The sequence below is a fragment of the Bos javanicus genome, chromosome 5, assembly GCF_032452875.1.
Source record: "Bos javanicus breed banteng chromosome 5, ARS-OSU_banteng_1.0, whole genome shotgun sequence".
Classification (NCBI taxonomy): Eukaryota; Metazoa; Chordata; class Mammalia; order Artiodactyla; family Bovidae; genus Bos; species Bos javanicus.
Genome location: NC_083872.1, coordinates 89,616,781 through 90,193,496, shown reverse-complemented (window position 1 = coordinate 90,193,496; position 576,716 = coordinate 89,616,781). Strand labels below are relative to the sequence as shown.

The 576,716-nt window shown below is 38.1% G+C and overlaps 1 protein-coding gene across 1 annotated transcript; it reads left to right on the top strand.

Moving 5' to 3' along the window:
• Nucleotides 1-176,952: 176,952 nt before the first annotated feature.
• PDE3A (phosphodiesterase 3A) lies at nucleotides 176,953-547,482 on the top strand. The gene is made up of 16 exons (XM_061417690.1): nucleotides 176,953-178,611; nucleotides 398,545-398,595; nucleotides 477,710-477,967; nucleotides 482,378-482,532; nucleotides 489,701-489,825; nucleotides 505,198-505,417; nucleotides 509,340-509,425; nucleotides 512,692-512,846; nucleotides 514,821-514,958; nucleotides 521,731-521,842; nucleotides 528,870-528,983; nucleotides 529,120-529,319; nucleotides 531,016-531,219; nucleotides 532,206-532,361; nucleotides 534,317-534,569; nucleotides 543,501-547,482. The coding sequence occupies exons 1-16, from the start codon at nucleotides 177,679-177,681 to the stop codon at nucleotides 543,728-543,730; spliced, it is 3,390 nt and encodes a 1,129-aa protein (XP_061273674.1). The 5' UTR covers nucleotides 176,953-177,678; the 3' UTR covers nucleotides 543,731-547,482.
• The last annotated feature ends 29,234 nt before the right edge of the window (nucleotides 547,483-576,716 follow it).

The window sequence follows — 576,716 nt, the reverse complement described above, 5'->3', positions numbered from 1 at the left end:
CTCAGCAAGAATACTGGAGTGGGCTGTCACTTCCTTCTCTGGGGAATCTTCCCAACCCAGGGATCAAACCTGGGTGTCCTACATTGCAGGTAGACCTTTACTGTCTGAGCCACCAGGGAAGCCTATATATCTCTTCTTCAAAGTCTTCCCTGGAAATATATCATCTGAGAAATATTTTTTAATTTGACTATATACATCATACTAAGTTCATCTATACACTGAAAATTCCACCAGACTTATCAGTGGTGTGTCTCTCTTTGGCTATCCTCAAAATGGCCTTATATCCCTAAGAATTTGTTCATTCTTTTGATCGATAATTGAGTAATTTTTCTTGAGTGCCTACAAGGTGTTAATCATGGATCTGACTACTGGAGGTATAGCAATAAAGAAAATAAGAGAAAATTCTTCCCTTGTATACTCTATATTCTAGTGTAGAAAGAAAGAATTATCAAAAAGTTAAATACATGTTGTATCAAATGGGGGTGACAACAATGGAAAAAGATAAAGGCAGCTTATGGAGTTCATGAGTGTGTGTGTTTGTGTGTGTGCGTGTGTGCACATGTTCAGTTTCAAGTACAGCGCTATGGGAAGTCTCATATGTAAGATGGTGTCTGACCAAAGATGTGAGGAGGTGAGACAGATGTAGATCCTTAGTGGGGTGGGAAAAGCATTTTTGAATGGAATATTATTTTTTTTATTTTTTAATAGGCGTATAATTGCTATACAATATTGTGTTCATTTCTACTGTACGACAATGTTGTGGATCAGCTATAAGTATGCATATATCCCCTCCCACTTGAGAGGATAGACTATTATTCAGCAATGAGAAAGGAAGAAATCTTGCCACTTGCAACAACATGAATGAATCTGCAGAGCAGTGTGCTGAGTAAAATAAGCCAAAAAAACACAAACACTGCATGGTATCACTTGTATGTGACATTATTTTTTTTTAAAGTCAGACTCATAGAAAGTAGAAAAAGGACTGCCAAGGGCTGAGGAAAACGGGGACAGGCAAAAAAAAAAAAAAAAGGAAAGGAAAAGCAAAACCAAAGACTGCGAAAGAGCACTCAGTTAGGTAGGAGGAGAAACAGGAGAATTTTCTCTTTGAAAGCCAAGGGATAACCATGTTTAAAGAAGATTGAGCAAGGGCGCCAAGTGTTTCTTTTCAACCATGAAACAACTGATACCAAATGTTGCTTAACAATCATGGCAAGAGAACTGATTAAAAGTTTTAACAATGGGAGATTATTCCTGCTTTGATAAAAGCTGATTCCGTGGAGAGATGAGGCTAAAAAGAAGAGAAGAAATAAAGGCAAAAATAAATGTACCATGTTATATTTCAGAAAAGCAGAACAATGGGTCAGTAACTGGAGAGGACTGAGGTGGCTTGGAATAAGGAGGCGGTTGTGTTGAACACAATGATGGTGTGACATTCTAATCTGGGTGGATTTAGGGATGACAGAGGGATAAGAGACAGGAAGTGCTAATATGAGGAACACCCACTAGCATTCACACCTAGGGATGGTAGGATGAGGAGAGATAAACTAGCCAGCATGTCATGGATCTGAGTGGAAATGGACCTTCTCTGTTGGAGTAAAAAAAAAGATGAAGGGAACTCTCACTGCCATATTTTAAAAAAATTTTTAAGAGTAATAGTTATTTTAGGACACTGTCAGTTTCTGCTGTACAGCAGGAAAAAAATAGTGAATCTGTTGTACATGTTGTAGATTTACATCTAACCAGATATACATTTTTAGATTCTTTTCTTATATAGGCCATTACAGAGAACTGAGTAGAGTTCCCTGTGCTATAGAGTAGGTTCTTATTTGTTATCTATTTTATATATAGTAGTGTATATGGGAGAAGGCAATGGCACCCCACTCCAGTACTCTTGTCTGGAAAATCCCATGGGTGGAGGAGCCTGGTAGGCTGCAGTCCATGGGGTCGCTAAGAGTCGGACATGACTGAGTGACTTCACTTCCACTTTTCACTTTCATGCATTGGAGAAGGAAATAGCAACCCACTCCAGTGTTCTTGCCTGGAGAATCCCAGGAACGGGGGAGCCTGGTGGGCTGCCGTCTATGGGGTCGCACAGAGTTGGACATGACTGAAGCGACTTAGCAGCAGCAGCAGTGTGTATATGTCAATCCCAATCTCCCAATTTATCCTCCGTTGCCTTTTCCCCCTTGGTGACCATGTTTGTTTTCTATATCTGTGACTCTATTTCTGTTCTGAAATAAGTACATTTGTACCATTTTTTAAAGAATGGACTTTATTTTAAATTGAAGTGTAGTTGATTTACAATATTGTGTTGACTTCTGCAGTTATTCTCTTCCATTATGGTTTATCACAGGATATTGAATATAGTTCCCTGGGCAATGCAGTAGGATCTTGCTGCTTATCCTTCCTATATATAATTTTTAGATTCCTCACTGCCTTATTTGAAAACATAGGTTAAAGACATACTTTAGCCCAGAGGGTCTAGTGGAATGGTTCCAGGAATTGGAGAATGAATGACAAGAGCTAAGGATGGGGTAGGAGATCTACAGAGCGATGTTGGTTTGGGGTCCTGGAGATGGATAGTGACCTAGGACTTGTTGTGACTGAGATGAATAACAATAATAGAAGCAAGAGGATTAAACCTGATGATCTTAAAGCAAATTATAGAGACAAATTTGTGAGTTCTGGAGATGAGGGAGGAGGAGATGGCAGTATTGTTTGGAGTGTGAAGAGCATGGGGGCGGGGGTGTTACATGATATTTGTAAATGCTATAAGATTTCTTTTTTTTTCTAGGTGGTACACTTTTAGGCTTTTTCCTGACTCTATTCTTATACTGTTCTATAATTACTATTAAATAACTAGGTGTCAATAAAAATAATAGAAAAATTACATTATTCCAGAAGATGCTAAAATGCTAAATGAGACTTCATCCTAAAAGAGATGGTGTAACTTGGAGAGACCAGGACTCCTATTAAGAGAAGCTAGAAAAGCTAAATAAAATGATGACCAGTTCAAATATGTCAGAGGATACTAAAGAAAGAACACTGAAGAGAACAAGGTAGCGCACTTAGATATAAAGTGTACTCATCATGTAATGGATATGTCTTCTTAGGACAACAGCTGGATTTTGGGGATGTGTAGGGCTGAGACAGTAAACTGACTGGTGTTCAGAGTCCTGTAGTTCCTGAAATGTCTGGTGATTCTCCCTTTTTCGGCAGGATGTAGAGTCACCAAGGTGAATAACCATAAGTCCCCTTGTTGTTGTTCTGACTTTTTGAGACACAACTGAGCAAGTCCCTTTAGGAAAAGTCTAAGGGAACTGCCACTGTATATAGCTTCACGGCCCCAGGGATCACAGGGTCCCTGGGACTCAGTCAGTGGGTTCCAAATCTGAATATTGTCTCAGATCTGATAACCAAGCAAGGGATGGTGGTATTTTATTGGGGCAGCTTCCCTCATCTCCCTACCCTTCCATTCTTGCCCTTTTGTTGTTGTTGCTGTTGTCATTGATTTTGAGCAGAACTTCTGTGGACTGCCTATTTCTCTTGCTCTCAAGGACAACACTCTGCTCATCATCTATGCCTTTCCCTGTGGGTCAAGTCTCCTTGGCTCCTCCTCAGCTCATGCTCTGACCTTTCTGGTCTTTATGGTGATGACAGCCTTGCAGCTGATCGTAGATAACCCTTGCCACCTGGTCTTTATTAATCAAGATGTGGGCCCAAACGTTATCCCTATGGCTGCTTATGCATCCTTCTCTGTGACTGCCTCTCCTCCTGTCATTCCTAACTTGCAGAAGAGACCCACCCCTGAACTTCACAGGACTGCTTGGGCCCTCTTACCAGTGCATGGCTGATGACCTTGGCTAATGTGTGATTCTCCTGGTCTTCTCATGGGACCTGATCTTCTCTGGTCTTACCTACTATTAATATATCCATTCCAGCACATTTATTTCTGTCAGCTTCTTTTTTCCTTCCTATACCAAGTAAAAAAAAGTGTTAGTTGTTCAGTCATGTCTGATTCTTTTGTGACCACATGAACTGTAGCCCACCCAGCTTCTCTGTCCATGGAATTCTCTAGGCAAGAATACTGGAGTGGGTAGCCATTCCCTTCTCCAGGGGATCTTTCCAACCTAGGGATTGAACCTAGGTCTTCTGCATTACAGGTAGATTCTTTATCATCTCAACCACCAGGGAAGTCAAATGTCAGGGCAATTCAGGCATTTCTACTTTGCTGAGAGTATGCCATTTTGTTTTTCTAACTCTAAAGAGCCCAACAATGAGGTGGCCCCACCCTTGGGGTTCCTAGCTTTAGGCATTAAGTCTTGTGTCTCAAGAAAGTATAGCTGAGTAAATCAATCCTTTCTCATCTAGCCCTACATTCTACCTCCCTTGATCAAGCAACATCAGAATCCAATCCCAAGATAATTGCTTATCCTCCAATTAAAAATAAAAATTAAATTTTAAAAAGAAAGAAACATAACCTTAAAAGAAAAAAAAGAATCCAATCCTAGTAGTACTCACATTACTCACTGTTTTATTCTGGCTAATTCTTGCTATTTTTTTTTTTTTTTTTTTTACGTTTATGAGATTTTCCTCCCTTCTGAGGCTTAGCACATCCCCTGCCAGGTGATACTGGGATTTAACCCTAGTGATCAGCTTAACAGCCTTGAGAAATGAGGACCAGTCCTGAGGGACACACCTTATATCACAGGAGAGAGGCTTCATTAGCATCTTCTCACATAGCAGAAGTTCTACCACTTGTAAGGAAAGAACAGGCTACTTCTGCAAGCCCAAAGTGTTTAAGGGGGGTTACAGAGTCCACCCTCTAGGGGGAGGGGGTGGGCAGGAAGCCATGCAGATATCTCCATCTCATGGTTCATGATCTCACATTTTATCCACCAGGCCATGGACTTCACATAACAGGACTGCTTTGCCTGAGTCTTCCTACTTGTTTGAAATGCTGCAGCTCCAACAGATAAGTCTCAACATGTCAGTCAACTGTGTGGCTCTCCCAACACAGGTGATGGGGGCTCAGTGCAAGCTACCCAGCCTGACTGAGGAGGGCTTCTCTGACTCATAAATAGCTACTAACGGCTCGTTGGGAGTTTCCTTGGTGGTATAGTCCAAAGAACCCGCTTGCTATTGCAGGAGATGCAGGTTCGATTCCTGGGTTGGGAAGATGCCTTGGAGGAGGAAATGGTAACCCACTCCAGTATTCTTGCCTGAGAAATCCCATGGACAGAGGAGTCTAGTGGGCTAAAGTCCATGAGGTCGCAAAAGGTCAGACACAACTTAGCAACTAAACAACAGCAACAACTCCTTGTTAAGAGTCTTCAATCTTTCCACCGGGTGTCAATACAACTCAGGAAAACCAGCTGACTCTGCTGCGGTTTTAGGCATTTTCCTCCCTGCCCCCTTGTTGTTTTTCAAATACCCTGCCTCATTGCACCTGCTACAACATTCTTTTTCAACAGAACATTTTCCCAGGTCACTACCAGTGAAACCAGGCAACTGAGCTGCAGTGTGTTGCCAGGAATTATCTAGGCTTACCATCAGCTAGGAAAGTGTTCTCTCTACTTCTGGGTGTGTAGCTGGTGAACCGTTCTCCACGTCGCCATCTTGGTGCCCTTTTTCTCAGGCTAATCCTGGTACCATTTGTGAAAGTGAAGATACTCCAAGTAGCAGACAGCAAAGCAGGAATAAATATGCAAGAATTTCATCAGGAGAATGCCTGTGAGACAAAGGGCCTGGGGACACTAAGAGAGCTGGCAGACTACAATGCAAGTTGAACCCAAGGAAAGGATAGAAGGAAGAAAGGTGAGGTAGAAGATCCTAGACCATCCTACAGTCTAAAGAAGGTTCAGCAAAGCTGTTGGTGAGTACAGTAGCCCCCCTTATCCATGAGGGATATGTTCCAAGACCCCCAGTGGATGCCTAAAACCATAGACATTATTGAGCCCTACACATACTGTTTTTCCCATACATACATATCTATGGTAAAGTTTAATCCATAAATTAGGCACAGTAAGAGGTTAACAACAAAACTAATAATCAAACAGAATGATCATAACAATATTGGGCTTCCCAGTTGGCTTAGTAGTAAAGAATCCATCTGCCAATGCAGGAGATGCAGGTTCAATCCCTGGGTTGGGAAGATCCCCTGGAGGAGGAAATGGCAACCCATTCCAGTATTCTTGCCTGAAAAACCATGAACAGAGGAACCATGCAGGCTATAGTCCATGGGGTCACATAAAGAGTCATATACGACTGAGCAACCATGCACACATAACGATATACTATAATAAAAGTTGTGTGAATGTGGTCTCTCTCTTTCAAATTGTACAAATTTAATGCCTTTTCCACCTTAACTAAATTTGAACCACACATTGTGGCCATGACTTTCCCAGTTTGAGGTGCAACAGCCAAAAAGGAATTTTTTTCCCCTTCTTTATAGTTTTAGGGATTGATTTTCTTTTTTAAAAAAATTTATTTTAATTGGAGGCTAATTACTTTACAATATTGCAGTGGTTTTTGCCATACATTGACATGAATCAGCCATGGGTGTACATGTTTTCCCCATCCTGAAACCCCCTCCCAACTCCCTCCCCATCCCATCCCTCAGGGTCATCCCAGTGCACCAACCCTATCTTACCAGAGACTTAGCAATCTCTGCTTACATTTTTTTTTCTTTCCTTAATTCTGGAACTTTCACCTTTTCACTTAAAGGAAGCACCATTAGAGCTTCTCTTTGGCCCCTCCAAATTGCCAGCATCCCTGCTCTTGTGTTTGGGGGCTATTACTAAGTAAAATTCGGGTTACTTGGAGCACAGGCACTGTGACACTGGGACAGTAACCCAATAACCAAGATGGCTCGTAAGTGATTAACAGGAAGGACAAGCTGAACAAAGTGATGATTCACATCCCGGGTGGGTCAGAGTAAGACTGTGCGAGATTTCATCCTGCTAACTCAAAAAGACATGCAATTTTAAACTTATGAATTATTTATTTCTGGAAATTTTCATGCAATATTTTAGGACTGAAGTTGACCACAGGTACTGAATCTGTGAAAAGTGGAACCGCAGATGATGGGGGACGACTGTATTTGAGCCAAGGTCAGCTGTTAGAGGAGTTCCGTATCTGCCAGGCATGAGCCCTCCTCAGAATCCTCACAGTGCTCAGTTACCAGCTGGGATGAGACTAGTAGGGCTTGCCCTGCTGGCTCAGATAGTGAAGAATCTGCCTACAATGCAGGAGATCTGGGTTCAGTCCCGGGGCCACGAAGATCCCCTGGAGAAGGGAAGGCTACACACTCCAGTATTCTCACCTGGGAAATCCCATGCACAGAGGAGCCTTGTGGGCCACAGTCCACACACACATAAGGGTAGAAAGTATGGCCATTCTGTTCTGTAGCATCTGGTCCCTTGGTCAACGAAACTCCCTTTAGATGGAGGTCTATGACATGCGTGAGCACGACATCTTGGTTTCAGCAGTTTTAACTGTTGGTTTATTTCTTAAATACTCTAAACTCACAAGGCAAAACTTTCCAGGAGTCTTTAAAAGAAACCTTAGCTTTAGGGTTTGTGTGTTTAACCATTCCCTTTCTCTTTGATAGTCTCCAAACTCTAAGGTTCATCTCTCCAGGACTTTGAGACTTCTGATTTCTGCTTAACATTTTAGCCTCTTACCAGCTGCTTTTTACTTGGTGTGTTGGCCCTTTGACTAAAGCATGGGGAATTTAGAAGTCAATGAATACACTTGAGGGGAAATTGCACTCAGAATATTGGGTTCATTTCTCTGTAATTCACTTTCCTTCAAGATATTGGTCTCTCTGGTCCTTGCTGCTTTGGTATCCCTGAGTACCAACTTTTATCTTCTCAGGTCAGTGACACTACTGCTCCACAACACATTTTCTGTTTGACTTCTCTTCCAATGTTAGTTTACCAGCAGACACCCTGATAGGCTTCCCTGGTAGCTTGGATGGTAAAGAATCCGCCTTCAATGTAGGAGACCTGGCTTTGATTCCTGGGTGGAGAAGATCCCCTGGAGGAGGGCATGCCAACCCACTCCAGTATTCTTGCCTGGAGAATCCCCTGGACAGAGGAGCCTGGCAGACTACAGTCCATGGGGTTGCAAACAGTTGGGCACAACTGAGCAACTAAGCATAGTACCCTGATGGAAGAAGGTGGTAGTAAAGGCAGGCTCATCTTAATACCTTCCCTTAATATTTAGGAGTCTGGCCCTTTAAATTTTGGCTGCATTGGTTGTTCTCCAATGCCACCATTTATTTTGAATTCTATCAAGCTTTTTTGTTTGTATTTTATTAAGCTTCTTGAGTTGTTTTAGATGGGAAATTGAATCTGATATCATTCAGTCATAGATGAGTCATACAATATTTAGTTTAAAAAATCTGCGTTATTACCCTTAGAGACCCACTTCCCCCTTACTTCTTAACATTCAAATCCACCCAGACAAAAACAATTAACATTTTCTTCCTCAAGAGAAAATATATTCTCTATATTTTTCTCATCATGTCCCTGTTATACTATGCTTCTTTTATCTCAGGATAGACTTAGGCAGTTTTAAAATATGGTTGTTAAAACTTTTACGTAGAAGGCAAGGCATTAAGTATGATATTTTAAATCATATTAAAACTGTATGTTGTGTGCTGGAAGGAAACTGAGGGGTAGTTTTGTGGGGTGGCTTGTTCCTTAGCTACTGTCTTCCTGGGAAAACCTGGTCGTAAACTAACATTTTCATTGAAACTGTAATTTTCATTACATCAAATCTACTATTTCTCTGATTTCTTCTTTAAATCAAAAAATGACAGTTTATATTAGTAGTGAATGTATTAGAAAAAAGTGTCAGAGATAGGATATACTTAAAATCTTTCTGAATGTGTGATTTATAAAGGAAATTATTACAAGTATACAGGTTAACAATACACTTCTGAAAATCTGAGCTCTGTAACAATTTTCAGAGTTAACAATTATTTGCTGTGAATCTGTGTTTTATGTACTTAATAAATAGTTGCTCAAGTTCTATAAGTATGCTTTTTTTATTTTATTTTATTTTTTAACTTTACAATATTGTATTGGTTTTGCCATATTATCAACATGAATCCGCCACAGGTATACACGTGTTCCCCGTCCTGAACCCTCCTCCCTCCCCGGTTTTTTAAAGCTTTTCCTTTATGGCAGTTATTTTGGTTTTTATTTATATGTATTCATTGACTAATGCTTTATTGCTGTACAATTTCTATTTTCTCCTGTCTTCAATAGGAAAAAGTATCTAAACATTTTTCAGGATGACAATGAGAATTAAATTAGTTAACATATGTCAAAATTTCTTAAAACTATGGATAACAGTGATCTCAATTGTAAGAGGTTTTTAATCCTCATAACAATTCTCTAACACACATCTTTTTCCCATTTCACAGATGGGGAAATTGAAAGAGGTTTTATAACCAGCTTAAGTTTACATGTATATAGATGGAAGAGTCAAGAGTTAAAGCCATATTATAGCATACACAGAGCTCTTCCCAGTTAATTCAGTCAAACACTAAATCTAGATTCTTCTGTGAAGGCATTTTGCAGATACGTTTAAAACACTAATCAGCTAAATTAACTGAACAAGAGATTATTCTGTGCAGGCTTGAATTAATCAATTGGAAGTTCTTGTAGATTTGTTCAGGCCCTCTCTGAGTGGGCTTCCCTGGTGGCTCAGAGGGTAAAGCGTCTGCCTGCAATGTGGGAAACCAGGGTTCGATCCCTGGGTCAGGAAGAGCCCCTAGAGAAGGAAATGGTCAACCCACTTTGGTACTCTTGCCTGGAAAATCCCATGGATGGAGAAGCCTGGTAGGCTTCATGGGATCGCAAAGAGTCAGACACAACTGAGCAACTTCACTTTCATTTTCTTTTCTCTGAGTGGAGGCTTTCCTCCTATGGACCAGCTTTGGCTCCTTCCTCTGGGTTCTGACTGGCTGCTGACCCTTTCTGCGTGCTCAACAGGCTTCCATAGTTACACAAGCAAATAGACTTACATTGGCTTGTAGATAAAATCTCCTTCTGCTTCTCTGGTTGAACTTTAATACTTGAGTCTCAACGTTGGTCAAATTCAGACTGAAAATATAGGGAGGGAACGGTGAGTTTAAAACTAGGATGGAGGGAGAGATGAACCCAGGGGAGAGTCTTTTTTTATTGCATCTTTATGCCTAGCTATGGAACACATTTTTTTTTTTTTTTAGGAATGATCTTCCTGTCATTTGAATTTCTCATGTTCAATGACTTTTGATGTCTTTTCTAAAATTATATGGTATATATATATAATTCTAAAATTATATATATTAGAAATATAACTAGGACTATATCAGTATTTGTATGGTTAGGCTTTTCTCTTGCTCTCCGTGCCTCCCCTACTTGACCAGGCCCTGCTCTGCACCCATGACTATCCAATCCTCTTAATTGTAAGGCTTCATTAGCCCCTGGTAACTGGGGCTAAATTTTTTTTTTTTTTTTGCATTTCTGAGTTTGTAAGCTGTATTTTTGCTGTGTGTCTCTTAACAGCAGGTATACATGATATCAGAGAAGGCAATGGCACCCCACTCCAGTACTCTTGCCTGAAGAATCCCAGGGACAGAGGAGCCTGGTGAGCTGCAGTCCATGGGGTCGCAAAGAATCGGACATGACTGAGCGATTTCACTTTCTCTTTTCACTTTCATGCATTGGAGAACGAAATGGCAACCCACTCCAGTGTTCTTGCCTGGAGAATCCCAAGGACGGGGGAGCCTGGTGGGCTGCTGTCTATGGGGTCACACAGAGTTGGACACGACTAAAGCAACTTAGCAGCAGCAGCAGCATACATGATATAATCTCACCAACAGAATGTAAAAATTGAAGAAAAACAGCCCAAACTATCCCTTTCTTTGTAAGGATCTTAGAAAGTCTAATCAAATTCCTGTAGGATGGAGAATCTCAAAATTTTAACTCACTTTTTTTATATTTAAAGAGGAAAGAAAAAAGAGGTGACTTATAGGGCTGCATATCAAAACCCAAATCCAGGCTAATAATAACTTTGCAAAATAGCCTTCCTACTCCAACTTTTATCCTTTTTTTATTTAAAAAATGTCTCCAACATCCCAAAGTGGTTACGATAGGTTTCATGTCACACAATTATTTAAAATATTTTTAAGGTTTAATGCATGAACATGTATATTAGAGTATGAATGGAAAATTGTAGTTGATTAAACAGAATAAACCTGTGAGAATGATTTAAAACTTTTCAAAGCACTTGCTTATTTTTTTTAATTGATATATAGTTGATATACTATCTTAGTTTCAGGTGTACAATACAGTGACTCAAATTTTTTTTATAGATTGTATTCAATTTAAAATTATTAGTAAATGTTGGTTATATTCCCTGTGCTGTATACTATATCCTTGTAGTTTATTTATTTTGTACATTGTAGTTTGTACCCCTTAATCCCCTATCTCTTCTTACTCCTCCTCACTTCCCTCTCCCCACTGGTTAGAAACTAGTTTGTTCTCTGTATCTGTGAGTCTGTTTTTTTTATGTTCATTTGTTTTATTTTTTAGATTTCATGTATAAGCAATTACATGTAGTATTTGTCTTTCTCTGTTTGACTTATTTCACTAAGCATAATGAAAGGCTTAGTGAATCCATGTTGTGAATGGATTAGTGAATCTAGATCCATCCATGTTGTTACAAATGGCAAAATTTCATTCTTTTTTATGGCTGCTGCTGCTGCTGCTGCTGCGTCACTTCAGTCGTGTCCGACTCTGTGCGACCCCATAGACGGCAGCCCACCAGGCTCCCCCGTCCCTGGGATTCTCCAGGCAAGAACACTAGAGTGGGTTGCCATTTCCTTCTCCAATGCATGAAAGTGAGAAGTGAAAGTGAAGTCACTCAGTCGTGTCCAACTCTTCACAACCCCATGGACTGCAGCCTACCAGGCTCCTCCATCCATGGGATTTTCCAGGCAAGAGTACTGGAGTGGGGTGCCATTGCCTTATCCGTTTTATGGCTGAGTATTACTCAATTCTGTGCATATATAATGTATACCACATCTTCTTTATCTGTTCATTTGTTGATAGACCCTAGGTTGCTTCCATATCTTGGCTGTTGTAACTAATGTTGTTATGAACATTGGGGTGCCTGCATCTTTTCAAATTAGTGGTTTTTGTTTTCTTAGCAGTAAGAAATTCATCCAGCAGTAGAATTGCAAGAGCATAGATAGTTCTATTTTTAGCTTTTTGAGGAACCTTCATACTCTTTTCCTTTATGGTTGCACCAGTTTATATTCCCACCAACAGGGAAAAAGTGTTTCCTTTTCTCCATATGCTAACCTTTGTTATTTGTGGTCTTTTAGATGATAGATATTCTAACAGGTGTGAGGTGATAGCTCATTGTGGTTTTGATCAACATTTCTCTGATTACTGTTGTTGCGCTTTTCATGTGCCTGTTGGCCATCTATAGGTCTTCCTTGAAAAAACGTTCAGATTTTCTGCCTATTTTTGCCTTTTTATATTGAGTTGTAGGAGCTGTTGATATATTTTGAATACTAAGCCCTCATTGGTTATATCATTTGCAAATATTTCCCCCATTCATTTGGCTGTCTTCATTTTGTGGATGGTTTCCTTTACTGTGCAAAATCTTTTAAGTTTAATTAAGTACCATTTGTTTATATTTGCTTGTTTCCTTTGACTTTGGGGATAGATCAATTAAATAATGCTGTGATTTATATCAGAGTGTTCTGCCTATGTTTTCTACTAGGAATTCTGGTCTTGAATTTAGGTCTTTAATCCATGTTGAGTTTATTTTTGTTTGTGGTTTGAGAAAATGGTCTATTTTGTCTATAGCTGTCTAGTATTTATAGTAACCAAACAAAAGAATGGTAAGAGAATACCATGAAATCATATACAAAACCAAAGAATGTCTTATGTGGCCTTAGAAAGTAGTAAAATACTCTTTCTAATAGTTAAGGAAAAAATCCAAACAAAGGTCCAAAATAAGATAACCCTTGGGAGAGCCTATTAGACAATGCTTCATTATGACAGTCACTACCTGTTATCCTAAAATATGCTCCAAAGATGTTTCTTGATTACACACTCAACTTTGGGTTTGGTTGAATTTTAATAACTCCTATTTACTCTTCCATTCTGAGGGTAGGAAAAGAAAAAGGAGAATTTTATCTCCTTAGAGATACACTTGCAGTATTTATCTATGTGTGTGGATTCTACTTTTTCAAGGTTCAGGAATCTGTTAAAGGGATCTGATCAGCAAAGAATTAATTGATCTATTATATTGTCCATGAGTCTGTGTCCTTGGTACCACAGAAGGTGTAAGACTAGTTTCCTGGAGCACTCTGTGGACATAGATTCCAGACTTGAATTACACCCTTGTTCTTTGGTGAGCTTATTGTTGTTGCTCAGTCATGTCTGACTCCTTGCAACCCCATGGACTGCAGAGTGCCAGGCTTCCCTGTCCTTCAACATCTCTTGGAGTTTGCTCAAACTCACGTCCATTGAGTAGGTGATGTCATCCAATCATCTCATCCTCTGTCGTTCCCTCCCTTTTCCTCCTGCCTTTAATCTTTCCCAGCATCAGGATCTTTTCCAATGAGTTGGCTTCACTTCAGGTGGCCAAGGTATTGGAACTTCACCTTCAGGATCTCTTTTTCCAATGAATATTCAGGGTTGATTTCCTTTAACATTGACTGGCTTGATCTCCTTGCAGTCCAAGGGACTCTCAAGAGTCTTCTCCAATACGACATTTCAAAAGCACCAATTCTTTGGTGCTCAGCCTTCTTTATGGTCCAACTTTCACATCCACCCATGACTACTGGAAAAACCATAGCTTTGACTAGACAGACCTGTATTGGCAAAGTGATGTCTCTGCTTTTTAATATGCTATCTAGGTTGGTCATGGCTTTTCTTCCAAGGAGCAGGTGTATTTTAATTTCATGGCAGTAGTCACTGTCGGCAATGATTTTGGAGCCCAAGAAAATAAAGTCTGCCACTGTTTCCATTGTTTCCCTATCTAATTGCCTGAAGATGGTGAGCTTATTGCTCTGACTAAATTGAATGCTCAAATAGGAACCCCCCATCCCCCAAATATGATTTTGGGTTCACAATTGATGTGTGTATTGATATCTCAATTTTTGAAAGAGACGGATTCCTATTAACCTGTGAAGATAACTTTGTTACCATTGAAATGAAAGGTTTAGTATAAAAAAAGAAATGTGAGAGTCAGCTTTAAAGATTTCTTACAGAAAAAAAGATAGCATTTAAAGAGTGCTTTTTTTTTTATTCTGCAAAACCAGTCTTAAGTTATTGAGGGTTAGAGAAAGAACAATGTTTCATATGTCCATCAAAAATATCAACAATATTCTAAGTGAAATGCACATAACCACTCAGATTCCCTCGTTAGTTAAATCAGTACTATGTAATTATTGTTCCTCTTGGTCTAACACCCATTTGCTTTCAAGAGGTTGTCTGCTTCTGGAATAAAAACTCTTGAGTCAGTCCTCTGATGCAATCTTTACAGTCATCCAAGAGATATCCCCTTAAACTCCAAAGCTGCTATTAATGAATCTATTTCTTCAAGTATAAGTAGTTTAAACACCTTCTAAGCTTCTTTCCAGGATGTATTGACAGTTTTTTATTTGAAAACCAAATTTCTGACCTGTAGCAGAGCCTTCAGATAAGCAGAAAAGGAGGCCTATTGATGTGGTGTGAAAGGCTGTGGTTAGTTTACTACTGTAACCAGCAGCATCAGAGTGGAGCAGGGTGATATTCTCTATTGAGATAAATGCATTACCTTGGCATGAGGATTTGACCAGTGGTTCTTCTGAGGGGTGAGTAAGGCTGAGATGATCAAGCTTTCCTTTTTTTAAATTTTTTATTGAAGTATATAAACGTACAATATCATGTTAGTTACAATATGTGTGTGTACAGCACATCAATTCAGTTTATATATGTATGGAGAATGCACATATATATTCTTTTTCATATTCTTTTCCCTTATTGATTATTACATAATATTGAGTATAGTTCCCAGTGCTATATAGTATGTCCTTTTGGTTATCTATTCTATATATATAGTGTGTATGTTTAATCCCAGCCTCTTGCTTTATCCCTCCTTCCACCTCCCTTTGGTAATCATAGGTTTGTTTTCTGTGTCTGAGTCTCCCCTTCTGTTTGGAAAATAAGTTCATTTGTTTCCTTTTTTTCTTTTTTCTAGATTCCACAAATAAGCACTAGAATATATTTGTCTCTCTCTGACTTATTTCACTTAGTGTGATAATCTTTAGATCCACACATGTTGCTGCAAATGGCATTATTTCTTTTTATGGCTGAGTAATATGCCAAGGTTTCTATTTTTTTTAATAAAGATGAGAGAGGTATCTGCCTCCCCACCTCACGTCCTGAAGATGTCTCCTCAAAACATTATTGGCTTGATAAAAGGCCCAACCTTTTGATTTAACCATGCAAGTCTTAGGGCTTCTTTTTTTTTTTTTTTAATTTTATTTTATTTTTAAACTTTACATAATTGTATTAGTTTTGCCAAATATCAAAATGAATCCGCCACAGGTATACATGTGTTCCCCATCCTGAACCCTCATCCCTCCTCCTTCCCCATACCATCCCTCTGGGTCGTCCCAGTGCACTAGCCCCAAGCACCCAGTATCGTGCATCGAACCTGGACTGGCAACTCGTTTCTTACATGATATTTTACATGTTTCAGTGTCATTCTCCCAAATCTTCCCACCCTCTCCCTCTCCCACAGAGTCCATAAGACTGTTCTATACATCAGTGTCTCTTTTGCTGTCTCGTACACCGGGTTATTGTTACCATCTTTCTAAATTCCATATATATGCGTTAGTAAACTGTATTTATGTTTTTCCTTCTGGCTTACTTCACTCTGTATAATAGGCTCCAGTTTCATCCACCTCATTAGAACTGATTCAAATGTATTCTTTTGAATGGCTGAGTTTCTGACCTTTGGAACTGAGAACACTTTTTTCCCAGAATTAGGAGGGGATCTCTCTAATCGCATGTGCATTGTTTCCTCTCCTAAGAATATATGAGAAGTTTTCATTGTTCTCTCCTTACCTAACTATAACATATGAAAATGTATCCAGTTCTGTCCAGACTTTGCATACACTTTAAGGCTACATTTACGTGCGTACAAATCTGAAATGCTCATTTGCTAACACACTTTGTTTTCTTACTGTCTACAGTATCAGTATGGAGAGTGTTTTTGTTGTTTCCCTGATAGTTTTCACTATTTGTGATGTTACCCTATGAGATATGAGATATTCATCTACTTGCTGGCTAAATAAGATAGCCTGCCACAGTTTCAAGAACTCAGGCAGAACAGACAACACTCCTGAGTCAAAGAGCAGGGACTGTTCATTACTTGAATTATAACAAAGCAAGCATGATCGTCATGTTCCCTTCAGTTGTCTTTACCAACTGCTTTGTGAAAGGACTGAGATAAAGGAGCCCAGATGGATGCTGGGCTTGCAGTGGGTTTGCATCATAGTTGAGAAGCATGGAGTTTAGGGAACACAAATTTTTCTAATAGGCTACAAAGAAATAAAAAAGAAATTTACTAAATCTGGTAAACAAACCTGCACTCTGCTCTGGATAGAAACTCTATCTTCCAATCCTGCTTGCTATACAGATATCCTTGTACACATAACCCAGAACAAGGCAGCCAAAGCTTGTCCTTTGCATTTCATGCAGACATGCAAGAGATCCACGGAGCATTGTCTTTCAATGAAGGTGAGAAAATATTCTTCAGTGGAGGCCTTGTAAATTTCCAGGCCCTTCCTCCAGAGTATACACTTTCTAAAATAAGTTTATATTAATAATAATTTATCCACACAAAATTAACTATATGGTCACCAATGTTTCAGTGTTCTAACTCAGAAATGACCCAAGGCTGTAGATTATTCAAATAGACCTCTGAGTAGATACATTTTAACGCAGTGGTCCCGAACTTCCATAATCTTATGCCTGATGACCTGAGGTGGAGCTGATGTAACAATAATAGAAATAAACTGTACAATAAATGTAATGCACTTGAATCATCTTGAAACCATCCCCCATTCCCTCCCCGTTCTGTCGAGAATGTCTCAGAGTGTCTCAGGTGTCGAAGAGGTTGGGGACTGCTGCTTTAAAAAGATTTTGTGGGAATACTATTAGTTTTTCTTATTAATTAACCACTATAAGATAATGAAGAAGCTCAGATTAACTAGTCTCTGAGAAAACAAATCCAAATATTATGAAAATACATTTTTACTTTTAAAAGTTTTACTGTATGCTGATATTCAGGGAAGTTATGTATTGCTGGGGATTTCTTAATCCAAAATTATCAAGCTGGTCTGATTTGTTCAAGAATCACTTGTTCACACCAACTTAATTTCTAATAAAAAATGCCTCTGAGATAGCAGTTTTGGTGAGAAAGATTTTTCATTTTCCTCTTAAAGAGATAGCCCATTAAAATATTAGAAATTTTATGTCTTTATTTTCTAGGAATACTCAAATTATGTCTGTGACTTTTAGTTTCTATATCAGAACATACCTCACTTATTTCTAGAGACTTGTATCTAATGTATTCATGCAGTACCCTCTGGGGTAGGAAAACATTTCATATGCACAATGAGAATTAAAGGCTTTTTTCAATTAAAGACACAGACACATGTACAGACTGCAACTTCAATTCAATGACTTTGGCTGCAGGTCAAATTCAATGTGAAAACACACAAATCACTAGTCCAGGTTCCAGACCACTGTTCTCCTTTCCAGTGAGCATAACATGTCTTCTTAATTGGTTTGAACTCATAAATAGACTCACAAAAAGACCAATAACTCAGGCAATGTATTAGAGAACAAATCTGTCTGTGCCCACTAGAGATCATTAAATGTTCAGACCATACACACATATATGCATTCTTTGCTGTGTTGTGCAAACCAGAAACAGAATCAAACTTAATCCAGAAATAGAAAATAAAACCATAGAATGATAAATTAAAACAGAAATGAATAATTTCTATTGCCACTTGGCATTCTCTCAAAGAGGCAAGAAGAGTGTGCTGTGCTTGAAATATGAGGTGCATTTTCTTGGGCCACTTAGTCCATTTTCTTGGGCCACTTAGTCTAATTGGTTTAGCAAGATGGTTTCCACATGAACATCTCAGGGAAACTTCCCCAAACTCTCAAGGTGTAATTTTTTGAAGTTCAAGATATGACTTACATAGAGTGACCACATCAAAGGTTTGTTAATGAAATAGTGATAAAACTTGAACTTGGGTTCAGAAATATGCAGAAAAGACAAAAGTATTTTGGTGACCCAATGAAAGAATGATGGAATAAGATTGTGAAATTACATGCTAGACTGGTGTGATGGTTAATTTTATTTGTTACCTTGATTAGGCTAAAGCTCACCCAGGTATTTGGTCAAACATTATTTCTGCATTCATCTGTAAGGAGGTATTTGTGTCTGTTTGCTGTCACTTCTGCAGAGAAAGATTTTGGTAATAAAATAGATAGGATGATTCATTCTGTGGATATCAAGTCATCTTTTCTCAGTTATCCTGTCATCCACAGTGGGCTCAAGAATACTATACCTCCTCTTCTGGAGAAAGGGTTAATGCATCATTGGTGTGTGTGTGCATGCTAAGTCACTTTGCAACCCTATGACTGTAGCCTGCTAGGTTCCTCTGTCCATGGGATTCTCCAGGCAAGAATTCTGGAGTGGGTTGCCATGCCCTCCTCCAGGGGATCTTCCCAACCCAGGAATCGAACCCCCCATCCATTATGTCTACCTGCCTTGGGAGATGGGTTCTTTACCACTAGTGCCATCTGGGGAGCCCTCACAGGTTATGCGTGTCCATATTACTCCATCCAGTGGTTCTCCTTCTGTGAAGAACACAGACAAATTCAACAGATAATGGCATACAAGTTAAAATAAATAAAAAGCTAAAACTTTGGGGTTGTAATTTTGTCTATGAACAGAAATAATGCTTCTTGATAGGAGAAGAGCGTTTCCATTGTTATTAACCAGGAGTAATTTGTTTTGCTATTTGATTTTTACAAGTTAGTTAACAGCCTTTATAGAGCTGTAAAATAGCTCAATCAACAGTAAATAGAAAAATAAAATAGGTTAGATACTCCTAGGTAATCAGATAAACCTTTAATATAAAAGTGAATTTCATACATGGTTCAGTCCAAGCTGTACATGAAAGGAAAAATCTGCCTAAATTAATTCCTTCCTTAAAATTCAATTATATTACAAATGTACACTTTATCTAAGATGAGTATTTCTGGAAGCTTCATGAGCTATGTTACTATGCCTCTCAAAAGAATACAAGCTCTGTATGTGATAGCTTAGACTCTGAAAAATGATCTTAAGTATCTCAAAAGTATACAATAAATTACCATTTTCCTCTGTCATCTATCTCCAACACCCTCCTTTACCAAAGGCTGGGTAACACCAAATTTTACTAATAAAATTAATTTGTGGAAATGTTGGGTGTTCCTTATTTATAATTGAAAAATACAGCATTTCAATCTACACTGAATAATCTCCAGTTCAACAAATACCCACTGATTATATTCATAAAAATTCAAACAAAATTTTTGTCATTCAATTCTTTTGGTCAGCATGTTCAGATCAGGAGTGGAACATAATTTGGTTTTATTTTTAAATCAGTCTTTTACAATGCAAAGTTTTAGTTTTCTTTCTCTGAAAATAAAGGAGAACAATTTTAGATATAGATTTCTAAAAATCATAGGAAAAGTTCTTCAGTTTAGTTCAGTCGCTCAGTCGTGTCTGACTCTTTGTGACCCCATGCATTACAGCACGCCAGGCCTCCCTGTCCATCACCAAACTCCTGGAGTTCACCCAAACTCATGTCCATCGAGTTGGTGATGTCATCCAGCTATCTTATCCTCTGTCGTCCCCTTCTCCTCCTGCCCCCAATCCCTCCCAGCATCAGAGTCTTTTCCAATGAATCAACTCTTTGCAGTTTCTAGGAAAAGCAACACAAGTAAATGCTCAAATGCTCGGCGCTAAAAAGTATGTATTCCTGATTAATACAGATAATACTTTTTTTGCTTTTAGTTTTTGACATCATTCTGTGGTCCTGTCGGCTAACAGTCTATAATCCCTTCCTCTCTTTCATTAGATTCATGTAGGGCAGAAATTCTCAATCTTGGCTACACATAGAACCACCTAGAGAGGGTTTTTTTTTGTTGTTTTTTTACATTAATATTGATGCTTGGAAAACATCCCACACAAATAAAAGTTGCTGGCGGCCGGGGCGGGGGGTGGGGGACGGTAAAGCCAAGAATCAGTATTTTTCAAAACTTTACTCCACATGATTCAAATGTACAGCTACTATTTGGAGACACTGCATGCGTGCATGCTTAGTTTCTCAGTTGTGTCTGACTCTTTGTGGCCACATAGACTGTAGACTGCCAGGCTCCTATGTCCTTGGGATTCTTCAGGCAAGAATACTGGAGTGGTTTGCCATGCCCACCTCTAGGGGATCTTCCCAACCCAGGAATGGAACCCATGTCTCCTGCATTTCCTGAAATCCCCAACTTTATAAAATAACTATTCATTCTAGTGGTCAACAAGCATTCATTAATTATATTAATACCATATGTTTATATTATATAATCATTAATTATATATATAAACTGGGTCAGCTATCAAAATTATTTTCTTTCAAGAAGCATGGTATTAAAAATTACAATGCAGATTCTTTGCCAGGCACTATGCATGCAAAGCTGTAGTAATCGTTATCTACAATGATAATTCTTGAATGGGATAAATCTTTAAAAAATACTTTGCCATATCCATTTCTATGTTTTTATTTGCTAAAATTTGTGCTTAATTACTGCTTTTGTATATATTATTTCAATTTTATTTCTGGATGCAATTATGTAAAATAGATTTGTTTAGGATTTGATCTGTGGTGAATCCCTTTTAGCAAGATGACAGCATAATGAGAGAAGGTTAAGTACTCAAGGCAGTGTGCAGCTGTGGATCACTAAAGATTAGTACAGGAAGGAAACCCAGGATATAGAAGCCATCTGGCCAGAGGGAATTGAGCAAATCCTCCCTAGGAAATAGAGCTTTTGTTAACTTTAGTTACAACTCAGAACAGAAATGTTTGAAACTCTCTTAATAAAATGAGTGATTCAAGATTCCAGAGAAGAATATCCTGCAGTGATGTCTTCAGATGTAATGGGCATGGCCCTCTTCCCAGATATCTCTAGCTAAAATAAAAAGGAGCTCTAGTTACATAGCTCACTGCTCTGACACATTTCATCATCATGCAGATGATGAGCACATTTTTATCTAGATGAAGACATTCCGAAAAAGGAAATTATAACCCAAGCATTTATGGCACAGTTGGCTTTTTTGTTGTTCATTGTAAACTTACAAGGCTTTAGTGACTGCTTAGACATTCATTTATATTTCTTTTGCTCTTCACTCTGACTTTTCATCCGAGGTCCCTCTTTGCTTGTACTTTCCCCAGGCTGGTCCAAGTTTGGAACTGACTTTCTCATTAATACTTGCTGTAAAAAATAGATGGCTATCAGAGAAATGATAAAATTCATACTTTCCATTGTATAGATTTTAGCTCAATCTTTTAATTACAGCTAAAAATGTAATCTGACTTGGTTTCTAATTTGAAGTCTTAAGGCTTCTTGATTCCAAGAATACTATACTTTTTTCATTCAACAGATAATTCACTGAGTGCCTCCATGAATGAGACTTTGTCCTAGATACTGGGAGATATAGCGGTGGACAAAAAAAAAAAAAAAAGAATAAAAAACACTGCTGCCATGGATCTTCCACAGTAAATATGTATATCTGTACCTTTACGTGAAAATATTTTTAATAAAAATCTGTTTTTCAATGGAACACACCAGAATGAAAACACACAAACACACCTTATATGTTAAGGGGAAACCAGTGGTCCCTTAATTGGAAGTTTAGAAAGGTACCAGTTTTTAAAAAAGGATGACCAGGGTATGCATCCCTGGGAAATTGATATTTGAACAAAAACCTGAAGGAGGTGCCCCATGTCACAGAATGCTATCATGTGACAGGACCAGATTGGACCAATAGCTCATTTTAACAGATGCATAGATAGAATCTTGCCAGCAGCACACAGCTTTCTGATGTACTTGCATATGGTCCTTGGAGAAGTGGAAGCCTTACCAGGAGTGGGAGGGTCAAAAATCAGTTGTTTGATCTAAACCATCTATGCTCTCACTTTAAACTGCAAGTCGCTCAGTCGTGTCCAACTCTTTGCAACTCCATGGACTATACGGTCCATGGAATTCTCCAGGTCAGAATACTGGAGTGGGTAGCCATTCCCTTCTCCAGGGGATCTTCCCAACCCAGGGATCAAATCTAGGTCTCCCGCATTGCAGGCAGATTCTTTACCAGCTGAGCTACCAGGGAGGCCAAGAATACTGGAGTGGGTAGCCTATCCCTTCTCCCCATCCAGGATTCGAACCTGGGTCTTCTGCATTGCAGGCGGAAGTATATAGACACAATTGTGGTTAGTCATTGAGAATCCTGGGGAAAGTGGCAAGTTTTTAAAAGTAGATGTTTAACCATTTTACTTTGGTTCACAATATAATCATAAATCAATGTTAGAAATTTTAGAAAAGAAGTTAGGCTAAATCTCTCAGTGAATATTAAGTGAAGATGTAGTAAGAAACAATGGAGAGACTTCCCTGGTGGTCCAGTGGTTAAGACTATGCCTTCCAGTACAGGGGCTGTGGGTTGGATCCCTGGTCAGGGAGCTGAAATCCCACATACCTTGCAGCTAAAAACTGAAACATAAAACAGAAGCAATATTGGAACAAATTCAGGGCAAGACTTTAAAAATGGTCCACGTTAGGCAAAAAAAAAAAAAAAGAAAAGAAAAGAAAGAAACGATGGAAAGGAGATGGACCAAGCATGAGAGGGGAGGTACAGGAAAGAGATGATTTGGAAACAAGGAAAGGGAATTTATCGAACGTGGAAGTCTTCTATGGTGGCTCAGCGGTAAAGAATCTGCCGGCAATGCAGGAGACTTGGATTTGATTCCTGGGTGGGGAAGACCCCTGGAGTAGCAAATGACACTCCATTCCAGTATTCTTGCCTGGAAGATTCCATTGACAGAGGTGACTGGTAGGGTACAGTCCATGCGGTCACCAAGAGTCAGACACAGCTTGGTGACTAATCAACGGCAACAACGGATTGAACATGCAAGAGGAAAATGGTGGATCCAAGTCAAAGCCCTCGTTTAACTACATATAGTATTTAATAATAAATTAAATCAACATATGAAAATATTCTAAGAGGTAGGTTATTTCACTGATGACAGAAGAGTTTTATTTAAAAAAAAAATTCCTGGTAGACAAAGAGTAGTTTAGAATATGCTTCACATAACACTACAGCAGAAAAATCACCAAGAATGTCATGTAGAAAAGGAAATAAATTCTTAAATGAAGTTTAGGGAGTGGAAAATAGTAGTATTCTTTCAACATAATCCACACCTTCATTAGACATCACCAATTAAATGTACTCTGTTAATGGAATGAGTGTAATATAGTTGACTTCTCTAATACAGAATCTGAGCAAATCTATTCCAACATACTCAGACACATACAATTGTGAGTTGGTAACATATTCACATAGTTAGAACATCATAAAAATATAAAAATGTACCTGGAATGAAGTTTCTATCCCACTCTTGTAGCATATATTATATGCTCTTTTGCACCTTATAGCTCTTGTCATATTAACCCATTTATAAAGTACTTCATCAATTCTTTTTCACTTTTTAGCAATTGAAAAGTATGCCATATGTGGATATACCATGATTTTTGTAAACATCCCTCTACTAATGGAAATTTACGGTTTTTTCCTATATTTTTACTATTATAAATAATGCCATAATGAGTAATCATGTACATATGCACTTTCACATGTGTGAAGCTAAACACATGATATCCTTTGTCTAGAATAAAGTCCTAGGAATAGAATTATCTTGCCAGAGTATATCAGTTCAGTTCAGTCACTCAGTCATGTCCGACTTTTGAGACACTATGGACTGTAGCATGCCAGGCTTCCTGTCTATCACCAACTCCTGGAGCTTGCTATATACATTTTAATTATGATAAATGCCGCCAAATAGCATCTCTAGAGGTTAAAACTTTTCAATATTTATGAGAATTTCTATTTCCCTAAAGCCCTGCCAGCACGATGTACTCTGTTTTAGCCTATCACATAGAAGCAAATTTTGTTTCACTGTTATTTGAATGAGTTTCTCTTAATGCAACCCTATTTGGGTATCTTTTCATATTATTGAGAGATATTTGTATTTAATTTGGGGAGAGCCCTGTTTTCATGTCATTTGCCATTTTGCCATAGGGAGAATTGCCTATGGTCTGTGATATGTTATTAATACATTTTTCCCATGTGTGTAATTTGACTACTTTTGCTTTGCTTTTGCCACTCGTGAAAGCTTTTTAATTCAATTTTATTTTATGGCTTCTGAACTTTATGTCATAGAGAGAAAGGTGTTCCACTCTGAGGCAAGTCAATTCTCCATGTTTTCTTTTCTACTAGCCTTTTTAAAAATTACACACACATACACAGAATGTCTGTCTCTTTATATCCTGTATTTATTGATTTGCAATCTACCTAGGAATGAACCTTATTTTTTCTTATTCCATGTGTTTCCCAGCTGTTAAAACAGAATTCAGAGAAAAGTTAATCTTTTCTGAGAAAACATGCCCCCATATTCTTAGGTTAAGCTTTTGGACATTTAGGGGTCTATTTGTGCCCTTTTGATTCTGAACTTTTGTTTTTTATGTTACTCATAGGTTAATACTGCTTTCTTTTAACTACTGAGACACTGGAGCATATTTTACCACCTAATTGCCCTCTCAGATGTTATAAAGTCTGCTGTCTATAAATTGCTTCAGCCACTTTGAAAACAACTTTTAAAACACAAAATTAATGATGTGCCTATTCCATAAGACAGTAATACATTTCCTAAGTTTATATCTTAGAGCCATGGTTTGTAAACTGTTATACAACAGAATCTGATAGAGTGCCTGAAGAACTATGGACAGAGGTTTGTAACATTGTACAGGAGGTGGTGATTAAAACCATCCCCAAGAAAAAGAAATGCAAAAAAGGCAAAATGGTTGTCTAAGGAAGCCTTACAAATAGCTGAGAAAATAAGACATGCAAAAGGCAAAGGAGAAAAGAAAAGATATACCCATCTGAATGCAGAGTTTCAAAGAATACCAAGGAGAGATAAGAAAGCCTTCCTCAGTGAGCAATGCAAAGAAACAGAGGAAAACAATAGAATGAGAAAGACCAGAGATCTCTTCAAAGAAAATTAGAGATACCAAAGGGACATTGCATTTGAAGACGGGCACAATAAAGGACAGAAATGGTAAGAACCTAACAGAAGCAGAAGATATTAAGAAGAGGTGGCAAGAATACACAGAAGAACTATTTATTTAATGATCCAAGTAACCATGTAGGTGTGATCTCTCACCTAGAGCCAGACATCCCAGAATGTGAGGTCAAGTGGGCCTTAGGAAGCATATCTACAAGCAAAGCTAGTGGAGGTGATGGAATTCCAGCTGAGGTATTTCAAATCCTAAAAGATGATGCTGTGAAAGTGCTGTACTCAATATGCCAGTAAATTTGGAAAACACAGCAGTGGCCACAGGACTGGAAAAGGTCAGTTTTCATTTCAATCCCAAAGAAAGGCAATGCCAAAGAATGCTCAAACTATGGCACAGTTGCACTCATCTCACATGGTAGCAAAGTAATGCTCAAAATTCCCCAAGCTAGGCTTCAACAGTATATGAACTGAGAACTTCCAGATGTTCAAGCTGGAGTTAGAAAAGGCAGGGGAACTAGAGATCAAATTGGAAATATGTGTTGGATAGTCAAAAAAGCAAGAGAGTTCCAGAAAAACATCTACTTTTGATTTATTGATTACCCCAAATCCATTGACTGTGTGGGTCACAACAAACTGTGGGAAATTCTTAAAGAGATGGGAATATCAGGCCACCTGATGTGCCTCCAGAGAAATCTGTATGCAGGTCAAGAAGCAATAGTTAGAACCGGACATGGAACAATGGACTAATTCCAAATAGGGAAACAAGTACATCAAGGCTGTATATTGTCAACCTGTTTATTTAACTTATATACAGACTACATCATGAGTAATGCTGGGCTGGATGAAGCATAAGCTGAAATCAAGATTGCCAGGAGAAATATCAATAAACTCATTTATGCAGATGACACCATCCTTCTGGCAAAAAGCAAAGAGGAACTAAAGAACCTCTTGATGAAAGTGAAAGAGGAGAGTAAAAAAACTGGCTTAAAACTCAACATTCAAAAAATGAAGATCATGACATCTGGTCTAATCAGTTTAGTTCAGTCACTCAGTCCAACTCTTTGCAACACCATGGACTGCAGCACACCATGCTTCCCTGCCCTTCACCAGCTCCCAGAGCTTACTCAAACTCATGTCCATTGAGTCAGTGATGCCATCCAATCATCTCATCCTCTGTTGTCCCCTCCTTCATTCCCTTTGATCTTTCCCAGCACCAGGGTCTTTTCAAATGAGTCAGCTCTTCACATTAGGTGGCCAAAGTATGGGAGTTTCCGCTTCAGCATCAGTCCTTCCAATGAATATTCAGGACTGATTTCCTTTAGAATGGACTGGTTGGATCTCCTTGCTGTCCAAGGGACTCTCAAGAGTCTTCTCCGACACCACAGTTCAAAAGCATCAATTTTTTGGCACTCAGCTTTCATTATAGTCCAACTCTCATATCCATCCATGACTACTGGAAAAACCATAGCTTTGACTAGATGGACTTTTGTTAGCACAAAGTAATGTCTCTGCTTTTTAATATGCTGTTTAGGTTGGTCATAGCTTTTCTTCCTAGGAGCAAGCATCTTTTAATTTCATGGCTGCAGTCACCGTCTACAGTGATTTTGGAGCCCAAGAAAATAAAATCTCTCACTGTTTCCATTATTTCCCCATCTGTTTGCCATGAAGTGATGGGACTGGATGCTATGATCTTAGTTTTCTGAATGTGGAGTTTTAAGCCAACTTTTTCACTCTCCTCTTTCACTGTCATCAAGAGGCTCTTTAGTTTTTCTTCACGTTCTACCATAAGGGTGGTGTCATCTGCATATCTGAGGTTATTGATATTTCTCCCAGAAATCTTGATTCCAGCTTGTGCTTCATCCAGCCCAGCATCTCGTATGATGTATTCTGCATAGAAGGTAAATAAGGAAGGTGACAATATACAGCCTTTCTCCTTTTCCATACAATATACAGTACTCCTTTCCCGATTTGGAACCATTCTGTAGTTCCATGTCCAATTGTAACTGTTGCTTCTTTACTTGCTTACAGATATCTCAGGAGGCAGATCAGGTGATCTGGTATTCCCATCTCTCTAAGAATTTTCAGTAGTTTGTTGTGATCCACACAGTCAAAAGCTTTGGTGTAATCAATAAAGTTGAGGACAAATAGATGGGGAAGCAATGAAAACAGTGACAGACTTTATTTTCTTGGATTTCATAATCACTGCAGATGGTAACTGCAGCCATGAAATTAAAAGACACTTTCTCCTTGGAAGAAAAACTGTGACAAAACTAGGCAGCATATTAAAAATCAAAGACATTACTTTACCAACACAGGTCCAATGTAGCCAAAGCTATGGTTTTTCCAGTAGTCATGTATGGATGTGAGAGTTGCACCATAAAGAAAGCTAAGCAGTGAAGAATGAATGCTTTTGAACTGTGGTGTTGGAGAAGACTCTTGAGAGTCCCTTGGACTGCAAGGAAATCAAACCAGTTAATTCTAAAGGAAATCAATCCTGAATATTCATTGGAAGGATGGATTCTGAAGCTAAAGCTCCAATACTTTGGCCACCTAATATGAAGATCTGACTCATTAGAATTTTATTTCATTAGAAAAGACCTTGATGCTGGAAAAAGATTGAAAGCAGGAGCAGTAGAGGATGAGAGAGAAAGAGAGGTTGGATGGTATCACCGACTCAATGGACATGGGTTTGAGCAAGCTCTGAGTTGGTGATAGATAGGGAAGCCTGGCATGTTGCAGTCCATGGGGTCACAAAGAGTCGGACATGACTGAGCCATTGAACTGAACTGATACAACAGAATCACCTGCAGAGCTTCTTAAAATAGATGGCTACACTCTATCCTCTAGAACATCTGATTCCCTGAAGGTAGGACCTGGGAATTTGCTTTCCTGACAAGTTCGTATGTAATGCCAGTCTGCTGGTCTAGGAGAATACTTTGAGTATCACTACTCTAAAAGCCCTGCCAATGTGCAGAAAAAAGCTTGTAAAAGAATGTTTCAGCACTGTTTGTAGTTAAGAATTGGTAAGACCCTAAAGGTACTTCACAGAAGAATGATTAAATACACTGTTTTCTTCCTACAATGGGATTCTCTATAGCTGTTAAAATGGCGCAGACAGATGAGAAAAGACATAAGGTCCTCAGGAAAAACAGTGTGTCTCAGAAGGAATTTTACTATATGACATATTAAATGTTAAAATATGGATAAATAATACTGTATTATTTATGCGTGTGTGCATACTCAGTCTCTAAGTCATGTCTGACTCCTTGTGGCCCCATAGGCTGTAGCCCACCAGGTTCCTCTGTCCATGGAATTTCCCAGGCAGGAATCCTGAAGTTGATTGCCATTTCCTTCTCCAGGGGCTCTTCATGACCCAGTAATCAGACCCACGTCTCCTGCATTGGCAGGCAAATTCTTTACCACTGAGCCACCAGGGAAGCCGATGTTATTTATTCATGAATACATATCAAAAGTATAAAAGCATCATCTGAGAATCATAAGCACTAAATTCAGGATGGTAATTACTGAGGGCAGAGGTAGTGCTTTGGGTAACTAAATGTTACTGAGAAGAGGAGCACAGAGAAATTGTAACAAAGCATAGAAATGTTAATTTTCAGAATAGGGATTATACCAATTCACTGGTCAAGTTTAATGTTTTAGACGGGGTAATGGGTATGAGCACTCATTACATTGTTTTCTCTGATTTAGTTGAATGTCTGAACTATTTCATAAATAGAAATTAATAAATTAAAAAATACATGACTGTAACAAACTGCCTCTTTTGAGGTATAACTGTCCTTAAAATGTCCAACTTTGAAAGCAGATAAAAAAGATGAAGGAAGATCATATGATCTGAACCCATATGTTGACAGTTGATTCCTTGGTGGTGAAACTTAGCTGCAGCCTGAGAAATTATGAAGCTCTTTAGAAATTTGTTCTTTCTACCTAAATCTAGATGCATTATAATAGATTTATAACCTAAAGTATACATGACCCCAATATGGGTTGTATACTCTGTGTGTGCCTGCAAAGTCTTCAGGTATGTCTGAGTCTTCACGACCCTATGGGCTGTAGCCTACCAGGCTCCTCTGTCCATGGGGATTCTCCAGGCAAGAGTACTGGAGTGAGTTGCTATTCCCTTGTCCAGGGGATCTTCCCAATGCAGGGGTCAAACCTGAGTCTACTGTGTCTCCTGCACTGCAGGCAGATCCTTTACCACTGAGCCACTGGGGAAGCCCATGTTATTTATTTATGAATACTACACCCAGTATTATTATAAACATTAAGTAAGGTAAGGTCACACGAAAATCAGGATTCCCAGTTCCTCTGAAAATACCAGAAGGTCTGGCATCATAGGGCTAGCATTCCCTCATAGGAACAATTGTCTGGAGCCCAGCACCAGCTACCCCTTTTCAATATAAAATGTGTTCTCCGGGTTTCCACAGATCTCACCTGATTCACTGACCCATGACTATTTAAGTGACTCATCTAGCTCCTATTAGCATTGGAATGTGCAGTCTATGATTACAACATAGTCTATAGAAAGTAAAATTCACTTTCTGGAGCTGTGTTAAGAATTTATTTATGTGTGTGGTTGGGCTTCCCCAGTTCAGTTCAGGCACTCAGTCATGTCCGACTCTTTGTGACCCTATGAACCGCAGCATGCCAGGCCTCTCTGTCCATCACCAACTCCCGGAGTCCACCCAAACCCATGTCCATTGAGTTCATGATGGCATCCAACCATCTCATCCTCTGTCATCCCCTTTTCCTCCTGCCCTAAATATTTCCCAGCATCAGGGTCTTTTCCAATACATCAGCTCTTTTCATCAGGTGGGCAAAGTATTAGAGTTTCAGCTTCAACATCAGTCCTTCCAATGAACACTCAGGACTTATCTGCTTTAGGATGGACTGATTGGATCTCCTTGAAGTCCAAGGGACTCTCAAGAGTCTTCTCCAGCACCACAGTTCAAAAGCATCAATTCTTCAGCACTCAGCTTTCTTTATAGTCTAACTCTCACATCAATACATGACCACTGGAAAAACCATAGCCTTGACTAGATGAACCTAGGTTGGCAAAGTAATATCTCTGCTTTCCAATATGCAGCCTAGGTTGGTATAACTTTCCTTCCAAGGAGTAAGTGTCTTTTAATTTCATGGTTGCAATCACCATCTGCAGTGATTTTGGAGCCCAGAAAAATAAGGTCAGCCACTGTTTCCACTGGTTCCCCATCTATTTCCCATGAAGTGATGGGACTGGATGCCATGATCTTAGTTTGAATGTTGAGCTTTAAGCCAACTTTTTCACTCTCCTCTTTCACCTTCATCAAGATGCTCTTTAGTTCCTCTTCACTTTCTGCCATAAGGGTGGTGTCATCTGCATTTCTGAGGTTATTGATATTTCTCCCTGCAATCTTCATTCCAGCTTGTGCTTCTTCCAGTCCAGCGTTTTTCATGATGTACTCTGCATATAAGTTAAATAAGCAGAGTGACAATATACATTCTTGATGTACTACTTTTCCTGTTTGGAACCACTCTGTTGTTCCATGTCTAGTTCTAACTGTTGCTTCCTGACCTGCATACAAATTTCTCAAGAGGCAGATCAGGTGGTCTGGTATTCTCATCTCTTTCAGAATTGTCCACAGTTTATTGTGATCCACACAGTCAAAGGCTTTGGCATAGTCAATAAAGCAGAAATAGATGTTTTTCTGGAACTCTCTTGCTTTTTCCATGATCCAGTGGATGTTGGCAATTTGATCTCTGGTTCCTCTGTCTTTTCTAAAACCAGCTTGAACATCAGGAAGTTCACGGTTCACATATTGCTGAAGCCTGGCTTGGAGAATTTTGAGCATTTCTTTTCTAGTGTGTGAGATGAGTGCAATGGTGCGGTAGTTTGAGCATTGTTTGGCATTGCCTTTCTTTAGAATTGGAATGAAAACTGACCTTTTCCAGTCCTGTGGCCACTGCTGAGTTTTCCAAATTTGCTGGCATATTGAGTGCAGCACTTTCACAGCATCATCTTTCAGGATTTGAAATAGCTCAACTGGAATTCCATCACCTCCACTAGCTTTGTTCATAGGGATGCTTTCTAAGGCCCTTGACTTCACATTCCAGGATGTCTGGCTCTAGGTGAATAATCACACTGCCATGATTATCTGGGTCATAAAGATCTTTTTTGTACAGTTCTGTGTATTCTTGCCACCTCTTCTTAATATCTTCTGTTTCTGTTAAGTCCCTACCATTTCTGTCCTTTATAGAGCCCATCTTTGCGTGAAATGTTCCCTTTGTATCTCTAATTTTCTTGAAAAGGTCTCTAGTCTTTCCCATTCTATTGTTTTCCTCTATTTCTTTGCATTGATCACTGAGGAAGGCTTTCTTATCTCTCCTTGCTATTCTTTGGAACTCTGCATTCAAATGGGTATATCTTTCATTTCCTCCTTTGCTTTTCACTTCCCTTCTTTTTACAGCTATTTGTAAGGACTTCTCAGACAGCCATTTTGCTTTTTTGCATTTCTTTTTCTTGGGGAATGGTCTTGATCCCTGTCATCTGTACAATGTCATGAACCTCTGTCCATAGTTCATCAGGCACTCTGTCTATCAGATCTAGTTTCTTAAATCTATTTCTCACTTCCACTGTATAGTCATAAGGGATTTGATTTAGGTCATACCTGAATGATCTAGTGGTTTTCTCCAGTTTCTTCCATTTAAATCTGAATTTGGCAATAAGGAGTTCATGATCTGAGCCACAGTCAGCTCCCAGTCTTGTTTTTGCTGACTGTATAGAGCTTCTCCATCTTTGGCTGTGAAGAATATAATCAACCTGATTTCAATGTCATCCTTCTGGTGATGTCCATGTATAGAGTCTTCTCTTGTGTTGTTGGAAGAGGGTATTTGCTATGACCAGTGTGTTCTCTTGGGAAAACTCTATTAGCCTTTGCCTTACTTCATTCTGTACTCCAAGGCCAAATTAGCCTGTTACCCCAGGTGTTTCTTGACTTCCTACTTTTGCATTCCAGTCCCCTATAATGATAAGGACATCTTTTTTGTGTGTTAGTTCTAAAAGATCTTGTAGGTCTTTGTAGAACTGTTCAACTTCAGCTTCTTCAGCTTTGCTGGTCTGGGCATAGACTTGGATTACCGTGATATTGAATGGTTGGCCTTGGAAACGAACAGAGATCATTCTGTCGTTTTTGAGATTGCATCCAAGTACTGCATTTTGGACTCTTTTGTTGACTATGATGGCTACTCCATTTCTTCTAAGGGATTCCTGCCAACAGTAGTAGATATAATTGTCTTCTGAGTTAAATTCACCCATTCCAGTCCATCTTAGTTCACTGATTCCTAGAATGTTGATGTTCACTCTTGTCATCTCCTGTTTGACCACTTCCAGTTTACTTTGATTCATGGACCTAACATTCCAGGTTCCTATGCAATAATGCTCTTTCCAACATCTAACCTTGTTTCTGTCACCAGTCCCATCCACAACTGGGTGTTGTTTTTGTTTTGGCTCCATCCCTTCATTCTTTCTGGAGTTATTTCTCCACTGATCTCCAGTAGCATATTGAGCACCTACCGACCTGAGGAGTTCATCTTTCAGTGTCCTATGTTTTTGCCTTTTCATTCTGTTCATGGGGTTCTCAAGGCAAGTGTGTGTGTGTGTGTGTGTGTGTGTGTGTGTGTGTGTGTGTATAATTTCTCAGTACTTGAATAGACACAAAGGCTCAGGACTTTCCTGAAGCAGAAAGGCATGCAGGGCAAAATGATAAGGTGGAAGGAAGAAAACAATCCATACTAGAGCATACCTGGGATTCCCTGGTAGCTCAAACAGTAAAGAATCTGCCTGCAATGGGGGAGACCCAAGTTCAACCCCTAGGTCAGCAAGATCCCCTGGAGGAGGAAATGGCATCCCACTCCAGTATTCTTGCTTGGAAATTCCCATGGACAGAGGAGCCTGGCAGGCTACAGTCCAAGGGGTGGCAAAGAGTCAGACTCGACTAAGTGACTTCACTCACTCAGCTAGAGCATACCACAGTGATGAAGAAGGCAATACAATAAAAGACTTACTCAGGAAGGTCAATAAGACACATGGGGAAGGCCTTTGTCTGCCAGTAGTCTGGCCCTTAGGATTTTGCAAAACGTCTAACTGAGGGGGTAGGGAGTCCTCTACCAAAGTAACTGAGTTTTATTTGGAATAATTCTAAATTTTGCCTCACTTCTGTTTGTTCTGTTGACAGTGTCCTATACTTCTTACCGTGTTCATTCTGCCTGTTTCTTTGCCACCTTTGATTTTGATTCTTTTCAAAAGTGTTGCATATGTTAAGCCCAAGCTCCTAATTTATCCCTCTCCCCCTTCCCCTTTGGTAACCATAAGTTTGTTTTCTGTATATAGAAACATACCCACACTCAGGTTCTTTGTTGTGTCATATGGGATTTGTTGACATTCACTGTGTCATATGCCATTTGTTGTAGTGAACACACTCAGTAGTTGTGGTGTCTGTGGGCTTAGTTGCACCCTGGCATGTGGGACCTTAGTTCCCAGACCCGGGACCAACCCCATGTCCCCTGCCTTGGAAGGCAGATTCTTAACCACTAGACAACCAGGGAAGTCATATACATACTACTATATGAAAATACGACTTCTCTGGTGGCTCAGATGGTAAAGCGTCTGCCTACAATATGGGAGAACCTGGTTCGATTCCTGGGTTGGGAAGATCCTCTGGAGAAGGAAATGACAACGCACTCCAGTACTCTTACCTGGAAAATCCCATTGATGGAGGGGTGTGGTAGTCTACAGTCCATGGGGTCGCAGAGTCGGACACGACTGAGCGACTTCACTTCACTTTATATATAAAATAGATAACCAACAAGGACCTACTGTATATATAGCACAGGGAACTATACTAAATATTTTATAATGATTAAATGGAAAAAGAATCTGAACAACAATTATATATATATATATATATACACATATATATTCGTGTGTATGTATAACTGAATCATTGTGCTATACACTTGAAACTAATACAACATTGTAAATCAACTATACTTCAATTAAAAAAAAAAATCTCAGCAAAAAAAAAAAAAAAGTTTTGCAGCTTGGTTCTCTCTCTCTCTCTCTCTCTCTCTCTGCAGCCTTCTGATAAATATCAGGAGGAAGAGGGTCATGTGGGACCAGTTTGGTGGCTGGCCACGACTGCCATCAATGACAAGCACACTTTCCAGCACACCGTAGCATCATACAGGCCAATGACAGTATTGTTTTCTTTCTAGCTTTGGCCAGTTTTGAGCTTCATGTCTTTGATAGATGTTTGCCGGCTATGTAAAATGCCCTCCTTTCTCTTCTGCTGCTGCTGCTGCTAAGTCGCTTCAGCCATGTCTGACTCTGTGAAACCCCACAGACGACAGCCCACCAGGCTCCCCTGTCCCTGGGATTGTCCAGGCAAGAACACTGGAGTGGGTTGCCATTTCCTTCTTCAATGTATGAAAGTGAAAAGTGAATGTGAAGTTGCTCAGTTGTGTCCGACCCTTCGTGACCCCATGGACTGCAGCCTACGAGGCTCCTCTGTCCATGGGATTTTCCAGGCGAGAGTACTAGGGTGGGTTGCCATTGCCTTCTAACACAATCCAAATTCTACTCAACTTTCAAGGCCTAATTCAAATCTGAATTCACTTGTAATAGTGCATATGCATTGACTATAAACACATTAATTACTACTCATTTCTCCCATAGTTATTTAAATGCCCTGTAAATTTGGAAGGAACCTGTGCTCTCTTATACTGTAAGTTGTTTGCCTTCTTTCTCCTTTGGTAACCATAGGTTTGTTGTCTATGTCTGTGAGTCTATTTCTATTTTGTATGTAAGTTTTTATGTGCATGTGTTTATATATATATATATATATATATAAAGATGCCACATATAATCAATATCATATGATATTTGTCTTTGTCTGGCTTACTTTACTTAGTATAATAATTTCTAAGTCTATCTGTGTTGCTACAGTACAACCCAGTCTGTCTACCTTTTAGCTCTACTAATCTTCAACTTAACATCTACCTTTAAACTCTAGCCTTGTTGAACTTCTCAGTCCGTATCTAATATACCATGGGTTATTACTACCATGCCTGTGCATTTGCTGTGTACCTGATCCCACACTACCTACCCCCTCTTTCTACAGCAAATAGACCAGCTAGCTTCCTCTAGATGGTGAGATTCCAAGGAATCTTATTCATATTTGTATACTCACAGAGCAGCAGTCTGGGAATGAGAGGAAGATTGGAGTTTCAGCTTCAGCATCAGTCCTTCCAATAAATATTCAGGACTGATTTTCTTTAGGATTGACTGGTTGGATCTCCTTGCAGTCCAAGGGATGCTCAAGAGTCTTCTCCAACATCACAGTTCAAAATCTGTTTAGGAATTATCACCAGAATAGTTAAGAGCAGTAGAATGAGAAACTGGTGATATCTCATATATTTGAAATCTGGAGATAGAGAAGCTTTCAGGAAAAATGGAGTGGTCAATAGAGGTAAGAGCTCAACAACTGTCAAAAAATGAGAAGAGAGAAAAGACCTTTGAGTTTGACATGAAAGAGACCACTGAAATCTTTCTTGAGATTGGTTCTTAAAGAAATAGAAACAGGTACATGGGGAATAATAAAGTATTGATGCTGAAGACTATAGTTCACTTATTAGAAAAATGTGACAGAAGAAAGAGAAAAATATAATGGAAAGTAAAGATAGCCTTGGCAAAGGGAGAAATATTTCCAAGATGGAGATCAATTTGTTGATTTTAGCACCTCCACCAACTTTCATGAATATTCCTAGCATGATTATTTTTCCATATTTTTTAAAGAAGTAAGGAAAAAATTTGATTACATTGGAATACATTATATAAGAAAGAGAATTATTAGAACAGACATTCCCTGCTCTGACCTCCTTTTCTCTCAATAGAGCACAACACAATACAATCTGAATGACTGTCATTGAACACAGGGTTCTGCTTACAAATTGTTACCTGATAAAATATATCTTGTTTGCTTTAGATGTTTTTATTGAATTTAGCTCATTGTTCAATACTTAAACCTCACTAAAAAGTCTTAATAAGCACCTCTAGTTTGAAGCCTTCTGGAATTCACCAAGACTCTCATACCATTTATTCATATTTCTTAGAGCACAAATAATAGATTTACCTGTATTATTGTTTTGTTTGTTTAGGTCTTCTTTTTCAGTCATGTTTTATAGTTTTCAACATAGGTATTTTATATGCCTTTTTATTACATTTATCTCTGGGTATTTTATTTATTTTTGACACTATTATAAATGCATTAAATTTTTTGTCAATAATTTGCTGCTGGTAAATAGAAATGCAATTGATTTTATGTGGTGACTTTGTTATCTTCAGAACTTGCTCAACTGTTTTAGGTCTAGCAGTTTTTAAATTTTGAATCCTTAGGAGTTTCTACATAAACAGCCTTGGTATCTGCAAATAGAGAATGTTTTACCTCTTTTCCAATGTACCTGTGCCATTTTTATTTCTGTTTTATTTTCTGTCTTTTTCAGTTCAGTCGCTCAGTCATATCCAACTCTTTGCAACCCCATGGACAGCAGCATGCCAGGCTTCCTTGTCTACCACCAGCTCCTGGAGCTTGTTCAAACTCTTATTCATCAAGCCTTCTCCTCCTGCTTTCAATCTTTCCCAGCATCAGGGTCTTTTCCAATGAGTCAGTTGTTCGCATCAGGTGGCCAAAGGATTGGAGTTTCAGCTTCAGCATCAGTCCTTCCAATAAATATTCAGGACTGATTTTCTTTAGGATTGACTGGTTGGATCTCCTTGCAGTCCAAGGGACGCTCAAGAGTCTTCTCCAACATCACAGTTCAAAAGCATCAATTCTTCAGCGCTCAGCTTTCTTTATAGTCCAACTCTCACATCCACCCATGACTACTGGAAAAACCATAGCTTTGACTAGACAGACCTTTGTGGGCAAAGTAATGCCTCTGCTTTTTAATATGCTGTCTAGGTTGGTCATAGCAAGGAGCAAGCATCTTTTAATTTCATGGATGTAGTCATTATCTGCAGTGATTTTAGTAATTCACTGTATTTAGTAATTCACAGTGTGTATATTTTAATCCCAAACTCCTAAATTATCCTTCCCCCCTCTTCCCTTTTGATACACTTGTTTTCTAAATAGACTCTGAGTCTATTTCTGTTCTGTAAATAAGTTCATTTCTGGCTATCTTTTTAGATTCTACATATAAGCGTTATCATATGATATTTGTCTTTTCTGGTTTTTGTTGCCTAGTATGATAATCTCTAAGTTCATTCATCTTTCTGCAAATGATATTATTTCATTCTTTTCTATGACTGAGTAATATTCCATAGTGTAGACAGATAGATATAGAGTTGTGGAGTAGGTAAGGTCATAATGACTTCTAATGATTTATTTCACCTGGTAATACCTTCACCTGAAGGTTCTGTGAATATGCAATTCAACATGATCATTTTTCCCTGTCCCCCAAATCCATCATAACTCTTGACCTGATTAGTGACTTTAAAATGTATCCTGGTTCCCAGAGTAGAATGTAACCATCTTCTGGTCTCTTTTTCCTACTCCCTTCCTCCTGCCAATTCCCCCTTTATCCTCTACATTACCTTCTAGACTGTAAATCTGATCCTAATCCCCAACCCCCAAATTTTGGCTAATGTACAATGACCTACCTATGAGGAAATATAAGCTTTTAAAATAATTTTATTTATTTATATTTTTATTTTTGGCTGTGGTGTGTCTTCATTGCTGCTCAGGCTTTTCTCTAGTTTCAGCAAGTGGGGGCCGCTCTCTAGTTGCAGTGTGCGAGCTTCTCTTGCTGTAGAGCACAAGCTTTCAGGCAAACGGACTGCAGTGGTTGCAGAACGTGGGCTCAGCAGTTGCAGTTCCAGACTGTATAGCACAGGCTCAGTGGTTGTGTTGTATGGACTTAGTTACTCCATGGTATGTGGGATCTTCCTGGATCAGGTATCAAACCTGTGTCTCCTGCATTGGCAGGTGGATTTTTTGCCACTGAGTCACCAAGGAAGCCCTACAATTCTTTTAATACGAAATAAAGCCTTTTATTAGTTGACTTTGACACATTTTTCCAACTTCATTTTCATCTATACCCCAAACTACACTCAACACTGATGACACTGAACTCTAATAATTCCCTAACACTACCTTTTTGCTTTTATGCTTGCTGTTCTCCTGGTCCTTTCTTTCCAACTAAAATATTTCTTTTCCTATGAAGAGTTTTAAGAATCTTTGTGACACAATTCAGCTTTTCCTCCTCTGTACCCCACATCATCTTATCTCATTGTTCTAGAATTCCCTGTGTGTCTTTCCCCTAAACCATGAGTTCCTTGAGAATGAGAACCAGCCCTTCCAATTTTGTGTGTTCAATCACCTTACAGAATACCTGGTACACAGTTTGCAGTTGACAAAGGTTGAATAAGTGAAGGACTGATTTGCTAAAACTTTGTTTCTAATCCCTAGAGAGGGGAATGGCTACCCACTCCACTATTCTTCCCTGCAGAATTTCATGGACAGAGGAGCCTGGCAGGCTATCGTTCATGGGATCACAAAGAATTGGACACAACCAATGTCAAAAAAATTTTCTGCCTAAATAGAGAAGACATAGGATGAGTTACATTTTCCCTGCATACTCCATATTTATTTTTTTAATTAAAAAACACTCATGTAATTGAATATAAGTTACTTTATTGTTTCAAAATTGTCAAAGATGTTTGAGAGATAAACCACCCTCAGTGGGCGCATAGGGAGTCTGGTAGACAGATCTGGAAATAATGACTCAGGCAGGAAGTAGTAGGGACTGTGGGAGAAGTTTACAGTTCTGGAAGTTGAAAGGAGGGCTAAATTACTTTCTGCTTCATAAAAACACATAACATTTGCTTTAATTATTAAACTGTCAATGCAGTTTAGACAAGCAGCTATGCAAAGAAAAGACATTTTTAAAAAAAGAGAAAAAGAAAGCAGCAGGAATAAAGGCCTATGGAAGTTCTGATTGGCTGGAGATAGAAATGGTAAGGTACATTAGGACATGATCAGATTGTGAATGACTTCAAATGGCAAGATAAGGGGTATGAAATTTGTTTCATAAATCACAGGGAGCTTTTGAGGTTTCTGGATAGAAGTGTGACATGAACAAGACTGTCCTGTAGAACAATTGATCTGTGAGCAACAGTAGGTAGAATGGATGGGAGAAGGAAAAGACTAGCTGTGGCAGGAATACAGTAATAGCAAGGTTTGAAACATTTTTTTTTGCAACAGTTTGCTACTTTGAAGTAATAGATATATGTTGCTTTTGCCAGTTAGGTTTCTGTTGCTCCAAGAATGGAGGCTAATGTTACATCTTCCCTTTTAGCTCCAGGGATGGTGCATTGACCTAGGTTTAGCCAATAATTAGGACATTCTGTCCCTTCCCCTGGCTGTAGTTATTGGTTTTGGGAGGCACAGTGACCCAAGGCAAGGGAAATAGCCAATTAAACTCAATTCTGGACTCAGTTTTAAATCAGCCAGAAAGCAGATTATCTTCTGATGTACTGGGTATTGCAATGATGGGAGCCTGAAAAAGCTCACCCTCTCTTTGCAGCCTGAAAATAGAGGCTGTCCAAACACATAAAACAAAGTGATGGATCTCAGAGATACCTTGTATGTTCTGAATCGAGCTTTGCCTCTCCTACCTTGGATGTGTGTTGGTTGAAGTCACTTTGGGATGATTATTCTGCAAGTGGAAGAAGTTTTGCATGGCCATTTGTTTTACTACCCCTCCAAATTATTGGATGGTATCAGATTTTTATCGACAAAGCATTTTCAGAGGTTTCTTTCCGTTCTTCCATTCCAAGAAAGAACTCAAAATAACCACAGTTCAAGGTTCAGCCACAGGCGAAAGAGATTGAGTCTATTTCATGAGAAATAATGACTAGTAGATAATTAATGATCAATGAAAGCAAAGAGTTCATTTATAAATTATGAAGCATACTACAAAAGTTAACTGTTAATATTCTGTACCATTTTTATATTGGCCTAATGTTACTCATTGGAAAAGATCCTCATGCTGGGAGGGATTGGGGGCAGGAGGAGAAGGGGACGACAGAGGATGAGATGGCTGGATGGCATCACCGATTCAATGAACATAAGTTTGGGTGAACTCTGGGAGTTGGTGATGGACAGGGAGGCCTGGCGTGCTGCGATTCGTGGGGTCGTGGAGTTGGACACAACTGAGTGACTGAACTGAACTGAACTGAATGTTTACTGCCTCATTCATTGCCTCCTGGATTTCAAAAAGTTTTTCTGTACTCTGCCTGAGCACGTTTGCCATTCTCCAGGGTCACTACACTTTCCTTGTTTGTCTATCTGTTGCTTAGAAAAAATGAAAAGGATCAGGTAAGACTCATTTCTTGAAAGAATCAGGGTGAATTCATCTTGTCTTAGAGACCTTAAGAAAACATCAACCTAATGATGGAGTCCTTTATGATTGGGGTGTTTGACTGATGATTTATCCTCTTTAGACTTTGGTTTTCTACTTGAGTGGCACTTTTAACACAATCTCCACCTTTACTTTGTAGTGCCCTGTATTTTAGAAGTCATTTCACTGACAAATGAAACAACTTCTATGCCGAAATGAAGAAAATAAAGAAAATGAAATTTGAATTTGTACCTCACAAAAACACGGTTGCTGCATGATACCAACAGTGAAAGTAGAAGGTACGTAACAGAAAGGAAATAGTCTCAAAACAAGAATACTGGCCATTTATAAAGCCTTATATAAATATTCCTTTTGGATTAGTCAAAGTTCAGAGTGTTCACCTTTTGAAGTTTGAAATCAGATTTTAAAATATATTTTTCAACTTGGGAAAAGTATTTTTATTACACATTTGAAATATTTTCTTTAAGCACAACTTGTCACATCTATTATTTAAGCTCTTTAAAATTAGCACTTCCTTTCTCTAATGGAATATTCCATTTCCTCATTTCTTGTCGTCTCATTTATTTAAATAAAAAATTCCTTCCCTTGAGTCCCCTGAAACTCTTTATATTATTTTTCTAAAACCACTTGAAATAATCTGACTTTTGTAATGTTTATGTATGTTCCTGTTGTATCTCATTATTTCAGTTTCTAAGGTATTTGAGAGTAACTCTTATATTCTTCACAGTGCCGTGTACTTTATTTCCTTCACTGCTTGGACATACCTATTCTAGTCATGTGGAATAGAAAGGGAGTGAATTGCCAATTTAGTTTAATGGAATCCTCTAACAAAATAGTCTACAGCTTTTTTATTTAAATATGATTTGCTTTCCATTTTTTTTATTTGAGTTATAGGTGATTTACAGTGCTGGTCAGTTTCAGATGTACAGCAAAGTGATTCAAATACACATACATATTTAAATATATATGTGTATATATATATATATATATATGTGTGTATATATATATATATATATATGTTGTTTTATAGATTCTAATCCATTATAGGCTATTACAAGATATTGAAAATAGTTCCCTGTGCTATACAGTAGGTCTTTGTTGTTTATCTGCTTTATGTATAAATTTGTATCTGTTAGTCCCAAGCCCCTAATATATCCCTCCCCTTGTCCATTCCCCTTTGGTAACCGTAGTTCATTTTCTTTGTCTGTGAGTCTGTTTCTGTTTTATAAATAAGCTCATTTGTATAATATTTTTAGAGTTCACCTATAAGTTGTATCATGTGATGTTTTCTTTCTTTGTCCAACTGACTTGACTTAGTATGATAGTCTAGCAATCACAACAAATTATTTATTTATTTTGTTTATAGGTTATTTTTGTCTCCCTCTCCCCTCCCATTAGAACCCAAGCTCAAGGGCCGAGTTGGGGGTGTGGGGCAGGGAATCATCTTTGCTTGAATCACTGATGTCTTCTGAGCACCTGGAATAGTCCCTGGAGCATAGTTTACTCAACAGAGATTTACTGAATAAATGATTGTATGACCAAATGAATAAGCAGTGAATAATAATGTTTGGCATTTTAAAAGCTAAAAGTCACCATATTCTTTTAATAAACAAAAGCAATAATGCAATCTCTATTTCTTAGATTTGTAACCACAAAGCTACCATCCAGAATAAAAGTTCTTTCATAAAACTTATGAGATGGTATAGCAACATAAAAAACGAGAAAGAGGTATTTCTAAGCAACTTTGTGCATCTGAGTTTGCTCACAATATGTAACTATTTTTACATTTCCCATGTAACACTTCTTGCCCCATTCTTGCTCTTTTTTAAAAATCTTCATTACCATGTCTCTCCTCTGCAATTATTCTTAATGTTTTTCTTAAGCTTTTGAAATAGTAAAGTGCAAATGGGCAAACCCTTTCTCACAGGATTTCCTACTCTCAGGGCTATTACCTGAAGAAGAGGGTACTGTCAACTGTTGCAAAAGAAAGAAGAGGAAGAGTAATCAAAACAAGTTAATGATTCAGGTTCTAACTCAGCCCAAAAAAAAAAAAAATGCAGTTGACAAAAAGAAAATCCTGTTTCATTCTGGCATACCAGGGCCATATCTGAGCAATGAAAATGGAGCTTTCCATTTTTGAGGGTGCTTTCTAAACATGGAGTTTACTTCTAGAAACTCTTTTCATCAAATCAGAGGATTAGGTTCTTTTTATTTGACAGAACAAAACTAGTTTCCATATCAGTTCAGTTCAATCACTCAGCCGTGTTCGACTCTTTGTGACCACATGGACTGCATAACACCAGGAACCCTGCCCACTACCAATTCCTGAAGCTTGCTCAAACTCATGTCCATCAAGTCGGTGATGCCGTCCAACCATCTCATCCTCTGTCATCCCTTTCCCCTCCTGCCCTCAGACTTTCCCAGCATCAGGGTCTTTTCAAATGAGTCAGTTCGTGTCAGGTAGCCAAGGTATTGGAGTTTCAGCTTCAGCATCAGTCCTTCCAATGAATATTCAGAACTACTTTCCTTTAGGATAAACTGGTTTGATCTCCTTGCAGCCTAAGGGACTCTTAAGAGTCTTCTCTAACACCACAGTTCAAAAGCATCGATTCTTCTGTGCTCAGCTTTCTTTATACTCCAACTCTTACATCCACCCATGACTACTGAAAAAAAATATAGCTTTGACTAGACAGACCTTTGTCAGCAAAGTAGTCTGTGGTTTTTAATATGCTGTCTAGGTTGGTTATAGCTTTTCTTCCAAGGAGAAAGCATCTTTTAATTTCATGGCTGCAGTCAGCATCTGCAGTGATTTTGGAGCCAAAGAAAACAAAGTCTGTCACTGTTTGCCTTGTTTCCCCATCTATTTGCCATGAAGTGATGGGACTGGATGCTATGATTTTAATTTTTTTAATGTTGTGTTAAGCCAACTTTTTCACTCTCCTCTTTCACTTTAATCAAGAGGCTCTTTAGTTCTTCTGTGCTTTCTGCCATAAGGGTGGTATTATCTGTGTATCTGAGATTATTGATATTTCTTTCAGCAACCTTGATTCCAGGTTGTGCTTCATCTAGCCTGGCATTTCACATGATGTACTCTGCATGGAAATTAAATAAGCAGGGTAACAATATACAGCCTTGCTGTACTCCTTTCCCAATTTGGAAGCAGTCTGTTGTTCCATGTCCAGTTCTCACTGTTGCTTCTTGATCTGCATGCACATTTCTTAGGAGACACATTTGGTGTCCTGATATTCCCATCTCTTTAAGAATTTTCCATAGTTTGTGTGATCCACACAGTCAAAGGTTTTGGAGTCAATAAAGCATTAAGTAGATATTTTTTTCTGAAACTCTCTTGCTTTTTCTATGATTCAGTAGATGTTGGTAATTTGATCTCTGGTTCCTCAGCCTTTTCTAAATCCAGCTTGAACATATGGAAGTTCACAGTTCATGTACTGTTGAAGCCTGGGTTAGATAATTTTGAGCATTACTTTGCTAGTGTGTGAGATGAGTACAATTGTGTGGTAGTTTGAACATTCTTTGGCATTGCCCTTCTTTGGGATTGGAATGAAACCTGACCATTTCCAGTCCTGTGGCCACTACTGAGTTTTCAAAATTTGTTGACCTATTGAGTGCAACACTTTCACAGCATCATCTTTTAGGATTTGAAATAGCTCAACTGGAATTCTATCACGTCCACTAGCTTTGTTCATAGTGATGCTTCCTAAGGCCCACTTTTGTAGATATAATGGTTATCTTGAGATAAACTTGCCCATTCCAGTCCATTTTAGTTCACTGATTCCTGCTGCTGCTGCTGCTGCATCGCTTTAGTCGTGTCTGACTCTGTGCGACCCCATAGACGGCAGCCCACCAGGCTCCCCTGTCCCTGGGATTCTCCAGGCAAGAACACTGGAGTGGGTTGCCATTTCCTTCTCCAACGCGTGAAAGTGAAAAGTGAAAGTGAAGTCGCTCAGTCGTGTCCAACTCTAGCGACCCCATGGTCTGCAGCCTACCGGTTCCTCCGTCCATGGGATTTTCTAGGCAAAAGTACTGGAGTGGGGTGCCATTGCCTTCTCCTGTCAATATTCACTCTTGCCATCTCCTGTTTGACCACTTCTAATTTGCCTTGATTCATGGACCTAACATTCCAGGTTCCTATGCAATATTGTTCTTTACAGCATCAGACTTTATTTCCAGCACCAGTCACATCCATAACTGGGTGTTGTTTTCACTTGGCTCTGTCTCTTCATTCTTTCTGGGGTTATTTCTCCACTCTTCTGCAGTAGCTTATTGGGCACCTACTGACCTGGGAAGTTCATCTTTCAGTGTCCTTTTTGCCTTTCCATACTGTTCATGTATGTTCAGTTTCCATATATAAAGATATTAATATGTTGGAAATTTGAAAAAAAATATATATATACATACAAATGAGCTTACATTTGCTTTAAGTATTGGAGAAGGGGAGTATTCTTTCTTTGATAATGGTCTTGGGTTAAATTAATTTCCTATATTATGGTGTAGAAGCCATTCATTGGAATTCTAGGCATTCAACAGAGCTTTCTATAACTTCTCAAACTTCAACAGGCATAGGAATTGTTAACAAGGGTCTATTGTAGAGCACAGGGAACTATATTCAATATTCTTTGATAAACTGTAATGGAAAACAATGTGAAAAAGGATATAAATGTATGTGTGTATATGTATATGTATATACATATACACACATATACATATGTATATGTATATACACATATATATATGTGTGTATATATGTGAACTTCCTGATGTTCAAGCTGGTTTTAGAAAAGGAAGAGGAACCAGAGATCAAATTGCCAACATCCGCTGGATCATGGAAAAAGCAAGAGAGTTCCAGAAAAACATCTATTTCTGCTTTATTGACTATGCCAAAGCCTTTGGCTGTGTGGATCACAATAAACTGTGGAAAATTCTGAAAGAGATGGGAATACCAGACCACCTGATCTGCCTCTTGAGAAATTTGTATACAGGTCAGGAAGCAACAGTTAGAACTGGACATGGAACAACTGACTGGTTCCAAATAGGAAAAGGAGTTCGTCAAGGCTGTATATTGTCACTCTGCTTATTTAACTTATATGCAGAGTACATCATGAGAAACGCTGGACTGGAAGAAACACAAGTTGGAATCAAGATTGCTGGGAGAAATATCAATAACCTCAGATATGCAGATGACACCACCCTTATGGCAGAAAGTGAAGAGGAACTCAAAAGCCTCTTGATGAAAGTGAAAGTGGAGAGTGAAAAAGTTGGCTTCAAGCTCAACATTCAGAAAATGAAGATCATGGCATCCAGTCCCACCACTTCATGGGAAATAGATGGGGAAACTGTCAGACTTTATTTTTCTGGGCTCCAAAATCACTACAGATGGTGACTGCAGCCAGGAAATTAAAAGATGCTTACTCCTTGGAAGGAAGGTTGTGACCAACCTAGATGGCATATTCAAGAACAGAGACATTACTTTGCCAACAAAGGTTCGTCTAGTCAAGGCTATGGTTTTTCCTGTGGTCATGTATGGATGTGAGAGTTGAACTGTGAAGAAGGCTGAGCGCCGAAGAATTGATGCTTTTTAATTGTGGTGTTGGAGAAGACTCTTGAGAGTCGCTTGGACTGCAAGGAGATCCAACCAGTCCATTCTGAAGGAGATCAGCCCTGGGATTTCTTTGGAAGGAATGATGCTAGAGCTGAAACTCCAGTACTTTGGCCACCTCATGCGAAGAGTTGACTCATTGGAAAAGACTCTGATGCTGGGAGGGATTGGGGGCAGGAGGAGAAGGGGACAACAGAGGATATGATGGCTGGATGGCATCACTGACTCGATGGACGTGAGTCTGGGTGAACTCTGGGAGTTGGTGATGGACAGGGAGGCCTGGCGTACTGCGGTTCATGGGGTCGCAAAGAGTCGGACACGACTGAGCGACTGATCTGATCTGACCTGATATATGTGTATGTATGTGTATATATATAAAACTGAATCACTTTGCTCCACAGAAGAAATTAACACAACATTGTAAATCATCTGTACTTCAATAAAATTTTTTAAAAAGAGAATTCTTTAGCAATCTTGTTAAAATGTAAATTTGAATTCAATATCTCAATTGAGGCCTGAGGTCCTTCATTTCTAATAAGCTTCCAAGTGATTCCAATGACACTGTTCAAAGACCATACTTTGAGTTTATAAGGTTGTAGACATTTCAGGTTTTTTTAATTAAGTGATTCAATTTCCATCCCCTAAATGCTTTTTGTTTTTCCTACTGTTTTTTGACTTTTTAAAAAGAAATACCTTCATTTATTTATTATGCTCCTTATATCAAATATGTTTCATCTAATTAAATGTTAGATGTTTATTCTTTTGGATTTTGTTGTTGTTGTTGTTTTTGCCTGCTAAACTGAAATGAAACAATAAAGGGTATAATATTCTAGAGTTAGATGAAAAGAAAGAAAAGCTTAACACCTTGTATTGTAGGCACCCTAGGTAAAGGCAGGAAATTGAAGTGAAAATATCATAGATTTTTCCTTGCCTGACTCCTAACTTAGAGCATTTTTAGTGATATATGTGACATATATCAGGGGCTTCCCAGGTGGCTCAGTGGTAAAGAATCTGCCTGCCAATAGAAGAGATGGAGGAGAAACAGGTTTGATCCCTGGGTCAACATCTCCTGGAAGAGAAAATGGCAACCCACTCCAGTATTCTTGACTGGGAAATCCCATGGACAGAGGAGCCCGGTGGGCTACAGCCCATATGGTCGCAAAGAGTTGGACAGGACTGAAGAAACCTAGCAGCAGGTGGCCGGAGCTGTCACGGCACCGGTAGGTGTGTCATTTAGAAGCGAATGTATTGCAGTGAGGGTCAAGGTCTACTGGAAGTTGACTCTTGTGCCATCTTGGTTCTAAACAGGTTTTGTTGTAGTCCTGCTGTTCTTTTAAAGGTTGTACTCTGCCCCCTTCCCTCCTGTTTCAAAACTTCCCCACCCACTCGACAGTACATTTCAAAATACAGATTCACCGATTTCTTTAAGGCTGTTAATTCTGTGAAATCTCTTCATCTTAGAAATCAGAGCTCATATATTTTATCTCTCTCTTACTTCCCTCTTCCAGGGCCCATAACTTTTATGGTTCAGGGATCTTCCTCATCTTAGAGCAGAAAGTGGAAGCAGCACATGTGGCTCTGGGACACTTCTTTTGTGCCCTGGTCCCTGGCTCCAGCTCTTCCCCCAGCCTGCTGGGGAGGGAGGAGGGGAATAAAGTAGGGTCTCTTCCTTATCAGACACTTTGGTAGCTTGCTGTGGGTGGGGGCTGCCTCCCTGATTATCAGTGACAGGCTATCAGGGCCCCTCTGTTGTTGAAATCCAAATGCTTGAGCCCTTCAGCAGTTCTCCTGGGACTCTTCTAACTTGACAATTCCCAGCTGTGAGCCAGCTAGCTCCACCTGGGCCTCGGCTACCCTTGTCTTTCAGGACACCACTAGCCCCTTACTGCTTCAGCCCACCCCTCCCAATCATTTTACTCTGTTGGTCTGGCACTGGACAGATGGCCCAAACTGTCTTTTCATGTTTCATTTGTCTAAAAGCATTTCACACATAGTTATGAGGCCCAGAGATTGGCTCAGAAGCTGCTCCAGGCTGTCCACCTCCTCTCCCCCACGCCCTGGCATCTTCCCCCAAAATCTCTCATTCTCGTGTTCAATGAGGCACAAGTGGGAACATCAACAAGTCCATGGCTGACACTCAGGTCCAAGCAGGCAGTGAGACATTGGACTCTTTTTTTCCAGACTCCTGGGAGGCCCTTTTCAATGAAATTTTCTTCTGTTGGAGGATGAGAGCTAGCATCCTTTCCTTCTTCAAAAGGGAAGGAAAGGAAAATCTGTATCTAGGAACACCGCCTTCCCAACCTCTGTCTCACCTTCTGTTTTCCTTCTTCTTTCTAATGCAATGCCTCATTGTCCTCATGGGTCTTAGTGGCTGAGTCCAGAGTCTAGGAAAATCCCCACCCAACATCAGATCACATGGTTAAGTGAGTCTGCGTGTCCTGGAAAGAGTTATCCTGATTTAGGTTTCACTTCTAATCACTCTGGGCTTCCCTGGTGGCTCAGAGGGTTAAGCGTCTGCCTACAATGTGGTAGACCTGGGTTTGATCCCTGGGTCGGGAATATCCCCTGGAGAAAGCAATGGCAACCCACTCCAGTACTCTTGCCTGGAAAATCCTATGGACTGAGAAGCCTGGTAGGCTGCAGTCCATGGGGTCGCAAAGAGTTGGACATGACTGAGCAACTTCACTTTCACTTTCTAATCACTCCGCCTCCATCTTCCCTTACAGTTACATCTTAAAAAATTTACCCTATGTATCACCTTCTCAATGAATATCTCTTGATTCTGGTACAATATATGGCATCTTTTTTATGGACCAATGACACAGTGAATATTTCTATGAGGAGTCATCTAAGTATGGCAATCTTTGATTTACTTGGCTTTCTCCCAGACAACTATAAGCTCCTTGAGAAAAGGGCTTATTTATTTTTCCCCGAATATATTATGGAATTTAATTTTTTAAAATTTATGTTGGTGTATCGTTCATTTACAATGTTGTATTAGTTTCAGGCGTACAGCAAAGTGAATCAGTTATACATATATACATATATGCACCCTCTTTTAGATTCTTTTCCCATATAGGGAGAAGGGTTTATTTCTTAATGGACTTTATATCCCCAGCATTTAATACAGAAATAATTGCACAGATTGTGAGAAACGTGTGAGTGTTACATGAATAAATGGGTGAAATTGTAATATTACATTTAAGTGTATTGTTTTGCTACATACTCAATAACTTGGACTGCAATTAGATAATGAGATACAAATAAAATAATTTTCATGATTTTTAAAAACATCACAGAAAAATGAATTAATAATGTGTTGATTATACACTGCTGAGCAATAAGAATACAGAAAACTACCAAGTATAAATTATCACATTTTGTGGCTATCTTTTTTAAAACTACTATTAATGGATAATGAGAAAGTGTGTTCATAAAATTAGGAGTGCAAAGTGATAAATCAGAACTAGCATGGTTTTGAAATCCAAAGCCCTAGAATCAAAATAAATTTTGTTGTTATTATCTGTATAAACAGTCCCAGTGCCTCTTTGAGCAGAGATTAATAAGAATTTTACCTGAATGAGATCATTTCAAGAGTAAAGTGAGATGATGTATGTGAAGTCTTTTAAAAGCTCTAATAGACCATAGAAATAAGACATTATTTGCTATTTTCAGCATTTCTGATATTTTACCATTTCTGATATTTCACCATCTCAAAACTTGGGAGTATTTTATCTTTATTTTCTGATATTGGATTTTTATTTAGCATAATTCTGAATGTATATAATGGGAAATAACCTGGAGAAAAATTACTTAATGTTCTTGATTAATGTCAGTGGGAAGAAATATCTAAAACTTATTCCTGAAATTATCCTCTTCTTTCTCTTGTCAAAATAATTAATGGTCTTTCTTATTTCCATTAGTCATATTCACAAGGTTTATTATAGTTGGAGCTCTGCCCTTATAGTTTACCTAATTTGAAGATGAATTAATGGATTACATTTTCTCTTTTCACATCGGGAGTAACAGACACTATCTCTCTGAATAATTTTTGAATACTCACTCACTACTGCTAAATCTTTGCTACTGATAACTTTAGGTAATCCTTAAAGGTGCTTTATTTGCTATAATATATACTAAATTAATCTTAAAGGTAACTTCTAATTCAGTAAGAAACTGCAACTGCAAGCATTCTAGATGAAAATTCAGAAAAAGTCTCTTTATAGGTATTCTCTATAAGGAAAAATGCAAAATTGGGTTGGAAATAATTAAATCTGAGAAATATTTATGACTTTCCTTCCCTTCATATAGCCTTCTCTGATATTCCTTTCATCTAAAGAAGTGGAATGGGATATAAGTCCTTTGAAAGTTTTTTTTTCTTTTATAATGATGAATCTTAAATTTGTCTTTCAATCAAAACTGTTTTAAGTGGAAATAAGATGAGTAGAATTATTAAGATTTACATGTGTTACTGCCCTGGAGAGAGCCATTTGGTTTTCTCCACACTATATTCTGTGCACTTAAAAATGTTCGGGGAAAAAAAAAATGTTCCTACAGTGATTTCTAAACCAGAAAGGAAGTAATATGAGCAAGATAGTCATATCTCTTCATGTATATAAGAAAGAAAAGCAAAAGATTATTTTCCATTTTAAATGGGTAGTCTTTTTTTTAAAGATAACCTATACTATTAAGCTTTTGGGCTTCCCGGGTAGCTCAGTCAGTAAAGAATCTGCCTGCAATGCAGGAGACCTGGGTTTGATCCCTGGCTGGGGAAGGTCCTCTGGAGAAGAGAATGGCAACCCACTCCAGTATTCTTGCCTTGAGAATTCCGTACATAGAGGAGCCTGGCAGGCTACAGCCCATAGAGTCACACAGAGTTGGACACAACTAAAGCTATTTAGTATGCAGTATGCAGACTATTGTAAGTTTTCTTGACTAAGTGTGAAACTGAGATGAAAGAATACAAAGAAGAGAATTAGAGAAAACTGTAGTGAATTTTTAAAGCTAAAAGAAATATCTTAAGGCAGGCCTTCACAGTGCAGTAGAAGATTGACAACTGAGATAAAATAAACCCAGTTGTAATGCCAAGAGTGATTCAAAACATTAGCAGAGACTACTTTGCCAACAAAGGTTTGTCTAGTCAAGGCTACGGTTTTTCCAGTGGTCATGTATGGATGCGAAAGTTGGACTGTGAAGAAAGCTGAGTGCCAAAGAATTGATGCTTTTGAACTGTGGTATTAGAGAAGACTCTTGAGAGTCCCTTGGACTGCAAGGAGATCCAACCACTCCATTCTAAAGGAGATCAGCCCTGGGTGTTCTTTGGAAGGAATGATGCTAAAGCTGAAACTCCAGTACTTTGGCCATCTCATGCAAAGAGTTGACTCATTGGAAAAGACTCTGATGCTGGGAGGGATTAGGGGCAGGAGGAAAAAGGGACGACAGAGGATGAGATGGCTGGATGGCATCACTGACTCGATGGACGTCAGTTTGAGTGAGCTCCGGGAATTGGTGATGGACAGGGAGGCCTGGCGTGCTACAATTCATGGGGTCACAAAGAGTCGGACACGACTGAGTGACTGAACTGAACTGAACTGAATGTTTTCCTGGGAGAGAACAGCTATCTAATATCCAATCTATTTATTTACCTTTATAAAAATTGAAATTGCCAACTAAAGGCAGGATATGTGTGTGTGTATCTGTGTGTCTGTATTATGTACCTGGAATTTACTAAAACAAGGTAATTCAAAGTAGACATTTTTTGAAACATTATTTGCAGAGTATTGATTATATAGGGCTTCTTTGGTGGCTCAGCAGTAAGACTCCACCTGCAATGCAGGAGACCGCCTGCAATCCAGGAGATGTGGGTTCTTTCCCTGGGTCAAGAAAATCCCCTGGAGAAGGAAATGGCAACCCAATCCAGCATTCTTGCCAGGGAAATCCCACGGACAGAGGAGCCTGGCGGGTGACAATCCATGAAGCCACATAGAGTCAGACCCACTTAGCGACTAAGCCATCACTTTGATTATATAAAATAACCCAGGATGAAACTGACTTTTCCAAACTACTACAAATTGGTCATTAAGAGGAAAGGGATATTTTAAGTGTGATCAGTTCAGTTCAGTCACTCAGTTGTGTCCAACTCTTTACAACCCCATGCATAGCAGCATGCCAGGCTTCCCTGTCTATCTCCAACTCCTGGAGCTTACTCAAACTTAGGTCCATTGATTCGGCAATGCCATTCAACTATCTCATCCTCTGTCATCCCATTCTCCTGCCTTCAATCTGGCCCAGCATCAGGGACTTTTCCAATGTGTCAGTTCTTCGTATCAGGTGGCCAAAGTATTGGAGTTTCAGCTTCAGCATCAGTCCTTCCAATGAATATTCAGGACTGATTTCCTTCCTTGTAGTCCAAGGGACTCTGAAGAGTCTTCTCCAACACCACAGTTCAAAAGCATCAATTCTTCGGTGCTCAGCTTTCTTTACAGTCCAACTCTCACATCCATACATGACTACTGGAAAAACCATAGCTTTGACTAGACAGATCTTTGTCAGTATGTAGAGTACATAATGTGAAATGTTGGGCTGAATGAAGCACAAGCTGGAATCAAGATTGCTGAGAGAAATATCAATAACATCAGATACACAGATGACACCACACTTATGGCAAAAAGTGAAGAGGAACTAAAGAGACTTGATGAAAATGAAAGAGGAATGGGGAAAAGCTGGCTTAAAACTCAACATTCAAAATTCTAAGATCATGGCATCCAGTCCCATCACTTCATGGCAAATAAATGGGGAAACAATGGAAACAGTGACAGACTTTATTTTCTTGGGCTCCAAAATCACTGCAGATGGTGACTGCAGCCATGAAATTAAAAGACACTTACACCTTGGAAGAAAAGCTATGACCAACCTAGGTAGCATATTAAAAAGCAGAGACATTACTTTGCCAACAAAGGTCCATCTAGTCAAAGCTATGGTTTTTCCAGTAGTCATGTATGGATATGAGTGTTGTACTATAAAGAAAGCTGAGCACTGAAGAACTGATGCTTTTAAGTGAATACTTAGATGTTTTTACCTTTATCATTGACAATTTTGGAAAAAAAGAAAAAAAAAGATTTTCATAGTTACTGTCTTGGTCACAGAAGTGAGAAACCTGTTTTTATAGTCATGGTGGCCATGTAGTTACAAGGCAGCCAGAAGTTAATAGAAGAGAATGTGCTTATTTCCCTTGCTCACTTCTCTATCAGTGTGGATGAAAATTAAACAGATTAAACTGTTCATAAAATCTGGAAATGGGAGTTCAAGACAAGTTTTTTGAAATGTCTAATCATCTAGGTCCATCCACATCTTTGCAAGTGGCACAATTTCATTCCTTTTTCTGGCTGAGTAATATTCCATTGTACATATGAGCCACATCTTCTTTATCCATCCCTCTGTCAATGGACATTTAGGTTATACAGAGTGATATAGCTCAGAAAGAGAAAAATATTATATATTAACATATCTATGGAATATAGAAAAATGGTACAGATGAACCTATTTGCAAACTAGAAATAGACACAGCTGTAAAGAACAAACATATGGACACCAAGGGGGAAAAGGGGAGTGGGATGAACTGGGAGATTGGAATTGACATGTATATAGTAATATGTCTAAAACATGTAACTAATGAGAAACTACTGTATAGCACAGGGAACTCCACTCAGTGCTCTCAGGTGACCTAAATGGGAAAGGAATCCCAAAATGAGGGAATTTATGTCTATGTGTGGAGGAATCACTTTGCCATATAGCAGAAAGTAACACAAATTTGTGAAGCAACCATACTCCAGTAAAATTATTTTTAAAAATCTAATTCTTTTCTTTTGATAATCTGCACATAATATCATTTATCTTCCTATTCTTTCTATTTTTTCTTTTTGAAGTTGGAAGGTTAAAAAAACAAGATTACTTTGAACAATCCAAGCTACCTCCTCATCCCTTGATTAACATATGTTTCTTATCACTCTGCCCTCTTCATTTCTAGCATTGTTTGGGACTCCTGCTTCCAACCACTGGCCTTAATTCACTCTTTTCCTCCCAAACACCCATTTCCCGCCCCCACTATCTTTTATTTTGCTTAATGGCAACTCTCCCATATTAGAAAACTCCTTGTCATCCTTGTGTGTGCTCATGTGCTCAATTTTGTCTGACTCTTTGCCACCCCATGGACCATAGCCTGCCAAGCTCCTCTGCCCATGGGATTTTCCCAGCAAGAATACTGGAGTGGGTTGCTATTTACTATCCCAGGGGATCTTCCAGAGCCAGGAATCCAACCCTCGTCTCTTGCACTTACTCATCTTTTGTGTTTAACTTAACATATTAACGTGTCCTCCCAAGCAGCCTCCGTTGTCTACTAACACCAGGCTTGGAATAGATATTAGCACTTCTATCTGCTCTCTTCAAAATTTGGGAACAAAGCATCAGAACATCACAGAGAAGTAAGATGTAATCCATGAAGCCTTCTTAGTGGGTGAGGGAAACAAGAGGGCAAAGTCATACCTTTCTCTGGAAAACAAAACTAATTAAAAACTTTTGTTATATATCTTTCTCTTTCTCAAAATTAGGCATCACATGCTTTCACTTGTCCCCCTTGAGCCTCTGCCATCCCCGTTGGGAAAAAATGCTCTGCAGCTGTTGCTACTTAGCTTGCGTGTGTGTGCTCAATCGTGTCTGACTCTTTGCAACCCCATGGACTGTAGCCTGCCAGGCTCCTCTCTCCATGGGATTCTCCAGGAAAGAATATTGGAGTGGGTTGCCATTCTCTTCTCCAGTGGATCTTCCTGACCCAGGGATCGAACCCAAGTTTCCTGCATTGGCAGGCACATTCTTTATCTCTGTGCGAGCTGGTCCAGCACCAAGTGAAATGCCAAGACTGCTTGACCCAGCGGTAGCCTGAGATAGTCAAGATCAGCCAATCTGCAGACCCTTGACCCTGAAGTAAATGTTGCAGGTAACAGGACACTGAAATACTGGGTTGTTTTTGGCAACATCTGGCTAAGACAATACTCTGTGGACTTAAAAACTGGGCTGGTTATAAACAAGCATCAGATTAAGCAAAACAAGTAAAATTAGAAAGAAAGGGAAAGGAAATACAAAACTTCCCAGCTGTCTAGGCATTTTACATAGCTGTCTCCTTTTATTCTCAAGCACTATGATATATTATTTTTATCTTCAGTTTATTGATGAAGAAATGAAAGGATATGCCCAGCTAAGCAATAGGCATCTCCTGGAAATATGTCAGGTATGTGTATTTGTGGATGCTGCTGGACTTTATTTCTTATTTGATTCATTTATGTATTTTTTAAATTTATTAATTTAAATTGGAGTCATTTATGTCCTTTAAAAAATATTAGAATGTATTTATTTTAAAATCTTTATTTCCAAATGTAAAAAAATGAAGATGGGGCGCCTCAGGCTGTGTGGTGTTGGGTGACTTTCCTAAGATTTTGTTGTGTGTGTCAGTCACACACTCATGTCCAACTCTGTGACTCCATGGACTGTAGTCTGCCAGGCTTCTCTGTCCATGGAATTCTCCAGACAAGAATATTGGCATGGGTTGCTGTTCCCTTATCCAGGGGGTCTTCCCAACCCAGGGATCGAAGCCCAGTCTCCCACATTGCAGGCAGATTGTTTACCTTCTGAGCCACCAGGGAAACCCTTCCTAAGGTTACACAGACAGTAAATTGCAGAACTGGGACCTAATCCCATAAAGTCAATCTCATTTATTTGTGCATATGAAGTTCCATTCCTCCTTTAAGTCACATCTATTGACTGGACAGTGTGATGGGGAAGCAACTGTTGCTCACTTTCCTGTCCCTGATATTGGCTGACCTCTTTCCACATATGTCTTGTCTCCACCTCCTCTTCCTCATAGAAATTCTTATTTTGCAATCAAAGGTGTAGTCCATCTTCTCCAGCTTGTGAAAGTGGAGAACAGTACTCGTGCTTCACATGTATGAGAGAGTTTGTTAGAATCCCAGGAATAGTTGTTCTCTGAGACGGTAAGGGCTCCAGCATCTGGGGTGCAGATGACCGTGCGAGAAGGTGCTGTCTGTACTGGAAGACTCCAAAGTTGAATAAACATGGCTTAGGGAACTTTGTTCCAATTATTCTCTTGCTATTAAAGACCTTGACCCTGTTTTTGTTAGCAGTTCTGCCATGGCATTTATGTTCCACATCTTGCTTGTTAACAGCTAAGAATAGAATCAGAGTATTAGCAAACTGAGAGTGTTTTCTCATTCCATTTCCCAGGAATATATAGGGTGTGAAGATGGTGAGCAGAATGTTTTTTCCCATAATATTCTCCTCTGGTAAACAAACCTAGAGATTAAAACCATTCTTGCAGGCTTTCATCTCCTAACTTCAGAAAGAATTTCTGACATCCTTGCCATTAGAACAGCAAACATAGGCTTCATCTAATACATGAATTAAATCAGAAGCATCTGTAAAAGGGAAAAGCATCTGTTAGACTATGTCCCACGGTCCAATATGAGATATTTGACTCCTCCTTCCAGTGAAAAAGAACTAGACCCTAAAATGTCACACATCTGGTAACAATCTCTGATCGGCTTTAAGTGACCAAAGGTACAGGGACATTCAGGCACAAAATATCTGCTCTTGCTATACCACAGAAGGCATGAAAACAAACTTACTGAAGTCTGTGATACTCCAAATGGTATAAGTAGGAACTAGGACTTTTGCAATTTAAATAATAAGTGTATCTCAGAGAAAGACTTTAAGCTGTCTATAAGGCTTTTAACAGCCTTACAGGCTTTGGTGATTAATTATTTTAATATGGTGGTGATTGCAATATTAGCTTAAAAGGTGTGATAGGAAAGCATATCCAAATATGTATACACATTAAGCCAAAGTTTTAATTTAGAAAAATGTGGTACTTTCCCCTGGGGCGTATGATCACATAGTCAAATTTATTTGCAGCATCTTTTTGTGCATATACTCATTCAACAACAATCTTGACAAATAATACCAAATAACTACAGAATAGAATTCATATTTTGGAAACTGAGTCCAGAATATTTTGCCTCCTCGCTTTTACAATATATAATCTGTCTTTTAATGAAAAAATATTTTAAGAAGTAAAATAGTACAATTGCAACTTCTTTTATAACATAGTCCTCATTTTCTAATAGATCCATGTATGGAGGGTTTTTCTCCCTAAGTAGTTCTAATGTGTTGCTAAGTTCTACTAAGCTGCAGAAGGAATGAAACTGAAAAAGAATTGGCATAAACCCACTTAGTGTGACTTGTGTTAACAACTGATTGTGCCTGTTGATAATAAAATCCAATGACAATGCATACTTCCCTCCTATGGCAGCATCTTGTTCAGTGAGACCCCCCTTACACTCGCAAAACGTTAAATGCATTAGGCTAACAAAAATAAAAGTATGTAACAATCATAAACATTGTTTTGGTATAGTTATTTGGAATTATAATATGTGATATTTCTCTCAGCAATATCATAAAAAGCACAGATGTAAAGAGTTTTAAAGATAAAAGGGACACAAATTTCCAGTGATGGAATTTGAGAAAGTTTCTTAAAATAGCTAAGAAAAATGAACTTCTATCTCTCTATTCAGTTCAGTTCAGTTCAGTCGCTCAGTTGTGTCCAACTCTTTGTGACCCCATGAATTGCATCACTCCAGGCCTCCCTGTCTCCAGTACTTTGGCCACCTCATGAGAAGAGTTGACTCTTTGGAAAAGACTGATCTCTCTACTAGGGGTGTATGTTAATCACTAATTCCCAGAGAAGTAAAGTTTCCAATACATGCTTTTACCATTGACTGGCTATCTAAGCCATGCATTTTATAGGCAAGTAATATAAGAATCTGTGTTATCATTTTAGTCCTTTGATTATAGTGGCCCAATAAATTACACCAAAATATTCATGCCTGTACATGGAGTTGATGTACAGAACTGATTTGTAGTTTAGATTGTCATAACTTCAGGGCCTTAGATAAGAACTTGTTGATTTTTATTTATTTTTTTTGCCTAACCATTTAAATAATTGAAATGCCTCATCTTAAGGACTTATGTATTTATTTAATTCATAAGATTGAATGGAATATTCTCCCAAGCCAGTATTTTTTAGATTACTTATTATTTTAATATCTAGTGAAAGAAGAGAAGTTTGGAGGAAAGATAGGTCGATGGGTATATTCAAGTTTTTCAATACCAGAAGGCATTTCAAGTTGATTTACAATTAGACTTGTCATGTATGTAGCCCATGGAATAGGTACAGAATCAGTATTGTTGTTTAGTCACTAAGTCTTGTATAGGTAGACACAATTAGTGGACAGATAATGGCACAGTTTGAGGGATAGAAGACCCTAAGGGAGCATTTAGAAGATGGAACTGTCTGCTTCTAAATGCAATATTTTCCATGAATGGAACGGTTACAGCAGCTCGGCAACCAGTCAGCAGAGATGACGCAGGAAGTTCTAATATTTCCCCCTTGTGGGGCTGTTGACGTGGAGAGGGAGGAAGATTTGTCAAGGCATGGGAAGCTAGCAACCTCAAGCAGACTCCAAAATTTAGGGACACGATATCCTTCTGAAGCCGAAGCCCGTATCATACTTAGGCTGTCTGAGAAGTGATCCACAGTATTAAATTATGTTAGAAACGTCTTATTGATTCTGGCCTCTCCTAAAGGGCTCAGTGAAGGGTATAAATCTCTTTAAAGCATCAATGTAGAATGGGACTCAGCTAAAACAAGTTGTCATCTATCTGCAACCTATTAAAATTAATGAGCTTCTGGAATGACTGAAATGTTTTATAATTGATAAGGAGTACTGAATAAAAAGGAGCTGAATTAGAACAGATCTATCAGGGTTTATTCAACACTATATAAATAAGAGAAAGAGTATATCAAGCATTTCTACATTTCATGCTCATTTAAGGGTTAGGCCACATAACTGATTTATATCTAAGCTCAAGCACAGGACTTCAGGACACAGACCTCTGAGCAGGAAGAATTTAAAAGGGCCTCCCCTCAGGGCAGATGAATTGGACAAATTTGTCCCCATCAGGGGTCACAATCCCACAGGCAACAGCTTGGTGAGCAAAGCACAGGCCAGATTTCATGCCCTCATTGTCCCTGTCCCAGTATCTTTGGGAATTATAAAAATGACATATCAATATATGGGGCTTGTATGGAATAAATGAATGAATAGAAGGAAAAAATAGAACATCCAATTATTTTGTAATTTCTAGAAAAAAGCAATGCTCCGATAAGTTTTAATCATGATAAGTGGCCTCAGAAGACTCTAGAAACATCAGAAAACTTTCTCATCAATTGTTTGGTTTTCAGCTGCCCTGATCATGGAAATCTTGTAAGTGAAAGTCATTCAGTCCTGTCCAACTCTTTGCGACCCCATGAACTACTACTACAGTCCATGGAATTCTCCAGGCCAGTACTACTGGAGTAGATAGCCGTTCCCTTCTCCAGGGGATCTTCCCAACCCAGGAATCAAACCAGGATCTCCTGCATTGCAGATGAATTCTTTACCAACTGAGCTATCAGAGAAGCATGAACATACTGATTGCTATAAGAGTTGTATTCCATAAATATATAAATGAATGTCTTTATCCTTTTCTTTACTGTGGATTTCAAGAGGCCATTGCACCCCCTATACCTATCATATTGTCTTGTGTGTTGCAGTATCCTGTAAAGAGTCTTAAATAAATATAAGAAGTAATGAAATTTGTTGGAGAATTCGGTTAATGCCGGTCAATCCCCCATAGACTAAATATTTGCTTTGCTACCTTGTGAGGCTTTAACTGAAAACATCAACCAAGCAATGCTACATAACTATGAGCAAAGCTCATCTTATCTGAAGTCTTGCCTTCAAAAACTGCATAGAGAATTCTGGAAAACATGGCAAAAGACCCTGAGCAGACAACATAAATGATACCAAAAAAACTGTATTAAAATTAAGGCTCATGGGGACTTCCCCGGTGATCCAGTGGCTAAGACACCACACTTCAAAGGCAGGGGCCCCAAGTTCAATTCCTGATCAGGGAACTAGAGCCCACATGCTGCAACTAAGAATTCACATTCTGCAGCTAAAGATTCCATGTACTGCAATTAAGACCTGGTGCAGCCAAATAATTTTTTTTTTTTTTTGAAAATGAAAAAAAAAAGAAATTAAGGCCCATGACTCAAAAATCATAACAGGTTAGGTTTTCCTCTCAGTCCCCAGTTGAGGAAGGACTTAACAAAAAAAAAAAAACAAAAAGTATCATGCCTGAGAAGGCAACAGTCTGCAAATGTGTGAGATATTGAAAAAAAACTTTTTTGAAACCAGGCATAACTCAGAAGGCATCAGGACCATTTACTATATAAGCAAGAAGCCTAGAATCTCTCAATGGCCTCTGAGGGTATCCCTGCTTTATTGGAGAATTCTACCGCATTCTGATCATAATGATGATGGATGAAAATATGATGTTCTGTTTACTTTGTTCACAAAAGCAATCACCAGAGAAGCCCATAAAAAATGTATAATTTTTACAAAGTGGTTAAAACATGACGTAATTTACTATTTCTCATTGCTAGAATAGTGTTTTCTTACCATAAGAAGAATATGTATGTATTTCTGCAGTCAATTGCAGAAATCATCTCACTATGCCTTGGCATCCTTGTCTTGCTTCATTGAGGGAAGTAGTAAGTTTTGAATAATAAAGCTGCCATGTGATAAGTACTTGCTCCAAGGAGAATGTAATGCATAACAAGCCTTTCAGGGATCAGGGTTAATATGATGCTGATGTGGACTTCTTTGCATTTCCAATTGAACTTGACAGTCCATTCTAATATACTAAAGTCTATTTCCTGCCAGTTGCTAACATGTTGAATCTTCATCCCTTCCACAGACTCCAATTCCTCCTGTTCAGTTGCCCTGATGCAGCAACCCTCATGTCTGTACCAAGAATGCTTCCATCCTAGACTTTGCACAAACTTCGCAACAACATTCCACACCTGGCCCAAAGTTAACAAGAGCACAAATAACACCTTGTATGGCAGGTTGTACTAAAGAGAGGCTTTCCATTCTGCTACTTTCCAGCTGTGGAAACTTGGGCAGCTAATTAGCCTCACTCTTCCTGAATTTCCTTATTTTTAAACCAGTTTTATTGAGATAGACTCACATACCATAAGCATTAGGTTTCTCCAGAGAAAAGAAACAACGGGATGGTGAGGAGGTCGGGGAAAGAGAAGGGGAAAGGGAGAGGGAGGGAGAAAGAGAGAAATAGAGATTGGTTTTTAAGGAATTGGCTCATGTGGAGTCATGCGGAGGCTTGGCAAGTCCAAAATATGCAGGGCCCAAGACCCAGGAAAGAGCTGCAGTGCCAGTCCAAAGGTGGCAGACCTCCTTCTTGCTTTCCAAGGTCACTCCTTTTCTATGAAGACCTTCAACTGATTGGATGAGGCCCACTCATGTTATGGGGAGTAGACTGCTTTACTTAAGATCTACTGATTTTGATGTTAATTTCTTTTACAAAATGCCTTTATTACAGAAATATCTAGGATGTCTGGGTACCATGGCCTAGCAAAGTTGACCTGTAAAATGAACCATCACACAATGCAATTCATCCATTAAAAGTACATAATCCAGTGGGTTTTAGTATATTCACAGATCACAACTATCATTATATACAATTTCAGAACATTTCCTCAGTCTCAAAAAAGAAACCTTGTACCTTTTAGATATTATCCACCTATTTCCCCATTCACCTCAGTTCCAAGCAACCTCTGATCTACATTGTGTCTCTATAGATTTGCCTATACATCTATAGACATCTATATTGCCTATAGACATCTGAGTATGTCATATGAATGGAATCGTACAGTATGTGGCTTTTTGTGACTAACTTCTTTCACTTAGCATAATATTTTTAAGATTCATCTGTGCTGTAACATGTCTCAGTATCCCATTCCTCTTTACGACTGAGTAATATTCTCCCACATGGATATAGTACTTTTCATTTATCCATTACCGGGAGAAATATCAATAACCTCAGATATGCAGATGACACACCCTTATGGCAGAAAGTGAAGAAGAACTAAAGAGCATCTTGATGAAAGTGAAAGAGGAGAGTGAAAAAGTTGGCTTAAAGCTCAACATTCATAAAACTAAGATCATGGTATCCAGTCCCATCACTTCATGGCAAATAGATGGGGAAACAGTGGAAACAGTGGCTGACTTTATTTTTCTGGGCTCCAAAATCACTGCAGATGGTGACTGCAGCCATGAAATTAAAAGACACTTACTCCTTGGAAGGAAAGTTATGACCAACCTAGACAGCATATTCAAAAGCAGAGACATTACTTTGTCAACAAAGGTCTGTCTAGTCAAGGCTATGGTTTTTCCATTGGTCATGTATGGATGTGAGAGTTGACTATAAAGAAAGCTTCAGTTCAGTTCAGTTCAGTCGCTCAGTCATGTCCAACTCTTTGCAACCCCATGAATCACAACACGCCAGGCCCCCCTGTCCATCACCAACTCCAGGAGTTCACTCAAATTCATGTCATCAAGTCAGTGATGCCAAGCTTAGCACCAAAGAATTGAAGCTTTTTAACTGCAGTGTTGGAGAAGACTCTTGAGAGTCCCTTGTACTGCAAGGAGATACAACCAGTCCATCCTAAAGGAGATCAGTCCTGGGTGTTCATTGGAAGGACTGATGTTAAAGCTGAAACTGCAGTATTTTGGCCACCTGATGGGAAGAGCTGACTCATCTGAAAAGACCCTGATGCTGGGAAAGATTGAAGGCAGGAGGAGAAGGGGACAACAGAGGATAAGATGGTTAGGTGGCATCACCAACTCAATGGACATGAGTTTGTGTAAACTCCAGGAGATGGTGATGGACAGGGAGGCCTGGTGTGCTGCAGTTCATGGGGTCACAAAGAGTCGGACATGACTGAGCAACTGAACTGAACTGTTGATGAATGTTTGGGTTATTTCTGTTTTATAGCTATCATGAATACTGCTGCTGTAAACATTATTATCAGTAATGCTGCTATAAAAAGTTTTTTGAGGCATATGTTTTATTTCTCTTGCATGTATAGTAGGAGTGGAATGGCTGGATCATAAAATAACTCTATGTTTACTCATTCAAGGGACTGCCAGACTATTTCCCAAAGTGGCTCTACCATTATATATTTCTATGAGAACTGTATAAAGGTTCTGATTCCTCTATGTCCTTACTAACTCTTGTTATTATGTGATTTTTTTTTTATTCTGCACATTCTAGTGGTGTTAAGTTGTATCTTTCATCATGGTTTTGACTTGCATTTCCCTAATGAATAATGAGGTTGAGCATATTTTCATGTGCTTATTTACCATTTGTATATTTTCCTTGGAGATGTGTCTATTTAGATCCTTTGCCCAGTTTTCAGTTGAGTATTTGCCTTTTTATTATTGAGTTACAAGAGTTCTCTATATATTCTGGATACAGGTCTCATATTAAATGCATGACTTGCAAACATTTTTCAATCTGCCATGTTGTGGTTGTCTTTCCACTTTCTTGATGATATCCTCTGAAGCACAAAAGTTTAAAATTTTGGTGAAGTCTAAATTACCTATTTTTTCCCTTGGCCAATCAGACTTTTGGTATTAAAGCTATGAATTCTTTGCCAAATATGAGATAATGAAGATTTACCCTTATGTTGATGGCAAGACTGAATGTCGACATTCTACGAATCAGCGAACTGAAATGGACTGGAATGGGTGAATTTAACTCAGATGACCATTATATCTACTACTGCGGGCAGGAATCCCTCAGAAGAAATGGAGTAGCCATCATGGTCAACAAAAGAGTCTGAAATGCAGTACTTGGATGCAATCTCAAAAATGACAGAATGATCTCTGTTCGTTTCCAAGGCAAACCATTCAATATCACAGTAATCCAAGTCTATGCCCCAACCAGTAACACTGAAGAAGCTGAAGTTGAACGGTTCCATGAAGACCTCCAAGACCTTTTAGAACCAACACCCAAAAAAGATGTCCTTTTCATTATAGGAGACTGGAATGCAAAAGTAGGAAGTCAAGAAACACCTGGAGTAACAGGCAAATTTGGCCTTGGAATACAGAATGAAGCAGGGCAAAGACTAATAGAGTTTTGCCAAGAAAATGCACTGGTCATAACAAACACCCTCTTCCAACAACACAAGAGAAGACTCTATACATGGACATCACCAGATGGTCAAAATAGAAATCAGATTGATTATATTCTTTGCAGCCAAAGATGGAGAAGCTTTATACAGTCAGCAAAAACAAGACCAGGAGCTGACTGTGGCTCAGACCATGAACTCCTTATTACCAAATTCAGACTTAAATTGAAGAAAGTAGGGAAAACCACTAGACCATTCAGGTAAGACCTAAATCAAATCCCTTATGATTATACAGTGGAAGTGAGAAATAGATTTAAGGGCCTAGATCTGATAGATAGAGTGCCTGATGAACTATGGAATGAGGTTCCTGACATTGTACAGAAGACAGGGATCAAGATCATACCCATGGAAAAGAAATGCAAAAAAGCAAAATGGCTGTCTGGGGAGGCCTTACAAATAGCTGTGAAAAGAAGAGAAGCGAAAAGCAAAGGAGAAAAGGAAAGATATAAACATCTGAATGCAGAGTTCCAAAGAATAGCAAGAAGAGATAAGAAAGCCTTCCTCAGCGATCAATGCAAAGAAATAGAGGAAAACAACAGAATGGGAGAGACTAGAGATCTCTTCAAGGAAATCAGAGATACCAAGGGAACATTTCATGCAAAGATGGGCTCGATAAAGGACAGAAATGGTATGGACCTAACAGAAACAGAAGATATTAAGAAGAGATGGCAAGAATACACAGAAGAACTGTACAGAAAAGATCTTCACGACCCAGATAATCACGATGATGTGATCACTGACCTAGAGACAGACATCCTGGAATGTGAAGTCAAGTGGGCCTTAGAAAGCATCACTATGAACAAAGCTAGTGGAGGTGATGGAATTCCAGTTGAGCTCTTCCAAATCCTGAAAGACGATGCTGTGAAAGTGCTGCACTCAATATGCCAGCAAATTTGGAAAACTCAGCAGTGGCCACAGGACTGGAAAAGGTCAGTTTTCATTCCAATCCCAAAGAAAGGCTATGCCAAAGAATGCTCAAACTACTGCACAATTGCACTCATCTCACACGCTAGTAAAGTAACGCTCAAATTTCTCCAAGCCAGGCTTCAGCAATATGCGAACCGTGAAATTCCTGATGTTCAAGCTGGTTTTAGAAAAGGCAGAGGAACCAGGGATCAAATTGCGAACATCCGCTGGATCATGGAAAAAGCAAGAGAGTTGCAGAAAAACATCTATTTCTGCTTTATTGACTATGCCCAAGCCTTTGACTGTGTGGATCACAATAAACTGTGGAAAATTCTTCAAGAGATGGGAATACCAGACCACCTGATCTGCCTCTTGAGAAATTTGTATGCAGGTCAGGAAGCAACAGTTAGAACTGGACATGGAACAACAGACTGATTCCCAATAGGAAAAGGAGTTCCTCAAGGCTGTATACTGTCACTCTGCTTAATTAACTTATATGCAGAGTACATCATGAGAAACGCTGGACTGAAAGAAACACAAGCTGGAATCAAGATTTTCAGGGGAAATATCAATAACCTCAGATATGCAGATGACACCACCCTTATGGCAGAAAGTAAAGAGGAACTAAAAAGCCTCTTGATGAAAGTGAAAGTGGAGAGTGAAAAAGTTGGCTTCAAGCTCAACATTCAGAAAATGAAGATCATGGCATCCGGTCCTATCACTTCATGGCAAATAGATAGGGAAACAGTGGAAACAGTGTCAGACTTTATTTTTCTGGGCTCCAAAATCACTACAGATGGTGACTGCAGCCATGAAATTAAAAGACGCTTACTCCTTGGAAGAAAAGTTATGACCAACCTAGATAGCATATTCAAAAGCAGAGACATTACTTTGCCAACAAAGGTCCGTCTAGTCAAGGCTATGGTTTTTCCAGTGATCATGTATGGATGTGAGAGTTGGACTGTGAAGAAGGCTGAGTGCTGAAGAATTGATGCTTTTGAACTGTGGTGTTGTAGAAGACTCTTGACAGCCTCTTGGACTGCAAGGAGATCCAACCAGTCCATTCTAAAGGAGATCAGCCCTGGGATTTCTTTGGAAGGAATGATGCTAAAGCTGAAACTCCAGTACTTTGGCCACCTCATGGGAATAGTTGACTCACTGGAAAAGACTCTGATGCTGGGAGGGATTGGGGGCAAGAGGAAAAGGGGACGACAGAGGATGAGATGGCTGGATGGCATCACTGACTCGATGGACGTGAGTCTGAGTGAACTCTGGGAGTTCGTGATGGACAGGGAGGCCTGGCGTGCTGCAATTCATGTGGTTGCAAAGAGTCAGACACGACTGAGTGACTGATCTGATCTGATCTGATCTTTGTTCTGAGTTTAATAGCTTTAGGTCTTAGATCTAATACTGTGATACATTTTGTTAGTTCTTGCAGATGGTATAAGATAAGGATCCAACTTCATTTGTTTGCATACAGCTATCCAGTTGTTCCCAGCTCAGTTTGTTGGAAAAGCTATTCTTTTTGTTTTGAATGATCTCAGCACTCTTGTCAAAATGCAATTCACCATCAATACATTTTTTTTTTTTCTGGTCTATCCTGTTCCATTGATATATATGTCTGTCCTATGTCAGTGTTATACTGTCTAGATTACTGTTGCTTTTTAGCAAGTTTTATGATAGGGACGAGTAAGTCCTCCTACTTTCTTCTTCTTTTTCAGAATCGTTTTGCTATTCTGCAGCCCCTACAATTTCAGATAAATTTTACAGTCAGCTTGTCAGTTTCTCCAAAAAAAGTCATGTAGGTTTGTGCCAAAAATGCATTGAGTCTGTCGACTAACTTGGGAAATATTTCCATCTTAGAAATATTGAACCTTCCAATTGATGAACATGAAATGTATTTACCATTTATTTAGATATTATTAATTTTCCAACAATTTTAGTTTTTCATTTTCAGAGTATAAAATTTGCGTTTCTCTTGTTAAGTATTGTATTCTTTATGATGGAAACATAAAATATAAAGGACTTTTGCTCTTAAGTTTTATTTTCAGATTGTTTCAAATAAAGTCAGTTCCTTTGGGAAGAAATTAAGCTATCTGTTTTATGCCCCAGTTCTCTCCCAGACAAAGTACTTGAGCTGGGGCTCTGGGGGTGGGGCCAGTGGCACAGTTCTTTTGACTGACATTCTGGCTTTGGTTTCTCAGTGCTAAGTGGAGAGGAAGCAATGCCCTGGGTGTTCTTAGCTTGTCTCTTCTGACATGGAACCACCACTTCATGAAGCCATGTAAGGTGATCAGGCCTCAGCATTCTCAGTAGCAGACTCTGCGTTTCAGTAGTGGAGGCTGGGCAAAAGCCACCTCAGGACAGCACTCACCTGGAACTTAGCCTCAGGGACAGGTAGCTAGGGGCAGGATGAGAAATGCTGACATCCTGCTCCCTCCTGAAAGAAAGCCCTCCAGCCAGAAACAGTACTGAGCTGGAGCCCTGTGCCGTTGGCTGCCGCAGTCTGAAGTGGTGTCTTTGCCTTGCTGAGATGGGAAGGAGGTGTTGGGGAGTGATCTTGGTTCAAACACCACAGACTCTAACTTTTCTTACATAATTTTATAGATGTAAATGTTTATTCATTTGCTGTATTTTCATAGTCATCTCCAGAAGTTTTAATTGTGTTTAGTTTGAAGTATTTATCAGTTTCAAAAAATGTGTGAGGAAAAAAGGAAGCAATTGAAAGCAGTGGCTATCAATGATTGGGCTTCCCTGGTGCCTCAGAAGGTAAGCAATCTGCCTGCAGTGCAGGAGACCAGAGTTCGATCCCTGGGTTAGGAAAATCCCCTGGAGAAGGAAATGGCAACCTGCTCCAGTATTCTTGCCTGGGAAATCCCATGGACAGAGGAGCCTGGTGGGCTACAGTCCATGGGGTCACAAAGAGTCAGGCATGACTGAGGCACTAATACTTCAATACTTCCATTCTTTAATCAATGGTCATCTCATTTGTGACACTGATTAATTGCTTGCAAATCTCTTAACTTATGCACATTTCCCATACTTTACTTATCTTCAAAGGATGACAAAAATATTTTAAAGATTTAATAATATATTAGTCTAGGAAAATTGTCTTAGACTATTTCAGTGTTTCTAACATTTTAGATACATGCATTTGGTACAGTATTCACTCCAGATAGGTAAATGTTCTTGTTGATTAGAATAGAATGAACTTCCTTTGATGTCTTCCTTTCTAATCCAGTTTTATATTCTCTATGTCTAATTATTATACCAAGGCTCAGTTGAAAACAGTTGTTCTTTTTTTAAAATTTTGATTAGTATTGGAGTATGGTGGTGGCAGTGGTGTAGTTGCTCAGTCGTGTCTGACTCTGCAATTCCATGGACTGTAACTCACCAAGCTTCTCTATCCATGGGATTTTCTAGGCAAGAACACTGGAGTGGGTTTCCATTTCCTTATCCACATTAGAGTATAGTTGCTTTACAATGTTGTGTTAGTTTCTGCTGTACAGCAAAATGAATCAGCCATATGAATAAATACATCCTCTGTCTTTTAAATGTCCTTCCTATTTAGGTCACCACAGAGAACTGAGTAGAGTTTCCTGTGCTATACAGTGGGTGCTCATTAGTTATCTATTTTATACATAGTAGGCTATATATGTTAATCTCAGTCTCCCATTTCATCCCACTCTTCCTAACCCCCTTGGTATTATAAGTTTGTTCTCTACATCTGTATCTCTATTTCTGCTTTGCAAATGGCTACATTTTTATATCATTTTCACTGGGGAGTGGTTCTGTGAAACTCTTCACTCTGTCATGTCAGTTTCCTCATTTCTGAAATGGGGATAATGGTTCCTATTTCATGGGATTATTGTGAGAATTAAATTAGCTAATATATGTAATGTGCTTGGAACAGTGCCTATTGCAGAGTAAGGTATCAAGTAGTATTACCTATTAATGATTGTTACTAGTAATTGTTTTATTATCATTATGATTACCATCAGTAGGTTAGTGGTAGGTTAAAAATGCAGACCCTGAGGTCAGGATGCTCCTAATGTTCTTTCTAAGTTAATGTGTGTAGTTTTTAATGGAATGAGCATCCAAGAATATACCTTGTCTATGTCCCCCTGAAAAACAGCTAGCACCTTGACTGTTACATATCTAGATGATTCTTCCTATCAACCCTTTGACTCAGGTAAATATTGAATCCTACCCATATTTGTTAATAAACCATTTTTAATTGCACTTATACATGTTTTAATGTTTATTTTGAAGATTTGGTTCAGGGGTTGCAAGCTTATGACCATTATATATGTCTGCACATGATAATAGCAAATATTTTGGAGCATTTATTATGTTCCAGATACAATTCATTGCTTTTTAATTCATTTATTTCTTATAATACCCTGTGAAGTGGGAATTCTGCAAAGCCCATACTTTTAACCCCTAGGCTAAATCCCATTTATGTAAAATTACATGTGTATTTCAGTATTTACTTATATACTTGCAGGACATTTGGTCCAATCCAAAGTGTCTTTTAAACATCTAGTCCATGTGTCAAAAGGTTTTTGATAATTGATCTTGTCCACAACCATCTGTGGTGGGCCAAATTTGCTTATGGATCTTCTGAATAGAACCAAATATCTGCTAACCACATATATGCATGGAGAGATTTTTTCTAGTATCTGAATGCAGGTTACCTCTACATAGTGGGATTTTCTTTTTTTTTTTTTTACTTTTTTCTTCCCACTTTTTTTTTTTAATTTAATTTTTTAACTTTACTTAGACAGCAAAAGAGACACTGATGTATAGAACAGTCTTTCTTCCCACTTTTGAACTGTTGGCTTTTTTAAAAAAATAATGAAAATCTATGATAACTAAACAGAGCAAAATAAAAATCCCAGTGCAAATCTGCAGGCAACAACAGTTAAGCTCTTTCTGAGGATACCTAGTAGCAAACTTAATTAACTCAAACCTTTGTATTACACTCTTTGAACCTTGCCCTGACTTCCGTAGCATGTTTCAGTTCAGTTCAGTTCAGTCGCTCAGTCGTGTCCGACTCTTTGCGACCCCATGAATCGCAACACGCCAGGCTTCCCTGTACATCACCAACTCCCAGAGTTAACTCAGACTCACGTCCATCGAGTCAGTGATGCCATCCAGCCATCTTATCCTCTTTTGTCCCCTTCTCTTCCTGCCTCTAATCCCTCCCAGCATCAGGGTCTTTTCCAATGAGTCAACTCTTAGCATGACGTGGCCAAACTCTTGGAGTTTCCGCTTCAGCATCAGTCCTTCCAGTGAACACCCAGGGCTGATCTCTTTCAGGATGGACTGATTGGATCTCCTTGCAGTCCAAGGGACTCTCAAGAATCTTCTCCAACACCACGGTTCAAAGGCATCAATTCTTCTGCACTCAGCTTTCTTCACAGTCCAACTCTCACATACCATGTTTAGTTCTGTAGAAATTAGAAATCAATCAAAATAGATTCTATTAATGTAATAGTTATATTTTAGGCAAAATGTACTGGGGACAATTCTGTGCTGTGCACTTGTTTCTTTCATTTTTTTCAAACCTGATCAAAACTTTGGTTCCAAGTTCATGAGCACCTTCCTTTGTGTCTAGATGGTAAAGAATCTCCCTGCAATGCAGGAGAACTGGGTTAGATCCCTGTGTTGGGAAGATTCCCTGGAGAAGGTAATGGCTACCCACTCCAGTATTCTGGCCTGGAGAATTCCACGTACAGAGCAGCCTGACAGGACTGCAATCCATGGGTTGCAAGAGTCAGACATGAATGAGCGACTAACACTTAACACTTTTCATGAGCACCTACCACATTTACCTTGCAATATCTAATATTCAAACAATTTCTTTTTTTTTTTTTTTTTGAAAGGAAGCATTCAGCCTCCATAGGAATTTCCTTGTTCTCAATGTGACTCAAACACCACGCTCTTCCTAAACAGGTGGAAAAGATGAGCCTTTTATTATTGCTTTTATTTCTTTCAACTGCTACTGCTAAGTCACTTCAGTCGTGTCCAACTCTGTGCGACCCCATAGACGGCAGCCCACCAGGCTCCTTCGTCCCTGGGATTCTCCAGGCAAGAAAACTGGAGTGGGTTGCCATTTCTTTCTCCAGTGCATGAAAGTGAAAAAGGAAAGTGAAGTCGCTCAGTCGTGTCCGACTCTTCGCGACCCCATGGACTGCAGCCTACCAGGCTCCCCCGTCCATGGGATTTTCCTGGCAAGAGTTCAAGTAAGACTGTAAAGGTGAGTTCTACTAATCAAGAAAAATATATATAATGCATTTATATATGCAAATTCCAGTTTAATTTCTTGTTGTATAGACACCAACTCTTCTAAGTAGTGTGCTGGTAGTAGGATAGTAGTATTTGCATTAATTTTATTTGTACTGAGTGAATAGCTTAAGTACATTCAAGTTGCCCCGTTTTACAGTAGTATAGGTTAAATTTTATATTGCTAATTTTAATTAAAAACCCTTATTTTATCATCTAAAAAGAAAATAATATTTTGATATTTGGCAAAACTAATACAATTATGTAAAGTTTAAAAATAAAATAAAATTTAAAAAAATAATAGAAAAAATTCATATCTTTTATATACATAACCAAATATAATACTGATTTTTTTCCTTTTCCTAATTACTACAAGCATAGCTAAAGGCATAATTTTGCTCTAAGAGAATGAATTTTGTTGTTGTTTAGTTGCTAAGTTGTGTCTGACTCTTTGGCAATCCCATTGATTGTAGCCCACCAGACTCCTCTGTCCATGGGATTTCCCAGGAGGCAAGAATACTGGAATAGGTTGCCATTTTTTTCTCCAGGGGAACTTCCCAACTCAGAAATGGAACCCACATCTCCTGCTTTGGCAGGCAAATTCTTTACCACTGAGTCACTGATTTCAGATCAGATCATATCAGATCAGTCGCTCAGTCATATCCGACTATTTGCGACCCCATGAATCGCAGCACGCCAGGCCTCCCTGTCCATCACCAACTCCCAGAGTTCACTCAGACTCACATCCATCGAGTCAGTGATGTCATCCAGCCATCTCATCCTCTGTCGTCCCCTTCTCCTCTTGCCCCCAAATCCCTCCCAGCATCAGAGTCTTTTCCAATGAGTCAACTCTTCACATGAGGTGGCCAAAGTACTGGAGTTTCAGCTTTAAAGCATCATTCCTTCAAAAGAAATCCCAGGGCTGATCTCCTTCAGAATGGACTGGTTGGATCTCCTTGCAGTCCAAGGGACTCTCAAGAGTCTTCTCCAACATCACACTTCAAAAGCATCAATTTTTCTGCGCTCAGCCTTCTTCACAGTCCAACTCTCACATCCATACATGACCACAGGAAAAACCATAGCCTTGACTAGATGAACCTAGGTTGGCAAAGTAATGTCTCTGCTTTTGAATATGCTATCTAGGTTGGTCATAACTTTCCTTCCAAGGAGTAAGTGTCTTTTAATTTCATGGCTGCAGTCACCATCTGTAGTGATTTTGCAGCCCAGAAAAATAAGGTCTGACACTGTTTCCACTGTTTCACCATCTATTTGCCATGAAGTGATGGGACCAGATGCCATGATCTTCGTTTTCTGAATGTTGAGCTTTAAGCCAACTTTTTCACTCTCCACTTTCACTTTCATCAAGAGGCTTTTTAGTTCCTCTTCACTTTCTGCCATAAGGGTGGTGTCATCTGCATATCTGAGGTTATTGATATTTCTCCCGGCAATCTTGATTCCAGCTTCTGTTTCTTCCAGTCCAGCGTTTCTCATGATATACTCTGCATAGAAGTTAAATAAACAGGGTGACAATACAGCCTTGACGAACTCCTTTTCCTATTTGGAACCAGTCTGTTGTTCCATGTCCAGTTCTAACTGTTGCTTCCTGACCTGTATACAAATTTCTCAAGAGGCAGATCAGATGGTCTGGTATTCCCATCTCTTTCAGGATTTTCCACAGTTTATTGTAATCCACACAGTCAAAGGCTTTGGCATAGTCAATAAAGTAGAAATAGATGTTTTTCTGGAACTCTCTTGCTTTTTCCATGATCTACCGGATATTGGCAATTTGATCTCTGGTTCCTCTGCCTTTTCTAAAACCAGCTTGAACATCAGGAAGTTCATGGTTCACATATTGCTGAAGCCTGGCTTGGAGAAATTTGAGCATTACTTTACTAGCGTGTGAGATGAGTGCAATTGTGCAGTAGTTTAAGCATTGTTTGGCATTGCCTTTCTTTGGGATTGGAATGAAAACTGACCTTTTCCAGTCCTGTGGCCACTGCTGAGTTTTCCAAATTTGCTGGCATATTGAATGCAGCACTTTCACAGCATCATCTTTCAGGATTTGGAATAGCTCCCCTGGAATTCCAACACCTGCACTAGCTTTGTTCATAGTGATGCTTTCTAAGGCCCACTTGACTTCACATTCCAGGATGTCTGTCTCTAGGTCAGTGATCACACCGTCGTGATTATCTGGGTCATGAAGATCTTTTTTGTACAGTTCTTCTGTCACAATCGAGATGCTGATTTCAAGTAATCTCCAAATCTGAAATAAGATAAAATGAAAAAAAAAATTCAATTTTATAATAGTAGCTAAAGCTACTTAAGAAAATGAAGACAAGTTTGATATAAGCACATAACTGAGTATTCAAATATTTGTAATTATTCTTCATTTCTCATTCCATCCTTTATTAACCAGTTTCCTTTTTACTACTACGAAAATGAATTTAATCTTTTTTAATTTATGTTAGAGTATTATAGATGCCTATGATCCAAGTATAAATTTCAAGGCTAAGTTGTATAACCATTCATTTATTGTTAGAACACTAGATCTGAGGAAAACATTTAAATTAAGCCTCCACTGAAAAATGGAATTAATAATTTATCCATTGTGTGTTTTAAATTTTTGTGTGATGAATACTCTGAGATACAAAGTAGGATATTAATCCTGAAATAATGTGCAAGCAATCAGGCTTTGGCAAAGAATATCATCTATATGACCCAGATGCATGATATGGTGCTAAAGATTTGAATCAGCCAAGAAGGAAATATTTTGCAGAGGAAAATGCTAAACTCGGTTATGTAATTTGGTTCATATATTTCAGAACTGATGGTTCCACTTTTTAATTAAGTTTCCCCCCCCAATTTATTGCTAATTAAATTATTTAAATGCACATAGACATAAAGTTGTAGCACTGGGTTTTCAACCAAGAACTGTTTATATAAGAGTAAATGTATTAAAAACAACCTAAATGTCTGATACCAAAGGCTTGACTAGATAATAAAAAAATAAAAGCATGCAATGAAATATTATCCAGCTATTGAAGGTATTGTACAGATAGAAATAGTGGGAATACCTGTTATAAATTATATTGAGTAAAATTACATATTTAAAAAAACAGTCATATATATACCAGAGAGTATATAAAAGGATATGTTCAATGCTGTTACCACAGCTTTTGGGGAATTATTATGTATTCTTTATTAACTTCATCAATTTCTTTTTTTAAGTTTCTGATTTTTTCCTTACAATTGAATTTGTTTGCTAGTGCTGCTATAACAAAATATCATGAATAGGGTGGCTTAAACAACAGAAATATATTTGCTCTCAGTTCTGGAAGCCAGCTGTTTGATCAAGTTCTCAGAAGGACTGGTTTTTCTGAGGTCTCACTCCTTGGCTCATTGTTATCCATTGTTTAGTCGCTCAGTTGTCTCTGACTCTTTAAAACCCCATGGACTGCAGCATGCCAGGCTTCCCTGTCCTTCACTATCTCCCACAGTTTGCTCAAACTCATGTCCATTGAATCCATGATGGCATCCAACCATCTCATCTTCTGTCATCCCCTTCTCTTCCTGCTTTCAATCTTGCCCAGCATCAGAGTCTTTTCCAATGACTCAACTCTTCGCATCAGGTGGCCAAAGTATTGGAGCTTCAGCTTCAGTCCTTCCAATGAATACTCAGGGTTGATTTCCTTTAGGATTGGCTAGTGGATTTCCTTGCTGTCTAAGGGACTCTCAGTAGTTTTTTCCAGCACCACAATTTGAAAGTATCAATTTTTCAGTGCTCAACTTTCTTTATGGTCCAACTATTACATCTGTACATGATTACTGGGAAAACTGTAGCTTTGACTATATGGACCTTGACTCATAAATGGGTGTTTTTTCCCTGTGTCTTCATATGGTCTTCCCATGTGTGGGCCTGTGTCCAAATTTTCCCTTCTTATAAGGACACCAGTCATGTTGGATTAGGGTTCACTGGAATGACCTCATTTTAACTTAATTACCTCTTACAGACTCTATCTCTAAATACAGTCACATCCTGAGATTGTGGGGTTGAGACTTGAACGTATGAATTTGGGGAAGGGATACAATTCAGCCCACTAAAACAATGTTCATATATTACTTTTATAAAGAGAGATATAGGAACTTCATTTTGACAAGATAAGTGGGGTGGGGAGATACCACTTTTTCTTGATAGATCTACTCTTAATTAACTAGTTAATTAATTGTTCTTTTTGTTTCTAATTAGCCTCTTTGGGGTTTGGTTATTATGAGTTCATCCATCCAAATATTCATCAACTCTAACTATTAAAGCTTCAGCTTTAATAATCATTGAGAACTGTACAATTTTGAGGCATCTCCTGAGCTAGTTAGTCCATTTTGGGTTTGTTTCTGAGTTGTGATAGCTTCCTGAGCCCCTTTTCAGCCTCTTATTTTCTCACCTTTCTCTTTTCAGTTTTTAGCTTCTTGTTTCCTTAGCCTGACATGTAGAAAGATTTTTAATGTCAGGGACAGCAACAGTTGAAATCTGAAACTTACAGAGAAACAACAGTCCTGTTTTCCAGATCCTAGTCAGTTAAAGGAAAAATAAATTCAATGAAATATTTTCTGAAGCTAGTCAAGAAATATTCTTTCTCTTCCCTGGTTTCTCTTAACACTGTGCTATGTGGACACAACCAACCGTGGAACCCTGAGAGAAAGATGGGAAGATTCCTGTAATCAGAGAAATTTGGAAACTTCCTGATCATAAATCTCTCCTGGAAGATGTTGCTACTATTTGTTTAGTTTAAAAAAACAAAAAAAGTGGGAGAGAGGGAGGGATTTTCAAAGGAGACTGAAAAAACAGCAATAAATACAGAAAAAACAAACAAGGCAACCCCAAAGCGGAGAGTTCAGATGTACTTTCTGTAATCAAAGATTTATTTGGATATTCTCTAAAATATTGAAGGTCTAATAAAGATCGCCAAACCATACATGTTTATATAAATTCATTTTATTATACATCTTTCAAAAGAATACAATAGTTATAGCAAAAGAAATGAAAAAAAATATTTTTATAACATTCCATTGAAATCTATTATCTCTTCTTTTGATGCACATACTAAATTGTATAGAATTCCCAAGGCCATTTTTTTCTTCAGTGCAGTTAACTTGTCTAAATTCTAAAGGAAGAGGTTTTGGGGGTTGGGAAAAGTAAATATATCAAGGTTGACCATAATTTTTCATTAACTTCATCTGTGCTTATAAAATATAAAGTTTTCTTATTCTCATGAAAAAAATAGTTTATAAAAATATATACACATTACCAACTGGTTTTATATCCATCCATAGATGCATGTTTATAATGTGTAATATAAACTGAATTTAAATGGACTTGAGATACCTAAAATGCATTTGACAAAAAAATATTGAGTATGATTTCAAAAAGGTCCTCAATCTAGAAAGTGATTATCTTGAATATAGATCTGCATTAATAGGAAAATAGCCACATACAGCAAAATCACGGGATGTAAGCATGAAGAGAGAACAGTTATGTCTTAAAAAAATAATTCCATATCAACTTCTCTTTTGATATTTCCAGTGCTGCAGATCTTTCCTTTGTAAATAGACTTTTAAAAGCTTAATCTCATCCTCTGTTTTTATTCCTCATGTATTCACTGCAAACATTTTGATCATTGTTCTATAGTGAGTACTCCTTAAAGTGTTTGGATTGACATATACACACTGGAAGAAACACAGCTGGTATCAAGATTGCCGGGAGAAATATCAATAACCTCAGATATGCAGATGACACCACCCTTATGGCTGAAAGTGAAGAGGAACGAAAAAGCCACTTGATGAAAGTGAAAGAGGAGAGTGAAAAAGTTGGCTTAAAGCTCAACATTCAGAAAACTAAGATCATGGCATCCAGTCCCATCACTTCATGGGAAATAGATGGGGAAATGGTGGAAACAGTGTCAGACTTATTTTTCTGGGCTCCAAAATCACTGCAGATGGTGACTGCAGCCATGAAATTAAAAGACGCTTACTCCTTGGAAGGAAAGTTATGCCCAACCTAGATAGCATATTAAAAAGCAGAGACATTACTTTGCCAACCTAGGTTCATCTAGTCAAGGCTATGGTTTTTCCTGTGGTCATGTATGGATGTGAGAGTTGGACTGTGAAGAAGGCTGAGTGCCGAAGAATTGATGCTTTTGAACTGTGGTGTTGGAGAAGACTCTTGAGAGTCCCTTGGACTGCAAGGAGATCCAACCAGTCCATTCTGAAGGAGATCAGCCCTGGGATTTCTTTGGAAGGAATGATGCTAAAGCTGAAACTCTAGTACTTTGGCCACCTCATGTGAAGAGTTGACTCATTGGAAAAGACTCTGATGCTGGGAGGGATTGGGGCAGGAGGAGAAGGGGACAACAGAGGACGAGATGGCTGGATGGCATCACTGACTCGATGGACGTGAGTCTCAGTGAACTCTGGGAGTTGGTGATGGACAGGGAGGCCTGGTGTGCTGCGATTCATGGCGTCGCAGAGTCAGACACGACTGAGAGACGGATCTGATCTGATACACACTGCTATACATAAAAGAGATAACCAACAGGGATCTATTGTATAGCACAGGGAACTCTGCTCAATATTCTGTAATAACCTAAGTGGGAAAAGAATTTGAAAAAGAATAGATACATGTATATGTATAACTGAATCACTTTGCTATACACCTGGAACTAACACAACATTCTAAATCAACTATTTGTTGTTGCTGTTGTTTAGTCATTCAGTCCTGTCCGACTCTGCAACTCCATGGACTGTAGACCACCAGCTCCTCTGTCCATGGGATTTCCCAGGCAAGAAAGCCAAAGAACTAAATAGACATTTCTCCAAAGAAGACATACAGATGGCTAACAAACACATGAAAAGATGCTCAACATCACTCATTATCAGAGAAATGCAAATCAAAACCACCATGAGGTACCATTTCATGCCAGTCAGAATGGCTGTGATCCAAAAGTCTACAAGCAATAAATGCTGGAGAGGGTGTGGAGAAAAGGGAACTCTCTTACACTGTTGGTGGGAATGCAAACTAGTACAGCCACTATGGAGAACAGTGTGGAGATTCCTTAAAAAACTGGAAATAGAACTGCCTTATGATCCAGCAATCCCACTGCTGGGCATACACACCGAGGAAACCAGAAGGGAAAGAGACACGTGTACCCCAGTGCTCGCAGCACTGTTTATAATAGCCAGGACATGGAAGCAACCTAGATGTCCATCAGCAGATGAATGGATAAGAAAGCAGTGGTACATATACACAATGGAGTATTACTCAGCCATTAAAAAGAATACATTTGAATCAGTTCTAATGAGGTGGATGAAACTGGAGCCTATTATACAGAGTGAAGTAAGCCAGAAAGAAAAACACCAATACAGTATACTAACGCATATATATGGAATTTAGAAGGATGCTAACAATAACCCTGTGTACGAGACAGCAGAAGAGACACTGATGTATAGAACAGTCTTATGGACTCTGTTGAAGAGGGAGAGGGTGGGAAGATTTGGGAGAATGGCATTGAAACATATATAATATCATGTATGAAATGATTTGCCAGTCCAGGTTCGATGCAGGATACTGGATGCTTGGGGCTAGTGCGCTGGGACGACCCAGAAGGATGGTATGGGGAGGAAGGAGGGAGGAGGGTTCAGGATGGGGAACACATATATACCTGTGGCGGATTCATTTTGATATTTGGCAAAACTAATACAATTTGTAAAGTTTAAAAATAAAATAAAATTAAAGAAAAAAAAAAGAATACTGGAGTGGGTTGCCATTTCCTTCTCCAGGGGATCTTCTTGACCCAGGGATTGAACCTGCATCTCCTGTAATGGCAGATGGATTCTTTACCACTGGGCCACTCTATTGCTGTTCTGTCGATAAGTCATGTCTGACTCTTTGCGACCCCATGGACTGCAGCACACCAGGCTTCCCTGTCCTCTACTATTTCCCAGACTTTGCTCAAGTTTATTTCCGTTGAGTTGGTGATGCTATATGACCATCTCATCCTCTGTTGCCCTCTTCTCCTTTTGCCTTCCCTATAGTCCAATATAAAAATTTTTTTAAATGTTCTCTTCTCCATATTATTACATTCAATTCTTTGAATGGTTGGAAACAAAGAAACACCAATGGTTGTCTTCACACTGACCTCCCCAGTGCCTAAGGCAGCATTTGTCATCCAAAATAGGACACTATCTTTGAAAAACTTGTAAGCTTCATCAAAGCCTTATTAACAAACCAGTGGGTGGGTGGCAGCTCAAATTCTTTTCTAATAAAAATGGAACTGGATAGCTTTGGTACTTCTGATGTCCCAAAAATATTACTTGGCAAGGATTATTAATAAAGAAGCAAATCACTTAAGGGTAATTACAGCCTCATGAGGGTCTCAGTTAGCTGCGTAGGCTGGACCTTGTAGGATTTAGAAACCACCTTCCAGAAAAGACCTGGGAAATTGGCAAATGAATAAGAAAATAGGCCCCCTGGCAGGATCAAAATGCTTTTCCTCATCTGGTGTGAATTCTTTCTATGGTTGCAGTTAATTATTAAACCACTATAAAATCCTAATTTATGACATATTTCTGGACTATTACAATGAGATAATTTCAGAATGTGCTGAGGTGGTTGAAACTAAGAACAGCTTAGTTAGGCAATGGGGTGGCCATAAGAATTAGTGAACTAAAAAACGGGAGGGGGTCACTGGCTGGGGAAAACATGGATTGCCCAGAAGCTAAGTTATTGCATATGAAAATAGTGCTGGGGGAAGTTAGGAAACCTGAGAAAGTGAGAGGCTGCATAAGAAAACAGGCTCTGAATTCTTCTGGAAAGAAAATTATTACATTAAGTTCTATGTTTTATTTCTTGAAAAGGTAGGCAATAGAAGCACTTTTAGCCAAGGATAAAAATGAGAACCTTCTTCATTTCCTTTTGGTGTGTGTTACTCAGTTCAGTTCAGTTCAGTTGTGCAGTCGTGTCCGACTCTGCGACCTCATAGACTATAGCAGGCTTCCCTGTCCATCACCAACTCCCAAAGTTTGCTCAAATTCATGTCCATCGAGTCGGTGATGCCACCCAACCATCTCATCCTCTGTCGTCCCCTTCTCCTCCTGCCTTCAATCTCTCCCAGCATTAGGGGCTTTTCAAATAAGTCATCTCTTCGCATCAGGTGGCCAAAGTATTGGAGTTTCAGCTTCAACATCACTCCTTCCAATGAACACCAGGACCGATCTCCTTTAGGATGGACCAGTATCTCCTTGCAGTCCAAGGGTCTCTCAAGAGTCTTCTCCAATACCACAGTTAAAAAGCTTCAATTCTTCAGCACTCAGCTTTCTTTATAGTCCAACTCTCACATCTACATGTGACCAATGGAAAAACCATATCCTTGACTAGGCAGACCTTTGTTGGAAAAGTAATGTCTCTGCTTTTTAATATGCTGTCTAGGTTGGTCATAACTTTCCTTCCAAGGAGTAAGTAAGTGTCTTAAAATCATGGCTGCAGTGACCGTCTGCAGTGATTTTGGAACCCCAAAAATAAAGTCAGCCACTGTTTCCACTGTTTCCCCATCTGTTTGCGGTGAAGTGTCTGTTATAGCAAGGCCTAGAACATTTTTGAACATTTAGTAGAAGAACAGAACTTTAGTGAGTAAGAATATCATGGTTTTAAATGTAAAGAAAGACAAATAAACCTGTTCCATTTATTCTGGCAAGCATATCTCTGGTGATTTGTGCATTTATGGCTTCCCAGTGTTTGGCTGTACATTGGCTAATCAGAACCCGATTCCTATATTCATTCCTTTTGTATATGCTGCTAAGTCGCTTCAGTCGTGTCCGACTCTGTGCGACCCACAGATGGAAGCCCACCAGGCTCCCCCGTCCCTGGGATTCTCCAGGCAAGAACACTGGAGTGGGTTGCCATTTCCTTCTCCATGCATGAAAGTGAAAAGTGAAAGGGAAGTCGTTCAGTCTTGTCCGACTCTTAGCGACCCCATGGACTACAGCCTACCAGGCTCCTCCATCCATGGGATTTTCCAGGCAAGAGTACTGGAGTGGGGTGCCATTGCCTTCTCCGTTTGTGTATGAGTAGTGTACAAATTCTATGAAAGTTAAGTTTTGTCTAGATTATTCTCTGCTGTTTACCCAGCACTTAGAACAGTGCCTGACGTGGAGTAACTGCCACATACCCATTTATAAAATGACAATAAAATGATAATACACAGTAGGAGCAAAATACTTATGTTCAATATAAATGGAAAGTTTCTAAAGTTAGCCAACATATCTTTATTATTATGCCCTCACTTTCCCAATTCCACAGATTTTTTTTTTTATTTTTTTAACTGTAGTATAACCAATTAACAACGTTGTGACAATTTTAGGTGGACAGGAGAGGGATTCAGTCATCCATCTACATGTATCCATTCTCCCCCACACTGCCCTCCCATCCAGGCTGCAACATAACATTGAACAGAGTTCCACGGGCTCTCCAGTATGACCTTGTTGCTTATCCATTGTAAATTTAGCAGTGTGAACAACAGAATAGGAAAGACTAGAGATCTCTTCAAGAAAATCAGAGATACCAAGGGAACATTTCATGCAAAGATGGGCTCGATAAAGGACAGAAATGGTATGGACCTAACAGAAGCAGAAGATATTAAGAAGAGATGGCAAAAATACACAGAATAACTGTACAAAAAAGATCTTCACAACCCAGATAATCATGATGGTGTGATCACTCACCTAGGGCCAAACATCCTGGAATGTGAAGTCAAGTGGGCCTTAGGAAGCATCACTATGAACAAAGCTAGTGGAGGTGATGGAATTCCAGTTGAGCTATTTCAAATCCTGAAAGATGATACTGTGAAAGTGATGCACTCAATATGCCAGCAAATTTGGAAACCTCATCAGTGGCCACAGGACTGGAAAAGGTCAGTTTTCATTCCAATCCCAAAGAAAGGCAATGCCAAACAATGCTTAAACTACTGCACAATTGCACTCATCTCACATGCTAGTAAAGTAATGCTCAAAATTCTCCAAGCCAGGCTTCAGCAATACATGAACTGTGAACTTCCAGATGTTCAAGCTGGTTTTAGAAAAGGCAGAGGAACCAGAGACCAAATTGCCAACATCCACTAGATCATCAAAAAAGCAATAGAGTTGCAGAAAAACATCTATTTCTGCTTTATTGACTATGCCCAAGCCTTTGACTGTGTGGATCACAATAAACTGAGGGAAATTCTGAAACAGATGGGAATACCAGACCACCTGACCTTCCCCTTGAGAAATTTGTATGCAGGTCAGGAAGCAACAGTTAGAACTGGACATGGAACAACAGACTGGTTCCAAATAGGAAAAGGAGTACATCAAGGCTGTATATTGTCACCCTGTTTATTTAACTTATATGCAGAGTACATCATGAGAAACGCTGGGCTGGAAGAAGCACAAGCTGGAATCAAGATTGCCGGGAGAAATATCAATAACCTCAGATATGCAGATGACACCACCCTTATGGCAGAAAGTGAAGAGGAACTAAAAAGCCTATTGATGAAAGTGAAAGTGGAGAGTGAAAAAGTTGACTTCAAGCTCAACATTCAGAAAACGAAGATCATGACATCTGGTCCCATCACTTCATGGCAAATAGATGGTGAAACAGTGGAAACAGTGTCAGACTTTATTTTTCTGGTCTCCAAAATCACTGCAGATGATGATTGCAGCCATGAAATTAAAAGACGCTTACTCCTTGGAAGAAAAGTTATGACCAACCTAGATAGCATATTCAAAAGCAGAGACATTACTTTGCCAACTAAGGTCCATCTAGTCAAGGCTATGGTTTTACCAGTGGTCATGTATGGATGTGAGAGTTGGACTGTGAAGAAGGCTGAGCGCCGAAGAATTGATGCTTTTGAACTGTGGTGTTGGAGAAGACTATTGAGAGTCCCTTGGACTGCAAGGAGATCCAACCAGTCCATTCTAAAGGAGATCAGCCCTGGGATTTCTTTGGAAGGAATGATGCTAAAGCTGAAACTCCAGTACTTTGGCCACCTCATGTGAAGAGTTGACTCATTGGAAAAGACTCTGATGCTGGGAGGGATTGGGGGCAGGAGGAGAAGGGGACGACAGAGGATGAGATGGCTGGATGGCGTCACTGACTCGATGGACATGAGTCTGGGTGAACTCTGGGAGTTGGTAATGGACAGGGAGGCCTGGTGTGCTGCGATTCATGAGGTCACAAAGAGTCGGACACGACTGAGTGACTAAACTGAACTGAACTGAACTGAACTGACTTGTTGATCCCAAACTCCCTAACTATTCCTTCCTCCCTGGCAACTATAAGTTCATTGTCTAAGTCTGTGAGTGTGTTTCTGTTTTATAAATAAGTTTATTTGTATCATTTCTTTTTAGATATTGCATATAAGGGATGTCAGATCATTTTGATTGATCTGTACCTATAAATGGGTTACAGTATATTAGAAGAGACAAAGTACATGTGTACAAAGTATATCAGTACAACTGATATGATCTGATATCAGTTGAAGAAATCATCCATCTATAGTTTTGATATCATAGTGTTCTAAAAGACAAGGAAAATGAAAATGTCAAGAAATTTTGGGCTGTCAACAGAACAAATACTGCAGAAAGGTCAAAGAAAATAAGGTAAAGAAGAGGTATTGGGTCTAGCTTTTAGGACATCCAATGGGAGGCTGTCTATTATACATAATGACTAAGACCATTTTCTCTGAAATCAAGTCCCAGATCTGCTACTCTGTAACCCTGTGCCCTCTCTCACCATTAGTTTCTTTGCCTGAAAGATGTGGACTGTAACCTTTCAGGATCCTCTGTCCATGGGATTTCCCAGGCAAGAAGACTGGAGTGTGTTGCCATTTCCTTTTCTGATAATAATACTACATAAGATTAAATGAGCTAAAATACTCATGAGAATTTTTTAACACTGCCTGCCATGTTGTAGATACTAGTACTTGTTAGAAATGATCGCTGTCCAAGCTGTGAGGAAAGGACTCATTTTTCAAGAGTTTTAAAAGGAGAGAATAGTGAAGCTTCTCTATGTCAACCTTCTGCAAGAGAAAGAAACACTTCCATACCACTCCTTAAGTTTAGTTATGCAAGTTTAAAAGAAGGCAATATACATCAGTTGATGAACATTAAGGTTGTTTCTACATTTTGTCTTTTGTGAGTGGAGATGTTACAAATATTAGAATAAATGAATAAATAAAAGAAGTAAAGCATGTATTAGCTTGGTGCAAAAGTAGTTGAGATTTTTTTATTGTTGAACTTTGCTGTTTGATATTGGAAAACCAATACTAGTCCATTTTCATTCCAACCCCAAAGAAAGGCAATGACAAAGAGTGTTCAGACTACCACACAATTACACTCTTCACATGCTAGCAAGTAAATTAGCTAGCAGGCTAATGCTCAAAATCCTTCGATCTAAGCTTCAAGAGTATGCGAACTGAGAATTTCCAGATGTACAACCTGGATTTAGATCAAATTGGCAACATCTGTTGGTTCATTGAAAAAGCAAGATTCCAGAAAAATCTCTACTTCTGTTTCACTGAATGTGCTAAAGCCTTTGACTCTGTGGATCACAACAAACTGTGGAAAATTCTTGAGGAGATGAGAATATCAAATCACCATACCTGCCTCTTGAGAAGTCTTTATGTTGGTCAAGAAGCAACAGTTAGAACCAAACATGGAACAATGGACTAGTTCAAAATTGGGAAAGGAATACATCAAGGCTATAAGTTGTCACCTTGCTTATTTAACTTATACGCAGAGTACATTGTACGTTGTGTGAAATGCTGAGCTGGATGAATCAAGCCTGAATCAAGATTGCTGGGAGAAATATCAATAAACCCAATATGCAATTGACACTACCCTCATGGTAGAAGGTGAAGAGGAACTAAGGCCTCTTCATGAAGGTGAAAGAGAAGAGTGAAAGAGCTGGCTTAAAACTCATCATTCAGAAAACTAAGATCATGGCATCCAGTCCCATCACTTCATGGCAAATAGATGGGGAAGAAAGGAAACAAGGGCAGATTTTATTTTCTTGGGCTCCACAATCACTAGTGACTACAGCCATGAGATTAAGATGCTTACTCCTTGGAAGGAAAGCTATGACAAACCTAGACAGCATATTAAAATGCAAAGATGTCACTTTGCCAACAAAGTTCTGTCTAGTCAAAGCTATGGTTTTTCCAGTAGTCATGTACAAATGTGAGAGTTGGGCCATAAAGAAGATTGCACACAGAATAATTGATGCTTTCAAACTGTGGTGTTGGAGAAGACTCTTGAGAGTCCCTTGGACTGCAAGGAGATCAAACACGTCAATCCTAAAGGAAGTCAACCCTGAATATTCATTGGAAGGACTGATGCTGAAGCTGAAGTTCCAATACTTTGGCCACCAAATGCAAAGAACAGCTGAGTCATTGGAAAAGACCCTGGTGCTGGGAAAGATTGAGGGCAGGAGGAGGAGATAACAGAGGATGAGAGGGTTGGACGGCATCATGGACTCAATGGACATGAGTTTGAGAAAACTCCAGGAGATAGTGAGCGACAGGAATGCCTGGCATGCTGCAGTCCATGGGGTTGCAGAGTGGGACACAATGCATGACTGATGAACAACAATTGGAATACATTCTTGAATAATTGTGGCTATATTATACATAATTTTAATGCAAATTTTCTCACTTTTTTTTGCAGTGACATTACTTGCTGTGTATTTTATATTTATTTTAGACTATAGAAATGATATTAGACAAAAAGCAAATTAGAGTGATTTTTTTATTTGAGTTCAAAATGGGTTGTAAATCAGCAGAGACAACTTGCAACATCAACAATGCCTTTGGCCCAGGAACTGCTAATGAACATACAGTGCAATGGTCCTTCAAGAACTTTTCCAAAGGAGATGAGAGCCTTGAACATAAGGAGTACAGGTGCCAGCCGTTGCAAGGTGACAACAACCAATTGAAAGCATTATCAAAGTTGATCCTCTTACAACTATAAGAAACTTGCTGAAGAGCTCAATGTCAACCATTCTACAGTTGTTCAGTATTTGAAGCAAATTGGAAAGGTGAAAAAGCTTGATAAATGGGTGCCTCGTGAGCTGACTGCAAAGAAAAAAAATTGTCATTTTGAAGTGTTGTCCTCTTATTCTACACAACAACAATCAACCATTTCTCAATCGGATTGTGACTTGCAGTGAAAAGTGGATTTTATAAGACAACCATTATAACCAATTTTATAAGACCACTGATGACTAGCTCAGTGGTTGGACTGAGAAGATGTTCCAAAGCACTTCCCAAAGTCAAACTGGCACCAAAAAAGGTCATAATCACTGTTTGGTGGTCTATTGCCCATCTAATCCATTACAGCTTTATGAACTCAGCAAAACTGTTATATATGAGAAGTGTGCTCAGCAAATCAATAAGATGCACCAAAAACTGCAATGCCTATGGCCCCTATTAGTCAACATAATGGGGCCAATTCTTCTCCAGACAGTTCTCGATCACACGTCACACAACCAACACTTCAAAAGTTGAACAAATTGGGCTACAAAGTTCTGCCTCATTGGCCACATTCATCTGACCTCTCGCCAACTTCTTCAAGTATCTCAACCACTTTTGCAGGGAAAACGTTTCCAAAACCAAGAGGAGGAAGAAAATGGTTTCCAAGAATTCACTGCACAGATTTTTACACTATAGGAATAAACAAACTTATTTCTCATTGGCAAAAAATACATTGATTATAATGGTTCCTATTTTGATTAATAAAGATATGTTTGAGCCTACTTATAATGATTTAAAATTCATGGTCCAAAACTGCCATTACTTCTGTACCAACCTAATAATTCCTACTGGATGAGGACATGGCAACCCACTCAAATATTCTTTCCAGGAAAATCTCATGGATGGTGGAGCCTGGTGGGCTATGGTCCATGGGGTCACAAAGAGTCAGACACGACTGAAGCTACTGAACAATAATTCTTCATACCTACAGTTTGCTCATGTTGGGAAGCTTTTGGAATGACTTCCGTTGATACCCACTTCTAGAATTCATGCCTGTGAGGAATCTCTCCTCAGAGTGTGGGCTGAACCTAGTAACTGGGTTTTAGCACATACACTATGGTATAAGTAGGAGGAGGTCACTTCTATGATTAAGTGGCAGAAGACTATTCCTTCCATCTTGTTAACCTTCTTTTGGTGCAGACACCCCTTGGGCCTCCTGCTCTCTCACTTGCTCTGTGAAACCAGATGCCATGTCATCACATGATTACAGAAAGGTCATATGAGGAAAACCTGAAGGAAGCTGCCAGTCCATAGCATCTGAGGAACTGAGTCTTGGTCCAACAGCCTAGAGGAAATTGAATCCTGCCATCCACCAAGCAGCTAAACTGGGAAGTGAATACCCTTAGTCAAATGTTGAGAAAACCATAGCTCTATGAGAGACCCAGAATCAGGAAACCCAGCCAAGTCATGCCCAGATTCCTGAGTCACAAAAACTAGGGGATAATATGTTGCTCTTTTAACCTACTAAGGTTTAGGGTTATTTGTTATTCAGCAGTTGATAACTAATACACATGTAAGAAATACATTTTATATTGTGGCTTAATACAGACATCTGTATATAAACTTCTATAGCTAGAGTTTATTAAAACAATATTAATTCTTACCCAGATATTTTCTATTCTAATAATTTGCAATGATGATATTAGAGACATTAATTGATTTCATGATTCACCAATTGGTTGTAACAAAGATTTTGGAAAACACTGGTAAAGAATACAGTCCCTATAGTGAAATTTCCTGGGTTTATAATTTAGCTCTGCCATTTAGTTGTTAGGTAATCCTGGAAAAGTTGGTTTCCTTTTCTGTAAAATGAGAAAAACAATACTTACTGTGTGTTGCTTTCCTATTTTGTAAAACAAAAAAAACAATAGACTATAGGGAGGTCTTGAGGATTAGATTAGATGATGGGTACAAAGCATTGAGTATAGATTGTACCATGTAGAAAAATCTATTCTTAGCTAATATATATATTTTTAATTATAATGAAGCTTTCCTAGATGTTCCCTTATTCCTGGGACAGAATTGGTAATTCCAGCCATTCCTAGGGCTTGATGAGTACTGTGTGTGTGTGTTAGTTGCTTAGTCGTGTCCGACTCTTTGCAACCCCGTAGACTGTAGCCCACCAGGCCCCTCTGTCCATGGGATTCTCCAGGCAAGAACACTGGAGTGGGTTGCCATTTCCTTCTCCTGATGAGTACTAGAGCTTGCATATTACTATAACACCTTTCATATTCTGATTACTTATTTTTCTATTTATCACATTTCTCCCACTCCATTCCTTCTAAGTTATGATCTTGTGAGCAGGTCCTATTTCTAATTATACTTTGTCTCTTTAATACATAGCATAATGCTTGACACAGGCTAGGCATTCAGTAGCTATCAAATGAATAAATGAATTAAAAATGGATAAATTCATGCTCTCCATAACAAGATAGCCCACTTAGCTTTCAACATCTATACTTAGGGAAAAGTGGCACCTTCCAGCAAGTTAAGACTATGCTTTATATACATTCATTTTCTTATCCAAATAAGTCTATTTTCTCCCTCATAACAGTTCTTCTATATTCTCTCCTCAATTTTCATGGAGAAGAACTGCCAGATGGGAAAATAGGATTTATAATTCCAAGTAAGTTGAGTCCAAATATTCAACAATTCCTGACCAACCTGTAAGTCATCTTTCTCTAGATGTATCACACTTCGCTAGTATTTCAATTAAAATCTGATATCCACATTAAAACAGGTGAAAATATGCAAATATGACATATAACTCTCATTGTCCTGCTTATATTACAATTCTGCCAATGTTTTTCAAAGTATTTGAGACTTTTGTAATAAAAATGAAATGTCCATTTTATACATACTCAATTACTTTTTTTAAAATACAGGTTACATTTTTACTTATATTTATTCTGATTAATTTATAGATATGAAAATGTTTATGATATAGGATAGTTGTTACATTACAAGGTATAGAGCTATGAAAAGATCTTGATGCTGAGAAGTATTGAAGGCAGGAGGAGAAGGGAATGACGGAGGATGAGATGACTGCGTGGCATTACTGACTCAATGGACATAAGGTTGAGCAAGCTCTGGGAGTTGGTGATGGACAGGGAAGCCTGGCACGCTACAGTCCATGGGGTGGCAGAGTCAGACAAGACAGAGACTGAACTGATTCTTATTAATTACTTGGTCCTTACAGTCTATATTATTTTTTGTTTTGTTTTTTGTATACTATTTATTTAGCTGTACTGGATCTTCACTGCTATGCAGGCTTTTCTCTGGCTGTGGCAGGCGGGGGCTACTCTTCGTCCTGGCGTGCAGGCGTCTCGTTGTGGTGGCTTCTCTAGTTGTGGAGCACAGGCTCTGGGGCATGCAGGCTTCAGTAGTTGTGACTCCTGGTCTCTAGAGGACAGGCTCAATAGTTGTGACACGCAGGCGTAGTTTGCTCCATGGCATGTGGGATCTTCCTGGATCAGGGGTCGAACCTGTGTCTCCTGCACTGGCAAGCAAATTCTTTACCACTGAGCCATCAGGGAAGCTCTACAGTCTATATTACTTAGAAGACTTTTAGAATCCTGCTTTTCTTAAACCAAATTAAGATTTCTCAGCTTTATATGACTAAAAAATGTAATAAGCATAACTTCTAAGCTGTTAAAATAACTGACAAACTTGTTGAACAGGATATATCAGAGTAATATCTCTAAACACTACATTGTGAGTGAATGAAGTGAAGTTGCTCAGTCGTGTCCAACTCTTTGCGACCCCATGGACTGTAGCCTACAAGGCTTCTCTCTCCATGGAATTTTCCAGGCAAGAGTACTGGAGTAGGTTTCCATTTCCTTCCCCAGGGGATCTTCCCCACCCAGGGATTGAACCTGGGTCTCCCTGGTTCGATCTGCACTGCAGGCAGACGCTTTACCATCTGAGCCATCAGGGAAGCCCAATGTAACTGAATATTCAGCTCTATTAATCAATACTCTGGCTAGAATTCAATCAGGACAAATTATTTTATACTTAATTATATCATGCATGTCCAAAAAGTCATTATAAGAGTCTACCCAAATTATTTTGATTGAATATAGATATTCGACACTATAGTATTAGCAGAGAGCTTCTATTTTCTACCTGTGTGATCAGGCTATTAAAAAGCAAATGAATTCTCTGTGGCATGGCCTACTCTAAGTGAATCCATGCTGGATTCGAGGCATTACCTTTATGAGAGCTAGAAAACAATTTATAATCCATATTAATATTTTAAAGAGGGTCAAAATTAAAGCTTAATGGCCTGTATTCAGGGAAATTATTTTTATGTTCTTCTTGAACACTGGGAGAATACTTTCTTTTCTGTACTCTAATAATTGCTACTTCTTATCTGTAATTCTGCAGAGATCTGACAGTATAAGAAAGTAACATGAGTAAATTCTTTCCAGTAATTTCATGTAAGAATGTCACTTGGGCCAAATTATTTTTGTTTCCTCACTTAATATATTGACATCAAATATCATTCTAATAATGAATTTTAGCTATGGTGGAGTTATTTTGTGATAGAACCATGCTCTTGGCAAGGCCAAGAATAACTCAAGACACAGATATATATGTAAACATATATAAATAAATAGAATGATACATATACAATATGACATATATGATTATGTGCATATATAGTGTATGTGTTAGTTGCTCAGTCATGTCCGACTCTTGCAACCCCATGGACTATAGCCTGTGAGGCTCCTTTGTCCATGAAACTCTCCAAAAAATAATACCAGAGTGAGTGACCATTCTCTTCTCCAGGGGATCTTTCCAACCCAGGAATCGAACTCAGGTCTCTTGCATTGCAGGCAGATTCTTTACCATCTGAGCCATCAGGGAAGCCCATGCATATATATATATATGTGTGTGTGCGCGTGTGTGTGTATGCATGCGTGCACATATGTATGTGTCCATGAACACATATATTTCCAGAGAGGGGAGCACTTCCCTGGGGGCTCTGCGGTAAAGAATCTGCCCACTAATGCAGGAGATGTGGGTTCAGTCTCTGGGTGGGGAAGATCTCCTGGAGAAGGAAATGGCAACCCACTCCAGCATTCTTGTCTGGGAAATCCCATGAACAGAGGAGCCTGGCGGGCTACAGTCCATGGGGTTGCAAAAGAGTCAGACACAACTTAACAACTAAACAATAAAAACAACAGAGAGAGGAAACCACTGTTTCCTTATTTACATTCAGTTTTAAAACTTGATGATGACCAAGATGAATTTGCTTTTTTAAAAAATATTGTTGTCCTTCATGGGCAGGGAATACAAGCTGAGTTATTCCGCTTTGATACTCTGTTATTTAGATGCCATCTCTTCCAAGAAGTGTGTCAACTTTCTGTCTGCCCATTCTTCATATTCTTCACAGCTGCTGTTCCAATGCTTACAACTCCTGGGAAGGCCATCTCCATGGCTTTACACATACTTTCTTCATGTCTAGAAATTTCTTATCCCTACTTACTCATTTGAATAATAGCTACTTATCCTCTACGACCTAGTTGAGGATTTATCCCACCTAAAAATGTTTCCAGGCCCTTCTCCACCCCTATCTAAGCTGGGTACACAGTCATATATGTGGTATGATACAATTCTAAACTTTTTTCCTACCAGTGCATGAATCAATTTTTTTATCTTCAATAGGTGAGTCTTTTAGGGGAACACCATGTTTCATTTGTCTCTGAGACTCTGATATCCAGATAATGAACAAACAAATAAATGAATATGAATGGGGTAAGTTAATTGGACTTAAGGTCTGTTTAAGACCTGGTTCTAGTTGCACCTGTGCAAGATTAGACTAAACTGATTAACTTCTCTGAGCCTCAGTTTCCTTCTCATATGAAGATAATAGCTGTTCTTCTTTCCTTATTTGTCATTGTAAGGATCAAATGAAATACCATAGTTAAAACTCCATGTCATCAGTAAGGTCTTACAGAAACTTACTACTGATTTACTGAGCTGGGTATAAACAATACAAAGAATAACATAGTATATTCTTGCCATTAAGAAACTTAGATCTGTCATGAATGTCAAGGAAACAGGAGAAGGAATTGTTTCCTTCTTGTGTGAATAGGGAGAAAGCCAGAGAGATACAAGAGTAGCATTTGAGCTGGGCCATAAGGACAGATTAAGCATTTGCTTGGTTTGGAATTTTGAAATGATGGAATTAATATCAATTAGAAGAAGCAAAAAGTTCTATGAGAGTACAGAGAGATAACTGCTTGATTTCATCCAGGGGAGCGAGATAAAGCTTCGCAGAAGAGATGACATTTAGGATATCTCTAGAAGAACAGAGAGTATCTTCCCACCCTACAAAACCCTAATAGGTGGATGGAAATTCAGGCAGACACCAGACTACATGGCTAGGCTAGTTTGGTATAGCATATAGTATAGGGTAAGGACTGGCTGCAAACTCCCAGAGGAGGGTCTTTCCAAGCCCTATCTGAGGGCAGTGCTCAACTAGGTTGCTTCAATCATGTCCAACTCTTTGTAAGCCTGTGAACTGTAGCCTGCCAAGCTCCTCTGTCCATGGGGTTCTCCAGTCAAGAATACTGGAGTGGACTGCCATGCCCTTCTCCAGGGCATGTTCCCCACCCAAGGATCAAACCCGGTCTCCTGCATCTCCTACATTGCAGGTGGATTCTTTACCACTGAGCCCCACCTGAGGAACCTGGGTTAATAGCTCCTGAAGCCAAGAAGGACGGGAAGGATGACTGAATGACCGACAGGGCCAAGTTGCATGAACAGTTGCCAGGATCAGCTGAAGCTTGAGGAACTACACAATTGCTGAAAGAAATCTGAGAGCAAAGACCAGGAGTCAGAAATGGATAGATGCCATGATGTCAACACAGGGGCAGGGCAAGTTTCCAAAAGCAAGAGTCCAGTAGCCCAGCTCAGTTGAACAGTGCAGGGTGAGCACCATCAGGAACAAGATTTAAAACAAAGACTTTATTGATCAGAAAAGGGACCTAATGAGGGTCAAATTGCTTTGACAGTGTAAGACGGGGAGTACTGTTATTTCTAAGGGTCCAAAAGGGATCTGTAGCCTAAAAATCTTCCTTTTTATTTTCCTGGTAGTTGAAATTGCTCTCTACTCTGTGACAGAAGGCACCACCCATTTTGGTGGCAGTTCTGTGCAATTATGCTAGAAGCAAAAAATAAAGTTGAAAAAATTAGAAGAAGGTACCATGGAGAAGAGCCTAGAATTCCAGAGTAAGGAGTTTGTCCATGGTTTAGAGGGTAATGGGGAGTCATGGAAAGATTATGAGTAGGGAGGGTGCATGATTGAAGTTCAATATTAAGAAAATCAGCAGAAAAGGTAAGAGGCACGGCTATTGATATTTTCAACAAGAGGATTTTAAGTTATAGAAAGTCTAAATTGGAAGCAGTTTCATTATTCATTAATGAAGAATAGGTAATCAGTGGCAAGCATTCATTTATTAAATCTGTATTATCTGACTTGAAATAAGGCTTGATAGTACCATTTTTTGGACCAGTTTTTTTTTAATTAGTGGAAAATTGCCTCACAAATTTGTGTTGATTTCTGGCATATAACAACACAAATCGGTCATAATTTCTCTTTCCACCTGAGCCTCCCCCATCCTACCCCTATAGGTCATCACAGAGCACCAGGCTGGTATGTGTTATTTAGCAGCTTCCCACTAACTATTTTACACATCATAGTGTATATATGTCATTGCCACTTTCTCAACTTGTCCCAACTTCACCTTCCCCTGCTGTGTCCACAAGTCCATTCTCTGTTAGGTTCATCAGTACCATTTTTCTAGATTCCCATCCATTGACAGATGAATATATAAAGAAGTTGTGGTTCATTTATATAATGGCATATTACTCAGCTGTAAAAAGGAGCAAACCTGAGTCAGTTGTAGTGAGGTGGATGAACCTAGAGTCTCTTCTACAGAGTAAAGTAAGTCAGAAAGAGGAAAACAAGCATCATACATGGACCACCTTTTATAATCATCATACACACCATTTTATTGCTTTGTGTGTATGGCAGGTGGTGGAACCATTGATAAAAAGAGGCATCAGAATTAGCATCTGTAAGTTTCTACAAGTATACTCTGAATGTGGGAGAGGGAGGTTTGTAGACAAAATGTAGACATGTATGCTGCTTATACTTGTTATAATGGTTTAGAATCAGTTATAAACCCATTGGAAATTTTTCAAACCTGGGTCAGTTCAGTTCAGTCGCTCAGTTGTGTCCAATTCTTTGTGACCCCATGGACAGCAGCATACCAGGCCTCCCTGTCCATCACCAACTCCCAGAGTTTACCCAAACTCATGTCCATTGAGTTGGTGATGTCATCCAACCATCTCATCCTCTGCTATCCCCTTCTCCTACAGCCTTCGATCTTTCACAGCATCAGGGTTTTTTCATCTTCCTTATATTTTGCCATAGATGCTGCTGCTGCTGCTAAGTCGCTTTAGTCGTGTCTGACTCTGTGTGACACCAGACGGCAACCCACCAGGCTCCCCCGTCCCTGGGATTGTTGGGGCAAGAACACTGGAGTGGGTTGCCATTGCCTTCTCCGTTTGCCATAGATAGACAGTGACAATTAAGAATAGGACTGACATTCTGTTCTCTAGCTTCCCCTTTCCAAGCTCATCCTATACCTTGTCAACCTTCTAAGCTATTTCAGTTGAGTGTATCATGGACTATTGTCCTTCCACCCTGAAATGTTACTTTCTTCACTATCAGCCTCCTAGTCAGTGCCACATATTATAGCTTATTTGGTATTTATCATCCCATTTCTAGGTACTAAGTACAGTAACACTGGGGATAAGCTAGGGGATATGCTTTAGTAACTAATGTTGCAATTGTAGTGACATATGATAACAAAGGCTTATTTTGAAAAATGAGTTAGAAAACTCATCACTATTGAGTACATAATATGTCCGAGGTACGCTGTCATGAACTTTACATGTACTATCTCATTTTAATCTTCACAACATGTTCAGCATTGCCTTCATTTTCTATACAAGAAAAATGAAGTATAGAGAGACTAATCATTATTCAAGAATGCACAGTATACAGTGGTACTTGGATTCAAATCCGGGTCTATCAGACTCCAAAACTTTTGCTCTTTTTTTTGACAACCCGAGGGAAGTTAAAAGTGTCTTCAGCCACAGAATAAAATTAGGCTGGTTTCATTTGTATTGGCCACAGCTACTGCATGTAAGATATTCTAAAAATCTGATAAATGCTGATTAAATTTCTGCTTTCTTTGTTCTTTTACCTTGTGGTAACCAAAGGCATGACTCAACATCCACTTTTGAATATCATATTAAAATACTCTTTAAAGTCCTCTTTTAAAAAATTAAGGGACTCATGAAAGCTACTTTGTATCTTTTTTTTTTTTCCCCCATCTAAGTGTATGCCTACAAAATGGAAGGAAAAGTATTGTCTGGATTTTCATAAAATGAAAAGAATCTGAAAAGTGGTAGTGAAATAATAAAATAACACTGCTGTTTGGGAAGGTATGGTAGTTGCACAGAAAAAATTGATTTAAAAATTAAAATATAAAAATGATATATAAAAGTCTAAATGAGATTGGCAACTGAATTGCAGGAAAAAAATGAAAATGAAATAACCATATCAGTTCTAATTTAGATATTTCAATCAAGAACTTTACAAAACAGAAAACTTAAATAGAACTTTCTGTGTAAGGGAAATGAGCTGATTGGATGACAGGAAACTAAATGACCAATCAGATGCATTCCATGCACTCAAGATTGTGACTCAAAGTGGTTAATATCTGATGGCTGTTCTTGGGCTCAGATCCAATCAGCTGCTGGTCACATTCTCTGTCTGCTGATCACGTGTCAGCACCACACTTCCTGCTGAAATTAGCAAAGATACGTCTGTGGAAGAAAATATATTTTAGGTGAGGCTGAATTTCATACCATGTTTTCCAATCTAGACATGGTTTCAGTTAGCACAAATGTAAAGAAGAGGGAAAAAAATGCTGCATTGTTAACTTGGTCAGAAAGAGACTTTCTTTATTTAAAAGTATAATCAAGCAGTGCTTTTCCATAATTTGCCTAACTTAATTTTAAGTTTAAATGAACCTTTCAATATACTTTATTGAAAACATATCCTGCCACTACCAGCTGTTTGCTTCCTCTCTGAACTGCTGTATCATTTACTGTGTAAACTGTGTTTGTGGTCCTAGCATACACTGTCTTTAAATAAAACTTGCTGTTTGCACACATCTGTGAATTACACAATTTATAAAATGCTGTCACGTCCCAAAACACTTTTTTTTAGTCCATAACCTCATTTTACAGTTGAGAAAGTAGATACTATGACATTGAGTAAGCTATCCAAGTTCTTAAAATCAGAAGAGGTGGGACCCTTTTGAAGCAAAATTTGGTCTTTTATTGAAATGACTGTCTTACTGGTATTGACGGTTAACTGAATATCAACAGGGTTAGTAGCTTCTTGGGCAAATTATGTTTGGTATAATTTTTTGTAAGCAACCCTTTTAAGGATTTTCTATGCAAATTGGTCACTCGAAAAAGTCTTTGGTAAATGATGATGACCAATTCCAAGAGTCTTCTTCCAAAGTAGGCTTAGAAAATCTTAGCTAGCTTTGAGATGCATTTCAGTTGTGTTTTAAAATATGGTGAGCTTATTCTCCTGCATAATTTCTTGATATTAAGAGCCCAAATTGTTTGCTTGCTTAATCAATCTTCAAACTTCATAAGACAAAAGATAAACAACAGCAAAAAACGCCCACTCACCTCAGTAACTCTCAAGCAAAAAAAAAAAAAAAAAAACTATTTAAAAAATATACTCCTTTTTTAAAATCTCACTGAGAAAAGTAACTATTTACTGCATGGAAACAAAGAGAAGCTTTCAAAACCAAATTTAAATACTCCCTTGGACAATTTAATATAAAAAGTGCTTTTTTGTTTCCATGTACCAAAGAATTAAGAGGAACTCAGTAATTAACACTGTTGACAATATGCTTTTATTGGAGGTAATTGGTTTACAATTGAAGGGGATACATCTTTATAACAAAGGGAATACAGTGTGAAATCTTTTAGCATAATTTAAAAAGCCATTTCTGCATTCAGAAGGCCTCAGAACTACTCAGCTCCTGAAAAAACTCCACAGCCTCTGTAGAAATAAGACAAAATGTGTTTTCTCTGGGAATGTTCATTTATGTTCAAAGAATTACCACAACATGAGGCTCAAAGATACAGACTCCATTGTCATCCACAAGTTTACTATCTTTTGAAATAAAATTCACTAAAAGGCAATGAATTGATAGTACACTATCAAAAATTTCCATTTGTAAGCTCGTAAAGGTAAATGATGTTTTTCCTCAGAAAATGTCATTTTAGAGGAATATATTTACTTTTCTTCTTAAGAATTTATTTACACAGGAGACTCAAGTTTGTGCTGCCATTAGCATTGGAACAACTCCAGAGAAGAACCTTCTGGGCATGGGACAAATGTAGACACAGAGAAGAGAGAAGAGTAACTTCCCAGAAGGACCCCCAGATGGCCATGGTGGCAGTGAAATTGATAGGCCTTTTGGTTATGTAGCTGAATATAATCTCCACATGGCTTGGTTTTTATTAATACTTTGTCCTCACAAAAACACTGAGAGGGAACTACAACAAGTATTTCCCTCATTTGATAGACAAGAAAACTAAGGCCTGCCTGGAGAAGTTAATTACGCCACTCAGGTAGTCAGAAGAGTCTAGGCTTGCCTACTAATCCAGTAAACTTCCCATGGTATAAATTTGTGTCTCATTTCAGGTTTAAGCTTGAGAAAAATGGATTCAGGAATTCAGACTTGTGGGAACAGTCTATAGCCCCTATTCCTTTTAGAACACAGATCCCTCTTTGATTGTGCATTTAACACAATTTTAAAGATCACCCAACTTCCCTGGCAGTCCAGTGGTTAAGACTCCATCCTTCCGCTGCTGGAGGCATAGGTTCCATCCCTGGTCAGTGAAATAAGATCTTGTGTGCTTCACAGTGCTGCCAAAATAATAATAAGACATTAAAAAAATACATACAGAGTACCTATTATACATAGGGCACTGCAGTTATGATATTGAAACAAACATGGATTCCAAACTCACGGAGCTGACAATCTAGTAGGAAAGAGAAACAGCAAAGAAATGTTTTCACACACACTTGATGACATTTGTTTTATATGTGTTGGTAAGGCTGGAGAGGAACAAGCCGAGTATTTTCATCACAGAGTGACTCAGTGTTAGCAAGCATGAGTCACAATGCACAGAAGAGTGGATGCAGAAATAAAATTCATTTTCCTCATTTCTGTGTGTCCATTTAGTCACTGAAAGTTGTGTACTTCATTTATAATCTCTCTAGCCTTTGTTGATGCTCTTTTCCAAGACCAGGACTGTAGTGTTGTTACTGAGCAGTGTTCTTGGGCTTCCTTAACCAATAGAAATTGATAAGGAACTAGATAAGAAATGTGGTTCAGAGGGAAAGAATCCGCCTGCAATGCAGGAGACCCAGGTTCAATCCCTGGGTCAGGAAGTTCCCTTTGAAAAGGGAATGGCTACCCATTCCAGTATTCTTGCCTGGAGAATTCCATGGACAAAGGAACCTGGTAGGCTACAGTCCAAAGGGTTGTGGACATGACTGAGCAACTAACACTTTCACTTCACTTTCAGACAAGAAATCCAGGCAAAGTTTTATTGTGGCCCTCCAGCAGCAGTGGGGAGTGAAAACAAGTAACAGGTTTCCTTACTGGCTCCTAGAGGTGAAGCAAACTGGTTTCCTTATATGGGGTGAGGGTAGAATGTGTATCGAGGACCAGATCTGAGAGGTGGCTTAGGTGATTCGCCCAACCTTTTGGCAGTGTTGAGTGCAGGGGGCATGCGCAGTACCCGGCTTTTGCTCCTGCTCTTCAGAAGTGTCAGCTGGGTTTTGGTCTTTTTGTATCTTCTTGTCCATCATTTGCCCCAACTGTGCAGCATATGCACAGCTATTTTTAGTCCCTTATAGTTTCTTTGTATTTTGCTGCTTAAAGAAACTTTTGGTCAGGTGCAAGCACTGTAGTAAAGGATCCCAGGTCTCAGCCTGTCTCAGTGTGTCTTTCCTTTCCAGGATTGTTCCATATGGATGTGCAAATATATGCATGTGTATATATAGGTGTGTGTGTGTGTTCGTTTATGTCACCAAAGAGACAATAATTTCAATTCAATTCTGTAGGAAACACTTCATTTCCCTAGAGAAATAGCAATTGGAAGATTACACAACTGATCATTATTGCCATTGCTCAGGGTGAGAGTTTTATCCTCCTGTTTGTTAGCAATACTAAAGAAATGAGACCAGGAGGAACATCATTGAACTGGGAGGCTGTGAACATGGAAGAAAGTTCTGGTTCTTGTCACCTCATAAACTACAGGGCCAAGGGGAAGTTATTGTTCTTCACTGACCTGAGTTTCCCTCATCTGTGAAATGTGGTAGGACAAGATCTTTAAATGGGGGCTTCCTAGGTGGCTCAGTGGTAAAGAATCCGTCTGCTAATGCAGGAGACTATGGAGATGCCTGTTGGATCCCTGGATGGGGAAGATCCTCTGGAGAAGGAAATAGCAACCCACTCCAGTTTTCTTGCCTGAAAAATCTATGGACAGAGGAGCCTGGAAGGCTGCATGGGGTCGCAAAGTCAGGCAGACACTACTGAGCATGCACACAGTTCAGATCTTTAAATACTCTTATGTCACTTACACTTTGTGAAACAAATTCACTAAATGCTAACAAACCAGAATTTGTTTAAAGCTAAGAATGTGACCCATGTATTTAATGGACAGATTATGGGTTTCTGTAGTTATTTTGAATATGTCTTGTATAAATGGAATAGCCATTAGAGAGGAGAGATTTATTTTACATTTGAGTCACTTCATACACAACTGAAAGCAGCTAAGCATTTTTAGAACACTTACATATTTTAGGAACAAAATCATCTGATACCTTTCATCCCAGTCAACAAAAAGCTATAGAGTAGTTGGCAATTGGATGTTCAAAAGCAATCCTGAGGTTTCTTTTCCAAGCTAAAGAGATCTGAAGGTCATCTAGTGAGTGACCATGATGGGGAGACCATTTTCTGGCTATGTTTCCCAAGGTTTTCATGCAAAACTCTGAAAATTAGCTTGCACAGATATTTTGTGACATTTCTGTAGACTAATAGCAATTTGGGCTAAAGTATGTGGGATAAGCTAGAAGCAGCATATTAGCATGCAGTATTAATGTGAGCTCCCCTTTCCCTTTGGTGACATAAATGAACAATTTGCAAGCAGGTTATTACCTATCCAGGTTAAGAATTTTTCATTCTTCTTTTTCTTTAACTCCTTTTTAAAAAATTGATGTCTAGCTGGGAACAATTAAGTGAAATTAGCACATATGGCATAGTGGCATAAGTCAAGAAGTTTTAACATTTTTATTTAATTTAATAAGCATATTTAATGCCTTATAGTTTTGAAAGTTTAGCCAGAGCTTAAATTAGGTCAGATTTTATTCTTTTCTTTTATGCTTTCCTTCTCTCTTTCTCTCTTAGTGTGTGTGAGATTAAAAAAAAAAAAAAAAGGAACTTTTATTTTTATAAAGCCCCATAAAAGCCTTTATGGAAATCCCTCTCATTAAAAACTAGAAAAACACATCATCATAAAAGCTAAATTCCAGCAAATAAATTACATATGATAGACATATAAGATCAAGAAACAGGAAAAAAAATTGATAGCCACATCATCTTAAATAGTGGTTGTAGCATCCACTGAAAATTTCTGAATCAAATGAACTTTGGTAATGACTTCACAATATACAACAAACTCTGAGAAACTTCTCATAACCAAACGTTCTATTTCATTTCAGCTTAAGATCAATATAGCGTTTGCTTTCCCAATTAAATTTTGTGTATTTGAGCTATTGGATTTCTTATAAAATGTGGAAATAACTCAAATAAGCTAACTAAATTGAAAGATTTTTATTGGTTATAATGTTAGCATCTATTCTGATTAGAAAACTAGGCATTTTTTAACGTGGCTAAATTTTTCATTTATTTATTTTTCAGTATATCACATTGAAATACATATTTCAATGTGATATTTCATTTCATATTATTTATTAAATGTATATATACTGAATGTGTGTATTATATATGTGTATACTGTTTTTAGCGGAGAAGGCAATGGCACCCCACTCCAGTACTCTTGCCTGGAAAATCCCATGGATGGAGGAGCCTGGTGGGCTGCAGTCCATGGGGTCGCGAAGAGTCGGACACGACTGAAGCGACTTAGCAGCATACTGTTTTTAGAGCCAAAAGGATTTTTTAACCCTAATTTTATTTTGCACTTTTCCTCCTAAGTTCCTGCTTTGTATTTTCGTTAGATTTTATTTCAGGACTACAATACGAACTTGTTTAACTACGTGGACACCACGTGAATGTCCCATAGGTACTTAGATTCAGCCCGCCCAAACCAAACTCACTCCCTTTCCCATCAAGTTGCCTTTGAGAGCTTTACTTGCTATTCGTTATTGATGACACCACATCAGAAGCCTCCACTTATCCCTGGTTGCTCCCTGTCTCTCAATCCCAGATCCAATGATAACTGAATCCTGTCCAGTTTTGCAGAAAAATCTCTTTGAAGTTTAAGCCTCTTGCTCTTCATTTCCATGGTCACAGATGCAGTCCAGGTGAATCAGAAGTAGCTTTGATTTCACCGTTTATGAGCCCTGTGACAAGTTAACCCCAGTAAGCTTTAGTTTTCTCAAATATTAAGTAGGGAGTGAACTTACTTCTGAGTGTGGATGAGAGACCAACTGAGGTAATGCATATAAAGCATCGAACAGACTTCTTACATGCAGTCAGTTGAATCTTAAGTGAAGGATGAAGAGAAGGTTTAGTCTCAACAGACAGTTTAAAAAAAGCCTTGGAAACTTGAAGCAGTGGAGCCTATCTAGGAGCCAGTATCAAGGAGTTTTCTATATCCCTTGCTATTAGATAAAGAAGCAGGCTGAGGACTTAATAGCATAATATTCATAGCTAAATAAGATTTACTCAGATTTTCTTTTTAAATGCAAAGTAGAAGAGTTAAGCCCATCAGCACCAAGGGCAACTAACTACCACCCACAGACAGATATACATGTGTTTGTGCACTGAGAGGACACAGGAAAAGCTGCCCAGCACGTGATCGATTGATCTGGCATCTATTGTAGCTACTTCTGCAACATCTTAGTTTTGAAATTGTTTAGCTACAGTATTAAAAATTAAAGTTTCATGGTAGCCCTGTCTTTTCACTTTAAATACAAAATTTATAAACTTCAGTCTGAGACAACCAGGCTTTGCTTCTCTTTCTTCTGATCCATTTCCATAAGTGGTTCCTTTTATCTTCAATGGATTCAGTTTAATTGTATCTGCTCTTGTTCAGAGGGAAGGAACAGTGCTTAGGAACCAGTGCTGTAGGGCAGCAATCAAGACTTATCTGAGATGGACCATGTCCAGTGGTTATAAGAAGATAGGCTATTAGAATTAGAAAGATCTTTCTGATGTTTCTATCTACTGCTAGTAGCGAGACAACAGTATATCAGTAACCCTGTCTCCTTGTCAGGTCAGCTTTCCTGTGATCAACATTAAGAAAGAAAAAAAAAAAAAATTCCATTAACTGAACCTATATGTGTTTTCATGTAACACTGAGATGTCTCTTTCCTTGTCTAACCTAAATGAATTATCCCTAGACTTTCCTTTCACTGTTTAAAATAAGTCAGTTTCTAGCCATAGTTGGGTATGCCTGTTTTCAAAATGCAACGTCAAGGAGACATAGCTGCTATAGTAATTGTGGATTACAATTTATTCAGGGTGTCAGAACAAATCCATTAGGATAGAAATTTATAAGGGCTATTAAAATTGTCAACTGTGTTTAATAGTCTTTCACTTTTGCAGATGGTTATCTAAAATTGTTTATGATTTTTTAATTTCCCTGTTTCTACCAGGGCCTATTTGAAGTTCATACCATTTTTTAAATTTCTTTTAAGTCCTTGGAAGATAGTATATGTATTGTCTTTTCAAAATATGTAATAGTTATTTTTCTTTTGTATCTTTCTAACCTTGGAAAACATCAGCATGTTTAAGTATGAAAAATTGTGTCAGGTTAATTAGAACCCCGAGTGATATGGGAGTTGATATTTAGGAATAGGTTTCAAACAAAGCTTCAGGAAATTTGAGGGATTTGGGTCAGTTAAGTTTAAGATGCAGCAGAATCCAGGGACAGTCTCATAAATGTTCTAGAACTTCAGCCCCTAGCATGCAGTGGTGAAATATTTGCAGTGATTACCTCAAAGAAAAGCAGAATGGCTACTACTACTAAAGTAGTGATGAATTTTTTTAGGATAAACTTGTTTGATTAGTGAAGAATAGCTGGGGAGGGTGACTATTTTTGAGAACATAATATAGATAAAATCAAGCTCAAATTCTTTTATTCTTTACTCAGACATAAAATTAGAGTACTTAAATTATCTTATTGTGAAATATACATTAAAATGAACTATTTGACAGATATGTAAAATTTTACAAAGAACAATAAGACAAATCAGTATGTACAAGCCACCTACCTTAAAAACTGGAAAATTAGACACAGGTCAAGTCCATCTCCATTCCTGCTCATCTTTTTCGGGAGTCAACATTCTAAAATTTTCATTAACATTTCCCTTGATATTCTTTTTGGTTTTACCACATATGTTTGTCCTAAAAATACTGGTTAGCTTTGTCTGCTCTTTACTTTTATATGCTGACAATAACTTACTCTTTCATAGGCCCTTTAGTGACTTTCCCCTAAATGTTGTATTTTGAATTTCATTCATGTTGATAGCCTGCTTCATTTATTTTCAATTATGTATGATTTACAACTATAATTGACCCTTGAACAACTTAGGTGTTAGGGGCTCTGACTCTCCCCTGCAGTTGAAAATTCATGTATAATTTTTGACTCCCCCCAAACTTAATGGCACCCCACTCCAGTACTCTTGCCTGGAAAATCCCATGGATGGAGGAGCCTGGTGGGTTGCAGTCCATGGGGTCACTAAGAGTCGGGCATGACTGAGCGACTTCACTTTCACTTTTCACGTTCATGCACTAGAGAAGGAGATGGCAACCCACTCTCGTGTTCTTGCCTGGAGAATCCCAGGGACGGGGAGCCTGGTGGGCTGCCGTCTATGGGGTAGCACAGAGTCGGACACGACTGAAGTGACTTAGCAGCAGCAGCAGCAGCAGCAAACTTAACTACTAATAGCCTGCTGTTGATCAGAAGCCTTACTAATAACATAAAGCCAATTAAGACATATTTTGTATATACATATATATATTATATTATATTCTTACAATAAAGTAGGCTAGAGAAAATGTTATTAAGAAACTCATAAGAAGGAGAAAATACATTTAAATAAATACAGTATTCTACTGTATTTATTCATACTGACATCATCTGTTTGCAAGATGAATCATCTGTCAGTAGCTACATCAGTACTGACTTATACAGTAAGTACACTGTAGATGTTTTATGTATTATCAACACTAGATATCAAAAATGAAAAAAAAATATGTAAAAAAGAAATCTGTATTTACTTACAGGTATAACAGTTCCTTCACTGATAACAAAGAATCAGTGTGATTGTTTTGTGGTAGCCTAGAGTAATTGAGATGATTGCTTCATGGTACCATAGCCTATACACTAATGCATGAATCCGTGTAAAATTTTTATGGCATATGGTATTACAGTCATATTCATAATACACTATTGGAAATATTGTTACATTAAAAAACACTTACCTGTGCTGATAGGCTGATAATAGCTTCTCCAGTTACAAGAGAGACAAACTATACAGTCATGTAGTTTTTTTTTTTTTAAGTTATAAAACAGTAAGAAAGCTAAAGCATTATTAATTTTATATTTAATATCACTCACCTTATATCTATGTAAGGACAGGGTATCTTCAGTACAAGTCTTGCACACAATGAATACTTAGGCAATAATGACACAAAATCCTCTTACAGTTCTTGCTGCATAGTAGTTAGATTTCCACATAAAGACACAGACATACACACAACAGACAAGCATATTAACTGTACAGCATAGTGATTATTTTCTGTTAATTAAGTGGAAGTGAATCATCATGAAGGTCTTCATCCTCACATCTTCACATTGAGTAGTCTGAGCAGAAGGAAGAGGAGGGGCTGGTCCTGCTGACTCAGAGTTGGCAGAGGTGGAGGAGGGGGAGGGGGCAGGAGAGCTAGGCACACTCAGTGTAAGTTTACAGAAATATATTGTAATTTTTCATTTCTCTAAAAAATCTTTATGGTACCAATCCTTCTTCCACCATTTGCTTTTGTTTCAGTGCCTATATCGTAGAAAAATCCATTTCCTAAGAGAAGTCAAAAGCGGTCTTCAATAAATTCTTCTGCCAAATTATATAATGTCAGTATGTTTTCTAGTACTGATTCTTCTACATCTTCTTCCTCATTGTCTGACACTGGTTGGGAAGAACTTATCTCTATGAAACCGTCTTCTGTTCATTCTTCTAGTATGGTGTCTATAGGCTCTTGAATTTCTTCAAGATCCATATCTTTAAAATTTTCACTTCCTCTCCACCTTTTTTATGGCCACATCCACAGTCTCTTCATAATTTCCTTGATCGACTCTGTAGCAACTCTGTGAAGTCATGCACAACGTCTGGACGTAGTTTTCTCCAGCAGGAATTTATTGTCTCTGGCTGCTGATTTGCTCAGACTTTTCTGTAATGCCACGATGGTATCTTCAATGATATAATCCTTCCAGACTTTCACGTTGTTCTATCAAGGTTTTCTTCCATAGTATTGACAGTCCCTCCCACAGAATACTGTGTGTAATGAGCCTTAAAAGTCCTCATGACCCCCTGATCTAAAAGTTGAATTAGAGATGTTGTGTTGGGAGGCAAGTAGAAAACTTCAGTGTTGAACTCACAGGGTTCAGGGTGGATGAGGGCATTGTCCAGTATGAAAAGAACCTTTGAAGGCAGTCCTTTGCTATCAAGGTACTTCCTGACTTTAGGGACAAAGTATAGATGGAACCAGTGAAAGGATCTCATTGACTAGAACTTCTTCTTGTACCACAAACAAACTTGCAGCTAGTGTTTATCTTCTCCCTTTAAGGCTTGGAGTTTAGCAACTTTACAGATACGGGCAGTGCTGATCATAAACCCAACTGCATTTGCATGAAACAGTAGAGTTAGTCTATCCCTTCCTGATTAAATACTGGTGCTGACTTCTCTGCCTTACTAATAAATACCTTCTGTGGCTTCCCCCGACTCCCCCAGTCGCTAGAATAGGGCATTTTTGTCTGCATGAAAAATCTAGTCAGGCAGATATAATTTCTCCTTAACAAGAATGAGGTTTCTTAATAGCATAGAAACTCCTCTGCTGCCTGTTGGTAGAAGATGCTGCTTCTCCTAATATCTTGACATAATTTGGAAAATTATCTCCAGATTTAGATCCTTCACCTTCCTTTTGCTTTAAGTTGTTATAAGAAACTTTGCTATTTCTCAAATCATATTGAGTCCAGAGGTGTGCCTTTTGTATAGCAATCATGCACCCACATAAATGCTTCATTTTCAATATGAGGTTTTCACTTTCAAAATAAGATAAAAAGGTATTTCACAAAAAATACAAAGTTCTCTTGCCTGTTGGCATATTTGCAGTTATGGCTTCATGAATTTCCATTTTTATTGACAATGGTCTTTATGCTGGATTCATTTATCTTGAAATGGTGGGCAACCACAGCTGCAGACCTCAATCTGGGGTACACAGCAAGCAGTTTAACTTTTTCTTGTAATGTCATGACTTTTCTCTGCTTTTGGGGAGTGCTTCCAGCATCACTAGTGGTACTTTGTATGGGTCCCATGGTGTTATTCAGGGTTTACGCTTTTGAACTAAGTGTGATGAAAAATACTCAGAAACCTCAAGGGATCACTTCTCTACTGCAATTCACAATCTACTGGAGAGACAAACTGCTCACGTGGACGTGATTAGCCTCACACAGCCTTTTAAGCAGATATTCCCAACACTTGAGCTCACTGCAAAAGCAACAGGAAATACTACAAAATTATTATAGTATTAGTGTTCATTACAGTCAATTTTATTCAGTCATGATTTAATATTGCATCTTTATATTTGTTTCTGTTTCTCTCTGTTTGGAATTGCACCATGTAAGGTCTGTAAGTGCATAGGTTATGATAAATATTAACCTTTTACAATATATTTGTATATATTTTATGATAGTAAATAATAGAATAGACTAGTATTTACATATATTTTATTCATTCTTTATATACCTAACTTTTTCTTATTTTTTGATATTTCTAGACTATGTGACTCATCTGTAAGTTTCTTTTAAATTGTCACAAATGTCAAAAAATATTCTAATATCAGTTCAGTTCAATTGCTCAGTCGTGTCCAACTCTTTGCTCATGGACTGCAGCATGCCAGGCGTCCCCATCCATCACCAACTCCCAAAGCTTGCTCAAATTCATGTCTGTCGAGTCGGTGATGCCATCCAACCATCTCATCCTCTGTCATCCCCTTCTCCTCCCACCTTCAATCTTTCCCAACATCAGGGTCTTTTCCAATGAGCCGGTTCTTCGCATCAGGTGCCAAAGTATTGGAGTTTTAGCTTCAGCATCAATCCTTCCAATGAACATTCAGGACTGATTTCCTTTAGGATGGACTGGTTGGATCTTCTTGCAGTCCAAGGGACTCTCAAGAGCCTTCTGCAACACCATAGTTCAAAAGCATCAATTCTTCAGCACTCAGCTTTCCTTATAGTCCAACTCTTACATCCATACATGACTACTGGAAAAACCATAGCCTTGACTAGAAGGACCTTTGTTGGTAAAGTGATGTCTCTGCTTTTTAATATGCTGTCTAGGTAGTCATAGGTTTTCTTCCAAGGAGCAAGCATCTTTTAATTTCATGGCTGCAGCCCCCATCTGCAGTGATTTTGGAGCCCCCAAAAATAAAGTCTCTGTTTCCATTGTTTCCCCATCTATTTAATATGGGTATAAGTGGACCAGGCAGCTCAAACTAGTGTTGTTTGGAGTCAACTGTATATGAATTTAAGATGATTTACTTACCTAATTTCTCATTAATGTACATTTGCATTATTTCCTACCTGTTTCAAACTCTCCCTCTATTGACATTTTTGTATATATCACCTGATAAGCATATAGAAATAGTTCTCTATGTATGTTCCTTGGAATAGAATTACTGGGTTTTGTATAAACATAACCTCAACTTCACTAGGTAATGCCTAACTGCTTTCCCTTGTTGAACTAGTTTATACCCTCATCAGTACTTCATAAAGTTCCTGTTTCACTATATGCTTTCCAGTATTTGGAATTGTCAGTCTTTTAAACTTTTATCTATATCATGGATATGAATTAACTTAATTTGTTTTATTTTGTAATTCTTTACCTATTAATGAGGTAGGGCTTCCCTGGTGGCTCAGACGGTAAACAATCTGCCTGCAATGCAGGAGACCTGGGTTCGATCCCTGGGTTGGGAAGATCCCCTGGAGGAGGGCATGGCAACCCAGTCCGGTATTCTTTCCTAGAGAATCCCCATGGAAAGAGGAGCCTTGGGGGGCTATAGTCCATGGGCTCGCAAAGAGTCAGACATGACTGAGCAACTAAGCACCCCACATACATTAGTAAGGTTGGCTACCTGTATTTCTTTTATCAAATGCCTCTTTTATATTTCCCCACTTTTATATTATTTGCTTTTACATGTTTTGAGCGGTAATTCTTACATATTCTGGATATAAATTTTTCTTGGTCATGTATTTTGACAAATATTTTTTCTCTGACTTAGTTGTTTGTCTTTTCACACTGTCTTTTAATAAATTCTTTAATTTAATGTATTTGAATATCTTAATCCTATCTTTTAGACTTGAACTTGGATCCTTCCCTTCTCTGATGTGTTCTCCTATGCTTTCATGAAAGTTCTGTCTTTAACAAATAAGTTTGTCTGCATAGAAATTATTTCTTTTGTATTCATGAAAAGCAGAATTCAAAATTTATTTTATATACATATAAAGTTGTTCTAGCACTGTTTGTGCTAGTTATTCTTTCCCAGCTGACTGGGTATCTTATCTCCACCATTCATCAGATAGCCATGTACATAATGACTGGGCCTGCCCTCCACTTGGTAAAAATGGTTTGTTTTTCTCTACCCAGATGACACAGTTAAATCCTCTTTCTAAATTTATTATATGCAATAATCTCTTCAAAGAACTATCTTTTGATTCTCTCTTTTCTGTCACCTTGACTTTTGTTTTTATGGTAAAGATTATCATTATAGTTTCTATGGAAGTATTTCTGGTCAGATTTCCTATATTCTAATATACATACTTAATTATAAACATTTTTCTTGCAATATTAAGCTCAGTTCAGTCACTCAGTTGTGTCCGACTCTTTGTGACCCCATGGACTGCAGCACGCCAGGCTTCCCTGTCCATCACCAACTCCCAGAGCTTGCTCAAACTCATGTCCATTGAGTTGATGATGCCATCCAACTATCTCATCCTCTGTCATCCCCTTCTCCTGCCTTCAATCTTACCCAGCATCAGGGTCTTTTCCAATGAGTCAGTTCTTCTCATCAGGTGGCCAAAGTATTGGAGCTTCAGCTTCAGCATCAGTCCTTCCAATGAATATTCAGGACTAGTTTCCTTTACGATGGACTGGTTTGATCTCCTTGAAGATTAGATCTATACCTCAAACTATGATAAGAATATTTTTTATTTAAAACTTTAAAATTATAGAGTGTTGTAAAGTTCACAGCAAAATTTAGGGGAAGATACAGACATTTCCTATATTACCTCTTGCCCCCACACCTACATAACTTCCTCATCATCTGTATCTTCCACCTAAAATGGCACATTTGTTACAACTGATGAACCTACATTGACATATCACATTCACCCAAAGGCCACAGTTTACAGTAAGATTCACTCTTGGTATTGTACATTCTGTGGATTTGGATAAATATAAAATGATATGAATCTATCATACTAGTATTATACAGAGTATTTTCACTGCCCGAAAAGCCCTCTGTGCTCCACTTACTCATTCCCTCATCAAAGCCGTGGCAATCACTGACATTTTTATGCTCTATGTAGTTTTGCCTTTTGCAAAGTAACATACAGTTGGAACCACACATTATGTAGCATTTTCACATCGGCTTCTTTCACTTGGTAATACCCATACCTTTTCATAGTTTGATAGCTTGTTTTTTTTCATTTTTCATTAAATTTTTATTTTATACTGGGATATAGTTGATTTTGGAGAAGGAAATGGCTCCCCACTCCAGTACTCTTGCCTGGAAAATCCCATGGACAGAGGAGCCTGGTAGGCTGCAGTCCATGAGGTTGCCAAGAGTCGGACACGACTGAGTGACTTCACTTTCACTTTTCACTTTCCTGCATTGGAGAAGGAAATGGCAACCCACTCCAATGTTCTTGCCTGGAGAATCCCAGGGACAGGGGAGCCTGGTGGGCTGCCTTCTATGGGGTCGCACAGAGTCGGACACGACTGAAGTGACTTAGCAGCATATTTGATTTACAATATTGTGTTAGTTTCTGCTGTACAGAAAAGTGATTCAGTTATTCATATAGATATATCCATCCCATTTCAGGTTCTTTTCCTATACAGGTCATCGGAGAATACTGAGTAGAGCTCACTATGCTATATAATAGGTTCTTAAAGATTATCTATGTTATATTTAGTAGTGTATATATGTTGACCCCCCAACTCCTAATTTGTCCCTCCCAGCACCTTTCCCCTTTGGTAACCATAAGTTTTTTTCCAAAGTCAGTTAAGTCTGTCTCTGTTTTCTAAACAAGTTCATTTGGATCATTTTTTAGTTTCCACGTATGTGAGTGAGTGAAGTCACTGAGTTGTGTCCGACTCTTTGTGACCCCATGGACTGTAGCCTACCAGGCTCTTCCATCCATGGGATTCCCCAGGCAAGAGTACTGGAGTGGGTTGCCATTTTCTTCTCCAACATATAAGTGATATCATATATTTGTCTTTTCCCAAATTACTTTATTTAGTATAATAATCTCTAGCTCCATTCATGTTGCTGCAAAGGGCATTATTTCCTTTGTTTTTAATGGCAGCATAATGTATCATTGAACAGTATATCATTTGTCTAGTTTTGGTATCAGGGTGATGATGGTCTCATAGAATGAGTTTGTTCCTCTGCACTTTTTGGAATAGTTTCAGAAGGAGGGTTGTTAACTCTTCTCTAAATGTTTGATAGAATTCCCCTATGAAGTCACCTGGGCCTGAAGTTTTGTTGTGGAAAGTTTTTTCAATCACAGTTTCAAATTTCATTACTTGTAGTTGGGCCTTGTGGTTTTATACTTCATCCTAGTTCAGTCTTGGAAGATTATATCTTTTAAGAACTTACTTGTCCATTTCTTCTAGGTTGTTCATTTTATTGGCATACAGTTGCTTGTAATAGTCTCTTATGATCCTATGTATTTCTTAGTGTCAGTTGTAACTTCTCCTTTTTCATTTCTAATTTTATGATTTGAGTCCTCTCCCTTTTTTCCTGATGAATCTGGCTAAAGTTTTATCAATTTCTTTTTGAAGAACCAGCTTTTAGTTTCATTTTTGTTTGTTTGTTTTCTTTATCTCTATTCTATTTATTTCTGCTCTGATCTTTATCGTTTCTTTTCTTCAACTAACTTTGGGTTTTGTTTGTTCTTTGTCTAGTTGCTTTAGGTGTAAGGTCAGGTTGTTTATTTGAGATAGCTTACTTCTTTTTAGCAGTAAATGATATTCTGTTGTCTGGATGGACTACAGTTTATTTATACATTCAGCTACTGAAGGGCATGTAGATAGCTTTCAAGTTTGGGCAATTATGAATAAAGTTGCTATAAACATTTGTGTTCAGGTTTTTGTGTAAATACTAAGGAGCACAAGTGCTGGATCACGTGGTAAGAGTATGTTTAGTTTTGTAAGAAACCACCAAACTGTCTTCCAAAGTAAGTGTACAATTTTATATTACCACCAGCAATGAATGAGATTTCTGTTACTCCACATCCCCGCCAGGATATGATTTTGCCAGTGTTTGAGATTTTGTCCATTCCAGTAGGTTTATAGTGTTATTCCATTGTTGTTGGTTTTTTTCTTAATCTTTTTTTGTTTTTTTGGGTGCACTGGGTCTTAGTTGCGACACATGGGATCTTCGATCTTCTTTGCAGGCATGTGGGGTCTTTTAGTTTCAGCATGTGGGATCTTTATTTTTTTGTTGCACACACAGGATGTTTAGTTGTAACATGCAAAGTCTCAGTTGCAGCATGTGGGATCTAGTTCCCCAGTCAGGGATTGAGTCCAGACCTTCTGTACTGGGAGTGCAAAATCTTAGCCACTGGACCACCAGGGAAGTCCCACCTCATCGTTGTTTTAATTTGCATTTCCAAGACAATGTATGACATGATGCATCTTTTCATACACTTGTTTTTCATCTGCATGTCTTCTTTGCTGAGGTCTATTAAGATCTTTGGTCCATTTTTAATTGGGCTGTTTTATTATTGTTGAGTTTTAATAATTCTTATATAATTTGAATAACAGTCCTTTGTTGGATGTATATTTTGCAAATATTTTCTCACAGTCCATGGCTTGCTTTCTCATTCTCGTCACAGCATCTTTCACAGAGCACAAACTTTTTAACTTTAAAATTACTCATTACTTCTTACATTGATTTTGTCTTTGGCATTATCTCTAAAAAGTCATTGACAAAATCATCTAGTATCTCTTCTATATTATCTTCTCTTTTAGGAGTTTTATCATTGTGTGTTTCCTATTTATATCTATGATCCACTTTGATTTAAAGGAAAGTAAAGGAGTAAGGTTTATGTCTAGATTCAGTTTTTTGTGTGTGAATGTCTGATTTCTCCAGCAGCATTTATTGAATAGACTATCTTTGCTGCATGGTATTGCTTTTGCTTCTTTGTCAAAGATAAGTTGACTATATTTATGATTGTCTATTTTTCAGCTTTCTATTGCATTCTATTGATTTGTTTGTCTCTTCTTTTGACAGTACCACTTTATCCTGATTACTATTGCTTTGTAGTAAGTCTTAAAGTCAGGCAGTAGCAGTCTTTCAACCTAGTTGTTCTTCTTTAATATTGTGTTCGCTATTCTGGGTCTTCTGCCTCTACAATAAACTTTGAATCAGTTTGTTGGACCCATAAATCCCTTGCCAGGATATTGATTGGGATCACACTGAATAGGTAGATCATGATGGGGAGAACTGGCACCTGCACAATATTGAGTCTTCCTATCTGTGAACAAGGGGTGCCTTTGCTTTTATTTAGTTCTTCTTTAATTTTGTTTATCAGATTTTTATAGTTTTCTATATACATATCTTATACATATTCTGTTAGATTTATACCCAAATATTTCATTTGAGGGGGTGAAAATGTGAATGGCATTGTTTTTATTTTCAAATTCATGTTGTTTATTGTTGATATCTAAGAAAGCAACTAATATCTGTATATTAACTTTGTATCCTGCAATCTTGCTATAACTGCTTATTAATTCAAGGATTTTGTCAGTTCTTTCAGATTTTCTCCATAGATGATCATGTTGTCTGTGAACAAAGATAGTTTTATGTTTTCTTCCTGATCTGTATACCTATTATTTCCTTTTCTTGCCCTCATTGCATTAGCAAAGATTTACAGTAGGTTGTTGAAAAGGAGTGCTTAAAAGGGATATTCTTACTTTGTACCTGGTTTTAGTGGGATAGTTTTTCATTTCTCACCATTAACTTTGATGTTATGGTTGTTTCTTAAATACACGCAAAAGGATTGTACATCACATTAATAAATATAACTGGTGGTGGAAACCATCCAAAATCCTTCAGAATAAATTAAAACTATTTCAAAGCAAAGAGACTGGTGTGACTAATTCATGAGTTATAGAAAACTTTCAACACAGAGGATTAACATTAAAACACAGTGTCATGGTTTAAAAGGTAGTGTTTGACTTTTCTTTCTTAGTAGGCTATGAAATAATAATGCCTCTCTAATCCAGTTTATTAGTTCAGTGAAATAAAATATCTGGATATTTAAACTCATCCTGCCCATCTTTTCCTTTTTTCTGGAAATTTTACTGTTTTCATTTGTTTAAAGTAGATTGATTTATAGTTGTTATTTGGTCCATTTATCCCATATTTTCAGCCCTCCAGTATTTTAGTTATATTGTGTTTGTTTAGCTCCCAAATTAGATATTATTATTCTCTCTAGTCAGTATTTGGTTTAACTGCATGTTTCTATTTTCTTTGATCACCGGGCTTGCATCTTATATATTCCTTTTAAAATCATTTTCCATAGCTCTAATGTACATTGTTTAGAAGTTCCCTTAGCAATGTATGTTGGTATACAAATCCTCAGCTTTTGTTTGTATAATATAAAATTTGTCTTCATATCACTCTCAATCTTGAAAAAGTGGGAAAATAATCCTAAGTGATAGTTACTTTCTCTTAACATACGGACATTATCTCACTATCTTTTGGCTTATTTGGAGAGCCTGGAGAAGGCAATGGCACCCCACTCCAGTACTCTTGCCTGGGAAATCCCATGGACAGAGAAGCCTGGTAGGCTGCAGTTCATGGGGTTGCTAGGAGGCAGACACGACTGAGCAACTTCACTTTCACTTTTCCTTTTCATGCACTGGAGAAGGAAATGGCAACCCACTCCAGTGTTCTTGCCTGGAGAATCCCAGGGACAGGGGAGCCTGGTGGGCTGCCGTCTATGGGTTCTCACAGAGTTGGACACGACTGAAGCGACTTAGCAGCGGCAGCAGCAATCATTGACTAATTCTTATTACTTTTTAGGTTATCAGTAGTTTCTTTCCAGATTCCTTTAAGTTCTTTTTTTTCCCCTTGGTATTCTGCAATTTTACAATACAATAGCAAAATTTTTGTTTATACTTCTTGGGTTTCACTGGGTTTCCTAAGACTCAGTTCTGATGTCTCTCATGAATATTGGAAATTCTCAGCCTCTGTGTTCTTGAATATGGCACTTCTACCATTTTCTCCTTGGGAGAATAGCTATGACAAACCTAGACAGCATATTAAGCAGCAGAGATATCGCTTTGCTGACAAAGGTCCATATAGCCAAAGCTATCGTTTTTCTGGTAGTAATGGACGGATGTGAGAGTTGGACTATAAAGAAGGCTGAGTACCAAAGAATTGATGGTTTTTAACTGTGATGATGGAAAAGATTCTTCAGAGTCCCTTGGACAGCAAGGAAATCAAACCAGTCAGTCCTAAAGAAAATCAACCCTGAATATTCATTGGAAGGACTGATTCTAAAGGTGAAGCTCCAATACTTGGGGCACCTGATCAGAAAAGCTGACTCACGAGAAAAGACCCTGATGCTGAGAAAGATTGAGGGCAGGAGGAGAAGGAGGCGACAGAGTATGTGATGATTGGATGACATCACTGACTCAAAGGACATGAGTTTAAGCAAACTCCAGGAGATAGTGAAGAATATGAAAGCCTGGTGTGCTGCAAATGTTAGGGGAAGCACACTGATTGAAACTGCCCACCCTGGCCAGGCAACATAGTAACCATTTGCATGAGTTGTTTTATGACAGGAGATCCTGATAAGGAATACGGAACTAATAAGCCACCACCAACCAGATGAGTTCAGGAAAGGTCTAAAGGAGACACCGTGTGTCCGTCCACTTCCCAGAATCCCTCTCACTAGCATCCATCTTGGCTGAGTGATGCGTGCACCACCGGGAAAGACTCTGAATTAGAATGATTGGCCAAAGACCACCCGGAAACTAATCCCATCACCATAAAACCGGAGACTGCAAGCCACGTGGCAGAGCAGTTCTCTTGAGTTCCCTTACCCTACTGCTCTCCACCCGGGTGCCCTTTCCCAATAAAATTTCTTGCTTTGTCAGCACATGTGTCTCCTCGGACAATTCATTTCCGAGTGTTAGACAAGAGCCCAGTTTCAGGCCCTGGAAGGGGTCCCCCTTCCTACAACACAAAGAGCTGGACACAGCTTAGTGACTTAACAACCATTTTCTCCAGCTTCTCATCCTGAAATTCCAATAAGATATATACAAATTAACTTAATATATCCCCATCAAAATTAACCTCACTTCCATATTTTCTACCTCTTTCGTTCTCTGTAGTATATTCTGTGTAATCTTTGGTTCTATCTCATTGATTATCAATTCCGTTTTTACTTGTGTCTAATCTGCCATTTAACATATGCATTGTATAATTTCATTCATTTAACACAATTTGAATTCCTAATATGTTATAATACATTCTGTTTCTAGAAATACTATGCAGTTTTTAAAAAATGTACCTTGTCATTTTTTATGATCACTTGTTCTTTTGTCAGAGTTTGAGAATGTTTTTGGAACATACTAAACACAGTTATCCTATATTTCCATATGATAATTTTATAAACTTCTTGCATGTTTAATTCTGAAATTTTCCCTTTCGCTGACTTTTTTTCTCAGCAGCTTGCTTTTTGGTTTATTTTGTGATTTTTTTAAATTGTAGGTTTATGTTTCTTGAACATTTATCTATTGGAATTTTTTGAGGTCTGAGGTTGAAATTAATGCACTTTTTTCTTTTAATTTTTAGGCAGTTGAGGGTACCAGCAGGATGGCTTTAAATATTCAGTTTAAGACTTTTTGAATCCATCAGATATTATGTTCCAAATCGTGTAAAGGCTCCCTTACTGTTAGGAACCACCCACTCCTCCCCATCTTCCTCGACCACCACCATCCAGAGTGAAGGCTCAGGGAGGAAAAATACTATTCTTCAGAAAGAAGATTTTTAGTTAACCTGTTGACGGGATTACTTTGGGGGCACTGATTAATACAATGGTATCTCTGTTTTAACCTCAGACACTGGGGGTGCCCTGGTTTTTGTCTCTTGCCTATAACATAGGATGTTAAAATTCAAACTCTATCCTGTCAAGAATTTTCAGATACCCCAAACACCTGTGTAATTTGCATCTAAGAATTCACCTTACTTTCCAACTAGCTTATGCATGCCTATAGAAAGGTGATTGTGTGTGTGTGTGTGTGTGTGTATGTGTTTAGTTGATACAGTCTTTTTTCCTATTCTGTGCTTGGACTGTTACTTTAGTCTGTTAAACCACATGTCACTAGAAATGGAAGATAGATTTCTAGGAGAATTTCTACTATTAGAGTGAAAGAAATTCTTAAGACTTATGGCTAAAGAGCTGTTGGGTAGGCTAATAAACAAAAAAGCTCAAAACCAAGCTCAGAGATTACCTGGAGAGATTTCTTATGTAAAAGGGGATTGATCTGGAACAAAAGAGGCCTTGAGAATTAAAATGAGGATGTAGAAGAAAATCAAAAGACTAGAAAACTTAAGTTCACCACCTTCTGAGTCTTCTCTACCCAAGAAAGCAGCCACTCCTCCTTCCCTCCCACTTCCCCACCCACCCCTCTCCGCCTCCCCCTGCTTTGCCTCACTAGCCAGTGCCTCTTCTAACTTCAGGACACTATCATTTCCTTATCTGAGATAATTACCTTCCAAAAGGAAGCCAGTTCTACCTCTTATTTTATCAAAATCTGATACATTTATATCTCAACATGTCCTCAGGAGTCAAATCCAAACTTGGAGGGAAAATGCCCATACAAAGGAACTACAGAGTACTTCTAATACATATTAGAAACGAGCCCGGGAATATGTATGAAATGAAATTTTAGAGTGTCCAAAGTGTAAAAAAAACATAACTTTAGATCAGTGTACCAATAATGATATACGCACTAGAAAACCCAGATTCTGACAGTTTGCTGGGTAAACTAACACAGACTTCATCTAGTGTCGACCAACAGATAAAAATGATCTCCAAGAAATGAATAAAAACATAAGATGATAAAGATAATTGAAATAGGCCAATGGATGCTGCTGCTGCTAAGTCACTTCAGTCATGTCTAACTCTGTGCGACCCCATAGACGGCAGCCCACCAGGCTCCCCGGTCCCTGGGATCCTCTAGGCAAGAACACTGGAGTGGGTTGCCATTTCCTTCTCCAATGCATGAAAGTGAAAAGTGAAAGTGAAGTCGCTCAGTCATGTCTGACTCTTAGCATAGACTGCAGCCTACCAGGCTCCTCTGTCCATGTGATTTTCCAGGCAAGAGTACTGGAGTGGGGTGCCATACAAATACATAAATTAGCCTTTTAAAGGAAAGCAATTATCAAATGCTTAAAATTACTAGGTGGTTAGCATTCTATCTATATATTGTTTACAGGAGACATGCTTAAAACACAAGGACAGAGGAAAACTGGAAAATGAAAACTTTATCAGCGAGGCCCTTTCGAATCTGGAGGTAATTTCTGCCATGTTTGGTGTCCTGAGTTGACCCTTTTACCAGGTGGCCAGAGAAGCTGCCAGCTTTCAGTGGTGCTCAGAACAAGAGAAGACTCTCCACTAGCCAGCCTGTGATACAAATGTCTCTACAGCAGTTAGGTACCTCAGATCCAGCAGGTACAGAGCCTTCCCTGATCAAGATGCTATGTACATCATACCAAGCCCCATTACAGGTTAATGTCTCTTACAGTTTTCAAGCAAAGCCAGCTTTTTTATGGCAAGTAGCTGTGCCGCTTTTGAGAAATAATTTCTGGCTGGCTACTGGGTTTGGATCTTAACTGAATGATTGAACTCAGTGTATTAGGGATGTGGGACTCAAATTGAGCATCATGAGTTAAACACTAGCTGATGAAAGTGAAAGTGGAGAGTGAAAAAGTTGGCTTAAAGCTCAACACTCAGAAAATGAAGATCATGGCATCCAGTCCCACCACTTCATGGGAAATAGATGGGGAAACAGTGGAAACAATGTCTTTATTTTTCTGGGCTCCAAAATCACTACAGATGGTGACTGCAGCCATGAAATTAAAAGACACTTACTCCTTGGAAGGAAAGTTATGACCAACCTAGATAGCATATTCAAAAGCAGAGACATTACTTTGCCAACAAAGGTTCGTCTAGTCAAGGCTATGGTTTTTCCTGTTGCCATGCATGGATGTGAGAGTTGGACTGTGAAGAAGGCTGAGCGCCGAAGAATTGATGCTTTTGAACTGTGGTGTTGGAGAAGACTCTTGAGAGTCCCTTGGACTGCAAGGAGATCCAACCAGTCCATTCTGAAAGAGATCAGCCCTGGGATTTCTTTGGAAGGAATGATGCTAAAGCTGAAACCAGTACTTTGGCCACCTCATGCGAAGAGTTGACTCATTGGAAAAGACTCTGATGTTGGGAGGGATTGAGGGCAGAAGGAGAAGGGGACAACAGAGGATGAGATGGCTAGATGGAATCGCTGACTCGATGGACGTGAGTCTCAGTGAACTCCGGGAGTTGGTGATGGACAGGGAGGCCTGGTGTGCTGTGATTCATGGGGTCACAAAGAGTCAGACACGATTGAGCGACTGATCTGATCTGATCTTATATTTATTCAGTCACTCACTCAGACATGTTCAATGCCATTTAATTATTAAGAAGAGTACATTTCAAACTGTTTTGACAAAGATCCACAGTAAGAAATATTATTATCATCTGTGGCATTCCTCCGTTAACATTCATACCGTCCTCAATATCCTTGGGGTATTGGTTCCAGGAGCCATGCTGCTCCTGTGGATACCAAAATTCTCAGATACTCAAATCCCTTGTATAAAGTGGCATAGTACAATGAGTATAGTTGCCCGTCTCTGTATCTATGGGTTTTGCACCTGCAGATAAAAAGTCCAACAGTATTTGGAAACAAAAATATGCTCTGCAAAACTAAAGATATATGTACATACCCTTGCAGTATACTGTGATTTTTTTTTAGTTCTCTTCTATTTAATTTCCAAATTCTGGTTTCAACCTACTAAATTTATTTCATGACCCAGTAAATGTGGCAACATGCCATTTGGAATGGTATCTCCAAGCAAGTTGTTTAGGAACCTCAGTGAGCCTACCTGTTTGTCACTGCCAAGGTCTCATTCATTCTGTGTCTGAGGTTCCCAGGGAGTTCCCTGTTACCAGCCGGTGAAGAAGAAAAAAGAAACTGAACTGAGAGTAATAATGCTGTATGTGATGTTAATAAGCAAGAATAGTGGGTGAGACTTTTGTAGTTATCATAATATTTGTCCTATTCACTATTTTAAGTGGTGAAAGATCTATATCTTGATGAAAACTATCAGCATTTGACATCATTTTAAAATCTTTTTATTGAAGAAAAAACACAACATGATAACTACTCTCTTAACAGTTTTTAAGTCTACCATAACAGTATTTACTATAGATACAATGTTGTACATCATATTTTTAAAACTTAATCATCTCCCATGACACTTGTCATTTTTTAGATAGCTTTGTCCTTTTAAGTCAGATTTGCAAACAGGAACATGATCTTTTTTTTTAAGGCTATTATCTCATTTATTAATAAGATAAACATTTCACTTTTGAATAGACGTATATTTCAAATCACATGAAGCACAGGGAAGAAATACAGTCCCTTTGGAAATCATGAACAAGTGTAGGAAAGAGTCATGTTCAAAGCAACAGGGATGGGGTAAGAAGCACAGATCCTAACTGATCCTGACCCAGATATTCCTCCTCTCACCAGGTGGAGTGACATATCAATTGGAGATGAAAAAAAGACACACATACACACACGTCTGTGAAGTCTGAAAGGCACGTGAAGTGGGCCATAGGCTGTATGGCACATTTTTTTTTTCCAAGTAAATATCCTAGTTTTAAGGAGCCCAGCTTACAATCTTTTACAATCATTGTTACATGTTTGCTGCATACTGAAAATAACTGATGAACTATGTTAAAAATAATTGATGCTTGTGTGTGTGTGCTGTGTTCAGTCACTTTAGTCATGTCTGACTCTTCGCAACCCCATGGACTGCAGCCTACCAGGCTCCTCTATCCATGGAATTTTCCAGGCAAGAATACTGGAGTGGATTGTCACGCCCTCCTGCAGGAGATCTTCCCAACCCAGGGATCAAACCCTCATCTCCTGCATCACAGGCAGATTCTTTACTGCTGAGCCACTGGGGAAGCCCCAGTTGATACCTACTTAGAATCAACAATTTTAGCACTGGGAGGGTCTTTATAAATCACTTATTTTTAAATCCTCATTTAATTGATGAGGAAACTAAGATCTGTAGAGATAAAGTGACTTACTAAGATCACACAGTATTGACTACTAAAGCCAAGGCTACAATTCAGAACTTTGATACATCAACTAGTATTCTTGCATGCCATTTTTCTGTTTCATGTGTCTAATAAGGAGATTTCTCATTTACAGTCCACGTTCAGCCCTGGGTAAAAATAAGCACTTAGCTTCATCAAAATTTCTCTAAGGGTAAGTAAATTAATCACAAAATGATTCTAAGGATCTTTATACTCTGCTCAAGTACTATTCAAATCCAGGAAGAGGGAAATATACTTGAAATAATATGTTCTTTCATCATTGCCTACAGCCAGATAATTATATTGCTAAAATATAAAACTTTAATATGTTGTTGACTAAACTTAAAATATATCTTTTTCTAAACACAGCAGTGTGGGGAAATGAGTAAATTCTAAGACATTCATTATTATGACTTTAGTTTTATAAAATTCCATTTGAAAGCCAAATGCAGCATCTCTATCCAAAGACTTCCATTCATGATGTGATTTAAAACACTTTTAAAGGTCTTTAAGAAAGGTTCTCTAATAATATCACTATTTAGCATAATCCCTGCATCTGATAAACTGCTAGTCTCAATAAAAGTATGAGGGAGAAGGCAATGGCAACACACTCCAGTACTCTTGCCTGGAAAATCCCATGGACAGAGGAGCCTGGTAGGCTGCAGTCCATGGGGTCGTACCAGTCTGACATGACTGAGAGACTTCACTTTCACTTTTCACTTTCATGCATTGGAGAAGGAAATGGCAACCCACTTCACTGTTCTTGCCTGGAGAATCCCAGGGATGGGAGAATATGGTGGGCTGCTGTCTATGGGGTCGCACAGAGTTGGACAAGACTGAAGTGACTTACCAGCAGCAACAGCAGCAGAGTAGGGAGAGAAAAATTGGTAGATTGGGATTAACATACAAACTACTATATATAAAATATATATCTAATGAGAACCTACTGTGTAGCACAGGGAAGTCTACTGAACACTCTATAATGACCTATAAGGGGAAATAATTTAGAAAAGACTGAATTACGTATACCTGGTTCACTGTGCTGTACAGAAAAAACTAACAGAACACTGAAAATCAACTATACTTCAATAATTTTTTTAAAAGTAAGACTAAAGCTGAAAAGTCATGTCCCCTGTATCAGAATGGACCTTATATTTATGCTTCATGACTTCAAATAATCAAGGTATTTCTCCATCTTCTCAATGTTCCTACTCACTTCCACTATTTTTTCCCCCATTTCTTATCATATAATGTATCTGTGTCTAGAAAACCATTCAAAAATATGAATATTATTAATAATTCTGATGTTTGTAGGCTGGCTGGCAGTTTTGCTTTCTCCATCACCTTTCTTCTCACAAAAGTAAAATGGAGAGTAATTTGGCTGTCTATATAGTTTGGTCTCAGTTATGCGAAATAGCATAACTTTTAGAACACCCAAAAAAGATGTCCTTTTCATTATAGGGGACTGGAATGCAAAATTAGGAAGTTAAGAAACACCTGGAGTAACAGGCAAATTTGGCCTTGGAATACGGAATGAAGCAGGGCAAAGACTACTAGAGTTTTGTCAAGAAAATGCACTGGTCATAACAAACACCCTCTTCCAACAACACAAGAGAAGACTCTATACATGGACATCATCAGATGGTCAACACTGAAATCAGATTGATTATATTCTTTGCAGCCAAAGATGGAGAAGCTCTATACAGTCAGCAAAAACAAGACCAGGAGCTGACTGTGGCTCAGACCATGAACTCCTTATTGCCAAATTCAGACTGAAATTGAAGAAAGTGGGGAAAACCACTAGACCATTCAGGTATGACCTAAATCAAATCCCTTATGATTATACAGTGGAACTGAGAAATAGATTTAAGGGCCTAGATCTGATAGATAGAGTGCCTGATGAACTATGGAATGAGGTTCGTGACAGTGTACAGGAGACAGGGATCAAGACCATTCCCGTGGAAAAGAAATGCAAAAAAGCAAAATGGCTGTCTGGGGAGGCCTTACAAATGTGGCTGTGAAAAGAAGAGAAGCAAAAAGCAAAGGAGAAAAGGAAAGATATAAACATCTGAATGCAGAGTTCCAAAGAATAGCAAGAAGAGATAAGAAAGCCTTCTTCAGTGATCAATGCAAAGAAATAGAGGAAAACAACAAAACGGGAAAGACTAGGGATCTCTTCAAGAAAATCAGAGATACCAAAGGAACATTTCATGCAAAGATGGGCTCGATAAAGGACAGAAATGGTATGGACCTAACAGAAGCAGAAGATATTAAGAAGAGATGGCAAGAATACACAGAAGAACTGTACAAAAAGATCTTCACGACCCAGATAATCACGATGGTGTGATCACTGACCTAGAGCCAGACATGCTGGAATGTGAAGTCAAGTGGGCCTTAGAAAGCATCACTATGAACAAAGCTAGTGGAAGTGATGGAATTCCAGTTGAGCTATTCCAAATTCTGAAAGATGATGCTGTGAAAGTGCTGCACTCAATATGCCAGCAAATTTGGAAAACTCAGCAGTGGCCACAGGACTGGAAAAGGTCAGTTTTCATTCCAATACCAAAGAAAGGCAATGCCAAAGAATGCTCAAACTACTGCACAATTGCACTCATCTCACACAGTAGTCAAGTAATGCTCAAAGTTCTCCAAGCCAGGCTTCAGCAATATGGGAACTGTGAACTTCCTGATGTTCAAGCTGGTTTTAGAAAAGGCAGAGGAACCAGAGATCAAATAGCCAACATCCACTGGATCATGGAAAAAGCAAGAGAGTTCCAGAAAAACATCTATTTCTGTTTTATTTACTGTGCCAAAGCCTTCGACTGTGTGGATCACAATAAACTGAGGAAAATTCTGAAAGAGATGGGAATACCAGACCACCTGATCTGCCTCTTGAGAAATTTGTATACAGGTCAGGAAGCAACAGTTAGAACTGGACATGGAACAACAGACTGGTTCCAAATAGGAAAAGTAGTACATCAAGGCTGTATATTGTTACCCTGTTAATTTAACTTATATGCAGAGTACATCATGAGAAACGCTGGACTGGAAGAAACACAAGCTGGAATCAAGATTGCTGGGAGAAATATCAATAACCTTAGATATGCAGATGACACCACCCTTATGGCAGAAAGTGAAGAGGAACTAAAAAGCCTCTTGATGAAAGTGAAAGAGGAGAGTGAAAATGTCGGCTTAAAGCTCAACATTCAGAAAACGAAGATCATGGCATCCAGTCCCATCACTGCATGGGAAATAGATGGGGAAACAGTGGCGGCCTTTTTTTTTTTTTAGGCTCCAAAATCAGTGCAGATGGTGACTGCAGCCATGAAATTAAAAGATGCTTACTCCTTGGAAGGAAAGTTATGACCAACCTAGATAGCATATTAAAAAGCAGAGACATTACTTTGCCAACAAAGGTCCATCTAGTCAAAACTGTGTTTTTTTCCAGTAGTCATGTATGGATGTGAGGTTGGACTATAAAGAAAGCTGAGCACTGAAGAATTGATGCTTTTGAGCTGTGGTATTGGAGAATTCGCTTGAGAGTCCCTTGGACTGCAAGGAGATCCAACCAGTCCATCCTAAAGAGATCAGTCCTGAGTGTTCATTGGAAGGACTGATGTTGAAGCTGAAACTCCAATACTTTGGCCACCTGATGCGAAGAGCTGACTCATTTGAAAAGACCCTCATGATGGGAAAGATTGAAGGTGGGAGGAGAAAGGAACAACAGGATGAGATGGTTGGATGGCATCACCCACTCAATGGACATGAGTTTGGGTAAACTCCAGGAGTTGGTGATGGACAGGGAGACCTGGCATGCTGCAGTCCATGGGGTTGCCAGGAGTCGGACATGACTGAGCGACTAAGCACACAGCACACATGCAATACCGGAGTCCCTATTATTGGGATGATTCACTTAAGCATTTAATTTGCTTGTAGCAAACCAAAACCCTAGAAATTACCTTATACATAACTAATTCAAAACTATTTCATAATATTATATCATCAGAAAAATGCACATTTTCTAACATATCCAAAGTCAAAAGAATAGAGTTTAAACAGCATGGCCTTTATCAGAATCCCCAATTTCACAGTTACTATGAGGTACATGGCAACCCACTCCAGTACTCTTGCCTGGAAAATCCTAAGGATGGAAGAGCCTGGTGGGCTGCGGTCCATGGGGTCACTAAGAGTCGGACACGACTAAGCGACTTCACTCTCACTCTCACCCAGCCTTCAGCTAGGAGCTCTATGGACATCAGCTCTATTAACCCTCCTCAAATCATGCCATTAACGTTGCATCCTCTTTCCTATGGGTAAGAAAGCTGAGATGTAGACAAATGGAGTTTGTCATTCAAGGCACAGCTGCTAGTACAAGGAAGATCAGGGACACAAGTCCCAGTGTTTTGGCAACTAGAGCCTGGCACATACCGTTTTACATGAATGGAAGATAAGCCAGGATATATAAAAGAAAATCAATAGAGTATTTGTATTCTTTTAAATAACTTTTTTAAAAATAAAAATTCTTTTAAAAATATAACAACAACAAAGGTTACATTTTTTTTGGCTGTGCTGCGTAACATGTGGGATCTTATTTCTCCAACCAGGGACTGAACTTGGGCCCTTGGCAGTGAAAGTATGGAACCCTAAACACTGGACCACCAGGGGTTTCCCAAGAAAGGTTACTTTATGCCATATGCTCAAATAAGAACAAATATTTAGTGGGTCCCCTCAGTTATGACGGAAGGGCTTTTCTCAAATGAGAAATACTGTCTGTTCATTAGAAAAATAACTGCAAGTAAGATTTGAAGCAGGAAGCACAAACTTAGTGGCCAGCTAGATTACACTAGTAAATGACTTGGAAAGGTTAAGAGTAATGATGACTACGATGAGAATATGGCCTAATCCAGTGGTTCTCAAAGTGTGGTCATCACTTGGGAACTTGTTAGAGATATAAATTTGATCCTCCCACCCCAGTCCTAGAGAATCAGAAACTCTGAAGTTAAGGTCCAGCACATAGAATCTACCTAGAATTGGAATTCTGAGTGATTCTGGTGAATGCATAAGTTAAATATCACCACCCCAACCAAACCAATGGGTTTGATTTTATGGGTTCCGGTCACTTGTTGCCAGTGGGGAGCCTGTAGACAATGTTAACAAAGTTTTCTGAGTTTGTAAGATATGCCAGAAATATGGAATTTTATGTGATTGTTAAAATGTTAGTGACATTTCAGTTAAAAAAATAAGCAAAATCTATCATAAATAAATTAAACATTTTCACAGACCAAACCTTCCATGGGATGCATGATTTGATTTCTGGTTTAGAACATTTGTTGAAAGAAAAAATGCTGACAGCATACTTAGCTTTTAGCAATATTTCTTTTACTAGAAAGTACACAAGAACCAATTGGTTCTTCTTCTTTTTTTTTTATTTAATTATTTATTTATTATTATTATTATTTTTTTTTTTTTACTTTACAATATTGTATTGGTTTTGCCATACATCAACATGAATCCGCCACGGGTGTACACGTGTTCCCCATCCTGAACCCCCTCCCACCTCCCTCCCCATACCATCCCTCTGGGTCATCCCAGTGCACCAGCCCCAAGCATCCTGTATCCTGCATTGAACCTGGACTGGCGATTCGTTTCTTATATGATATTATACATGTTTCAATGCCATTCTCCCAAATCATCCCACTAGCCAATTGGTTCTTCTTGAGAAAATGAACTGCTGGTTTAACAGTCTGTTTTTCCTTGAGAGTTATTACAAAAGTACTAGAGATTGGTAATTCAAATAGCTAAACTTTTAAAATCACTAAATATATTTTAAAGCAGTGAATGCACATAATAACATTACAGACAAATACTACTGAGGATAATACCCTCATGGTACCCTACTTGCAGAATTATTTTACCAGAATTTAGAATTATCTTTATTTTTCTAGTCTAATTTTATAACTTTTCATCCCTTTGAGAAATTTTTTAAATCTTTTTTTTTTGGAAATCAATTTTGATGTTTTTATTTGAAGTCTTCTTACCAGCAAAAGATAAGGAAATTCTTCTGTTTCCCTCATTTGACATGTCTTTTACCTGCTAATTCTTGTTAGGTTACTATTGTATGATAAAAATTTATATGCTTGCATTTAGTTTAGTAAGTATAAATTGTTTTCCTAGATTTTCTAGGAAAAGTTGGTAAGTCAATAAGTACCATTTATAGTATCATGATTACAAGCATACTTTGTTTTATTGCTCTTTGCTTTAATGAGCTTCACAGATACTGTGTTTTCACAAATTGAAGATTTGTGGCAACCCTGCATCTATCAGCACCATTTTTTTTACCAACAGGATTTGGTGATTCTCACAATGTTTCAAAGTTTCTCATTATTATTATATTCATTTTGATGACATGATCAGTGATCTTTTTATATTACTTTTGCAAAAAGACTTCCCTCGTGGCTCAGATGGTAAAGCATCTGCCTACAGTGCGGGAGACCCAGGTTCAATCCCTGTGTTGGGAAGATCCTCTGGAGAAGGAAATGGCAACCCACTCCAGTACTCTTGCCTGGAAAATCCCATGGACGGAGGAGTGTTGTAGGCTACAGTCCATGGGGTCGCAAAGAATCAGACATGACTGAGCGACTTCACTTTCACTTTGCAAAAAGACTACAATTCTGAAGGCTCAGATCATGGATAGCTTTTATTTTTAGCAATAAAGTATTTTTAGATTATGTATTCTTGTTCAGTCACTAAGTTGTATCTGACTCTTTGCAACCCCATGAACTGCAGCATGTCAGGCTTTTCTGTCCTTCACCATCTCTGAGTTTGCTCAAACTCATGTCCATTAAGTCAGTGATGCCATCGAACTATCTCATTCTCTGTCATCCCCTTTCCTCCTGCCCTCAATCTTTCCCAGCATCAGGTTCTTTTCCAGTGAGTCAGCTCTTCCCATCAGGTGTCCAATGTATTGAGGCTTCAGCTTCAGCATCAGTCCTTTCAGTGAATATTCAGGGTTGATTTCCTTTAAGATTGACTGGTTTGATCTCCTTGGTGTCCAAGATTGTGTGTGTGTGTGTGTGTGTGTGTGTGTGTGTGTTAGTCTTGCTGCTTTGCAGATGTTAAGACTACAGCACAGTGTGAACATAATTTTTCATGTGCATTGGTAAAGCAATAAATTCATGTGACTTGCTTTATTGTCATATTTGGTTTGTTTCCATGATCCAGGGCCACAATGTCTCTGAAGTATCCTTGTATGCAGATTCATAGCAAAATTTATTACTTCAATTGGACTCAGAGTAAAGGAAATAGAACCCCATATATTTAAATATGGGCCCCTTGAAAATGAATATTCATCAAGGCCAGGAGGTCTCTTTTTTCTCCTACCATCTTATCTTTTTCTGGACTTGTCACTTGTTAATCATTTTGTTACCCACATCATCTTCTGTCCTAAGGTTCCTTATTATTCTGCTTGAATAGATCTTGCTTTTTTTTTTCCTATAGGGAAATAAGTGAAGAGTTTTTTCAGTCCTTGAATATAAACAAAAGGACTTTATTTTACACTAATCATTAATTGACAGCTCAGTTGGAAATGTAAAAATAGACTTTCAATAATTTTTCCATCACAGTTTTGAAGACACCATTTCATTATATTCTAGCAGAAAGGATTGCTGATGAGAGGTCTGATGTTAATGTAATTAACTTTCCTTATTGACTTCCATTCTCTGAAATATTTTAGCATTTCTGTGTCCTTTAACCTCTGTCCATCATTCCTCAAAGTTATGGATAGGAGACTAACTGAGAGCTTTGTATAAAGAGATGATATGTATCAAAAATCAAGATACCATTAAGGAGGGCAGGGAGGAGGCCAGTTGGCTAGTTATCCCTACAATGTTCTTTATGAGGAGAGCTTTATGTGGGTGGTGGTGGGTTTAATGCCTGGGTTTCTTGGTGTATTTTTCTTCCCTTCTCCCTTGTATCTCTTGCGGCAGCTCTGATGTACCTTAAATTTCCCTTTGCATCTGTCTCAGATCCAAAATCTAGGAGTTGTAATCCCACTTTATTTTGAGAGATGTTCTTAAAGTTTTAGTCTCAGCCAAAAGCAATCAGTGTCAGCTATGCCGAATACACAGGGGGTCAAAGAGGGTAAGCGATGCAATTCCCTCCAGTGATCTGAGAGCAGCTGCTAAATTAATTTCTATGGTCTAGTTCTCTTTCCATTTGTTGATTCTGAGATGGGAGCTCCTTCAGGGCTCCCAAGTGACTATTTGCTCTTGCTCCAAATGTTTGAACTGTTTGTTTTTTTCTTTTCTGATATCTCTGTCCAGGAGGCCTCATCCTCTTTGACTCTTCATGTTTCTGTATCAATCAGCGGCCATTTGTGTTCTGATTCCAGGAATTCATCATCTTTTCTGGGCCACTGATGGGCTCCTTTCTTTTATGTCATACTCGTAAAATCTGAAGCTGGGCTAATCCAGTTCTGTCTGCTGTTGGAGCAAGATGGACCAGCCCTATTTTATAAGAAACTCCTAAAATTCTTACAGTGGCCTCCAAGGCTCTCTCTAGTCTGACTCCTGGACACCTCAATGACTGTCTGCTGTGGTTTTCCTGCTGTCTTGCTTCTGTCACACTGGTCTTCCTGCTTGTTTCTATTTTCAATATACTCCGTGCACTTATCAAGAAGTTCTTATACAGTAAGTCTTCTACATATGAATGAGTTCTGTTCTGAGAGTGTGTTTATAAGTCCAATTTGTTTGTTAGTCCAACAGATTTAGTGTAGGTACCCGACTAACACAATTGTCTATGTAGTACTGTACCATAATATGTTTATAATACTTTTCACATATATAATACATTAAAGAAAACATAAAAAATAAAGAAAATATTTTTAATCTTACAGTACAGTACCTTGAACAGTATAGCAGTATAGCTGGTATTCAGTGGCTGGAATCGAGTGAACAGGCAAGAAGATTTACTTCGTGGAGGAAGGAGAAGAGGTGGGAGATGGTAGAACGGAAGGATCATCAGCAATAGGAGACAGAGTGCAAGTCGCAATTTCACTCATGCCTGACACTGATGGAACACATGTTCGCATCTTTGAAAGTTCACAACTTGAACATTTGCAAGGGGGCTTACTGTAGCTCAGTCCTTTAATCCATCCAGCTCTGTTGCATGTTACCTCACCAAAGGGTCCTGCTCAGACCATCCTATCAAATGTAGTTTCTCTATCCCCAAAATTCTGTTTTATCTTTCCTGATGATTCTTGCTTCCTGAGAGTCAGTGCCATATTATTTGTCTAGGTTGTTCACCACTCTATATCTGGAACAATCCTAGGTACATGGAACAGCCCTTGGCATTGGCAGGAAGGTGATAAATAAACATTGCATGAATGCACGAAGCAGGAATACCCATTACAAAAGCTGGCACGTGGATATTAAATGTTTGTGTTAAGTCTACATTCATCATCTACTTCAAGATAAACAACAACAGGAAAAGTAAATATTACAATTACTACTGCAGGCAAAGTTGATTTCTTCATTCAAATAAATGGTACAGGAGTTCAGTTCAGTCGCTCAGTCGTGTCTGACTCTTTGCGACCCCATGAATCCCAGCACGCGAGGCCTCCTTATCCATCACCAACTCCCGGAGTCCACCCAAACCATGTCCATCAAGTCAGTGATGCCATCCAACCATTTCATCCTCTGTCGTCCCCTTCTCCTCTGCCCTCAATCTTTCCCAGTATCAAGGCCTTTTTGAATGAGTCAGCTCTTCGCATCAGGTGGCCAAAGTATTGGAGTTTCAGTTTCAACATCAGTCCTTCCAATGAGCACCTAGGACTGATTTCCTTTAGCATGGACTGGTTGGATCTCCTTGCAGTCCAAGGGACTCTCAAGAGTCTTCTCCAACACCACAGTTTAAAAGCATCAATTCTTCGCCACTCAACTTTCTTTATAGTCCAACTCTCACATCCATACATGACCACTGGAAAAACCATAGCCTTGACTAGACAGACCTTTGCTGACAAGGTAATGTCTCTGCTTTTGAATATGCTGTCTAGGTTGGTCATAACTTTCCTTCCAAGGAGTAAGCGTCTTTTCATTTCATGGCTACAATCACCATCTGCAGTGATTTTGGAGCCCAGAAAAGTAGTCAGCCACTGTTTCCACTGTTTCCCCATCTATTTCCCATGAAGTGATGGGACCAGATGCCATGATCTTAGTTTTCTGAATGTTGAGCTTTAGGCCAACTTTTTCACTCTCCTCTTTCACTTTCATCAAGAGGCTCTTTAGTTCTTCTTCACTTTTTGCCATAAGGGTGGAGTCATCTGCATATCTGAGGTTATTGATATTTCTCCCAGCAATCTTGATTTCAGCTTGTGCTTCTTCCAGCCCAGCGTTTCTCATGATGTACCCTGCATAGAAGTTAAATAAGCAGGGTGACAAATAAGCAAGGTACAGGAGTAGGTATTACAATAAGCTCAATAATCTTAAGATCTGAAAACATCTATTGACAAATGATAGTACAATGGCTTTTGTCATAGTTTCTGTTTCCATGAAGATGCACAGCTTAGTCATCAAACACTAGGAGGTAAAGAGACCATTGCCTTCCTCCCTCCTGTCTGGTTTATTTTATGTCCCACTTATTATTTATATAGTGTTATCACCATAACAATCCATGTTATGGTGGAAAGGGAGGAGTTGAAAAAGTATGTCCTCTGAACTACTCAATGGAAAAGCATCCTGCTCAAGGGAAGTAACCTCAGATTGGCATAAGAACTAACATTTTAAGTGACCAAAGACTGTCACTTGACCTGTGTGAGCATCAGTTTCTCAGCTGTAAAATGACCAACTGGAAAATGAGTGACATTTAAGGTCTTCTTTCATGATAACTCTCTGCAATTCAGTGACTTTAACCATGGCTAGTTTTAAACACATTTCTGCAATATTTTTCCTTATTCATTTTGTATTATATGATAGCAGTCACTGATAATGAAGAGACATTCTTTAATCAATGATTAACATAAATACAGCATGAATATAACATATATATAAAGAAACAATATTGTTCCCATACAATGCTCTCAGCCTTAGCTATCTAAGATGTAACATTAAAAATGGAAAATTGTATAAAGTAATAGTTAACAGCATGTAAAGTAAAGCCACACTAGCTAGGTTAAAATCTGGTTCAGCCACTCTTAATGAATGACTTTGGGCAAGTGATTTAATTTCTCTGTGTCTCCATTGCTTTATCTGTCAAATGCAGATGCTTTATAGGTTCTATGAGAATGAAATCATTTAATTACAGTCCTAAGAATATTTCTTAGCATCTGTTGTTGTTGTTCTGTCACTAAATAGTCATGTCCAACTCTTTGTGCCCTGATGGATGATAGCACACCAGGCTCCTCCATCTTCCACTATCTCCCAGAGTTTGCTCAAGTTCATATCCACTCAAGCAGTGATTCTATCTAACCATCTCATCCTCTGCCACTCCCTTCTTCTACTGCCTGCAATCTTTCCTAGCATCAGAGTCTTTTCCAGTGAGTCAGATGCTCACATCAGGTGGCCAAAGTGTTGGAGCTTCAACATCAGTCCTTCCAATGAATATTTAGGGTTGATTTTCTTTAGGATATACTGATTTGATCTTTTTGCAGTCCAAGGGACTCTCAAGAGTCTTCTCTAGCATCACAATTCAAAAGCATCAATAAGGCATCTAGGAAGCTTTAATTAAGTATATTGTACTGAAACTATCTATTTTAAAGGATTAATATGTGAATAAAATGAGAAAACATATTAATATAACATAATATCTAGCAGAAAGAAATACATTAATCCAACAGATATTTATCGTGGTCTTCCTTTGTGCTGGTCAAGACACTAGGGACACAGTATTGAATGAAAGTCTGTGCTCTCTTGGTGTTTGTACCCTACTGGAGACAGAAAATACACAAATAATTAAATATAAATTTTAAGGTAGTGAAATTTGCTACAATAAGAATAATTTTGGAGGAGAGAAATTGAGAGTCCTATTTTATCTAAGACTACCAAGAAAGTGTTATCTGACTAGATTCATTTTTTCTCCCAAGATAATTCATATGTTAAATAGAACTTCATAAGTAGAGTGTCAATGCCATTATTATCCTATTTCATTACAATTTATTATGATAAGCAAAAATTTATATTTGGCATGTCATTACTATTATGCTAATAAAAATCAGAGTAGTGACATATGTATTTTTGACAGTTCATTACTACAGTTAGAAAACATGCTCTCACTTAAATTATTTCCACTAAAAAGTATTATTATCCAATGAAGCATAATTAAAAGTATATAATTTGATATGTTGTTGCTTAATTTCTCAGTCATGTCTGACTCTTTGTGACCCCATGGACAGTAGCCTACTAGGCTCCTCTGCACATGGGATTTTCCAGGCAAGAATCCTGGAGTGAGTGGCTGTTTTCTTCTCTAGGGGATCTTCCCCACCCAGTGATTCAACCATGTCTCTTGCTTAGCAGGTAGATTTTTTACCACTGAGCCATCTGTGATATACATCATACTAATTTTCACTGTTCATAATAATAATGATAACTTTATTTATTTATATAGTTATTTTTGACTGCACTCTAAAGCATGTGGGATCTTAGTTCCCTGACTGCAGATTAGACCTTTACCCCCTGTGTTGGAAGCATGGAGTATTAACCACTGAACTACCATGGAAGTTCCCATAATGATCACCTTAGAATGCATATTTAATGTGTGTAAAATGTATAAACACCATAGAACATTGATTGGGAATTGAGGATTACAGAGATGTCCAAAGTCACACAACCAACACAGCAACACTCAAACCTGGTCTTTGATTCTAAACTCAGAATTCTTTCCACTAAACTGCCCAAATAATGATGTATTTCATTGACTCTATACTGTAGTTTCTTAATTCTTAAATACATATTACTAGCCTTCCTTCTTGGTTCATTTTCATTCCTGAGGGCCCGACTACACAAGATGATTCTATTTGCTGCATTTGTGGACTTTGATTACCTTTGTCTTCAGATGAGAAAAATGTAGAACTCATTCTTTTTTTGTATTCAGTGTCTCATTTATAATTCAACAGCATTTTCTACTATAGAGCATCTTACTCCATGGTAAACAGTTTACCTAATATACCAGGTTAACTTCAATGAGTAGTTTATCAGGATAACATGAAATCCAGCAATTCTAGAACAATATTTCCCCACCCACCAGGCCCACAGTCCATGGGATTCTCCAGGCAAGAATACTGAAGTGGGTTGTTATTCTTTTCTCCAGGGGATCTTCCCAACCCAGGGATTGAACCGGTATCTCCTGCTTTGCAGGCAGGTTCTTTACCACTGAGTCACCAGGGAAGTCTGCCTGGTTAACCTTACATATTCCCCCCAGTGATGGCAGCCGAAGACTCAAACTCTTTCAGCCTCAGCATCTTCTTTGTCACTTCTCTCAGGTCAACCATATCCTCTACTATTTGCTCCCTCCACATCAAATCATGTGTGATTCTCAGAATACACTGTTCTCTCAAGCCTTCCCTCCCTTGCACAGCCAACTTCATCTGAAAAGAACACTTTTCCCTCTTTCTTACACTGGGAACCCCCTCCTTATCTTTCAAGACATGGGCCAAGCATCAGTTCTCCGTGATGATTACCCTGTTGAGTGCTAATATGTAGTTGTTCCTTACAGCTTCTGGGCCCATCTTACCTGGCTTATTTCCCCCATGGCCTTTGTCTATTTACACCATGATTCATTTGTTAAGTATTTATTAAATGCTGGATTTCAAAGATAAAAGACACAAGCCATGCTCTTATTTTGCCTACGATTCAATGTCAGGGGAAACTAAACAGCTACCTACTGTTATATCAGATGTGGGGATTCCATGCTGTTCTCTCATCCTGTCCAACTTCCCCACAATGCCTTTTTTACCCCAATGATGTATTTCAAAAATTTATTTTTCTCTTTTCCTTTGAGGCCAAAAAATGCTTCATGAAGTCATCCCCACTCTGAACAGGATAAGCCAAGCTCCATATAGGGAGTTAAATCAATGAATGCTTGCCTTCTCAACCTTGCCTGCTGTGTAGCTGGGTTATGACTCTAAACTTTAGAGATACTCTGACTACTTATGTCTCATTTTTAGTTTTCACATATGCACCAATGTGTCACTATTTCTTATCTGAAATCAACTAGTGACTGAACCTTTTTTTTTTCTTCCTTCTTTCCACTCTTATTTCTTCCTTTCCCTCCATCTGTCAATAAATATTGAGTACATATGCACCATAAATGCTATTAGTTGCTCTGACGCAGAATAAGACAGACATTGTTCTGGTTTTTATGGAGCTTTAAGAATCTAGCAAGGGGAGAGATTGAATTTGTGTTTACCAGAGGCAGGGTGTGGGAGAAGGGGAATCAACAGGTATAAATTTGCAGTTATAAGATGAGTAAGTACTAGTGATATATGGTAAATACAATTAACATTACCATATGTCATATATGAAACTTGTTAAGAGAACAAATTCTTAGAGTTCTCATCACAATGCAAAAATTATTTTCTATGTCTTTAATTTTGTATCTCTGTGAGCTGCTGGATGTTCAGTTAACTTATGATAGTCATTTCATGATGTAAGCCAAATCATTATGCCATATACGTTAAACATATACAGTGTTATTAACATATATATCAATTACATCTCAATAAAACTAGGAGAAAAAATCCACCAATGGAAAAATATGAAATAAAAATTTTTATTTATTTAAATTATTTAAATATAATTATGGAAAAATGAAAAAAGGAAGAAATGATTTTTGCTAATGAGGCTTTTAGGAATTTAAAGCTTTTAAGCAGTTTTGGATGAGAAGTGGCTTGTGGTCTTTTCTCTAAGAGGGCCGCTTCCCTCAGGTGCATCCTGATAAAGCGAAATCTTATCTTTACTACCTCCAAAGTGCTCTACTCAACTTGTAGTGTTGGGGAGAAAGGCAATTTGACTAAACTAACTGATATTCAGGTATGGATATCCTACCAACACAACCATGAATAAATGTAAAAGTGGCTTTGAGAGTCTTTGGTTTTCATAGATTAATGCTCTAAACTGAAGAGAGCTGGTTTAATAACATTAGCATCTGATATGCTGTCTTAGTTGCAAACAGACACCATCAGCCTTCTAAGGAGGTGACTCACCTTAACTCCAGTAACTAGTTTGAATGTGCCCACATCTTAGTTGGCATAGTTAATGCATTACGCAGGAGACCTGGGTTCGATCTCTAGGTTGGAAAGATCCCTTGAAGGAGGGAATAGCAACCCACTTCAGTATTCTTGCCTGAAAAAACCCATGGACAGAGGAGCTTAGTGGATTACAGTCCAAAGTGTTGCAAAGAGTCATATAGGCCTGAGCAACTGAGCACAGACACAATGCCTTGTATGCATACTTTTAATTTGCATATGAGAATCCTCTTTGGTAATTTCTAAAGAGAGCTGGAATAAAGTTGGGGTTAGGAGGAGAAACTCTGGAGTCATACTGGCCCTGACATACCAAGTCATCACTTGCTACCCTTAGAATCTTGAACAAAGAATTGAACACTCTGTCTTACAATCTTGTCATGTGTACAGTGAGCTAAAATTAATAGTACAGGTTTGTTGTAAGGATTAAATATGTAGATACAAGGCACTTGGCCTAGTACCTGGTAGATAGAATGTTTTAAGTAACTGCTAGATGAACATTCTTGCAGACTAATTTAAATGTTTGTGCAGTGAGGAAGAGAAACAGAGTAACAAATTTGATCGGAGACATGGCACCCCACTCCAGTACTCTTGCCTGGAAAATCCCATGGATGGAGGAGCCTGGCAGGCTGCAGTCCATGGGGTCGCTAAGAGTCGGACACAACTGAGCGACTTCGTGTTTTCACTTTCATGCACTGGAGGAGGAAATGGCAACCCACTCCAGAGTTCTTGCCTGGAGAATCCCAGGGATGGGGGAGCCTGGTGGGCTGCCGTTTACTGATATTAATACCCCAAAATGAGATTCTAACACTGAGTTGTAGACAAAATAATAACCCCCCTCGAAAAGATGCCCAGGTATTAATTCTCAGAACTGTTAACATTTAATATATTGCCTTACGTGGCAAAAAGAATTTTGCAGATGTGATAAAGAACCTTGAAAAGGGAAGATTATTCTGGATTATACAGGGGGGCCCATTGTAATCACAAGGGTCATTATAAGAATGGTCAGTGATGAGAAAGAGATGTAGTGATGGAAGAAGTCAAGGTTGGAGAAAAGTGCTTGTTGGGAGGAGGCCATTATCCAAGGGAAGCAGGCTGCCTTTAGCAGCTGGAAAAGAGTAGAAAAATATTCTCTCCTAGAGACTTCAGAGGGAACCAGTCTACTGACATCTTGACTTTAACCCCATGCAAATGGTTTTGGAGTTCTGACCTCCAGAACTGTAAGATGATACCTTTGTGTTGCTTTATGCCACTGAATTGGTGGTAATGTGTTAGAGTAGCAATTGTTGTTGTTATTATTCAGTTGAAATCGTGTCTGACTCTTTGCAACCCCATGGACTGGGGCATACCAGACTTCCCTGTCCTTCACTATCTCCCAGAGTTTGCTCAAACTCTTGTCCATTGAATTGGCGATGCCATCCAACCATCTCATCCTTTTTTCCCCCTTCTCCTGCCCTCAATCTTTCCTAGCATCCGGGTCTTTTCCAATGAATTGGCTCTTCAGATCAGGTGGCCAAAATATCGGAGCTACAACTTGAGCATCAGTCCTTCCAGTAAATATTCAGGATTGACTTCCTTTAGGATTTACTCATTTGATCTTCTTGCTGTCCAAGGGACTCTCAGGAATCTTCTCCAGCATCATAATTCAAAAGCATCAAGTCTTCAGTGCTAAGCCTTCTTCATGGTCCAACTCACATCCATACATGACTACTGGAAAAATCATAACTTTGACTATATAGACCTTTGTCAGCAAAGTGATGTCTCTACTTTTTAATATGTGGTCTAGGTTTGTCATAGCTTTTCTTCCAAGGAGCAAGTGTCTTTTAATTTCATGGCTGCAGTCACTGTCCACAGTGATTTTGGAGCCCAAGAAAATAAAATCTGTCATTTCTTCCACTCTTTCCCTATCTGTTTGCCGTGAAGTGATGAGACCAAATGTCATAATCTTAGCTTTTTGAATGTTGAGTTTAAAGCTAACTTTTTCCCTCTCCTCTTTCACCCATAACAAGAGACTCTTTAGTTCCTCTTCACTTTCTGCCACTAGAATGGTATCATCTGCATTTCTGAGGTAGCAATAGGTAACTAGTGTACACATCTGGGCTGAATATTTTTTTCTTTTTAGGCAAAGCAAATTTCTAAAATGGAAAAATCGTAGTTCAGTATACAAATATGTATTGCATATGCTTTTCAAAAAAAAATAGAGTTAATTTTGGTCTTCATCATAAGAGCAATGTAGAAAATTTTCTGCTTTACCTCTCTGGTTAGACCTAGATAAACACACTATACCCTCTTCCTTACTTACCTTTCAACTTAGCATAATTACAACTGGTGAGAACTTGAGTATTCTGCTAAAAATTCCAAATTTTAAGTTAGACATTGTTGAATGGAAGGATAGATCAGCTGTTGTTGTTCATTGCTGTTCAGTCACTCAGTTGTGTCTGACTCTTTGTGACCTCATAGTCACAGGCTTCCCTGTTCTTCACCATCTCCCAGAACTTGCTCAAACTCATGTCCATTGAGTAGGTGATGCCATCCAACCATCTCATCCTCTGTTGTCAGTTAAAAAAAAAAAAAAATATATATATATATATATATATATATATATATATATATGAGAGAGAGAAACACACATATATATATTTCTTCAGTCAGTTAAGAAAAAAATATCTTTGAGAAAAGAGAAAAAATAATTAGACTGCTAACATTTATTGAGTATATTTTTTTCCTAAACACTACTTTTTAAAAAAAATAGCTAAAACTTCTTTCTGCTTTCAAAGTCCTAGTTCTTAGATTTGATTTTGCCTCTCTCTACTGATATAATACTTATGTCAGACACAGTACTTTCAAAAGGGATAATTTCTGGGCAAGATTATTTTTTGTTTTAAAATGAATCAATAAAAGGGTTCTTAAAGTAGAAACCCCCAGAGTGTTTCTAAATAATTAATTTTAAAAATGTGTGATTTATATACATAGCTTCTCTTGAGCACAGTTGCTGCGCAAAGTGAGAAGCATCTGTGTGTATATAGTGTCTGTAACTGGGCATGTTTCCATACATCAACCATAGTGCACGCATGACATTTAAAAACACGCCATTTAAAAAGTAGAGCAATTTCTAGATTAATTTTATTTCAAAAGCCTAAAACTGCTGTGTTGAAGCGCCAACAAATTACTGATAATTATTTCCATCTCATGCACCTTGCTTTATATTCATGGAGGAAGTTGAATGTGATGTTTCCAGACCTTAATAAATAAGAAAAATAAAAGACCTGAGAGAAACTTTAGTCAGTTATTAAAATGAATTTTTCCTTTATTTAAAATTCTGTTTGAAAGAAAAATAAACACATACTACTCTTTCAAACATGCTGCAAGATGGCCTTGACATATTGCAATATGATAGCAGAGATTTGGTGGTGCTTGTGATAAAGAATCCACCTGTCAATACAGGAGACTTCAGATACATGGGTTCAATCCCTGGATTGGGAAGATCCCTGGAGAAGGAAATGGCAACCCACTTCAGTATTCTTGCCTAGAGAATTCCATCAACAGAGGAGGCTGGCAGACTATAGTCCATGGGGTTGCAAAGAGTCAGGCACAACTGAGCTCTTTCTCTCTCAAACAAACACACACCACAGATCTAAAAATGAACTTAAATATCCACCTAATTTTTAAAAACATATATTATGTGACAGCTTCAGAAGTCAAATCAGAATGAGACACCTTGATTTCTAAGAAGGTGTATATGTGTTTTTGTAAATTTTTCATCTTTTCTTTATTCTTTCATGCACACAGCATGGTTATTTGGCCAATAGTTACAAACTGCACAACTTCTACAGGTTTCCAACAGCAGGGACTTGTCAGTGCTGGATAAAATTGTACAGTACATGCCAGCTCAAACATGGATATTTCCTCTTCTGTTTTCCTGCTCCCAAAGGCCAGCCAATCCAGGGTGAAAGCCCTGAAATCTGGCGCATGTGATTCAGAATCTCAATACAAATGATTATGCTTTCGTTCCAGTGCCTCTGCAGGTGATAGAAAGTAAGCTGTCTTCTCCCCAGGAGAGGATGGCAGTCAATATGTTCACAAGTGCTTTTCTTTTAGAAAGAAAGTATTTATTAATGCAGTACAGTGTTTAGAAAAACAGCTACTCTCAAAGACAGTGCTTATTAAATTTTAAACCATGGCCAGAGAGAGTAAAGAGGAATGTGGAATCTGAGTATGGCTTGCTTTGTGGACTCCATAAACAGTTTTTGTTGTTTGTTGTTTAGTAGCTAAGTTGTGTCTGACTTTTTTGTGACCCCATGGAGAATAGCCTGCCAGGCTCCTTTGTCCATGAAATTTCCCAGGCAAGAATACTGGAGTGGGTTGCCGTTTCCTACTCCAGGGTATCTTCCTGACCCAGGCATCAAAAACCCCTGTCTCCTCCATTGGCAGGTGGATTCTTTACCACTGAGCCATCTGGGAAGCCCTCTGTATACAGTGAAAGTGAAGTGAAGTGAATTGAAGTCGCTCAGTCATGTCTGACTCTTTGTGACTCCTTGGACTGTAGCCCAGCAGGCTCCTCCGTCCATGGGATTCTCCAGGCAAAAATACTGGAGTGGGTTGTACATATGATTAAACAAGAAACTTGTCCATTTTCAACTTATCTTTCAAGTATAACTTTATATCTCCAAATTTTTAAAGCTTTTTATAGAAAAATTTATAAATAATACCAACTTCAAGGGGAAAATTTGCAAGGCATGGATAGTTATTTTCTTTTTATAGACTTAAACAATACTTATTACTGCTATGGTAAGTATCTGTGTAACAGACCAAGACAATTCGTGTATATTAGTTTTCTTTGGCTACATAATAAATTATCACAAACTTAACAGCTTAAGAGAGCATTTATTTATCATCTCAATTCTGTAGATCCGAAGTCCAGCACAATGTGACTAGGTTCTCAGCTTAGGTTATCAAAGGCTAAAATCATGTGTCAAGTAGGATAAGTATTCATCTGAAAGCTCTGGAGAAATATTTTATTCCTAGCTTATTTGGGTTATTGACAGAATATAGTTTCTTACAATTTCATGGTTGAGCTTCCTATTTTATTTCTGACTATTGGCTGGAGATCACTTTCAGCAACTAGAGGTCACACTCAAATCACTTCCACGTGGCCACAACCATCTTCAGGTCAGCAACAGCATGTCAAATCCTTCTTATATGTCAAATCTCTGACTTCCCCTTTTGCTATCGGCTAGAGAAACACTTCTGTTAAAGTGTTCATGTAATTAATTAGGCCCATCTAGATAATCTTCCTATACTAAAGTCAACTTATTAGTATCTTTAATTATATCTGCAAAAACCCTATTGCCAGGTAACAATCATAGGAAAAACTCAGAAGTGGCAATTATGAGGGCCATCTTAGAATTCTGCCTACAATAGTGGGTATCTATTTAGCTTATGTTTCTTGGTTACCTCCATATTTTATTGTCTTTGAACTATTTCATAACTGTGTAAATTTTATAATATTGCTAATAGGGCAAGTGATTCTTATCCATAGAAATGCAAGTGAAATGTGTCCGGTAGAATGCAACTGATTATTGCCCTATGGATAGGTTACTTTTGCACTTATTTGTAATTTCATTTTAGCATTCTCTTTTGCCCATATATAGGATGGTTCTTTAAACTCTACTTTGACTTAGTTACTTCCTAATAGCTCAGTTGGTAAAGAATCCTCCTGCAATGCAGGAGACCCCAGTTTGATTCCTGGGTCGGGAAGATCTGCTGGAGAAGGGATAGGCTACCCACTCCAGCATTCTTGGGCTTTCCTTGTGGCTCAGCTGGTAAAGAATCTGCCTGCAATGCGGGAGACCTGGGTTCAATCCCTCGGTTGGAACGATCCCCTGGAAAAATGAAAGGTTACCCACTCCAGTATTCTGGCCTGGAGAATTACATGGACTGTATAGTCCATGGGTTCACAGAGTCATACACGACTGAGCGACTTTCACTTTGACTTAGTTGTAACATCTTACTGGTTCCCTCACTAAATATTAAGTTAAATAATATATTTGACTTGTATTTATTTAATATTTCTGTGAATTATACTTGCACATTTAAAAAATAGTCCTAAATTGGTCCTTTGTTGTAATAATACTCAAGTGGTTCCTTAGTATAGAGACTCAATCTTAGATAAGGTCATAAGAAGCTTGGTTAAGAAAATTTAAGTGTCCTAAAAATGAAGGGTATAATAGTAGAAAAGGCATTACTATTTCAAGAGGAGTTTTTTGCTCATACCTTAAAGATGTTCTATTTGAACAATTGTCTCCATTTCAAGAACTTCATATTTACTTTTTTCATAAGGGGAGAATTCTGAATTCATATGCTTAGTAACAGAAGTACAACAATGACTTCTTTGAGCTTTCTCTAAATGAAGGAAAGCCTCAAACAAACAAACAAAAACAATCACAATAATTGGCTATACCACAATGAAAATAAAAAGTTTTTAAAAATACAAAAACAAATAATTGAACTCATAAATACAGAGAACAGACTGGTGGTTATCATAGATCGGGTGTGGCAGGGTAGGCAGAATGGGTTAAAGCAGTCATCAGAACATATAAATTTCTAGTTATAAAGTAAATAAGTCTTGGGGATATAATGTAGAACATGGTGACTATAGTTGATAATACTTCATTATATATTTGAAAGTTGCTGAGAGTAAATCTAAAATTTTTTATCACAAGAAAAAGAGACTATGTGTGGTGATGGATATTAACTAGACTTATGGTGATCATTACACCGTATATACAAACCTTAAATCATTATACCTGAAGCTTATACAACATTGTATGTCAGTTACATCTCAATTAAATAAAAGAAATTTTACAAATTATGGGTCATAAATTAACTTGACTGGTTTAGCTTTATGTACCCCTAAGATATCTCTCTGGAGGAGGAAATGGCAACCCACTCTAGTGTTCTTGCCTGGAGAATGCTATGGACAGAGGAGCCTGGCGGGTTACAGTCCAAGGGATTGAAAAGAGTCGGAAATGCCTAAAGTGACTTAGCATGCAAGATATCTTTAAAAGGTCTATTGCACAATTGATTATACTTACCAAAAATGATAGGCCCAGCATTATAAACTTAATGTTTTACACAAATATTTTCTCCAACTGTTTCCGAATGTCATATTTTAGTGACGTATGATGATAAAACATTGAAAAGTTTTTATGTTTGAATGCTAATCAGTACCCCAGAACACTATTTCAGTTTGCTAAAAATAATCTCTAACTGTGCAGATAATATTCTTAGACATTCTCTTTGTACATAAGAGTGATGCTATGAAAGGACAAAACCGAAAGTTAAATTTGCTTTACCTTGTTTCTAACTTTAGATTCCACTAGTAGATACAGGCTGTAATATACCAGATGTTTTCTGAAAAACATGTTTTAAAAAAAAAACAAGTGTCTTAAATTAGAGTCAATGAAAAGGAACTTATTCAGCAAGAAGATCTTAGTTAAAAGCCTTGTGAACTTTAGAAGGAAAGCATAAGGCTTTCCTTGGAATGCCTTCTTACCGAGAAAAAAAATAGTTCTCATAGGAAGCATCCTTTCCTGACTCATTTACATTTCTGCATCCGTGAGAAAGAAGCAGGAGGCTGATGCTGAAATCAGCACTAAATCAGTAAAATAAACTTACACTATAGACTTGTGGGAGATTCCCTTCAGTACTGTGAATTAGTCATTTCTAGAATCAATGAGTAGCAAGTTCACCTTTAACCCTTCTCGCCATGCTGTTTTTTCAAGACATTGGACCAAGTAAAATCCGGCTGTTGTGTTAAAATCTTAAAGTACTGCTTTTAGACTTTATAAATAGAATACTTCTTTTAAAGTAAATTGTTTAAATCATGCCTGTTTAATTGCACTACTCTATAAAACACACCCTTGAGATAGTCTCACTTTTAAAAGCGACCTAGTATGATGCAGAAAATATTTATAAATAGGTTCAAGGAACAAATAAAGTGAATGAACACATTCTGAAAAATCAATGGCAAATGGCTTGGATGTTTTATTTCTAATATGATCTAAAGTAATCAAATGGACTTGGCACAGGAATATTACACCTTTCCAGGATCATTTTCCAATGCCTTTGAACACTGGAGTTTTTCTCATGGACACACTGAGTTCAACTTTGAATTTCTTGCTTTGAAGCATTCCTGATTTTATTGGTGCTTAAAGGCAACATTTGGATTTTATTTATTTAAAATGCATTAGAGAATTATTAGCAGAATGTCTGGGTTTATAATAAAGGCATCTTACCAACAGATGGATAAACCCCGAAAACTGTACCTGTATGGATTCACTTAGAAAACTGATAAAATTGCTTAAATGCTGATTTTGAAACTTTTAAAGGGCTTTAGTGATTTTTTGCACAAGGACAATCAGGTTTAAAATCTGCTCTGTCAGATTTCAGCACACATGACCTTAGAAACTTTTAAAAGTATGCAGAAAGCTGACTCATTTGAAATGACCCTGATGCTGGGAAAGATTGAGGGCAGGAGGAGAAGGGGACGACAGAGAATGAGATGGTTGGATGGCATCACCAACACGATGGACATGGGTTTGGGTGGGCTCCGGGAGTTGGTGCTGGACAGGGAGGCCTGGCGTACTGCGGTTCATTGGGTTGCAGAGTCGGACACGACTGAGCGACTGAAATGAACTGATTGCCAAATGAAAGCCCAAAATATATAGGTTGGATTTTTACAGGGCCAAAATAAGCCATTCCAAGGGGAAGAATTTGGTGTATACACACGTGGCCCACATCATGGCAAGCCATTGTAGAGCTAGGTGTTTTAACTAGATTGTTTGTACTTCTCAACTTGAGTCTAGCCTTTGGCCGGTCCAGGCTTCACATAACGATTTAAGCCCTCCTTGGCACCCAAAGCTCAGTTCAAGTTTGGCTTTATCCATGAAGTCTTTCCAACTGATTAAAATTACCTTGATTTCTTCTCAGCAACTGGCGGTCACCACCGTAACCTTGTATGCTGTGCTGTATGCATTTCAAGATGTGTGCGTGTACATGTGCACTCATACACATTTGTGTTTCTGTTTACATAACAAACCTTGCCTCCCAGGCTGGAGTTTGCACTTCTCCATACAGGGAGTAAGGCCGTCTGCCTTTGTTTTTCCCACAGTTCTGCCTGGTGCAGAACATGCTGTTAAGCATGAAATGGTCCCACTGTGAAACTCCAGGCTGCTGTGGCCAAAGGGGTTTTTAATGGGGTACACAGGAAGTATCCTGGAGCCCGTGTTTTTGCCGAGTGGGGGATTCATTTTCAACTTGGACCTCAGCTGGAATTTATTCTCCCAGCCAAAAGCAGTAGCATATACACCCTGTCCTCGCAACGGCTGCAGCGCTGGCAGAACACAGAGGCAGCAGACAGAGAGCACTCAGAGAAGACAGAAAGCTGCCGGGCTGCTCAAATGAGACAGAAGCCAGTCCCGGTATAATAAATACTTACAGTAGCCAGTTAGCTGACAGGGAGGAGCAAAACTGCTTTCAACATGAACTATATACGGTTTAAGAAGACTCTGTATTAAAATCTGAAAAGCAATCAAAGATAGGAACAAAGAGTTTTCTACTCTAAACAATAAGGGATTTTATACAAAGAAGTGATTATCTCCGTACAGCAGTTGTTGTTTCTAGTCACTGTCTTGTCCGACTCTGCGACCCCATAGACTGTAGCTTGCCAGGCTCTTCTGTCCATGGGATTTTCTGATGAGAATACTGGAGTGGGTTGCCATTTCCTTCTCCCAGAGATCTTCCCCACCCAAGGATCAAACTTGTGTCTCCTGCATTGCAGGCAACTGTTTTTTGTTTGTTTGTTTGTTTTTTATCACTGAACCACCTGGGAAGCCCCTAGTATAACAGAGCCGGGTTGTAAAAAGGATGTGAACGACAAATTGACAACAGATGAAAATCCCTCTGTGCTGGACCTCAATAGAGACACTTTACTAGTTTCAATGAGTTAATAATACGGGATTAGACAAGAATTTTCAGACTCTACTCAATATTATTGCTATTTTGTTACATATACTTATCCTTAAATGTTAGTAAAATCTAAATGTCACCCTTATATTTTTCTTCATAGAACCCTGAGATCAAGAAACCGTCTAGATATTGTTCATGATAGAATCTGAACCCAGTAGCTTGCAAGCATGATTCTGGCCCCAATGTTGGACATACCAGGGTAGCATCCTTTATTGGAGAATTCTATAAGAAAAATTATTCTTATCAGGATACAATGCACTAATACCAGACTGGGCAAATGCGGCTGTTCATTAAGTACCTGTTAGTTTAACCCCAAATATCATGAGTATAAGGATTTCTTCTTTTGAGTTTATCTTTAAAATAAACCAGGATAAATCTCCCCAGTACTCTGTACACAGTGAAAAGACAAAAGCAAGATGAGATTGGATGCCTGATAACCTTGAATTAAAAGAGAAAAACAGTGGGCTGTTAGTAAGCCTCAGAGGTGACATTTACCTTGGTCAGTTTACCTAGGCTCAGAGTTTGACATCCCAGCCAAAATAATCTTGTCAGTCACCCAGAGTCTCTGAATGTCAAGGAGGCTGACTTGCATTTTCCAAGCTCATAAGAGGCTGAAAAATGCCAACTTTGTTAATATAGTGTGTTATAACTTCGAACTCTGGAGCCTGAGTGACAAAAATCCCAATGTCAAGCTGAGCACGAAAGGAATTTATCAGTATAAATAACCACAAAAGTTTGGAGATTTGAGGTTTGGTTGACTTGATGTTGAGGCTCAAACAATCTCACAGTTAACCTGGTTCTCTGTCTTAGATTGATTTCCCTCCATGTGTTGGATTCATTTGCAGACATATCACTATTTTTTTTTTAAATTAGAGGATAATTGCTTTACAATGTTGTATTGGTTTCTGCCATACAATAACAGGAATCAGCCATAACTGTGTGTATGTGTATGTATTAATGTATATGTATCTATATCCATGGGCTTCCCTTGTAGCTCAGATGGTAAGGAATCTGCCTGCAATGGTCTATTTGACCTGGGTTCGATCCCTGGGTCAGGAAGATCCCCTGGAGAAAGGAATGGCAACCCACTTCAGTATTCTTGCCTGGAGAATTTCATGGACAGAGGAGCTTTGCAGGTTATAGTCCATGGGGTCGGAAAGAGTTAGACACGACTGATGACTAACACACACACACACACACACACACACATATATCCCCTCCCTCTTGAGCCTCCTTCCCACCCCAGTCCACCCCATCTAACCCCTCTACATTGTCACAGTGCACCAGGCTGGGCTTCCTGTGTTGCACAGCAGCTTCCCACTACATATCTGTTTTACATGTGATAGTGTATGTAAGTCAGTCCTATTTTCTCAATTTGTCCCTCCCTCTCCTTCTCCTACTGTGTCCACAAGTCCATTCTTTACGTCTTCCAAACATGCTCACTATTCTTGATTAAAAACTGAGCAGTGTAGCTCCAGACTTCACATCCAGTGGGGAAGCGGGGAGAGTCTCTCTTACCCTGCTACCCTGGATCTTGTTATCATGGCTCCCACAGAGCCATGTACCCAGCCATGAACCAATCACCACACCAGGGAATCATCAGCTAACATGTGCTGATTCATGTTAGCTGGTCCTGAGACTGAAGATGAGGTCAACCCCTCCTTGATTGTGTAGCCAAAGGGGAAGGATTCATTATTTTTCAAAGGAAATGCTATGTATTATTATTATTAGAAAGTAAGAAAGATTCTAGGCATAAAAAGGAGATTCCATTATGCAATGAAAAACATAATTGAGCTAAATAATCACTTCAAGGGGTGGGATAGGGTGGGAGGTGGGAAGGAGGTTCAAGAGGAAGAGGACATAAGTGTACCTATGGCTGATTCATGTTGATGTATGGCAGAAACCAACATGACATTGTAAAGCAATGATCCTCCAATTAAAAAATAAATTTAAGAATTTTTAAAATACATAAATATTCACTTCAGCCTGACCAGCATACTTTTTTCCCCTGAGCAAGCTAAAAGTGGAGATAGATAGAAATATCAGACTTTTTTTTTTTTTTTTTGGTGGACAAGGAATTAGATCGAAGAAAGTTTGCTATATGATTCAAATATTTTCTAGCACAACCTGTTGTATTCAGCTTCACATTGATTGTACATCTATGAAGTGGACTGGGCATTGGTTGCTGGGGACCTCACTGGAGACCTGTGTGTTGTCTCCCATACTTGTCATATAGTGAAAATTCTAGCTGGTTAAGCAAACTATATTTTAAATTTGAGGCAGCCAGTTTCTAAGAGAAATTGATTTTAGAACTCTATGTTAGAATATAGAACTCTAATATCTGTCTGTTAGACTTCACTGGACTGTACAGATGAGCCCTTTGCTTCAAACATGGGCCTCACTTTTTGTTATTTCTCTTCCATTTTCTTGAAAGTAATAGTAATTTACTATTCCATTTACTTATGTGTGTACCCTTAGGCAAATCATTTGACCTCTGTATATTTCAGGTTTATCAATTGTAAGTGAGACTGTGTAAATTCCATCCACCCTTTCCATATTTTCCATGACCATTTTCTCAATAAAGAGGTCATTAAAGTTTCCCTCTTGTTTTACATATTATATGTATTCATGTTGTACTTTTGCTAAGTTACATGTTCTGTCAAAATCTCAGTCTTGGAAAAATAGAGGTTTATTTCTCCCTTGTGATATATGTCAGCTGGGACTCTGCTCTACATCATCTTCATTTAAGAACAGGCTGGATGAGCAGCAGATCTTCCCTGGGTTGGGAAGATTCCCCTGGAGGAGGGCAAGGCAACCCACTCCAGTGTTCTTGCCTGGAGAATCCCATGGATAGAGGAGTGTGGTGGGCTACAGTCCATAGGGTCAGAGAGTCAGATACAACTGAAGAAACTTAGTACACACACATGGAAGAGCAACCTCTTCTCAGTAAATGTCAGCTTAAGGATAGAGGGGAGAATACTGATAGAACCCATGGCCTTGTGTAGATCCCTTCAGCTTGTGTTCTGTTGGCCAAAGCAAGTCACATGACCAAAGCAAGCATCAGTCTGGTAGAAAGTGAGCTGGTCACACTGAGAAGAGCAAGCACAAGGCAAAGTGCTGGAGTATGTAATCCCCTCACAAGAAACGGTAGGGAGGACTTGGAAAAAGACAGTCCAACCTACCAGAGTACTCACTCCAAGTATATCAAGAATTTATTTTTTCATGTATTATGTTGCCTTATTTCTTAGGTGAAATAATAAGACATTTAAAAAAATACATTCTAGCATTTCTTAGTCCTACATTTATAGTAAATCCTGTGGAATAGCTAAGAAAATGGGATCACTCTGAGGAAAAAGAATGTCAACTAGAACCAAATCTTATCAATGCAAGCTAGTGAATAGAGTGGTTTTGTCCAATTCAGTAGATTTTGGGGTGGTAATAAAGCCCATGGGGAGAGAAAACAGTAAGTATGAGTTTTGGGTCTGTGATTTACTCTTAATTCTAACTTCTCCCAATTACCTTTTTAATTCTGAACTTGGGAGATACACATGATTACCCATGAACAAACTGAATATCAGCTATTCAGTAAGTAAGGGACTGCTGTAAGACTGGAGTGGATTTAGCACAAGTAACCATGACAGAAAATTGTGGTATTGATAGGGTTAAGGTTCTTTTTCTTTTGAAGGGTTCCTGTGGTGTCCCAGTCAGTCTAATGCAAGATTTCTCAAAGTGTGCTCCAGGAGCTGGCAGAATCAGTAGGACTAGGGAATTTGCTAGAAATAGGAATTTGGGGACACATCTTTTGACCTAATGAATCAGAATCTACGGCTAAGACCCATCCAGGTCTTCCAGTTGATCCTGAAATGCACTAAAGTTTGGAAACCACTGATTAGAGGCTGTTCTTAAACCTTTAGGCCTTCAAGCATGACCAGGTGGGAGCTGGGTTTCTGAGTGGCTCAGGGCACGTCAGCACCTTTTCCTTCCATCCAACAGAATCTAGTGCCATTTATAATCCCCACCTGAAAAAACGTATCTTATACAGCCTAGCATTTGAAACTTTCAAGTGATCGTTGACATGGATTAGTGTGAGAACTATTTCTATATCACCACATATTTGCTTTAAAAATATGTTTTAACTGTTTGCCTCACTATGCCACTTTGACCAATGTTATGTGATCTCGAAATAAAAAACCTTGTCTTATTTTAGGGTCTGCTTTGCCAAAAATATTTATGGCTTTCCTAGCTCTGCCAGGATAGGAGAGCTGCAGGGGTTTGGTTTATAGCAAGCTGACTTGTGTAGGTCAAGAAGGCCTGTGGAAAAATCTGAACTGTGCCTCTTTCCCAAACCAAATTCAGGCCACAGTCCAGGAAGAGAGAAATAAACATTCAGGTGAAGAATTGTTCATTTCTTCTGGAATATTTAAAAGATCTTTCCTAAGAAGGCTTGATTTGGGATCAGAGAAATAGGATGCAAAAGAAAGCTTTAGTGGGAATTGGTGCTTTCACAACTGAGGATTGAATCATCATAGAATGTTCCCTTTCCAGCCTGTTTTCAATCTTCAGGTTATTTTGAGAGTAATCCCTCTTTTATAATCCATAGTTCTTTAGCACAGATATATAGAGTGGCTCAGATGGTAAAGAAATCACCTGCAATGTGGGACATCTGGGCTGGATCCCTGGGTTGGGAAGATCCCCTGGAGGAGGGTGTGGCAACACACTCCAGTATCCTTGGCTAGAGAATCCATGGACAGAGGAGCCTGGCGGGCTACTGGCCATGGGGTTGTAAAGAGTCAGACACGACTGAGCAACTGACTAAGCACGGCACACAACGTACTGACTGAATCCACCATTGTTTTTTTGATGAATGTCTCTTAATATAACTGAGGTATTTTTGTTGATTCTTATGGGAAATATTTATCTATTTTAAACCATGTCATTTTTCCGAGTAAAAGGATGACTCCTAGAACTTTTATTCTAAATTTTAAGCTTTCTTCTTTGAAGTGTTTACAGGGTATGTGTTTAGATGTTTGCCTGTGGTTTTTGTTGAGCTACGGTAACATTTTACACAATTTCTTTCTTTAGAAGAAGGTACTAAGATGGGGGGCAGGATGTAATGACATGATACGTTGATAGTTAACATGACAGTTAAAAATGGGCAAAGGATACCTTCTAAAATTTATATTTATAACCTGATTTTTCCAGGACGTATCAGTCTGGGGGCATAGATAGGATGTTATAATTAAAGAATATGGGACAAAAAAATGATGAAATTTTATTTTATAGGAACTATCATGTTAGAGTCACAACTCTTGGCATTTCTTTCTGTCTTCCTCCTTTATCCCCTGTGCTTGTCATGTATCTCTTGGTTCACGTATCTAATGATGAATTTCCCCTTGTGACATCACTCATGTTACAACGTTGCCTCGATTTTACTTCATTTCCATGGTATTTGTGGTAAAGTAAAGAGAAATACCTTCCCACGATAAGATTAAGCCCTACAGACTTGTTCCTTTTCTTCCCACAGTAGCACATTTTTTTCTTTCCTATTTGATTTATGGATTTAGTCTCTGACAGCTTCCTTTTCCCAAAGAAGCTGGTATATGTTTCCAAAGGACTTTTCCAGAAGACTCTTTGTAGAATGTGTTATTTTGCTGCTTTATTTATTCTCTAATTCCCAATGTGTCCAAACCCAAGTTCAAAACCAAGTTCACTATCAAGTATGAACTTCTTTTAAATCTTCCATAGTGCCTGAGAGGTAAAGAGGTCACCATTTTTGCCTAAATGCTTAAAAATTTTGATAACGTGATGTATTCTGCCATGGCCATTCTCATGAGCATAATTATGAGTTTCAAGAGTATAATCCTAGCCAACTCTCTAAAATGTAGCTGCTGCTGCTGCTAAGTCGCTTCAGTCGTATCCGACTCTGTGCGACCCCATAGACGGCAGCCCACCAGGCTCCCCCGTCCCTGGGATTCTCCAGGCAGGAACACTGGAGTGGGTTGCCATTTCCTTCTCCAATGCATGAAAGTGAAAAGTGAAAGTGAAGTTGCTCAGTCATGTCCAACTCTGGCAACCCCATGGACTGCAGCCTACCAGGCTCTAGAGATGACCAAATCTGTAGTAAATGGAAGCCCTTTTAAAAGATTTTATTTTTATTTAGAAAATACATTTTCAATAGTTATCTGGATCAGTCTTTCTGCGATCGGAAAAGGTGAATTGGCTGAAGAGTCCTCAGGCTGTTCCATGGTGATCTTTTAGTTGATTTTTGGTGTGTATTATGGACTAAATATTTGTGTTCTCCCCAAAATTCATAAAAGACACTCATACTGGGAAAGATTGAGGGCAAGGGAAGAATGCGCAACAGAGGAAGAGATGGTTGGATGGCATCACTGACTCAGTGGACACGATTTGAGCAAACTCAGGGAGATAGTGAGGGCAGGGAAGACTGGTGCGCTGTAGTCCATGGGGTAACAAAGAGTCAGACATGACTTAGCAATTGAACAACAACAAAAATTCATAGATTCAAATCCTAACTCCAAGGTGATAGTATCAAGAGGTGAGACCTAATGATTTATATCATGAGGGTCGAACATTCATGAGTAGGACCACAGAGAGATTCCAGAGATCTTTCTCCAGTCCTTTGTGAGGACACAGCAAGGAGTTGGTCATCTGCAACCAGAGAGTGGCTTCTCACCAGATACTGAATCAACTGGTACCTTGATCTTGGTCTTCTAGCCTCTAGAACTCTAAGAAATAAATGCTGTGTAAGTCATCCAGTCTATGGTATTTTTGTTATAGCAGCTCAAAGTGACTAAGATGGCACCCAAAAATTCTGTGCCAGGGAGGAATAAAGCCACTAAAGTGCAGAAACTTAAATCAGAGGGTTAGTTTAAAAAATTTCTTTTTAATTTAAAAAATTTTAACAAATAAAATATTTTATAAAAGGGACACCCATAGTGATCCAGTGGTTAAGATTCCATGCTTCCACTTTCAGGGTGCCCAGGTTGGATTGGGGAACTAAGATCCTGCATGCTACAGCCAAAAATAAAAAAAATAATAAAGAAGGTTAAGATATTTTATTGAAGGGAGCACTGAAATGGGAAAGGAGACAAAACACATCATTTGGAGAATGGGCTCAGTAGACATTCAAGAGTCCAATGGGTCAGAGAGAGGTTCAGAAACACATGAAGGACCACATACTCATAGCCAGTTTGCAACACTGGTCTTCTTATGAACAAGATGAGAAGTGTACCTTTACAGTAAAAGATATACCAGATCTGCATAAGCAGTATTTTGCTTTCCTTTCCATTATTATGTGGAGATTGGGAAATGGCAACCCACTCCAGTGTTCTTGCCTGGAGAATCCCACGGATGGGAGAGCCTGGTGGGCTGCCATCTATGGGGTCCCACAGAGTCGGACACGACTGAAGCGACTTAGCAGCAGCAGCAGAGAGCATCCTTAGACATTATTTTAGATGTTAGGGCTCTATGTCCATTGAATTCAGCTTTGATCAACATGAATGGTCCCTTCACTTTTTATTTTAACCTTCTTTCTTTCATCTACTGGATGCTTCTCTCTTGGTTGCATTTGACTACAAACTTCATCCCCAGTCTCCACCTTTCCTATGCTTGATGGTTGACTCTGGTAAATATTACTAAATGATTGTCTGTCCTTGGCTAAAACTCCCTTGGTGAAGAAACATCACCAACTCTCAAAGTTGTCGATCTTTTCATTTTCAAATGGCTTTCATTGTTAGCAAGTTCTTTATTCTCTGGCCAAGTCACAGAAGCATGTACAAAGTGATTGAGTAAGCAAGCTGCACCTCCTGTACTGGATCAGTAACTGCACTGATCTTCACACTCATCCATTCCACACACAGGACTGCTGGGAAGTGTGGATGTCAAAAACTTACCAATGGATAATATTTCTCTCTCTTTCAATTCAAAACAGAACATTTATTCTTTCCAAATTTCAAACTCTCTTTGATGGCTGGTCTCAATATGATGTTTTTGATGACTGCTTTCTTCAGGTAATTGGAGTGTGTGTGTGCTTAGTCACTCAGCCATGTCCAACTCTTTATGACCCCATGCAAGGTACATTGTTTGCAAAATGAAGCTGTAGCATTTTCAAGGAACAGGAGTGCTGATGAGTAGGACACTAAAAATATCTGCTACAGTCCATCCCATGTACTACCCAGACCCACTTATGCCCTGCTTGAAATTAATCTGCTCTGTTACGGATTCTACAAAGGGCCAGACTCACTCTCTTTCTCTCTCTTTATTCACATACACACATAATACAAACAATTTCTAAAACAAATCTTCCTCTTCTACCACCCATTTAAAGTCTCCTCACTCTCAGGCAGCACTTCTACCCACCTAAGCTTCTTGCCTGATGTATCACAGACATACCTCCATGAGGATTCTCAGCCTTAAATTGACTTGATCTTGTCAGATTATACCCAGGGACGAAAATTACCAAGAGGTTCCTCAATGAATCCCTTGAGTTCCAGTCGTATTTCTCTCTGTCCCCTATAGCATCAACCTCTCTTCTCCTGATAAGCAGTACAGTAACTCCTTTCATCCCTTGCTGGTCTACTAGCATGAGACATGCAATGTGTCTAGACAACAACCAAAGTTTTAGGTGTAATGAATTCTCAGTTGTGTCCCAGGGTGGAGGGCTGTGCTGCGGCCATCCTCCCCTCCCCATTTGTCTCCACCTTATGAGTTCATTTTACCATTCTATCAGGCTTGCATCTTCTGGCTTGCATGACATCTGTGAGATAGTGCTGTCTGCGACCAGAATAATTCCACAGTTAGAGATCAGAAGTAAGGCGCTGGTATGTACAACCATGGAGTATGTGATGGGAGCCGACAGTGTCTGCTGCATTGATACTAAAGGGGTCTGTGATGTTGTGACTTGTAATAAGAAATATATATTTGGACTTCACCCCAGTTTCTGGCACAGAGCTCCTAAAACTTGGAATTTCTTATGTGATGAGAGCTATAAAGGTGTCTTTTGTTATGTTATTGGGTTGACTCTTGGGCCCCACCTAAGAATGGGGGCAAGTTGCCAAGAGAATCAACCATGACCTCCAGGAAAGGGATTGGGGTTGGAGGTTGAATCATTTAATTGATCATGTGTATGTAATGATGCCTCCAGAAAAACCCAGAAGGAGAGGGTTTGGAAAGCTTCCAGATGGGTAGACACATGGAGATTTGGGGAGAGTGCTGATTCTGTGAGAGTCTGGGAGCTGGAAGACTTTTCTCTACACTTTGCATTTTGCCTCTATCTAGCTGCTCCTTTCATAATGAAGTGGAAATCTAGTAAGTGGCTTGCCTAGTAGCTCAGTGGTAAAGAATTCACCTGCCAATGCAGGAGATACAGGAGACGTGGGTTTGATCCCTGGGTTAGAAAAATACTCTGGAGAAGGAAATGGCAACCCATTCCAGTTGTTTTTTTTTTTTTTTTGCCTGGGAAATCCCATGGACAGAGGGACCTGATGGGCTGCAGTACAGTCCATGGGGTTGCAAAAGAGTCAGACATGACTTAGTGACTAAACAACAAAAAATCTAGTAAGCAAATTGTTTCTCTGAGTTCTAGAGCTACTCAAGCAAATAAACTGAACCTGAGGAGAAGGTCATTGGAACCTCTGATCTATAGCCAGTTGGTCATAAGCACAGTGATACTTTGCCTGGTTCTGAAGAGGTAGCGAAATGGACTGTGGGCTGGGGGCTATGGGAGGGAGGGCAATCGTATAGGACTGAGCCCTTAACTTTGGAATCTGATGTTGTCTCTGTATGGATAGTGTCACAATTGAGTTGAATAGTAGAACACCCAGTTGGGGTCCAAGAATAGCTCATTAGCTAGTGTTGGGGAAAACCTACCCACTGGAGGGACAATAGATACGATGCAAAGAACTGCAGTGCTAAACTATGAACTATCCATTACGTCACATGATTTTATCTTGATAGCCAGACTGTATTGATTTTATCATTCAAAGTATTCCGTCTTTTACTTTGTCCTTTATTTTATACTGTCATTTGGACACACAAAAAAAATTGGGTAAGGTAAATCTGAGGACAGAGAAAAGGAAATAAAGCAAGTCAAATATAACCTGTGTCCTCCTAATTTTTCAGGATCTCTTCAATGAGGAAAGAGAAAGGCAAGTGTGAGCAGGACTTGAAGTCAGTTACTGAGCATAATGTGTGAGTTTTCCGCAATCAAGTGGTAACAGAGAGTCATCTGTTCAGATCCCACTTGGTCCTACTGCCTGGGTGCAAGAGGAAACTTATTTTAGCCTTCAGCCCAGATATATTGGTTAAATTATTACCATTTTAATTTAGAGGCAGCTGAGAAAATATACTCCAATTACTCCTAGTGACCACTGAATTCAAGATGTCTTTTCATTCATTAATTATTGAGGATTGGGCTTGTGTGAGAGGAGGTAATGGTGACCTCTCTCTCTCTTTCTCATTTAACACCTCCTTCATAGAGGTGTTGTGAGGATTTCTGCCTGTGTGGTAATGAAGTTCAGTAGCCTGCTTTGAATGTCTCCATGGAAAAAAGTGTTATAAAATTTTAAAGCAAAAAGTATACTTCTACTAATAAGGATGTTGATCTTGAAATGCAATATGAAAACCAGGGAATGGAAATTTAAAATTTGTAATGAAATGCTCTAAATCTGGGATCTCCCCTGACCTTGGGAGTTCAGCAGGGGTGGGCCCAGGGAAGACTTGGATGGGAGATGTTGCAGGATGTGGTGGCGGTGATTCAGTAGGTGGCCTTCGTCCATCCCAAGGTGGTCCAGAGCCAGCTCTGGGCCTTGAGTTATGGAGCCCTGCACTGCAGGAGAACCATCTATTGGATGCGATGTAAGACTGAGGTTCTGACCACTTCTGCTCATTAAAAATTCCAGGACATTTTTATAAGGTTAAGGATGGATCCTTGTGTCCTGCAATCTGGTTCCAGTTGGGTAGCTATGTTGGCTTCTTCTTTAATTCTAGAAATTAAATATGTGTGGAAATTTCAGGAGGATGATTAACATTTCTATGGGAGAATATTCAGATGGATTGATTTAGAATTGTATCCAGAACTCTTCTTTCAGGAAGTAGCAAAACAAAATACACCTAACTGAGTGACTTTCTTATTGGGGCATAAATGTATTTATAGATGAGAGATAATTCCCTTTTGTTAATAAGCTCATATTATAAGGGTAAATTTAGAGAACTTCTCCAGGATTTATATGTGGTGATGAAATGATTTGTATTTTGAGGATTTTTCCTTGGGTTTTTCTTCAGTCTCCAGAATAACTGATATTTAGAAGAGGAAATGGAATAAGTTGCATAGGGAATGATAATAGTTGTTTTAATTTAGAGTAATCTGAAAGTTTTTCCTGATCTCATTTAGCTATGTGTCACCCATAATTTTACATTGTAATTACAAAAATCATAGCAAGACCATACAATTTATTCCTAATAATAAGTAGACCAAGATCCTTTGAAAAGAAAAAAAGAAAATCAATAAAAAGATTTGGTCAGAGAGAGGAGAGTGATTATCACAGAAAAGTTACACATTCCTAGGTTTATCTAGAATCACCCTTTTCTGGGATGGAAGAAGAACCACATTACTTTCTTCTACAATCACTTACTATTCTTACTAAGCTCAAAATGCCCCATTTCTAGATTTTGGTTAAAGGAAATCATTGAGCCTAAGCTCTGTAGGTAATTTGCCATTTCTGTGGAAAGTTACCATAGCTCTGTGGCTCCAGCAGGATTGGGGAAAAAAAAATAAGGCTCACAGTTTCAGGCAGGGAACTGATTAATTAACATGATACTTCCCTCTTGGTATGTGAATGTGAGATATTGATTACATTGAGAAGCCCAGATGGTGCCTTCTTTTCTGAACTCCATATTAGTGGGAGAAATAATAGAATTTAGCATTTTCCTCTTTGTATCTGAGTTTAAGTTTTAAGAATAAATAGTAATTTGTAGACTGATTACTCTTTTTCTACAGTTTCTACAGGTGATTATTGTTTAAATGCTGAATTTTGACTCTTTGGCTATACTCTTTATATCTATTATACATACTCTTTATACTCTATTATCCAGGCAAATAGACATGCCAGAGTCATAAATGAGATTGCCCTTTGCGGGGTGGGCCGGGGCAGGGCACAAGAATTTAACAGGCAGTATAACAAATAGCCCTAGATTTTATAAGATCCAATACAGCTATGAGTTAGAAGAATACTGTAAATGTAAGTGAAAGTCTCTCAGTTGTGTCCGACTCTTGCAACCCCATGGACTATACAGTCCATGGCATTCTCCAGGCCAGAATACTGGAGTGGGTAGTCTTTCCCTTCTCCAGGGGATCTTCCCAACCCAGAGATCGAACCCAGGTCTCCCACATTGCAGGTGAATTCTTTATCAGCTGCACCACAAGGGAAGCCCAAGAATATTGGAGTAGGTAGCCTATCATTTCTCTAGCGAATTTTTCTGGCCCAATAAGGAGTGTAGAATAACTAGTAAAGTTCCAGTATTATTCAACTACATTGACTTCAAGATGAAAAATACTAATTGCTGGATCATGGCATCACCAGACCTAGAATCCAGACTGAATTGTGGAGTATCTTAAGTGAGGCATCAGTGCTTATTTCTATATTTATCCAATTAGGATGCTATTATCTGCTCCATCCATTTTGTATATTTCATGACAAACAATGCTAATTATCCTTGGAAACAAAGAATAAAAATACTAAATACTTGTAAGCATTTCTTTTTAGAACATACTGTTTTATAATTATCAAAATAGTAAAGTATGATACATTCTATTTTTTTAGTTTATAGTTTTATTTTACTTTATAATATATAACCAGGGCTTCCTGGATGGCTCAGTGGTAAAGAAATCCACCTGTAATGCTGCAGACACAGGAGACATGGCTTCTATCCCTGGGTTGGGAAGATCCCCTGGAGAGGGAAATGGCAACCCATTCCAGTTTTCTTGCCCAGAAAATCCCATAGACAGAGAGGGCTAGTGGGCTACAGTCCATAGGGTCGCAAAGAGTAGGACACAAATGAGAATGCATGCATTGGATATATTACAATTATTTCAAAATTTAACCAAATATCAAAAGAATTTTAATGTGTGAACAGTACAGAGAAAACCAGTAAGATTTTTTATTTTATTTAATTAATTAATTTATTTTAATATAAATTTATTTATTTTAATTGGAGGCTAATTACTTTACAATATTGTATTGGTTTTGCCATACATCAACATGAATCCGCCAAGGGCGTACACATGTTCTCCATCCTGAACCCCCCACCCTCTTCCCTCCCCATACCATCCCTCTGGGTCATCCCAGTGCACCAGCCCGGAGCATCCTGTATCATGCATCAAACCTGGACTGGCAATTCATTAAGCACACAAAAAATAATAGTGATTCTCCTTTAATTAGTATCAGAGAAAATGCAACATATACATTTTTCTTTTATTCATATACAGTTGTGAGATATAGAGAGATTTACATACCCATTACTCAATTCCCCCAATGGTAATATCTTGAAAAAGTATAAGACAAATTCACAAGCAGGATACTGGCCTTGACTCAGCTAAGATATAAAGTGGATGCAGCACAGGAACCTCTCCAGTGCTTTTTTGTAGCCACATACACTTTTCCCACTCAGCCCACTCCCTGACCTCTGCCAACCACTCATCTGTTCTCCATTTTGATAGTTTTTTTTTTTTTTTTTTTTTCATTTCAAAAATGTTACATAAGAGAGATCATATCATGTAACTTTTGGGGACTGACTTCTTTCACTCAGCATAATTCCCTGGGGATTTATCCACATTATTTTATCCAAGCTATTTTACCTAGGTGATCCTTGGTTTCAACTAATATACACAATGAAAGAATCATTATACAGAATGGAAAGGCTGCTTTTTGTTGTCATTTATTTACTTATTTTTAATACTGAAAGTTTAAAGGACTAGTATTCAGAATATTGAAGAACACCAATTTGGTATGTCCATTCAATGGAATATTATTCAGCCATAAAAATAAGTACTGCCACTTTCTACGGAATGGATTAACCTTGAAAACATGCTAAGTGAAAGAAGTCAGACAAAAAAGATGACATATATGATTTCATTTATATGAAACATTCAGAATAGATAGAAATCCATAGAGGTAGAAAGTAAATTAGTAGTTGCTGGGGCTGGGGAAGGAGGGAATAAAGAGTGGCAATAAATGGGAATAGAGTTTCTTTGGGGGATTAGATAGCAGTGATGATTGTACAACTTTTTGAATCCACTAAAAACCACTGAACTATATATTTTAAATAGGTAAATTTTATGGTGTGTGAATTATATCCCAATTAAAAATCAAAAAGTAGTGTGATATTCCCTCTTTGGAAAATTTCAGATTGGCCAATTTTGATTAGGTAAGAGACAGAAAGTGAAGAGGAACTAAAAAGCCTCTTGATGAAAGTGAAAGAGGAGAGTGAAAAAGTTGGCTTAAAGCTCAACACTCAGAAAACTAGATCATGGCATCCGGTCCCATCACTTCATGGCAAAAGATAGGGAAACAGTGGAAACAGTGGCTGACTTTATTTTTTGGGGCTCCAAAATCACTGTAGATGGTGATTGCAGCCATGAAATTAAAAAACACTTACTCCTTGGAAGGAAAGTTATGACCCACCTAGATAGCATATTCAAAAGCAGAGACATGACTTTGCTAACAAAGATCCATCTAGTCAAGGCTATGGTCTTTCCAGTGGTCATGTATGGATGTGAGAGTAGGACTGTGAAGAAGGCTGAGTGCCAAAGAATTGATGCTTTTGAAGTGTGGTGTTGGAGAAGACTCTTGAGAGTCCCTTGGACTGCAAGGAGATCCAACCAGTCCATTCTGAAGGAGATCAGTCCTGGATATTCTTTAGAAGGAACGATGCTAAAGCTGAAACTCCAGTACTTTGGCCACCTCATGCGAAGAGTTGACTCATTGGAAAAGACTCTGATGCTGGGAGGGATTGGGGGCAAGAGGAAAAGGGGACGACAGAGGATGAGATGGCTGGATGGCATCACTGACTCGATGGATGTGAGTTTGAGTGAACTCCGGGAGTTGGTGGTGGACAGGGAGGCCTGGCGCGCTGCAATTCATGGGGTCACAAAGAGTTGGACACGTCTGAGTGACTGAACTGAACTGAACTGAAGAGACAGATGGTGACCTCTAAATTCTTAGATTACATTAGAGGATGAAAAAAGAGTGAAAGTGTTAAGTCTCTCAGTTGTATCTGACACTTTATGACCCCAGGGACTGTAGCCTGCCAGGCTCCTCTGTCTGTGGAATTCTCTAGGCAAGAATACTGGAGGGAGAAGCCATTTCCCTCTTCAGGGGTTCTTCCCATCCCAGGGATAGAACCCAGATCTCTTGCATTGCACACAGATTCTTTACAATCTGAGCCACCAGGGAAGCCCTTATTAGTATTAATTCATAACAAGCCCTGAGATCAACAATCTGGAGATCTGGGTTCTTTGTCTTTGATGTTTTATTAACTGGAGCAAATCTTAGTTTTCTGGGTCTCAGTTCCCTCTTGTATAAAATAGGGATGGAAATATAAGCTTTACTGACAACACATACATTGTGAAGATTAATTAAAATAATAAATATAAAATTACTTTAAAAACTGAAGAGCACAGTATAGATATCATATTAGCATATTTCCAGAATTGCATAATTTTATCTTTTATGATGGAGTTTTAGATTTACTTTATAACTTCATTCTATTTTTAAATATGCTTTCTCCTTAAGTTGGTTGTAAAGGAAAAGAGAAGTGGCTTGATAGATTTTTCAGGCAAGATTTACAATTAGTTAATTATCTCTATTCTTTCTCTTTATCTCTCATTCCATCAATCACCTAATTCTAGACATTTGGCTGATTATAATTTCCCCTAATGGCTCAGTGGTAGAGAATCTGCCAGTGCAGGAGATGCCAGTTCAATCCCTGGGTCAGGAATAAACACTGGAAAAGGAAATAGCAACCAACTCCAGTATTCCTGCCTGAACAATGACATGGACAGAAGAGTCCATGGAGGTGCCAAGAGTCACGCATGACTTAATGAAGGACTGAGCATGTCAATTTCCCCCCTAAGTGATAAGAAAGCTGAAACGCTTTATTAACCTTTAAAAACAATAAATTTAAACTAAAATATATATATATATATATTTTTTTTTTTAAAGAAAAACACTGGTTCAGTTCAGTTCATTTCAGTCACTCAGTCGTGTCTGACTCTTTGCAACCCCATGAATCACAGCACACCAGGCCTCCCTGTCCATCACCAACTCCTGGAGTTCACTCATACTCATGTCCATCGAGTCAGTGATGCCATCCAGCCATCTCATCCTCTGTCATCCCCTTCTTCTCCTGACCCCAATCCCTCCCAGCATCAGAGTCTTTTCCAATGAGTCAACTCTTCGCATGAGGTGGCCAAAGTATTGGAGTTTCCGCTTCAGCATCAGTCCTTCCAATGAACACCCAGGAATGATCTCCTTTAGGATGGACTGGTTGGATCTCCTTGCAGTCCAAGGGACTCTCAAGAGTCTTCTCCAACACCACAGTTCAAAAGCATCAATTCTTCGGCGCTCACCTTTCTTCACAGTCCAACTCTCACATCCATACATGACCACTGGAAAAACCATAGCCTTGACTAGACAGACCTTGGTTGGCAAAGTAATATCTCTGCTTTTGAATATGCTGTCTAGGTTGGTCATAACTTTCCTTCCAAGGAGTAAGCGTCTTTTAATTTCATGGCTGCAGTCACCATCTGCAGTGATTTTGGAGCCCAGAAAAATAAAGTCAGCCACTGTTTCCACTGTTTCCCCATCTATTTGCCATGAAGTGACGGGACCAGATGCCATGATCTTCGTTTTCTGAGTGTTGAGCTTTAAGCCAACTTTTTCACTCTCCTCCTTCACTTTCATCAAGAGGCTTTTTAGTTCCTCTTCACTTTTTGCCATAAGGGTGGAGTCATCTGCATATCTGAGGTTATTGATATTTCTCCCGGCAATCTTGATTCCAGCTTGTGCTTCTTCCAGCTCAGTGTTTCTCATGATGTACTCTGCATAGAAGTTAAATAAGCAGGGTGACAATATACAGCCTTGACGTACTCCTTTTCCTATTTGGAACCAGTCTGTTGTTCCATGTCCAGTTCTAACTGTTGCTTCCTGACCTGCATATAGGTTTCTCAAGAGGCAGGTCAGGTGGTCTGGTATTCCCATCTCTTTCAGAATTTTCCACAGTTTCTTGTGATCCACACAGTCAAAGGCTTTGGCATAGTCAATAAAGCAGAAATAGATGTTTTTCTGGAACTCTCTTGCTTTTTCCATGATCCAGTGGATGTTGGCAATTTTATCTCTGGTTCCTCTGCCTTGTCTAAAACCAGCTTGAATATATGGAAGTTCATGGTTCACGTATTGCTGAAGCCTGGCTTGGAGAATTTTGAGCATTACTTTACTAGCATGTGAGATGAGTGCAATTGTGCGGTAGTTTGAGCATTCTTTGGCATTGCCTTTCTTTGCGATTGGAATGAAAACTGACTGTTTTGAGTCCTGTGGCCACTGCTGAGTTTTCCAAATTTGCTGGCATATTGAGTGCAGCACTTTCACAGCATCATCTCTCAGGATTTGGAATAGCTCCACTGGAATTCCATCACCTCCACTAGCTTTGTTTGTAGTGATGCTTTCTAAGGCCCACTTGACTTCACATTCCAGGATGTCTTGCTCTAGGTGAGTTATCACACCGTTGTGATTATCTGGGTCGTGAAGCTATTTTTTGTACAGTCTGTGTATTCTTGCCACCTCTTCTTAATATCTTCTGCATCTGTCCATTCCATTTCTGTCCTTTATCAAGCCCATCTTTGGATGAAATGTTCCCTTGGTATCTCTTGGTGTGGCTGCAACAGACTGTGCAGAAGCACGCTGGCTGCGACGGACTGCACAGAAGCGTGGCTGAGAGGAGCTACCCCTTGCCCAAGGTCAGGGGCAGCAGCCAAGAGGAGCTACCCCATGTCCGAGGTCAGGGGCGGCAGCCGAGAGGAGCTACCCCACCCCCGAGGTCAGGGGAGGCGGCAGAGAAGAGCAACCCCATGTCCAAGGAGTGGCAACTGTGCAGGCGCAGGAGGGCCAAGAGGAGCTACTCCACATCCAAGGTCAGGAGAGGCGGCCGTGAGGAGATACCCCTTGTCCAAGGTAAGGAGCAGGGGCTGCACTTTGCTGGAACAGCGGTGAAGAGATACCCCACGTCCAAGGTAAGAGAAACCCAAGTAAGACAGTAGGTATTGCAAGAGGGCATCAGAAGGCAGACACACTGAAACCATAATCACAGAAAAATAGCCAATCTGATCACACAGACCACAGCTGTGTCTAACTCAATGAAACTAAGCCATGCTATGTGGGGCCACCCAAGATGGGAGGGTCATGGTGGAGAGGTCTGACAGAATGTGGTCCACTGGAGAAGGGAATGGCAAACCACTTCAGTATTCTTGCCTTGAGAACCCCATAAACAGTATGAAAAGGCAAAATATAGGATACTAAAAGGGGAACTCCCCGGGTCTGTAGGTGCCCAGTATGCTACTGGAGATCAGTGGAGAAATAACTCCAGAAAGAATGAAGGGATGGAGCCAAAGCAAAAACAATATCCAGTTGTGGATGTGACTGGTGATAGAAGCAAGGTCCAATGCTGTAAAGAGCAATATTGCACAGGAATCTGGAATGTCAGGTCCATGAATGAAGGCAAATTGCAAGTGGTCAAACAGGAGATGGCAAGAGTGAACGTCGACATTCTAGGAATCAGCGAAATAAAATGGACTGGAATAGGTGAATTTAACTCAGATAACCATTATATCTACTACTGTGGGCAGGAATCCCTTAGAAGAAATGGAGTAGCCATCATGGTCAACAAAGAGTCTGAAATGCAGTACTTGGATGCAATCTCAAAAACGACAGAATGATCTCTGTTCATTTCCAAGGCAAACCATTCAATATCACAGTAATCCAAGTCTATGCCCCAACCAGTAACACTGAAGAAGCTGAAGTTGAATGGTTCTATGAAGACCTACAAGACCTTTTAGAACTAACACCCAAAAAGATGTCCTTTTCATTATAGGGGACTGGAATGCAAAAGTAGGAAGTCAAGAAACACCTGGAGTAACAGGCAAATTTGGGCTTGGAGTACAGAATGAAGCAGGGCAAAGGCTAATAGAGTTTTCCTAAGAGAACGCACTGGTCATAACAAACACTCTCTTCAAACAACACAAGAGAAGTCTCTACACATGGACATCACCAGATGGTCAACACTGAAATCAGATTGATTATATTCTTTGCAGCCAAAGATGGAGAAGCTCTATACAGTCAGCAAAAACAAGACCGGGAGCTGACTGTGGCTCAGATCATGAACTCCTTATTGCCAAATTCACACTTAAATTGAAGAAAGTGGGGAAAACCTCTAGGCCATTCACGTATGACCTAAATAAATCCCTTATGATTATACAGTGGAAGTGAGAAATAGATTTAAGGGACTAGATCTGATAGACAGAGTGCCTGATGAACTATGGACAGAGGTTCGTGACATTGTACAGGAGACAGGGATCAAGACCATCCCCATGGAAAAGAAATGCAAAAAAACAAAATGGCTCTCTGTGGAAATAGCTGTGAAAGAGACGTGAAAAGCAAAGGAGAAAAGAAAGATATAAGCGTCTGAATGCAGAGTTCCAAAGAATAGCAAGGTGAGTAATGAATTAGCGATATGAGATATGCATTCCTCAGCAATCAATGCAAATGAATAGAGGAAAACAACAGAATGGGAAAGACTAGAGATCTCTTCAAGAAAATTAGAGATACCAAGGGAACATTTCATACAAAACACTGGTAGATTTCATATAAAAGAGGATTATGTTTATAGGCCACAGAGGTTTCTGAGCTATATATAAATTTTGTCCTGGTATTTGACTATCACATGAACAAAAATTTGGTGGTTAGTATGACTTTTGTTGTTGTCATTATTTAGTCACTAAGTCATCCTACTCTTTTGAGACTCCATGGACTGTATTATGCCAGGTTCCTCTGCCCGTGGGATTTCCCATGCAAGAATACTGGAGTGGGTTGCCATTTCCTTCTCCAGGGGATATAACTTCTGAGGGTAAATTAAAAACTAAATTTAAAATTCAGTGATATTGGAACATCAAAAGAAATAGCCTATACTTACATTTTCCTTTCTATCAAGCAACACTCAAATTTTTCTCTAAATATTCTGTACTGGAAAGCACAGATTATCCTTAAGTTTTCCATTTTAGAATGGTCTACGTATCCAGTACCAGCTATAGAACTGAGATTTTTGCTCATGAAGTCAGAGCTTAGTCTTGGGCAATTTATTAGTCATTTACTTGGCAGGCACTGTATTTTCTTCCTTCTACCTCTCCCCACAAAGAAGTTTATTTTTATTTTTTTCATATTGTTACCCATTCCGTTTACATTTTAAGCAAAATTCATTATTCTTCATAAAATAGTATTATTCTTAGACTTTTGCCAACATATTGCTTTATTTTGAAATAAGGGTTATTTTTAAATAATTATTACTGAACAGAAAGCAGTTCACATTCAGTCCTTTCCTTCCACCACCATTTACTTCCACAGATACAGCTGAAAATTACCATTTATGATAATGGGCCTGAGACACCACAGGATTTTGAATCAGCACAGAAAGGGTCAATTAAATTTGTTTTGCCTATGATGCTAGAGCAAAGAAGTAAAATAATCTATTTTAATAAATCTCTTTAATAATATAAGCAGTCTTAAAGCTCTAAAACTCATACTATCCATAATATTTGCTATCTGTAAAAAAACAGATATTCAATAAATGTATTCACACACTTTTGCTTGATTCAGGTACTCTGTACCCTGTGAGTTCTTTCTTCCTTAATAATCTTATAATCTCCTAAGATTGAGACATGGAGGGTACAAAGAATTCTGTAAATGAAAGCTGTTTTCCCCTTTGAATAGAACATCACCTTTTGATATATATGTATTAAAAGATAAGACTCAATGAGTGAAAATATGCTGATATCACACACACACACAACTTATCATTATTTCTAAAACTCTAACAGAATATATATTTTCATTTTTATATACTAATGCACTTTCCAAAGTGTGACAGCCCTTGCACGTCTAGAACAAAGAGTTCCTGATGTGACTGATCAGTTACTGATGTGAGCAACCGGGGTAACAAATGTGGACCTGATGGATAATGGATACGCATCCATGAATGGGAGGAAAGATTTGGATTCTAGGCCTAATCATGATCACATCTATTTTATAAATCAAACATAGTGTGTCTCATTGCCAGATTTTACAACTAGATCAAGATCATGGATTTTTGTTGCAGACCAACTGAGGGAATTTATGGGGAAATGATATGAAAGATATCCTAAAACCTGTGACTCTCATAGTTGACAAGCTACTGAGATCTTGGGATTCACCCCATGCTTATTTTAACAGCCTTCATAAAGAATACAACTGAATTACACATTTTATTAGTGTGTAAAATACTAGATGTCTCGTAAATTCCCAGCTAATGTGCCAAAGTTTAGAGGTATGCCTGAGATTTTGATCTCTCAGGATCCAGGCCTGAAGTCTTTGTCTGCAAAAAGCTTTGTTCCTTTAATCCATCGTGACAACAAAATGTTATCGTTTTCTGTATGTGCTATCATGTGAACAAGGTTGGGAATCCCTGTACTGAAAGCACTCTGATTTCCTTAATGATTTGTTTAGAAAAGGTTAAGCCAGCCTTTAGCACCCAAAATGCGATGTCAGAAAGGCCAGCTCTCCGACACTGGGAAGGCAGAGGACACAGAAGCTGAAGTGAACTGTCCTGATGGTTTGTGCTGTAGACAGTCTGGCTCCCTGAGTAAGTGTTGTGGAGGAAACTTGTTCTTACATCTTGCTTTCACTTTTTAGGGTTTTTACACCAGTTCAGTATTGTATATATCCAAAGATGTTACTTAAAATCTTTGGGAATAAAAAAGAGGGGCAACATTCCACAGAGCGGGAGGAAAATGTTGACTATTACTTATTTATCTTCTAAATAAGTAATTTATTAAGCAGTTTTTTAAAAAGTAACTTTCTGTGAAAAGCATTGCTTGCATGATTTTGTCTATGAGTCTCATTGGGACTTCTAATGGGGCTTACCTGATAGCTCAGTTGGTAAAGAATCCACCTGCAATGCAGGAGACCCTGATTTGATTTCTGGGTAGGGAAGAGCTGCTGAAGAAGAGATAGGCTACCTGCTCTAGTATTCTTGGGTTTCCCTTAGTGGTGCAGCTGATAAAGAATCCACCTGCAATGCAGGAAACCTGGGTTTGATCCCTGGGTTGGGAAGATCCCCTGGAGAAGAGAAAGGCTACCCACTCCAGTATTCTGGCCTGGAGAATTCAATGGACTGTATAGAGTCGGACATGACTGAGCAAATTTAACTTTCTAATCGGGACAACCAAATCTTCAATGTAGATTTTGAAGCATCTGCCCACTTGAGCATTTCTATGTAATTGCATCCCCAAAATGCAATTTTCTACATTTTTCCCTAACTGGATGTGGAATAATGTATTAATAAGGCCTATATTTCCAAATTGTTTTAATTTTTAAACTTAAATTCAGCCACTCAAGAAGTGTTAATTGGAGTAGCTAGGTTATGATATGAGCTATGACTCGTTAGGCAGTAATTTATATTCAGAAAACTCCTGGTTCTGGATTTCTCATCTGACTTGCAACCAAAAGCATGTATTTAAATAACTTCCCCATGCCTGTCAGAAACCTGCTGTAGATGATGGACATGTCATCTGAGAAGCAGTATAAAGTTTTCAGAATGTTGGCTATTACATGTTGCTCTTCTAAATGAGTAATTTATTGAGCAGTTTTGAAAAACGCAACTTTCTGTTGAAAGCACTTGCTTGCATGATTTTGCCTATGGGTCCAATCTGGGCAACCAAATCTTCAATGCAGATCTTGAGGCATCTACCCCCTTGAGCATTTATATGTAAAAGTATATGGAGATTGTCTTTAACAATAACAATGAACAAGAAAAAAATGAATGAACAAGAACCTTTTGGGTAGCGATAAGTCTTACAAATAAAATGAGACAGATCAATGTGAGAGTGACTGAAAATGCACATGTGCAAATGGAGTCCCAAGACTTTTTAAGATTGCTGGGGAAAATCCTTTCTAAGCAGGCAATATTTGAAGTGAGAACTGATGGGGCAGAAGGAACCAGTTCTCTGAACATCTGTAGATACCAAGGTCCTGATTTGACATGACAAAGAACAGCAAGATAGCTTGAGGAGCAAGAGATGTACTCTCCCTCAGAAGCCACTAGCCACATGAGGCTATTAAAATTAAATACAAGAATTCAGTTCCTCAGTGGACAATTAAATATAAAAAGTCATAGCTCAGTCAAGAAAGAATCTGCCTGAAATGCAGGAGACCTGGGTTCCATCCCTGGGTCAGGAAGATCCCCTGGAGAAGGAAATGGCCACCCACTCCAATATTCTTGCCTGGAAAATGAACAGAGGAGTCTGGTGGGGTACAGTCCATGGGGCCGTAAGAGTCAGACATGATTTAGTGACTAAATCACCACCACAGTGGCACTAACCATGTTTCAAGGGCTCAACAGCTACCCATGGTTAGTGGTTACCATATTTGAAGTGCAGAGTATTTTTTATCATAGAAGAAATTACTAATGGACAGTGTTGCACAGTGAAGTAAAGCTGGAATAGGACAAGAGGTCACAGAGAGTGTCTTGGAAAGATCATAAAGGTCCTTGCAAGCCATTGGGGAACTCTGGATTCTGCAAGGTCAATGGAAGCCTTTGGATGGTTTTAAGGAGGGAGTGACATCATTGAGTTTAAAAGTGACATCATTGGATCACTCTGGCTATTGTGCAGAAAATGAATGATAGAAGAGCATCACCAACTTATAGCAGTTGTCCAGACCAGGGATGATGGTGGGTCTTGAATTGGTTATCAAAGAGGGATGGTGAAAAGTTCATGGATTCAGGTTGTATTTTAGAAATAGAACCAAGTGCACTTGCTAATAGATAAGAACAAGAGCAAGATAAACAGAGGAAGGAATAGAGGGTAATACCCTCTTAAGAGGTGTGAGAACTAGGTAGGTGGTAATGATTTTTTCTTGGGGTAGGGGAGGATTGAGGAGAAATAGGCTGGATGTCTGGGGATTGGTGATAGAAGGATAGGGTAGCAAGGGGGCTGAAAGTTAAGAATTGTGTTTTGGATGGTGGTGGTTTAGCTGCTAAGTTGTGTCTGACTCTTGGGACCCCATGGACAGTAGCCCGCCAGGCTCCTCTGGCCATAGGATTTCATATTTTAGTTACCAATTGGATATATGTACACAGAGGTCAAGTGTGTTGTGGAGAATGAGTGAACCCATACTGTGGGGTGTAAACTGTTAAATTTAAAAGAATTCCTTCAATGATAACTATATCTGGCAAAATGCAAGTGATATGCAATGGGGTTAATTTCTAAATCCTCTTAACAAAATCCTCATGGAAACATCCCTGATTTTGGCTAAGTGGAGAGCTTTAGTAAGACTTTTGAATATTCTTTGCATTTTCCATATTCTCTTTCTGTGTGTACCACATTTTCATGATCCTTTGGCTGTATTGTCACCTTCTTGAATGAGAACTCATCACTAAGGGAACATTTCATGCAAAGATGGGCACAATCAAGGACAGAAATAGTATGGACCTAACAGAAGCATAAAATATTAAGAAGAGGTGGCAAGAATACACAGAACTATACAAAAAAAGATCTTCACAACCTAGATAATCACAATGGTATGATCACTCACCTAGAGCCAGACATCCTGGAATGCAAAGTCAAGTGGGCCTTAGGAAGCATCACTACGAACAAAGCTAGGGGAGGTGATGGCATTCCAGTTGAGCTATTTCAAATCCTGAAAGATGATGCTATGAAAGTGCTGCACTCAGTATGCCAGCAAATTTGGAAAACTCAGCAGTGGCCACAGGACTGGAAAAGGTCAGTTTTTATTTCCAATCCCAAATAAAGGAAATGCCAAAGAATGCTAAACTACCACACAATTGTACTCATCTCACATGCTAGTAAAGTAATGCTCAGGCTTCAACAGTACATGAACTTCCAGATGTTCAAGCTGAATTTAGAAAAGGCAGAGGAACCAGAGATCAAATTGCCAATATCCACTGGATCATCGAAAAAGCAAGAGAGTTCCAGAAAAACATCTATTTCTGCTTTATTGACTATGCCAAAGCCTTTGACTGTGTTGCTAAGTCACTTAAGTCGTGTCCGACTCTGTGTGACCCCATAGACAGCAGCCCACCAGGCTTCCCTGTCCCTGGGATTCTCCAGGCAAGAACACTGGAGTGGGTTGCCATTTCCTTCTCCAATGCATGAAAGTAAAAAGTGAAAAGTTAGTCACTCAGTCGTGTCCGACCCTCAGTGACCCCATGGACTGCAGCCTACCAGGCTCTTCCATTCATGGGATTTTCCAGGCAAGAGTACTGGAGTGGGGTGCCATTGCCTTCTCTGTTTGACTGTGTGGATCACAATAAACTGTGGGAAATTATGAAAGAGATGGGAATACCAGACCACCTGACCTGCCTCCTGAGAAATCTGTATGTAGGTCAGGAAGCAACAGTTAAACTGGACAAGGAGCAACAGACTGGTTCCAAATAGGGAAAGGAGTACATCAAGGCTGTATAATGTCACCCTGCTTATTTAACTTCTATACAGAGTACATCATGAGAAATGCTGGACTGGAAGAAGCACAAGCTGAAATCAAGATTGCCAGGAGAAATATCAATAACCTCAGATATGCAGATGACTCCATCCTTATGGCAGAAAGTGAAGAGGAACTAAGGAACCTCTTGATGAAAGTGAAAGAGGAGAGTGAAAACTTTGGCTTAAAACTCAGCATTCAAAAAACTAAGATCATGGCATCTGGTCCCATCGCTTCATGGAAAACAGATGGGGAAACAGTGGGAACAGTGGCTGCCTTCGTTTTGGGGGGCTCCAAAATCCCTGCAGATGGTGACTGCAGCCATGAAATTAAAAGACCCTTGCTCCTTGGAAGAAAAGTTATGACCAACCTAGACAGCATATTAAAAAGCAGAGACATTACTTTGCCAACAAAGGTCCATCTAGTCAAAGCTATATTTTTTTCCAGTCGTCATGGGTGGATGTGAGAGTTGGGACTATAAAGACAGCTGAGAGATTAAAAATTGGTGCTTTTGGACTGTGGTGTTGGAGAAGACTCTTGAGAGTCCCTTGGATTGCAAGGAGATCCAACCAGTCCATCCTAAAGGAAATCAGTCCTGTATATTCATTGGAAGGACTGATGCTGAAGCTGAAACTCCAATACTTTGACTACCTGATGTAAAGAACTGATTCATTGGAAAAGACTCTGATGCTGGGAAAGATTGAAGGTGGGAGGAGAAGGGGACAAAGGATGAAATGGTTGGATTGCATCACCGACTCAATGGACAGGAGTTTGAGTAAATTCTGAGAGTTGGCGATGGACAGGGAGGCCTGGCATGCTGCAGTCTATGGAGTTGACTGCAAAGAGTTGGACGTGACTGAGTAACTGAACTGAACTGTCTGGAGAAAATGGACAATTTTTATTTCTATGTGGTTGCTCAGTGTCCACTTTACATGTTGGGTTTGATTTCATTTAATATGTTACATACACTGCTAGGCACTTCTTTCAGGTAGTACAGCTCTGCAACTTTCGGCATCTACCTAAGATTTTATTGTTTTCATTTCCCTGCCTCCAGATTCTGGATGGTAATGCCAGGAGAGGTGGAATCCACCTTCTTTTCTTTTGGTAGAAAAAATAATTTTCTGGTTGTGAGGCTTACTGAGATTTTGGAGAAACCAGGACACTGCCTCTATAATACAATGGAACATTTCAAGAATGTAATTAAGATACAGACCTAGTGTTTCTGTTTTGCTGCCATTAACAGATGCCATTCTTATGTTCTCCTGGTCACAATGTTTCTTTCATATCTACATTCCATCTCTTACAAGTTCAGTTTTTATGGTGATTTATTGTTTTTTTCCTAAAGAACTGAGATGCTTGTGGCAGTAGGGTACAGGGAAAAATGGAAATACTCTAAAATTCTCACTATTCCTTTCTTGCTAATCTTGATATATGCCCAGATCTTAACAGTTTTTCATTTTAATATGCTCTTCTTGATGGCAGTGAATTTCATCACAATATTCCAATCAAGGCTTTTCACTCAAATGTTTCAGGTAGGCTCTGGCATATGAATCATATGTCTAAAAAAGAAAACTCAGAAAAGCGGCAGGCTAGGGGCTCATTTGTCTTTGGCAAAGAGATTGTTGCTCCTGTTTAATTATTAAACAGATGGTGCCCACTGCCATTGACTAGCTGCCCAACTTGTTTTCCATGTGGTAACACGGTTCTGTACATCTGATGGAGAGAAGCTGTATTATCACAGTTCCTCATATCCACTTACACCCTGATTTAAGTATTAACATCTGCCCCAAACTAAAGCAGGCTGTTTCCAACAAAGTTAAGCTTAAGTTTTAAGCTAACTTCTCCCCTGTCTCATGAATTTTCTTTTTCAGGTATCTCCTTTATCTTTTCTTTAGATTGCTTCATCTCTACACATAAAATACAATAGCATATTGAGCCAATTGGGCTTCCCTGGTGGCTCAGACGTTAAAGAGTCTGCCCACAATGCAGGAGATGTAGGTTCCATTCCTGGAGAAGGGAATGGCTACCTACTCCAGTATTCTTGCCCGGAGAATTCCACAGACAGAGGAGCCTGGTGGGCTACAGACCATGGGGTCACAAAGAGTTGGACATGACTGAGAAACTAACACTTTCACTTTTTTTTTCACTTTCATTGAGCCAATTATCCAAATACTCCAGCTTCCACACGCACTTTACCCTGGAATGTTCAGATAATTAAAACAAAATTGGATTATCTTTATTATTATTAGTGAGGGCAAATTACATTTAAGGTAGCCATATTAAAAATTAACAAGAGTGGACTGGTCTTGTGTTCAGTATTTAAAAAAAAACAACTTTCCACACTGATGGACTTTTTAAAAAGATACTATTTTTTCATAATCTGCCAAGAGTTAGCTTAAAATTTTTTACTTTTAGTTTCTCAAATTCAACATTATTACAGCGTAGGAAACGTGTAGCCTATAAACATGAATAACTAGGGTCCTGGTTTTTTTTTTTTTTTTCCCACAAGCTTTTTTCATGGTAGACAATTTCACCATAGGCAGCTTTTAAGATCTTTCCTAGTGTTAACCTACCTGTTCTTATCCCCCCACCCCCACTTTGAGATTTTTTAAATATTTCTGATTGTTTGAGCTTCCTTACTTTGTACACTTCTCTGAGGCTAGGGCCACTTAATCTCAATGTAATTTACCATCCATCATCAACAACTGTTGACTAATACTCTCATACACTGTATTTTTTAAAGTAACAACAATAACAAGAGAGCTCTCCCCTTCCCCCTTCTCTTTAATAATGCTATTTGAGTCTAGGTAACTTGTTGAAATTTTCCATTGTTTGGACCAACAGGAAAGCCTAGGTTCTCTGTCGAAACAGACCTTCCAGCAGGAGCAGTCAAGGCCTTACAATGCCCCCTGACATTGATTTGCTGTTGGACCTGACTTGAGTCTATAAGTATCTTTGAATCACCCAGACAGTAGATGTGGCTGTCATTTTTCAGGACAGTGGAAAGTCTGCGGACTCCCCTCTAGAAATAAGTATCCAAGCACCATCCTTTTTTTCACTCCAACGTCCTGGGCAGCCCTGTATGAGGGCCAGCCTGAGACCCTGGACCCCGGGGGCTGAGAGTCCGGCGGTGGACGGGTCTGAGCCACTCCTTCCCTAGGATGCTGGCAGAGCAGCCCGGCTCGGCTCCGGGGAAAGAAGCTCGAGCTAAGAAGAGCGCCTCCTCCGGGGAGGGGCGGGAGCAGGGCTGGGAACGCTTTCCTAGGGAGTTGCCTTAAAGAAAGCAAGCGGGATTGCAGATCACTCCAGCTGCCTGCTTTTTTATACAGTTTTAATCAGTCGTCTCCACTCTCCTCCCTTCTGCAAAACTGCAAATCACCATCAACTCCGCACCAAAAAGAAGGGGAAAAAAAAAAAAAACTGTAAATCTCCTTCTCCTTTCTCGCCCTCCGTTCCCTCCCACCCTCCCTTCCTCTCCAGCTCGCTCGCCCTCCCTCCCTTCCCTTGCGGCAGCCGCTCGTCTCTCCAACTGGGTGTCTCTCCGACGGGACTTAGCAGCTTCTTGGTTATTTCTCAGCCCCTTTTCCGTTTTCACCACCTTTTGCCATGAACTGGACCGACAGACGCAGGAAAGGCTGTGCTTTCTGCCCCAAGGAATGGCGGTTCGCTTCCTGGGGCCGGGTCGGGGAGGATCGGCCGAGGAGAAAGAAAGAGTGATAGAGAAAGAGCTGCATTAAGGAGAGGAAGGGGGACCTCCGTCGGCTGCGGGCCCCTAGCGTGCAGCAGCACCCAGGATGGCTGCGAGCTCGCCCCGCGTCCCCGGCTCCAGCTGCGACCCCCGCACGCCGGACGCCTAGGGCGATCTTTAAAATCCTGAAGTCCGGAGAGACCCCGGAGGACCGAAGACGGGGGTGGGGGTGGAGCGGAGAATGCTGCAAAGCTTTTCCAAGAGAGAAAAAGAGGAAGTCTGATCGCTTCTGCCTGTGCTAGCTTTTCACTGGAAGGCGTCTCTTTGGAGCATCTAGCCTTCTCCAGGAGTTATTCGAAAGCTGAAACTTTCAGTGCTCGCGGGCCTGGGAGCAGGAGGGATTCCGAGGGTGGGATTGCGAGAAGAGCGGGCGTGAGCGCGCGCCTGTGTGTGTGTGTGTGTGGCGGGGTGGGGGCGTCGGGGGGGCCCTCGGGGACTCCGCGAAGAGGGCGCACCATGGCTGTGCCGGGCGAGGCCGCCCGAGTCGGAGCCACGCCGGGCCACTGGGAGGCCAGGCCGGCCCCAGCGGCCGGCCCCGCATCGCCCCGGGACGTGGGCTGCCGAGGCTGCTGGGGCGCCCGGGTGCTGCGGCCGCTCCGGCGCTCGCGGAAACTTTCCTCGGCGCTGTGCGCGGGCTCCCTGTCCTTTCTGCTGGCGCTGCTGGTGAGGCTGGTCCGCGGGGAGATCGGCTGTGACCTGGAGCGGAGTAAAGAGGAGGCGACGGAGGAGGAGGAAGCAGCCCCGGCAGCAGAAGGGGGCGTCTTCCCAGGGCCTCGGGGAGGTGCTCCCGGGGGCGGCGCGCCTCTCGGCCCCTGGCTGCAGCCCTCAGCGCTGCTCTTCAGTCTCCTGTGTGCCTTCTTCTGGATGGGCTTGTACCTCCTGCGCGCCGGGGTGCGCCTGCCTCTGGCCGTCGCGCTGCTGGCAGTCTGCTGCGGGGGGGAAGCGCTCGTCCAGACTGGGCTGGGCGTCGGGGAGGATCACTTACTCTCGCTCCCCGCCGCGGGGGTGGTGCTCAGCTGCTTGGCTGCCGCGACATGGCTGGTGCTGAGGCTGAGGCTGGGCGTCCTCATGATCGCCTTGACTAGCGCGGTCAGGACCGTGGCCCTCATTTCCTTAGAGAGGTTCAAGGTTGCCTGGAGACCTTACCTGGCGTACTTGGCCGGCGTGCTGGGGATCCTCCTCGCCAGGTACGTGGAGCAGATCTTGCCGCAGTACTCGGGGGCGGCTCCGAGGGAGCATTTCGGGTCCCAGCTGATCGCTGGGACCAAGGAAGAGATCCCGGTGTTTAAGAGGAGGCGGCGGTCCAGCTCCGTGGTGTCCGCCGAGATGTCCGGCTGCAGCAGCAAGTCCCATCGGAGGACCTCCCTGCCCTGCATCCCCAGGGAACAGGTAAGGACCTGCAGCCCCCCTCTCACGCGCCTCTCGGGAAAACTTGAAAGCTTTTGGGATCCGCCGCAAATTGGAGGGAATTGGAGCGCTGGGAACAGAAGGAGACAGCCCAGCAAAGTGCCCTAACTTCAGACTTGGAAACCAGCGAGTTTTTCTCGCCCTCTCGCACAATATTTTATAACCTGAACAACAGGAACACGAATAAGTAATAAAACTAGATGGTCTTTGCAGGGTCTACCACAGCTGAGCCAACTTTTTAGATGTGCTACACCTGGCGGATGACTTGTCTATACTTTTAAGTGCTCTCATGTTTTCCTCCTTTAGCAGAAATATTCGAATTAAGTTTTTTTTTTTAAGGGTGATTTGAAAACGAGGATTTTGCTAGATTTCTGTTTCTTTTTATAGAATTTCTTTCTGTTTCTTTTCATAAAATTTGTTTCTTCTGAGAAGACAGGTAAACATTTATGGAAGTCAATAAAAATATTCTAGAGTTAAAGCAAGGAATGCTTGAAGGTGAGGTGCTGATATACTCTGGTTTTGCAGTATGTTTTACTTGAAGAGGCTGCGTTTGGTGGTGTCCAGTTTACTTTTTAAAATGTAATTTGGGAACATACATTATTCCATGCTGATGTGTTTTGTATTAAAACCATAAACTTCAATTTGGGGAGCAATACGTTGAACTTCAGAATTTGTCAGAATCGTGGACTGCGCTGTTAGTGTCAACTTGAAAAAATTTCTCTTGAGTATCTACATACTTAGTGAATATTTAGCGATTCAAGTGGATTTATACAGGAAATAATAATTCAGGAAAATATTTCTAAATTGCTGGTAATATAAATCTTTCAGAGAGGAGGAGGAGGAATCTAGAATTATGAGTAAGGTTATCCCAGATAATGTTTAGTGAACTGGGGGGACTTATTTCCTTATTATCACTGTTTTGAGATCATGGAATACAGTTGCTATAAGGGGTGTAAAAGAACACACTCCTATTTTAAAAGCAGATTGTATCTGAGGAAACTTCAGCGTTCACCTCTCTACTTCAAACTGATTTGACACTTGGGGGTGGAAGTGGTAGAGAGCTGGTTAAGTATAGCAAGTGGAAATTTACACTTTTCTCATTTAAGTTTATGCCTACCTGTGGTACTATGAGGACAACTTTAGGGAGTGAGAATACCCTAAGACAGTAAGCTTTTTCTCTTTAGGTTATTCTGTGGATAATCATTTGGGTATTTCTAAGAAATAGCAGTCACCATATGGTGTGATGACTAGTTTGTTTCTCAAATGGAGTTAATTACACAGAATGTGGTTGTTTGACATTATTTAGCAGAATGGATGACAACATTGTAGTCTCTGTGTTTATTTTAAAATAAATGTACTTATTTAGCTTTCCGTTTAGATAAAGCAAATATTTCTTGGGTTTAGCTTACTCTAAGGGTGAAGTTAAAAACAGGCCACTGACTGATCCTTAGTTTTGGTAGAAATCTGGGCATCACCAGAATAAAGTAAGCTCCCTATAAGCCAATTGGAGGAAAACACATTTTAATTTCTTTTTAAAGTCACTGATAGAACATCTTTTAAATGAAAACACTGCTAATTTAAATGTATTTCAAGTACACTTTCCTTTAACTTACAGGGAAATGTGACCTGATCATTGCAAAATTGAAACTTAATTTCTAAGGCAAATCTGTGAGTTAAGCATAAATAACTTGACTCCAAATTCATATCATTTAACCTCTGAAATTCGATTTCTGAAATTTCTTATTAACATTTGAGTTAAGGGTGGATTTAAGATGAGAAGGTGTTTAGGGGAATTAACCAGCAGTGTTAATTAACCCATAGATTTTTACTGGTTTTCTCTGGTTTGAACTGACAAATGGATGATTTGAATAGCCTGCAGACTTCTAAGAAAATTACTGAGCATTGAATTTTCACGTTTTGCAGATGAATACGATCGATCATGTATATTCATAATATATTTTGATCAGTTTCTTTGGTTGCCATCTCTTCTAAAATGAGAGACTATCTCTTATGGTTGATGGAAAAGCAAGGTGACATTTAGCAGAAATTTATTTACTTGAATTTTTAATGAGGGCATGGGTAAGTGTGTGCATGTTACTTAAGGCTAGTTTTTATATATGATCCTTTAAAGTTGTTGCTGAGCATAATTGTGGGGGGTGGGTGGGAACTGACAATGCACTAGGATCTTATAAGACAGGGCAATATCTCATACGTTAGCCTAACTGTGTGAAAAGTTCAGGAGCTATATAGTAAATGGCTTATCTGTTTTATCACAAGGAAACAAACTTCTGATTAAGGGTGCAAAGTGTACCACTGTCATCCGCATGCTTTATGAAATCAAGAATCAAAATAATTATAAAACACATATATAACACTGCCCTGAATGCTACCTGATTAGGAGTTCTTTTCTGAAAGAATGTCTACTCTTTAAGACAATCCTCAGGCAACAAGTGGATTTTAAGTAGAGGTGTAAGAACATAAAACACAGAGAAGCTGGCAGAGTCCTCTGGAGAATTTCATTTGGACTTTGCTCATTGTGAGGTTTAAAGGTGAGAGAATTCCAACCTTTTCTTCTCCGTGTGAATGATAGCAGCCACTAGCTGAAGAGCTATCTCTCGGCAATGACTCAATTCTGAAAGGTCAAGGAGAATAGATGATAAAATTGTCATAAGGTAAACCAAATGACAGAGTTCCCTCCCTCCCTGCTTTCCTTTTCCCCTTCCTGAACCATCATGAAGACAATAGATCAGCTATTACATACAGAACTGAGTTTTGCAGCATTGATCATAAATACAGCTTCAGCCAAAGGAAAAAGATCGATCTAGTCTTCAGTCTCAAAATTAATGGGACACTGGGTGTATCTATGAGATGCGAATGAAGGAGTAGGCTCTCAGGAAAGAACGGAGTTGGTAACATTTGCATGGCTTTTAACTTACTCCTACTGGCCCAGTAGGTTCAAGATTTTGTAGATCAGTGAGTCAGACTACTTTTTTGGTTAATAAAGCAGATGATTCCATTAAGGTGTATGTATCTTTCTTAAGTGGATGTTTATATCCCTTAGCAAGTATCACACTGTCTTCCAAACACTAAGGTCCTTAGAATTTCTGGAATTATTAGAAATTATGCATGATTACTAAATGTTGTTTTTCAACATAAAATTTTAATTCAGCACTTTTAACACTTGAATATTGTATTTGAAAGGGTGTCTCTTTTCTTGATACTCAACACAATCGGCTGGCTCTTTCCCTCTAATTACTGGGACCACCTTACACATTGATTTTTGAAAGAAATCAAACCAATGCAATTTTATTTTAGTTACATGTTAAGAAGGATTTAATATCTTTGCCTACGGTTTCACATAAAATAAACACAAGCTGTATGCCTCTCACCTCATCATTAATACTTTCGTACCACTTCATGACAAAATTCTTTGTGGTGGGTACACTCTCAGTCAGAAATGTACAGCTGTATACTTCATTTTGTGAGATTAAAAATCAAAATATTTTTGCACACATAGGGCCTTAAGGCTGTTAATTAAACATATTAGCAAAAAGATCTTTAACAGACTTTTTAGGAATGCAGTTTTTTTTGTAAGTCTAGTGGTTGGTTATCAAAAGTAGAATCAAGTTTTTCATTACTGATATCAAAGAAAGATATTTTCAAGCAAAAAAAGCCAAAAACAGAAACAGCAAAGCAAAAAGAATAGGATACAGTAGTAGGTGTAGTTTTCAATGGTAGGCCTTCTTACATCTTTGGTAAAAAGTACAACTTTCTTGCATTTACTGTGTATTTTTAAAATACAAAAGTATTTCTTCTGAAAATATAGAATTAATTGTTCTTTAAACTCCTAAATACATTTCAGGATAACAGAACATATTTCTCAAATTTAATAAATTTCAGAAACAATCTTGCCTTTTTAATCCAATTGTAGCTTCAATCACGTTTCAGGAGTATAACTTGGCATATGGCAATACAAAGAACAATATTGATTATTTATGACCTGCTGACAGAATTAAAATTAATTAAGGCCAACTTCTAAAAACCCTAAAAAGGAAAAACAAGATATTCTCATCCCTTGGGAAAGGTGAGGGCAGAAAATTTTTTGGTGTGTAAGGACAAAATTGTGATTTTACTTTGTGAATATAGATATTTAAAGCATACTGAAAAAAGTGTTTTAACTGACAGAAATAGTCAGTGAATCTATATAAATTTACAGAGGTTGGAAGGAGGCAAACAGTAATTTCACTCTTTCTGTATTGAGTCTAAAGTGTAAAAAAGTTAAAACTGTAGAACTGAAAGAAATGCTGTGTATGCTGGGCTGTCATGTTAATTAAATAAACAACCAGAACAGTGACTCTGTGTATGAAATACATTTTGAAAAGTCTAGGGGGGAGGGGGTTCAGGCAGGCAAGGGTGAGTGACACTGGCATGAAAAAACATTCATTATATCTGTAGTGACATTTGTGTGAATTTGCTGTACTCTGTTAGGAAATACAGCTCTGAGAAGAATCTCTTCAGGACTCTAGGTGAATAAAAGTCTTCACCAAATTTAATTTCACATCCTTTTTCAATAAATTCTCATTTATTATGTTGCAGTAGGATGTTTGTGAACCTCAAAATTAGAAATCTGCATGTATATTATATTTTAAGATTTTTGATTAATGTGATTTGTGCCAGTAACAGCCCAGTAGTCTATGTACACTTCATTGAAAACTTGGGTTATTTAATCTTAGTAAAAGAGTGAGTTTATTTAGGGTATAGGGGGCGGAGTTGGATTTTTCAGAAAACCTTTTTTGCATAGGGCAAGTTTCTTGAGCTTTGTGAAATTAGACACAATCCTACACGTTTCTGGTGAATTGTTTTCATTGGCCATGTGTGTGCATGTGTGCTGAGTTGCTTCAGTCGTGTCTGACTCTTTGCGACCCCATGGACTGTAGCCTGCCAGGCTCCTCTGTACAGGGGTTTCTCCAGGCAAGAATATTGAAGTGGGTTGCCATTACCTTCTCTAGGGAGTCTTCCCGTCCCAGGGATTGAACCTGTGTGTTTCTCAAGTCTCCTACGTTGGTAGGCGGGTTCTTTACCACTAGCGCCACCTGGTAAGCCTTTCATTGGCCATGTGTCTTCTATTCCATGGAGTCTCTACCTCCCTTTCCTCTTCTGGGTGTGATATTAAAAGAAGCTTCAAGTGTATTAAATTGGAAACTCAATTTGTGTTTATTTTCTGTTAATACATTCCTATTTTCAAGGAAGCTCTATCAAATAAGTCAGAATAAACCAGGAGATTCAGAGACACCTCCATATTCTTGCACTTAAAGCTGAGCTCTTAATAGTCAAATGAACATTAGTTCCTTTACATAGAAATTTAAATGCTTGTAGGAATTACCTCACAGTATATACTTTTACTGTTGGTAGTATTTTTTTAAAGAAGTTTTTTGTTTATGTTTTCTGTAAGGCTATCCTAGGGAATTATCTCAGTGTTGTACTTGAGAATGTACACTTACACGATTGTCACCATAAAATACACAGGTTTGATTTCTGGGGGAAAAAAGTCTTCAAAAGATGTGCAGAAGTCATAGTTCAGAGAAATATTTGTCAGATACTGATTGCTGAAAGTCTTAGTTGGCCGTATGTGTTCTCCCAAAATGTCTGCTATTTTAGAAGAAGATGCTATCCTTAGCTGATGTTATTCCTTAAAGTGTTTGGTCAGTGAACCTATAAAATGTCAAGTCAACATGTTTTATCTGTGCATTAATAAGCCTTGTGCTAAAAAGCCTACAAATTCTATACAGGTACAATGTAGCACCTTGGCTCTGCAGAGCTTAGAGCCTAGTTAGGATAATGAGATATCAACATAAGAAAGGGAGAAATCTTTAATGGCTGAGTAATACTCCATTGTGTATATGTACCATAGCTTTCTTATCCATTCATCTGCTGATGGACATCTAGGTTGCTTCCATGTCCTGGCTATTGAATCAGTTCTAATGAGGTGGATGAAACTGGAGCCTATTATACAGAGTGAAGTATGCCAGAAGGAAAAACATAAATACAGTATACTAACGCATATATATGGAATTTAGAAAGATGGTAACAATAACCCTGTGTACGAGACAGCAAAAGAGACACTGATGTATAGAACAGTCTTATGGACTCTGTGGGAGAGGGAGAGGGTGGGAAGATTTGGGAGAATGGCATTGAAACATGTAAAATATCATGTAAGAAACGAGTTGCCAGTCCAGGTTCGATGCACGATACTGGATACTTGGGGCTAGTGCACTGGGACGACCCAGAGGGATGGTATGAGGAGGGAGGAGGGAGGAGGGTTCAGGATGGGGAACACATGTATACCTGTGGCGGATTCATTTTGATATTTGGCAAAACTAATACAATTATGTAAAGTTTAAAAATAAAATAAAATTAGAAAAAAAAAAAAAAAGAAAGGGAGAAATCCCAGTAAAGTATGGAAATAACCTCTTAGGTAATTACTGAAGCAGTGCATATAATAGCTTAGAGCAGATTTTAAATCTAGAGCCAGAACCCTTCATCTCATCTCTGAAATTTCATGCAAAAGTTCATCCTTTCATTTTTCTGGGAAAAAATTTTATGTTTTCATAGATTTTCAGAAGGTCCTCAATGCATAAGGGTTAAACATAATTGTTTTAGGTTTTGAGCAGGTTTAGGTTTTGAAGGCAAGGGAGAATTGTTTCTTTGAAGTGGAAAGTAATTTAGTATACATTAATAGGACTTCTGAAATAAAGATAATACAAGATTTGGGACACGTTACACACACCTCAGGCTAACACAGTGGTGGCTTTCCTATCCTGAGGTGTAGTCTGTGGTTTAAGGAACTTGTTGCAGCGAGATCTTAAAATGCTTAATTCCGTGCAGGCTGTAGTTAGGAGACTAGAAAAAGTCTGATTTTAGAGAAAAGGAAACTGAGGGAGAATCAGCTAAAAGTATGTAGCAACCTGAGGTAAAATGTTGACTTTTATCCAGTTCTCTTTGGAGTTGAATCTGCTGCTGGGAAACAGTGGAAAAAGAGTTAGGAAGATCATTTTAAACCTACTAATCACTTGTGATTTTACACTGGAATCCAACTCTAAATTCTCATTCAGGATTAGAAGATTGAATAAAACCCATTGAATGTACAGATAACACAAAACTCTGGAGCCCTTACAAAGGTGAGTTTTCTGGTCATCTACCAGGCAGCCTTTAGACTGTATTATTCAAGACTTTGTCCCAGAAATGAATATCAATTGCATTGCAAAGTCCTACTTTGTGGAATCTTTATCTCATCAAAGAAGAGTGCATGATGGTGGTTTAAATATTGATTTTTGTTTTCATTTTAGTTTTTAGTGAATCGATTTAAAAATGTTCAGGATTTCAACTTCAAGGTGGAAAAGAATCTGCACATCGGTAAAGCATTTCTTTGTTAGCAAAACAGCTGGTGGTTTTTTGTTCATCTAAATTATTTTTCATGGTTTCTGTGGGAATCCATTAAAATGTAAGTAAATAGGATGTAAGTTTTTTAGAGGCAGTCACGAGAAATATTACCATTTAGAAGATGGAAAGCTGTTTGGGAAAAGTCACAAACTAAACAACTTCTGCTTATTTGATTTGATTAGAGCTGTCATTTATTCTTGAGGAATGTGATGATTATTATAGATTTTAAGTATTTCAAGTCCTGCTAAGATGATAATAAAAGTACTTAGGTGTATTCATGTTTTTTCATCCTAAGAATATGGATAATTGTAAGGAGCACATGATGTCTGTTGTGTGTGTTTATGTGTGTGCATACATGTGTGCATGCCTGGGTATGTGCAAGACTTTTTCCTCTGCCAGGAAATTGTTTTACTTGCATCAATTTAATGGAGAAACAGTGTCACCCAGTGGCTTTGATGAAAACAGTCCTGTAAACATTATAGATAAGCGCTGTCCAGTGAAAATATAACAGGAGCAAATTACTGAATTTCATGTTTTCTAGTAGCCTCATAAAAAAGTAAAAAAATAAAATAAAAAGCAACTAGGTGAAATCCATGATAATACTGTTTAATTTAATTCATTATATCATGCTAACATAAAATCAACGTATAAATCAAGGTATTTTGCTTTCTGGTTTTTTTGTGCTGAAGTCTGATTTTTGTGGTGTATGTTTTCCACTTACAGCCCATCTCAGTCTGGTGTAGCTACATTTCAAGTACTTGATAGACACATGTGGCTGATGGTTAATCTTTGGAACATTTTTAAAGAGCTGCAGTACTTGAATACTAATGTTACCTCTTCCATTATAATGGAAAATCCATGTAGATTTTATGATAGCACTTAATATACAACTGTTCACATTTGTATATAATCTTGCTGCTCTAATAGTTGGCAAGTCAGTCTGATTTTCCTCCTTTGACATTATTGCATGTATTTTAAAATATGTTGATTTTAGTTGGAGGGAGAGTTTAACAGAGTCCTTAATGAGGAACCGTTTTGTTAACTTGATGTATAACACAGAATCAGTGTTACCAGCTAATTATGAATTTGCCTTTCAAAGTGTGCTTCGTTAACAGGGATGGCTTATGGATATAGTGTGAACACGTGACCAGCCATGGTGATTAGTCTGTTATTGGGTTATCTAATGTCTCTTTAGAAATGAAAGTGCTTATGTTTATAATGCATGTTGTTATCTTGGTAACTTAGGAAACTTAAGTGACAAACCTGCTAGTAGCTGTAATGGATGAAAATTCTAGCAGTGTCTATAAAAGGCTGATGACTCCTTGCTATTGCTTATGTAAACACCACTCTCATAGATATACAAAAGGAAAATGCTTCTATTTTGTGTCTAGAAAGGACTGGAATTTTGATAATGTGTAATTTCTAAACTAGAAATTGAGATTAGGTGGCTTTTGAAGCTCTGCGTGATTTCAAACTGCATGAACCTATAAAAATGTACAGATGAAAAAGGCAAACTTTAAAAGTCCCACCATCCTAGGACTTCCCTGGCAGTCCGGTGGTTAAGACTCTGAGCCTTCACTGAAGGGGTTAGGTCGCTGGTCTAACTGCTGGTGATCTATGGCACCGCCATAAGATTGAAAAAAAAAATTAAATGAGGCCTTTTGCCCTCCTTACACTCTTTACCTTCTTTCCATCTCCTTTCCTCAAACTCTGTGAATTCATTAACTCTAGGCATAGTTCCAATATTACATTGAGCATTGATAAGAAGACAACTTTTGATATATGGCATGATCCTTTATATACATAGATGTATAGAATTATTTTTTAAATAGGCATTTATTTTGTGCATATTGGTTTATAATCTGTATGTGTTATTGTATGTTTTTCAATTTATGAATTTATCCCTTTTAAAGTAAGACATTATTTGTCTTTGCATTAGAGAATAAAAATGCAGAGGTAGGTAGGTTTTCATCTATAACTTAGGAGATAATCTAAAAAGAACAAAAGGTAATAGAATCATGATATACAAAGAAGCACATTTATCTAAAAAGAAATAATGTGGACTCAATCTCACTCCTGGTGAAGCTGGCTTAATTTAGCTTTCTTTGAAGTAACTAGCTAAATAATAAAAAGCTATAGTAATTGTAACTGTTACTTGAATTTGTATTTAATATAACTAGTCATTCACCCTGGCGAATTCTGAAATTACTTTAAATTAATGTAGAGGTTGGGCTTGTAAATTTTTTTTTTTTTTGGCCAGTCTTCTTTTTTTATAATGTCCTGTGTGTGTGTGTGTGTGTGTATAAATATTTTTCCAAGCAATGCGTTTTATTTCATTTTTTTTTTAAACAAAATAGGTTCTTCTCACTCAGAGTGTGTTTAAAAATTTAAGGAATGCTTTTCTATCCCCCATACCCCGCTGTACCTTGTCAGAATATTAAAATAATTTTAAGCAAGAAGCTTGTGGTTTAAATTTAATAGAATTTTAATAGAATTTTTCCACCTTCTGAAGTAAGTTGAAATAACTGAATATGCTGTGTCTGTGGCAAGTGTTTCCTCCTCCTCAGATATAATCCACTTAAGTAAACCTAATGGAAGTTTGAAGTCATAGAAATTTGGCAGGGGGGATGGTTTATTTGGGGGTGACCCCTGTGGAGTCAGCCTCTTTTGGACATTTTTAAGCTAGGTTGAGCACAGAGAAAGCAAATGGTTCTTATTTTTAAACTAAGTATTTCAGAGGATGAAGTTAACAGGTCTGCTTAGGAAATGCTCTTCAGGAGGAAATGCTAGTCCTTATCATACAAAACAACCCCCTGTTTGGGTGTTAGCAAACACCTAACTCCGCAACAATCTCCCAGAGAGCGGGAGAGACATCCTGAGCTGCCTGGGCTCCCTGAAAATCTGCTTTCTAGGCTCAAGAACTGAAGAAGTCACACTCATTTCACAGCATTTTCATTATAAAAGGAATCAACCCTTCTTCCCTTCCTTGTGTCAGCCATCAATTTTTTTTTTTAGAAAATTCCAGTCCAGTGTCTTGCTCTGCACCAGCTAGTGAAATAAAGGGACGGAGAAGAAAGAAATGATTTTACTCTGAAATATTTATCCCCCAATCTCCTGAGACTGAACTAGTGATTAAACCTACTGAAGTAAACTTCTGTAGAAAAAAGTAGCCTATTCACTAGTCTGTGAATTTACATTTTTAAAATATTTATACTTTTATTACTATAAAAAGTTTATCTGTATGTACAGTTCTCCATAGTGGCTATATCAATTTACATTCCCACCAACAGTGCAAGAGGATTCCCTTTTCTCCACATCCTCTCCAGTATTTACTGTTTTGTATTATTGTTACTATTATTGTAGATTTTTTTTGATGATGTCCATTCTGACTGGTGTGAGGTTTCCTCATTGTAGTTTTGATTTACATTTCTCTAATAATGAGTGATGTTGAGCATCTTTTCATGTGTTTATTGGCCATCTGTATTCCTCTTAGGAAAAATGTCTGTTTAGGTCTTCTGCCCATTTTTTGATTGGGATGTTTGTTTTTCTGATATTGGACTGTATGAGCTGCTTATGTATTTTGGAGATCTAATTCTTTTTCAGTTGTTTTGTTTGCAATTATTTTCTCCCAATCTGAAGGTTGTCTACATAGATACACTGCCATGTGTAAAATAGATAACTGGTGAGAAGCTGTTATGTAACACAGGGAGCCCAGCCTGGTGCTCTGTGATGACCTAGAAGGGTGGGTTGGAGGAAGGGAGGGAGGCTCTAGAAGGAGGTGATATATGTATAGTTATGTCTGGTTTGCATTGTTGTGTGGCAGAAACCAATACAACATTGTAAAGACGTTTCATCCAATTAAACATAAATAAAAATTCAAAACATAACTTACAAAGATTCTCTGGCATGTGTCAGATAAGGAGCTGAACTTGCCTGTGCCTTTCGTGGTAGGAAACCCCACTCAGCATGAGTCCTAGATATTTATTTTTAGCTTGCTTCCAACTGAAAATAACCAAACCACCCCCAAGACCAATGTGGTATGAACTTCAGAACAGTATCTGAAGTTAGGGTATGTTTTTCAGGAAAATAAAAGTTCAAGTCTTTTTCATGTACAACTAATGCTTTAATTGAGAAAGAATCGACTTTGACATTTGTTCCCATGGCTTTCTACAAAGTGTTGGTAGGTGTTCAGCTATACCTTTTTACAGTTAGTCTATGTTCTTGTTAGAGGTTCTTACTGAATTGCTGTGTTTCCTGAAAAGTCTCATGTAAAGTAACTACTATCTCCTTTTTATCTTTTAATTGCACTCAGTTACAAAATATAATTTGAGCACATTGCTTCCAGGGATGACTTTGTGAAATTAGCTTTTTTCAAATGTCATCCAACTGTAGTGTTAGTTCAATTGTGCTGAATAATCTAGAAGTTTGGTAGCATAATTTCAGAGTCCAGAGGAATTTAAAAATCAACAGTTCACAAGGTTTCATCAGAATGACAGGTTTTAATTTATCCAATCAATTTGATGGTCTATCTAGTTTTTAATAGAACTTGTTAGAATAGAAAGGAAGTTTTAAGTTAAATAAGAATATTTTGTTGCTGTATTTTAACTCTTAATAGAGAGATATTGTCATCTCCTCTCACTGAAAGCAGACATTTCTCTTCTGAGTATGTTAAGTAGATTATTGTGCCTTTAAAAGAACTAGGAATACAGTTTAGAAAAAAAAAAAAAGTTATTTCCCACTTTTCCAGAAACAAGTTTCTTTTAGTTTGTGGATGTCAAATGGTCTCATATATCTTTTAGAAAGGCTACCTCTACTGAAAACTTTGAGAGTTTCAGGTATCTTTGAATATATTTAAAATCTGAATGTTGTTTCTCTTTGAAAACATAAATTACAAACTGAGAATTTAGTTACAGATTAATTCATGTTTTGAAATAAACCAGATATATTCTTTGGTAAAGAAGCCATTTCTAAATTTATTTGACATTTTTGTCAAATGTAAAATAGAATAAGAAATTTAGGAGCAAAACCTTTTACTCTCTTTTCATTTTGGTACAGGAAGCTAGCCATTTGAATAGTGTCTGTTTTTACTCTTAATGATTTGTTTGTGCTACAATTGAAATTGTTTTTGCTAGATAAGCAGGGCCTAAATTATAGCAGCTATTAAGGTCTCATTTTGTCCACTTCTCCTTCTTTTTACTTGAATAATAATGGGATGAGCTCTTCTTCACTCCTTCAAAGAATGACAAGAGCTTTTAAATATATTCAGTGGAATTTCTGTAAGCCACTAACTAGTCCTTATTGAAAAGTGTGAGAATTCGATTGGGAATGTTGGATCAGAATATAACTGAACAATGATTAAGTAAATTATCTAGAAACCAAAGTAGCATTCAGAAGTGGAAACTTCCCATAATAAATGAGTGAAAGAAATGGAAGCTAGTATTTTGCTTGTGCAGAAAGAAGACTAGATTGAAATTGAAAGAATTCCTCTATTAAAAAAAAAATATATATATATACATACACACATTGATTGAACGGTCTTCTGGGAATGTGCCCCTAAAATCTAGAACTCCTATGGTTTGGAAAGAGGAGACCCTGGGGGTGTCACTTCCTGCCCAGCCATGCATTGTCAGGATCTGTTCTTAACTTTAGACCTAAAACTCTTTGATCATTTTTCAGAGGTCATAGTGCTATTCATAAATGTTCCAGACACTGATTACTTTCAAAGATGTAGATTCTTACTTTTTAGGTTTTTAGTGCATTTATCACTTTGACTTTTAAATGTAACGTTATGGCAATCTTGTGTGAACTTTTACCTCTTCTGTGACAAGACTGATGAAAAAGGTCAGCAGATAAATATATCTTATTTAAGATTGACTCTCTATTTCCTAGGTGGTGATAGTATAAAGAACCCGCCTGCCAATTCAGGATACTTAAGAGATGTGAGTTCGATCCCTGGACCAGGAAGATCCCCTGGAGGAGGGCATGGCAACCCACTCCAGTAGTCTTACCTAGAGAATCCCATAAACAGAGGTGCCTAGTGGGCTATGGTCCATAAGGTCTCAAAGAATTGGACACAACTGAGTGACTTAGCACGTATGCATGCACTCTATTTCACACTGACTCTTTGTTTCCTTCTAAGTATTTTAGTATACCTAAATTCTTACCATCTTTTTCCCTGGTGCTAATCTTATGTAATTATAATGCTATGTTAATCAAAGCTCCAATACTTTGGCCACCTGATACAAACAACTGACTCATTAGAAAAGACCCTGATGCTGGAAACGATTGAAGGCAGGAGGAGAATGGGATGAGAGAGGACGAGATGATTGGATGGCATCACCAAATTGATGGATATGAGTTTGAGCAAGCTCCGGGAGTTGGTGACGGACAGGGAAGCCTGGTGTACGGCAATCCATGGGGTAACACAGAGTCGGACATGACTGAGCAACTGAACTGAACTGATTAATGAAACTGTTGTTTATGAATTCTGATAGTAAAAAGCTCTAATTAATAGATAAATAGACTTCTTCCTTCAGATGCTTTCAAAAATCTTGTAGGATATAGCCTGACCTCACCTACTTACCATTATACCTTATCTAGCACTTTCTAAGTCAAGCTGCTATATGTGTCTCAAATGATATAGTTCTTGAATTTTAATATGAATAATTATTTGGGAAACTTATTAAAATGATAATTCCTAGGTCCTAAGGCCAGATACTCTGATTTAATTATGTGTAGAATGGGGCCCAGAAATCTAGAGTTTTAGAGCATTTAGGTCACCTTAGTGAAGAAACACAGAACTATAAACTTTTATTTAATAAAACTAGACAAATTTTGGACTTTTGCAATGTGATTAAGCAGTTAAAAAGCGCTTGGTTGAGTATCATGAGGAAAACATTTAAACACATACATCTATATATATATACACATTGACAGGTTATACACATAGACATAACTTCCAGATGTTCAAGTTAGTTTTAGAAAAGGCAGAGGAACCAGAGATCAAATTGCCAACATCTGCTGGATCATTGAAAAAGCAAGACAGTTTCAGAAAAACATCTATTTCTGCTTTATTGACTATGCCAAAGCCTTTGACTGTGTGGATCACAATAAACTGTGGAAAATTCTGAAAGAGATGGGAATACCAGACCACCTGACCTGCCTTTTGAGAAACCTGTATACAAGTCAGGAAGCAACAGTTAGAACTGGACATGTTCTAACTTGGAACAGATTGGAACAGTTGGAACAGACTGGTTCCAAATAAGAAAAGGAGTACGTCAAGGCTATATATTGTCACCCTGCTTATTTAACTTATATGCAGAGTACATCATGAGAAACGCTGGGCTGGAAGAAGCACAAGCTGGAATCAAGATTGCCGGGAGAAATATCAATAACCTCAGATATGCAGATAACACCACCCTTATGGCAGAAAGTGAAGAACTAAAGAGCCTCTTGATGAAAGTGAAAGAGGAGAGTGAAAAAGTTGGCTTAAAGCTCAACATTCAGAAAACTAAGATCATGGCATCTGGTTCCATCCCTTCATGGAAAATATTTGGGGAAACAGTGGAAACAATGGCTGAATTTATTTTTCCGGCCTCCAAAATCACTGCAGATGGTGATTGCAGCCATGACGCTTGCTCCTTTGAAGGAAATTTATGACCAACCTAGATAGCATATTAAAAAGCAGAGACATTACTTTGCCAACAAAGGTCCATCTAGTCAAGGCTATGGTTTTTCCAGTGGTCATGTATGGATGTGAGAGTTGGACTATAAAGAAAGCTGAGAGCAGAAGAATTGATGCTTTTGAACTGTGGTGTTGGAGAAGACTCTTGAGAGTCCCTTGGACTGCAAGGAGATCCAACCAGTCCATCCTAAAGGAGATCAGTCCTGGGTGTTCATTGGAAGGACTGATATTGAAGCTGAAACTTCGATACTTTGGCCACCTGATGTAGAAGGCTGACTCATTTGAAAAGACCCTGATGCTGGGAAAGGTTGAGGGCAGGAGGAAAAGGGGACAACAGAGGATGAGATGGTTGGATGGCATCACTGATATAATGGACATGGATTTTGGGTGGACTCCGGGAGTTGGTGAGGGACAGGGAGGCCTGGCGTGCTGCAGTTCACGGGGTCGCAACGAATCGGACACGACTGAGCAACTGAACTGAACAGAGACAGATTATTACAGTTTATTAACCTATGCGTGTGTGCTCAGTTGTATCTGACTCTTTGCAGCTCCGTGGATTGTAGTCTGCCAGGCTCGTCTGTCCATGGAATTTTCCAGGGAAGTATACTGGAGTGGGTTGCCACTTCCTTCTCCATGGGATCTTCCCCACCCAGGGATTTAACCCAGGTCTCTTGCATCTCCACGCAGGTAGATTCTTTTACCACTGCACCACCTGGGAAGCCCCATTAACCTATGACATTCATAAAATTTTCACTTTGATTTCCCCATTGAAGATATCTCAGAGATGTTATCTGATACTCTGCAGATCAGTTTCTTCTTCTGTGAGGATGAATAAAGAATTTCCTCACCTATCTCCTATATGCTATTACAAAGCTTAAATAAAAATATATCACCCTACAAATGTTAAGTAGAAAGAGTATATGCTCTGGACAGAGACAGGCTGAAGCTTTGTAATGTATACAAGGTCCTTCAAATTTCCGAACATGAATAATCCTATCTAACATAGGAAGACTACAGCCCACTTCTTAGTGTAAAGATTAAGTTAATAGAAATAACAGACATTGGTTCTTGTCAAAATCCTCCCCGCCCTCCCCTCGCTGAACAAGAATGGTGCATGTGTGCTAGGTTAAGAGTTGTATCAGACACTCTGTGACCGTGTGGACTGTAGCCCACCAGACATCTCTGTCCATGGGATTCTCCAGGCAAGAATACCTGAGTGGGTTGTCAGTTCCTTCTCCAGAGGATCTTCCCAACCCAGGGATCGAACTGCCATCTCTTGCATCTCCTGCATTGGCAGGTGGTTTCTTGACCACTAATACCAACTGGAAAGCCTGAACAGAATAGTATCTCCTTGCATCTATTGGGGCCATGTCATTAAAGGTTTGCATCTGATTAAAAAAAATCAAAACCAAAACAAAAAAGCAATCTTGGAAGTCTAACATAAAAATCAGGTTTTCTGAAGTTAATCAGAATATTAGAGAGTTACTTAAATTACAGTCAAAGCTACTGGCCAATGAAGAGCCTGGAGAGTCAGACTAGTTAATAATACTGGAAGAGAAGAATTTCTCAAAGATGGTGACAGGTGCTTCAGAAGTAAACATGTGAGTGAAGAAGGATGAAGGGAGGATATTTAAAATTTGATAGAGTCTTTGAACATGTTTGTAAAAATAACTGATGATTCTTTTGAGTCTGTTGTGCAGTCATGTGTCATATAATACCATCAGCAACTTGATTTGTGCTTTTGACACAATTATAAGCCATATTTTGTTTTTGAAAACAAACTGGTTATTTTTTCTTTTTGTTTTTAAGAGTTTTTAGTTTAATTTTTGTGGTATAATTCTAGTCATGCCCTTCCTTTTTCTTTTCATTTGCCTATGAGACCATTATTCTCAAAAAACAGGGACTTCCTGCTTGTAATCTATGAAAAACAGCTAGTTCAGTACTCATTTAGTAATCACCCTCAGTCATTAAAGCCCTATTGCATTAATTCTGGGAGAATTGGGAATTATATCAGGAGGTAGTGTTAGACGGTGGGCTTTCTGTTAGCTTAGCAGTAAAGAATTCACCTGCCAATGCAGGAGACAAGAGTTCGATCCCTGGGTTGGGAAGATTCCTTGGAGGAGGAAACAGCAACCCACTCCAGTATTCTTGCCTGGGAAATCCCATGGACAGAGGAGCCTGGTGGGCAACAGTCCATGGGGTCTCAAAAGAGTTGGATACAACTTAGTGACTAAAAAGCAAATACTAAGGGAATGAATACACACACACACACACACACACACACACACACAAATCATTTCTTGCTTTTAAAATACCCTGAGTTGACTTTTTTCCTCTTCTTTTCAATTTTATCTTCTATCTTAGCCTTCCAGAGGACATTCAAATTCTAACCCTTTTTAGAAAACCATCAGATCTCCTAATGATGAAACTCTAGTGAAGTATCTTAAACACTTCATAAAGCATTATCAGATAGGCTAAAAACTTTGGGTTTTTCCTGTTAACATCTTACACAAAACTCCAAATGGACTTTTTGGCCAACCCAGTAGTTTTTTGGGTTTTATAATATTTAGCTGGATAAAAGTTTTGAAATTTTATTCTTCCATAAACATTTTTAAAATTTTAAAATAAATGTGAATAAAATAAAATTTTAATACATTTAAGTGTTGTCTCTTTTGAACAGGTATCTTTGTAACACATGCTTTAATATCCTGAGGTTTCATATAACAACAACAAAAAAAAAGAAGCAAGACTTTCTCATTTTATTAGTCTTTCAATAGTCTGACAAATCCCATTTTTATCTGAAGGCATCTTGCCAGTATTTTCTAGACCTTCCTATAGAGGAAATACTTCTATTTTGTTTTCATATTAACTCAGACCATTTGTCAACCTACAGAGCACTTCAGTGATAGGTGCTGTATAAATATTTAAATTACGATAGCTTGATTGCCTTGTAACTTTTCAGAGTTTGCTAACCCTACACTATGGTTAGTATCTGGTTATGAAATAGTTTCCATACTGCTTGGGAGACACAAAAGATAAGGAAATTTCAAGCCTGTGAAGTGAAGAGCTTTTCATCACATTGGAAAACATTCTGATGAATGCAGAGGGAAATCGGGAGATAAAATGGAGGATGCAGCATGCTATCGTCTCCAACTATCAAATGCATAGCTGAAAAGACAGTGGTTGAAATGTTTGTTCTTGTTTGGATGAGGGCATCGTGGATGATTTTGGTATATTTTTCTCTTCAATATTGTCTCAGTTTTTAACCCTGGGTACTTATTTTATAGTCAGGAAAACAAAACTTTATATAAAGAAACATAACCATTTGACCTTTTCCCCCAGATATGTTCACAGAGTGCTTCGAGGGTCACTTACCCAGTACTGGTCCGTGAACTTGCAGTCATGGAAATAGGAACTCCAGGTGCTTTTATGAATGGTAATGTGGTCTCCAGTACTGGGTAAAACATGTTCAGAAGTAAAATCCTATTGCATTCCCAGTTCTTCACCCAAGTGGCTGGAAAGGCATCAGCTTCTTATAAGATTGGAGGTTCAACTGGTATTTTATCTTGCATTATGGATCCCTGAAATTACAGATTGGCAAACACACAATTTTTGTAACTTGATAGTTACAGGTTTTTGAAAAAATATACATATAGGTGTGCTGAAATACGTACACATGTACTGAAACATGCTTCAATTTTTATAATGTATTGGGACCTATTTTCATTTTAAAGGCAACAGCAAAACTAATCATGAATGTGATATGTTGAGATCAGCACGGAAATGAGTTGGGAGGAAAAATTATTTATAAAACATATTTAAGGAGAGTATTGGGCCTACCTTGCTGATTATTAGAACAGCAAATAAAAATCAACTTTAAAATAATTGTTTTTTAAAGTAACAAACATAAATTTTTTTTAACTTGAAAGATTTCAGTTTACCAAAGGATTTATTAATACATAGTATGATTTTTTTAATAGTTTATGCATAGCCCATAAATAAAATATAAGCACTTTAATTTAGGGTAGTTTAAAAATTTTATCCGTAACTCATATGCAGACATAGGTTGTTTCTGTATTTTGCTTTTTCTGCATCTGAGTTACTCTGTGTATAATATTGATTAATATCAGTCTTGCTTGTCAGGATTTGTTGATTATTCTTTGCATTTCCTATCTAAGGCTGAGGAACTTTGTGTATTTCTATTTGCTTTTGCTTGTTTAAATAAGTGAATAGGAAAAGAAAGCAGTGTGTAATATTTCACAAATTACTCCCACTTCTAGGATTATGAACTTGTTTTCTCAGATGAAGAACTATCCATTTCTGTGGAAATAAGTTGGAGACTAGCAAACTAGTTTCTGTAACGACCTAAAAAAATAGACTGTGGTGTCACTTGACTCCCTCCAAAAAATGTTTCCAGAAATAAATGTGACAGAATCAGAGAACCAGAGATAAATATGATAGAATTAGTTGAACAGAGCAAAATAACCTTTACTCAGGCATTGCACCTTCTTTTTATTGTTTTGTTAAAGCAGAAGTAGCAGATTAGCCCTAACTGCTTCTGTCTGAGATGGTTGAGTTAAGGTGACAGAGATGGGTAGGCATTTCTCTGCTGACTGTCTGGGTTGGTGGACTTTGGCAGGGCAGAGGCGGGTGGGAGTGTGGAAGAGTGTTGGCACTGAAGTTTGTGTTTGGCTGGAGTCCATATCTCAGCCTTGCAGGTCAGAGATGCACTTTTTCCATAGAACCCGAGGTTATCCATCGCCGAGACACACTAGTAATAAAACTGTAACTCATCAATCCGAATGTCAGGTGATTAATTTACACTGGGGAATTTACCTGTAAGGAAGAGCAGAGAGCCAGTAGTTACCGGTGAATGCTTCTTGTTCCTAGTGGGAAAGTCACCTTTAGCATGATTATTCCCTAGACTGGGACTGCAGATCTCTGGTTTATGAGAATTCCCCTTGGAAAACTTATACTGTTTGTGCTTTTTATCCTAGAATGTTTGAAGAATGCCTTAACACGCTGATGGGGTGGGGGTGGGGGAGCGGGGGTTGGGGAAGGGTTCACTCTTGCATTCCCTCCTGAGCTTTTAATAAAGATACTACATTAACAAATGGTTCCAGTGGCAAGTGATAGATGCTTTAAAATACAGAAAGTCCTGGGAACTTTGCCCTCCAGAAAGGTCATAGCTAAATTTATTGCTCAAATGCCATCACCCTCTTCACATGGATTTCTGGTAATATTCTATCTTCCTTTCCTTTCTGACTTCTCCTTTTGATTTACGTTTAACCTTTTTTTCACATGTTTATGTTAATAGGAAGCTTACTCTAATGGTGTTTGGTACAATATGAAATATATCTAAATAAGAAGAAAGTAAGAATGGATCTTTAAAAGAATGTTTTGCTATCTTTCTCCTGTGTGCATGATGTCCAGAGGGGAGGAGGGAGGAATAGGATAAAGCTTGTTTCGGAGCTGAATGCCAGGTGTGGAGCAATGTTATGTTCTGGAAACAACACGTAGAACAGATAGCCCAGCCTTTGTGTGGGGGAGGTGAGGTGAGTGTGGTGGGACCTTTTTAAGAGACAAGACAGATAAGGTTGGGAGTAGGGAGGGAAAAACGAATGTCTTCAGAATTAGGCTGGGAAAGATGAACATTATTTTGTCTACAGTCAAAGTTACTGAAAGGGTTTTAGCTGGAGACTAATGTGAACAAATTAAACATAATTTTAAAAACAATGGATCAATTCAGTTCTTCAGTCATGTCAGACTCTTTGCAGCCCCATGGACTGCAGTATGCCAGGCTTCCCTGTCCATCATCAACTCCCGCAGTTTGCTCAAACTCATGTCCATCGAGTCGGTGATGCCATCCAACCGTCTCATCCTCTGTCGTCCCCTTCTCCTTCTGTCTTCAATCTTTCCCAGCATCAGGGTCTTTCCTAATGGGTCAGTTCTTCGCAACAGGTGGCCAAAGTACTGGAGCTTCAGTAGTCGATCAATTGGGTGCACACTGGACACAGGAGATATTTAAGAGGCTGTTGTAAAAGTGCTGATTACAGACATTGTTTTTTATTATTTATTTACTGATATATTTTAATTTTAATTTTTGGAAGATTTCTTAGGACAGTGGTGGTAGAAAGGAAAGGTGGTTGAAGAGAAAATGAAGAGCTGTAATTGGCAGGATTAGACAGTGACTGGTGGTGGCAGGTGCGAACAGTGAGCATGAAGAGTCTTTAATGTTATAAATCTGAGAAACTGGAAAGATTGTGCTGCTGTTCTTCTTTTTTTAATTTTTATTGGAGTATTGTTGATTTATAATGTTGTATTTGTTTCAGATAGATAGCAAAGTGAATCAGTTATACATGCGTATATATACATATATATATCTCCATTCTTTTTCAATTTCTTTTCTCATATAAGTTATTACAGATTACTGACTGGTGTTCCCTGTGTTATACAGTAGGTCCTTATTAGTTTTTTATTGTATGTATATATATAGTAGTGTGTGTATGTCAATCCCAGCCTCCTAATTTATCACTTCCCCCCACTTTGCTGCTTTGGTAACCATAAGTTTGATTTTGAGATCTCTAAGTCTATTTTTGTTTTGTAAATAAGTTCATTTGTATCCTTTTTAAATTACATTCCACATATAAATGATATTATATGATATTTATTTTTCCCTGACTTAGTATGATAATCCCTAGGTCAATCGATGTTTCTGCAAATGGCTTATTTCATTTTTTTCAATGGCTGAGTAGTATTCCATTGTATATATGTTCCACAACTTCCTTATTCATTCTTCTGTTGATGGGCGTTTGGACATTTAAATTGCATCTTGACTATTGTAGGCAGTGCTGCAATAAACATTGGGGTGCATGTATTCTTTCAGATTATGGTTTTCTTGGGATATAAGCCCGGAAATGAGATCATATGTTAGCTGTTTTTCAGTTTTTTAAGGAACCTCCATACTGTTCTCCATAGTGACTGTGCTAGTTTACATTCTTGCCAACAGTGTAGGAGGGTTCCCTTTTCTCCATACAATCCTCAGCATTTATTGTTTGTAGAATTTTTGATGTTGGCCATTCTGACTGGTATTATAGTTTTGGTTTGCATTTCTCTAATAATCAGTGATGCTGAGCATCTTGTGCTTTTTGGCCATCTGTATGTCTTCTCTGAAGAAATGTCTATTTAGATACTCTGCCCATTTTATGATTGTTTGTTTATTTGTTTTTTGATATTGAGCTGCAGGAAATGTTTGTGTAGTTTGGAGATTAATCCCTTGTCAGTTCTTTGAGACAAAAAGCATCAAAAGAGCAGTTTTTGTTTGTTTTAGGTTCTGAGTGAGGAAGGGATGATGAAGTATGGCTATGATTTGGACACAGTTATGTGTGTTATTTTTGCATCCTCATGTGGTTTTGTATGCTTGAAGACTCCCAGTTTCATTCATTCACAAAAATGTTGGTATCAGATTTGCTAGACATGTTCTCCTGCTCAGTATATATGTGTTTCTTAGAAACAGAAGCCTCTTGTGTCCGGGCTACAACTGCAAACACAGAGAGGTTGTAACCTTAGTCATTTCAATCAGCACAAGGCTGCCACCCTATTTCCAATTAGACTATAAATAGGGTCTTCAGTCTCAGAGGGCAGACAACTTTGTACTCTTGGTACTGATCTTACCAAGGAAAGAGATCGACAAAAGTCAGTACAGACAGAAGCTTCAGAGTAACCCTCTGAGACTCTCTGCTGTCATAGTGTGTCATAACCCCGATCAAATTTTAATAAGACAAGATCCTTATCCTCAAAACAAGTGAATGCTGGATCATATAATTAATTAAATATTATTTTATCAATTGAGACAGTCTAGATGGTCTAGGGCAGTTAATCTTGTAAAATTATCTGGTTGAGTATCACTTTGATGTTTTTCTTGGGTTATTCTAGATGCCTATAATGGTTTGTCTTTATATAATACTTTGCTGTCGTTCAGTTTTTAAGTCATGCCTGACTCTTTGCGACCCCATGGACTGAAGCACGCCAGACTAATATTCCTCTACTACCGCATGGAATTTGTCAAATCCATGTCCATTGAGTTAGTGATGCTGTCTAACCATCTCATCCTCTGCCACCCCCTTCTCCATTTGACTTCAGTCTTTCCCAGCATCAGGGTCTTTTCCATTGAGTCAGCTCTTTGCATCAAGTGGCCAAAGTATTGGAGCTTCAGCTTCAACATCAGTCCTTCCAATGAATATTCAGGGTTGATTTCCTTTAGGATTGACTGATTTGATCTCCTTGCTGTCCAAGGGACTCTCAAGAGCTTCTCCAGCACCACAGTTCAAAATCATCAATTCTTCAGTGCTCAGCCTTCTTTGTGGCCCAACTTTCACATCCTTAGATAACTTCTGGAAAAACCATATCTTTGACTATATGGGCCTTTGTTGGCAAAGTGATGCCTTTGCTTTTCAACACACTGTCTGGGTTTATCATAGGTTTCCTTCTAAGGACCAAGTGTCTTTAAATTTCATGGCTACAGTCACTGTCCACAGTGACTTATATATAGTATATATAAATCTATAAATTGTTTCTCTCTATAATATGTAGCATATATAATTTATATATATATATATATATATATATAAGATTATGGGCTTTGCTAGTGGTTCAGTGGTAAAGAATCCGCTTGCAATGTAGGAGCCGCAGGAGTCGCATGTTTGATCCCTGGGTTGGAAAGATCACCTGGAGAAGGAAATGGCCACCCACTCCTGTATCTTTCCTGGAGAATCCCATGGACACTGGAGCCTGGCAGACTGCAATCCATAGGGTCGCAAAGAATCAGACACGGCTGAAGCAACTTAGCACCTGTGCATATATAATTAATGTATATAATTTAATTATCTAACATATATATATATATAAGTATATATTTATATACAATATAATATAATATAATATATATAATTACACATACATACATAAGGCTATACACTCTAGGTCAGGTTTCTATAGTGACAATGTGATTTTTTTTTTTTTTTTGATTGGAGGAGAATTGCTTTGCAATGTTGTAATTTGCAGTGTGATTTGTACTCTTTGCCCATTTGGTGGAAGTTTCTACCTGATAAAATCTGCATCACTCTCAGTATTCTTCTAAACTTGTCCTTATATATCATAGTGGATTTTTGGAGGAATTCTTTTGTTTATGTATGTGTGCTTTTTCTTAAAAAGCATTCCTGCTGTTACAAGTTTGGAGGGACATTGACAGTAGAGCCAAATTTATGGCATCCCTAACAAATGGTCCTCAATATGCTTTTGCTTCGTCACTACCCTGATGGGGAGCTAAGTTCCCTTTCATACATTTCCCCACTCCTTCCCCCTCTGTTTTCCTCTCCTTTAGAGAAGTTCACAGCCTGACACAGTAGTTTGGGGGTTGTGAAAGTGTTAGTGATTCACTTGTGTCCTACTCTTTGTAACCCCATGGACTATAGCCTGTCAGGCTCCTCTGTCCATAGAATCCGCCAGGCAAGAATACTGGAGTGGGTAGCCTTCTCCAGGGGATCTTCCCCACCCAGGGCTCAAACCTGGACCTCCTGCATTGCAGGCAGATTCTTTGCCATTAGATGTGGTCTAACTGGAACAAAGCAGAGTGTGATTGTCACCTTTTTTTGTACCAAAATGATTTATGCACTTTTTTTTTTTTTTTTGCCCCATATACTTGGTAAGCACCAATCCTAAACCTTTACCTTATGAAAATGTGGGTGCAAGAGGAGGCCATGTGATTCTTTAGCCCTACCCTATACACCACTCCCCTCAATAAGAAGACCCCTTAACAAGTACTAAGACCACCCCTGCTTTTTTTGGTCAGTAAAGTAATCTGTATATTTAATTTTTGATCAGCTATAACTTTGGTGGCCATCACATGAGTTAACACAAAACTCTATCTGTATAGTATCATTTTTTTCTTTAAGATTTCTTTCTTTTTTTTTCTTTTTGATGTGGACCATTTTTAAAGTCTTTATTGAATTTGTTACAATACTGTTTATGTTTTGGTTTTTCGGCCATGAAGCATTTGGGATCTTAGGTTCCCAACCATGGATCAGACCTGTACCCCCTGCATTGCAAGGCAAAGTCTTAACCACTGGCCACCAAGGAAGTCCCTGCATTGTATGCTTGATACTTTGGACCCTCTGTTCTTGCTGGATTCAGATGAAAACAAGAAAAAAGCCAAGATTTTTGCTGTATTAGAAATCGTCTGTTGATTTATGCATGACTAGAACAGTGAAAAGTGGGAGAAACAAATGCTGTATATAAAACGTGGTCAGATTTTAGAGAATTAATAGTTTCATTTATTTACTTGCTCTTTATTCAAAATAGATCTTTAATGCAATAGAAATCTACAGCAAATTTAATAATGTCTAAAGTTCTCCTTGATACAAAACCATATCTAGAATCATTTGGCTGTAAACCTGAGACTAACACAGCATTGTAAATCAACTATATTGCAATATAAAATAAAAATAATTAAGTTACATTTTCTAGCTAAAAAAGCTACGAAAAGAACTAGTATGGCAGTATGGTGTACTTAATACAAATATGAAAACAATTTGACAAATTTATAACTATCCCCCTATGTAAGTCTAAAATGTAGCTGGAAAACATTGGCTAAAGATAGGATGCATCAAATTATGGGTACCTTTGGAAATATTATCCACATAAGATGGTACTATCAATGGTGAAATGATTTTTCATCCTAGGCGAGCTCTTTGAGATGGCAGGAACAATGGCCCTTTGTCTTCACAAAGGTATCACATGATAGGCTTTTTCAAACTCTAACCTGCCCTTGATTCTGATATGTTCTCTCTAGGGAGACCTCCCCACATCCTGAATCAATGCTGTAGTGAGCCACAGTTACTGATGTGTGTGTCACATCCATCAGGTATGTTGAAGTGAGAAAAAAAAAAAAGTCTGCAAATCACAGCTCTATAAACTTAATCCAAGAAGGGCATGAACCTCATTTGTGGACCAAGTGAGCATTTACTTTCCTGTGCAAAGTTCCTGTTAGAAGAGATTTAAATAAATATAGCTTGGAGGAAGGGCCTCTTTCAGGAGTTTCATTTGACATCAGTGAAATATTCTTGCGGGAGGCAATGTTTGCCTCGATTTTTACAGGTCAATTGGTTTTACTTTTGACTTTAATTACTGGTGTTCTAACCTTGAATGGCAGACTACTTCATAATTTTTTTCCCCATAGAGTTATGCTTCATTGTTTATTTTCTATAGTTTATGAGTGCATGCTTATAACTTAGAGGGAAATTATAAAAAATTCAGCAGAGAGTAGCTAGAATACTGAATGTTCTAAAAGGATATCTCTACCTTGGAGATGGTCTGAATTACTTTTTCATGAGTTGAGATAAATAATAAACCTCTTTTTGCCACTTTGGCACCTGAAATATTTTTAATCTAATTTAGTTAAATGTTGATTTGTGTAATATATGAGCTATCAGAAAAGCACTGCTATTAAGTAGAACCCTATAATGGTAATCTCCGAGAAAGAAAATATTTTAAAATGTGAATAACATATACCGGGACTTGAGTCATTTATTTTGCTTACTCTGGGTTTCCAAAGTTTTAAATAGAGTATTGCATTGGTTATCACTGGGACTAATTTTGCTCCCCAGGGGACACATGGCCAAGTATGTCTGAAGGTATTTTTAGTTGTTGGGACTTTGCGGGTGGGGGGGGGGTACATGTTGTAGGCAGAAGCCAGGAATATTAAACATCCTACAGTACATAGGCTCAGACAAAGAATTATCTCACCTAAAATGTAAATAGTACCCAGAATGAGGGAAAAAAAAAAAACTTTATAGAGTATTGAGCATTTATTTTTATTAATATTCCATATGAGCAAGTGGATGAAATAAATGGAAATTGAGTTATAATTTTTTTATTCTGTGTGAAAATAGCAAGATCTATTGATCTTGGAGGGATTCAAGTAGAGTACAGTGATTAAGATGCCATCTTTGTTATCATATTTGGATTCTAGTATTCACTTTAGCCAGTTGCTAGCTGTCTGACCTTAAATATGTATGATTAATCCTAAAATGATTAATCCCTCTGAGACTGAATATATTCATTTATAAAATATGGATGATGAAATCTACCTTACAGACTTGCTCTGGTAAGTTTTGTTTGTTACCTGGAAGGCTTTACACATCAGTGAATAGTAGCCACTGTCACGTTTAGAATGTAATTTGGGATTGGTAGGATAGCATTGGGATGGTTTTATGGGGAATGAGATAGAGTATCAATAGTGATGATTTTTTTGGAATGAATCATAAGGATTTCCCAATAATTTAATGAAGCAGTGTAGTCTTTAAACATGTTAATCTCTGTCTATATATCTCTATGTGTGTCTGAAAAGCTAGGAAGGAATACTTGACCACCTGAAAGATCTATAAGAGTGCAATCTTCAAGACCAGAAATGGACATTTAAAAATGCCAAATTCTTAACACACGTCACCAGTGGGATTTGCTGAAAAGAAGAAAGGATCTTTTCTCTCTTTTTTAAAATTATATTCTTCTATGTTGATTAATTTTTTTCTAAAAGCATATGTTTTATAATCAAGAAAATAAGCATTGTAAACATTACAACAAAATTCTCAGACTTTCCCAATATAAATGTTGAAAAATATGATAGTTGATAAAAAATGTTCCTCTTCTAGTTTGTAGAGTTTCCTTTTCTGCTGATTTATCTCCATTAGTTGGTTTTCCTCTGTAGTCACCTTTCTAAAAGTGGTGAAGCTGTAGGACCCATTAAAATTTTACTGGTGTGATAAAGCTGGTCATATTGATGCCTTTATCTTCTGTTTTGGCATGTGGTGCTGTCCGTGAAATTTGGTCTGGGTGGTGAGTAAAAAAGAGGACAGGGGAATTTATAACTTGCATCTCCAAAGCCAGAATATCTTCCTTGCCTGGGTACTCTTTAGCAGTTTATTAAGGACTTGAGTAAAAACACAGGAAGCATATTTATTAAATTTCCAGTTGTCTGAAACTGGAAGGTATGGATCAAAGTTTAGATGATTGAATATAAATTTCACACTGTGCTTGATTTAGACAGTGGGCAAAAAAATAATATTAAATTTAACAGGAGAAAGTATAAGTGCCTATAATTTTGACTTTATAAAAAATTTTAAAATTTTGTAATGAGGGAGTTTAGACCATTATCTAATTCCTGTTTGAAGAAAGAAGAAATACTAAGGGTTGGGTGGGTCTCAGTTCAGAGAGTTGTCTCCCTCTTTTGAGTTCTCTTGTAAGATATGGTTTTTTAAGAAAATATATTTATTTTTACTTGGAGGATAATTACAGTGTTGTGTTGGTCTCTGCCATACATCAACATGAATCAGCCATAGGTGTACATATGTCCCCTCCCTCTTGAACCTTCCTTCTATTCCAGAATTCTACTTCTGTATTTTTAGAATTTTGACCAATTCTGCTTGCTGTAGTTTAAGAGGAATATTGACGAGCTAGTGTTAAAGAACACACCTGCCAATGCAGGAGACATAAAAGATGTGGGTTTAGGGCCCGACCCTTGGGTCGGGAAGATCCCCTGGAGTAGGGCATGGCAACCCACTCTCATATTCTTTCCTGGAGAATCCCATGGACAGAAGAGCCCAGTAGGCTACAGTCCATGGTGTCTCAAAGAGTTGGACACTACTGAAATGACTTAGCGTACACACACATAAAATGTTCAGGAAGCCTAGAATTAGTCAAATCCCTGCTCTGCCACATATTAACTGTCTGGCTTTGGGTAAATTATAATGTTTAATCTCTAAAGTTTAGGTGTTGTTAGATAAAAATAAAAAAATAATAAAGCTACCTCATAAAGGTATTTTAGGAATTGGCTGAGACAATAATTGCATCTTCATTATTTATTTTAAAGATGGTCTATAAGCTATATTGATTAATTCAAAATTATTAAAATAGGCAAGTTCATCAAAAGGAGAACAGTTAATTATCTTACATACCAACAAAACTAATTTTAACAGTTGTGAAAAGATGAGGTTGCAAATGAATGATAGTAAAGGAAGGTTGTTCACAAGAGTATTGATTAAATACAGGGAGGTTTAGAACAGGTAGAGGACTTGGTGAATACTTATTAAACTTAAATCGATTCTTTCATTCATTCTATTGAAGCTTGCTGATACCATTTGTCTGTGAGAAGGTCCATTTTTTCAAGAGTGCCAGCCGTCTCTAAGAACTTTTTTTTTTTTTTTTTTTATTAACCAGAGCAGAAACTCTGACCTTTATTTTTACACGAGTGATTACTAAGGCTAACTCAATTTAGGAGGAAGTAGGAAAATACCTGTAGCCTATGGTAAAGAAAGAGGAGGGGAGGCTGGGAGGAGAAACTTAGTATTATCCTGGAGGAGATGCAAAAAAGGCCCACAGGTTCCTCTGTCCAGGGAACTTTCTAGGCAAGACTGCTGGAGTAGGTTGCCATTTCCTACTCTAGGGGATCCTCCTGACCCAGGGATCGAACCACATCTCCTGCGTCTCTGCATCAGTAGACAAATTCTTTACCACTGTGTCACCTAACCCTGCCAGTGCTGTCTGAAAATCTGTACTGCACGTCAGAGTTCTAAGAAGCCTCACGTTTTTTGTAAAAAGAGAAAGGGGGTCGTTGAAAGAACTGTATTTGCTCTAGGTTTATCTGCATTCCTTAAAATAATGTAGATTCCTAATAAAAGCCTTTTAGTAGTCTTCATTCCAGTCTATGTGAGAACAGTGCTCCTTGAATGCATAAATTAAGGGAATGAATATGGACATGGGGAGAAGTTGGTTCAGCATAAATGATTGGACATATTATTCTGGAGCCCAAACTTTTCCTTATTCATTCCTAGAACTCCAATATCTCTAAGAAGTTTCAGTACTAGAGGAAGATTAAAAAAAAAATGTAGTGGCATAGACATAACACCAATGTAACAATTCAGCATTTATAGTTGTGCAGTTCAGTGTCATTAAGTATATTCACTTTGTTGAGCAAGGATCTCCAGACTTCTTCCATCTTCCCAAACTGAAACTCTGTACCCATTCAATAACTCTTCCCTGTTTCTATCTCACCATAGCCCCTGGCAACTACCATTCTTTCTATGTCTATGAATTGTCTACTCAAGGTATGTCATATATAAGTGGAATCATAGAGTATAGATGAGGCAGGGGGGTTTGGACTGGCTTATCTCACTTATCATGCCATCCTCAGTATTCATCTAACATGGTAGCATGTGTCAGAATTTGGTTCTTTTTTAAGGCTGAATAATATTGTATGTGTAGATCACATTTTGTTTATCCATTTCTGGATAACTACTTCCACTTTGGAGCCGTTATGAATAATACTGCTATGAACATGGATGTACAGATATAAAGATTTTTATATTACTTAAAAATGGCAGTCACATAAACCTTTTATGTAAAACCATCAAGCTGACAAAGGATTCATAGCAAATGTGGGTGACTTAACAGCATTCGTTTAACTGGGACACTTTTCCTAAGCTGATCCTAACCCGTCACCTCCTCATGGGAAGGGAAAGATTATAGGAGGAGAATAAAATGCACACATAGGAATGCTAGCACATTAATTAGAAACTGTAAACTTGGGGTTAAAATTGAAACTCTATTGCTTGGCTGGTTGTTACATATAGGATTCAGACATTTTAATAGTTGATTCAAAAATTGTAAAAATACTATGATTTTAGTTTTCTACTCGAGAAGCAAAGAAACCTATATGTTAACAAATAAAACTATGGGCAGAAATAACACATGCTTCAAGAGCATTCAGTGCTTCTATTTTCTCTGTTTTTTTTTTTTTTTCCAACAAGGAGATAAAATTAAAACATTTTATCTGTAAAACCAGTATGCTAGTATTCTGAGTTCATAAGTGTTGTAAAGATGGCTTCGCCTTATTTGGCAGACCTTTTACAAATATTCTTTGAAGGCTACTTTAAACACTCAACGGTGTATCATCTTAATTTTCAGTCTTGCCATTTCAAATGAGGCAATTTTTTTACGAAATAATTGAATTAGAGGGAATTGCATGTTCATTTTTCTAGTTTAAAAGCTTTGTCAGAATCCTCCACTTGCATTGTCTGCACAGTTCTCCCTGAGTCCCTTCATGTTCATGCCTATTTGAGACATCCATTAGTAGATGCTTTAAAAAAAAATTTTTTTTGTTTTGTTTTTGGCTGTGCTGGGTTGGGTCTTCACTGCTGAACACCTGCTTTATCTAGTGGCAGCAAGAGGGGGTTACTCTCTAGTTGCGGCGCATGGGCTTCTCACTTAGTGATGGCTGGTCTTGTTGCAGAGCACAGGCTCTAGAATGCATCTGCTTCAGTAGTTGCAGCACTACTGAGCAGGCTCAGTAGTGGTGATTTAAGGGTTTAGTTGCTCCATGGCATCTGTGGCATGTGGGATCTTCCCAGACTAAGAATTGAACCGGTGGCCCCTGCATTACGTGGATTCTTAACAACTGGGCCACCAGCAAAGCCCTAGTAGATACTTTGAATTCTGATCCTTTCTCTGTCCCAAACACAAATGAAATCAGGAGCAGGGCTGCAGGTATCATTTTAACTTCTAAAGGGCTGTTTCTGTGTTCTGGCATGTGTCTGCCTGAACTCTGTGATTAAAATAAGAAGTTGGTACCTGGAGCCAGGGCGATACTGGAGAATGTCTCCCACTATCTGGAGAGGGACAGCCAGATAGATACTGATGAACATGGAGGAGGGTAGCTGAGCTCTGGTGTAAAAGTTCATTGACTCTTTAACATTGTTAATATTTTAATCCATATGTTTGTTTCTTTTACTGGTTTGCTCTTTTCCCTATTGTTAATTCCCTTCCCAATATGCTAAACATTTTGCAGATACCACAACTCATTCTTGTTACAGCATTAGAGATAACATATTGTTGTTGCTGTCTGAAGCTTGTGGAGGTTAAGTAACTTACCCCAGATTTTATTGTTTATCAGATGCAGAGCCTGGTCTTGCGTCCAGCTCGGTCTGGCTTAGAAGGCTTCCTGTTTCCATTGCACTAGCCAGCAAAGGCATCACCGGAATTTCCAGGATATAACTTTCTTCAAAGTGATAATCATTATGTCCAGCCCTTCCTTTCCTCTAATACTCTGGCTATCCTAGTTTATAGGCACATCATACTTGAATGGACTATTGTGAGAGCTTCTAAACTGATATTCCCATCCCTTGCTTTCTGAATATTAATTCACCCCTTGCACTATTGCACTGTCTTCCTGATGGTCAAGTCTAATAATGATAGTGGTTTTGTTGAATGCTACTATTAATATAAAATCATGTTAACCCTTTGATAACAAACAGTTTGTAATTCTTAGTTGCCTTTCAAATAAAATGAACACCTCTTATCTTAGGTTTTATGACCTCCTCTCATCTGCCCTTCCTACTTTTCAGCCTTTTCAAACTGCTTGCTTTGTCACATCAATTTTCTAACTAATTTGAATTGTTTATTTTGTTGTTCAGTCGCTAAGTCATGTCTGACTCCTTGTGACCCCATGGAGTGCAGCATGCCAGGCTTCCCTATCTTCCTATCACTATCTCCTAGAGTGTGCTTAAAGTCATGTCCATTGAGTCGGTGATGCCATCCAACCGTCTCATTCTCTGTTAACCCGCTTCTTCTTCTGCCCTCAGTCTTTCTCAACATCAGGGTCTTTTGCAACAAATTGGCTCTTTGCATCAGATGGCCAAACTTTTGGAGCTTCACCATCAGTCCTTCCAATGAATATTTAGGGTTGATTTCCTTTAAAATTGATTGGTTTGATTTCCTTGCTATCCAACGGACTCTCAGGCGTCTTTTCCAACACCACAAATTGCTTGTAGTGTGAGCTTATGTGATCTTACACTCCCCTCCCTCCCTTTCTCTCTCCCTCTCTCTCTTCCCCTAGATAGGCAGGTCTCTATTTTTTCTAAGCAAGCAATGGTTTCATGGATGGAGGATCTCACATTTTTATTTCCATTCCTCTTATCACAAAATGCCCATCTCTCTAACCTGATCTCCAATGAATATAAATAAAAAATTTTCCTATCTTATATCTGCTTCAGTGATGTATTTTCTCATCATCCTGTTTGGAAGTTTTCTTCTCCTTGAATCTCCATAGTACCATACCTATTCCTTTCTGCTGCTACCGCTAAGTCACTTCAGTCGTGTACGACTCTGTGCGACCCCAGAGACGGCAGCCCACCAGGCTCCCCCGTCCCTGGGACTCTCCAGGCAAGAACACTGGAGTGGGTTGCCATTTCCTTCTCCAATGCATGAAAGTGAAAAGTGAAAGTGAAGTCTCTCAGTTGTGTCTGACTCTTAGCAACCCTATGGACTGCAGCCTACCAGGCTCCTCCATCCATGGGATTTTCCAGGCAAGAGTACTGGAGTGGGATGACATTGCCTTCTCCATTCCTTTCTGCTGCTGCTGCTGCTGCTAAGTCACTTCAGTCGTGTCTGACTCTGTGCGACCCCATAGACGGCAGCCCACCAGGCTCCCCGTCCCTGGGATTCTCCAGGCAAGAACACTGGAGTAGGTTGCCATTTCCTTCTCCAATGCATGAAAGTGAAAAGTGAAAGTGAAGTCACTCAGTCGTGTCCAACTCTTCACAACCCCATGGACTGCAGCCCACCAGGCTCCCCCGTCCCTGGGATTCTCCAGGCAAGAACACTGGAGTGGGTTGCCATTTCCTTCTCCAATGCATGAAAGTGAAAAGTGAAAGTGAAGTCACTCAGTCGTGTCCAACTCTTCACAACCCCATGGACTGCAGCCCACCAGGCTCCTCCGTCCATGGGATTTTCCAGGCAAGAGTACTGGAGTGGGGTGCCGTTAATGGCACTTACATTTTCCACCTTGGATTGTAAATCTTTGTATAAGTGAGACTGGGGTCCTTGGCATGGGGGGAGGGTCTGGGTATAATTGAGTCCACTTGTCCTGTGTGTCACATTGTTTATCGTAGGCCCATGGAGCCAGTCAACAAATGAATCAGTATCATAACTTATGTGTATATAGTGCTTGGAAATTTATAGAAGTGTACATTTTTCTTATTTGACAACAATAGGGTGGAATTTGGTGGTTATCTGCATATTATGGATAACATTTGGAAGTCTGTAGAGCTAGGCTCAGGAAATATCTATGCACTTTGTGCCACTTCTAGTCTTGGTAGTAGGGCGAGATGGGACCCCAAGTTAAGCAGGTTGGAGCTAAAATGACCTCCAGGGCAACTGAATTCAGGGATTCTGGACACTGTTTGTGCCTTGAACTCACCTTTTTTCTGAATTTTCTGAATTTCCTGGATTTTCATCAGGAAATTTAAGATAAGTTATTTACTAAGCAAGCTCCACCCCCAAAGATTCTCATCTGATGGTCTGAGATGGTACCCATTTTTATTTTTTAGTGTGGTGATTTTGAAAAAAATTTATCATTCCAAATTTATGGAAGAAATTTATAATAGAGATGTATAAGTTCTATTATAAACACATTAAAATCTTTGGACCCAGTCATTCAAAATTAGGCTTTTTTTTCAACTGTAGCGGGCATTCCATTTTTTCTTTATTTCTGCAGTTATATAAAAATGAAGTCGTTTATTTTTTATTGAAATATAGTTGATTGACAGTATTGTGTTTCAGCAATAAGTATACAGCAAAAAGTGATTCAATTACATACATATATATATTTAAGATTATGTTCTATTATCAGTTATTACAAGATGTTGAATGCAATTCCCCGTGCTATACAATAAATCTGTGTTGCTTATCTATTTTATGTACAGTGTGTGTGTACAGAAGTTTGTATCTGTTAATCCCATACTCCTAATCTGTTCCACCTTTATCTCCCCTTTGGTCACCATAAATTTGCTTTCTGTGTCTGCAAGTCTGATTCTGTTTTGTGTGTAGGCTCATTGGTACTGCTTTTAGATTTCACATATTAGTGATATCTTACGGTATTTGTGTTTCTCTGAGTTCACTAAGTGCAATGTTCTTTAGGTCCATCCATGTTTCTGCAAGTGGCGATTCACTCTTTCTCATGACTGAGTACTGTTCCTGTGTGTATGTATTTGTATATACCACACATTCTTATATCAGTGGTCTGTGATGGACTTTCGGGTTGTTTCCACGTCTTGTCGGTTGTAAATAGTGCTGATATGAACATTGAGGTGTATGAATCCTTTTGAATTAGAGATTATGCTTTTTTTTTCCCGAAATAAAAGGTATTTTCAGATGCTATTTTGGAAAAAATAGATCTATTTCCTAGTCTTAAGAGTATAACTCAGAGGCACAGATTTATGCTGATATAATTCTAACTCTGAGCTATAAGAGTTAAATACTTTATCCTGTGATACTCTGGGTTAGCACACATTTTAGAGAAATGCAAGCTTGGGTGCCCATATATATTATATTTAAAACTCCAAAACAAACAAAAATGTTTTATAAATAAGCATTATGTATTGGAAGGTTATATAGAAATAGTAAAATAACATATAACTCCTACTCATTATACAGTAATGTCTTATTTTTCTCTCTTCTTAAAGAATACCATCTCCCAGATTTTTATTGTTGCTGTAAATTGGGAGCCAAATTTATTTATTTCATTTCTGTAGTGTGTGGGTGTGTACCTTGCGCACATTGAGTTTAATTAAAATTTTTCTTGCAAGCTCAAGGTCTTCATTATCCACTTGAATTATTTTAAAATGCAGCAGTACAATAACATCCTCAGAGACTATTAAAATGCTTATAAAGATATTTTCTCAATACTGAATGGCTTAACCTTCCATGATTCCATATTGTTATATGCGCCTCTTTAAACTTTTATTCCCTCCCTCTGAGGTATTTCTCCTAAGTGCTTAGCAGATATCTGATTCTGCTGCAAGGAAGATTGTAAGTTTGCAGACAGAGCACTTATCCACTCTTGTTAACTTGATGGCCTTATTTATCCACTGTTGTATTCATTGAGCTCTAGATGGTGGCCTGAGGGTGACCATATATTTTTCCCTTGTAGAACAGAGTTTAATATTTGTGCCCACAATTGTATTTACCATTCAGGAGCCTTGTCTCCATTATAGCTGGATTTACAACTGTGTTTTGAGTGAAAGAGTTTGTTGGTGTTGCTTCCGGAAGGAAATGAAGACACTTAACATCAGAATGCTCAAAATGATAATTCTGTGATAAAGAAGGAAATTAGAAGCTTGACAATCTAAATTTTGTCTGTTTTTTTAAATAACATCAAAAAATAATATTACTTGTTTTTATCTCAAGTCTATTTCAAATCTGAGCTTTACATAACAAAAAACGGTAAGGATGATCAAATGTAATAAATTTTTATTTACATTTTTTGGAGAATCAGGAATTTAATTTCAGTTATCTATACATGTACATGTGGGCTGGTGGCTCAGATAGTAAAGAATCTGCCTGAAATGCAGAAGACCTAGGTTCAATCCCTGGGTTGGGAAGATGCCCGAGAGAAGGTATGGCAGTCCACTCCAGTATTCTTGCCTGGAGAATTCCATGGACAGAAGAGCCCGGTGGGCTACAGTTCATGGGGACACAAAGAGTCACACGTGACTAAGCAACAAACATATATGTAACTATTTACGGGTATCTATTAATATTTCAAGAGAGACACTGCATACGTGGTAGGCACTCTAATTTCTTAATTTTCTAACTCTGAAACTTAATAATTTAGTCAAAGTTCAATATTTAGCTTTCTCCTTGAACTCCCTAATGAATCATTTCCTTTGAAAGACTTTTCCTGGAATTTCTCTTTTTGGCAGGTAGGTTTGCGTATCTAACATGACATCATTTGACTGGATTCTTGAAAAAAATAATTTAAGAGACAAAAAAACTGTAGGGTAGCTTTTGAGCATTTTAGTGGTAGAATTTGGGGAGAAAGCAAAATAGAGAAATCATATGTCCTGTTAGTAGGAATATGTGTTATTTTCTTAACACCATTGATAATTGAGTAACATTTTTTGTTTCTTTAATAAGTTCATTTGGTTTATTAGTTTGTTTCAGAAGGGAAATATTTCCTGCTGTCTTTTGCTGCTGCTGCTGCTGCTAAGTCGCTTCAGTTGTGTCTGACTCTGTGCAACCCCATAGATGGCAGCCCACCAGGCTCCACCGTCCCTGGGATTCTCCAGGCAAGAGCACTGGAGTGGGTTGCCATTTCCTTCTGCAATGCATGAAAGTGAAAAGTGAAAGTGAAGTCGCTCAGTCGTGTCTGACTTTTCGCAAACCCATGGACTGCAGCCCACCAGGCTCTGCTGTCCATGGGATTTTCCAGGCAAGAGTACTGGAGTGGGTTGACATTGCCTTCTCTGCCTGCTCTCTTTTACGGAGTTACATTTTGGCAAAAGTGACTTAATTATAATTCTGGAGTTTCATCCTGCTTAAAACTAGTTGAATTCTGGACTTAATAAAATCACGTTTATGTAGGAAGCCATATAATTGTAGGTATAGAAAAGGAAGGAAACAACTTGGGTAACTTCCAAGTTAAAAATATAATACTGTAGGTTCCTTGAGGTAGGAACAACTCTCTTAATTTTTTTTCTTTATCCTAAATTGAACCTTGTAAGTTACTATATACAAGATAGACACTCATTACATAATGTTATTGATTTATTGGTTATAAAATAAATGTATTGAAATGTACTCTTTCTCTTATAGAGAAATGGTAATTTGTCTTCACTAGTATATCTTGGGTGGAAATTGTCAGGCATGAACCAGTAGACCAATGCATATTCTTTGACCTGTCAGCTTCAGATCACCATGCTTGTATGTATCTAAAATATTTTCCTTAAGAGGCATGATTCATGTGCCTTGAACTGTTGGCTACTTGCCAAACATCATTGCTCATCCACCGTCTGTGTAGGTTATACATTTTTGGGGCTTCGTGGTGGGTGTTCCAAACTAGCACAAAATCCTTTCTGAAGAATATGTGGTTGTCTTCTGATTAGTGCCTGACCACGAATTGCTAAGGTTTTCTGGTACTTCATCTCTTTCCCTAACTTTTGTTATTCTGACAAGCTTTTATTCAGAGAATGAATGCGCTATCAGGTTTTCTGTGTAAAGCTTTGAATTTGGGATGAGGGGAGAGAAGTGCTAGAGAACATGGAAGAGAAGAAATAGGAAGTGTGACCCAGGCTACTTAAACCGTGGCTTCTTGTTACTCCTTCCCTGCTCATGCAGGAATTTTCTCTCCATCTTTGTTACAGCATTTTGGATGATTCCATTACATGAGGGTCTACTTCTGGGGACTATTTGTGTGTACTGTTATCAATATCCACCTCATTTCCTGGGAGCCTACCAGTGTGTGTACTGTTATCAATATCCACCTCATTTCCTGGGAGCCTACCAGCTTCTTTCCCACCTTTATGCTCGGCCAGTCCTCCAGATGACCTAATTTCTCACTTGCACTTGCTGAAAGCCCATTCATCCTTCATGCCCTATTTCCAGACCCACCTCTTTCACAAAACCTTCTGAACCTATGCAGCTCCTTCTCATTGACTTAAACTCCTCTTCCTAGTCTCTTACAGTCGAACATTTCCTGACTCTATTGTGTGGTCTTATTTCTCTGTCCTCATCATAGACATCCTATCTTAAGCATCTTCTCTGCCTTACTGGCATTAGGAGTTATGATGGTATAACTTTGGGGTCAAGGCAGTTGTTGATTAGCTTTATGATTTAGGGGCAATTAATCAGCAACTCACAGCCTTTTCCTTTAGCATTTGGGGATAACTCATAACTCATATCTGATAAGGTTATTACTTAATTTTAAGATAATTTGCTTACAGTATTTACTAGAGTGCTAGGCATCTAGCAGGCACTTAATGGTTCCTTTTTTTTTTTTTTTAATTGGTCCATGGTGGCGCCAGTGGTAAAGAACCTGTTTGCCAATCCTGGAGATGTAAGAGACATGGGTTCGATCCCTGGGTTGGGAGGATTCCCTGGGTTGAGAAGGTCCCTGGGTATGGCAACCCATTCCAGGAGAATCCCATGGACAGAGGAACCTGGTGGGCTGTAGCCCATGGGGTTACAAAGAGTCAGACATGACTGAAGTGACTTAGCATGCATGCGTGGGTTTAGAATAGGTATTCTCTGAACACTGTCTTTGGCAACTAAGTAATTATATTCCAATTAAGATAGTTGAATTTTTGGACAGGCAATGGAGGCAGGAGATAGTTTGTATTCTTAGTCTGTAAAGAAAGTAGGTATTCTCAGTCTATAAATGTAGTGTCTCTAAATCTAGCAAGATGAGGCCTATTATTATGTCATGTAGCTGGTTACCAAGATTACCAAATAAAGAAAGGGATTGGCAGTGTTATTGGGCTGAATTTATTAGATTGGATACACACAGGAAGATATTCCTGCACTTCCTAATTCCTTTCAACTCAAAGATTCTGTTGCTTGGAATTAAATTTTTAGTTTCTTTTGGAGTACTTAAGTTTTGAGTTTTCATTTTTGTAAAATTACAGCTGTTTAAAGATTGCTTCCACTTAATTTCCGTGTGTCTAATATTGTGTCTGTCTTGTTAGTAACTACAAGAAAAACAATTAGTGAACACAAAAATATTTTCGTTTTCTGTGGAATTTCATTATGTTTCTGACTCCTCTGGTACTGAAGTGTAGTCAGATGTATTTTCTTCTCAGTAAAAGGTTATTGGAAAAATAGCATATATAGAAGTATCTTCAGTTCAGTCACTCAGTTGTGTCCGACTCTTTGTGACCCCATGAATTGCAGCATGCCAGGCCTCCCTGTCCATCACCACCTCCCAGAGTTCACCCAAACCCATGTCCATTGAGTTGGTGATGCCATCCAGCCATCTCATCCTCTGTCGTCCCCTTCTCTTGCCCCCAATCCCTCCCCGCATCAGAGTCTTTTCCAATGAGTCAACTCTTCGCATGAGGTGACCAAAGTACTGGAGTTTCAGCTTTAGCATCATTCCTTCCAAAGAAATCCCAGGGCTGATCTCCTTCAGAATGGACTGGTTGGATCTCCTTGCAGTCCAAGGGACTCTCAAGAGTCTTCTCCAACACCACAGTTCAAAAGCATCAATTCTTCGGTGCTCGGCTTTCTTAGTCCAACTCTCACATCCATACATGACCACTGGAAAAACCATAGCCTTGACTAGACGAACCTTTGTTGGCAAAGTAATGTCTCTGCTTTTGAATATCTTAGAAATCTATAAAAGTAGGGATTAAATTTTAAAAATGTGTATCTGAATACCTTTATAAAATACTGATATAGCACTTATATATCTTAAGTGAAAACTGAAATTATAGTTAAAAACTTATATTCATAATGGTGGTATATTACTCTGTTGTTTACACTGTTGTTTGGCTCTATAGATGTGAGAAAATATTCATTATTAAAGACATCAGTTTTTTCCTTTGTGGAAAGTTGGCTCAAGCTGATCTTAATTTCAGGTAGATTTTATTAAAAAGTTTCTTTTCGTACGGGTCATTTTTCTTATTTCAAAGATTTAAATGGAATTACAAGTAATTATTTTAATGTAACATCTGTTTCTATTTTTCCCTTATTTGGAGTTTTTCTTAAATATATTTTTAGTCTATATAACTGAGATTTAAAGGAAAATATATAGTCCTGAATGATTATATAATTTTTTGCCATTATTTCTCTTTTCACAGTATTTCATTTCATTAAATAATTTCTAATTCTACATTTAGAAGAGTCTTTTCTAAATGCCACAAAAAGTTAAAACCTATGATAATATGTGTACGTATGTTATTTCTACTGCATAGTCTCTCAAAATGGAATGATGAATCCATTGAGAGTGAGAACTCTGGAAAGCTCTTAAAAAGTAACACTATTTTTATCCCTTCCTCTTTTCTTCCTTCTCTTTTTCACATTCCCTCTGTCCCTTCTCTCTCACCTCTTCTCCCTCCTCTCTTCCCCTCCCTTTTTCCTCTTGGAAATGGAACATTTGTTTCTTATGAAATCCTGTGCAAATTCAATGAATGATAGATTAAAACAAACCAACCAGATCCAACCACTGAAGTATGTTGGGGCCAGATTTTTCTCATAATCTCTACCTGAATTCCTCCTCCTTTACCCTAGATTCTTGGACTGATGCATCTGAAAACTGAAGCTTTAAAGTACTAGTTACTGGATCATTTGAAGTCTAGAGGGTTGTTAAAAGTCAAAGACCCAGCTTGAAGCCACAGACAACATTCTGCCCTGAATAGTTTGTACCTTTGTTATTGAAGTTTAGTTGATTTACAATGTTGTGTTAATTTCTGTTGAACAGCAAGGTGATTCAGTGATATCTATCTATTTATATACACATTTAAAAAATATTATTTTTCGTTATGGTTTATCTCATGATATTGAGTATAGTTCTTAGACTATACAATAGGACGTTGTTGTTTATCTATTCTATATGTAATAGCTTGCATCTGGTAACCCCAAACTCCCCCATGTCCATTCCTCCCCCATGCCCTTCCTGTTGGCAACCATAAGTCTATTCTGTGTGTCTGTGAGTCTGTCTGTATTTTGTAGATAGGTTCGTTTGTGTCATATTTAGATTACACATATAAGGGATATCATATAGTATTTGTCTTTCTCTTTCTGGCTTCACTTAGTATGATAATCTCTAGGTCCATCCATGTTGCTGCAAATGGCATTATTTCATTCTACTTTATGGCTGTGTATATTCCCTTATATATGTATGTGTATGTGTATAAATACAAACATGTCACATCTTTATCCATGCATCTGTTGATGTACATTTAGGTTGTTTCCATGTCTTGGCTATTGTGAATTGTGCTCCTGTTCACTTAGGAGTACATGTGTCTCTTTAATAGCTGTTTTGTCCAGATATATGCCCAGGAGTGGGAATGCTGGATCATACGGTAATTCTATTTTTAGTTTTTTGAGGACTCCCCATATTGTTTTCCATAGTGGCTGCACAAATTTACATTCTCACCAACAGTGTAGGAGGGTTCCTTCTTCTCCACACCCTCTCTAGCAATTGTTTTTGTAGACTTTTTAATGATGGCCATTCTGACTGGTGTGAGGGGGCACCTCCTTGTGCCACTATTGCTTTGCATTTCTCTAATAATTACTGATGTTGAGCATCTTTTCATATGTCTGCTGGTCATCTGGATGTCTTTTTTTTTTTTTTAAAGAAATGTCTATTTGGATCTTCTGCATTTTATTTTTTTTTTAGATTAGGTGGTTGTCTTTTTATTGTTGAGTTTAATGAGCTGTTTGTATATTTTGGAAATTAAGCTCTTGTCAGTTGCATTGTTTGCAAATATTTTCTGAAATTTTATAGGTTGTCTTTTTGTTTTGTTCATGATTTCATTTGCCATGTAAAAGCTTTTAAGTTTGATTAGGTTCCATTTGTTTACTTTTGGTTTCATTTCTAGTGCTTTGGGAGACTGACCTAAGAAAACATTGGTACACTTTATGTCAACGAATATTTTGCCTATAATCTCTTCTAGAAATTTTATGGTGTCATATCATATATATAAGTCTTTAAGCCATTTTGAGTTTATTTTTGTGTATGGTGTGAGGGTGTCTTCTAACTTCCTTTATTTACCTGTAGCTGTTCAACTTTCCCAGCACCACTTGCAAAAGAGACTGTCTTTTTCCCATTGTATTTTCTTGTCTTCTGTTTTATAGATTAATTGACCGTAGGTGTGTGGGCTTATTTCTGGGCTTTCTGTTCTGTTCCATTGATCCGTATGTCTGTTTTCATACCAGTACCACACTGTTTTGATTATCATAGCTTTGTAGCATTGTCTGAAGTCTGGGAGGGTTTGAACTCCAGAAGGGTTTGAACTCCAGTCTCCAAAAAGAGAGTTGTTCTTTTTCCTCAGGGTTATTTTCACAATTCTGAGTCTTTTATGGTTCCATGTAAATTTTAGCATTGTTCTAATTCTGTGAAAAATAGTTATACTTTAAAAAATTCTGTATTTCACCAACTGTGGTCACTTTTACAACTCTTCCTAGAAACATTGTTTGTCAGACTTATATATATATATATATTTACTAATTTCTTACTTAAAGATGAGCCAGATCTCTTTTCCTTAAAAAAAATGCTTACCAGAAATTTTAATGTAATAGATAGAATATGTTTTCTTTTGAGAAATTATTGATGTTGCAAAATCTTTAGTAGGTAGAAAAAGTGTTCATATTTGCTTATAATGAATGCTTTCAAAATAAGGTCACTGAATCCAAAATAGTAAACTTATGAATTATTATAGTTGGAAATAATCAGAGAGGCCAGATAAGTTTCTCACCCAAAACAGTTATTATTCATGTAGTATTTTATGACACATGTTTATTTAGCTACTGCTTGAATAACTTGAATGAAAGAAAGCACACCACCTTCAAATCAATACAAAGTGATGGGTGTAATATAGAGTAGGGGAAAAATGGTATGTGATAGATATTTAATTTGATAATGAAAATCATTTCAAAATGTACCCATATATCAAAATATGATGTTGTATACCTTAAATATATACAATTTTTATTTCTCAGCATAATACTTGTACAGCTGGAGAAGAAAAGAAAAAGAGAGAAGGGCTTTGAATCCAGAGGAACATTGGTGCAAATTGTGGACAAGTTAGTGAATTTCTTAGCTTTGGCTTTCCATCCATTAAGGGAAAAATTAAATCCCAGGTCTGCATGTTTGCTAAGTAATAACACAGACTGTGTCTTATGCAAAACATTTAATGAAACATTACTGTAGTATGGTTGGGCTTCCCCAGTAGCTCAGCAGTAGAGAATCCACCTACAATGCAGGAGACAATGGTACCCATGGTTCCATCCCTGGATCGGGAAGATCTCCTGGAGGAAAAAATGGCAATCCACTCCAGTATTCTTGCTGGGAAAATCCCATGGACTGAAGAGCCTGGCAGCCTACAGTCCATTGGGTTTCAAAAAATTGGACACAACTGAGCACATGCACACATACATTGGATGGTTATGTTGAGTCAAAAACTGCTCAGTTGTAACTTTGATCCCCCTCCCCCCCTGTTTTTTTTCAGTATTTACTATTTTATGTGATAAATAGTGAAAGACTATTGTCATTGGCCTCTTAGGACTCTGAAGTCTTCTCACCTGACTGAAGGTGTCCATATAATTTAGCTGTCCTGTTAACATCTCTCCTCTCTCCTGGGATGTAGTGGGACTTGATGCCTACTGGAGTATAAGGCTGCACAAACAGTAGCCATCCTCTGGAAGCCATACTTGTTTGGCATGACCCTGTTATCTTGACTGTACTACTGATTGGGCTCAAGTCATGCAGTGAACCTCTGATTCAATAATTTGGTTTTGGGGCCACATCTGAGTTAAGTCAGTCTTTTTCCAAATGCAGAAACTCCTTTCCAAAACCCATAAGGGCTAAGGAGCTCAGAAAAGTCCATTTCCAGAAAGGATGAAACAGATACAGAGAGGGGGTGGGTTGGGGGTGTAAAGAGAGGAATCTGAAGCCCTTGGGGCTTCCCTGACTCTAGTTCTCCTTCTTCCCTGAGGCTTTATTGTGTTTTTCCCCACTCCAGTCTGTGAATAACCCTGCCCTAAGCTATATTGAGTTCGTTTCTGTTATTGCAACTACTGTTTTTCATCAAAAGACAATGTTCATTGTAACACCATCCTAATTCAGAGATAGAAAAATGTTAAAAAGTAGAACATAACAGAACATTTTAGGAAGAGCTCTGAAAATCTAGGGCTCAGAATTAAACCTGATGATTGACTCCAAGCCCCTCCCCCAGCCCTGGGCAACATGGTGACACTAAAATAAAACCCAGCATATTTCCTGTTCCATCCACAGAGGCTTATCTGTCGTCTCCAGCTGCCTGTGAAACACGTTCCTATCAAACATGTTTGACAATTGATTCCCTTTCCTTCTGTCAGGATAGATCCCCTTTTTAATTTCAGTTTTTTCTCCCTCTTCTAAGCTAGTGATCTAAGAGTCATTCAGAATTCTCTCCCTTCCCTTAATCTGACCCCAAATTTTGGAATTTCCTTTTCTTTTAATTATTTCTTTAAGTTGTATAATACACAAAACATAAAATTTTACTACCTTGACCATTTTTAAATGTATAGCTTAATGATATTAAATGTGTTCACATTGTTGGGCAACCATCACCAGTCCAATCTGCAGAACTTTTTGTCATTTGAAAAACTGAAACAGTACCCATTAAGCAATAAACCCTTGCCTTCTCCTCCGCTAGTCCCTGTAACCACGATCTGTAATACTTGCTGGGTCTATGAATTTGACTACCCTAGATATGTCATATAAGTGGAATCATACAGTATTTGTATTTGTCTTTTTGTGACTGGCTTATTTCATTTAGCATGATGTCCTCATGGTTCATGTTGCAGCATGTGTCAGAAATTTGGCATTTTTTTTTTTTTTTTGCTGACATTATATTTTGATTTAATCTTTTTCTTTCTTCTTTCCTCTTTGACAGTCTTTGAAGACAAAGATAAAAAAATCTTTATCACTTTGCAGCTGAGTTCCTGATATGATGCATTAACAAATCTCTGGTGATCCTCTGCTTGCTTACAGCCATCATCTGTGATGTCGGAGTCATCTTTACAAACATGGCTTTCATCTGGTTTTGACCACAGGATTACCATGCGTGGAGTCACATGGATGGTTGCTACAACCCAGAGGTCCTAAACAGCCCCTTCTTGCTAAAAGCCTTACACTTTTCCTCCTGATACTCCTCATCCAGTCTAGCCCCTTCTCCTTAATTTTTGAGTCCTTCCTGATCTGGTCAGATTCTGTGCTTTTAATGATCTCATTACCCTGTGCTTTAATTTATGTACTACCGTTATTTGCCAAGGACCTTCATTTCCATCAGGGTGTCATTTAACTTTCTCTGCAGAATTCAGTGTTTATATTTGTCCCTTCTTTTTTGCCTTTAATTCCTATCGGATGAAAATTTCAGTTTACTTTCATGAGCTGTCCAAATATCATATATTCTGTATAGCTCCCCCTTCTTCATGAAAACTTCACAACTGCTCTAGCCCTGTTTATAATTCATTTAGTTATAGGCTTATGCTTACACACCTTTACTATAGATTATGCTATACAGGTTAGTAGTTTGCTAACTAGATTTCAGTTTTTTGAAGCTTGATGCTTGTTTCTCCTAGCTTCACATTAGCAACCAGAGTTCAAACATGCATTAAGTGGGCAATAAATATTTGTTGTGTTAGTGGAATTTTCATGTTAATAGTGCAGTAACAGAAAACATTGTAGGCACTCTATAAAAGCTTTCATTTTCTATTTCACTGTTGTTTCTAAACCACCCACACTTAATTTACTTGCAAGTACTTTTAAGTGTGGAAACATCTAAGACAGTAATTAGTGTTCTTTTTTCTCGCCTGAGAAACCCACAAGGGAATCATTTGATTTAATTTATGTTTAGCCCACATTGTTCCAAAATGAGAAGCGTTTGATATATCTGCGGGTGATTTATCATTAGATACATATCCAAGAAAGGGAAAAAACAAACAAAACCCCACCTGAACTCTGGTGTTGCCACTAGGATATCAACTGTAAATGCTATTAGAGCTTAGACTTTCTTTGTAGATAAATGCGGTGTTGTGTAAAGAATCTTGTTTAGTTCTTGTTTGTTTGTTTGTTTTGGACTGCTCTGTCTTCCTGAACTCTTCTAGTCCTTTTCTGAAGCTTAAACTTAAGGACATTGTTCAGTAAGGAGGAGTGTTACCCATCATTTTCCTCCAACTCAGGAGAGTGGGATTTATCACTTTGGCCTTCATTTCCCTTCTTTTTGTTAATATTAAACAACATTGTACTAGCTGTAAAGATCAAATACCGTAAGTAGAGTGAGGGAGTACATTTTTAAAGTTTGTAGGCATATAGCTCTTTCTGTGTATGTGGCATCAAGCAGATATGGCACAATTCAGTTCAGTAATAATGCACTGACTCACAGGTTACATCTTGTGCTAGGAATAAAAATGATCAAGTAACACCATGTTGCTCTTATGGATTTTATAGTCTGAAGTGACGTGAAAGTTGCTCAGTTGTGTCTGACTCTTTGAGACCTCATGGTCTGTAGCCCACCAGGCTCCTCTGTCCATGGGATTCTCCAGGCAAGAATACTGGAGTGGGTTGCCATTTCCTTTCCCAGAGGATCTTCCCAACCCAGGGATCAAACACAGGTCTCCAGCCTTGCAGGAGGATTCTTTACCATCTGAGCCACCAGGGAAGTAATTACAAGTATGCGAATGTGATTAAAGGTATGTAGAATAATGTTTGCTGTGGGAGAGAACAGCAAGGGAATTATATCTTGTGTATGGGGTTGGTGGAATCTTTGAGACAGTGTCCTTTAGTATGTATACAGTAAGTTCCCTACGTAGGAACCTTCAAGTTCAAACGTGCCCAGCCAATGTACTCTACTACTGTACTTTTCAAGGTACTGTACTGTGAGATAAAAAATGTTTTCTTTATTTTTTGTGTTTGTTTTTTATGTATTATTTGTGTGAAAAGTACTTTAAACCTAATCCAGGACAGTACTATATAGCTGTGTTAGTTGGGTACCTTGGCTAACTTTGTTGGACTTACAAATTGCACCTAAGAATATACTCTTGGAATGGAGCTCATTCCAAGAGTTTCGTTGGGGATTACTTTATGTAGGGTATTCAGTTCAGTTCAGTCACTCAGTCACGTCCGACTCTTTGCAACCCTATGCACCACAGCACGCCAGGCCTCCCTGTCCATCACCAACTCCCGGAGTCCACCCAAACCCACGTCCACTGAGTCGGTGATGCCATCCAACCATCTTATCCTGTCGTCCCCTTCTCTCCTGCCCTCAATCTTTCCCAGCATCAGGGTCTTTTCCAATGAGTCAGCTCTTCCTGCCTTTGATTCATTTATCAATTTCTTTGTTTTTTGAAGTAGGGATCACTGATATTTGACTGCATGGGGACAACACCCCTAACCCCCTATGCTGAATGGTCAACTATATGCACATAAGACTATATTTCTATGATACTGAGTAAGGATTCAGAAAATAACTGGGCTGTGTGCTGTAGATGAGACACTAAAGTTGGACTAGGGAAATGATTTTGGAATCATCTTTCTAAAGATGGCCAGTAAGGCCATGAAAGTGGACACAGTTGCTTGGAAGTCTGTAGAAAAGAAGTACTCTGGAAAACACTGATATCTAGAAAGAGAGTAGAGGTGCATTTAGGACAGGTAAGTATAAATTTAAAGCCACATAACTGGAAATGATTTGGACATCTTCCGATACAGTCAAAATAAAGATGAGTCAAGAGGTCCTATTAACCTTAGTGATATACTTTCTGTTAGTCATGGCCTAAAAGTCTCAAGTTTGCCTTTTAGTGTAGGTTTTTATAATCCACTTCAGCCTTATGTTGGTGTTTTGTCTGCCCTGAATTATACATTGTAAGAGTATAACAATTTCTTCCATACGTTTATACTTAACACTCTTTGTGGCAGAAAAATTTAAGATCTTTCTCAAGTAATCAAATTTGTTTAAGTATATACAGTGTCCCTGCTTACAAAAAAAATAAATAAATAAAATAATTGAATAATCCGCTGGACTGGACTTCTAGATTATTCTCCCTGGTCGCTCAACCTGATTCTTCTAAGAGTTTAGAAGTATATCAGGTACTTGCTTTCATAAGCCTTATTGGTTTGGACTGTAGGTGGATCTTTTATTCACTGAATCCAGAGAAATACAGTACCTGGCAAAACATAGGTAATATTTCCTGACTGAATAAACCATGCAGATCTCAGACACTACATTTTTAAAGGATAGTGATTCACTTACTAATCTTTTTTCTTTGGGATCAGTTCAGTTCAGTGGCTCAGTCATGTCTGACTCTTTACAACCCCATGGACTGCAGCTCACCAGGCCTCCCTGTCCATCACCAACTCCCGGAGTTTACTCAAGCTCATGTCCTTCGAGTCGGTGTCATCTAACCATCTCATCCCTGTCATCCCCTTCTCCTCCCACCTTCAATCTTTCCCAGCATGAGGGTCTTTCAAATGAGTCAGTTCTTCACATCAGGTGGCCAAAGTATGGGAGTTTGAGCTTCAGAATCAGTCCTTCCAATGAATATTCAGGACTGATTTCCTTTAGGATGGACTGGCTGGATCTCCTTGCAGTCCAAGGGACTCTCAAGAGTCTTATCAAACACCATAGTCCAAAAACATCAATTCTTTGGCACTTGGCTTTCTTTATCATCCAACTCTCATATCCATACATGGCTACTGGAAAAACCATAGCTTTGACTAGACAGACCTTTGTTGGCAAAGTAATGTCTCTGCTTTTTAATATGCTGTCTAGGTTGGTCATAACTTTTCTTCCAAGGAGCAAGCATCTTTTAATTTCATGGCTGCAGTCACCATCTGCAGTGATTTTGGAGCCCCCCAAAATGAAATCTGCCACTGTTTCCACCTATGTGCCATGATGTAATGGGACCAGATGCCATGATCTTAGTTTTTTGAATGTTGAGTTTAAGCCAACTTTTTCACTCTCCTCTTTCACTTTCATTAAGAGGCTCTTTAGTTCTTTGCTTTCTACTGTAGGGTGGTGTCATCTGCATATCTGAGGTTACTGGTATTTCTCCCAGCAATCTGGATTCCAGCTTGTGCTTCACCCAGCCCAGGATTTCTCATAATGTACTCTGCATATAAGTTAAATAAGCCGGGTGACAATATACAGCCTTGACGTACTCCTTTTCCTATTTGGAACCAGTCTGTTGTTCCATGTCCAGTTCTTCCATATGCTTCCTGACCTGCATATAGGTTTCTCAAGAGGCAGGTCAGGTGGTCTGGTATTCCCATCTCTTTCAGAATTTTCCACAGTTTCTTGTGATCCACACAGTCAAAGGCTTTGGCATAGTCAATAAAGCAGAAATAGATGTTTTTCTGGAACTCTCTTGCTTTTTCAGTGATCCAACAGATGTTGGCAATTTGATCTCTCTTTCCTCTGCCTTTTTTAAATCCAGTTTGAACATCTGGACGTTCACGGTTCATGTACTGTTGAAGCTTGGCTTGGAGAATTTTGAGCACTACTTTACTAACGTGTGAGACGAGTGCAATTGTGCGGTAGTTTGAGCATTCTTTGGCATTGCCTTTCTTTGGGACTGGAATGAAAACTGACCTTTTCCAGTCCTGTGGCCACTGCTGAGTTTTCCAAATTTGCTGGCATATTGAGTGGAGCACTTTCACAGCATCATCTTTTAGGATTTGAAATAGCTCAACTACAATTCCAACACCTCCACTAGCTTGTTCGTAGTGATGCTTCCTAAGGCCCACTTGACTTCGCATTCCAGGATGTTGGGCTCTGGGTGACTGATCACAGCATCATGATTATCTGGGTCGTAAAGATCTTTTTTGTATAATTCTTCTGTGTATTCTTGCCACCTCTTCTTAATACCTTCTGCTTCTGTTAGGTCCATACCATTTCTGTCCTTTATTGGGCCCATATATTTGCATGAAACGTTCCCTTGGTATCTCTAATTTTCTTGATGAGATCTCTACTCTTTCCCATTCTGTTGTTTTCCTCTCTTTCTTTGCATTAATCACTGAGGAAGGCTCTCTTATTTCTCCTTGCTATTCTTTGAAACTCTGCAGTCAAATGGGTATATCTTTCCTTTTCTCCTTTGCCTTTTGCTTCTTTTCTTTTCAAAGCTATTTGTAAGGCCTCCTCAGACAACCATTTGGCCTTTTGTATTTCTTTTTCCTGGGGATGGTCTTGATCCCAAGTATAGATAATTGTAGGTTGTAGAAACACAAGCTACTATTCTTTGTTTCCAGTAGGTCTCTTTTCTCATGGTTTTAACTTAGGGCAGCAATTGTTCTTTTTAAGATCAAAAGGCTGACTTAAAAAAGAATGTGTCTCATAAGCAGATATAAACCATATATAAAAGTATGTCAAACGTAATGAAATTCTGACTGTAAAAAAACCCATTACTTTTGAATCCTGAACATCAAACCTTACAGGATTACTGATAAGGGTAATAGCATATTTTTTTAATCCTCCAAAATATCTTTTTTTTTTTTAAAGAAGTTCTTTTTAAACCACAGAATGTAAAGATAGTTATGTTCTATTTATTTCTAATTTCTCTCTTGCTATTTTCCCTTTTTTTGTATCATGCCCACAGCAGTTGTTTCCCTAACCCTTACCCCAACCCACAGACTTTCTCATGCTCCTTTTTTGGCTCTTGTTTGGCTTTGATCCTTATTTTGACATTTGAAACACGTGTTTGAATTGTAGTTCTCGCCAAGTTACAATCCATCAGGTTTCCCATAGGGGTGATTATGCTTATTTTACCCCTAAACAAGGTGATCTTTTTATGATGAAATATTGAGTTCACTCCAAATAAGCCTTCATCCTCCTCACTGAATTCCTCATTTCTTGGAAACATGTTGACAAATGGATGACTCTGAGGTTCTATAAAATGATTGTGAGTGAAGCTCATGAGATGAGAAGAGAGGAGGGGACACAAAGAGGTAGCAAGTGTTTTGGTGTTAGACAGAGTAGGGTTTAGTCCAGACCCAGATACATACTAGCTTGTGGATGTAATATTTACTATCTGTGGGTTTTAACCTCCTCTTGTATAAATGGCAGCGGTAATTATCTGCCTTGGAAACGCTGATCCAAAGGCAGATTTGGAAGCAGTACACAATGGGCCCCATCACTATTTCATTTAGAATATAGATGAATTCATTTGTATCCTTTCTTAGGATTCTGCATATAAATGATATCATATGATATTTGTCTTTCTGACTTACTTATTCTGATAATCTCTATTTCTATCCATGTTGCTACCAATGGCACTTTTATTTTTTTATGGCTGAGTAATATTCTATCGTATATATGTAACACATTTCTTTTATCCATTCCTCTGTTATGGACATTTAGGTAGCCTCCATGTCCTGGCTATTTAAATAGTGCTGCAATCTACAAAGCAGAAATAGAATTACAGATATAGAAAACAGATTTATGGTGACCAGGGGTTAAGTGTGGCAAGGGATAAATTAGGTGATTGGGACTGAAATATATATTCTACTATATGTAAAATAGATAAATAAGAAAAAGATGACTAATATAACTTAGAAACTACTGTATAGCACAGGGAACTCTGCTCAGTGCTCTGTGATGGACTTTATGAGAAAAGAATCTCAAATGGGTGCACATATGTATCTTTACAACTGATTTACTTTGCTATAAACCTGAAACTAAAACAACATTGTGAATCAATTATACTCCAATAAAAGAAAAAGAAATATAAAACCACAGTTGCTGATCTAAGGTGTGCATCCATGGCTCAGTGATATCCAAAGTACAGTCTGAGTTTTAGTTGAATAAACATTTCCCAAGTTGACCTTTGAATGTATGTGAAATTATGGGTGGATTGAGAATAAAATGAGGAACTTAAAACAGATTGATGGTCTGTTGTGAACATCAGCTCCTTTGAATTTCAGGATATGATAATAAGTGATCTAAATTACACACACACACACACCCCTCTTGCCTGGCAAATCCCAAGGACAGAGTAGCCTGGTAAGCTGCAGTCCATGGGATCGCTGCCAGTCGAACACGACTGAGCGACTTCACTTTCACTTTTCACTTTCATGCATTGGAGAAGGAAATGGCAACCCACTCCAGTGTTCTTGCCTGGAGAATCCCAGGGACGGGGAGCCTGGTGGGCTGCCATCTATGGGGCCGCACAGAGTCGGACACGAGTGAAGCGACTTAGCAGCAGCAGTATATATGTTATGTATTTATAATATATAATATGTATTTACAAACCCTGTCATTAGGTTCATTTTCCTATGGAGAATATGGATAACTAAATTGAGTTCCTTTCTTAGAAGTTGTATCTATTATCCTTATTTCCAATAGTTACTTAATACATTTTTAAGTATTTAGAGAAGAATCAATAATGGTTCAATCAATGAATAAAATAACGAATGAATTTAAGATAAATTCAGAAACGTAATAATCAATGCATGCAAGCCACATTTGTATTGACTATATGTATATGTGTGTGTGTGTGTGTGTGTGTGTGTGTGTGTGTGTATGGATGGCTGAATGGTCATGAAGCCCAAGATTAAACATTTGAAAAGCAAAGCAGTCACTATGTACCAGAAATAGCAGAATAAATACCATTTTCTAAAGTTCCAGGTTTTCCTCCAAATTTAGGGGGACACACGCACATGCTGTTTAAAACAAATTAATTCTCTCTTGGTGTGTGTTTCAGTTGCATCTGAAACTGAAGATTCATTCTAACATGTTCATTCCTTTTTGGTCCTAAAGATCAGGTCTAACAAGTGTTGCTGATAAAGTTAATAGCATATTTTTTTAACCCTTCAAAATATCTTCTGCACAATGGGGGTGATAATGATGTCAACCTTAGAGGGGCTGGGAGAGTTAAATGTTCTAAGAACATTTAGCCTCATTTAACAGTTTATATTGTGTGTGTATGGAAAAGGAAATGGCAACCCACTCCAGTGTTCTTGCCTGGAGAATCCCAGGGATGGGGGAGCCTGGTGGGCTGCCGTCTATGGGGTCACACAGAGTCGGACACGACTGAAGTGACTTAGCAGTAGCAGTAGCATTGTGTGTGTAAATTGCTGAGCACAAAGCTTGGCACATAATAGGCACCCACTAAAGGTTAACTGTTCTTACAGTTGCTTTGAGGACTGTGCATTGAGTGACTGATTACATCTGGTGTTAAGTGCTCAGCTATGGTTTTGCTGAGCTCTGTGCACTTTTTTTTTTAACTTTTTATTTTATATTGGAGAATAGCTGATTCCTGGTGGCTCAGTTCGTGAAGAATCTGCCTACAATGCAGGTGACCTGGGTGTGATCCCTGGGTCAGAAAGATTCCCTGGTGAAGGAAAGGGCGATCCACTCCAGTATTCTTGCCTAGAAAATTCATGAACAGAGGAGCCTGGCAGCCTCCAGTCCACGGGATCACAAAGAGTCAGACATGACTTAGTGACTAAACCACCATAGCTGATTTACAGTGTTGTGATAGTTTCAGGTGGACAGCAGATGGACTCAGCCATACACATGCTGCTGCTGCTGCTGCTGCTGCTAAGTTGCTTCAGTCATGTCCGACTCTGTGCGACCCCATGGACTGCAGCCCACCAGGCTCCTCTGTCCACGGAATTCTCTAGGCAAGAATACTGGAGTGGGTTGCCACTTCCTTCTCCTCAGCCATACATACTTGTATCCTAAACTCTCCTCCCATCCAGGCTGCCACACTGAGCAGAATTCCATGTGCTGGGCAGTATATCCTTGTTACCCATTTTAAGTATAGAGGTGTGCACATGTCGGTCTCAAACTCCCTGTCTCTTTCCCCCATTCTTCCCCATATACAAAGGATGCCGTATGATATTTCTCCTTGTCTCTCTGAGGTACTTCACTCAGCATGATAATTTCTAGGTCCATCTATGTTGTTCCAAATGGCATTATTTCATTCTCTTTAATGTCCTGTGAACCAGTCTTGATGGTACGCTTGTGAGCCAAACTCACCACCAGCAGCACCTTGGCATTGCTCTTCATCTTTCCTAGTGGTCCATTTTCCTGATTCATTTTGTTTATGTTTTATTAATATTTAACACAGTTACATTTTAAAAAGATTTATTAGCTTAAATCCTTTCTGAAATAGCGAACAAAAGAGAAAATATTATCATTAATATTTTATCAATTCCTCCCATTACTTTTTTCAGTGTTTTCATAGCTACATAATTAGGATTACACTGTTTTTATTGATTGGGTTATTGATTGGTTTTCTATATTTTTAAATTAATGGTATTTTGTTTTCTACAACATTAAATTATGACTATATCGCTTTTATAATTGTATCACTTTGCATCATTCTTATCACTTGTATACATTTTAATAGTCAATGTATGAGTGTGTCATATTTTATTTAAGCATTTCTATCTTGTTGGTCTGGTCGATTATCTCTAGATGTCGTCCGTGTAAGTAATACTGAAGTAAATATTTGTGTAAATCCTGGTTAGCTTTTCTGATTATTTCTTCCAGATACAGTTTTATGTATGGGATTCTGAATTAAAGAAACTAAGTAATCTGCATTTTAAAGTAAGGGTTTATAGTATAACAGTTAAAATTGGAAGAATTTTTCTTTTAAAAATCCTGAGGCAGTGGTTTTTAAAATACTCTGTGACATCTCCTTTGGGCTTACTATTGAGAGGGAAGAGTTATCCACTGAAGGTGACTTTTTTCACTGTTTTTCTATTAATAGCAAGTGAAACTTTTTTATTTGGTAACAAGGATGCAATTTCAAAATGTCAGATTTAACAAAAGTTTAAGTCATGTGTTCCATTTCATTTTTATGATGAAATATGAAAAGTTTTTTTATTTTGAATACTCATGATTATATCCTAAATATCATACTTAATTAGTAATTTCTTTGAAATTAAATTTCAACCCTCTGGTTAATTTTAATATTAATGAAGAAAGATAGTGGCATGAAAGCAGTTTTAGGAACTTAATTAAAAATCAGGTGAAGAATATTGTGCCAACTTTACAACTGCCACCCACATTTCTCCTTGAAAAAAAGTATTAAAAAATATTTAGATATTGTTGCACCTATGGAGAAAATAGTACTCTTTCCTCATTCTACCATTCCCAAGGGCTTGGGTGTCAGATGGAGCCAAGGCTTCAAAGAAGTGAGGAAATACTTGGTGATAGAGACAGAATATTTTAGAATCTTGGCAACATACCAAAGAGTAAGAGAAGAAGAAAGGAGAGGAACCAGGAGTTGGCAGTAAACCTCAATGCATAAATCCCCTATGTCTCCATCCTACAAACTCAATCAAGTCTCATAAATTCATGCATGATTGCTTGCAAGTTTTACATTATTTTTAACATGTGAGCATGATCTGAGCTTCATGCTGAAGTTGACATAATGTGGGGTAGAAGCAACTCTGGAATAAATTAACATCTAAGAAGATGGAAAACAACTGATAATTACAAGGAGCTGGAATTTTGGCCAAGAGTTAAGGTTAAGTCAGGAACCCTCACTGACTGGGATTTGGGAGCATCCAAGACAATTTTTCTTGTATCCCAGTGGCCAGCAAGATCCCAGATGAAGGCTCCCTTACAGGAGATTTCGCAAGCAATGCTGGGTTCATAGCACAAATTCCACTTTTCACTGTTGTAAGGAGCAGAATCCCTGAGAATTGGCTGCCCTGGTGCTAAACCAAGTCCCCATGCTGGATGCACTTCAGGTTTATCTTTAGAAATATAAACTTCTGGATATTTCTGAGTTAAGGTTTAGTCATTCCACATTGCTATCAGATTCCAGATAAGTTATCAGGCAATAAAAGCATGAATGTCTCATCCTTCATTCATATGTCCTCAGTCTAACAAGGATTTGGATCTAATAGGAATAGGGGAAGGGCATATATATGAGTGTATCATCCCAAGTAGTAGAATCTAGGGACAAAAATAAATACTCTTCTGATCAAGGGAGATGTTTAACCTGAGTGGAAATTGGATTTGGTTGGGATGAAATAGAGGAGTTTGCAGTGAAAAAACCATAATAGTAATAGTATGTTCAATAGAAAAGTTATATTAGATAAACTTATGGCTCTACTGGTTGAGATTAAATTACCCATCTTAGAATATTATAGCATTGATTTTAGGTATATATATTTGTATACTTTTCTGTTCTTTTCCCCCCCAGATTGACCTTTCTGCCATTTATTTTTGCCTTTGTGTAAATATAATTTTCATATTTGGCTGCTCAGGAAACATTTTCTACTAGTATTAGCTCTAATGTTGATGATCAAATTAATGTTTTTATACATGTCCCTATCAGATATAAATCTATGTTCACACCAGGTTAATAGCTCAAGACTGTGAGAATATTCTACTGGCTATGAGATTTCTTGCTTTAATTGCAACCAAGTTAATTTACAGAATTTAACAGTTATACTGCCATCTGTCTTAAGGGTTTATAACTCAGGTAGACAATAAGCAAATAGCGTAAAACACTTGTACCTGTGTGTGCTGCTCAGAGTTTTATTGGTAATTAAAAAAAAAAAAAAAAGACATGCTGACTTTTGTGCTTGGGAACAGAATCTGTTTCTAACCTTTGCTATTAACAGGAAGTGGGAGAGGTGAAATGAGGCTTGGTTTTGTGGCTAGGCAGGAAGGAGCACTCTGTGTTCCTAAGTGTGGCATCCAAGTTTCATGTCTGTCTAGCTTCTTGCTCCTTGGAATAGCTGGCCTTTGAAGTCCTAAAAACACAGGTTGGTAATGATCAACATAAAATCAAGAGTGGGCAAATATTTGGGAAATCCAAGCTCTGAGAATAGCCAGTCTAGGATAATTTGGCTCAGACCGTCATACCTATGTTTTCCTTTCCCAGCTAAATTATAAAGTTTTACTAATAAAATAGCATTGTGTGCATGCTCAGTCATGTCCAACTTTTTGTGACCCCATGTAGCCTGCCAGGCTCCTCTGTCCATGGGATTTTCCCAGCAAATATACTGGAGTGTGTTGCCATTCCCTTCCCCAGGGCATCTTCCTGACCCAGGGATTGAACCTGTGTCTCCTGCTTGGCAGGCAGACTCTTTACCACTTAACCACCTGGAAAGCCCTATTATAATAGCATGCATTTCCCAAATAACAATCATTGACATGTACCTACTTCACTTGTGTTGTTAGAGCTATTGCCGCATTTACTCTTGAATTTTAGGGCAGCAGTAATTTGCTGGCCAGTATATTAATATGACAACTCAGCCCTTGAGTGCCTGTTTTTTGATAACTAGACATAGTATTTGAAGAGAGAATTCTAGTGTAAGTTTTAAGTTATATGTTTAATTAATACTTTTGAGTAAAAAGGAATATTTTCTCCTACTGTATATTCATTGAAAAAGCGCCTGATGCTGGGAAAGATTGAAGGTGGGAGGAGAAGAGGCTGACAGAGGATGAGATGGTTGAATGGCATTACTGACTCAGTTGACGTGAGTTTGAATGAACTCTGGGAGATGGTAAAGAACAGGGAAGCCTGGCATGCTGCAGTCCATGGGGTTGCAAAGAGTCGAACACCCTTAGCGACTGAACAATGCAATAATATTAATATAGCTTCCATTATAATATATACAATGTCTTGTTTTAGAAAATATTTTTGTCAGGAAAAGACCCACTTAATAAAGACTTATTTTCACCAAGGTCATCTTCTAAAATTATATTATGTGTAAAGAAGGACGTGACAGTAGCTCCAGCTAGACTTATTTGAATATTTAGGAAATATCCCATTTACCAATACTATTAAATTGGTAAAAACAGGCCAGTTTTGTTAAGTTGTCCCAAAGGGAAGACTTTTATGAATATTTTTATATATTTAGAAATATATGAATTTTAAAAGGCAGCATGTTTAACTCCTGTCTTGGAGATAATTCTTAAAACTGTAAAGGTGATTCATTTTAAATTACTATAGACTTTTGAAATCTGATTTAATAGTCTAGTGTTTACCTTTTAAAAATTTCCTGTCTTTTACGACTGTCAGAATATAACACATGTTTTCTAAAGACCATAATTTTGCAATCCTGATAGCTTTTTCTAATTTGTTATAATAATTATATAACAATAATAGTTTAAAGAACTTGATGGTGGGAAAGACTGAAGGCAACAAGAGAAGGGGGCAGCAGAGGATGAGATGGTTAGATAGCATCAGTGGCTCAATATACATGAATTTGAGCAAACTCTGGGAGATAGTGAAGGACAGGGAAGCCTGGCATGCTGCAGTCCATGGGGTTGCAAAGAGTAGGACATGACTGAACAACTGAACAGCAAGAAAAACAATTGTTCAAAATTTCCATTGCATGATAGTTAGACTTGGAATTCTAGAAATCATGGGTATATGTAGCCAATAAAAGGAAAGTTGACTTTCGTTATGCGCTGTTTCATATGGTACCAAATTAAAATGTCACTGTCTATATTCAGGTTTATAAGAAAAAGTGGCCTTTCACTTATCAAAATGTATTTATACATATTTATCAGATTTTTAATGAAGAATACATATGTATGAAATACACTCATATTTAAAATGGAGCCCTGGGACTTGCCTGGTGGTCCAGTAACTAGGGCTCCACGCTTCCACTGCAAGGGGCACAGGTTCCATCCCTGGTTAGGGAACTAAGAGCCCACATGCCACTCGGTGTGGCAAAAGACAAAATAGAGCCCTATAAAGTTTTGTATTACCATAGGTGTGCAAGTTACAAAAATGAGTGGTGATCAAATATTACATCTCTATCAGGAATTCCACCCGTCCCCCATCAATATCCCTCCTTTCCTCTCCCCATAGATACAATGTACACACTCATAGACTCATATCCTCCTCGATTGACTTCTTTCTTGAGCTGTTAATCCTGAAATGTTTCCTAGCACACAGACTGCTGAGATGAAAGTGTTCCTTTTAAGTGCACACTTTTCATAATGCCTTGAACTTGTTTTTCCGTGGCAGAGGGAAACAACCTCATGCACCTGGACAAACAAAGGTGTTCCTTCCAAAACAGGCTTTCAGAATCATTAATTCTGGTTTAGAAATAATTATAAAGGTTAAGTGGACTCTCATGCATAAGGTTTTAATGCAGGTGAGTGGCTGATCTGTGTTTTGCTTCTCCCTTGCTTTCATCTTCCCTATGACACCCCCATGACTGTGTCTCCTCTTAAGTCTGAGGCCATTTGTAGCAAGTGGGCCGAAGACAGCTCTCCAGATTCTCATAGCCTTCTGGACATAGGCTGGGTCCACAGACTGAGATGATAAGCACTTCTACCCGAATGCGTGCCAAGGTAAGACTAGTACTGGTAAACAGGGAGGTAGCAGGTGGGTGTTTTTATTCCTTTGGGTGTTAAAGATGTAGAAAAAGCAGATAGAACGTATAATAACCTAGTGAGAAATAACTAGGGTGTGAGTAGAGGCATTGTGTTCATTGCAAGGATGAAGAAGTGGCACTGTCTTTCACTGAAGGGGAACCTGATGAAAGAGGAAACAAACTAGAAGATGTTGGATTTTTTATCTTTTAGCATGATGGTAAATACAGAATTCAGAGACCATAGGTATGACCAAAGTAATGCTTTAACAGAATGAATCATTTTTTTGCTTGAAATTTTAAATAGTGTTAGAGTAATCATGGTATTTATTGCTGTATTATAGAATGACTATAAAAATAAGTGGTCCATCCTTAATTGTTAGGAAGGGCAAGGGTGGAGACCAAAAAGGAATGGGTAGTGATCAGTGGCAACATGAGTGAAACAAAGCATTTGGTCACTTTTGTATGTGAGGGGGGATTAACTTTTATAACTAGACCTTTTGCTTTTTCTCTTTTTTTCTCTCCCTTCCTTCCCCTTTTCATTTATTTTTCTGATCACAAGTTTCTATGCCCTCAGGAAAATAGTTTGATAGATACAAATAGATGTGGAGAAATGTATATAAACTGCTGACTTTCTAAACTAAGAATTTGAACATATACTTAGCAGTTTTTTTTTTTTTTTTTAAGAAATCCACTTGTTGCAAATTATTAACATAAACTCAGGGATGAATTGACAGTGATGTTCTCATACCTGTGGCAAAATAAGAATTGTTAGAGGAGTGATTGTGGAATAACGTTTACAGCTGCCTCATGGATGATTTACGTTGAAACTGCTCTGTGTAGACTATTAATCAGAAGATCATAGGAAAAATAAGCAAGTTTTCATCATTCACACTGTAGAGTCAACCAAACAGCCGGCAACAAACTTTGGTAAATTTTAATGATGATTATAATTTAAAGAAACCAGAACATCAACAATAGAACAACCATATCAAGACAATGGATCACGAGGTGGTTACAGTAGAATTGCATCCTGGATTCTGTCCTTGGCCACATTCAAGTTCTGTTCTGTCACCTTAAACAGCACAGCAACCACACTCCAAAGCCAAATGAGGACTCGTTTGCTTAGGAAATTCTAGTGAAGAGATACTTCAAGTTTTCCTGGTATATAACCCTTGCTGCTGCTACTGCTGCTAAGTTGCTTCAGTCGTGTCCGACTCTGTGCGACCTCATATAACCCTTGCTAAGTCACGTCAGTCGTGTCTGACTCTGTGTGACCCCATAGACAGGAGCCCACCAGGCTCCCCGTCCCTGGGATTCTCCAGGCAAGAACACTGGAGTAGGTTGCCATTTCCTTCTCCAATGCATGAAAGTGAAAAATAAAAGTGAAGTCGCTCAGTCATGTCCAACCCTCAGCGACCCCATGGACTGCAGCCTTCCAGGCTCCTCTATCCATGGGATTTTCCAGGCAAGACTACTGGAGTGGGGTGCCATTGCTTAGTCTTAAGCAAAAACGAGAGTCTGTGTAAGGAATCCTGGGTTATTCATTTGAAAGTACTATCAAAAGAACGTCAGTAGCAGGAATATATATGAGTTCCCAAAAAATACCAATTTAGAATACTTAGAGAGGCAAGCTCCTAGATTGGTTTAGGTGACCCGTGTTTGGTGGTAATGCATGTTTTTAGGGTAGTTTTGTCTTTAAACCCCAAGCAAGTTGGTGACACTCATGATGATGGTAGAATTATTTCCAGCAGAAGATGGATACTAAACCTGAGTGATTTTTATCTCCATCATGAGGTGTTTATGATAGTCCTTGCTAAAAATTGTGTGCTTCAGTTTTTACCTTACTTCTCTTCCATTTTTAGGAGAATATTTCATTTTTTTAAATCAGAGGATAAGTACTTTACATGTTGTGTTGGTTTCTACCTTAAGTAAGTAAGTGAAGTCGCTCAGTCGTGTCTGACTCTTTGCGGCCCCATGGACTGTAGCCTACCGGGCTCCTCCGTCCATGGGATTTTCCAGGCAAGAGTCCTGGAGTGGGTTGCCATTTCCTTCTCCATTACAATGATGCAAACCAGTCATAATTATACTATTCTGTGTTGCTTATTGTAGTTCTATCTATGTGTCTATGTATGTATCTATCATCCTTTTAATGGAGCTAAGACAAACATAGAAATATCACGATATATTATTTTGTTTGTTTCCCAAGTATATGACACAATACCTTTTGTCCTAAACATTTATTTAGGGTCAAGAGAGCCAGCATAATATAATGATTATGAGCCCCAATCTGTTTCTAGTCTACCTGGTTTTGAATCTTGCCTCTGCTTCTTTCTTACTGGCTAAGTGATTTGTGGCAAATTACTTAAATTGTCTGCCCTTCAGTTTCTTCATTTGTTAAATGTGTATAGTAATAGTACTAACTATTATTATCCAGAGTTATTATCCAGATAAGATGAGTTAGTATTTTTAAAGCTCTGAGAACAGTGACTGTTGTTCAGTCGCTCAGTGGTGTCTGACTCCTTTTGACCTCCATGGGCTGCAGCACCTCAGGTTTCCCTGTCCTGCCCTATCTCCTGGAGTTTGCTCAAACTGCTTTCCATTGAGTTGATGATACCATCCAACCATCTCACCCCCTTCTTCTTCTTCTGCCCTCAATCTTTCCCAGCATCAGGGTCTTTTCCAATGAGTCGGATCTTGGTATCAGGTGACCAAAGTATTAGAACTTCAGCATCAGTCCTTCTAATGAATATTCAAGATTGATTTCTTTTAGGATTGACCAGTTTGATCTCCTCGCAGTCCAAGGAACTCTCAAGAGTCTTCTCCAACACCACAGTTCAAAAGCATCAATTCTTCGGTGCTCAGCCTTCTTTATGGTTCAACTCTCGCATCCATACATGACTACTGGAAAAACCATAGACTTGACTAGATGGGCTTTGTTGGCAAAGTAATGTCTCCACTTTTTAATATGCTGTGTAGGTTTGTCATAGCTTTTCTTCCAAGGAGCAAACATCTTTTAATTTAATGGCTGACATTGCTGTCTGCAGTGATTTTGGAGCCTAATAAAATAAGAACAGTGACTTAATATTAGCACATATTAAGTACAACATAAGTAATAAAATACATAAATATGTACTTGAATACTCAAGAATTTCCCCCAAATGGAAAATACTTAATTTAGTTGATAAAACTTAAGCAATGAGAATGGCCACTGAAAGAAGCTTTATAACAAAACATAATGGATTATCCAGATATTTATCCTTCTCTTAGGCAGCTACACATATGAATTCTCTGCCTGTTATTGGAGTAAGTGGTTGCTGGCCCAAAGTGAGAATTGAATATGAAAACTTCAGTTTGTGAAAAATATCTAGAGATTTTCAGATCAGATCAGTCACTCAGTCGTGTCCGACTCTTTGCGACCCCATGAATCGCAGCACGCCAGGCCTCCCTGTCCATCACCAACTCCCGGAGTTCACTCAGACTCACGTCTATAAAGTCAGTGATGCCATCCAGCCATCTCATCCGCTGTCGTCCCCTTCTCCTCCTGCCCTCAATCCCTCCCAGCATCAGAGTCTTTTCCAATGAGTCAACTCTTTGCATGAGGTGGCCAAAGTACTGGAGTTTCAGTTTTAGCATCATTCCTTCCAATTACTTGACTAAAAAATTTAATATGAGCTAACTATATGATACAGCTGCATAAAAGGGGAAAAAAGATTAAAAAAAGTACCCCTTAAAACTTTCTTAGACAGTATAAATAGAAGTGTCCACATGATGAGCAGTCATATCTTGGATGTACTTAACACTGACTGGATCACAGTTAGAAGACTGTTTTCTGTCCAAGACACTATAATTTTAGGAAAGACATTGACAAGCTGGAGAGCCAGAAGTCTGGAAATCATGTTGAAAACAGAGGAAGTGGGACTGTGTAGCCTAGAGAGGACTAAAGGAAAGGAAAACACCTGTCTCCAATCATTTACAAGGTTGCCATTAAAAAAAAAAGACACATTTGTATATTGCTCTAGAAAGCAAAAGTAGAATCAATATAATGAAAGTCACATGCATGTTTTAACTCTACCTTAAAGGGGAAAACTTTTTTAACAGCTGGAGAGTCCAATGATGGGAGTACACTTGGCCCTTAAACAGCACAGTTTTGAACAGCATGTGTCCAATTATATGCAATTTTTTTTCATAGTAAATATTACAGTATCGCTTGATCTGCAGTTGGTTGAATCTACAGAGGGCTGGCTCTATGTTACACACAGACTTTCAGCCGTGTGGAGGATTGGTGCCCCTAAGCCGTGTGTTCAAGGGTCTAGGATAGGTTGCTCCCCTTAATAATGGGTACTGATGCTGGGTCTTACAGGAGTGCTGAATGAAAAATTACCATATGTTGTCACAGATTAGATTCCATTACCAATAATAACTAAAATCAAATTGATGCATTCATATCCTCACAGGGCTTGGGTAGCAATGATCCCTGGAAAATTCATTTAAGATTTTTAAGGCTGTAAGATGATTGCATGAATGGAGTAAACAAACAAACAAAAAATCTATGTAATTGGTTAAGTTTTCTTCAGGCTGGTTTTGAAATCTTATTTAACACTAATCAAGGAACACTGGTGATATGGTGTTTTCCCAAATTTCATAAATTCTTTTAACTTAGGTTTAGTAAGTTATTCAGAATTGTTTATATGGATGCCAACAAAAGTAATTGATAAAGACTGGTTGAGTATTATATGGTTTGAGGATGTGATCAGAGGAAAATAGTTCTTTTTGATCAAAGAAAACCTATAGGGAAAATCTATAGAGTTCCCTGATCTCTAGGTAGGTGCAAATATTAAGAAGAGTGGAAATATTGGATACCTTTGAATTTCATGTATGAACACTACTTGAGGTTCATACCAGTACAGTAAGAGTTCTCTTTAAAGATTGAAATGAATATATTACTGGAAAGTATAAGATAGTTATGATGTATCCTTAGGAACTGACTTTATATTTTATAGGTGTGTTTCTCTTATGATATTTCATTCTTGTGTCTTCAAATATATGCTTTTCTTCGGGTTAGGTATGTCCTAGACATTAGCCTTTCTTTAAACTCATTTTGCCAAAATGTTTGCCTCTGTTGTATTTGTACTACCAAGTTTCAGACATTACATAGTTCAGTTTCAGTGATTTTTATTATAATTTCTTTGGAAGAACTAATAAAATAGACTTAATAATTTTGCATTTTTCTCATAGAGGTCAGGTATTTTAAAATTTAGTCAAACTTAACCATGTAATGTGTATATTTCCACAGAGGGTAGAATAAACAAAAAGTAAAGACGAATTGTCTATTTTTTTTGTTTTTTCAAAAAAGATGCTCTAAATAGAAAAGTAAAAGGGTATGTTCATATATTTTTATTTTGCAGCGTTAGATAACATGAATTTTTTAAAATAATCTAGAATATTCTGTGATCCTAACAAACTATTCAGAGAAAGAATTTCTTCATCTTCTTTGAAACAGAAATGGATATATCTGAGGAATTACTTCCACATCCTATCTGTGGTCTCTGTCTCATCTAATATTGATACTTTCATCCTAAATTCTGAATTATTATACTAAGGACTCAGTGATGGACTATGTCCTCCTGTAGAATTTTGGATTCTTGTTGTAATCTATTAAATTGTGAAGAAACATCACCAATTAAACCATCATTAAACCATCTTCTTTGAATGTTTCAATTTTGATACATATTTTGTTTTTTTTTAATGTGGACGAGAATAGAATTGATACGTAGATTAATTGCAATCCATACATTTTGGAGGCTATTTTTTTTTTTTTTTGATGTTCCAAAGTTGATACTGGGAAAGACAGAAGAGAAAGGAGGAGAGGGCAGCAGAGGATGAGATGGTTAGACAGCATCACTGACTCAATGGACATGAATTAGAGCAAACTCCAGTAGATAGTGCACCATTAGTGAGGTTATTGTGCATTTAAGAGTTCAGATTGCAAGTTGAAACCTCTATTCCTGTGCTTCAAAATGTGTTAAATGAGTGCCATCAGAGGGGTTTAATTACTGAAATGTTTTCTTTAAAAAATGTGATCTCATCTATAAGATTGTAACTGGGATTTGTAGAATTTCTTGACACTAAATAACATTGATTCTAGAAACCTTTTCTTTCTTTTCCTCTGATTATAATTCTGCCATTTCAAAATCTCCATTAGGACCTTTGAGGAAAATGACTTTAGTTGATAGTAATGAATAAGCATTTCATAAAGTAATGGTTTTAAGTATAATTAAGTTGTATTTCTTAATACTGCCTTTGGTGAATATAGGTCAGAAAAATAGTATATAGGGATCTGACTTCTGATTTATTTATTTTTCGTTTAAATGGTTACTTATGGGGCTATTTTATCTTATTTTCAATCATTGTTTCAAATTATTCTTTGGCAGAGTGCTGCAAATTAGCCCTTAAAAAAATGATTAAAATTTGAGAGAATAGCAGTCTGGGCCTTCTGGGATGAAGAGCATTCTGAATGTAAGATAATTGTACTGGTCACATCTGTGTTTGAGAAGCTATCTTCTAAGCTAGAGCCAGTTTTAGCCAAATAACCCTGTGGAGAGGGGACTATCCTGAATATCGTAATAGGCTCACCTAAAATGAGTAAACCCTTTACTGAGTACCTACTCCATGCAAGACACATTGGAAGAGAAGGTTTATAAATGAGGAAGTTGATATATTTGGTCAGTAGAGTGTGAGAAGCATCTGTGTAAGTTCTTTGTATGCTGGTAGGTTTCCCCAGCGAAGCCATCCAGTCCTGGACATTTGTTTGCAGGGAGTTTTTTAAATTTACAGATTCTATTTCACTTGTAGTGATCAGTCTGTTCAAAGGATTGTTTCTCCTTGATTCAGTTTTGGCAGGTTATATGTTTCTAAAAATGTGTCCATTTCTTCTTTGTTGTTTTTTAGTCATTAAGTTGTGTCCGACTCTTTGCAACCCCATGCACTGCAGCATACCAGGCTCCCTTATCGTTTACTATCTCCTCAAATTCACGTCCATTGAGTCAGTGATGCTATCTAACCATCTCATCGTCGGCTGCCCTCTTCTCCTTTTTCTTCAGTCTTTCCCAGCATCAGGGTCTTTTCCAGTGAGTGACATCAGGTGACATCAAGCTCTTCACATCGGGTGTCCAAAGTACTGGGGCTTCAGCATCAGTCCTTCCAATGAATATTTAGGGTTGATTTCTTTAGAATTGACTGCTTTCCCATTTTGTTGGTATATAACTGTTCATAATATTTTCTTATGATACTCTGTATTTCTGTAGCACAGGCTATTTCTCTTATGTTACTTGTATTGTGTGTCATTGCTTATGCTTCTGTTTTTGATTTTCGTCTCTATCACTTCAATTTCTCATTTTGTTTCAAATACTGAAGCGTTAAATCTGGGTTTCATATATCCTAGACATGGATTCTCTTATGTTAGTCCCTCATCTGTTCAGCAGCCAAATGCCAGCACTGTTTCATCTCGGCTTATGGTTATAGGCTTGAACTCCAAAATGTCCCCAAATGTTTAAAAATTTTATTTGTGTGCATTTTAAAAATAACCTTCCTTTGAGGTCTCAGTTTTATGTGAACTGTAGTTCAACTTTTTTTTTTCCCCATGACTTGTAGCATATGGTATTTAAGTGTTTGCTAGGGTCGCTTTGCTTAGGTAAACATATTTGTACAAAAGCAGTTCAAAAGAGCATTACTCGTAAAAGAGAAACTCCTCTAAGGTGACTTGACTACTTCAACATGGGTTTGAATATTTACGGCTTAGCACACTGTTTCATTATCTTTCAAAGTTCATTATAGTATCTGACCTTTGGGAAGGAATTTTTGCAATTTTTGCAGCCAAAAATCACCTTTATGACATTTCATCCTGAAGTATTTGCCCCTAACAGAAGAGAATCAAATCAGTTGACATTATGGCCAACCAGTTTTCACCCTGCCGCTGAGAAAAAAAATCTATTGCATGTGCTTTGAAAACAGAATCAAACATAAATCTGGGATTGGAATTTTCTGACCTAATAGACTGTGAGTTGCTTTCCATAAATTGTGCCCCTGGTGTAATTTTCCTTTTTTTTTTTTTTTTCCAGTAACCTATTGAATTCTAACATCATTTACCTCTCCATATTATCACAAAGAAATGACCTCTAGCATTTTTCAATTCCGTTAGCCTTGCAACAACAAATAGTAATATTGAAATGCATATTTGCTATTCTAATTGCGGCTTCTGGGAGGACCTTTGTGTGAAGTGTTAGGCTTGCTATCTGAATCATAAACACAGCTGCAAACATCTCGGGGATGATTATGGATGTCATTTGTACATCAGAGACACAGAATAATTTGGAGACTTGCTGCAAAACTTACAGATAATCAATGGGCAGGTCATGATGGTGGCCCAGATTTTCTAATTCAGCAATCTATTGCTTTTCCCAGGAAATAAGGTGATTGTAGTTCAGATGATAAAGTATCCACCTGCAATGTAGGAGACCCGGGTTCAGTCCCTGGGTTGGGAAGATCCACTGGAGAAGAAAATGGCAACCCACTCCAGTATTCTTGCCTGGAGAAACCCATGGACAGAGGAGCTTGGTGGGCTACAGTCCATGGGGTCACAAAGAATTGGACACAACTGAGTGACTGCCATACAGTATAAGGTGACTGTACCCAGGTGAAGTGATCAAACAGGTGGACAAACTCTGATCTTGTCAGCCATAAAAAATAATCTATGCAGCAAAATTTTAAATCTTGGAGAATGACATATCATTGTTAGTAGTATCTGTGACTCCAGTTTAGTGACTAAAATGATCAAGAGAGATGTGCATTTATACTTATGTCATGAATAGCAAAACAGTAGTTGGGCTAGAGTGAATTTTCATGTGGCCTTGGATTGAAATGGACTGAATGTTGGCTCTGCAAGCTGCTAAAATTGTGTCCTTGCCTCAAATCATTTAAACTTCCAAAGCCCTGATTTCTTCATCTATAAAATGCAAAATGGTTATAATGTCTGTATATCTATGTTTTGGAAAGAATTAGAGATGCTGTATGTAAAGTGTCTAGCGCTGGGCTTGATGCAGGGTCATTTTTTTTTTTTTTCTAAGTGGAGCTTCCCTGGTGGTCCAGTGGTTAAGAATCCACCTAGCAATGCAGGGGTCACCAGTTAGATGCCTGGTCTGGGAAGATCCCACATGCCTTGGGGAAACTAAGCCCATGTGCCACAACTACTAACGCTTGCACTCTAGAGCCCGTGCTCTGCAACAAGAAAAACAAGCACAATGAGAAGCTGCACACAGCAACTAGAGAATAGCCCCAGTGGCCACAACTGGGGAAAGCCTGTTACAGCCAAAAGTAAATACATACCCTTAAAAAAAAGTGATGTCAACAATAACTTTTCCCAAAAGGGGAAAGGAAGTAATGATTATGTCATCTAAATATGTTAAGTCATTTGTCAAAATTTTGCTAAAATCATGAAATAATTTTAGCATATGCATATATGACAATGAGAAATCTATAGATAACTTATTAGCCCTCCAGCCATTTATCTTTAAGTGGGACCACTTTCACCCTCAAGAAAATCAAATAGAAAACTAAAGAATACTAAAGCATTTGGAGAGGTGATAGTGTGAATCATTTGGAAAATTCTTACAATTCCTTAGCTCTTATCAAAAATTGATTTTTTTTCCCTAAAGAAAAAGTTCATGGAATGTTTAGGATGATGTCATTTTGCTTCGACTATAAGTTAGCTCTGTTCAATAAAAAGCAGAAGCTGATTGCTTTGAAAGAATGTGTGAGCATTTATTTAATCTTTAAGGTCTGATTTCAAGGCTTGGAAAGCAGAACGTGATTAAATAGTTTCAACTATGGGAAACAAAAACGCTACTAGTTTAAGACATTTGTTTTCTCGATGTTTAAGCATTTCACACAGAACGAACTGCTTACGAATATAGGAGAACATCATAATTCTTGTGTATGAAGATTTTGATTATTGATGCTACCCTTTTCCACACCACTAGTGCTGAATTTCTTCTCTGCACACTTGGTAGCATCATCTTTACTGGGCAAAGTGGTCAGGAAACTGTCAGTGAACATCCGGTTGTTCTAAATCTTGGTAAATGATTTATAGTGCTGCTTTCAGAAGAACTGATTCCCCAGTAGTCACCCTATGTCTAAGCTCTCCCACAGATGAACACAGATGGTCTTGGCAGGCAGGGGTATGGTGATCTACATGTGTTTTGGAGCCAAGATTCTAGAGGCTTGAGGTATTCAATACCCTGCAGTACTACTCTTGAGTTGCTTGCTTGCATTTTCTGTCAGCGGCTCACCTGAGAACTTAAGTCCTGTAACTAAGACTCCTTGTAGCTCCCTCTAATGGAGCTGGCTGATGTTACAGCCCTGGAAATTTCCATGTCTGACTCTCTGAGATAAACAGTAACAGGGCCTGTTAATTGAGAGTGTGGGTAACTGCCAAGCTACTCTTCATATTTGCTGTTATTCCTTCTTTATGAAAAGAGCATATTATCTGAAAAGGAATAGAAAACACATATGTATTTTCATTTAAGGGATTATAAAAATACAGTGTGGAATCTTGGGCCCCTTATTGTCCTGATGCTGGAGAAAAATGGGCTGAAGTTAAACCTTACACTGATTTAATTTAGTTACTCCATTACCTTTGGAAAAGTTTGTGAAAAACTTCTTTAAAAGATACAAGTAGAAGAAGGTGATCTTGTTGAAAATTTAGGAGATGGTATTCATACCAATGATGAGTGAATAAAGAGAACACAATTGAGAATTTTTATTATCAATATTAACATTTAAATGTTATACTGAAATGATCCATTTAGGATTTGTGTTTTTGCCACCTCTCCTATTGCAACTGAGTTCATGCCCACATATACTGAGACTCCTACAAAGATGCCTCTATTCAAGAACTCCTTGACTGTATCGAATGAATGTTTATCTTGTTTTCATCTGTGTCATGGAGGTACCTTTTCTGGGAGGAAGTGCTCATGGTTCTTGGTGTAGCAAATTCACAAACTAGATTTTTTAGGCAGATATTTTTTGAGTCAAGTCAGTTTTTGTTAAAATCACTTGATATAATCTCCTAGTTCTTTTTTTTTTTTTTTTTTTAATGTTTTGGCCACACCGCATGGCATGTAGAATCCTAGTCCCCCGCCCAGGGATTGAACCTGCACCCCCCTGCACTGGAAGCACGGAGTCGTAACCACTGGACTGCCATGGAGGTCCCCATCCCCTGGTTCTTGGACACACCATGCATTGGATGAACTTCTGCCTTTTACAAGATTTTCTTTTGTTTGAAAGAAAATTGTCCATTTTGTTTTGGAGACAAATTACCTCAAATTTTCATCCTTTGTTTTGGGGTCCAGATGTGTTACTTTACTGTTGTTGTCTAATTGCCAAGTTGTGTCTGACTCTTTGTGACCCCATGGACTGTAGCCTGCCAGGCTCCTCAGTCCATGAGATTCTTCAGGCAAGAATACTGAAGTGGGTTGCCATGCTTTCCTCCAGTGGATCTTCCCGACTCAGGGATCGAACCTGAGTCTCTTGCATCTCCTGCTTTAGGAGGCAGATTTATTACCTCTAAGCCCCCAGGGAAGCCATGTTATTTTACTACATGAGAACAGAAGCAAAGCACTATACTGCGAAACCATGAAGGTTAACAAAGTTGTAATGGGCTACTCATAGAAACTTCACATTGTATCCTAAAATAATGATATTTTGAAAAATAGGTCCCTGGTTTGTATATATAAGCATTGGTGGCAACTGAGTGCCTGGGTGCCTACGTTCCCTCTTTATACACAGACACACACGTGTATATGTGTGTGTGTATGTGTGTGTATTAGTGGCTCAGTTTTTCTGACTCTTTGTGACCCCATGGACCATAGCCACCAGGTTCCTCTGTGTGTGTGTGTGTGTGTGTGTGTGTGTGTGTATAAAAGCACAGTTATTGAAAGAATTGTGTTGTAGGAAAAGTCATCTTTATGGCCTTTTTCTATGCCTCTGCCAGGGATCATTTTAGTGGGAAAACTACCTTTTAAACATGTTCTTGTCCAGGACTGAAACAGATTTACTCCTTGACAGCAAGCAAGTCATGCTTTATGTGCTGTTCTTGTTGCCACAATGCTTAGATATTCTGGATTCATTGGAAGGATTTTTTTTTTCACGTCTCTATTCTATCCTTTAAGTTCTCAGTAATACTCTCTCCCCCAGATTGTCTCATTTGTAGAAAGAAACTTCTATTCATCTACAACAGCTTTACAACCAACTTGACAACTCTACTGTGAAGTTTGTTTATTCATTTGCTTACCATTCTATAATTCTGTCTAAAACAGCTAGTTTGATTTTATGTTTTGAAGATCGAAGATACAGAATGAAATGAGCCTACAGGAAGATTCACTCTATAGCTAGCTAGCCTGGCTCTTCACACAGGATATAAGGCACGAGGTTCAGAAGCAAAATCAATGACCACCCCCCCACCACCCCACCACAGTCTTATTTAATTTCTGAAAACAGTTTTTCCATAAAAGTTTATAAGATGATATTTTTGTGGTTCTTGACTGAAATCTTGTTCTGGCATCTTGGTTCCTATGGGGTTAAAAAAAATCCTTGGCATTGGAGAGAATGAGGATGCTGTATGTAATGGTGGAGATGAAAGATTTATCTAGCTTCATGACCATAATTTATTTAGTCTTTCTGAGATTTCTTTTTTGTTTAAGATGGGAACATGGGTTATTGTGAGGATTAATTTAGATCAGATAAGCTCAGTGTTAGGACATTGGGCCTGTCAGATAGTAACTGGTCAAGGAAAAACAAAGCAAAACAGTACCACTGTTTGGATATACAAGTAGCTATGATAGATCTAAATTTTCCATATTAGATTATGTTTCAGGTCTTTGAAATTCACTGGAAGAACATAAAGTAAACTAAGAGAGATCAAAGATAATCTGTGTGCCTTATCTTTTCAGTTGTATATACACTTTTTGAAATAAAATGTTTCCATTTTATGCTTTAGTTTAATAACATATTATGAAACTGCTATACAGTTCATAAGTTGCTACTTGCTGAGAATTAAACCAAAATTTTAAGACAAAAATTATGTGACCTGGTGATCTGACTTTAAGTATTCATCTATAAGCACCTTTAAAATACAGCCACTTACGAGCACAGTGTCTTTTTTCTTGGCAGATTTTTTGCAAGAAGCAGTGACAGTATGCCAGTATTGGTGAAACATTTGAACCTAGAAAAGGTGTTTTTTCTTTACAGATGAACAAGCTAAGGCCTAAGGTAGTTAAATGATTTGTCCAAAGTCACACAGAGGTGAATCTAGCCAATTTACCAAGTCGCCAAATATAGGTACTCTTTTCTGTGCCATAATTTGAAGAATTTTCTCTCCCATCAACTGTTGAATCTCATTATGTTTTGAGGATTATGTAACTTGCTAGGAAATTTCTTAAAGAAAAAAAGGGAATAGCTTCAGTTATTTTTCTCGTCTTTCCCTTTTCCATATTATAAAAATTCAGATGGCAAATTCCTTGGTTTATTTAATCTACTTTCTAAACCACATTTTAAAAAAAATCCACGTTATATTCCAAAAGCAATATTCAGTTTGGTGCAATGTCATTTGCCAGTTAAAATTGTTTTTGAAATTTAGGCAAATGGTTGTTAAATAATTAAAATGTATCATTTAGAATGAGGCTTCCCTGGTGGCTCACACAATAAAGAATCCACCTGTAATGCAGGAGACCTGGTTTTGATCCCTGGGTTAGGAAGATTCCTTGGAGAAGGGAATGAAAACCCACTCCAGTGTTACCTCCTGGAGAATTCCATGGACAGAGGAGCCTGGTGGGCTACAATCTGTGGAGTTGTAAAGAGTCAGACACAACTAGCACTTTCTCTTAGTATGCTTTTAGTATGTGGATGTGAGAGTTGGACTATAAAAAAAGCTGAGCGCAGAAGAATTGATGCTTTTGAACTGTGGTGTTGGAGAAGACTCTTGAGAGTCCCTTGGACTGCAAGGAGATCCAACCATGGAGAAAACTCTTGAGAGTCCCTTGGACTTTGAGAAGATCCAACCAGTCCATCCTAAAGGAGATCAGTCCTGGGTGTTCATTGGAAGGACTGATGCTGAAGCTGAAACTCCAGTACTTTGGCCACCTGATGCAAAGAGCTGACTCATTGGAAAAGACCCTGATGTTGGGAAAGATTGAAGGCGGGAGGAGAAGGGGATGACAGAGGATGAGATGGTTGGATGGCATCACCGACTCAATGGACATGAGTTTGAGTAAACTCCGGGGGTTGATGATGGACAGGGAGGTCTGGCGTGCTACAGTTCATGGGGTCACAAAGAGTCAGATATGACTGAGCTATGGAACTGAAGTGAATATCTCTTACTATGTGTTTGTGTACAAGAAGTAGAAAACCCCCAAACGATAGATGTGATAGTAACAAAAGTATATTGTCTCACAAATGGAAGTCTAGAAGGTGTCAGGATTGACTTTACCAATGAGTTCTGGTTCCATTTTCCATGGGATTTTTTTTACTTTACCTTCCTCAAGCAGGTAAAATGGAGGTACCTATTCCTGGGTCTTATTTAAGCACACTGAGGTTGAGATATGGATGAGGCAGAATCTTCCTAGCAGCCCCCAGAAGTCATCCTCTTATCTTTTTTGAACCATTCCCTCAATGAGATGACTCCCTAACCAACCTGACCTTGGTGTGGGACACAGGAGACCTGGAATACTTGAGTTATGTGAGAAAGTTGTAGATACCTCAACAAATCTGAAATCTATTAAGGAGGAGGAAGGAGATGGTGGTCATGATCAACAGACACAAAACTTTGCCCTTAGAAAAGCTGGAGATTTTGTGTTCCTAGTATTAAAAGAGACACACGTGCGACTCGGAGGATCCATTATGAAGTAGATTAAAAAAAAATAGATTGAAATAGGATATGTAAGTAGTGTATAACTTTAGAAATTGTATTGGTTGTGGTGATATATGTTGTTACCTTCTGAGTCTGCTTGAGGAGTCTCTATATGCAGGATAACTTTTAAAAAAAAGATAATATGAAACTTTGGACAAACAACACTACTTTCTAAGGACAGCTGTTTTTTAAAATAATTAATTAATTTTTTTGCTGCACTGGGTCTTCATTGCTGCCTGCAGACTTTCTCTAGTTGCAGCGAGCAGGGCCTACTCTTCCGTTGTGGTGTGAGTGCTTCTCATAGCAGTGGCTTCTCTTTTTGCAGAGCATGGGCTCTAGGGGCCAAGGCTTCAGTAGCTGTGGTTCACAGGTTCTACAGCACAGGCTCAGTAGTTGGGGAGCACGGGCTCAGTTGCTCCGTGGCATGTGGAATCTTCTCAAAGCAGATTCGAACCTGTGTCCCCTGCATTGATAGGTGGATTCTTAACCACTGGACCACTAGAGAAGTCCATGGATAGTTGTTTGTTTATTTCCAATGTATTTAGCCCGGAACTTGGTTTTTTAATATATCTAAAAGCCAATTAAGTAAAATTTTAATAAATATTGTACCATATTTCAGTCAGAATTCTAAGAACAGAGTAAAAATGTTTAAAAATTACACAAAATATAATTTTAGTAAGGTTGCATAAAGTATCGGCTTCTGGAAAGATAGATTCAGGTGAGTGGCTACTGAAAAGAAAGGTTTCTGTATCTACCTAGATAATGTATATGTTTTCTCTGTCACAAATTTGCCTTCAAATTCTTTGTTCATAGACTGTTTCCTATTTAATGACTTAACAGATAATGGGAATTTTTCCTAAACAGGTTGTATGCATAGATGAAACTCCTCCACAGTCACAATGCTAGGGTTGTCTTCCTCCTCTCTGACCAACAGTGAATAAGAATTACTTATAGAAAAGCTGAGTGATCAGCTTTTTTTTTTTTCCAGTCTGAGCTCCATTGTCTGTTAACTTGAATTCAATTTGTTCTTCCTTAAACTCAGTATGTCTGATGCAGGAGGTTAGCAGTTCCTCCATTGTTAAAAGAATGTGGACCATTGATATTCTTGTATCAATAAAGTACCTAATCTTGGCTGATATGTTAACTCATCAAACATTGAATATTGAGTGACCTTTTCCTTTTTCTGCATTTTATGTCTCTTATTCTAGCCTTTACTATCTTTCACCCATTTTTGTTCATGACTAGGGAATGGGCCCCAAATCATCCATGGACCAGAAGGGGACACATGAATTTTTCATGTAGGTTTATACTGTGTTTCAATCAAAATTCCCCAGAGGTTTGAATTTGTGTGGTCCTATTGAAATTCTTGAAGAAACTTCTATTCTCCTCTTTATGTGAAGGAAGGGCCAGAGAGGCTGTTTAGAATTGTTTTTAGAGGATATCTGCTAGTTTTTAGTAATTCCTAGACCTGGTGAGGATCACGAACAGACAGGGGCAATGGATAAAGTTGTGAGCAAAACGAGATACAATTGCTGTCCTCAGAATATGAAAACAGTGAAAGTGTTAGTCGCTCAATTGTGTCTGACTCTTTGCAACCCCATAGACTGTAGCCCGCCACCAGGCTCATCTGTCCATGGAATACTCCAGGCAAGAATTCTGCAGTGGGTTGCCATTTCCTTCTCCAGGGGATCTTCCTAACCCAGAGATAGAACCCAGGTCTTTTGCATTGCAGGCAAATTCTATACTGTGTGAGCCACCAGATAGAGTATAGCCCAGTGGCAAACATAGTGAAGTCGCTCAGTCATGTCCGACTTTTTGAGACCCCGTGGACTGTAGCCTACCAGGCTTCTCCATCCATGGGATTCTCCAGGCAAAAATACTGGAGTGGGTTACCATTTCCTTCTCCAGGGTATCTTCCCGACCCAGGGATCGAACCCAGGTCTCCCACATAGGAGGCAGACGCTTTAACCTCTGAGCCACCTAAAGCAAATACGTATAAAATATGACGTTTAAGAAAGAGACAAGGAAGCCTGGTATGCTACAGTTCATGGGGTCACAAAAAGTCAGACGTAACCAAGCAACTGAACAACAGAAAGAAAGGGAGACTCATCATGCTCTGAAGAGCCTGTGATAGGATTCTTTCATAAAATACTGATTAATCCAAGATGTAAGGGAAAGTCAGAAATTAAATTCCCATAATAACATGAAGAGTAGGCTTGAAATAAATCTAAGTCATATGCCTTCTCTTACATGTTTAGATACAGTATTTTGTGGTGTGGGATATATTGCATTGAGATTATATCTTTAAGATATTAAAGAGTACTTTTTCATAAGTTGGTGAAGAGCTGAGTGTTCCTAGTTGTCCAAAGGGTTAAAATATTTAAAACCAACTTTTGGTTCACATTAATATGAAAGAAATGAGTAGTACTTTGAAACTGGTTTTAACGTTTAACACATTGTGTATAAATACAGTAAAATTTCAGTTCTTCATTTGATTTAAAGAATGTTTGTAGAGCATCTTCTGTGTATCAGGCCCTGTTCTGGGTGCTGGGATTCAGCAGCCAACAAAGCAGAAACAACCCAGGCTCTTGTAAGACAGCAATAGAGACATAGACACAGAGAACAGACTTATGGACAAGAGTGTGGAGGGGAAGGAAGGAGATGGTGAGATGAATGGAGAGAGTAGCATAGAAGCATATACACTAGCATATGTAAAATAGATTGCCAATGGAAATTTACTGCATGACTCAGGAAACTCAAACCGGGGCTCTGTAACCTGAGAAAGGTGGGAGGTGGATGGGAGGTTCAAGAGGGAGGGGACATATGTATACCTATAGCTGATTCATGTTGATGCAAGGTAGAAATCAAACCAATATTGTAAAGCAGTTATCCTTCAATTAAAAATAAATAAATTTTTTAAAACACTAAAAAAAAAAAAAAGAATAACCCAGGTTCTTGAACTTACACTACAGAGAGAATATCCTTCTGAGAGTCACCTTACCAGGCAGGCGGTACTGCTCCTTTCTCGCTGTCAAAGCAAATCCTAGTTGCATTCCATATTACTGGGGAATCACTGTGAGATTCTTAATTGTGGAACATTTTCACTCATTACTAACACTGATGATCTGTGACTGGCATTTGTATTCAGCTTGATCAAAGACAGCACTCTGCTGTTGAATCAATGCAGGAGACGGCTGGTTCGATTCCTGGGTCAGGAAGATCCCCTGGAGAAGGGATAAGCTACCCACTCCAGTATTCTTGGGCTTCCCTTGTGGCTCAGCTGGTAAAGAATCTGCCTGCAATGCAGGAGACCTGGGTTTGATCCCTGGGTTGGGAAGATACCCTGGAGAAGGGAAAGCTACCCACTCCAGTATTCTGGCCTGGAGAATTCCATGGACTGTATAATGGGGTCACAAAGAGTCAGAAATCTTGAGAATACTAAGTCTTCTATCCAGCTCTATCGTCTAACAGAATCCAGGCAGCTTTTCCAGATTAAAAAAAACAGTCACTGAGACTGCAGCTTGTTCCGAAATATAGAGTCTCTAAATTGTCCCACAGAACATGGGTTGAACTTTGTTAGTTCTACAACTAGGGGAACAATAGTGTAATAAACATCAAAGAAAACTTGGCTGGGACATAGCAGGGATGGGCGATGTGAAAGGCACTGTTAGGTTGGAAAAGTTCTAGACTTGAGGGTTGTAAGTCATGTCTGACTCTTTGTGACCCCATGGACTGCAACACACCAGGCTTCCCTGTCCTTTACCATCTCTGGAAGTTTGCTCAAACTCATGTCCATTGAATCGGTGATGCCATCCAACCATCTCATCCTCTGTTGCCCCTTCTCTTCCTGCCCTCAATCTTTCCAGCATCAGAGTCTTTTCCAATGAGTCCTTGAATCAGGTGGCCAAAGTATTGGAGTTTCAGCTTCAGCATCAGTTCTTCCAATGAATATTCAGGGTTGATTTCCTTTAGGGTTGATTGGTTTGATCTCCTGGGGGAAAGACACAAAATCTGAGTATGATCACTGGATCTGACTCCTGCTGGTTATGAGATGCCATGAGTAAATTGCTTAACTTGACCAGTCTATTTTTACCATTTCAGCAATAGTAATTACAGGTATCTTCTCTGCTCAGCTCATAACCATTGTAAGGATTCAGCAAGGACTGTACAGATGCTCTTCTAGTGAAGTGTAGGTGCAAAGCTCGAAAGGGTCAGATATCAGGACATAAATGTAGTGTGACCACACTTGCTACAATACAATGTTAGATCTGAACCAGTAAGTTCAATAATGGAAACTGAAATTTGTTTTCTCTCAGTGTATGTGCTTGCATACATTTGTGTGTGTACATAAGAGTGTGTGTTTTTGGTATTGGGTAATATTGAGATTTTTAGTGTGGAGAAAATATTTGTGATGTCAATCACATCATCAAATTCAGTAGCATAGGTCAAGATGGGATAGATCCTGGCTCCTCAAAGGTGGATTCATGGGTCTAACAGCATCACCATTAGCTGGGGGCTGCTAGAAATGCAGACTCCTAGGCTCCACCTTCGGTGGTCATTGAATCAAAGTCTGCATTTTAAACAAATCCCCTGGTGATTATATGCAAATTTTCTCAAGCGCCTGGGTGGACAGATTTCTTTCTAAGTTGATCCTGATCATTCAAATGACTCTTCAGGATGTTGCAGGGACACGGACAGTCAACAGCTGCTGGATGCTTTAGCACCACCTGGGAAAGCGGGGAGCACAGGAGGGTTATTACAGAAAAAAAATATGTTGCTTTCTGTTCCCAAGGAACCATCTTTGGGGTGAAAGGTTCATATTCCATTGTCAGTCCCCTGAGCCTACCAGTGTTCAAAAATGTTTTTTTCCCAAGACTTTTATGGTGCTTAAGTTAGACTTTTCATATTGGAATAACAGACCCAAAATGACTGGCAGTTATAGTGTCCGGGATTAAGGAGGGAAATATTTAGTCAGAGGAACTGGGAATTTATCAGGAGAGCAATGATTTCATCTCTAGGATTTGGTTTCTAGTCACCTTTGCTCTTGGAGGATGATGAGTAAGTGGTGATTTACTCTGCCTGCTCTAAGTTCCACGAGGCACAGATTCTCAGAGACTCGGGGCATTTTGAGAAAAAAAAATTACTCTATTATAAAAGAAAGAATGAAGTTGATTGAGACTAAGAGTAGTTTAAATTCTTGATAAAGATCACATGCATATTTGAAAATAGGAACTAGTTCTTCAGAGTCTGTTTATAATACCCAGACTTTTTCTATATAATTGCAAATTAATCTTCACTTCCAATGTTAGCAAGGGTTAAGATTAAATAAAACTGAATAAGCTTTTCCCTTAGAACAGCACACTTCTTTGCAGGATAGATGAAATAATTTTTTAAATCTTTCCTCTTCTGTGATTTCAGTGTTAACAACTTGGCTCTTTTCTTTCCGTTTTTCTTTCTTTTCTGCCTGGGGTCTTGGGTGAAATTTATGACCCCCCCCTTTTTTTTTTTGAGCTGTATGCTGTGCAGTTCCTTTGTGTATTGACTCTAGGTCTGGACTTGGCAAACAAAAGTTGAGAGTGTTGGTTGAGGCAAGGCAAATCAGCTTTAATCCTGGAGATGGATAGATGGCTGATGACACAATTTCAGTCCTTATTTATCCAATTTTGCTACTGATGAGTGAAAGTTTGTCATGGCCAGCATTTGGGAAACAGTGCTGTACCTCACTCAGCCTTCACTCATTTATTCAACAAATGCTGATTGTGTCCTTACTGTATGCTAGTAATATTACAGGCAGCAGGCTTAGTGTAGAAACGGGAGATTTATACTCAGTCACACAGCTTACGTTTTACCATGATAGATACCCTTTTGAAAGAGCCCATAACTCAAAAGTTTGAAAAGAACTAAATTGAGGGTTAGCACTATGTTACTTATATTAAGCTTCTTTTTTTTTTTCAATTTTAGCTAATCCTCCTTTATATAAAGAAAAAGGATTATTTTCCCAATAAGACTACCCATCAAACAGGTAATTATTGTATTGTAATTGTCTTCCAAAGCAAACCCATGCAAAAGTATTGCTCCCATTAAAGACTTTTCTTAAGTTTTCTTGTAACTGATTCCATGCAGTAAAGAAGGATTTCTGTTATGGGATGTAGAGAAAATTATTAGAAAGAATTAATTTCGTTTTTTCCAGAATTCACCAAGTTACTCCTATTTCTCTTTAAAGGAAACTCCTAACTCGCCCCACGTGTTCAGCCTCCTAAAATTTCAATTTATCTTTATCACATCCTGCTTTTGAGTGCTTAGTATAAGATTTAACCATATAGTAATTCTTCCTTAAAGAAGTCTGCTGTATATAATGCTAAGGTGGAGTTGTCATGGCTCCTATGCTGTGTCTGAGGCCAAATTCATTTGTCAACATTCCAAGCTTATGTGAAGACACAGAAATAATTATTTTCAGATGTTGACATTGCACTTAGTGTATTAGTAGTATAAGAAAATGTGTTTCCAAAGTCATTCATCTCAAATGCAATGCAAAAATTCAGGACAGATAAATGTGTGCGTTCAGACAGGTGCTATGATACAGAAATGGTAGAGTGATTTAGCTTTCTGTCATATCTTCATAATATAGGATATGAGCTGTGCTGTGTTCTGAGTTAGCATGTCTCCTGTCAATGTGGCTACAGTCCAGACGTGATGTGCTTTGCTTCCAGGTGGGTTACTGCTTTTAATCCCTGAGTCAGACTCCTGATTCTTGGCTTCTCTTGTCACTTAAATGTTTTGCTTCTAAGTCAACTTCAAAAGTTAAAAAGTAGAATCTTCCCGGAGTTTCAAAATGTAATTTTTCTTTAATTATTTCCATAAAATGATGATTGAACATTAAAAGCCTATCCATCTCAGGTAGTTTAGGAAGGAAAGGGTGAAAAGCTATAACATTTAATTGTTGGAGAGACCAGGGCCAAATTGGAAAGATACTCTTAAGTTTTTGCCATAACATTCATATATGACATCCAATATGAATTTTACGTACTTATCAACTTCTAGTCAATAGAAAGAGGAGAAACATGAATGAAGTTTTATTATACCCATAGTAATGGCAGCCCACTCCAGTGTTCTTGCCTGGAGAATCCCAGGGACATTGGGGCCTGGTGGGCTGCCGTCTATGGGGTCGCACAGAGTCAGACACGACTGAAGTGACTTAGCAGCAGCAGTACTAAGACCTTACCTACATTAAGAAAAAAGCAACTTCTTTTCATCATCTCTTGCTGCTGCTAAGTCACTTCAGTCGTGTCCGACTCTGTGCAACCCCATAGACGGTAGCCGACCAGGCTCCCCCGTCCCTGGGATTCTCCAGGCAAGAACACTGGAGTGGGTTGCCATTTCTTTCTCCAATGCATGAAAGTGAAAAGTGAAAGTGAAGTCACTCAGTCGTGTCCGATCCTCAGCGACCCCATGGACTGCAGCCTACCAGGCTCCTCCATCCATGGGATTTTCCAGGCAAGAGTACTGGAGTAGGGTGCCATTGCCTTCTCCACATCATCTCTTAATAATCATTAAATTTTTACAGTAACATTTGAAGAAAACCAAAGAAAAACTCCATTTGATGTATAAAGTGTTTCAAATAAAAATAGATCACTGAGTATTGTGGGTTACTCATCTTGCAAAGCAAAATATTTTGATATTACAGTATTATAAATGCTTTGCATAAAAGGAAGGTCTGCTGAGTTTCCACTTTCACGTGTCAATTACTGTTTTTACCTTGTATTTAAAATTTTTTTTAATTTTACATTGGAGTGTTAGTTGATTAACGATGTTGTGTCCATCTCAAGTATACAGCAAAATGATTCAAAGTTATAGATATATTATTTTTCCAATTCTTTTCCCAGTTAGGTTATTACAGAGTATTAAACAGAGTTCCCTGTGCTATATGTAGTAAGATCTTGTTGGTTATCTATTTTAAATACAGTAGTGTGTATTGCAGTACGTATTTCAAAGTGTTTGCAAAGTACAAGAAGTTTATTTTATCATTTATCTGTTTCAAATTATAACTTTAAAAAGAAAATGGGACTTCTTTCCTGCCCCCACCCCTCGACCCTAGAGACAGATTTTCCATGCAGAATGGTTTTAAGCATCAGGATGTTGCATAAGTCAGCCTGGAAAAAATCGGGACAAACAGCTAGCACTATCTAATAGAACTTTGCTTTGTGACAACTTTTTATTTTTTTTGCTAAATGAATTATACGAAAGGTCTAACTTTCCTAGTTGTTTGGATATACTTTCAAAATCAATTTTTTGCTTGATTATTGGGCACTCTAAAAACAAAAAAAATAAAAATCATAGTGTAGGATCAAAAGAAATCTAATTAAGCTTCGATTCAAGCGTATAGAGTCACCTACACAAGGGACAGCTGAAACAGTTAACATGTGAGGTGAGATATGGAAAGATAAACTGATGTATTGTGTCTATGATAGTGCCCAGTTTTTATGTTTTCCAAGGAGTGTTTAGGATTTCATTTTTAAGCTTTGCTTTCCAAAAGACTTAAATTCCAAATTCATTTGTAATGGAAAAGTAATTGGTGAGATGGCTCTATAATCCCACAGGTTACTTGGCAGGCTCTAAAAAAGTTCATGGGATGGAGATTAAAGGTCAAAGTCTATTTTAGAAAATGTGCAACAGGGTGGTAAGCAGGAATGTTCCCTAAGTCCCTTTGGATTTTATTTGATCACTTAACCAAAGAGATCTGGACCAGGCTGTGTATTTTTCAGGATGCAGTGATCAAATTATTGGACTGGTTGCTTTTCAAGTACAAATCTATTTCCCAATAAATCCCATCACTTACACAACACCTCTTGAATGCTTGCTTATTACACCAGACACAAAAGGTATCAAAGAACACTGGGCTTATTTGTTGGTTCAATCTGGGGGAAAAACAAACTGTTTTTCAGTGGGTAGTTGTTTACAAGATTCCCTCTCTGCCTGATGACATCTTGAGGACTATGAGAGTGAAGAATGCTATTTGTCCAGTTGTGAAAGATTAGATTTCTTCTTTTTCTGTTCCTGGAATATAGGAACTAGGGGTTTTCCATCAGAGATTGTGAATTTTCCTTTAGGATTTATCAACAGCATACCATGGGATTTTAAAATAATTGGCCTATCTAACCTTTGATTTATAGATAAAAGAAAGGAGAAGATTACCAGTTTTGTGAAATAGTTGTTTCTGAACATTGTGAATGAAAATATTTTATATCATACTAAAAAACTTAATCAGGTTATGCTAGAATTGGGTATTACTCCTTAAATTATTCCACAGTGAAGATCCATACATTCAAGACATCAAAACTAAGTATCTTTGGAAATATATAGAGATATATATACAGGGATAGAGAAGAAGTAATACTGGCTAAAGAAAAATCTAATATAGCTGAGAAAAATAAGCTTTATGTTATGAATCTTTTATCCAGCAGATAGGTTATAATTAAGTGCCATGAAGAAGTTAGAAATCATGTTATAGTTCAGAATTGGAAATGACTGTTTCTTAGTAGGTGGGGAGCATTCATTCAGGAAATCCTTTGTTGAGCAGATGGTATTTGAGTTGGATCCTGAAGGGTGAGTGGAATTTGAGCAAGTGGAGACTGGGGAAAGACACATTCAAAGGCAACATCATTAATAGAGGAAGAATGAAAAAAAAATACGGTATTAGGCAATAGTGGCTTATGTATATTATGGTCATAAAATACACTAGATTACTAATACTAGTTAACCCTTACTAAGAACCAAGTACTTGACTAAAAAAGCATTTGCATGTATTACTATTTTATTGAAATCTTCCTGATAAGTCCAAGAGGTAGAGTTTTATGGGTAAAGAAACCAGGACATTATACTACTGTTATTTGGCAGAAGTTGAACTTGAAGCTAAAGACTGAGGCCTTGACCAGTAGCTCTGTCCCCTGATATTGGAGGACATCTGGTACTACAGGGAATGATTCTGTAAGCTACGGTCACTATGGGATATTTTTAAGCATGTTGAGTAATGTTTTCTTCCCAATTATTCTTTTTGCCTTATCTGACCTTCCTGTCTCCACCCATTCCTCTCTTCAAACCCTGCCTTCAAACTATGGGGAGAAACCTTTGAAAATTATAGACCTGATCATCTGGTGCCATTTCATGCAAGGTTACAGGGTTTCCAGACCTACAACATTTTGTTTCCTGATCCTTCCCATGGTGTACAAGCCCCTGCCATCTCTATAGCTTCATTTGGAACTATTTTCCATTCTCCAAAATCTCCTTGTCTTCTAATTCCTTTACTTTTCCTAGGATAGTGCCTCCATCTGGATGCCTTTCTCACCTCTGGATTCCCCTATCCCCTTCCTCTGCTCGCATTGATTGTTAAATATTGAAACACTTGTTAGCTTTCTTGTTCATATTGTTGTTGCTCCAGTCACTAAGTCATTCATATAACATTTGAGAATTTCCCGACATGCAATTCTACATCAAAATGGAATTTAACTGTTGACACTCCATATCTATATTCAAATGGCTTTTACAATGATTTAATGTAGGTTGTTTTTAATTTTTTTTTTAACTTCCAGTGTACACCATATCATCACAACCAGATATGTGTAGCAGTCAGGATAGGCTAAGTTATGTGGCAGTAACAACAATCACCAAAATGGTAATGGCTTACAACAAAAGAGAGTTTCTTCTTCTTCTCAAGTGGCTTGGCAGGAAGACTGTGCTTTTCACCGTTACTTCTGAAGGAAACTCCCCCTGACATGTGCTTCCCCAATCACAGGGCAAGAGAACAGGGTTGGTAAATCACCTACCGGCTGTTAGACTTCAGCCTGGGAGTGATTCATGCCCAGGCTGAATACATTTCCCTGACCTCGCATGGCTTTACTGAACATCAAGGAGACAGGGAAGCATGATCCTCTCATATGGTGGAAAAGTTGGAGGGCAAATGGTAATATTTAGTCAACAGCACTGCAATGTGTTAACAATTAGAAATTGTAGGCCAGTTCTTTTGAAGTTTATGTCCATTAGCAGTTTGAAAACATGTAGTCAAACCAAGCACTTTGGAAATTAAAACTAAAAAATCCTAAGACGTGATTATGTGTCTTTTGAAACCATTATTTCAGTTGGAAACATTGAATTTGATGTATATGCCTCCACTTAACTCAATAAATGTAAGTTCTTAACAGCTGTGGTACAAAAATATATGCTAAAACCATCTTGTCCACAGATAACATAAAAGAAACAGGCAGTGTCATAACAAATAGGTTGAATTATCTTGAGATATGTTGTGCTTGAAGGATCCTCTTTTCTGGGAGGCCATGATCATCATTCAGAATTCATCAGTCAAAGGCAGCAGAATTTAAGTCAAAATTCCATATTGAAGTACTCCTGTAAAGATTTGTTGAATTTACAAAAGCATAACATTTTTATGTTTATTCTCCTTTGGTTTATTTTTAATTGTCAGCACTGATAGACAGCCAGTAATTGTCAACATTAATTGCTATTTATTTCCTTTTGCAAGAAGAAGTTATATAGAAATTGAAGTGAAGGACATTTAATGAGAGAAATCTTACTCTATCCTATATATGGATATTCTTAAAGTATATTGTTGAAGTCTTCATCCCTGCCTTGAGTGTCTTTATAGGTATGTGAAAGGATATGGGTGAAAAGAAAAATTAAGTATATGTTTATACCAGAATTATTTGTGAATATTAGCTTCTTAGGAAATACCTCATTATTTTCTGGAATGACTACTGACTGTCAGTGTAATCAAGGATACAAATATAGAATGAGGAAATCCAAAAGCAGTATCTGTGCGATCCACAGAATTTAGCCAGTAATTGCTTTTTCCTGTGTTTTGTTTCTCCAGCACAACAAGAATATCTCCTTCCATTTCTTGTGTGTGAGTTAAATATGTCTGAGTAGAACCCTTAGCTTTCTTTTTCTCACAGTCATTTTGCTGTGATCAAGAGATACAGCAGCATAAATTAAGGATTAATGTGGAAATCATAAAATACACTGTTCCATGAAAACAAAATTTCTTTTTTTAAAGGAGAAATAGACATGAATTTGGGGTCTGCTTTTTTCACTTAAATAATTTTCTTATGGAACATCCTTCTTTTGCCTTATAGAAAATTTGCCAAATTGTTCAGAACCACCTCTAAGGTTTGTATTTCCATACCCTCCCAAAAATCCAACTGATTTTGGAGGTACCATGCTTCTCTCCATTTAAAGGCAGGATCTTTGTGGCAGTATGAGGGAAGAAAGATACGGAGGGGGAACCGTGCCATATTAGTGTATGTGGTATAAAGTCAAAGGACAAGAAACGTTTAAAATTACTGAGTGCATGAAAATTAAGTTCTTGTTCTTGGTGGTGGGGTGCATATAGGGGAGATTTCAAAGATGATACATTCCATAATTCATTTCCTCTCTATTGTATAATTGACCAGTATTTGTCAAGTACCTATTTATTTAAAGTACCTATGGCTGAGCTTTCATTTCTGCCTGGCTTTCCCTTCTCCCCTAGCAGCTTCCATTCTCTTCATCAGGAATATCAGTTTCTTTTCTTTTCTTTTTTATTTTTTATTTTTTTTATTTTTTTAAATTTTATTTTATTTTTAAACTTTACATAATTGTATTAGTTTTGCCAAATATCAAAATGAATCCGCCACAGGTATATATGTGTTCCCCATCCTGAACCCTCCTCCCTCCTCCCTCCCCATACCATCCCTCTGGGTCGTCCCAGTGCACTAGCCCCAAGCATCCAGTATCGTGCATCGAACCTGGACTGGCATCTCGTTTCATACATGATATTTTACATGTTTCAATGCCATTCTCCCAAATCTCCCCACCCTCTCCCTCTCCCACAGAGTCCATAAGACTGTTCTATACATCAGTGTCTCTTTTGCTGTCTCATACACAGGGTTATATTAAAGATTTTTTTGGTGTGTACCAGTTTTGAAAAGTCTTTATTGAATTTGTTACAACATTGTTTCTGTTTGGTTTTTTTGCTGTGAGGCATGTGGGCTATTAGGTCCCTGACCAGGAATTGAACCTGTACCCTGTGCATTAGAAGGCAAAGTCCTAACCACTGAACTGCCAGGGAAGTCCCTTAGTTTCCTGTGTGCATTAGAATTGTCTTCTCTCTAATTGACCTCACACCTCTCCCTTTACCTTTCTGACACCGAATACATGTGAACAGTAAGTAGCAATACCTCTTAAACTTGCAAGCTCATGCAAACAACAAAACAAACGCAAAAAAAGAAAGCAAGTTGGTTGCACTGGTTTTTATCAGCCAATTTATATTCTGAGGAGTTGAGTCAATCAGGGAAGTTTATTATCCTATCTAAATTCATTGACTATCCATAAGTCACTATGTTTCCAATACATAGCAGTGGTGTAAGGATACCGACTGGACAACGAATGATTGACATTTATCAGTTCCAAAATTGCCTCGTGCATATTGAAATGATGAAATATGAAAAATTATGAAATACGAAAGCATTAATTCTCTTTGATCTGAATAATTACAGCCTGACTCCCTTTGTAGGTCAGGCTATGAAAGAAGTGATTGCGATGAAATGACAGAGCGTGTCTCGTGGATTAAAACCACACGTGATTTCAGCAAATGAAAGGGAAGGGTGAAGCTGGCCTTAAATTGTCTGCCTCACAGATGGTGAGAAGACTTGGATCATTAGAGAAACAGGAAGTGTTTTACTATGAACCTTAGGTGTATTCATGGAGAAGGAAATGGCAACCCACTCCGTAAGTACTCTTGCCTGGAGAATCCCATGGACAGAGGAGCCTGGCAGGCTGCAGTCCATGGGGTCGCAAGAGTCGGACACAACTTAGCGACTAAACCACCACCACCACCAGGTGTATTCAGAGTAAATCAGTTCATGTTCTATGAAGGAATCCAGGTTCCATGTTTGAGTCCACACTGAACAATAAATTTCACACTCAGAAGTACCTAATCTCCAGCCTTAGCAAACAGTGCATACTCTTGCCAGTTGTCAGCAAACCCATCACCGCAGCTGGTAAAATAACACCGAAAGCAAATTCAGCTGGTAGCAATTCCAGGAATAAATGGGTGACAAAAGAGCAAAATGAGTAAATTTTACAACATCCGGTCCCATTGGGTCCCACACTGTACTACTTCCTCTGGAAACAACCTCTAGAGGTAAAGCCTGGCATTAAATTATCCAGTCATGCAGGAGTAAGTGCTAACAGCTGTGCCTGGGTGCTTTTTCCCTACTTTGTCCTATAAATACTTTACCATTTCAGAGGAGCTGATGACATACCTTGAGAAAAAAAAAAAAATCTCTACCAGATTGTGCAAATCCGTGTAAATCTTCTCATTTTCCCACTGCTTTCAGAGTTAAGTCGCACAAGTATCTGTAAGACTTTTCCAAACACTTTGTTAAGCCTGAAAAATATTCCCTGCAAACTGACAGCGCTTCCAAATGGCTGCCCATGATGGCCAAATGTGAACATGTATGCACCTATGGAGTGAAGCCAGTTTTTCAAATGTGGGTGGCAGTGTCTTTCCCTAAGATTCAGGAGGCTTTCCACAGTAGTGGGAAACAGCAGGGAGCAACTTGACATTCTCTGGAAGCAAACAGGATTTTGGAAAATACAAGGAAGATGCGCATATGGCCTCACCTTTCATTTCTCACTGACAGCATCAGTGCCCTCCTTGCTGTGTTGTTTATTGTCTCTTCCAGATGATCTTTGCTTACTCCGTCCATGGAGTAGAGTCATTGGCCTGTACTCATTTTTTCCTTCCTGGAGGTATAAATAGACTGATGACGCCCAATGCTCTCGGCAGTCCGTGCATCATTCATACCGTCCATCTCCTTTCTAGGTCACAAAGCTTTTTTTAAAAAAAGCAGCAGCAGTAGCAGCATGTGAGAAGATGAGCATATGACCTCTTCCTCTCACTCAAAGCAGTGCCGTTGATGGCATCCAGACAGCCGTGTGTGGAGACATGCCATTCGAGTGGCTCCAGAATATCAGAGGGAAAAACAGCCATTCTTACCAAATCGCTTAAAAATAGTATGTCCCGCTCCACCCTGTCTCCCCAACCTGCCTGAAGTGGAGCCCTTTCCATCCAAAGTGTATAAAGGGATTTGTACTTGGTGAAAATTGGAAAAACCTGCTCCTCCCCCAGGACAATACAGTAATGCTTTCTCCCTTTGTCCAGTCACACAAGTGCATATCATGAGAAAATGTCATATCCCTTAATCCTTCTCCTCTCCAGTAACATAAAAATGGTCATCCTTCCGGAGAGCCTTTGTTATGGTGTGCCTTGCAAGTGGGGAACAGCATATTGACTCTTTTGAGATGGGGCGTGTGAGGAATATTATTGTGTTCTCCTTCAGCTTCTTTGCTTGACTTACAGACTGTTACCTCGAATCTGATCCTTCCCTAGAGGGATAATTGCTAGAAATCACCTCTCTTTGGGGTAAGCCTGGGAAAGAGGTTGGCAAGGAGCTGGGGCAGTACCCCTAAGTTTGTGTCCCAAACCCCAACTATTATCCCTTAATTGCCCATCTGTCAAAACTTTTTAGTGACCATTAATTATTGCTTTACTGTTGTTGTTCAGTCGCTAAGTCATGTCTGACTCTTTGCGACCCCATGGACTGCAGCACACTAGGCTTCCCTGTCCTTCATCATCTCCCAGAGTTTGCTCAAACTCTTGTCCATTGAGTCAGTGATGCCATCCAACCATCTCATCCTGTGTCGCCCCCTTCTCCTCCTGCCTTCAGTCTTTCCCAGCATCAGGGTCTTTTCCAGTGAGTCGGCTCTTCACATAAAGTGGCTAAAGTATTGGAGCTTCAGCTTCAGCATCGGTCCTTCCCATGGATATTTGTGTTGATTTCCTTTAAGATTGACTGGTTTGATTTCCTTGCTGTCCAAGGGACTCTCAAGTGTCTTCTCCAGTACCACAGTTCGAAAGCATCAATTCTTCACACTCAGTCTTCTTTATGGAGTGCCTACTATGTGCCAGCCTATTGTAAGCATTTCAGATATCAGTTAGCAAGTACATAAGTCTTCTGTTCACTTTCAGTTTCATTCTAGTAGATCACATCTCAGGTGGAATCAGTCCTACGAGGTAAGTGTCACAGGCGACGGTGCAACCTCAGAGCAAAGCCAAGAGTCGTGTGGCAAGTGGTTGTAGACAAAGCAGTGGGTCATCACGGAGGCCCTTTGAGGTCATGTTGAGAACTTTATTCTGGTCCAGAGGCAACATCTCAGAGGAGGGCCATGATCTGTCCTGCTCTTGAGAAGAGTAACATGAAACATAGACTGTAGCTGGACAAGGGCAAGCATGTGCTTGCAGTTTGAATACATCAAATGTATTTCTGTTTCACAGGGGTGAGAGGGAGGCTCATGGGGGAGGGGATACACACACACACACACACACACACACACACCCTTATTGCTGATTCAGGTTGCATAGCAGAAACTAACAGAACATTGTAAAGCAGTTATCCTCCAAATAAATAAATATATACATATGAAAATGTGTTTCTATTTCAAAGGGAATTTCATGTCTAAAGTTTGAGCCGATCAGTTCTTGCTAGAGTGTAAGAAATACAACAGAACAGCAGGGTGGTGCCGAAGAAAGGTTGTTTACTTGGGTACATGAGTGTCTGCCTTGGACTTTGAGAACATGTTTAAGGCAGGATACAGTTTTTAGCGCAGGCTGAGTCAGTGTGAAGGTGGGGAGTCCAGTAACCTGCAGAGTTGTGTGTGTCATTTACAAAACTTGCTGTTTCAATCTAGAATGTAAATGTAACCTTTTTATCCCTCCAAGTATGTCATCAAAAAGTCTCGTATTTGGAAGTATGCCTTGATCTCCTGAAAAAGGCTGTAGAGGGTAGAAATAATTGTAAAATACCGGGTATTTCAGACTATGGTTCAATCTCCCAATTCAGGAAACACAGACTACGGTGTATTCACAGCTTTCCTAGGTACTCTTGGGGTCTCTAATTCACCAATGGCTTTTAACTTTTTTTTCCTAGAAGAAAAGACCTTTCTGAATGTCAGTAGATCCCAAAGCAAAAGGGAATTAATTTCTCTCTCTTCACTTTCACCACATTACATGGATCTGATGTCTAGAAGATTTTTCTCACATACAAAACTACAGTGTAGTGGAAATATATGTGTGTGTGTATATATACATCACTGAATCACTTTGGTGTACACCTGAAACTAATACAACATTGTAAATCAGCTATACTTCAATAAAAAAAGAACAAAATAACTCTGAGAATGTTGGAGTTCATTTGGGAATATTCGTATTTTTTATTTACTTAAAATATCTGTGCCTATCCTGGAGAAGGAAATGGCAATCCCCTCCAGTATTCTTGCCTGGGAAATCCCATGGACAGAGAAGCCTGGCAGGCTACATTTCATAGGGTCTCAAAGAGTTGGACCTGACCGAACAACTAAACAACAGCGTGTGCCTATAATACATGGCAGGTGAATATAACACAGAGACTAACTCTGTTTCATTACTTCTTCTTGTGTGCTACACACAAACGCTTATTCAATTTCTTGTTGTTACCTTGTTCCAACCTGACCCACAGGCTGTTTTAACTTCTTTTTGAATCTGCCTTGTCCCTCCCTGTGTATGAGCAGTATTCTCTCTCTCGTCACCTGTTAACCATGCTCCTTCAAGGCTCAGCTGAGATAATTACTTCCTCTTGGAGTGTTTCCACATGCCCGAACTCAAGTTGAATGTTATTGCTCTGGAATCATGGGCATCCTCTGTGCTTATCAGATGAGTTCTCATATGGGACTGGAATGGCTCCCATGGACTAAGTTGTGCAAAGGCAGGAATGGTCCCTGTCTTGTCCATGATTCTTGCTCCTGATGCCTGGTTTCATGTATGGAACACGGCAATCCATAAATATCTGTGTATAATTGAATCAAAATACTTAAAAACAATTTTGGAGTCAGTTGTTTTAATATAGAAGTTCCCCGCCCCCACCCCACCCCTTACCTGGTCATCAAGTTAGTGGTATTAGTATTAAAGTCAACTTTGACATTTGCCTGTCATCCATTCATTAAATTATTCACCAAGTTTTGACAGTTTTCTTATGCAGTGTCTCTCTGAATCCTCTTCTCATGTCCTAATTAAGGTCCTTGTTTTCTTTGTTTGTGGGTAAAATAAGTTGGGAAAATGCTGGTTAAGGAGTTAGTAGTTTGATTATCATGGAACTTGACAAAACCTTTAATGAAGGAGCATTGTAAATTTCTACAGGAAGAGTATGGAGTAGAGCATTTCCTACGTTTATTTGATCAGAGAATCATCTTTAGACTCGGAGCATCTGATTTGGTTAATGATCTGCAGAACTTACCTGGGGAAATGCTGGAAGAGATTGAAAAGGAGCAAACTACCCATCAAGGGCTCAGAGTCTTTTGGCTTTAACTTAACGACTGTCATTAGCCATAGACAGCAAACAGGTGGAAAGGAAGTATGCCTGACTCCTGCCACTGATGACCTGGCTGACTCCTGCCACTGATGACCTCTGACCTTACATTCCCTCAGCAGCTTGCACCAGTTTACCTTGTTTAGGTAATAGGCTCTGAATATGGAATCATGCGCCTTATTCACCAGTGGAGAAGGAAGCATGTGTACTTAATCGTGTCCGACTCTGTGACCCCATGGACTGTAGTCCGCCAGGCTCTGTCCATGGGATTTCTCTGGCAAGAATACTGGAGTGGGTCATGATTTTCTTCTCCAAGGGATCTTCCCTGACCCAGGGATCAAACCGCACCTCCTCATCTCTTGCATCAGCAGGCGGATTATTTACCACTTGAGCCATCTGGGAAGCCGATTCTCCAGCTAAAGACCCTGCTTTTTCTTCTCATGGCACTTGTGGACTGCCTGCTTTCCTTGGTGCTGTCTTGGTAATATTTTAGAGTTTCCAGCCTCTGTCTTCAGGAACTTTTAGAAAAAATACTGTGGTCCTCTTAATCATCGCCTGTCCACATCATTGGTTTGAATCAGCAGACGCAAGGGGTTAAAAACCAGCCTGAAGAAAGTTGGGTGAAAGGCTTATGGGCTTTTGTTTTCCAAATTTGTAACTATAGGCAGCAAAAACTATGGAAAGAGAGAATCAATATTGGTCAGAGTATCTAAGAACTAAGTGAATTAGAAAATTCAACATTTTGATTATAGAAGCCAGAGAGGAATGGCTATAAAATGTTAAATACTTTTTGCTCTTGCTTAGAATTTAAATATAGAGAAGGAAATGGCAACCCACTCCAGTATTCTTGCCTGGAAAATCCCAGGGACAGAGAAGCCTGGTGGGCTGCCGTCTATGGGATCACACAGAATCGGACACAACTGAAGCGACTTAGCATGCATGCATTGGAGAAGGAAATGGCAACCCATTCCAGTATTCTTGCCTGGAGAATACCAGGGACAGAGGAGCCTGGTGGGATGCTGTTTGTGGAGTCACGCAGAGTCAGACACAACTGACGCGACTTAGCAGCAGCAACAGCAGAATTTAAATAGGGGTCATATTCAGGAAACCCGGTTGTGATACACTGATTATCTAGCTGTACACGTCCAGTGGCTCAGGGTACCTATTTTGGCTTTATCCTTCTTAGCTCTTTTACTCTAATATACCGCATCTGATCTATCTGCAAATCCTATTCCACCCAACTTCAAAGTTAGCTAGACTCACCACTTCTTACCTACACAGTCACCATCCTGGTCTCAGTCACCATCATCTGTTACCTGTGTTAGTGCGATAGACTTCTACAAGATTTCTGCTTCCACCCTCACTTCCTTATAGTTTATTCATCACAGGGCACTAGAACTAATCCTTTGAAAGGTGAGTCAGATATGTCATTTCTCTGCAATCTTGTGATTGCCTCACCTCTCATTCAAATAAAATTTCAGGTTCTTCATGCGGCCAATGAGCTCAGCTGTGACTTGCCTGTCTGCTGTGTCCTTGACCTTCTCTCCTAACACTTTACTCATGTCTCCTCTTGTCATATCAGCCCTTTGCCTTTGTTGGATCTTGCTGAGCCTGTTCTTGAGGGGTTTTGCACTTACTATTTTCTCCACCTGGGCTGTACTTCCTTTCAATATCCCTGAGGTTTTTCTTACATCAATATTTTCTTAAGGTCTCCTCTCTGGTTTTCCTCCTCAGTGGAGTCTGCCTCAGATGACCTTATTTTAAGCAGTTGTTACACGCTGACTCTCATTATTCTGTCTTTATCTGTCTGTGTTTTCTGAATTGTCCATATTACAACTTGTCATGGTATTTCCTTATTGCCCACCTGCTCCAGCATCAATAAAAGGAAGACTTGGTTTATCTTAGTCATGCCTAAGAACAGTGCTTAACAGGGTTCCCAGCACATAGTAGGCTGGTGGCGGACTCTTGCCAAATAAATGAAGATGAAAGGCTGCATGGGTAAGATTTCTTGAGTTCTGGCACTCAACATTTCCTAAGAAATGGTAAGCTGCTTCTAAAATATACTCCAGTCATCTCTGTATGTTTATGCTAAAATCAGTAAGCTTACTAATTATGAATATATAGGTAAATATCTTACAATTTGTTGCTCTCTTGTTTCTCTGTCCTGTGGCGTAAGGTGTAAGCAAATGTTTTAAAATGCTGAAAATGTTGGAAGAAAAAAATTAAAAGTAGAATAATTTTTTTAGATATTACCTCTTAAATCTGCCTGACCACTTTTTAGAAACTATTACTGTGGGATATATCTAAAGCTTTCCTCAGTCAGAATATCATAGATCCCTGTAAAGATTTCAATCAGTGTGACATTTTCAGTGATAAAGAAATTGACACTTGACCACAACAGATGATTTTTTTTTTCTTGTGATGAAAATACTTGGAGGAAAATATGAAAAAATATGAGTTAAGTCAAAATTTAACTGCCCATTTAAAGAGTATGTCCAGGACACCTTGGCAAACTTTGTAGGTGGTTGTCTTCTCCAACAGGCGGAGAGAAAATCTGCATTTCTGTACAGAGAAAAATGAAGACATTTACTATGTTCTGCTCCGTATAAATTTGCTAAGTGACAAGTAAGTCATGTGACTAAAATATGGAAGCAGGTAGAATTTTAAATACTGAATTTGGTAGTGTTTGTTCTAAATTTAGTACTCTATTCTCTGGGAGTTTGTTTGCTCATGTAACATATGACAGCATCCAAGAAGAGATATAATACAAACAAATCTGGGGAGTTCAACAAATGATGAATAGTTACATTACAGCAAATATGAATAGTTCACATTTGAACCATGATGTCCATACTTTGAAGTTAATTTCTTAGGAAATTATATTTCCAAATTTTTTGAAAAGATGCATTTTTCTGCAGTGTAGAGTGAAACAAACCCCACATAACCTCAGTTGAAAGCTATAAATCTAATACGCCAATGTATAAGTCACAGGCCGGAGTTGGAACGATTAAAAATCTGACAAGTTTAGGACCATACTGTTGATATATTAGTAACAAAGACTCCTTACAAAAAAATTTAACTGGAGATTCTATTAGACATATGCTTATCCCTGGGTAGAGTTGGTATTTCAGTTTATTAATATACAATTTTAATGATCCTTTATAGTTCCTTCTTTACAGAGTCACACTTGGTCACAGGCATGGATTTGCCCACTAGAATCAAGCAGAGAATTTATGCTTTTGGCTGAGTTCTCCAACTGAGCACCATTCTGGAAATGTTCTCACTCCTAACTGAGCATGGAAATGCTTTTGTCAATGCTTTGTCCTCCCTTGGCCTGAGTTATGTTGTATGCTAAAACCACCTTCCCAGGCCATTCTTTTAATACTTTTTATGAAGGCTAATCAATCACTTCATCCGCAGAGATGCATCTACTTTCAACAAAAAACAAATCAACAATAGCAACAAATAAGCAAGAAATTCACATAGAGATAAAAGCCTCCAGTAAATTCTGATAAAATGCTTGAGTGGAAAAGGAATCCCCCTCCTAATATGGAGAGTACTAAAAGGAATAAATTCTATTTTCTGTTCTGAGGATGGAAAATTTTAATTTATCTCTTTTCTTTTGTTTTTAATCATAATAATTCTATATTTAGACCTTAGATATATATAGGTATCTTAGCTTTCTTTAGGACTTCCATTAGTATTATACTTAGAAGGGTATGTATGTATATACATGAGTTTGTGCATGCATGTAAGTTCATACATACAGCACACCTGTTGAATATATTTGCACACCTTAATTTTCATATATGTTTTATTTTATCTATTTAGGAGATTTATCATTATTATTTTATATACATATGCTTTATTATTATACATATAAATTATAATAATGTTTTCTGATAATGTCTAAGTGGTAGGCCCAGAATGGAATACTGATTTTATAAACTCTGAACTGAATGGTAAAAAAGGGTGTCATGTCTCTATTCTACAGTATTCTAAGGGTTAATCTACTTTTGGCAGATTAAATGTTAGGACATTTTATCATCTGAGCTCTTATATCTGTTAAAAAATAACTTACAGTGTCATTAAATTTGTCATAGTTGGTTTATGGCAATACTGTAAAACTAAAAAAAAAGAACTTCTAAACTATGCCCTGACTAAATGAGTAAGCATGTCAGATAAATTAGCATTTAGAAGAGTGAGTCTCATTTCCCCAAAACTGCTGCATCCTGACCCCATCTTCTCCACAAGTTTTCACAGTGTTCTTCGTTTATACATTTGGGTATTATGATTATCTGGTGATTCCGTTAGAGATTAACTTTACTAACTCACAGATGTGATCTTTGACATCTTTGTCTTCAAAAATATTTCCAAATATTTTTTCCTTCTGGATTTCAGGAACTTGGATATTTTAATCTGTTAGTGAAATTTTGTCTTCCTGTATTTGCTCATCTTCACATGGATGGATTTAGTATTTATAGACCGGTTAGCTGGGCTATTGCAGAAGTCCAAAGTGCAGCACCTGCTGATACTGTAGCTTTGTTTCAAGGTTGTTGATAAAACGTCACCTTCTATGGGTGGCCTTTTGTGTAGAGATTTCACCTGGTATTTCCATTTCTTTCCAATGTTGCATTGAATTTGTTGCTACTGTTTTAATTTTTTTTTTTCAAAAATAGTCCTTTGACTTATGCTGAATTTCATCAATTGGTATAAGCATTGACTTCCAAAAGCATATTTGGGGATAAATTATGTGATGCTGGAAACATCTTTTTGCGTAGACTTGAGTGAACTGGGTTATAGTTTAGAAATGGCATCTGGTCTGTATCTTATTCCCACTTTTCTACTAATGTGCCCTGAGAAACAAAGAGAAAGATGTATGCAGAAAACTGTAATTAACAGCCTATTATCTGATCTGAGAGGAGTTCTTACCAGGTATAAGGAAGATAGAACTGTACTGAAATGCAAGGTACTTCCCCCCAGTTTTGCTATAATTGTCTGAAAGTAAATAAGAAACAGTCTGTCTTTACTATGATTGAGAAACACAGAGCTCTTCTTTTCTTTTTAAAATTTATGTATTTATTTAATTTTCATTTTGTATTGTGTAGTTGATTTATAATATTGTATTAGTTTCAGGTGTCCAACAAAGTGATTCAATTATATATATATATATATATATTTTTTTTCAGATTCTTTTCCTATGTAGGTTATCACAGGGTATTGAGCAGAATTTCTTGTGCTATATAGTGTATCCCTGTTGGACATACTATATATATATAAAATATATCTATTTATATATATATAAATATATATCTATATATATATATAATATATATATCTATATAAATAAATATATCTATTTATATATATATAAAATATATCTATCCTAATTTATCCCTCTTCCCATCTTGCTCCTTTGGTAACCATAAGTTTGTTTTCTAAGTCTGTGAGTTTGTTTATGTTTTGTAAGTGAGTTATTTGTATCATTTCTTTTTAGATTCTGCATACAAGGGATGTCACATGATATTTCTCTTTCTCTGACTTCACTTAGTATGATAATCTCTAGGTCCATCCATGCTGCTGTAAATGGCATTATTGTTTGTTCTTTCTTATGACAAGTAGTATTCCACTGTATGCATGTGCCGCATCTTTATCCATTCATCTGTTGCTGGACATGTAGGTTGTTTCCACGTCTAGGCTACTGTGAACAATGCTGCTATGAACATTGGAGTGCATGTATCTTTTCAAATTAGAGTTTTTCTGGATATATATCTAGGAGTGGGATTGCATGATATATGGTCATTGTTCAGAAACATAGACCACTTGTAGTAAAAAAACAAAAACACAAGTGAGGATGGTGTTCATCTTTTATGGGGTTTCTGCCTTTTGAAACCATCAAGATGTCTCCCACTGTGTTATATAGTCAGTCATATATATATAGTGTTATACAGTCAGCACGCGTGTTATATAGTCAGTCATATATATATAGTGTTATACAGTCAGTGTGCGTGTTATATAGTCAGTTATATATATACAGTGTTGTATAGTCAGCAGGAGTGGTATATAGTCAGTTATATGTATGTAGTGTTGTATAGTCAGCGCTCGTGTTATATAGTCAGTCATACGTATGTAGTGTTATATAGTCAGTCATACGTATGTAGTGTTATACAGTCCGCACACGTGTTATACAGTCAGTCATACGTATGTAGTGTTATACAGTCCGCGCGCATGTTATACAGTCAGTCATACGTATGTAGTGTTATACAGTCCGCGTGCGTGTTATACAGTCATATATATGTAGTGTTATACAGTCCGTGCGTGTGTTATACAGGCAGTCATATATATGTAGTGTTATACAGTCCGTGCACATGTTATATAGTCAGTTATATATATGTAGTGTTATACAGTCCGTGCACGTGTTACATAGTCATATATATATAATGTTATATAGTCAGTTTATATAGTGTTATACAGTCAGTGCACATGGTGCTGACAGTGGTTCACAGAGTGTCTGAAAAATGCTTATCCTAAAACCCTAAGAAGGGAAAAAAGGTGGATTTTAAAAAATGAGTAACATATGTAAATAAAAGTACATAGTAATAAGGGGAAGGAAACATAATATCAAATGTTAGCAGTGCTTCCTTGTCAGAAGGAGGAATTAAGAATGACTTTTCCCCTTATTTAACATTTCTTGTTACTTATTAAACATTTGTATAGTAAGTATTTTTATTTGTAATTTTATGACTTTGAGTATACATTGAGTTGCTATTTAAACAAAAGCAATAGATGGAAAAAGGATGAGGGCACCCTATTTTTTGCATATGTAATTTCATGTAAAATTCTGAACACTCTTGTGAGGTGGACTCTCAACAACATTATGCAGTAAGAAGTGGTCAGACAAGGACAGTAGTGTAGTCTGACCCCAAATACCATGCCCCTCCCATTACACCTTGTTACAAACAAAATCATCCTAATAGAAAGCATCAAAGGCAGACAATATACTAACAGATACTTAGAGTAAAAATGTTGAAGACATTTTTAAAGTTGTTAGCATAATTTCCTTTAAATGTTGGATGTCCTGTAATGTTTTCTTTTTTACTGAAGTGTAGTTGATTTACAGTGTTGTGGCTAACACTTTGACTTCACTTTCAATGTTCAGTTGAAAATGTTCACATTTTCTTTATTCATCTGTCAATATATATTGTTTCTGTATCTTGGATATTATGAATAGTGCTGGTATCAACATAGCGGTGCATGCATCTTTCTGAATTATAGTTTTGCATGACTGTATGCCCAGGAGTTGGATTGCTAGATCATGTGGTACCTCTATTTTTAGTTTTTTGAGGAACCTCCATACTGTTTTCCATAGTGGCTGTACCAGTCTATATTCCCACCAACAGTGTGGGGAGAACTCACTCTAAGCAGCGAGAGATGGAAAGGAATCGGTTACATTGATAACAAAAGCACTAGAGGTGCCAAAGGGAGCAAAAGGCTGCTTCCTCCCAAACTGAAAACTGTTACCTCTCAGGGCTGTGTGTGTGTGTGTGTGTGTGTGCGCACGCACACACACATTCACATGTGCTCAGTCACTCAGTCATGTCTAACTCTTTGTGACCTCACAGACTGTATGTAGCTCACCAGGCCTCTCTCTCCATGAGATTCTCTAGACAAGAATACTGGAGTAGGTTGCCATGCCCTCTTCCAGGAGATCTTCCCAGCCCAGGGATGGAACCTGAGTCTCCTGCACCTTTGATATTGCAGGCGGATTCTTTATTGCTGAGCCACTGGGGCTAGAGGCCAGGAAAGTGCATTTGACATTGAGTTGCTGGAGGGAGGACTGCTGCCTTTGCTGTCATTACTGGAGCAGCGCTGATGCCACTGAGTTGACCGCTAACATTTCTGTCGCTAGAAGGCTGGATGCCACAGCCTTGGAGTGGCTCTCGGGAGTGCTCTGCCACTGTTTCCTTGCTTAAAAATAGAAAAAAAAGAGAACTTTTCCTTCCTTCCACCTTCAAATACCTAATCAGTGCCTTCATTTGGCAGAATCATTTTTTAAGGCAGAATGTTGCTAGGAATTGAATGGTTGGAGAAATAGGATGCTAGCAAGAAAGAGAAATGTACTTCTCTGAAACAATGAATGCATAGTTTATAAGCAGAATGCAATACAGGAGATTTTCATTCCTGGTAAAAGAAAGAGATCTTTCAGCTTTTGGAGGAACATGAAAAAAATTGTTCCTATTAGAGTAGAATTCACATCACTAATCTATTAGAACAAAGGCAATGCTATTTTCATAGTTTGATATGAAAATTATAGTAGTCTTTTTGTATTATTAGCAACACCTCTTGAGAACATTGGCAACTGGAAAGGATAACTTTGGCCCATGAAGTTGTATTGTTCATCTTCATCAGTTTAAGCAGGGTCGTGGGGTTGATCTCAGAGGTCTTCTGTTCCCACTCTTTTTTTTGGCTCACTGATCCCATTCATGTCCAGCATTATCCTTTCTGAAACACTCAGGTCAGAGACAAATGCCAGTGTATTATTAGTGTAACCATCATCATTACTGATAAGCTAAAACTTTATCTCATTCGTTCGTGTCTAGTGTAATATACTATGGTATTTCTTGAAATGTAAAGTCCATATCAGTGGTTGTATGAAAGTCTGTTTTAGATGTAACTAGAAGTTTGTTTTAGATGTAACTAGAAATGCTTATAGAGAAGGCAATGGCACCCCACTCCAGTACTCTTGCCTGGAAAATCTCATGGATGGAGGAGCCTGGTAGGCTGCAGTCCATGGGGTCGCTAAGAGTCAGGCACGACTGAGCGACTTCACTTTCACTCTTCACTTTCATGCATTGGAGAAGGAAATGGCAACCCACTCCAGTGTTCTTGCCTGGAGAATCCCAGGGACGGGGGAGCCTGGTGGGCTGCCGTCTATGGGGTCACACAGAGTCGGACACGACTGAAGCGACTTAGCAGCAGCAGCAGAAATGCTTATAGATATTATGTGCTCAATAAATTATATGTTTTCAATTCTCTTCAACATTTTGATTAATGAAGAGAGGAAGAATAGTTAAATGTGTATGTGTGGCTAAGTCCAATCGCTGTTCACCTGAACTATCAAAACATTGTTAATTGTCTATATATCGATATAAAATAAAAAGATTTTTTTTTTTAAAGAAGGGGAGCAGATCTGTTTGGTGCTCGTAGGCCTTCAGTATCCCCTCAGTACTTACTCATCTCCAATCGTAACAGAGAACATACCTGAGAGAGTTTCTCAGGGAATAGCATCTTGCTGGAATGTAACTGCCTGGCATTATTTCACATTGAATTTAATTTAATGGTAACTTTCTACTTACATAAAATGTTATTGATTTGTTATTGAGTTTACATTTAAGTGGAGAAGGCAATGGCACCCCACTCCAGTACTCTTGCCTGGAGAATCCAGGGCAGGGGAGCCTGGTGGGCTGACGTCTATGGGGTCGCACAGAGTTGGACACGACTGAAGTGACTTAGCTTACATTTAAGTGGGGCTTTTCTAGTGGTTCAGATGGTAAAGAATCTGCCTGCAATGCAGGAGACCCAGGTTTGATCCCTGGATCAGGAAGATCCTACAGAGAAGGGAAAGGCAACCCACTCCAGTATTCTGGCCTGGGGAATGAGAGAAGCCTGGAGGGCCACAGGCCATGGTGTCACAGAGTCGGACACAACTGAGTGACTAGCACACACACTTACACATTCCATTTAAGAGGCAATGTCAAGTTTTAAAAAATAAATTCAACTGAAGGAAATTTGAATTTACGTGTACTAAATTATGGGTGGGTTGGTCCATAATGTAGTCGAATCACAAAGGTGATTGCTATGTGAATTTTGGAATTAGTGACACATAGTATGTTTGCTTCCATCTTTTCTTTCTTTCTAGTTACCTTTATATAAAGATATAAAGCATAAAAGGATAGACTTATCTTGAAAAGTTAGATTAAAATAATCATTTTATCTACTTTCTTCCCTAACTAATCTATGTTAAACTTTGAGTTTAATTAAAAGGAATAATAATGATGATTGTTGATTGCTGTTTTTTTTTTTAAACCAAAATTCCTATTCAAGTAACCTTGTAGCAAATTTAAATGAATTTTGACCAGTTGGTTCACCAGGTAAACAAAATTCAGATGTGTGTCAAAATGTCAATTTACAAGTTAGTAATACCCTGTCTTACTGCAAAAATTATTTTTATGTATCTATAGTATAAAATACCAAAATATAGATAGTATCAGAAAACTTTTATTTTTATTATTTTTCATTTTATTTTTAAACATTTTTTTGATGTGGACCATTTTTAAAGTCTTTATTGAATTTGTTATAACATTGCTTTTGTTTTACGTTTTGGTTTTTTGGCCACAGGAATATAGGATCTTTGCTCCCCAACCAGGGATCAAATACGCACACCCTGCATTGATTGGCAAGGTCTTAACCACCGTAGCACCAGGGAAGTCATGGAAGATTTTTAAAATAGCAATTAGAGTAGGAATAAAAGGAATATGAAAAGCAGGGAAAGAGATGAAGTACTTCCCTTGCCTCCTTACTGCTATGTTTCTCTACTTTGGGTGCTATGTATATCATATAGGATATAGTCTGTGTTACCACTAAAAAAAAGAGTTATTACCAGCCCTGGATCTCACCTGTAACTTGTTGACTTGTAATTTTAGGTAGGAAATATATTAAAAGTATTATTTGACAAGTACTTAACCCCAAAATTTCCAAGTCAGTTTTGAACATTGGAAAGATTGAAAACTAAAACTACTTTTTGGTAATTCATGAAGATTATAATTGAGTTAGGATTAGTTCTCTCATCAGAAGTGTGTCCTTCTCAAAGTTGCCCTATACAACATTCTGATTTGTTTGACTCATTATTAATTTTGTTTTGGGTAAAGCAATTTTAAATATATTTTAAAATAATTTGAAAAAATATTTTCAATATTCACCATTTCCTTTCATTCTCAACTTACAGTATTTAAAAGTTTATGTCAAGCTTTCTTACAATTCAGTATTCATTTAGTTAAAAATCTCTGGTAAAATATCAACATATTGTAGGAGAGTAAAACCTATATTCATGTTATACCCAGGATAAATTGTCTCAGCTGTAGTGTGTTACCTATGTCCATCTAAGAATAGGAATGAGAACAGTCGCTGTTGCCATCAATCAGAACTTTTGAGAATAAATATGAAAGTAGTTTGCAGGTAAACTCCAGGTATCAAAATTGTTACATTATGCAGAATAATAAACTAGGAATCAGATTTTTAGCTTATTAATGGCAGAGCTGGAGATGAATAATATGATGTCTCTCAATCTCCATTTTTGCATCTGCAAAATGGAAAAAGAAATTTCCTTTTCAACCTCTGTGTTATTTGCAGTGTTAAGAATTCTGGCAAGTAATATATATGTGTTTTATTTTAAAATATTCATTTATTTGGCTGCACTGGGTCTTTGTTGCTGCATGTAGGATATAGTTCCCTGATGAAGGGTTGAGCCCAGATACCCTGCATTGGGAGCATGGAGTTTTAGCCAGTAGACCACCAGGGAAGTCCCTTATATGTGTTTTTAAAACTCCACATAAATGCATTAAACTTTTATCTGTTGCTCAATCAAATCTTGGCGCAAAGCTCTATGCCTTATATCTAAGCATATTGTAACTTATTCCCGGATGAGGAATCAACTATACCTATGGTAAATGTATCAGATGGTAGTAGTTCATGTATATCAATGAGCTACAAATATGTAGAATTAAGAAATGAGAAACATCAAATATTCTCAAAGATTATTGGCCTTACTCTTATTTTTAATTTTTACCTTTGTTTCAGTGTTTGCTCAGAGTATTTGGAAATACAATTTCTAATTACAAAAGCAGTGCTTATTCATTGAGGAAAATGCAGACAGGCCTCAGGAAGGGGACAAAACATCACAGTTAGTTCCACTACCCTGGACCTAGACACTGTTAATATTCTAGCACAATTCCTTCTGTTGTGTGAGCATGCCTATGTGTATTGTTTGTGTGTGAGCATGTGTGTATAGTTGTGGTTTAGTCTCTTTTACAGGTAAGAACTTTACTAAACAAGGAGTATATACACTTTTAGCTGGGTTTTTCACTTAATTTTCTTTTCTGGAAAGCAGAATCATTTTTTAAATTTGTTTCTGCCTAGTTAATGATATTTACTCGTGCTTTTATGTTCATTGGTAATTGGATGTAATACTCTTGGTTCTGCACTTGCCACTAGATGGCTCTGTTCTTGGAGTGACTGTTTCCTAAAAGTGTATGTGTGTGTTTGTGTGTGTGTTCAGTCTCTCAGTGGGATCTGATGCTCGCAGCTCCATGGACTGTAGCCCACCAGGATCCTCTGTCCATGGAATTTTCCAGGCAAGAATACTGGAATGGGTTGCCCTTTCCTACTTTAAGGGATCGTCCCTAAAATGTGCCCTGTTGTAATTAAGTTGAAATGATGAGAAATTTGATTGATATTATCAGCATTATATTAAACATCAGTTCAGTTCAGCCGCTGAGTTGTGTCCGACTCTGCAACCCCATGGACTACAGCATGCCAGGCCTCCCTGTCCATAACCAACTCCTGGAGTTTATGTGCTTTGGAAGCAATATAGTCACTTAACAAGGTCCACTGACAATTGGTAAACTGATACCTGAAATATTTTTTCAGGGCTCACTTTTCCGGTCTGTAAGTATAATATTGAGTATATCGTCATTTTGTCCATCAGGCAGCTAATTTTCATCATAATTGTCTTTTCTGTACTTGATTTTAGTGATAGTGTAATTCTCTAGGCCCATGAGATATACTCTGTATCTGTAAGATTTTATTCTGTATGTTGATAATCTTAAGATGTTTAATGGGTTAAATTGTGATTACTTTCAAAACAGGTTTTGTTTTTTTTCATATACACCCTAAGTGCATACCAGGATAGTATGTGATGCAAGTTTTCTTTCTTCCTCAAGACTGTACTGTAGGACTATAAATAGCTGATCTGCTATTAAGTGAAATGAGACAGAAGGGCGCAGGCATGAGTATTTCATGTGTGAATAAAAGGTATATCCAAAACTCTCCAGATGTACCTGGCTCATTAACATCACACCTTGTCTCATAGGAAGTAAGTCAAATATTTTCAGAGAAGTTCTCTCACCACCTTAGGAACCTATTAAATTTCACACTCCATTTATACCATCAAGCAAATCTCAATATTATTAAGAAAAAGTTAATAATATATGAGAATATAAAAGAACCTTAAAAGAAATTAGAAACTTAGCCATGACATTATAGGTTCTTTGTGCATTACTATTTACTTCTTTCTTTTTTTTTAATTTTTTTAATTGAGGGATAATTGATTTACATAATTGTGTGGTTTTCTGTCATACATCAATAAGAATCAGCCATAGATACACCCATGTTCCCTCCCTCCCAGACCTCCCTCCCATCTCCCTTTGTTTTTAGGTTCATGATGCCCTGTTTAAATTTTTTTGGAAATTTGAAATGACGTATAGCTTATAAAAATTCTGGGTGTTTTTCTTAGTTCATCAAATTTTGTATAGAGATAGAAGTCAATAAAATTGGAGACTGCTCTCCACAGTTTATTCTCTTCATTAATATTTCATTTTTTTCTTTTCTACAGTGTATTTCAAGCACAGAGTAATCTTTACACTAGTCATATATTAAAGTGTAACATTACACATGCCTAAAACTGATATGATTTCCTTTCCACTAACCGCCCCCCAGTTAAGTCCTTACATGTTCTAGAATGCTAAATATCTTTAATCCGTTTATTTGAAAAACGGCAGTATGTCCTGAATAAAATAGTCAATAAAGTTGGAGGTCCTAGAGGTGGATAAAATAGGAGAGCTAATGGGAGAAGTGTTTCCTACTTCTTAGAACTTGAGAGACTATATTGAAAGGGATATTCCAGAAGAAAACACGATAAATAGTGCAAATATGTGCCCAAAAATTACTCATCAAAGCGATTCTGTGATTTTTAGATCATAAAAAAAAAAAAAAAAAAACATGTTTCAATAGAATTTGTTTGGAGGTCATTGCTGTGTGTAAAGAGCCAATGAAGTAAGTCAGCAGGTTAAAACCTGACCCTCTGGCCCATTTATTTTTCTCTCTCCTGACTCTTGAAAAGCATGTTCCCTAGAGATCCATCCAAACAGTCACTGGGAGTCCTGAGGCCCCACCCTCTGTCCAGTACACTTAACTGTGTTTTGCAAGAGGGAAATGTGCTCCCAGTTCAGTTTTGGACAGCCAAGCTCTTGGAAGTCAAGCAAAGCAACGGATGCTTCTGTGGAGCCCAAACACTCTGCACTGACAGTTATAATCTGTGAATGAAACTCTTTTGGTTAAATGAACAAATAAAATGGGGTTTAAATTCTCTTTTAATTTTATAAAGGATTTCAACCAAAATAAAAGCTCTAGAATTAAGAATTTTTGTTGAGTGGGAAGCAGTAATTCTCAGGTGTTCCAATAAGATGAGGAGGTACCATTTGGTGAACCACCTAATAAACAGAGTTGAGTCATGGTCAGGTGACTTCTAATGTGATATCATGAGTGGCCATGATGTACGTGTCACTTTAAGGAAATTATTTTAGAACTAGATTATGACTAGAACATTTTTTTTAAATACAAATTAGCTCTCCTATTTTTATTTTTTGGCCCCACCCTGTAGCATGTGGGATCTTAGTTCCCTGACCAGGGATCAAACCCATGCCCCCTGCATTGGAAGCAGGGAGTCTTAAACACTAGACCACCAGGGAGTCACTAGAACATTATTTTTAAATATCTTCTAGTAAGAGGCCATTTTGCTTATCTTTGTGTTTCTCACTTTTTTGTGTGTGTAATCGATACTCTGCTTCTGCTGCTGCTACTGCTGCGTCACTTCAGTCTTGTCCGACTCTGACGGCAGCCCACCAGGCTCCCCTGTCCCTGGGATTCTCCAGGCAAGAACACTGGAGTGGGTTGCCATTTCCTTCTCCAATGCATGAAAGTGAAAAGTAAAAGTGAAGTCGCTCCATCGTATCCGACTCTTAGCGACCCCATGGACTGCAGCCTACCAGGCTCCTCCATCCATGGGATTTTCCTGGCAAGAGTACTGGAGTGGGGTGCCATTGACTTCTCTGATACTCTAGACAAATCCAATTTGAATATAGAAATCAGTCTATTAACAATTAGCTAAGTGTGGCTCTGTATGACAGTGCTGAATTTTGAACTTGAGGATAAAATATATCTTCTTTCTCCTTCTTAATAGTTACCACCTGGTCTAGTTACTAAAGGGACCTGTCTTTCTCCATCTCTTTTTTAGTTTGATTGTGGAAGAGAACTTCAGTGTGTGTGCTTCTCATCCTGTGGTTATAAGGGTAAAAACAAACAGTCATTTGAACTCCAGAGTTGAGTTCAAAATTTGCCGAAATGAGTACACATTTCATTTGCTTTTTTGGAGACTTGTTTTTCTCATTGTTGAGTGGGCTGCTTTTGTTAACTGTGCTTCCAAAGTTTTTTCTTGGTTGTTGAACTACTTGACCTGAGTGTTATTTTAATAAGTACACTCAATTTTTATCTAATTGGGAGTAAAAGACAACAGCTGGTAAACATAAATTCTAAGTTGTTGGTTGTTTTTGTCTTTCTGAAAATTCTGGCTTGAGAAATAGATAGATTTGGTTAAAATAATAGATTATGTGAAATCTCTGGAAGAGATGCTTTAAGGAAGCAAAAAAAAGAGGTCAGTGGTCATTCTCTTCTTCTTTTGTTTGGATATCTAGGAATCTTGAATTCTGAAATGAATTTTAAAGACAGTTTAGCCTGACCCCTTTTTATTTTTTGAAGTACAGTTGATGTACAATATTACATAGTCCACCCACGTTTTACCCCAAAGCTTTGTATAATAATTCCCTATGTTTTCCCTTACTCTATAGTCATATATATTTCCATGTTCAATATTTTTTAAAAATGAGTTATTAATTTGCTTATATAAAATAGAATGTTTAAAAATCTCTTTTCGATTTACTTTTTCTGTGTGTGATTTTCTCTTAAGAGCATTGAAGATGTATATCTTCTGACATCTTTTACCAGATTTTAGACTTTCCTTATGTGTAGTTAGGACATCCACTTTAATCTGAATATTTGGGCTAATTAAACAGTGGAATGTTTATCAATAGCTAAGCAGATTTCTTGAAACACTCATTTAACATCATAGCAGATCTGCCTTTTGTAGCCAGCCAGCTTTGTGATTTTTGTCTTTTGAACTCAAGCAAAGTACTTTGCGTTACTTAGGTTTCAAAATAGCAACTTTGTTCTGGTGGACTCTATTCATAAATTCATTATGGTATTTATTTTTTCATTTGCAGTTGATTTCTGAGTACTCCCTTTTATACTCTGAGCTGTCTCAGAATATTGCTGTCTTGCACTTTGATTACATTTTACATGTTATATATATATATTGTGTTTGTTGCTTCTTGTCATTAGCCTTTTGTCTGGAAATTAAAAAGGCAGGTGATCAAGTTCAGTACTAGCCTTCATTTCTCTGGATCCTATTTTATCATCTGTAAAATTGCCTTATCAATTGTATGGATCTATAAGATTAATTGAAATGATAAAGATAATTACCTGGCATTGGCATTAGAATCCTAGCAAGTTCCCACTAATCGTAGTTAGGTAAAGATGCAAGACGTAAGTCAACTGACATTGACATTGGGCAAAGGTCTACCTAACATCACAGATTATACTGATAATCTTGCCCTCTGCTTCCTCTATCACCATTACACAGCTTCTAGTATGCAAGGTTTAAGAGGATTATTTCACCGTTGCTGTTATGACTTTTGAGCTTCCCTTGTGGCTGAGATGGTAAAGCATCTGCCTACAAAGCGGGAGACCCGGGTTTGACCCCTGGGTTGGGAAGTTCCCCTGGCGAAGGAAATGGCAACCCACTCCAGTATTCTTGCCTGGAAAATCCCATGGATGGAGGAGCCCAGTAGGCTACAGTCCATGGGGTTGGGGAGGAGCCAAGATGGCGGAGGAGTAGGACGGGGAGAACACTTTCTCCCCCACAAATTCATCAAAAGAGCATTTAAACGTCAAGTAAATTCCACAAAACAACTTTTGAATGCCGGCAGAGGACATCAGGCACCCAGAAAAGCAATCCAACTCTTCGAAAGGAGGTAGGAAAAAATATAAAAGAGAAAAAAAGAGACAAAAGAGGGAGGGACGGAGTTCCGTCCCGGGAAGGGAGTCTTAAAAAGAGAGAGGTTTCCAAACACCAGGAAACCTTCTCACTGCCGAATCTGTGCCGAGCTTTGGAAGCACAGAGGGCAACATAACAGGAAGAAAAAATAAATAAACAATTAAAACTCGAAGATTGCGAGTCCTACGGTAACTCCCCCATCGGAGAAGCAGCGCAGACACCTGCACGCGCCATTAGCAAGCGGGGGCTGGGCAGGGAGGCGCAGCTCGGGCTGCATCGCTCAGAGTAAGAATCTGGCCTGAATACCCTGAGCACTATCTGAGCGAAATAATTTGGGCTAGCAAACCGGACTGTGGGATATCTACCACGCGAAAAGCCAGCCCCAACCTAAGACACCGCCAGGCCCGCGCACGGAACAAAGAATTGAACAGAGATAGCCGGCTGCACACCTTCCCCCTCCGGTGACAGGCAGCCAGAGCCGGAAGGGGGCAATCGCAGCCCCAGAGAGACATTATCTATAAAACTGTAAGCAGGCTTCTTTGCTAACTAAAACTTTTTGGGGGTCTGGACGGTTAACATCTGCCTGAGAAGGTGCGCCGGTTTTACACCCAGATAACCGAGTGGCGGGGAGGTGATAAGTCGCAGCATTGGCGCTCGCCAAACACCTCATCACTTGAGCTGCTCGGACCTGGGAAGAGCACAAAACTCAGGCCCAACTGAGTCTGCGCCTCTGAGGACTACCCGAGTGCCTGAACCTGAGCGGCTTGGACCTGGGAGGTACATGCAACCCAGGGCCAGCCTCGGATTGTTCCCGGTGGAACAACCTAGAGCCCGAGCAGTGTGGGCAGGGAGGCTACACGCGCCGTGAGCGGGGGCAGACCCAGTGTGGCTGAGGCACTGCGAGCGCACGCCAGTGTTATTTGTTTGCAGCATCCCTCCCTCCCTCCCCACAGCGCGACTGAACAAAGAGAAGAAATACAGCTCCCCCCATCAGAACACCGACACAAGCTTCCCTAACCAGGAAACCTTGACAAGCCACCTCTACATACCCACACACAGCGAGGAAACGCCACAATAAAGAGAACTCCACAAACTGCCAGAATACAGAAAGGACACCCCAAACTCAGCAATTTAAACAAGATGAAGAGACAGAGGAATAGCCAGCAGATAAAGGAACAGGATAAATGCCCACCAAACCAAACAAAAGAGGAAGAGATAGGGAATCTACCTGATAAAGAATTCTGAATAATGATAATGAAATTGATCCAAAATCTTGAAATTAAAATGGAATCACAGATAAATAGCTTGGAGACAAGGATTGAGAAGATGCAAGAAAGGTTTAACAAGGACCTAGAAGAAATAAAAAAGAGTCAATATATAATGAATAATGCAATAAATGAAATTAAAAACACTCTGGAGGCACAAATAGTAGAATAACAGAGGCAGAAGATAGGATTAGTGAATTAGAAGATAGAATGGTAGAAATAAATGAATCAGAGAGAATAAAAGAAAAACGAATTAAAAGAAATGAGGACAATCTCAGAGACCTCCAGGACAATATTAAACGCTACAACATTCGAATCATAGGGGTTCCAGAAGAAGAAGACAAAAAGAAAGACCATGAGAAAATACTTGAGGAGATAATAGTTGAAAACTTCCCTAAACTGGGGAAGGAAATAATCACCCAAGTCCAAGAAACCCAGAGAATCCCAAACAGGATAAACCCAAGGCGAAACACCCCAAGACACATATTAATCAAATTAACAAAGATCAAACACAAAGAACAAATATTAAAAGCAGCAAGGGAAAAACAACAAATAACACACAAGGGAATTCCCATAAGGATAACAGCTGATCTTTCAATAGAAACTCTTCAAGCCAGGAGGGAATGGCAAGACATACTTAAAATGATGAAAGAAAATAACCTACAGCCCAGATTATTGTACCCAGCAAGGATTTCATTCAAGTATGAAGGAGAAATCAAAAGCTTCTCAGACAAGCAAAAGCTGAGAGAATTCTGCACCACCAAACCAGCTCTCCAACAAATACTAAAGGATATTCTCTAGACAGGAAACACAAAAATGGTGTATAAATTCGAACCCCAAACAATAAAGTAAATGGCAACGGGATCATACTTATCAGTAATTACCTTAAACGTAAATGGGTTGAATGCCCCAACCAAAAGACAAAGACTGGCTGAATGGATACAAAAACAAGACCCCTACATATGTTGTCTACAGGAGACCCACCTCAAAACAGGGGACACATACAGACTGAAAGTGAAGGGCTGGAAAAAGATTTTCCATGCAAATAGGGACCAAAAGAAAGCAGGAGTAGCAATACTCATATCAGATAAAATAGACTTTAAAACAAAGGCTGTGAAAAGAGACAAAGAAGGTCACTACATAATGATCAAAGGATCAATCCAAGAAGATATAACAATTATAAATATATATGCACCCAACACAGGAGCACCGCAGTATGTAAGACAAATGCTAACAAGTATGAAAGGAGAAATTAACAATAACACAATAATAGTGGGAGACTTTAATACCCCACTCACACCTATGGATAGATCAACTAAACAGAAAATTAACAAGGAAACACAAACTTTAAACGATACAATAGACCAGTTAGACCTAGTTGATATCTATAGGACATTTCATCCCAAAACAATGAACTTCACCTTTTTCTCAAGCGCACATGGAACCTTCTCCAGGATAGATCACATCCTGGGACATAAAGCTAGCCTTGGTAAATTCAAAAAAATAGAAATCATTCCAAGCATCTTTTCTGACCACAATGCAGTAAGATTAGATCTCAATTACAGGAGAAAAACTATTAAAAATTCCAACATATGGAGGATGAACAACACCCTGCTGAATAACCAACAAATCACAGAAGAAATCAAAAAAGAAATCAAAATTTGCATAGAAACGAATGAAAATGAAAACACAACAACCCAAAACCTGTGGGACACAGTAAAAGCAGTCCTAAGGGGAAAGTTCATAGCAATACAGGCACGCCTCAAGAAACAAGAAAAAAGTCAAATAAATAACCTAACTCTACACCTAAAGCAACTAGAAAAGGAAGAAATGAAGAACCCCAGGGTTAGTAGAAGGAAAGAAATCTTAAAAATTAGAGCAGAAATAAATGCAAAAGAAACAAAAGAGACCATAGCAAAAATCAACAAAGCCAAAAGCTGGTTCTTTGAAAGGATAAATAAAATTGATAAACCATTAGCCAGACTCATCAAGAAACAAAGGGAGAAAAATCAAATCAATAAAATTAGAAACGAAAATGGAGAGATCACAACAGACAACACAGAAATACAAAGGATCATAAGAGACTATTATCAACAATTATATGCCAATAAAATGGACAACGAGGAAGAAATGGACAAATTCTTAGAAAAGTACAACTTTCCAAAACTCGACCAGGAAGAAATAGAAAACCTTAACAGACCCATCACAAGCACGGAAATTGAAACTGTAATCAAAAATCTTCCAGCAAACAAAAGCCCAGGTCCAGACGGCTTCACAGCTGAATTCTACCAAAAATTCAGAGAAGAGCTAACACCTATCCTGCTCAAACTCTTCCAGAAAATTGCAGAGGAAGGTAAACTTCCAAACTCATTCTATGAGGCCACCATCACCCTAATACCAAAACCTGACAAAGATCCCACAAAAAAAGAAAACTACAGGCCAATATCACTGATGAACATAGATGCAAAAATCCTAAACAAAATTCTAGCAATCAGAATCCAACAACACATTAAAAAGATCATACACCATGATCAAGTGGGCTTTATCCCAGGGATGCAAGGATTCTTCAATATCCGCAAATCAATCAATGTAATACACCACATTAACAAATTGAAAAACAAAAACCATATGATTATCTCAATAGATGCAGAGAAAGCCTTTGACAAAATTCAACACCCATTTATGATAAAAACTCTCCAGAAAGCAGGAATAGAAGGAACATACCTCAACATAATAAAAGCTATATATGACAAACCCACAGCAAACATTATCCTCAATGGTGAAAAATTGAAAGCATTTCCTCTAAAGTCAGGAACAAGACAAGGGTGCCCACTTTCACCATTACTATTCAACATAGTTTTGGAAGTTTTGGCCACAGCAATCAGAGCAGAAAAAGAAATAAAAGGAATCCAAATTGGAAAAGAAGAAGTAAAACTCTCACTATTTGCAGATGACATGATCCTCTACATAGAAAACCCTAAAGACTCCACCAGAAAATTACTAGAACTAATCAATGATTATAGTAAAGTTGCAGGATATAAAATCAACACACAGAAATCCCTTGCATTCCTATACACTAATAATGAGAAAACAGAAAGAGAAATTAAGGAAACAATTCCATTCACCATTGCAACGAAAAGAATAAAATACTTAGGAATATATCTACCTAAAGAAACTAAAGACCTATATATATAAAACTATAAAACACTGGTGAAAGAAATCAAAGAGGACACTAATAGATGGAGAAATATACCATGTTCATGGATTGGAAGAATCAATATAGTGAAAATGAGTATACTACCCAAAGCAATTTATAGATTCAATGCAATCCCTATCAAGCTACCAACAGTATTCTTCACAGAGCTAGAACAAATAATTTCACAATTTGTATGGAAATACAAAAAACCTCGAATAGCCAAAGCGATCTTGAGAAAGAAAAATGGAACTGGAGGAATCAACTTACCTGACTTCAGGCTCTACTACAAAGCCACAGTTTTCAAGACAGTATGGTACTGGCACAAAGACAGAAATAGAAATATAGATCAATGGAACAAAATAGAAAGCCCAGAGATAAATCCACGCACATATGGACACCTTATCTTTGACAAAGGAGGCAAGAATATACAATGGATTAAAGACAATCTCTTTAACAAGTGGTGCTGGGAAATCTGGTCAACCACTTGTAAAAGAATGAAACTAGAACACTTTCTAACACCATACACAAAAATAAACTCAAAATGGATTAAAGATCTCAACGTAAGACCAGAAACTATAAAACTCCTAGAGGAGAACATAGGCAAAACACTCTCTGACATACATCACAGCAGGATCCTCTATGACCCACCTCCCAGAATATTGGAAATAAAAGCAAAAATAAACAAATGGGACCTAATTAAACTTAAAAGCTTCTGCACATCAAAGGAAACTATTAGCAAAGTGAAAAGACAGCCTTCAGAATGGGAGAAAATAATAGCAAATGAAGCAACTGACAAACAACTAATCTCAAAAATATACAAGCAACTCCTACAGCTCAACTCTAGAAAAATAAATGACCCAATCAAAAAATGGGCCAAAGATCTAAATAGACATTTCTCCAAAGAAGACATACAGATGGCTAACAAACACATGAAAAGATGCTCAACATCACTCATTATCAGAGAAATGCAAATCAAAACCACTATGAGATACCATTTCACACCAGTCAGAATGGCTGCGATCCAAAAGTCTACAAATAATAAATGCTGGAGAAGGTGTGGAGAAAAGGGAACCCTCTTACACTGTTGATGGGAATGCAAACTAGTACAGCCACTATGGAGAACAGTGTGGAGATTCCTTAAAAAACTGGAAATAGAACTGCCTTATGATCCAGCAATCCCACTGCTGGGCATACACCCTGAGGAAACCAGAAGGGAAAGAGACACGTGTACCTCCAATGTTCATCGCAGCACTGTTTATAATAGCCAGGACATGGAAGCAACCTAGCTATCCTTCAGCAAAGGAATGGATAAGAAAGCAGTGGTACATATACACAATGGAGTATTACTCAGCCATTAAAAAGAATACATTTGAATCAGTTCTAATGAGATGGATGAAACTGGAGCCTATTATACAGAGTGAAGTAAGCCAGAAGGACAAACACCAATACAGTATACTAACGCATATATATGGAATTTAGAAAGATGGTAACGATAACCCTGTATACGAGACAGCAAAAGAGACACTGATGTATAGAACAGGCTTATGGACTCTGTGGGAGAGGGAGAGGGTGGGAAGATTTGGGAGAATGGCATTGAAACATGTGAAATGTCATGTATGAAACGAGATGCCAGTCCAGGTTCAATGCACGATGCTGGATGCTTGGGGCTGGTGCACTGGAATGACCCAGAGGGATGGTATGGGGAGGGAGGAGGGAGGAGGGTTCAGGATGGGGAACACATGTATAATTTTTTTAAATTAAAATTGAAAAAAAAAAAAAAGATTTCACACACACACAAAAAAAAGTCCATGGGGTCGCTATGCTAATAATAGTGACCTATTATTAGTATATATTTCTAATTATAGAAATATAGTATAAATATTAATATAGATAAATTAATTAAGTTTAAATATAATGTAAATAAATTAAATTAGTATTAATTTCTAAAATATTTATATAATTTAACACCTAAAATTCCCTTCCAATAAACACTTTTTATATATTTTTAAAAAGATATTATATACTGAATAATGTCTTGAGAAGCATAATAATTTTAGGCACAGCATATATTTCTGATATTGGAAAGAAAATATTAAGTGGGAGAAACTAAGGAAATTGAGAGAAATTAGAAAAATCAATGAGAAATTAGAAAAATCAATGCTTAAAAAGTGTTTGTTCACTGCTAGTGGTGGATTGCCAAGCAGTGTAATTGAATTTTGTAGGATTTCTGTACACAAAGGATGGAAGGATCACGAATACCCTCTTAAAGTTTCAGACATCTTTTCTGGCAGGAGTTATTTTGTTAAATGACCCAGGAGAAGAGATTACCAAATTGCTTCTTTTGTGCACTGTGAGGCTGCCAGCTTTGTCACTAAGTGTATCATTAACATGGTGTAGTGATCTTGAGTTCTCACTTCCACATGAACTAGGAAGTGAGTCCAGATTCTTGGTGCTCAGGGAGTATAAGTCTCACAACCCAATAATGGGGTGCATAAAAACCAATAATCATAAAGTCTGAGAAAACAGAAATCACACCACACCATTCTCATGATTATTTTTCATTTGTATTTGTTTAGCAGATTTTGAAACATATATTCATGTTTAACCCTGAAAGACTTTGAAGTCGTTTTTTAAGCCTGGGAGTGATTGAAGTGTTCAGATTTTCCTAGTAGCTAGGAAATCTGTAACCTAATAGTATCCTTCTTGTTATCTTGGTGTGATGTCCCAGATCCATTTTTGCCTGCCCTCTGAACTTCATTCCTTACTTTTAATATGTTGTAACATCTTGTCAGTTTTGTGTCTGTCAACTCCTTTCTATTCTTGCAGCTTTAGCTCATCTTAGTCTTCTCCCACCTAGCTGTTAGTCATGGGCTTCTGTTTCTAGCCTCTTGACTCCCCGCCTTTGTTCAGTCTTTAACATTGTCTCCATGATCACTTTCCTAAAATACATATCTGCAGGTTACTTATTCAGCATAGAAACTGATTGACTCTTTCTGAACTTGATAAACTAATTCAAACACTATGTTGTTGATAATAAGTATTTAAGCATTTAGGAACTGTTGGAGTTTAAAAACACCTAAAATCTCCTTCCAATAAACACTTTTTATATATTTTTAAAAAGACATTATATACTGAATAATGTCTTGAGAAGCATAATAATTTTAGGCACAGCATATATTTCTGATGACATCTGAAAGAAAATATTAAGTGGGAGAAACTAAGGAAATAGTAAGTTATTTAAGAAGTCAAAACAGAGGAAATTATTTAAAACCACTCAGCAGTATTGTGATTGTAAATAATACCCCGAATTTGAAGTTAAAGGTCAGTTTGAAGAATGAAGGCAGACAGAATAGATATTCCCATGGAAGAAGTGTTCTTTTATGGGTTTTAAGGGAGCTCTAAATGACATTCTCTGCCAAAAATGACTTTGGAAAGTTGTGTCTTCTTCTTTTCTAAATTTGCTTCCATCTCCACCTCTTCTTGGAAATCATATCTTAAATTTCATCTCATTCTCTTGGCAATGATTTTTTGGATATGGCCTTAAAAGCACAAGGCAACAAGAACAAAAATTTTTAAATGGGACTGCATTAAACTACACAGATTCTGAACAGCAAAGTAAGTCATCAGGAAAACAAAAGGGCATCCTATGAAATGGGAGGAAATATTTGCAAATTTGCAAATAATGTATCTGATAAGGGGTTATATCTAAAATATATAAAGAACACTTTCAACTCAATAGCAAAGCAAATAGCACAGTTAAAAATGTGCAAGGGGAATGAACATTTTTTTTTTTTCCCAAGAAGACATTCAAAAGATGCTCCACATCACTCATCATGAGGGAAATGCAAATTAAAACTGTGATGAGCTGTTAACTCACACAGATCAGAATTGTTGTCATCAAAAAGGAAAAGAGATACCAAATGTTAGCAAGGATGTGGAGAAAGGGGAACCCTCATGTGCTGTTGATGGGAATGTAAATTGTTATGACCACTGTGGAAAATAATATGCAGGTTTTTCAAGAAATTAAACATAGAACTACCATGTCATCTGGCAGTCTCATTTCTGGGTATATATCCAGAGGAGATAAGGTCAAGATCTTGAAGAGATATCTGCATCGCCATGTTTTTTGCAATGTTATTCACAATATTCAAGATATGGAAACAACCTAAGTATCTATGAATGTGTAAAGAAGATGTGGTATATATATAATTTTCAGTCATGAGAAAGACAGAAATTCTCCCATTACCAACAAGATGGATGGACCTTGATGGCATTATGCTAAGTTAAACAAGTCAGAGAAAGAAAAATAGTCTATGATCTCACTTACATGTGGAATCTAAAAAAGTCAAACTCATTGAAAGTAGAATGGTGGCCATTGCCAAGTAGTAGTGGCGAAAGTGGGAGATGCTGGTCAAAGGGTACAAAGTTGTAAGATAGGTTCCACTTGGATGAACCTATTCAACTCAAAGATGAATAGGTTCTGGAGAGCTAATGTATCGTGTGATGATTCTAGTTAATTACACTGAGCTATATACTTGAAATTTGCCAAGACTGTAGATCTTAAATGTTGTCACTGCAAAAAAAGAAACAGTAATTTGCTGAGGTGATGGAGGTGTTAACAAATGCTGCAATGGTAGACATTTCACAATCAGTGTATCAAATTAACAAACATCTTAAGTTAATTGTCTCCAATAAAGCTGGAAAAAATCTCTTTGCTGATTTGTTCTATCCTGGTGTCTTTGCAACATTTTTCTGACTTGCATAACAGCAATCATTTAGTATCATCCATTATTTTAGGTTGGGCTTCCCTAGTAGCTCAGATGGTAAAGCATCTGACTGCAATGGAGGATGCACGGGTTCGAGCCCTGGGTCAGGAAGATCCCCTAGAGAAGGAAATGGCAACCCACTCCAGTATCCTTGCCTGGAAAATCCCATGGACAGAAGACCCTGGCGGGCTGTACAGTCCATGGGGTCACAAAGAGTCAGACAAAATTGAGCAACTGACACACAACTGATATCTTATTTTAGGTAGTATTTAAATAGGTTGTGTGTGTATACATGTACCAAAGGCTTGTCTAATGGAAGAAATAAATTTGTTGATGGAGTTCATGGCATAAATTAGATAGTATATTTAATATATATTATATAAATAATATGTTATTTATATAATATATATTAAGTATATATATATATAAAGTAGGTAGTGTATAATGAAAGAAGTCATGCTTGCCTAATAAAAGAAATAAATTTGTTGATGAACTTCATGGCATAAAATAGGAGTTTTTAGAGTAGGCATGAAAAATAGGTTTCATCTTGAGCATTGTTTCTATTTGAGTTGAAATGCTGTGTTAGGAAGGGCTCTGAGGCTCAGTGGGAAAGAGGGAGAAACTAAAATGATGTCTGAGTTGGCTGGCGTTTAGGAAGAGAATGGTGTCCCAGGGCCTTTTCTGCTTTTAAGTATGATAGCTGTTATTAGGAGAGGAATCTAGAACCATCTGATTACAAAGCTCAAATGATTACCTAGGTAATCTGTATTGCCTGTCTTAACAATGTATAAAAGGGCAGGAAATCATGTTGCAGGTTCAGTTCAGTTCAGTTACTCAGTCGTGTCCGACTCTTTGTGACCCCATGGACTGCAGCACACCAGGCCTCCCTGTCCATCACCAACTCCCAGAGTTTACTTAAACTCATGCCCATTGAGTTGGTGATGCCATCCAACCATCTCATCCTCTGTCATCCCCTTCTCCTCCTGCCTTCAATATTTCCCAGCATCAGGGTCTTTTCCAGTGAGTCAGCTCTTCACATTAGGTGGCCAAAGTATTGGAGTTTCAACTTCAACATCAGTCCTGCCAATGAATATTCAGGACTGATTTCCTTTAGGATGGACTGGTTGGATCTCCTTGCGGTCCAAGGGACTCTAAGAAGTCTTCTCCAACACCACAGTTCAAAAGCATCAATTCTTCGATGCTCAGCTTTCTTTATAGTCCAACTCTCATATCCATATACATGACCACTGGAAAAACCACAGCCTGGACTAGATGGACCTTTGTTGGCAAAGTAATGTCTCTGCTTTTGAATATGCTATCTAGGTTGGTCATAACTTTCCTTCCAAGGAGTAAGCACCTTTTAATTTCATGGCTGCAGTCACCATCTGAAGTGATTTTGGAGCCCCAAAATAAAATCTGCCACTGTTACCACTGTTTCTTCCTTTATTTGCCATGAAGTGATGGGACTGGATGCCATGATCTTTATTTTCTGAATGTTGAGCTTTAAGCCAACTTTTAGACTCTCCTCTTTCACTTTCCTCAAGTTCTTCTTCACTTTCTGCCATAAGGGTGGTGGCAAATCTGAGGTTATTGATATTTCTCCCGGCAATCTTGATTCCAGCTTGTGCTTTATCCAGCCTAGCATTTCTCATGATGTTTGCAGTTTACAAGATTTTTTTTTTTTTTCACTTAAAAGCGTTTTAGACAGGAGTGGGGGACAATTTTGGTATGTGAGTGTGGAAATGCTAGAAAGTTTCTTTCTCCTTAAATCACATGACAGTCTCTGATATTTCAATCTTCAATTTCAGCCTAGACTGGGTATCACAGTAATTCTGAAAATGTAGAATGCAGTGCTATAGACTGAATTGTGTTCCCCCCGCTCCTCAGTTTGTATGTTGAAGCATCACCCCCAATTTGATGGTATTTGGAGATGGGGGCTTTGAGGGGTAACTAGAGTTACATGAGGGTAGAGTCCTCGGGTTGGGATTAGTGTCCTCATAAGAAGAGACACCAGAGATCTGTCCCCCCACCAGCCGTGTGTGATCACGGTGAGAAGGTGGTCATCTACAACCCAACAAAAGAGCTCTCATCAGAGACTGACCATGCTGGCACCTCAATATTGGATTTCTATCTACAGAATTGTGAGGCAATGGATTTTTGTTGTTTCAGCCACCAGTGCATGGTAATTATGGCAACCCTGAGTTGACTCATGCATACAGATTCCCAGCTTCATCCTAGAGATTGGTTCAACAGGTCTGCAGAGCAGTGTAGCATTTGAACTCTTCAGAATCTCCATAGAATTTTGCAGCATGCATTTTGGGGAGAGAAAAGTCAAATTTTTAATTTGCCTACAAGTGGTTTTCAACCATTCAGCCTGAAGATAAAATCTCCTTTGGAGCTCTTAAAATATGACCAATGGAAGCTTCCCTCCTGAATCAGTTAGCTCCAAAATAGGACCAGGCATTGGGGCTTTCATTTATTTTTTTTAAATTTATTTATTTATTTAATTGGAGGCTAATTACTTTACAATATTGTAGTGGTTTTTGACATGAATCAGCCATGGGTGTACATGTGTTCCCCATCCTGAACCCTTCTCCCACCTCCCTCCACATGACATTCCTCAGGGTCATCCCAGTGTACCCACCCTGAGCACCCTGTCTCATGCATCAAACCTGGACTGGCTATCTATTTCACATATGGTAATATACATGTTTCAATGCTTTTCTCTCAAATCATCCCACGCACATAGGGGCTTTTAAAAAGCTTCCCAGATGAGTTGAACATGCAGCAAGACAAAGCCACTGGGCTAAATTAACCCTTTTCCTTTCTGTTTCAGCTCTACAAATCCCAGTTTCTATAGGTCACATCCAATCATACTCTGTCCTCTCTTTGTTGTTCTTAAGTCTCTAAGTCATGTCTAACTCTTTGTGACCCCATAGACTGCAGCATGCCAGGTTTCCCTGTCCTTCACTATCTCCTAGAGTTTGCTTAGACTCATGTCCATTGAGTCAGCAATGCTAACAATCTCATCCTCTGCTGCCCTCTTCTCCTTTTGTCTTCAGTCTTTTCAGCATCAGGGTCTTTCCAATGAGTTGGCTCTTTGCATCAGGTGGCCAAAATGTTGGAGCTTCAGCATCAGTCCTTCCAGTGAATATTTGGGGTTGATTTCCTTTAGGATTGACTTCTTTGATCTCTTTGCAGTCCAAGGAATTTTCAAGAGTCTTCTCCAGCACAATTCGAATGCATGAATTCTTTGGCGTTCAGCCTTTTTATGACCCAACTCTCACATCTGTACATGACTACTGAAATGACTTACTTAAAGCTGCACAGTTCAAAGAAGTAGTACAGTTTCGATTTTATACTGAAATAATATTTAACATGAGATATGTCTTTCTCTTATGGCTGTTTTTCTGAGCTTCTCATTCAAAAAGTAGTTAATTGGTATCTTTTATGTGTCTTCCAGCTACTCTATTTGGCACCCAGGAAGTAAGGGGAAAGATAATGTTTATAATATATATTTCATATATATATATATTTTTTCTTTTACTAGTTTGACACTGACATGGTGAGTCAGAAAGGACATAGACCACTAGCAGCCTTATGTTCTTACTTGTGAACATTAGCCCCACATTTAACACTAAAAGAGACAGATATGTCTCTATCTACCCCACTTTTTCTCCAGAAAAGTGTTAAAATTTATTAATATCTTAAAAGAAAAACGTCAGTTAATAACTACTGGATAGAATAGTTCCATATTTATGAGTTTTACTGCATGAGGCAAGTTTTAATCAACATTTCAAATAATCAAAGTAGTATAATTTCTTGTAAGAATTACCAGTATTTCACTTTCCAGGTAGACTATTGACAACATTAGGTGACTGCCTTAAGTAGAAACAGAAACACCTTGAAAACAGAACCCCATAAAAGGAGTGACTGTTATTTAAACATGAACTTTCGCAAAATTATTGTGTTTGAGATAAATTTACTTAAAAGAACTGGCATAAATAAGTAAAGAAATAAAAAAGTATCACATGACTATGTCTTCATTTTAATTACATAGTCTCAAGCTAGTTAAAAAAAAGACCCTTGTGGAGTCTTACCTTTTAATGTATGTCAGCATAATTTAGGCAGTTCTTGGGTAAAACTCCGGAGATTCTGAGATTCTGATTGAGGAGCTCAGAATTGGGGTTTAAGGGTTTTTTAAAAAAAAAAACAAAACAAACATATTTCCTGGAAGAGTGGATGAGAAAAGACAACTTGAAAGGAATTCCTTTGTAGTTGCATAAAGCTATGCAAAGTGTCTTTAAGAAAATCTCTAGTCAATGTCATGTATTTCTCATCTGTTTCTTTCAGGGTCTTTAGTGTAAAATCTTTGCCTGATAGTTGGCATCTTTGATGTCAGTTTTATGGAAGGTTATCTTCTGTACATTCCAGCAACCCCTCCCATTCACTGGGACTGCAAACTCTAATCAGTAGGAAATCTGGATACCACTTCTTTTTTCTTTTTCCTAAAGGTACAGCTATTCAGTTGCATATGAAATCCTCCTCTCTTCAGTTAAATCTCTTTGAATCTAGTCATCCCTCAGGGGTTTTATTCATCGAAATGACTGCGTTATCACAGCTGCAACTCATCTTAAGAAATATGTCTCAGGAAAACAGTAAGTAGCTAGTGACTCTCTGTACCCTGAACAAAAATAAAACAATGGTTTAAAGCCTAAATCTTATCAGAGCTTCCTCTGAAATTTTTAAGATGTTGGAATGTTAGCTTTTAATCTTTTGGAGGGAACTTTTAAAAATTGGCTTGGATTGAAGGGCAAAATATTTGGGCACATAAGCCATTTACTATCCAAAGATACTATCAGTTCAGTTAAGTTGCTCAGTCGTATACAGAGTATATACTATAGAGGGTATATTTTCAGATTTACATTTTAAATGAATTAAATGATTCTTTGCTAACATGGTAAATCTTTTAAATGTCTTAGCATATTAAAGTGATACTCAGTACAGGGTTGTATGTGATCTTACATATAGTTCAGTTGTAAGACCTATAGATTTTCAATAGTCAATAATAAGCAATTCAAATAGGGAGATAGATCTTAGAAATAATATCTAATTGGCTTTTATAACAGTGCTGGTGTGTTGTATCCTTGACTTTTCATAGATAAAAACATAATTGTGAATACCGTGCACCTGAAGCAGTATATGTGTTCAATTTGAAGACTGGTGGCAACCTACTCCAGTACTCTTGCCTGGAAAATCCCATGGTTGGAGGAGCCTGGTAGGCTGCAGCCCATGGGGTCGCAAAGAGTCGGACACAACTGAGCGGCTTCACTACACTACACTACTCATTCCATTGTTTGGCTTAAGAAATACATTACCGGTGGTTTAATAGCTCCCTGGGGTTTCTACCTTGATCATTTCCTCCTCTCCCCTTTGCACAGTTAATCCATATCCTAACCTTTGTAAAAACAGTTATCTTATTTTTCTTTGTAGTATGAATTCCTTAAAAATATTTAGTTCTGCTTTTGAATATTATAATATGGAATCATACTGTGTGTATGTTTCTATGACTTTCTTTTTCCCCTCAATGTTGTTGCTGAGATTCAACTATATTGCTACCACTATAATTCATGCATTTTCATGCTACATGTTAATTTACTGTGTGAAGGTATTGAGCACAGCATAGTTATCCATTGTGGTACTGGTGAACATTTAGACTGCTCCCAGCGTGCTTAGAGTATTACTCTCTAATAGTGTAAGTAAAATTGTATGGGGCTTTTGGTGTGCACGAACAAGTATTTCTTTTGGGTGTACACACTGGAGTGAATTGCTGGATCGTGTTATATGTGCTTGTTCAGCTTTCCATGATAGAACCAAACCACCCTCCAAAGTGGATGTAAGAGTATACATTGTACATTCTCCCTGGCAGATTGTATGGATTCTTGTTCTGCAAACCAATGAACTTGATGGATGTCAAATGAAGTTTACTGTGGTATTAATTGTCCTGTTCATGATTTTCACTGAGTTTGAACCTCTCTTCATTTATTTAGAGGCCTCTTTGTTTTTTTCGACTTTATATTTAGTGATTTGTCTTATTTTATGAGTTTTTTTTTTAATGTATTTCAGATGCATAGCATCTGTAGATAATGCATATTGAGAGCACTTTTTTCTTAGTGTTTTCTTGAATTTTAATTCTCTTTAAGTTGAAAGTGTTAGTTGCTCCGTCATGTCTGACTCCGTCATGTCTGACCCCATGGAGTGTAGCCTGCCAGGCTCCTCTGCCCGTGGAGTTCTCCAGGCAAGAACCCTGAGTGGGTTGCCATTCCCTTTTCCAGGTTATCTTCCCAGTCCAGAAATCAAACCTGAGTTTCCCACATTGCAGGTTTCTCCCCCACTTCAAGCAGATTCTTTACTGTCTGAGGGGGGTGCCCAAAGTTGATTTGGGTGACAAATATTATTTTTGTGTTTTAATGTAGTTGTGCTAGTTTCCTATGACTTCTAAAACAAATGATCACAAACGCAGTGGCTTAAAACAACGGACACATTTATTCTCTTAAAACTTAAAACTCTGGAGGTCAGAAGCATGGAATCAGTTTCACTGGTGCAAAATCAAGGTTTCAGCAGGCCTCACTCCCTCCAGAGACTTTAGGGGAAAGTTGCTTTCTTTTCCTTTTCCTGCTTCTAGAGTTGTGTTTCTTGGCTCTTGGCCTCTTCCTCCACGTGCAAAGCCAACAGCTTAGCATCTTGTTTCTGTCCTCACAGAGCCTTCTGCTTCTGTTCTTAGATTTCCCTCCACTTCCCTCTTACAAGGAAACTTGTGATGACATTTAGGGCCACCCAGTGATCCAAGATAATCTTACCATCTCAAGAGCCTTAATTTAATCACATCTGCCAAGTCCCTTTTTTCATATAACAGTTCACAGTTTCTAGGGATTACGGTATACTATCTTTGGGGCCCTTTTTTAGCTGACTATAGTAGATAAATTTATGTTTTGCTTTTTTTTTTAACTTTGGACTAGATGGGAGTGTGCTATGTTGTTGAATCTTCACAGATTAGATTAACTGAATGATTTGTTAATTAATCTTTTTAGATCACTGTTGATCAGAAATGAGTGACAAAACAGTTCTATCCTTTAATGATCAGGGAAAGTTCTTTATCATCTACTTTTTATGCTAACTGTAGGGAAATACATCCATCCATACATATGTATATGTAAAAATGTGTGTGTATATATATATAAATGTATCTTTTCCAATTCCTGGACTCCTGCATAGAAATTAGTAAAGTGTCCAAATCCTGGAGCTGAGTGTCCCCAGTGACTTCACACTTACTTTTCCATGTAAGTTCTGTTCTGTGACAAAAATCTAAGTAAGGAATGAGGAAAGTGATGCAAAGACGTTTTGCAGTCTCTTTGCCTGAATAATTCATTAACTTTAAGTTTATAGTAACAAATAAAAGCTTTTGCTTTTGTGTGTCTGAAAATAAGTTAGGATGTCAATGAGCTAAGGCACAGGCTACACAGGCTCTACTGCCAATAAAGGAAGAAACTGAAATGCAGATGCTCTTTGAACCATTGGAGGGGAATGCAGGAGACTCATGCTTGATAAGCATGGAAGTAGAAATAGGAGTGGAGTCGGAGTCAAGAAACAATAAGCGCAAGACTGCTTAAATATTTCAGTTTGCATTTTAGTTCATGGCAGAAGTTATTGAGTTTCAAAAATCAGGTGGTTTTCTTTTTTAAAAATTAACTTATTTATTTTTGGCTGCACCGTGTCTTCATGGGCTTTCTCTAGTTGTGGCGCGTGGCTTATCATTGCACTAGCTTCTCTTGTTGTGGAGCGTGGTCTCTAGTTGCTCTGCAGCATGTGCGATCTTCCTGGACCAGGGATCAAACTCGTGTACCCTGCATTGGCAGGCAGATTCTTAACCACTGGACCACCAAGGAAGTCCCATCTGGTGGTTTTCTTAATTTAAATCTCTTTGCTTTAATCATTTGCATTTTGACTTACTCTTTCCTTTGAGACATAAAAGTAAGATTTTGTTCTTCTGGCTTCTGTTCTGACTTTGAAGATTATGGGAAGACTTAGAAAAGTACCAGCACAGCACTGCTACAATTGACAAACAAAATACTGATGTCACATCCTTCTAATTGATCTCCAGTGCTCTTATATTGGGCTTCCCTGGTGGCTCAGAGGTTAAAGCGTCTGCTTGCAATTCAGGAGACCTGGGTTCAATCCCTGGGTCAGGAAGGTCCCCTGGAGAAGGAAATGGCAACCCACTGGGGAGACAAGTATGTTATGTAGTTTGTGCTACATAATATTTGATTTTTATATATGAGTTTTGTAGGATGAATTTTATGGATATCGTGATCATAATAAGTGAAGATTGTTAACTTCTGTGATTAGAATATAAAAATAATTCAAGGATGCAAGGATTGTTCAAGCACAAATAAGTGGGGCTACATAAAACTAAAAAAGTCTGCACAGCAAAAGAAACTATCAACAAAATTAAAAGACAATCTCTTGAATGGGAGAAAATATTGGTAAGGTATAAAGGGTTAATATGAAAATTATATAAAGAACTCAAACAACTAAATATAAAAAAAAGTCTGATTAAAAGATAGGCAGAACATCTGAGTAGACATTTTTACAAAGAAAACATACTGATGGCCACCAGGTACCTGAAGAGATTGTAAACATCATTAGTCATCAGGGAAATGAAAATCAAAACCACAGTGAGCTATCACCTCACCCCTGTTAGAATGGCTACTGTCAAAAAGATAAGAAATAATAAGTGTTGGTAAGGATGTGGAGAAAAGGAAAGACCTCTGTGCACTATTAATGGGAATATAAATTGGAGCAGACACAATGGAAAACAGTAGGTAACTGTGTCAAAAAATTAAAAATACAACTACCTTGTAATTCAACAGTTCCACTTATGGGTATATATCAAAAGGAAATGAAATCCCTTTCTTGGAAAGTTATCAGCATCCCTGTAAATGCTGTAAATCATTTCAACATTATTTATAATAGTCAAGAAATGGAAATAACCTAAGTGTCCATTGACAGATGAATGAATAAAGACATGTACACACACATATACATATGCACACAGTAGAATATTACTCAGCAATAAAAGAAGAAGCCTAGGTGGCTTAGTGGTAAAGAATCTGCCTCCAATGCAGGAGACACAAGTTTAGTCCCTGGATCAGGAAGATCCCCTGAAGAAGGAAATGGCAACCCACTCCGTTATTCTTGCCTGGGAAATCCCACAGACACAGGAGCCTAGTGGGCTACAGTCCATGGGGTCGCAAAAGACTCAGATATGACTTAGCAACTAAATGTAAAAGAAGAATGTCTTACCCTTTATGATAGCCTGGGGTGGAGCTTGAGGGTATTATGCCAAGTGAAAGAAGTCAGACAGAGAAGACAAATACAGTATGATGCTTAGTTCACTGTTGGAAAACTCTTAGGAAGATCTTTAAAAACTAACATGAATATGTAAAGGAATGAATCCAGGATTTATATAGATATATTGGGTTGGCTAAAAAGTTCATCATGGAAAAACCCAGATTTTGTAGATTCTATACTACAGTATTGAAGAAGAATGAACATGGCTGAATCTTAGCAGTTTTTGGCTAGGGAGGATGCATGCTAATAAAATTGAAAATTAAAATAAAATGGAAAATGCAACCATAGGTGGCTAAGGATATAGAAGTTAGGGAAAACACAAAAGTAGTCTCTGAAAATCAACTGACTATATGAAATCTACAATAAAAAAATATATATAATTACTTATAAAATATATGCTATACATTCTTATATCGTTGTGACACTACATATACATATACACACATGCCCCTTCTGCCTGGAGAGTCCACTGTTAAAACATTTACAACCATATCACTGCTTATATGTGTATAAAATATAACAAAGCAATATATAAGCTACAAGTATGTGCTCGATAAAACAGGTATACAAATGTCATCAGAAGATTTGTGAGAAGAACAAGAATTTGACAAAAATTATCAAAGCCTACCTAGTTTCTGTGAATAGCCTAAATTTGCTCTAAACTTCCTAGTAGTGAAAGTGAAAAGCAAGACCCCAATGGATTACTAATTCATAATTGTTTATTAGATGAAAGCATGTCAGTTACTTAGTAGAAATTATTTTTGATCCTTCCTGTGTTTGTAGGGAACTTGGATAAAAATTTTTTTACAATTTTAAGAAGCATTCAGAATAACTTGAGTATAAGTATAATGAGTAATTCAAATTATTCCTGCCCTAAAGATGGGACCTTAAAGACATGTTTCATATCACTAGTCTGTTTCGATCTTTGCCTATCCTGTTTCATCTTGTGGCATCATATATCTTATGAACCTAATGCAGGAGAATAAAGTTGATGTGGAAGAGGAATTCATTTCTGATGATTATCTGAATTATCCAGAAAGGATGGATGATGAGTCTCTTGAACATATGTTTGATCCACTGGGATTTAAAGCAGTGTGTTGGGGTTTAGATGAAACATTCTTCTCCAAAAAGCAAAAAGATGTATCAACAAGATTATACCCTTGGCAAATTCCATCAAATTGCTTTGACTTTGTGGGCTGAAAATGTCAATATTTATTAAATTATACATTTAAATTTATTCAGAATATAATGGCTGAATGTCCTGTAATCCTTTCTACCAATAGCAATGAAGTGGCAGTTGAGCATTCCCTTCTTTGGTGTAACAGAGTCACTGTTGGTTATGAATTAAAACAAAAAACCAAAACCACCAGAACGCAGAGCAACTGTCTTGTCTCCTAGTAATACTGTCCAGGAACTTTAGTGTAGGTAAATTCCATCCATATGCTCACCTCTGACTTACAGAGACATGTTACTGAATTTTCAAGAATTTCAAAGTCCATTGAATATTTTTTTTTGGAGCAAAAAAAGGACTATACATTTGATTAGGGATTGCCTGTGAAATTTGGAGCTGCCACAAGAAAAGCATGAGTTAAATATTTCACCACAAATATCTCTTTTCCATATGTTTAAAAATACCACAGCAAGAAACAAATACTATGTGCCAGCAGATTTGTACTCCTAATTATCATGATAATTATCATGCAGTTTGCAAGTAAGGGATTCCAGCCTTCCAATTTTTGATCAGAAATAACACACCCATTGTTGAACAAATGCTTTATTTTTACCAAGTCATAAAGGACAGCACTTCTGATAGACAAACCATTAAGGCCACAAGTCAAATGGAATAATTCAATATCTAGATAAACAGCAGGTGAAAAAAAAGGAACCTCAAGTTTCTGCTAGAAACTTCTCTTTTAAACAAAGAACAAGTGATGGTGTCCACCAGCTCATCTGAGCTTGGTGGGAGGGAGTTAGGTCAGAGGACAGTGAAGACACGATTTTGAGAGTAAGGGACACATGGCCTGGCTCCTAAAAGTTAATATAAAAAAAGCAAAGACTCACTTTTCTAGAACACATGCTCTCCAGTACCATCGAGTATTTGCATGTTTTTTTAACAATGTCAGCTTAAGATAGAGGACACCTCCTGACCAGCTGACCTGATGTTTTACATCATAAAAAAATAATTGATTTCATGCATATGATTCGTACTTTAACCAGAAAGGTTTCCTGTTTTGTGTAATATTCTAAATAGATTAGTAACAACCTCCAAGCATTACTTTTTTGATATATTTGTTTTTAATTGGAGGGTAATTACTTTACAGTATTGTGATAGTTTTTGCCATACATCAGCATAAATTTGCCATAGGTATACATGTGTCCCCTCCCTCTTGATTCCCCAGCCACCTCCCTCCCCAGCCCATCCCTCTAGGTTGTCACAGAGCACCAGTTCTGGGTTCTCTGCATCATACATCGAAAATCCAAGTATTATTTTTGACTTGAAAGAAGAAGGCAGTAAATTGCTCCCCACCATTCCTTTATGTGGAATGAAACCTTAGAACTCCTCAAGATTCAAAGGTTTCAGTGAGGTGTGGTGGGTAATTAATTTTTCCCCCCAACTTTGTATATGGAGAATGTCAAACATACTAAAGAGCTGAAAGAACTTTATGTTGAACACCATGTACATATCAGCTAGATTCCACCATTAACCTTTTATTGTTTAGTCACTAGGTTGTATCTGACTCTTGTGACCCCATAGACAGTAGCTCACCAGGCTCCTCTGTCCATGGGATTTCCCAGAAAAGAATACTGGAGTGGGTTGTCATTTCCTTCTCCAGGGGATCTTCCTGACCCAGGGATTGAACCCATGTATCCGGCATCTCACACACTAGTAAAGTAATGCTCAAAATTCCCCAAGCCTGGCTTCAGCAATATGTGACCCGTGAACTTCTGATGTTCAAGCTGGTTTTAGAAAAGGCAGAGGAACCAGAGATCAAATTGCCAACATCCGCTGGATCATGGAAAAAGCAAGAGAGTTCCAGAAAAGCATCTATTTCTGCTTTATTGACTATGCCAAAGCCTTTGACTGTGTGGATCACAAGAAACTGTGGAAAATTCTGAAAGAGATGGGAATACCAGACCACCTGATCTGCCTCTTGAGAAATTTGTATGCAGGTCAGGAAGCAACAGTTAGAACTGGACATGGAACAACAGATTGGTTCCAAATAGGAAAAGGAGTACGTCAAGGCTGTATATTGTCACCCTGCTTATTTAACTTATATGCAGAGTACATCATGAGAAACACTGGACTGGAAGAAACACAAGCTGGAATCAAGATTGCCAGGAGAAATCTCAATAACCTCAGATATGCAGATGACACCACCCTTATGGCAGAAAGTGAAGAGGAACTCAAAAGCCTCTTGATGAAAGTGAAAGTGAAAGTCGAGAGTGAAAAAGTTGGCTTCAAGCTCAACATTCAGAAAACGAAGATCATGCATCCGGTCCCATCACTTCATAGGAAATAGATGGGGAAACAGTGGAAACAGTGTCAGACTTTATTTTTTGGGGCTCCAAAATCACTGCAGATGGTGACTGCAGCCATGAAATTAAAAGACGCTTACTCCTTGGAAGAAAAGTTATGACCAACCTAGATAGCATATTCAAAAGTAGAGACATTACTTTGCCAACAAAGGTTCGTCTAGTCAAGGTTATGGTTTTTCCTGTGGTCATGTATGGATGTGAGAGTTGGACTGTGAAGAAGGCTGAGTGCCGAAGAATTGATGCTTTTGAACTGTGGTGTTGGCGAAGACTCTTGAGAGTCCCTTGGACTGCAAGGAGATCCAACCAGTCCATTCTGAAGGAGATCAGCCCTGGGTGTTCTTTGGAAGGAATGATGCTAAAGCTGAAACTCCAATACTTTGGCCACCTCATGTGAAGAGTTGACTCATTGGAAAAGACTCTGATGCTGGGAGGGATTGGGGGCAAGAGGAGAAGGGGACGACAGAGGATGAGATGGCTGTATGGCATCACTGACTCTATGGACATGAGTCTGAGTGAACTCCGGGAGTTGGTGATGGACAGCGAGGCCTGGCGTGCTGCAATTCATGGGGTCACAGAGAGTCGAACATGACTGAGCGACTGATCTGATCTGATCTGATCTGATCCAGCATCGGCAGGCAGATTCTTTACCTCTGAGCCACCAGGGAATAACATTTTATAAAGCTTGCTTATGCACATACCATTTTTATCTCCAGGCCTTTATCTGTGCACTAATGTCTCTACATTTTTTTGATGCATTTCAATGTAAGTTGCAGATATGGACATACTTCGTTGAAGTAATAATGCATATTACTATATATAATTCAGTACTATGTGTTTCCAACTAGTTATCTTTTAAGATTGCTAGTTGAGAGATGGTTGGCTGAATAAAGTAGTTGTAGGGAGAAAAAGGTACCAAAAATACAAGTGGTTGAGATTTGACTAAAAAAGAACAGTTTTATTAAATTAATAATCACTTTCAGTTATTCTTATCATGCTAAGCACTGCATATTTACTATTTGATTTGACCCTTACAACAGCCTCATAAATTTGTTTTATTACCTTCACATTCTTTGTGAGAAAATGGAGGTTTATAGAGGTTAATCACTTATCCATGGTATACAGCAAGGCTGGGGTTTACACACACGTGTTGGACTTTGACTTGCATTTCTTTTTTCTAAACCAGCATCTTTAATAGAAAACAAATTGAGGTATTCCCCTGTTTATTTAAAAATATACCTAAAATATATATCATGCTTTCAAAATTACCTAAGAAGAACATCTTTTTTTCCAGTTGTGGATATGACACTTAGACAAGGTTTTCTACACACTCCTCCTTCGTCCTGCAGTGTGTGTGTGTGTGTGTGTGTGTGTGTGTGTGTGTGCTAAGTTGCTTTAGTTGTGTCCTTCTCTGTGCGACCCTATGGACTGTAGCCCACCAGACTCCTCTGTCCATGGGGATTCTGCATGCAAGAATACTGGGGTGGGCTGCCATTTCCTCCAGGGATCTTTCTCACCCAGGGATAGAACCCGCATCTATTGCATCTCCTGCGTTGGTAGGTGGGTTCTTTACCACTAGCGCCGCCTGGGAAGCATTGGTAAAAATAATACCACTTTCAATTTGTGCAACCTGGTTTTTTCTGTTCCTTATAGACTGATACCAAAGTATTTGATATTAAATAAAAGCCAATTCCTTGTTCTATTGGAGTATAGTTTATTTCTGGTATACAGCACAGTGATTTGAAAATATATATATACATATATATACACACACACATACATATTCCTTCCCTATTCTTTTCCACTATGGTTTATTACAGGACATTGAATATACTTCATGTGCTGTACCTTGCTGGACCTTGTTGTTTAGAAACCTAGTTCCTACTATTAGTATTGAAACCTGACCATTGTCTCCTAAAGGGATTATTTCTAGTATAAAATCTATTGTTCAGAATATCTTAATTTTTCTCTCAATTAGTGTGTGTGCACACACACAGTAGTTATATCTGCTTTTAAAAGCTGTTTAAACCTAAGGTTAGAATTGATGAGTTAAATTATTATTATAAACATTACCATCTCTTTTTAGCTATAAATGTTCCTAAGAGAAACACTGCTTATATTAACCTGGGAAAAGTACTTTTTCTTTAGATCATTAAATTTTGTTACCAACATTTCCTTTAGTGGATTCTGAGATTCAAGAAGAGGAGAAACAATGTAATTTCCACTGAGGGAATTCATTTCAGATGTAAGCTTTCTTTCACTGAATTCTAGCAAAGAGATTTCTACCACAGCTTGAAGTCTTTTTTTTTTTTTTTTTAGCCTGGGCAGGAGACTAATCCTTAACATATGAATATATAATTATGATTATTGAGCTAATGTCCTTGAATATGTTATGAATTAAGTTGCCACATAGAGTTATGTCAGTTAAATCTTACCTGAAGAAATGCCATATACAGTTGAATAATCCAAGAACAGCATTTTAAAAATATTTTGCGAAGAATAAATGAGCATGTGTTTTTTGTTGTGTGTTTAGAGAATGTACATTCCTTCATCCTCAGGTTTGTGCTATGTTATAACTTATGCCTATGATTTACATTCCCTTGAAGAATTATATATAATTCTGTAAGTAACTCAGTAGGCTATGGAGTTCTAAATGAAAGAGTTGCATGTTTTGAATTAATTAAGATATTCTTGATTTAAAGAAGCACTCAAGTGTAAGGGGAAGAAACCCAGAATAATTCCCTTTTCTCTGTTGTTGAGTATGTTAGCCTTGAGAAGAAGACCCTTAAACAACAACAGAATCAGTTTTGAAAAACTTCTTAGTCCTCCCCACCTACCCCCGCCCTTCCTTTATAACAACCGAAAATGGAACGTGAAAAGGCTTTTCATGATTCATGTCTCCAACAGCTTGCCTTTCTCCTTTGTCACCAAAGTAAGCAGTTCTTTTCAGATCTAATCTTCTGCCAGAAGCCACAAAGTTGGCTTCTTAAAATCTCGGAAGTGCTCAATTCTCAAATAATTAATTGAAAACAAATAAATAAAATGTGTAAGGCTTTAAGGTTCTGTCGATGAGTCATGTTCTTCCAAAATAGTCTGTCAACAGTTGCAATGTTCCTAATGATAATTGTGAGAGAGGAATAATTTACTTTAGGAATTATGCTTCATGTAAATTTTTATTTTAAAGTGCTCTTAGGAATAGGGATGGTTTATTACTTTTGACAGCTTGGTCCGTATGAATAAACAGGGGAGCCATGTTTAGAGGCAGCCTGCTAAATTGGAAGGAGCAATGATTCCGAAGAGGATACTGAGAAAATAAATATAGTGATAGTTATAATGAGACCTAAACACCCTAGGTAGCTATTTTCATTTTATACACCTCCATCAGATCAAGCTTCTGGAAACACTTAGATTGTGTCATAAATATTGGATTCAGAGCCCATAATTCTACCCACTGCAATTACTGCCTCCAGTGAGCCCCTGATTACTTATTTTTTCTTTCTTCCCTTTCTTTTTCTCTCCCCCCTTCCTCCCTGCTGTCCTTCCTTCTTTTCTTTCTCTCTGTATATTTCTTTCTCTCTCCCCCGCTTCCTTTCTTCCTTTCCTTCTTTTGTGCTTTTTTTATATTTTTAGTACACATCATAGTTCTTGACACTCAATAGTTCAGTTCAACTCAGTCATGTCTGACTCATTGCAACCCCATAGAGAGCAGCACGCCAGGCCTCCCTGTCTATCACCAACTTCCGGAGTTTACTCAAAATCATGCCCATTGAATCGGTGATGCCATCCAACCATCTCATCCTCTGTTGTCCCCTTTTCTCCTCCCGCCTTCAATCTTTCCCAGCATCAGGGTCTTTTCAAATGAGTCAGCTCTCCACATCAGGTGGCCAAAGTATTGGACTTTCATCTTCAACATCAGTCCTTCCAGTGAACACCCAGGATTGATCTCCTTTAGAATGGACTGGTTGGATCTCCTTGCAGTCCAAGGGACTCTCAAGAGTCTTCTCCAACACCACAGTTCAAAAGCAATCAATTCTTCGGTGCTCAGCTTTCTTTATGGTCCAACTCTCACATCCATACATGACTACTGGAAAAACCATAGCCTTGACTAGACAGACCTTTGTTGGCAAAGTAATGTCTCTGCTTTTTAATATGCTGTGTAGTGTCTTATTGAAACAATAAGAGCTCAATAAATATTGGATGTGGTTCTCAATATTAAAAATTGCCTGCAAATGTACTACGTAAATGTTGATTATAACTGTAAAAATTTCCAGGAAAGAACACTTTACATCTAAATAGACTACTTATTTTGAAGTATAATTTACGTGACACTTCTCCTTCTTGGTTATCAGAGCAAATTTTAATGGAATAATTATATATTATGAAATCCTTATAAACACCAGGAAAATATCAATATTTGGAGGGGCTGTGTTTTAGTATTATTAATAAGAATATAAAAAGTTCCTCTTTTTATGACTTTCAAATCATTTCCAGGTACAAATTTTGGCATATGAACTTTTGCCTAGGCTTTTGGTTAGTTGAAAAGTCAGCCTTTTGAGTTTTCTCATATATTTTCCTCACTATGTTCATAAAAGAGCTTGAACTAATTACACTCCTTTGAAAATGCTTGCTTGTGAATTTTCAACATTTACTAAAACTTCTAGTTTCTCATGGCCAGATTTTTTACCTATACTCTTGTTTGGAAAAATGACAGCTGAGTTTGACCTCTGATTTTTCAGGTGATATGGCAGTACTTCTTTGGAAAAATAGTTGAATCCTTGTTTCTGTTCCTTATAAGTATTCTTCATTCTTAAAAAGTTTTAAGTCTTCTCTTAAGGTAGCTGACACAGTTTACAGAAGTTGTAAAACATTGGAAATGGCACATTTGCTTTATTAGAAGTATATCAAATACTGTGTGCTGTAAAAGGTTCATTGTAGTGATTCCTAATGGATGCCTCTGTTTTTATGGGCACAACGTGATTGTATTGCCACCCTCCTCCTCCTTGATCCATGCCAAAGCTCATATATATATTTCTACTTAAATTCCTTTCCATTTGTTATCCTTTGATATACCATGACACACCTCATGTCTCTGTAGTTGAGGATCAAAATTTAAAAATCACCCCGGGTTAGGAGTCAAAAGGAAGGAAAAGGAATCTCATCACATAAAAATATTTTGGTTGCTCCTGATATTATCCAGATCGTGGTCCTTTGAACTTATGACCAAACATGAGCACATATAGGAAATGCTTTCCTGGGGCCAGCATGGCAAAAACTGTGGGTGCAACGTGATCCAGTTACACTGAGGACACTTGGATCAGAGACTTCTGCAGCTGGGATTGCTTAGAAGATTCTCGCCATTACTTGAAGTCTTTTTTCCCTGTTAATAATTGGACTTTGTATAATAAAACCTTCAAATGATTTTTAGTTTACTCATGTTAGTGCAGCAAAGAGGCTGGGAATTATACAAGAGTGCAAAATCAAGAAGGAGGGCTCTAAACCTGAAGTCCCTGGATGATTAAAGGGCTTGGTTTGTCAAGATTTCATCATCATGTTCTGAGTTCTTTTCATCAATGTTGACAAGAGTAAATATCTGAGGAAATTTTTTCTTTTGGCAACAGGGCTGGCAATAAAGAGTTCATTTGTCCATGAAGTTCTTTCTCTTGCTTTCTGGCCTCATTTTAATAGCTGTTAGGCTAAATACCCCACTATCTTTGAAGAGAACATGCATTTTGGGTCTTCTTGGAGATGTGTTGGTTGCCAAGCAATAAGATGAATTTGGCAATTATTTTTGCTGCTGTAAAATGACACAGTTAATTGTAGAAAACTACAGGAGAGAAAGCCAAGTCAAAGCAATTGAACATCTCCTTGCTTGAATGGTATTTGTTAACTATGTAACAGAAGCCCTATGACTTCAAATCTTTTAAAGTTATTTACTCAACTTCTTTATCAGTCACATAACGGAGCATCCAGGATTGAAAAGTATTCCACTTATGGATGACTTGCTCTTCGTATTAGGTCTGGTGTAATTTGATATGACCAATTATGTCTTCTAAAAGTTATTTCTCAAAGAACTAAGAGTATTTGCAAAGTTAACAGAATTTATTATTAAAGAAATGACTTGATTAATTGCAAGTCTATTAGGAATTAATTTCTGTAACTTGGTCTATTGACCATTTTTGTCTCATGGAAAATTTTCCTCTAAATATTTGTTTTAGATTGCATAACTTTTCTTTTTTTTTTAAGCATTGATTTGCCCAGAAGCTATTCCAGTCAGCTTTAAAATCATAGGAGGACAGTGAAGACAGGACTATTTGTGAATAACATTTCCCACCATGTTCTTACAAAGATAAGTTCTAGTGGGAGAAACTAACCAAAGAAAACTACTGAAAGAAAACTAGCATCGACAGTGAAAACAGAACACCATTCAAGCTATGAAATGAAACCATAGGGGGAATTTTCTTCACTGACCTCTCCCTAATCAGCTTACATAACTAGTCTGTCCTCTCCAGTCTCTGTTGAAAATAAAACCTGATGCTCATCAGCTGTTCCCAAACCTACACTTGCTGCTCCAGCAAGTGTGTTTGTTCCCACCTATACTTAATACTGTCATCACATAATTTAATTAAAAATATATTAACCATTGAAATATAAACAAAAAATAGTTGCTATTTTTATTAAAAACATTAAATTTTTCTTTGAAAAACTTGATGAAGGCCAAATGAATATAGCTTGTATGTTGAATTAGATGTCGTCATCACCCTTGTGGTGCTCAGTCATGTCTGATTCTTTGTGATGCCATGGACTGTAGCCCACCAGGCTCCTCATCCATGGGATTCTCCAGGCAAGAATGCTGGAATGGATTGCCACTTTCCACTCCAGGGGAACTTCCCAACTTAGGGATTGAATACACCATCTCTTGTGTCTCTTGCATCGGCAGGTGGATTCTTTACCACTGAGCCACCAGGGAATTCCAAGTTAGGTGTAGGTAATATAATTGTGAAATACTTGGAGAACTGTAAAGATCAAATAACAGTGTTGCATTACAGATGTTTAGGTTATCTTCTTTTTAAAGATGACTTGGGATACCAAATAGGAGACCTATACCTTGTAGTCCTGTCCTTTATAAAAGATTGGTAAATAAGTGTATGAATAAAGAATATTTCAAGTTAAAACCAAATATATATTATATGTTCATTGAATTTGGTTAAATGATTTCCTGCTCTACATAACTCAACTGCATTAACTGATTTTGTTGTTGTTGTTAACCAACTACCAGTCCTGGTCACTTGCATAACAAGACATTTGCTGTATTAAATCTATGGGATCCCCATGGACTGTATATAGCCCACCAGGCTCCTCTGTCCATGGGATTCTCTGAGCAAGAATACTGGAGTGGGTTGCCATGCCCTCCTCCAGTGGATCTTCCCAACTCAGGGATTGAACCTGAGTTTGATGCTTTGCATGAGGATTATTTACCATCTGAGCCACCAGGGAACCTGTAATAAATCTAAGCCTAACAAAATCTAACTCTGAGATGAGTCTTTTCCAGTTATATATCAAGTGGCACAATGAAGCAGCTTGCAAAAAATAAATACATATAGTGTATCTTTATTTGTATCTTTTTAAAAACATTAAGATGAATCCCTTTTATTGCTCATAGCATCTCTTCTCAGATTCCCCGAACTCCACCCACATTCTTGGCTTAATCGATTGACTCAGAAACTCCAGAGAAGTGACCTGGTAAATATATATTTTTAACAAGCTCCCCAAATGACTTTTTTTTTCTGGAAAGTATGGAAACCACTACATTATTTCTCCTTTTTGCTCTGAGTGTTATGACTACATAATCAATCATTTAGTTGGAAAACAAAAAATATTTTGTTAAACTCCAATACTTTGGCCACCTGATGCTAAGAGCTGACTCATTGGAAAAGACCCTGATGCTGGGAAAGATTGAGGGCAGGAGGAGAAGGGGACAACAGAGGATGAGATGGTTGGATGGCATTACCGACTCAATGGACATGGGTTTGGGTGGACTCCGGGAGTTGGTGATGGACAGGGAGGCCTGGCATGCTGCGGTTCATGGGGTCTCAAAGAGTGGGACAGAACTGAGTGACTGAACTGAATGACCAAATTTATGCATTGCACATGTATTCTTTTTTCCTATGTGTTAATTGCGTAGTCATGTCTGATTCCTTGTGATCCCATGGACTGTAGCCCACCAGGCTCCTCTGTCCATTCAGTTCTCCAGGCAAGAATACTAGAGTGGGTAGCCATTCCCTTCTCTAGGGGCTCATCCCGAGTGAGGGATCAAACCCAGGTCTCTGACACTGCAGAAAATTCTTTACTGTCTGAGCCACCAGGGAAGCTCTAAAAAAATCCTGATATAGAAGAGTATTTCTATCCCATACAGAAGCGCAAATATTTTTGTTTCAAGATGACAGGACAACCATGTCACAGAGAAATTCCCTCTTCTTATAGGTCTGTATTTTCTGAAATAAGCAGATCATGCTTTACTTTGGAGAATGTGGGAAAGAAAAAAGCAAGGACAAGGATGAGAAAACTGAGTTTTAGATTTTAGTTTTAGAAGCAGATTCTGACACTCGGAGTTGAAAAATGCAAAATATTAGAGCCCAGTTACACATACTCAAGCTGGCCTGGATATTACGCACATTAAAATAAAATAATTGTTTCTCAGAGGACAAAATGGGAGCTAAGTGAGTATTTCAGAGATAAGCACTTCTCAACTTTCTGTGTAAAAGAAGCTGGTGTTTACATCAAAGAATCTATGTAAAAGCCATATGGAGCTGTATCTAATAAATATCCATTTAATCAAATGTCACTTTTTTTTTTAATGTTTTGTCATTTGATGCAGAGAACGTACTTTTATTTCTTCAACAGCTGCTCTTTTTAAATGGGTGCAGCTGTACTACAGTTTAATTGGCAACAATTGCTTAATTTTTAGTGGGTTGCTTCCAGTCTTTCAAAAGCAATGTTTCTGTAGAAGGGAAAGGCTTGATTTCTTTTTCCTAGAAAGTGCAAAGTATGATATGAAGTAGAAATTAGGCAAACAAAAGTTTTTGCTTGATTTTTTTTTTAAAGCATGAGTGATATGTTCTGTCTTTCTGGCCTAACCATCCTTTTCATATCACATTAATGAAAAGATCTGATGCCCAGACATTAGTCTGTTATCTCAAATCTCCCAAAACACTGTATGCTAGAGCAGATTCTGACAAATGACCTGAAAATGAGAAAAAATGATACCCATTAATTTTTAAATAGTATTTGCTTTGAGTGTTAACCAGCATCATATATTTATGGTTTAAATTAAAACTTGGACTTTTCAATACATAGGAATACTTTTATCTTAATGTGTTTTGGGGAACACATGTATACCTGTGGCAGATTCATTTTGATATATGGCCAAACCAATACAATATTGTAAAGTTAAATAAAATAAAATTTAAAAAAATAATTAAATTAAAATGTAAAAATATGTATTGTCCTCTTCTATCTCCCTGTATTTTATTCTGTCTCTCCTATATCATTTAAAAATCTACTTTCTGGCTTAGTTGCTATGGATAATTCATCCTTTTCCATGCTTATAAATTAAATCTCCTTTAAACTAAAAAAAAGAAAAAAGAAAAACTGGAGGAATGATAAACATCTAAGATTTATCTCAGTTTTGGGGGACTTCCCTGGCCCATTGGTTAAGAGTTCTTCCAATGCAGGGAGTGCAAGTTCAATCTCTGGTTGGGGAGCTAAGATCCTACATACCTCCTGACACCAAAATACAAAAATATAAGACAGAAGCAATAATGTAACAAATTCAGGAAAGACTTAAACAAACAAAACAACAAAAAAAAGAACTTAAAATTTTTTCTTGGTTTCAACATCTTTTATTTCTCATAGTTTTTCATCCTGTGAATAGAACTGTGAATGCATAGGTGTAGAGGTAATCTTAATTTCTTAAACCTTGATCTAAAAAGTACATTACACTCTTAATCTTTCATGTAAGTCTTGTCTAGAGAGCTCTGAATGTTTAGGTTTGCTGAATAAAACCTCCTAGACTGTTTCTTTACTGTTCACATACCCATTTGACTCATTGTTTAGCTATGAGGTGTTCTTTATTAAAGTTATGCTTTCTATTTGATGTATTTTCAAAGATCTTCTGTGTGTGTGTTGCTGCTGCTAAGTCACTTCAGTTGTGTCCAACTCTGTGCGACCCCATGGATAGCAGCCCACCAGGCTACTCTGTCTATGGGATTCTCCAGGCAAGAATACTGGGGTGGGTTGCCATTTCCTTCTCCGGTGTGTGTGTGATAGAGTCTTATTAAATGTTACCTAGGTATTTCTTAATTTCTTTGTATAGTTGATAATGCAGACAGAATTCTATAACAGATGTGAATTTATATTTCCCCACTCCCTTTTAGTTACTGAGTTACTACCCAGATTTAAAGCTAGCAAGGAGCTAGTTACTGTGATTCCCTTGAAACTTCTCATTTCTCAAAGGTATTTTATGCTTAATAGTTATGCTGTGCTATAGTGACATAATATCTAACTCAGTAGCAAAGTCTCTTCTTATTTTTATTAATATATAATATATTCTTTAACATTTTAATTTTTGTTTCTTAAACACTAAGTTAGTTATAGTAAACTGACGTAGATACAGATGTGTGTGTGTGTGTGTGTGTGTGTGTGTGTGTGTGTGTGTTCAGTCACAACTTTGCAACCCTGTGGACTATAGCCCATGAGGCTCCTCTATCCATGGGATTTCCCAGGCAAGAGTACTGGAGCGGGTTGCCATTTCCTTCTTCAGGGAATCTTTCTGACCTAGGGATCGAACCCATGTCTCTGTGTCTCCTGCATTGGCAGGGGCATTCTTTACCACTGCACCACTTGGGAAGCCCAGCTATGGCTCTATATGTTTTCCCCAAATCAATGACACTTTTATTTATAGTTTCCAGTCTTCGGGGGTAAGGGGAAATATGACTTTTTGTTTACCTCTGATCTTTGCAAGAAAGGGGTTTCTCAATGGAAATCAGCATGCTTGTTCTTTCTCATTTTAATATTGATATCTGTTAATGGATAATGAGCACTATTAAATTTAATAAACATTTCAGAAAACTTTTGATTTACTTTTAACTCTCTGCCTTGTCTTTAACTATTCTTTATTTCATTGTCCCAATTTTGTTTTCTTATGATACCTAAGCTAAAACATAAATTTTGAAATGTTCTTAATATTTAAAAGTGTGGCAATAAATGTGAAACAATTAGCATTAATGAACATCAATAATAATAATAATAGATGGTACCAACTTACAACCAGTCAGTTGTAAATTGTGTTTAAAAAAGTACTGTTTATTCAAAGATATTTGCTCTCTTTTCCGTGTGTGTGTGTGTGTGTGTGTGTGTGTGTGTGTGTGTGTGTGTGTGTTGGTAGAGGTGGATTTGGGAAGAAAGGACTGAATCTTCAGAAAATCTCTTGCTCAGTCATTATCAGTGTGCTAAAGCAACAGCAAGTGAAAGTGTTAGTCACTCAGTAGTGTCTGACTCTTTGTGACCCCACGGACTGTAGCCCATCAAGCTCCTCTGTCCATGGAATTCTCCAAACAGGAGTACTGGAATGGGTTGCCATTCCCTTCTCCAGGGGATCTTCTCGACCCAGGGGCCAAACCCAGGACTCCTGCGTTGTAGACAGATTCCTTACCGTCTAAACTATTAGGAAAGCCCTTCAAGCAATAGCAAAAAATCATCATATTCTGTTGAGATCATACTTTATCTTTGGTGACTCAGATGGTAAAGAATCAGCCCACAATGCGGGAGACACAGGTTCAATTCCTGGGTCGGAAAGATGGCCTGGAGAAGGGAATGTCGACCCACTCCACTATTCTTGCCAGGGAAATTCCATGGACAGAGGAGTCTGGTGGGCTACGGACAGGCTGACAGGGAGGCCTGGCATGCTGCAGTCCATGGGGTTACCAAGAGTTGGATACCACTTGGTGACTGAACAAACAAATTGAGATCATAAGAAGCATGTGAAATTAGACAAATGTCAATTCTTGTATTCATTTCCTGGGACTCTGTAACAAAGTACCACAGATTGAATGGCTTAAACAGCAGAAAGCTATCATCTCTCAGTTCTGCAGGATAGAATATTTCTTAATTTATTTATTTTTAATTGAAAGATGATTGCTTTAAAATATTGTATTGGTCTCTGCCATACATTAGGGGCTTCCCTGGTGGTTCAGATGGTAAAGCGTCTGCCTGCAATGCAGGAGACCCGGGTTCGATCCCTGGGTTGGGAAGATCCTCTGGAGAAGGAAATGGCAACCCACTCCAGTATTCTTGCCTGGAAAATCCCATGGTTGGGGCCTAGTAGGCTACGGTCCATGGGGTCGCCAAGAGTCGGACATGACTAAGCGACTTCACTTCCCTTCTGCCATACATTAACATGAGTCAGCCATAGGTATATATATGTCCCCTTCCTCTTGAACCTCCCACTCTTCTGGGTTGTCACAGAGCACCTGATTTGAGCTCCCTGTACCATACAACAAATTTCCACTGGCTGTCTATTTTATATATGGTAATGTATATGTTTCCATGCTGCTCTCTCAATGCATCCCACCCTCTCCTTCTACCACTAGTGTCTGTAGAATTGGTCCCTTGGAAGAATTTTGAAGGCAGAGACTGTTCTATGTCTGCCTCCTGGGTTTTTGTGGTCTCAGACATTCCTTGACTTGTAGGTAGTGGTCTGCTTATGTTTTCACATCACATTCACTCAGTGTGTCTGTTCCTGAGTCCAAATTTTTTCTATGTATAAGGATGCAGTCACATTGGATCATGCATGCATGTGTGTTCTGTTGCTTAGTTGTGTCTGACTCTTTGTGACCCCATGGATTGCAGCCTGCCAGGCTCCTCTGTCCATGGAATTTTCCAGGCAAGAACACTGAAGTGGGTAGCCATTTCCTCCTCTAGGGGATCTTCCCAACCCAAGGATCGAACCTATGAATCCTGGCTTTCCTTCTTTGGCAGGCATGTTCTTTACCACTGAGTCACCTAGGGCCCACCCTAATGATCTCATCTTGACTTTATCATCTGCAAAGACCCTATTCTAAATAAGATCGTATTCACAGTGCTGGGATTAGGACTTCAGTATCTTTTCGGGGGACAGGATGGGCCCAATTTAACCCATAATAGTTCTTGAATCATTACTTTGCTCCTTTGTAATGAATTTTTAATTTTCTGAATGCATTCTATTTCTGTTATGAGTGCTCAGAGTGAGACGAAAAGTCCACTCGAGTGTATTGACTTATTTAGTGAGAAAATGGATTGAAGTTTCATGATGATTAAAAAATGAAGTTTCCTATTTTTTCATGCATGTGCTGATATTGATATTTTATGAAAACTACTAAATTATAAGGATTTGCTTTTCTGCCTTTGCTATGAAATCTGTGTCTTCAGAATCTATGATATTTATTTTCCTTTGTATGCTTTAAAAAAAAAATTACCATTAAGAGTTATTGCTCATTACTATCCTCATTTCAGGGCTTCCTTGGGTGGCTTAGTGGTAAAGAATCTGCCTGCAATGCAGGAGATCCAGGTTCAATCCCTGGGTGGGGAAGATCCCCTGGAGGAGGAAATGGCAACCCACTCCAGTATTCTTGCCTGGAAAATCCCATAAACAGAGGAGCTGGGCAGGCTACAGTCCCTAGTGTCACAAAGGGTCAGACATGACTGAAGTGACTTACCATGCATGCATCCTAATTTCAGTACATTTGTCTCTTTTGTAATATGGCAGGCTATGGAGTGCAAAGATTTTTTTTTTTTCTGGGTTAGCAAGAAATAAATAATCTAATAAATTTTGATGAGCACTCTGAAACATCTGAGGCAGTTTAACTAGATGAAGGACTTCACCCCACTAATATCTAGATACGCCTGGTTGTGGTTCTTATTGGTATTTCTTCATTTCTAAATCCAAGGTATAGTTGTTTTTTTTTAAATATCACAACTCTAAATTCTAATTTTACCCAGTTTCTGTCAGGCCTTTAAAGTACATTTTCCCTGATATTTATATTGATATAGTGATATATATTTACTGGGATTAGCAATTCTAGGTTCCTGGTACATATGTATCTCCTGTTTTTAAAAGTGAAAATATGATCATATAGTGTTTTAGGAAGCTTGCTTTTGAGGGGTCACCTAATCACAAATATTAAAAACATATGTTTGTTTGAGATCAAGCTCTAGGTGTAGAAACTCTCAGAGGATTATTTTAGGTTTTAGGATGTTTAAGTTTTTTATATCTTTTCTGATTGTTGAAGTAATCCATGCTTATTAAACAAATTTTGGAAAATGCAGAAAAGTATATTGGGGAAACTACTTGTAATTCAACCATAATGTAGTTGCTCTTAAATATTATTGGTGATGTACATGTCTGTGAATGTGAGCGCACATGCCTATGTATAGATCTAAAGGATTTTTTTTTTTTTTTGTAAAAAATGTAAGTCATGACTCACACAAATATAAAAGGAATACCTGCCAAATATTTCATTTATCTGATTAAGGAGGGAACACATAAGATATGGCAACTGATTCATAGGAGAAGTCAAAGTGTCCCATATTCACTGTCAGATAAAGTGTGATGGAATCAATTTTTTCAAAATGGAAACTGATCACTGTCTATAGGGCAAGAATCAGCTGCATTCCAATGGCAGAGCATGCATTTCTCTTAGGATCAGTGTTCGGACAGTAACTTGCACGGTTGTCAGTTTTCTGTTACTTAGGATTTATAAAATGGCTTCAAGACAATGAAAGCCAGAGGTATCCAGATGTGTGAGCTGAGCTGGTCACCAACCCACTCATTTATTTTGTTTTGCTTGGTTTTTCCCCCCATTTCATAGTGTTTCACAATTTTTCCATGCAGCTTGTGTTAGTATTTCTTTTCATCAATTGGAATTACTCTTTTTGCATTTTTCCATTTTTTCAGCTCATGTAATTGACAATCAACCATGTGTATTTTTCTTCCTATTGACATCACAATTGTCCACATAGTTACCAATGAGCATTATGAAATGCGTAAACAAACACAAAAACAAGGAAACAAAAGTAAATCAAAACCAGTCTTCCCCTTCCGTCCCTTTCTTTACTCTGGGCAAGGACATATCCCTTCTTCACTGTCTTGTGTCCCAGGCACCCTTACTTTCTGTTATGCACTTTTCTTCCACTCCCAAACCCACAGCCACCCTGATTAGTCTAATCCTGACTCTGAAGTTTGCAGTTTTTCTTGCTTCGATTGATGAGACTAGCCACACCATCTGAGCAATGCATGCAACAGTGTTCATTGTCTGTGAAAAAGAATTCTTAGCATTTATCTTTATAGCTTCTATTTCACTGAAGTTATAGAGCTTTGCCAAAGTAGCCTAATCTTCAAAAAATTTTCAAAATTCATCTCTGTTTTTATTCCCATGAGCCAATTCTCTCTTTTTAGAGGAACTGGCTATTTAATGCCAGAAGTAACATTCTCAGTATTTAATCATATTATTTTGTCTGAAGTATCCAAGGTCAAACTGATATTTTATATTTTAGTAGCCACTTTTAGCTAATAATTCTTCAGGAGCTAATCAATTCTTTGGGAATTTCTGATGAATACAGTATTCCAAATTCATTTACACATTCTGAATTTAAACATGGCTATCTAAAAGTGAACTCATTTTTAGGAGAGAGAGCTCATTTAGGAGAGGGAGAGGGATGGATTTGTAGTTTGGTGTTAGTAGATGCAACCTGGGGCTTCCAAGGTGATGCTAATGTTGAAGACTCTGTCTGCCAATGCAGGAGACACAGAAAACAAGGGATCGATCCTGAATCGGGAAGAGTCCCTAGAGGAGGAAATGGCAACCCACTCCAGTATTCTTGCCTGGAGAATTCCATGGACTGAGGAGCCTGGTGGGCTACAGTCCATAGGGCTTCAAAGAGTCAGATACAACTGAGCACACCCTACAAATGCAAGTGATTACATTTAGAATAGATAAACAGCTAGGTCCTACTGAATATAGCACTGTGAACTATATCCAATCTCCTGGGATAAATGGAAAAGAATATATAAAATGAGTGTATATATATGTATAACTGAGTTACTTTGTTACATGCAAAAATTAGCACAATATTGTAAATCAACTATGCTTTAATAAAAAATGAACTTACTGCCTGTTTCCTTTTAAATGTACATTTTTACTAACAATTATTTTCTTAGTCATTTTTTCCTTCATTAATGCCTTTTGTATTTTATTTTCATTTTTAGTACATAGGCAAGAGAAGAGAAAAACAGATTCCTTTTTGTCTTTTCTAGCAGTTAATACTAAATTATTAATGGGAATCCCCTACTTAACTTTTTGTTTGGCTGTGAACTATAGTCAGAGTAACATAGCTACTGAGCTTAGCAGTCAGCCCCTGAAAATATGAGCAGACCTTGAGGTGGACATGAAAAAGATGGTTGTCCCTGTGCCAGGACCTTATTACCATTTTTTTTTTCCTGACAGCAGGTTTTATCTTTATTAGCTATTTTGGGGTACATTTATAGAAATACATGAAAATTAAAGGAGCAAGGTGGACAAAGAATGTTGCCTGCCATCAGCCACTGTAGCATCCAGGACAGTGTACCCTAAGGGGAATTCAGGATGGAAAAAAAAATAGGATACTGACCCTAGACAGTTAAGATATATATCAAAGGAGTAATTTCAGTAAACCCAGACTCTTAAATTTTCCTACACATTGAAAAGCACTAAAATCATCAACTTGAGATGTCTGTTGTGATAAGCAGTAACTTTTTGATTTTTTTTTTACAGCAAAAACTCCTATAAATTCTGGCTGCTCCCTTACATCTTTTGAATAGTTCCTCAGAGCAATCTGAGATGCTGTCTCTCGCTTATTGCCATTTTTGATTGAAAAAAAAAATGTATTGAGTATAAGTAAATGTCTATAGCCATGAAAATAAGACAAATGAACCATTTGCTTTAACTAACATGTATTGCATATAATTGTAAGAATGTAAAGTTAATGTGTAGCTCTCCACCAGTCTCTACAGAGGAGGGGAAATAATTCATGCCTAGGTATATTAATGTTTAACTGAATTGTTTTATATACAATTGTATGTGATCTTGAGATACAGCATTTACGTAAGATTTATAGTTTAATTCCAAGTTATGCCTCACCTATAGCCAACACAGCTTTTATTCTAGTGAGAAAAAGTCTGAGAGTAATGTTCACTGATTTAGATTTTGATGACAGATGGGTCTTAGGGCAGAATAACGTCCACAGCTTGGAGACATTGATTGTTAACATTTACGCTCTAATAATGAATGACCTGGATTTTTTCCACGTTTGAGGTCTTGACGTCATGGAGGCTAAAGGATTAGGGGCTGTGGCATATTTCCCGCTGGCAGTCATTCATTACTAAATCCCCGGTAGGAGAGTTGGATTTGAATGGCATCTGGAGGTTTCGTGTACCTAGATGTGGGGGGCTTCTGGATTTACATTTTTTCTGTTAAGCTAAATTTGCCTTTTAGGAAGTATCACAAGTGCAACTGATGGATTTCACATTTCACGTTAAGAAGGGCTGAAAGATGGGAAGAATTGAAGCAGAAATATTGGTCTTTTATGATGTCTTTAATTGAATAGAATTAGTTAATTTGATGTTAGGTACTCATATCAAGCATTGCTTGAGCTCCATAGATTTCAGGAAGACATATTTGTTATTATGATTTAAACATGAAGATTGAATTTTTTAACATATCAGAAAATTATAGCAGTTATCTTTGAAGGTTCAGAAAGGAAGTATTCCGAAGTATATAGCAATAGGGCAAAACAGTAATTGAATCCCAATTTCTTTCTAAAGCCCTTTGTTCTGCAGGAAACTCTCCATGAGTGTTGAAGAAGTGATGTGGGAATGTTGCATTTGTAGCATGTAAGAGGGACATAGAAGACTTCTCTGCATTGTGACTAAGCAGAGAGGTGCATGTGTACATTGAGCTTGAAATGTGACTTTAGACTCCAGTTCCCTATAAAATCTTGTTTATATCGTCTGATCATACAGGTGTGATGAAATCTGAAGGATGTTTACCCTATTATACATTAATAATGCCCCAAAGGAAGCTATAAGATTCCATCATTATTAAATTCTGGAGTATTAAAAGTGTAATATTAAGTGTTTCTCTTTTTTTGGTTCTCATCTCATCAGAAAAGCCGGTTCTGAGTATCTCTTTGGCACATTACCAAATATGAGAAATAATAATATTCTATTTTCCTATTCAAGGATATTTTTTTTGCAACCCAAAAGTAACAGTGCATAGCATATTGTCTAGACCTCTGTGCTAGAGAATGATTTTCCATAATATTATAAAAAAGCCTGTAGTCAAAATTAAAATTTTAACTTTGAAGTGGGTATCCATCCTTGGAGGGTTACTCTACAGGTATACCAGATTTCTTTAAGTAATAGTCAGTAGTAATAAGTGGTATCAAATCCTTTTGTCATGTCATTAATGGTTATTATATAACACTCTATTGCATATTTATTGGAAAAATATAAAGTAAAATTTAAATACTGTAGAACTATAAAATAGAGAAGTTTATGCTCCCCTGTAATCCTACTTCCCAGATAAAACTCCTATCAATATTTTAGTGCACAGTCTTTTAATACTACAAAATACACACACACTACCTCATTGAGGAGGCAGGATTGCATGGTGGATAGAGGTGGAGCACAGATTCTGGAACAAAACTGCCTGAATTTGAATCCTGTCTGACCCCCTGGAAAAGAAAATGGTAACCCAGTGTGATATTCTTGCCTGGGAAATCCTGTGGATAGAGGAGTCTGGCGGGCTACAGTCTGAGGGGTTGCAAAGAATCAGACACAACTGAGTGACTAACACTCACTTCTCCTACTCTGTGAGCCAGGTTCTGGCAGGAAAGACCCAATCAAAGTGACTGAAGACTTTGAGGAAGGGACTAGTTACAGAGGTGTGAAGGGAAACAAGGAATGGTGAGGCAACCTGGGTTAGTGAGAGGGGAATCCCCTACCGCACCCCCTACCCTACCCCCACTCCCCTGGGCCAGAAAGCACAGGCAGAGAGGAAGCTGTTATTGTAATTCAGTGATAGTGTAGCTGTGGGAAAGGGGTTACAGAGCAGAAACTGTGGTCTCAAGGAGAGGAGAGCAGCCCTGTTGGGTCACTACATGGCAGTGAGCAGAAGGGAAGGCACTGGAGGTGAATGTCAAGCTCCCACTTCTACCACCTTTCTCCACCTCACCTTTGAGGGTCACTCACATCAGCTAAATCCATAGACTCAGGAGTCCAAGCAGAGCCATGGGTAGAAATCAGCTTCTTTTTTTCTTCTTTTAAATCTTTGTTGAATTTGTTACAATATTGCTTCTGTTTTATGTGTTTTGATTTTTTACCTGCAAGGCATGTGGGATCTCAGCTCTGTGGCCAGGGATCCAGCCTATACCCCTTCACTTGAAGGTGAAGTCTTAACCACTGGATAGCCAGGGAAGTCCCTGAAATCAGAGGAGGAAGAGGAGATGGGAATGAGGGGCAGATGGAGTATTACAGACAAAAGTACTCACTAACTGTATGACTTGAGAAGCAGTATTGGCAGGTTACTCTGCTCCAGTTTCCTTATCAGTTCAACAGGGAAAATAATAGAGCCAATAATTCGGGGTTATTGTGAGAGATAAATTAGTTTTTATGAATGAAATGTATAGATGAGTACTCCCTAGGTAGACATGGGTTAAGCAAGTATTATTAATTGCACCATCATTACTTTATGAATTCATTTTACATGGACTATTCAGAAAAATTGATTTTTTGCTTTAGCAGTATATCTTGATCATCTCTCTCTGTATGTGTATATAATTATACATACATGAAGACAATACATATACATTATACATACATATACATAAATGACCATACATAAAATACAGCCACTTCTCTCCCTATACACATATGCACTCACTTTCACTCACACACTCCTGAACTCTACTTATTATTGGCTTCAGAGTATTCCATGGTATGACTATACCATTTGTTGTTGTTCTTATTTAGTTGCACAGCCCTGTCTGATTCTTTGCAACCCATGGACTGCAGCACACCAGGCTTCCCTGTCCTTCATCATCTCCCGAAGTTTGCTCAAACTCATGTCCACTGAGTCGGTGCCATCCAACCATCTCATCCTCTGTCGCCCTCTTCTTCTGACTATACCATGATATGTATAAATTTTGCTGTTTTGATGGAGATTTGGACAATTTTGTTATTTCACTATTATGCATGTAATACTGTAGGAGAATTTCACCTTTTAACTGCTAATTTTAGATTCAAAAGAAGCAAGTACATTTTGTGCAATTGAACCATCTACATAAAATCATCTTCAGGCCACTCTGATGAGAAGGAATGTGAATGAGTGACTTGAGTACAGCTGTTCCGGAAGTGGCTGAAGCCTTTCATTTTCCTAGGTCCTCACCCCATTCAACTCTACAGAGAAGGAAAAGCCTTATAGCTTTTCGTGACCTGTAACTTTTCTGAAGAATGACTTTTTAAATATTATTTTCTTGATAGTATAAAACACTATAGTACACTCAGGCCTCATATATTTTATCAAAATGTTGCTAATTGTGTACACAAATTCAAAGGCATATTTTTAATTTTGTTGATATCACTGGATTTAGGTCAGAGAAACACAATTGTGGGTGGCAGCCTGAAATCTAATGCTGTGTATGTACATTTTCCATGCAATAATATGTCTTATGACCGTGATAAACACACACACACTCTCTGTATATATGTATATGTGTGTGTGTATATATATATATATATATATATATTTAGAGAGAGAAAGAGAGTTTTGACCTAGAACTTTTTTATCCTTACATGACAAATAAACGTTCCCTTTACAATAGAGTACATTTTCTAAAATTTAGTTAACCAAGTATGAAGAAAAAGTGACATTTATTTACTTTTCTGCTTCTAAGTGGATAGCAATACATATCATTCTGCATTGCAGTCCTTAAGAATATTTTGCCCTGTAGTGGAAAATTTAGAATGAGAAAAAAAGTTTTCCACTCAGTGTTTATTAAGGATGAACCGAAGATAATTAGAACAAATGAGATTATAAACAGCTCTGCATAAAATGTGTGTTTTAGTGGCTCTGGTGGCAAGCTGTCCTCAATACAGTCCCACTCAGTTTCATCACGTAAGTGATTTAGGATGCATGAGATTGTTGTAAATAAACAAATTGTACAGTATGTATTTATTCAGATACATCTTTTGTCTAAAATATTCAATTTGAGAAAAATGGAAAAAGGAAAAGAGAATGCTTTATGAATTTCCATGCTGTATCTTTTGCCCTAACTCTGCCTGATAGAAAATGTTTACATGCTCAGTTGTTCAGTCATGTCTGATTCTTTGTGACCCCATGGACTGTAGCTTGACAGGCTCCTCTGTTTATGGGATTCTCCAGGCAAGAATATTGGAGTGGGTTGCCATGCCCTCCTCCATGGGATCTTCATGACCCAGGGATTGAACCAGCATCTCTGGCATCTCCTGTATTAGCAGGCGGATTTTTTACCAACTGTGCCACCTACTCCATGCTTACACGAGATTCTGCTCTCCTCTCCCTGCCTTCCTGCCCATTTTGTGGCTCTTCTGTGGTCTTTAACACATACTCTGATAATCTGTGTCTCTGGATTCAGATTTGAACCTTTACTTTCCTTTTAAAATTCTTTTTTAATTTTGGTAAAAGTCACATAATATAAAACATACTATTCTAACCGTTTTTAACTCTATACTTCAGTGGCACTAAGTACATTCACACTGTGCAACTCTCACCATCATCCATCTCCTTGAAAGGAGATGGTACGATCTGTTTGTAGGACATATATTAACCTTAAAAATGCATTCCAATATACATTGCTTTGATTTCACTTATATGAGGTATGTCAGTTCAGTCGCTCAGTTGTGCCTGACTCTTTGAGACCCCATGAATCACAGCACACCAGGCCTCCCTGTCCATCACCACCTCCCGGAGTTCCTTCAAACTCACGTCCATCGAGTCGGTGATGCCATCCAGCCATCTCGTCCTCTGTCGTCCCCTTCTCCTCCTGCCCCCAATCCCTCCCAGCATCAGAGTCTTTTCCAATGAGTCAACTCTTCGCATGAGGTGGCCAAAGTATTGGAGTTTCAGCATTAGCATCATTCCTTCCAAAGAACACCCAGGGCTGATCTCCTTTAGAATGGACTGGTTGGATCTCCTTGCAGTCCAATAGTCAAATTCATATGGTCAGAAAGTACATTGGTAGATGCTTGGACTAGGAGATGCGGTGGTAGGAAGTGTGGATAAAGAGTCAGGCTTGAACCTTTATCCCTAGAATCTAGCATAATATCCAGCCAAACTTGAAATGCTTTTGGATTTTAGATTACTTCCCTTTGTAACCACAAGCTCAGTGATTAGAAAGTTAGGGTAATACAAAGAAGTAAAAATCATTATAATCTTATGATTCTGAGATAAACAATGTTTTATGTACCTTCAATCATTTGTTGTATTTTACACAGAGGTGCAACAGTACAGAATGTTTAATTTTGAATATTCCTTTTAAGTCTATTTCATAAGCTCTTTTTTCAGGTATTAAGTGTTCAAAAACATCTTTGATGGTCATGTGCCAGTTTACTCTACGGCTATGATATAACTTACTCTTTTAGACATTTTGTGTTGTTACCTAATTTTCCCTATTACAAATAATAGTGAGATTTTTTAAAAAAAATCTTAAGTTGTAGATCTTTTTATAAAAATATTCCTAGAAGTGGAATTATTAAGCCAAATGGTATGAACATTTTAAAACTTTCCATACATATTGCCAGATTGCTTTTCAAGAAGGTTGTACCAATTTACACTCCCACGAGAAGTGTAGGAGAGCGCCTGCTAAGTTTTTAATTGGATTTCTTTGCTAAGAAACCAAATGGACAACATTTATCTGATCATTAAAACAAAAATGAGAGCATAACTCTTTAGGCATTTCACTGTCAAGATGAAAATTTTGGTCTGTTGGGTTTCTGTTATGCATTGAAGGAATTCTGCATGTTAAATTATATTGCTTTTATCCTCATTAGATCATCAGACTACAAGAACAGCTTGAATTTGATTAATATTTTGCTGCTGTTTGTCACTCTTAATATCTATAAAAATCAACAGTGGTTAAAAAATACTGTGCCAGGGTTCTGACCCCCTTCCTTTGGATTGGAGTCGGTGGTGAGAAATGGGAACTGATTAAGAGTTACAGAAAACAGCTGTGCTGGACTGGCTCACGGTGCCTGCCTTGTCTGTGGGGAAGGAAGCAGGAACTATCTGACACTGGGTACTTGATATTCTTAACTGGTGAATGGATGCATAATGGAAGAATAAATGAAGTGATGAAGTGATAAACACACAAACCTGCTGATATTCAAAGTCATCCATTCACAGTTGTAGTATAGAGGGGCAACCCTCTTTACCATGGATGAAGGCGTGTTTGGCTTATCAGAATGATACTTGTTAAAATGTCTTGGCCTTCCAGGTCACTATAATGGAACCAACCCCTTCCCCTTGTGTGAGCGTGTGGGCATGTGTGTGCATGCACACACACACACACACACAAAGCCAATCCTCAGAAATCTGACATGGTGGCTGTAATTCCTATTGTCCTTAGGTCACGTGGTACCCTCCAGATTACCTCTGTCATCTCATGGGCCAAGTCCTTTTAGAGCCATACAGATACTTTACTTTCATTCATTCTTTTCAGTCAGGTGTCTGTATTCAGTTGTTGGAATTCATCCAAAATTGTGTACCTGACTTTAGGAATTAAGAAGTATACTTTCTTTCAAAAAACACAATTTTTGATTTGCTTTGCTGTATTGGACAAAAGAAATATTGCTTCTGAACTTAAATTTCTGTCTCTCATTGACTTGGGCTATATACTCAAGGAAAGCATTCTTCAACCACAGCTGCCAGACTTTGTATATAGGATATATGTATGTGTGTATGTGTATGTGTATGTATAAATGTGGCATATATATATATATGAATGTGACATATATATATATATATATGTGTGTGTGTGTGTGTGTGTGAATGTGACATAGGAAGTCGGAAGGTTTCCAGAAGATAATCATTTATCTTACTGTCTATATCCTTAATACCATCCTTGCCACATATAAGGGGATCGGCCCAGGAAATGTAAGAGAAGTTCCATGGAGAAGAATTATCCTTGGATTTTGTTCTTCATGTTATCTGAAAGTTTCAATGTTATCATAGTTGTTTATTTTATGTGTTGAGACAGCATCTGTTATATAATGGAAACTATAGTGTTAGATCCTTCTCAGGAGGCCAACCAGGCTGCTGTAGTGAAAGCTGCCAGTGATAGTTCCCTAAAGAAAATACTTATTTAGAAAACATCTTAAGATTAAAAACATACCTTAATGTGATTTTAGTATAATTGATTAAGTACTTTATACCTGCCAATCCTAGAAGCATAGCTTGTCTTGATTTAAATCTATATGTGTGTCTATATATATATATGATTATTTGAAATGTAATGAATTCTTTATAGTCTCTTAAATGGATGTATTTTAAGAGGCTTCTATACTTTAGTGTCCCTCGTTGACAAGTTAAAATCTTGGGCAGGTATTTCTGCTATCATGTTATATATGACACCTAGGTTTTGCAAACTGTGCCCTAAAAACTAAGCAGATAACAAAACAAAAACCAAAAAACCCAACAATAAACAAAAAAAAATATGACCATGAGAAAAAGAGGTGGAACACTACTTAGAACTTGGGCAACTTTGTAACCAGAAAGCTAACAGAAAAATAGTAAATCTAAACAAACCCCTAGTGGCATTAGAACCACAAGTTAGTACAAAGAAAGAAAGAAATAGTATATTAAGCATAAAACTTTAACTTAATAATAAAAAAAAAAAAGGTAAGCGTAGATTGTTGGACAGAAATGAAAAGTTGTGCCTTCTTAGAAGTGGAGGCAAGGGCAACATACATCAAGATCAGGGAAACACAACATTGCTAAATTCCAAGAGAGACCCATGAATCAAAGTGAACAAAGAATGGAGTGGCAGTAAATGGGTGAGAATGTGTCTTGTGCTGCTCATTGTGCTGATAAACTTTGTGTTCTGCCCCTGTAAATTGGTGGCTAAACTTTAACCAGCTGGGGAAGAAAACTTCACATAAGTCATACATCTTCTGCTACCCCACTATTTACCAATTCATTGAATATGAGCCAATGAACTATACAGAACTATGTGATGTAGCAGAAAAGACTTACTAGGGTTGTATGCTAAACTAAAAGAAACTGAACACAAGAAATACAACTTATGCCCTATAGTTTTCCCATTAATCCGTAGTAAGCATTTTCCACAATCTCCATTACATAGATGATAACTTTGCCTGTTCTATTAAAGCAAAGTTTACCCTAACATCAAATAATAAAAAATCCCAAGTCTCCTAGGTTGGTGGGCACCATGGAGGTTGTGAATTAAAATATGAGGTATTCCTGATGGAAGGATATACTCTGGGACATCTAAATTTATTTCAAAATCAAGTTATAAGTGTTTTACTTGATTTCATCAAGTTTTATTTTTCTTTATCTGTTGGACTTTGAACCAATAGGATGGAACTTTGTTTATTTGTATATCTGATATAGAATATCATGATGGAAAACAATGTCTCTTTTCCTTTCTTCCTCTCTTCCTTTTAAATACAGATATGTAAAAGCAACAGCAGTAAAAAGCAAGAATTTAAAGTAAATGGTTGCCCCCTTGCATTGACACACGCAAAAGATGGATCAAAACTCACACTTCTGTTAGATGTCTGGGTAGAAAACTGGCACACAGTTGTGTTTTGCACTTCTGGCCCTTTGGAAAGTAGTGATTAAAATCCAGCTGGTGGAGTTGGAAATGCGTTCCAATCTATGCTCTGATACCAGGAAACCTTGGGCATTGTCCTTAGTCTAACTGTTCCACAGACCATATTTGTTGATAAGTTGCAGAATCTACTTCTGTAGAATTTCTGGTAAGATTATAATAGGAAAATGTATATCAAATACTTGTCACTATGCTTGATGTGCAGTAGCTTCTCACTGGCTACCATGCACTTGTTTGAGATTATTCTTAGTCATCTTTGTTACTATACTGTTCAATGAACCCTTGCAAAATTGTGGCAGGTAAGCAATGAAAGTAAAGGCTTTCATAGGCAATTACAGATTGACTATGGAATATTCCTGAAATTGTTCCTATGTCTATTTCAGAATTTGTAATTTTGAAAAATGAGATTATCTGATTTTTGAATATATAAGACAGATATAAGAGTCAATGGTAGTATTTGTATAGCTAGACTAATGCAAAAACATACAGTTTCATGCAAATGACTTTTGTTAAACTTGTTCAGTTTAGTAGAATCAACTGGTCTATATCTTTTCTCTCTCTCTCCCTGTTTTCCTACCTTTATGTGTGATCTTTTTCTTTAGTTATTTTATTGAGATATCTATATGCAGTAAAGTACACAGATCCTAAGTGTACTTTTCGATGAGTGTGACAAATGCATGCAACCTGCATATATTCTTTCTGTTCATATCACTGTTTCCTTTACCATCATTATTAACACATAACATTTACTGAGTAATAACCAGTGTCAAGTATCTATGGAACATTTTACCCATATATTCATCAGTCCTCCCAACAATCCTACCTGTTTCAAACTACTGTTCGTCCCATTTTACAGATGAGAACTGAGATTAACATGAAGTCACTAAGGTCACTTGCTTTGCCTAAGTCACAGAGAGCTGCCTTAGAACCTAAGCTTTGCCCCTGACTAGCATCTCTCTGTCACTTCTGTAGAAGCCAGACAACAATTTCTTTTCACTCTAATGAAACTGCATGCACGGGCTTCTCATTGTGGTGACTTCTCTTGTTGCAGAGCATGGGCTCAAGGGTGGGTGGGCTCAGTAGTTACGGCTGCCAGGTTCTAAAGCACAGGCTCAGTAGTTGTGGTGCACAGGCTTAGTTGCTCTGTGTCATGTGGGATCTTCCCAGACCAGAGATCGAACTGCTGTCCCTTACATGGCAAGGCAGATTCTTTACCACTGAGCCCCCTGGGAAGCCCTGGCACAAATTCTTTTAGTCAAACAATTCTCAGTCATTCTGTTTTGTGAGTATATTTTAATCAAAATGAAATCCAGTATATAGAGAGACATTGAAGTGTTTTCCTGTAAGTGAAAGGACCTGTTGAAAACAGAAACTATGTGTTTGTATATATGTTATATAGTGGAATGCAGCATGAACAAAATAATCTAAAGTTTAGTCCAATTTACTTCACTTGGAATATGTATCATCTGTTATTTTTGATTGAAGGCAAATTGCCATTGACTAGTGACAATGTATTTTGATACTCAAATAATAAGGAGCAATCTTTAATATATTGTTTAAAAGAAGAAAATGATTAATTTATTGTATTTTGAAATTTAAAATGTTTGCCCGTATTGTTAAAAAAAAAAAATGGCCCACAATCTAAAATTGATCTAAAATTGGTGCCCTCACCAGTTTTCACTCAGACTTTGACTATTTTTCTATTTTATATGATCTAAAATTCTTTTTACCTTTCTTCTTTCAGAATTATTTTCTATATTTGTTATTTGGGCTGTTCTTCAGCCAGTTTGCTAAGCAGAAGAATATAACAAATATTCGTTCAAATGGATTTCCTCAAAGTCTTTAAAAATACACATATTATATCTATTTGGAGGGCTTCTCTAACTTTTAAAAGTAAGATAGAATAATTAAGTGAGAAATGAGAAAATATTCACTGAGTCAAACATAATATTTTCTTTATCCATTGAATGCCTGCAGTACTATAACCTATGTAAACTCAGTGCCAAGCCAGTGGTTTATTGTTTGGAAAGTGCTGAGTAAATTTCTGTGAAACTACCTTAATGAAGGAATATGTGATTCAGTATTTTAACCAGCTATGAACAATATCACTCCTCTAATTATGTATAAAATTATCTCCTCAACATTTTTATATCAACTTTGGGGTTTTAAATGGAATAAAATTTTCTATTTAGTTCAGTCCGTGGAAGTGGTTGAAAGTTATTCATAGAATTAAGAAATTAAATTTTACTATTCTTACTTTCCTAGAAAATTATACTGAAGAAGCATTTACAAAAATGAAACTATTTTGCAGTGATCTTAAATATTCTAAATGATTATTCCAGACTGTTTTTCCATATCGATGTTAGTTCGATGCAATGGTAATAAAATTGGAAAGGTTGTTAGATTTTTGAGAACTTAATGGTAATGGACATGATGGCATTATTGCTTTTGACGTAACAGATTTAGCACATTAAGCTGACATTATTCCAGTCTTATACTAAGTAATTTGCCGAACTTTAAGCGGCTCATCTTCTTATAGTATTAGAGCCTCCATTATGACTTCAGTAACCTCTGTATTTGTTAAACTTTGCAATTTGTTTGGAATGAACTTTAAAAAATTAGGGGATACAAATCATTGTTCATCTGTTTTTAAATGAAACTTTACAAAATAATATTAATCTAAGATTATCCTCACTCATATATTATGAGAGTGTGTGTGTGTGTATATATATATATATATATATGTATGTATATATGTATGTGTGTATACATACATGGACTTCCCAGTGGTTCAGATGGTAAAGAATCTGCCTGCAGTGCAGGAGATCTGGGTTCCATCCCTGGGTCGGAAAGATCCCCTGGAGGAGGGCATGACAACCCACTCCAGTATTCTTGCCTGGATAATCCATGAACAGAGGAGCTTGGCGAGCTACAGTCCATAGGGTCCTAAAGACTTGGTCACCACTGAAGCGACTTAGCATGCACACACGTTTGTGTGTATATACACATATATGTGTGTGCATATACATATAGCTTGTGTGAGTATACACATATATGTGTGTATACATATAGTATGTGTATATGCATGAGTGTATATGTGTGTATATATGCATGCTTGCTCGGTTCCTTCAATCATGTCCGACTCTTTGGGACCCTATGGACTGTACCCCACTAGGCTCCTCTGTCCATGGAATTCTTCAGGCAAGAATACTGGAGTGGATTGCCATGACCTCCAGGGGATCTTCCCAACCCAGGGATCAAACCCACATCTCCTGCACCTCCTGCATTGCAGGTGGATTGTTTACCGTTGAGCTCCCAGATTAGCCCATGTATATATATGCATACATCTATAGATATATACAGCTATAATATCTACCTCATGTATTTTTGTAGGAATTACTATTAGGGGTTTGCCACTTGGTATTAACTAACACGACTTGCTCCATCCCCCATGTGTTTTCAGTCTAAAAATGGAAGTGTCTAGGAAACAGTATGGATCAGCTAAATTCTAATAATCACTTATATGTTTTTTTAACAATCATTTTAAAGTTTTTAGTTAAGACTGAGAGTCCAGAAATCATACAGAACATATATCTAGTTGAAAGGATGACCTAGCTAGTTAAGTTTTGAAGGGGCCATTAGCATGGGTCCTCCTGCCTCGAAAGCCATTGCCATGGATGGGGCTGTGGCTTAATTTCTCATTTTATTCTGGTATCAATTCAAAGATCCCTTATGAACAGCACCTTCTCTGAAGCAGCATGCCCAAAAGTGTTTGTCTACTTTCTGTCTTCCTTATCGGACTCAGATCAGTCAGGGCCTTTTTCTGCTGTGTTCACTGTAATGTTTTCCATACCTAGAGGAGGTCTGACCAAAAGAAGGCCATTAGAATGTGTCTATGGAATGAATGAATGAATGAATTACAGAACTATAAAAGAACTTTTGACATCATCTTCTCTAATCTTTCTAACTTCTATAAAGAAACTAAGCTTGAGATTGGTTAGTTGATTTCCTCTGTATTCTTTTTTTTAATTTTATTTTTATTTTTTAACTTTACAATATTGTATTGGTTTTGCCATATATCAACATGAATCTGCCACAGGTATACACTCACACCTATGGATAGATCAACTAAACAGAAAATTAACAAGGAAACACAAACTTTAAACGATACAATAGACCAGTTAGACCTTTTTCCTCTGTATTCTTTATTCTTCCTCAGGGATTGAGGAAATACCAGAATCCCAACTGATTACTTCATTCTGTGAAATTCCCTTCTAAGAGGCAGGGTAGGAAAGGGTAAAAAACTGATGTTTAAGAGAAGGCATGGGTAATGTTCTAGAAATAGATAAGTTACATAGATACATTTGGATCATTCTGTATCTTAAGGTGTCATCTAGTTTGAATTTGTATTTTTGAACCTTGAGTCATCTGGAATAATCGATATTATTAAGAAACTAAGTTTTTAAGATGTATGTTTTTGAAGTGTCATAATTTTTATATCAATACATTTCATGTGTGGTAGCTTACTTTGGATTCTAATTTTACAATAGGCATAATTTTTTACCGTTCTTTAGAATTTATAGACCATTGTGAGGTTCATTATCTTTAAATTGCAGTTTTTCAAATGTAATGGAGTCTGTAATAATTTATAGGTACCATTAGACAAGATAAAATGGTTCCTTAGCTTGAAAATTTTGGGTTAAGAAGAAAATGCTAAGACAGCTGATTGTCTTCAGAAGGCTCTTTGATTGATTCACAGTTGAAATTTAGGGATTGTTCATATCAGAATCTTAAGAGAAAGTCTTTAACTTCCACATTATTAGCTAAGCAAAAGAAGTGCTAGTTGCATCTGAGAAAGTAGTAATAGATGCCAAACTTTATAGCCCAACTGAACTATAGTTTCCTCGTTGGCTTATATAATTGGCTTAAGGTGATTTCTAAAATCTCCTCTTTTCCTTAGTTACTCTGTTGCCATACGCATGCATATAAACGTTTGTGTACCCACAGTAACATGTGCATATACAAGCCAATTCATATACATGCAAAAACTATTCACTTCCATCTGTATAGAGTACATCTCAGTCTTTTAATCCCAGGTTCCTCAGCCTGGCACATCTTAGACTTTCAGTAAATGCTTAGAGAATGAATTTTAAAATATCTCTTCACTTATAAAGAAAACATATCTTTTAAGCTAATTGTATACATTTTCTATTGCTGCAAATTACTACAAACTTGATAGCCATTAATACCCATTTATTATTTTACAGTTCAGTAGGTCAAAATCAGCTGCTGATCACACTGGGCTAAAATCCTGGTGTTGCTCAGAACTACATACCTTTCTCTGGGTTCTGGGTAGAATCCATGCCCTTTCTTTTCTAGTTGCTAGAATCTGCCCAGTTTCCTTAGCTTATGACCCTCTTTCTCACTTTTAAAGCTAACAAAAGATAAATCGAGTCCTTCTTACATCACATCGCTCTGACCTCTTCCATCTTACATCTCCTACTAGTAACTGATCCTTCTGCCTCCCTTTTTTAAGGACCCTGGTGATGACACTGGGTCTTTCATATAATCTTTCTTTCCCAAGTTCCTTCATCACATCTTCAAAGTTGCTTTTCTAAAAGGTAACACCTTCACTGTGTAGTATATATTTTATATACTTAAAAATACAAGGGAAGTAATGTACTAAACTTTTAAAGCCAAGTGATTTGAAAGATAGAATTTTACAATTAAAAATATGATATCAAATTAATAAGCCATTCTTTTTATAGTCTGTTTTGAAAAAATATATCACTTAATGTTTCATACATATGTACACAATTTGGGCTCATGGTGGCATATTAAAATAGAGTAACTTGTGAGAAACTGATGACTTTTCAAGAAGACAATTTACTTATTTAAAAACAAAACTGTAAAATGTTTTAAACATTTTGATTCAAATCCTGAAATACTTTGTGTATTTTTATTCTTTCTTTACAAAGGATTATTAAACTTAATTTTAAACTGAATTCACATTATTAAGGGCATTTATTATGATACTGGTGGTGGTTTACTTGCTAAGTCATATCTGACTTTTTGCAACCCCAATGGACTTTTTAGCCTGCCAGGCTCCTCTGTCCATGGGATTTTCCAAACAATACTGGAGTGTGTTGCCAAAGATCCGCTGGAGAAGGGATTGGATACCCACTCCAGTGTTCTTGGGCTTCCCTTGTGGTTCAGCTAGTAAAGATCTGCCTGTAATGTGGGAGACCTGGATTCAATCCCTGGGTTGGGAAGGTCTCTTGAGAAGGGAAAGGCTGCCCACTCCAGTATTCTGGCCTGGTGAATTCCATGGACTGTATAGTCCATGAGGTCACAAAGAGTTGGACACGACTGAATGACTTTTGGGACTTCCCTAGTAGCTCTGTTGGTAAAGAATCTGTCTGTACTGCAGGAGATCCAGGTTCAGTTCCTAGTAGGGAAAACACCCCGGAGAAGGAAATGGCAACCCACTCTAGTATTCTTGTCTGGAAAATCCCATGGACAGAGGAGCTTGGCAGGCTACAGTCCATGGTGTTGCAGAGTCAGACATGACTTAGCGACTAAACCACCACATTATGATACTAGAGTGCATTTGTTCACAGCATCTCCCTTTTGTATTCCTTTTTTCCTTTATTACAGCTAGAATGTAAGATACATCTCTGTCCATATTGGGCCTTTAAGAGGTTATATAGCTAATGGAAATGCATATATATGAATTCAAGTTCTGCTTCTTCCAAAATTAATTGCCGTAAGGAAAGTTGGTTAGTCTCGTAGAGTTTACTTTGACTTTTTCAATTTAATTTACTAGCCTGTAAAATGGTCTAGTCTGAAGACCAGGGGAGTTACAAGAATTCAATGACATAAGGAAAGTGAAAGTTTATGGTATAGGGCCTGGTCTATGTTAAGTGACCAATGAGTACTTTGCTTTTCTTGTTCTGTTAACTAGAAATTAAGTTTCAGACTTACAGCTTCTAAATTTATATTTCCAGCTTGGATGCCTCTGTTGAATTCCAGACTTATATATCCAACAGCAATAAATGACCTCTTGACTTAGATATCTAAACAAATCTCAAATTCCATGTGTCCCAAATAAAACTCCTAATAGTCTCCTTTAAATCTGCCCCATCTTCAGCCTTCCTGATCCCAGCCTTCCAGGGCTTCCTAGGTGCCACTCGTGGTAAAGAACCCGCCTGCCAATGCAGGAGACATAAGAGACCTGGGTTCAGTCCCTGGGTCAGGAAGATCCCCTGGAGGAGGGCATGGCAACCCACTCCCGTATTCTTGCCTGGAAAATTTCATGGACAGAGGAGCCTGGAGGGCTATAGTCTATTGGGTCACAAAGAGTCAGGCATGACTGAAGCTATTTGCATGCACACACTCACACCAATCTTCGAGGTGCTCTGTCAAAGATCCTGGGGACGTGGAGAGGGGCTCTTTGACTCATCTTATTCTCTTACACATCAGTCCCAATCTACTACCAAGTGCAGTTGCTGAAGAATCCAGAATCTGACTACATCTCACCACCTTTTCTGCTGCAACGATTGTGTAGCCAGTATCATTCCTACTACTACAGAAGCCTCTCAGCACCGCTGTCTGCTTCTTTACTTATTGTGGATTCACAGTAGAGTATCAGTCAGTCAGTCAATGTTGCTCCTCTATGTGAAGCCCTTCGACAATAATTCCTCATGTCAGAGTAAAAGTTTTAGATCTTACAACCACACTCAAGGTCCTAGGCAGTTGGTCTTCTTTATCCTTGTGATTACATCATCTCTTATTACCACGGTTTCCCTGGTGGCTCAGACGGTAAAGCATCTCCCTGCAATGCAGGAAACTCAGGTTCGATCCCTGGGTTGGGAAGATCCCCCGGAGAAGGAAATGGCAACCCACTCCAGTACTTTTGCCTGGAAAATTCCATGGATGGAAGAACCTGGTAGGCTACAGTCCATGTGGTCACAAAGAGTCAGACACACAAGTGAGCGACTTCACTTTCACTTCCTTTTCACTTTCTTTTCACTTTCTTCTCTTATTACCTTTCTCCCCACTTACTCTTCTTGAGCTACACTTGTTCTTACTATTCTTTATGCATCTCCACTGAGAGTATTTGCATGAACTATTTCTCAGCCTGCAACACTTGCTTTTTATTTTATATTGCAGTATAGCCAATTAACAATGTTGTGATAGTTTCACATGGACAGCAAAGAGACTCAAGGGATACATATACATGTATCCACTCTTTCCCAAACTCCCCTCTCACCCAATGTCACATTACACTGAGCAGAGTTCCCTGTGCTGTACAGTGGGACCTTGCTTTTTGAGATATCCTCAAAGCTCAGTTCCTCCATGCCTGTGTCTTCAAGTCATGAATCCAATGTTGCCTTTCCAACATACAGTTTAGCCCGAACAGTCCCTCCTTTCAAATTGAAGCCTCCGCCAGTTGTACTGACAATCCTCTTCATCCTATTCTCTCTTTCTCCAAGAGCACTTCTCATCTTCACTTACATGGTAGAATTTATTTATTGCATTCATTCTTTACTCTCTGTCCCTATGACTGGAAAGCATGATTGTGGAGCTGCTTTTTTTATAATTTTGTCTTCTGATATTTCTCAAGTTTCTAGAATGGCGTCTGACACATAATAGATGCTCAATAAATACAGGTGGAATGAATTGGGTAAACAATAATTAGATCAGAAAAATACACTCAGAGTTGTTTATATTCCATACTATTTATTTAAAAAGAACCCATTTAGACTGAAGAGCAGTGAGAGTATTCTATTTGCATTTTGGAAAACACTTGGAAAGCCACATAGATTAAGTAGTTAAGATAATGGTGGTGCTTTTGAAATTGCACTGCCTTGGACCGATTGCTGTTACTGCCACATAAAAAGCTCATTGGGATCATCAGCTTTCTGATTCTTCTATCTCAGTTCAGTTCAGTCGCTCAGTCATGTCCGACTTTTGCGACCCCATGGACTGAAGGATGCCAGGCCTCCCTGTCCATCACCAAATCCCAGAGTTTACTCAAACTCATGTCCATTGAGCCAGTGATGCCATCCAACCATCTCATCCTCCATCGTCCCCTTCTCCTCCTGCCTTCAATCTTTCCCAGGATCAGGGTCTTTTCAAATGAGTCAGTTCTTTGCATCAGGTGGCCAAAGTATTGGAATTTCAGCTTCAGCATCAGTCCTTCCAATGAATATTCAGGACTGATTTCCTTTAGGATGGACTGGTTGGATCTCCTTGCAGTCCAAGTGACTCTCAAGAGTCTTCTCCAGCACCACAGTTCAAAAGCATCAATTCTTCGGCGCTCAGCTTTCTTTATAGTCCAACTCTCATATCTATACATGACTACTGGAAAAATCATAACTTTGACTATATGGATCTTTGTTGGCAAAGTAATGTCTCTGCTTTTTAATATGCTATCTAGGTTGGTCATAAGTTTTCTTCCAAGGAGCAAGCATCTTTTAATCTCATGGCTGCAGTCACCATCTGCAGTGATTTTGGAGCCCCCAAAATAAAGTCCACCACTGTTTCCATTGTTTCCCCATCTATTTATTTGCCATGAAGTGATGGGACAAGTTGCCATGATCTTAGTTTTCTGAATGTTGAATTTTTAGCCAACTTCTTCACTCTCCTCTTTCACTTTCATCAAGAGGGTCTTTAGTTTTTCTTCGCTTTCTGCTATTAGGGTGGTGTCATCTGCATATCTGAGGTTATTGATATTTCTCCCAGCAATCTTGATTCTAGCTTGTGCTTATTCCAGCCCAGCGTTTCTCATGATGTACTCTGCATTTAAGTTAAATAAGTGGGGTGACAATATACAGCCTTGATGTACTCCTTTCCCTATTTGGAACCAGTCTGTTGTTCCATGTCCAGTTCTAACTGTTGCTTCCTGACCTGCATACAGATTTCTCAAGAGGCAGATCAGGCAGGTGGTCTGGTATTCCCATCTCTTGAAGAATTTTCCAGAATTTGTTGTGGTCCACACAGTCAAAGGCTTCAGCATAGTCAATAAGGCAGATGTAGATATTTTTCTGGAACTCTCTTGCTGTTTTGATGATCCAACTGGTGTTGACAATTTGACCTCTGAAATCTGTATCAACCTGAATAACTTCAAATACTTAGCCAGGTAGTTGATACCTGCCCCCCCCCAAAAAAAAAATCTTGATTTTAAAAATATTTTTGCCCTGTATTTATTATTTCTAAGCATCCCCAATTCATAAGCGTAGACATTCAGTTGAAGCCATCTTTTCAAGATAAGGAAATATAGCTCTAACTGAAAGCATAAAGTTCCATCATAATTTATCTCCATATGTCTTTCTCCTGTATACCCAGCATTTTTTATTCATTTCATGTTAGGACATATGTATTCTGTCACCAGATCTTGAATTGCCCTTCTTATGTTGGATTTGTGACATCATGCGTCATCAAGAGCTGTTCTCAAAAACACAGATTCAATTACGTCTAACAAACAGGCCAAATATCTAATCTGCCACCATTAAAGCTATATTAACCTGCTTTTATCCAGTGAGGGTTGAATAACAGAGTAAAGCCACATCTGTGTCCACAGCTGCTTCCTTTTAGGCAAGAACCATAGCATGATATTCAGGACAAGGGCCTTTGAAAGAGTCTGTACGTAAAGCATAATTTTAGGTATCAGGCAAAGCCTGTGTTTACTGTTCTGGGCCTCGAGTTAACCATCTGTTTCCCCACTCACAGAGAGTCCACTTTGTCTTTTTTGGGTTTCTGCTGCATTCCCTTCTGTTTCAGTCATTAAAAACCTATTTTCCAGACGTTTTCATTTATGTCTTAGTGTGAAGTATTTATCCCGGAAGTAATTGCTTTTATAGCTTAATTTTCAACTAATAAATTTTTTTTTCCATTAAAAAGTTGGATATGAGTAAGTTGGTAGGAGAACTATTATAAGAGGGAATTGTGATAATTACAGGAGGTATTTCAGCCTAATCCAGTGTTTTATAGTGTCTGATCCTGAACTTACAATTTTATATCTTCTGGTTATTTTGTTACTAGATGGCACTTAATGTTTTCCTTGGCTGTAAAATATCTTGACTTTTTTTGGTGCAGCTTCAAAAATCTAGAAATGAATGAAATGATCAAATTTATATATAACAATGGCTTATCTACCAGCCACTAGTATAACGCTGCTCTTAAGTCACAGTTACTAGAGTTGGAAGCTGTGTTTGAATTACTTACAAATTTGATAGGTAAAAAAAGAATAGTCCATTTATTTAATTCATATTTATTTTATGACTTTTATAGCTGAACATTTTATGTTTAACAGCCATTTGTTGTTTCTTTCTTGTGAAATATGTTCTCATTAACATTTTAAATATTAATAGTATTTACTTATTCTATGTGATTATAGAGTAGTGCTTGCCTTATACATTTATTTAATATATTTTTGAAATATAAATGTTTTACCATTTAATATTTAGACATTATCCTTCTATTTTAAAAATTCTTAAAGAGCCTCTCTTCATTCAGACAACAACGAATTAATTATCATTTTCTTCTAAATTTTTGGGTTTGATGTGAAATAGGGTTTTAGAACATTTTTGAAATTCAGTTATATGAATGGTAATTTCTATTTAAATAAGCTAATTGTGGGTTTTTTCTAAGTTGTGATACAGAATTTTCAGCAAATTTAGTTGAATAATGTATATGCCTTTTCTGTTGGTTTATTATGATATTAGATCAATTAAATGATGTTCAGTTAATATAAAGAACACATTGGAATTAGAAGACAAGGTAGAAATTATACTATATGAGTGATAGAAGCCAGGTAATAGTGGAGAGAGAAGTAGATTGGAGGTGAGGACATGGAGAAATATAATTTAGATTGCTTTTTTCCAAGGTGCTGGATAATGAGAAATACAAAAAGAAAAATAGCTAAGGAAGGTGATTTGGAGAGAAAAATCTAAATTTATGAATAGAAGGGAGAGACGAGTATATTTGCCAAAGGGAAAGTTGACATGGAAAGATTTATAGCATAGGATGGTTCAGTCAAAGCACTGGTAGAATTAGACCTGAAGAAGCAGGAAGAGGAAATCTAACCCCTAGATAGATCTGTTAACAGTGGCTGAAGACAGGCACTGTTTCCATTGAGTTAGGAAATAGACAATAGAGATGGATATGGTGCATGTGTATTGGTAGGAAGGAGGGTCTGACATTGAGGCAGTTTCTATAATATGACCTTTAATGTTCCATAAAATAAGAAGTAAAGTATGCTCAGAGTATGAAGAGGAGGGTGATAGATGTTATTTATGTCTGGATTTTTTCATGCATTTATTTAGTAAATACTTATTCAATGTTGCCACATGTAAAGCCCTGGGCTAGGACCAAGAAATCCTTTAATAAGTTTAATTATGGAATACAGTATCTGGGAGATTAGAGCATATTTTAAGCTAAGCAAAATGACTGTCCAGACATTTCTGAGTCCATTAGACCCACGTCTACCATTATCAGTGCTTAGTAAATGAGGGTGCTGCTGCTGCTAAGTCGCTTCAGTCGTGTCCGACTCTGTGCAATCCCATAGATGGAAGCCCAGCAGGCTCCCCCATCCCTGGGATTCTCCAGGCAAGAACACTGGAGTGGGTTGCCATTTTCTTCTCCAATACGTGAAAGTGAAAAGTGAAAATAAAGTTGCTCAGTGTGTCCGACTCTCAGCAACCCCATGGACTGCAGCCCACCAAGCTCCTCTGTCCATGGGATTTTCCAGGCAAGAGCACTGGAGTGGGATGCCATTGCCTTCTCCGAGTAAATGAGGATATTGCTTTGTAAATTTCAATTCCATCACATGAGGTAGTGATCTACTGTCCTAAGAGTGAGTAATGGAAAATTCAGAAGTGCCAGATTCCAAATAAATTGTTTAGGAGAGAAAAAATATTATATATCATTATTTAGGAAATATCCATTCAATAATATAGCATTATTCATAGTAAGGGTCACCAGATTCTTATTCATTTTTAGTTTTTAAAGTATTTTGGAATAAATATGGTGTGTTTTTTTTCCAGAATTAATTATATAGGGTCATTTCCATCTTACCAAAGGATATTTTTGAAGGTCTGTTCATCTCCTACTTATTAATTTCTCTTTTAACATGTATGCCTTTGAGCAGTGATTTTTTAATCTTCCATGTTTTACATTTTACAATGTAATATATTGAAAAATCTGGGCCTCACTATCATAAAATCAAACCATTTTTATAGTCCTCCAGTGAAAACATATTTATATTTAGAATATAAATCTATGCAATTTTAGGAATAAAGTATGTTAACATACTATGTTAGAAATATTTGAGGGAGCTAAGACCAGATAAAATAGGGGATTTAGTGAAATGTTTAGTGTCTACCAACCAACATGAATAAAACTCACAGTTTAATATGTGATGGAAAGGACAGGCAAAAGAAAGTATAAGACATGTAAAGGATTGAGAAAAAATAACCTGAGTAATATTTATGACAATCTCTTTTATATCACTTTCACTACCTCTGTGTCACTCTGATGGTGATAATGTTTTGGGGTAAGATTTTAGGATAACATCTCTTGTTCCATTTATCAACTTACTAGTTGTTTGGGGGTGATACTGATAATGACAACAGAAGAGCCTTTACACTAAGAATATTGGCATTGTTAAGTGATAAATACTTATATAATTTTTCTTTCTGATTTTTGTTGTAAAATGTCAAGGCAGGAATCTAAAAGAGATGCAAGCTTATATAGTGTTTGCCTTGTGAAATGTATTTTCTGTGCTTAAATATTTAGTTGAGGTGAACTCAGATATGTGTAACAGATTTTAAAAATTTGTAGTAGGTTTTGAATTTTGTCTTCAAGGAGTTCATAGTTCCATAAGTCACTGGAAACCCATTCAGGCTAATTACAATGGATTTTTTTTTAGTGTGATAATAAAAGTAAGTTTGAATAGTTGCATGAATAGTTGTTTGAATAGTTGCATCCTTGAAATAGGCAAGGGCCTAGAAAACTGTTTAAGGAAGTATAAGTAATAATGCTTTGAACTGTATTTTTAAGAAGATAGCCAGAAAGGTGGAAGTTAGGGATCGAGGAAAGGCAGCAAAAAATATTCAAGGCAGAAAGAACCAAGAATATTTGACCCTACCCTGTTGTTTGTTGCTGGAGCATCCGTTTTGAAGGCTCATGTAACCAGAAGTGAGGCTGCAGAGGAAACAAGGCCAGATGGTGGAGGGTCATTATTTCCTGTTCAGGATCCTTTATCCTGCCAGGGAGAGCCAACCCACATAGCAGGAGTCAAAGCTATATTTCTGACCTAAGAAACCTTTCTTTCTCAATGATCCATGCGGACCACAAAATTGAGATAGACTGGCTGTGGAGAAATCTTTTGGAACATAATTGACATAAACCATGGAACTGGTGATGAGTCCTTGATTACTGGAGTGGGAATGGGAGTAGGGTTCTAACTCTCGATCAGGTGACTGACCGTGGAGCTGCAGAAAGGATTTAGCTTGTTATTTAGAGACTGGATGGCTAGAAGGGAAGTACAAGAAATAATGTAGAGAAGAGACAAGTTTGACAGGAGTGACTAGAGGGTTTGATGAGATGAATTCATTTGAATTTTAGCTTGCAGTTATGAGGGACATTTGGGTAGAAAATCCCAACAGAAAGTATGAAGTTCAGAGTAAAGGCTTTTTAGCTTTAGAAAATAAGTATAAATATGGAGGACAACATCAACATTATCAATAGCATTGTGGATTCTATTTTAACCCATCATTGTGTGATTTGTTCTAATAAATTACCAGGTACTGATATTAAGTTAACAAGTGAAGATCTAACAGGGTTCTTACTGTTTGCTAAAAACAAACAAATAAAACAATAAAAAACTGAATCACAAAAAGTGGTTGAAGAGTTAGTGTTTGTAGTTTAATTTTTATCAACTTGAAATTCAAAAGGAAAATCTGAAATAATACTTGACTTTTTTTTCTAGTAATCTCATACCAAAAAGAAATAATCAAATATTCATGATAGAATGAATTTTATTATTTATTCCCATTGAAACATAACTGTGGATTCTAGAGACCATTTTTCCTATGTTAAAGTATAATTTTCACAGCAATAAAATCATGAAACATAAAATGAACATAAGTCAAAGATTATATTTAACTCATTAACTAATGAGGCAATCAGGAAGGTATTAAATCCAGTTCAAATGAGGATTTAACTTTCAGGAATTTATGTTTTCAACCAGACAAAATTAATCTGCATTGTTATGAACAGGATCCTTTACGTCGCTATGGACAGAAAGCTTCCTCATTGCTATCAATTTCCTCTCACTTGGACTTCCCTGGTGACTCAGACATTAAAGAATCCTCCTGCAATGCAGGAGACCCGGGTTCCATCTCTGGGTTGGGAAGATCCCCTGGAGAAGGGAAAGGCTACCAACTCCAGTATTCTGGCCTGGAGAATCCCATGGACAAAGGAGCCTGGCAGGCCACAGTCCATGGGGTCACAAAGAGTCTGAAATGACTGACACTTCCTCTAACTTCAGATCTATCCCTAGAGCTGTCAAATAGTCTGGTCTGAAGCAGTCAGAGATGCATATGCAGATTTTTATATTTATAAAGTTAGTAATATCCCCTAGTCTTGTTCAATGTGAGGTCCCTTAGTGAGCTATTGGTGAAATTAATTTGTTCCCTGTTTAGTAGAGTAGCACTTAAAATAAGTGGAAGTGTAAAAGTAAACTGGGATTCACCTAACTGTAGTTTTGAGTGCTAGTGAAGTAATCAGGTAATGTACATGGCCAGTTCTGCTTCCAGTATAGCGATAAGAATCCACCTGCCAATGCAGGAGACACAGGAAGATGCAAGTTCAATCCCTGGTCGGGAAGATCCCCTGGAGGAAGAAATGACAACCCACTCCAGTATTCTTGCCTGGAGAATCCCATGGACAGAAGAGCCTGGTGAGCTATAGTCTATGGAGTCGCAAGGAGTCAGACACAACTGAACAACTGAGCATGCATACTAAAAATCAACATAGTTATTACCCAGAGAGAATACAGGATTTGCTTGGTGTCTCAGAGGCCGTTAGTCAGTGACAAGGTTGTAAGTTTGTCTACATCAACAATATGAGTTCTTTCTTCTGTTTCATACATCACAATGCGGAACTAGGAATAGAGAGTAGTTTTGAAAATTGTTTGAGCTCTTTGAGAGCATCGGGTGCCGTTTATTATCCCTGTTTATCATTGAGACATTCATCCATCCATCCAACAAGTTCACTCTAATAATTAAAATGATCCAGGAATAAAACAGAACTAGCAAAATAAGATTTAGCCCTGGTTCCTGGCCAGTAGATACAAAGGTGGGATTGGAGGCTGGAGGTTACAGTAGCTCTTTTAACAGTGGGGAAAGGAGGGTAAACTTACCCTTGGGATGTGTCTGGATTGCTTGGTTATACAAATGTGTGACTATAAGAACTCACATGTGTGGTGCTTTTCTATATTGTATAATAGGTACCATGATGACATAAATAAACTTCTTTACGGATTTTCTGTTCTTTTTCTTATTAGCTCCTCACTGCAGAAAACTATTGATTATGCCCTAATTCTACTGGCTATCCTAGGGGAAAAAAAATATATATATATATAGTACTTGTTTCCGTATACGGTCACTGGGATGTGATCCCACAGGTCTGCTGTTGCAAACTTTTACAACTACCTTAAGTATCAGATTCTTCATTCTTCAAGCTCAGTAAGTTGGGGACATAAAGTACAGAGTCCTTTTCTATGGCAATGGTTGTCATGCTGGAATGTGTACACAAGTCTCCTGCCAACTTGTCAAATGCAGATTCCTAGGCCCCAACCTTTGTGTTATGACTTAATAAACCTGGGATCCTAGGTAGTGGTGCACAGGTGTCTGTATTTAGTTACACCCTCCTGATCAGAGGACCCCTAACATGATTGGTCCAAGACCACACTTTAAGAAATGCCAGCTCTGGTTTTCTGAAGATAGATGAGAGCTCTCTATCCTTGGCATGGGCAATTCCTGTACATGATTTAAATAGCTAAACGTTGAGTTGGCTGAAAGAGTTATCGGAGTAAATGGAAAACCTGAATGAACTTTTTGGCCAACCCAATATTTACATCTCCCTAAGACTTGAGAGATACAGTAAATTTGCTCCACAAGGGTAAATTTTAGGCAAGATCTTCCAGTGTTTCAGCTCTCAGAAAAGACTGATTGTTTATTCATCAGAAAACTGCTTACAAAGAGAGCTATCTTGAGAATATTCAGATGTATTATAGGCACAGAAATTTTTAATGGGCAAAGATTAAGTTGATCTTTACAGAACACTTTTTGAAAGTTCTTTAATCCTTGCAATGATAATGACTGAACTTTTAGAGTTCAAACTTAAAACTTCCATGAATATTTAACACTGACAAAAATGGGGATCTATTTGGAAGAAGATTTTGAAATATTCAATATAACCACCTTCAGCCTTTTCCTTAATCCTATGAAAATATTCCCTGGTGGCTCAGACAGTGAAGAATCTGTCTGTAATGAAGGAGATCCAGGTTCAGTCCCTGGGTTCAGATCCGCTGGAGAAAGTAATGGCAACCCACTCCAGTATTCTTGTCTGGAGAATCCCTTGGACAGAGGAGCTTGACGGGCTACAGTCCATGGGGTTGCAAAGAGTCAGATACAACTGAGTGATTAACATGAAAATATTAGCTTTTTAAAAAAAAGGAAAAGCAACAGAGATCATGTGAAGAGGACTCTTTTTAAAATTCAACAAACTGCTACCATAAAAAAAAAAATCTAATAGTGTATTGGAGTGTTTCTATGTTTGTAAATAAAGATTACCAGATGTTTCAGACCTGAATTTTTTTCATTTTCCATGTAAAAGATAATAGTTATCAGTTGCTTTAAAACCAATTAATAATGGATTAAGAAAACAAAGGGGCATAATCAGATTTTTAAGAAACAGATTTGCATTTTAATTCTCTAGGTGCGACACAGTTCTGTTGAACTTTTCTCTGATAATAAAAGTGTTTTATAACTATGTTCAGTCTGGAAAACACTAGTTATGTGGTTATTGAAGACATGAAATGTAGCTAATGCAACTGAGAAGTTAAATTTGAAACTTTATTTTATTTATTTTAATATAAATTACCACATTTGGCAAATAGCTATTGTATTGGACTGTATTGCTCTAGAAGAAAATGCAATATGCACTTTTCATAACTGTAGGAGTGCTCACTGACTTCTTCATGAGCACAGAAAGCTTTATAAATATTTAGCATTGGAATTTATAAAAGTTACTTCTTAGGGAGCGGTTCTTTGACTTTCTCATACTTGATTTGTCTGTTATTTAGTCACTAAGTCAATGTCTGACTATTTTGCGACCCCATGGACTGTAGCCCACTAGACTTCTCTGTCCTTGGGATTTTCCAGGCAAGAATACTGGAGTGGATTGCTAAGCCCTACTCAGGGGGTTATTCCTGGCCCAGGGATCGAGCCTGCATCTCCTGCATTGGCAGGTGGATTATTTACCATCTGAGGCATCAGGGAAGCCTGAGAGATAGTTATTATTTCTCTCCCTGTTTTTATTTTGAAAGTCCCTTTCTTAAAGCAAGTAGATATTAGAGAGTGAATCAGGTTTGTGTTACACGACACTTGGAGTAACCGAATTCTGAGTGCTGCCCCTGGAATTTTGAGCACAGTATTCCTAGCCATCCTGTAAGCTATGTCACTGTCTGAAGAAATGTCTTATTGTCTCTGATATCTACAGTGCCTAGCATGCATTTGGTTCCTGATTAATCGTTATGCAAGTAAATCAGGAACATATATTTCAATTTTAAGTATGTCCAGCAATAATAAGACAGTGATGTACTATATAAAACTCATCTTTTACTATGCACTAATAGAACCCATTGTATGAATTTGCCCTTTGATCTCTACAGCTATCGATTTGTTCTGCGTATACCGAGAACCTACTTTGTAGCTACAGTGCATGGGGTCACAAAGAATTGGACACGACTAAGCGACTTCACTTTCACTTTTCACTTTCCTGCATTGGAGAAGGAAATGGCAACCCACTCCAGTGTTCTTGCCTGGAGAATCCCAGGGATGGCGGGGCCTGGTGGGCTGCCATCTATGGGGTCGCAGAGTCAGACATGACTGAAGCGACTTAGCAGCAGCAGCAGCAGCAGCAGAGCAACTAACACTACTTTGTAGCAAGTATTAATTTTAAGTATTTGGAACAAAAATATTATGTGAACATATGTGTCTTTTTAAATCTACTATTAATGAATAAAGATGAGAATAAAATAAATATGCTGCACTGTCAAAAAGAAATAGTGCAGTAATTGAGGTGTATGTACAGTGTGGCTTTGAAGAGCAGAGGAAGAAGCGACTTTTTTCTGGCTGAGGGCAAGATGAAGAGGACACATGCGGAGAAGGCCGCACTAGGGAAATGACAGCTGAGGCAGACTTTGAAAGATGAGCAGAAGCAGACCTGGTGGTGAGTCAGGAAGATAAGTCCTGATGTGCTCCAGACTTTGTTAAGAACTGCAGAGACATCATCCTCACTTCAGTTCTCCCAGTGTGTCATGAGGTAGGTGTCCTTAAACTCTGAGTGACAGCATAGCTAAGACTCAAAATTTAAGAATCCTGCTCAAGATAATTTCATTATTCAGCGAGGGAGCCAAGCTTTGAACCTAATTTTGTTTAGCACCAGATCCCATGCATTGCCCCATAAGTCATTAGTATCAGGAATGAACAGCACAGCGCAGATGTTTAAGTAGTGAGATATCACTGAAGCACAGAATATAAGAAGTGACTAAAGAGGTAGAGCCAGGAAATCTGAAAATCCCTCAGAGTCCTGAAAAATACATTGGAATTTTTTTTTCCTGTAAGTTATGTAGAGGCTTTTGAAAGCATTAGTTTTGACTAGGCAGTGACATCATTTTGTTATTGTTTAGTCCTTAAGTCATGTCCAACTCTTGAGAGCCCATCAGCGTCCTCTGTCCTTGGGATTTCCCAGGCACGAATACTGAAGTGGGTTCCCATTTCCTGTGGTTCTTGTTGTTCAGTCGCTCAGTCATGTCTGACTCTTTGCGACCCCATGGAATGCAGCACTCCAGGCTTCCCTGTCCTTCACCATCACCCAGAGTTTGCTCAAACTCACGTTCATTGAGTCGGTGATGCCATCCTACCATCTCATCCTCTGTCATCCCCTTCTCCTCCTGCCTTCAGTCTTTCCTAGCATCAGGGCCTTTTCCAATGAGTTGGCTCTTCTCATCAGGTGGCCAAAGTATTGCACCTTCAGCTTTAGCATCAGTCCTTCCAATGAATTTTTCAGGGTTGATTTCCTTTAGGATTGACTGGTTTGATCTTCTTGCAGTCCAAGGGACTCTCAAGAGTTCTCCAGCACCACAGTTCAAAGGCTTCAATTTTTTGGTGCTCAGCAATTTTTATTGTCCAGCTCTCACATCTGTACATGTCATTTCCCACTCCAGGGGAACTTCCCAACCCTGCACTGGCAAAAAGGTTCTTTACCACTAGTGCTACCAGAGAAGCCCAATGACATCCTGTGTGTGTGGCGTGTCCAACTCTTTGCAACACTATGTACCATAGACCACCAAGCTCCTCTGTCCACAGATTTCTCCAGTAAAGAATACTGGAATGGGTTACCATGCCCTCCTCCAGGGAGTCTTCCTGACCCAGGGATTGAACTCACATCTCTTACATCTCCTACATTGGCAAGCAGGTTCTTCACCATTAGTGCTACCTGGCAAGCCCCAAAGACATCATAGTTTGTCCCAAAATTCAGAAGCTATAGTCAACATTAGATCTCTAGAACCAATTAGTTTGATTGGTTTTTACTATTTCCTGAATGGACGGTTGCTAGGAAGTAGTTGAATTCTGCTCTGGTGTGTGCTGGCTATCAGCCTACATAGAAGTCAAAGTTCACCATAAACAGTCAGCCAAGAGACATACCTGCATGTCTAAGAAATAATTTTGATTGTTTTTCGTATATATGCCAATGGGATGGAAAGATTTTTCTATGTTGTGTTTTTGACTGTTGGTTTGTTTTAATGTATGTTTGTGAAAACCTAAGGTAACAGGACAACAGTTGTTGAGTCTTTTTTTTTCAAGGTTTGATGATCTCTCTGCTGCTTGCTGGGCTTCCCTGGTGTCCTAATGGTAAAGAATTTGCCTGATGTTACAGGAGATCTGGGTTTGATCCCTGGGTCAGGAAGATTCCCTGGAGAAGGAAATGGCAACCCACTCTAGTATTTTTGCCTAGGAAATACCATGTACAGAGGACTTGGTGGGCTGCAGCCCATGGGGTTGCAAGAGTCAGATGCAACTCAGTGACTGCACAACAGTAACTGCTGCTCCCTGGCTTCACGTGCTCAGGAGCACCTACTTCCACCTCACAGCCCTGTGGCAAAACGAACAATGTCATCGGAATCAGCCAAGCAGAAGCCAGAGCCGAGTGTTGTTCTGATAAGTCTTATCATGTGTTTTGTGGGGTGAGGGTGAGGAGTTCTCTGCTTTGTTCTTGGCAACCATGAAACTCATGCCACATTGAGACTGAGGGAGAGGAGCCAGGAAGGGGATCTTGACTCATGACGCATCTCTTTCCCCATCTCTCTGATGGAACATTCTTCATGTTCTCCCACGGCTGGGACTCAAGCAAGGCCCCTGCTTCTTGTGCACGCGAGAACATACTTTGTCCCAAGCATGGAGGTATGTTTTTCCTTCCTTTTTCGTTTGGTATATTTGGTATATTTCTTCTCCTTCTGCTTCAAATCCATTCCTTGACTCACTCCTGGCTGTCACTCTAGGACCTTTCATTATTGAATGTGTATCACTGTCTTTATTATCAGTGTGTTTCATAATGTTTGGTAATACCTAGATTTCCAATTTGATGAACAGATTATTTTGAAAAGATATACATGTGTATTTATACTACATTTTGTTTTAGGAATGTTTTAATATAAATTATTTAGGATCGGTTGTCCATGGAAGTGTCTGTTACCTTGAAACAGGTTTATTCTAGAATTAGTCATTCATTGGTTCAAAAAGTGCTATTGAGCATCACCCATACGTATATACATACTAGGTCAGATGCTCTCCCACGTGCTGGGAATAAGTGTTGATCCCTTCTATAAAATGTCATGGCACCATTCAGAATTTTGGTTTGTGCTTCCAATTGATAAATGCAACTTTCACAATTCTTACAGAAGGTTGGAAGGACCCAGACCTTGAAAGTATAATGTCTTATTTTCACTGTTTTTTGTTTTGCTTTGTCTTATCTTAATAAGCTATATAAAGTTTGTAAATTAAATAGAATAAATTTCTTAAAACAAACAACAACAAAAATCACTAAAACATAATGGCCGTGCTTTCAAGGAGCTCACATTCTGTAAGGCAGTGTTTTTCAAAATGTGATCCATGGACCAGTAGTATCCGCATTACCTGGGAATGGTTAGAAATGGAGATTCTCAGGCCCCGCCTAGAACTACTGAATCTGAAACTCTTTGCAGGAGGGTGGGGCCCAGTTATCTGCCTTTTCATAAACCTTCCTGGTGATTGTGAGAGTTTGAGAAATGCAGCAAAATACAGATAAGAAACATGATTAAGTACATAAGAAAGTGTTGAGTTCTTTGAAGGGAAGAAAACTGGGAATGGGGACAGAGTATAAACGGGTACAGTTTGACCTGCCATGGTCAGGGGAAGGTTCTTTGAGGGGCTGTATAAGCACTGGATGGAGAAGGCAATGGCACCCCACTCCAGTACTCTTGCCTGGAAAATCCCATGGATAGAGGAGCCTGGTAGGCTGCAGTCCATGGGGTCGCTAAGAGTCGGACACAACTGAGCGACTTCACTTTGACTTTTCACTTTCATGCATTGGAGAAGGAAATGGCAACTCACTCCATTGTTCTTGCCTGGAGAATCCCAGGGATGGGGGGAGCCTGGTAGGCTACCGTCTTTGGGGTCACACAGAGTCAGACATGACTGAAGTGACTTAGCATAGCATAGCATAGCATAAGCACTGGAAGGATGGGAGAAAGCAAACTGTGAGAATATCTGAGCACCGGCTTTGCAGTAATCCAGGTAGAGGATTTGGTGAGTTGTATGGTTGAAATTGTGATGTGTTGAATGTAAAGATTCCAGAATTTACTGTTGAATTCATTGGAGATGAGTGTGAGTTTGCAGGATGACATGAAGGTGGTTGGCCTAAGCAACTGATGATTCACTGGCAGTGCCTCATGGGAAAATGGGAGACAAGGCAATGAGGAGGGGCAGGGGAAAGCAGATTTGGGGGAGGAATAACACATTTGACTTCAGAAATGTTGAGTTTCAATGGCACATTGGTGATCCTTGAAGCTGTAGATGAGCCTATTCCAGGAGCTGGAAATACTAACTGGAAAAATTAGCATCATAGGAATGGTATTTAAAGAAATCAGCTACTGTGAGATCTGCAAGAGAATGAATGTACATGGAGAAGGGAAGTGGTCTGAAGACCAAGTCCTGGGGTACAGCTAACACTGGGAAAAAGCATTAATAAAGGAGAGTGAAGATTTAATGAATGAAAAGTAAACATTTGTCAGAACTTGTTATTTATCCATTCCCTGTATGAAAGCTTACATCTGGTAACCCCAAGCTCCCATCCCTGCCCCAAGCTCATGTCCCTGATTCTGTTTCTGTTTCATAGATAGCTCATTTGTGTCATATTTTAGATTCCACATATAAGTGTTATTGTATGGCCTTTTGTCTTTCTCTTTTGACTTACCTCACTTAGTATGGTAATCTCTAGTTACATCCATGTTGTTGCCAGTGGAATTATTTTGCTCTTTTTTATGGCTGAATAGTATTCTTTGTATGTATGTTTTTATCTATGTGCCACATCTTCTTTATCCATTCAGCTGTCGATGGACATTCAGGTTGTTTCCATGTCTTGGCTATTGTGAGTAGCACTGCTATGAACATAGAGGTATGTGTATCTTTTTGAAGTAGAATTTTGTCCAGATATATGCCCAGAAGTGGGATTGCTGGGTCAAATTTAATGTTTCAGTGTTGCCAACCAGATGGAGTTTGAAGCACTACAAATTGGTTTTTAGAGTAATAATTTTATTATTCCTTTTTCAACTCATTCAGAGTGGAAATATCCTGATTTCTCTGGGGTCTTTTTGATATTATCTGTTTCACTTTGTCACTGAGAACTTTCAAAAAACCTTCCTAAGATTTTTCTATAGAAGCACCATGGAACTTAAAAAAAAAAAACAAAAAGATTTTTCAGTGTCAGGGTCACTATTTCAAAACATAACACCATCACTGGCCTATAAGATTTAGTCTTAACAGGATGTTCCTCTTCAATTAAGTCATATTAGTATTTACTGGTTACATTTGAATACAGTGAAGGGTGATATTAAAACTTGACAGACTTTGCAAAATGTAACTTTGGTCCTTTTTGTAGGGGTTGGAGCCTCTGCTAAGTTCACTAAAGGGTACTTCTCAGACTTCAGAGAGAATAAGTGATTGGAAGAGAGACAAGAGGAGAGTTGGCAACTGTAAAAGAAGAAAATGAGTTACTAAAAATTGCTATCTTATCAGTATCAGGAACCTAAGAACAATTTCCCACTTGGAGATTTTTGCTTTTGCTCTGAGTATTTATAAATAATAAAAAGAAAATTTCCAAGTAAAAGAAAACAGCCCTCTAACAGTTGATTTCAAAATTCACGAGGCTGTGAATGCTAATGTAAAATTCACTGGTATGATGTTAGTAACTCCTGATGCCACTTTTCCTTGTCCTCAGATTTCATGCAGAGACTGTTGTCCGAGGTCTTTGTTGTGAAATGAACATCACACTTGATACTTGATTCACACCTTCACTGCCATAACACATTGCTTAGGCACCTCGTGGAAATTTCTTACCTTCTATTTAGTTGATGCTATTTTTCCCCAATAAGATTACTTTTTTCCCTAAGATACTTATTATTCTTAAGTTGACTTTTAGTCAGCAATACTGTAGGCACCTGTCTGTTAGCTTTCAGATTCTCTATTTTAATGAGCCAGTAGTATTTCCTTTTTATTAAGACTGCATTGTGTTTGATTTCAAAGAATTCATTTCTTTTTGATTGAATTTTAAAACTGTATCCAGTATCTAAAAGTTCACTCAAAATGTGCTTTCCTATCAAACTTGCTAAGGAAAAAGTATTACCTTTAAATCAAGTCAACATAAGAAAGTAATATGAGCGTGTGTCATGTCTTTCTAAACCTCAGAGCATCTGGCAAAGAGATCTCTGTTTTATGAATGATCCCACACATCTACTTAATGAGTTCACAGCAAGGCACTTGGTACTTGAGGCAGTGAACTCTTGGAAAAAGCTATCATCCATTTACTTTCTGAAAACATTAAGTGCCAGTCTCAAACTGATTTTTTTTTCACTTGTTGCATCTCATTTCATGTCAACATGAGTTTATTAGATAATGTAGCATTTTTAATTAATGATGTATCCAGGTCCCCCAGTGAAGTAAATTATGAACCTAATAAGATCTTCATGTTTTAAGGCCATTAAGAAACATCTTTTTCTTTGTATTTTTTAACATGATGAATGCAACAGCAGGAGCATAATTAAATAGCCTCCCAACATCTGAAACAGCTAATGTATCCCCCCTTTCTAAATTAGATAGTCAGGAGGGAGATCGTTAAACATTTCTAATCTTATATTTGATGATAATGTTTATCCAACCTAATAGTTGCCCCCTTTTTCTCTCTTTTTCTTCCTTAATAATGAAAACATTGCTTCTGGCATTAAATGAGGGCAAGATAAATAGAAAGGCTGTGAGCTTGATGCGCTATTTCCTTTCTATTTTCTGGGTCCTCCCTCCTCCCAACCTACATTTCTTGGAACCTTTCCCCTCTCTGTTTGTTAGAGAGCTCCGACTCTGACGTAAAGAACTCACAGCGAGTGACCCCCGTGGCAAACCTGTAAAACATTATACAACATGAATAAGAACTTTCTTATTAGATCTGCAGCTGGCTGGGTGCAGACATATGGCAGCGAGGATGTTTTGGAAGAAAGGCATTGCTTGACAAAGAAACCAGTCTTTTGAATAAAGGTTTACACTGGCACTCCTTGATGTTTATAATACCTGATGCCAGGGGCAAGACTGCCCCCCTTCATTACATTGTTATTTTACTGTTTCAACCCCATCGTTTCATATGTTTAGGTGGTGAAAATGTCAAAGCAGATATTTTATGTGTGTCTGTGTAACTTTAAAAGCAAAAAAAGAAAAAGAACCAACCTTGGAAAACTTTCTCAGGCTCTGTCTGCGCAGCTGGAAGCACTCTATTCTCCAAGGCCCAGGCTCTGATGGAAAGTAGGGGAATTTGTGAGAAAGGACCAAGTCCTTCTGAGCAGGGTGAAACCCAACCATCAAAGGGTCTGTAGGCTTTGGAATGCCCTGACAACTGCAATAGTTTCCTTTGGTTACTGTTGTTATTCTTTTCACTGGGACTAGTAACTCTAAGTTGCTGAAAATTGAGGTTGGGAATGGTTGGCAACCCAGGAGGTTGTCATACTGATTTTCATTGGATTTGCTCTGTCTCTGTCTTTTCATTAGCTGTCCTACTTTCATTTCATTCCCTCTCTCAACCACCAGCTACTAGCATGAAGAACATGCTCATGTTTTGTGATCTGCACGTGCACACACACACAGACACACACTGGTGTTGAATAATATATTGTGAGATTTTCTCATAGTGGCAGTTGTACAGTTGCCCCAGAAGGCATGATGACAGTTTGAATTACATGCACTGGAACGGATAAGTTCTAGCTAGTGGCTTACCAAGGTAAATGAATGAAGCTGGAGAAGGAAATGGCAGCCCACTCTGGTGTTCTTGCCTGGAGAATCCCAGGGATGGGGGAGCCTGGTGGGCTGCCGTCTATGGGGTCACACAGAGTCGGACATGACTGAAGTGACTTAGCAGCAGCTGCTGCTTCTTCCAGGGTGGACTATCTCCTATGCAACCTTGATGCTATTGAACATGTTCAAAATCTTTGCTGTGGTTATTATCTTCCTAGTCCTTATTGTATCTGTAATAACTTAGTAATAAGTTATTGCTAAGAAAGGTATGCTCACTATACATGCATGCCCAGTTGCTTTAGTCCTGTCTGACTCTTTGCAACCCTATGGATTGTAGCCTGCCGGGCTCTTCTGTCCATGGGATTCTCTAGGCAAGAATACTGGAGTTGTTGCCATGCCCTTCTCCACGGGATCTTCCCCACCCAGGGATGGAACCTGAGTCTCCTCCATTGCAGGTGGATTCTTTACCACTAAGCCACTGGGGAAGTCCGTGCTCACTTTACATAGCTGATAGTATTTGTGTTAACGTCCCCATTTAACACCTGGGAAAACTGAGACAGGGAGAGGCCCCTGATCTTCCTAGAGCACACATCATAGCAGAGGTAGGCTGAGCTGGGATATTACACCTGGTGAATAGGTGTTGCTGACACTTCTAATTTACCAAATTATGTATATTCTGAGAAGGGTATATTAATAGGAGAACCATAGTGTATGCAGACAATGAACTCAACTTTTGAAAAGATGAAGAACATTAGGAAAGATGTTCGTAATAGTAATATGAAAAGTATTCTGAATTATGAGAATGATTTTTCCCTGACTTTTCTGTTTTAATTTTAAAATTTCTTGGGCAAGACAGAAACACTTATCTTATTTTGATCATTTCATCTGTGTTATAAAAATACAAGTCTAAAAACTGTTCTAGAATTGTAAAAATCAGTTAAATGGAGATCATCTAATTCAGGCATCCTCAATCTCTAAATTAAGTATACTGGTGGAATTATATGGTCAATCACTGAACATAACTGATTCTCCTCAGGTTTTTCTAGAAGCTGCAGAAGGAAGCACAGCTCTTATCAGGATGTTTCGGTCAGCAAATGCTGTCAATACCACTCATCAAGTATCTCTTTTATTTTGAAGAAATAAACATTTGCTTCATCCATAAGTGGTTGAGAACTCCATTAATAATCTATCATTCCCACACTTTATATTTGAGAAAACTACGGTTCATATGTTATGAGTTGAATTGTGTCTCCCAACAGAGTATGGTGACATCCTAACCTCCAGCACCTCTGAATGTGGCCTCATTTCGAAATTGGGTCTTTACAGGAGTCATCATCATCAAATTAGCATAAGATCATTAGGGGAGACCTAAACCAATATGGAGAAGGGACTGGCTACCCACTCCAGTATTCTTGCCTGGAGAATCCCGTGGACAGAGGAGCCTGGTAGCTACAGTTTATGGGGTCACAAAGAGTCAGACATGACTGAGTGACTCACACTTTCACTTCAAACCAATATGGTTTCCTTGGTAGCTCAGTGGTAAATAACCACCTGCCAAGAAGGAGACCTGGGTTCGATCCTTGGGTTGGGAAGATCACCTGGAGAAGGAAATGGCAACCTGCTCCAGTATTCTTGCCTGGAGAGTCCCGTGGACAGAGGAGCCTGGCGGGCTGCAGTCCAGGGGTCACAAAAGATTTGGGCACACTTAGTGACTAAACTACAACAAAGAATCCAGTATGACAGGTGTCCTTATAAAAAAATAGGTATTTGGACACAGAGACAGACACACAAAGAGGGAAGACAGCCATGTGAAAACAGGACTGAAATGATGCACCTATAAGCCAAGGAATGTAAGAGATTGCTAGTAAACTTCCAGAACTAGGAAGAGACATGGAAGGATTCTTTCAATATAGATTTCAGAGAGTGTTGCCCCTCTGACACCTTGATTTCATACTTTCAGCCTTCAGAACTTTGAGATAATAAGTTTCTGTTATCCTAAGCCACTCAAGTTGTGACACCTTGTTTACAGTGACCCTAGGAAAGCAATACATCCTATGTATTCCTGGGTATGGTCTTATAGGGTATCAATCAGTAAGGTAGTCCCATCAGGAACCCATTCTCTCTGTATCCCAGGTTGAGTGTCTAGTGCCTGCCTTTAGAAATAATCCATTTCATTTATTTTCCTATAAAATTAAATGCATCATATTTAACAAATTGTTGGGAGGGACTATCATTTTATTATTGCCCATTTTTAGTTACTTTTGTGCATGAATGATTTTATTTATAACAGGTTCCTGAAATCTAATAATTTTGGTCTCAGCCTACATCAATGAAAATTGAAAAATTAAACTTGAGGTACAAGGTTTTCAGCCATTCCTTTCACTTCTCACAATGATCAATGAAATCTAGAGAATGCTCTTATTATCACATCTTTTCCTTAGTGTGAACACTGAAGCCATAGTTTCTAAAATATATCAAAGTCCATAGTACTTAAGACATTAGAGAGTCAGAGAAACTTGACTTACTATATCTCATGGGCATACCCTTCTCCAGAAAGTGAATGTAAGACTCAGAGTACACATTTTGTGAGATTATGAATCTAATGTGAGTGCCAAGTAGTAGATTCGAATATAATTTTTCACAGATTGGATGAATCTACCAATCAATATGAATGACTCTAAAAATATATTCTATTAAGAATCAGTATTATGGAAAAATCCCATTTAACCACCCCCCCTTCTTTTCAAGTTAAAATTAATTAGTAAATTGAAAAGAGAAATGTCCATGCCTCACTGAGCTTAACAAATTAAAAAACAGAACGTGAATCAATCAAGTTCTCCCCCAGGCCTTTTCATCTTTTGTATATTAATTAGAATAAGGCTCTGTTCATTTTGTAGAAAGTAGCCATGTTTTTAAACACCTCCATTCAGTCTAGGTTCTGATTGAGTTTCATTAAAACCTTATAGTATCAGAATTGAAATCTGGAGAAAGAAGAGATTCATTGTAGTCTCATTCAGATTTCAGCTAAGAAAAGCACTCTCTCGTAATAATCCAGAGGTCTGATCCTTGGAAATGTCACTCATACTAGGTCACTTGAAGTTCCCAAAGGCTAACAGAGTTTTTCCTTATCAGGACATATTTCTGATGCCCATACACAATTCTCCTCTTAGCTTCATCCTATTAGACCTGTTTCTGTTTATTCTAACATTCCAAAACAGAAGTGCTCCAATATTCATTCTACTAATCTCAGCAAAAGGGCTTCCCTGAATGGCTCAGTGGTAAAGATTCTGCCTGCAATGCAAGAAATGTGTGTTCAATCCCTGGGTCAGGAAGATACCCTAGAGGAGGAAATGGCAACCCACTCCAGTATTCTTACATGAGAAATTCCATAGACAGAGGAGCCTGCAGGCTACAGTCCATGGGGTCGCAGAGAGTCAGACACCACTGAGCGACTAAGCAACAACAAAGAAAAAAATTTCAGCAAAATCACTGTCCCTTATGTTCAAAAACATCATCTATGTGAACATATTTCTCATTTATTTGTTCCTGGAGGATAATTTATGACATGTTATGAACAATTATCTCTGTATTCCATTATTATAGGGCAAAATAATGTTTATTTGAGGTGAAGAGGAGTAATTTTAAAGATCACCTTATATTTCTGATGCTTGACCACATGTTAAATTTACAAAACACATAATCAATTGTTTTAGGAATTGCTTCACAATTTTAAGGAGATTTTTTTTTCTTTGACTCACAGCCATTACATTGGATAAGAAAGCACTTCTGTGTTTATTCTCTCATTTACTCTGTCATAGAATCCCTTTGAGATGAATAAGCAGTGCCCCCCATTTACTTAGGAATTGAAGCTAGGAGAAATTGAATGGATTTCGGAAGGTCACTCATATCATAAAGTTTAGTTGTTGTCATTTAGTCACTCAGTCACGTCAAACTCTTTGCAACCCCATGGACTGTAGCCTACCAGGCTCCCGTGTCCATGAAATTTTCCAGGGAAGAATACTGGAGTGGGTTGCTATTTCCTCTTCCACGGAATCTTCCCGACCCAGGTACCAGACCGTCTCCCTCAAGTCTCCTGCATTGTATTCAGATTCTTTACCTCTAAGCCACCAGGGAAGCCCCATGGTAAATCTTAAAGGATAATGTGAAGTTTGTCCTGTTGGAAAAAATCCACTGTAACAATTTATTTGAACCTTAAATTGTATAGCTTTATTAGGGAATTATTGACAGTTACGATATTAGGCCATTATTAAATGATGCCACAATTTTGACAGGAATAGGAATTTCTAAAACACCTAAGAAGTTAACTGAATACTCCGAGAGACTATTATTAGAGGATTTCTTTTATATCAAAAATTTTGAATAATCATTAAATTGTTTATTCTCTGTCTTAGACTTCTATTTTTATTCAGTTTTTGAAACTATAGAATAAGAGCTTGTTTAAAAAATTTATGTCCCGTGCCTGAGAGATTTGTATTCTGTGATTGCTAAATGGATAAATTTATACCTTAAAGTTCTAGGCTCTGCTCTCAGAGTTACAAGTAGCAAACAACAAAATATGAAGGAAATCCACTGAACACCTTAACTAACTTTGTTTTTAACTAGTTTTTGTTTATTTGCTAATATACACTCTGAATAACAACATAGTTATATATCTAGAGTCAGACAAAGCTTTGTGAAGTACTATAAATTAAAGTAATAATAGATGCTTTGGACAAGAAGGCAAATTCTGGCAAAATCTGTGATAAGGACTATGTAGATTAGGATGCCAGGCCTTAGTCACATTATAATTAACACTGAGTAGTTAGTAGGTGTGCTGTATAGATATTTGAAAATTTTTGACTTTTATTTTGGAAAGTATTTTAAATAGCCATAATGACCAACATTCAATAAGAGCTAGCTGTGCTGTTTTGTGTATAAAATGAGTTAGACAAAGTCTCTGATCTCTTGAGTTTACAAATTTAAATTGACAGCACTGATGTGGTTAGAAATGACAGGCAAATAACTAATGTTCCCTGTGAATGTGAGCAGTACTGACATGTGAGACAAGCAGTGGGGATGAACAGGCACATTGAGGTCAGATTTCTGTGTATCAGTTTCTTCTTTATAAAAACTTCCTGAAATCAACCTGTAAAACTGAATTAGGTGTCCCATGCTGTACTGAGAAAACTTCCAAACACAATACAATTACGGTATTCACTTGATATTAGAACTCAGACTGTACCACTGTATTATTATTACTCTTTTGTCTATGTTGTATTGCTAATTGATATTTCAGCATTTAAGTAAAGATATAATTTATTAGTTTTGGAACATATCCTAGGTGCCAAGCACAGTGTTAGGCTCAGTGGATTGCATATAGACTTGCCATCAAGGAGTTTGAATTTTTTAAGATAGATGTTTTGAACACAGTATAGAAAGTACATAGAATACAAGTAATATATTCCCTTTTCTATCACTGTCTTTATTTGCATTTTTTAAAATTAGGGTATAGTTGCTTTACAGTGTTATGTGGTTTCTGTTGCATAACAAAGTGAATCAGCTATATGTTGATTGAACCCTCCATTCTACCCATCAAGATTGCCACAGAGCACCAAGCTGAGCTAGCTATCTATGCTATTTTACACATGGTAGTGTATATGAAACAGAGAAGGCAATGGCACCCCACTCCAGTACTCTTGCCTGGAAAATCCCATGGATGGAGGAGCCTGGTAGGCTGCAGTCCATGGGGTCGCTAAGAGTCAGATGCGACTGAGCGACTCACTTTCACTTTTCACTTTCATGCATTGGAGAAGGAAATGGCAACTCACTCCAGTGTTCTTGCCTGGAGAATCCCAGGGACGGGGAGCCTGGTGGGCTGCCGTCTATGGTGTCGCACAGAGTCGGACACGACTGAAGTGACTTAGCAGCAGCAGCAGCAGTATATACTGGGGAAAAAAAAAGTATGTTGGTTGCGCAGTTGTGTTTAACTCTTAGTGAGCTCATGGATTGTAGCCCACCAGGCTCCTCCACCCATGGAATTCTCCAGGCAAGAATACTAGATTGGGTAGCCATTCCCTTCTCCAGGGGATCTTCCTAACCCAGGAATTGAGCCCGTGTCTCCTGCATTGCAGGCTGATTATTTCCGGTCTGAGCCACCAGGGAAGTGTATAAATGTTAACCAAATTCCACCTCAGAAATCTCTCTCCCTCTACCCCATCTCCTCCATTTCTGTGGCTCAGTTCCTCCTTATCTCTTGCCTAGATTATAGACTTATTTCTTAACTGGTCTTCATGTAGGTTCCCACCTTCACCTGACCCCAAATCTGTATACATTTTCTTAGATGAGCTCTGTCTCAAGAACAAATCTGAACAAAGCAGTGAAAGTCTTAAACCCATGGTATAAATATTCCAAGTTCTTAGCCTGCCATATTAGGCCCTTCAAAATTTGGTGCCCACCCAACTACATGCACCTCTTTTTTGTGTGTGCTTAGTCATTTCAGTTGTCTTTGCAACCCCATGGACTATATATAGCCTGCCAGGTTACTCTGTCCATGGGGATTCTCCAGGCAAGAATACTGGAGTGGGTTGCCATGCCCTCCTCCAGGGGATCTTCCCAGCCCAAGGATTGAGCCCAGGTCTCCTGCACTGCAGGTGGATTCTTCACCACATGAGCCACCAGGGAAACCCCAGATCTTTCGTAGTGCATCCTAAATGCAGGCCATCAGTGGACTAGTCCCCTTTTCCTGAATATATAATCCATGCAGTTTCATATTCTGTTCACTTGGGATGATCCTTCAAACACCTTGATCGACCACCATTTCTTTCTTTTTATCAAAATCCTCTTAAACCTTCAAAACACATATGAAATGGTTTAATATAGTATTTCTGTGAGGAACAGATAGTTTAAGGGTTCTAATATTACATTTAATTCTTTATTTACATGTTTCTTTCCCTCCAGTGAATGAGAGTTCCTTTGAGGTAGACAATCATCTAGTTTTTTGTTTCTCTTATATAACCCAGCATCTGGTAGTAAGTGCTTAATAATTGTGGAATTAGCAAATAGTACATTGGTAATATAGGTCTCTTCATTGAAGCATGTGTATCCTTGACTTTAAAAAGTCTTGATCCTTTGTTTGAGCTACTCAGTTGATAAGGAGAGTATAATCTATCTCTAATTGGTAATGCATATCATGAGATTAACTTTTTTATTGTCTCATCCATATTCACATTCATAATTAAAGTGCAGTGTTTTGAGTGGAAAGAGCCCTTACACTAACTTGTGTAATAAAAAACATGGAATTCTGAGTGCTTGTCAACCATACTAGATCTTGGGTATAATTTATGGCTCAAGGATCCTTTAAAAGTGTTCAAGCTACAATTGAGATTTAAATTAACTATTTAAAGGGATAAAAGAGCAAGATTGTCCTTTCTTTGTTCTCTATTTCCTTTCTTTGTGTTTCTAATTTATTACGCTTTGCTTTTCTTTGGTTAATTTTAGCTGTTGAAACAGCTGCAACTTCAGGTGAAAATAAATGATATGACATTTTATGGTCTTCTTCAGTGAATGTGAAAGAGTCAGATGCTTGTATCCCATTTCAAATGCATGTTGAATTGAGTAGAATTCCTGTGGGGGATAAGAATGAAATGGGAATGGACTTAAAGTTGAAAATATTATTTTAATTCTTTATTTAGCAGGGGTCCTCTAAGTCAAGAGTCCCCAAGACTTCCCTGGTGGCTCAGACAGTAAAAAGTCTATCTACAATGTGGGAGACCTGGGTTCGACCCCTGGGTTGGGAAGATCCCCTGGAGAAGGAAATGGCAATCCACTCCGGTACTATTGCCTGGAAAATCCCATGGACAGAGGAGCCTGGTAGGCTACAGTCTGTGGGGTCGCAAAGAGTCAGACTGAGCAACTACACTTTCACACTTTTCTAAGTCAAGAGTCCCCAACCCCCAGGCCATGGATTGGTACTGCTCTGTGGCCATTAGGAACCAGGCCACACAGCAGGAGGTGAGCAGCTTGCAAGTAAGCAAAGCTTCATCTGTATTTATAGCCACTCCCCATTGCTCAAGTTACTGCCCAAGCTCCTCCTCCTATAAGGTTAGTGGAGCATTAGAGTCTCCTAAGAGCACAAACCCTCCTGTGAATTGAGATGTGAGGGATCTACTTTCAGGGCTCCTTATGAGAATCATCCTAAAACCACCCCCCTACCCTGGTCCATGGAAAACTTGTCTTCATGAAACCGATACTTGGTGCCAAAACAATTGTGGACCCCTCTCCTAAGTGATCTTGCCATTTATCTCCTTCCCATAAATTACTCCATCGCATGAATAATTTGCAACTATGTGAATAATTTGCAAATGTTTATAGACTTGTCTTTTCCTAAAGCACAGGAATGATCATAAAATTGCTACTTTAATGTGTTCGATGCCTTCTTTTGCCTTTAAAATGTACTCTGAACCCTTTAACTTCATGTACAAACATCTGTATGTCTTAACCCTAACCTGTCTAGAATCCTTGGTAATTGCCTGTTTGTATCAAAAACCCATCACAGACATTGCATCCTGTCTTTAGCTCTCATCTTAGCATCTTAGCTCAGCTCTCACTATTGCTTTTGCCTCTCAAGGAAGAATTTATTGCTTCCAAATTTGTGATTATATTAGCAACTTATTCCTTTGTGATATGTGGGGAGTGTAACATAGAGGATTAGAGCTAGTGCTTGACTGGTAGACCTTGCTTTATGCATTCTTGCTGTGGGACCTTTGGCAGATTCCACATAGTAAGGCACTTTCTCTGTATGTCACAATTTCATCATTTAAACAAGAGGGGAAATTATATGACTCCAGGGGGATTATTTCAAGGACTTTACAAAATAATGCATATCAGTTCAGTTCAGTCACACAGTCATGTCCAACTCTTTGTGACCCATGGACTGCAGCACGCCAGGCTTCCCTGTCCATCACCAACTCCTGGAGTGTACTCAAACTCATGTCCATCTCGAGTCGGTGATGCCATCCAACCATCTCACCCTCTGTCAACCCCTTCTCCTCCTGCCTTCAATCTTTCCCACCATCAAGGACTTTTCCAATGAGTAGGTTCTTCACATCAGGTGGCCAAAGTATTGGAGTTTCAGCTTCAGCATCAGTCCCTTGAATGAACATTCAGGACTGATTTCCCATAGGATGGACTGGGTGAATCTCCTTGTGGTCCAAGGGACTCTCAAGAGGCTCCTCCAACACCACATTTCAAAAGCACCAATTCTTCAGCGCTCAGCTTTCTTAATAGTCCAAATCTCACATCCATACATGACTACTGGAAAAACCATAGTCTTGACTAGATGGACCTTTGTTGGTAAAGTAAAGCCTCTGCTTTTTAATATGCTGTCTAGGTTGTTCATAGCTTTTCTTTCAAGGAGCAAATGTCTTTTAATTTCATGGCTACAGTCACCATCTGCAGTAATTTTGGTGCCCCCCAAAATAACGTCTGTCACTGTTTCCAAGGTTTCCCAATCTATTTGCCATGAAATGATGGGACCAGATGCCATGATCTTAGTTTGCTGAATGTTGAGCTTTAAGCCAACTTTTTCACTCTCCTCTTTCACTTTCATCAAGAGGCTCTTTAGTTCTTCTTCACTTTCTGCCATAAGGGGGGTGTCATCTGCATATTTCTCCCTGCAATCTTGATTCCAGCTTGTGCTTCATCCGTCCCAGTGTTTCTCATGATGTACTCTTCATATATGTTAAATAAGCAGGGTGACAATATACAGCCTTGATGTACTTCTTTCCTGATTTGGAACTAATCTGTTGTTCCATGGCCAGTTCTGACTGTTGCTTCCTGACCTGCATACTGATTTCTCAAGAGGTAGGTCAGGTGGTCTGGTATTCCCATCTCTTGAACAGTTTTCCACAGTTTGTTGTTATCCACGCAATCAAGGCTTTGCCTTAATCAATAAAGCAGAAATAGATGCTTTTCTGTAACTTTAGCTTTTTTGATGATCCAACAGATGTTGGCAATTTGATCCCTGGTTCCTCTGCCTTTTCTTAATCCAGCTTGAACATCTGGAAGTTCACAGTTCATGTACTGTTGAAGCCTGGCTTGGAGAATTTTCAGCATTACTTGATTAGCATGTGAGATGAGTGCAGTGGTGTGGTAGATTGAGCATTCTTTGGCATTGCCTTTCTTTGGGATTAGAATGAAAACTGACCTTTTCCAGTCCTGTGGCCACTGCTGAGTTTTCCAGATTTGCTGGCATATTGAGTGTAGCACTTTAACAGCATCATCTTTTAGGATTTGAAACAGCTCAACCGAAATTCCATTACCTCCACTAGCTTTGTTCATAGTGATGCTTCCTAAGGCCTGCTTGACTTCGAATTCTAGGATGTCTGGCTCTAGGTGAGTGATCACACCATCATGATTATCTGGATCATGAATATCTTTTTTATATAGTTCTTCTGTGTATTCTTGCCACCTCTTCTTAATATCTTCTGCTTCTGTTAGGTCCATACCTTTTCTGTCCTTTATCGTGCTCATATTTGCATGAAATGTCCCCTTGGTATCTCTAATTTTCTTGAAGCGATCTCTAGTCTTTCCCATTCTATTGTTTTCCTCTATTTTTTTGCATTGATTGCTGAGGAAGGCTTTCTTATCTCTCCTTGCTTTTTTTGGAATTCTGCATTTAAATGGGTATATCTTTCCTTTTCTCCTTTGCCTTTAGCTTCTCTTCTTTTCTCAGCTATTTTTAAGGCCTCCTCAGATAACCATTTTGCCTTTTTAAATTTCTTTTTCTTGGGGATGGTCTTGATCACTGCCTCCTGTACAATATCACGAACCTCCGTCCATAGTTCTCAGGCACTCTGTCTATCAGATCTCATCCCTTGAATCTATTTGTCACTTCCACTATATAATTGTAAGGGATTTGATTTAGGTCATACCTGAATGGTATAGTGGTTTTCCCTACTTTCTTCAATTTAAGTCTGAATTTGGTGATAAGGAGTCTATGAGCTTAACCACAGTCAGCTCCCAGTCTTCTTTTTGCTGACTGTATAGAGTTTCTCCATCTTTGATTGCAAAGAATATAATCAGTCTGATTTTGGTATTGACTATCTGGTGATGTCCATGTGTAGAGTCTTCTCTTGTGTTGTCGGAAAACAGTGTTTGCTATGACCAGTGCATTCTCTTGGAAAAACTCTGTTAGCCTTTCACCTGCTTAGAAAATACTTACTGCGTACCTGGCAACACAGTAAAGAGTCAGCCAGTAGCAGGAGAAACAAATATGTGCTTATGTTTTATCTTACTTTGCTTATGTATCTTCCTCCTCTGTTAAAGTGAGATTATCACAATTCCATCTCTGTCTTCATTGTACACAAAGCATCTAACAGCTCTTGACATGTATACTGGCTTATATGTTTATTGATGTTAATATGTGTAGAATATCATGTGTTGGGCCAAACATTAAGTATCTGAAGAATTATTATTACAAGAAGATTTTTTAAATAAGTTTTAAATACCCTTGCTAATGGTGTCCTGCATGCGAAGTGGCTTCAGTTGTGTCCTACTCTTTTCAACCCCATGGGTTGTAGTCCACCAGGCTCCTCTGTCCACACTAGAATACTGGTGTGGGATGTCATGCCCTACTCCAGGGGATCTTCCCAACCCAGGGATTGAGCCAATGTCTCTTATGTCTCCTGCATTGGTAGGTGGTGTCTTTATCACTAGCACCACCTGGGAAGCTCCGTTAATGCTGTCATTGATACTCAAATATTTTGAGAGGCATTTTGCTCACAGAAAAGGAAAATGAAAGTAATTGCATAAATCACAGTTTAAAAAAGCAAATCCCCAAATGTCAGATATTGTATCCCTTTAGTGATAATTAATTACTCCTGGAGCCAATTTAGAGACAAAAACAATGTTGGCACCTACAAAATCTTCCCTTGGTTCAGATTCTGTAGGTAGAACCAGTCTAAGTGGAAGGTTTCCTAAGTAATTCCAGAGTGACTAGTAGTAGGAACAGCAGTCACCAGGCATATGCTTATCACTTGCTGCTAGAAACAAGTCATGCTTAAACTTATTGTTTAATACAGTTAAAATATCTTACAAATGAAGAAGTAATTTTAATTGTCTGTTCTGCAGTATTTTCAATAATACACCTCAAATTTAAATAGAGATGAATCCAATACATAGAATTTTTCCTTAAGTAGTTCCTTAATGTGGAATGTGTGTGTACATAGAGGTGTGTTTGCTTATTTTTTAAAAAGAGAGAAAGAGTTTTATAGAGATATCATTCAGATACCATAAATTTATCCAGTTGAAGTATAAAATTCATTGGTTTTTCATAGTTCACAGATTTGTGCAATCCTTACCACTATCTAATTCCAGAACATTTTCAGCATCTCTGAAAGAAACCCTTTCCACATCCACAATCACCTCCCTCTCCTGTCTGCTTCCCTACGACATCCAACCTAAGTCAATTACTAATCTATTTTGTCTATCAATTTTCCTATCCTGGACTTTTCTTACAGGACTATTTGTGGCCCTTTGTGATTAATCTCTTTCACTTAGAATAATGTTGTGAAGATGCTGTGATATAAGTGTTGCTGCTAAGTCACTTCAGTCACGTCCAACTCTGTGTGACCCCACAGATGTCAGCCCACCAGGCTCCCCCATCCCTGGGATTCTCCAGGCAAGAACACTGGAGTGGGTTGCCATTTCCTTCTCCAATGCATGAAAGTGAAAAATGAAAGTGAAATCGCTTAGTCGTGTCTGACCCTCAGCGACACCATGGACTGCAGCCTACCAGGCTCCTCCATCCATGGGATTTTCCAGGCAAGAGTACTGGAGTGGGGTGCCATTGCCTTCTCCATTAAGTGTTGCAGCTTTTATCAACACTTCATTCCTTTTTATTGCTAAATTGAATTGTATGATATGAGTAGATCATATTTTTAGTTCTCCATTTATTAAAGAGTGGGCATTTGAGTTGTTTGCATTTTTCAGCTATTATGAATAATGTTTGTATGGACACTCACATTCAAATTTTGTTGACATAGTTTTTCATTTCTCTCAGATGTATACCTTGGAGTGAAAAGACGAGGTTGGCTGTACCACTTTATCGTAAAGGCTCCCTTATTTCTCCACATCCTCACCAGTAGTTGTTTTCTGTGTGTATGTGTGTTTTAAACCTATCCTAGGACGTGTAAAGTGGTATTTAATTGTGGTTTTGATTTGCTTTTCCCCAGTAGCTCACATTGTTGACTATCTTTTCATGTATACCTGTTGGGCATTCATTTATCTTCTTTGAAGAAATGTCTGTTCAGACTTTTGCCCAGTGGGTTAAATTCATTTTGTTATATCAGGATTCTGTATCCTTTGCACAATTATTCTACATACAAGCCCTCTATCAGATTTGTGATTTGTAAATATTTTCTGCCACCCTCTGGGTTGTCTTTTTACTTTCTTGATGTAATTGTTGTGTGTTTATTTTAAAAACAAAAATCAGACAAATTACTGTAAATGCTAGATTTTGTAGTTAATCTTCATTGTCATGACTTATCTACAAGTGTGTATGTATATATATATATATATTCATATTTTTTATTGTTCTTCTCTGAAATTCCAAGTTTTTGAATGGAAGCATTTTGAAAAAATATTCATTTCATTATTTCCCAAACTCTGCTCTGTGGTACATAGGTGCTCCATGAGAAATGAGTTCAGTTTCTGAGATAAAGTATATTTGAAAAATTGAGACTGTTGAGAAATTCATTTGCTTTATTGCTGACACTGAGGTCAAATTATTAAAGATGTGAAATTCTGTCTTAAAAATAGCAATATTTCTAAAGTCCTTTAAGGTGATTTTCCCCCAAGCAACTATTGACAACTATAGATTGTTTTCCATAAAACAACTCAACTACGTTCAGAAACATTGGTGTTGGCAGTTTTCTGTTTTTGTTTTTGTTTTTCAGAATCACTGTTTTAATCTGTCTTCCAGACTGGTTATACCTGATTCTCATCATTCCAGGTATTTGTCCTTAAAGAAAAAATAGTGATTGTCATTTTTTATTCAAGAACTAGATATATGGAAACAAAGGGAACTGATATAGCAATAATTATTTCTGCCATCTTTGTTGAATTCAAATTCACAAGGTTGAATTTTTTATAAGTATCATATACATAATGAGAATCAAACAAACGATTCCTCTGTATACCAATCATATAGTTAGTATGTTATAATTTTGCTTTGGAATGAACCCAGATTCAGTTAATGTGTAGATCTGTTTCTCCTCTAAGGTCTTTCCTATTCTTTGTCTGGCATTATTGCTCCTGTCCCATAAGTGTATGTGCACACGTGTCTCTGTGTATGTGTGTGTTTGCATTTGTACATGTCTCCTCAAATTGATTTCAGTGATGACATTTTCGTGGCTTCAAGATGTTGGGTCAGAAGCAATTATATTTTCTTCCTGGTCACTTTGGGTCAGATGATTATTGCTTCATCTCCAGAATCCTAAAATGCTTCCAGGCAGGAAGAGTAGAAAGGGAGAAGGCAAAAAAGATACACTAGCCAAACCTTTCCCCTTTTAAAGTATTTTCTTGGACATTTCTCATGATGACTTCTGTTTATATCTGATTGGCCAACACTGTGTCCCAAGCCTTCCTGATCTTGGGGAGGGTAGGTCAGGGAATGTTTTTAAGCAAGGCACATTGTCATCTCTGCAGAAATTGTGCAGAGAAAAATATTTTCCCATACATACACTTCGTTCTTTTCTGTGAAAAAGAAAAATTTATATGTATGGGAAACTAGCAGTCTTTGACCACATGAGGCAAGGGATGAAAGAAAAATCTTAAGTTAGAAAGGGAAGGGACAAATCGTCTTCATACTTGTGTTCTCTTGTTTGCATCCTGAGTGCACGGCAACTCAGAATGTCTCCATTTCCATCAAGAGGTATCCCAGAATCTTAAAACTAAAATAGAGGGCATTTTATTCATTATAATTTAACAAACATATTTCACAAGATTTTTTTTTTAATAGCAAGAAGACTCTAGAGAGAATGAAATTGAAGACAGAGATATTTTTCCAGCTATAGAATTTTTTAATCAAGTCATCATTTAAATTCCTAACTAGTTAACTTCCCTTATGCATTTACTTCTGGGTAAACCAATCAGTCATTCTTTAAACAAATATTTATTGAGTCCCTTAACTGATGCCAGGCACAGTGCATTTAGTAAATAAGACCAAAAGATTTTTGCTATCCTCGAACTCTCTTGCTAGAATTGGAGACATACAGTAAGCAAACAGTGAAATAAAGACAAGATAATTTCAGACTGCCATAAGTATAGGAATCAGAGGGTCATGCTGAAGAGTAATGGGTAAGATGAAGGTAAGGCTGGCCTCTTATTTATTCCCTAACTCCAGTACCTAGTATCATACCTGGCTGAGAGTAGCTGCTTGGTATATACTTGTTGATATTGGATGGATGGAGGCATGGATGGAAAGATGGCTTACTGGTTAGTCTCGGAAAATATCTCTGAAGCAGTGCTGTTTGAAATTATACCTGAAGGATGAGAATGAGCTAACAGTGCTAAGAAATGAAAAAATTCATTCCAGGAACAATAAACAGTATTCAAGCCTTGTAGATTATAGCAGTGAGTTCAAATGTAATTCTAAGCAAAATGAGAAGCCATTGAATTGTTTTACATTGAGGATCTCATCTTCATAAAATTATGAATTGGTAATTTATAATTGTCTCCATTTTACTATGTGAGAACTGGACCTAGAAAAGATAAAATAACTTACCCAGATTCATGGAGCTAGTAAGAGTGAAATTGGGATTTGATTTCAAGAAATTTGACTCCAGAGTCTACCCTTAAGCACAATGTACTGTTATAAAGACTCAATAAATACACTGTAATATGTACAGTAACTTGAATAACAGGACCTGTATTGTTAAATCAGCAAAAAGGAGAGAGACTGAAAATAAAATCTCTGCCAACTTAATGGATTCCATTTTTAAGTGTTTTAAAAACATTTCTTAGACTGACTTACAAACTGAAGACATAGCCTAATCTCTCAGAGCCTCCTCTAATTGACTTTGTTTTTCAGTCAGAATTGTGTTCTTGTAATATTTTAGAATATTATTCTAAGGGGTCTATTTTGTAGTTCTAATGAGCTCTTTTGAGTATATAGAACTTGCAAAAATAAAATTTTCTTGAAGTTTACAATAACAGCTTGAAAGAGGAAAAACATTACTAGCTCAGGCTAGAAGGTTCACTTTGGCTACACATCTAAAGCTATGACTGTACCTTGTGTAATTTATCGATTCTGAAAAATTGAATTTTCCATCTTCTAAGAATACTATTTTGGGCGTTTTGTACCTACCCTGGACCCAGAAACCATATCGCAGCAGTCATTCCTTCATGACCACTTCCAAAAAAGAAGAAATGTATCCTAACAGGAAAATCGCCAAGTTACTTCCATCAGTGACAATGATTTTCAATTTTCACATGTGCTTCCTCATCATTTTTAAATCCCACAATTCTAAGTTTTAAATTCCTCAACAAAAGATGAGAAATTAAAGTGTTTACTGTGGTAATTTTATTAAAACTTTGGCTGTGACCCAGCAATTATGATTATGTACAAATATTTTGCTTGTCAAAATTCATCCCTTTCTCCATTTCCAGCTCATCGTTTATATTGAAACACAAACCTTGGTGAAATATTTAATAGTTCCCCTTCATGGCTGGAAGCAAATAAAATGTTTACTAGAAAATGTTTTATTTTAAACTTCCTTTAAGATGCCGCTTTCCCACAAAAGGAAAAACAAAACAAAACACAGGGGAGTTTTCAATTTAGATAAATTAAAAAAAAATACAAGAATCCCATGCACTGTATATTATTGATTCAAATTGACAAAGTCAGTGATAAATTGATACATTAATCAAGCTTCCTCTTCTAGAGCCCAGAATGTTGTTTTTGTTTTGTTGGTTTTTTTTTTTTTTTTGGCCACATGGTATGGCTCACAGGATCTGAGTTCCCCAACCAGATTTCAAACCCAGGCTCCTGGCAATGAGAGCCCTGAGTCCTAACCACTAGACTGTCAAGGAATTCCCCAGAATTGTATTTTTCAAAAATAGCTATTGTTAGGTAGCCATTTATCTATTTCCTCATGTTTTGTTTGTTTATTTGTATTTTTCTCTCCAGATTCACTTTTAAGTTCCTATTTTCTGTGTTTTGCCTTTAATACAGGCTCTAGTACATAGTAGTTACTTTAAAAAAGAAAACAGTAGAAACAAAGAATGGATGAGTCCATTCTAGTACTTGAGGTGAGAAGAAAATAGAGAAGAAAATAGTAATCCCTTTTGATCTTGTAATTCTACCCACATTGGTTCATTAAGTAAGATTTTATATCATACTCTTGATCTTTTTTCTCCCCCTTCCCTTTTTCTTGCCACACCATCTTATATTTCAGTTTCCTTCCCTTCATCCTTAGGGACACATTTTATGTGTCCTAAAAGAGAATATATTTCCAAGGAAACTTCTATCTGCAAAAGAACACTGATTGTGGTATAAACAAACCTATGAAATTAATTTCAATGTATCTGATGAGTCTTGGAGTCATGAAGAATTGAGAGGCTTTATCACATTGGGGGATGTGGATATACTCTTCCTTAAAACTGAGTTGAGACTGTCTTCAGGCTTTATTGTAAATTATTTCCAGCAGCATTTAAAGAACTAAGGACAAGATGCACATGTTTTATTAAAACTTACATATTAAAGACGTGGAACTAAAGTCATTTTGGCAATATTAAGTTAAGAGGAAAAGGAAGAAACCCAAGGGACATATAATGGGGTTGGCATATATTGCCCATGTAATCTCTCCTTTTTGCCACAATCGCTCTAAGTGAGGCTGTTTGAGAAAGACAAGTAGCATGGAAAATGTTTGGAATTTTGTCGTTTTGCTGAAGTTTTCTTGGCACTGAAAAACATAGCTAAAGCATTGACTAAAATAAGACTTAAAGTTTTTAACCAAAAAAAAAAAAAAAAAACACTTTTGGAAAAAAGTAATTTTCACAATGAGGAAATTGTATGAAAATGAAGTCAGTACTTTATGTCATTTATCAGACTTAAAATGAGTTTCATTTTTTAAGTCATGTGAATTTTTGAGATTTTTTAAAAGTCAGACTATTGATTTTTAAGACCATTTTTAAGGAAGACGGTTAAGTGGAAATTTTGCCCTAATTTAATTAATTTAATTTTATTTTGCCCTAATTTAATTTTACAGCTTTATGTAACACCTTAAAAACTAAGTAGTGACCTATCTATATTATTATATGTCCACAAAATAAGTGATTTGGGGATCAAAGTAATTTTCCCATTTTTCAGCATATTAATTTTAATGTTACAATTTATAAAATTACATGTTGTTTATACCACAAGCAATATGAGAATGCTTGATTAAGAAAAAAGAAAAAAAAAGCCTTAAAGCCATCCAAATGTGAGGCCTTTTGAGTTAATGTTTTTGCCACAACTAAGGTATCAAACTACCGCACAATTGCACTCATCTCACACAAGTAATGCTCAAAATTCTCCAAGCCAGGTTCAGCAATACGTGAACCGTGAACTTCCAGATGTTCAAGCTGGTTTTAGAAAAGGCAGAGGAACCAGAGATCAAATTGCCAACATCCGCTGGATCATCGAAAAAGCAAGAGAGTTCCAGAAAAGCATCTATTTCTGCTTTATTGACTATGCCAAAGCCTTTGACTGTTTGGATCACAATAAACTGTGGAAAATTCTGAAAGAGATCAGAATACCAGACCACCTGACCTGCCCCTTGAGAAACCTATATGCAGGTGAGGAAGCAACAGTTAGAACTGGACATGGAACAACAGATTGGTTCCAAATAGGAAAAGGAGTACGTCAAGGCTGTATATTGTCACGATGCTTATTTAACTTATATGCACAGTACATCATGAGAAACGCTGGGCTAGAAGAAGCACAAGCTGGAATCAAGATTGCCGGGAGAAATATCAATAACCTCAGATATGCAGATGACACCACCCTTATGGCAGAAAGTGAAGAGGAACTAAAAAGCCTCTTGATGAAAGTGAAAGAGAAGAGTGAAAAAGTTGGCCTAAAGCTCAACATTCAAGAAAACGAAGATCATGGCATCTGGTCCCATCACTTCATGGCAAATAGATGGAGAAACAGTGGAAACAGTGTCAGACTTTATTTTTTGGGGCTCCAAAATCACTGTAGATGGTGACTGCAGCCATGAAATTAAAAGACGCTTACTCCTTGGAAGGAAAGTTATGACCAACCTAGATAGCATATTCAAAAGCAGAGACATTACTTTGCCAACAAAGGTCCGTCTAGTCAAGGCTATGCTTTTTCCTGTGGTCATGTATGGATGTGAGAGTTGAACTGTGAAGAAGGCTGAGCGCTAAAGAATTGATGCTTTTGAACTGTGGTGTTGGAGAAGACTCTTGAGAGTCCCCTGGACTGCAAGGAGATCCAACCAGTCCATTCTGAAGGAGATCAGCCCTGGGATTTCTTTGGAAGGAATGATGCTAAAACTGAAACTCTAGTACTTTGGCCACCTCATGCGAAGAGTTGACTCATTGGAAAAGACTCTGATGCTGGGAGGGATTGGGGCAGGAGGAAAAGGGGACGACAGAGGATGAGATGGCTGGATGGCATCACTGACTCGATGGACATGAATTTGAGTGAACTCCAGGAGATGGTGATGGACAGGGAGGCCTGGCGTCCTGTGATTCATGGGGTTGCAAAGAGTCAGATACGACTGAGCGACTGAACTGAAGGTATAATATCTAAGTTTCATTATTTTCCCTAGGATTTCCAATTTTTTCTTCTAAGGAAAGATCAAGTTTGTATTAATAGATTAATCTTATTAAGTTGCCCTCATGTCATGAGGTTTGACTGAGTTTTAATAATTTTCTGGAGAAAATAGCCTTGAATGAGGCATTATATAAATGGAATCTGAATATATAGGATAACAGAAATACTAGCAAGATCCATTCTAAAGACCACAGGTGAAGAGCTAGAAATAATGAGTGAAATTGTTTTTGGTATGATTTCTGATCAATTACCCAAATTGGCAGAGGTAGTACAAGTGGAGTTGAACAAACTCTAAAATGCAGATTTATGGTTACATTCAATGCTGCTCAGAGATTTGGGTTTCACCTCAAGTTGATAGAGTTAGGAAATTAAAGCCTTAATGCCTTGTTTAATATTTCATAAGAAACTACATTTTGTTTTGCTGCTCAGTACTTAAAAGCACTTTATTGTGGTTATTTTAGAACTATTTACATGGATTTTACCTATTTGTTTAATTTGTTTATTTGCTTATTGTTTTTAGGCCTATCACTTGCATTGGAAGTTTGTTTTCCAATTAATAAATGACCCACTTGAAGGTACTATGCTGTGCTTAGTCGCTCAGTCGTGTCCGACTCTTGTGACCCCATGGACTGTAGCCCACCAGGCTCTTCTGTCCATGGGATTCTCAAAGTAACCATATGTATGGCTTCCCACGTGGCTCAGTGGTAAAGAATCCGCTTGCCAAACAGGAGATGAGATTTCGATCTCTAGGTCAGGAGGAAGATACCCTGGAGAAATAAATGGCAACCCACTCCAGTATTCTTGCTTGGGAAATCCCATGGAGAGAGGAGCCTAGTGGGCTATACTGCACGGGGTTGCAAAAGAGTAGGAAGTGACTTGCCAACTAAACAACCACCAGCACCACATGTATATTATTTGAGCTATAGTTTTCTTAAATACTTAGAATATAATAACATCTCAATAAAATTATGTAATTAATAAAAATTATAAATTAATATGTAACATTAAACATTATGTACTTACTACATAGTAGATACTATACTAAGCCTTGTTTTTTAGCAGTCATTTTTTCATGCTTTCTTTAAATTTTTAATTAGAGAATAATTAACTTTATAATATTATGTAGGTTTCTGCTGTACAACAGTGCAAATCAGCTATAAGTAACATACATCTCCTCTCTCTTGAGCCTCCCTCCCATTCACCCCATCTCACCCCTCTATGTCATCACAGAGCACCAAGCTGAGCTCCCTCTGCTATACAGCTATTTCCCACTAGCTGTCTGTTTTACACATGGCAGTGTATATATGGCAATTTATGTAATAACAGAGCTAGATGCATGGATGGCACTAGTGGTAAAGAACCTGCCTGCCAATGCAAAAGACAGAAGAGATTCAGGTTCGATCCCTGGGTTGGGAAGATCCCCTGGAGAAGGGCATGTCAACCCACTCCAGTTGGTTGAAGAATTTCTTGCCTGAAGCATCCCATGCACAGAGGAGCCTAGCAGGCTACAGTCCATAGGGTCACACAGAGTCAGACATGACTGAAGCGACTTCACATGCACACACTCCATATCTAAATATTAGAGATATGGAAACTGAGGGACAGAAACATTAAATAAACTAAGATCATGTATCCAGTAAAATTGACTATAGTATCAGATATGGAATTTGAACCAGTAAATCAAGCCTCTAGAACCCACATGCCTGACCACTGTACTAGAGTTCATTAATGATTCTAAAGGTACTTCAAGATCCTGTGGTGCCATGGGGTGTGCAGTCGCCACATTTATTATGTGTATGTAGAACACAGGGCTAGATATTGTGGGTACCCAATAGATACTTGTTGAAAGGATGTGTGAATGAAAGAGTAAATAGGTGAATTCAGGAATGAATAATATGTACTAATAAGATTTACTAGTAGAGAATATGGCATAACAAACTGTGGCGTATAATTTAGTATACATTTTAAGGTAATTCTGTAGCCAAAGTTGAAATATATGATTGATTTTTAACATTTACATAGCCTTTTCCAAGAAATTAAATTTTTCTTTTATTCCACAGTTTTCAAAGATGTTAAAACTCAGTTCAGTCTCTCAGTCATGTCCGACTCTTTGCAACTTCAGGGATTGAAGCACACCAGGCTTCTCTGTCCATCACCAGCTCTCGGACCTTGTTCAAACTCATGTCCGTCTCATTGGTGATGCCATTCAACCATCTCATCCTCTGTCTTCCCCTTCTCCTTCTTCAATCTTTCCAAGCATCAAGGTCTTTTCCAGTGAGTCAGTTATTTGCATCAGGTGGCCAAAGTATTGGAGTTTTAGATTCAGCATCAGTCCTTCCAGTGAATGTATATTTAGGACTGATTTCCTTTAGGATTGACTGGTTTGATCTCCTTGCAGTCCAAAGGACCCTCAAGAGTCTTCACCAACATCACAATTCAAAAGCATCAATTCTTCAGCACTCACCTTTCTTTATAGTCCAACTCTCACATCCGTACACGACTACTGGAAAATCCATAGCTTTGACTAGATGGACCTTTGTTGGCAAAGTAATGTCTCTGCTTTTTAGTATGCTGTCTAGGTTGGTCATAGCTTTTCTTCCAAGGAGCAAACATCTTTTAATTTCATGGCTGCAGTCACCACCTGCAGTGTTTAGAGCCCCCCAAAATAAACTCTGTCACTGTTTCCATTGTTTCCCCATCTATTTGCCATGAAGTGATGGGACCAGATGCCATGATCTTAGTTTTTTAAATGTTGAGCTTTAACCCAACTTTTTCACTCTCCTCTTTGACTTTCATCAAGAGGCTCTTTAGTTTTTCTTCGCTTTCTGCCATAAGGGTGGTGTCAACTACGTGCCTGAGGTTATTGATATATCTCCCGGCAATCTTGAAAAATGGATTTGGAGAAATAAATCTACTTCATCAACTACCACCATGAGTCCCATGAAGACAAATCAAATCCTATGAGATTTTTTTTTTTCCTTACCAGTGTACTAGTTGTGGCTCCCAGGTGTCTCAGTGATGAAGAATCTTCCTTCAGTCCAGGAGACACAGGTTTGATCCCTGAATTGGGAAGATCTCCTGGAGTAGGAAATGGCAACCCATTCCAGTATTCTTGCCTGGAAAGTTCTATGGACAGAGGATCCTGGTGAGCTGCAGTCCATGGGTCACAAGGAATCAGTCATGACTGAGCATGCATGAACACACACATTCTTAGTTGACCAAGTTGACCAAGACCTGACACTTGGTTTGAACACAATAATTATTCATTGTTAAACATTTTACAAAGGAAAAGTGTGTGATTCATAGTCAGCAGACCTAAATTTTGATCCATATTTAGCCACTAGCCTTGTGGTTGTGTTTTAGTTTTACCTCTATTGACTCATAGCTATAAAGAAGGAGTCATACGCATCCATTCTTTTATAATGAAATAAAATAATATATTAGAAAAACATTTAGAAAACTATAAGCAATTTTTAAAAATTTCTCAGAATGTGTTCCATGGAAAGTTGTTAATTTATTTTGAAACAAGTGTTCTGTGATCAAGTATATTTAAAACATTAGTTGAATTGAGTTCCTTTGTTTAATACTTCACCAAACTTTAATAATGTTAATATGTATTTGGATTAACCAAGTACTTATTATATTATGCAAAATTTCACAAGTTTATTTTATAGTGTTGCCATTTCTTTATAAAATATCTCATAAGGAAACACTGTGTGTGTGTTAGTCACTCAGTCATGTCCGACTCTTTGCTACCCCATGGACTGTAGCTCACCAGGCTCTTCTGTCCCATGGGGATTCTCCAGAGAAGAATACTAGAATGGTTGGCATGCCCTGTTCCAGGGTATCTTTCCAACCCAGGTCTCCCACATTGCAGGCAGATTCTTTACTGTCTGAGCCACCAGGGAAGCCCATGAATACTGAGAAGGTAGCCTATGAATACTGAGGGTAGCCTATCCCTTCTCCAGGGGATCTTCCTGACTCAGAATGGAACCAGGGTCTCCTGCATTGCAGGTGGGTTCTTTACCAGCTGAGCTATCAGAGAAGCCCTACTGGTTAAGCCCAAAACTGATGAGATTGCATTATTAGTGGTTTAGTATCCCAAATGCAAATTAGTAAAAAATTCCATGTAATCAAGATATTCTGGATATATTGAATAAAAATAAAGGAAGCTTTGTAGCATTAATAGCTACATATAGGTTTAGAGTAGTGATTGTAAATTTGACAACAGGGACAGAAATAGAATTATGGAAACATTCCCAAAGTGTGGGAACATCTTTATCATCCTTATCAGAAAGAGATACAGGACTTACAGTCAGTAGAGAGGCTGGGATTTCAAACTCTAGAATACGTCTTTCTATTTGAAGTTTTCTCATTCCCCTATGTTTATGAAATTTATACTGGCTGCTGAGTTGGAAAGCTGAGTTGTTAGGTTCAGGGATTTATTCTCTGCCAAGTGAATGGAATTTAGGTAGTTATCACCAACTGGGAAAGGAAAACATATCCCTTGATTTCAGCATTGTGTAGCGCTTTACTGTTTTCAGCCTCTCAGATCTTTCTAAGGAGGGTAAGTGCTAAAGAATCCTCCTTTTCTGCTAAATTGTCTGAAGAGTCAAGATGGGGAGAATAGGAGAAAGCTAAATTATTTGAGGAATAATAAAAGAGTAGATTTAGATCTTGGGAAAGATCCCTGAAGAATGAAGGTTAAGACCTTTAAGCCTGAAAAAAAAAAAAAAAGATTCATTTCTGCTCCCCACCCCCAACCCAATGAGTAAAAGGCAAGACATAGTAACAGCCACCAAAAAAAAAAAAGCTTTGTGACAGCCACTGAGATACCTGATGGATATTTTAGTGATATAACCACGTCCTGTCCCCACCTTAGACCTTCAGCAGTGTCCCCGTCGCTTGATGATTCCTTGTAGAGTGGACTGGATTGGCTGTGGATGGATGTGATAAAGTGGTGGTGGGTGAAGCTAGCCGTGGTTGAGAACAGAGATTGCTGGTGGTATCTTGTTTACCCAGTGGAGGCTGGTGGAGTCTCCCCAGAGGCCCATGGAAGTCTGGATTTGACTTGGGCCTTAGGCCAAAGTTGTTAAGAAAGTCCCTGAGGCTCCCACACATTGTCACCCAGCCCTCCAGGGCCCTTCGCTGGGGTTTAGGGCCTCAAAAAACCTCATACAAATGATATTGAAAAAGATTTACCCTCCTTTATAATTAAATTTACATATTTCCAGTTCCCTTACAGTAGAGCACAGCATAACCTTGACCTTCTTACTCCACTAATAACAAGAGGCCAAGTAAAGAAACGTCAAGGACTAGATAGGAATTGCTCTGCTGCACAGTATCCGTCACCCATCCTCCCATGCCTGGGATTGCCATCAAGTGGGCCCTGCACTCTGGGGAATGAGTAGTCTAGGCCTATCTTCCCACATAGAATCCTAGAGAGTAAAAACATAATGACTGAGGAGATTATAAAACAAATATGTCAAGGGAAGTATTCAAAGGGGACATGCCAAGGGTAAAGAAGAGCTTTAATTTGCTTAAGAAATTGAAAGTCCTGGGCTTCTCATAGTAACTGCAGTTAAAAAGCAACCCCTGCTCTTATGCATTTTATGACTCTTGAAAAACAAAACCCATGTGTTAAGGGACAGCACAATTATACTATGTACTATGACTAATACAAGGGCGCCTTTGTGGCCTATGGTATATGCTTCATAAATCCTGTTGTAGTGAATAAAATTGAACTAGAGATTGGGGAAGGAAGAATCTCTGGTCCTTGAGTATTTCTCTAGACAGTGTACTTTGTTATTTTTAACTAGTGGAGCTAATGATTAACATTTTGGGACAATTTCATACCAGAGGAAGGCAGTAAATTCCAAATAGAAACCTATGATTTCAAAGATGCTCTGTAGTGACCAAAATGGGAAGGAAATCCCAAAAAAAGGAGATATGTGTATACATAGGGCTGATTCACTTTGCTGTACAATAGAAACTAACACAACAAGGTAAAGCAACTAGACTTCTATAAATTTTTTTAAAAATTCAATGAAATTTTAGCTGCAGGATGCTCTGCTGCTTCTCAGCTCTCCCATTTCTGCTCCCATCTCACAGTCTTACACCTTCTGTGTCTTCTGTCTTGCTTGCCCCACCCCTGGATGTCTGTATTTCAGCTCTCCCACGTTATGCAGATCTCTGATAAATGTCACTTTTTCAGAAAGGACTTCTCTGATCTTTGTTGTTGTTGTTCAACAACAACAAGCTCAGTCATGTCTGACTCTTTGCGAACCCATGGACTGCAGCACATCAAGCTTCCCCTGTCCTTCACCATCTCCCGGAGCTTGCTCAAACTCATGTCCATTGAGCCAGTGATGCCATCCAACCATCTCATTCTCTGTCGTCCCCTTCTCCTCCTGTCTTCAATCTTTCCCAGCATCAGGGTTTCTTCTGCTTTTTTTTTTTTTTTTTGAGAGGTGGGTAGAGGGTGGGGGGCAGTTGGTGGGTCTCTTCTAATGAGTCAGCTCTTCACGTTAGGTGGCCAAAATATTGGAGCTTCAGCATCAGTCCTTCCGATGAATATTCAGGACTGATTTTCTTTAGGATTGAGTAGTTTGATCTCTTTGCAGTCCAAAGGACTCTAAAGAGTCATCTTCAACACCACAGTTCAAAAGCATCAATTCTTCGGTGTTCAGCCTTCTTTATGGTCCAACTCTCACATTCCTACTACCAGAAAAACCATAGCTTTGACTGTATGGAACTTTGTTGGCAAAGTAATGTCTCTGCTTTTTAGTATGCTGTCTAGGTTGGTCATAGCTTTTCTTCCAAGGAGCAAGCATCTTTTAATTTCATGGCAAGCATCTTAAATAATTTGTCACTTTTTCAGAAAGGACTTCCCTGATGTACTTACATAAAATTAGCTCTGTTGTCAGCCCCAACCCGCAGTTTCCCACCCGTTCTTTATCCATTATGTTACTGTAGTCATCTTTATAGCTTTATCATCTCCTGGTTTATGTTTATTTATGTTCTATCTCTTTTCATTAAAATTGTAAGAGCCAAGAGAATACAGATGCATCTTGATCTGTTCACTGATGATAGATTATGCCTAGAATAATTTCTTGCATATAATAGGAATGTAAGAAATACTTGTTTAGTGAATAGTGTTAAATAAAAAGAGAGTTTTATGTTATATTTCCCTGTATGTACTATACAGACTATATACACATATATAATAATAAATATATATTATACCATATAAATAATCGTATATAAATCATAGCACATATATATTATTTTTATGTTTTCAAAAATAGTAATTTTTTTAAAAATTCATTTGTTTTTTACTGAATATAGTTGATTTAAAATGTATTAGTTTCAGGTATACAGCAAAGTGATTCTGATATATATGTATATAAATAGCGCTGCACTGAATATTGGGATGCATGTATCTTTTTGAATTATGGTTTTCTCTGGATATATGCCCAGGAGTGGGATTGTTGGATCATATGGTATGTACTCAGTCGTGTCCAACTCTTTGCGACCCCATGGACTTCAGCCCACCAGGGTCCCTTGCCCATAGGGTTTACAAGCAGGAACACTGGAGTAGGAGATATGGTAGCTCTATTTTAGTTTTGTAAGGACCCTCCGTACTGTTCTCCATTGTGGCTGTACCAATTTACATTGCCACCCTCAGTGAAGAGAAAGGTTCCATTTTCTCCATACCCTCTTTGGCATTTGTTATTTGTAGACTTTTTGATGAGGGCCATTCTGACCTGTGTAAACACCTTTTAGTTTTAATTTGCATTTTGCTAATACTTACTGATGTTGAGCATCTCTTTTTGTGCCTTTTGTCCATCTGTATGTCTTCTTTGCAGAAATGTATGTTTAGGTCTTCTGCCCATTTTTTGAGCTGTAGGAGGTCTTTGTATATTTTAGATATTAATCCATTGTTGGTTGCATCATTTGCAAATATTTTCTCCCATTCTGTGGGTTTTCAACAAATGAAGTAGAAGAATGGTTTACTTGAGAGTAATGTGAGGATAACCATGTGACTGTTACCCTCCATCATTATATTTTTTCATATTTGAAAACTCTTGCCTCTTTAGGACATGCAAAGAATATATGTTTTAAATTTTGCATTCAGTTGTGGTTTCCTACAGCTTTCATCCCTTTAGTAATAGCTCTGGTGATGCTTTTTCACCCAAGAAGTCCTTAAAAGGACATTCATGATTATAGTAACACACAAAAAACAATAGGAGAACATAGCATGGGGAAAAATATAAATGAGGAAGGAAAATATTTTGCCTACAGAAACACACATTCGGCTATCTGCATTTCTCATATTATTAAAAATATCTTTGCTTGGTTGAAACCATTTTGTTTCCATGCTAACTTCTCATTTGCTTCCCCTGTGAACTTTTTAAATTCCAAGTTTGGCAGCAGTTTTGTTTTCCTTGGAACTAAGTACTGTGTAACATTCTGTTAGCTAAAGGCAGTGATGTAGAAATTGATTATTAAAAATAAAAGAGGAATTTATTTCATAAGGATGAAAATTACTTAGTGTCAAGGAAGTTATGATTTTCAAGATGCTTTACATAACAAATTATGTTTCTTTGCAAGGAAGTACATTTTGTTTCCTGGGAATAAATTTAAGCATCTTCTTTTTACCCATCCTGATTAATGAGAACTGAGAATGAAGGAAAGGTATACAGTTTTAAAGAGAATTCCTTCTGTTTGCCATGTGTAGTCATAAACTTGGTGACCTGTATGTCCTCAAACTTCCTGGTTAAATGTTTATTAAAATATTATTACCCAGAGGAGTACTCACAGTTAAATAGCCAAGAGGGTATTTTTTATAGACAGTGAAAGACATTTTTTTCTTCCTAAATTATGAAGCCCTGTACTCTTTATCAAACAGAATATATTTGAATTTCCCATTTATTTTTCATGTTTTAGTCTTACTTTTTCTCTCTCTGTCTCTTCTGTATTTCTAGATCCTTTGTATAACAGATTATAAAATCAGAAAAATTCCTCCTTCAAAAACAGTATCATGTCATATTAATAAACTTTCTGTCTCTTTTCCCAGAGTGGCCTAGGTATCATACTGCTGTTCACTTATCTTGAACATTTAGTCCATATAAACTCAATTGCACAAAGAAAAAAAAAAAGATTCCACAAATTCTACTTCTGTTCCTCATTGTCCATGCATGACCCATTTCTGTCTTTCATCTAATCCCATGATAATATCAAATGACTACGTTGGACGTCTGCAACTTAACACTGATTTTACCTATTGATTCAAAGGATGTTTTGACTTTCTCACTGGTGTGACGTCAACATCAATTTGCATGGAATTCTGTAATTCATTGACTTATGGTGCAAGTTCTTTTCTTCAGTATTTATTATAACTGACTAATTTTTTTTTCATTTGTCCTGATCATTAGTAAAGAGAGTGGGGCTAGGGAGGTATTGCTGTACTTTCTAAAACTTTTAGTCTATGGTTCTGGTTTAATGGGAATACTGATGAGCTGTCAAATGCTTCATTTTAATTTAAATAATCTGTAGTATTAAGTCAGGCAGTTTTTCATACTATGAATAGCTCTTTTAAAAATAATACTGAAAGAATGGTGTTCATTTTAGTCTTGGATCCATGATCTGAGGACAGTACCGTAAAATAAATAATGTAAATAGTGTAAACATTTCAGATGCTATCATCTACTAATATGAAGCTGATCCTCACTCACCCCTCACCTGTGCCAGGTATGCAATGATCTTGGGAAGGAATAGAGCCCTGACGCCCTAACCAGTACCTACTCCTCCACCTGTCATCATTAAATATTCTCCCTTAAATTAGTATAAGTGGATTACAAATTATGTTTATTATTTATTTACTTCTTTTTATTTTTATACACATGCATATGCACTCCACTGCAGTACTCTTGCCTGGAAAATCCCATGGATGGAGGAGCCTGGTGGGCTACAGTCCATGGGGTCGCTAAGAGTCAGACTCAACTGAGCAACTTCACTTTCACTTTTCACTTTTATGCATTGGAGAAGGAAATGGCAACCCACTCCAGTGTTCTTGCCTGGAGAATCCCAGGGACGGGGGAGCCTGGTGGGCTGCCGTCTATGGGGTCGCACAGAGTCGGACACGACTGAAGCGACTTAGCAGCAGCAGCAGCATACTGAGTTTCTTTCACTTCTAATAAAATTAGTTGTTTCCCATAAACCTCTTGACTTGATATTTATTGTGTAAATTGTCCTTATCCTTTCTTCCAGTTATCTACTAGGGTTGTATTTCTTTAAAATGTGTAGAGTTCTTAGTGGACTGAAGATGTTATTCTTTACCTGCCATTTACTGTCGATATTTTACCAGTGTGACATTTGTGAAGGCACTTGAAGGTTTCAGGTATCCTGATCAATTGATCTGACTTTTTTCTAAATTTGGAAATTCTTTTTTTTATTCCAAGATAGTTTAAGTATTTGTTTTCATTTTGTTCTAATACTTACAGTTTAATCTTTTTAAAATAACTCTATTTATCTACTGTTTTTAATATGGGTTCAGCTCTATATTTTTTTCTTTTTTCCATTGATTGAATAATTCATCAAAAACTCATTAATTTTTGTATTTTCTTTTTCACTTTTTTTTTTTACTACATGTACTTAATTTATTTCAGAACTGTCCACTACATTTCATTCATTTATATTTTGAGTCATGAAGCATTATCCTATAATTTGAATTAAATTTTATTATTTTAATATACTTTAATAACCACTAGGGCATATTTATCCCTTCTGGTATTTTGATTCTTAGTTTATTCTCTCAGATAAAATTTGGGTTCTTTTTTTTTTCAATATCTTTAAAAAATGCAAACAACTTTTGATTGAAATTGAGTTAAACCTATAAATTTATTTGGGTAGAAATGAACATAATTTTATTGAATTAACTTCTCAAACAGCATTTTATGTTCATCAGTGAAGCTTTACCATTTCCATGTATGATTATCAAACATTTCTTGATAATGTTCAAAAGCATAATACTTTTTGTTGCTATTATGAACAGCTTCTTTGTCTTTTGTTGTCAAAGTCAATGCAATTGAATAGAAAAACTAATATATATAAACATGCTTTACAATATGTTTTGTTAGCATGACAGCTTCTTATTGGTAAGGAGTTCTTTCAGTGCTACACATGACTAGTGAGTGACTAGACAGAGAAATGGAATTTATTCCTCTTGGTTGATATCTTGCATTTTCTTAATATTCTTCATGGTAAATGTTATTTTTGGCAAATAAATATCATGATCTGAAGGAAAGTAGCTCAATGCTGTTACAATTCTGGAAGTAACTTGATAATGTCTTATAGTCTGTGTTTTTATAAAAATCTATATTTGTAACTTTGGGGGCATACTTCAGATTAAATAATTTTTGCTCCTTAGAACTCTCATATTTTTGTGATTTATCAAAACAGAATTTAAAATTATTGATATTTTGGGCTTCTGGTTCTTATTATTTCTGACAGTAGGCTAGGCTACACTAGCAGATTTCTGCAGGATGTTTTGTTAAAAAACTACAAGTTTAATACCACGTAAATAAAGCTTAACATGGTTTAACATCTCTCTAGAATGTTCTTGACACAGACTAGGAAAGCTGTACATTAGCAGACTTGTTTAGTCATACAATGATATTAAAATATCCTCAAAACAAAGAGTAATTGAAATATTAGCTATCAAGCCAGAAGTTGATTTTTTTTTTTCAATCTGTTTTCAGGACACAAGTTAACCTTAAAAATGCATTCTAATATACAATAGGTACAGACAAATAATTTTTGATTCCACTATACAAGGTACTTAGAATAGTTAAATTCATACAGTCAGAAAGTACATTGTTAGATGCAGGGGTAGTGGTTAGGTTGGGGAGGACTTAGTGTTTAATGGGGACAGTTTCACAGTTGAGGAAAATGAAAGATTAGGGAGATGGCTGATGGTGAGAGTTGCACAACAATGTGAATGTACTTAGTGTCATAGAAATATACAGTTAAATATGGTTAAAATAGTGTGTTATGTGACTTTTACAATAATAAAAAAGAATTTTTAAAAAGAGATGTATTACTTTAGATATGTTAATTTATATTCATGAGGGCTATTTAATACCTTACTGTTAAAACATAGGTTTCAAAAAGCCTGCTGCTGCTGCTAAGTTGAACACTTCAGTTGTGTCCGACTCTGTGCGGCCCCATAGACGGAAGACCACAGGCTCCCCCGTCCCTGGGATTGTCCAGGCAATGACACTGGAGTGGGTTGCCATTTCCTTCTCCAAGACATGAAAGTGAAAAGTGAAAGTGAAGTCTCTCAGTCATGTCTGAATCTTAACGACCCCATGGACTGCAGCCTACCAGGCTCCTACAGTCCATGAAAGAGTAGAAACTGTTGCCATGTAAATAGGTATAATTTAATTTACTGTCAAGAATTTGCTGGCAAGATTTTAATTTACTGGCAAGAATACGCAGAAGAACTATACAAAAAAGATCTTCATGACACAAATAATCACGATGGTGTGATCACTCACCTAGAGCCAGACATCCTGGAAAGCGAAGTCAAGTGGGTCTTAGGAAGCATCACTATGAACAAAGCTAGTGGAGGTGATGGAATTCCAGTTGAGCTATTTCAAATCCTGAAAGATGATGCTGTGAAAGTGCTGTACTCAATATGTCAGCAAATTTGGAGAACTCAGCAGTGGCCACAGGACTGGAAAAGGTCAGTTTTCATTCCAGTCCCAAAGAAAGGCAATGCCAAAGAATGTTCAAACTACCGCACAATTGCACTCATCTCACACTCTAGCAAAGTAATGCTCAAAATTCTCCAAGCTAGGCTTCAACAGTACATGAACCGTGAACTTCCATATGTTCAGGCTGGATTTAGAAAAGGCAGAGGAACAGAGATCAAATTGCCAACATCCGCTGGATCATTGAAAAAGCAAGAGAGTTCCAGAAAAACATCTACTTCTGCTTTATTAACTACGCCAAGGCCTTAGACTGTATAATCACAACAAACTGTGGAAAACTGTCCAAGAGATGGGAATTCAGGACCACCTGACCTGACTCTTGAGAAATCTGTATGCAGGTCAGGAAGCAACAGTTAGAACTGGACTTGGAACAACAAACTAGTTCCAAATCGGAAAGGAGTACATCAAGGCTGTATATTGTCATCCTTCTAATTTAACGTATATGAAGAGTACATCATGAGAAATGCTGGGCTGGAGGAAGCACAAGCTGGAATCAAGATTGCTGGCAGAAATATCAATAACCTCAGATATGCAGATGACACCACCTTCATGACAGAAAGCAAAGAAGAACTAAAGAGCTTCTTGATGAAAGTGACAGAAGAGAGTAAAAAAGTTGGATTAAAACTCAACATTCAGAAAACTAAGATCATGGCATCCAATCCCATCACTTCATTTCAAATAGATGGGGAAACAGTGGAAACAGTGACAGACTTTATTTTAGGTGGCTCTAAAATCACTGCAAATGGTGACTGCAGCCATGAAATTAAAAGATGCTTGCTCTTGGAAGAAAAATTATAAATAACCTAGACAGCATATTAAAAAGCAGAGACATTACTTTGCCAACAAGGGTCCATCTAGTCAAAGTTATGGTTTTTCCAGTAGTCATGTGTGGATGTGAGGGTTGGACCGTAAGGAAAGGTGAGTTCCAAAGAATTGATGCTTTTGAACTGTGATGTTGAAGAAGACTCTTGAGAGTCCCTTGGAGTGCAAGGAGAGCAAGCCAGTCCATCTTAAAGGAAATCAATCCTGAATATTCATTGGAAGAACTGATGCTGAAGCTGAAACTCCAATAGTTTGGTCACCTGATGTGAAGAACTGACTCATTTGAAAAGACTCTGATGCTGGAAAAGATTGAATGCAGAAGGAGAAAGGGATGACAGAAGATAAGATGGTTGAATGGCATCACCGACTCAATGGACGTGAGTTTCAGTAAGCTCTGGGAGTTGGTGATGAATACGGAAACCTGGTCTGCTGCAATCCATGGGGTCACAAAGAGTCAGACACGACTGTGTGACTGAACTGAACTGAATTGAATTTACTGTCATTCCTATATTTTCTTGACCTCTGGGGGTTTCCAGGGGGCACTAGTGGTAAAGAGCCCTCCTACCAGTGTAGGAGTCATAAGACAAGCAGGTTTGATCTCTGGGTTGGGAAGATTCCCTGGAAGAGGGTGTGGCAACTCACTCTAGTACTCTTGTCTAGAGAATCCTGTGGACAGAGTAGTCTGGAAAGCTAAAGCTATTTAATACCTTACTATTGAAACATAGGTTTCAAAAGTCTATTATTCTATAAAAGAAAGACTATAAATTGTTGACATATAAAATAGGTATCATTTAATTTACTGCCATTATTACATTGTCTTACAGCTCATGGGGCATTCAGAATGGGACCACAAACGAGGGCCACGAGGATCACAGGTAAGTTTCTTTTCCTTTTTTGCATTTTTGTTGCAAACACGGAGCCATGACTTTTCTAAAACTCAAGAAATGAGGACAGAGAAGAAGAGGCACAGCAGTCATGCCATTTGTTTTCATTTTACTTAGCTGTAATTAAAGTCTGGTTTCAGATCCCAAGGGCAGATATCAGTATATTCCTCTGAAGAGCTTTCTAGTATCCCAGATTTGTTGTGTTCGTGTTCCTCTCAATAGAGATTTTATATTCATCTCATCTCTACAGAATTTATTTTGATCAGCAGCCTACTCTCTTGATTTTATGCACTTCCTTTGATAATTTTTCCATGTATTTCTTCTTGTCTCTATCTTCCTGGTTTTGGTTAAATATTTTGAAATATAATCACAGTAAACCCTGAACTAATTACAGATTTTGTCTCTAAATGAACTGTCTTCATCTTAAGGAAATAGAAAGATGAAAGGACCTATTATTTAGGAAAAGAAACAAATTATAAACCTTTCTATATTGCCAGACTGTTCTCATTGTCTTACTTTATGTCTTAGGCAAGGAGAAATATTCCATGACGCATTTATGCTTTTTAATGACCTAATTAGACAATGTGGATTTGTTTTGCTTTCATAATTACTTTGCCTGACAGAATAAAGGCTGAATTTTACACTGAGGAAATTATCTCTCCTCCTAGGGTACTTTGTGAAGAAATAGAAAAATCACTTTTCTCTTCGTTGCCTGCACTTACCTGACTGTAAACATGCCAAATAAAAAATAACACTAAAAAAAATGGTTAAGAGAAAGAGAATTGGATGTGCAGTACTGCATAAGAAAAATCATTTTGAAATATGAAATTCTCCCCAGGGTTTTATCAAGTTGACATGACCTGTGCTGTCATTAAGTTTTCATGGATAACAGCTTAATTTAGGTCACTGAGAAAGTACAACCAAGTCAGTCAGTTGTTTTTAGTGGCAAGTTTAATAGCTGTGTTTTCATTTTTGTCTGATATCAATTTGATTAGTAGATAATATAAATCAGTCCAATTAAATCAGCATTATCCAAAAGAATGTATGCCTCGCTTTCCCTTACTCTTACTTCTCTCTTTCTATTTTTCTCCAACAACTCACCCTTTGTACACATTTAATATTTTAAATCAGAATTTGCTGCCAAATTGGTCATGAATACACAGTAAATTGTTTGTAATTCTAGATCTATCACAGGTAAAGATGAGCACCAGCAAGAAACCCCAGGTTTCTGGGATAAGGGGGCTTCCCAGGTAGCATAGTGGTGGAGAATCCATCTGCCAATGCAGGAGACACAAGAAACATGGGTTTGATCCCCTGGCTCAGGAAAATCCCCTGGAGGAGAAAATGGCAACCCATTCCAGTATTCTTGCCTGAAATAGTCCATGGAGAGAGGAGCCTGGTGGGCTATAGTCCATGGGGTCACAAAGAGTCAGGCATGATTTACCAACTAAACAACAACAGCAGAGTATACCTTTATCTCACCTTGATTCTCAACTCAGATAAAAATTGTCAATGTCAAAAGCAAAAACAGTACGTATACATATAACTGATTCAGATTGTTGTACGGCAAAAACCTACACAGCATTGTAAAGCGATTATCCTCCAATTAAAAAGCAAATAAGTGTTTTAAAAAGCAAGAACATACACTCCAAAATTAAAAAGATACCAATTACAACAGAATAGTTTATTGGGAAATTCTAGATAAATTAAGCACAGAGTAAAACCTCTAATTCTAATTCCCCACCAGAGGGGGGCGGGGAAGATACTGTACTTATGTTTTAGATCATCAATCTCTTCTTATCTTGCTATTACTTCCTTGAACAATATGTCTAAAGCCTTTCAGCCATTTGAAAGGAATTGCTGACTGCATTTGAATACAGACCTCTAAGTATTTTACTAACACCACAAGGCCTCACTCAAATACCATCTCTTTAGGAAAAGAAAAGATTTAGTTTAATTGAAGACAGGTTTTTGACCACTTACTATGCGGACCGCACTGTGGTAGGTCTCAGTCTGAGGGAAAACCGAGAGACAAGTTTATTGTGTTCAGAGAGCTTACAAGGTATAGTTGGAAATAGAGCAATACTTGAGTAGATAATGTGCCTATAAGGCAGAGTGGTAGATGTAAAATTAATTATATAAACAAAGTATGATAAGAGTTTAGGTGGGACAGATTGTTGATTTATGCCTAGTGGAAATGGGAAATTTTGGTGGTGTCTGAGGTGAGCCTTCAAGGTGGTGTTACAAGATTTTAGAAGTGTAAAGAGGGAAAGGAAAAGCCTGAGGAAAAAGTCTGAACTGGCAAAGTGTGGGGTTGTTTGGATATGTGTGAACTTTCTTTATAACTGCTTTATAAAACCTGACTGGCTAGGGACCGTTGCAGGAACTCCTGTGAAGGAATGATCCAGAGAATGTCATTTTTTATTGATTAGATGAGGAAGAAGTAAGGAGCGTCAGGAGTGTGAAATCCTGTACTTCACAGATGAGTGCCAGTAACCCAAGCCTGTTCACAGGGAAAATAATGAGGTTAGTGTTTACATTGTTGAGTGAGAAGTGAAGATGACAATCCCAAAAGGGAATTTCAGACGGACATTTGAGATGCTGTTCTGGGCTCTGTAGTCAGATGAAAGGGCTTCTCTGGTGGCTCAGCAGTAAAACATCTGCCTGCAATGCAGAAGTCCATCTACAATGCAGGAGACACGGGTTCGATCCCTGGATCAGGAAGATCCCTGGGAGAAGGAAATGGCAACCTACTCCAGTATTCTTGCCTGGGAAATCCCATGGACAGAGGAGCTTGGAGAGCTCCAGTCCATGGGGTCACAAGAGTCGGATATGACTTAATGACTGAACCACCACCACAGCCAGATGAGAGCAGAAGATGTGAACTAAAGAGTACCAGACAATAGGGTTACATCAGGCAATAGATCCCAGAAGAAGAACATGAAAAGAGAAAAACAGAAGAAAGGCTGATTCTTGAGGAAGGCTCAGCATACAGGCTGAGAGGAGCCTGGGGATGGAGTTAAAACATACACACAGGCTCAGTGGAGACCAGAGGAAGGAGAACTAATGCAGAATTGAAAGTAGTGAGCATACTGACAAGCTACACTCAAAAGAGGGCTGAGACCACAAACACAGGTTCAAGAAAACAAAAAATAACATGGGAAATGCAATTGAATGTAGTGATGAGCAGGCCATTAGTGGGCTCTCAGAATGCACTTTCAGTCAAGCAGTGGTGGAAAGCAGAATACAGAAATTAAGAAGAGAGTTAGTGTGAGGTGGGGCTTCCCTGATGGCTCAGTTGATAAAGAATCTGCCTGCAATGCAAAAGATCTAGCTTGGATCACTGGGTCAGGAAGAGCCCATGGAGAAGGGAATGGCTATCCACTCCAGTATTCTTTCCTGGAAAATTCTATGGACAGAGGACCCTAGCAGACTACAGTCCATGGGGTGGCAGAGTCGGGCACGACTGAATGACTAACACATTCACTTAACTTTCACTTTTTGGTGTGAGATAGTGGAAAGGTCTCGTGGAGGAGTTTTGTTTTAAAAGAAAAGTAGAATTAAAAAAGAGGTGAAAAATGACAAGGTCCCAGTGTATGGCAGTGAGCTATATTCAATATCCTGTGATTAACCATAATGATAAAGAATATAAAAAAAGAATGGTGATGGTTTAGTTGCTAAGTCATGTCAGACTCTTGAGACCCCATGGACCATTCAATATCCTGTGATTAACCATAATGGTAAAGAATATAAAGAAGAATGTATGTGTGTATAACTGAATCACTTTGCTGTAGGGCAGAGATTAATACAACATTGTAAATCAGCTATACATCAGTAAAAAAAAGAAATAGCAATAGAAGTGAGGAAACTTTTTTTATGCCAAGATGAGATATATGTCTTACTAACTGTTAATAGCAAAGAGAATCAGTGTAGAGGAGAAACACTGGAAGTTCTCAATAATGACCTATTTAAGGACTGAGAAAACAGTGTAGTTCAGGGCAGGGAATGCACTTTCTCTCAAAGTGGTCCTTTGACACCCATTTATGTGTTTTTCTTACACTCAACCAGTCCCTACCCTGAACCCTTCCATTTACTCTAGTTCAGAAAAACTGACCATGTTCTTAAACGAATTATTACATCCACCAATAAGCACTAATGAAGAAGCTTTGTAAAGAAAGTAGAGAGATTTATACCAGAACAGGAGACAATAAATGGGGATAGGTAGTACAAAAATGAAATGTTATTTAGTCGCTAAGTCATGTCTAACTCTTGCAACCTCATGGACTGTAGCCCACCAGGTTCCTCTGTGCATGGAGTTTCCCAGGCAAGAAGACTGGAGCGGGTCGCCAATTCCTTCTCTAGGGAACCTTCTGACCCAGGGATCAAACTCACGTCTCCTGCATTGCACGCAGATTCTTTTACCCCTGGTAGTTCAGCTAATAAAGAAACTGCCTGCAGTGTGGGAGACCTGGGTTCAACCCCTGGTTTGGGAAGATTCCCTGGATAAGGGAATGGCTACCCACTCCAGTACTCTTGCCTGGAGAACTCCATGGACAGAGAAGCCTAGTAAGCTACAGTCCATGGGGTCACAAAGATTCAGATGTGACTGAGCAATTTTCACTTTCTTTTACCACTGAGCCACTAGGGAAATACTTTGAGCCTGATAACTTCAGTTTTCTTGGTAGAGAAAGAGTATATAAACTTGGGGATATTACAGTGGAAAACCTTGAATGGCAGAAAATATATGAAGTACATTTGTTTTAGATTTCCAAAAATGGGGACTGACTTGGTGTGTGAGCATCAGTATACCTGGTAGATAGCAGTGGGCTGTCACACATGTAAGGGGCAGCCTGCAAGACATATATTGGTGTTTTTCATGTAAAAAACACCAATATATGTCTTGCACTGTTTTTAACCTTCAAGGAGTCAAAAACAAACTAAACAATTTTGGCCTTCAGGAAGGAAGTATACAGTTTTATCTAAAGTCGGTATTAGCTAGGAGGAAAAAAAAAATCATCAGCTTGTATTGAGAACATTCATCATGACCAGGATAAAGTTAAACTTCTGACTTTCCTCCTATGTGCTTTCTAGACAGAAGTTTTTCTCAAATTTGATGTCGTCTTTCAAAATTATATATGTATTATCACAAATAATAAAGTGTACCTTTCATATAAAATGCTTATAGAACAGTGAATATCTTACTTCAAGTTAAATTCAGCTCTTAATTGTATATGACTCTTCAAACTCAGCAAGAATTTAATTAACATTTATTTATTTACTCTATTCTCAATAATTCTGTGACATAATTTGTCAGCTTACTCACACATTCAGGCTAATGGTTTCTTCTTCCTTTTCTTTTTTTTCCTTTTAGTATAAGCTCTCAGATACTAGATCATCCAAATTAGGGCAGATGCTAAATGATATATAAACTTCAGCAGCAGGCAGAACTCTTTTTCTGGCAGCGTTCCCAGTAATACCAAATGAAGTCAGAGGATAAAATTCTCAGAAGGCAATTAAGTGTTTTTCTTGTTTTGTTTTCTCTTTGCTATAAATTCTTGAAGAAAAGCTTTTCAGTGGAAAGTTAAGAGAGATAATAGAAAATTGTTCTCCTTTGAAAAGCTTACGAGAGGTAAGAGGGCATTGAAGGAACCAATAGTTTCCTTGTTACTTAGCTAAGAGTCTTTGTGGGAAAAGATCACTTTGATTTGTGAATTATACTAGGAATTTTAATGTACTGGGGCATGTACTAGGAACATTTTAACATACTAGCAATCGGTGGGCCTGTATTAATCAATAGTTAGAGACTAGCAGGTTCTTTCGTCATTTAGTGCAGTTTTGATACCTTTAACTATCAGTACAGACAAACAGATTCTGTGGTCATTTAGTGTGTGTGTATGTCTGTGTGTAGTATACATACACTAATAATATATATACTAGCAACCAAGCTTTATTAATTACACTTAAGACCACTTTTTGAAGACACAACTTATGTGTGATATGTTTAGTCTTCAAATAATTGAGGTATATTTTTAGACATGAAATTCTGGTTTGTCTTTCTAAGTGATTGAATTATAGTATGTACAACACAAGAAAATAGCTGAATATTCTGGTGGGAAAAAAGGTAATAGGTAGCAATAGACTTTTAGTATGCTTAAAAATGAAATGGAACTATAATGCACTACAATTTATGGGATTATATTAGGTTGGCCGAAAAGTTTATTCAGGTTTTCTGTAACATCATACAGTAAAACCCAAATGAATTTTTTTGGCCAACCCAATAGCAAGAGCAGTTCTAAGAAAGCAGTTCCTGGAAATAAATGCCTACCTCTATGAATAATTATATGCCAACAAACTGAGCAGCTTAGAAGTAATGGATGAATTCCTAGGAGCATACAATGTACGAAGACTGAACCATGAAGAAACAGAAAATCTGAACAGACCAATAATTTAAAACCTTTCAGGATGGGGAACACATGTATACCTGTGGCGGATTCATTTTGATATTTGGCAAAACTAATACAATTATGTAAAGTTTAAAAACAAAATAAAATTAAAAAAATAAATAAATAAATAAAACCTTCCAACAAAGAAAAACCAAGGCCAGAAGGTTTCACTGGTGAATTCTACTAAACATTAACACAAACTTCTGCCAATCCTTTTCAAAGTCTTCCAAAGAATGGAAGAGGTGGGAATACTTCTGAACTCATTTTATGATGCCAGCATTTTGTTGATACCAAAACCAGAAAAGGACATGAGAAGAGAAATGTAAGTCATTACCCCTGTGAACATAGGTGCAAAAGTCCTCAACAAAATATTAGTAAACTGAATTCAACAATACATTAAAATGATCATACACCATGATCAAGTAGAATTTATTCCAGGGAAGCAAGGATAGTTCAACATCTGCAGATCAGTCAGAGTGACATACCACATTAATAGAAGAGAGAATAAGATTCTTATGATCATCTCAATAAATGCAGAAAAGCAACTGACAAAATTCAACATCCATTTATGATGTGTGTGTGTGTATATATATATATATATATATATATATATATATATATATACCTCTCAACAGTGTGGTTATAGGGGTAACATGCCTCAATATCCTAAAGGCCATATGTGACAAACTCAGAGCTCACATCTCACTGCATCAGCTTTTCCTCTAAGAACAGGAACATGACAAGGATCCCCACTCTCTCTTCTTTTATTCAACATAGGATGGAAAGTCCTAGCCAGAACAATTAAGCAAGAAAATAAATAAAAGGCATCCAAATTGGAAAGGAAGAAGTAAAATTGTTACTATATACAAATGACATGATGTCAGATCTAGAAAACCCTAAAAGTGAAGTGAAGTGAAGTTGCTCAGTCATGTCCGACTCTTTGCCAGCCCATGGACTGTAGCCCACCAGGCTCCTCCATCCATGGAATTTTCTAGGCAAGAGTACTGGAGTGGGTTGCCATTTCCTTCTCCAGGGGATCTTCCCGACCCGGGGATCGAAGCCAGGTCTCCCGCATTGCGGGCAGACGCTTTACCATCTGAGCCACCAGGGAATCAACCAGAAAACCCTAAAGACCTCATCAAAAAGCTGTTAGAACTAACAAATTCATTGACGTTTCACAATATAAAATGAATACCAAAAATTCTGTTGTTTCTTTACAATAATAACAAAGTATCAGAAATAAAAATAAAGCAGTTCCACTGACAATGCATCAAAAATAACAAAATACCTAAAATAAATTTAACCAAGGAGGTGAAAGAACTGTGTATAGATAATTACAAGATATTAATGAAAGCAATTGAAGAAGACACAAAGAAATGGAAAGATATTCTGTGCTCATAAATTAGAAGAATCAGTATTATTAAAATGTCCATAATATCCAAATCAATTTACATATTCAATGCAATCCCTATCAAAATTCCAGTGGTATTTTTCAGAGAATATAATAGACATTCCTAAAATTTGTATGTAACTAAAATATTTAAAATAGCCAAGCAATCTTGAGGAAGAAGAATAAAGCTTAGCATATCACACTCCCTTATTTCAAACTATATTACAAATATGTAGTAATCAAAGGGCTTCTCTGGTGGTTCAGAGGTAAGGAATCTGCCTGCAATGCAGGAGCCATATGAGACACAGATTCAGTCATGTGTTGGGATGATTCCCTGGAGGAAGGCATGGCAACCCTCTCCAGTATTCCTGCCCGGAGAATCCTATGGACAGAGGAGCCTAGCAGACTACAGTTCATGGGGTCGCAAAGAGTGAGACGCAACTGAAGTGACTTAGCAGGCATAGTAATCAAAACACTGTATTACGTTAAAACAGACACACAAATCAATGGAACAGAGTAGAGAGCCCAGAAATAAACCCTCACATATATTTATGACAAAGTAGCCAAGAATATACAAAGATGATAGGACAGTCTCCTTAATAAATGGTGTTGAGAAAATTGAAGAACCACACACAAATAAAACTGGACCACTCTCTTACACAACATACAAACGTTAATTCAAAATGGATTGAAGACTTGAAGGTAAGATCAGAAGCCATAAAACTCTAGAAGATAAGTGGCAACCTCCTTGATTTAGATTGTGGTAATGATTTTTTTAACACCCAAAGCAAAACCAATAAAAGCAGAAATAAACAAGCAGTACTATATCAAGCTAAAAATCTTCCTCACAGCAAAAGAAATCATAAACAAAATGAAAAGGCAGCTTACTGAATAGGAGGAAATATTTACAAATCATGTATCTAACAAATGGCTGATACCCGAAATATATAAAGAGCTTATACAACACAATAGCAAGACAAAAACAATTTGATGTTAAAATGAGTAGAATATTTGGATCGTCATTTTTTGAAAAGAAGGTATACAGATGCCCAATAGGTACATGAAAAGGTGCTCAACATCACTAGTCATCAGGGGAATGTAAATCAAAACCACACTGAATTATCACCTGTTAGATTATGTATGAAAAAAAGACAACAAGCAAATGCTGGCAAGACGTAGAGTAAAGAAAACCTTTGTGCACTGTTGATGGAAGTGTAAATGAGTGCAACCACTATGGAAGACAATGGGTTTTCCACAAATTAAAAATATAACCACCAAATTCCACTTCTAGGTGTTTATTCAAAGAAAATGAAAACGTTTATTGAAAAAGATATATGCACCCCCGTGTTCACTGCAGCATTATTTCCATAGCCAGGAAGTGTCTTTTAGTGGATGAATGGATAACGATGTAGTATATATACACAATGGAATATTCAGTTCAGTTCAGTCGCTCAGTCGTGTCCGACTCTTTGCGACCCCATGAATCGCAGGACCCCAGGCCTCCCTGTCCATCACCAACTCCATTACTCAGTCATAAAAAAGAATGAAATCTTGTCATTTGTGACAACATGAATGAACCTTGAAGGCACTAAACTAAGTGAAATAAGTCAAACATAACAAATACCATAGGAGCTCTCTTATATGAGGAATTAAAAAAAAAAAACTCATAGGTACAAGGGATAGACTGATGACTGCAAGGAATGGGAAGTGTGAGAAGTGAGTCAACTCTTTTCTAAATTTTTTTAGTTTCAATAAATTGATATAATTTTTTTAAAAATTAAAAATTATCTGTATCCTCTTTGGCAGCATGACTTTAATTATCTATCACATACTAGAAGCTCCAAACTATAAAGCTTCTAAAATAAGAAACTTCTAGGAGTATTTTCAGAGAAGGCACTGGCGACCCACTCCAGTACTCTTGCCTGGAAAATCCCATGGGCGGAGGAGCCTGGTGGGCTGCAGTCCATGGGGTTGTGAAGAGTTGGACACGACTGAGCAACTTCTCTTTCACTATTCACTTTCATGCATCGGAGAAGGAAATGGCAACCCACTCCAGTGTTCTTACCTGGAGAATCCCAGGGACGGGAGCCTGCTGGGCTGCCGTCCGTGGGGTCGCACAGAGTCGGACATGACTGACGTGACTTAGCAGCAGCAGCAGCAGCAGGAGTATTTTAAATCTCAAGGATGAATTTTGATTGGAAGTTATTATTATTCAGTATCTTGTCTACTTGGGTATTAAGGAGAATGGATCTGTTAATAATAGCTACTAAAGATGATGAACATAAGTATTTGCATTTTAGTAAATCTAATTTGGTAATAGAGCATTTCTTTCTCAGTTAAATCATTTTTTTAATAGGAGAGTATAAAGAGTAATTTAATGCCTTCTAGGCATACCTGGAATAATGTTATATAAATTTATTACTATTAATTCCATATAACACATTTTAGAAAGACTGCCTTCCAGATTTCCCTATAATTTATTCTAGGAGATTAGTATGAGCAGACTGGGAGTTCATTATTACATCACCCAAATGCCTGATGTGTTACCAAGGATAATTCATGCCCTCAATGAAGCTGGCTGCCCATGTTACTTTTTTGTTTTTTTTTTTCTTTCCAAACATAGTGTTTTTTTTAAATTTGCATTTCCTTCTCCTTTTTTTTTTCACTTTTCCATTTATTAATCTAATAACTATTGCCACTGGTTTAGAAATTGTTCCAATAATAATTTTATTTTTTGGCTACCCTCCAAGAAAAGTTTTTGCTTTTATTTTTGTGTTGTGAAATTCATTTGAATTTTGTTTATATAGACAGAGTCACACGCCAAATATTTGTCTGGGCCCTATGCATGTTAGGACTGGCCTTGTCATCGTGCCCATGAGTTGCAGGGGAGGACCTGCTTGTTCAGTATTTGTTGAACGACCCTTGTATCTTGAAGACTGCACATCATGTGCATGTCACATGCATTGCCTTATGCTTATTTTTGTTAAATCAAAACTTTCTAGTATATTATATGTGATAAAGATGAGTTTTTCACACTTATCCATTAAATCCTCCTCTAGATATTTTAAGTTTTACACCAGTAGATTATATTAATGCATATATACGGGATTTAGAAAGATGGTAATGATGACTGTATATGCAAGACGGCGAAAGAGACCCAGATGTAAAGAACAAACTTTTGGACTATGTGAGAGAATGCAAGGGTGGGACGATTTGAAAGAATAGCACTGAAGCATGTATATTACCATGTAAAACAGATGACCAGTCCAAGTTCGATGAACGAAGCAGGGCACTCAAAGCTGGTGCTCTGGAGCAACCCAGATGGATGGGGTGGGGAGGGAGGTGGAAGGGGGTTCAGGATGGGGAGACACACGTGCACCTGTGGCCGAATTCATGTCAATGTATGGCAAAAAACCCCACAATATTATAAAGTAATTAGCTAAGAGTCGGACACGACTGAGCAACTTCACTTTCACTTTTCACTTTCATGTATCGGAGAAGGAAATGGCAACCCACTCCAGTGTTCTTGCCTGGAGAATCCCAGGGACAGGGGAGCCTGGTGGGCTGCCGTCTATGGGGTCGCACAGAGTCGGACACAACTGAAGTGACTTAGCAGCAGCCTCCAGTTAAACTAAATTAATTTAAAAAAATTTACCCAAGAATAAGATTTCCACTGTTGGATAGTGTAAACTGTTGGATAGTTTTACCTCAACCCTCATTCTGTGAAATCGCTTTTATCTAGTTATTTAGTGTTATGTCTTTAAGTCGCATTGAGAAACTTTATAAGACAGTCTTAGAAAATCTGTCCTGCTTAGGATATTTTTGGAAATGTCCACAGTATCCTCTGTGTCAAAAAGATGTGGAGCCATTTTTGTTTAGAGAAGGGGAAGTGGTGTTTCTCTTTAACAACCAAACCCAGCTGTGGCAAACCCCCTGCCCTCCAACTGATACAAGGAAAAATGCTTCCAGGCATTATCAGGTGTTCTTGGGAGGCAAAATTACTTCTGATTGAGAACTGTTGAGATTATGGCATAATCTCTTTGCCATGTATATGGAAGAGAATATTAGTAAATAGATATTTACTGATTAGTTTCAGCATGTCTTATAGAAAAATGAGAAGATGCTTCTTAATTATATATGCTTTCAAGCTCTCCAGCTTCTTTTTCTTTAATTGTAGTTGATTTACAGTGTTGTGTTTATTACTGCTCTATGGCAAAGTGATTCAGTTATACATACATACATATATATACACACACATTCTTTGTTATGTTCTCTTCCATTATGATTTATCATAGGATATTAAATATAGTCTCTGTGCTACAGTAGCATTTTGTTGTTTATCCATTCTGTATATAAAAGCTTACATCTACTAACCCTAAATTTCCCAGGTTCCGTATTTAAGTCTACTAAACATTCATTTTAAAGATCATAGTCATTTCATAGTGAGGTATTACTCATAGTAGAATCATGTCCTAGAAAATTAGGAGTAAAAATGCCTTCTTTCCACTTAAGCATTCAAGTGTCAGTGGAGCAGCCTGGGAGGGCATGACTCTGTCTAGGCAGTGGGTTGTGCAGAGCATGTGTTTCTGCTCAACAGATGGATGACCTTGAATAGGTCACTCTTTATTAAAGCCCTGGTCTCTTTCAATGGACCTCAATGAACAGGAATCAAACAAGTCAAAAGAAATAAAAGGGAAAATTGCCACTGGCGTTTATGCTTTTTCCTCCCATGTTTGTAGATCAGTGGACGTGTTGTTTAATACTTATCGAATGACCCTCTTATCTTGAGGACTGTGAACATCATTCACACGTCACTTGCATTGCCTTATGCTTGTTTTTGCCAAATCAGAAACTTCTGGTACATTATATGAAACAAAACAAATGAAGTAAGCAACTGTGGATGAGAGCTATTTATCTGCTGGAGCTGTGAACAGCTTAATCAACAAACAAATTTACTGAATTATGAAAGCAAACTTTGAGAGAGATTAAATAGTACCTAACACTGTAAGCCAGTGTTTTCAGTTGTTGTCATATAGTGAATGTTTTAGATATCTTGGTGTAAACATTTAGAAAATTCATTAATTAATGCATGCATTTTTGCATGTGAGCTCCAAACTAAATACAGACATTTAGTATGTGAGCTCCAAACTAAAAACATTTAGAAAATTCATTAATTAATGCATGCATTTTTGCATGTGAGCATCCAAACTAAATACAGACATGTTAGAAACTAATCTTGGATCTCTCAAGTTTTGCCTTCCATTTGCTGTACTATTGGAAGAAAGATATGGAGATTTGAAAACTGTCCATTTTATCTTTGTACCTCACAAAGGGAAATCATTTTATTTCATGATGGGGAATTTTACGCAATCTCTGACATAGACTAAGATCTTGTTCTTTATTGATTATGAAAACATACTCTAAAAGGAAAGTTTAAAGGTAAGATTTTTAAATTTTTATTCTACTTTTTACATGAAACCAATGAAAAAAGACTGAATATCATTAGATTTTTCATAGGAGACAGAAAGCTAAGACTAGTATTTATTGCCTAGAGCACACCAGGTAGAACAGGAGGTAAAGCTGAGTGAGGTGAGGAAGGTCAAATGACAGTTGGAAGGTCAGTTAACTAGAAAGGGTGAATTAAGGCAACAGAAATAGGACATAGTTGTGAGAAATAGTTGATCTTTTAAGGTGAATATGCACATCTAGTATTTTAGTATACAAATAAAAAGGAAAAAGTGCTGATTTTACAGTATCTTCTTGGTGCAATTTATAGAAACTTGAAAATGAATGTCTTCACTTAATTAGTAGCACATATCCAAGTTATTTGTAAAAATGTGTATTTCTATACATAACGGTCTTAGTCGTGGCATAGGAATTTGTCCTTGCTTTCATTCTAAGAACAAACTAAATGATTATTCAATAACATTCCTCATCTGAATTTATAATGTCTATAATGTCATCAAAAATACTTGTTTTTTTAACAGAATTTTATACTGGAGAATGCAGGTTACATGACTTTCTTTGTTAGCCTTAAATGATTGTTGCATTTTGTATAGAATGCACCCATTAGACAAAATAAAGTAAATCCAAGGAACTGGTGTTAATAGTTACAAAGCAAAGTCTTGGAATAATATGAGAGATGTTCATGAACTGCAATTATCTCAAAAGTCACAAATATGAAGCTTTTTGTCATGTTTGATTTTCCAGATCATTGTGGGTATTTTTGTTTGTTTTTTTGTGTTTTGTTTTGTTTTGTTTTTGCTTTTGTGGTACTGCTTTGTGCAATGACCAATTCCTGGAAAACTCTGAGTGCTGCAAGTTCAAGTTTATTCTTATTGGAAATCTGCAGGTTATCAGATTTGAATCAAAATAGTTTGTTTGCTGAATTCTGTGGCCTGATGGTTAAATACTTCTGGTGACAATTCACACTTGGATTTCTACAACTGTTTCCATTTTAGAGTTTTATAATGATGTTCTTTTCTTTTCAAGTCGTTTTAAATGTAAGACTACAGAAAGTTGTTTATACTGTGTCTGTGATACATACTTTAAAAAGCAGTTAGAGAAAAAGTAGGGGAGGGAAAAAATAAAGAGAAGGCAATTGTGGCTGAGACCAACAGATGGAGTAGAAATTTCTAAAGTAAACCAATGTGATCAGTCAGAAAGATAAAGAAGTGCAAACAGATGTAAAAGCTCTCATTCCCAAAGGACTTTACGCACAGAGAAATGGAAAGAAGTTGTATATCAAATATGATATAAAGAGACCCAAGGGAAACAGGATTAGTAAATAGAGAAAAGACAATTTCATAAAGCAAGATAAGAACGTGACTTTGCAACCATGTTGAGAAGGTTAGAAACATACATAAAAGTCCTTTGATTTTGATCATGATTTGGGAGTTTGACAGTTCTCTGGTTCTTAAAAAATGTGACAGTATGATGCATGTTTATTGCATTTTTAGGCCTTTATATGACTTTTTATAAAAATATTCCAATGTACCAAGTATGCTTATGAAATCTAATCCTAGGACAATTTTGTTTTCTTCTTGATAAGTGCTTTATGGATATTATTAGCTACTTTAAAACAATAACTATTTTTATCTAAAGTGAATTTCTGCCAAATACTAAGAAGGAAAAATAGGAATATAAGTAATACCTCTGACTTCTCAGTGTTTAACAGAAATTCTTTTTACCATTTTATGTTGATGATCATGAAAATTTTGATTGGTATATGCAATATAGGAAGTGAACAATTTTCCCAGAATGAACAGTGTATTATTTAATTATGTGCATAACTAAAACATGTGAGATGCTGTGTTGCATTAAATATCAAAGTGGGTTGCTATTTCCTTCTGCAAAATATCAAATAATTGAAGCCTTTCTTTTTGTATTATAAAATATTTCAAGCTTGCAGCAAAGTACAGTGAACAATGTACAAAAACCATATTCCCATGCATTTAAATCTATAATGTTATCTAAAGAAGATATTATTATTTCTTTTTTCAAGCCTGCTTTGGATTAGTAACCATCTGTATTGTAATAATAAGAAATGAAAAAAAAGCACAAATACTTTTTAAGGAAATTTCAGTTTGGTATGATTATTTATCATGTGAAGTTAAAATAATGCATTTTCCTCCCCTGTCTTTTTCCATAAACAAAAGCCACAGTGCCAAAACCAAAACATAAGAAATAGTAAAATTATATATTTTTCTTCTTTTCGAACAGAAATAGCAATGCCAAGTTCAGTTTGTTCCATTGGATGTAAGCCAAAAAAATGGCAAAAAATAGTGAAAAGCCTGGTCAGATCATGTGTCATAAGTTTCTATTAAAGGCCTTATATAAATTTCAGATCTCTGTGCTCCCTAAGACATGATCACTGTTACATTTAAAAAGTCCATGTTATGAGAAAAAAGGGAGAAGGGGTAGAGGAGGGAGGAGACACCCTGACTTTGAACACTATATATATATATATATACACACATACACATAGACACGATTTTAAATTTTTAATTGATAGATGATTTCTTAGAAATATTCTTATTATACCTTTTCATAATTTATACTTTTTCTCATTACTTGATTTATATTTAGACAAATTTATTTCATAGTATTTGTGTGGGAATTTACAGAATATGGAAAAAATTAGGGTATGAGAAAGAGTTAAAGACTGGGAAGAAATATGGCAAGATTAGTTTTTTGGGAAGACAAGTAAGATGCATTTTAGTTTTCAGAGTATATTGATAAAAATGTAATCAAGTATTATCTATTTTAATATCATTTGCTGGTATATGACCACTGTATTGGACTTCCTGGTGGCTCAGACAGTAAAGAAATCTGCCTGCAATGTGGGAGACCTAGATTTGATCCCTGGGTTGGGAAAATCCCCTGGAGAAGGGAGTGGCTACCCACTCCAGTTTTCTTGCCTAGAGAATTCCATGGGGCCGGGAAGAGTCAGACATGACTGAGCAACTAACACTACTTTTTTTTTTTTTAACTACTCTATTTAAATAAATATGTATCTAAAAATATGTTAACATATTAATAAATACCTAAGTATAGTCATAAGCATTCCCTGTATTAAAAATAAAATAATTATATATTTGGAGATATTAAGAAAAGAATACAAGAAATTTTATTAATATTAAATATTCTATTCCAGATAGATTCTCTTTCTTGACCAGACTTCAGTTTCTTAAAATTATCACTGTGTTGGGTCACCAGTTTAACTTCTTAAAATTAACCTCCTGTACAAAAACTGTAAAATTGGAAACTGATGTTATTATCTGTTGACATAATGTATTCTAAAAGTGTTACTTTCAATAATTTCTATTAATATTTAATGGTTATTTTAGCAGCTTAAAAGGTGAAGGTATCCTATACAATTTTATTTTTAAAGTTTATTTAATCATTTATATGGAGTTAGGGTAACAGACTGTACTGAGTCTTTCTGTCTTAAACCCAAATGAACTTTTTGGTCAATTTAGTGTATTCATCTTTTCTACATTTGATCACAGTAGAATCAAAAATTAAAATAAGTATTATAAAACATCCTAAAGCAACATTCGATTTTCAGATTTCTTTTCAATGATTAATATAGACAAAGAGTACATTTATATTTTGGCATTAAAAAATGGGATATGTAGCTAATGTATGAATGACTTGATGAGGGTATAGAATGTTTTCTCATTAAGCTCCAAAACATTTTACCAATAAATTTTAATAAAATTCCAGTATGGAAAGTGCCTGAATATTTGCTTATAAACAAATGAAGCAAAAGGCTTAAAGATTTGGGTTGACTTCAGGCCCAATCTTATAAGGCTTTTCTAACAGCAGTTGTAACCTTGGGCTTCATTACTGATGGTAGTTTTGGCAGACAGAGCAGAAGGATTAGTTGAATAAAATCTGTACTGGCCAGATGACACCTGCAGTGTTGCATTCAGTTCTGAGTGTCAAATTTCAATAGGGGTGTTGAAAACTGAGGCACTCACATGGAAGGAAGTTCAGAATATCTAGAAACAATGTGGGAGAAAAGATGTGTTTTCTCAATTGAACAAAAGTGTTGGATCTAGAAGGAATTCTGAATTTTCTTTTTCTTTTTAACCCTGGAATATTAATAGATACAAGTATATGTATGACTGAGTTCCTTCACTGTTTACTTAACCTAAAACTATCACAACATTATTAATAGGCTACACCCCAATACAAAATTAAAAGTTAAATATAGAATAAAAAATAAAAATTTAAAAGATACTATTTGGATAAATAGAGCACAAGTGAGGTAAGGTTTTTATTGAATACAAAAAAGATTTTTCAGGCAATTCAAATTGATTTAGAAATAAGGTACTGATTTTCCTGAGTATAAGTTTGGTTCAGAGATTGTTACACAGAGAATAGTTTCTATTACAGTAGATGGACTAACTTCATATGGTGTTTTCGTTTGTTTCAGTACTGATGAATAGTCCAAGATACTAAAATCTCAGTCTTCCAAATTAGTGTGCCTCAGAAAATAATCCTATAATTATGCTCTTCATTTGATGGAAATTTCCAAATCTAGGCATGCCCTAAGTTTTAAGCTCAGATCTGGACTGTATAGAACAGAGTATCAAAATAAACACTAATCTTTTTAAAAATATATACTTTTATGTTAAAAAAAAAAAAAAGAACAGAGTAGAATGGTCACTTCCACTTGGGGGAGCAATTTTAAAGCATTTTGTCCCATGGATTAGCAATATGCATTCAGTATAACGTAAGGAGTTTATGAGAGATTCTGTTAGACAAATTTCAGATGCACCTAGGAAGTCTTCCTTTTAGGAAATTTCCCATGTGATATGAAGAGTGCCCATATTTTTATACTGTTGACTTAAAGAAGTTAAAATGAATGGTGAGAGGATTTCAGTGCCTAAAATAACCTTTTTTGTTTCATGCCTGCCTGAAATTTGAGAATTAGAGCAAATTTTTTTTTGCTGTTCCTTGCCTGTTCATCTATAGATTATGGAAGCTTACTTTTTTTTTTAATTGATATTGGTCATTTGTATAAATGAAGAATAATGAGAGGAATATTTGATGAGATGATGTAAGGGCAAAGAAATGATGATACTTGAGTTGAAAGACAGGGAAATGACACTGAGGCTTGCTACTGGTTTCTCTTCTGGCCTGAGGACAGTGATTTACAGAACTTCAAGGAGAGCCATTCATAGTGCAGTCTACATGAGCAGCACCCCCTGGGGGTGTGCAGTGTACGACATGCACAGCTGCACACTTGACTCTGGTTAGCCCTTTAAGTCTACTTCTGCACTCAGCACCAATGATGATACTAAAACCTGAGCTTGATTGTGTCACTTGATTAACTCTAAGAAAGAGGCTACAAGGCCTGTTATTTTCTGACTTTTAGCTCTCTCCTAACATCTTCCTTCTCTTTCAAAAACAGATCACTTTTCCTGTACCTTGGATGGCATCATGTTATTCCACTCTTCTGTGCTTTTACAAGCGTGTTTTCTCTGCCTGTAATTTAAATACCTTTTTTCTCTTTTATATTGTTAAATCCTTCTTCAACACAGTTGAGATATTGAGCACCAACTCTTATTTAAGCATTATCTGTGCTCCCATAATACATTTTCATCCATCATGCATTTATCATAGAAAGCTATGCAGAATTTCATGCCAGACTAAAACTTCTCATTGGAAAAACAATGGCACCCCACTCCAGTACTCTTGCCTGGAAAATCCCATGGATGGAGGAGCCTGGTAGGCTGCAGTCCCTGGAGTCGCTAAGAGTCGGACATGACTGAGTGACTTCACTTTCACTTTCATGCGTTGGAGAAGGAAATGGCAACCCACTCCAGTGTTCTTGCCTGGAGAATCCCAGGGACAGGGGAGCCTGGTGGGCTGCCGTCTATGGGGTCGCACAGAGTCGGACACGACTGAAGTGACTTAGCAGTAGCAAAACTTCTCATATTCAGGAACTATGTCTTGTTTGAATCCTCTGCAGTGATTTGCCACTCAGAAGTTGTTCAAGAAGTGTTGAGTCAGTGAATAAATGCATGAGGTGTGCAGTGTAAAATCCAAGCACACAGAACTTTCATTTAACCTAGTTCACAGTTTGGTTGTTATGTGGCCTTTCTCTAATTTGCAGATTACAGGAGTCCCAGAGAGTATTCAGGAAGCATTTTGAAGAAATGCTAATTGTAGTAACAGAGGCTGCACTTAAAAAAAAAATATTACTGATTATACATGGTGACAATATTTACCAAATTGTAGAGCTGCTACTATTAACAAGGTCTGAATAACTTTTTGTTCTATAAGGATTTTCAACAGAAGTTATATTAAAGAAGAAGAACAGAAATGCTTTTAAAAACAAGAAATCCAGAAAGTAATAAAATCAAGTCTATGATAAACTTCTTTAACTTCTTAAGTATTTTCTTAGGTTAATATTAATTTTCATTTTGAACAAAAATATGATCTAGGAGGAAAAAAACTTTACAGCCAAAGTTCTAGAATGATTTCTGAGGCGTTTTAAAACTATCACAGAATGTTAAACAGAATATTTTATTTGCTTAAAACATTTCACTAAACTCCCAAATAAAAACCCAATCTTTCACCCAAACATAAATGATTCAAGTGTTGTGAAACTTTATAATCTTTTTATCTGGTACTAAATCTACATTTATGTAAGATTAATAATGTCCTTCCTTCTGCATTTTCCCCTATTTTCCTTCTTCATTGATTACTTGGAGTTCTTAAGGTTCTTTGTTAAAATTTATGGAAGAATATAAAAATGTATAATACCCTATTACCCTAGCACAGAGTAATAAATATCTCTTGAAAGAATAACTACATGAGCAGACAAGTCTCTTAAATATAAGATACGCAAGTTATTTTAGTGTTTCAGACAAAACTATTTACCACCATGACTGCTAAACTCTAATTCTGTAGTTCAAGTGTGTATTTTGTTTTTTACTTAGAAGTTATCCTGCTAAGATGCATGAAATACAGAATCCAGAAATGTCAGTATTTTAATATTTCCCCTTCACCTCTCCCGTGTTATAATGATTGTTATTAATAATTCGTTGCCAGTCGAAATGGTGATTCTGCCTCTCTTTCCATACTTGGGTTTCAGTTCATCTTAGGCTCGTGTGCTGAGCTGTAAATTCCTTGTTCCTTTTTTTTTTTCATTAATTTTGTTGGTGATTTTTTTTCCCTATGTGATAAGTAATTTCTCATTGCTTCCTGTTCCAAAAGAGAAAAGGTTTGAAATAAAATATTTAAAACATATCTTGAGTTAACCACAGGCAAAAAAAAAAAAAAAAGCCTTAATAATCATTGAATGTATTTTTTGGCCACATCTTGTGCTAGATACTTTATTCGCAAAATTTATTTTAATCTACAAAACAGTTCTGAAAGGTCAATCATTATTAAGCTCAGGTTTGGAGCTTCCCCTCTGTGTGGCCAAAGTGTTGCTGTTGAAGCTGTTCCATAGAAAGAGCACAAATGAATTCTGCCCCTCAGGAAGTCTGTAAGGGTTCTGGGTAGCATTATACATTTATTGGGTTGACCAAAAGGTTTGTTAGGGTTTTTCCCTACCAACCTGAACAAACTTTTTGGCCAACCCAATGTAAATCAAGAGATAGACAAAACAGTTTATATGACTTGCCAAAAGTCAGAGCTAGAAAGAAGTTAGGTTATATTTCATCTCACGTCTGTCTCACTCTAGAGGGCTGCTTTTGACTCTGCTATGCTATATTGACTCTCACCAAGAAATATTTAAGATCTGATTTGTCATGAGTCCATCAGAACACTACCAGATAAGGTAAAAAGTGAGTTCTTTTCATACAAATACAAGTTACCATCATTTAAAATAGGTTAGTTCATTTTTATTTAAGGAATTAAGAAACCTTAATTTTCATTCTAACCATAAGCCCAGTATTGTCATGGAGGTTATAAATTTAGAGCCTCAGAAATATTTAAATAACAACAAGGTCAACCTTTGAGTGGTGGGTTTTCCAAACAGTCTTATAAATGTGCAGGAAAATAAACATCTCAGAATTGCTTTTCTGACAAAAAGAAAAAAATGGTGGTTCAGCCAACAGAAATATACCACTGCATTTTCTGCTGCCAAGCCTGCCTTCCATAAATTAGATTTATTATGTACAGTGCACGAAGAAGCAATGCTCCAAACCTGAACAACTCTCTAACCTTTCCACTTCACCACGTAACCAGCGGGATTGTTAAGGAGGTTAGTTTATTTATGATGGGGTAGAAATTACTTCTGAATGTGAACTCTGGAAGACCTCTAAAAGGGCCATAACCTCTTATTTAACCAGCAGCAGCTCAGAGAGGTGAAATTTTACTATACCTCATCTTCTTAAAGCTGCACATCTGTCAAAGCTAAAGGTTGTAATAAACTTTGCTTGGAATTTCACGAATTTCACTCTAAATTCAACCTTTAGAGTGTAGTCCTGCAGAATTCCACCCTAACTGGAATGATGGACAAGTTGGTGTGGTGGTTAAGAGAGTGACCTTTGACATCATAAAGATCCCAAGGCCACCATTAAACACATGTCACCATAATGTGATAGTTAACCACTAGCAGTCATAATTTTCTAATCTGGAAAATGAGATAATATGTACTTTGTAGGATTGTTCTGTGGATATAATACATGGTAAAGGCATTGAATCAAAAATATTGTGTGGAATAAACAAGTTTAATTAAATGGTAGTTTGAAATGTCATATCATCATTTGCCATCATCACCACCCACTGGAGAAGGGAATGACAAACCACTTCAATATTCTTGCCTTGAGAACCCCATGAACAGTATGAAAAGGCAAAATGATAGGATACTGAAAGATGAGCTCCCCAGGTAGGTAGGTGCCCAATATACTACTGGAAATCAGTAGAGAAATAACTCCAGAAAGAATGAAGGGATGGAGCCAAAGCAAAAACAATACCCAGCTGTGGATGTGACTGGTGATAGAAGCAAGGTTCGATGCTGTAAAGAGCAATATTGCATAGGAACCTGGAATGTTAGGTCCATGAATCAAGGCAAATTGGAAGTGGTCAAACAGCAGACGGCAAGAGTGAACATCGACATTCTAGGAATCAGCGAACTAAGATGGACTGGAATGAGTGAATTTAACTCAGATGACCACTATATCTACTACTGTGGGCAAGAATCCCTTAGAAGAAATGGAGTAGCCATCATAGTCAACAAGAGAGTCCAAAATGCAGTACTTGGATGCAATCTCAAAAACAACAGAATGATCTCTGTTCGTTTCCAAGGCAAACCATTCAATATCACAGTAATCCAAGTCTATGCCCCGACCCGTAACGCTGAAGAAGCTGAAGTTGAACGGTTCTATGAAGACCTTCTAGAACTAACACCCCAAATAGATGTCCTTTTCATTATAGGGGACTGGAATGAAAAAGTAGGAAGTCAAGAAACATCTGGAGTATCAGGCAAATTTGGCCTTGGAGTACAGAATGAAGCAGGGCAAAGGCTAATAGAGTTCTGCCAAGAGAATGCACTGGTCATAGCAAACTGGAAGAGCAAAGTTGTCTCTTCCAACAACACAAGAGAAGACTCTACACATGGACATCACCAGATGGTCAACACCGAAATCAGATTGATTACATTTTTGCAGCCAAAGATGGAGAAGCTCTATACAATCAGCAAAAACAAGACCGGGAGCTGACTGTGGCTCAGATCATGAACTCCTTATTGCCAAATTCAGACTTAAATTGAAGAAAGTGGGGAAAACCACTAGACCTTTCAGGTATGACCTAGATCAAATCTCTTATGATTATACAGTGAAAGTGAGAAATACATTTAAGGGACTAGATCTGATAGACAGAGTGCCTGATGAACTATGATTGGAGGTTCATGACATTGTACAGGAGACAGGGATCAAGACCATCCCCATGGAAAAGAAATGCGAAAAAGCAAAATGGCTGTCTGAGGAGGCCTTACAAATAGCTGTGAAAGAAGAGAGGCAAAAAGCAAAGGATGAAAGGAAAGATATACCCATTTGAATGCAGAGTTCCAAAGAATAGCAAGGAGAGATAAGAAAGCCTTCCTTAGTGATTCAATGCAAAGAAATAGAGGAAAACAATAGAATAGGAAGAGTAGAGATCACTTCAAGAAAATTAGAGATACTAAGGGAACATTCTGTGCAAAGATGGGCTCAATAAAGGACAGAAATGGTATGGACCTAACAGAAGCAGAAGATATTAAGATGTGGCAAGAACACACAGAAGAACTGTACAAAAAAGATCTTCACGACCCAGATGATCACTATGGTGTGATCACTCACACTCAACTAGAGCCAGACATCCTGGAAGGTGAAGTCAAGTGGGCCTTAGGAAGCATCACTATGAACAAAGCTAGTGGAGATGATGCAATTCCAGTTGAGCTATTTCAAATCCTGAAAGATGATGCTGTGAAAATGCTTCACTCAATATGTCAGCAAATTTGGAAAACTCATCAGTGGCCACAGAACTGGAAAAGGTCAGTTTTCATTCCAATCCCAAAGAAAGGCAATGCCAAAGAATACTCAAACTAGCACACAATTTCACTCATCTCACATGCTAGTACAGTAATGCTCAAAATTCTCCAAGCCAGGCTTCATGAGTACATGAACCGTGAACTTGCAGATATTCAAGCTAGTTTTAGAAAAGGCAGAGGAACCAGAGATCAAATTGCCAACACCCGCTGGATCATGGAAAAAACAAGAGAGTTCTAGAAAAACATCTATTTCTGCTTCATTGATTATGCCAAAGTCTTTCACTGTGTGGATCACAATAAACTGAGGAAAATTGAAAGAGATGGGAATACCAGACCACCTGACCTGCCTCTTGAGAAACTAGTATGCAGGTGAGGAAGCAACAGTTAGAACTGGACATGGAACAACAGACTGGTTCCAAGTAGGAAAAGGAGTGCATCAAGGCTGTATATCATCACCCTGCTTATTTAATTTATATGCAGAGTACATCATGAGAAACACTGGGCTGGAAGAAGCACAAGCTGGACTCAAGATTCCAGGAGAACTATCAATAACCGCAGATATGCAGATGATACCACCCTTATGGCAGAAAGTGAAGAGGAACTAAAGAACCTCTTGATGAAAGTGAAAGAGGAGAGTGAAAAAGTTGGCTTAAAGCTCAACATTCAGAAAACTAAGATCATGACATCCAGTCCCATCACTTCATGGCAAATAGTTGGGGAAGCAGTGGAAACAGTGGCTGACTTTATTTTGGGGGGCTCCAAAATCACTGTAGATGATGATTGCAGCCATGAAATTAAAAGACACTTGCTCCTTGGAAGGAAAGTTATGACCAACCTAAACAGCATATTAAAAAGCAGAGACATTACTTTGCCAACAAAGGTCTTTCTAGTCAAGGCTATGGTGTTTCCAGTAGTCACGTATGGATGTGAGAGTTGGACTGTGAAGAAAGCTGAGCACCAAAGAATTGACACTTTTGAACTGTGGTGTTGGAGAAGATTTTTGAGAGTCCCTTGGACTGCAAGGAGATCCAACCAGTCTACCCTAAAGGAGATCAGTCCTGAGTGTTCATTGGAAGGACTGATGTTGAAGCTGAAACTCCAATACTTTGGCCACCTGATGCAAAGAGCTGACTCATTTGAAAAGACCCTGGTGCTGGGAAAGATTGAGGGCAGGAGGAGAAGGGAATGACAGAGGATGAGATGGTTGGCTGGCATCACGACTCAGTGGACAAGGGTTTGGGTGGACTTCAGGAGTTGGTGATGGACAGGGAGGCCTGGTGTGCTGCGTTTCACAGAGTTGCAAAGAGTCGGACACGAGTGAGTGACTGAACTGAACTGAACTGAACCACCTCCACCTCCACCACCATCACCTCCACCACTTCTATCTTCAGCTCTTTAATCACTCAACATGACATAAATGACCCAGTCCTCCTCTCTCACCTGATCTCCTGGATTCTAGGCTCTAGAACATGTACTATCATTTTCCCTCAGGAAACAGCTTACACAATCACCTATGTCAAAATATTCTCAATACATTGATTGGTAGCGTGTTCTTTGTCCTTTTCCAAAGAAAGAAGGACATCTCTCAATCATCTTTTTTTTCTTTTTATTTTAATATAAATTTATTTATTTTAATTGGAGGTTACTTACTTTACAATATTGTATTGGTTTTGCCTTTTGATATAGAGATGATGCTACCTTATGAACTATTCCACTGAAAAGACCGTTAGCTTCAGTTTACCATTTCACAGATTTCTTTGATATACAACAAATGGCATCCTAACCCAGCTCCAAAATGGAAATTATGCACGCATGCTTAGTCACTCAGTCGTGTCTGACTGTCTTGTGACCTCATAGACTATAGCCTGCCAGACTGCTCTGTCCATCGGATTTCTCAGACAAGAATACTAGACTGGATAGCCATTCCCTTCTCCAAGGGATCTTCCTGACCCACAGATCAAACCTGGGTCTCCTGCATTGGCAGGCAGGTTCTTTACCACTGAGCCAGCAGAGAAGCTATCTACCTTTTAAGTTTCTATAAATGTCATTTAACATATTATTTATAGAGTCACCTCTGATTGCATAGGTAAATTATTATTTGTCTCATTTGGAATGCCTACTTCTCAAATAATTTATGATGAATATGATATCATCTATAAAATAGTTCTCAGATATTTTCAATGAGAATACTAAATTTGTATGTACTATATTTTGCAAAAGAAGTCAAAATTAAGTTGTCTTTGCTAAAATTGAATTTTAACTTTATAAATTGACATCCTTTTTACTTAGCATCCAACAAAAGTAAACTTACATTAAATAAATTTCAGCCCCCTTAATAGTTATCTAACCATTTCATTAGGGCTCAAATATTAAAAATTAAGCTATAAAGTTAATTAAGATTAAACTGTAAAGAAAACCTCCTGGTTAAAATCAAGAGAGGAAAATAAAGCTCTGATTAAGTGGACAATTACAAAAAAAAGAAAACTTTAACCAAAAAAGGCAGCTTGAAAAGTTACCCAATATTGTTTACTGGTAATCATGTTCCTTCACAGATGTGTTTGAGAACTCTTTGTATATATTTTATATATATAATTTCTTACATAATTTAGCCTATAACACATATTAACCTCTGAGATTGTTTGGAGTGATTATGGACTTCCATCCTTGTGAAAGGAGTTCTTTTTCTACTTTATTCTGTGTAACATCATGTTATAAGATTCTATAAAAATTAGTAGTCTATACAGTTTTCAAGGAGAAGCTATTCCTTTCTTTAACCCTCCTATCTTTTTCAAGCCCAAAGTACTGGATTTGACCTGACAAATGAGCTCTAATTACAAATTTTATCAGATAATTTCATTAAGTTTCTGTATAAGATTGATTGGATAGAAAGTTATTTTAATGTACAGCTCAATTCAAATGTACAAAAATGGTAGAAATTAAGTCAACACTTGCATATATTCACAAATCTAAGAATTCACACCTAGAAACTACTGCCACATCTTAATTTGAGAATTTTACCATACTAATATATTCAACAAATGTTACAGAGAGAATTGTTTAAACTTCAGCATTGCCGGTCTTTAAGTTTTTAAAATCTAGAGTTTGGAGTAAAATAGTGTCTGTCACTCTGAAGCAAGGAATTTGAGAATAAAATGAGTCTATATAGTAATTGAATTGTGAGCACTATTTCAGGTATTATAAATTTTACATTGTCTACCAAATGTTAGATTAACAGGAAATAGCAAAATTGACTAAAATTAAAATGTGGACATCCTGAAATAAAGACATATACAAACTAATTAAAACCAGAGGGATGAGATGCTTGGCAGAAACCTTAAGATATCTGGAAAACAGGAAATAAGGATTGCCGTGGTCTTACATAATGTGAAAGGACTAAATCCTCTAGTAGCAATAAACAGAAAAGAGGAACTGACTCTTTGAGCATTAAGTCATTTACCAGTGGAAATGAGATTAGACAGACAGTCTTCATTTTGAGTAGGCTCAATTTATGGAAATTCACAAAAATACAATTTGTCTAGCAAAAAACAGTTTTCTTGTCAGTTACATAAGGACAACAATAATGAAAATATATATTCTTTCTAAGCCATGTGTTATTGTAAGAAGAGATGGACTTTCTCATATTTCAAATGGAGTTCGTCCAGTTGTTAGAATACAAGATTCAGGAACCCAGAAGGAGTAACACAGAGTTATACAAAGGAATAAAGAAAAGATAAGTTGGTAAATACAAAGTGAATGGATGCTTTCTAGTTTCTACTTTTTGATCTTTGAATTTCAGAGCCACACATGAGTTCACAATTAGTTATTTTTTATTTTTGTTAAGATTGTCTTTACATTACCATTATAGCACACATCCATACAGTATTCCTGTGAATTTTCACTCAGAATATAGTCTTCGAGTATCTATTTTAAGTGCCATAAATGTAAGATTAAGCATGATGCTTGCACAGCTGAAAATAAAAGCAGATACTTAACATCATTCATCATTTCATGAAGTCATTCATTCATCATTGTGTCTCTTCTGCATGGCAGACACTATGCAAGGCGTTAGAAATAGGGACACAAAAATGAAACTGTTCTGTTCTTAGTCTAATGGATGAAACATATACAATGAATTGTTGATTGTGACTCTGCTGGCAGCATGCTCTGAGAATGGCAGAAGCTCATAAGAAAGATGTAACTATACCAGGCACCCCTGGTAGAAAGGAGGTCACATTTGAGTTGACTTGAAAGTTGATTAGGGGTCAAACTAGGGAAGGGCTGTGGAGGACTTTGCAGGCAAAGATAAAGTTTAGCAAAATCGTTATTCAGTAGAACAGAGCAAAGACTTCCAGGCAGGAAGTAGCTTGAGACTAAGGGAGTTCACACCTTACAGGCCCTTGTATTTTTAGCTGATACTTCTCTAAAGTTTTTGAAGGACCTTGGATTGGGGACTAATATAATTAGATCCAGATTTCAGAAAATTATTCTAATACCAACATAGGTAAAAGGTTAAATGATCAGCACTTTTAAAAATCACCCTTTTTCATCCATGTTACTACAAATGTCATTATTTCATTCTTTTTATGACCTAATAACATTCCATTGTGTATATGTACGGCCACTTCTTTTTATTTATTCCTCTGCCAGTAGGTGTTTAAGTTGCTTCCATGTCTTGGCTATTGTAAAGTGTGCTGCAGTGAACATTGGGGTGCATGCATGTTTTCGGAGTATGGCGTTTTCTGGACATATGCCCAGGAGTGGGACTGCTGGATCCTATGGTAGTTCTACATTTAGTTTTGTCATATTGAGTGAAATAAGTGAGACAGAAAGTGACAGATATCATATGATATAACTTATAAGGAATCTGAGAAAATGACGCAATTGAACTTATTTACAAAACAGTAATAGAGTCACAGGGCTTCCCGCATAGCTCAGTTGGTAAAGAATCTGCCTTCAATACAGGAGACCTGGGTTCAATCCCTGGGTTGGGAAGATCCCCTGGAGAAGGAAATGGCAACCCACTCCAGTATTCTTTCCTGAAGAATCTCATGGACAGAGGAGCCTCGCAGGCTACAGTTCATGGGGTCGCAAAAGTCAGACTTAGTGACTTGATGACTTAGTGACTAAACCACCAATATAGTCTCACAAACCTAGAAAACAAGCTTATGATTAACAACAGGTAAAGGGATAAATTAGGATTTGGGAGATTCAAATATATATAATACTATATATAAAATGAATAACTAACCTACTATATACCACAGGGGACTCTACTGAATATTCTGTAATGACTTTTATGGGAAAATAACCTAAAAAGAAAAGCTGATGTAAATATATGTATGCTGCTGCTGCTGCTAAGTCGCTTCAGTCGTGTCCGACTCTGTACGACCCCATAGACAGCAGTCCATGAGGCTGCCCCGTCCCTGGGATTCTCCAGGCAAGAACACAAGTGGGCTGCCATTTCCTTCTCCAATGCATAAAAGTGAAAAGTGAAAGTGATGTCGTTCAGTCGTGTCCAACTCTTAGTGACCGCATGGACTGCAGCCTACCAGGCTCCTCCGTCCATGGGATTCTCCAGGCAAGGGTACTGGAGTGGGGTGCCATTGCCTTCCCTGATTCAAATTGCTGTACACCTGAAGCTAATACAACATTATAAATCAGTTATACTCTGGTAACACATTCTTAGAAATGAAAAAAGTAAAATAAAAATTTTTTTTAAAGTATTTAAGAAGTCACTCTCATAGCACTCAGGTAATGGATGAGTTGGAACTAGGAGACCTCAGGCAGGAGACAATTTTGGACACTTTGACAGTAATACAAATAAAACGTAGGCTAGACCAAGTGTAGAAATTCAGAGGAAGGTATGTCATGTCCTCAGTGAGGCCTTTCACAGTCTGTAAATTAGAAACGTTTATGCCCCTTTCCATACCTCACCATTATGTACTACCACAACCTTCTTTTTTATTTATAATATTTACCATAATTTGTAATAATTTTTGATTTACCCATTTATCTCAATTCTACCATCTGAGCCACCAAGGAAGCCCAAGAATACTGGAGTGGGTAGCCTATCCCTTCTCCAGGGAATCTTCCTGACCCAGGAATCGAACCAGGGTCTCCTGCATTGCACGCAGATTCTTTACCAGCTGAGCTACAGGAAGACCCATTTATCTCACTACTAGACTATAATCTAGTATAAATCAGATACTAGTATAATCTACTATAACCCAGATAATCACAATGGTGTGATTACTCACCTAGAGCCAGTCATCCTGGAATGCGAAGTCAAGTGGGCCTTAGGAAGCATCACTACGAACAAAGCTAGTGGAAGTCATGGAATTCCATTTGAGCTAATTCAAATCCTAAAAGATGATGCTGTGAAAGTGCTTTACTCAATATGCCAGCAAATTTGGAAAACTCAGCAGTGGCCACAGGACTAGAAAAGGTCAGTTTTCATTCCAATCCCAAAGAAAGGCAATGCCAAAGAATGCTCAAACTACTGCACAATTGCACTCATCTCACACGCTAGTAAAGTAATGCTCAAAATTCTCTAAGTCAGGCTTCAACAGTATGTGAACCGTGAACTTCCAGATGTTCAAACTGGATTTAGAAAAGGCAGAGGAACCAGAGAACAAATTGGAAACATCTGTTGGATCATCAAAGGAGCAAGAGAGTTCCAGAAAAACATCTACTTCTGTTTTATTGACTATGCCAAAGCCTTTGACTGTGTGGATCACAACAAACGGTGGAAAATTCTGAAAGAGATGGGAATACCAGACCACCTGGCCAGGCTCCTGAGAAATCTGTACAGAGGTCAGGAAGCAACAGTTAGAATTGGACATCGAACAACAAACTGGTTCTGAGTAGGGAAAGGAGTACGTCAAGGCTGTATATTGTCACCCTGCTTATTTAACTTATATGCAGAATACATCATGAGAAACGCTGGGCTGGATGAAGCACAAGCTGGGGTCAAGACTGCCAGGAGAAATATCAATAACCTCAGATATGCAGATGACACCACCCTTATGGCAAAAAGTGAAGAACTAAAGAGCCTGTTGATGAAAGTGAAAGAGGAGAGTGAAAAAGTTGGCTTAAAACTCAACATTCAGAAAACTAAGATCATGGCACCTGTCCCATCACTTCATGCCAAATAGATGGGGAAACAATGGAAACAGTGACAGACTTTATTTTGAGGGGGCTCCAAAATCACTACAGATGGTTACTGCAGCCATGAAATTAAAAGTTGTTTGCTCCTTGGAAGAAAAGCTATGCCCTATCTAAGCAGCATATTAAAAAGCAGAGGCATCATTTTGCCGACAAAGGTCCATCTAGTCAAAGCTTGATTTTTCCAATAGTCACGTATGAATGTTAGAGTTGGACTATAAAGAAAGCTGAGTGCCAAAGAATTGATACTTTTGAACTATGGTGTTGGAGGAAACTCTTGAGAGTCCCTTGGATCAAGGAGATCCAACCAGCCCATCCTAAAGGAAATCAGTCCTATATATATATTCATTGGAAAGACTGATGCTGAAGCTGAAACTCAAATAGTTTGGTCACATGATGCAAATAACTGACTCACTGGAAAAGACCCTGATGCTGGGAAAGACTGAAGGTGGGAGGAGACAGGACAACAGAGGATGAGATGGTTGGATGGCACCACCGACTCAATGGGCATGAGTTTGAGTAAACTCTGGGAGTTAGTGATGGACAGGGAGGCCTGGTGTGCTGCAGTTCATGGGGTCACAAAGAGTTGGACCCAAGTGAGCAACTGAACTGAACTGAGACTATAATCTAGTCGTGAATGCGCTAAACACATATATGCTCTGTTCACAGCTGTGTTCTTGTGCTAAATTGCTTCAGTTGTATGTGACTCTTTGCAATACCATGAACTGTAGCCCGGCAATCTCCTCTGTCAATGGGATTTCCCAGGCAAGAATAGTTGAGTGGGTTGCCATGCCCTCCTCCACAGGATCTTCCCAACCTAGGGATCAAATCCTTATCTCTCACATCTCCTGCAATGGTAGGCAGGTTCTTTGCTACTTGCACCACCTGGAAATGGGCTGAACTCATATATGCTTTCTTCACAGTTGTGTTCTTCAGTTCAGTTCAATCGCTCAGTCATATCTGACTCTTTGCGACTCCATGAATTGCAGCATGCCAGGCCTACCTGTCTATCACCAACTCCCAGAGTTCACTCAGACTCACGTCCATCGAATCAGTGATGCCATACAGCCATCTCCTCCTCTGTCATCCCCTTCTCCTCCTGCCCGCAATCCCTCCAAGCATCAGTCTTTTCCAAGTGCCTAGCACAAGCTGGAATCAAGATTGCCAGGAGAAATATCATTAACCTCAGATATGCAGATGACACCACCCTTATGGCAGAAAGTGAGGAGGAACTAAAAAGCCTCTTGATGAAGGTGAAAGAGGAGAGAGAAAAAGTTGGCTTAAAACTCAGCATTCAGAAAATGAAGATCATGGTATCCGGTCCCATCACTTCATGGGAAATAGATGGGGAAACAGTGTCAGACTTTTTTTTTGGGGGGGGGGGGGCTCCAAAATCACTGCAGATGGTGACTGCAGCCATGAAATTAAAAGACACTTATTCCTTGGAAGGAAAATTATGACCAACCTAGATAGCATATTCAAAAGCAGAGACATTACTTTGCCAACAAAGGTCCGTCTGGTCAAGGCTATGGTTTTTCCTGTGGTCATCTATGGATGTGAGAGTTGGACTGTGAAGAAGGCTGAGCGCGGAAGAATTGATGCCTTTGAACTGTGGTGTTGGAGAAGACTCTTGAGAGTCCCGTGGACTGCAAGGAGATCCAACCAGTCCATTCTGAAGGAGATCAGCCCTGGGATTTCTTTGGAAGGAATGATGCTAAAGCTGAAACTCCAGTACTTTGGCCACCTCATGCGAAGAGTTGACTCATTGGAAAAGACTCTGATGCTGGGAGGGATTGGGGGCAAGAGGAGAAGGGGAAGACAGAGGATGAGAGGGCTGGATGGCATCACTGACTCTATGGACGTGAGTCTGAGTGAACTCCAGGAGTGGGTGATGGACAGGGAGGCCTGGCGTGCTGCAATTCATGGGGTTGCAAAGAGTCGGACACGACTGAGTGACTGAACTGAGCAAAATATGTGACACCTAGTAATTTAGTAGCTGCTTGATAACTATTGATGCATTTAAAGAACAAGCAAAGGATATCCTGCTTTTTTCAATGAGGCAATTGGGTGTATGACATCATTCAATCAATCATTGAGATACGAAGTCTAGGAAGAAGAGCAAATTTCAGTGAGGATTGGAGATATGAATTCAGTTTATCACTATCTGAGAGACATTGCACATATGATTGTGAAATTCTTAAGAAAGGGCCAGATTAGAGATACAGATTGGAAATTTATAAACTCAACCAGATGAGTTTGCTCAAACAAAGTGAGAGATGGCACCCTGCAATAAGACATAGGTGCAGTAAATACATTAACATTACATCAGAAGTGTTTTAGAGGAGGGAGGTATTAAATGTTCCCATCATATCTAGTAGACACTGGAACAGGGACTCCCTAGATTACCCAAGCAGGGAATCACAGATAAAGAGCTTGTTAGAGTGAAACTATATTATAGGCATGAACCACAGTGTTTTGGGAGCCCAAGAAAAGGTCAAAGCAGAGGACAGAATGGCCCTTTAGAGCAAGTAATCCTTGGGCAAGAGTGTTGGAAAGCAATGAACCAGTGTGTTAGGTAGAGACCTCTATGACACACCTTGTTTGTCCTGCTCAAGAGTTTGGAATTCAGTGAGTAGGTAATAGAAACTGTTGGGAGAATGCTATGAAAGGAAGGTTTCCTACACAAAGACCTGCCTCCCACCAGGTCTTTAAACTCTATTTTTGGATCAGTGCATATCCACGTTCAAGTGTGTTTTTGTATACCTTCCGTAAGACTGGGAATCAGGACCTGCACTTGGATACTAATTGTCTTAGCTCTTAACAGCATGATTTTGAGCCAGTTAAATAACTTATTTTCCCCCCTTTATCATTTTATTGAAGTATAGTTAATTTACAGTGGTGTGTTTCAGGTGTACAACAAAGTGATTCAGATATTTTTATGTATAGATATATAGTCTTTTTCAGATTTTTTTCCATTCAGTTCAGTTCAGTTCAGTCGCTCAGTCGTGTCTGACTCTTTGCGACCCCATGAACCGCAGCACGCCAGGCCTCCCTGTCCATCACCAACTCCTGGGGTCCACCCAAACCCATGTCCCTTGTGTCGGAGATGCATCCAACCATCTCATCCTCTGTCATTCCCTTCTCCTCCTGCCCTAAATCTTTCCCAGCAACAGGGTCTTTTCAAATGAGTCGGCTCTCCACATCAGGTGGCCAAAGTATTGGAGTTTCAGCTTCAGCATCAGTCCTTCCAATGAACACCCAGGACTGATCTCCTTTAGGATGGGCTGAATGGATCTCCTTGCAGTCCAAGGGACTCTCAAGAGTCTTCTCCAACACCACAGTTCAAAAGCATCAATTGTTCTGCACTCAGCCTTCTTCACAGTCCAATTCTCACATCCATACATGACTACTGGAAACACCATAGCCTTGACTAGATGGACCTTTGTTGGCAAAGTAATGTCTCTGCTTTTTAATATGCTGTCTAGGTTGGTTATAACTTTCCTTCCAAGGAGGAAGTGTCTTTTAATTTCATGGCTGCAATCACCATCTACAATGATTTTGGAGCCCAGAAAAATAAAGTCAGCCACTGTTTCCACTGCTTCCCCATCTATTTCCCATGAAGTGATGGGACTGGATGTCATGATCTTAGTTTTCTGAATGTTGAGCTTTAAGCCAACTTTTTCACTCTCCTCTTTCACTTTCATCAACAGGCTCTTTAGTTCTTCTTCACTTTATGCCATAACGGTGGTGTCATTTGTATATCTGAGGTTACTGATATTTCTCCTGGCAATCTTGGTTCCAGCTTGTGCTTCCTCCAGCTCAGCTTTTCTCATAATGTATTCTTCATATAAGGTAAATAAGCAGGGTGACAATATACAGCCTTGACGTACTCCTTTCCGTACTTAGAACCAGTTTGTTGTTCCCTGTCCAGTTCTAACTGTTGCTCCCTGACCTGCATACAGGTCTCTCAAGAGGCAGGTCAGGTGGTCTGGTATTCCCATCTCTTTCAGAATTTTCCACAGTTTATTGTGATCCACACAGTCAAAGGCTTTGGCATAGTCAATAAAGCAGAAATAGATGTTTTTCTGGAACTCTCTTGCTTTTTTGATGATCCAGTGGATGTTGGCAATTTGATCTCTGGTTCCTCTGCCTTTTCTAAAACCAGCTTGAACATCTGGAAGTTCACAGTTCATGTATTACTGAAGCCTGGCTTGGAGAATTTTGAGCATTACTTTACTAGCATGTGAGATGACTGCAATTGTGCGGTACTTTGAACATTCTTTGGCATTGCCTTTTTTGGGGATTGGAATGAAAACTGACCTTTTCTAGTCCCTGGCCACTGCTGAGTTTTCCAAATCTGCTGACATATGAGTGCAGCACTTTCATAGCATCATCTTTTAGGATTTGAAATAGCTCAACTGGAATTCCATCACCTCCACTAGCTTTGTTCATAGTGATACTTCCTAAGGCCCACTTGACTTCGCAATCCAGGATGTCTGGCCCTAGGTGAGTGTGAGTGATCACACCATCATGATTATCTGGGTCGTGAAGATCTTTTCTGTACAGTTCTTCTGTGTATTCTTGCCACCTCTTCTTAATATCTTCTGCTTCTGTTAGGGCCATACCATTTCTTTCCTTTATAAGACACTGAATATAGTTCCCTGTGCTCTACAGTAGAATCTTGTTGTTTACCTGTTTTGTCTATGGTAATGTGTATCTGTTAATCCCAAAGTCCTCATTTATCCTCTCCTCTTTCCCTTTCAGGAATCATAAATTACTGTCTATGCCTGTGAGTCTTATTTCTTTCTTATAAATAAGTTCATTTGTATCATATCTTTATAAATGATATCATACGGCATTTGTCTTTCTCTGATTACTTCATTTAAATTATCATCTTCAATGGATGAATTAAATAACTTCTTTATGTTCCAGCTTCATTACTTTAAAAAAAATAATGAATTTGGCTGGACTATCTAATGTCCCTTCTTACTTTGAAGTTTTGTGGCTATATTATATGCTATGAAAGTGGAATTTGCCTTTCTACTTACACGATTAAAGAAAAGAAAGTGGAAATAGGCAATCTTTTTATTTACGAGAAACAGGTGGGCAGTCTTTGGTTCCTTTTATAACTAAGACAGCTAGTGAAAAATATAAAGATAACCAAAGCAGTTAATTTCAAAAGATGGGACAAAAGTATCGATTTGATATCAGAAACAAGCTAGTAAAAAATGTAGATTTAGAATATTTCTCAGAACAAGAGAGGAGAAATTCTATGAGAATTGTACCCATTCCATTGCTCGTTTCAGGGAGAAACTGGAGAGCTGACAGTTCTCAGAATAAGAGCAATCCTTACAGATTACTTGTGCACTAGATTTCACTTCCTCTGGGATTTTCACACTCCTCCAGAGAAGCATGAGGCAGGTTATTCATCTAGTTACAATCCCCAAGGAAGGCTCTGTAAATAAGCCATCTTCCTTACGATTTTTATTTTGAAGTCGCAGACAGGATCAGTCACGACAGACAAGCTAGTACTGAAATAATAAGGAGACCTCAGCTCTCAAAATCATGAGGCTTATTTCTTGCTCTGTCATGCAGTGCCCACCATGCTTTGACTTGGGTCTCTGTTTAGATTTATCCTCACTTTAGAATAGAGATGGTGGAACAGCTATGGTATAAGGCATTGTCCATTATAGAAGCAGACAGAAAGAGGGTCTCCATTTGGCACTTAAGAGCCACACCCTGAGAGTAGCACACATCAGTTCTTAAGCCTCATAACTTATTGAGGCTTCCCAGATGGCACAGTGGTAAAAATCCACTTGCCAGTGCAGGAGACATGGGTTCAATCCCTGGTTTGGGAAGATCCCTTGGAGGAGGAAATGGCAACCCACTCCAGGATTCTTGCCTGGAAAATTGCATGGACAGAGGAGCCTGGTGGGCTACAGTCTGTGGAGGGGTAGCACAGTGTCAGACACAACTGAGCATGCATGCATGCATCACTTATTGGCCATAAGTAATGGCCTGGCCCCACATAATCACAGAGGAACCAGGAAATCATAATCCTTCCATGTATCCAGAAATGAAAGAAGGGTTAGAAACAGTTAACATACACCATCTTAGCTTACCTTCTAGTCCTCACTGAGTAAGGAAAATTATTCTCTCCAGGTCAAGAAAAACGCACTGTGTCCTTCTCATGGAAGACAGCGAGAAAGTTCTGACTAGTCAGTGTTCATGTGGAGCATAATGGTTTCCTCAGTAGGGAATGTATTAATTTTCTAGCTGCCACAACAAAGTATGACAAACGGTGTGGCTTAAACAACAAAAGCTCCTTGTCTCACAGTTCTGGAAGCTACAACTCCAAGATCAAGGTATCCCCAAGGTTGGCTCCTCCTGAGGACTATGAGACAGGATTGATTCCATGCCTCTCACCTGGCTTCTGGCGGTTTCTTGGTGGCAGTCTTTGGCGTTGTTATGATATGTGTCACTCATCTCTGCCTTTATCTCCACTTGGCATTCTCTTTGTGTGCTTGTGGCTGTCCCCGAACTCCCCTGCTTGTAAGAACAGCAGTCATTTTGGATTGGGACCACCTAAAAGACCTTATCTCCAAATAATGTCACATTCTGGGGTTCAGGGGTGAGCACTTCAACACATGAGTTTTGTTGTTCAGTTGCTCAGTCATGTGCAACTCTTTGCCACCCCATGGACTTCAGCACACCAGGCTTCTCTGTCCATCACTATCTCCTGGAGTTTACCCAAACTCACGTCCATTGAGTCGGTGGTGCTATCCGACTATCTCATCCTCTGTCGACCCCTTCTCCTCCTGCCTTCAATCTTTCCCAGCATCAGTCTTTTCCAATGAGTTCTTCACATCAGGGATCCAAAGTATTGGAGTTTTAGCTTCAGTGTCAGTCCTTCCAATGAATATTCAGGGTTGATTTCCTTTTGGACTGACTGGTTTGATCTACTTGCTGTGCAAGGGACTCTCAAAAGTCTTTTCCAACATCACAGTTCGAAAGCATCGATTCTTCAACACTCAGTCTTTTCCTGATCCAACTCTTACAGCTGTACATGACTACTGGAAAAACCATAGCTTTGACTATGTGGACCTTTGTAGGCAAAGTGATGTCTCTGCTTTTTAACACACTGTCTAGGTTTGATACTGTGTGTTTTGTGTGTGTGTGTGTGTGTGTGTGTGTGTGTGTGCGGGGTAGGGGGGCAGAATTGAACCATGACAGTGTTTTGCAGTCATTTCTGTATCAGATTTGCATGTAGTTCCTATGAATTCAGAGGTCTATGAATGTAAAAGACAGGGTATCAGCCTTCCCATGCTCCCCCAACTAGTACACAGTCCCACACTCACACGTGGAAAGTGGACATGATTGGCACAATAAATAAGAACATTTGGAAAGGGAACAAAGGAAGTCACACAGCATTCTTCATCTGAAACTATTCCCAATCTCATTGGGAAGCCATTTTGAGGTTCCATATTCTGGGATGAGTTGTATCTTTTATTAGACCTTGGTTCAGCTTCCTGGGAGAAGACCCCTGTCTACTGCTCTCTGGGCCCACCAGCTCCAACCTCAGAAGTTCTCCTAATCTGATTTTCCCCTGGGACCCCCTGTAAAGTGGATATCAGGAAGCATGTCCCCTTTTCTGTTGTTGGTTTTGGTTGTTTTTGTTTGTTTGTTTGTTTGTTTTAATTGAGTTTAGTTGCTTTACAGTGTTGTTGTTGCTGTTCTTGTTTAGTCACTAAGTCCTGTCCAACTCTTTGCGACCCCATGGACTGCAGCACACCAGGCTTCCCTGTCCTTCACCATCTCCCAGAGTTTGCTTAAGTTCATGTCCATTGAGTCAGTGATGCCATCCAATCATCTCATCCTCTGTCATCCCCTTTCTCTTCCTGCCCTCAATCTTTCCCAGCATCAGGGTCTTTTCCAATGAGTTGGCTGTTTGTGTCAAGTGGCCAAAGTATTGGAGGATTAGCTTCAGCATTGGTCCTTCCAATGAATATTCAGGGTTCGTTTACTTTAGGAAATCATTGTTTTACAATGTTTTTAGTTTCTGCTGTTCAGCAAAGTAAATCAGATTTATGTATACATATATCCTCTCTCTTTTGGATTTCCTTCCCATTTAGGTCACCACAGAGCACTAAGTAGAAGTCCCTGTGCTATACAGTAAGTTCTCATTATCTATCTACTTTATACATAGTAGTATACGCTATATACTATAGCACAGAGAACCTACTCAGTGCTCTGTGGTGACCTAAATGGGAAGGAAATCTAAAAACAAGAGGTTAATGTATGCATATCAAGCCTGCCCTCTTTGGGGGCTCAGTACCTTATTTTATTACTTGCTACCTGTCAAGCATTATAATTGAAAGGATGTATTAAGAATTGAAAGGCGGTTCTTCTGGCAGGAGGACCCTCTCAAAAGCATTGCTCTTTTAAAAATAGATTCTATTTGGCTTCATATACCCATCACTACACGTACAGGGTTGTGTTTTTTTTTTTTTTTCCTGAATATATGACTTAGATTTGCTCTCTCTCTTTCTCTCTTCTCTGTCCTTCTCACTCCCAACTTAGTTGCTGACAATGTAAGCCTCTCAGATTTTGTTAGGAGACCCTAGCAGATTTTTCATGAGAAAAGCATCTTTCTTCTCTTTTCTCTGAGTTATTTAATTCCACTGAAAGGATGGATTGAGTACTTCCACCTTAGTTTTATTTTGCTCTGACAGCTTCATCCATTCAGAAGTTTGAACAATGGTGGGATGACTTTATGCCTGATTGTGTATGCATGCATATGTAATCAGTTGTATCCAACTTGCTGCGACCCCATGGACTGTAGCTCACCAGGCTCCTCTGTCATAGGATTTTCTAGGCAAGAATACTGGAGACGGTTACCATTTCCTTCTCCAGGGGATCAAAGCTGTGTCTTTTGTTTTTTCTGCTTTGGCAAGTGGATTCTTTACCACTGGGCCACTTGGGAAGCCCCATATTCTTGGTTAATTCTTACCAAAGCTGAATCATAACAGGTAATTTTAGTTCAGTGTCCTCAGTTTGTCCTTCTGCCATCTCAGAATGGGAAGCAGTTGCCTCTTCTCTGTTCTTGCTCTTTCGATTCCTTTTTCTTCTCCCTTGCAAATGATACCAGTTTTTTCTGAGGTCACCTGTACCTCTCCTTTGTCAAATACAGCTCATGCTATTTGCATCCCATTTTCCTCTCTCTCTCTCTTTCTCTCTCTCTGCTAGACCATTGCTCCAGCCTCTAACAGCAAGCTCCTCCACATGTGCCATCAGGTCACTAACCCATTGCTTCATATACTAGTGATTCTTTACAGCAGCATCCCACTTTTATGTCCTCCTTTCTGAATGGCTTTTATTATGTAGTTAGAAGTGTATATGCAGTGATTCTGCATTGCACCTTAGGTAATGCTTTATTAAAAACCAAAATCAGGGTTTTAGACTCAATCTATAGTGCAGAGAAAGTAACTGAAGAGTTAAGTATTGGGTTGGCCAAAAAATTTGATCAGGTTTTTCTGTATGATGTTATGGAAGAACAAGAATGAACTTTTGGGGATGACCCAATAGAAAATGGAGTGGGCAAAGTCATCTTTGACAGGAAGAAGAAAACCTACTTAAAGGTTGCCTTAGAGTTGATTCACTTATGAAAGAAATTATAAGAAGTTTAAGAAACATCTCACTATTTAGGATGAAGAAACTGTGTATATTAGATCAAATTTAATAATAAAAAAATATGACCAATTAAAGTTGCACAGTTAGCACTGGAAAAGTATCTGTTCAATCAAATGAAAATGACTGCACCCATCATAATTATTGTTTAATAAGTCAGCTCTTCGTTTTTGTGACAATTGTAATGAGCCCATCACTTGGAGATGAGAAGTGTTGGGGAAGTAGCAAAGATATGAGGAACTCCTTTTTTCAAAACTTAAAATTTGGATTAGAAAAAAATAAGAAACAAATAAAAGTTAAGAAAACAGATAATTTTGATGGTTGACTATAGTGAGTAGAAGTCAGAGAAGAAAAATGTCAGTCTAGGCTGGTCTTCAGGACTAATTTCATAGAAGCTGGTGGCTTTGAAGGATGAATAAATGATGGGGTGGAAGAGAAGAAAGGGTCATTTCAAAATTCAACTCCATCACCACCTTGACAATATTCAAAATATACTAAGGTCCAAAAGTACTTAGTCATTTTAACTCTATGATTATAGCAATCAAGCAACTACTGTGCATTTTGACAGGCAAGGGCTTTCTGATTCTTTTCTGTTTCTATTTCTATCGATCAAATAACTGCATATTCTGTTTTGCTATTTATTTTTTGTGACACCAAGAGCAGCAGTGTATGCAAAGTCAGAGGAGTTAATGCACAGCCTGGTATTAAAGTAATGTTCCTCCACCCCTCTCCACACACTCACACATGGCTTCCCTGACACACATGCAAATTTGAAAGCATTTCTTAAAAGTGACAGCTAATGGTATAAATTAACCTCCTGAATCTGCTTCGGTCATTTTCAAAACTGTGGTAGCACATAAAAGATGGTGGTGAATTATGAATAATAAATAGAAAGAAGAATGACATGCCCTTCTGCAGCTTTCAGAAGTAAATGGAGGGTTCCACTATCAAGAAAATTATAGCCTCTAGGTTTGTTTATTACAGAGATTGTCAAACAACCTTCCTTACAGTGAACTCATTTGAGCTTGGCAAAAAATAGCAGAAGACAGTTCTTTCTAAATTTCCTTTTAAAATTATGAAAGGCACTCAGAAAATTGAACTTCATCACCAGCAAGATAAAGGCAAATTAGAAATAGTTTATCACCATGACAAACATATTAAATTGAACTCCAAATTGCGGGTAAAAGTTTCCTTCCGAATGGAATGCTTATGACCCAGTATTTTCAGACTCTTACTGTTTTGAGTTAATATTCTAGTTTGTGTTTTGTTGTGCTGAAGGGTCATCAAGCAACAAATGACTCTTTAATATGATGGAATTATAAGGAACTAACGGCAACGTACTTCATAGCCTGGAGCCAGGTATATCTCCTAGTACCTCACCTATTGCCTTTCCCCTCATATTAGAATTTGTTGCTAAACCAGTTAAATACATACTCTATAGACATTGCAAATAGAGCAACATTGTAGAGCCTGTAGTATTTTTTCTTCCTTTGGAATTAGGCATGTATATACATTTGTCCATGCATGTTTTTAAAATGAAATCTGTAAAGAAATTGGAGAAGACCAGAATTTTAAAATTGAGCTCAGTTTCATTGACCAATAGGATAAAGAAGAGAATCTCGTTTCAAAGATTTAACTCTACATTCTGCAAATATGTATTTGGGTTATTTAGTTTAGGGAATTAAAAAAATTGTTTATCCTCTTAGCAAATCTTTATTCTCTGAGTCAGAGATATCTGAAGACACATTTTTATATTAAGGCTTTCCCCTCCAAATTAAGATGTAATTGAAATAGCCTTCTGTAATCTTTTATTTTAAAAATGGATATAAAAGAAAATTATTATTATAGAAAGAATTACAGTAATTTTGTAAAGAATACATTCTGGGATATTATTATCAATCATTAACTTATGTTTTTAAATATTCTAGAATAACATAGTAATAATATTATAGTAATACAAATAAGTACATTTACATAGTAAACTATTTAACTGAGAATTATTTGTCACTAGTGTTCCATAGTACAGACTAGAATTTGAAACGAGTCATTGCAAATGTGCATATTGACATTTATGGCAATATTTGGGGGGACTACAGCTTTTTTCATTTTTGTGCTTGCTCCTCTCTGTCTGTAAGTGGAAATATGTGTTCTATAATCCTTTACTGAAGTTGAAAACAAGTACACTGAGTGAAATTCGTGGTGGAACATGGAGGTGAAAGAATAAAAGGAAGAACATTTAGAAATAATATTTTCCCACAATATTAATACAATGATAGGAACAAAAATAATTTTAGTAATCACTAAAACTAAACCATTCTTGAGAAACTACCCCCTAAGGAACTCTTGAGCTCTCCAGAACAGTTTCAAAATTTCAGACTTATTCCTTGGTCCTTCCCTTTTTCCCTCTCCCCTCACTGTCCCAAAACTGGCTTTTACTTGTGATATATCCAGATTCTAAGCCCTGACAGAAGGCTGGAATTACCCTCTCACCTTACCCCCCAAAAAAACTCAGGCTCTGAAATAATCCCCTTACTCCTGCCTTGCTTCATTCAGGGTGTAAATTCTTGAATATAGAAACTATATATATGCATACACATATATATAATTAATATCCCACATTGTCTATGGTTTCATTAAATAGTTGTGAATTAGAAGGTCATAAAGTCTAAGTGTATAATTTTTCCAGTGATTTATAGATTATCCTCTAGAATAAAGGAGTTGCTTTATTTGTCCTTTAATTTCTGTCGGTGATTTCATTATGAGTGAGAGTATTGATAAACTTTCTAAGTTGGATTTCAGTAAGGAGACAGGACAAAGGTTATAATGGTTCACAGAGTGTGGAAGGTGAAGTCAGAGATCCCTGGTGTCATATCCCTATGATAAGTAAGTAAGCCCCATCAGTTGCTACATGTATGACCTTGAGCAAAGTTATTTAAATTATGAGCTCATCTGTAAAATAAGTAGAATGTTAGTACCTTTCTTTGCTAGATTGATATGAGGACTAAAATGAATAATGTATAGAAAGTACTTAGACTAGCCCCTGACCTAAGATAGCTCCTCAATAAGTGCTCATTTTTATTCAGTTTCCTGCCATTATTTCTGTTTGCCATTTTAAGTTGATGAATGGAAATCATTTCAAGAAACTTTGAATGTTCCTATAGAAAACAGATTTCATTTTTATGATCTACAAAGAGTAGAAAAAGCAAAAATGGTGTAAGATATGTATTCTAGTATAATATAGAAATGGTGTGAGTTATGCATTAATTAATTCTAGTATAATATAGAAGTGGAGAGTAGCTTCATATCTGTGAACAGCTGTGAAGTACAAGAGAGATTTGACTGATAAGGACAGAAGAAGAACTTACTGGTGAAGGTTGATCTCAGCTCAGAAAAGGTCTCAGCCTCATTTATATGAACAACTGTGAAGTATAAGAGAGATTTGACTTATAAGGACAGAAGAAGAACTTACTGGTGAAGGTCAGTCTCAGGTTCAGAAAAGTCCTCTGAGGACCACAGGCTTCCAGTACAAAGGACTACTTTGAAGTCCTTGATGCTCTCAGCAGAAGAGAATCCAAAGAAAGACTGGTTACTCTTATCTAGTAGGCCCACACAGCTGGACAGTCTTATCAAAAGCATCACCCTCCATTTTGCAGTTCCAGAAATCCATTTCTGGGAGGTAGTTTAGAACTCAAAATCTGAAACACTCACGAGAGGCCATGAGTGGGATAAAATGCTATCAACTCAAAATTGCATGATAGTTTTGTCAAGAAATTGTAGGTTTTTGGTCAGTTGCCCAGGAAATTTCACCAAGTAATATGTGACATGACACAGAATTCCAGTTGTTCCTTGGAGGGAGTGGAGCATAAGGTTATTATAATGTGAATGTGACGGTCTTCAGTTTCTTATGTCTCTGGAGTGTTTCCATCTACGTAAGGTTTAGCAGCGTTATTCCTCCAAATCAGAACCCACTTCTGAACCTTAAAAAACTTTATATGTATCGATTCTTCCTTATTAGCAACTGGTCTTCCTATCTTGATGTATTGTTAGAGTGCCAGACTCTGGGTTAAAATTTTTTTTTTCTTTAGACTAGCTATCAGACCACTGTATAAATTCTGTTGTCCTTTCTTACATTATAGTCCTAGGAATAACCCCCCAAAGCTTCAGTATGAATATGAGATGTTTTACATTGACTCAAACAGGCAAGACCTGTTCTGGCATTCAAATTCTGAGTATCTTCTTTTTCTGGTGATCTTCATCTTTTGTATCCTTGCTTTCCTTCCTCTAAAAACATGTTAACTGCATTCTGGACAGTTTTAGAGTCTATTCTCTTTATTTTTCTGTTACCTTATGAGAAAAAATAGTGCTCACCAAAAAGAAGCTATGATTAGGTAAGGCACTAACAGCGAGTCTTTTTGCTTCTATGTTTTATTTAATACTTTCTAGAAAGTATGTCAGACCTTTCTGCCCATTATTAAAAGCTTGAGAGTACAAGTTTCCTAATGGTTCCTTGATCTCATTCTATTCCGTTTGCTAAAATGACATTTTCCGTTGCCTGATTCTTCCAGGGCCTTCTGGATTTCTTATTTTCCACCCTTAAACTGATACACACAGCTCATAAAAAACAGGAGTTACCAAGTGACAGGTGTTTTTGAAAAACTTGCTTAGTTTATATGTTCAGTGAAGACGTTGCCTCTAAATCAGCAGTTACTAATGACCTTTTGTTCCCGGAGCTGTTAAAAGTCCAGATGAAGTCTTGGAACTGAAATGTAGTTTAGGCTTAGCCTCAAGTTGGTATTTTCCAAATGTACCTTGTTGAGTTTTTATCTCACACCCTGATGGATTTCTTCTTAGACCATTGAAGATTCACCTCAGCTTCAACAATAGGTTATTCATTTCCTTTACTTCTTTTCGCATTTTCCCTCCTGTTTTAAGTAAAACAACCTAGGATATTAAATATCTTATAAAGCTACAATGTCCCACATACCTCTGTTCCATTTTCTGACCACCATTTACCAACTGAGTGGCCTTTCAAAGTTCACGAGTTTCTCTGAATCTGATTCCTCATATGTAGATGGTAATAACAATTCTCCATGTCTCAGGTTTTTGTTGACTGTTAAATGAAATTATGTGTGAAAATGATTAGCATGCTGTTAGGCACATAATCAATATTCAGTAAATCCTAGCTTTCCCTTCCGCTGTAATAAGTTATCCTTTTTTTTTTTTTTCTTTCTGCTCTCTTTAGTAATGGCATTTCACTTTTGATTTGGGATATCTTTCCTTTCTATTTCTGGGCTTATTGACCTTTTCTTCTTTCTATCATTCCTTCTATTACCTGTTTGTTGAACACGTAATACCAGGCTAGGTGCTGAAGACACAAGGGTAAAGAATTCTCTCCATCCCTTGATGGAGTTCACGGTTTTATGGGAAATGGGCATGCACCATTGCATGGAGAAATTAAAATGAGGATTTGTGCACCAGGCATTTGCAAAGCAGAGCAGACATGTGTCAGCAAAGGCCTCCTGGAGGAGAGGAATTGAAAAATCTTCAAGGATGAGTAGGAGGCAAGCTAGTCTGTTGAGAGGGAAGAACCACAAAGATTTCATAAAATAAGAAGAATTGTGGGAGTTGAGGTGAAATGGTGGGGAGAGGAGAATTCAGTTATATAAGACCTTGGTTTGGGGGCTACATTCCTCTTTAGAGTTAGTGAGAGCAAATTTTCAAACTATACAACCCTCCCATTACTTTTTCCCTTCTAACCCCAAAGCCCATGTGTCCATTACTAACTTTGTGCTTTCTGCTAATGGGACTGTATCACATCCCTCAAGTCAGCTGGAGCAAGATAGAGTTTAATGGATAAGTCGGAGCTATTGAAAAAAAAAAAATGTAGCCTAGAAGCAATATAGTCACATCTGTACTTTATAATCACTCACTTTGTGATGTATATATTTTCATAATAAATTATAACTTTTCAGTATTAGAATGCTTAAGTTTTTTTAAGTGAAAAAGCAAAACTTTTAGGAAAGACAAAGAATTTGGTCTATAGCAATGGATCTAAGCAATATCAAGATTGGTTCATCTTCATAGACTTATCCTTAATTTACTATGTAAACTTTTTTTTTTTTTCAAAAATCTTTTTCATCTGATAACAGTCTAACTAGGTAATAGGTACCAGTGATATGGATAAAATTATAGGATCTCATTCAAAAAATATTTGTTTACTTTGAGAAATAAATCATTTGGAGCCTGAAAGGGGCTGATTAATTGACTTAGCTAATGAAGCCATTTCCTCTTTACTGTTAATAGTGACTACTCATTTCTGTGGACAGACTAGGTATTGTGAGTATTGAACTTCTCCCCTGTTTAAAAAAAAAAAAGTCATAGTAGGCAATAATAACTTAAAATTTCTGTGTCCTTCTACTCTGTGTGCAAATACTAGGGTGGGATTTCCTTTTTAATTAGGAGTTCTGGGTAGGATTCATGTTTAATGGTGTTCCTTCTATAATTCTTTGTTTCTTTTACAGAGGGTACAAACATTCCATTGACCTATTTTCTTTATGTTCAACAAGTTAGAAAATTCTGTTTTCCATGGAGCACATCTAAGGCAAAATAGTTTGATTATATAATTTGAACACTGAAAAAAAATCTGTCCATATAAGCTTCTAGTGAACTGTTGAAAGATGTATGTATGACGTGTGAGTTCTCAAGCCAGTGTCTGCACTTCACGGCTGCAGACTTGTTCTCGGTATAACACTGGCTGTTTATTTATACTGATCAAAGAGGATCTGTGTTGAATCAGAAGTCAAATTAATAGTTTTCTCTAACACCTCTAGTCTTGGAAGAAAGGTCCTTCAAGTTCGAAAACATGAACAGAAAAGGCTCTATAATTTCTTTTTAATGTCATGATCTATACATGCTCTAACTCACATTTGGAAAGCAGGGGGCCAGATTCCAGTTCTGCTGTGATGCCGAAGCCGTTTCTGAAAAACAGTCGACCAAAACTAGAGTAAATCTGTTTAAAAGGCTACTCTGCTCCTGTCCGTCTCCATAACTCCAAGTTGGAGCTTTTTGCCAGGGAGGAGGGGAGCGCAAAGATGGGGGTGGAAGGCAGTGATGAAGAAGGCAGTGGGGGCAGTTGTTTTTCTGTGCCTGCTGACGTCAACGCAATTGCCAGATGGCATTTGAATGTTTTGCAGAAAGACAGGAGCCTTTTATTACAGCTGTCACATGGGGTTTCATTCATTTGCATTCCCAGAAGTGGGCTACAGCTTTCCCTAACTGTAGGAGTAGTGAGGGCTCTGTCCCTTCAGAGACCCAGAGGGCCTTTTGTAGGATGTTGTTACCTTAAGTGGCTCTGATAAGGGACACATGCTCTGAGAATGGCATGTTTCACTGTCAGCTTCAGAGGGCTGTGAGCTACTCAGCTTCAATTAGGACTATAATGTTATCATTCAAAAAAATCTTCTCTGCGGAAGGTCTTTCATGGATCCTGACAGCCTGGGAGAGAGGCTCAGTAGCACCTGAAGGGTCTAAAAGGGCAGCAACCAGCCCTAGAACAAAAGCACAGCTTCTGTGAAATACACCTAACATAGGCTGAAAAATACCTGACATATTGCGTGGGCCAAATAATTCATTCGGATTTTTCCATAGCATATTACAGGAACACTCAAACGATTTTTTTGGCCAACTCAGTACAACAGCCCTGAATACATATACACAGCTCTGTCCTCACCATCTTGCTCCATGATGTCATCCCCACACCATTGGGAAGGACAGAGGGAAAAAATGAACTTGTAGAAAATCTGTGGGTTCATATGTAGAAGAAAGAAACAAAGGTGGTTTTAAATGCTGGGATCTTCTCTCAGAAACTGACCCAGGGCCACTCCCTAGGGCCAGTCTGACCTATCCTCTTCACCATCAGCCCTTTCCACTGCCAAAAGTTTTCATGTTTTACTTTTAAAACCTGGCATCTCTCAAACTTTTCAGTCTCTGGGTTAGGAAGTATATATTTTTATAATGAACCTCTTTCTGTAACAGTTAATTGGATGGATTGATCTCTATAGTTGACTTGAGAATGAATAAGAGGATGAAGTACTTAGACCAGAGGAAGTTTTTGTGACTATTTTTAACTATGAGTGTCACTCATATTAATCGTGGTATATGATGTGATGTTTAAAATTGTTCTGAGATGGATTACACAAGTCACTTTCTTCCTGTTTCCTGAAGTCAAGATATGATATTTCAAAAGTAGAAGTTTTGATGGTGGTAGGTCTGTGTTGGACTGAAATGAAAAGCATCTAGTATACCAAGGAAATTGGGAACTGGGGGCTAGAAAGGCTTGAAAGTTAGCTATATGCACTACCTAGTCTCAGTCTTATATCCACACTGGCAGTGATAACAGGGTACCTACAATGACACTGCTAATCTGAGTTTAGTGAAATATCTTTTGCCGTCTCGTTAGTGGCAACAGGAAATATGGATGCCAGGACCACTGACTCAAGTGATGGAAGAACCTAGAGCAGTGTTCCATATACCCTCTTATGCTGCAAATGAAACAAATACAGCCACTCTTACCCTGCTCCAGACTCATGTCCATAGAGTATTTTCCAAATATAAACAATACAAATGGAGTTACTGGGGAGTGTGTTCATCTCATGTTAATTTCATGCTTCAGGTTCTGCTTCAGGGTTTAGGGAGATTTGGGAGGTGATGGTGAAGATTAAGCAGCCTCTTTCAGCTTCCTCTGATCCCCCTTCCCTTCCAACTTCAGGGGATGGGAACATGTGGAGGAGCGTTATCAATATCTTGTATGTATCTGTGAGCACATCTGGGTCTGAGAGATATTAGGTCAGAAGCAAGGAAGGTTGTTAGAAATTAAAAAGGGAAGAGGTATAAATATAAGTCACCAGCTTCGACTCTAGGCAGCACCAAGGTGTTTTTCAGATAGACCTGAAATTAGAAATATATTCATAAAACACACATTTCATATGGGGTGTATTTGGGCCTGAATTGCAAGGTTATGCAAATCATGTTAGAACTGTTAAGCATCATGTTCGTGTTCCCCAGAAATCAACCTTAGGAAAGCTATAGTGTTGATAGCAGTGTCCTACTTTGCATGCCCTAGCTCCCTGTACACTCTGAAAGTACAGAACACTTGTCCCAGGCATAAGTGCTGCCATTGTTGATAATACAGCGGTTGTTATTCATCATCCCTTATCTAACATGTTAAGGTTTGCCCAAACATTGCCAGAATTAAAACAATATGTTCCTGAGTGTAGCTCTAGGTAATAGTCATTTTTCCATATTATACTCGTTCCCCCAGTGAAAGTTGCTCAGTTGTGTCTGACTCTTTGCCACCCCATGAACTTGTCCATGGAATTCTCCAGGCCAGAATACTGGAGTGGATAGCCTTTCCCTTCTCCAGGAGACCTTCCCAACCCAGGGATCGACCCAGGTCTCCCACATTGCAGGTGGATTCTTTACCAGCTGAGCCACAAGGAAAGCCTAAGAATACTGGAGTGGGTAGCCTATCCCTTCTCCAGCGGATCTTCCCAACCCAGGAATAGAACTGGAGTCTCCTGCATTGCAGGCAGATTCTTTACCAACTGAGCTATCAGGGAAGCCCTTGTCCCCCCAAGGGCTTCCTAAAACAGCAATCCCATGATTCATTTATGTCTCAGCTATCAACAAATAATACTATATTCATGTATATCTCTTAACCATGAAATTAAGTTTGGATATATCATACAGTTATATATATATATATATATATATCATACTTTGGGCAGCACTACAGCTCAAAGACAGTAAAAGAATCATATATTGATTTCACTCAACTTGTAGTGTCAGGACAAAGAATTGAATAATCCACTGTCAAGCTACCTTAGAATCAAACCACCATCCAATTTTACTTTGATGACACCAACTCCATTTTTCAATGAGAAGTAGCGTATAACTTTTTAGCACCTGATATCTCAGTATCTTTGCTGAGATCCTAAACACAATTACATTTTACAAGGGAGAAACTATAGGAGCATCTTCATCCTAACACACAGACATAACCTTCCCACACTTCCAGCAGATGGCCAAGATGTGTGCCTTGTTTAAGATCAGAGGGAGCCAGGAAGTCAAGTTGTTCTGGGCTGAGTCCCATGAGTCTAGCTGAGGGTCTGGTAAGGGTGTTATTTTTTCCCTCTGATTCAAAAACTCTATACTAACATCACCCAGAGAGTCAGGTTTCAAAGAACTCACGCATTTTAACATAAAAGAGAGGCTGATGAATAAAGCACCATGTGAGTGTACTCATTTTTCTTGAGAAAAATCACTGCCAAACAGATGATAACTCTCATGTTGGTTGTCCAGGATTTTGTTTTCAGAGTCAGAGAGTCTTCTTGAGCAGACATATCAGTGAATAAAGAAATGTGTTTATTCAGTAAACATTTTTTGCACCTAGAAGGTACCATATGTGATAAGCATTAGAGATAGAGTTAAGTAAAATACACAGTTTAGTAGTGAAGAAAGATATGGAAACAAATCATTTCAACTTTAATGCAGTGATTAATGTATGGAGTTGGCCAGTAAGTTCATTTGGATTCTTCCATAAGATGTAACAGAAAAATCCAAATGAACTTTTTGGCCAACTCAGTATAATTAGGGTATTATAGGAGTACAGAAGATGAGTACCTACCCCAGCTAGGGGCAGGGTGGGGAATCAGAAAAAGTGTTTTTGGAAGAATTAAATAATAATGGGGTTGTCAGTTCAGTTCAGTCACTCAGTCATGTCCGACTCTTTGCGACCTCATGAACCGCAGCAAGCCAGGCATCCATGTCCATCATCAACTCCCGGAGTTCACTCAAACTCATGTCCATCGAGTCGTTGATGCCATCCAACCATCTCATCCTCTGTCGTCCCCTTCTCCTCCTGCCCTCAATCTTTCCCAGCATCAGGGTCTTTTCAAATGAGTCAGCTTTTCGCATCAGGTAGCCAAGTATTGGAGTTTCAGCTTCAACATCAGTCCTTCCAATGAACACCCAGGACTGATCTCCTTTAGGATGGACGGGTTGGATCACTTTGAAGTCCAAGGGACTCTCAAGAGTCTTCTCCAACACCGCAGTTCAAAAACATCAATTCTTTGGTGCTCAGCTTTCTTTATAGTCCAGCTCTCACATCCATACATGCGGTTGTAGGAATAAACTAAATCAAGGTAGTGATGAGGGATGAAAAGCAGGGAAAATAGCAGAAGCAACTACATTTGCCAAGATGTGTACGATTTAAAAATAACATGTGAAAAACATAAGAACTGAGTATTCCTGGAGTAGTCATTGTGAAAAAAAAGAGTGGGAAGCTATAAAAGAAGGTAAACATTGCAGGACTCTGATTAATGAAATGAAAGAAGTGAGGAAGGAGATAAGGATTTCTAGGGGGAATGATTTGGTAAATGTTGGAGGCACTGACTGAGATTCTAGAGTCCAATAAGCAGGTTGGGAGAGTCAAATAAGGTGGTATTTGGGTGCTAGTCCCTGTGGACCCACAGTGCACGTCTTCTAGGAGTCCATTAGAAAAGGAGACGCTGGACAGAGGTTTGGGGCAGGAAATTGTGTGAACACATTTAGAGAGAGTCTAGAGAATTAGAAGAGAGATGGACTAAGAGGTGAAACCTGGCATAAAAATGTTGAGAGGGATGGGAAGTGAGGGGGGAAATTCCAGAAGAGGCAGAAGAAGAATGTTGAAAGAGATAGGAAAAGAGCTAGAAGGGCATGGTAGCACAGGAGCAGAAGGAAGAGAGATTTTCAAAAAATGAGAATCACTGGTTTTGTAAACTTCTATGAAGAAGTCCAGCAGTATAGAGACTGAAAAGTATCTTTTGAATTTGGCAGTTCAAACCTGCTGTAAATAGCAAGAGTAGTGACAGTGTGTCATAGAAGCCTGGCTCAGTTGATTGACATGAACAAAAGGTGAGAAAATAAAGATACTGTATACTAATTGTTCTTTCAAAATATTTGGTAGAAAGATGGGGTGGGAGTTCAGTAGGATGTGGATATTGGGGAAAGAATATGGGATTAAGGAATAGAGGATGTCTTTACATAGGAGAGACTGGAGTTTGTCTAAGTGATGGGACCTGGCTACATTTATAGGCTGATAGAAGACACTGGTGTCAGAATATTGCTGGGTAGTGCCATTTCAGGATAAAGAGACATGAATGATCTTAATAATTATGGTCATCTTGCCCTTAGCTTAATGTGTCCTTCTTAGTGTCAGGGCTTTATCTGCCAGCTTCTTTTGAAAACTCACTCTGGGCCTGTTATGAGCAGTTGAGTTGCAATTGCATTGAACCAAGCTCGTCTTTTCCAGCTGCTCTTTTCTAATATTCCTTATCATTACTAATATTTATAAGGTATTTAATCTAATAAATGCTTCACAACAAATATAATTCTCAGTATAACATCTTCAATTCATGCATAACATCTCAGCACAAATATCTTTTTGTGTTCCCCCCAGAAAAACACAAAATTATTACAGTCTTGTCTGGGTTATATGTGGAAAGGGGATGAATCTTATCTACTTAAAGATTTTATTTAAAAGGCTTTTAAAAAAAAACTTATCAAAACCAAAGGAAGAAAGAATATTTCTTCAAAGAACATCTGGGATTCTTATGTCCTAAATATAGTGGAAAGCTGAAAAGATAATATTTGTTTTAAGGAAGCAGAGGGATTGACTATATACCTCCAGAATTTCCCTTCCTTAAAGGTATGAATGATCAGAGTGGACTAAATAAAAGGAACTTAATCATGGTATGAAATCATATACTGTCTATAGTATCAAACGACTAGTTTAGCAGTGAGTCAGGATCTGTTCATTCTTTTTTTTTTTTTTCCGTCTATTTCCTAGTATTTCCCCATGATGTAAATGTGCTCTTACTACAAAGCAAGCTGTTTTCTGTCAAGCATGAACCTATGCTTCAGTACTAATCATGAAAAGGAGCCCTGAAAATAAGCACCGGGCCGTGTAGTCAAGGACTAATGGAAATCAGAGAGAACGTCAGAAGGAAATTAGTCCAGGGTGCCTCTCCTTTCTTCAACACTCCCTTTTTTTAATTGCTCATGGGAATCTATGTTGCCTGTCAGTCGGGTGTGTTTATTGCAGGCAGACAGTTGCCTCAAGCAACAGGACACTTGGTAGGAGGTGGTGAGGACTTGAAGGGGGGCTTGTCTGACTCCAAGGGCCAGGTGTCTGCATAATCTTCAAGATGATTTGAATGATCCAGATTCTCCAAACTTTTGAGAACCATTTGCAAGGACAGCATATTGTGTTAGAAGGCAGAATTCACTCATTCAAAAATTCTGTTTTTGTTTTTTTTTTTTTTCTCAGCTCTTACAGTCTGTTGATTTCTAAGATTCTATTTTTTAAAAATGAATTTAAAAAATCATTCTTGCCCTCAAATTCAGAGTCTGACAAGGAATTTGGCCACAAACAGCAATAGCAGATGATGATAATAGATGTTGGAACAAAGTACACAGAGGCTTTGAGGCACACGTGATTAACATGGTATCAGTTTGAGAATAAAGGTAATATGTTTGCATGTTTTGATCTAGATCACTAACAGAGAAATGAAGTGCTGGACAGAAAAAATGCTATGAACACAGGCATGGGTTTTTGAGCATATTTGAGAAAATTCAGAATTATTGGGGAGGAAAGATACTAGTCGCCCAGCAGTGCAGTGGTAAAAGAACTTACCAGCAAATACAGGAGATGAGAGTTCTATCCCTGAGTTGGGAAGATCTGCTGGAGGAGGAAATGGCAACCCACTCCAGTATTTTTGCCTGGAAAATTCTTGTATTGGGAAAAATAAGTCAATGGTAGGGAAAAAATGGAGCAAAAAAACTGCAGCCACCAGTGTATGGAATAAGAAGAAACAGATTAGGGCAAAGATGAAGGGATTTAATAGGAAGAAGTAGTTAAGAGAGACTCTTTAGTAGAATTTACCAGGTGTAGTGATAAGTTTGATGCTGGAAGTGAGAAAGAAAAAAAGTTAGTTAAAAAGAAAGTCAAAGCAGTCAGTTCTGGTGAGTGTTTTTGTTGATAATCAAGACAGGAAATAAAGAAGGGAAGGAAGAGTTTTGGAAGGAGAGGACATCTTCTTTTTGGAAAAACTGAGTCTGAAATAATCAGCAGATAGAAACACAGGCCTGAGGTTCAGAGAAATGGTTGGCGTTGGAGCTCCAGATTGATGGATATTCACTGTAACACAAGGGAGAGCTGGAAGGGAAGGGCTTAGATTAAGATAAGGAAAAACAATAAAAAGAAACAAATGTTAAGGAGGGGAGAAAGAAAGTGAAAGTATTAGTCACTCAGTTGTGTCCAGTTCTTTGGGATCCCATATAGCCCGCCAGGCTCCTCTATCCATGGAATTCTCCAGGCAGGAATACTAGAATGATTTGCCATTTCCTTCTCCAAGGGATCTTCCCGACCCAGAGATCAGACCCAGGTCTCCTGCATTGCAGGCAGATTCTTTACTGTCTGAGCCACAAGGGTAGCTCCAAGGACGGAAAAAGAGCCAGCAAAGCAGAGAGTCCCTTCTCAGAGGGCCTGTAGAAAGCCAGACCAGGGCACAGCCAAGGCGGAAGGAAGAGACTGCAGCCCCAGAAGAAGGAGGACAAAGCCAGGAATGTTGTCATGGGGTATTGTAATTAACATGCCCTTTGCATTGGATCCACACAGTCAAAGAATGGAAATACCAGACCACCTGACCTGCCTCTTGAGAAACCTATATGCAGGTCAGGAAGCAAAAGTTAGAACTGGACATGGAACAACAGACTGGTTCCAAATAGGAAAAGGAGTACATCAAGGCTGTATATTGTCACCCTGCTTATTTAACTTATATGCAGAGTACATCATGAGAAATGCTGGGCTGGAAGAAGCACAAGCTAGAATCAAGATTGCCGGGAGAAATATCAATAACCTCAGATATGCAAATGATACCACCTTTATGGCAGAAAGTAAAGAGGAACTTAAAAGCCTCTTGATGAAAGTGAAAGAGGAGAGTGAAAAAGTTGGCTTAAAGCTCAACATTCAGAAAACTAAGATCATGGCATCTGGTCCCATCACTTCATGGGAAATAGATGGGGAAACAGTGGAAACAGTGTCAGACTTGATTTTTGGGGGCTCCAAAATCACTGCAGATGGTGATTACAGCCATGAAACTAAAAGACTCTTGCTCCTTGGAAGAAAAGTTATGACCAACCTAGATAGCATATCCCAATACAATATTGTAAAGTAATTAGCCTCTAATTAAAATAAATAAATTTAAATTAAAAAAAAATAATAAAAAGCAGAGACATTACTTTGCCAACAAAGGTCTGTCTAGTCAAGGCTATGGTTTTTCCTGTGGTCGTGTATGGATGTGAGAATTGGACTGTGAAGAAAGCTGAGCACCAAAGAGTTGATGCTTTTGAACTGTGGTGTTAGAGAAGACTCTTGAGAGTCCTTTGGACTGCAAGGAGATCCAACCAGTCCTTTCTTTTTAATATAAATTTATTTATTTTAATTGGAGGCTAATTACTTTGCTGGGTGTTCTTTGGAAGGAATGATGCTAAAGCTGAAACTCCAGTACTTTGGCCACCTCATGTGAAGAGTTGACTTATTGGAAAAGACTCTGATGCTGGGAGGGATTGTGGGCAGGAGGAGAAGGGGACGACAGAGGATGAGATGGCTGGATGGCATCACTGACTCGATGTACATGAGTTTGAGTGAACTCTGGAAGTTGGTGATGGACAGGAAGGCCTGGTGTGCTGTGATTCATGGGGTTGCAAAGAGTCAGACAAAACTGAGCACCTGAGCAACTGAACTGAACTGAACTGAACTTGCATTGGATAGATAATTTTATTTTTCCAGGAAGAGACAGAAATCAGACTGCCATGAGTGGAAGACTCAATACCTTTAAAAAGGGTATTAAGAGAGAAGAGAGCTCTCTTTCCAATAGTTTAATAGATTTGAATTTTAAAAAAAAATGAATTGTACCTTAGATGGGGTCAAAGAACAATTTCATTAACAAGGAAAATGCTAACCATTTCTTATGTTGAAAAGAGGGAAAGAAGTAAGAAACAGAGATCAAATGAAAAAATCACAAATTAAAAGAAGAAATAGGCTATCCATGGTAGCAGGATGAAATTAGAAGTCCACAGAGGTAGGAAAATGATATTTTAAAAAAAGAGTGTTTCACTGAAACAATAGGCAGAAAATTAAGAATTGTGAAATCCTACCCCTATTTAGAAATTTATATAAAGGTAAATTAAAATTCCCAGTAAACAACTTGATAAATGTTTTGTTTTCTGCAAGAAAGAACTAGAGCGAAACAGTTCATTTAATTTAATGAGGCACCTTTTGGCTGAGTCTGGTTAAAGTTGCTGTGGGAATCGAAAATAAATATAAAAGGGTTCTTATCTTCAAGAACCTCAGAGAGCCACACATGTGTGACAGAGTATGTTTGCACAGGCGAATTTTATGAATGGTGTTTTGATGAGTCACGTAAGGTCCATGGCATATGGCAGTTTGCTGTTAAGGCACAAATGTGGATAGAGTACTACATTCTGGTGTTAGATGTGGGGCCCTGGGCTAGAGTGAAACTGTCCATTGCTTCACGGCTCTCCGTCCTTACCAGGCTCTGTTGAATCCAGGATAAACAGATTTTTTTTATTATCTCATAACATTCTGAACATAGTAACATTCTAAGTAAAACCAGTTTTTAAACCAAAATTATTGCCTCTGACTTGTAAGACAGGTACATTGTAAGATTTTATTTAAATTACCACCTACTTATCTACTAGTCAATACACATGTGGTAAAATTTTATGCTGTGTTAATTATTTCCAACCATAAGCAAAAGGACGCTTTATTCAGACTAGCTGTAGTAATAAAAAAAATATTGTTATTGTCTGTTGTGGATTCCCAAGTGACTGACTGGTAAAGAATCCGCCTGCCAATGCGAAGCCACAAGTTCAATCCCTGGGTTAGGAAGATCTCCTGGAGTAGGAAATGGCAGCCCATTCCAGTATTCTTGCCTGGAGAATCCCATGGACAGAGGAGCCTGGTGGGCTACAGACCATTGGGTCATGGAGAGTCAGGCACGACTGAGCACACTCACACATACATTGTCTGTTGTGATAGGAAGGCCAAAGGAAGAAAGTCTTCAGGATTAGTGAATTCAAGGCTCAGTAATGTTGTATGATGGACCTAGATTTTTTAATTCTCTCCACTTTGCTACTGTTACACTATTTTCTCCATCCTAAAGCTGGTTCCACTTACAATCCAAAGATGGCTGCTGGTAGCAACATCACCGGAGAAGGAAATGGCAACCCACTCAAGTATTCTTGCCTGGAGAATCCCGTGGACAGAGGAGCCTGGTGGGCTATTGTCTGTGGGGTCGCACAGAGTCAGACACAACTGAAGGGACTTAGCATGCATGTGTGCATTGGAGAAGGAAATGGCAACCCACTCCAGTATTCTTGCCTGGAGAATCCCAGGGACAGGGAAGCCTGGAGGGGTGCCATCTGTGGGGTTGCACAGAGTTGAACACAACTGAAGCAACTTAAAAGCAGCAGCAGCAGCAACAACATGGCTTCCTTCTTGGTAGAGGATTTCCTTTCCCAGAAGCAGCAAAGTTTCTCTCCTGTCTCATCTCAGACTCACATTGACTAATGGCTGCCCATCCTGGACCAAATTCTTGCCCTTATGGCTGAAATCACCATGATTGGTATAGAGAGTTGTCACAATATCCACTGTATGTGGTTTGAAGAGAGCTCAGAATTGAGGCACTTCTCAATGTCTTGGACATATCCTCCTTAATGTTAAAATGCTATCCCAGTCCCTAAGGTCACAGTCACAGTCAAATCTGTCAGCTGATCCAGCAGCCACAGGACCTGTTTGTTAGTCATCTGAGATCCTCTTACAATCTTCTCTAGAGTGTGGATGATGATACACTGTATAATAAGTTGAAGTTGTCTGTAGATGAAAAGTCTTTGCTAGGAATATTAAAACCAGAAGAAAGACAGTTCAAAGCTATTTTAGTTAGACTTCAGTCTGTATAAATTTCTGTTTTTAGTTTGTCATCTGAATCAGTGTGTGAAAACATTCATTGCTTCTGTGTTGTGTTTACTTTAATAATACTTTGCATATACTTTTTATGGGATATTCTAATTGGGAAGCTCTTGTACCATACTTCTAATATCCTTGTTTTAAGATGAAATAAAATTAAAATGAACTGAAATTTTTGCTAAAGAGGAAGAATTTCACTAGCAGTCTCTTCCTGGGTCCTTCTTCTTGATCCCCAGAAAAAAACAGCTAGGCCACATTTTTAACCAGCAGTTTTATTAGTCTTACAAGATTATGATCTTAAAGATCACTCTCAAAGTTATTCTATCTTCTTTGCATAGATCTTTGTCTTAAAGGATCTGTGCTGAATTGCAACAAATTGTTCATCATTTGTACATCTTAAGTATGCTATTATTGCTATACTCAGGGCATATGGGAGCATTGACTGAACTAGCAATTATGTCCGCAAGGAAGAAAACAAATCTATGACATAAGTGCTGAGTGACTCATCTTATGACCAAATGACTTATTTTATTGCCTGATTTCCTCCTTTCCTCAGCAGCACATTGTTGCTAAACAGGAGGAGGAACGGGTATCATTTTGAGATGTTTCTCATAGAAAATTTTATAATTCTGTCCGTCTGCCTATTAAATATCTTGGTGAACTACTGGGGTCTGCTGATCCAAAGATAATCATGTTTATTTTCTGAATTCTGGTAACATTCTGAATATAATCAGATTGTAACTGAAACCAGTTTCTTAAACTGAAATAATTAACCCAGACTTTCAGACAGATGCATTATAAAATTTTCATTACCACCTAAAAGGAAAATGAAGACAGATTTTTGTAGTAGCCACAGAAGTCTCCACCAAAGCCCACTAGTTTCTCCTTCCAGAAGCAAATATTACAAGAGATCCGGCTTGAGCGGGAGAAATAGGGAGAAGGAACAAATGGCATTTTTCCTGATGGATAAATATTAATAGTGCTGGTCTTCCCTAAAACTTAGTTCTGGAAACAATTTAATTTGATTTTCAGGAAAGATGTGAAGGAAGGGGGTATACCAGGAATTCTTAAAAGTTTACTGATGATGTTAATAAGTTCCCCTTGATAACAGGGATGTAAGTTGATAATTAATTGAAGGAAGAATTTGCAAAACTAACAGTGGGTCAAAAATTGGCAAAGATACTTCCATATCATAAAAGTAGGTGGCTGCAGTCCATGGGGTCGCTGAGGGTCGGACACGACTGAGCGACTTCCCTTTCACTTCACTTTCATGCATTGGAGAAGGAAATGGCAACCCACTCCAGTGTTCTTGCCTGGAGAATCCCAGGGACGGGGGAGCCTGGTGGGCTGCCATCTATGGGGTCGCACAGAGTCAGAAACAACTGAAGCGACTTAGCAGTAGCAGTAGCAGTAGCAGTAGCAGGTGACCATATATAGGAAGAGTTACCCAAGATACTTAGCATTGTAATCAGTCATATAGACCTAGACTTCCTACATTGGAATTCCACTTCTGCCACTTACTATCTGTGTAACTTTGAGCGAGTTTACTTAACCTTAGTTTCAAAATTTGAAAGTCATTTCCTTTCTAATGTAATTTCTAGTGTTGGGAGTTGCCTTCAGGAAAATCAAGAAGTGATATTACTAGGTTTTAGTAGTTTACACAAGTGTTTTCCGTATGCAAAGTCATTCACAGATAAGCTCACCCCATCCCTTAAAACTAGGTGTCAGGAAGCAGACCCTCAAGTCCTGTAAGAGACAAGGGGGCTTCAAGTTCTCTACATGTTACTGGGGTATGGGAAGCTGGGGAGGCCTGAAATCCATGTTTCCAAGATGAAACTTGGCTATTGGAGCTCTGAGAGTTCCAAGGGCTGAAGATTTTGAGGGAAATGCCTGGAAAAAAAGAGGTTTTCATATCTGAGTGATGACTGGCTTCCCAGGTGGCACTAGTGGTAAAGCACCCCCCTGCCAATGCAGGAGACACAAGAGACTCGGGTTCAATCCCTGGGTCGGGAAGACCCCCCTGGAAAAGGAAATGGCAACTGACTCCAGTATTCTTGCCCAGAGAATCCCATGGACAGAAGCGCCTACCGGCCTACAGTCCATAGGGTCACAAAGAGTCAGACACAACTGAGGCAGCTTAGCATGCAGGCACAATCATCTTCTAAGTTCTTTATCCACCCGTGTTATCTTTATATCCTTCTTCCCTCTCACACTTGTCTTCTCTGGAGAATTGCTTTTTATTATTATTTTTTAAAATCCTGCTTGGGGCACAGATACAGGTGAGAATGGTGATACCGTTCAGAGCAGCCATTTTCAGTGTGTTTGGAAGAGAACCACATGACCAGAAGTTTGAGACCATTTTAATTTTGAGAAACAATTTCTTTCATTCTCCTAATAACCAGAGGCAGTGGTAATATATCCACAGGTTCCTCCAGTTTCCTGTTTTATCCTCTGATCCCTTTCATTTCCTTGAACATCTTCCACTAGACTGCAAGTTGCTTGAGAGCAGCAGTCCAAACCCATTCATCTCTGGAGCCTGAGGGTATGGACAGTCCCAGGTACCCAGTAGATGTTCAAGTTAAAATATGTTGAATAAGTGAGGCAGAAATGACTGTATCTCAGTGCCTCCATATTCCTCTTTTTGAGTCACACCATTGAAAAAAATATTTTGTCTCTAAAAATATTGCTGTGTGATTGAAAAAGGGTGCATTCACAATGAAAAATTTTAAAATGCTATCACATTTATTATTAAGTGCTTTTATAAACTTTTGTGGGCTAACCTAGGATTAAGTGATACCATGTATAATAGTATTTCTCTAGAAAAATGCATTCTAAATTCTCAAAAAATTTGATTTAAAAGTGTTTTGACATTTGATCTATTTATAAGTCTGGAAGCTTTATTACTTAATTGATGGTTTCTTTTATTAATTATAGAAACTGAAATGTATTGAGTTTTAAAATACATTTATAAAGGATTTTATATTGTATTACAATAATTTGAGGCTCTTATGAGTATCCACTCATCATCTTGGAAGTTTAACATTGTGGAGGGCTACGACCATGGTATATCCAAAGAAAACATGTTTTTTTTTAGACAATTGGTCAGACCCAGTATGGACTTACGGGCTTCTCAGGTGGCTCAGTGGCAAAGAATCTGCCTGCAGGAGACACAGGGTTTGACCCCTGGGTCAGAAAGATCCCTTAGAGAAGGAAATGGCAACCTACTCTATGATTCTTGCCTAGGAAATCCCATGGACAGAGGAGCCTGTCAGGATATAGTCCATGGAGTTGCAAAGAGTCAGACATGGCTTAGTGACTAAACAACAGCAAGAAGTATGGACTTATACATTCACAAGTGAACTATCCACATTTTATTTTGTGAAGGCAGAAACTCTTAAAGAAATACCTGAAAGAAGGAACAGAGAGAATATTGCAGACAGAGTAAAGAAGACTGCTTCAAGGACAAATACATTGCACTTTTTCATGTCCCAATATCCAGTCAGTTTACAAGTACAATTGATTCTTTTTAATTTTACTCTCACTCTTCCCTTCCTAGTCGTTCATGATGCAGATATCCTGGTTTCAAATATTGATTATTGTGGCAACCTTGGTCTAACCTATCTCCATCTATGCTGTACCTTCACCTTCCTCAAACCCTGTGTCCTCTTAGATTACATCATTTTCCTTCTCAGACATCACCCAATTGCCAACTGATAGAATTAGGAAACTTGTCTTTCTTTCCTGGGCATCTAAAATCTGGCCTCATATTTCTTTTTCAACCTTATTTTCTACTAATAAAAAGCAGAAAGCCTGCCTGAGAGATTAGTCTACTCATGGAAGCCTGTATCCATCTTTCTCATGCAAACACTTACCGCCATTCTGAATCATGCTTTTCTGCTCTTGCCTACTCTGCACCTGTTCCTCCACCTCACCAGGATCTCCAGTCCAATTGTCTAGTCTTTTTTCTTTCCCATCTGGCAGACCCTTCCTGTTTTCAGTTCATTGCCTTTTCATGTAAATCTTCATGCTATGCAACACCAGAAAGTATGTAGAAAACATACTGGAATTCATGTCTCCAAACAGCTAGACCTTCAGGATTGCTAGAGAATCTAGCCAGCTCTTATTCCTCCTTCAAACATTCCTCATTCTTTTTTGCATCTCTAACCTCAACATCATGTGATTCACTTTCTCAACCAGGGACTCAGGACTAATTTACAGAGTAAATAAAAGCCAAAGAGTAAGGACTCTAAAGTCTCACCTGCAAATCTACTAACATTCTTCTTTGTCACCATGAGAAAGATGCCTGGTTGTAAAAGATTAATCCCCTCAACCTTTGCTTTCTTCTTTTATCCCTTGATCTATTTATCACCCGCATTGTCTTTACTGTGTTTTAAACCCCTCACACTAGCGGGGACCCCCGCTTCAACATTTTTGTCTGCTCACTTGCTCAGCAGCTCTTTGGAGCCCACTTTCCCTCTAGATGTGGACAGATCTCTACCTTCCATTGTACAACTAGTTTTCACAAAAGAGTTGTCTATGTCGTTCCCATTTTCATATCTTCCTTTACCTTGCTCAGTTGATTGCAGTGTGACTCACAGCATCAGCACGTCACTGAGACTGTTCTCTTTAATGTCAGGAGTGACATTCCAGATGCTAAGATAATGGATAGTTTTCCAGAATGTATTAATCTCTCAAATTCACTGCTCTGTGCTGAGCGTTCCACTCTATTGACAAAAGCATTCTCTTGGCCTATTTGACCTTACACTCTTGGTTTTCTGTTGTCCTTTCTCATTTTTCTTTGTGAGTTTCTCTTCCCCTTTAAAAGTTGCTATTGATTATGGCTCTGCCCTCTGTCTACTTCTCTCTTCTCCTTATATATTCCCATGGCAGCATTAGGGCCATGTCCATGTCGTCAATACCCAAATGCATGTTTTCAGTTCAGGGGTCCCTCCTGATGTGCAACTATAATCATCCTGTAAATATCACATATTTCCTAACTATTGAGTATCTGACCACCCACACCAAAGCTTCTGCCTTCTCTAATAACTTAAGGAAAGATTCTCAGCTGCCCATCTCATGATCATGCTCAGTCTCTCAGTCGTATCTGACTCTGAGACTCCATTCACTGTAGCCCGCCAAGCTTCTTTCCAGGCAAGAATACTGGAGTAGGTTGTCATTTCCTCCTCCAGGGGGACTTCTCAACCCAGGGATCAAATCTGAGTCTCCTGTGTCTCCTGCATTGCTGGCGGGTTCTTTATCCCTGAGCCATCAGGGAAGATCCACCCATCTGCCCAAACCTAAAGCCCGAAAGTCAGCCTGACTCCTTCCTTCACACACACCAATAAATCATGGCCCTGCAGGGGTTTCCAATGGCCTTTAGTAGCTCATGAAAGCTCTTGAATTTGGCTCATCTTCCTGACTTGGTATGTTCCCTCAAACTTCTCCAGACACACCCTTCCTTCTTTAAAAAAAATAAAACAAAACAAAAATTAGGTATAGTCAACACAAGACATTATACTAGTTTCAATGTATAGCATAATTATTCAATATTTGTGTGTGTTACTAAACAAGTACCACAGTCAATCAGTTAACATCTGTCACCATGTGTAGTAACACATTTTTTTCCCTTGTAATGGAAGGAAAAAGATCTACTGTCTTGCGTGCTAGGTCGCTTCAGTTGTGTCTGACTGTTTCTGACACTTTGGACTGTAGCCAGCCAGGCTCCTCTGTCTATGGGATTCTCCAGGCAAGAATACAGGAGTGGGTTGCCATTTCCTCCTCCAGGGGATCTTCCCCACCCAGGGATTGAACCTGCTTCTCTTACATCTCCAGCATTGGCAGGCAGGTTCTTTACCACTAGGGCCACCCAAATATACAATTCAGTATTATTAGCTATAGTCAGCAAGCTATTCACAGATTCACCGTTTTCAACCTGAACTGAACTGTGTCCCCCTAAAGGCCATTCTTTCTCTACCTCCATTCATTTTAAGATTTTTCTCTTTTCCAGAAAATATTCATTCTTATATCTCAATCCTATTACTTAATTACTCCTTTCATATATATAACAGATTATAGAAAGATGTAAAGTTGCTTTCTTTTATCAGTACTTACTTCTTTTTGGCAGTTTTACTATTTTCTGTATAGTAGTTGTTCCAGAATCAGTTTGTTGAATATAATTTTTATTCATGATTTCAGTATTAGTCTAATAATTCTCAGTTTTTATCTGATATTGTGCTAAAAAGTTACATGTTTTAGGATGGCTTCTAGAGATTTCAGTTACTTGTTTTAAGAAAATACCTTGGACAATGTAATTTGTTTTTTTACATTTCTTTAAAATAGAACACCAGAGAGAGGAAATTTACTTATTTTTAGATGTTTAGAGAATGCTGCTTATGACTGCACTCATTTCTAGTAACACTGAATGCCTGAAAAGTACCAGATACTAAGGAAGACTCGGGTTAAATTGGTGAGCAAAAATTAGCATTTCCATTGTCCTCCTCAAACTTGCAGCCTAAAATCCAAAAAAGAGGGGATATATGTATACATATAGCTGATTCACTTTTCTGCACAGCAGAAACTAGCACAACAGTATAAAGCAATTATACTCCAGTTTTTAAAAACAGAGGAAGACAAGCTTTCATCAAGTGATCGCAACCAAAAGCTGAATGGAAAACTGTCACAAATGTAGTAAGAGAAGTTCTCTGAATATATGTGAGAACTGGTCAGAAATGGAAGGTTTTTCAAAAGTTACGGCTCCAAGGGTTTTTCAGCTGTTTGTTTTTGGTGTTGGTGCTTCCAGCGGATGAAGTACAGGATACCCCCAAAGGCATTCACATTGCAACCAGTGCGGATGCTGCTGCAGCATGCTTTGAAAATCCCCTGAATCAGCCGCGTTTGTGTGTGCGTATGTGTGTGTTTGTTGCTCAGTTGTGTCTGACTCTTTGTGATCCCATGGACTGTAGCCTGCCAGGCTCCTCTGTCCACAGGGTTTCCCAGGCAAGATTACTGGAGTGGGTAGCCATTGCCTTCTCCAGAGGATCTTCCCAACCCAGGGATTGAATCCAAGACTCCTGCATTGCAGGCATATTCTTTACCATCTGAGCCACAGTGGTGGAAGCAATTCAGTAGCGTCGAGTAAGTGCCCATTGCACCAAGGTGGGCAAGAATCTGAAGACAATACAATGGGAATAAAGCAGCTACTAATACATGCCTGTGACTCTTTGCAACCCATGCAGGCACACAAAACTCTGTGCAATAATGTGTGTCTTGATGATTGTGTTTTATGACTATTTGAACACAGTAGAAAACTACACATGAAAAAAAAAATTTTACATCAAATTGTGAATGAAAATGGCTTATGTTTACCATGGGTTGATTATAAAAATGGAGAAAGATGACAGAGATGAAATGTTTGTAATTGAGACAAATTCTTAAGGATATAAATCTAGTTCCACATTAACAATGATCCTGAGAGGTATAACACAATTTAGGCTTTTTATTTACTTTCTACTAATAGTGTTATGTAAGGATTTTGTGTTTTGTTTTGTTTTTTTTTCTTTTTTTCTGTGAAAAAAGAAACAAAACTCTTCCTGTTACTTAGGGAGCAGCACCCATTCAAAAAGATGTTCAGACAACCGGAGTTCTTTTTAAAAGGCAGAAGACTGCCATCTGTTGTTCACTGAAATTGCTTCTAGGCTAAGCAAACAGAAACCTTCACGTTTAAGTTTAATAGCAATTCTTAAAATTCAACAAACAAAAAACCATCATTTATGCTTATGTCGGGGTTCATACTTATGTCAGAGACTGATTTTTTTCTATAATATTTACAAGTTCATAGTCAATCGGAGAATCCAGAAATAATCAATCAGAGAATCTAACAGAAATAATCATGGTTTTTATTTACATAGCAACTTATACTTAACCAAGCCTTCCCAATTCATCTGCATGAGCAGTCACGGGAATGGTCCATTACCTGAATTCCTCCTAGCTTTGACAGCCACCTCATCTTTCATAATGAGAAGAAAAAGAGAGAACCAGCCTGCAAATCAATGGCAGCTAAGGTTATCTTCTTCAAGATAACAGGTTCTTACTTGAGTAAGCGATGTCGTAACTATGTTTTATTTCCTAAATAATAAAACAGTATTCTTTGATCATTGTTATTTTTGAGGATATTGGGTGAATTTGCTAGTGTCTTGAAGATCTTAGAAAACATAAACGAAAGGACTGTTTTAACAGCTTTAGGCTTATTTGCAGACAGATTGCAGGGAAATATGTAAGAACATAAGGCCATGTACATGTACATCCTATTTGGTAACACGGAATGTTCTCTGAACATCAAAGGAGAAGGAAGTTAAGAATTCTGGCAACTGCTAGAGTTTTCTGCGACTCACATCTCAAATGAGCCTAACCAAGCAAGATGTTTTTAGAAAGCAGTTTAATGAAGGGCCCTATATGTTTTCCTCCTACTGTACATATATATTATCTTAAGGAGAAAATCCAAAGGTCAACTCATATTCCCTGCCAGAAAATTAAAATAAGCAAACATCTGCTTCCTTAGGATGACATTTAGCCAAGGTTCAGCCTACAATGAGTTACTGCAAACTGTTCACATGATTTCATTTTTAAAAAATTTCCCAACCAACTTCAAGTCTAAAATTATAAATGGGTCCTATGAAAGTATAAACACATATGCAATTTTGCTAGCTCTGAGGTCAGAACCAGTAATACACCAAAGATCATTTATCGAACCCAGCTCATCTCCTAAGTGAATTTAGGACACTAAAGACTAAAAGACTGCTTACTGGTATCAGAGAGAAAGATTTGAAGGGTGAGGGGTGGCAAACTGCTTTAGAGAAATAGAATGAGACAGCTCCCCAAAGCCCAATAGGCATCTTTTTCCCAGCATTAAGACCAAGGCTGGGTAAGAAAAGTCCCAGTGACTCCTTTATTTGTCATGCCTTATACTGTTTATTCCTCCCTTATCCCAACTCCCTTTTCATCCTGAGAATGTTCTTCCCATGCTGTGTTTGCCTCCCAGGGTGCCTCCCAAGATGACTAAATAGAAAGGAGGAAAAAAAAAAAAAAAAAAACTTCCAACAATGGAGCTGAGATGCCTGCTTTCAGAATTCCTTTCTCATAGTGCATTATAAATCATACCAGGGCAGTCAACCATACTAAATGAAACCAGGACTTCTGTACAATCACTTTCTAAGAGCCTAAAATTCAGCTCCAAAATACTCGGAGTCTATGGGAGTAGGGAATACAATCTTTATGACTACATTTACTTAGAATAAAAAGGGAAACTATTTAAAATTTTGCTTTTCTTGTTTGTGTTTCTTTACATTGGTAGAGAAATGATATCTGTATGTTGCCTCCATTTATAAAGAAACTATAGACCCAGTATATGTAGAAGACAAACACACACATACCATATGTACCCTTTCACCCACAGTCTTTTTCAAGGCAAAATAATTATGATACAGGGCTATATAATATTTTTCAAACATGTCCTGGAGGCCAGGCAATCTCAGTTCAGTTCAGTCACTCAATCGTGTCTGACTCTGCAACCCTAGGGACTGCAGCAGACCAGGCCTCCCTGTCCATGACCAACTCCCAGAGTTTACTCAAACTCATGTTCATTGAATTGGTGATGCCATCCAGCCATCTCTTCCTCTATGGTCCCCTTCTCCTCCCACCTTCAATCTTTCCTAGCATTAAGGTCTTTTCCAGTGAGTCAGTTCTTCGTATCAGGTGGCCAAAGTATTGGAGTTTCAGCTTCAGCATCAGTTCTTTCAGTAAATATTCAGGACTGATTTCCCATAGGATGGACTGGTTGGATTTCCTTGTGGTCCAAGGGACTCCCAAGAGTCTTCTCCAACACCACAGTTCAAAAGCATCAATTCTTCAGTGCTCAGCTTTCTATATGGTCCAATTCTCACATCCACACATGACTACTGGAAAAACCATAGCTTTGACTAGATGGGCCTTTGTAGGCAGAGTAATGTCTCTGCTTTTTAATATGCTGTCTAGGTTGGTCATAGCTTTTTTTCAAGGAGCAAGTGTCTTTTAATTTCATGGCTGCAGTTGCCATCTGCATTGATTTTGGAGCCCAAGAAAATAAAATCTGTCACTGTTTCCATTGTTTCCCAATCTATTTGCTATGAAGTGATGGAACTGGATGCCATGATCTTCATTTTGTGAATGTTGAGTTTTAAGCCAGCTTTTTACTCTCCTCTTTCACTTTCGTCAAGAGGCTTTTAAGTTCCTCTTTGCTTTCTGCCATAAGGGTGGTGTCATCTACATATCTGAGGTAATTGATATATCTCCCGGCAATCTTGATTCCAGCTTGTGCTTCATCCAGCCCAGCATTTCACATGACGTACTCTGCATACAAGTTAAATAAACAAGGTGACAGTATACAGACTTGATATACTCCTTTCCCAATTTGGAACCAGTCTGTTGTTCCAGGTCTGATTCTAACTGTTGCTTCTTGACCTGCGTACAGATTTCTCAGGAGGCAGATAAGGTGGTCTGGTACTCCCATTTCCTGAAATTTTCCAGTCTGTTGTGATCCATACAGTCAAAAGTTTTGGCGTAGTCATTAAAGCAAAAGTACATGTTTTTCTGGAACTGTCTTGCTTTTTCAATGATCTAATAGATGTTGGCAATTTTATCTCTGGTTCCTCTGCCTTTTTTAAATCCAGCTTGAACATCTGTAAGTTCTTGGTTCACATATTGTTAAAGCCTGGCTTAAAGAATTTTGAGCATTACTTTGCTAGAGTGTGAGATGAGTGCAATTGTGAGATGGTTTGAGCATTCTTTGGCATTGCCTTTCTTTGGAATTGGAGTGAAAATTGACCTTTTCCAGTTCTGTGGCCACTGCTGAGAGTTTTAAATTTGCTGGCATATTGAGTGCAGCAATTTCACAGCATCATCTTTTAGGAACTGAAATAGATCAGCTGGAATTCCATCACCTCCACTAGCTTTTTTCGTAGTGATGCTTCCTAAGACTCACTTGACTTCAAATTCCAGGATGTCTGGCTCTAGGTGAGTGATCATACCATCATGGTTATCTGGGTCATGAAGATCTTTTTTGTATAGTTCTTCTGTGTATTCTTGCCACCTCTTCTTAATGTCTTCTACTTCTGTTAGGGCCCTACCATTTCTGTCCTTTATTGTGCCCATGTTTGCATGAAATGTTCTCTTGGTGTCTCTAATTTTCTTGAAGAGATCTCTAGTCTTTCCCATTCAGTTGTTTCCTTTATTTCCTTGTATTGACCACTGAGGAAGGCTTTCTTATCTCTCCTTGCTGTTCTTTGGAACTCTGCATTCACATGGGTATATCTTTGCTTTTCTCCTTTGTCTTCAGCTTCTTTTCTTTTCTCACCCATTGTAAGGCCGCCTCCTCAGACAACCATTTTCCCTTTTTGCACTTCTTGGGGATGGTCTTGATCACTGCCTCCTGTACAATGTCATGAACCTCCATCCATAGTTCTTCAGGCACTCTGTCTATCCGATCTAATACCTTGAATCTATTTGTCCCTCTACTGAGGTCTTTATGTACCTGATCACATTGAATCATCAATAATACTATACAGTGGATATTATTTTTACCCTATTTCTAGAAATGAGAATACAAGAGCTAAGGAGATGAGTGACTTGCCCCAAATCGCACCAGATCTGAAATTTAAACACAAGCTATCTGATTCTGATTCTAGATCCTGTGTTCTTAAAGGCACCGTGTGTGTCTGTGTGTCTGTCTGTGTGTGTGTGCGTCTGCGCTCAGTCATGTCCAACTCTTTGCGACCCTACGGACTGACTGTAGCCCACTGGGCTACTCTGTCCATGGGATTTTCCAGGCAAGAATACTGAAGTGGGCTTCCATTTCCTCTCCACAAAGGCCCCGTGTACTAACCAGATAAAATAAAAATTTGATATTGATAAATGAAGAAAACTTCCTTTTATATCCCACTGTTTTATCTTTGTTCCAACTTCTTACATATAACACCTTCTGAATTATATACATGATGAAAATATACATTTGTAACTTTTTGTATATAATGTGCTAATTCATAAACCAAACTTCACTGTCTTTCCCTTGTTCCAGGAATAGTGATGAATAACTTTGACCTGACCATTATATTGTGTCTCATTTCAAGCGAAAGAAGCTGTTGGGTTCGAAATAGTATAGCGTCCTCTTAATTAGTAATTGGTCTGTTAATTTTTAAAGTTTTTAAAGCAGAGAATCATAAACATATTTTCTGTACCTCTAGTAATATATATTTAACTCTATTTGTGATGATGGGGATTTCACACATTTTTGATGAAAAGCCAAGAGAGTTTCTCTTTGTGTATGTTTTTACTATATTAATTAGAGTCCCAATTTATCTTACATGCAGCATACCCATATGACTACCAGGTTCATGTTTTTTATTTTTTGTTTTTTTTTAACAGTAGGATTGACTTAGGCACTTAGACACATTCTGAGTTGAGAATTTTTCAGGCACGTTATCATTTTCTTGTTGAATCTTTGCAATTGTTTCACCCCTACTTAACAGAAATTGATGTCAGAGCTTTGTCTTTATGAATCTTTTATGCAGTCTTTAAAATTATTCAGTTTAATTTTTATAGAAACTATTCCATTATTTGTTCAAATATCACTGGTTTATAGATATTTTATTAGCATATAAGTTGCAGTGACAGTTACAACTGGTCTGAATAGACTTAGGACCAAAACAAAACTGACCCTTGGCAAAGTGCAACTCAACAATTGGGAGTGGAAGTCCCAGAGTATAGTCTATTCCCCATAATTTGTTCCTATTTAGTCAGTAAGTCTATCTGACACTTTTGCAACCCCATGGACTGTAGCCTACCAGGCTCCTCTGTTTGTGGGATTTCCCAAGCAACAATGGTGGAGGGAGTTGCCATTTCCTTCTCCAGGGGATATTCCCAACCCAGGGATCGAACCCGAGTCTCCTACATTGGCAGGTGAATTCTTCACCACTGAGCCATGTGGGAAGCCCATTCCCCATAAGTATTCACTGGACTTTAGACGTTTCACTATAAGAAGGAAACAGCATCAGTGACTCAATTATAAGTTAGAAGTAAAGCTTGAATAGGATTAGCAATCAGTGAAATAAATTTTCAAAGTCTACATAATACTTAAAAAAATGTATGTCTGTATAGCAGTCACTATCCTGTGATAAACCATCATGGAAAAAAATATGAAAAAGAATACACACACACACACACACACATATATATATATCAGAATCACTTTGCTATACAGCAGAAATTAACACAATGTTATAAATCAACCATACTTCAATAAAATAAATTTTAAAAATAAAATAATTTAAAACCCTTAATGAGCCAAGAAATAGTTTGAAAATTATTTCCTCCTTTCTTCTCTGATATATGTATATATGTATGTTATATAAAGAAATGCTTTCAACTTATACAATTGGAGGGCTTCCCTGGTGGCTCAGACAGTAAAGAATCTGGGAGGGATCTTAGAAAGATCCAGGCTAGTTCTCTGATTTTTCAAGGGGAGACCCTGATTGCTCCAATGGATACAATATCTCCTACAAGAAAAGCCATGGTTGATTTTGGAAACCATCACAAAACATAAAATATTGAATAAAAAAATGGTGTAATTTGAGGAATACAGCAACTTGACTTGGTTGTCTAGATAATTACCTCTATTGCTTTTACATTTGTAAGCTATCTTTGAGTTTCATGTAGAATTATGAAGAGTGGCTTTTGTGCTGCTTCCAGTTATTTTCCTCCAGTTAGAATAAATTAATGCCCAAAGCAAGTGACATATCAAATGATTCACTCAGTCAGAAGACTGGAGAATTACTACATCTTCTGCCTTTGAGCAGGGATGTATTTAGCCTATTGCATTGTTATCAATTTAAATTTGCTTCAAAATATATAGGGAGAAGAGCCATAGCTTGACTATACTGATGCCATCCCAAAAAATTTTGTCAAGAATTGGATGCATTGTCTTCATCCTCTACACCAGATAATCATGTTGAATCACTAATTGATGTTGACATCAATTTTCTCAAACCCTTTCTGATTTTACTGTTGGGCACCTTCACTTTCTTGAAGTGAAATAATGCTTATTTACTTTGTTTTTATTTACCTTGTTCCTATAGTTATCTTTTAAGACTTCTGAATGATTTTTTTCCTTGAAGAATTCTCCATTTCTATGACTTTTCACAAATGCCTTTTATAATTTTGCTTTATTCTGTGTTTATTATTTAGTCATGGATAAGCATTTACTACCAGTTAAAATTAAACTAATTTTTGAATGATGTAATTATAATAAAATTTAACATTCTTTAACAAAAAGAATTTCTCCATTACTGAATAACATGTTGGTAGAAACCCAAACACAGGACCTCAGTAAATAATCTGTCATGTTAATTAAATATACATAATTTTGTTTTACATTCTGTTAGTCATTTGATCAAATAGATTTATTTGTCAAATTTTTTATAATTTGCAGCTTACAGTAGTTTAGACATTTAGATGTTCAACCTAGAGTATAAGTTTTTTCTGACCCCTACACATGTTCAAATCTTTGCCCTTTATCATACCAGTAGTGTAATTTCAAAGTTTTACCACAGAAGTAGTGACCATAAAAACAAATTTTCTATAATTGAATTGGTTGATACATGCCTAGCCTAGGAGTTACATTTAATGTTATTTCTAAGTGTATTTGTTGCTGTTTCCTTAACTTATCTCTAACTCCAGCTTTTCTGGGCCTTTGGTTTATGATGAGTAAAGTAACTTGGAAGCAAACTAGATTATTACCATAGCAACTAACATGGGGTAGACTTTCTGGAGATGGTGAAATAGACTGGATGGAGATGAAGGGGTAAAGGAAGATGTTGAAAGAACCGGGTGCTTTGAAAAGTGGTGGATTTACCAAAAGAACTGGTTATTTTTGGTTTGATTTATAAAACTGCACTTTACTCCACTGTTTATCAGACTGAAAATCCAGATTTTCTATTTAAAGGTGGCAATCCAAATTTGGTTGTCATTTAAATAGGACCCAGAAAATTATACTTGCATTTTATTAAATGTTAAATATAAATGTTTCCATTATAAGGATAGCATGCAAAGTAAAATGTTTTTTTATTGCTTGGTCACTCCTTTTAAGAAAAGATTCGTTTGATCATGTGCACCATAAAAAGACTCAACTGTGGTTTTATGCTCAGTAGGGTTATTTATTGCACTCAAAGATGATTTCAGGCTGTTAGCTTAAGACTTTCATTTAAAGTAGCTTTAATATAAACTTAACCTTTAGTGTTTATTATCACTATCTAAGATTTCACCAGTTAAATGAAAATTTTACTGAGCATTATTTGGTATACTTAGAAATTGAATTATTTTGAAAATTGAATAGGTGTGGAAATAGCCTCTGTGTGAGTCACTGCGTGATGTTTCATATTTTGTATTTTTGTTTGAAAAAACACTACCAATCAGCCAAAGCCCCGCTCCCCTGAAATTTCTTTAAATTGACTCCCTGAATGTGTCTGGGTCTGTATAGTTTGCCTTCTGTTTATTGAAATAGCAGCCCATGTATCTTTTCTGTGTTTCAGCAATTCATGTGTGGTTAGTCTTGGCGAGTTTGTGACAAATGAATGTGATGGTTGGGTTTAGATTTCATGCCTCATTGAAGCCTCTTGTTATTTCAGCCAAAAACTGATAACTTCTTATGTGTGATAAACTTTTAACTGTTATATAATTTTAAAATCATAAAACTAAAAGAAAAGTCCTGAGTTTATAACAGTAGGGGGACTTTTTCAATAGTAAAAGTGTCTGGTTTCTTAGCCAATTTCCATTCTGGATAATTTGCTTTTTATTAGCCTGAATATTGCTTTTGTTTTCACTTGAAGACATTTGCTTTCACGAAAGCAACAGTATTGTAGCATTGAATTACATAATGTACTTGTTTTCTAAATTCTTATGTAATACTGACATTCGCTTGTAAGGATGAGTTTTCAGTTCTGTTTTTATTTTAAAATTACTTTTCAATTTTTTAGGCATTTGGTTTTTTTCTGAGTATATATAAGAAATTCATCCATTACTTTTTAAAAAGTGTTTTAAAAAGACATAAAATTAGAGAATTATAAGATAGACTTGTTTTCTCACCAATAATTTATTTTAAAGTGTATTCATAATTTTCAGTGAATGTATTCTGATTTTTCTTCAGATTTGTAAGTTTTATGCATTGAGACCATTTTGAGGAAATGTGTTAAATTATTAGCCATTAGAATATAAACTGTTAATTTTATTGTCAAAACATCTTGAAATTTTATGTCCTGATTACAAAGTTTGATTTAAACTTTCAATTTTCTAAGGTAACAGTACAGTGATTAAGTAGTAGATTAAGTTCATTAGAACAACATGGGAAGAAATGTATGTTACTGTTTAAGAAGATCATACCGGATGAGTTTCTCAGAATAATAATAAATAGAGATGTATTTGAGAATACATTTCTAAAAGGGAATGTTAAACTAATTCCGTAGCATTTCTCACAAACATTTTTGAAGTTAACCATGTAAGTAAATATGTGAAATAAACATAATCGTATATCCTAAAACTATTAACGTTACACTAAAATTTTCATGTCAGTTCATGGAACATATTTAAACCTACAGAGAGAGAAAAACATGGCAAAATGATTAAATAATTACAGATATATTTAGTAACGTACAATGAAAACGTTCGGTATTTATTTCGTCCTGCTAGCTCAGCTCTGGGGCTGTGGAAATAGAGTATGTGTTTGCAGCCTGACGTTTTCATGCTCCAGCTATCTGATGCAGTTATTTTTGACTCAGTTATTTGGCAAGTGATTTTTGACTAATAAAAATAAAAAAATAATAGTACTTACCTTGTAGACTTGTGCTGAATAAATATCAGCTGTCACCATTATTATCCACCAGTATTACTATTGCTACTCGTATTATTCTAGTATGAAAAGGCATAGTTTCTATATGATGGCTTTCCAGAATAATTTATCCTTGCTATTGCTATAAGACAAGATACCTTCATGGATGCTGGGTATTTTCATAATTATCATATTTTTCTGATTACAAAACAAATACATGTTCACTTTTTCTGTGACATACATTTTTCCCCACAGAACAATATTTTATAAATATTTTTCCAAATAAACATTTACAGATCTACCCAAATATTTTAAAACAAGTACATGATATTTTATATTTATATTGTAACATTTTTTAACAATGTCTCTGTTGATATGCATTTATGGCCGCACTCTTTGATTGTTATCAGAACACTGCAGTGCCCTTTGTGATCTTGTCTTTGTATTTTTGTGTAAATGTAGTTTTTCTTTAGATGTCTACATTGTCTTGCTAGATTATAGAATATGTACATTTAAACTATAAATTGATAGGTTCAGCAAAAACTTCTTGCCAAAAATATTGTATTGCTTTTACTTACTGCTCATTTCCTCAACTGATTACTGATACTTGGTGCTAGTAATCTTTTATTATTTTTTATTTAATAAGTAAACATTGCTTTTATTGCATTAATTTGTATCTTAAACATTCATGAGGCAAGTAGCTTTTTTTGTATTTGATGGTTAAATTATATTTGAATTGTATATTCATTCTCTTTCTCCCAGTTTATCATTTATTGATTTATATATATATATGTGTGTGTGTGTGTGTATATATATATGTATATATATAGTCCAATTGTCCACCTTGTGGGATCTTAGTTCCCCTACCAGGGATTGAACCTAGGTCTTCAGCAGTGAAACCAACAGGGAATTCTCTAATGACTTTTATTTTTTTAGAGGGCTTTTATTCACATATGTTTTATCTTCTCTGGGTAGCAGGTATTCTTTCATGGACTGTTTGTTTTTTACCTTTGCTTATAGCGTATTTTCTTATGAGAAGTTTCTGTGTTTCATCAGATCTGTTAGGTGTTTTCTTGACAGTTTATGCCATTTATGTTACTTTTAGCAGTCTTCCTAATCCCAAAATTATAAAGTAGTCCCCCATATTTCCTTTTAATAATCTGATAATTTTATACATTTAAATTTTTCATATCTTTGGATTTTAAGTCTGTTGTCAGAATGATTAAAGTTTATTTTCTCCCAACTATGTAGCCTAACTTCTAATAACCTCTTGCTGAAAATCTCCAGAATTATCACTTCTATTATTTATATCATTATCATTATTGGACACTTATAACCAGCACAATTGTAAGTGCCTTGTATATAATCTACTTTTTAAGTCCTCTTTTAATTTAATTTTTTATTTCTGGCTGCATAGAGCATCAGTTGCAGCACCTGGAATCTTCATTGCAGCAAGTAGAATCTTTCTTTGTAGTTTGCGGGCTTCTCTCTAGTTGTAACACTCAGTCTCAGTGATTGCGATACCTAGGTTCAGTTGCTCGGTGGCATGTGTGATCCTAGTTACCCAACCAGGGATCAAACCCACATCCGCTGCATTAGAAGGCGGACTCTCAGGCACTGAACCACCAGGGAAGTCCCTGCCCTTTAAATCTTATTAAAATAACCTTCTGAGGCTGGTACTATACTATATCCATTTTACAGATGGAGAAGTCACAGTACAGAGAGCTCACTAATGTGCCAGAGGTCATGCGATAGAAAGTGGTAGGGTCAGGAGTCAGAATTTGGAGCAAATAGCCTAGTTCCAAAACCTGCACATCCGTCACTGTTACTCAATTTAAAGTTATGTGGCTTCCTCGTGGGCTTCACTGGTAGCCCAGCTGGTAAAGAATCTGCCCACAATGCAGGATGCCTGGGTTCAATCCCTGGGGTGGGAAGATCCCCTGGAGAATGGAGCAGTGACCCACGCCAGTATTCTTGCCTCCCTTTGCCTCATTCTGCAGCACCATTCCAGTATTAACAGCCGTCTGCATACCATCCTTCAGCTTCGTCTACTTTATGAACCTTGACCCTGCCTGTGCTCTCCCTTGCTCCCACATCTTCCTGTCTACATTAGCCTGACCAGCAGGTTGTAAGAAATCCCTGTCCTCTGTGTTTTATGTTCTTCATTCCTTTAGCAAGTATAGAGTAATAACTCTGAATCTGAGAAGCAGTTTGGCAGAATATGACAGATGTGCCACAGAATTCTAGAACAGAAATTTCTATTATTCCTGACAACAAGAGGGACAGTTTGTGAATCTGAACAGCACAATGAGGTGCTTCTTATGTTTCTAATATTAATTGAATAATTACCACACACCAGGCTCAAATGTCATATGAGAATATTAATAAAATTAAAATTTTATAGTATATTAATGTTATTTTTCAGAATGAAACTTTTTATGACTGAGTAGTATACCATTATATATATATATATATATATATAATGCACATAAGTATATTATACATAATATGTACATAAATATATATGTGTATGTGTGTGTGAGCTTTCCTGGTGGCTAGACAGTAAAGAATCTTCCTGCAATGTGGGAGACCAGGTTTCAACCTCTGGGTCATGGGGAAGATCCCCTGGAGAAGGGAATGGCTACCCACCCAGGTATGCTTGCCTAGAGAATTCCACGGACAGAGAAGCCTGGCATATATTTACATATGCACGTGTGTGTGTGTGTCTATATAAAATTCGTAAGATTATATGAAAAACCCAAACTGTTTGGCCAACCATATATATATTATATATATGTGTGTGTGTGTGTATGTGTATATATATGTCATATCACATTTTTTTCAATTCGTCTATTGATGGAGACTTAACTATATGAAGTAAGTGAACTTCCCTGGTGGCTCAGATGGTAAAGCGTCTGCCTACAATGTGGGATACCTGGGTTCAAACCCTGGGTTGGGAAGATCTTCTGGAGAAGGAAATGGCACCCCACTCCAGTATTCTTGCCTGGAAAATCCCATGGACGGAGGAGCCTGGTAGCTTACAGTCCATGGGGTCGCAAAGAGTCAGACATGACTGAGCAACTTCACTTTCTTTCAGTACTATATGAAGTACATTAAAATGTTGAGATCTTCATAAAGAGTGATTGATATGAACATTTTTTTTTGTTTCCTGAAGCTTTTTATTTAAAAAAAATAATTTTTATCTTTTTGTTTCTTCAAAGTCTACAGGGTCTAGCAGTAAAAAATGTGCTATTAACACAAAAATAGCAAAAAGATATGGCAAATTTGGGCAAAATTTGAAACAGAAATGTGATTTGCATGTTACTTTACTATCACCCTTTGGTCCACTTTTTCTAAAAAGCCCAGTTTCCCTTCCTGTGCCTCCAGCCTCAAGCCTTTCTCACCCAACCTCCTGTGTTTGGTGTCTTAGTCTTCAGGAACCAGCATCACTGTGGATATTGCCGTGATGGGCGAAGCTCACGGCCTCATCACTGACCTCCTGGCAGACCCTTCTCTGCCCCCCAACGTGTGCACGTCACTGAGGGCAGTGAGCAACCTCCTCAGCACGCAACTCACCATCCAGGCCATTCACAAGCCCAGGGTGAACCCCATCGTGTCCTTCAGTGAAAACTACACCTGCTCTGATTCTGAAGAAAGCTCTGAAAAAGACAAGCTGGCTATTCCCAAGGTAGGTATTAATGACATGATCCTGAAAGGGTGAAACTGTTTCTCCTAGACCTTTTTCTTATCACTCCACACCCAGAGATTCATATCAGTGAGCCCCACCACGCCCCCCCCCCCCAAGAAGTCTTACCTGATGGTAAAGAGTCTGCCTGCAGTGTGGGAGACCTGGGTTCAATCCCTGGGTAGGAAGTTCCCCTGGAGACGGGAATGGCACCCCACTTCAGTATTCTTGCCTTGAAAATTTCGTGGACAAAGGAGCCTGGTGGGCTAAGTACATGGGGTCGCAAAGAGCTAGGCATAACTTAGCAACTAATGCTTTCACTTTCTTTCCCCTAAGAAGTGTTTGTCAATCATGGTGACCAAAGTAATAGAAAAGTAAACATAAAGACTTCCATCCTTATACCTGATAGCTTTATGTAAACAAAAAATTTACCTTTTTACATTAACTTTTTTTATTCATGTGTTCAGGGTTTTTCTTCTCTATATATCAGGCCTTAGTCTGTGGGATGAAAGTAATAGCAGTGGGAAATAAAATCAGGCAAAACCCCCTGCTCCCACTTTTGTAGATTTTGTTAAAAATTCACTGCCTTCTAAAATGCGAGATTCCTTTCCTCTTTGATTTTTTAGTATGGTAGGCTTCACAGTACCCTCATGTCTTTCCCAAACCCAACAAATTTTTAACTTAGAAGAATTTATTTGATTTTCGGTTATGTATTTTATTTTATTTTTTAACTTTACATTATTGTATTGGTTTTGCCATATATCAAAATGAATCTGCCACAGATATACATGTGTTCCCCATCCTGGACCCTCCTCCCTCCTCTCTCCCCATACCATCCCTCTGGGTCATCCCAGTGCACTAGCCCCAAGCATCCAGTATGGTGCATCGAACCTGGACTGGCAACTCATTTCATATATGATATTATACATGTTTCAATGCCATTCTCCCAAATAATCCCACCCTCTCCCTCTCCCACAGAGTCCAAAAGACTGTTCTATACATCAGTGTCTCTTTTGCTATCTCGTATACAGGGTTATTGTTACCATCTTTCTAAATTCCATATATATGCGTTAGTATACTGTATTGGTGTTTTTCTTTGTGGCTTACTTCACTCTGTATAATAGGCTCAAGTTTCATCCACCTCATTAGAACTGATTCAAATATATTCTTTTTAATGGTTGAGAAATACTCCATTGTTTATCTGTATCACGGCTTTCTTATCCATTCATCTGCTGATGGGCATCTAGGTTGCTTCCATGTCCTGGCTATTATAAACAGTGCTGCGATGAACATTGGGGTACACATGTCTCTTTCAATTCTGGTTTCCGCAGTGGGATTGCTGGGTCATAAGGCAGTTCTATTTCCAGTTTTTTAAGGACTCTCCACACTGTTCTCCATAGTGGCTGAACTAGTTTGCATTCCCACCAACAGTGTAAGAGGGTTCCCTTTTCTCCACACCCTTTCCAGCATTTATTGCTTGTAGACTTTTGGATCACAGCCATTCTGACTGGCGTGAAATGGTACTTCATAGTGGTTTTGATTTGCATTTCTCTGATAATGAGTGATGTTGAGCATCTTTTCATGTGTTTGTTAGCCATCTGTATGTCTTCTTTGGAGAAATGTCTATTTAGTTCTTTGGCCCATTTTTTGATTGGGTCATTTATTTTTCTGGAATTGAGCTGTAGGAGTTGCTTGTATATTTTTGAGATTAGTTGTTTGTCAGTTGCTTCATTTGCTATTATTTTCTCCCATTCTGAAGGCTGTCTTTTCACCTTGCTTATAGTTTCCTTTGTGGTGCAGAAGCTTTTAAGTTTAATTAGGTCCCATTTGTTTATTTTTGCTTTTATTTCCAATATTCTGGGAGGTGGGTCATAGAGGATCCTGCTGTGATGTATGTCGGAGAGTGTTTTGCCTATGTTCTCCTCTAGGAGTTTTATAGTTTCTGGTCTTACATTTAGATCTTTAATCCATTTTGAGTTTATTTTTGTGTATGGTGTTAAAAAGTGTTCTAGTTTCATTCTTTTATAAGTGGTTGACCGGTTTTCCCAGTACCACTTGTTAAAGAGATTGTCTTTAATCCCTTGTATATTCTTGCCTTCCTTTGTCAAAGATAAGGCGTCCATAGGTGCGTGGATTTATCTCTGGGCTTTCTATTTTGTTCCACTGATCTATATTTCTGTCTTTGTGCCAGTACCATACTGTCTTGATGACTGTGGCTTTGTAGTAGAGCCTGAAGTCAGGCAGGTTGGTTCCTCCAGTTCCATTTTTCTTTCTCAAGATCACTTTGGCTATTCGAGGTTTTTTGTATTTCCATACAAATTGTGAAATTATTTGTTCTAGCTCTGTGAAGAATACTGTTGGTAGCTTGATAGGGATTGCATTGAATCTATAAATTGCTTTGGGTAGTATACTCATTTTCACTATATTGATTCTTCCAATCCATGAACATGGTATATTTCTCCATCTATTAGTGTCCTCTTTGATTTCTTTCACCAGTGTTTTATAGGTTTCTATATATTTTTGGTTATTTAAAGTAGAAGTTGGCCTTAGTGATTCATGTATTTTCTTTTTTTTACATATAAGATATGAGAATTTTACAAAAGTGAGCTGTAGGGAGTAGAGTTCTGCCTCCAGTTTAGACCTCAGTGTTAGTTGAAAACAAGTCATGTTAAGGACGAAAAAAAAAAAAAAAGGAAAGAACCAGAATTTCAGTGGTCTCAGGTATATCCAGCACAGTTCTTTATTTGGTAAATAAGCAGCTGTGCCCTGGAGCTGATGGTCAGTCAGTAACATCTGTGTTCTTGTCATTGTGGGTCTCTGGACTCAGGACTATGTCCTTCAGATAACTTTGTCAATTAGGTGGTTTGTTTGTTTGTTTGTTTGTTTTTTTCAATTAGGTGTTTTTAAGTTTCCTTTGAACATCTACTTCTCTGAGAAAGATAGGGCTAACATGATATGAAAATAAATGGATGGAGAAAGAGAAACTGATTCCTTTGGGTCTCAAAATAGACACAGAGTCAGTGACAGATTTACAGACAAGAATCCTGATATTTACATTGCTTGACATTTTCTTTTCCTGTTGAATTCCCTCCTAGGGTATATATCTTTAAGAGATTTTGGTAACTATTTAATATCAGAGTTCTTCTTGAATCCCAAGGTGCCATATACTTAATTCTCAAAGCTTTTACTGTCTTCAGGAAGAGCAGACTCTTTGTTAAACTCTGCTTGCACAATTGTTCTTCTAGGAGTTACCAGCCACAAATAAAATAATGAGCTCCTACCTCATCACTATTGCTGTAGTTGTATTAGATTACCTTCCCTTTCATTTTTAAGGTTAAGACTCTCTTTGGAGGGTCATTGTTCATCCTGGTGAACTCAGAATCATGCCTGAGTGCTGAGGGTGTCACAAATCCCACTTAGGCTATGGTAGGAGAAGAAATGACAAAGAGGGGAATCGCAGGTCAACTAGCAGAGTCTTCTGTTAAGAGGTGTTCATCACCACAGTGCACCAGACATGCAGGGGAGCCCCCCAGTTCTGGGAACTCAGGTTCTTGGAGGACTTCTACCCTCCCTCCCAAAGACCTGGTTATGGACTAAACTTGAGTTGGTCAAAGAGGGGGCCTAGTCAGCAGACTACTTTGCCTTTGAGACCAGAGAAAAAGAGTGGAGGGCAGGCTGGGGGACTTGCGCACATTCTCCTCCCTGGGAGGGGCTGGGGTGAATGGTGGTTTCCATGGTGAACCATGCCCACTTCCTGTTTGCTCTCCTTCACTTTCTTGCTGCACCTTTCTCAGTCTCTTCACACCCACTCCTGGTCTGTCCCAGTCACCTCTTCTGTATCAGGTTTAGTGGTTTGTAGAAATTATACTTTCCTTTCAAAAAAAAAAGATGTTCATCCTAATGACATTACCCAAATGCCTGTCTGTCTTAAGTCATATTAACCACAAGAGAGGTGGTACATCTTGTGAGTTACACTCTTACCTTTAGGTCCCATCATTTCTAAATCAAGGATTAAATCAATTAAATCAATAAACACTTTGGTATAACAACAGTTGTGCTAGTTAATAGAAATGCAGCTCATAATAAGTTACATATTAATATTTATAGGTATGTAAGCCCTGTTGGACAAATATGACAATAAAATTAGCCCAAAATGGCTCTCATTTCTCATAATCCATTTTTATATAATCATTGAAATGAAGGTCCCAAAATGTTATTTTTATAACATTAATTGATTTTGGCCAGAGTTCCTTATTGAATTTCTGAGTGCCCAAATTTTAGAGATATGATATTCAACCAATATAGTTTAATATATTCATTGCTAATTAAAAACTCATTTTCTTTCATTATATTACATAGAAGTTAGTGATAGGAAATATGCTTGGTAATAAAATCAATGTTCCTTCTTCCCAGCGCCTGAGGAGGAGTTTGCCCCCCGGTTTGCTGAGACGAGTTTCATCAACTTGGACCACCACCACTTCTGCCACAGGTCTGCCCACTTTGGAGCCTGCCCCTGTCCGGAGGGACCGTAGTGCCAGCATCAAGCTGCATGAAGCACCTTCATCCAGGTTAGGTGATGTTCCTGTTGGGTTCATGTTTCTAGGAGAAGTTCCTTATCAAAAATTAATTATAAATTACAGGGGATTACAAAACAGACATAGACTCCTAGAGTTAGAAAATGAGCTTATGGTTTCCAGGGGGGAGGGAAGGATGGAAGGAAGGGACAGTTAGGGAGTTTCAGATGGACAGGTACACACTGCTGTATTTAAGACGGATAACTCACAAGGTCCTACTACATGCACAGGAAACTCTGCTCAGTGTTGTGGCAGCCTGGATGGGAAGGGAGCATGGGGAAGAATGGATACTAGTATATGCATGGCTGAGTTCCTTTGCTGTGCACCTAAACTATCACAACATTGTTAACTGGCTATACCTCAGTACAAAATGAAAAGTTAAAAAAATACATATATATAAAAGTAAAATACAGTAGCATCCAAAGTGATTGTTTACTTAATTATGAAAAATGATCATTAATAAAGATTTATAATATATGGCAAAAAAAATTACAGGGGAAGGGAGGCCCAAAAGATTATAATTGATTTGAGGCCCACTTTGAAACTGAAAAAGATATTTGGTTTAAATCCAGAGCAGTATAGGGATTGATATCAGATAATTATGCTTAAATGTTATTGTATGGCCTTAAGTATAAATGGGGACAGTGACTTGAAGTGATGTCTGCTACTGTAAATTTGGATGGGTAAAGTTGAACCCAGAATAAAGACAGACTAGATTTTACCTGGACTGAGATCTGTGTTGGATTTTTACATCAAATGTATCCAACCTAACATTTGCAAATGATTGTTAGATTTCCCCCAGTTCACCACACCAGCTCTGCTGGCATTATTTGAAGGGCAGAAAATCAGATCAAAGGTAGATCATTCTAAGAGCAACTAAATATGTTCAAACAGTTTTTAACTTAAACTTTATTTAGACAGTGAACAAATTGGTGATTGTCAGAGGCAGAGGTTCAGGGTAGCCAAAATGAGTGAAGGGGATCAAAACTTGCAGTTATAAAATAATTAAGTTGTGGGAATATACAGCATGGTGACTATAGTTAATGATACTATATTGTATATTTGAAAGTTGCTAAGAGAATAGATGTTAAAAGTCTTCATCAGAAGAAAAAAAAAATGTACAAAGATGTTTGTTGAGACTCATGGACTGTCCATGGCATTCTGCAAGCCAGAATACTTGAACAGGTAGCCATTCCCTTCTCCAGGGGATCTTCCCAACCCAGTACTCCTGCATTGCAGGTGGATTCTTTACCATCTAAGCCACCAGATGGATATTAACTAGACTTATTGGGCTTCCCAGATAGCTCAGCTGGTAAAGAATTTGCCTGCAATGCAGAGATCCCAGTTCAGTTCCTGAGTTGGGAAGTTCCCCTGCAGAAGGGATAGGCTAACTCACTCCAGTATTCTTGGGCTTCCCTGGTGGCTCAGATGATGAAGAATCCAACTGCAATGCAGGAAACCTGGGTTTGATCCCTGGGTTGGGAAGATCCCTGGAGGAGGAAATGGCAAGCGACTCTAGCATTCTTGCCTGGAGAATCCCCATGAACAGAGGAGCCTGGTGAGCTACAGTCCATGGGGTCACAAAGAGTCGATACAACTAAGCACACAGCACATTGTGGTGATCATTTCACAGTATATACAAATATCAAATCATCATGTTATGTGCCTAAAACAAATATAATGTTATATTTTGATTGTACATCAATAAAAATAAATAGAATACAATTTACTTAGAATATTAATTCTAATTTTACAAAGTGGTTAAAAAATCAGAATTACCAAAGCTAAAGAAAAGATAATACTAAGATCTAGAAAGAGTTTTGAAGAAAACATCATCATGAGAGAAATTCTTTCAGAGAAAGCTACTGCGTTTGTCCTTTTCTATTTGGCATAGAAATAACATACTTCATGTGAATAATAATTATGAGAACACTTACCATGTACGATTTCAGGTTTTTGAAACAATTACATCAGTTTTATTAATGATCTAATGACTGAAAAATTACCATACCTTTATTGAACTACATGATGACAATATTAGATGTGATTTTCTTTTGACCCTGGCTTTGAATATAAAGCCCCATTCTGAAATTGGCAAAGAAATGGAATTTTTAACGACTACTAACTTTTCCTGCTTTCTTACTTAAAAACATAATTGGTTTCTTTCATGTTAAATATTATTGATGATCTAATAAACCTATAGAATCAGAAGCAAACATGAATGATTCTTTCTTTCACATGAGTTCACATAATGTTTGTGAAACTTCAAAACATCACCATAGGAGGATGTTAATCTGTTTCATGAACATTTCCTGAAGTTCAAAATTATAGGTCACTAATAATATTTCCCATGAAAATATTGACTGTTGACTTTTATAGCAGCAAATACTTATAAGTGGTAGGAAATTATAGTTATGTATTTGTTGCTTAAAAACATGAATTTTATGTTCTTGGTATATATCTTTAGAGAGGTTGTCTATTTTATCAGCACACCTTGCCAAGATTCCTGTCATAGTATAGTTAATGCTCCTTTATTTACTATCCATAGAATGATTCTACCAAAAATCCATTCAAGCTTTCTTAAATGTCTCCTTTCTTTCTGTTATTATTTGTTACTTCTCATCAAATTTCATTTCTCCTACTCCTCTCTTCTCTTAGTTAAATGAGATTAGAGGCTGAAACTGAAATCAACATGAGGAACAGGCTTTCAAAAACTTTTATGAGCTTAACTCCTAAGGATTTTGTCATTCTGTTTTATGAAATAAATGCTCCTTATCAACTATTTTCAAAATAGAAAAGGAATGGCATACAATCCCACTCATTCCCTTTTTCCTAAAAGTGCTCATTGATGTCCTGCCTAGGTATGACTTTTCCCACTAACTTACTCTTCCTTAATTTCACTATCCTATTAAAAGTCCTGATATAACATCTGAGAGTGATACAACTTTTTCACCATTATAAAAAAATAATAAATTTAATAAATAGTAATAATATATAATAATAAAATATATTATTTTAAATATATTAAATAAATGAATAAAATAAATATAATAAAATATAACAAATAATAATATTTTAATAAAAATAATAATAAATTTAATAAAAAATAATAAAATTCATTCCGAAGAGAATTTAGTCCTTTAAGGGAAAACCATATGTCAGTAAGTAGCAATGGTACCACCACTAAACACAGCTAGTTTGGGTTGACTCATCCTTGGCTGTAGGTGAAAATAGTGAAAAGATGGCCTCAGATATCTCCAGCCCTACTAATAAACCAAAGTTAAAACGTTCTTCAGTTAGACCTGTTGCTAAAACTGACTGATTTCAAAACTGACTTGAGTTTTAATCTTTGAAACTTCTTCCCTGTCAGTCCTTTTACTTCTTCCTTTCCATGTCTGTCTTTTCATTGAGGCTCTTTGAGGACTGCAGTGATCAAAAGAACAAGAGTAGGAAGTGAAAAGTAGAAACAGTTCTCAACTTGTGTTCCTATAGGTGCATAGCTTGATGAGTTACTCCGGGGTGGTTTTAAATCCAGCTGAGTCAAAAGACACTGGACTGAGAGTCAGACGGATCTTGACCCTACCACTCAGAGATGTGTAGCCAGAGCCTTGGTACCCACCAGAAGAAATTCTTCAGGAAAGGGGGAATGATGACACAAGTGAAGTAAAATTAAGTGGAAGGATACCAATAGGTTTTTTATTAAAAAAAAAAAAAAAGTAAGCTTGAGAGAAATTTTAAGTTTGAAATGAATCATACCCTAAGCCTTCCACATTGGCCATGGAAATGACAGCAGGCTGTAAACTCTGTAAAAAAAAACTGTTAGGACCTGGTAAGACTTTTAGGACATAGGATGAAGTTTTTATGAGTAGAACTATGGTGATAAAATCCACTTTTGTAGAGGAGGGTTGAGGTCTTCCACAGCAAACACACAGATAGTTTTTGCATGCTGTGTTAGTGTGGGAAGATCAAGTAGAGGTTCCCCTAAGCTATTTTTCTCACTGGAATTCAAATCATTATATATGAATAAGATCCTAATCACAAAGGCAAAGATCAATAGACAGCTGAAAACTCACACAAAGGAATGCATTTGAAAGTATCTGTAAATTATAAAGTGTGTATGTATGTGTATATATGGACATACATACACATGTACACACATATATATTGATTTGTCATTTTATTGACAATATCTCTTAAGGAATTAATATTTAGCATATTAAGAAAGGATATATGGCTAGGATTTTATTTATCTTAAAGTTCATTAACTTCCCACACATTAAAGATGCGCCATTATTGCACTTTATGAAATTTCTCAAAGTGAGCCTATCTTAAATGTTTTTATTAAAGAAATATAAAATAGAAGTAGACAGTTTTGAGCTAGCTTTAATAATATAGAGGGCTTCCCTGGTGGCTCAGATGGTAAAGAATCTGCCCACCATGCAAGAGATCCGGGTTCAGTCCCTGGATCAGGAAGATCTCCTGGAAAAGGGAATGGCTACCCACTCCGGTATTCTTGCCTAGAGAATCCATGGACAAAGGAGCCTGACAGGCTATAATCTATGGGGTCACAGAGACTCAGACGCAACTGAGTGGCTAATGCACTTTTAATAATGTAACTCTTTAAAGTATTAAAAAATAAATTCAGTTAATATTAAGGTCTTTTTAAAAGCCTACATAGAAAAGTCACTGTCTGTTTATTATACAGTATGCTGAGAAGACATGTAGGCCTCATAAACATTACATACAGTGTCTTCACAGTAAGTCTCACACATCAATCAATCCAGCAAAAGTAGTTGACAGGGAATAGTGGTATCAGGAAATAGTTGATATAGTTATCTATCTCAGATTCAAAGTTTTCTTTGATATTATTGTTTCAAAATTCCAGACATTTGTGAGTTGCCTAGAATGAGATTTCCAAGAAGGATATGAAACAAATATTATCTTGTAGGCTATCCTTAATTGTATTTGATAATTGCTGGAACTCATTCCACTTTTCAAATGCTATTTAAAGTAAAGAGAAAAGATGAAATTTTAAAATATCTGGCTCAACAGTTGAAGAAAAATCTCTCTGAAAAGGATAAAGGAGATGAAATGAGGTAGCAGAATGTCACATAAGACTGAACACAGGTAATAGATCTTTCCCATCAGTAAATTTGCTAATAATCGAAGAACAGAGGCAGTAGCCAAGCAAATGCTCAGCATCTTCCTCTTTGAGAGGTCTCAAACTGGTAGTGCAGCATATCCTAAAAGTCCTGTTATTTCACCTTAGCACATGTTCTAGTTTGGACTTAATATGCAGAATTGTAAGCAATACACACATCATGATGCTTTCACAAAGAATGCCATTTTGGTTATAGCTCAGTTCAGTAGCTTAGTTCAGTAGCTTAGTTGTGTCCGACTCTTTGTGACCCCAGGGACTGCAACACACCAGGCTTCCCTGTCCATGAGCATGCTCAAACTCATGTCCATTGAGTCGGTGATGCCATCCAACCATCTCATACTCTGTCATCCCCTTCTCCTTCTGCCCTCAATCTTTCCCAGCATCAGGGTCTTTTCCAGTGAGTCAGTTCTTTGCATCAGGTGGCCAAAGTATTGGAGCTTCAGCTTCAGTATCAGTCCTTCCAACTAATATTCAGGACTGATTTCCTTTAGGATGGACTGGTAGGGTCTCCTTGCAGTCCAAGGGACTCTAAAGCGTCTTCTCCAGCACCACAGTTCAAAAGCATCAATTCTTTGGTGCTCAGCTTTCTTTATGGTCCAACTCTCACATCCATACATGACTACTGGAAAAACCATAACTTTATTTTGACTATTTTGATCATAGAACACCTCCAAATTATACCTCATTAACTATATAACTTATATGACAATCTCTACTCATTAATGACCCCATAATTCCATCCATTTCAGCTTTATTTACAATAAGCGACTCAAAGAGACCAGGTACATCCTGCTTACACTGCCAGTCTAAGATTGGCCAAGGATCAGATTGTCCAGTTACTATCACGCAAGTTATAGATTTTATGCATTACCAAATTTACTAATGCTCAAAAACACACCGATGTTAGCAAAATACAAACCAAAACATAAAGCAGACACTTTTACTCCCATCCAAGTACTAACCAGGCCCTACCCTGCTTAGCTTCTGAGATCAGACAAGATCTGACATGTTCAGGGTGGTATGGCTGTAGACTACCTTTGGAGTAGTCTTTTCCTTTGGAGCAAACCAAGACAGTCTATATGGCTTCCCGAAATATATTTTTCTCTGAAATTACAATAGATTCTGTTTCAGATTCAGAATGCAAGGTTTTGAGTAGTGCCTACAGATAAATTTCGGTCTGAAACAGCTCTAAAATGTATATCCATTAGTTACATGGATTTTTTGTAGTGTTCTTCATCCCAACCGTCCAGATTGATTTATGATTTATTTAAATTGATTACAGGTTTATTTACAATAATACCTAGACAGAGCAAGGATATCCTGCTAAAAACATTCCCTCGAGTGAAGACTCACTGCCATTACCTTTCTCCTAATAAATAGCATCAGTGCTACCTTTAGCAGCAGGCCCATTAGTATCTACAAGGGAATTTGTCTCATCATTCCATTCTTTACAGGGTATCACCAGAAAAAGAAATGGTTGGTTAAAGACCTGTCATTAACCTTTTCCTTCAAGATACTGCAAGAATATTGTCTTTGAATGATAAGTACTTGCATTTCTTAATTTAGTTACACCAAGAATAATAAATTAAAAAGAGTATATAAGAAAGCATCATGTCATTCATACCTAATGTAAGTTCACCTGCATCTTAAAGTTAGTTTGCCATGTTTTTAGAAAATCTTTGAGGAATATGATTATGGAAATAGAATGAGAAGGTGTTGGATACCAAGTAATTGAATGAACAGTAAAGCTCTCTTTTTGTCTTGGTTAACCCAGTATCCTTGAAGAGTGTGTCCTGTGACCCTGTAGCACAGACTGAATTCAGATAACCTAGTTTGTCACTAGGTTACTGACTAGGTTTGGAAGTCAAGTGGTTCTGTCACTGAACCTGGACCATGACTCAGATTGAAACTATTATGAAAATGGTGGTTGGGTTCTGGTAAGGTCTGCCCCAGTAATCAAAGGATAGTTTCTTCATTTTTCTTTATACCTTGTCTTTACAGTGCTATTAATCCAGATTCTTGGAAAAACCCAGTGATGATGACTCTCACCAAAAGCAGATCCTTCACTTCATCCTACGCTGTTTCTGCCTCTAACCATGTAAAGGCTAAAAAGCAAAATCGACCAGGTAAAGAACTTACTGAGGAGAGAGCTAACTAACAGTCACTGAGTGTGCCATCATGGAATGAACTAAGCTTTAAGTGTTGCAACACTCAGATGTGTTTGGTTTGACTCTTCTAAAAACAAAAAAGCCTCATTAACCAATTAGTTACTGAAATTTCCAGTTTATAGGATGATGCAGATTCTTTTAAGATAGCTGCACCAAATATCCCATCTTGAACTTACTGGATGAATATTAAATCAGTGTAACTATGAGTAGGCAAGCTTTATCTTATTAATATAAAAGATAATGAAGTACTTATGAAATTTCAATTTTATTTTTAGTTTGTTAAAAAATATTTTCCAGAAGTATGATATTTATAAGTTCTAGGAAATGCTTCATTTACTATACATACTATAATTTTTCAAAGAAATTCTTGCTCCATGTCACTTACCTGCACACACCCCCAATATAAAAATACAAAAGGAAGAGGTATGTAAATTCAGAGAAAATACAATCCAGGACCTTTGACAGCCCTTTGAAAAACCTCAAAAATCAGCAACCAAAAAACCCAGGAGTAACATGGGTGGTAGGTTTTCCTTCTCTTTTAAACCAGGTACAGAACGAAACTTAATGTGATTTCTCCTGTCTAGGATCTGCATGGGGCTTTTCAGGTTGGTGTCAATGTACCCTCTGTGCTTCGAAGTATCAGTTTTTTCTTTCCCTCAAGCGTCACTTAATAAATATGTATGGAGTGTTCACTATCCAGAGATACTATCTGACACTGAAATAGTTTGAAGAATGCGGCAGTGATGAAACCAGACCCTATTTCTCCTTTCACAGAATTCTCACTTACATTCAAGTGGAGCATATAAACAGATATAGAGTATAAGCTATTAGTATATATATATATATATATATATATATATATATATATATAGTGTTCTAAAGGCTATGATAAGAAAGTGAGGGAAAACTTTCAAAGAATTAAAGAGATATAAAACCCAATGTGTGGATGGAAAGCTTCAACAATTTAAGATTCTAAATGATGACTGGCAAAGCTAACAAGCAGAAAGGGAGAGCAGTGAATGCAGAGAGGGAGATAAAAGCAGGTCTGTGGACAGAGGCCAGATGGAAGCCAGGAGCTTTGGCAAGGAGTTTAGGTATCAATGAAGTTTCAGGTAGGAATGTATCTGTAGAATAATTGGGGGAAGATGACCTTATTTAATCAGAATCTGTGATAATTTAAAACTGAAATAGTTTGTCAGATTCTATCTCCAAATTGGCCTCATCCTTAAATCCCAATTGAGAGTCTGGGGTATTTCCTCTGACCTTTCCTTCCTGGAGGGTTCCTTGTTGGTTCAGTGGTAGAGAATATGCCTGCCAATGCAGGAGACACAGGTTCTATCCCTGGGTTGGGAAGATCCTCTGGAGAAGGAAGTGGCATCCCACTCCAGTATTCTTCCTTGAGAAATCCCATGGGTAAAGGAGCCTAGTGGGCTATAGTCCATGGGGTCGCAGAAGAGTCAGACATGACTTAGTGACTAAACAACAATAGCAATTCCTTCTTGGAATGTTCTCATTCCAAGTTTTCATCTCTCAGCATTGTAGAAAGCCTTGCTGATATTTTTCAGTAGCTCCCTGCTTAGCTTCTTAATCTCCTGCCTTTATCGCAGCTCAGGAATTCACCAAATAGCTCAAGGGAAAGCTGCCCTCTTCCCACTGGGCTGTTAGACATTCAAGTCCTGGCTGCCATGGCAGCCCCAAACTCCAGTATTTGTGTCATCAGCCTTATGACGTTACTAAAAGCTCTGTTGGCTTGCCTTCCTAATAGCTGCATCCATCTGCCTGGATTCTTAGCCTTTTGTTCCATGCCAGTGGTCAATAAATAATGCTCTGGATGGAAGAACATTTTGCAGGATTTTGGCTCACCCTTCTGAGGGTCTCTTCTATTTGGAAACCTATCTCTCCAAGTTGGTTGCCTTGCTGTGATAGCTTTTTTATTTTAACTCAGCTTTTCTATTCGTTCTCAAAGAACAAATAGATGGATTTACTGCAAATTATTGCATTATAGCCAGAAGCAGAAGTCCAGAAATGGTAGTGTTTCTATGAGGGTTAGAGAACCAGTACTCACATTCCACTAATATTTCAAGAGGCTACCTTGGAATATAAGCTTAATTTTAAACAGCACAACTTAAGGAAGGACTTCTGTTGTTTCTTCCATCTAGAAGAGAAAATTTAGTACTTTCTTTCCCCTTTGATCACCTAGTTTATACTGGTAACTGTTGAAACTATTCTTCCTGGGTAGCTCAGCTGTGAAACAATCTGCCTGCAATGCAGGAAACCTGGGTTCAATCCCTGGGTTGGGAAGATCCTCTGGAGAAAGGCATGGCAACCCACTCCAGTATTCTTGCCTGGAGGATTCCATAGACAGGGGAGCCTGGAAGGCTACAGTCCATGGATTGCTAAGTGTTGGACATGACTGAGTGACAAAAACTTTGGCTTAAATCTCTACTGGTGAGCATATGAAGACACTTCCTCCAGAAAATACCATTTTAGTGGCATGAAATTACTGAAAGAAATCCCTAAAGGCAATCTGGTTTTCCAGAAATTAATCTGGTCCTCTCTGCTCTTTAGAAAAATTTATTATTCTTTTGAATCTTACAAGTCATTCATGACCTGAGGATTAGAATTTATTGTTCATGAGGGTCAGAAACAGGTCTGTGTGGGAAAATATTTAAATAGAGATTGCACTGAGGGCAAATTCAGATGAGCTCAGAAATGCAGAGGCTCATTTGGGACCCCAGCAAGGTGGAAGAACTGAATCTGAGCGTTCCATATTAAACCTGAGACTTTTAAAGGGGCACTTAAGTGTATTATAAAGCAGACATTATTTTGCTGACAAAGGTTCATATAGTCAAAGCTATGGTTTTTCCAGTAGTCGTGTATGAATGTGAAAGTTGGACCATAAAGAAGGTTGAGCACAGAAGAATTCTTGCTTTCAATCTGCAGTATTGGATAAGACGGTTGAGAGTCCCTTGGACATCAAGGAGATCAATCCAGTCAGTCCTAAAGGAAATAAACCCTGAATGTTCATTGGAAGGACTGATGTTGAAGCTGAAACTCCAATACTTTGGCCACCTGATACAAAGAGCTGACTCATTGAAAAGACCCTGATGATACAAAAAATTGATGGCAGGAGGCTAAGGGGACGACAGAGGATGAGATGGTTGGATGGCATCACTGACTCAGTGAACATGAGTCTGAGCAAGGAAAGCCTGGCATGCTGCAGTCTATGGGGTCACAAAGAGTCAGACAGGATTGAGTGAGTGAACAAGTGACCCTAGTTCAGAGGATGCCTTCAGTTCAGTTCAGTCACTCAGTCATGTCTGACTCTGCAATCCCATGGACTGCAGCACGCCAGGCCTCCCTGTTCATCTCCAACTTCCAGAGTTTACTCAAACTCGTGTCCATTGAGTTGGTGATGCCATCCAGCCATCTCATCCTCTGTCGTCCTCTCCACCTCCCATCTTCAATCTTTCCCAGCATCAGGGTCTTTTCAAATGAGTCAGTTCTTCACATCAGGTGGCCAAAGTATTGGAGTTTCAGCTTCAGCATCAGTCCTTCCAATGAATATTCAGAACTGGTTTCCTTTAGGATGGACTGGTCTCCATGTGGTCCAGGGGACTCTCAAGAGTCTTCTCCAACACCACAGTTCAAAAGCATCAATTCTTCAGCACTCACTTTCCTTTATAGTCCAGCTCTCACATCCATATATGACTACTGGAAAAACCAGAGCCTTGACTAGATGGACCTTTGTTGGCAAAGTAATGTCTCTGCTTTTTAATATGCTGTCTAGGTTGGTCATAACTTTTCTTCCAAGGAGCAAGAGTCTTTTAATTTCATGGCTGCAGTCACCATCTGCAGTGATTTTGGAGCCCAAGAAAATAAAGTCTGTCACTATTTCTACTGTTTCCCCATATTTGCAATGAAGTGATGGGACCAGATGCCATGATCTTCATTTTCTGAATGTTGAGTTTTAAGCCAACTTTTTCACTCTCCTCTTTCACTTTCATCAAGAGGCTCTTTAGTTCTTCGCTTTCTGCCGTAGGGGTGGTGTCATCTGCATATCTGAGGTTATTGATATTTCTCCTGGCAATCTTGATTCCAGCTTGTGCTTCATCCATCCCAGTATTTCTCATGATGTACTCTGCATATAAGTTAAATAAGCAGGGTGAAATGTACAGCCTTGACATACGCCTTTTCCTATTTGGAACCAGTCTGTTGTCCCATGTCCAGTTCTAACTGTTGCTTCCTGACCTGCATATAGATTTCTTAAGAGGCAGGTCAGGAAGGACCCCTTGGCTCCCTACAAAATATGTTTAGGTAATTTTTGGAGGAAAGCATCACCAGTTAACAGCCATGCAGCTTCAACATATAAAATTCAAACCAGCTTGAACTTACAAACCAGATCATTGTAAACATGCAAGGAAATAACACAGGTTAGAAAAACTAGGAAAACAACTGTACAGATCTCTAAAGGTGTTGAGTGGGATGTACCTAGTGGTCCAGTGGCTAAGATTCCATGCTCCCAATGCAGGGGGGCCAAGTTTGGTCCCTGGTCAGGGAACCAGATCCCACATGCTGCAACTGAGACTCTGTGCAGCCAAATAATTTAAAATACATATTAAGTTATTTAAATGACAAAAAAAATACTCAGTTGTTTGAAGAAAAACATGAGGGCATAAAAGATAGAAATGAGAGAAGACATAATTGCAGGGCAGCTAAATGACTTTTGGAAATATAATCAGGGAAATATGACAAGTTAAATGTCATAAAGACTACTAAAATTTTGGAGAATTAGTAAACTGGAAGGCAGAGAATGTGAAGAAAGTATACGGAATGAAGCTCAGATGAGAAGTTGGAAAATGTAATAGATTCTGAGAGCCTTAGGAGGAGTCATCAGGAAGTCTAATATACATAATCATAGTTTTAGTAGAGGATAGGAAACATAAACTATTTGAGGAGGAAAGGACAAAGAACAAACAATTTAAACATAGACACAGAATAGTGAAATCACAGAATGCCAGAGATGAAAAAAATCTTGAAGTTAGCCAGAGATATGTCCCTTCAGTCAGTCTGAGAGCAAAATTGTTGTAAATAAATGGAGTCAGAAGACAGAAAAATGTTTTCTTCAAAGTTTTGAGAGAATATGATAGTCAACCTAAAATTTTACACCAGGCAAATCTGTTTTGAAAGAGTAGAAATAAATTAAAGACATATTCAGGCAAGTCACAACTTTACCACCTACCAGATCTTAACTAAAGAAGTTTATATTTTAGAAAGAAAAGGAGCAGAGGAAAATTTGTAAGGTATAATAGAAATGATGAACAGATAAATTAGAAAACCATGATTACATTCAAACAAACATGATATGCATAAATAATAGTATTGAGTTGGCCAAAATGTTCATTTGGGTTTTTCCATAAGATGTTACAGAAACACCCAAACTTTTTGGCCAACCCAATATTTTCAGATTGTAGGTATTTTTTAAAAGATTTTTAAGGAAAATAATTAAAATGTGAGACAATAATGACAAGTAACTCAAGGGATGAAGGATGAATTGAAATGTTTTGCACTCTTGTATTGCTCAGAAAACAGACTCAGATGAGGAAACTGAGGCAGAAATGTTGAGTAACTTGCCCAAGGCCACACAATTAATCCAGAATTCTTTCTTTTGTCCTAAAGACTTACTAGGAAAAAAATGGGGATGACAAATTGAGATAACTTAAAATTAGGATTTTTTTTGGTCTTGTCCCTAGCCGAGGACAAGATAATGAAAGGATTTGGTTTTCTGTCTCTCAATTTCTTCACTAGGTCATGAAATTAAAATTCTTAAGATAACATTCTTTATCAACATGATAAAGTCAAGAAGATAGAAATTAATGGTTAGTGTATTCCCTATAAATAATAGAGAAAATGATGAGACAGACTTGAGGAACAACCTCAGATTCTGTGCCCTGCTCCTGACTTCATATGCCTGTGCTTAAGAAGGGCAACATGTGAAAGGAAAAGAGGCTCCACAGAGGATACCACAAAGGCAGATGGTAGAGATGCGAGTTGGGCTTCTCAGGTGGCCCAGTGTTAAACAATCCACCTACCAATGCAGGAGATGCAAGAGATGTGGATTCAATCCCTTGGTTGGGAAGATCCCCTGGAGAAGGGAATGGGAACCCACTCCAGTATTCTTGCCTGGAAGATAACATGGAGAGAGGAGCCTAGTGGGCTACAGTCCATGGGGTCACAAAGAGTCGGACACTACTGAATCACACACACACACACACACACACACACACACACAAGGGTCACAGTAACAGCAAGAGCCTCCCACATTCTTGCCTTGAAGTACATAAAACATCTCTGTCATTGATTGGTTTGGGAAGGATTTTGCATTGTGCCATCTTTAGACTGCTCTCACAGCAGAGCTAAAAGTTTATAAAGTAACCTATATCCTATGTATGCTGAATTGTTTAAATCCCTGAAAGTCTGCCAAAAGGAAGAAAACTTTCCAAGAGTCGAGAGAGCTGAAACTCAAGTACAGTTCTACCTGATCAGATGGGCCCTTCTGTTTGGGAACTCATCTCCCTGCATGGATGGCTGGTTGGGGTTGATTTGCCAAATAGATGTGATTTAAGTGAGTGTGATGCCCTGCTACACCCACCTCCCCAACCCCCACCCCTGCCCTGGGTTTCAAGAAAATGTGGAAAGAGGCAGAGAAAAGCCCCTTTATGTGGCCAAGAGAGTAAGGAAATGGAATTAAATAAAGTGTGAGGAGGAAAGTAAGAAGCAGTAGGCAGAAGAGATAGGGGGATGCAAGCGTAAACTTAGAATACAGAAACACTGGAAGATAAACGACCTGTTTTGAGATGGGACTAATGAAATCTGTTCTTTGCGCAAATCAAGTAAACAGTGAGTCCTCTGGCTCCATCCATCAGTATTCATTTAAACAGTTGAAGCACAACCAATTATTATGCAGTTACTAATATAAAATAAATGGATGAAATCACATATGAGTCCTTTGATTAAAGCCTGGAAACAGGAGATATAAATATAATTTATATTTCTGTGTTGCTTTTCTGAGTCACTGAATATGTAAAAATGCCTTTCTGTCATTCTACTTTTGAAATCTCTCTAATTCATGCTTATCAGAGCTGCAGTGAGTCGTTCCCTTTCCAGATTCTTATAAATTTTATGATTCTGATAATCCTATTGCAATGATTACAGATATCTCTACACCTGAAAGTTAGACTGAGTTTTGCCTATAGAAAATTTGAAATGAGAGACAACTTGAATTATGGCATTGTGATTTTTTTTTCCTTTTTGCATCTGTGTAATTTTACTTTTTGGTTTGGAAAAATATTGGGGCTGTTTTCCTGTGGGTGTGGAGAAGAGGCATGTATTTATCAGACAGGCTGGTCCCTTTTTTGTTCAATGAAAATTAAACAGAATTTTAAAGCACAAACAGATGGATTCACTTAAATCATTTCCCTCCAGTATTGTTTATCATCTCCTTTTGATTGCCCAAAGTTCCTTGTGTCTTGACCCACATTTTCTCATGTTCTCAGGAGCAAGGAATTAAAGACTCAATTACTCAAAGGAGTTGGTACTTTAGAACTTTTTAAAGTTATGTTTTTAATTTTTAAATTTTTAATTTTAAGTATTTCAGAGTAGAGTGGTCTGAATCATCCAAAGAATTGTATTTCATGAGCTGGGTCTTTTTCCTGGAGTCTCTTAGAATTATTCAAGAAAAATGAAGATAAATATGTTTGAGAGCATGCACATTTATCTCAGTCCCTTCATGTGTATGTGTGTGTGTGTATTTGTGTAACATAAGATTGGGTGAGACTTCAGGGGTTATCAGTTCTATCCCTCTAACTTTAGACATGATTACACTTTAAATAATCTTATAAAATAATTTGTTTTTGATGACATATAATAATATCCTTTTCCTGTGAAATAATTTTATTTGCAGTCTCTCCTTCTAAGAAAGAGTAGTCTTCCCTCATAGCTCAGTTGGTAAAGAATCCACCTGCAATGCAGGAGATCCTGGTTCGATTCCTGGGTTGGGAAGATCCGCTGGAGAAGGGACAGGCTACCCACTCCAGTATTCTTGGGCTTCCCGTGTGGCTCAGCTGGTAAAGAACCTGCCTACAATGCGGGAGACCTGGGTTCAATCCCTGGGTTGGGAAGATCTCCTGGAGAAAGGAAAGGCTACCCACTCCAGTATCCTGGCCTGGAGAATTCCATGGACTGTATAGTTCATGGGATCACAAAGAGTCAGACATGACTGAGCGACTTTCACTTCTTTCATTTGATTATTCTCTACATTTGTCATCTCTCCTATTTGAAGACTAATATATGTAAATATATGGCCATTTCCTACAGCATTCCTAACCATTTATGCTTTTAAAATTTTAAGTAGACTATGATAACACACACTGTGAGAAATAGTTTGGCTTGAGGAAAAAGAAATTTATATGTTTATGCCTTTATCTTCTCACCTGTAGAATAAAATGTTCTTGCTTTTCAGGGGGTTGCCAAGACCCCTGCTTGTTCACATCATTCAAAATATGTAACCTCACACCCTTGCAGAAGCAAAGTGTTTTTCCTCTGTTACAAGGTTCATTTTAAATTTCATTCCAGGCAGTAAGTCTGGAGTCTTTAGTTCTGCTTATTTGTTTTAAATTTTGTTAATCCCTAAGTTCCAAGAACTCTAATCATTGAGTGGATTTTTAAATTTTTAAGAGCGAATTGCATGTCTCTAAGTGAATCAGCTGGCAGCTATTAAAAATCAACAATGAAGAAAATCACTCCTCTCATAAATTGCCTTCAGAAAATATATGTGTGCAGACAGAAATGGATCATGTTCCCACAGGCTTTCAACTACTTTTAAAAAGTGCTAGGAAACTATCCCCAAACTCACAATTAGTTATCAGAATAATTAAGAAATGGCCTAAAGCGGTGCCTGTCAGGAGCCTCTTTGGTGTGCCTGTGTGCTCAGTTGTTCATTCACGTCCTGCTCTGTGGACTGTATGGATCATTTGTGACCCCATGGATTGTAGGCACCAGGCTCCTCTGTCCATAGGACTTTTCAGGCAAGAATGCTGTAGTGGGTTGCCATGCCCTCCTCCAGGGAATCTTTCTGACCCAGGGATCGAATTCGCATCTCTTATGTCTCTGGCATTGGCAGGCAGGTTCTTTACCACTAGCGCCACCCAACTGGGACTTTCCTGGTGATCCAGTGGTTAAGACACTGTGCTTCCACTGCAGGGGGCACGGTTTCAATCCCTGGTCAGGAAACTAAGATCTTTCATACCTTGCAATGCAGCTAAACAAAACATACAAAAAACAACCACCACAAAAAAGATAATTCCTTAAAAAAAAAAAAATGATGCTGGAATTAAAACTTTGCCATGACCTGGCCAGCCCCATGCAACCTTGCCCCACAATCTCTCTGACCATGTTCCCTTCCCCTCCTTCCTCTTTTTGCTAACCTGCAGTCACACTGACCTCCTAACTGATCCTCTGACAACCCCCAGGTAGGTCCCTCTTTCTGGAACATGTTTTCCCCAATACTTGTCTAAATGTCTTCCTTATTTTATCAAGCCTCTGTTCAAATGTTACCCTTAGTGCATTCTGTCCTTCTTGATCCTCTATCCTCTGCATTATTTGTTTTCTGGGTATGAAATATATTTACTTATGTGGTGTGTATATATATATATATTTTTTTTTAATTAGAGGATAATTACTTTACAATATTGTGATGGTTTTTGCCGTACATTGACATGAATCAGCCATAGGTATACATATGTCCCCTCCCTCTTGACTCCACCTCCCACCTCCATCCCCATGCCACCCCTCTAGGTTATCACAGAGCACGACTTTGGGTTCCCTGCATCATACATCGAACTCCCACTGGCTATTTGTTTTACATATAGCAATGTTTATGTTTCAGTGCTATTCTCTCATCATCCCACCTCCTCCTTCCCCCACTGTGTCCAACATGTCTGTGTCTTCTTTGCTGCTATGCAAGTAGGGTGATCAGTACTATCTTTTTAGATTCCATATACATGCATTAATATGCAATATTTGTCTTTCTCTTTCTGACTTAGCTTACTTTGTATAATAGTTTCTTTGTATCAGTTAAAATTCCCTGACTTTCTTTTCTTCCCCAACCCCCTTTCTTCTTCCTCCTTCTCTTCTTTCTCTAGTTTCTGTCTCCCCTGAAAGCTCCAAGAGCAGGGAATTTTCTTTCATTCACTATCGCATCCTTTACTCCCTGGAATGGGGTGCACAATCAATATTTGTTAAATGAACAAATCATTGGGATACTTACTCTGTGCAAATACCTTGATAACCTTTAAACCACATCGAACTAGTATCCAACTCCTTAATGGTTAAGCTGCTTTTCTAAGATTATCTGGAGACTCAGTCGGCCTTAATTTAATAAATAGTCTAAATTAAACTAACACTTTCTAACTTTTCTTATATGACAGCTTATATATTTGTATAATGATATGTGCAAATATGTTATATAGCTGTGGTGAAATGAAAAGAATTGAGAGGTTTTTGAAATTTGTATTTAATTTATAAAATAAGAAAATCAAATTATATTAGTGATCATAATAAAATTTAATTTATTCTGGAGCACTCAAATTGATAAAAATGTACAACTGTTAGTACTTCCCAGAACACTTGTAACTTACTTGCTGCACACAATGATAGGTTGGTTGGAAAACAGTGAGTTAAAAATCCAGTGTACTTAGGTGTCTTTTGGCTCAGGAAATTACATAAGGATATAGTTTGTCAGCAGTGGCTCAGACTGTGAAAAATTTGCCTGCAATGCTAGGTTTGATCCCTGGATTGGGAAGACCCCTTGGAAAAGGGAATGGCTACCTACTCCAATATTCTTGAATAGAGAATCCAATGGACAGAGGAGCCTGGTGGGCTACAGTCCATGGGGTTGCAGAGAGTCAAACACAACTAACACTTTGATTTTTCTTTGGTAAAATAGCTAAATCTTTTCAGTAGTAATAGAAATCAAAATGCAAACCATAAGGTATGTGATTGTAAAGAGCAAAACATGCAACCTAGTAGACAATGAATTTTCCTTCCTCGTTGGGTCGTTTCTGATAGAATAGTGTGCTAATAAAGCACAATCTACCAAGAATGCTAGGCTCACTCCATATTCTCCTATTTCCTCTCACTGTGACCCTGGGGAGGTTATTTAATCTTCCTGGGTCAAAGTGGTTTCATTTGTTCAACATAGGCAGAGGTTGAGCTGTTGATCAGGAATCCATAGAAATATTGAGAAAAGGCCTTGGAGGGGTAGCTAGCCTCCACATTTAATCAAAGAAAGAGTATAATTTCTTATATTTTAAAGTAGACAAAATAATAAATAGCAGTGCTAACAAGAAACTTAAACATTATAAAAGCCAATCAACAAGCCTAATATTCCTTTCAGTGGACCAGAAAACCTCTGGCTGTGACAAATAAAACTTTTGAGAGAACTGGACATTGGAAGCAAACTAGGCCAGCTGCCAGGTCACCACACATCTTATTCAGTGATGTGAATATTGCTGGCTGTATGTCTCCCCAGAGTGATGAGCAATAGAAAAATGACTTTTAAGGATTTCATTTTATTTGCTTTACAGTAGACTGTTTAGCCATGTGGTCATGAGAAATAGTAAGCGAGAGGCTGGTTAGAACTTCTCTCTCTCTCTCCTTCAGTTTTAGTGCAGGCTGTATTCTCTGTATTTGGAGAGAGTAACTTCAAAAGACATCATCCCGGTCCTCAGACGTCAGTGCTTGGAAATGGATGCCAGTGCTCTTTAAAATTTTCACAACCAAGAGTAAACACAGTTTGGCACAAATGTCCACACTTATCATTTGAGCTTGAAGTCATTGTTTCATCTGTAATGGATCATGTTACATTTTTCAATGTATCCAAACAGTTTCTGACACACAAAAGTTAGTTTCACTGAAAGTGTGGATGGTTAATAAACTCTCTCAAAAATGGATCTTCTTCATTTACATATTTTAAGCAACCAGTGGTGGCTCAGAGATAAAGAATCTGCTTGTGACACAGGAGGCACAAGTTTGATCCCTGGATCAGGAAGATTGCCTGGAGGTGGTAACCCACTCCAGTATTCTTGCCTGGAAAATCCCATGGACAGAGGAGCCTGGCAGGCTACAGTCCACAGGGTCACAAGCATCAGACATGACTTAGCAACGAAACCATTACCACCACTAAGCAGCCAATGCCTGCCAAAAAACTCTGCTCCACATACATTAATGTTGAAAACTATGGCAGATCCTGTTGCTACTAAAAACCTCATAACGAAAGAGAAGGCAAACACATGAGAAGTTTTTAACTATTATCATCAGGTCAGAATGCCAAGAGAAAACAAAAATGGGAGGAGAAAATAATACCCTTCTGCAGAAAGACAAATATCATATGATATAGCTTATAGGTGGAATCTACAAAAAAAAACGGGGGGAGGTTACAAATGGACATGTTTACAAAACAAGTAGAGTTACAGATGTTGAAAACCTTATGGTCACCAGAATATAAGTGATGGGGGCGGAGATAAATTGGGAGATTGGAATCAATATATACACACTGCTGCTGCTAAGTCACTTCAGTCGTGTCCAACTCTGTGCGACCCCATAGACAGCAGCCCACCAGGCTCCCCTGTCCCTGGGATTCTCCAGGCAAGAATACTGGAGTGGGATGCCATTTCCTTCTCTAATGCATGAAAGTGAAAATTGAAAGTGAAGTCGCTATATAAAATAGGAAACTAATAGTAACCTGCTGTATAGCACGGGGAACTCTCTCAATACTCTGCAATGGCCTATATGGGAATTCACTTTGATGTGCTAACACAGCATTGTAAATCATCTATCAGATCGGATCAGATCAGTCACTCTGTCGTGTCCGACTCTTTGCGACCCCATGAATCGCAGCAGGCCAGGCCTCGCTGTCCATCATGAACTCCCGGAGTTCACTAAGACTCACGTCCATCCAGTCAGTGATGCCATCCAGCCATCTCATCCTCTGTCTTCCCCTTCTCCTCTTGCCCCCAATCCCTCCCAGCATCAGAGTCTTTTCCAATGAGTCAACTCTTCGCATGAGGTGGCCAAAGTACTGGAGTTTCAGCTTTAGCATCATTCCTTCCAAAGAAATCCCAGGGCTGATCTCCTTCAGAATGGACTGGTTGGATCTCCTTGCAGTCCAAGGGACTGTCAAGAGTCTTCTCCAACACCACAGTTCAAAAGCATCAATTCTTTGGTGCTCAGCCTTCTTCACAGTCCAACTCTCACATTCATACATGACCACAGGAAAAACCATAGCCTTGACTAGATGAACCTTTGTTGGCAAAGTAATGTCTCTGCTTTTGAATATGCTATCTAGGTTGGTCATAACTTTCCTTCCAAGGAGTAAGTGTCTTAATTTCATGGCTGCAGTCACCATCTGCAGTGATTTTGGAGCCCAGAAATATAAAGTCTGACACTGTTTCCACTGTTTCCCCATCTATTTCCCATGAAGTGATGGGACCGGATGCCATGATCTTCGTTTTCTGAATGTTGAGCTTTAAGCCAACTTTTTCACTCTCCACTTTCACTTTCATCAAGAGGCTTTTGAGTTCCTCTTCACTTTCTACCATAAGGGTGGTGTCATCTGCATATCTGAGGTTATTGATATTTCTCCCGGCAATCTTGATTCCAGTTTGTGTTTCTTCCAGTCCAGCGTTTCTCATGATGTACTCTGCATATAAGTTAAATAAGCAGGGTGACAATATACAGCCTTGACGTACTCCTTTTCCTATTTGGAACCAGTCTGTTGTTCCATGTCCAGTTCTAACTGTTGCTTCCTGACCTGCATACAAATTTCTCAAGAGGCAGATCAGGTGGTCTGGTATTCCCATCTCTTTCAGAATTTTCCACAGTTTATTGTGATCCAGTCAAAGGCTTTGGCATAGTCAATAAAGCAGAAATAGATGTTTTTCTGGAACTCTCTTGCTTTTTCCATGATCCAGCGGATGTTGGCAATTTGATCTCTGGTTCCTCTGCCTTTTCTAAATCCAGCTTGAACATCTGGAAGTTCACGGTTCGCATATTGCTGAAGCCTGGCTTGGAGAATTTTGAGCATTACTTTACTAGTGTGTGAGACGAGTGCAATTGTGTGGTAGTTTGAGCATTCTTTGGCATTGACTTTCTTTGGGATTGGAATGAAAACTGACCTTTTCCAGTCCTGTGGCCACTGCTGAGTTTTCCAAATTTGCTGGCATATTGAGTGCAGCACTTTCACAGCATCATCCTTCAGGATTTGGAATAGCTCAACTGGAATTCTATCATCTCCACTAGCTTTGTTCTTAGTGATGCTTCCTAAGGCCCACTTGACTTCACATTCCAGGATGTCTAGCTCTAGGTCAGTGATCACACCATTGTGATTATCTGGGTCATGAAGATCTTTTTGTACAGTTCTTCTGTGTATTCTTGCCACCTCTTCTTGATATCTTCTGCTTCTGTTAGGCCCATACCATTTCTGTCCTTTATCGAGACCATCTTTGCATGAAATGTTCCTTTGGTATCTCTGATTTTCTTGAAGAGATCTCTAGTCTTTCCCATTTTGTTGTTTTCCTCTATTTTTTTGCATTGATCGCTGAAGAAGGCTTTCTTATCTCTTCTTGCTGTTCTTTGGAACTCCGCATTCAGATGTTTATATCTTTCTTTTTCTCCTTTGCTTTTCACTTCTCTTCTTTTCACAGCTATTTGTAAGGCCTCCCCAGACAGCCGTTTTGCTTTTTTTGCATTTCTTTTCCATGGGGATGGTCTTGATCCCTGTCTCCTGTACAATGTCACGAACCTCATTCCATTGTTCATCAGGCAGTCTGTCTATCAGATCTAGGCCCTTAAATCTATTTCTCACTTCCACTGTATAATCATAAGGGATTTGATTTAGGTCATACCTGAATGGTCTAGTGGTTTTCCCTACTTTCTTCAATTTAAGTCTGAATTTGGCAATAAGGCGTTCTATACTCCAATAAAGATTAGAAAATAATATCTTTCTGTCCTGAAGTTACTCCAGGACACCAGGGCTTTAACTGAACTTGCTAGCATTGCCACTGAATTTTCATGATGATTCATTTCTCATATTTCATGCTGTAGTGATGCCCCCACTGTGCAGCCTGTCTGCAGAAGAGGCCGGCCCTGTGGTCTGAGGACTCACATGGTCCTTCCCGAGTTAAAAGGAGTCCAAAGGGAAGGCTAAGAGCTGCAATTTTGACTTTCAAAGACATTTACTTAGGACTTAACAGTTCTCTCTTTGTTTATTAGGTTCCCTTGTGAAAATTTCACCTCTTTCCTCACCCTGTTCCTCACCTCTCCACGGGACCCCTGCCAGCAGCCCGGTCAGCAAAGTTTCTGCAGTGCAGTTCCCAGAGTCTTCCGACACAACTGCCAAATCAGGCCTAAGTTCTCACCGGGCCTTAACTTACACACAGAGCGCCCCTGATCTTTCTCCTCAGATCCTGAATCCACCTGTTATATGCAGCAGGTAAGGAATTTTATGTTGTTCACCGGAGTCTAAGTAATAATAAAACTAACACTGGTTTTCCCCTTAGGAACTCTCACCACCAGCCCACATAGCTTTGTGTAGGTTGCCTAAGTAGTTGACAAGAATGTCCAAGACAGTGTGGTCTGTGTTGAATAGGCTGGAATAGAAGCTTAATTTTTCAGTGCTTCTCCATTCATAGGAATTTTAGAGACCTTATGTTCCATACATGTCTGTGGTGCTGATATAAAATAATTAGTTGTATATTTTACCTGCTTACTGATAGAGAGTGCATCAAACATCTAATTAAAAACTCCTATCGAGTCATTCAGTGTAATTTGGTATTTTGCTGGGATATCTTTTACTTGTTCTCCAGGGAGAATTTTATACCGATTTTAAAGGTACTGTTTTTTAAGGTTGCATTTCCCATTGTGACATTTTAAAAATGTGCAGATAATGTGTCACACATTGTGACTGTTCCCAAATGGATCTCTGAATACAATGAAGCGATTGCCTGTGCTGCTCTGTCATGTTTAAATAGGGAGACAAAGTGTTGTCTCTTACAGGGGATAAGAAAAAAGAACCTAACATGGTAAGATTAATTATTTTGTCTATATTGTCACTAAAAAAGGAATACCTTCTCTACCAATTAACATATTATTGTTCTTCAGTAATAGCTTCATCTTGAATACCTGCTTTAAAGCATTGCAATTTTTTTAAGTAGAAAAGAGTTGAGTGTTTTAAAATTAAGTATAATTATGAGAGTGCCTTGAATAAAATGTTATTCCCCCCCCTAAGCTAAATGACCATAACTGAATAAATTAGTTACATGTTGGTCTTCTTATATCAAATACTGGGTCACAGACCCAGATTTGACCAGTGAATTCAAATTTAAGCCTCACAAATTTCATTTTCTGACCCTTTGTTCATAAATTCTGTGTTAAATAATCATTTTTATAATCTTTATTTTTGCTTCTTTTCTCTTTATAAATACTTTCAAAGGGATGATAATTTGTGTTTGGTTAGGACCTGAGTGAAAAGTTATTCCACCATCCAAACCTTACTCTGTTGCTCTGTGCATAACACCATTTTCAATAGAATCATTCCCTTAGGATGTTAATCCCATCTTTTTCTGTGGTAAAACAGGCCTATCATATTTTCCTTTTAGCGATTTACAACACACATCACTTTATTGGAAGCTCTGAGAAGTCCTGCAAAAAGAAAACGCCTTGAGTTTTGTTTCCTCTGGCATCTCCTGACTTTATTTAACCACAGAACCCATTTCTTTAGGTTAACACCCAGTAATTGCCCGTGGAGCTAGTGTCTGGGGGAACACCCTGAAGAAACACTTTTTTGTGGTGTGCGTCCTGGGCCCAGATGAAACCCAAGGGAGTCACCAGACTCAATGACATCTGCTTGCAGCGTTTCTAGGGAGACACTCCCACTGTGAGCTGCAGACTTTTAAGAAATCAGTTGCCTATAGGAAGAACCAAGGGGTTCAGAAAAGATGTATTATACCACTTCCGTAGCTTTGCTCACCGAAGTCTTTTCTTTTTTTTTTTTTTGGTATTCTTAGCAGAAAGAATGTAATGGGATTTTTATAAAAGAGGTTTTGGAGAAAAACAAGGGAATTTAACTGCCTACTTGTTCAGTAATGTTTATAAATCCAGTAGTGTGTGTTTTATTTGCTGGGGCTTTATAAATCTATAATTCAAACCATGTTTTATTATTGCCTTCAAGGCAGCCACCCATGTAGGCACAGAGAGCTCCAGAAACACACGACTAATTATTGTGGTTTTCCCTGCTGAACTTGAAGGGCTTGGCGTTGAATCCGAGTCTCTTGGCTGCTGTAACGTCTATGCAACAAGCTGTTTTTCTGGCAGGAGAGGTAGTCTATTTGAACTCCTAATTTAAACGTTCCTTTCAAGTATTATCTTGCAGAGAAAAATCTTCAAACTAGTAAACTACTTTTACCAAGTTTCATCCCAGAACAGAAACCCATAATTTACACCTATGGACTTTTTCCTTCGGTTCTGTCATTTTCTTTTGAGTCCCTGAGTCAGACTGATGGGATTTCATAATTAAAAATATTTCATATGTGATGCTTTCCACTGACATTCAAGGCTTGAAAAATAAATTTGCTTTGGATGAAAACACTCTAACTGGGAAATGCTTATCTCTACTACACATATAAACACAATTCAAGGGGAAAAAGTGATGAGATATTTAATATATTAAATTATAAACTATGATTCTTCTCTTTTCTATTTAGAGTGAGTAATTTGTGGCTAAATAGCAAATAAACAAAAGTTCTCTGAGACCCTTTGTATGAATAATATTAGGCAGAATGAAAGAACCCAGAAACAAAATACAGAATTAAAACCTAATCAAGTCTCTAAACAAGATAAGTGAGAGAAGAAACTTGCCAGACCATTTGCGGGATTACTTTGTAATTTATTAAACAGTCAAACTGTTGAGAAAGCAAATGTAGCCTGCCTCCTCCAACTTCTTATGTTAAAGAACCCTGCCCATCTCTCAAGGACCTTCATTTTTCTCCATGTTGATATTCAACTCTTTGCAACCCCATGGATTGTAGCCCTCCAGGCTCCTCTGTCCATGAGATTCTCCAGGCAAGAATACTGATGTGGGTAGCCATTTCCTTCTCCAGGGCATCCTCTCAACCCAGAGATTGAACCCACATCTCCTGCACTGGCAAACGGATTCTTTACCACTGAGCCCCCAGGGAAGCCCTTTTTCTCCTTTGCCCACAGTATACTCCCTTGATCTGTTTTTCTCAACTTGCATCCTGTGTGGTCAGGTTTACAGCCACTGTTTGTCAAAATATACCTTAACAGGTGAACTGATCCATCTGAAGACAAATAATTAAATTTTATGGCAAAAAATAAAAATAATCTACCAGTTTTTTTATTTTCATGTTTGCAATCATTTTTTAAAGGGCTTTTTGGATATAACCCACAGAAATAAATCTAATCATGAAGCTTTTTAGCAGACACAAAATGATTCCGCTGGGAAAGATATTTTTGACCAAATACACATAGGCACTTCCAAAATCACTGCTGTAAGTATGTAGCTGACTATTCCAGGATTCTCTAAATAATGTCAGAGAAAATTACCAACAGTTTCATTTCACCTCAAATATGATCTTGATTGTGGAAGAGCATGAGAGTTGAACAGAGTGTCTGATCCTTTGTATTGAGTATGCTTTCCTTCAGTTCAGTTCAGTCGCTCAGTCGTGTCCAACTCTTTGCGACCCCATGAACCGCAGCACGCCAGGCCTCCCTGTCCATCACCAACTCCCGGAGTCCACCTAAACCCATGTCCATTGTGTCGGTGATACCATCTAACCATCTCATCCTCTGCCATCCCCTTCTCCTCCTGCCCTCAATCTTTCCCAGCATCAGAGTCTTTTCAAATGAGTCAGCTCTCTGCATCAGGTGGACAAAGTATTGGAGTTTCAGCTTAAACATCAGTCCCTCCAATGAACACCCAGGATTGATCTTCTTTAGGATGGACTGGTTGGATTTCCTTGTAGTCCAAGGGACTCTCAGGAATCTTCTCCAACGCCACAGTTCAAAAGCATCAATTCTTCGGCACTAAGCTTTCTTTATAGTCCAACTCTCACATCCATACATGACTACTGGAAAAACCATAGCCTTGATTAGACAGACCTTTGTTGGCAAAGTAATGTCTCTGCTTTTTAATATGCTTTCCTTACCACTGACCAAAACAGTATCCCACATATCAATGTCCATGTAAAAGACAAAATGATTTTTTTTCCATCAGAGGAATAAGTAGAGTGCCAGAATATGTGATTGTTTTTTATCCTAATATATACATACCTGGTGTGTGCCTACAATTTTCTGAAAATAAAGGACCTACTTACAGCTGTTCCATTATTTCTCAGCTGTGGCAGACCATATTCCCAGGGGACTTCTGCCGACGGGCCCCTGGAAAGAAGCGGGGCAGCCATTCGGACACCAACCAGAACAGGTAATTCTTCTTTGGATTCTGTTCCTCAAAATGGAAACTGCTCTACTAGATTTTTTTTTTTCCTAATCAGAAAAAGATAACATATGTTTCTGATTTTTTAGATTGCAAGTTTAAAAAGACAATGGAGATAAAAATCATCCACAGTCCTACTACCTAGAGTTAATCATGGGTTATGTTTTGATACAAAGCTATCCAAAATGTTTATTGTGTCTGTACACAAATGAATATATTTTTAAATGAGACACCATTTTCTATAATGTATAGAACACTATATAAATGCTATTTTATCTTGGACATTGTAGGGTCATCTATTTTAGGGTACGCTCTGGGGATCTCCATCACAGAGCCTGAGAATTGACCCTGCTTAGATTACTGTGAGCTTGGGAGGTAAAAACCATAGTTTTTCTTGAGGCAGTATTACAGAGGCTCAGAAAAATAGGCATTGCAGCTTGATTTATATCCTGATTCTGCTTCCAACTCGTCTGTAATCTCTGTGTCTTAGTTCCTTCATCAGTAATAGAGATAATAAGGGTCCTACTGGACGAGGATTATAGATAGTTAAATTACTAAAGTACAGAAAGCACTTATTATAGTATCTGGGTCACTGTAAGGAGTGTTTGCTGCCATAGTTATCGTAATAATTATTATTTTATTTTTATTGGTGTAACCCTAGGGACTTGCTTTTGTTATTGCTGCAAGTTCACAAGGCAGGAAACCACGGGGCGCTACTGGTAAAGAATCCGCCTGCCAATGCAGGAGACCCCAGAGACCAAGGCATGATCCCTGGGTCAGGAAGATCCCCTGGGAGTAGCAGATGGCAACCCGCTCCAGCATCCTTGCCTGGGAAATTCCGTGGACAGAGGAGCCTGGCAGGCTATGGACCAGGCGATTGCAAAGAGTCAGACACAACTGGGCGCACGTGTTGTGCACACACACACACATATGAACTTTAGGCTTTATGATGATAGAGTGATCTAAGAATGGTTCTTAATTATCTGCTCCAGCATTTTTTAATACTCAATAAATATTGAGTATTTGCCTATGAGAATGATGTGCCATGGCATTGGACAAACGTCCAGGGACATAGGCAAGGGGAAATTAAAAGGAGGGTTCTCTGTGTGGCCGTTATACGATAGGGTACACTGAAGACTCAGAATATTCTCTTCTCTACGTCCCTGATCTTCCCTGACTCTACTGAGGCTGATAGAATAAGGAGTGTCTCCTTATCACCCTTGGCCTCCTGTGGAGCTATATGGCCTTTGAGTGTGCTTCTTCATTTTTCTGAAAATTCTGGGATTGAAACTTATCAGTTACATGTTTTTATAATTACTGCATCTGATTCTAATATAGAAGCAGTTGCATGAGAAAGATAAAAGAAAGATGGGTCCTTGAAAATGTGCAACAGAATACTCCTGATCGGAATAGGCTACATAATAAAAGCCATTATTCACCAGCAATATGAGGACATTTGACAAACCTAGACTATTCAAGCAGCTTTGGAAAAAAAGAGCAAATTTTCCTTCAATACTTAAACTACCCTGAAGAAGAAAGTATGGTGCTGGAGTAAAGATTATCAAATAGAATCATATGGAATTGAGTAGAAAGTCCCACATTAGACCCACACCTATTCAGCTGTTGAACCTTCAACAAAGATCCATTTTTCCAAGCAAATGGAGCTAGGAAAAAATGAATCTCACCCCTTACTTCACACCTGATGAAATTTTATCCTGAGATGGCGCACAGACCCAATGGTAAAACCTAAAACAGTAAAACTTCTGAAAGAGAATGCGGGAAGATATCTTTGTGACTTAGGGAAAGGTGAAGATTTTATAGGCCATGGAAAGCAATAACCATTTTAAGAAAAACTAGATTTCATCAGAGGTAGAATATAGGAACTCAGATTTCATGAGTTCACTTCTGATGGTAGGATTTATCAGCTGTGGGCTCTTGGGCAACTTAAGCCTTTCTGTGCCTCAGTTTCCTGTTTGCAAAGTGAGCATATTAATGATGCAGTAGTGCAATAATACCTACCTCATAGGATTGTTGAGAGGATTCAGCATATTTGTACAAATAAAGTGCTTTCTGTGGTATCTCCCACGTAGCGAGCACCCCATAAATTTCAGTCAGTTGTTTCAGTCAGAAGAAGCTTCTTGAGGTCTTTACCCCAGAAGCATGTTCTTCAGACTCTTGACATTACCTGATGTATTTTCTGATTAGCACAGTTTAGTGTTCTTGCCTGGAGAATCCCGGGGATGGGGGAGCCTGGTGGGCTGCAGTCTATGGGGTCGCACAGAGTTGGACACGACTGAAGCAACTTAGCAGCAGCAGCAGCAGCACTAACTGTAATGAAAGATAGTGGAGATGAGTAAGGAAGGAAGGAAGCACAGATGTCTAGGGACCAAGATTGGATACAAGGACCTGCCATGTTCTTTAGCACATGCTGTGGCTTCTATATTCTACAGATTGCTTTGTTCTTGGGTATCACCTCAAATTCTCTTGCCCATGTGACATTTCTAGGGTTAGGGTTCTAATCAGCTACTTGGTAGTTTAGTGTGTTGGAGCATGCATAAAAGAAAAAGAAATATAAAGTCACAGGAGTTTAAATGAAACCTGTGAACTTATCTACAAAACAGAAGTAGACTCACAGACATAGAAGATAAACTTAGGGTTACCAAAGAGGAAAGCATGTGAGGGAGAGATAAAGTAGGATTTGGGGATTAGCATCCCTGGTGATTCAAATGGTAAAGAATCTGCCTGCAATGCAAGAGACCTGGGTTAGATTCCTGGATCAGGAAGATCCCCTGGAGAAAGAAACAGCAACTCACTCCAGTATTCTTGCCTGGAGAATTCCATGGACAAAGGAACCTGGTAAGCTACAATCCATAGGATCACAAAGAGGTATCAACTACTGACCTGAGCATTATTATTGAGGGATTATTGGATGTCATATAAATCACAGATAATAATTCCATCTGTTTTATTGGGTTAAAAAGGATGTGTTTGCTCAGACTCTGGGAAATAGTAAGGACAGGGAAGCCTGGGGTGCTGCAGTCCATGGGGTCACAAATGGTTGGACATGACGTAGCAACTGAACAACAAAAATGTGTGCTTTCGCCCACCTGATGATCTTATGTTCTTGGTGTGTAAGCTCAGGAAAGTGGAATTTTCCTATGATATTTGTAGTATGTGTTTTAGGACTATTTGCTTAAATAGGACCCCTTTTTTCACTGCAAGTTTCATAATAAGCTCTTGCCTTTTAATTGCAGATGACATCACTCAAGTTACCTCTGATTATGAAACGAATAACAACAGTGATAGCAGTGATATTGTACAGAATGAAGATGAGACTGAGGGCCCCAGAGAGGCTCTGAGAAAGACATCATCTTGCAGCACCTACGCTCCGGAGACCATGATGTTCCTGGTAGACGCCCATCACTTATCTCATTAACTGACTTGAAAAATTGGTTTCTGTGACAGGAATTGACTTAGGAACAGATCCCTGAATCACCTCTTACATGGGTTACATGTATCTTGTAGCCCTTCCTGTATATCTGTATTATTTTCCTCTAAGTCTTACTGGTCTCAGGATTCTATTGTGGCTTCCCAGGTGGTGCTAATAGTAAAGAACCTGCTTCCCAGTGTAGGAGACATTAAGAGATGTGGGTTTGACCCGTGGGTAGGAGAGATGCCCTGGAGGAGGAAATGGCAATCCACTCCAGTGTTCTTGCCTAGAGAATCCTGTGCCCATAGGGTCAGTTCTAGTATTTAATGATTAAAAACTTAAGTATTCATCTCCACAACTAATTGCAGTATTTCTTAACCAAGTCTAAAAATGTAAATATGCCTAGGAAAATTAATTGTTTCGATCAGGAAGGTAACATTTTATAAATATAAATCAATCAAAATGAAATCTTTTCTTTATCTTAGGACTTCTGTTGGCTTTTTCTAGCACCTCCTTGATTTAGAAAGTGAGCCAATGTTTATTTTCCTTGTTATATTAAACCGGGTTGACATTGACACTTACTCCCCATTAAAATATTTTTTATTTATTTATTCTGTGTATTTTATTTATTCTGTGTATTTATTCTGTGTATTTAAATAGCTCCACTTAAAGAGGATGGAAGCATACATTTGAGTCTGGTTCATTTGGGGGAGGCAATAAATAGCAGAAAACAGTTGACTGTAATGTGATTTTCCATTGCTGCTTTTATCATTTCTCTTTTACCTAATTTACCATATATACTTTTATTTTTTATTTAGTTTTTAGTTGGAGTATAATTGCTTTACAATGTTGTATTGGTTTTTACCATGCAACAATACAAAGCATAGCTATACATATGCATGCTAAGTTGCTTCAGTATTGTTCAAAAATTTGTGACCCTATGAACAGTAGCTTGCCAGGCTCTATCTGTCCATGGGATTCTCCAGGTAAAAATACTGGAGTGGGTTGCCATTTCCTTCTCCAGGGGATCTTCCCAACCCAGTGATGGAAAATGTAAGATGCATCTCTTACATCTCCTGCATTGGCAGGCATGTTCTTTACCAGTAGCGCTACCTGGCTCTTCCCTAATTATATACATATATAATTATACATATAACTATATATATATGCACACACACACACACATACATATCCCCCTCCTACTATTTATAGTTTAAAATTGTCAGATAAAATAACTTAGGTGTTTCTTTATCCTCATTTTTTTTTTTTCTGGTAAATAAACTCTTAAGAATGTCTTTATTTGGTACCTCTTATACATTTTTGTTTTTACATATATTTGGTGCATGTTTTTTGGAAACCATGCAACACATGAATTAAATTAAAATACCTGAAAATTGTAGTAACTGTAACTCTATAGGATTAATGCTGATTTTGAAGCAATAATATAAATTGTACCAATTAGAGTAAGGGTGATTTATTCCCTCTCCCTACTCAAGGTTTTTTTGTTTTTGTTTTTTTTTTTTTTTTTTTTAGAGTTCAATAAGCCAGAAATCCTCATCTCAGAAGAATTTACATAAATATATAGAGGGAAATTTGCATACAGTTTCAGAGTGTTCTGAAGTCCTTGAATCTTTAAGAATTACACAGAAGACTAAAAAGCAGTTATGTTAATTTATGAAAGAAGCATCCAATTTTTCTATAGCATAGATGAACCAGCAATAGGCAGCACATAACGCAAAACTCATGGTCTGAATCATTAAGACCATTTCTCATATCTTTGGGGTGGATATTTTGTTTCTTTTGACTTTTTTTTTTTAAGATCATTCAGTCACCCAAAGTCATTTATTTCAGGTAAATTTCACTTGATTTAGAAAAGAAGGAACTTACTAAAGAAGGAACAAATTGCTGTGTACAAAAACTGCACGTTGTTAAAATATTTTATCTTCATTATAGGAAAAACCAATTCTTGCTCCTGAACCTCTTGTCATGGACAACTTGGACTCAATTATGGAGCAACTGAATACCTGGAATTTTCCAATTTTTGATTTGGTGGAAAAAATAGGAAGAAAATGTGGCCGTATTCTTAGTCAGGTAAGAAATGCATTCATGTATATGACTTTAAATGTAGGGAAAATATTCCTTAGTTGTTTAAAGCTCTGCACGTGGTTAACACCACTGGTGAGCATTAGGTGGAGAATACCCAGCATTCTGCAGAATCCTTGGTGGTGGGGTAACAAAAGAAATCGGAACTTCAAGTGAATAGAATATTGTATTCTTCAATTAAAATATTATATATATTCTAAGACAAAATGGAGGGAGCAGGGATACAAAAGGGAAGTGAAAAAATGATCTAAATTCATAGAATTCAACAAAAGGAAGCTGAACCAAGACCTCAAAAGAAGAAAGCTGCCAATTTATAAACACTAATTTATTGTCTAATAATTTCCAATTACGTTTTGGTTTTTTTTTTAACTTTTGAGTAGTACAGTGCGTAGGCCTTATCTGATGGCTCAGATAGTAAAGAATCCACCTGCAGTGTAGGTGACCCGGGTTTGATCCCTGGGTTAAGAAATCCCCTAAAGAAGGGAACAGCTATCCACTCTAGAATTCTTGCCTGGAGAATTCCATGAACAGAGAAGCCTGGTGGGCTATAGTCCATGAGGTCCCCAAGAGTCAGACACAACTGAGTGACTAACACTTTTACTTTCTTTCACTTTAGTCCTTATCAAAAATAAAATATTAAAAGTATGTTTCCCCCAATCTGTGAGAAGCATATTAAATACAGCTCTTTATTTAAATATGAAAAATGTCTTTCAGTATCACAAGAAATATAGAATAAAACTATTGCTACATAAAATGTCTTTTTTTTCCCCTTAAGTACTTTTTCCCTAAGTTTGACCAGTTTCAAGATTTTCCAAATAATGTTTCATTTCCCTGAGGGAGAGAGAAAACATACAGAAACTAAGAATTTGAACATGTTTGTTCTCAATAAATAAAACAATAGGGATTTGCTTCATTATCTAGCCCCTACTAAAATGCACACTCTTAATCAATGGGGATCATGGGTAGGAGGAGGAGGGGGGCAACCGAGGATGAGGTGGTCAGATAGCATCACTGAGTCAATGGACATGAGTTTGAGCAAACTCTGGGAGATAGTGAAGAACAGGGAAGCCTGGTGTGCTGTAGTCCATGAGGTCTCAAAGAGTTGGACATGACTGAGTGACTGAACAACAAAATCGTGAAAGGGGCTCAGTCGTGTCCAACTCTTTGTGACCCCATATGGACTATACAGTCCATGGAATTCTCCAGGCCAGAATACTGGAGTGGGCAGCCTTTCCCGTGTCCTGGGAATCTTCCCAACCCAGGAATCAAACTAGGGTCTCCCACATTGCAGGCAGACTCTATAAGTTGAACCACAAGGGAAGCCCAAGCATACTGGAGTGGGTAGCCTTTCCCTTCTCCAGCAGATCTTCCCGACCCAGGAATCAAACCAGGGTATCCTGTATTGCAGGCAGATTCTTTACCAACTGAGCTATCTTGAAATGATAGTTATCAGCTTATTTTAAAATGTTTTAGGTTAGTTCTTAGAGATTGGAGAAATATCACAGCAGAGATACTAAAGACTAAAAGATTTGTTAATATCAGACTTAGGTGAGAATTCAGAACCCATTAACCCTTGCCTGCAAAACACTAGAAGAGAAATCATTTGCTGGACTGATTTCTTCTCTGTGCAGTGGACACAGGCTTCCTTCAGAACTCTGAGCAAGTTATCTGATTGTGGAATTTCAAAGTGAGGGTTCCTGATCCATGAAGGTTTAAAGGAAGGAATAGAGAGAACTTCTACCTTGTTCAAACACTAATGCTAGGCTAGTCTTCAAGACAAAAAATGTGTCCCTGCCTTCACGGAACTTCTGCTCCAATAGGAAAATTAGATATGTATCCAAATAATGACACTTCAACTTGCTACACGCAGAGGTATGTTCAAATAATGGATGGCTTGTGAAGCTCATGGAGAAGGAAATGGCAACCCACTCCAGTGTTCTTGCCTGGAGAATCCCAGAGACGGGGGAGCCTGGTGGGCTGCCGTCTATGGGGTCGCACAGAGTCGGACACAACTGAAGCGACTTAGCAGTAGCAGTGTGAAGCTCAAAATAAGTAGAGAGTCTCCATAACACTTGGTCATAGCCTCTATTGGACTCTGTTCTGACCATGAACACATTGAGAACCAGAGTGGCAGCCCTTGGACTTTGACTTAGAGATACTATCCTTCTTTTTTTTCTTAAAAAAATTTTATTGAGGTAACATTGGTTTAGGATATTATACAAGTTTCATGTGCATGCTATATTCGTTCTTCTGTAGACGCTGCTGTGTGCCACCACTGAAAATGTAGTTTCCATCTGTCACCATACAGTTGATCCCTTCACCTGTTTGCCCTCTCTCATCACTGCTCTGTTCTCTATGCCTACATATGTTTCTTTTTGTGTGGTTTGTTCACTAATCTTGTTTGTTATATTCCACATATAAGTGAAATCATATCTTTCTCTGTCTGACTGATATCATTTGGCAGAATATCCTCAAGATACATGCGTATTTTTGCAAATTAATAGTGCCATTCTCCTTCTCTTCCTTTCTCCTTGATGCTGACCAGCATCTTTTCACGCTGGCTGAGCTTGAAGGCCGGTTTAAAAGGACCCCTGTTTTCTTCAGTCCGTCTCTGCCTCATGCCTCAAGACTTCTCCAGGGAGGTTTTGTGTCCCATCCCTGAAACTCATTGCATACCAGAACTCTGAGGGTGTGATTTTACCTGGAAAAATGCCTGAAATGGTGCCACGACAGGAGGTGGCAGCGGGCCAGGAAGTCTTTTTTCTCTTCTATTGAAGAGTGTGTTCCCTGGTATGGGAAGAAAAGTCTCATATTGTTTTGCATTTGGTATATATGTCACAGATGTTCCAAAACTTTACAATTTTGTCTTCAGAGTAACTTGGATGCAGGTATTTTTTTTTTTTAATCTCTAGTTGACAGAAGAAGAAACTGAGACTTAAAAGAGAAACGATACGGCTCATCTAAAGTCATATGGTAAACATTGGACCCAGAATTTGATGTATCTATATATAGAAAGTCCAGGGTTTTACCTTTATTTCAAATTCTTTTCAGCCCCTGCCAAATGCATTTATCGATTGTATTTTCAAACTCAGAATGGAGAGTCTGAGCAACAGAAAGTTGTCATTATAGCAACTGGTTTTACAGCACAAGTGACTGTACTAAATAGTGTTGCAGAAACCTGGCTCCCCTTGAAATTCTGTGAGGGCTGGGGGTTGGGGGAGTGACGGAAGGGAGCAACTTGACAGGTTTAGCCACAAAATATTTTCTAACTTGTGAATATAAATAGACAATAGAAGATAAGATATAAATAGCAATTAGATTTTTGTATCTTTTTTCCACTTATCTTTCAAAATAAATAACTACATGGTTTACAATGTCTCAATTTTTCTATAAAACCAACTATTGAACTCAGAGAAAAGGCAACTTTATTTGCCTTGCTAAGTAGAACTTTATGATATTTTTTCTCTGATTTGAGTTTATAAGCACAAAAACCATGAAATTTTCAGTGTGTAAAAGGCTTTTTTTTTTTTTTTTGCACTTTATAAGGCCTTAGAACAGCTGAAATGAATTAACTTGAACATTCCAAGAAATCACCTTCTGGCTGAGACTACACAGAAAAAGTCTCACTTCAAAAGACTTTTAAAGAGACATATGTGCAATGGAAATGACTTCTCAGCCTTAACGTACTGCCTGCCTTTTTGATGATTATCATGTTTATTTTAAAAAATTTAAAAGGACATCATTCAGATTTGGGAAGAGTATTTACTTTTTTTGGTTACCAATATTTACCCAGTTAACAGTGACTTTTCTTTATTTATGAGTTTGGATCATTGCCTGTTGATTTCTAACAGCTTCAGTGAAAACTTTCCTATTTGAAAATCATACCCTAAAAATGTCTTGTCTGAATTTTTCAATTCATCTTTCAAATATTTTAAGAGAATAATGGGAAACTTTAGTCATTTACAGTCCTAACAATATTGCTTTTCAAATAATGGTGATAGGATATGAAACAGTTAAGAGCACACAGTCTGAAGCCATAATGTTGGACTTGAATTCTGGTCTGATAATGTGTCAACTGTGTGATCTTTTACAAGTCATTCAACTTTTCTGTGCCTTAGAGTCCTCTGCTTTCAAGTGTAATAAGTAACAGTGTCTATCTCATAAGATGCTACATGGATTAATTAATATAAGTAATTAATATATGTAAATATATGTACTTGGAGGAGGCATCAAGCTTATTCAATGCCATATATATCTATACAGAATAGTGAGTATATGTGTGTGTCAATAGCTGCTGCTATTATAAATAATTTTTATTGCAGTAACATGTATAGTTAAATCCACTGGGTATTTATAAACAAGGACTCGAATATAGCTTAAAGCAATAATAAGGAGAAAATAACTAGAAGAACTATGAAATATGACAGAAACCACAAACTTAACTTTCTATTGTATTTTTAAAAAGATGAGGTGGAGATGTTATGTAACACAGAAAAAGGGACAAAATTAAGTATACTTACCTGTATAGTTTTTTCAAAGTGAAAAAAGTGCGTGTAAATAATATACATACTCTATTCCCAATGGGCAGCCACAGTGCTCCTTTGAAAACATAAGTCAAATAAAGACACTTTCCCTGCTTCAACTCTTCAAAGGTTCCCTGCCTCACTCAGTATAAAAGTCCTTATACTGGTCAATCTGGCTGTGAAACAGGATTGCAACCCAGTCAACACCACTCTATAGTCACTAACTTAAATTTTGCTCCTGTCTTCATTCATTCTGTTTTGACCATGTTGGTCTTCTTGCTGTTTTGTGAGTGTAGCAGACATACCTCAGGGCCTTTGCACTATCTTTCTCTTCTGCTTAGGAAACTTTCCTCAGATATTCCTATACGACACTCTGCATCTCCTTCAATTATTTGCTCAAACTCACCTGAATATGCCTCTTCTAACCACCATATTTAAAACAGCAATTGTCATGTCCTCCTGGACTCAAAGCTCTATTCCTGCTTCCCTTTTTCTTTGTTCATATAACATCCCTTTCAGTCATAGTGTGGTGGTGGTTTAGTTGCTAAGTTCTGTTCAGCTCTTGTGACCCCACGGATGGTAGCCCACCAGGCTCCTCTGTCCATGGGATTTTGCAGGCCAGAATACTGGAATGAGGTGCCATTTCCTTCACCAGGGATCTTCCAGACCCAGGGATCTAACCCATGTCTCCTGTGCTGCAGGTGGTCTCCTGCATTTAGGTTGAGCCACTAGGGGAAGCTCAGTCATAGTGTGTACGTTACTAATTATGTCTATAATTTACTGCCCTCACCTGCTGGACCATAAATTCCTTTAAGGAAAGCTTCCTTGTTTTTTCATATATATATATGCATTATATATGGAAATTGTCTTAAACAGAAGGAGACAGTAGACATATACTGAATGAATAAATCCCCTTTTTCAGTTAGATATAAATGTGTATGTGTGTGTTAGTCACTCAGTCATGTCCAACTCTTTGTGACCCCATGGACTGTAGCCCGCCAGGCTCCTCTGTCACTGGAATTTTCCAGGCAAGAATACTGGAGTGTGTTGCTATTCCCCTCTTCAGGGGATCTTCCCTGACCCAGGATTCGAACTGGGGTCTCCTGCACTGCAGACAGATTCTTTACTGTCTGAATCACCAGGAAGTCCCATAAATGTGTATTATGTATGTACACAAATATAAACATAATATATGTCATTGATGAAAATTAAATCTCCAAATAAAAGAATATTAGTGAATTTGAGTAGATGTAAAGTTCATAATGAAAATAGAAATTTAACTATGAAGTTATCAAACATTTAGAAGAAGTAGTTTGAGAATCTTAAGCAAGAATACAAATAACTTAAAGGATAAATAATTCTTTCTCAGTCTCCTGAATTATAACCAGTACTGTGTCTTTGTGACATAAAGTGAGACCACTTTTTTAAAAATTTGTATTGAATTATCATTGATTTACACATTGTATTTTAAAAATAAAAGTGTGGTCACTGTAAATGATGCTGCTCTCCATCCTGCCATGTGAATAACCATTTCTCTCCCAATTACTCTCTTCTTTGCCTTTATCATTTTTTTCATTCTCCACAATTTGCATATCAAAGATACCAGTCACATCCAAACATATTTAGCTGATTTGAGTCTCTAGAGCTATGAAAGTAATTAGAAGGAGAATAGATATTCAAAGGAGAGAGATGGCAAATGAGGAAAAATAGTTCAAAAATTTTTATTTATACTGGATTAGAACAAATCTTTTTTTCTCTATATATTTCAGTCAAGACACCCTTTTCTTTCTTCTAATTCTATTCCCTTATTCTTCATTAAGGCACAGTTCTTTATCCTCTAGAAAGCTTTTTTTTAATTTATAAAATAAGTCCAGATAAAAGCTTTCTCTCATTCTTTATTTAGCATATATATTATACAATTAGCAATTTACTCAGTATCATTCTCTTATTATTGATATCACACACAATTTAGTACCTTGTTATATTTCTTTAGTGTATACTGGATTTTTTTCATTGGCTGTTTCTTAGGTTTATGTCTCTGCCTTTAAAAATAGATTATATAGAGGGCTAGGCCATAGAAGTCTTTGATATCTATTTGATCTGTTGTTTCCAGTAAGTGTTTCAATAGGCAACACATTAATATGGTTGATAGAATGTATCCTTTTCCCCCATTTTTCTCTTTATGTATAATACACATCAAGGGATGTTTTGTAAAACCTTGTCTTTTTCTTTTACAGGTATCATACAGACTTTTTGAAGACATGGGCCTCTTTGAAGCTTTTAAAATTCCAGTTAGGGAATTCATGAATTATTTTCATGCTTTGGAGATTGGCTATAGGGAAATTCCTTGTAAGTAGAAGAATTAATACTTTTAAAATCCATTAAATTTGCTATGGGTAATGGGATATTGAATTAAGAGCTAGCACAGAATTACACATTGTAAGCATCCTATATGGTCACCTGGTATAGTGATTAGGAGATAATAGTTTATGTTAGAATCCTGGTCCCTTTATAAATCAGCTGTAGGACACCCTGGTCTTAATTAACCTTTAAATGCCTCATTTCTTAATCTGTAAAATGGATATAATAATAACTACTTCATAGGATTGTTGCAAGGATAAAATGATGTAATAATTGTTAAAGGGTTATAATAGTGCCTTGCACATAAGTAGCTCCAATTTAAGTGTGTACTAAATAAATACATGTTAATTTATTGCTCATTTTATAACATACTCCTTTTACTGGGTAGAATTCTCAACCTTTGCTCTAGCATCTGCCGAGTTAACTCACAATTAAAGTTTTTCAGTATAAGATAAGCCTGGCTGGGAATAGAGGGACAGGAAGATGATGGTCTAATGAATAAAAGGGAAAAAGAAAATACAACTGGAAGTGGTTGTGCAGAAATTATTAGGAACTTTTTTAAAAAATCAAGATAAAATGTGAAGACCAAAGGAGAGGGCACAGCCAAGGGTCCAAGCTTATGAACTTTGAATATTGCAAAAATAAGTCTGTCCTTTGTAATCATGAGGAACTGGAACGCAAAAGAGATAGTAAATTTTCAATATGTAGCATTTCTGTATCATCAGAACATGTAAGTAGCATTGTTGTACATGCTACAGAATATTTGAAACTGGAGAAACAGCTGTAAATCTAATCAGAAGGGTACAGAAATCACATGGAACTTTAGAAAGAAAAAATAGAAAGAAAAAAAAAATAGTTAAATACAGTATGTTGACTAGAGCTTGTGTTACTTAAATCATGTTTTAACTTTTAAGTTTCTAAATTTGCTTGTATGTACTTTGAACTTTAGAACCCCAGAACTCATGTCTATTTCTAGTAGCACGGAGCTTAAGTAAAAGTTGTATGGAGACTAGAACAACTGTGTTCAGAAGGAGTAGGGTAGTGCATTAACCAAGTGATTCATTATTAAGACGCTGGTTTTGAAAATGCCATCACATGCTACGTTAGGATATAAATGCACAGTTGATGTGTGATAGGAAAGAGGAATGAGTTATTGAATTTGCAAGTTGTGTGGTAGAGAAGGAGAATTAAGAATTAAATCTACAAATGAGATTTGTGGGAGAATATGAGACTAAATGCAGAGAAAATAGGACGGTGGAGTAGAGAGGGGAATTTAAGCACTCTGGGCACCGTGGGAAATTCTGGCGGATGGGGCCATGGACGTGGAGAGAGAATTATGAAAAAGGGGTAGTTTGAAAGGATCTGAAGATAAGCCATGCTTTTTTAATACTGCTTTCCCAGAGCTACCCTGGTTGAATGCCAGGGATTGACCTAAGTGTTAGTGATTTCTCAAAGCTTAAGGAATTACATAAATAAGCTTTTACAAAAAGGAAGCCACTGCAAACATTAAAGAACAGCTAGTCATCAGACTAAATTTACAAATAATATTAATTGATGATTAAATTTAAATTAAATTTATAAATAATATTAAATTTCCATATAATATAATCAGCTATTGCTAAGTTCCACTGAGTTCAAATCTCTTTCAACTTTTCTCTAGATAGTATTCCATTAACTCATAAAGTTGACCAGTATTTATTTAACTGTAAAAAGTTTGCAGATTCTAAATTTTATTATTACCTATTTATATATTACAGGTAAACAGATGTTTTTCCTGAAATACCAGGTTCTTCATGTGGAAAAGAATTTGTTATATCTTTGCTTTTTCTGTTAGATGTGAAAGGGAATTTATTTACATCTTCTCACAGAAAAGTTTTAACTCAATTCATGATCACTTTTAAATCATAATACTGTGCATGTTATAGGGTTATAAATTTAGACCAAGATAGATATTTATTAAAAGCTGTATTTATCATTATTTAAAATTAACATGTGCAAAAATTTAGCATTTATTCCTAGAGAACTATGTTTCTAATATTTCTGTATAAACCCATAACTAAATGAAAAAAGCCTAAAGGTAACCAAAATAGGGCTGCTGCTGCTAAGTCGCTTCAGTCATGTTCGAACCTGTGCAGCCCCATAGACGGTAGCCCACCAGGCTCCCCATCCCTGGGATTTTCCAGGCAGGAACACTGGAGTAGGTTGCCATTTCCTTCTCCAGTGCATGAAAGTGAAAAGTGAAAGTGAAGTCGCTCAGTCATCTCCAACTCTTAGCGACCCCATGGACTGCAGCCCATCAGGCTCCTCCGTCCATGGGATTTTCCAGGCAAGATTAGCCTTAATATGACAATGAGCTAAAATGTTAGAAACTAAAATTTTATTACAGTTTTAATTACACTTTTTGACAATTTCCAAGAGAAGAGGGAAAGTATGAAAGCTTGTACATTTATGCCCAGAACCTTTACTAAAGGACCCGCCTGCCAGAACAGGAGACGTTGTGACTTCGGGTTAGATCCCTGGGTCGGGAAGGTCACCTGGCGGGCTACAGCCCATGGGGTGGCATAGAGTCAGACGCGACTGAGCACAGTCAGCACAGCCTCCGTCTAGCTCAGTTTGATCAGGCGTATGTGATGAGCCCACCGAGTTTAAAGGTAGCCACCAAGGTGACATACAACAAGCTAGCGGGGCAGAACTGCTACACTATTAGCTACTTTCCAAAGGTGGGGGGAAGAATGTTTCAAGTCTCATTTCTATTCTTTAGTACTTTGCTTCACTCATTGGTGAATAGGAGCATAGAGAACTTTAAATAGAAAATCTGTAAATTGAGTTCTAAAAACCTATAAATTTTATAGGCAACCCCAGCCTTCTATAGCAGCTCATTTCAACCCTGTGCTTGAGAAAAGGAGAAAAAGAGAAAACAGGTCTATTAAGACAGAAGAGGGGGTACGCAGGTTCTGGGGAAAGGGAAGGCGGGTGATGGTATTAGTATGTGCACGCGTGTTTATGTGTTGTCCAAGAGGCAGGGGCCGAGGGGTGGTGGTGTTTGCCAGGTGGGTGAGAGAATTATTAAGAGGTTTGTCCAAAATGCAGCGATGAAGGAAGAGGTTGAGAATAATAATGATAAAATAAGGATAGCTCTGATTGCATTCCATAGCTCTGTCAGTTGCCTATCAAGGTCAGAAAAAGAAGAGCAGTCTTTGAGCATATTTGTCTGTCTTATAGAAACTTCTCAATCCCCTATGTTGACTCAGGTGCCTTTGCGCCTGAGGTGGTCCCCAGAGAATTAATGGCAAGAGCAACAATACCACCAGCACTTGGCACAGTATTTTCTCACAGTAGGTGTGAGTATGTGTTTAATAAATATCTTAACGACTTCTTAAAGGCAGATAATTTTTCCATTCTGCTTAAGTGATAGTGACAATGTAATCCTTTTAGAATTACACCTGTATAACTATATCTATATAAATATATGTAATATGTATTAAAGGAGTTAGGTTTGGGTAACTATTGTTTAGCACTTGTGAACCTATACTCAAAGCAAAAAGAAGGTTTTTTTCCCCCATATACTCTCATATCTAGTTTTTAAATCAAGATTATGTTAACCTCTAAAAAGCAAAACATATATAGAAAAAAACTTTTTAACTTAGAATCAATTAACAAAGCTTTGTTCATTTCAGGTGTATAGCAAAGTGATTCAGTTATACATATACATGTATCTACTTAAAATGATTATAAATTAAGTTAGGTTTTAGTTGCTCAGTCATGTCTGACTCTTGAGACTCCATAGACTGGAGCCCACCGGGCTCTTTTGTCCATTGAACTCTCTAGGCCAGAGTACTGGAGTGAGTTCTCATTTTCTTTTCCAGGAGATCTTCCTGACCCAGGGATCAAACCTGTGTCTCCTGCATTGCAGGCAGATTCTGTACTGTCTGAGCCACCAGGGAAGCCCCAAAATGGTGATCAGATCAGATCAGATCAGTCGCTCAGTCGTGTCCGACTCTTTGCGACCCCATGAATCGCAGCATGCCAGGCCTCCCTGTCCATCACCAACTCCCGGAGTTCACACAGACTCACGTCCATCGAGTCAGTGATGCCATTCGGCCATCTCATCCTCTGTCATCCCCTTCTCCTCTTGCCCCCAATCCCTCCCAGCATCAGAGTCTTTTCCAATGAGTCAACTCTTCACATGAGGTGGCCAAAGTACTGGAGTTTCAGCTTTAGCATCATTCCTTCCAAAGAAATCCCAGGGCTGATCTCCTTCAGAATGGACTGGCTGGATCTCCTTGCAGTCCAAGGGACTCTCAAGAGTCTTCTCCAACACCACAGGTCAAAAGCATCAATTCTTCAGTGCTCAGCCTTCTTCACAGTCCAACTCTACTTACCTCAAAAAATGTGTTTGACAAGCTTTATTTTTTTTTACATTTTCAGCACGAAATTATTTAGATAGTTTGTTCAAAGAAATTTTGGGCTTCCCAGATGGCACTAGTGGTAAAAAGAACCTGCCTGCCAGTTCAGGAGACCTAAGAGACATGGGTTCAATCCCTGGTCAGGAAGATCCCCTGGAGGAGGGCATGGCAACCCACTCCAGTATTCTTGCCTGGAGAATTCCATGGGAAAAGAAGCCTGTTGGGCTACAGTCCATAGGGTCACAAAGAATTGGACACAACTGAATGACTAAGCATAAGCACACACACACACACACACACACACAAGCTATAAACCCTTCTGGACTTGGACCTTGGGATGGGGAACAGGCCAGTAAGCAGTATAACTCAAGAGCTACAAGTTCACCTGACTTAGTGTTGCCTATTTTTCATCCCAAAGAGACCCAGTCAATACCCTGATACCGCCTCCACCCACCTTGTAATGCTGGGCACATGCACAGGTTTCTCTGACTTGTAGTGGTAATGGTAGTTACATCACATAGTAATTTTCCCAGCTTGTCACAAGGGAAGAGTAAAGAACTTAACCCAGAAACTCTCTTCCATCATAGCCCTGGAAACCCTCTGACCAGGTTGCATGTTCTTCTGGTGGGTCATCACTGCCTTCTCCCTCCTCCATGGCTTAGCTTAGCTTTTATCTTTAGCTCTTCAATTCTATTCTTACAAATCCATCATTGTGTCGTAAGAGCAATCACGTATTTTCAGTTCAGTTCCGTATAGTCACTCAGTCGTATATGATTCTCTGCGACCCCATGGACTACAGCACGCCAGGGCTCCCTGTGTATCACCAACTCCTGGAGCTTGCTCAAACTCATGTCCATGAAATCGGTGATGCCATCTAACCATTTCATCATGTATTTTAGGTAATGATATTTACATCAATCACAAGCTTACTATACAACAGCCACTTTAAAATAGGTCCCCTTCTGTAATTCTCAAAATTGTACTATGAAATAGGCACTATTATTGTCTCCATGTTTTAAGATAAGGAAGTGAGACAATGTTTGAAATGACTCAGTAATACAGGTAATAAATGTCAGGGCAGAGATAAAATCAGATATGTCCTAGACCCTGAGACTTCTAGCATGATCAACTTTGTACACTGGCACAGATATAGATTTAAAATGTAATTGTCTTAAATCATTTGGGATAGTCCATACATGGAGATAGAGACCCCAGTTTGAATAAAAGTGTTCTTTGGAGACTAGGTAATATCAGTGTTCACCTTTGGCAATGATATAGTGAACAAGGTTTGCCGTTTACCACTCCAGAACTTAAGAGGTCTGCTTCTCAAAGCTGTTCTGAAAACATCCTCTCAAGACCTCCCTCAACCCTTCACTGAGTTTCTGGAGTGTTTAACCAAGATTTACCCATGTGTCTTCACTTAAAGTTGCCAGAAATGTAGGAAAACGCACACCATCTTCCTACGTGCTCCTGTGTGCCACCAACAACACAATGTCCTAATTTCTGTTTTCTTCCCTGATCAGAGAACAGGTGTTGCTTTCAAATTTTCGTTATTATTCTGCTTGTTCTCTTCTGTTTTTGCTTCTCCTCATCTGTTGAGTGCTATTCAGAGGTGTCATCTATTACCTTATAGAAGGAAATCATATCATGGTTGGTCATTAGGAATAAAATGTATGAAGTTAGCATACTTAGAATAAAGCATACCAAATCAGTGAAGTATTCTGAAGGGTCAGATAAGAGAAAAACACGGAAAAAATGGACTGACGAAGGTGAGCCAGGAACACAGTGGGCCTTTGGTCATGGTTCCATAGAAGCTAGACCACACGTGTAGAAATAGAACCCTATTGCTATGATAAGGACATTTTAACTGGGGGACTTGGTTGCCCTGTAGATTTATACACTTCAGGATGGCTCAACCCCTTATGTTATTGTACAAAGAGGTTTCAATTTTTTCTCTTTCTGTATTTCCTAGAACTTTATTCCCAAACCAGAATTTCTAGATCAGAGAACATAATCGATTTTGGTTTTGATGTGCTTTGTGGATTTTATCTATTAATACATATAGAAAACGTTACTCATTTTCTTACAGTGTTTTAAGTTTGATACAGAAGAATAGCACTATTTTCAATTCAGAGGTTATATTTGAGTGCTATTTATCAGAAATGAGACACTGGGTGGTATGAACCATTGGTCTGAGCTAGGTTAAGTGTATCATGGGCCTTTTGTTCTAGTCCTCTGCGTAGTTTTACACAGGAACATGGGCATAAGGACAAGAGTAAACATTGCCATGGATTCGCACAGTGAGTTTGTATATGTTGGGTTATTTAGTGAAATTTATTTATGTTAGGTGGATGCTGGTCACAGATTTTGTTCATTTAGGACATCTGCATGTGTGATGAATGTTGTAAGTTTTTTGTTTTTTCTTGTTACTATGAATGTTGTAGAGAAACGGAAGAGCAATCACAGAGTATTTGTCCTAGGATGTTGGGCTGACTTTCACCCAGGTTATTTAAATGTGAGGACTAAACCGTTTGTCCAGTAGGTGGCACTCTTAGTCCTCGGACCCCAGAGTTCACAGATGCATGCCTGTTCCTTTGCATTGGTTACAGACCACAACAGAATCCATGCCACGGATGTCTTACATGCTGTTTGGTATCTCACGACACAACCTATTCCAGGCCTCTCAACTGTGATTAATGATCACGGATCAGCAAGCGATTCAGGTACATATTATGTTCTCTATGCTCCCTTGTAAACTATGGGAAAGGAAGAGTGGCTTTTTAAATAAAGAAGTGAACATAACTGACATCAGTTTACTACTTTCTTCAAAGCTATATTATTTTCATTGTCTCTTCTCAGATTCTGACAGTGGATTTACACATGGCCATATGGGATATGTATTCTCAAAAATGTATAATGTGCCTGATGATAAATACGGATGTTTGTCTGGAAATATCCCTGCCTTGGAGTTGATGGCCTTGTATGTGGCTGCAGCCATGCATGACTATGATCACCCGGGAAGGACTAATGCTTTCCTGGTTGCCACGAGCGCCCCTCAGGTAAACCTTTCGATTTTGACCAGGGGAAGTAATTCAATTTTGAGATTTCTCTGAAGAATATTAATTTTATAAATTTGACGTATAGCAGGCACCAAGCGAATACGAACGAAACTATATTTAGACCTAAGATAAAATTCTTAGAGACCATGCTCATTTTGAAAAGATATGATGGTTTGTTCTAAGTTATTAATGATGCATCTACATTTATCACCTATGGAGATCCCTTCTCAGTTTTCTTCTGAGGAAGAAAAACTGCTTGAATTCATGTTAATGAATTTCCTCAACAAAGAATATCTGACCTATACAAAAGTTTTCTTCCTGAAAAGATTGGAGAACCAAATCTTTCTTGGTTCTTTAAGAATTAGAGGCTTCTTTGGATGTAAATCCAGTTCCTTTGAGATATTATAACAAATATCATTTTTATGGCATTTTTATTGATTAGGAAGAATTAAAGATTGATTTGTTTTATTTGAGGTAAATTTTTTACCTGAACATAGTTTTCTCAAAACAGTAACTTTAAAGACGTTCCTCTAGGCACGTGCTTAAACTTCAGTCAAATATCAATCACTAAGTATCTAGGAATCTCCATCTATATAATTAAACTTTGATTTAATCAGATGGACAGACCCATTTTACTAAAGATCCCATGGTCTTATTTTTCTTTCTAGATGCTCTGGAGACTAATCTGACCCATTACTCTTTTTTGTCATGTTTGTTTTTGTCTTTTATTCTCATCTATTTTTATCTGTTTCCATGCTCTCTCTTATAGACTAGCCTAGAGCTTTCCTTAATTAAAATTAATTTCCTTTAAGTAATTTTCCTTTCATCTGTATACAGTACAAATATCCTGATTTTTTTTCTGACTACTTACATTTCTTTCACTGTTTCCTCCGTACACTATGTATTTTCCCTAAACATAAGCAAATCCTTTGGCCAGCACATTTTTACCGCTCAGTTTTGCTACATGTCCATGTATTTTCATTTACCTCAATATTAATTTTCATGTGCTTGGTCTTTCCTTTTTGTCCTTATACCTTTTTTTCCCTTCCATCATCAATCTGCCACACTGGACTTTAGGCATTTTTTTAGGCAACTTTCTTTTGCTTCACAGCTTCCCTCAGCATTATTCGAACAAGTAGATATTTACTATATACTTTCAATTACTAGACAGAGGGTGATATTTCCTATGACTGTGAGGTAAGAATAGTTTGAATTATGGGCTTCTCAGGGATATCATAGATCTCCCACATTGTAAGCAGACGCTTTACCGTCTGAGCCACCAAGGAAGTTCTTTATTAGTTACATGTGTTTAATTAAAAGGAAGTCATTCTTATTTCAGATGTGGGAGATAACTGAGTTACCTCTTAGGGATATTAATATATTTGCATATTTTTATGGTTAAATTCCTGTGTCTTGCAAAAAGAAGAGTAATCCGAAATAAGCTAACTCTACGCCCTTCACTTACAAGAATTTGAAATAAAATTTCAAGGAAATGAACTTTATCTTACCAAAAAAAGAAAAAATAACCAAGAAAAGTAAACAGTCAATGTACAGTAATAAGTAATTCTTAAAACTAGCTGTTACAAGGTTGCATTTCTATGTTCTATGACTAAAGATGATTCCAAATGTTTTGCATATTCTTATTTATTTTTGTTCCTAATTTAAAAAGCTGAACCCGACTCTCGTCTTTGCCTAGGCGGTGCTCTACAATGATCGCTCAGTCTTGGAGAATCATCATGCGGCTGCTGCATGGAACCTTTTCATGTCCCGGCCAGAATATAACTTCTTAGTTAACCTTGACCATGTGGAATTTAAGCATTTCCGTTTCCTTGTCATTGAAGCAATTCTGGCCACTGACCTGAAGAAACACTTCGACTTTGTTGCCAAATTTAATGCCAAGGTAACTAGATTTGTATCAGTCCTCATTTTCTGGCCACATTGAAAGATGTCATGGAATAAGAGTGTTAAAAGTCATTGCTGCCACCTCATAGATGTCGAATGTGAAAATGAAATGCAATGCGGTGTTAAACCAGAAGCAGTTATTTAGGCATTGGTCCCAATGTGGAAACCTAATATATTGAAGTCCTGTAGGTATATATTACGGAGAAAGTAATGGCACCCCACTCCAGTACTCTTGCCTGGAAAATCCCATGGGCGGAGGAGCCTGGTGAGCTGCAGTCCACGGGGTCACTAAGAGTCGGACAAGACTGAGCAGCTTCACTTTCACTTTTCACTTTCATGCACTGGAGAAGGAAATGGCAACCCTCTCCAGTGTTCTTGCCTGGAGAATCCCAGGGATGGGGGAGCCTGGTGGGCTGCCATCTATGGGGTCGCACAGAGTCGGACACGAGTGAAGCGACTTAGCAGCAGTAGCAGCAGCAGGTATATATTATACCTTGTACTGCAGAAGAATAATAGAATTCTAACTATCATTGTGATTTTGTTTTAGGTTTGTTTTTTTTTTTTTTTTTTCTCTCATCTCTGTGGAATACTAATACCTGGTAGTAGTAAAGGTCAAAAACCTGAAGCAGAATTTAATACATCAAACATATAATAAATGCCCAAATAGTAACTCAAGAAAATTTCTTATTTTTAGCTACAGTATTTTAGTAGTAATTTATAACACATGCTAGTATTAAATAGCATTTATTTTCAGTTCCATAATTATCTATCATTTGTTGTTATTTTTTTAGGTGAACTATTTCACTGCTAATTTATGCAAGCCAAATAACATTATTTGAAATAGCTGAGATGTTTCTCATTACTTGGTATTCCTATCTGCACATGGTGGACAGATCGGAATACATAGTAACAAGATGATCAGTTTTCTGTAATTTATTTTCCTGTTCAACTTGTGCATTCACTTAAACTTTGTCCTTCAAACAGGTGAATGATGAAGTTGGAATAGATTGGACCAATGAAAATGATCGTCTACTGGTTTGTCAAATGTGTATAAAGTTGGCTGATATCAATGGGCCCGCTAAGAGTAAAGAGCTCCATCTTCAGTGGACGGAGGGTATTGTCAATGAATTTTATGAACAGGTAACTAATTTAACTATTTTCCTTAATCCATATTGAGGCTGCTTATAGATTCCTTAAAGCAGCAGTCCCCAACCTATTGGGCACCAGGAACTGGTTTCATGGAAGACCATTTTTCCATAGACGGGGTAGGAGATTGATTGCAGGATGATTCAAGAACATTACATTTATTGTGCACTTTATTTCTATTATTATTTCATCCCCTCCACCTCAGATTATCAAGCATTTGATCCTGGAGGTTGGGGACCCCTGCTCTAAAGCTTCCAAAGGCTGTAAAAGTGTGATTAGTCATTTTATATTCATGATACCATGAGAAAAGGCACTGGCCAATTTTAATCAGAGGTTTAAAAAATGACAAAAATTGAACTATAGACATAAAACTCTTAAGGTAAAGTTATTAAGTATTTTGATGGAAAAGGGTGTTAAGATAATAGAATGACCTCAGAAAATATTAGGAATCCCATTGAAATACTCATCAATTTTATCATAATAGAAGCTAGGTTTAAATTAATATGGATGAATGTATATCAAGTTAAGTTCATTTACTTTTCTAATAGTTTATAACAGCAGTACATGAAAAAGCTAATAAAAATAGCATTTTATTTGACACATTACCAACAGAACATGAAGGGATCTTCCCCACATGACCTTACCCCAGCCGTACTTGAAACCTTGTGTTTGGTGCTGTAAACATCTCTCATAAGAGGAATCTCAAGGTAGTGGAGATGGGTAAATGATGGGCATCAGTAGTGACCTAAAAGGCCAGGAAAGAAGTACAAATATGTACCCTAAGGAAAAACAGAAGTAATAACTCTCTTTAGATACTTAAAAGACTGACATGCAAAATTAGGATTAGGTTTATAATGATGTTGTACAGCTTAAAGAAGATAAATTATATAAGATACAACAGGATTTGCTTTATTAAAAAGAAGACAAAAAACTTCCCTAAAAATAGACATGACTATAGCCAGTCTATAGAAGTTATAAGCAGACAGATTTTAGGTCAATGTTAAAAATAAATTTGTATTCCCAAAGTCATCCAGAAATAAGATGAGGCCCCTTAGTAAGTAATAAATCACCATTCACCAAACATATTTAAAGAAAGAATTTTTTATGTATTATAGACAGGACTCATAAAAAAAGGTTTATACTTTCTAGAAAAGATTGTGTTTTCTTGGAACTCATTGATACTCAGTCCTGAAATATTGACTATAGATAAAATGTAAAGAAAAGCAACTTGTCATAATTCCATTACATATGTAGGCATAACCATTGTTGATATTTTGGTATAATTCTTTCATTAATGTTGCTAGGTAATTTCGGGCTTTCAATCTAACTTTTTCTTTAGAAAGATAAATTAGTTCAAAATAAAAACACTTATACAGTAGTACTTATACAGTAGTACTATTAAACATAGAAAAATAAGAATATCAGAAGCTATATAATCACAGAAGACATAATTCAACCCAAAGCTGGGATAAAGTACTAACTTTAATTGAGGAATAAGTTATTTTAAGCTTTCTAGGAGACAAGACAAAAAAGGCAAACATGATAGATTATCTGGTGGATATTTATGTCCAGCATTGCCTTTTAAGATGCATTTATATTCTAACTTACACTCTGTTATAAGGAACAGTGACTAGTATGATGATAGAGATCATCTACTGACACATAAACCATTTCCGGTAGTTCCCCTGATAGAAAACCAAACCCTCAGGATTACCAAAGGGTAAGTAGCAACAAAGCAATCCTATAGGAATCTTAGTAATTTGGGTAAAATCTTTTAGCAGTCAAGTACAGAGAGAGTCCACACATCAATGCCCAGATTCCATCAATGCCCAGATTCTTGCATATTTGCACATTTTAGATGCCAAGTGAATGGTGACTTAATTTGTATTCTACCCTTTCCTTGTTGTTTGCCTTTCTAGTTAACCGTGTTGCTACATTCCTGTTTCTAGGGTGATGAAGAGGCCAGCCTTGGGTTACCAATAAGCCCCTTCATGGACCGTTCCGCCCCTCAGTTGGCCAACCTTCAGGAATCCTTCATCTCACACATCGTGGGTCCTCTGTGCAACTCCTACGATTCAGCAGGACTGATGCCAGGGAAATGGGTGGAAGATGGCGATGAGTCAGGAGACACGGATGACCCAGAAGAGGAGGAGGAGGAAGCACCAAATAAAGAGGAAACCTGTGAAAATAATGAATCTCCAAGTGAGTCATAAAATCTTTCTCGAATGTGTTTCTCCCAGGCTTGTTTTCTTACATAGGTTCTGATAAAGTTGATGCTTCTCATGAGTTACCTAGTTAAGTCCACACATCATCTACTGAATTGATTATGGATACTCCCCTCTTCCCAAATACCATGATCATCATAGAAATTACAGATTATGGAATCTATTATAATATCATATCCATACAAAGGTATGTTCTCTGTCATGAATTAAAAAAAAAAAAGTAGTCAAATCTGTTTTTCAGAGTATCTTAATGATTTAGCAGTGAAAGGAATCTCAGGTACCAACTAGACCAACAGAGGCTTTTACTGGCTTGGTTGGGGAAAGATGCTGAAGTGGTAAGAGGTGGTAATCACCCACTCATTAAATGTTTATTAAGCATCTACTCTGTGCCAGGCATTTTTCTAGGTACTAAACATAGAACCATGAACAAATCAGACCAAAAAAAAAAAAAATCAGTCCTTACCTTTTTTGACTTGTATTTCCAATGGGGTCAGCAGACACTAGGGAAGATTAATCAGTATATCTATATGTTAGATGCTGATAAATGCTAAAGTTAAAGAGGATATGAAATATTGCACAGAAAGATTAAAATCATAGACAAGATTGCCATGGAATATCTAAATAAGAAAGGTGTTTAAAAAAAAACAAAACTTTGAAAGAAGCAAGGGAGTGACCCATGGAAATAGTTGTGGACAAAGCATTTCAAGGAGAGAGGAAAGCCAGCCATGTAAGGTTCTGCTGTGGACATTGGCTGGGTGTTCAGGAAGCACCAAGAGAGCTGGGAGGCTGGAGCAGAGGAAGTGGGTGGGGAACAGCAGAGGGGGATAGTGGGGACCCAGATGATAGAGGGTTAGAAGGTAGGGTTCTGCAGAATGGAGTTTGGCTTTTTCTCTGAGTAAGATAGGAAGCCATCAGAGGTTTTGAACAGAAAACTTAGTTGATTCAACTTAATGTTTTAACTGGACTGCTTCAACTCTTGCATGGAAAATCTTATGGAGTTTGGGGTGAGCAAGGGTGTAAGCAGGGCAGTGTGTTAAGAGGCTCTTGAAATCATCCAAGTGAGAGATGACTGAGGCGTTGGGCCAAGGCAGTGAGAGTAGCGACAGTGAGAAGTGGTCACATCTGGTCATTGATTTTGCAGTGTATCGTACAGCCATTCCAATCTCTTCATCTCTTGAAATATTCTCTGCTGTTACTCCTGTCAGAGGGACAAGGATAATTAGGAAAACCAATAACCTTTATAGTGACATTGCACAAATACTGTTCCTGTTTTCATGGAAATACAGTATGCAGTTTCTACCTACTTTCATCAAACACGATCTTACTGTTGGTACTTTTCAAAGCCCTTCCCAAAAATATTACCAGTGAAAGACACCTTGATCATTTGTTCCTGTTTTTGAGCAGTCAGGAAAATGCATGACATAGTTCATTTTGGCCATCTACTAGAGAGATAGTCTAATGTGGATATTAACCTATTTCACCATCATGTAAGTGCCCTGTTGTAAGCTCACATAAGCAGAGAAAAAGAACTCATTATTAACCATAGGCTGGGTTCACTTCAGTTCAGTTCAGTTCAGTCGCTCAGTCATGTCCGACTCTCTGCGACCCCATGAATCGCAGCACACCAGGCCTCGCTGTCCATCACCAACTCCCAGAGTTCACTGAGACTCACGTCCATCCGGTCAGTGATGCCATCCAGCCATCCCATCCTCTGTCGTCTCCTTCTCCTCTTGCCCCCAATCCCTCCCAGCATCAGTCTTTTCCAATGAGTCAACTCTTCGCATGAGGTGGCCAAAGTACTGGAGCATCAGCTTTAGCATCATTCCTTCCAAAGAAATCCCAGGGCTGATCTCCTTCAGAATGGACTGGTTGGATCTCCTTGCAGTCCAAGGGACTCTCAAGAGTCTTCTCCAACACCACAGTTCAAAAGCATCAATTCTTCGGCACTCAGCCTTCTTCACAATCCAACTCTCACATCTGTACATGACCACTGGAAAAACCATAGCCTTGACTAGATGAACCTTTGTTAGCAAAGTTATGTCTCTGCTTTTGAATATGCTATCTAGGTTGGTCATAACTTTCCTTCCAAGGAGTAAGCGCCTTTTAATTTCATGGCTGCAGTCACCATCTGCAGTGATGAGATGGAGATGAAGCCCAGAAAAATAAAGTCTGACACTGTTTCCACTCTTTCCCCATCTATTTCCCATGAAGTGATGGGACAGGATGCCATGATCTTTGTTTTCTGAATGTTGAGCTTGAAGCCAACTTTTTCACTCTCCTCTTTCACTTTCATCAAGAGGCTTTTGAGTTCCTCTTCACTTTCTGCCATAAGGGTGGTGTCATCTGCATATCTGAGGTTATTGATATTTCTCCCAGCAATCTTGATTCCAGCTTGTGTTTCTTCCAGTCCAGCATTTCTCATGATGTACTCTGCATATAAGTTAAACAAACAGGGTGACAGTATACAGCCTTGACGAACTCCTTTTCCTATTTGGAACTAGTCTGTTGTTCCATGTCCAGTTCTAACTGTTGCTTCCTGACCTGCATACAAATTTCTCAAGAGGCACATCAAGTGGTCTGGTATTCCCATCTCTTTCAGAATTTTCCACAGTTTATTGTAATCCACACAGTCAAAGGCTTTGGCATAGTCAATAAAGCAGAAATAGATGCTTTTCTGGAACTCTCTTGCTTTTTCTATGATCCAGCAGATGTTGGCAATTTGATCTCTGTTTCCTCTTCCTTTTCTAAAACCAGCTTGAACATCAGGAAGTTCACGGTTCACATATTGCTGAAGCCTGGCTTGGAGAATTTTGAGCATTACTTTACTAGCATGTGAGATGAGTGCAATTGTGCGGTACTTTGAGCATTCTTTGGCATTGCCTTTCTTTGGGATTGGAATGAAAACTGACATTTTCCAGTCCTGTGGCCACTGATGAGTTTTCCAAATTTGCTGGCATATTGAGTGCAGCACTTTCACAGCATTGTCTTTCAGAATTTGGAAGAGCTCAACTGGAATTCTATCACCTCCACTAACTTTGTTTGTAGTGATGCTTTCTAAGGCCCACTTGACTTCACATTCCAGGATGTCTGGCTCTAGGTCAGTGATCACACTATGGTGATTATCTGGGTCGTGAAGATCTTTTTTGTATGGTTCTTCGGTGTATTCTTGCCATCTCTTCTTAATATCTTCTGCTTCTGTTAGGTCCATACCATTTCTGTCCTTCATCGAGCCCATCTTTGCCTGAAATGTTCCTTTGGTATCTCTAATTTTCTTGAAGAGATCCCTAGTCTTTCTGATTCTGTTGTTTTCCTCTATTTCTTTGCATTGATTGCTGAAAAAGGCTTTCTTATCTCTTCTTGCTATTCTTTGGAACTCTGCATTCAGATGTTTATATCTTTCTTTCCTTTTCTCCTTTGCTTTTCGCTTCTCTTCTTTTCACAGCTATTTGTAAGGCCTCCTCAGACAGCCATTTTGCTTTTTTGCATTTCTTTTCTATGGGAATGCTCTTGATCCCTGTCTCCTGTACAATGTCACGAACCTCATTCCATAGTTCATCAGGCACTCTATCTATCAGATCTAGGCCCTTAAATCTATTTCTCACTTCCACTGTATAATCATAAGGGATTTGATTTAGGTCATACCTGAATGGTCTAGTGGTTTTCCCTACTTTCTTCAATTTAAGTCTGAATTTGGCAATAAGGAGTTCATGGCCTGAGCCACAGTCAGCTCCTGGTCTTGTTTTTGCTGACTGTATAGAGCTTCTCCATCTTTGGCTGCAAAGAATATAATCAGTCTGATTTCGGTGTTGACCATCTGGTGATGTCCATGTACAGAGTGTTCTATTGTGTTGTTGGAAGAGGGTGTTTGTTATGACCAGTGCATTTTCTTGGCAAAACTCTATTAGTCTTTGCCCTGCTTCATTCTGTATTCCAAGGCCGAATTTGCCTGTTACTCCAGGTGTTTCTTGACTTCCTACTTTTGCATTCCAGTCCCCTATAATGAAAAGGACATCTTTTTTGGGTGTTAGTTCTAAAAGGTCTTGTAGGTCCTCATAGAGCCAGAGAGGGGCAAATTTGGTTTTAGGTCAGATTTTTGCTTAAGTTCTTACCTATATATTAATGTTGATACAGAATGAGAGGAAAACCAGATGTTGTTTTTCTTCATTATTCTATTCTCAAGTTAATTTTATTTTATTCCTCTGATGCTTATAAAAAGATTTCTATTAAAAATTCTGTGCTGACCTTGGCATTCAGAGTTAGGAGCCAAGATAGGATTCATGGATTATTTATTCATTTTCTCATTTAATAAACATGCATGATTTTTTTTTTCTTTCATTCAGAGAGCCAGATAATTCACTGTCTGACTAAGGGCTGGGCAGTTTTTCCACTGAATGTTATTGGAAAGTGTGGTCAGCTTAGCTACTGGAAAAGCTTTGTTCCCATGGGCCCTACCTGATTGCTATTTGAACTCAAATACATTGAAACAACACACACATAATCTATGCATCAAGGATGAAAGAACCTAGGTTAGGAAATTCAACAGGCTCAACCCATCAACATTGGCTTTAGCAACAAATGCTAAATATCCATTTTGTCTCTGTTCTGTAGAGTTGGGTGGCCATAGTGACTCCCAGATTCTAATGTGTTACTCTCCTGATATTCCCTTTTTTAATCATGCTCACTAAAGTGGGAATGAGAATTCTGTGGATTCTGTTTACTAGTGGCTTCTAAACATCAACTGGTCACCTTACATTAAAATTTAAGACATCATCAACAATGATTTGATAACCATAGCTTTTGAAAAATTACCTTTGAAGTTTCCCATTATAGCCAAGAAAATGATAAATATTAAGCAGCGTTAGTGTTTAGTAAAATTTGGCCACATGGAATTCTAGAAATAGAGTTGGTGACTACTCAGTTCAGCTACCTCATTTTACAAAATCTACACTGAGTCTCAGGAGTTTAACAGACATCCCAAGGTGTAGATGGTTTCTGCAGAACCAGAATGGAAACTCAGGTTTCCTCAGTTTTAACTCTATTATTACTGACTCTTAGTAATTTTAATTTCAGAATTCATAATGACTGAGATGGTTAACTTGATTTATCCTAAAATTTAGATTTCAGAAAAAAATGTAAATTAAATATGCACTGATAATTTCAGCAATCTTCCTAACTTGTGATCTCTCAGGAAATACAGAATAAAATGTTTCAATATGGTATCCTAGGGAAAGAAGGCTTTTTTCCCTACACCATAATTAAATCTGAAAGATTCCTACAGTGAACTAAGAGGTTTCTAATGAAGTACTAAGCTGCATTTAGAATTTGAGCAATGAAAGGACCTTTGTTCTCATTTCAAAAGGTTCCAGTGCTGAACAATTTGGCTCCCAATACAGGCATATTTTAGACCACCTGCGGACTCTAATCTACGCAAATTTATTTGGTACAAACTCCCTTCTACGTCACCTTATTCAGTTTAATTCCAGAGAGGTTTATTGCTAAGGTTGAGCAGCCTTAATAAGAGAACAGCTGCTCTCATGGGGGCTGCCCTGAAAGGAAAAAGAGGAAAAAATGAGCTTTTGTTAGCTTCTTCCCTGTGAATTCACTGCCATGAATGTGTATACCTTTCAGATGGAATAGTCACCTTGAGCAGTAGAGTATGTCCTATGTCTGATTCAAGTCCATCCTTCAGGCAGTGATTCACCTATAAATGTCTTGACTCAAAGAATTAGGTTAAAAAGTATGTTAACATGTAAAGATTCTCAACAGTAACTGATCTGAACTTAACTGCAATAAAAACAATGTAGAAATAGACAAGGAGATAACTTTGATAGAAGAGTAATTTTCAAGGTTTGCTCTTAAATATTAAATAGATGCACATGTTTTATTGGCTTCTATAGAAAGAATTCAGATTGTTTTAAATTTTAGTTTATTTCCCTTGTTGAGAATCTTATAATTGAAGAAAGTGATATTATACTCCATGCGATCTGCCTGTACACATGCCTGTCACTTACCTGGAATGCTTACTCACCCAGTATATTTCATTCTCATAATTTACACATCCTTTGGGAAAAGTCGTATCTGTTCCCTCACAGGTTGAGTACCTGATGTTGCCATACTTTGATGTGTCAGAGAGAAATTGTGCTGCATATTCTTAAAAATGACAAGGAAGACTTTCTTCAAGACTCTTGAATAGGGTCTTGAAGAAATAGGAAATAGGAAAGAGACATTAGACTCAACTGATTGAAACAAAGGCAGGAGGGTTTTTACACACTGGGATGAGCTGGTGATAAAAGTACTAAAGGACCTTAGAGGGGAGTTGGTCAATGTGGTTAGGCCACTTGTGTTTGTTAATTGATTCTTATTGAAGTTAGGCTCCTTCCCTCCCATGGAGATGTGGGGGAAGGGACCCTGTCTTCCTGAATAATTGCATTTCAAAGGATTGGCTCTCAGGTCCTTGAGAAAAATGTTTCTGGGTTGTCAAACTACTGAGGCTGGGAGATTTATCTACACTACATAGGAGCAGAGCAAGAAATTGCAGTTACAAGTTTTATAAAGTAGATGCTTTAAGGAAAAAGAGATCAGGGTCCTAGAGTCTGGTAGAAACCTGTCTAAAGTTTAATGAACATGAGGGAAACATTAAGGCTCTCTTGATCACTATGCTGCTGCTGCTGCTAAGTCGCGTCAGTTGTGTCCAACTCTGTGCGACCCCATAGACGGCAGCCCACCAAGCTCTCCCATCCCTGGGATTCTCCAGGCAAGAACACTGGAGTGGGTTGTCATTTCCTTCTCCAATGCATGAAAGTGAAAAGTGAAAGTGAAGTCGCTCAGTCGTGTCCGACTCTTAGCGACCGCATGGACTGCAGCCCACCAGGCTCCTCCGTCCATGGGATTTCCAGGCAAGAGTACTGGAGTGGGGTGCCATCGCCTTCTCCCTTATCACTATAGGTCTATCATAAAACATAGCATGTGTATTTCAGTTTTGGTCTTCTGGGCCCTCCCTCCTATAGATGGTAAGCTCCTTCAAGGCAAACACTGAGACTCATTGGTTTTTATTTCTATAGCATCCAGAAAACTGCCATATCAGATCCTGTGTGTCATGCTCTGTTGCTAAGTTGTATTCCACTCTTTGTGACCCCCGTGGACTGTAGCCCACCAGGCTCCTCTGTCCATGGGGTTTCCCAGGCAAGAATACTGGAGTGGGTTGCCATTTCCTTCTCCAGGGGATCTTCCTGACTCAGAGATCAAACTCACATCTCCTGCATTGCAAGTGGATTCTTTACCACTGAGCCACTAGGGAAGCCCTGCTTGTCAGTTAGCAGGTGGTAAATATAAGCTTATTCATATTATGAATAATATAATTAATATAGAAAATATTTTTTAATTCTTGCTTATGACTATGTGTATCCATTCCCCCTGTCATTCATTCAACTAATTTCCTTATGTGTCTCTATGGTTCAAAAAAAACTTAATTTAATATCCTTTTTCTGAACTGTTTTTATTTTTATTTTTTTTAATTTTATTTTATTTTTAAACTTTACATAATTGTATTAGTTTTGCCAAATATCAAAACAGTTTTTAAAATTGATCTTAACATTTTATAAAGTACAAGAAAAAAATTTTTAATAAAATTGTTGAAGGAATTATCAACATTTCCACAAAAATTTTGGTTGATGGCATATCTCATAGCCATCTGCTTTGTTTGTTTGTTGTTACTATTTGTTTCTTTTTCCTTCCAGATTATACATGATAAATCATTACTGTTTCATTAAGTACCCTCAAATTGCCTTGCAGATCATCCTGGTAACTTGTATTGTTAACTGTTTAATATAGTCTCAAATCAGAATTTCCTGTGAACCACTTTTTCTTACCTTTATTATGTTTATCACTTTATTATGTCAGCACTTCACCATTTACTTGGTACTGTGGAAGAGAAACTAGAAAGAACATAATTCACTTAGTAAAACGTCTGTCCATGGAGAAGTTTACAGTCCAACATGAGAATCTTTGCCTAACTTCCAAATTCTCAGCCCGTGTCTAAAATGATCACTCAAAAGAAGGCACATTGTAATCTGGTTGCTTAGACAAGAACAGCTGCCTGCTTACGCTCTCTGCTTGGAGATTTGCCAGTCCCTGCATGTTCAACATATTCCCCAAATCTGCTTCTCACCTATTGTCTCCTTTCTCAGTTCATCTTGTCACTCACCTGTTCACATCAGAAAGCTCAGGGTTGTCTATGATTCCTCCCTTTTTTCCTCACAGTTGCCAAGTCCTGTTAATTATACCTCACAAATGTATCTCACATTTACCTATGCAACTTCATTTCCATTATCCTGATCCTAGTCCAAGCCACCATCATCATGAAGCATCCTCCCAGCTAGGTCATTTCCCTCTCTTCCTGCCACACTTTAAAGACTTTTTACAACTCAGTATAATTGTCCCTATTTGCTTACTCTCTATCTTACCATTGGAATCAAAGCTCACTGCTTAAGAGTTCGAAATTAATTTTTTTTTAGTCTACAGGAAGCATAACAGTACTATCAAGAGTGTCTTTTAAAAAAACTTTTATGAGTTGAATTGGTTGACAAAGTAAAGAACAATGTAACAAAAAATTACCCCAATAATCTAGGTGGAAATCTTGAGAGCCTGAATAGAGTGGGAGTAATAATTCCAAGATACAAACAGAACCTTGTATTGGATATTACCAGATGTCAAATACTGTTCACAGTACATCTCAAGGATACAGTAATGCTTCTTGCCATCTTCCTCTTACTTCCCCACTCTCAAAAATGATTATTATATACACATCAAGTGTATACATATCATTTGGTACTTAACTCCTATGAATAAGATGGAAAAACTGCCATGTACTTAACACACAAATAAGTAGTCTAATTTGGTGCTTTCTCAGGAAAGAAAATTTTCAAAAGGAGGAAAGTCTACTGTCAAATTACTCAGCACCTCCTGCAGAACCACAAGATGTGGAAGAAAGTCATTGAGGAGGAACAGCGGTTGGCGGGCATAGAGGACCAGTCCCCCCAGCAGCATCCCTCAGAACAGATCCAGGCCATCAGGGAAGAAGACGAAGAAAAGGGGAAGCAGAAAGGAGAGGAGACCCCAGCCCCAAAGCCAAACCAGTGACAATGGATAGGATGAGCTATGTTTCCAAACAGAGTTACTTGTCACACAGACTCTTTTCAAGCCAGCACAATACTTAGACACAACACTGTAGAAATACAAGAAGATGGGCAAATGGCTACGGCATTTTGGGATTCTTCGCATTTTATGTGTTTATTTTTACAGTGAGGTACATGACTTAAAAAACTCTCGCTCAGAGAAGCTTTCACATTGTAACACCAGCTTCCAAGGATTTTTTTTTTAAAGGAAGAAGTATATATGTGTGTGTGTATATAAGCTGTCACGTAGATCCATGTAAAACATATTCACAGACACACATGCAAACACAGACACACTGAAAGCTGGGATTCCTGGCCCCACAATTTAGTAACATTCATATTAAGATATATAGTGGTCACTGTGATATAATAAATCATAAAGGAAAACAAATGAAGGAAAACAAATCACAAAGGAGATGGTGCGGCTTAGCCCAGAAGCAGTACAGCAAATGAAGTTATGACTAAGGAGCGTTTGCTCTTAGTCCTGAGGGATGAAAGCTCCAGAGCGTTGTTTGAATTCTGATACATCCTGCCAACATTGTATGCGTGTGTGTGAGAGAGAGACAGAAGTGATGCTCAGGTGTATGTACGTTTGTGTGCACTAAAGAGAGAATTGGCTTTGGTGGTTCACAGCATGGCTGCAGCAGACGACTCAGCACAGGTGAACAAACAGGATGAAGTGCACTCTGGAGTGTCTCCGCCTCTATCTGGCTTCAGTAGAAGCCCCTCTGCAGACGGAGGGAATTAGCAGGATGAGGGAGGGACAGGGCCACAGGTCTGGTTCTCCTGCCATCACCAGCCTTAAGCCCGGAAGACGGAGACATTTTCCAGTCTAGTCGCCGAATGAATGTATACGAGCTGTTTGTGAGTATGTCTGCCATTCACCTAAGATCAATTCGCCATGGAAGGGGATGGCATTCTTTACACAGAAACACCTCAGAAGGAGCTGGAGTCAGGTCTTTTCATCAGGTGAGAATTCTAAAAGGTAGCCAGAGAAGACCTGGGAAACGACTCTTCACTGGGCTCTCCTATGTCTTAATTTGCTGCAAAATGTGTGGTAGGAAAAGAAAGAAAGGAAGGCAAACAGAAACCCACTCTGGGATAGACGGTGAGAGATGAAGGGGAAAATTTTCAACCTAGGGTTTGGTATTTATTGACATAGTGAAAGCCTGATTCTTGGCGGCCGTTGAAGGTTGACTTTTAGTTGGCTAAAGTTGCACGGACAACCCTGTTGTATTCCATGAGGGGTGTGATGGGGTGGCTTGTATCTGCAGCCTGGCCCATTGTCATGTTTCTTTTGGCAGGGAGGACTCGAGAAGGATTTGGGGGATTGGGCCTATCATTGAAAGTCTTTTTTTTGTTTGTTTTTGGTTTGTTTATCTACACTTGTTTATGTTGTGAGCCAAACCTCTATTTAAAAAAGTTGATACTCACTTTCAATATTTTATTTCATATTATTATATATTTGTCATTAATAGTTATCTTGATGTAAATATAAAGATTTGTGTTTCTGTAGATAGTTAACTTTTTTTTTTTAAGGGAAAAGGGAAACATTTTTATAAAGTTCTATTTTAATCACCATTTTTATACATTGTAGCTATCTCCAAACCCAGTAAGAGTGATGGTTCATTTGCATGAGGTCTATGAACACCCACTCATCTACCTGTTCTAATTTAAATAATCATCTGATACAGTTATTTTATGCCAATTAAATGAGGATGCTGCAAACAACGTTTTTTCACTAGTAAGTAACTTCCGGTAACTCTTGGATCCGTGTCTCCCAAGCAAAAGACCGTCTTAATCCCGAATGTTTATAATCAGTGTCCCTTTCTTCCCAAGACTTTTTGCTCATAACTTTTCCTTCAGTACAGCACTATATTCAAGCCTGTTCATCATCTAAACAACCTTAGCTTCCAGTAAATCTAACTTGTAATTTCTACTTTTTATTTCCTCTGAAATCATAGAAAAGAGTGTTTACATTGAAATGCCTTTGTTTCTCACGAATGGATACTCTTCCCTTCTAAAACAATGATTATACAATAATCCATGGCATTCTTAAAGTAAAGCAAACATAGTACATTCAAAAATAAAGTTTCAAGGCAACTTTCCCAATAAGTAGGAAAATATGAAAATGATCAGATGGATGTAGGTTCTACCTAAATGAGATTTATTTTTTTTTAGTCAATACCAGGTCTTCATTATTTAGGACTTACTGAGTATTTTCCCCCTTGTCTTGCCTGTGTGTCCCTATGTTTGCAAAACTTACTGTGAGTCAAATACATTTCCCAAGCAAATTTAACTATTTTCCTTTCGTTGCAAATAACAGAAGGATTTAGAAAAGCACTTATATTCACATACCTCTTATATCTAATTACTTAACAAAGTTAATCTTTTCCCCTGCTCCAAATACCATAAATATAAAAGTCAAGGGGAAAAAAAGGTGTTGAGCAAGTTGAATGGCAGCAAAATACTTCTAAATTCATAACCGTGTATTGGTGGTTTCATCAAAGCTTGGTAACCCCAGCTAGGAGCCAACCTGGCTGCCAGAGTAGACGTCTAAGCACGTGGCCTGATTTTCATTTTGTTTAAAGTACGTGAAATAATGATAGCTGAAGCAGTGAGAACCTCTTCATTCCAGAACTGTGCTCATTAGTCCAGGCAGATTAACCATTTGATCTTCCAAGATAAATTGCCCATGTGTTAAAGCTAAAAGTCAGTTCAAAAAAAGGAATGGAGATTCATCAAGTGTGTAACTTTCATGTGACCCCTACCTACATCCCAAAGGATGCCGAGGGACATGAAAAGATACTTTCTGCTAGTGATGGTCTCCCTGTCCTTGGTGACAGCAATATTACAGTGTTCCCTTCCAGCTCCAAAGCTTACTTCCTGTGGTGCCATTGTATTTGTTGCAATTTACTACATTTTTATATGAGCCTAATTATAGGTGCCATTAGATAAACTCAGGTCTTACAAATGAAGGAACGTCCAGCCCTCTTACGGAAAAGGAGAATTGTATGGACAGCCATGAAGTTAATGGTAGGAAAAGTAGGAATTGGTTACCTTGATGCTTGTGGTCACTCCCTGTTCAGTAAAAGACCAGGTATACTAAATATGTCACCAGTATCATTTCCTGCATGCTGATAGAATGTCTTTCTGGTTATCAATCTAAGCCAACCCTGAGGATATATTGTTTCCTTGGTGAAAACACCACTTTAGCATATTTTTAAACTATAATTTGTTTTTGTAATTTACATAAGACCTGGTTTTGCTCTTAGTTGAAAATGAAGACAGTAGCTCTGTACAGGGATTTATCTATGTTGGTCTTCATCTGAGAAGTGAAGGAATTTCCTCATGTTATGTTTAAGAAAATATCTACTTTCTAAACACAAAAATCCCCATTATGTCTGTTCTGTTTTGATGGAATTCCTGAACAAATCCTAACCATTGCAGTCCCAGTAAAACTAAAGATAAGGCATTGTATGTCAAGTAGGCTTCATTGCACGTATGTATTGTCATTTCCTCACGCCCTTGCCTCTCTACAATTTGCAGTGTCCCGTGTCACCTTCCCAGAGAACTTTCATTGAAGGTAAAAGCTGTGCAAAAGGCATGAGACTCAGGCCTATTCTTTGTCTAAATGATGAAAAAAATATAAATTATTTTCTAAGTAATAAAGATATGAAAATTATCATTGTAAATAAAGTCTAAAGTTTGAAACAACTGCTTTTCAAATGTGAACTATTTGTGTTATGAACAACTGGCAAATGATGAGTTAAAAAAACATTTCTGCTTTAGGAGGTATTTTGGGTGCTTTCATGTTAGTATAGGGATCTCTACTGTCCTTGTCATTTACAAAATTTCTAAAATAATAGTGAAAGCCACAATAAGGGTCTTATAATCCTACTCTTCCATTCTAAGTCTGATTCCTGCTTAATACTTTTCCTTTTTTCAAACTGGCAGAAGACTCCAGTAAAACAGAGTCTGTACACTTTCATAGTCTAGAGTGAATAAAATTCTCCATATAATAATCAGCTAGTGAGTGTGGGGGAAAAAAATCAATAAAATTTCAAATGCTAATAGCTCACTTCCCGATATCTGAGCACTACAATGTCTGTATGCTCTCAGACCAAACTGAATTCCTTTCATCTGCCTTCTCTCCTAACATGCAGCAGAATACTGCATAACCATTGTTCTAGGTCATCCATTTCTCTCATGATTTCTCTATGAAATAAAACTATGACCTTGCTGATACTGTCTGTCCATCCAAATGGAACTCTAGGAGACCAAGGTCTTTCCTGGTGGTCCAGTGGTTAAGATTCCACACTTCCAATGCAGGGGGTTGTGGTGTGGGTTCGTTCCCTGGTCAGCAAAGAAAGATCCCACATGCTGCACTGTATGACCACACTCCCCCCACCCCCTGCCAAAATAGAACAATTGGCCATTTTAGGTGACAAACATTCTGGAATTAAACCATGCTTAGCATTTCTAATCAGAGGGAAATATACCAGTTTTAGGTCTTATATTCATTTGTTCCTCCAGAAAATACTCAAATTCTTATTGTGAATTTGAGGATAAAGTAATTAAGCACTGAGTCAAAGAACAAGCAGTGCATTAGATAATGAATTTAAATTGAGGTTTGCATAAGTATTTGTGGCTTGTCACGAGTGAGCCATGGCTAGGGAGGAACAAGGACATGTTTTTCAATCTATATTATGCACCAGAGATGCTAGCTCATTTGTGCTGCCATGTAACACAGTTCATTTGTTAAAGTGTTGCTGCTTTTACCTCATCTGAACTGATCTTTATGTTCACACTATCAAATCAGTCTAACAGCAGGTTAACAATGTTGACAAAAAATAATTGAACATTTTGTTGCTAAATATGTTTGAAAATAGAAAACTGAAGATTAAGGCATTATTTACGTGGTGGAACTCAATATCATGATCAAAAAATACTAATCTGGTATAAATTGTTTTTATATTCCATACAGTAAGACCATATGAGGCTCTTATGAATCCAAATTCCCCATCTAAAGGCAGCTAGTTATTTTCCCTGTCATACTTATAAGGTTGATTATATTGATAGGCATTGATATCATGGATTTCTACTTCCCTGAGAAGTTGTGGAGCAAAGAAGAAAAGGCAAGCCTTATTATTGATAAGAAATACTGAATATGTCCACATTCAGACAAATTTTCTCAATTGTTTCACATTAAGAAGTGATTCTTTAATCATGCACATAATTCAAACAAAAAATGCTTCAAAGAGAATAATATTAAATCATCATACATACCTACTATAAAGAATGTTAAATTTCAGTATTTGAAACAAAGCTTTTAATCAATTGATATGAAACCCACAAAATGATATTTCATAGTGTAGAGATGCTAAATGTTTTGCTATAATCAGAACTACTATTATGTAACAGAAAACTAGAAAAAATATTTAATTCTTTGTCCAATACTCTGTGTGCCTCAGGGAGGAAAATATTTTATGAAGAGTCCAATAAATATATGAAATAGATAAAAATAAATTTAGTTCCCATAATTTAATTAGATTTAGGGTATAGAGCCTGAATTATCCCAAGAAAGAGAAATGCATTATCTAGCAATTTGTCGTGGTTAGCAACTTCACTTTCCCTTTTCACTTTCATGCATTGGAGAAGGAAATAGCAACCCACTCCAGTGTTCTTGCCTGGAGAATCCCAGGGATGGGGGAGCCTGGTGGGCTGCCGTCTATGGGGTCGCACAGAGTCGGATACGACTGAAGTGACTTAGCAGCAGCAACAGGTTGTTTTAAGATAAATGTTAGTCACTCAGGCATGCCCAACTCTGTGACCCCATGGACGGCAGCCCACCAGGCTCCTCTGTACATGGGATTTTCCAGGCAAGGATACTGGAATTGGTTGCCATTTCCTTCTCCAGGGGATCTTCCCGACCCAGGGATCAAACCAGGGTCTTCTGAACTGCAGGCAGATTTTTTACCAAGTGAGCTAGGAGGGAAGCCCTTGTTTTAAGATAAATGATTTACTAATGTAGATTGTATTTCACTAAATTCTAACACAGTTAAGAACCCAAATACTTATCTTCATTACTGAGAAAAATTAAATCTTACTAATCTTTCACAGAGCAAGCACTGACCAGTTAATAAACCACACACACTACATTCATCTGCCAAGACTTATCAAATGGTAGGTTAAAATTTGAAATTCACAAGTATAAAAGTAATTTAAAAAATATTTTGAAGCATAAATGCTTTAAATTTTTGGTGTAAGTAGAAATATCTATTTCAAATGAAACACACAAATTTTTTTGACCAAAAAAAGTCAAATTATAGGGAAAAAGTATAACTTATCTCCAGTTTTACTTGTCTAACTCAAAATTAGTACAGGAAAAATCCATCAGAAATTCTCTTCTCCTATGATAAGGAGAAAGAGGACTTTCACCTCATTTTAATGCACTACCCTAGTTTCATCATGCAGCCTAATGGTACTAAAAACCAAAAAAGAAAAAAAAAAAAAAAAAGCAGTGGATTGGGAGTAAACACTGCACAAAACTTGAAGGCTCATCCCAGGACCCCTCTCCATCTTTTTTCTGGCAAACCAATTTAGTTCTTAGTTACTCTAGAGCAAAGGGACTTAATGGACCCATATTTCAACCCTGACTTCCTTTTACAATCAGCACTTACACACACATTTTGCAATGTGAACTAGCCCTTGGCTGCTTGAATACTTTTTGAAGGGAGGGATTTTTTTTTTTAATCTAATAATTTTTCTTGCTATATAATAACAAAATATTCATATAGTTTAATGTGAAATTAAAAGTAATTATCTAAAGATGTTTTCTTTGTGTATATTGGTTGTTAGTTGATATAATTTTCCATCACTTTTCTTTTGAAAATTGATTATATTTATGACTCAAAAATGCATATTATACCAGATATTTCATTTTAGCTACGTATAAGCATAATCCAGTACTACAGTATTTCTATCTTTAAATAACAACCCTGACGTATCTATTTATCACCTGTCAGTGGAGTTTCAATGGCTTGACATTAAGTATATATTTGTTAATTAGTTTTAAAAAATCACTATTTTAATACTCTGTAAAATATGTGCATGGGATATTTTGCTATATTTGCTAAACTGGTAAATGGCAGTTTTTGCCATTTATGAATGTCAGTTCATTTCCTAATACATTCTCACAGAAGAATGCATACTGTTTCTATTTCAACAAGAATAGTGTTTTAGTTGACAAGCACTGGAAATAAATTATCTCTAATTCCAATTACCCCCTAATATTTCTTGCTACAGATTTTTTTTGTCATACAAATCACAAAATGAAATTGGTGCTCCTTCAGATATTCTGAAATTTGCAATGCAAAATAATGAAAACAAGACTCTCCCTGGCTTTTTATAATAATATTAAGATATGCAACTGAAAGAACTTTAACTCAGAGTATTTTGGGTTTGGACTGGTTTGGTTAAATTGATTTGGGTTTTGGTGTTAAAATATGTTGTGATTCTTGGTGGGGCAGTTGCTCTGATCAGTCATTACCTCTTCCTGACAAAAACTTTCATTGAAAAGTTCAAATTAGCATGTCCCAAATATTTGTCTCTGTATCATTTTTAAACCAGAGAGTATTGAATTAATTTAATTTAGTATTCCTAAAAAGCAATATTTTCAAATAACTACCAAAGTAACACTGTAAGGGATGTCATTTGTACATGATGATGATTTTTAATAATGTAATGCTCATTAATCTTGACAAACCTGAATATGTTTGTTAATAACTTTCCAAATTTATCAACTTTTAAAAAGAAGAGAATGAGGCATTGAACTTATCATTTTGCAGTTGAAATAAATATTGTCTTCTCACCTGTATCTTGCACTTAATATATGTAGCAATACTTTGTATTGTCCTATAACAAGTATTTGTTAAGTGACCTAGTTAATGACTGATAAATGTTTTGTAAAAAGTAGAATCTGTACAGAAGAAAAATTAGATAAATTGTATTTATTTTTATTATTTTTTAGCTTAGACACTATAATGATGCTCCTTTTTGGCCAGAATTACTGGAAGTGCCTCTTGGTTTTATATAGGTTATATATATATATATATTAATGTTATAGTAAATATATACTCAAAATTATTAGAATTGTGTCACACATGATTGATGTGGATGTTACAATGTGAAGACAATGTATAATATAAATATTCTGTGGTATCATGTATGATGTAGTCATTTCTATAACCAAAGCTCTCCATTCAGTTTCAAAAGCATCCTTTCTTCTCATATTCAAATACAGTAGCCTGTACCCAGCCTACACTGTAATGCTGCATTTAGCCTTCCTACAACTTCCAAGGACTGCTGGAGACTTCTATTCCCATGGTCACATACCTCTTCCTAACACTGATGAATTCTTAGCTGCATTAATCTTCATCTAACTTTCTTCAGCTAAACTTATAGCCACCCAAGATATCTACCCTCTAATCCCTGAGAAACTGTAAACATGTAAAATTACCGTGTCCTTTCTCTAACTGAATAGTTAGCACCAAAACCAAGATAACCAGATTTCTGATAGTTAGCTTCCAAGTCCTATAAAATACACAGTGCTGCCATTTATACCATGAATGCAACAATCTATCCTAGATTGTCTATGAATATCCAGTGTATCTGAGTATTTGTTGTACAGACTCAGAATTGGTTTTGTTCTGTGAAGATAAAAAGTTTACAAAACTTTGAATGATTTGAAAATGCTCAAATAGAGTTCTCTGAAACAAAGAAAAGCAAAATGCAATTTCTATTCAAAGTTCCCAAGGAATCAATTCTTCAATCTACACAGATCAATTTCCCCATTACCTATGAAACAAAATTCCAATGTCTAAGCCTGTTATATTCAAAGCTCCCTTCACTCTGGCCTCAAACCATTCCCCCATCTAAAGGAACAAGCTATTTATTATTTATATTCCTCTACCTTAAGCAAATCAATTTAGTGGGGCATTTTCACACTCTGTATAGATATATTATCTTTCTCCCTTTATGCATACACTCACATACACAACACACACCCACACACACACAAATTCTTCCAACTAGACACAACACAACAGGACTAAATTGACTATGTTTTTTGAGTTCTGCACTCTATCCATCTCCCAATTCTCTTATAGTGATACTCTGGTCCTCACAGAAAGGAGATAATAAGTAGGTAGTCCAATCTTAACTTTCATCTCCTTCTTGCATTAGGTGCTACCAAACCGGCCTTAGATAGGGAAGTTAATTTATGTGATGGGGTAAGGATGATAGGCAAATTATAATGAAGCCTGAGATCCAGGACAGAGGAGAGGGTTGGCCAAGGTCACAGCCTAAAATAGCCTCAGAGAGCAGCTCAGTATGTCCTTGGGCATACTAATCCACACCTGATCCAACTCTACAGATCACTCCTGCTCCCAGTGAGCCACATGAGGTGGAGCTTGTGAAATGGGTACCACACCCTGACCAATGAAAAGAAAAATCAGAATTAGTTCTTACATAATTAGAAAAACTTCTGCCCATTTGGTTATAAGCAACAGTCTTGCTTCTTTTAAATCCTGGAACCACTCCATGTCCAGGTCATTCTTTCTTATACCATTACTGGCTTAAGAAAGGAGACCCGGGGTCTTCCTGGTGGCTCAGTGGTAAAGAATTCGCCTGCCAATTCTCTCCCTGTCTCTCACAGGAGACACAGGTTCAATCCCTGATCCAGGAAAATCTCACATGCAGCAGAGCCTGTGCTCTAGAGCCTGGGAGCCACAACTCCTGAGCCTGTGTACCCTGGAGCCCATGCCCCACAACCAGAGAAGCCACCACAGTGAGAAGCCTGCACGTCACAGCTAGAGTAGCCCCCACTCGTGGCAACTAGAGAAAAACCCTTGCAGCAACAAAAACCCAGCGCAGCCAAAAATTAAAAAAATAAACAGCTCTTTTAAAAAATAAAGACCCAGGTCCACCTCTGCTGTAATCTGACAGATGTGAAGAGTTGTTGAGTGGCCCGTGCTGTTTTCTGGAATCATCTGGGCTACTAGGACCAGACAGAGCGGGATGGGAGAGGGGAGTGTCGCTTCACACTCACAGTTACAGTCAGGGGATGGAATAGCTCCTCCTCCATTGTCAAAGTGACTGGCTTTTCCCCACCAGATGCCAAAGGTGAATTCATAGAAGGCTTGGACTCTATCCTTCAGGGACTTCAAAGTAGATAAAGATGATATATTAGTTTTCTATTTCTGCCATAAGAAATTACCACAAAATTCGTAACTTAAAACCAGGCAAACTTATTAACTTGCAGCTCTGTCAGAAGTCTGGACGGGCTTGGCTGGGCTGTACTTTGGGTCTCTCATAAGACTGAAATCAAGTGTTTGCCAGCCTGGCCTCTTTTCTGAAATGTCTAGAATCATTCAGCTTGTTGGCAGAATACAGTTCCTTCCAATTACAGGGCCAAGGTTCCGTTTCTTTGCTGACATTCCTCTGGGAACCTCTCTTAGCTTCTAAGTTCCTCTGAGCATTGCCCCTCTCACGCAGCTCCCATTCTACCTTCAGACTAGCAGTGACATATGATTCCTTCTTATATTCTGCAACTTTCTAATTTCTGCTGCTGTTGTTGCATTCTTTCTTACTCCAGCTCCTGAAAATTTTCTGCTTTTAAGGACCCATGTGATTACCTTAGATCCAAATGATCCAAGCTCATCTCCCTATATTAAGATCTTTAACATGAATTACACCCGGAAACTCTTTTGCCATGTGAAAATGAGTGTTAGTGGCTCAGTCAGGTCTGACTCTTTGTGATCCCATGAACTATAGCCCGCCAGGCTCCTCTGCCCATGGAATTCTCCATATAAGGATACTGAAGTGGGGTATGCAACCATACCCTTCTCCAGGGGATCCTCCCAACCCAGGGATTGAATCCGGGTGTCCCACATTGCAGGCGGTAATCTACATTACAGGCAGATTCTTTACCTTTGAACATATTTACAGTTTCTTGGGGACTGCTGCTGCTGCTGCTGCTGCTAAGTCGCTTCAGTCGTGTCTGACTCTGTGCGACCCCATAGACGGCAGCCCAACAGGCTCCCCCATCCCTGGGATTCTCCAGGCAAGAACACTGGAGTGGGTTGCCATTTCCTTCTCCAATGCATGAAAGTGAAAAAATAAAGTGAAGTCACTCAGTCGTGTCCAACTCCTAGCGACCCCATGGATTGCAGCCCACCAGGCCCCTCCATCCATGGGATTTTCCAGGCAAGAGTACTGGAGTGGGGTGCCATCGCCTTCTCCATCTTGGGGACTAGAGGCTAGATGTTTTTGGTGGCTATAATTTTATCTTCCACAAATCATGAAAAGAATGAGGAACACAGTTAATAATGAAGGCATATGGACCACACAGCTGTTCCACGTCATGGAAGCTCATGTCCATAATGAAACTGGTAGCTCAGTTTTAAAAAGCCAGCAGTGACAATGGTGAAAGCGGGAAAGGCCCAGTCTAGAGAACACTGCAACAGCCTATTGAAAATAAGCTGTTGGGGGGACTCCAATCAAGATGGTGGGATACAAGGACACAGAGTTCACCTCCTCTCACAAATACATCAAAACATGCACCTACACATGGGACAGTTCTCACAGAACACCTACTGAACACTGGCAGAAGGTCTCAGAAACCCAGAAGTGCAAGAATGATCTCCACATAACTGGTCAGGAGGAAATAAAGAAAAAAATCTGGGAAGGGACCTGCCCCACTTGGAGAGAGCTACAAAAGAGGAAATAGTCTTGCACCCTGGGAAGACCCCTTCACCGTGTAGAGATAGACTGGGGGGAAAAGGGAGCTTCAGAAGCTTAGGGGCGAGCACAGCAATGGGCTTGCAGCAGACAGAGCAGAGGAAGAGCTGCACAGATGGTCCCACCCTGCACACCCAAACCTGGGATGTGCATCTACTGGTATAGGCAGGGGCCAGGTGCTGAAACTCAAGCCATAGAGGACAGATCTGGGACAGGACTGGGTTAGCTGTGCAGAGACAGCCTAAAGGGGTTAGAGTGTGGTAGTGCTGCAACCCAGAGTGTACACAGAAGAAGCCGGGGCCTGCCATAGTGCCATTGTTGAGGTGCGCGCAAAGGAAGGAGTAGAGCCCACCATAACAGCCTCATTCTAGGTGTGCTCATAATGGGCGTGGTGCCACCATTGAAACCCTATTGTTAATGCACATACAAGCAAAGAAAAAGATGGGCCTACCATAGCAACCTTTTTCTCCAAGCACTCTCATCTGGCTTAGTGCTACCTCTATGAGCTCTGGGAATATGCAGGTGCCCAGTGGGTTACCCATTCACAGGCAGGGCTGAAATCAGAGCTGATCCCCAGGGGCCATGCAAATTATGAAGCAGGGCTGAAATCTGAGGCTTCTCCCTATGCCAGTGTGATCCACAGATTTACCACTGCTGGCTTTGGAAACTCAGCATCTTCAGGACATCCTTGTGAACAGTGGGTGCTCCCATGACTGAGATGGCTCAGACCTTAGAACCTATAGGTTTCACGGGCGCATGTACATGGAGGCAGGGCTGGACCAGGGTCTGGGCTGTCTCCATAACTCCCAAGGAGGGTCCAGATGTAGGACTACTGAAAACAGTCCTAGTAATCTGACTTCAGTGGCTCTGAGCCTACAGATGTACATTACGGCTTTGTAAAATGCCTTAGGGACACCAGGGCCAATTGCCAGCATTCCCGTGGTTGAGGTGGGGCTGTCAGTGTCCAAAACAGTATACTTTGTAAGTCCATACAATGGGTGATGGGCAAGACCATAAAGCTCACATCCTGGTAGACAGCTTCAGTGGAGGGATATTCAGTAGCTCCACTCCCAGTGGGAGCACTCCAATAGTCCACCCATCTCACACTGCAGCTCAAAAACAGATCTGGGGACTTCTACTCCAATAACTAGGGAGGAGACTCTTCCCCTGAAAGGGCTGTTACAATCACACAGCAAAGAAGAGGCTTCACTCAACATCCAGTGAAGGCTTTTGGTCACCATAACACAAGTCACACCACTTACGAAGGGGATAATAGCCAGTACAAACTGAGGAAGGAGGTGGAAGGCATCCACACTAAAAACAGACCTCAAACCAAAACTATTAACCCCACATAGGCTACATTGGGATGCTCCCATATAAAGACAGTCCTCTAAGAACAGTAATTTTTTTTTCTTCTAGACACATATAGTAAAAGAAATATAAGCAAAAATGAAGCATAAGAACCACTCCATATTACAAGATCAAGCAATGCCTGAAAGAAGGAATAAAACAGACCACTTAAGTCTAATCGCCTGCAAATGCCAGAGACCTGGGTTCAATCCCTGGATTGGGAAGATCCCCTAGAGAAGGGAAACGCTACTGACTCCAGGATTCTTGCTGGAGAATCCCCTTTGATAGAAGGCTACTCTGATAGCTTAGTTGGTAGCAAATCCACCTGCAATGCAGGAGACCCAGGTTTGATTACTGGATCGGGAAGATCCACTGGAGAAGGGATAGGCTACCCACTCCAGTATTCTTGGGCTTCCCTTTTGGCTCAGCAGTAAAGAATCTGCCTGCAATGTAAGAGACCTGGGTTCAATCCTTGGGTTGGAAAGATACCCTGGAGAAGGGACCAGCTACCCACTCCAGTATTCTGGCCTAGAGAATTCCACGGACTGTATAGTCCCTGGGTTGCAAAGAGTCGGACATGACTAAGAGACTTTCACTTAAGTCTAATAGGCACTTTTTAAAAAGGAGATAATGAAAATACTGAAGGACTTAAGAAAGAATATTAATAAAATGCAGATTACTCTAAAAAGGAACTAGAGAACATAGAGTGGCCAAGAAAAATTAGAAAATCTATTTGCTGAAACAAAAACTGAGCTACAGGTAATGAATGAATAACAGATTGAATAATACAGAACAAATAAGTGATCTAGAAGATAGAATAATGGAAATCACCCAACGAGAAGAGCAGACAGGTACTTCCCTGGTGGTCCAGTGGCTAAGACTCTGAACCCCCAATGCAGGGGACCCAGGTTTGATCCCTGGTTAGGGAAATAGATCCTGCATGTCACAACTAAAGATCCCATGTGCTGCATGCAACTAAGAACAGCAGACAGAAAGCCAAATGCAAACAATGAAAGCAATATAAGAAACCTATGGAATAATATAAAGCATGCCAATCTAAGCATAACAGGGATTCCAGAAGGAAAGAAAGAGAAAGGGGATCAAAATGTATTTGAAGAAGTTATTGCTGAAAACTTCCCAAACCTAAAGAAGGAAACATATCCAGGCATCAGAAAAAAAGAGGGTCTCAAACAAAGTGAACTCAAACAGACCTTCACCAAGATATTTTTTTTCAATATTTTTTAAATTATTTATTTATATTTTGGCTGTACCACGCAGCATATGGGATCTTATTTCTCTGACCAGGGATTGAACTCCCAACCCCTTCACTGGAAGCACAGTCTCAACTACTGCACTGCCATAGAAGTCCCCCAAGACATACTATAACTAAAATGGCCAAAGTTAAAGACAAAGGCAGCATTCAAAAGCAGCAATAATAAAAAAGAGTTAATTTAAAGTGAACCCCCATAAGGCTATCAGATAACTCCTATGTAGAAATGTTGCAGGTCAGAAGAGAGTAGCAAGATACATTCAAAGTCTTGAAAGGGAAAAATTTTCAACCAAGACTACTGTAACCAGCAAAACTATTATTTAGTATAGAAGAAGAGAGAAAGTATTTCTCAGACAAGCAAAAACTAAAGGAATACAGGAATACTAAACTTATCCTAAAAGAAATATTGAAAGGACGTCTCTAAATAGAAAAGAACAAAGAATCTATAGAAGAGTAAGTCTCAATTAGAAAGTGATTCATTTAAACAAACCAGCATAGATTTTTTAAAAACAAAAGAAAACAATTTTGAAAGTGATGATAACCATAATGAAGAGCAAAATCATAAACATGAAGATGTAAAAGAGGGCATAAAATTATATCATATATGTGGGGAAGAAGAGTAAAAAACGTAGATTTTGTTTATAGAATGTGTTTTAATTTTTATGACTATCAGTGTAAACAAAGTAGGCATAGAAAGGAGTCATACTTGTAAAAAGGAGTAACGGCAGAAAACATATAATAGATTCACAAAAACCAAAAGTAAGAGAACACAAGCATGATACAAAGGAAAAAGACAAAAAGAAACAGGAACAAAGAAAAACATAAAATCAACTGGAAAACAAGGTTTAAAAATGACAATAAATACATATCTATTAATGGCCCCCTTCATGGATCACAGCCTTGTGGCAACGGGGCTTGTGTAATTCAATGAAGCTATGAGCCATGCCATGCAGGGCCACCAGGACAGACGGGTCATAGTCGAGAGTTCTGATAAAATGTGGTTCACTGGAAGAGGGAATGGCAAGTCACTCCAGTATTTTTGACGTGAGAACCCCATAAACAGTATGAAAGGGCCAAAAGATTTGACAATGAAAGATGAGATCCCCCAGGTTAGAAGATATCCTATATACTACTGGGGAAGAGTAGAGGGCAATTAATAATAGCTCCAGAAAGAATGAAGAGACTGGGCCAAACTAGAAATGACGCTCAGTTGTAGATGGATCTGGTAGTGAAAGTTTGATGCTGTAAAGAACAATATTGCATAGGAACCTGGAATGTTAGGTCTAGGAACCAAGGTAAATTGTAGGTGGTCAAGCAGGAAATGGCAAGAGTGAACATTGACATCTTAGGAGTCAGTGAACTAAAATGGGTAGGAATGAGCAAGTTTAATTCAGGTGACCATTATATCTGCTACTGTGGACAAGAACCGTTTAGAGAAATGGAGTAGCCCTTGTAGTTAACATAAGAGTCCAAAATGCAGTACTTGGGTGCAATCTCAAAAATGACAGAATGATCTGTTTGTTTCCAAGGCAAGCCATTCTCCATCACAGTAATCAAAGTCTATGCCCAACACTGACGCTGAAGAAAATGAAGTTGAACAGTTCTACAGAGACCTACAAGATCTTCTAGAACACCAAAAAAGATGTCTTTTTCATCACAGGGGATTGGAATGAAAAAGTAGGAAGTCAAGAGATATTCACAATAACAAAAAAGTTTGACCTTGGAGTACAAAAAGATATTTCATGCAAATGGAAATGACAAAAAAAGGGGCTTGCAATACTCATATCAGACAAAGTAGACTTTAAAACAAAACTACCCAAGAAAGATGCAGAAGATCACTACATAATGATAAAAGGATGAATACAAGAAGAGGAAATTGCAGTCATCAACCTATATGTACCCAATATAAGAGCACCCAAATACATAAAACAACAGGTATAAGGAAAAATTGACAGGAATACAATAATAATAGTAAGAAATTTTAATACCCTATTCATATCAATGGACAGATCTTTTAGAAAGAAAATCAGCAAGGTAACAGAGATTCTAAATGATACAATAAAACAGGTAGAGTTAATTGATATTTTCAGGACATTACATCCAAAAAAAACCATAATACACTTTCTTTTCAAGTGCACATGGAACATTTTCTAGAGCTGACCACACATTGTGGCACAAATAGAGCCCAGCACATATAAGAGTATAGAAATTATTTCAAGCATCTTTTCTGACTACAGCAGCATGAAATTAGAAGTCAACTACAGAAAAATAAATTAGAAAAACAAGATTATATGGAGACTAAACAATATGCTACTAACAAACCAGTAGACCAACAATGAAATCAAAGAGAAAAGCAAAAGATGCCTGAGACAAATGTTATAAAAACGCAACCATACAAAATCTATAGGATGCAGCGAAAGCAGTGATTAGAAAGAATTCTGTTCATAGGGACATAGGCCTTACTCAAAAAACAAAAATCTCAAAATAAGAAAAACTTAACCCACTACATAAAAGAATTAAGGAAAAAAGAACAAACAAGATCAAAATTCAGTAGAAGGAAAAAATAGTAAAGATCAGATAGGAAATAGAGATTTTTTTTAAAAAAATAGGAAAAAAAATTAATAAAATCAAGAGCTGGTTCTTTGAAAACAAAATTGACAAACTACTGCGAAGACCCAAATAAACAAAATAAGAAATGAAAAAGGAGAAATAATAACTGATATCACAGAGATATAAAAAACTGGAAGAGAATACCATGAATAATTATATGCTAGAAAATTCAAGAACTTAGAAAAAATGGAGAAGTTTCTAGAAACATGTGCTATGTTATGCTTAGTCACTCAGTTGTGTCCAACTCTTTGTAACCGCATGGACTATAGTCCACCAAGCTCCTCTGCCCTTGGGGATTCAAAAGGTGGGTTACTGCAGTGGGTTGCCATGCCCTCCTCTAGGGGATCAAACCAGGTCTCCCACATTGCAGGCAGATTCTTTACCATCTGAGCCACCAGGGAAGTCCAAGAATACTGGAGCCTATCCCTTCTCCAGGAGAACTTCCTGACCCAGGAATCAACCTGGCGTCTCCTGCATTGCTGGTGAGCTGAGCTACCGGGGAAGCCCCTTCCAAAAACATACAGCCCACCAAAACTGAATCAAGAAGAAAAAGACAATTTGAACAGACTGATTACTAGAAGTAAATTGGAATCTGGACTTTAAAAACTCCCCACAAACTAAAGTCCAGGACTTTTGGCTTCACAGGTGAATTCCACCAAACATACAGAGAAGAAAGTATACTAATCTTTCTCAAGCTCTTCCAAAAGATTGAAGAGGAATGAGCACTTCAGAGACATTCTACGAAGCCAAGATCACTCTGATACCAAAACTAGACAAACATACCACACAAAAAAATGAAAATTATAGATCAATCAACATCTTTGATGAATATAGGTGCAAATATTCTCAACAAATATTAGCAAACCAAATCCAACAACACATGAAAAAGAGCATATATGATGACAAAGTTGGATTCATCCCAGGGTCACAAGAATAATTCAACATATGGAAATAAATCAATGTGATACACCATATCAAATAAAGACAAAAAACACAGGACCATCTCAACAGATGAAGAAAATCATTTGATAAAATTTAACCTCCCATCATGATAAAAACTCTTTCTAAAATGGGTATAAAGGAAACATATCTCAATAAAAGCTCTTTATGACAAACCCACAACCAACATAACATCCGACAATGAAAGGCTGAAAGTCTTCCTGCTAAAATCAGGAACAAGACAAGGATGTTTACTTGCACCACTTCTATTTAACTTAATATTGGTATTCCTAGTCATAGCAATCATATGAGAAAAAGAAATAAAAATATCTAAGTTGGAAGAGAAGAGGTAAAATTGTCATTATATGCAGATGACATGATACCGTATATAGAAAACCCTAAAGATGCTACACAAAATCTACTAGAACTGATAAATGAATTTAGCAAGGTAGCAGGATTCAAGATTAACAGAGAAATTGGTTGCATTTATTTACACTAAAAAAGAAATACTAGAAAGTGAGTATAAAAAAATTTCTCTTAAGGTCACATAAAACAAAATAACTTAGGAATAAACTTGACCAAGGAGATGAAACACTTACAGATTGAGAACTAGGAAATACTAATAAAGGAAACTGATGATGATTCAAAGAACTAGAAAGATATCCTATGCTTTTGGGTTGAAGAATTTTTGTTGTTGTTGTTTTACTATCATTAAAATGGCCATTCTACCCAAAGAAATCTACAGATTTAATGTAATCTACATCAAAGCTTTCACAGTACTAGTACAAATAATCCTGAAATTTATATGGACCCATAAAAGACCCAGAATTGCCAAAGCAATTTTAAGAAAAGAGAATAAGGCAGGAAGCACAACCCTGCCAAACTTCAGACAACACTACAAAGTTAAAGTAATTAAAACAGTGAGGTAATGACACAAAAACAGACGTATGGATCAATGGAATAGAATAGACAGTCCAGAATTAAACTTACACACCTACGGTCAACTAGTTTTCAACCAAGGAGGCAAGAATATAAAATGGAGAAAAGATAGGCTCTCCAGGAAGTGGTGCTGGAAACGTTGGACAGCTGCTTGTACATCAATAAAGTTAGAACACATCCTCACACCATACATGCAAAAAATTTCAAAATGGTTAAATATAAGGCATAAAACTTCCATAAAACTCATGGAAGATAAGAATATAGGCAAAACACTTTTTGACACAAATCATACCAATTTTTTCTTAGGTCAGTTTCACAAGGCAACAGAAGCAAAATTTTAAAAAAAAAAATGGTACTGAATTAAACACAAAAGTTTTTGCACAGCAAAAGAAATCATAAACAAAATGAAAAGACAACCCACAGAATGGGTGAAAATACTTACAAAAAAATGCTACTGACAAGGGATTGGTTTCCAAAATTTACAAACAGCTCATGCAGCTCATGTGAGAGTTGGACCATAAAAAAAGCTGAGCACCAAAGAACTGATGCTTTTGAACTGTGGTGTTGGGGGAAATTCTTGAGAGTCCCTTGGACTGCAAGGAGATGAAACCAGTCAATCCTAAAGGAAATCAGTCCTGAATATTCATTGGAAGGACTGATGCTGAAGCTGAAACTCCGATACTTTGGCCACCTGGTGTGAAGAACTGACTCTTTGGAAAAGCCCCTGATGTTGGCAAAGATTTAAGGCAGGAGGAGAAAGGGGTAACAGTGGATGAGATGGTTGGATGGCATCGCTGACTAAATGGACATGAGTTTGAGCAAGCTCTGGGAGATGATGAGGAAGAGGGAAGCCTGGTGTGCTGCAGTCTATGGGGTCACAAATAGTCAGACATGAGTGAGTGACTAAACTGAACTGAACATGTGGCTCAATTAATAAAAACAATCAAAATATGAACAAAATACCTAAATAGACATTTCTTTAAAGAAGATGTACAGATAGTTTACAGGCCCATGAAAAAACTGCTCAACATCAATAATTATTAGAACAATGCAAATCAAAACTATGATGAGATACCTTCTCACATCTGTCAAAATGGCCATCATTAAAAAGTCTACAAATAAATGCTGGAGAGGATACGGAAAAAAGGGAACCCTCCCACACTGTTGGTGGGAATGGAAGTTGATTCAGCCAGTATGAAAAACAATATGGATGTTCTTCAGAAAACTAAAAGTAGAACTATCATATGATCCAGCAATCCTTCTCCTGGATATATACTCAGACAAAACTCTAATTCAAAAAGATAGCTGCATCCCTATGTTCATCGCAACACTAATTACAATAATCAAGACATAGAAAAAACTTCAATGTCCATTGACAGGTGAATGAAAAAAATAAGATATGGTACACATGTACAGTGGAATACTACTCAGTCATAAAAAAAAAAAAACAATGAAATAATGCCATTTGCAGCAAAATGGTTGGACCTAGAGAATATGATGCTAAGTGAAGAAAGCTGGAGAAAGACAAATATATGATATTGCTTATATGTGGAATATTTTTTAAATGACACAAATGAACTTACTTATAAAACAGAAACAGACTCACAGACATAGAGAAGAAGCTCATAGTTGCAAAGGGAATGGGAGCTGGGGGAAGAATGGATTAAGAGTCTGGAATTTGACATTGACATTGAAGTTGCTCAGTCATGTCCGACTCTTTGTGACCCCATGGACTGTAGCCTACCAGGCTGCTCCAACCATGGAATTTTCCAGGCAAGAGTACTGGAGTGGGTTGCCACTGCCTTCTCCAGGAGATCTTCCCGACCCAGGGATCGAACCCGGGTCTCCCACATTGTAGGCAGACGCTTTACCGTCTGAGCCACCAGGGAAGTCAGCAGATGCAATCTATTATACATAGAACAGAAAATAAGAAGGTCCTACTATATAGCACAAGGAATTATATTCAACATTTTGTGATAAACCATAATGGAAAAGAATATATAAACATAAAAATGAATCACTTTGCTGTACAGAAGAAACTAACACAACAATGTAAATCTACTGTACTTAAAAAAAATAAATTGAAAAAATAATAAAGAAAATAAGCTGTTGAGATGTGGAATGATACAATGCAGTTTATGCTCTTGACCAGCTACCATTTTATGTTGTTGTCTATCCAATAGCCAGAATATATACATATTGGAATTAAAGAAAAAGGAAATAGGAATTGTTTATCTCATTATTATACCTAATAATTAAGTTATTTTTTTCTACCTATGCTTTAAAATTTTGGTTTTTCTTTTTGAAATAAAATGGTTTCTGAGTGAGGGATACTCTGACCAGAGGACAAGACGTTTCCATTATCTAGAATTAATGCTATCATCTACTAATTTTATTCTCTCACTTCCTCTCTCAACGAGAGAGGAAGTGATTGATCCCAATTTATCAAGTTGAAATAAGATTTCTGCTACAGTGCAGTAGCAAGATTGTACTTCAAGCACAGAGGATTCTCTATTGAACATTTTAGTTCTTTCATGTCAAACAGCAAATGCAGTATAAAACTAGAGAATCCCAATAAAGGCAAGACCATGAAGAACTTTGGCCCTCAAAACAGAAATTTTGAGTCACATCATCAGTAAAACAAAAACAATACCTCAACTAGCTGGTTGATTATATAATATACAACATATATTCCTCATTACTGTACCAGAGGGAGTAATTTCACTACCCCCTAAAATACTCTGTGCTCTGTCTATTCATCTTCCCCCCAGCTCTAACCATTATCAACTCTAACTGATCATTTAACTGTTGTCATATTTTTTACTTTTCCAGAATGTCATATAGTGGGAATCATATAGCCTTTCTGACTTGGTTTCTTTCCCTTAGAAATAGCATTTAAAATTCCTCCATGTTCCCCGCCCCCCAGTGGGCTCCCCAGGTGGCACTAGTGGTAAAGAACCCATCTGCCAATGCAGGAGACTTAACAGACCTGGATTTAATCCCTGAATCAGGAAGATCCCTGGGAGAATGGCATGGCAAAGCTCTCTGGTATTCTTGCCTGGAGAATCTGATGGACAGAGGAGCCTCCAGGCTATGGGCTATAGGGTTGTGAAGAGTCAGACACTACTGAAGTGACTTAGCATGCATGCATGTCATTTTAACACTGAAGGATATTCCACTGTCTGGATGGACCACATTTTATCCATTTTCCTACTGAAGAATATCATGATTGCTTCCAGCTTTTGGCAATAATGAACACTGTGAAAGTGAAGTTACTCAGTAATATAAAACTCTTTGTGACCTCATGGACTGTAACCTTCCAGGCTCCTCTGTCCATGGAATTCTCCAAGCCAGAATACTGGAGTGGGTAGCTGTTCCCTTCTCCAAGGGGTCTTCCAAACCCAAGGATCAAACCCAGGTCTCCCACACTGCAGACCACCAAGGAAGCCCAAGACTATTGGAGTGGGTAACCTATCCCTTCTCCAGCAGATCTTCCCATCCCAGGAATCAAACCAGGGTCTCCTGCATTGCAGGTGGATTCTTTACCAGTTAAAGCTACTATAAATATGTGTGTGGGCCTCCCTGGTGGCTCAGTGGAAGAGAAACTGTGTGCTAATGCAGGAGATGTAGGTTCAGTCCCTGAGTGGGGAAGATCTCCTGGAGAAGGAAGTGGCAACCCACTCTAGTATTCTTGCATGGGAAATCCCATCCACAGAGGAGCCTTGCAGGCTACAGTCCATGGGGTAGCAAAAGTGCCAGACACAACTTAGCAACTAAATAACAACAAATAACTATGTTCAGGTTTTGAGTGAACAAAATTTTTGTCAATTCTTTTGGGTAAATACCAAGAGGTATGATTGCTGGTTCATATGGGACAGGTAAATTTAGTTTTATAAGACATCACCAAACTCTCTTCCAAAGTGGCTGTACCATTTTGCATTCCTACTAGCAATGAATATAAGAACCTGTTCCTCCACATCCTTTTCAGCATTTGGCGTTTTCAGTGTTCTGGATTTGAGTCATTCTAATAAATGCATAATGCTAAGAGAAATATAATCAAAATGATGAAGCAGAGGAATTACTCCCAGTTAAAAGACCAAGAGAATTCTCCTGAAGGCACAAACAATGAAACAGACCCTTTCAGTGTAATAGATTTCTAAAAGGACACAATGAAAATATCAAAGGAATTAAGAAAGGCTGTCAACAGAGATGCAGATTACTATGAAAAGAAAGAGGCAAAAAAAAAACTTAAAAATTCATTTGCTGATACAAAAGATGAACTAAGGTCAATAAATATCAGAATGAATAATGGAGAAGAAAAAAGAAGTGATCTGGAAGATAGAATAATGGAAATTACCCAACCATAACAGCAGACATAAAACAAATGAGAAGATGAAAGCAATTAAAGAGATCTATGGAACAATACTCTTCCCTGGTGGCTCAGATGGTAAAGCATCTGCCTGCAATGTGGGAGACCTGGGTTCGATCCCTGGGTCAGGAAGATCCTCTGGAGAAGGAAATGACAACCCACTCCAGTACTCTTGCCTGAAAATTCCATGGATGGAGGAACCTGGTAGGCTACAGTCCATGGGGTCACAAACAGTCGGACATGACTGAGCCACTTCACTTTCAGTATGGAACAATATAAAGTGTGCCAATCAAAGCATAATAGGGATTCCAGAAGGACAAGAAAGAGAAAAGGGGATAAAAAATGTATTTGAAGAAACTTTTGCTGCGAACTTTTCAAACCCAAAGAAGGAAATAGATACCCAGGTACAGGAAGCACAAAGAATCCCAACAAGATGAACTCAACCAGATCTACACCAAGACAGATAATAATAAAAATGGCAAAAGTTAAATAGAGAATCCTAAAGGCAATAAGATAAAAACAAATAATTAATTACAAAGGAATACTCATAAAACAGTCAAGAAAAAGAAGATCCACCAGTCCAGAGATTCCAGGAGGTCGACATGCCTTGACCTGCCCAGGGACCCAATTCTCGGGAGGCCGATATGCCTCGACCAGTCTGGGGATTTGATCTCCAGGAGGCTGTCACCCCTCAGCCTGCCTGGGGATCTGCACCCTGACCTGGGGATGCCCCGCTTTTAGGTTGTAATAATACTGGGTAGGATAAGCTTCAGTAAGACTCACCCCTAAGGAAGTCCACCATGGAAATAAAAGGAAGCCTATTAGTTGTAGGACTGTGCACAGTCTCAGCAATAACTCAATGAGACCCCATTGCCTTTCTGGAACATCTAGAAGAGGCCCTTCAAAAGTTTACCAATCTGGATTTAGACTCATGAGGGACAAGTGATTTTAAAGGACAAATTCCTGTCCCAGTGTGCATCAGATATCAGGATAAAGTTACAACAGCTACAGCAGCAGGACCCTGCTGCCTCTTTAGATGAGATGGTCCAGACAGCCACCAATACATTTTTATAATAGAGAACAGGAGAGGGAGGCCAAGACCCAGGAAAGGGAGAAAAGGAAAGAGACAAGGCATGCCCAGATGCTGGCCACCCTCCAGGGAAGACCTATGGCAAATCCCAAGTACTTGAAGGACAAGGCACAAGGAAAATGCCTAATCTGTAGACAGGCGGGACATTGGGTCAAAGAGTGTCCAAACCATGGCAAATCTCCTAAAACAGCTTGCTACAAGTGCCATCAATTTGGACATTGGGCGGCACTCTGCCCTGGGGACCCAAGAGGCTCAAGGTCAAGCGCCAAGCCTTCCCTCACAATGGTTCAACAGGACTGAAGCAGCCAGCCCACCTGTCACAGATTACCATCATGGGGCTGGAGCCAAGGGTTCAACTTGAGGATGTGGCAGGTAGGTCCAAGAATTTCTTGGTTGACACAGGGGCTACGTACTCTGTCCTGACCTTCTATTCTGGAGACTTCTCCTCCCAAATCTGTATGACTTAGGGTGCTACAGGTAATACAATTATAAAAAGATTCACCTGAGGACTTCTTTGTTGCTGGAATGGACAAATATCTTCCCAGAAGTTTCTGGTGGTCCCTGAGTGTCCTACTCCCTTATTAGGAAGAGATCTTTCCCTGAATCTCGTATCTATTGCAGTCCTGATAGAAGATGCTTTAAAACTCTCTGTTGAGGACAAACTAACTATTTTTAGCAGCCACCAAGTGAAACAACTCCTGAATGGGAGAGGCCATTTATGGATGTTAGATCAATGGAAACAGTGAGAGACTGTTTTCTTGGGCTCCAAAGTCACTGCAGATGGTGACTGCAGCCATGAGGTTAAAAGACACTTACTCCTTGGAAGAAAAGCTATGACCAACCTAGACAGCATACTAAAAAGCAGAGACATTACTTTGCTGATAAAGGTCTGCCTAGTCAAAGCCATAGTTTTTCCAGTAGTCATGTATGGATATGAGAGTTGGACCATAAAGAAAGCTAAGATGCTTTTGAGCTGTGGTGTTGGAGAAGACTCTTGAGAGTCCCTTGGACTGCAAGGAGATCAAGCCAGTCAATCCTAAAGGAAATCAGTCCCGAATATTCATTGGAAGGACTGATGCTGAAGCTGAAACTCCAATACTTTGGCCACCTGATGTGAAGAACTGACTCATTGGAAAAGACCCTGATAATGGGAAAGGCAGGAGGAGAAGGGGACGACAGAGGATGAGATGGTTGGATGGCATCACCGACTCAATGGACACAAGTCTGAGCAAGCTTCGAGAGTTGGCGATGGACAGGGAAGTCTGGCGTGCTGCAGTCCATGGGGTCACAAAGAGTCAGACATGACTGAGTGACTGAATTGACTCATAAGACTCTAAGTTGATATCTCTACAGAAATGCTGCAGGCCGGAAGAGAGTGGCAAAATATATTCAAAGTCCTGAAAGGGAGAAGTGTTAAACCTAGAATATTCTATCCAGCACAATTATCACTTATAATAGGAGGAAAAATAAAGGATTTCTAAGATAAGCAAAAACTAAAAGAGCACAGAAATACTAAACCTACCCTAAAAGAAATACTGAAAGGTCTTCTCTAAATAGAAAATGAGCAAGAAGTTATAGGAAAGAGGAAATCATAATTGGAAAGTAAATGACTTAAATTAGCCAGTTTACAAATCAAAAAGAAAATTATAAAACCTATTTGTGAAAGCAGATGATAAACACAAGGAACAGCAAAAGGATAAACAAGATGATGTAAAAAAGGAGAGAAAAACCATAAAATATGGGGAAGAAGAGTAGACAATGTAATTTATTTGTTTGTTTGTTTTAGAATGCATTTAAGCAGTCTAAACCAAGTATATATAGGAAGGGGTTAACACATTGAGAAACAGTACAATCACAAATCAAAAAAGGACAATAGATTAATAAAAGCCAGAAAGAGAACATAAGCATAAAAGGAAATCAGCAAACCAAAAAAAAAAAAAAAAAGAGAGAGAGAAAGGAACAAAGAAAAAATGCATAGTCAACTAAAAAACAAGCTTTAAAATGGCAATGAATACATATCTATCAATGATTACCTTAAATATCAATGGGTGAAATGTTCCAATCAAAAGTTGCAGAGTGCCAGACTGGATTAAAAAAAAAAAAGCAAGAGCTTACAATATGGTGTCTACAAGAGACAAACCTTAGGGTAAAGGACACACATAGATTGAAAGTGAGGCGAAGGAAAAAGATATTTAATATTTCATGGAAATGGAACTGACAAGACAGTGTGAGTTGCAATACTCATATCAGACAAAAAAGACTTTAAAACAAAGGCCATAAAGAAAGATAAAGAAGGATACTATACACTGGTAAAAGATAAATATGAGAAAAGTATTTTATAATCCTCAATATATACACACCTAATATAGGAACACACAAATACATAAAACAAATGCTAACAGATGTAAAAGGAGAAATTGATGGGAATACAATAATAGTAGGAGAATTTAACATGCCACCTCCATCAATGGACATACCTTCTAGACAGAAATCAGTAAGACAATAGAGATCCTAAATGATCCAATAGAACAGTTAAACTTAATGGATATTTTGGGGACATTATATGCAAAAACAAAAACAGAAACAACAACAGCAAAAAACAAACAAAACCAAAAAAACATTCTTTTCAAGTCCACATGGAACATTCTCTAGGATTGACCACATACTAGAACACAAAACTAAACTCGACAAATTTAAGAATATAAAAATTATTTCAAGCATCTCTCTGACCACAATGGCATAAAACTAGAAAACAACCACAAGGAAAGAAATGAGAAAAACACAATTACATGATGACCAAACAACATGCTACTATAAATAACCAATGGATCAACAAAGAAATCAAAGAGGAAATTAAAACATACCTTGAGAGGAAAACACACACAAAAACACAACCATACAAAGTCTATGGGATGCAGCAAAAGCAGTGCCTAGAGGGAAGTTCATAGCAATACAGGCCTTCCTTAATTAGCAAGAAAAATCTCAAATAAGCAACCTAACCGACTACCTAAAATTAAAAAAGAGGAATAAACAATATCTTGGGTCAGCAGAAGGAAGGAAATAATAAATAAAGGTCAGGAAGGAAAGGGAAAACAAAATGATAAACCTCTGACCAGGCTCACAAAGAAAAGAGGACCCAAATAAACAAAATAAGAAAACACAAATGATACTGCAGAAATAGAAAAAAAGAGAGAGAGAGAGAATATTATGAACAATTATATGACAACAAATTAGACAACCTGGAAGAAATGGACAAGTTTCCAAAAACATACAGTTCACCAAAATTGAATCAAGAAGAAACAAATAATTTGAACAAATTGATCATCATAAGTGAAATAAAACCTGTACTAAAAATAAAAATCTCCCTAGAAATAAAAGTCCAAGACCAGATGGCTTCACAGGCAAATTCTACAAAACATATGAAAAATAACCTACACTGACCCTTCTCAAATTCTTCCAAAAGACTGGTGAGGAGGAAACACTCCAAAAGACATTCTATGGAGCCACCATCACCCTAATATCAAAACCAGACAAAGACACCACCAAAAAAGAAAATTACAAGCCAATATCTTTGATGAACGTAGATGCAAAAATTCGACAAAATATTAGCAAGCTGAACCTGCAACACATAAAAAATATTTTAAATCACAACCAAGCTGGATTCATGCCAATGTCACAAAAACATATTCAAATCAAGATAATATACCACATTAAAAAAGAAATGTCAAAATCCACATGATCATCTCAACAGATGCAGAAAAGCATTTGACAAAATTCTACATCCATTCACGATAAAAACTCTTATGAAACTGAGTATAAAGGAAACATATCTCAACATAAAGCCATTAATGACAAATCTACAGCCATAATCCTCAGTGACGAAGAGCTGAAAGCCTTCCTGCTAAAATCTGGAACAAGACAAAAATCCCTTTCTTGCCACTTCTATTCAACATAGACGTATTCTAGCCACAGCTAAGTCCTAGCCATCAGACAAGAAAAAGAAATGAAAGGTATCCAAATTGGAAGGGCAGAGGGAAAATTGTCATTATATGTAGGTGACATAATACTATATAGAGAGAAACCTAAGGAATCCACACAAAAATTATTAGATCTAATAAATGAATTCAGCATAGTAGCAGGATACAATATTAACACATACAGAAATCACTTGCATTTTTTAACACTCATAATGAAATATCAGGAAAAAAATGTAAAAAAAAGGCTTTTAAAACCACACCCTCCAAATAGGAAAACAACCTAGGAATAAATCTGACCAAGGAGGTGAAAGGATTGTGTACTGAGAGCAATAAAACATTAAAAAAGGAAATTAAAGAGAATTCAAAGAAATGGAAAGATATCCCATGTTCTTCGATTGAAAGAATTAATATCGTTAAAATGGCAATACTACCCAAAGAAATCTACAGACATAATGCAACCTCTATTAAATTATCCATAACATTTTCACAGAACTAATAATACAAATAATCCAAATATTTATATGAAACATAAAAGATTCAGAATTGCCAAACCATTCAAAAAACTAAGATCATGAGATCCAGTCCCATCACTTCATAGCAAATAGATGGGGAAACAGTGTAAACAGTGACAGGCTTTATTTTCTGGGGCTCCAAAATCACTGCAGATGGCAACTAAAGCCATGGGATTAAAAGACACTTGCTCTTGGAACAAAAGCTATGACAAACCTATACAGTGTATTAAAAAGCAGAGACATCACTTCGCTGACAAGGTCCATCTAGTCAAAGCTATGGTTTTTCCAGCAGTCATGTATGGATGTGAAAGTTGGACCATAAAGAAAGCTGAGCACCTAAGAATTTATACTTTTGAACTGTGGTGATGGAGAAAAGACTCTTGAGAGTCCCTTGGACTGCAAGGAGATCAAACAGTTGATCCTAAAGGAAGTCAGTCCTGAATATTCATTGGAAGGACTGATGCTGAAGCTGAAACTCCAATACTTTGACCACCTGATGCGAAGAACTGACTCATTGGAAAAGACCCTGATGGTGGGAAAAATTGAAGGCAGGAGGAGAAGGGGACGACAGAGGATGAGATGGTTGGATGGCATCACCGACTTGAACACGAGTTTGAGCAAGCTCTCAGAGTTGGTGACGGACAAGGAAGCCTGGCATGCTGCAGTCCAGGGGGTTGCAAAGAGTCAGACACAATTGAGCAACTAAACAACAACAAAAGCCACAGCAATGAAGAAGGAAAAGATATAAAAGAATTGAAATTGGAGAAGAACAAGTAAAACAGTCACTCTCTGCAGATGACAAGGTACTCTACATAGAAAATCCAGAAGATTCTAGAAATCTTCAGAACTGCTGCTGCTGCTGCTGAATGGGATTAAGTCGCTTCAGTCATGTCCAACTCTGTGTGACCCCATAGACGGCAGCCCACCAAGCTCCCCTGTCCCTGGTATTCTCTAAGCAAGAACACTGGAGTGGGTTGCCATTTCCTTCTCCAATGCATGAAAGTGAAAAGTGAAAGGGAAGTCGCTCAGTCATGTCTGACTCTTCGTGACCCCATGGACTGCAGCCTACCAGGCTCCTCCATCCATGGGGTCTTCCAGGCAAGAGTACTGGAGTGGGGTGCCATTGCCTTCTCCGTCAGAACTGCTAGAGCTCATCAATGAATTTTGTAAGTTTGCAGGATACAAAATGAATACTCAGAAATCTTTTGTATTTCTATGTGTGTGTGTGTCAGTCACTCAGTCATGGCTGACTCTTTTGAGATCCCATGGACTGTAGCCCACCAGGCTCCTCTGTCCATGGGATTCTCCAGGCAAGAATATTGGAGTGGGTTGCCATTCCCGTCTCCAGGGGATATTCATGACCCAGGGATCAAACCTGGGTCTCCTGCATTGTAGGCAGATTCTTTACCACTGATCTAACAATAAAAGATCAGAAAGAGAAATTAAAGAAACAATCCCATTTACCATCAAATTGAAAAGAAGAAATATACCTAGGCATAATCCTACCTTAGAAGGCAAAAGATCTGTATTCTAAAAACTGTAAGACACTAATGAGAAAAATGGAAGATGAAGAACAAACTCTAGAGAGGGTATGGAGAAAAGGGAACCTTCCTACCTTGTTGATGGGAAAGTAAATTTGTGCTGTTATTTTGGAATACAATATGATATTTCCTAAAAAATACTAAAAATAAAGTTGCCCACATAATCCAGCAATCCCACTCCTGGGCATATATCCAGAAAAATCTCTAATTCAAAGAGATATGTGCAGCCCTAAGTTCATAGCAGATCTGGTCATGATAGCCAAAACATGGAAACAACCTAAATGTTCATTAACAGATGACTGGATAAAGAAGATGTGGACATATACACTGAAATACTACTCAGCCATAAAACAGAACAAAATAATGTCATTTGCAGCAACATGGATGGGCCTAGAGATTATCATACTATGTGAAATAAGACAAAGTCAAATATTATATGATATTAATATCACTGTATAATCTAAAACAATAGTACAAGTGAACTTATTGACAAGACAGGAAGTCTCACAGACATAGAAAGCCAACTTATGGCTACCAAAGGAGAAAGACTGGGGGGAAGAGGAGGCATTAAATGGCAGAATGGGATTAACAGATATATACCACCATATATAAAACAGAAAAACAGCAAGGATTTACTGTATAGCACAGGAAGTATATTCAATATCTTACAATAAACTAATTGAAAAGAACCCAGAAAAAAGAATATAGGTACATATATATGTATATCTACTTATATTAGGCTTCCCAGGTGGTGCTAGTGGTAAAGAACCCTCCTGCCAATGCAGGAGACATAAGAGACATAGGTTCACTCCCTAAATTGGGAAGATCCCCTGGAGGAGGGCATGGCAACACACTCCATATTCTTGCCTGGAGAATCCCATGGACAGGGGGTGCTGGCAGGCTACAGTTCATGGGGTTGCACAGAGTCAGACAGGACTGAAGTGACTTAGTACACATATGTATATATGTAACCAAATCACTTTGCTGTATACCTGAAACACACTACTGTAAATCAACTGTACTTTAATATAAATAAACAAATAAATACATGAAATGATTATGTGAAACTCAGGTAAGGAAGGAAGTGAGGCTATAAGTAACATGGATTGAATTGTGTTTCCATCAAGAGAGATATTGAAATCCTAGTTCCCTGTATTAATGGATGTGCCCTTATTTGGAAATGAAGTCTTTGCAGATATAATCAAGTTAAGATGAGGTCCTGAGAGTAGACCCTAATCCAATGTGACTTGTGTCCTTTAAAGAACAGAAGATAGACAAGGCACACAGGGAGAAGATGACTGTGTGACAATGGAGGCAGAAATTAAAGTGATGCGCCTGTAAGCCAAAGAATGCCAATAGAATGGCAGTAAGTGCTAGAAGGTAGAAGAGAGAAGGAAATATTCTCCTCTGCAGATTTCGGAGGGAGCATGGCTCTGCCCACACCTTTGTTTTGGACTTGTCAGCTCTAGAACTGAGATAATAAAGTCTTGCTCTTTTAAGTACCCAGTTTGTGGTCCTTTGTTGCAGAACCCCAGGAAACTCATTAATTCACGGTTAATTCATTTATGGTTGACCTCACAGCACAGGGACTGAGTTGAGTGTCTGTGGCCGAGCCTGGCCTTGCAAAACCTAAAATATTTACTAGTTGACATTCTACAGGAAGTTTGCTGAACCCTGGTCTACAGTATGGAAGTAGAATATATTCCCATGCAAGGCTGTGTATGAGAAACTCTGAATATCACGTAAAATAAGTATGATGTACATTCAAAATAGGAACATTTTGTGTGAAGTGTGAACTGAAGAGTTCAGAAATCGTATTAAAGAGTGAAATTGAGCAAGTTGAGAATAGACCAAGTTACATTCTTGAGGGAGAACTGTGAAAATGTAGCCCTTTTTGGCTGGTAAACAGTGTCTTGCCGTCAATGCACCTGTGGCCACCTGTCAGACACATTGAAAAGTCTAGGACTTGTTAGATGTTTGCTCACTATTTCTGATGCCAAGTGCTGGCTGATTGCTAAAATAAATTATTTGGTCTTACAGAGTCCAGATACACCATTTCTTCATTAAAATATTTATTTATCTTCCTTGTGTCTTTTTCTTTTATAGTAAAATGCCTTATAATAACATCTGACTATTAATTAATGATCTTGACCATTATGTGAACTGAAATTACATAACAATGATAACTTTGTCATTCAGTACTCTGTTATTTGAAATGTATATTTGAATACACAGTAATTTAATCCTTAAAAACATCCTCTGAATCTTTTTTTTAAATTCTGCTCACCAAGGAAAAAATTGAGACTCAGTAAAGTGACCAGGGTCTTCCTAAGCAGTGCAGTGGTAAAGAATCTGCCTGCAATGTAGGAGATGCAAGAGACACGGGTCCAGTCCCTGGGTTTGGGAAGATCCCCTGGAGAAGGAAATAGTAACCCCGCTTCAGTATTCTTGCCTGGAAAATTCCATGGACAGAGGAGCCTGGTGGATGACCAGACCAGGGTCACTGCCATTTAAGAAAATGGCAGATCTTGGTTAATTCTGGCAACAAATTC

Bases quoted from the DNA above. Each gene is read 5' to 3' on its own strand.
- PDE3A (XM_061417690.1), top strand. From the start codon at position 177,679: ATGGCTGTGCCGGGCGAGGCCGCCCGAGTCGGAGCCACGCCGGGCCAC. The intron at 512,847-514,820 runs GTAGACGCCCAT...TCTTCATTATAG, and splicing joins CGGAGACCATGATGTTCCTG to GAAAAACCAATTCTTGCTCC. The intron at 531,220-532,205 runs GTAACTAGATTT...TCCTTCAAACAG, and splicing joins TTGCCAAATTTAATGCCAAG to GTGAATGATGAAGTTGGAAT.